This window comes from Spea bombifrons, chromosome 5 (genome assembly GCF_027358695.1).
Source record: "Spea bombifrons isolate aSpeBom1 chromosome 5, aSpeBom1.2.pri, whole genome shotgun sequence".
NCBI lineage: Eukaryota > Metazoa > Chordata > Amphibia > Anura > Pelobatidae > Spea > Spea bombifrons.
Window position 1 is genome coordinate 32,062,088 of NC_071091.1, and position 576,716 is coordinate 32,638,803.

Sequence of the window (576,716 nt, forward strand, 5' to 3'; positions counted from 1 at the left end):
ATTTACACTCCTAACATTGACCACTAAAAGGGACTTCATGCCTATGCTTGCTACCATGCCAACGCCTTGGGGGGGAAAAAAGGGTTTTTAGAAATTTTGGGATTCAAATGATTTGAGGCATATAAAGGTCTTTACGTAGGTTGTTACAGTCTGCATACAAAATATTGAGCCCCAGCATGGTTTACGTGAATAGCTAGACAGGAAGGTCCTGCAGCATTTCATTCAAAAATCCTACCAAGCTCTGCTGCAGATGAATTCATCTGGCCGTGAAGGGGCCTGTTTGGTTTTATTGTTGAGTCCAGAAGACCTGTAAATGAGTTCACATTACAGAATTCCTGCGCTGATGTCTAAACAATTAGTATGAAATAACTACGCACTTGCAAGTGAACCCAGTCTTCATGTGTCTTTCCTGTGCCAGTTTCACCCTACGTGATAGCACCCTACTGAGCTTGTTCTACAAGAGTATCCCTGTGCATCTTTATGCAAGAATCAGACCATGGACATTCATCCATGGCATTATTTTGGAAAAACTAGAAAAAGGCCTCTTGTGTGAAAGGATGGGTGAAACTTTCCATACTCTCAGTGTTCTTCCCTTCTAAACCATATCTGACGCCTGCTGGTACCTTGTCAGATTAGAACCTACTACCAACAAACGCACATATTTAGCCTAGAAATGATCATAATTATTAATTAAATGCCCATGTCCTATACAAAATATTATTATTAATACAATATTGTCAGAATATATAGAAACTCACAAAGACAAGTCACGGGTATGTGATTTGAATCTCGCTGTCAGCTGCAATCGTTGAGATTTAAAACAGCATAGCAGAAATACGGAGACCTGTGAAAAACTAATGTGAAGAATGCATGTTTCCATCAATGCAACAGATAAGGCCACTTTTCATCATGTAAACTACGATGATAGACTTTGTACGATTGCTTTTTACATGGAGAAATAATGAGAGGCATTTCAAAACACTTGGGACATCACTATATGGTTTCTGTCATATTCCCAAAGTTATAGGTGTACAAAATCTACAATATAGGTTCTAATATATGTTGTGAAATATATAGGAAAGAAAGGCCAATGATAAAAGATGAATATCATCCCCAGACTAGAAAATTGTGATTTTGTAACATTATGCATTTTATTCATTTTTTTAGGATATGTGTGTTCATTAACATAGAGATGATAGTATATAGCTGATATATAGATCATATGGGTGGGTGTATGCGAATGTAATGATTATTCCCCCCTATTCATTTTCTCTCAATTTTTGTTAGTTTGTGGGATGATTCAAGACAAGAATTTTTATTGAATTATGCTAGTTCTGTCAACTTTAGGCACAGATAGGCACTTTTGAACTAAATACCATCAAGAACAATTACACTAACTGAAAAGCAAAATGTACAACTTATATTAATAATATATAATCATATAAACAAGTTAAGTTCTCTAAATCCTGTTAAGATGGCAGTTCCACTTTAAAATGTGTGATAAATTGTATTCACTTGACTCTATTTTTAATTACATGATGCTGTATTCAGTAGAAAATTGAACCTCAGTAAATTGTAACTGTATATTAAAATGTTCTTCTGGTAACTATAACACTTTATATCTAAATAAAAAGGTATTCTTTAAAAACATCCCTAACATTTTATGTCCCAGTCTGTGCCAATAATAGGTAGTCAACCATGTCATATTTTGTCAATTTTTTTTAAAACAGGCTAACTTAAAGGTGCTGTTCCACTTAAACAAATCATTAATTGAGCTAGCTAACACCTTAAGCAAATTAACCTTAGCTGATATCTGTCTTCTTTCCTCTGAAGGTTTAATCACATAAAATAACTTTTAAGAAGCCTTTTTCAGTTTCTATGGCAACAATCTGCTTTTGTATTACATTTCAGGCATTGCCTGAAAAAATATGAATGAGGCAAACTTTTACATGATTAAAAGCAGCAGTGCTATGAATGATGCTTGTAATGTGCCTTTTAATTCTATCTGTGTTAAAGTCAGCAGAGTAGGTGGAACAGCACATTTAATTTGAATATGTAGTCTTCTGAGACAAGTAGATAAAAGAGATAGGTGGAAAAGGCTGTGTTGCCCTGGCTGAATGTACTTCTTAAAAGCTTTTGGTTAGTTTTAAATATGCAACCATTTTCAGAAAAGAATGAAATTAGAGAGTTAAGTGTCTGCTTAGTTTTGACTTTTATCACTTTTAATATTTTGAACTCAAAAATATAGTTAAATATATATATATATATATATATGTATATATAGCTTGAAACACACACACACACACACACACACACATATATATATATATATATATATATATATATATGTGTGTGTGTATGTGTGTGTGTTTCAAGCTATGAGCCATATGTATTTATAGTGAGAATTACTTTTCCCTAAGGTATTTATATATATAAATACATATCAATTTATCAACACTACTATATACTTAAATATAAAAAATGCTAAGTATTTCAAAGCAAAAGTGGCTAGAGAAAGTAACTTATGATTATGTTACCCAGCCTGCATGCCATGTGGGATTTATACAAATATATAGGGATTGTACATCAAAGCTAACAAGTATTTTAGACAGCTAAAAAAATAAACATTTTTAATTGAGCAGATGGGATACCTTTCAGTTACATGCAAACTTTTTTCAAAACCAAGTTACTCATTGTATGATTCTTCTGCATGTTTGAACTCTTATCTAATTACAATCGAAATATAGCCTAATTTTATAAAATAATACTGGAGATTGGTTTTAGGTGGAGGCTATGAAAGGGTCTTATACTGGATGTTTGGAGGACAATGAGAGACTCTTTAACCAGAATAAATGTGATTAGAGGCCAGAGCAGGTGCACAGAACTGGGATTTTCATTCTAACCAAAGCCTAGTGAGTGACACCAACCAATAAAATACAGAAAGACCAGTAAAAATTAAAGGATATATTAGTCTGGGACTGGGAATAAAAGGAGAGAGGATACTCACCATTCTTTTCACTTTCTTTTTAAATCAGATGTTTTATTTAGATCTTATAATTCTGTAAGGACTTGTGTTTTAATAAGATTTAGAACAGAATAGGAGATGTTTATTGTGCATGTTTTTTCTTCGAATAAATAAACTGGTATATATATATATATATATATATATATATAAAGTAATTGAATATATACATTTATATATATATATATTATAAATTAAGTTTATATATGTGTGTGTGTGTGTATATATATATATATATATATATATATATAATGTATTAGTTCGAGATTATTTTTATCATTTTGTCTTAATGCAAATGGTCTGTTTTACCAATATAGTAATTATGTTTATAATTATGTGTATAATAATTTAATTCCTCATTAATGAAACAGTTTAGCATGAGCAGACGAAAGGGTCTGGGAGATTCTGTATTTCGGGCAAAACAATACCGTAAAACTGTTGTACTGTTGTATTAACGCTTTGAGAGCCAAACGCCCAAGATCGCAAGGGTTAAATGAAGATAAGTCAGTTTTTTCAGCAAAGGTTAATTTTTTCAGTTTGTTTGTATTCTAAAGGAATCTCATAATTTATAAAATGTAAATAATTTTTTGGAAAGATTTTTTTTCTCTGATTGATAGGGTTAAATTACTGCCAGCGTGGCATATAAATGGAATTATAATATAAAGTACTGTTAAGTCATCGGGATTGCTGATCTACATGGATCTCTGAAAAAAACAGGCTTGCTTTAGTGAAAGAAATTAATTAGACAAACAAGGAGAGAGGGCTTAGAATAAAAAGGACTGGAGTCTAGACTGTAGTCATTTCCTTATCAGACTCCCAGGGCAAGAAGAGAGAGCGTTGCAGGGGGTCACAACTAAAACAGCGGTTTTTCATATGGAACTGAATGTGTGTTATACACCCAGGACGTTGATTATTGGCTATCAATGACCAATTTCAATGTCCATCAGAGAAAAAAAATATTTCATTATTAATTGTATTCTATATGTAGAAACTATAGATGATTTCAATATTAAGATGTGTGTGGATTTGCAAATAGGAAATATTCGGAAATATTGAAGAAAGACTTGTCTAGGTAAAAAAAAAAAAAAGAAACATACATTGGAAATAAAGAATTCGTTTATTTATTTGTTTTGCTTATGTTTTGTTTAGACAATTTGTAATAAAAATACTGGATTATTTCCTAACTTGGCCACACTTTTACAATTGTACATAACATTACAAACACAAGAGATTCGGTAGATTTAATGAAGCCTTTAGCAGTTTATATAAAAGGTAAATTAGTGGTTAGGGATTTAAATGGAATTCCTTTTTTATAATATATAACGGTATATATATATATATATATATATATATATATATATATATATATGTAATTGAATGTAACAAAATATATCATTATTAATTTATTGTTTATATATATATATATATATATATCATTGCTAATGTATTGTTTATATATATATATATATATATATATTGTACAATTTACTCGACTTTATTTGATTGAATTTTATTACTAAACAGAATCGAAAAATGCCAAATGATTTAAAATGTATGAGACCGGCTACTAAATAATGGACCGATTATATGCAAGTTAGACCAATTGTATCAATTGCTGCAATTATATACGGTATTTGTATTCTTCATGTGGAATAATAAAACTGTGAGACAGATATATGATAGATAGATAGATAGATAGATAGATAGATAGATAGATAGATAGATAGATAGATAGATAGATAGATAGATAGATAGATACTAGAAATGTACTAAATATTACATCAAAAACATCAACAGCAAAAAGCATATTTTCATTAAATAAAAAACATAATTATTAATACAATATTTCAATTGGAATCATCCTTAATACATAAGGTTTACCTTCTGTATTTAATACAGACGAATGTCATAATCCCAATGTAATCCATACATAAAACAAATAAATGAACAGACCGGTGTGAGATGCCAAGAATCAGATGATTTGGATGATGCCAGAAAACAGGTTCAGATGCCAAGTGTTGACTTACAGAAAAAGGAAAAATAACAACATGACATTATTGGACATTTACCAGAGATATGTCATTGTAAGAAAACAAATTTAGCAGTGTACCTGCAATGGAATTTCATGTTACTGGCTGCCTACAGCTCACTTTCCCAGAGTCTGATGGAGGAGCCCTGCTCAGATTAGCTGGAAATGGTGTGTTGTGAAGTGGATTAACCCCACTGAGAAAGGGTCTGGAGGAGATAGGGAGAGGAGGCAGACTATACAAATGTTGCCACAAAGTCTCCACAAACTCAAGTGACATGATCTGTACTAAACTGAGCATTTCACACACAACATAGACTTTCAAAAAAACCTCACTGGAGCCCCCACAGCGAATTTAAACCTCACAGCAATCTGACATCTATATGTGGGAGAGAACAGAGGTTGTCAATTATTATTTCGATTTGAATCATAATATTGGAATCTGTGACTTTTTTGTTCCAAAATAAATAAAAAAATATCTTAGTTATATCTTAGTACAATCATTATATGAATTCATGTGATGTCAGCTATACAGACTTTTTTTTGCTAGGGTTCATTAAATTCTATAGAGCTTGGTGGATAATATTTTGATATGTTTACCTAGGCGAAGTAAAGGATGGGTAAACAGTATGGGCATATATATATATATATATATATATATATATATATATATATATATATGGTATAATTATTATATATACGTATTGTGTATAATATTGTATGTTTGTATTGTATATAACTATAAATTATTAAATATAACTTTATGTATGTATATATATATATATATATATATATATATATATATATATATATATATATATACATACACAAACATACACATTGTGTTTATTTGCTTAGCTATTTCCTAACTTTTTTGCTTCACATTGCAACATCCAACAAAAGGTATCTGAACCAATAGAAACGTATGATATTATTTACAAATACTAATATTGAATGGCTTTCATGCTGAATCATGAAATGTGGCACAAAATATTATCTGATAAATTGCATACATTGAAAGCTCAGAAAATATGTGGACAGAGGGCAAATGATCACTGAATGGTGTTATCGTTTTAGGGATTAACCCAGCTGATAGTTTACTGGTTTGTAGGTAATTGGAAGCTACTTAATCTTTCAGTAATATAGGGTATAGATAGAATGTGTATAATTAATTGCCTGCACGCGTGTCTATAATTTACAGTGGATATCATGACATAAAATAAGGAACAGATTGTCCCAAAACTGACCATTATGCCCATTTTGTGGATGCTATGTTAGCATAGAGGGTAGTATATACAATGATACTTGTATTCCAACAGATGCACTAGGACGGTATACCCCACACGTATACCATGTGTATTCTGCATGTCAGGATATAAATACATGAATACAAGTTGTGTTGGGGACATTTTTAATTGTGATGTCAAAAGATCTCCTTTAAACACATTAGGACATGCATTTATATATTGTGATGGTTGATTAGTCATTTTCTTCTTATACTGTAAATTACCCCTAATTGAGAAGTGTTTCTCAGTTTACCTACATCCAAGGATTTAATTTAAATGGCCCCAAACCCCACCCACCACTCCTTTAATGCCACATGTGTACCTTGTTTAGGGCAATTACCGACCTTTTAGGAGACAGTGTGTGTGTGTGGTGTGAGAATGTGGTGGCCACGTTGATCAGCCCCCCTCGTTCCGTGCTCTCCACCCACTGTGCGCACCTCTGCCCACCACCTCCCTTATCACACCGATCAGCTGCATCTGGCACAAGTGACGCCGGAGAGCTGCCATTGGCCGGGGCAGAGATAGGATCTGTGCGGCCATCAAATTAAGGAAAGGGGAGGCTGACACTCCAAGCAGTGAGAGCAACATCAACTCCCCACTGAGGCAGACAGTCTTCTTCCATCAGCCCACCGGACACTCCCTGGCTCCTTGGGACCCCATGCCAAGACTCTGCTGCACTCAGAGCCCAGCATCCCAAAGGCAAGCAGCAGCCCCTACAGGGAAGAAGAGGTCCTCACCAAATAATGCTCTTCTGTGTCCACAAAAGGCTCTAAGGGTGTCCAGCTTTACCTTGCCTGTAGTGTGCACAGCTCCCAGCGATCTGCCTGTTCTGCTCCCCTACTTGTTGCTGTGAAGGCAGGCTCCTTCAGCATGGAATACACGGCGTCTCCCAAACCCCAGCTCTCCTCCAGGGCTAATGCCTTCTCCATTGCGGCTCTCATGTCAAGTGGGACAGCCAAGGACAAGGAGACATCGGAGAACACAATCAAACCCTTGGGTGAGTAGAGAGAGGTATCTGTGTGCGGGCTAAGTGGCCGGCGGGCTACAGGGTAAAGTCATGGCGCTAACAAGTGGCACAATATAATAAAGCAACACACGATCTGTATGTACTTGCAAAGTTACACCGTATGTACATTTAGATACATGTGTGTATGTTTCAAGATGCTAGCAATTCATAAATTAGATAGCTTATGGTTGTATGTACAATGTATCTAATATGTGTGCTAAATTAGAAGCAGAAGAAAACACTATGTAACTCCTATGTAACCCGATGAAAAGCATATACATAGAGCGGTTACAAACTATACTATGCAATAGTTACTTTTAGTTAAACCTTGTATGCTCAAAGAAATATATATTTCCTTATTTTTCATGCCTGATACAGGCAGAATTTATCTGAATATATTTGCACAATTATAAGGTTCTTGTCTGGACTCGCACGTTAAAGTCCATAGTTAGGTATATAGTTATGGGGAAAAATATAAACTTTTTTTTACTTAATGTGTAACAAACACAATTTTATAAAAATGCATTCCCCAATTAATGTATAATGATAAAAGATCATTAATACACGGCTAACGTACAAGATGGCATATGATGTCATTTATTGGATAAGACATAATATAAATTATATATATAATTATTATAAATATTCTTATTAATAGTAGCATTATTATTAACTTAGCAAAAATACTAATGTGCTTGGTGAACGATGGCTGTGAAAGAACTTTTAGAATACCTTAAGAAACAAATGTATGCAGGATAAATATATTGTTTTCTCATTATAGATCTTCTTATTACGATGTACTGTTACTTCCATATGGTTCTTTTACAAGAAGCCCATATATTACTACAACTGAGCAATTGTACATTTTCCAAAAATAACACATATATATATATATATACCGAAAAATGTATCTAAATGGCTCCTGATTACATTACTTGATCGGTAAAAAAAAACAGACATAAAAGCATAAAACAGAATTCAAAGAGCAGAATTTATTTAAAAAAAATATATACATATATGTGCGTGTGTATATATATATATATATATATATATATATATATGTATATATATTTTATATATATATATATCTGTGTGTATATATATATATATATATATATATATAGTCCAAATTGTTATGTTTTGTCCATGCCCTGTTAACCCATTGTACACTGCTGCGGAATATGATGGCGCTCTATAAATCAGCAAATAATAAATAACAGTACAGGCGCATGGATGTATTGTGACTTTATAGTGAATTATTTTACGATGTTAATTTTGGAATTATTCACTCTAAAAATGTATTATAATTTAGTTCGTTTCAATTAACTCAGCGGCTATTGAATGTTAGAATCCTTAGAAAGTACGTTGAACCTATGATGGCAATGCTGATTTTTTTATTATTATTTATTTAATGGAACTCTTAGGTCCATCTTGGGTACATTAAAGTGTTGGTATGTCCCTGGTACAAATGTAATAGATACAAAAGTTGTTGTTTTGTACTTGGATTGACATTTGATGAAAACATTGGATTTTGTTAAAACAACATACAAAGCCGTTTGTAAATAGAATGTGCGGGATGACTGTCGTCTCTGAGAACATGTCAGTCTGAATGTAGATGTACATTGTTGCTTGCTTCTATTGACATGCACAAGTCAGAATTAAATGGTTTCATTACAAAAGTAAATTTTGGAGATTAGGAGAAAAGCTTGGAGACAGATCATCCTCTCTGCTTGCTTCTGTCTCCAAATCTGCATTTGCAGGAGATATCTGCTAATACCATGTCTCCAAACTCACTGCAGATTCCTACAAACCAGGAACAGATTTCAGGAAATTCAACCCCAAAAAAAGAGAAAAAGAAAAAAAAAGACTAAACATAGTCGAACGAGATAAATTAACACACACAAGACCTTCTTCATTAACAGTTAAATTAATATATAAATATATATATATGGAAAAATAATATGAATTAATAATTTAACCAATTTAATGACTGAGGGTTCTCTGCTACGTTCAAAAAATTATATACATATATATATATTATTGTATTGTAGAATGAGAAAATTAATATGATTGTATTAATGTTCTAATTTTACAATATGTCTGTATGCAAAAAGTGTAATGACCTTCATTAGAGACTACCAAAGAAGAACTGACTCTAGCTCTCTGATATATATATATATATATATATATATATATATATATATATATAAATATATGTAATATAATATAAATATATGTGTGTGTGTGTATATATATATATATATATATATATATATATATATATATATATATATATATATATATATATACAAACATACATAGATTTTTAACAAAGATCTGTTTTAAGTGGCTTATTCCTAGCATGTACTGATTTTTAAATTGTGGTATTTATTTATAATATTTTTTCTCACAACCCAATGGTAATGATCAATATATTTTTTTTTCCAAAATCTGCCAAAATACAAAGGCTAACAAAATGAAAAGTAAATCAAAATATAGGTGCAGATATCAACAGACAACTTTGATATATTGTCTCTTATTTAAATGTATTTATTTTGGTATCCTGCAACTTATAGTGGTGCTTGATTTCTGAGATCAAAGTAAAATATTGTGCTTTGTATGCCCATGTTCTTGTTCTTCTAAGTACCATTATTAATCATCCCCTTTATCCTAATCCCTTTATTAATAAGAGTATCCTTTCTTAATCTGCCCATAACCGGAAATGTATGCTGCATTGCAGTTAACCTTTTCCAGGCAGAGTAATTACCTTCTAGATGCTCTGATGTTTTATATGAAGTTACATACACTTTCTAACTCTAGTTTACTTTTTATTGCATTGTTTTAGTATATTATTCAAAGTAATACAATAAAAATTGCAGTTCATAATGACAAGTTACTTGTCATTTTGCTTTGGTTTTATCTTGGGAAAGCAAAATATTTATCATTTAAATATGATCTGATACATTAGACTGTATAAAATAATTTGTCATAAAAAGTAAGGCAGGTACAGTTGAGTAGATTGTTAACCTTTCGGCTCTACCAATGGGTAATATGCATATACAGTATTTTGTTGTTATTATTATTATTATTATTATTATTATATTATTATCATTACCTTGTATTTATATAGCACCAACAATTTATGCAGCACTTAATACAATATATATATTCAAGGGGTATGACAAGACAAGAATTGACAGACTATGTTGGCAAATTACTGCCTTAAGTCCTCTTATGGTTCATCTGGTTCTTGGCTGAGCATTATAAGAGCTGTAGTACACAGCAGGTGACCTACAAAAGACTACCCATCCCTTGTTGCAAAGCCCCAGGCACTCATGGGGTCAATGCAGAGTAAATCATACTGTATATCACACTGCCTCTAAATGAAACGCATCCCTTTAAAATTAAGAAGGCCTCCTGTGCTTGCTTCTCTGTATCATGCGAAATGAAGTTATGTATATGTGTTGTTTTCCTTTGCATTAGAACAATTTGTGGAGAAGTCATCCTGTGGACAGCCTCTGAGTGACATGTCCAGTGTTGATCACCATGGGGAGTTTAGCAACAGTCCATCCTCATTGTGTACAGAACCCTTAATCCCCACCACTCCCATCATTCCCAGTGAAGAGATGGCCAAGATTTCCTGCAGTCTGGAAACGAAAGAGCTTTGGGACAAATTCCACGACCTGGGAACTGAAATGATCATCACCAAGTCTGGAAGGTGAGCTATAACTGCAGATTTGTATAGAACAGGCCCTGAACTCACTAATGTCACAGTATAAGCATCGTATAAGGATTCATTTCCAGAGGTCATGTGGATTAGTGTGGGTTGTACTCTAGATGGTGTCTGAAATGATGAAGCTCGGAGAAATGTTCCACTGTGATGGCTCATGGCAATTGGACAACATGCTCTATGCTTTGCCCACTATTATAGTGGGTATTCGTTCCAATACGAATTAATACATATGATGAACAATTGGAACAAAAACCAGATTGATAGATAATAGAGTGCACTTAATGACTATTTCAAGATGTGTGTGTGTGTGTGTGCATTAGAGGCTCAACATATGATCGAGCAAAATACAGTTATAAAGATGACAAATTACACCTTACACATAATTTGTTCTTCTGGCATAACGTCAGAATCCATAGGTTATACAATAGCAGATTTCCAGGACACTCTCTAGAGAATTATAATGACTTCCATAAACAGGAATCAAGGAATCTCTGGCACTCCAGTTATTTAAAATTCCAACTCCCATGACTTTTAGCCACATAATGTTGGTTCTGTGTCTACTGCAGCAGGAGTGTTAGAGATTGCTTTGCTTGTTCAATCATGAAATGGTTATCTAAACTAATTTGAACAGTAACTTTAAGTTTATTACAATTAGAATCAAATTTAAATATCTTAGCATAGACATAACTATAACACCCGTGATACATGCCCAGCCATAGCACATTCTTTCTTTTGATGCTATCTGAGCATTCTGAGAGTTGTAGTATGCGATGCAGGCACACAGCTAGCCTTTGGCTACTTCTGTGTAAATAATATATACACGAGTATATATATATTATTGAGAGGGTAGTAGGTAAATGGAATAGCCTAACAGTAGAGCTTAACACAGTAAAGGAATTTAACAATGCATATGGATATCCTGAATCTAAGACAACAAATAGGACCGAGTGTTTAAAGCTGGATAGAAAAGAATGTCGCACTAGATGGGTTGAATGGTTCTTATCTGCCATCAAATTCTATGTTTCCATGTCTGTGTATTTTCCCTTTTAAACTTTCATGATGATGTCCCTTTTAGTATACAATGAAATAAGACAAGTCCTAGGCTCGGTGAAATGTTTATGTAATGGGAAGACACCATTCTAATCATCAGATTGTCACCTTTCCTAGGAGAATGTTTCCAACAATAAGGGTTTCATTTTCGGGAGTTGATCCAGAAGCCAAATACATTGTTCTCATGGATATTGTTCCGGTTGACAATAAGAGATACAGATATGCCTATCACCGGTCATCTTGGCTCGTGGCTGGAAAAGCAGATCCTCCTTTACCTGCCAGGTATCTACAATTTATTTTATGTAATGGAAAAACAAAACCCACATGTATCACTGCTTCCGGAAGCCTCCAGAATAAGGATCTGACCATTAAAATAATATTTCGTTAGTACGGTCACATAAATGATATTGTTCAATATAACCGATATATAATTTACACTCATTTCAAATTATCTTGCCATTTATAGAAAGAATAACGTTTTTTTTTTCTAGGGAAAATGGGAAATAAATCAGAATTTACACATCAAACTACGTTATTCAAGTTTCATCTGTAATTCATTTTAGTGACTATTACCACTGCTTGATTGTCATACAAACTACAATAACAGGAATTAAGACACTGTTAAGACCAGCTCTGAATGCAGTTAGGCTTTTCATTGAAACTGTTCCAAGTACAAATCTATTCCAGAGATTAAGCTAATAGGAGTTGTAATAACACTATTTAAATGGAGCAATTGTTTTATAAAACACGAGAGCATTACCGTAATACAAGCATTAGGACATATTACTGTAATTTACCCTTTCTGTGTAATAAGAAACATTATAATTACTATACCAATGACCACAGACTTTAGCTGGGCCACCAAAGGCCATTCAAAGAAGGAAAAGCTACAAGGTCTTTTTAACTCACAGTAGCTGATCCTAGGGGGTCTAGAATCCGAGGTCCAACTCCACATCTGTAGCAAAAGGGGCTGCAGGGACCTGCTGTCAAAAATTAAGAAAGAACTTGCCTCTAGAGCAGGGGTTCTCAAACTGCGGCCCTCCAGCTGCTGCAGGACTACATCTCCCATACTCCTCAGCCAGCCCCTTAGCTGAAGGAGCATTATGGGAGATGTAGTCCTGCAGCAGCTGGAGGGCCGCAGTTTGCGAACCCCTGCTCTAGAGACATCTGTCCATGAGCATATGCAGAACCCAAAGATAGAGAGGAGGGACCACCTTATCTGTCTGGCCTGGGCTTAACTACACTACCGTTCAAAAGTTTGGGTTCGCTTAGCTGTTTTCATGGAAAACAAGGAAATTTCTAGCTGTGTAACATGATTGCAAAAGGGTTTTCTAATGATCAGTTAGCCTTTTAAACTTAAACTTGGTTTGGCGGGCACAACGTACCAATTGGAACACAAGAGCCATGGGAGTGATGAAGGGCCCCTGTACGCCTGTGAAGATATTATCATTAACAATCAGCCGTTTCCAGCTACAATAGTCATTTACAACATTAACAGCGTCTTCACTGTATATCTTATCCATTTCATGTTAGTTTAATGGACAAAAATGGCTTTTCTGTTGAACTATTGAACGGTAGCGTGCATATGGTCTACATTTCGTACCGCACTTGCATGATGGCTGCCTTCACTACATTACATTATAGAGCTGTACACGTTTAAGTGTCATACTTACATGAGTTTGTTGGTACGTGTATAAAGTGTTTACGACATATACATTTACTCCTAGGCTGTATGTGCATCCAGATTCTCCATTTACTGGGGAGCAGTTGCTGAAGCAAATGGTGTCGTTTGAAAAAGTCAAGCTCACAAACAATGAATTGGATCAGCACGGCCACGTAAGTGTGTGCGCTTCACATGGCGGACCCCGAGGGGTCACGCACAGTGCGGCTATAAAAATAACAGCCGCACCATGAGACAGGGCTGCATTACTCAATCAACCACTAGTGCTTGGGACTGATAATAAAAATTGGAGAGGACAGAGGTATTTAAGTTATGATATGATTAAAGGAGGAAACACGAGCAGACATCCAGACAATGGAGATATCAGGATTGTACTGTCCAGGTTCTAATAGCTAGAATGCCTTCTAAGTATTAACCATAATGCAAAGATTTATGTATATTGAAAAAAAAGTGCATGCATACTATATAAAGGGCATATAGTGTATCTCTGCATTAACCCCTTAAGGACAATGGGCGGTCCCAAAACTAATTGAAAACAATGCATTTTGAGCCCGTACATGTACAGGCTTTGTCATTAAGGGGTTAAATAAAACACTGAGAATTATGCCAGCTGACCTTTCCATCTCAACATCATCCAAGTCAATTTGTTAGTTGATGTGTCAATCAAGAGATGTTATGAATTAATGCACATTTATGTTTATATTTATATATTATATATAGGGCATTGTATATAGCGGGATAGCAAATAACTCATTTAGCAACTATCCATATTTTTTATATGTGTAACCCAGAAATCTGTGTTTTCCATATAAATATTATTTTACGAAAAGGGGGTCTGCACTGCGTATTTTAATAAAACATTTGTATGATATTAAAAATAATAGTATGATTTATTTGATATGATATAAGTTTATCTGTGTATGACCAAGGGTTGTGAATTATACATAGAAAATATTTTTGAAGCAATGGGGTGGGGGGGTTTATATTGAATACTTAAAACAAACAGACCCTCCGTGAGGCCACCAATGAAATTTGTTTGTTTCTCTTTATCATATTTGTAATACAAGCATGCTTTGGTGTATCGTTTCAGATTATACTGAATTCCATGCATAAATACCAGCCAAGGGTACATATTATTAAAAAGAAAGACCACACAGCGTCTCTGCTGAATCTCAAATCCGAAGAATTCCGAACATTTATCTTTCAGGAAACGGTTTTTACCGCTGTTACGGCCTATCAAAACCAACTGGTGAGTGTCTTTATGTCCCTTAAAACAATTCTGCTTTTTTTTATCAATAAGTGGAAAAAAACGACCCAAAAAAATGTATAATTTGTCATTGCTCCTGTTTCTGTGCATTTGCTCACGGATTGCTTGTTATTTATGACTGTTCTGAAGTAAACATACATGTTGCCAAAGATAAAACCCAGCATTGTTTATAGGTTTGAATAAGAACATTTTCTTCATGTGTTGCCAGGGACTTGATTCGATTTATCCTCTCCTTATTAGATAAAAGATAAACACATTACACTTTCAACAAACTATCTCATAATTTAAAATATAAAGGTCAATTTTAGCCGTCAAAGCGCTGGGACGGAGTTGAAGGGCAGGTCAAGAGATGGCAGAGATTTGTGGGTTAGCAAGGACATGCAGAAACAGTATTGGGTTTACTATTTTTTTAAAAAATATATATTTTTAAAGCAAATCTGTCTGTAAATGTTCTATATTTTATTATACTTTTGCATTTCCAGCAATATGCATTCATATCTCATATTAAAAGCTTCTGAAGTTGGGGATTTCTCTTTGTAAAAATAAAATTAGAACATCAGTACAATTACTGGGCACCACACAGAAAAAAATGTCTCCTATCTTTTTAGTCCATTAATGTCATCGATGGATAACCATTTAACATGACTTGTACTGGACATCTCATAAGGTATATGCATAGAAAACACTGAGACAAAAAAGGGTAGGGATTTAACTTCAGCCGCATCAACGTCCATATACATACCACCAATCTCTAAATTCTGCCCTCTCGTTATTGTTCTAGGCTTTAGGTTTAGATTAAAAGATATATGTAGTTTTAATAAATGTATTTAATCGGGATTGATGGCCATTCTTTTTTAAGTCCTGACAAGCTGCTTCTACCTTTAGGGCTGGCATTTCAAAAGTGTGAAAGGCTAATATAGGGTTAAGGTTTCCAAGGCACATTCTGAGGCATATCTGTATGAATGGTAGGTGTACAAATAGCACAAAGTCAATGTACACAGAAAAAGGGTTTGGAAGACTAAAACACAAATGTTTAGGAGATGTTCCACATGAAAAATGCAATGATGGATTCCCAGCAGAAATATGAATTAAACAAAATGTTTCATGATTACAGAATGATTTTTGTCAAGAGTTGGAGTTTTTATTTGGAGTGTATTGATTCTAGAATTTAGGGATCCTGCTCTGAAATTTGGACATTTTTTTTTAAATTCTCTATACCGCTGTGCCTTTTACAACCATCTATTGATGAAACTAATGTTTATTCACAAATGGCAACTGATTTGTTCATTGATTTTCCCTCCAACATGTTCACTCTGCAGCCACCATCTTCACCACAGGATGCCGGCATATGACACCCTAGCCCGACGCTCTGTGTCTTAAAGGCATACAGTCTAGGGCAGTCTATGGAGGCTGCGTCCTCTTGGCACAGTCTCCATAGTGTAAGTGGGGTGAGTTCAGAGGTCTCCCCTGTAGTTACCATTGAGGAGCAACATACTGGGGGCCTCAACACCCAAGAGGTGATCTTCCATGTGGTTTTACTGCAGGAGGAACAACACCACCTGGATTCTGCTGCCCTAGGCCTAGTCAGCCTAGGCCAGCATACGTCACTTGATTCGTTGCAATACAAGCAGTCTAAAAGGAATCAGATAAACAAAAAGAAAAAGATAGTGCTAAAATTGCTCAATGACACAATATATTTATATAAAAATAAATGTATTCAATACATAGATAATACATAAATCAAAACAAATTTACCAGAAATAAATAAAATAGATCAATGCTATTAAGATTGTATATTAGTGCTTATGCACTAAAACTATCTCTTTCTTTGGTGTTGTCCACCTGGCCTGGATAAACAGATATAAATAAAGAAAGCCTCTGTGGGAGCGAGCTTTGCTTTTATAGATTATTGGTCCTTTTTGACTTTTTTATATTCATTTATTATTATTATTTTTTCTCCTGATATTTTTTTGTGTTTATATATACAATATTGTATGTTATATAGATTATTATGGTGATTTTTATAATGTATGAAGCACCTTGATATATGTATATTGGTGATTAAGAATATCTTAATAGCATTCATAGATTGTATTTATTTTTGGCATTGTGTTTTTTTTTTTATTAAATAAATCTATTTTTTTTATATGTACTGAAATTATATATATATATATATATATAGTGAGTAAATTTAGCTATGTCTTGTTCTTTTTGCATCTGATTCCTTTCAGTGTGATATCACTGCAGCCCCTAGACTCCTAGACTAGTAGCTTAATTACCCATATTGATAATCCTATTTCTTTATGGTTTTTTGTAACTATTTGGGGTTTGTATTAAATGTTCTTTATTTTGGTGGTAGTGTGTGCACTTTAGTGCTGTGTATATACTGTTCATCATATCCTTTTAACCTACAGATAATTGCTTTGGTGTTTAAATATTGTATCCATTTTGTAAATAATACAATATAGACAGAAAAAGGGAAATATGAGGATCCAAGTAATGAAGTATACTAATTAAACATATCAGCAAAGTGTAAATATGTGTAACATTCTTAAAATCACAAGATCTGCCGTCAACACATAAATAAACAAAGAATAAAAATAAAATAAATTAAATAATAATAAAAAATATATAGATCAATGCTTTATAAAACTGAACTTTATTTGTTTTTTTTTCAGATAACCAAGCTGAAAATTGACAGCAACCCATTTGCTAAAGGATTTCGGGACTCCTCTAGACTTACAGATATTGAGAGGTAAATAAAAAAAAAAGCTGCTATTTTATAAATGTTCAAGATATGGAAAATGTTTTTTTGATTTCACTCTACATTCGCTAACTAAAAATCTCCAGTGTGCGCCATCTTACTTTTTTTCATGCATATTTTTGTTCCAAACCAGTAGTAACACGGGCATAAAATAGGCCCCTGTGGTTCAAACGGTTTCTAGGTCCTAAATGTAATGATTTGAGTAATTATTTATTGCTAGACATACCATAAACATACCAAGCTCTTATAGAAAAAAAGAAGCTTTAAATTATTATTATTATTATTTGCTCTGTTTCCATATTTTACAACTTGATGGTAGGTGGTTTTAAGGATTTTAGTGACCCTCTTAACAGATTTCAATTGCCAATTTGGCTGCACACAAAAAAGATAATTTTGACATACTCTTCGCCAAGAACAATAATATCCATATTATTGAAAATAATACACAATTAGCTTTTTGATTTGGTGAACATTTAAGTATTAGTTATTACATTATTGGAAAAGGTCAGTCCATAAAATGGTCACATATGTGAGATTAGGTAAAGGTCATGTTAGCTCTAATAATTTAGGTACATCAGAACAGGCTAAACCATGCTAGGATAAAAAAAAAAAACATAATATATTATGTGACATTTAGACTTCTAGGGAACTATGCCATATGTATCCTTCAATTATGGTGATTTTCACTTTTCATTTAATTATTTTATGATATAAATGAATTTGTTGAAAAATGTTAACGTTTGAGTAAACCTTTAGTAAAAAATATTCGTACAAATGTTGATATGCTATATCAGGGAATAATACTGATTGGTGCCTCTCCCAGAGATAACATCGTGGGTTTTTTGTTTTTTTTAAAGAATTGTGTATATCTACAGTTTAACTTTTTATAACAATACTAGGAACCCTTAATTTAGATGTAGCACAAAAACAGTTACTGAACGTTTTTTGCCATAGACACAAAAACAGCCTTTTAAAAGTTTTTGTATTGTTTTTGGTGATAAAGCCGTCACAAAATAAGAAAATTACAGATCTGCTAATTTAAATTAATAGAAAAATGCATTTGCATACTTGAGAGGTCAATTATGGCTTAATTATGTAAAACTATGCATTTAAGTGAAAATACTTTAGATTAAGATTTTTGTTCTAGTTCAACAGTGGTTTAAATCTGAATACATTTTGGATTTTCTTTTTTTAGACGTTTGGACTATTTTATCTCCTGACACTACATTTTTTTTTTGACATTTCTTGATCTCTTATCCTTTTTATTCTGAAATCACAACTTGCCCTACAGTAGTATGATTAAGATAAAAAGTGGCAGGTGGGTTTGCTGAGAATCCAAATATTTTGCTCATAAAGCCTGGAATTATTTTGTTCAATATTTTTGTTGGCTATAGAAAAAAAGAAAATGAAGTCAAATTCCACTTAAGCCATTGAACCAAACATCCTTCAAAACTGGAATGACTAAAGTTAAATTAAAGGCGAAATTTTGAGATAGGAACAAATCAAAGTTTTATAATTTTCTGTACCTTGGTGGCTGTCTACTAACATTAACAGAAAACAGAGGTGGAGAAGATCACTCATGTGCTTCTGTAGCAGGGTGATTTCCGTTAATATTGATCTAGTGTAAGATACAAATCCTGTGATTGACATTCATACTTTTATTTCATAAATTAAGTTTACTTGTTCAAATGACCAATCAGTAACTCTGCTCCTGGCCTACAGTCATGCATTCTCTGTGATATATTGAAAAGACTCAAGCCTTAATAATTATTTGGCCACGTCTATTTGGATAGTCTATTTACATATCCCATGCAAGTCTAAATTTCCTCATTGTATTATCCTCTACCACTTCTGCTGGAAGGTTGTTCCGTTTCCTGATGTTACATCTTAGCCTATGACCCTCTAGTTTTATAACATTGACAATATAAATAAGGGATTGTATAGAAGAAACGATAACATGATGAAGCAGTAGAACACAACTTAAAAAAAGGAAGATTTTTTTTTATGTTTAAATGTAAATGATGGAATATGTCACCATATCCATCACCACTAGTTTCACAAGAGACAGAAGCCATGCCCTTCTTGATTACTTTTCCAAAGGGTTGGGTTAGGATGGCTAATTTACAGCCCCATTCGTCTTTTTTTTAGCTACATTATATTTGACACCAAGTGCAGAGAGACCAGTGGGAAAGACTAATGTGAAGTAGCGGTAACACTTGCACCTCCAATGGCACGGAGCTCATTTCCTGGCTCCCCCTAGTGGCCCAAAAGAGAAGAGAGAAATATGTACAATCATTAAGGAATGCAATAAATGCATTCAGATGTTTATCTGTGTAAAAAAAGAAATTGTAATATCTAAATGTAAAAATAAGTTACATGATTTTAACGCCACAGACATCTACCATATCCACCTTTTAATCTGGGCTGTGTAGATGAACAGGGCCTTTTTATGACCTTTTTATCACCCATGATAGAGACTAAAATTCCACGGCTCCCTCCTAGCAGGCCTCTAAACATGTGTGGAAAGAGAAAAAAAAACCTTTACATTAGTTAAATAGGGTTCTACTCCCAATCTAGAGGGAGTTTGACACAGATGAAGCGGGGCCTGGGAATGGGATGGGTAGTGCTACTCAACTTTATGGAAGGAGATGAGATTCAATGAGGAGGGTCAGGAATTCAGGGGTATCCAGGGTATCAAACAAATATTTGTTGTTTCGTTCGTTTCTATCTGTCCATGCTTCTTGAAAAAGATTTCTCTCATACTTCATCTTGTTTTACATAGTTTTGTGTTGTCTGTCTACCCAAGTCTCACTGTAACAAGACAATGGCCTATAGGTTTAATGTTCAGATGTGTAATGTAGATAGTCTCCTAAACAGCCTTTGGGGAAAAAATAAATCAGGTCAATTGATCTTTAGAGAACCAAACAAATTGAATTAGTCTGGAGTCAGTTAGGGCACTAAACCACTGAATAATTGGATTTCTTCTTGTAACTGATTAGAATCAGTTCTTATCTGAAAATAACACATACAGCTCCTGCCTATAGGTGATCTGGGGCAAAAACACTTCGTTTAATGACATGTTGACAGAAATTGCACTATTCTGGGCTAATTGGATATTACATTATGAATATATAGGTTTATCTTAAGTTTCATAATTGGGATTTATTAGTGTTTGTCCTAGGAGAACTGGAGAGCTGCTAATGACATTTGTATCACAATATGCCTTTTTATTTTGAAAATTAGGTTTTGTTTTAGTTTTATGTTAAATGCTCAATTGCGATTATTTCTGAATACAGCAAAACATTTGCATATTTATTGCATTTCTAAGTGGAAAAAAAATGTATAATCCTTTATTTAAAAACAACAAATATATGAATACTTAGGAGGGATGTTCTACCCAAGTCCTTTAAGAGATGCAAACGTATTCATTGATACAGAATGCCATTGTATAATTTTATTATAGAAATAATAAACTGTGTTAATGCAAATGAATTGTTCATCTCCTAAATGTCTTACTCTTTTATAGAAATAGCTAGAAATAGCTTACAAAGTCACATAAAAAGCCTTGCCCCCAATCACAACCACTAAAAAAGTGTCCCTCTTTAGGCCTTTTTAAATATTGGGTAGTATGATCAGTAGGGTTTTCATATTTTGATTCCAAAATAAAAATTTCCGCCGGAAGTACATAAAGAATATGTATTTTCTAAAGTTACCAAGCCATTCCACCTTGTACTAACAACAATGCCAGCTTCAGAAGATAACTCGGAGTTGAGGCCCATACAGGAATGGTAGTCTCGCTAAGAGATAATGTGTGCATTCTCTGTGATTATGAGTCCTGTGGGGTGTCGGTGATGGTTGGTAGACATGCTCCCTTCTCTCCTCACCTCTACTTACTCACAATATCTCTTGTCGTTTGGGCTGCCTTCCAACCCAGAGATTGTCTAGGACAAAAACAGGACCGGGAATGTAAAACACATTTATCTACTCAGTGTCTTAACCTCTTCACAACCAGTAGTTCTGATATATTTTAGTGAGCCATTCAGTCACATTTTGGAACATCTTTGGTAGAACCCAAATCATGTCCTGGTATTTTTTCGCTCTAATAAACCCCGACTAGAACCATTAACATGACAGAGCAAGTTTATTACACTGTGCTTTATCAGACATATCCTTAAAGTCATCTTAGACGAACTTGATGACTAAACTTGCTTTTCCCCTGAGAAGTTGAAATCCTGAAATCCTCAAAGATGAAGTCTGTTTGATAACGTGTGTCGAAACATATGAGTAAGACACCAAAACGTAACAAAAATCTGAAGAACATTTGCCGATAGATGTATGGGCTCGGTGTTGAATCTAATGTCAGTCTTCCATTGTAACTGTTGGCCTATTTGTCTTTCAAGTTTATTAGACATATTTACTGGAAATGTTTGCCCTGCTCCTAGGAATCTAATAACGAGCTAATCTCTAATATAGTTTGTCTCATTAACTGTCAAAAACTAAAACCACCCACTTACTCCCTACTCCTGGATCTGTATCCCTAAATGCATTCATTTGTTTTCAAAAAGCTCCCTCTAGTGGCAAAATACATGAAGGACAGCTTTTCAGATTTCATAAAATCACATGGCACAAATTAATTTTCTGAAATGTAATATAATAACCTTGTTGCAAATAAGAGTGTTACATAAATAATCTATCAATTGGTTATTAAGTCACCTTAGTCGGTACCTCTAAGGCCAAAAGTGCCCTGTGGATCACACGCTAGCAACCAATGCTGTTTACACATGACATTTTCTTATGCAGAACTGGTTAAATGTTATGTATAACAGCTTCCTTACTTATGTCATCTTGAGTTGCTGTATCAGGATTTTTAAAAATTTGTTATGATGTAACACATTGTGTCATAACCCTTTGCCTTCTCATTGTATGATATTGGGATTTACAGACTTGCTATGCCACTTTAAGACTGACAGTATGGACATTTTGTTAGTGATAACAGGCATCCTGTAGGAACATAATCAATGTTTAGTTTCTCCCTGAACAGGGAAAGTGTGGAAAGTCTCATTCAGAAGCATTCCTATGCAAGGTCTCCTATTCGGACATATGGAGCAGAGGATGACATCTTGGGGGAAGATAGTCAAGCAGTGCAAAACAGAGGTGAGTCGTACTGGCAGTTTCATTGAAAATGTATGTGAAAATTATGTTTTTATTTACATTTTGTGTGCAGGGCTGATTTAAAGCTCTGGTGGCCCTGGGGACAAAAATATAATAGTGGGGTCCCCTCCCACCATTACCCACCATCAATCTATGTATTTATGTTGTCATATTATATACATTATTTTAGGAAATAATATTGTGTTTTGTTTCAAAACATACACTCATAAACATACAACCACCCTGTTGCTGTTTTATTTCTTTATTTATATAAAAAAAAATGCATACAATAGGACTGTCACCTGTAACATATTGGCTGGGCTATAGTCTTCATTTTACCTAGTCCAGCCCTGGAGTATGCATTTCCCATAAGTAAACAAATAAAACCGCAATGTCACCCTGTTGTGTGTGCGCATATATGAATACAAATACAATTTTCTTTCATAAAACAGTGGCCACCTAATATACAAAGTAACTTATATTAAGGCATACAGTCACACACACTAACAATTAACATACATAAAGCAGGGCTCTCTCCACCTAATGTATCGGTTTGTCTTAGTCTGTCAATTCTCGTCTTGTCATATCCCTTGAATATATGTATTGTATTAAGCACTGCGTAAACTGTTGGCGCTATATAAACAAAAGATAATAATCATAATAATAATAATAATAATAATAATAATAATAATAAAGTCACATATATAAACATGTATCTAGACATATTGACAATTAACTTTGGGGAATATTGCAGGAGAGTTATGAGAAGATTATCTGATGGAACATAGTTCTACAAGAATTTAAGCTACCTTCTTTGATGTATAGTACAGCTATAATAGTATTAGTGTCGAGTCATAATACAGTTTAATAGTAATAAAAAATAATAATATGAAATTGAGGTGAATTAAATTGCAACATTGGTTCAACGTTCTATTGTTCAAAACACAAATCATCTTTAGTATTCATTTTATTATTATGTGTATCCTTTAAAATACATGAAAGAACAGCTTTCACACATGGATGATAATTTTAGATTTACAAAAATGTCCAGCACAAACTGTATTGTTAAGAAGATTCATTAGTATAGTTAATATTAATAGAATTATTGATTAACTGAGATGACCCTCAACAAATTGGAAATGTCAAGCATTAACCAATGAAAAGTGGGCAGGCTCCACTTAATATTACTAAATATTAATAATATTAATACGAGCCTGTGTGAACTTAATTTAAGTATAATGAGAAAGGCACACATAGGTAAAGCATCAAAATGCAGATAGAACACACGGTTCCTACTAGGGATCATTTCTAGTAACAATGTTAGTGAATATAAAAGGTATTAACGTGTCTTCTCGTGGAGAGGTGAAAGCTTTTTTAGAAAGAATATGTCAATGTTGTATATGATTCTATATGATTTTAGGCATGTGCAGGGCATCTGCTTTTTGCGGTGCTGATTTTTTTTCTATACGTTGTATGTTGCTTATGTGAACATAAAATATTACTAGTGTTTGTTTTTCTCACCTGTTTATCATCTGATTTTGCTTTGTAGGATCAGCCTTTACAACATCCGATAACTTGTCTATCAGTTCCTGGGTATCCTCTACTTCGGGCTTTTCTGGATTCCAGCACCCTCAGTCCCTGACAGCACTGGGCACCAGCACTGCTTCCCTGGCCACGCCACTCTCCCATCCAATCCAGGGATCCCTGCCTCCTTACAGTCGGCTGGGTATGCCACTCACCCCCACGGCCCTAGCCAGCTCAATGCAAGGCAGCGGGCCAACATTCCCTTCTTTCCACATGCCCAGGTACCACCACTATTTCCAGCAAGGGCCGTATGCTGCTATTCAGGGACTCAGACACTCCTCGGCAGTGATGACACCATTTGTATGACTGGAGTGAAGAGATGAATAAACACAGATAAATATACGTGACTGGAGTCAACTATAGAAGACTGGCCCATGGAGGAAAACTGTAATGATCAGGTTTATTAGGCACTATTATAAATAAGGAGAAAGGTACAAAACTGCTTGTTGAACGCCTCCCACCCCCATCGCAGCGTATGAAAGCAGCGTTGCATGCATTTCACCAATAGGCCAACATCTTTATACCAATCAACTGAGAGGAGTGGAAATTAATGGAGATACAAATATGATGTATATACAAAAATATTTTTGTCCTTTGATCTTACAGGAGTATCATTATAAAAGCTGAACATTGTCTCAATAAACAGTTTTGGTGAGGCCTTCCCCACATATTGACATATCCCCCTGTTTCTAACATAGTTTGAGGCTCTTTCTCCATTTGTCACATTGTAAATAGGCATGGCGAAACAGAAAACTTAAGACCAGCAGACAACCTTGAGCTGGGTTTCCACGAGTCTTTCCAAGACATTCCCCCTTGCCAAGAACACGTGAGAGCTGTTCTGTTCATGGATATCTGGAATAAACATGATCAGTAGGACTGTACATGGATCATGGAGGAAATGTTTTAGCCGTCACTAATATCTTGTTTATCTCTATCTATTCTACTAATCAATGGATGACAAAAAGAAACCATATCAGAATCATGAAAATAGAAAACTGTAGTTAATAACAATAACATTTTGAGGAACTGTAGATACCAAAATTAGCAAAATGTGATCATGTTTTGTAAATTATTTGTAGGTGTTTTTATCTCTACGTTTTGCTTATATGTCCACATGGAAGCATGCAATGCTGCTTATAACAGACACACAACGGGAGCAGCCAATTAGAAGACAACTATGCTCTAAATGCAATACTGTACAGCTGTGTAGTTCTGAACACTTTTGTATTGGCTGCAATAACTTTAAAAGAATAGAACATGGTGACTATTTTAACCCACTCATTACAACTGCGTTTTATTTATTGTGAGATTTAAAGCATCAGAGAGCATGGAGACTTGTTACCTTGCGCATGTCTCAAATAATGTTCTATCCCCTATTATATTTTCTGATTTTGTATAGTTTTCAAAAGGTGGAAGTTACGCTTTCAATAGGAAAGGGAGTTTTGGAGGATCATGGGGGGTTTTTTTTGTTTGTTTTACCAACATTACGTTTCTAGGAATCAGTATCCCCGCAGTCCATGTGCACTGAAGGTACTACGTCTAGCAATAACACAAGATTTATGTCATTTTAATGTCATTTTATTTAAGGGTTTTCATTATTTGTTTGTTTTCCTGGGATATTTATGGGCACGGAAATCAATTGGCCATAAAACAGCTCTGCACCTCTAAGACATTGGTTTTCGTAGCATTTAGTGAGTATCACTGATACATTATGATAGTACTGCTATAATATTTTATATGATCTGTATCTAGATAAAGATTGCGTATGTTTAACCCCTTAAGGACAATGGGCGTTCCCTAAACCCATTGAAAACAATGCATTTTGAGCCCGTGCATGTACGGGCTTTGTCATTAAGGGGTTAAAAAATTACTGTGGCTACATTTTGACTTGGGTCAAAGTTGCTGTACAGTATGGAATTTTTAAGGTTGTTCATTGTTGCCAAATGATCTTCAATACCATTCATCATCAACATCTGCCAAATAATCCGTTTGCTTTGATATTGTGCATCAGAACAAATGCGATGCCCCATAAAGTAAGCTGTTAACCATTATTATTATAGATGTCCTTTTTAAGATTATATTTTATTATTTATTCTGTTTATTCAAACTTTACCACATCCCACTCCAAAGAGATTGTCTGTGAAGCTGCCAATTATTGACTTTTTAAGTTAAGGCTCTTCAAAATCCAGTGTTATCTTATTCTGATCTTCAAACTTTGTAAACATGGGTATTCCGATGTTCTGACTTCTGAATTATCGGAAAATATATTTAATGTTTATGTATTTACATTCTTAGATCTTTGGGGAGTAAGACTATAACATCGTTTCAGCTTTTCTTATTTCCTCTGGTACAATGTTTTTTTTACTTATGTTCCTTGATTTCATCTGGCAGATATTAAAACACTAAATTTTTGGGCCACTTTGCAGTAATCTCAGTTTTCTCACTCTCAAGCAGAAATATCGGCTTATGAAATTGATATTTCTTTTGCGTGTAAATAAATATTAACCCCTTAAGGACAATGGGCGGTCCCTAAACCCATTGAAAACAATGCATTTTGAGCCCGTACATGCACGGGCTTTGTCATTAAGGGGTTAATAAATAAAATATATATGGCTGGAGATTTTATGTTACCAGCCAGGTTGTACATAGTACCGGGCAAGCCAGCAGCATTCATTGGGCCAGTAATCAGACGGACTCCCTCTCGGCATATATTGGCACTGAATGGTGAGTGCTTCAGGTGGTGAGGGGTTATAGATGGATCTAGTTTTGCTTTCATTCCCATGAGCTAGCCAGGTATCTGGCACAATTTCGCAATGTCAAGCCTAGCCACTATTCCAGACTTTGTACGTATAAGTAATTGTCTGCTGAAGTCTCTGCTGTTATTATATGAGTTAGTATTTAATATTATAGTGCTACAAAAATTCAATGTTTCAATTCAATGTTTTTCTCAAAATTTCATTTTAGAACTTGTTTGATTGCAACATACATAGGGTTCTATTTGAAGTGCCAAATATTTGTCACAGCATCTTTTATTACAAATATTTTTTTGTCACATTTGATGTACGGGCAGTAGATAATTCCATGAAAATCTTTTACCTATGGCAAAGTAACCAGAACTTTATTTTAATGGTGGGCTCTGGAAAAATATACACAGCAGATCTGCATTGAAACCCCAACGTGGGAGTGTATATTTCCATATTCAAAAGGGAGGCCTGATCACGTGATATTCTGGTACTTGATAATGCCATATTCCTTTTTTTGTTGTTTTGGGGGGGTTTGCCATGGGTTTTCGATACATCCAGATAGCTTTTTTTAATACAGGGATCCATTTTTAAATTGTGAAACTTTACCATTTAAAATAGCAACAGGGTACACAACGAGAATGACCATATCTTGCAAAGCACAGATTTTATTCACTTTTAAATGTTGATTTTTCATCTTGATCCCCTCTTAATTCCATCTTTAGTTTTTAAGGATGGATTCAACTTCTGCTGAAGCCGGAAGTCAGCCTTAACTGAACTTCTTAACTGGATTTTCCTTTGACTAGAAAATTCCATAATTTTTCTGGTTTGCTGTGTGATTTTGTTCTGTTGCGGTGATCGCAGAATCTGCAAAACGAAGTACATTCTTTAGGAAGGAATTTTATGTCAAAATGTATGTCAAGCCTTTATGAAGCGACACCTAATGGAATTTTCTTTTTAAGTGCAATATATTTATTCGGGCTAAATATGTTATATCAACTTTATGTGATATTTGATGAGTTAAAAGGTGAATGTTATTCAGAAAAGTGCTTAGAATTATATAAATATATATATATATATATATTACTTGAGAACATTGTATATTGATGCTGTGTGATTAATCAATAAACTGTTGTTTGTGTGTTTTAATATAAATGTGCCATCTTGTCGTTTCTGAAGCTCTAATGAACAATCAATCTGAGCCAAAGCTTAAGCCAATTTTTTTGGCAGTGTAGTATTTTTCCCGTCAGCATCTAAGCTAAAATTGTTTTAATACATTCTAGATCGTTTCCTACTTGCAAAAAGAAACCAATAAATTAATTGGTGTGAGCTCTAACACATGAAAATATGGATACAACAAGAGGTATTTAATTAACAATATTAAAAGTCAACAATGCAAATTCGATCTGTTACACAGAAATATATAGTGTTAAAACCCGTTAAGGACCAGACTGTTTCACCACTTTTTTGGTGCTCGTAATTCTCTCCTCCTATTTAGTGAACCCACAATATATCAGGTTTTTTCAGGACAAAAAGAGCTTTCTTAAGTTATAATTTTTTGATCATATTATCTAATTTCCTATAAATAATAATAATAAAATATGATGAAAAATTGATAAAAGCAAGTTTTCTCACTTTTATTTGAAAAATCTTTTACCCATCTACAAAAGCTTTTGAAAAAACCTGCCAAAAAGATTCTACTATTTGTCCTGAGTTTAGAAATACCCAATGTTTTTATGCTTTTTTTTTGGCAAGTTATAGTGAAATAAATACAAGTAGCGTTTTGCTATTTCAAAACCATTTTTTCCAAATCTGGTCATTCTGCACCATGTGCTATTTGGTACATCTTTGAAGCCAGCAAATGCAATTTACCCCCATAAAATCATAGATTTTTGAAAACTAGACACTCCAGTGTATTTCAAATGCTGGTATTTTAACCCATTCCATGCACTAATTTTGTCACCAGCCTTTGTCAAAATTTGTGGTGGTATTCTTTTGTGTGTTTTTTTTCACAAACATTCCACTTCATGTGTGAATTTACAGCTCCTGGCTCCTCGTCACTGTCAAATACCAACCCAATATGTGTTCAGCAACATCTCTTGAGTACAGTGATACCACCCATGCATGGGTTTCTCTGGTTGTTCAGGGCTCAAAGGCCACATTTGGGAAGTGCACTTTTTTCCTTTTGGTCAGTCTGTGCCTATGCCCTAGTTGGGACATCTTCGAACCCTGCCACTCCAATTTACCCCATCAAACCATTATTTTTTTTAAAGTAGACACCCTGTGGGTATTTGAAATGCTAGTATATTAACTCTTTACATGTCAGGATTTTTGGGGAGATACAGCCATAATTTTAGCACTTGCTCATAAAAGTAAACCTTTTTTAATTTTTTTTTACATTTTGTTGGAACTGGATGGTTCCCCTGATGGTGACATCACTGCATAATTATTTTTAAATGTTACTACATTTTTATAATTTTCTTTTTTAGCCATTTTTTTTCTTTCACTTTATTATTATTTTTTTTAATATTTTACTAATCACATTGTGGTTAGAAAGCTGGGCTCCATTGACTTCAGATACCCGCTTGAAAACTTGTTCATTTTTTTGAAAGGATGCCACCATCTTGCGAGAGGCGAAATCTCTCCCAGTAGCACTTGTGACACCTCTCCTGGGGTGGGTGTGCGGTGTCACTGAATGCCTCGCTATCGTTGATCACCTCCTAAACTCTTTTAATACAGTGTATGTGTCAGGCACCCGCAGCCGTGTCATGCAGGGGTCCCTACATCCTCCCGGTCCCGACGGGGGTCGGCGCCACCGCGTCCTAGGCCGCATCCCTGCCTTCGCGTACCGCGAGGTGCGAGTGCCTCCATGGTGCGGTCGGCAGGGGGGAGTGTCCGGGCGTCCGCTAGGCGCTCTCCATTGGTGGGGGCTGTGGAAATGGTCCCTAGCAAGGCACTAACTCTGTTAGTGCTGTGGCAAGGGGTGGAGTCAGCTGATGTTGAGGGGCGAGTTTGGGTTTCGCAACCCATAAAACCCTTGCACTGACTGTGATAGGTGCTTGTGTATTCGTTCCCTAGCACAGTACCCCATCTAGTGTTCATTATTCAGTACTACAGTCTCTTCTGTTTTTTTGACTTCAGCTTGTCTCATGGATTATCCTGCTCTCTCCTGCCAGGACCTTGGCTTGTTTATCGACTCCGCTTTTTGCGTGACCCTTTTGTTGTGCCATTGGTCTCCAGCTCATCCCCACAAGGACCTGACAGTATGGCAGACGTTGACACCATGGGGAAGGGCCACACAGGGCTGCTGATGCCAATCTCGGTGTTGCTGAATGCCTCAAAATTGAGGTATTACAGCAACACTGTTTAAGCAAAGAAAGCAATCTAAACTTGTTTAATGACGTGCCATGACATGCCAGGTTTTTCGTTAAGGGGTTAAAATCAATGTTCTCAGATTACAAACAAAACTTGATGGTTTCCTATAGACAAGAAAGAAAAGGGAATAGTACAGCAAGAAAAATAGAAAATAAAATGTTGCACAGAAAACATGATGTAAAATATGTGTCAATATACATGCATGATATACATTAATATGTAATTGTAAAGTGTTATTTACATGAAAGCAAAATAAATAAATACAAAATGAATAAACACAAAAGTAAAACGATAATAAAAATAAATAAAAAAGGAAAAAATAAATGAGGGAACAAATAGAATAGAATATAGAAATGTGGAAATAATAGACATACTGACCAATTTACTTTTAGTTAGAAGGATATATGAAATAAGGGCATGCCACAGGGTGGACAACAGCTGTCCAGAGTGGCTGTAGTGAGTCCTATAGGAGAGTAGAGTAAACAAATGTAAATACATATGGTTGTAATGTTGTGTAGAGTGAACACATGGAATCAGCTGTATCAGTGTATTGTTGAAATGTGTAAAGAAAAAAATGTTACCTACATGTTCTTCTATTCTTGTTTTTAAACTCAGAGTGTAACATAATCAGACACAGACACTACCATACCCAGACAAACACACTAACTTACCCATACCCACACACTAACTTACCCATACACACACATACACTAACAAAGGCCTTTAGAAAATTTAAAGAAGCAATTGTGCATTTAAGGTATTGATTTCTGTATAGTTAGTAATGATTTTGTTTTGGTTTTGATGTGTCTTTTCAGTACAAATAAAAACAGGCCAAACCACTTTTCAGATCATTTCTGTGTCCGAGCTGTCTCTGCAACCTTGAGGACTGTGTATTTATGGAGATCCCTGTCAAAAGTACCAAGCAAAAATGTATAAAAAGCATTCACAAATCAAAACCATTGTTAAACCAATGCTTCCCTCTAGTGGGCATATTTTACAACAAAAATAATTTAAAAGGTTGTGTCTTGGGCACTCACTGCTGAAAACACAATTGGAGAGTCTGAGTTTTTTAACCACTCTAAATGGGCTATATATTAAGCCATGTTCACTACGTAGATTGTTTTCTTGTTCTTGTCTTCTCTCTCTTTCATCTTCTCTCTTCTATCTTCATCCCCATCTCTGTAGCCAAAACCTGGCGCACAAATTGTGGGGGAATCATTAAAAGAGCGGCGATTTTGGTGGAAATTCACATTAGGATTGGAGGACTGGACATAGTCTGGCGCAAACTTTGCCTAAATAGCAGCGCTTCAAGTGATGTTCTCTCGTCTGCTCCTCCAACTTGGTGGGAGAAAGTCACCGAAACGCAGCGATTTTGTCCTAAATTGAACTTTCGCCAACTTCACAGCCCTTTGGACAATGTTCTCCCGGAAGTTCCGGCCTTTTTGGTGGAAGTTCACGTCAGGTTATTTTCACGGAGACGTGGACGAAGATAGACAATAAAAGAAAGAAGATGAAAGAATGAAGAACAAGAACGGAAGCGGACGTCAGAGAAGGTAGGGAAACATTTAGACACGGTGAAAGAGTAAGTGAGTGTGAGAGAGTGAATAGGAATGAATAGGCAGGGAATGTTATTCTTTGCCCAAAATGAATGGGCCAAAAACAAACCAAAACATTTGTCCTAATCATTTTATGACATGTACATGTAGATTTTAAAAATTAAATCTGAGGACATTTTGCATACTCTAGCATTTTAGGTACCCAAAGATAGACAACTCTGTTGGAGGCATGGTTAGAGGAGAGGACCCAGCTACCTATTTACCTCTTCCACTGCCTTAGGCCCAATCACCCCCTCCTCCATCAGTGTCTGCACCACATAAAAAGGTGCCCCATGCCTTTAAGATGTCATACCTCAGTGCTCTGTGTCTAAAAAGCACAACGCGCCACCTTATAATGCAGTCTATATACATAGTGTAAATAGGCCAATTGGGGAGATCAAAGACCAATGGCCCCTTTGAGCAGAAGGACCTGATTGCCGCCCAGTTTGGCAGCTGGGGGACTGCCTCCCGCTGGATCTGCTGCCTTAGGCCTAGGTCTAGTTGGCCTTGGCCACGATAATGTCACTGTCTGGACCACTGAAATACATTACATGTCCAGCCACGTACCGATGTTCCAGAATATGATGTCATACTACAACTCTCTCCTTTAATACGCCATGAGGTAGCCACTTGTTACCTGTGATTGCGCTGCAAAGGCACACACCTCAATTGATTTTACATTGTAGTGAGGTATCAAGGGCAATATCACCATTGCCTGAGTGGCAGTACCTGAAAATGGGGGCCACCTCGCTTCAAACAGGACACTTGAGAGGTGTATTTTAGCATAGTAGACACTATATATTGTATAGTGAAAATGTAACCATGCTAAAGAAAGGGTAAACTGGACATAAACATGGTTTATGTGAGATATATAAAGATGATAATATATAGGAATTAAGTATTTTTGGTTATTAATAATTGTTTTCTGTCACAACTATCATACTGTCAATGTTTACTTGTTCCCAAAACACTGCATACACTTCACACATAGTTTCACACTAATTTGCGCTTTGCATACAAGTAAAAAAATAACAGTGCTTAATGCCGATTGTCAAGCTGTCCAAGACTGCTGGAGAACTGGTTGGTGTTTGCCAAACGTGGTGCTGTGCATTATGGCCAAATATCTCTACTTTGGTCTCATCTGCCCAAAGGACATTGTTCCAGAAGTCTTGTGGTTTGTTCAGATGCAGCTTTGCAAGCCTAAGCTGGGCTGCCATGTTATTTTTAGAGAGAAGAGGCTTTCTCCTGGAAACTCTTCCAAACAAACCATACTTGTTCAGTCTTTTTCCTAATTGCACTGTCATGAACTTTAACATTAACATGCTAACTGAGGACTGTAGAGTCTGAGATGTAACTCTTTGGTTTTTTGCAACTTCTCAAAGCATTGTCTGACATTCCATTTCTGGGAAGATTGGCAACTGCTTTGAATGTTTTTCACTTTTAAATAATCTTTCTCACTGTATAATGATGGACTTTACACTGTTTGGAAATGGCCTTATAACCCTCCCCAGGGTGATTCGCAGCTGATGTCTTTCCTCCTTGGAATTGTGTTAACACACACCTGAATGCACCATACAGGTGCTGCTAATTAAATGCCCTTGATTAATTGATTATCAGCAATTTGCTGATGATCCATTAAACAAGGGAATTTGATTAGCAGCACCTGTCTGCTACTTAGCATCTTAATTCTTATGAAAGCAGTAAGGGTGGCTTCTTCACTTTGGCTTTATTTTTGTTGAATAAATCTTGACAAGCTGTGATATGTCATGTGTTGTTGTTTATCTGAGGTTGTATTACCTGATTTCTAGACCTGTTAAGTAACAGATGATTGTTATTATGCCCTGATATGTAAGTCATAGAATTTAAAGAGGGTGTACTTTCTTTTTCACATGAATGTAGCTGTCATTTTTCAATTTCTGAGATTAAGGAGACATTTCTGCAAGAAAAATATATTTATTGACCATCAAATAATAAGACAAAATATAACAGTAAAGATTTAGAATTGATAAGGGAAGAAGCAATTGAATGACTTAGAACTAGTTTAATGAAATATAAGGAAAAAGAACAAAACACGTTTGATATCGCTCCAGTTGTTGATTATTCAAGTTATTTTCATATGTTTAACCAAAGCGTTAATAAATACTGGCATTTATTATTCAAAGATAATATGTTATCAGATTGGCCAAAAATGGTATACAGAGGAGCACCAACTCTTAGAAAACAAATAGTTCATAGCTATATAGAAAATTATGAATCTCATGAAGTGGCAAAGAGTACTAATAGACTTACCTGATTTTTTTTCATTGCCATGAAGGCCTAAGTCTGAAAGCCAGGTTGCAGAGGTAACTTCAAGCAAGGACAAGACTCCAGAACATGAATTATACTCTCCTACAATGTAGCCTCTTCATGCAAACACTAATATATATACTAACAATTTAAATACCCACTCATTCAGAAACACACTCTCTCACCTTAAACGCTTCAGAGCTTGCAGTGCAAGCTGCCATGCTACGCCTGTGGAGTCATGTAACACTGAGTCCCACCACATGCCTGCCTTGTTTGGAGAATTAGGACTGGGTCAAACCACCCGCCTTTGGTTACCAACAGCTCAAAAGTATTGCAAGACAAATTAAAAAATATGCACTAATTTCATGCATTTGGGATATTTCTGTGTTTTAGGGATGTTGTTTTTATTGTAGCATTAGGATGAAGGGAGTGTGATGGGCCTCCGGTACCCTGGCTAGGGATACCCGTCGGTTCTCGGTTGCTTCCTCCCGGGAGCTCAATGGTTAACCGCTTCCAGGGCTAGACGGTACTAGCGGGGAAGGGCTCAGGAACTGGCCCGGTGTCCTTAGCATCATAGCATAGCAACTCGCGGAGGCGTAGCCACATGCAATCCAATAATTGTCCTGATATAGCGAGTCCCTGAAGCATTAGACGAGACTAATGTCCAGGGAAAGAACACACTTTATTGGGAAAACACTAATATACAGTTTAAACAGTCATAAATCACGTCCACATATCTCCATCCTGCCCAAACAGCCCAGCGCCACACTCCGGCCACCGAGCTCCGCAACATCCGTACAATCTTAAGATGTTGTTCTCAGGGTGATCCCGAAGGAGCAGCGGCCATCTCTACCGATGGATAGCTCAGGGTCCCAAGGATATCCTGTCCAAAAAAGCGACGCGATCGGCAGAAGGGACCCCGAACGGCAACAAGTGATCGAAGTTTCTCCGGGACGGACCGTCAGATAGCCGGCGTGCGTAAGATAACCATGCCAGCTGATCTCCGCTCTCCTGGCAGTCCCAGCGACCGGGAACCTGCAAGAGGCTCCCTCTCTGAACCACCCCTGGTCCGTATCACACCACCCGTGGGTTATTTCCATGAAAGAGCGCTCTAAACCGGGCTACGAGGGGTTAAGGTTCGTGGGCAGGGCATATGAAACATTGACAGGGTAGGACATGAGGGAGAACAAAGCACAAACAAGAAATATCACATATATTGAGAAAATACAGTAATCGCAACTACGAACAAGACTATTAACCCTGGGCCGTCACAGGGAGTTTAATGTATAAAGAGTAATTTCAATACAAAGTTTGGAAAGAAGACTTATGAGCATAGCAATCAACAGAACCGCTAAATCACCAAGTGCTTTCTATTGGTTGCTAAGGTGAGAACCCAAGTTTTCAAAGCCTGCTCTACATAACTTTTTATACATAATCCCCAGATTGATCATCCAGTTACTGTTTTCTGAGTGCTATCATTTATCATATTTTGTTTAATGTGCTCCTTCACAGTATTTTGCAGGGTCCTCTTTTGGAGAGTCTCTACAGATATGGGGGTTTGTAGACTACCCTGTCCTATCATGTACGTGTAATAGAAAGAAAGAAAAACAATGCTCACTGGACTAGATCCCCCCAGCCAACCCATGATCACCACTGCTCGCCAAATAGGTACAGTGCGGCATTCAGGACTGTGCTACATCAAACAGAACACTTGGGAGGTATGACTGAAACTTACTTTCCTTTCTGCGTGCAGCACACGTACACAAACTGATATTAAAGCTTGAATTTTAGTTCTATCAATATTTGTTGCTACATTAGTAACCTACAGAACGCTGTAACTATTTTTTAATAATTCCTTTCGTGTACGACACACTATTTCTCTACTTATTTTTTAATTATTATGGGTTTAAATAGCTACGTATACTTTTTTAAAGATATTACATGTATAAATAACGTTTATATCTTATATTTTAGGGGGGGGGTATTTTGCTTGCTGATTATTATAACCAGGTATATGAAGCCACTTCCGCCACAGGCAGCGAGAGACTCTACTGTTTAGAGAGACGCCGTCGCATCACTTTTGCGTCATTAAGCGACGTGCTCGCGCGTCCCCGTATGCTCGTGCTAGGCGGAAGCGAGCTGCTGGAGCTCGTGGGCTTTAGACATGTCATGGATTCGGGCGGCTGTGGAGCAGCAGGAAGGGGAGGAAGTGTTTGATGAGGATGGAGACGAACTGAGTCTTTTGCAAAAGGACTGGAAGCGATCCATGGAGAAGAGATTGAAGGTGAACATGGAGATGGGGCACCCATATCCGCTCGTTTCTCGAAAGGCTCAACAGATAGCATAGCATAGCATAGCATAGCATAGCATAGCATAGCATAGCATAGCATAGCATAGCATGATATGATATGATATGATATGAAAGCACCGGGGGGGTATCCCGTATGTTTTGAGGTCCCTACTCTAGTGGAAAGTGGTGTTCTCACCATAGCAACTGATGGAATGTTATTGGGCCATTCTGTTGGTTGCTATGGTAATAAGGTTCAAGCTTTCCATCAGTGTCATTTTTTTAGGTATTAAACCTACTTAGTTTTAAAGCTGTTACTAAAGTGAAAAAGACATACACACTCATGCTGAGTGAACTCAGAAATCAGGCCAAAATAATACCCCTAAAATCCCAATATAAACATATACATATCAAATTACTTGTTCTAATGGTTTGTGGGTGTGTTGGCGATGGCAAGTTGAAAGGTTTGACCTTTAGTTTAAACGTTAACCTTACAGAAGCTAATGTCTATGGCAGGGCAGGCATTGTCTGATCATGATCAGGTTCCAGTACTGATGTTCTCTCCCTTCTCATCTTACCTTAACAAGGACTGCATGAGCCAATCAGCAATTTAACAGTAGGTGTACAATAGCATAATGGGGAGGAATCATCATGCAGAAAGGAACTCACAATACCTTTCCCATAGTATGTACATGAGTTTGTATACATTTGTGTTGCTAATGTGTAATTACCATTACGTAGGTGTAGCATAGAGAGCTGTAAAATGTAGACCTGTCGTAGACCTGCTTCAAGTGTCTGCTTTGTTTTGTTGAATGAAATAGGACTGTTGTATATATTCTTAATTTTAATGGTTAGCAGAAGAAACAAGTGCTTGTAAAGTAACTATTTATACGGACACAGGTGCATTAAGTGGTAGAGGTCTATAGAGATAGGTTAAATAGGGTTATATTTATAAAGATCAACCTAATAACTGCTGAACTAATGATAAATTAGCAGCGGCTGTTTGTGTTAGTGCCAACTCCAACCATCTTCATTTTAGACAGCATTTCAATGTATCTAGTGTTCTGGTATCGTTATAGGAAGGGTATGTCGATGGAGTAGATGCTGGAAAAGGAAATTCTCTCCAGAGTGGATTCAATCAGGGATATAAACTTGGAGTGAATATGATTATGCCTTACGGTGAAATCAGAGGAACCTTAAGGTATGTACCTGAATTTTATCTTGTGGTTTTGCACAGGTGTTTGTTAGCCCAGGATCTGTAATTTATCCCATAGACTACATTAGGCAGTTCTGTTATTTAATGCTTTACATTATATACTTGCAGTGCAGTGTGAAATACCACAGTTCAATCCATTGTATACACCTCTATCAGTGAAGGAGTAAATGGGCAGTTACTCACTAAAATATTTTTTGCCATTCCAAATATTGCTCAATCTTTATCTTTTTTTTTTCAAACCACTGTTCTGAATTAGGTTGGCAGCAGTTTAATGGCATCTTAGTTCTTAATAAGTGAACCTTCTGGTAAATCTTTTGTAATCTCCAATTTCTTGTTACTGTGTTTAGCATTTTTTATTATTATTATAGTTGTCATTACAGTTTTTCTTTTACACTAAATTACTGTTTTAGGGCAACAAAAAGTACGTTTAGACTAATACATAACATGCAGTGGGATCCACACAACTAAGTGCCATGCCACATTGATCAGTAGTCTTCATCTCGGGGCTCTATGTGAAACAAAGAGTCTGACTGTTTGAAATGCAAAACGCAATTTGTGTGATAAAATATTTTCATTTTAGTGCACTTTTGACATGGTGTCAGCTTCATGACCCTGGACCTGCGGTGACCACGAAGCTTAATGATCTACTGACCTTGGTATGTCAGTGTGAAGACCACTTACTGAGAGGTCTGTCTTCCATTTACCAGACACCCCATCCTTCTGATTTGTCCACGACTTTGGAAGATATAGGTCTGGCCAGTATTGAATGTGGAGGAACGGATAAGCAAAACCCGTGTACAGAAGGCCGGGACTGTTGTCGGATCCAAGACTCTCACTCATCTCCATTTGCCAGCTGTAGGACTATACAGCAGCTCAATGACAGAGGAAAACATGAACGTTGTAGGATTGTGGGGGAAATGCTTTCTGTGGTTAAAGACATGGCTCTTCCAGACAGTCTTGTTTTTCATATTCAAAGACTGAAAACTTAATGAGAAAGTTCCATAGAAAAAAAATATTCTTTAACCATTAACTGCAGTGCTGTATACAGTAAAGAAGAACACTTTTATTGCATCTTGTTCCAATAAACATCCTTTATCAACAGACCTAGAGGGTGCCATTGCAGACATCATATGCTATTTTAGGTGACGTTCCTTGCGAAGACATTAAACAGAGCTTATTATTTACAGGAACCCTAAGTCATAGCCAGGCTTGCTAATTACAAATGTGCCAGTACATTGTTTATCACAATGTCTAATATGCAGCTGTCTAAAAATATATTATGTAAAAACCAGACCTGTTAAAAAAAATTTAAAAAAAATTATGGAAGTTCACCTTTAAGCAAACTTTTTGCATTGCTTCTAACTTGAATTAAGAGGGTCCAATCATTTGTAGTTTAAAGGGACAATCAAGTATTCCAGGGAGCCCGCTAAACAAACAAAGCATATGAAAGTACTTTACAGTTATGGAGAAGCAGTGGCAGCATCCCACCGTCTCTGTGTTCCAACGTTTCATTCCATTGAATGGATCCATTAAAATTAGTTGCTTTCTGTGATTCTGTAGAATACATTCATGCATTTGGAAAGGGGACACCACAAAATTTAAATAATTTTTGGAGCTTGAAATTATTGACATTTTTTAATAGTATTTTATGAGGTTTTTTTTTTTTTATCAGCATGTGAGTGTAATCCCAAGGGCAGTCTAGGTCTGAAATGTGAGGCAAGTTCCTCTGGATGATGGAACCAACAATGGCAGGGATATGTTTCACCCTTCATGGGCCTTGTCATTGAGGTGTGGTCGATATACTCTAGTTTCTAATAATTTCTTTCACTATGATGTTTGACCCAAGAGTGGATCGGTAGTCAACAGAAATGCAAGGTTCTCATCTTCTACAGCAAACGAAGCCAGTATAATACCAGTCAACTAAAGTCTTGACTTTTTCACCCCTAACATTTTTGTAAATATTTTATTATATCTTTTCATGTGACAACACTGAAGAAATGACACTCTGCTGCAATGTAAAGTAGTGAGTGTACAGCCTGTATAACTCAACACACAGCCATTAATGTGTAAACCATGGCAACAAAAGTGAGTACACCCCTAAGTGGAAATGTCCAAATTGGGCCCAATTAGCCATTTCCCCTCTCCGGTGTCATGTGACTCGTTAGTGTTCCAAGGTCTCAGGTGTGAACAGGGAGAAAGTGTGTTAAAATTGGTGTTATCACTCTCTCTCTCATAATGGTCACTGGAAGTTCAACATGGTACCTCATGGCAAAGAACTCTGAGGATCTGAAAAAAAGAATTGTTGCCCTACATAAAGATGGCCTAGGCTATAAGAAGATTGCCAAGACCCTGAAACTGAGCTGCAGCACGGTGGGCAAGACCATACAGCGGTTTCACAGGACAGGTTCCGCTCAGAACAGGCCTCGGCCAAAGAAGTTGAGTGCACGTGCCGAGCATCATATCCAGAAGTTGTCTTTGGGAAATTAATGGCTGTGTGTTGAGTTATTTTGAAGGGACAGCAAATCTACACAAATTTATACAGGCTGTACACTCACTACTTTACATTGTAGCAGAGTGTCATTTCTTCAGTGTTGTCACATGAAAAGATAAAATATTTACAAAAATGTAAGGGGTGTACTTTTGTGAGATACTGTACATATGTATTTTAAATTCATACCAGCCATTGTAGATTATATTAGTATATACCGTAAATTATATCCTTTTTTTTTGGCTTCTATCACAATATCCCATATTTTCAACAAAAAAATCAAAGGCTTGTTACAGGTAAGTATTAGCATGTATGGATTGAGGACATCCACAAAAGCTCACTGGAATGCTCTTTTCCGCCTGTTGCAGAATTGGAAAGCTTTGTATTACGTTTTGTTTAGAATGTGCTGTGTTTGAGAGTTTTTGTTTTACTGCAACAAATGCTTATGAAATTCTGCATGTTGCAGGTTCTTTTAATTACTGCTTATTCAGGTAGTACCTTGTTTTTAATGCATTACAACAAGGCTGGACAAATGTCTGTAGAAATACTGCCTGGGAGTTAGGTTGATATTCCCCACCCAGAGTTATAGACATAGTGATAAATAACCGTATGAATTAAGTACACAATGTGGGTCTTCTCCCGTAAAAACTGGTTATTACATCTGGCCCCAAGTCAGCCCAAGAGATTTCAGCTGTTTTCTAAAAAGAAAACCAATGGCTGTTTAACCCCTTAACGACAATTGCCGGTCCTGGCACGACACGGAAAAGCATGTGCTTTACGACAATTGACGTGCCAGGACCGGCACGTCTTTAAACGGGTGCAGAAAGCGATCTGTTTTCGCTTTCTGCACCCAAAAAACGTTGCTGAATGCCTCGACCTCGAGGCATTCAGCAACGCCGCGATCGGAACGAAGGGGCCATCTCTGGCCCCTCTACGGGGCGTCAGCATCCGCCACTTTGTATGGCGGCGGACGCCCGTTTTAAAAGCGTTTAGGAGGCGATCGACGATCACCTCCTAAACTTAAATGGTGTCGCTGGAATGCCTCGATCAGGAGGCATCCAGCGACACCAAACACTTACCTTTCGATGGGCTGTGACCGCTCCGGAGAGCGGTCACAGCCGCCGCTGCCGGTGATCTTCGCCATCAAGCAAGATGGCCGCTGCCCTGTAACAGGAACCAACAAATTTTAAATTTTGCTAGATAGTCCAGACCATCTAGAGAACTTTGGCTCCACTTGCAGGTTAAATACAGGTACTGCATTCACCATGCAAGTCAATGGAGCCCAGCTTTCTAATCACAGTGTGATTAGTAAAAATAAATTAAAAAATAAAATAAAATTAATAATAATTAGAAAAAAAATAGTAAAATGTAAAAATCATTTCCCACTGATGTCACTATCAGGGGAACCTCCAAGTTGAAAAAAAATGTAAAAAAAAAATGTCAAAAGACAAAAAAAAATTAAATATATATATATATATATATAAAAAATATATTTTTGTGAGCAAGTCCTAAAATTAGAATATTAGCTTAAAACAATTCTCGCATGGAAAGAGTTAAAATACTGGCATATTAAATGCCCGTGGGGTGTCTACTTTTAAAAAAGGTATGATTTGATGGGGTAAATTGAATTGGCCGGGTTCAACAACGTCCCAATTAACACCGGGGGAAGGATGGCCACACATCTAATTTCCAATTAGAAAAATGCACACGTACCAAATGTGGCCTTTTAGTTCCCACAAAAATGACACACCCATGCATGTGGGGTATCACTGCACTCAGGAGATGTTGCTGAACACATATTGGGGTGTCGTGTGACAGCGGCATATACCAGGAGCAGTAAATTCATACATAAAGTAGGTGTGTGTGGGAAAAATACACACACAAAAATACTACTGCAAACTTTGAAAAAATGCTGGTGGTAAAATATGTGCATGCAAAGAGTTAAAATACCAGCATTTAAAATACCCTGGTGTGTCTAGTTTTGAAAAATATATGGTTTTATTGGGCACACTGAAATGGCCCGGCTCAAAGATGTACCAAATAGGGCATGGGCAGTGGTCCCCAAATGCCAAAGTTCAACATTGAAAAATGCGCATGCCCCAAATGTGGCCCTTTTGGCCCCAAACAGCCAGGCAAAATCATTCATGTGAGGTATCGCTGTACTCAGGAGATGTTGCTGAACACATATTGGGGTGTTTTGTCATAGTGACATATACGAGAACTTTTTAATTCATACCTGAAGTAAAATGTGTGTGGAAAACCAAATGCAAAAAAATGACTACCACAAAGTTTGACAAAGACTGGTGGTAGATATGGTGCATGGAAAGAGTTAAAATACTAGCATTTGAAATACCCTGGGCTGTCTAGTTTTCAAAAATATATGACTTGATGGCGTAAATTGCATTGGCCGGGTTCAAAGATACCCGAAATGGCACATGGGGGGAAGAATTACCAGATTTGGAAAAAATGGCTTTGAAATAGCAAAACGCTACCTGTACTTATTGCCCCATAATGGGTAGAAAAAAGCAAAAAAACATAAAAACATTGGGTATTTCTAAACTCAGGACAAATAGTAGAATCTATTTAGCAGGTTTTTTCATTACCTTTTATAGATGAGTAAAAGATTTTTCAACTAAAAGTTAGAAACAGTCATTTTTTTCTAAATTTTTCACCATATTTTATACTTTTTTTAATAGTAAATAATACGATACAATCAAAACAATGTCATCTAAAGAAAGCCCTTCTTGTCCTGAAAAAAACAATATCTAATGTGTGTGGGTTCAGTAAACGGGAAAGAAGAAAATTACAACTAAACACGAGCAGCGCAGAAATGTTAAAACGGCCATTGTCACGAAGGGTACAAAAAGTAAAATCAGCCTTTGTCACGAAGGGGTTAAAAACATCTAAATAACTTTTCCAGCCGTTAAGGGAAGACTTTAACTTTACTGTGTGATAAAGTGTATGTTTTGTCTGCTATTTTATAATATCAAGCAATCATAAAAGACGTTTCCAATAGGGAAAGAGGAATTTGCATACTTGATGCTTTTTTTGGCCTCAGTTGTGGACCTGGAATTTGTGAACCAATTTGGGATGCAACCTCAATTTATAATAGAATTTGGTGTTTTAAGCAAATTTTAAATTGCATTGCATATATACATTTAAAGCCAGACATATTGCCATTCCCCCCCCCCCAAAAAAAAAGATACCCATGCCTTGCAAAATAAGCCGCATGATAAATCACTCATTTTAGGCCTTATCTAGAGTGTGCAAGAATGTTATAGTTTTGCGGAATGGAACTTCAAACACTGTGTTCAGAAACATTAGCCTCTAAATAATAACGGCACAAGCTTGAGACTGAACAAAGTAAGGATTGCTTTCTAGTTCCTATTGCAAAGAAAATGGTGTGTGTTTTGCCAAGAGGGACACCAGGTTCATCGATAATTCTCTTCTTCTTTTTCGTTACCTGTTTTTGTGGGAGGGTTATACACCTGATGGATTTTCAATAGCATTATCCATACTAAGTACATTAGAAGTTATACTTATATAGGTGTTCCATAGCCTTAACTTTTCTGATACCGCTATCACTATTTTTACCGATTATATTTCATGGATCTCGTACGTTTATTGTCTGAAGTGAATCAAATGACAGCCGTACAAACCTAAAACTTCTTCACTTTGGCAAGAGCCACAGAAAACTAAGCATTTGTCTAAATAAAAGGTAGGACACCAACATACCCAATAACAAAATGAATACAGTGGGTTATGCTTTGAAACATTTATATATTTAACAAACAAATTAAATTCTCATTATTGTATTTCATAGAAGTCATTGGTTTCATTTTCTGGAACTGAGCCTGGCGCCATTAATCCTGTGACACTTAAGCTGAGCTCTTCTGTGATGCTCGAGCTGAGTTCTCCAGTAAAGCTTGAGCTTGGTTCTTCTGCGAAGCTGGAACTAAGCTTTTCAGCAACACTGGGATTTTGTTCCTCTGTAATCATAGGGCTGTGGTCTTCTAGAACCAAGCTGTGGTCTTCCGCCATGATAGGACTGAGGCCTTCTGCCATCATATGACTTGGGTGTTCAGTGGGGATAGGACTAAGATCCTGTACAGTTACAGAATCTTGTTTAGGAATAATGACAGCAGATGAATGTTCGGCTATGGTAGAGTATGTTTCTGCCACAATAGCATCTACATGTCCAGTGCTAAAGTTTGTATCATGAACATCATGAACATTTGTAGAACTAAATTCTTGCGTGTTTGACTCCATTGCCCCTTTGCAATCTGGCATTGAATTATTATCATTATGGGTTGTGTTAGGTAATGAGACACATAGGTTGTTATTTTCAAAGCTTGATTGGATCTCTTGTGGTCTGCCATGTTGTACTATATTAGGCATACACTGGGAGCTCTCCATTAAACCTCCTGACAGTGCAGACTGGTTGTAAACTGCACCAGAAATTGTCATTTCCTGAGAAGTCTTCTCCTTCTCGGCCCTCTTGAAAATAGTTCTCATAGTAATGGGTATGGACATGCAGCTGAAAGATAGAAATGTCTGTTAAGATGCTTTCCTGCATCAAAAAGCTCAAACATTTGAGGGAAAAATGAGTTGGATGTTTTAATATGCACATTTACAATAAATGAATGTAACTTGTCTACCTTGTCACAGCTATGCGTTTCACATCTCTACTACTACTACTCGGATTTATTGCAGTATGCATAGTACCATGTAGGTCTTCTACAGCTTGAATCAATTGAATGATACTCTTGGGTATCTGTTTAGGGTCAAAAATTGGACAGCCCTTCCATCTGCTTTCATTTAGAGGACGATTGCATGTGTTACAACATACAACAATTTTGTTTAGTTTTAGAATAAAAAACATTGTGCTAATATTTAAGATATATTGACTACGGATTAAACTCACTCCTCCCTGAGTCTACCATGAATTTAGGTATTGTAAATGCACTATTTCCATAGGATTGTAAACTGATTGTTTCCAATTGGGAGTCAACTTTGTAGGTAGCACTTGTGTCACAATTAATGCTAGATTCCTTCAGGTGGTGAAACTCGCAGCTGATCAGTTCAACGAGTCTGAGACATCAAGGGACTCTAGTGGTCTGCAGTCATGAGAGAAGAGTCAATATGTTTATACAAGATCAGTAGGGTAAACCTGACCCTTCACACATATATACCTAGAAGTTCTTACTAACTTAATGTGCTGGTAGTTCAGCAAAAGCAGTGCATTCAGACATCACCTGCAGTGAGTGTGTGCAACTGCCAGTCACAATATTGACATTACCAAACCAGAGAATTCAATATGTCAGATTACCGTTCCATAACTTGAGTAATAAATTCTGAGCTACATGGAAAAGGAGGATCTAATGCGCTTGTATAGATATTGCTTCTTAATTGCCTGGAATTCACATCAATGGAAACTGCGGAAAGACACGAAAAAGCATTGATTTTTACTTTTTAAAAAGTAGACAGTGTAGTAGCACAATGACTTAAATCCATAACTGGCCATTTTCTTGTGGCAGCTTGAAGGCAACCATTGAAAAGTCCACCACTATCTTTTATGTAAAAGGGACAGCGCCTGTATTTTTCTTATGCACAATTATTGGAATTTGGGTTGCCACCTGTCTGGTTTCACCTGGATAGCCCCAGAACAAAAAGGAAATGGAGTCCTATACTACATGTGGAGGGTGGGCACAATGTGCTGGTGGTTAGGGGAGAGAATTGACTGCAAACTTGCAGGGCAAGGTTGAGCTACAGTATGAAGGTGTGCATGTGCTGAATATGTGTAGACTATGGAGATGACCCACAGTGCAAATTATGTGGAAAGAAAAGGCCTCCTGCATAAACTATGATTCAATGAGCGCAAGATGTTAGGCATATAAATGGTTAGAAGTCCCCATGTTAAATACATACCACAGCAAAGACTGGAACCTGTAGGATGCTGGAATGAAATAGAGATTCTACAGTCCAATTGCAACAAGACTTCAAAGTGAAGCAAATCACCACTGTCTGAAGAGATAAGAGAAATTTAGATAATGCTAGATTAGATGTCAAACCCAATAGGTTCATCCCAATCTTCAGGAAGCTCACCAGCTTTCAATCAGTAGATAACGCATAAAGACTGGCACCAACGGTTTTTGGAGGAATAGAGGAATTCTTTGATGCTGGATAAATGAGTATTATATATTTGGATATTTTAGCAACTAATAGCCGCTAAATGCTTTCTAGAGTGGATTGATTTTGATGAAATCTGGAATTCTAGGATGAACAGAACAAGCCCCTTGAACTAAAATGAAAGTCACAAAAACTTGAATGTTATCTCCTCCAGACTCCCTACACTATAACTGTTTGGTAAGACAAAGGCTTCTGATGAACGGTGGTAGTAAGTTAAGTTACGTGCGCAAAAGATCCATAAGATCTAGCCTTCCAACATAGGTACATGTGCAGATATTTAAAATTCTATGCTTATTGTATACACCAAGTAAAAGCCTGTATAATGGTGTTTCTTTAAGGACATCGTATATATACACACACCTGTTACATATAACTTACATTTATATCATGGGAAAGGGTGTTAACGTTCACGGTATAAGCGCTGCATGATTATTCATCCCCATTAACCTATCTCTCCCCTATTAAGTTACTGATTGTTTTTGATTGGTCTAGGGAGCCTTAGTAGAGGAGAGGTAAGGTGAACGGAGAGAACTTCAGGGCAAGAAACATAATAAAGCTACCACTGCTACAAGCTGCCTTTAAACTCAGAATACATAGTGAATACATAAGGTGAACTAAACTACATATCTAAAAACAGTCTTTTTTTACAGTCATTGTTTTTTTAATTTATCAATTACCGTAATTTAGTTGGTTTACTTAAGTGATGAAGTGGTAATGAGAACAGTTCAATGTTAAGTTCAAACTGACAAAGGGTAGACACAAACTTTATTACTTTATAGTTACTTCCAGCACAGATCTCTGTCTGGCATTCATTCAGTCCCCCCACCACATTAGCCGTAGAGGAAGGACATTGCCAGGGAAAGCTTACTATGACAAAGTTTTTTTCATGGCACATGCTAAGGTATTATGTGGTCATTTCATATTTACCTTTGGTTTTTCTGTTGTTGGATATACAGCTACATACAAGAGCATTGTAGGCAGCCTGTTGCCGAAGCAATTCCAGGATTTGAGGTACATGACTTGGATGAGTGAAAGGTATTTTATTAACCGAGGCACCCATTAAGGCACACTCTTCCATGCTGGAGTATATATAGTAGCACTGATCCATGCTATCTGGAACAGACTAACAAAACAAGGATTAATTAACAAACCAAAATTTGTAATTATTCACCAATACTCCCTAATACTATATGTAATTCTCTCCTACTGCAAAAGCAACCAGACTTTCCACCAACCATTACAAATCCCTACAGGAACCATGTCCTGTTCATATGCATCCTATGTATCTTGCTTTACCCACTACAAAATTTAGGTCAGACTGTACATTCATTTAAACAAACGTGTGCATTATAAGTGCGGTTAAGAACGTACCCTCCACAAACACCAAGATTTCACGTGCTCACAATATACCTTTATAAACCTGGGCTCTTTACAAACTTCCTGAGCTCCATTGGGTTTGGTGGTCATCTGAATGAGGAGCTCATGTAAGGGAGACTGCCTTATTCCAAAAACTGAAAGCCCTTTAAAACAAATTGTGTTCATTCTTTTTTGCAATATCTACTATGAGATAATATTTAGGATAGAACTGATTATTGTGTTATATATATATATATATATATATATAATACAATGTATGCAGTTCTACGTGGCTGTATTTCATGGAAATGGAACGCTTTGATAGGCTTTAAGGAAGAAAACACACAAAAATTATTGAAATGTATTGTTTCTCCTACTCTGTAGAGTATAACTTTCTACTATCAACATTGTTTATGATGCCACAACTGGCTTTACTGTTGACCAAACCTTTTCAGAAATAATCATAAAAATAGGGCCAACACATGGGAACAACAACATTTTGGTTTTATGTCTAGTGGTAAGTTACTGTTAAGGACAACTGAAATAGTAGAACGTCTAACCAAGTATCTCTTCAAAAGTAATTAAATAAACAAAATCTTAAAAGGGGCTCACCATGTAAAGCATACACTGGAGTCCATTTTTCATGGTCTCCAGTTTATTTTACTGCATGAAAATGTATTAAAAAGGAATGTCATTTTTAATTCCCTTGTTTGCTTCTGGTGTACTTAAGTATACATCCGGCAGACGCACAGTTGTGCACGTCAACTCAACTTGCTGTATACCAGCTGAGCTCCCATTTAAAATAATGGAGGCCCAACCTACGCATGCAAGGAAAACATACTTCACTACACTGTCTGCTTGATCAGGAGTGGGGAGAAAGACATTTTCATAGGAAGCGTTGCTCCAACTATACCAGAGGACACTTTGGAATAAAGAAAACATACGGTAAGCTTAAAGAAAAACTAAAGAATTGGCCAATTAGCATCTAACTGAACGAGGCTCACTGCAGATTTTTTAATATGAGCATTAACGAGACAATCATTAAGCCTGTGTATAATCCTACTATGGTTCAGGTGACAGAAACATTACAAAAATGATCTCTGTGCCGTTTGGTATTTAATGTGTTAGGCGATTACTTTACGTATACCATTTGCCGTCGCCCGTAAATCAATTTTATACCTGTTATGTTCTGGATCATATGAATAAAAGACAAAATTAACGGTACAGGCTCCGAGAACATTAGGAAGAAGCAAGCGGGCAAGGCTAGATTCAAGTCATCAGTAAGAGCTGTAAATACAGGAATGCTAAAATAAACACATAAAAACACAAAGCAAAGTTAGTATGCAACATTAGGCACGGTCTACACTTATGAGAACTTTACTAATGGGACATTCAAGCCATCCTATGCTCTTTAATGCAAACTACTTTTTTGGAGGTACCTTCTACCTTCTTGCTGAGACTCATTTATTAGGGGAGAGACTGGAAGATGGTAATAGTTTTTTGTACCCGCGACAGTTACAGATGTCGCAGCACCTACTACGCAGGTTCCTGGAGAAGAGAATCGAACAAACCACATTAAGAAAGGCTACTGCTACATAAAAGACTTAAAAAGGGATAGGAATCACAATTAGCAAGATGCTAAAACAAACAAAAAAGATGAAAGCAAATGATGTGTACCTGGCTTAAGCTTTTCTTCCAAGATTTGAGATGGAGAAATATAATATTCTATATTCAATGGGGTCCCTGGAGAGAAAAATAAATACGAGATATAATAACTCTACTGGGGTTTGTGTTATATAATAAAGATTGCAAAAAAAAAAAAAAAAAAAAAAAAAAAAGATTATAATATCACCCAAACCATAAAACAGGTTATTGGCCAGAAAAACAGACTTATGTATGTTTTTTTTAAGAAAAATAAATAAATATATTATAATTATATATATATATATATTTTATATATATATATATATATATATATATATATATATATATATATATATATATATATATATATATATATATATATATTTAAGCAGTTTCCACTCCATTCTCTGCCAACCAAGTAAAACTCTAAGATTTGCCGTTTTGTTTGTTTACTCGCCTTACCGTTTGAACTATTATACAAGAGCAGACAAACACAAACATATTGGGACTTCAGGGCATGACATTTACAGAATAATGCATACACATAAAATGTATGTCAGATATGTGCAAATCTATAAAGAATATTTTTGAGTGTAAATATAAAGCGGGTATGAAGAGATTGGACCACATCTTTGTTCTTTATACAAGGTTTGATTTTCACTTTACTGTTCCTTCAAATATTTTGCCCATAATATACTGACCTCCAAATTCCCAACTTTATCTTTATTGTTCTAGGCGTTCGGTATAACCATTGGTATGAAATCTGCATGTGCTAGATTGGATGGCCAATGAAAAGCTACTTTCTTACACTACTTCCTAATGTGATTTTCAACTTCTCCTTTTCAATGCAAATGTAATAACAGTTATAGATTAGACTCATTAAGAGTTTGGTGTGGTTGAGAGAATCCATATGCCTGCTCCTTTAGGGATCACAGATTTTAGCAAAATATTTATGTAAACATGACAGTTTAGTTTACATTTCTAAAATCTAGATCTAATTCTAGTTACACGATCCAATCAGAATAGGGTCCGTTTCATAGAATGAAGCTATAAAATTTGTTTACCTCCATTTCTGGCAGTGATGTGACCAACTGGTCCATGTAGAATTGCAGTCACTCTGTCCTCATTAGCGTTAAGCCTAATAAAAGAAAGTATTTTTTGTCACATTTATTATCCATTTATGCTTAAATAAGTTCTGTCTGGCTAAAGAGAAAAGCCAAAGAATGATGGCCTTGCTAACTATTTGACTATTATAAGATTACAAGAGGGAATTGGATAGAAAATATATTCTGGTGCATGGTCTTCAACTACATTATGTGTTATGAAGGGTCAATCCCAGTGAATTTGTGCTCTAGGAAGAGTTTGCCGGGCTTGCATAACCAATAACTAGATCAGTGAGAATTCTGATTGAACTACACATTATGCAGGGCCTGCTCAGCCCTTCTTGCAGGAGGAACCTTTAACTTTAGTGAATAAATATGCCTGTTTCTGGTGTCATTTTGGGTAAACATAGTGACTACTGACTCTGTCCAGAGGTGGACTGGCCCGAATGTCCGTACAAATTCTTCAAACAGTGCCATTCCAAATTGGGCCAGCCCGCAAGTAGAGGAAGGCGCTCTGTGTTGTGTTATGTGACCCAGTGGTAGAAGTGAAAATAGTCTCCATGTATAGTGTTTTGTGTTACTGTGTGTTAGTAACAGGGTGAGGAGAAAAAAAGACAAAAAAAAAAACCCTTGGTGTTGCTTGCTTCACAAGCCAGAAGGTGTCAGCCCTTCCCCTGGTTGTATCACAGTGATCTGCTGTCGTGACTATGATAGCACATACTGCTGTCTCTATTACATCATGCTAGTAACCCACTTTTTAAGATATGTAGAAGAGACAAATTATGTTACCTTCCCATATTGAGCATGGTATACAAGTCTGCTTCCAGGCACTGCAAGGCAAGGTATACTTTAGCTTTTGTTTCACTGGAGACAGAAAAACAAAAAGGGGGCAGCAAACAGGCTCTGTTAATGTTAAGAAACAAAAAAACAAAAACCCGGAATATATAAGATTATATATATAAAATACCTATTTCCTGGAATGTTGTATAAATTTAAAAGCCCTTCTAGGTTCATCCCGAAACTCTCAAAATCCTTTATTCTATAGAACAGAAAGATAAAACCATGTTTTCTTCACTGAAAGGAAAGCATATTTATGGAAAACGCACAGAAACAACTTATTCTTAAAAAAAAAAAAAAAAAAAAACTATAGTATTTCTATGAAAAATACCCTATATTATCTTCGTCACCTAAGAGGAAGTCATTGGTACCCATAGACACTTGGCGAAATGTTTGCATATTTATATCAGGATGCATTGCAGACTAAATGGAACAAATGGTTCTTATCTGTCAAGTTGTTTAGCTTTTTTTCATTTCAAGGGAACCATTCGAATACAAGAGTGCAAATTCAAGTGATTTGCAACTAAAGTATTGGAGGAGTACTTGTGAGGGAGCAGCATCTACGATTTAAAAAAGGTTAAGTTGTTGCTTTGTGTATCACTTGGTGTGTGGTGTACAACCTGTTGGTTACTGTTTCTAATGTTTTACTATGACAGATGGGGTAATAGAGAAGAGTTTAGAACAGCCATTACATAGTAGAACATGACCCTTTGGATTGTACACCATGTATATTTACTACATTTACTTGTTTGATGTTTTATCTCAGTTTATCTCCTTTTCATACTCAAAGTACAGATACAGTAGAGGGACAAGTTTGCAGGAACTTTTGCATTACTGAGCGAGAGACCACTTAATTCATTGAAACAGGGTCATTAATATTGTATAGCACATGAAATAGCAAGCAAGTAATTGTAATTATTTGATATATGTATTCAGGTGCATAACAATCATGGTCGCAGGGGTCACAACCAGGCATGCCACTCTAGAGTGACCCCTGTGACCACTTGTCTGCCCCTTTAAAGCCACCAGGTGTGGGTAATACACTCTCTGCCTACACACTGTGGCAGACTGATCCAACAGGCAGGAAGTGACATAATTTCCACTTCCTCCATGCTAAATCAGTCTGCACACACCACGGAAGCAGAAAGACACACCACTCTGGCAGGTTAGTGGTGTAAACAGAGGCACAGGCAGGCTGTTTGGGGACAAAGATGGCACAGGCAAGCTGTCTGGGGGCACATACGTATTATATAGCATACATATTGGTCCCTTCCATTTCACTGTGGCTTTTGATTTACATGTTTAACAAATTAATAAAAGATTATACCTGAGAAACTGGAGCATTTCCCTGCAGTTCTAGAAGCAAAATAAATACAAAATCATCATTGTGATCAGATTTGCAAGTAAAATTTGAATACTACATTTGCTATCTGAAATTATTGAACTAAACAGTTCAATTCAAATATATATTCTATAACTTTCAAAATTAATTTAATAATTGCTTGAACAGATTTCCTATTAACTCACTATTTTCTTTTGTTTTGGCCAAGATACTGTAAAAGTCTCTATAAATTGTTTTAACCCAAGGCATTTCTCCAGTGTGCCAGATGGCCAGTCCAGGCTTGTCTATTGGAATAATATGCAATATGACTAAAAGTATGCAGGCACCTATATGTACATGAGTTTTCCAGATATGATCAGAACAAAATATTGCCAACATTTTTGTTTTTATTTTATTCCATGTTAATATTCTTATTACAGTACATTAATAGTTGTGCGGCAACTATTTGTATTAGTTTGCACACAGTAGGTCTGGGTTATCTGTGTTAGGTCAGGAACTGATGTTGGATGAGAAGCCCTGGCTTGCAATCTGCATTCCAGTCATCACTGTGATCAGCAAGCAGGGCCCTATAGCCCTCCATTGCTGATTGTAATAATTGCAATTAGCCAGCAGTGGGAGCAATGGGAGAGCTGAGCCAGGTCTAGAAAGACTTTGCTTAGGCTCTACTGTTCCCAAGGGAACTTCTGGTGGGTGCTAGCAGCGACACTTACCAGAAGAGAATGCCCGATCATGCTGTAACTGCGGGGTACTTACCTTCCGTCCGCCCGAACCGCCGTTCTACTGAAACCCTCACCCCCCGACGCCTGTAGCCGCTGGCAGGTTTCCTGAACACAGACTGCATGGACTCTGGCTCTGTGTACACGTGCACCACCGTGTGGCTTCTTATAGGCACTACACTTATGCGTTCCAAGCCTCCATTTCATGCGGGCGGGAAATGCAATTAGTATGTCTATTTAAACCTGGCTGTTGCACTAGCTCATTGCCTGTGATAGTGCCTTGTGCATGTTGGCTGTGCTTATTAAATACCTTGTGATTTTGGCTTCTGACCTTGGCTTGTTTTTGACGTTCCTGTCTATCTCCTGTGTTCGACCCGGCATGTTTTTGATTATCCTGTCCTCGCCTACTCCTGACTTCGGCTCTGTGTAACGACTACTCTTTTGCCTGCTGCAACCAGTATACTGCTCTGCTCCTGTACCGGTGGATGATACCAAGTTCCTGCACTGCTGGTCCTCTAGCCGTGACACATGCATTCCTTGAATGACAGCGTACCAGTGCCGCTACGCATGATCACTTGGTAGGTAGCCAAGAGTCCAGGCTATCTATAGATCTCCTGTGTACTTTCAGTAAAAAGTCCCTGCTATAAGCTCAGGACCTACCTATATGTCCTAATGGGCTTTGTGACGGACCAACCAGGGACCTCAGGTTGTCCCTCTCAGCCAAAAGCGACTTCTAGGTAGGGAATGGGAAGAGAGTAAATGGAAGCTTTGGGAAAGCAGGGATTCGTTCAGATTTTGTGTTTTACAACAGTCAAAGGTGCTGTTCCACCTAGACATTTTTCCCAGCTTTACTAAATGCTTAATACTACTCTTGTAGACATGCTCCGAAGTTATAAAATCCTGCAAATTTCTGAAATCATGGAAAGGTCTTCTAGTTTAAAAGGGACTAGGGGTGGCTGTAGGACTTAAGATTCCTGTGATGTAATACATAGGAGGGTTTTAGCACCCAGGCATACCCAGTAACCAAGGTACCCAGCGAGATCATGTAACATGCTTGTTACATAACTTTGAAATTGTAGAGCAGCAACAGAGTAAAGACAGGGCTCTGAGTATGTAAGCGTATGGTGGCAGAGAGTATTAGCATATGGTGTTAGCATGAGTGTGCTGCTTTATGCCAGTAAAGTGTGTATGTGTTATTGTATGGCCTTTAGCATGCGTGTGAGTGTTAGTATGTGCAAGTATGTTAGTACGCATGTTACTGTAATGTGTGTTAGGGTATCAGCACAGCACATTGCAGTATAGCAATTTAACCCCTTAATGACAATTGACGGTCCAGGGTTACCTGAAAACAAAGAGTTAACGACAATTGATGTGCCTGGACCGTCATGACTTCAAACGTAGAGCGCTTTCTGCACCCAAACGATGTTGCTCGATGTCGAAATACCCTGGGGTGTCTAGTTTTCAAAAATATATGGTTTGATGGGGTAAATTGCATCGGCAGGCTTCAAAGATACCCGAAATAGCACATGGGGAAGCATTAACAGATTTGGAAAAAATGGTTTTGAAACAGCAAAACGCTACCTGTACTTATTGCCCCATAACGTGCAGAAAAAAAAGCAAAAAAAAAAACATTGGGTATTTCTAAACTCAGGACGAAATAGCAGAATCTAATTAGGGTTTTTTTCATTAGCTTTTATAGATGAGTAAAAGATTTTAAGTAAAAGCTTTCACGATCTTTTATACTTTTTTTTATAGTAAATAATATGATACAATCAAAACAACGACATCAAAAGAAAGCCCTCCTGGTCCTGAAGAAAAACAATATATAAAACTTTGCGGGTTCAGTAAACGGGAAAGAATACAAATTACAGCTAAACACGAGCAGCGCAGAAATGTTAAAACAGCCATTGTCACGAAGGGTACAAAAAATAAAAACCAGCCATTGTCACGAAGGGGTTAAACCATGTCACAAGGCAGCATTTCTCACAACATTTTAATATTTAATGATACAATGTAAGTTTAAATAAGGATGTAAGAACTGGTATATTTCGAAATGTGTCAGTCCCCCTTTAACAAAGGACTTGTGTTATACACAACTGGTAATTTCCATTTCCTTTAGAATAAAGTCATTCCTGTCTGAAAGCTCTCAGGTTAAAACAAATGGATAGATGACTCAATGTATGAATTTATATTCACTGCAACCTGTCCACTAATTTGAGGTTTTAAGCTGAGGTTTGATTTGAGACAATCTCCCATTCACTGCATCGAAAGGTGGCGGCAATCAAAAATCTGGGATTCTCAGAGGGTAATAATAACACACCAAGGCCCATTATTGAAATGATAAATTGTGAGATAGAGCAGCTAGGATACAGACTAAGACTGCTGTGACGCAGGTTGGATTTGTTTCCACACTGTGACTTTAAAATAGAATATTTATTTTCCAAGAAGTCTTAGATGGAACTGATCATGCCGCCGCTGCCCCCCTCCATGGAGGTTTATGAGTTCATTAACAGCTTTTTGAAAAGTGGAACTGTCATCCAAGACAAGAATTTATATTATTAAATGGAGAATAGCAACTCTGGATATTAGCATTTTAACTGTATTGCTATTTTATTACACGATTACTATATTATATGCAACCATTTATCCAGATCCAGACTGGGATCATTTTTGGTAACATATATGCATTTTTCAATGGATGTAAAAGGAACTAGTTTTTACCAATACGAAAATATCTTTAATATAATCTTTAATATAATTTAATTATTTGTAAAACTATTTAGTATTGTTCAAATGTTTTTTTAGTTACTTGGTAAGACAGAAAGTTGGGTGTAAGGGATTATTTTGTAATTTTAGAGGTTGTATGCTTATTGATCTGCAACATTTGTACTGGCAAAGAATAGTGCAGTTGCATGTTTAGTACACACAGCAGAATGCTAAACACAAAAACATTGTTGACTTTATAAGTATGCGATATAAAGTTAATACCTTAGGTGCCTCCCCATGGTGCGCCAGTTTTACAAATTCTACTTTTCCACTCTTCTTTACTTGAATTTCTATGTAAAACATTTCGGAAGTAATGTAGCAAATGCGTCCATTGGGGGCAAGGTGGGACTCCAACCTGTAAGTCAGAGAAAGAGGTATTATTTCCACTGTTGGTAAGCAATTTAAACATGCTCGTGATAGGCATAAAGCCATCCTGAATATAAGACAAGACCAAGGAGTGTCTTGAGGCGACAGCAGATAGGAACTATTCGGCCCACTTTGGTTCTAAGTAGTAGAAACTAGGCAACTGCTATAATAATAATCTGTAATGAGAATTAACGGAATCGAATGTGCTTAAAGGATTCAAAGGGTTATTTTAGAAGACAAGCAAAAAGTAGGTCTAGGAATTTGTAGACAAGTCTTAACCTCAATCAAACGCTCTCTTAGGGGTAAAAGCTTGTGCAGAGGAGTCTAAATACAATGCGTACCCTTTCATTGTAAGGTGAAATGTAGTATTGCGCAACATTGCAATGCAACACAGAATAGTGTAGTGCAAGTGTATATATGTATTTCTTCAGGACAAACAAAATAATGCTATTAGTACATAAATAATGGTCAGCATTCCCCAATAGTCTTCAAGGCAAAAATGTGTAATTCCTCCTCATTGGTAAAAGTCACATTACAAGAATTTGAGGCTTCTGCTTGCAACAATGTTGCCAAGTTATGTAGGATCTCACCAACATCTCTGCACAATAAGACTATACATAAAAAGTACCGGTACATATGTGATATTCCAAATACGACTTTGTGCCTTATTAGGTATTCCTGAGTGATTGTGAAAGTTATGCATCAAAACCATTTTCCATCTCTCTTTAAGCCCAAGTTATAAGCCATTATTTTCAACGGAGCTTGAATAATGCTTAGATAGCATTTTGGAACAGCAACAAGGTCTTCTGCCTGGTTTGCTCTAAAGCTTTGCAAATTAGCCATTGAACCTCAAGAATACTAACAAGTGAGGGTTTTCAACAAAATGTTATTTTTTCCTGTATGAATAGGATAGTTTTAATGCAAAATTGACCAAGCTATCACATCAAATGGTTTGACTGGGTAGTTTAATTTATAAAATCCACAGAAGCAAATCCTTAATACCTTTGAGATATATTAGACCACAGAGATTCAGGTAGGTTATATAAATCTCAACGCGTGTCATGAACACAAGAGTTGGGGCCCTGACAAAATGTGCAATTTTATTTTGGAGAATCACAAGAGTGCATAGGTATCCTGATTTATTATATAATGCAATGCGGTAGGAGGACTGAAACACAAAAGCACGTGTGTGTGCTAGACTCAACAGCTGTATAAATTACAGAGTCTCAGATATTTGCAAATCTTCAAAGGATAAATTGATGAACGTGTAGTATATTGAACCAGAGAGGGTACAACCCCATTCTGTTCCGTTTGAATAAATGATTTAATGTGATGTAATAAGAGGTTTGCAATGGGAAAAAGTTCAGATTACAATGTTCTCCTTGTGTGTATTTACTTGGTGTTAAGCTTACCTAGTATAAATGTCATGAATAGACAAGATTAACCAAAAGAACCCCATAACTTACCCCTTTTGCTTCGATATGGACTCTATACGTGTCAGTATTGCAGACAGGGACTTTGCTGAAATGGAAGACATGAATTTCAGATACATTTTTGGATATTTTGATCAAAGTATTCTCATATACCACCATGAAAAATTATATAATAATTTCAAGTCGTAGACAGACACCCTACTGTAATTACGTAAAATTCAATACAACGAAGCTGGTTGTGTTTCGCTGGGGGATACTGACCCAGGCAGTTACTTTAATCTAGAAACTACAGATGGTAGAGTTCAACATGATATCACTTTTAATATGCAGCTAATTGGGAAAAAAAAAACTTAAAAAAAAAAAAAAAAAACAGCACAACATTTTGAAACCTTTGAAACATTTCCCCTTTTTCAACTTTTCCATATGATTGCTGTCATATCTTATTTTAGTTATTTTACCATAGGAAGCTTTAACACTATGCATGAAAAAAACAAATGACCCGAACAAGACACGAAATAAAATATTTCAATAATATGGCATGTACAATTATGTGTAACAAGATGACAGCGTTTGGACAACTGAGAAACAGCATAAGCCACCCATCTATTGCCATTTTCTGACCTGGGTGGACACCATACATTAGATTTTTCTTTTTTAAACTAGACTTTTTTCTGGTTGGGTGCTACAATGTGCAGCTGTCATAAAAACCACATGCGTGGCTGTGGGTATCCCGCCATCATCTGCACTTACAGCCTCAGGCAGCCACTGGCCTTAAAGTGCCAGGTCTGCCCCATCATTGCCAGTCAGGCCCTGAAACCAAGTATTGATTATTGAACTTTTTAAAGTATTATGTGAAATATATTTTTGATATGTTGGGTTATAGGGCTGGAGCTGGAGCTGGACCCCCCCCCCCACACACACACACACACACTATCAGCAATGTTACCATACCCACCTTTTACAGCATCTTGGAGCATACCCTGACACTTCAGTAATGGGTGATCTAGGGTGTCCTTTAAATAATTGCCAACAGGCTTGTCCTAAAGGAATATAGTAAGTGTACCAATTAGAAATCAAATAGTTTATTCTTGATAATGTGATTCTGTCACAAAAAAAAGCTTGTCAGTCAATACAAGAAAAAATGGATTACCTGTTGTGAAGCTCAGTTTGCCTTGGGCATTTGGGGCAATCAACCAAACCAGTTTCAGTTTCCTGTGTCACTTATTTACTTTACAAAGATATTAAAAACTATTAAATGAGAAACAAATCAGAAAAGTGGAGATCTGTGGCATAGACCATTTAGTCTATTACTCCTTTTATAGCAAGAGATAGGCAAGGATCATATACTTTTTATATCACCCTCTATGCGTCTTAGCTTTTTTTAACTTGATTGGCTAAGACACATGCTGATATCATAAAGACAAGTCAGCAGGCTGTCAATTGAACAGCAACAGAAAACATCAAAAAAATCTTCTAAATTACTCAATTTTAGGCAAAAACGATGACATCATCAGGGGTGCCCACCATGGAAGAGAGCAATCCAGCAAATTTGAAACTGCCAGATCAATTTAAAATCAACCTTTTTCCTGTCCACCATCTCAAATGTAATGGGGGGAGATATATCATGTACTAGGGTACGTTGCCAAATACTTTTTTTTTTAAGCATTAGCTATCCATTATGCAAAAAAAAAAAGGAACAAATATTTTCTCATTTTTTTTATATTTTATTTCTAATGAATATTGTGAATGAAGATGGTAAAAAAAAAAATATTGAAAGAAGCAATATAGAATTATACACAATATAGAATTTGTGTTGAACCAACCTGCTGAAAAACGGCAAAAAGGCTCTGGGCCTTACGCTTACAAAATACACTTGGCCATGAACGAGTAAATCCAGGATACCCATAGGCACGATATTAATCTTTTGTATATGTTTTAATACGTACAAAGCATTAAATATATTTTATCCAAAACAACCATTCATGATAACTCGGACTTTATTAGCTTCATTCAAGTTCTTACCAAGCAGTACCGGACAAGTCTGAAGGTTTCGGTCCATGGCTTCATGGCATATTTATGATGTAACTTTTCCAGTAAGGTTTTTATAGTTTGTTTCGGTGGAACTGTAAGACATACACAAGACAGCCGCGTAGAAAACAACTAATGTACAAAAACTTTAAAACTGAGAAATCAATTTAATTAGACCAATTGGACCATACGCTACTAAGTGCATGAACAATAGAAATGTAACCTATACTTTCCAACATCTCCAATAGCCAGCGAGGGACACAATTATTTAGAGGGTGTGGATAGACTCACTACTGTCATTTTGAAGACTATAAAGAATTAATACACTAATACCAAAAAAACTGTTTGAGCTCCAGAAAACATCAGGGGAGGAAAAAGGGCCTGCAACCCAAAGAGGACACTTTGGTAAATGAAGCCACTCGTCCAGCGCTCATATTTACTTGAGGTATAAAAGGAATAATTCTCTCTCTTTAATGGAAGATAATTTAAAGATTTATTATGCAGGGCAGCAATGTTTTTAATAGCGTTATACAGGGTAAATGCCATATATGCCCCCTATTAAAAATAAGTTAAAATATACAAGTCTGAACATTAAAAAAAAAAAATGTATTTTGCGATGTTAGCGCAATCCTCTTTATTAATTTATTGTGCCATCATATTCCAAAAAGGTGTAAAAAAAAAAAAAATGGGACATTTGTGTTGTGTTGGAAGTTCCTTTTGTCTATAGTTACTCATTTTGTAACATGTTATTAAATTATAGAAAACATTTTGGAAAAAAAAACATCCTTTTTTTTAACCCTTTGCAGAGGCACCGTGCAAAAAAAATGCTTTACCTAACTCAGGTGGTTTCCTTTCTTGATGCTCAATGGTCACAGGCAGTACATCAGGAGCTGCCTTATCAATTTCATTCTCTGGTATCAAAAGACATTTTGGTGGCTTTTCCTCTGCCAAATCAACACAGTTCTCCTCTACTGTCAGATCAACCACAGGCTCCATAATTGACATACTGGGGTTATTTTTTACTTGGACACACACTAATATCTCTTCCCCTGCTCCTGATAAATCCTGCCACACCTGGGCAATTTCAACCTGATCAGGTGAAGGCACCTTAGTTAAAGCTACATTTCTTAAAAATGCATTTTCATGATATTTCTTATTTTCTATCTTATGTCCTTTTAAGCGCGGCAATGTTGACAGCTGATGCATATGACTTATTACGTATTACCAGGCATAATAAATACAGTGAGTTGGCAGGAGAGTTGTGGTTTTGGCTCTTTGACTTCATTTTACATTATGAAGGATGAGCTGCAGGATGAGGCTATGTGGACCCAGCATCATGTATAGTTAAACCAGTGAGATTGCTCAAGTCTCCTTAACCATTTAATGCATTGTGCAGGGCCAGCTCAGAACTTCTTGCTGGAGACACATATCAGTGCTGTATAATAAATAGTGAAGTGGCTTTTGTAAGAATTGAATGTAGTATTTAATTGGCCATTAATACAACCTTACCCACACAGATATATATATATATGCGTAACAATTGTGCATACGTATGGTGATACAAGTAAATTGAAAATAATATGCATATGCAGGATGGGGGAAGGGTGACAGCATTGCTTCCAGGACACAAATCCAGCACTTGCTACCCTGCATTGTGTTGGATGTGGTGATGTGTTGGACAGGAACATATGAAATATTTATATGTCTGTTATCATGTATGTACTATGCTAGTAGAGGAGTATTTGTCTTCAGGGCTGCAGTCTCCCCCTCCGCACCACTCTGTTATCCCAGCGTTCCACATCAGCCCTTTAAAAGTTCTATATAATGTATACCACTCATTATGTCACAATTATATTCATCTTGCTGGGTGAAGTAATGGATTTAAAGAATAGTTGAAACATGGGAAAAAAGGTTATGAGATTTCTTAGGTTTTTATTAACTAAACTAAGAGTTTGAAGGACAGTTTTACCTCCTCAACATCACTATACATGAAGAACCAACCCAGTGAAATTCCGCTCCAGGAACAGCCCAGTATAATGTATAGTTAAATGAATGAGACCTCTTAGTCATTGCCATTTTGGTCATTCTAGCTGGGGAAAAACTACCAGTGTTGGTTCTTTATAATAAATAGTCATGTGAGGGAGTTAAAACCACAGCTCTCCCTAAACTCTGCAAGGTGCGACTTCTCCACTTGAGTTTCCACAGGTAATAAGGTGAGCTTCACGCATACTAATAATGTAACACAACAGGTGCTACACTCGTTTCTCCATGGCCTTTTCTTCTCATAATTAGCTTAAAATATTCATCAGTTTCTAAAACTTTGTTTAGCTCCCCTCCTCTGGAAGTTGAATGACATTTTAATATAATTGTACATTTTGTGCCTCACTTGATGTTAGGCGCACACTAGAGGACTGCACTGGGAGGCGGGTCCCGCGGGACTCGCCAAAAAACTTGCGGGCGCGGGCGGTCTTGCTGGGGCTGCGGGCGGGAGCAGGCGGTCAGGCACTGTACCTGCGGGTCCCGATAATCCCACGCAGTCCCGCAAGACTGCCTTCTTGCTGCTCCCTTACAGCGTCTCCTAGCTTGCTCCGCCCAGGAACAAAACGGAGTCACGTGATGTGACGTCACTTCCTGTGACTGCGCCTTGTTCCTGGGCGGAGCAAGAGAAGAGACGCCGTAAGGGAACAACTCGAGGGCAGCCGCGCCCTATTACTTACTATGAGTAATAATAAATTATAGTTTTCAGGCTTTGTGTAAAGGTTTAGGGGTGATGTCATTTTAAATTACTTATGCACTGTATAGCATTAGAGGCACCCTATTAACTAAGTCCATCCTGTTGAGTTCAGAGGCCTTGAGTAGTGGAGACCCTGTATTAAAAGGACAGTAATGCCCAATTTGCCTTAAGGATTTAACCCTGCATCATCCAAACAGCACAATGGCACAATATTATACTAAGAAGATGAACAGGCCATCAAAGAAAGTGGTTGGAAACAATGAGTTCTGGAGAGGGTTTCACATAGAAGTAATGGAAAAAAAAAAACAACACAAATAACATTCTACGCACTAACCCAGTGCTGACAATCAACAAAAGGAGAAGTAGAAATGTTTCTGGTGGTGTCCAAGAAAATTCAAATCAGAGTAGTTTATGGGACAACTGTTCCCACGACCTCACCCTTGAAAATGCGAGAGTTATCACTTTATTCCTCTTCTATCGCATAATAGTCTTTATTCTAGCTAAATGATAAAGAATAAGAACTAAAAAAATAAAATAAAATAAGCTTTTATCTGTACTGCATACTTACTGAGCCCATGATCCTTTTTAGGTTTAGCAGTATTCAGTAATTATTTCTGAAAGCTGCCCATGAGAAATCATAGACTGTAAAGATGTCTTTCCTCTGATAGCATCTGAAATGACTCACACAATAAAAATTCTATTCATTGGCATCGTTTTCTGCTTGGAATGGAGGGGTTTGAGTCAGTGAATCCATTAATGACCTTATCCAACAGAAAATGGATCTACATGAAATAGATACATGACAGTAAAGTTCTGCAGTTTTCTTGGAAACATTATTACTTAATCAATTTCTGTCTTCACAGTGAGCTTTGATTTGCATTTTATATTCAGCATTTTCCCTGATATGGTTATTATTATGGTCAATCTGTTGAATTTAACTGGCGATTACGTGACTATGTAATGAGGCTGTTATTTAAAATTTGTCTATTTGAGAATGATGACAACGGCATAAGAATTGTGATTTACATTTTGCAAAGTGTCCCAGAGACATCAGTGACAAAAAGTCTTATAACTGACACCATGTTTATCCCTAATCAACCTACTGATCAGGTAGATGCTATTCCTGAGGAGTACAGCTACTGGATTCTGGGCCATGGAAAGATACACTATATGGACAAAAGTATTGGGACACCTGGCCATTACACCAACGGGAACTTTTATGACATCACATTCTAAATACATAGACATTAATACGTAGTTGCCCCTTTGCAGCTATAACAGCTTCCACTCTTCTGGTAAGGCTTTCCATAAGATCTTGGAGTCTTTCTGCAGGACTTTTTGTCCATTCATCCAGTAGGGCATTTGCGAGTTCAGGCACTGATGTTGGATGAGAAGGCCTGGCTCACAATCTCCATTCCAGTTCATCCAAAAGGTGTTCGATGGGTTAAGGTCAGCGCTCTGTGTAGGCCAGTCAAGCTCTTCCACACCAAACTTGCCCAAACATGTGATTGTGCACTGGGGCCCTGTCATTTGGGCCTTCCCCAAACTGTTCCAACAAAGTTGGAAGCATAGCATTCTTCAAAATGTCTTGGCATGCTGAAGGAGACATACCAAGACATTATCATACATTTTCCCTTATACATTGTATACATTTGCACCGCATCATTTGTATTGTCACATTTGCCCAGTATATGTATGAATCCTGGGAGCATGCTATTATATTTCCTATAAAATGTACCATACTTTTTTTGTTTCTTATTTTTAGGTTAGAGAATATAAACAAATTTTTAAATAGAAACAAGTTATGTATATTCAGAAGTCTCATGATCTATTAGATACAACTTCAAGCAAAACTCAAATACTCAAATTGCAGTAACTCCATTGTATAGACTTTAGCTGCACACAGAGGTGCTCAGAATCGTCTATTGTTTCGGCATCTGAAGCAAAGCGGTGTCAGATGTCCTCATCAAAGTTAGAGGTGTTCAATAATTCAGAAGACGTTTGAAGCTGGTAGGTTCTTTGTGGAACAAATGAAATGTATTCCATTAGCATTTGCCCCCTGGATCTTTATGATTTGAAGACGTTGGGTCACTACGAGATTTTTTGTGGTCCCTAATTTCATATTCACATGTACCAAGGAGTTATAGATTAAAATTAGGCCATAGCTTTGCCATACTACTTTGAATTGTTTGTGTTGTTAATGGCAGATTAATGCCAGGAAGGTGCCCAATGTAACATGCAGAATGGGTAGTACTTTTACCATGATGGGATCTTTTGTTTACTACGTTCATGGGGCATCTACACAGACCCTATAGTACTAGGACAATAGCTTTGTGTTCTCCAACTGCTTTTCCTATGCACAAAGCACATACAGTGATGTATTGTTCCAGCAGTAACACAGTGTCTTAGAGTATGTAATATCTCTGACATGTAAATCATCTGTCGCTGTGTTTCTGATGTCGGAATGTTGTAGCCATACAGCATTCTTAAAAATGAAATATTCTCAGTCAGACACACAAACATAAAGGGAAAGTTTTAATGCCCTAGCAAGTAGATTGTAAAGCGCTACGGAATATGATGGTGCTATATAAAACAATAAATAATAATACTTTGATATTATGATAGCTACTTATGATGGCTGGATTGTACCTTTAAGTAAAAACCATCAAACGAAAATAAATCTTCCATCATTCTGTTACTCACGAAAATTAATTTACTGGAAAGTAGCTACAATTAAACAAGTCAGTAATTATATAATATGGATTTCTTGTGTTCAGACTGAGTGGAGTTAATGAAAGTTATACACATGATTGGTAGTAGTATTAATGAGCGGATGCACTGGCAGTAGAAAAAAACGATGTTTGTTCCAGTACAATAAAAAATTAAAAATTGAACAGAACATTCAGTCAATTGTAGCAACAGAAATTCAATAGCCCAATGAAAACCCTGTGATGGTGACGCTTCAGAAAATATAATATATATAGTTATAAGTGAACAGAGTTTTGGACTGTATTTTACTGCCTGCTACTTTGCATTTCCCTTTATGAAAATGCTGCTAGAAGAGACTCATCTGTTTTAGTTCCACCGTGCACGTAAGCAGCAGCTAGAGTCTGTTTAACCCCTTAAGGACAATGGGGGATCCCTAAACCCATTGAAAACAATGCATTTTGAGCCCGTACATGTACGGGCTTTGTCATTAAAGGGTTAAAGGACTGCGTTGGTTTTTATGGGAACACACCCACAGTATGCAGGGTAGCATGCCCCTATGCTGCCACATTCAGCTTTCCATAGGGAGCATGACCTGGCACCTACCACCATACAGGGTATTAACGTTGCTATGGAGACACCAGAGCAATGCAGCAACAAATCAGTTAAGGAGACCTTCTCCAGATGTGAGATAACTACACTCATACCTATGTATATAGCCACACCTCGTTCCCTTCCTTCCTTAGTTATTAAGGTACCTCCATTGTGCCTCTTGTTTCCTGAAGTGCCTGTTTGCTGCTATTGTTATATTTGTGCTTTGACCTCCAATCTGTTTCCTCGACCTAGAACCTTAGCCACCAGTCCTGACCTCTGCTACCCCATGATGTCGCTTTTTGCCTCTCTCCCTCTTGTACTAAGTCTTTGGATTTATTGCCCTCATGCACCCATTCGCTGCCTCCATGAGGTTGCCCCGCGACATGCTCCCTATGCTGATCATGTCTAGGGGACTGCCAACCTGCTCCAGTTAACCTTTGCTGCTTTCATGGTCCATCAATCTTCAGAGGTAACAGGGAGCACCAGCGCTCACCTACTTTCTCTGCTTATCCTTCCTCGTGGTAAGCCAGAATTAAGTCTGACCAGCAATAAGCGTGATTGCGCATGTGTGATGCCATGTGATCCCGGATGACCCATTATGTCCTCAGATAGCCTTGTGTTCCTGCTCTTTTACTATATTAGCACCTAGGCTTAATTTTACACGTCCATTTGTTGGTGTGGCATCCCTGAGATGTTCCAAAGTGTATTTATGCATATTCCTGAGTTCTGACACCTGTCTATTTGTTTCTGCATCAGTGGGTCATCATACTTCCAAGGTATGTTACAGAGACTCCACCGTTACAGGGGTCTCTAATTTATTTTTGAGAAAGACCAATTCATTCCACAAATTGAACTCAGTTTCCAATTAATTATTAAAATTAACAATAAGAGCCATATAAAGAACCAATCATGGAGTAAAACAATTATCTGTTATAGATGAATTTACCTTTGACAAATATGAACATGGGCAGAAACCGCCACATTTCTCTAATGGACATTACAACCCATGCAACATTTCTTCAAAGGGCTTTTGATTTGTGATGTCACAAATATTTTTGTTAAGGATAAGTGACATATATCTCTGAGGGAGACTGGGACTGGGGAGCAAAGTTTTTCCTGGGTATACTCAGGGCATAAAATGCTACTTTCCTCACATTTTTGGATAACATTTTTTTGCATAGCTCTAGTTCAGAATACAGAGAAATTGATAAATTAGATTTAACCTTGATAATGGGAGCCCTATAATGTTTTCTGCTTTACTGTTATCCTCTTGCTTTGGCCACTGCTGTTGTACAATGTTTTGAGGAAGCTTCTTCAACATCCAAGTGTAAAACTAACAAAATTATATGTTTCGCAATAGGTAAAAATTGCTTTCTTATCAATTGGCTTCTGGTCTGGCAATACCATATTACTAAACATTTTTAAAAGTTGTTTGTTTACATTTCAGCAGTGATCAAAGGCTCTATAGCTGCTCTTGTAAACAAATCCCATGATACCCAAATTCAGACAAAGATAGAAGATATGTCTTTGTACGAATCGCAGAATTTGCCAAAATTCTGTGAATTTGCAATTTGTAGGAATCTGAATGCACAAGTCTAGAACAGAGTTAAGTGCACAGTATCGTACAAGGATCCATCCAAGGGCAAAGAAGCGTCACTATATATATATATATTATTATTATTTTTTGCTGAGAGCCTTGTTTGAGATCAACTGTGTGCATAGGACTGTAAGGGACTCTGCAAATTGCTCTACAGGGAGTTCCATTTCCAACTTTTTGTTCCATCCCCTCTGGAGGAGAGTGAATCGGGGAAACTTGGACAGCTCCATCCCTTTAAAAAAAAGTACACCCTTTATTTTACCCTGGATATTATAAAGTTTGTCTTGAACAGCAACTGGATGTAGCGAAACTGGACTTGTCATTTCCTATGGTCCTTGGAGGTCCAAGGAAAGTATAAACCAGATTCCAGGTTGCTCCTTGGTGCCACAGCAAACACTCTTTGGACTTATGTGGCATCTATCAGGTTGGCTGAAAAGACACAAGGACAAAGCATGTATGGCCATTCAGGGAGGATTCCTACTTGAACATTCATTCAAGGAGCTGTGCAGATACAGAGACTACCTGCAGTGCACTATGGTGGAGGAGACTGCACTACATTTGTTTTGGCAGTGTCCTTTTGCACAGACTTTGTTGAGATTCCTTGTAATAAACACAAATACTCTGTGGAGCAGAAGTTCCTCTTCTATCACTCCATTTTGCGATGTGATTAACTAGGAAATATCTGATCTTGTGGAGGAAACAAGACACTGATCTACAGCTTGCTTAAAGACTATTCCACAATAGAAAGAAGACTAATCACTTCTGGCCCTCTCGACTCTTGGACTTTTTTCCATTAACACCATTCCTTGTCGAGTTACTGTTACTGCAATGCCACACTTTTTTCAGCCTCTGGAACTGTTTTGTTTTACTGTTTTCTTTTTCTGTTTGCTTGATTGTTGGTGCTATGCTGCATCACCATACAGTACTTACAACTGTACAAGTGTTTTGATATTTAAGTGTGGTAATTTAATATGTAATATATATACATGGTTATTCTTTTCAGTCAAGAATTTGGATCAGCCCCAGGGGCATTTGCCCCCCTGCCCCCAGGCCAGTCCTCCCCTGATATTTTTGGTGATTGTGTTCTGCACTGCCTTGCAGTAAGCCTTGTATATTATATGTATATTCTGCTAAATCAGACAGTGACAAAATCCTTTCTTTATTCATGCTGTTAAATTCACTCTCCCACTAACAAAAGCCAAATTGAAGTTTTGTCATTTGTTTGCGTGATTTGATGTCTAATCCCAGATGGCACAACTAGCCTTAATTCTGTGCAAGGAAACTCATTTGTGAGGTTTTAGTAGGATTAACCATAATGCTATTTCTCCTGTTTTTACATTTTTCATTTATTGCTCCCTAAGTAAAGTAAAGGAGAATCTGCTTTATATCTATAGTAGTACAGAGAAGGCCCCTGACAGATTACCTTGAGTGATTTCCAAGAGCTGGCAAAAATGAAATGCATAAAAATTCAAGGACAACGCTATTAAGAAGCAAAGATCATGTTATTTCGGCATATATTTCTCATTTAAACACATCCCTGCTCACTCACACACACAAGTACACATGCATGCTTACACAAACACACAGGAGTACACATGTACGCTCACACAATACACGCACACAAGTAAACACTCACACACACAAGTACAGTTCCATGCTCACATTATATATATATATATATATATATATATACCGTATATTCCGGCGTATAAGACGACTGGGCGTATAAGACGACCCCCAACTTTTCCAGTTCAAATATAGAGTTTGGACTATACTCGCCGTATAAGACTACCCCTCTACCCAGCGTACAACAACCAGCCAATCACGGCAACCGATGTACCTTACCGGTGATTGGCTGGTTGTTATACAGACATATACATACATACACTGCCCTTACACACACACACACACACACACACACACACACACACACACACACACACACACACATATATATATATATATCTACACATACTAACATACACCTGTCAATACATACACATTTATACACTGCCCTCACCACACACCCCTGCCTTTACACACACACGTATATATATATATATATATATATACACAGACACACACACACACATGTATATATACATACACACACACACACATATATATATACACACACACACACATGTATGTATATATATATATATATATATATATATATAGATAGATAGATAGATATATACTAGCTTACAAACACACTGACCATCTCACACCAACATACATACACTGCACTCACACCCCTTTCTCCCCATCTCTTACCTTTCTCATCTTCTATCTTCTTTCTTCCATCCAGTCGTGGGAGCGCGAGGTCTGTCATTTCCGACCTCTGTTTACTGCTCCCTCATCACTATGCCGTTGCCGGGACATGACGTCATCCGGAGCTCCCTAATGTTGGTTTAGTTAGAGGGACGTCATGATCTCCCCAACCAGCCCTGCTGATCAGGGCTAGTTGGGGAGATCACGATCTTGCACCTACCTCGGCGTGTCCCTGAAGACCGGCCCAGGGGAGGCGGCTTCTCCACTCGCCCCTCCCCTAGAGATTTGTGGCTTCGTGGGACTCTCCGGCTGGGTAAGTATTCGGTACTCGGTTAGTACCCGGCGTATAAGACGACCCCCGACTTTTAAGAAGTTGTTTCTGCAGAGATCTGAGTCATCCAATGACATGCAAAGAGATGCTCATTGGTGATGTCACTGTCAATCATTGTTTCTTATTGTTCATAACACCTTTATATATGTTATTAAATATTATTTATATATATGCTATTTTTCCCATGTATGCTACATGGGGAAACTATTTTAGAACTATATATTAAATGTAAATATTTCTCATGTACTTGAAAAACTTGATAGACTAATATGATTGGTGTATATGGTTAGCATATAAACGTAATTCAACCTGCCAAGAAGAATTGTCATCTACCCAACTTTTGGCATCATTACATTCATTTATTAAATTGCCTACAGATTGTGCCTTTCATTTGTCAATCAGTTACTGTTTTGAAGATACCTGGCTTAAAAATATACATTTTTAAATCTTCCAATATCTGATATTATCAAAGAGGGACACTTGTTTTGAGATGTGTGGTGCTGTACCAACACTTTTATGAACACAATTACATTGCTTTTTAATATTATTTTCACTGCCCTCTTCAAAGGGTACCAGAAACGGAGAGTAACAGTAAGTAAGGTACTTAAGAGGAAATTCTAGTGGGGTATATTTTGCTTATCTTGATCAGGTAATATTTCGTAAGATTTGGTAAGGATACCAAACTGTAGCATGTTGGATTTGTATTAATTAGCCTATTAAAATGTCTCCAGTTCAAATTTAGTGCTATAGAGCGTATGTACTAATGTTTGTTACATTGCATTAGTTAAAAACCTAGGTTCCCACTTTCAACTTATACTATACTAATTATATTCATACTAACACTTTACCATAACTTTTGGATTATTTATCAAATCAAATTAAACATCAAAAATTGTGATACTTACAATTGCGTCAACACCTGGGACTGGCCATAGGATTTCTGGGACCCTAAGCAAGCAATCTTCCTGGTATGTCCCATTTCCGTATTGGCTGATGCTATAATGAAACCTCTGACAACCTATTTTAATGACAGGTTCAGGGATGCAGTTTAAAACACATGATGCAAAAGAAAAATGGCTCCCACATACAACACAAAGGAGAAATACATTTTTAAAAAAATCATATATTGGAAGGAACAAGGTTTGGGAATAATTTAGAATACAAAGATAACATGTGAAATGGAGGCACTTTTTGCTGACGAAATATACCTATTATTCATATATAACCTCAAATACATGGCAATCCAAGCAAACACATCACAATAAATATGCAAGAATGTAAACTACTAATTACCAAAGCATTATAGTGAGAAACTCTGGGAGCACCCAGACGATCCTCAAATGCTTTAGTAATGGAAACCCTTTTCATGGATATTCTAGAGTATTACAGGTTCACTTTAAACATGGGGGTTACAGTGCCTTGCAAAAGTTTTCACACACACCCTCCCCCCCTTGGCATTTTCCCTATTTTGTTGCATTACAACATAGAATTAAAATGGATTTGTAGGAGATTTGTATAATTTCATGTACACATGTTTACCAGTTTGAAGATGAAAAATATTTCTTACTGTGAAACTTGAGGGTGCGTAACTATTCACCCCCACCCAAAGTCAATACAATGTAGAGCCACCTTTTGCAGCAATTATAGCTGCTAGTCTCTTGGGGTACGTGTCAATAAGCTTGGCAAATCCAACCACTGAGGTATTGGCCCATTCTTCAAGGCAAAACTGCTCCATCTCCTTTCCAGTTGGATGGGTTCTGCTGGTGTATAGCAATATTTAAGCCATACCACACTGAGGTCTGGGCTTTGACTAGGCTATTCCAAGACATTTAAATGTTTACCCTTTACCACTTAAATACTGCTTTAGCAGTATGCTTAGGGCCATTGTGATGAGAGATGTTGGCTGTGCGCCAAACATAGCGTTTTCCTTGATGGCCAAAAATCTTAATTTTAGTCTTATCTCACCAGAGTACCTTCTTTGGGGAGTCTCCCACATGCCTTCTGGTGAACAGCAAACATGTTTGCTTATTTTTTTCTTTAAGCAATGGCTTTTTTCTTTCCACTCTTCCATAAAGCCAAACTCTGTGGAGTGTACCGCTTAAAGTGGTCCGATGGACAGCGTTATCTTTGTCTCTTTGTTGCCTCTCTGATTGTCTGGTCTGTGAGTTTTGGTGGGCGATCCTCTCTTGGCAGGTTTGTTGTGATGCCATATTCTTTCCATTTCTTAATAAGTGATTTAATGATGCTCCATTGGAAAAAAAAGGCATGAGCCACTATTCCGGCAACATACACATTACATGTTTTCAGTGACAATGTCATTGTGTACGCCAGCCAGAATGGCTGGTGTGACATCCACTGTGCTAATAACTGGACGAGTGTTGTAGCAGATATGAACATTTCCTGTGGTTCCCGGTGTAACAGTATTTTACATGTTCTTACAGTTCCATCTGGCATTTTAATGAAGTCAGTATGATCAATGCACATGATTGCACAAACAGAGTGGCTCTCATCTCATGCAGACAACAAGCAAGAAAATATACAGTTGTGGCCAAACGTAGCTGACTTCAGTGGAGCTAAGAAGTTCTCAGGTAAGAGTCCCTCTTTCCCATGAAAATAAACATTTCCACTGCATTTCAGCCTAGCCCCAAAAGGACCAGCTGACATGTCAGTGATTCTCTCGTTCACAAAGGTGAGAGTGTTGATGTGGACAAGGCTGGAGATCACTCTGTTGTGCTGATTGAGTTAGAACAAAAGACTGGAAGCTTTAAACGTTGATTCGGAATCGGGGCACCACCAGTGCAGAGCTTGCTCAGAAATGGCAGCAGGCAGATGTGAGTGCATCTGGGATAGACTGATATTCTGCAAAAGGTACAGGGATTGGACTGCTGAGGACTGGGGTAAAGTTATTTTGTCTGATGAATCCCCTTTACGATTGTTTGGGGCATCTGGAAAAAGGCTTATCCGGAGAAGACAAGGTGAGTGCTACCATCAGTCTTGTGTCATGCCAACAGTAAAGCATCCTGAGACCATTCATGTGTGGGGTTGCTTCCAAGGGAGTGGGCTCACTCACAATTTCGCCTAAGAACACAGCCATGAATAAAGAATGGTACCAACACATCTGTAACGGGTTCACCAAGAGAGCTGTAGTAACTCCCAGAGATCACCCACATGTATCCTCCTGTTGTCCCTGGAATCACTTCCAGCACCAGCCAGCTTGCGCACCTTGGAACCCTGCTATGTGTACCCAATAAGTAGACACAACTACCTTGAACCGAGTACTGCAGGAATGAACCGTTTATTGTTGTAAAACATAGACTGATATAGCCACAGAACCGCATTAACATAAATTAACATTGATAAACAGGTAGACAACCCAACCTTTAATCCCCTTTAGCTACTGAATATCCCCCTGGTAGCCATCCTGTTAATGGGATTAGTTTAACAATGGAGTTCCTGCCTGTTTGGCAGCCAGGCTGGAGCCATCTTTGAGTACCTTGGGGCCTTGTATGACAGGTCATTCTGTCACAACATCCTTCAAGAGCAATTTCTCCCAACCATCCCAGAACAGTTTGATGAACAATGCCTTAATCCCATTGAGAACTTGTGTTCAATCCTCAAGAGGCGGGTGGAAAAACAAAAACCCACAAATTCTGACAAACTTCAAGCATTGATTATGCAAGAATGGACAGCCATCAGTCAGGGTGTGGCCCAGAAGTTAATTGACAGCATGCCAGGGCGGATTACAGAGGTCTTGAAAAAGAGGGGTCAACACTGCAAATATTGACTCTTTGCATAAACTTAATGTAATTGTCAATAAAAGCCTTTGACACTTATGAAATGCTTGTAATTATACTTCAGTATACCATAGTAACAACATTTGACAAAAATATTTAAGAACACTGAAGCAGCAGATTTTGTGAAGACCAATACTTGTGTGATTCTCAACACTTCTGGCCACGACGGTAGGAACACTTGGGACTAAATGTCCCGTAAACTACAATGAACAAAGCTACGGATGAAAAACATAGACATACTAAGAAAATATCTCTCCATCCATATACCTATATATCTATCTGTAGTGTTTTTATTAAGACCTATGTAAAGTCTAGACATGTAGAATGACTCATTTTCATAATGGGTATTAAAAAAATCATAAAACAATATGAAAAAGCCATTGTAAAAACACGTACGCATTTGTCTATATAAGTATTTATAAAATCAAATCTACCTCTAACCATAAAGTGGGCTGATTAGGACCCTAATACGGGTTTCCAAAGAACATTAGATGTTCCCTGTGCAGACACTTGGTGTTCTGCCAGATTCTTTTTGATAAGAAACAGTAAAGAGCTGAACTAACAGAAATCACAACAGTAATTTCTGATTAAATCTTCAAAACGTCAACATTAAGGTATATTTTTGCTATACTCTTTGTGGATAATTTTTAACCCAAAGTCTAATAAGCTATTGTTATAAACTGTAACACTCATCTTTCACACGGTACGTAACAACAAGAAAGCCATTTCATTACTTTGCCTGTTTACTTGTAATTCATATTTTGTTTGCATATTATTAATTTTAATTACTGTATGAAATAAAAATCGAAAGCAACAAACTAAATTGATATTCTCTGTAGGTGCACATTCACTGTGGTGTATAGATGTCATTTATAGGTTGAAATAAGGTGAATTAGTAAAATATAAAAAGCATATGGCATAATAGACAAGAGAGAGACAGATTATATAATAAATGCTTTGTACATGTTCTTTACAAAGGGTGAAATTTAAATGTATCCACCCCCAGTAGCCAGGGCATAGACAGACCTTTGGTGAGTAAGAGGGGCACCAATTGTTACCCTTTTTGCCTCCCATGGTATCCCCCCAAAAAACTTTTTCAAGTCTGCTTTCTAGAATATCTGGTACTGCAGACAATATATAATCTTAGAAATATGAAGCCATAAAAGGATTATGCTTAGTATTTAATTTATTGGCCTTCTTTAACATAAATGCCTCCCCCCATAGTTGTCCTCCAGCGTGTGGTCTTTACAAAATAAAAATGTTGTGGTGTTATCACACTGGAGGTTGTGATGTTACCCCCTTGGTTCCCTTGGACCCTACTTTATTGGAGGATCTGGCTGGCTTTTGTGTTTTGTACCTTATTTCAGCCTGACATGTTTTGGATATTTACCTGGCTTCGAACTTATCTCTACTCTGCTCATCTGTGCCCTGTTTCAGTCTCTTATTTACTTGGTATTTGATTTTGGCCTGGACTTGATATCTACCTTGCCATATCCTTCTGCACCGTGCTGTGGCCCACTTCATGTATGAACTTGGTTAGTATGACCCCGGTCTCCTGCCGTCTGCCAGTTCCTGTCTTAGAATTCTTCCCTCCTTTTGTCTGCCAGCCCTAGTATAATGACCTTATGCACCTTGTTGGCAGACACTCACAACATGAGGTAACAACCTTAACCAGACGAGCACACAGTTCTCACAAAACATCTGTCTCTGCACAGAAACTCCCACCTAACCCAGTACCTGTTTGGTTCCTGATAAATTGCCTGGGCAATGGTTCTATAAAGTTTTGTGCCTGAGGTCCATTTTCCAAAAGCACAAATGACAGCAAAAACCACCCCCTCACACCCTTTTGTTTTCAATCATCAAAAAAAAGAAACAGATATAATAACAACATAAAGCTTTTTTAAAAAAAATTAGGGTGATGTCAAAAAGCTTAATACATATAATCTTGCCACTACAGCAGCTAGCGGAATGGTCTGGTCACTTAAAGATTTCCTTGTTAGCTATGATTATAAGGCCAATTCTAATGTTTTATACACATGTTTTTTCAGGTAAAAACAATTCAGCTAATCTCTGGAGAGGTACTGATTTCTACAGGAAAATGGCCTGAAAATGGCAGGTGGTTTGTATGTACTGTATGTGTAATAAAACCATCGTTAAGAGCACATTTTTTCTGATATGGTTTTGACTTGTTTATTTCCATTATCAGTCTGTTTTTCTAATCAGTAAAAGCTGTTTACTTTACCAACTGAACCTCCCTCTCTCTCATCTACCTAATGTTTAAGTTAAGTAAACAACATTTGCCTAGTTCTAACCTTCCAACAGGATTAATGTGTTAATGTTGCCATCACATTCAAGCAGAGATAATATGTACAATACAAAAATGTTCTGATGATTACCAAGATAAAGTATGATCTAATCTATTGTTAAATATAAGATTGAAACAAAGTATTTTTTTGAGGATCTGCTCTTGAGTAGACCAGAGCCATAACAGTCCCTCTCGCTAGGCCCAAAAGTACACCCCAGTACTCAAAGATGGCAGCACAACTGGAGAAGCTCTGGTCCACCGTTGACCTATGGGGCTCACCTTTTGACAAGGAGTGAGTCATCAATAAACGTGATATGTTTATGCATTTAATTGCTATAGTATAGTTTGAAGAAATCTATTACATTCCTAGTTTAGTATAAAAAAACCAAATGGCATCTGCTACCCATATAACCAGATGAATTGGTTTTTCTTAAAAGGGAATTTCTTTGCCGGTTCCACCCTGGGTGACCAATTAATTCAATGCATTATAATGTCATGCAACAGCATATTACATCCATGTGAAAAGAAACAATTTGGAGACAGAGGTGGATTCTGTTGGAGAACCACTCCAGTGAAAATTCTTGAACTAAAGCAAAAAGAGAGTTCTGTGCTGGAGATGTATAGGCATCTTGCTTAGACAAGTGGCCCGATACGGTGAGGGGGGATAGGGGAAATTTTCTGGCCTGCCAAACTGGTCCAGGTAGCAGTTGTTATTGCTCAATAGGGTGATCCAACTTAATAGTATGGCCTTGACAGACAAGATGAATAATATTAAGAAAAATGAATGCTGTATTACAGTCACTTAATACATTCATCAAAGGTCAATGCACTTTTAAGTGATGTTTCTTAATTATTCTGTGACATCATTGTACATACAGAGATCTTCTCTTTCAGACAATAAATGGAGTAGACAAAGGAAAGTTCTGTGCACAATTAGCTGCTTGTAGTGTGTATGTCAAAAGTTGGCACTGATATCATTTCAGCAAATATATTTGGCAGCAATCTATGTTGCATTCTCCCACTCATAGAGATGCATGGCCTGTACAGCCAACAAAATAGTTTTTAGCGTAACCAGAAACATTTTTCTCAGAGGCAGTGTTTTCCTTTGTTTGGTTTCACTGTTTTCCCAGGGTGCTGAAAGATCAGAGCGTTATGCTATGCTTGAATGATTTCCCTGAAATCCTGCCTGTAACCTTGTAAAGGTGTTCCTCCCAGAGAGAAGAATTTCATGGACAACATTTAGACACAGCTTATATAGGGATATATTTTTATTATGCTCTTAATATTATGCATTCTATACATTTATCTGCTTTCTGATCACTCTATCACTGTTCAACCTTGTAGTCGAAAACAGGCTTTGTGATGGACATTTGACTAAATGCCCCATGTGTACTGTGAACTCCCAAACGTCATCATGAACACTAGTGCTCGTGTCTGGTCACTGCTTATCCATGACCTATGGTGCCTGTATTTACCTTCATGGGTATCTCAAGCTAGCGTTGGTCATGGATCTCCTGATGTTTTCTTGATCAATTTAAGTTCCAGAAAGTAAAGATAACTGTGGGTCTGTCTCTTCCACTAAATTCACAAAAATGGATGCTGCAAGGCAAAACATGAATCGTAAAACAATTTCTAAATCTTCCTTACCTCTTAGGGTAAATACACACCTCAGCAGGAAACATATTTATAAGTAGACTTTGGCGCCGCCCAACTCTTCGTGTTCGTCTTCATGGGGAAAAAAATCAACGTATTCCAGCAATATTCGCCCGTTCCTGTGTTCGGTTCGGGCGAATATTTCGTGTGCATTCTTTGTATTCGTTTTTTTCATCGTTTTTTGTAGAAGGGGTTAACTCGGTACGCACTATGCAGCAGCTTTGGCGCCAGGATTTTAAAGGTCTGTACAAGCAACTCTATTTGTCGCGGGCAGGGTCCTCCTCTGCCATCAACCAATGAAGTGCAAGTGCACTTCATTGGTTGATGGCAGACGAGCCCCATGCTGGCAACCAATAGAGTCGCTCGTACGGACCTTTAACTCTTAGAGCGGAGAGACCATGGTCTCACCAGGCCAAGTTCGGCCGTCAGGAGTTAAAGGACCGTGTGAGGGACTCTGTTGGACGCCTATGGATGCCAGAGGTGAACCTACAGATTTCCGCTCCCGTTATCTACGCAGCATCGCAGGGGTTAGGTAGGCTAGATGGGAAAGGGACAAGGGAGATTAGTAAACGAAGATGAAGACGAACACGAAGATTCTTCGTGTTGTGTGTCTTCGTCTTCGTATACGTTTTGCCGCCGCCATGTTCGTATGTTCGGTATTACTATTTCTAAGTAATCTACTACTACAATTCTGAAGTTAATGGTATTCATGGAAAACATAAATAAGAACCATTTGACCCATCTAGTCTTCCAATTATTCCTGTAAAGATTCAAACATTAATCAGTCCTTGGTCTTGCTTTGGATTCAGGATAACCACAAGACTATATATATATATATATATATATATATATATATATATATACCGGTATATGTTTAAATTCCCTACCTTTTAGACATTACATATGTCTACCGACTTCTCGGCAAAATAAATCTTTCTTACTTTTATGCTTCCAACCTATGTTTCAATAAACACAAGTGACCTAAGATTTTCTAAACAGAAACAGTGGATTAATCGCTACATTTGTGCCCCTAGTGCTAGTGTCCCTTGAGGACAGAGTTGGCAACCATTACTATAAGAAACAGATACTACTACAGTTAGTAGACATTATGGGGGTCAAGTCTAAAAATTGATTCTAGTGCAAAAGTTTGAAAAGTGGCACTTTCACAATAGCAGCCAACTGTCTAAAAAGCAGTAACTTCGTAACTTCTAAATAACCACTATTGTAATTAACCCCTTAAGGACAATGGGCGGTCCCAAAATCCATTGAAAACAATGCAATTTCAGCCCGTACATGTACGGGCTTTGTCATTAAGGGGTTAACATACAGTAACTCGGTGCTGTTCACACATTCAGCAGAGGCTCTTCTAGGAGAACAAATCCCATGAGAACACACATCAACCTAAGGCAACATGCATTTGCAGGACACACACAATATATATTTTCTTTCATTAATTACATAATTTCCTCTTTAATATCCCTTATAGTCAACAACTAGAAGCCAGTCTATCACAAACAGACAATCCTTTGTCATCTCCATATCCAGTTTTCCCAGTAGTGTTTGTTTTCCTTGTAATATTTATTCAATGGTATGCGTGCATGTAGAACGGTTGCTAAGGGCGTTAAAGGTGTACTAAAAGGAGGATGAGAAACAGGAAATCTTTCTAGACAAGCAGCTTTTTATTGGATGGGGATATGAATAAAAACAAAGCTGCCAACCAACTTCATTGAGTTTAGGTGAATACAAAAAGAAAATCAGTTTGAAATATTTTAATAGGCTGGATTTTATATTTGAGAGGACAGTACATTATCCCAATATCATAAAAACTTAATTTTTTTTTCTCAGGACTCCTCTCAATTATGGCCATATTTTACTAAATCTTGATTATTTCTAAAATTTCAGTAATTAATGCACACAAACATAATGGTTCTTTGGACTAATTACATTTTCCTACTAATAAATGTTACTTTGTTTATAAGTTATAAAAGGCACACTAGTGCACGCAAAGAATTGCTGTAGGCAAAAGCTAAGTTACAGCTTTAATTGTCTTGGTTTAAATTTGAACTATTTGCAAATACAATTAAGCATTTCTTTTTGATGTGATCCCGAACAGGACAGACATTATCATCACCGATAACCATATCTGAGAACTTTCTAAATGAGCTCACCCTGAGACTCTTGAAATGTTAACCCTTTAGTAGCCTGTAGTGAAATCTGTTACCCAAATGGCTGTAATACTGGTCCTCATGGAAACCTTGAATTGCCATTATTTAAAGATACACTTAACTGAGTACACCCGCAACCAAGCAGGGATATTAAATATAACATACTGATAGCAAAAGCACCATCTGGTAGTCTTATATATACATATATAATTAAAGCAGTGTAGAATAGGAAGGAGTCAGTTTCAGACTGTGTGACTCTGAGATCCAGATATTGGTGCAAAAACCCTGAGACTCGGGGTCAAACAGTAAGAGTTCCCAGGTATGCTGATAAAGTCAACTCAAAAATGAAGCCCATTAATAATAAAGCAACTTCCCTCACTCATCTGCATACCTGGCAACTCTCCGGGTTTGACCCGGAGATTGCCGGGTGAGCGCTGCTCCTCCGGGTCAAGATCTGAATCCTCCAGGTCGCAGGGTCTTGACGCGCCCCGCTCCCCGCCCAGGAACACCGCCGACGTCAGCGGGAACGCCCCCGATATCAGTGACGTCAGTGTGCAGTCCTGGCCGTGTCCCGCAAGGGAAGGAGCCGGAGCCGAGAAGTTCCCAGGTATGCTCATCTATATTAGTACATACAAAACACGAGGCTGGCAGACTGTCTAGAACCCTATGAGACAGACACACACCCTATCACAGGAAGCACTCTATTCATTCTGACGAATAGGAAGTGCCCATCGAACAAACTACTTGAGGCAGGGGAGAGGTGGACTCCATTTTCACCAGTTTTACATAATGCTCCCAACAGTTTCTCTGCCCCTATTTTGAGTTTCCTATTCACATCCTGACACCCAAAAGTCAGCCAGGTAACTAAATAGCAATCGGCGGGAACGGGAAGCTACATACGGGGACCTGTGGATGCTTGGGTTCTGGGCAGCTGCCCCCTTTGCCCCATGACAAAAATGCCCCATTGCCCCTCTTTTTGTGGCCCGCTTCTTGACAGTTCAGTGGTAGCTTGAATATCTATAGCCCTTTCCTTTTGCCAGTGAGATTTAAGGAATGAGGTGAGGGGTTCTGTGTAACCAAAAACAAATATTAGACACTGGGGATTGTGGCTACTCTTCCCGAACGAAGCCATGCATATAATTGTCCACTGTTATAATATTGAATTTATATTTAATTATGGTTATTTGTGCCTTTATTTAAAAACATGTTAACCCACTTATATGGCTAGAATGTTTAGTATAGGGTTGCCCCCCAGTCAGTATTTTATCATGTCTACACGATAACAAATCCTCTAATCAGATTTATTTTTACCAATGAACTAAGCCAAACAGTTTTTGGGCAGTTATCCATATATACGAGTGTCGGGTTTTTTTCTGAGACCTTACAAAAAATACAAGTAAGTATGGTTCAAACCAATGTTTGGGCTACTACTATCTGTCAGGATATCTACAGTGCTTTTCGAGAACTGAGCTCTAGGCACCCGGTATCTGTGACAAGTGGCTATGCCCTTTGCTACAGATACCGTCTAGGGCCCCGTCCTCATCAACCCACAACTATGACCTGCATTTTCCGTTTTTAGGAAAAGGTGGCAACCCTAGTTTAACATTATCAGGTATTAATAACAGAATAGTGGAGAAGGATGTTCTGCCTGGAGTGAGGCCATCATGATTCATAGTTAATCAAGTGAGGTGAAATACTTTATCCCATCACAATCTCATTGTTTAATAAATACACCCACTACAGTCTCTGTGGGTTTAAATGTGAAAGGGCGCATCCATGTACCATTATGATTAATTTTGCTCTACCAGATTTGTAGTCTCCACCTGTCCCCGAGCTCCATCTATCATCCTTCACCTCCATCTATCACCTTCAGCCATATGAGTGCCAATATTTCACTTGACCCTCCTTGGGAAAGTTGCCTGAACTGTAAACAGAGAATATGAAGTCACTGATGTTTATGTCAATGTATTCTAAATCTAAGATGAGACCAAGGACTAATTAAGGTTTGCATTTTAAAATAAGTTTATTCCATGAGCCATCACGGATAGGTGAAGCGTCAGTACAAGGACACCAGTGTTTGTGTCAAGGTTTGTGAAGGTCCATAGAACGTCATTAAATTGTCCACCACAGATCCCAGTAAATGTGCACCATGAGCAGGAGCAGGCCCATCTCTATTAATCATATCACTTTTCATTCCAAAGGACAGAAAATCCTTCATAAAGGAATAAGGCAAACTGATTCATCCAGTGGGTATTCAGGTCTCCAGCTCCATCAGCAGCAACAGCTGCAAAAAGAGCAGCATGCAGGCAGTCACTGCCTCTGCCTGAGCTCACACTGCAAATAGCAACATCATCATCATCAGTAGTAGCAGCAGCAACACCCTCCTCCTCCTCCTCCTCCTCCTCTTGGACACTCTTCAGCCTCTTACATACATAGACACAGCTGGTGCTGGTGATCTGGGCCTCAGAAGGCACACATCATCCTCACAGTGTCCTTCACACAGCATCACAGACTCCACATAAACCAAGAAAAAGATACACTGACAAAAAGGAGGAAGTGGAAGTAGAAGAAAGGGAGGGGAGAAGAGAAAAGGAGGCAGGGTCGTGGGGGGTGATCAGGGCCCCTACTGATGTGGGTGTGGAGAGAGGGAAGAAGGAAGGATTCTTGCGGCAGACAGCAGAAGGTTGCCCGGAGTCCAGACTGGAGTAGAGAGGTGAGTGTGGGGTGAGTGCTGTCCCCTGTGCTGCCTGCGTCTCGCTTGGTATTACGTCACAAAGAACAATGCCTGCTTCCCGAGCGTGGCTAAATATAGCCTGCATACCTGCGTGCTCCGGTGGGAGTCCGTGGTGGGAGAAGGGGGAACCTGCGTGGTGTGGGAATAGCCCTGTGACTGGGGTAAGTGGGAGTGGGCGATCATTTACACCTGGCTCAAGAAAGAAGGCTTTCCATTGTTTAATGATCCTCCTGCCATTTACCTGGCTCCGAATTACAATTGCTATATTGGCCATGGATGCTTCATATTGATGAAAGGGGGAAACCTGCACATCCCAGATCACGAGCGAGTAGGATCTGTGTTCGGCTCTGGGGCTGCTTTTGTATGTTTAATAATGCGGAAGGCTGATGTCTTTACATGTCTGATAACATGTGTAATGTATACAATTATTCTGCGTGCACAGTGTACGGGTATGTATTGTTTCTGAATATCAATAAGAAATGCAAATGCTTAAATATTCCATTCCAGCATTTTATATCTTTGTGTGTTGCTGTTTGATTCACCCAAACTATACCGATTATTATTATATGAATATATATTGAAGGTTAAATATAATGCAGCTAAATAGAAATACATCTATAAAAATTTGTTCTACATATATAATATATGTATGTGTTCTAATGCTATGGGGGATCCAGCATTCATGTGTGTGTGTCTATATATATATATATATATATATATATATATATATATATATATATATATATATATATATATATGTGTATATGTGTATATATATATATGAGAGATTGGAGTATGACAGATATTTAAATATTGGCTATATGTCAACACCCTTATGTCCTGACAGGGTTAAAAAAAGTATCTGCGCTTGTATTAATAATAGCCTTGGGTAACAGCTTAAAATACTTATATGTAACCTTATTACTCTCTGTGATATGTATTGTTTTGTACTTTTTAAGATCTAAAAGGGCCAGGATATTTTTTTCTGCATGCTAACTTAGGTCTCAAACAGTTAAAACCAAAATCCTGATGATGGGGTGTGGTGGTGTTTTGGCCTGTGGGGGCCGATCCCTCGCATCATTATACTTTTTGGGATTTATTTAATCCTTTGATAGACATAATTCTGAGTTCTTCGTAACACCCCAATGTGGTTTGGGAAGAATTGTCGGCTCTGGTGGAATGCAAATAGAAGGGAAAATTATGGATTTTTTTCCCCCCACCGTATATTGATTTGTTTTATTACTTTCTCAATTGTACAACATGTTTTCAGGTTTCTATTACATCTGATTTAAAGCTCAGGGGAACAGTTGCACAGTGTATGGGGTGTTGAGGATCTCTTGGTGGATGGCTGGTGTGGTCTAATATCGGGGTCTACTAGAGAATGGGATGGTTGTCTCTCTTATCTGAAGTATGTGACCTTCATGTGTTGGTACTGCAGCTGGATATTATTAATAGCTGTTCTATTATGTGATGATGGTTTCGCCATCCTCCTAATGGGAGAGAAATGAATGCTGTGCCCCTGCTGGCTACATGATACATGCTGTCCTTAATGTATATTTGATTTCTTTTTGGGAACAGCTATATTAGCTATTCTGCCATTGTTATTGTAGAACAAGACAAGGTAATAGAATAGGAGTTACAAAGCAATGGGAAAATAGGCCAATTTTAACAAGCATTTAGTTGCAATGTGTTTTCTGTGGCTCACGGGATACTTTTTGTTGTTGTTGTTGTTGTTGTTCCTGGTTGTTATTTACTTGTATTCTGCTAATTTGTAGCCCTACATCTCTCTGATTCATCAGAAATATAGCTGAAAACAAGATATGAGTAAAAAAAAATACAGGATCTTGTCTGCTTCTAATTAAACGCCACGCTATGTATGCAAATATAAATACATTTATTTATTTATTTTGGACAAATATAACAAAGAATAGGTTCAGGGCTGAATTTACATGTGAGGAGCTGCTAGGAACACAAACACAGGTTGGGGACATGGGGCACATTTTGAATACTTTGGTATTCAAATATTTTATACATTACAGATAAAATATATATATATATATATATATATATATATATATATATATATATATATATATATATATATATATATATATTGTATTATTTTATAACATTTTGCAACATTAAGAGAAACATAGATATCCTCAACTAGTCCTGTCTGTCTAGCCAAACCACAATAGCATATAAAAAACATATAATGTTCTGTGTAATAGAGCCTGTAAAAAAATAAATAAAATCTAAAATAAATGAATGTTCGTATACATGCTTCTCTTCAAGGATCATCATATTTTATTTTAAGCTTTTGTTTCTGCAACTTCACTTTTTTATGTGATACACGGTTATGTTCTGTTAACCCAATGTACAATTTTTATTTCTAAAAATGATTAATAAAAAAAAAATTACTAACTAGTTGGCATATTAAATTTATAAATGATTATTCAACCTATAGAAAATGAAACATTTTTATAGGCCCTGTACAAATCTGGGCAGAAAAAAAATTTGCCAAGCTATGAATGGGTGCTGACAACAGAGCTTATGATTAAGTCTCTTGGCATGAAACTCGTCAGTCATGTCTTCGTTTTTTTTTTTCTTCTTCTCTCTCTTTTCCCATGGACAAGCAATTTTTGTTGATAGCTGTGAATGTGTAACTTTTGAAAAGGCAACTCAAAATAGGCACCAAGGAATGCCTGAAGTTTAGAGGGGAAGACCACATTAATTTCTTTAATACCCACTACTAATACTACTAATAATACTTTTAAGGTGCCTAAATTTCTTTCTGATTACCAAACTAGATCTCATATTTGTCTATCTGGTCCCAATGGTTTGTAGAATTTTAGTGCTCCATTTTCTTACAGGACACACCATAAAATACAGTACTGTATACAGCAATGAAGCTTAGCATTGACAACAACTTGGTTTTATTATTTTTCCCAAATAAACTACCTATTATTGTAGAGCTGGAGGCTGCCATTGCTATGACTTTTTTTGTTTTTTTCTCTGCTCAAACATCACATGTTTACAGCAATGCATGAAGCCATTCCTCCATAGACTATCATTAGTCAGAGTATCTAGCTGGGTGATTAAGACTGAGCCATTGTATTGTTAATCACAATGCTGTATGACGAGGATGTCAGTGTTTGTCTAGTAGATTGGGTTAAGATAACCTATATACAAATTACTAATATGTAGCTGCTTGAAAATGTTATGCAAACTAGACTTATTAAAAGAAAAGGCTCAAGCTTATTTTAATGTTATAGCTGTAAATTCGCCTTTAAGCCGGGGAGCACACCCATAGTGTTCTCAAATCAAATGAGCACCAGTAGTAACATTTTTAGACATCCATGGCTCTCCTTAAAAGAGATAGCTAAGAGGTTTCTTTAAATGCTGTTTCTTCCCTTTCGCAAATGTTTGTCCCTTTGCCAGCCCCCAGCTATTTTCCATGCAGGATATGTGTTTGTCTGGCCCATGATATACTTATCACCAGTTAGCTCTAGGGCAGGCTTGGCGAATGCTATGGGCAGGGGACTATTCAGACTCCCAAGTGCAGAGCACTCCCATAGATTTCACAAAGTACTTTAAAATGCGTTCTCCTCTAGTGGGGCTGTCGGGGACAGTAAACTGTCACTTTAAAGAGCCATAGGGAATGCTCATGGAAATAAGTGAGCTGCATGGGTACACAAAGCTTATTGTCCTCCGGTATTTTCCTATTTTAATCACTTTGCAAGCTTGTTTCCTGGTCAGTTATCTTTTATAGCTGCATGTCAGATTCCTCATAATCTATAGTATGTTTTTAATTCTAATCCTAGAAATAACATCCACATTTTATTTTGCGATCCATTTTAAATTGGGTACATAAAGTGTGTAAGAGAAGTAAAGAAAAAGAACATGTTAATGCAAGTCAACATCTGTTCAAGGCAGTTCTATAATAAATACATCTTTTAGAGCGAGGACAAGGTCACACAATGTGTTGGTCAAGCTTCTGATTGTAAATGTCAATCAATAAAAATAGAGGCCACAATTTACACCGCACTTTACATATTGTTAGTGGTATGATTTATTCAGATTGATAGATGCAAGATGATACATGAGATGCCCATATCACATGAATTTACATACACTATAGGAGTTTTCATATTGATCTCTATTCACTAACCAAGGAGTTTGCAGTGTGTCTTTGCATAAATCAGGATACCATCAGACTCAATGCAACAACTGATGCAGTGTTGGGTGCACCATGACCACCTGGGCACAGCTGTAGAGCAAATAACAGGGCATCGGATGCAATGTAACAGTTCCGTAGCAGATGCAACATAATGCACAAAGATGCCAGTGTCCTCTTCCAACCAAGTTGGTGCCAAGTTTCAGTATAGAACCATCTGAATCCTACTCAACAGTGCTTGGTTTGTTTCAATTTCTGTTTTAAAGATCGATCTTCTGAGTTTGACCTGGCCTTATTTCCTCTATACTTCTGTGACATCTCTTTGGGTTAATTTGGTCCTAACATTTAATTTTGGTCTTTTCAACACATAGTTTTGAATTTTCTGTTTGTGCTTTTGTTGTGTTTGGATTTCACTGTGTTAACATAGTGGATTCGCTTAAGTGCCAGGATGGTTTTAGTTGTGAATGTCATTGAGACTCCTTCTTCCTACTCCAGCCTGATGTGCACGTTAACTTTGCTTTGTCCAGTGTTAACTAACTGCTAGCTCATTGGGATTGGTCTTTGGAAAAGTCAGGGAGTTTAATACAGTGCTGCAAATGCCAATGAGCAATTTGATTGAGTGGCTAGCTGCTGTTTATTTATTTCCGATGGCTAAAAATGTTTTGCTTTAATATCTAAGGAAATAGTACAAAAAATATTATATTAGTACCTCTGGGACAACATAATGTGAATTCTGACTTATATTGAGTGCTTGTAGTAGAAAAGTTAGATGTCCTGAGGTTATTTACATTGGCAGTATGTATCTTCCTGTGACTCGGCAAGATTTTTCTCTTATGTGTGGGCTAGTGGGCCAGTCTTTTGAAGAGGCTCTGGTGGAAACCTAGTTTTATGATTGTAGATAAGATTCCATTGTCAGTATACCATAAACATTAATGCTAAAATATATTATATGCACTTGGCCTTTATAATTATTAACATTGTTTGCTTCTTCATCTTCTCATTGAAAGCCCCACCATGTATCTACAGCTCATTCTTTACTATGATGCTCCCAAATACCTCTGACCACTACATCCAAGAATCAAGTTCAAAGCAAAATCACTTATCTAATAGATTCTTACTTGCTTTTCAATGATTCAACGGTTTCTGAGATATTTGTTAATAAAATCTGACTATGTATGTGCTTTCAAGCCTGAACTGTTGTGTTTGAACATCTTTCCTACCATGCATGTCATGTTGTTGGGCAACAAATTTGGTTTCCTGAACGGTATTTAGGTTAGACTAAATTTTTCAAGATTTCACACGTTCAAGAAAATTTTATGCTTTTGTTTGACGGAGAAGGTTGTAATATTTGTAAATAAAAAAACTGTACATAGAGAATGTAACATTGACAAATTAGAATTCTATTTTTTGGCTTCCAACGTTTTACAATGTAAATATTCAGTTTGTCTTTGGTGCTACGCTCCTGTTGAAACCAGTGGGAGCACCTTGGGGGTTTCATTCACTCCCAAAAACTTCTGTAAGCCAGTGGCAAGCACGAGATATTTTCAGTTGACCATGTTTCCTAGTGTCTAAGGGAATGGAGAAAAGGGGAAAATGGGTAGTGGGGATTCTAATTAATATCTCCACGCATCTACAAGGGTAAAAAAAAAAAAAAAAAAAAAAAAAAAAAAAAAGGCGACACAACTATTGTGCATGAATCATCTTTACTTAATGTATCGTCTCCTCTATCAATGCTGATATTATCATATCTTATGTATTGTAAATTGTTGGCGCAATATAAATAAAAGATAAGTGCATGTTGTCTGGAGTATTAAACAGATGTTGCCGGACTTGTACATGGTTTCACAGTGTTTTTTCTGTGAGTTCACTGGATTACTTATTTATACCTATTACATTTTTTTCTAAATAATATTATTTCCACTCCTAGTTTGTCTGGTTACAGTTCGTGATAACTTTTCTATGTGTTTTATTGCTATAAACGGCAAGCAATGTCACAGAAAAATGGTATTGTGCTTCTAAGGTAATATGAAAGAAAAGCCATTTTGTTCAGTGTAACTTTCTGTAGTTTAACTAATTAACCTTTGTTTGTAAAATAGGTCAAATATCCATGAATACGTGACTTTAACTTCAAAAGGATATATACATTAAAATGCCAGAAAACCCAATTTAAAAGTTCCTCACATAAATAACAGGTCCTTGGAACTTACACAGTAACTTATTTAGGCCTCTATTTTGTGCTACCAGGTAATTATTTTAGAGTTGAGCTACCAATATTATCTATTCCAACAAAATGGCTCCTTCAATAATGGCTTAACAGTTTTAACCTTTAAAGGTATATCTAATTTAATTTTAAATGGTATGAAGCAGTTGGGACTGAAATCGGGTGAAATGCTAGACAGAGGCTGGTATAGTCTAATGCCATTAGTATCAAACATCAGAATTAGTTTCTGTCCTTAATGGATTTTGAAGATGATACGAGACGCCATCCGAGATAACGGCGTGTTCTGTTTAAATAGATAATGATCTTTTCAGATAGGAATAGATAGATTTATCTAATCTATCTACAGTAATAGCATCAGTTTAGTCTACATATTTCCTTAGCTTCCAAAAATAACCTCGTGTTTCTTTTTGAAGCAATTCTACTTTTTGCATGTTGCGTCGCCATTTGTTTGTGTTCTGGTACCATAGTAGTCTAGTCCAGTACCCAAACACCATGGCTCCTTATCATACTTCATAGTGGTAGAATTGTTCAGTGCTGATCACTTTACAAGTCTTCTCCATCAACTCCTAACTCCCAGTCCGAGATAGATGGTAGTTTGTTTTAGAAACAAATCAAGTATAAAATCAGTACACTGTGTCAGACCCTGGAGTGTTATCTGAAGAGCAGTCAGTACTTTGCAGGGATGCATTCCTGTTTAAAAAGCAAAACTTCCTACAGAGCCAGATTTCGCTTTCCAAATTTTGCTCGATGCTGGTCAGTCTTAAGCAGCCGCCCCGAAGCTTCAGGATGTCTTGGAACTGTAGCTTATCCCCTCTGGCACAGAACAGGATAATGACAATACTAAGCTTTGGAAAACGCTGACCTGTCCTATTGAGTCACTTTGCCTGCCTGCCTGCCTGCCCCGGGGGATTTGTATCACATTTTCCATAGTGTGAATAAACTGACATTTTCACGCTGTGATACTGTGTCAAGGTGCCGTATTTCAGTTATGCAAAATTATGTATACAAGACGTCCGTGAAATAGAGCATCTGAGCATAGTACCTTACTGAAACTGGGCCACGTAGATACAGAAAAATATTGCTTTAAAGTGTCGGTATAATTCTAAAATTAGAATGTTCTAAAACTCTGTATATCCCATGATATATATATATATCGGCCTCTCAGAAGAAGTGTTATAGGCTATTACAGTGGGGGGATGTAAACATGCATGAGATTGACAAACGGCTATCCTTAATATAAGAGAAGACTAGTATGAAATATGGTTTGAGGTTATTAACGTCTAGATGGACCCAATAGTTCTTTTAAATTTTGTGTTTCTATGAAGATTTAAATACAAATAACAGTAGTTATTAAGCCATTATTGAGCATCTGTCTAAAAAGACAAAGCTATTCGTCTTGAATGGGTTTCATTTGACAAATTATTAAAAAGAAAATACTAAAACAGCGAACTATACAAATATAGTGACTTTCCTTTAAAGCCTGGTTATAATATAACATTAAGCAACCGGGTGAAGAAATGAGGACTTTATCGCCTTGCCTTGTCTGATGTATGTTAGGTCAAGGGTAAAAAAAAAATTCAGAATTTGCAGTCAGATTACCTTGTTTCATCTACATTTATGAAATGATGTATGCTTTTGTTTCTCACATTCTTCCTTTTTTTTTTTTTTTTTACAGTTTTCTGATTTATATGATGCTTTAATTATGCACATATATGTTATGTTTTTATTGTTTAATATGGCATTATATATACTAATGCTGTCTTGGAGTGCCCCCATCCACCATGGTCTAGTTGGCCAAGCTGTGCTGGCCCACATTTGGAAGTGGAAGGTGGGACATCGCATAACCACGAGAACTTAAGAAACAAAAGGAAAGGAGAGGAAAGCTCTGCTCAAATGAGTGTACAGTCTAGAACAGGGGCGTCCAACCTGCAGCCCTCCAGCTGCTGCAGGACTACATCTCACATAATTCTCTTTCAGCTAAGGGGCTGGCTGATGAGGATGGGAGATGTAGTCCTGCAGCAGCTGGAGGGCCACAGGTTGTATGTCCCTGGTCTAGAACGTGATATCTGTATATGTCTCTTGGCTGTTTGTATAAGGATATTTTGGCTGCCCTATAGATCTCTGCTTTAACAACATATTCAGTGCGTGGCTGTATTAAAGATACTGCTTTCTGAAGGGAGAGATAAACACGGCAACATGCTGTTCCATGACAACCTGTGGTATTTGAGGAACACAGAATAATATTTGCATTTAAAACTGAAGAAGGCAAAGAAGCCTATTGCTAATCTTCTCAAAAACTGGCATTTTTGGCGACTAGAAAAAAGGGTTATTTTTCTTTCTGGTGTTAGTTTAGAGCTGCATGAGTGTAGGTGGCTATATGGATGAGAGGAACCAACCACCAATGCTTCTATAGGTAGACCACAGTTCTACAGATCTACATCAGTCATGCCAAATAATTTGGAGTTAAAAGGTCCCCACGTAACAATAATTTTGTGACAAAATATTTTCATTATGTTCCGTTTATTGACAAAAAAACATACTTTTCTAACACAGATTGCCTTTTTTGGTAGTGTTTCAGCAACTAAACATATTGTGTCCTCTAGCTCTAGGTTATTGTGTCCTGAGTGGAGCCATTGTTGACAGAGTAGTACAAATCCACGAGTAGCTTCACTTCTGACATGGCTCATTGATTTAACGTTAGTTAATGGATTTGCTAAGGAGTCTGCTATTATACCCTGTACAACGCTAAAGTGCACTTTTCAGATGCTTTTCATTGCTCAGGCTCCTTTTTCATGTTCTCGCTACATCCAAAGATATTTTAAAAAGGACTGAAAAAATGTGGTTTAGCAAGAAGGTCAAATTGATCAACTAGTAAGGGATATTGGGTGGTTTCCGTACTAAGATTGAGGCTAAACAGAAACGTCCTTGTTAATTGGACAATTCCACTGGTGCTTTGGTATGAGTAATAGCTGATTTCACAAGTGCAAACAGGCCTTGGTTGTTTGATCTCTTGGAACGGTTGTTTTGCTTGTGGTTTCCAGCTGCATAGTGTGTGACATCATATCTTTCTGATATGAAGGGCCTGGAAACGGGAAGCTTAGCTAAGACTTTTCATTTGCAATGGGTGTGTCTAGTTCCAGTTGTCTTATTTACACAGTGTGTTGCTCCGAAACATAACTTTGCCCTCTTGAGAGAGTAAATCCTCTGCTCAATACATGTATATATTTCAGAGATGTTCCTGTTAACAAAACAAAGACTAATTAGAGACTGTTAACCGGGTTTATATAAGATAGTGTATTAGCAAACTGAATTTATAGCAGGCTTACTTCTTGTTTCTTCAGTATTAATGTCAGAACGAACCAACCAGCAGATGAAATTACTGCACTTATTATGCCCCTTATGACCAGAGATACCTGTGCCCTGCCATATAAATTTGTGTCCTGTCTTAAAGGGAATGTCCCACCATTTTTTATTGCTTTTTAACCCCTTAAGGACAATGGGCGGTCCCTAAACCCATTGAAAACGATGCATTTTGAGCCCCTACATGTACGGGCTTTGTCATTAAGGGGTTAAAACCGTTCCTAGTTTTACATGATATGTTTTCGGATTGCTACATATTGGTCATTTTTATGTGTTCTATCTGGGCATGGGGTACACAGTTCCAGTGCTTGAGAGCCACAAATAGTTTTAGATATCCCAGCTTCAGCACAATATTCCTGGCCTGTTTGCAGCCATCAATGACTGGACTTTTGTAGCCCCGTGCTAGATGAACATCTGACTCTTTATCATACTGCCTCAGTCTTAGTCACCCAGACATTGACACTCTGACTAATGAAAGTCAATGAAGAGAAAGATTTCATTAGAAAGATGTCTTTAATTAGCACACATCTTTACTTTACAATTTCACAACTCATGGAGCCAGTCAGGGGAGATCACAGGATCTCCTCAATCAGTACAGTGGGGCTGTTCAGCAGGACCTTAGGACAGTGTCTCAGAATCTGGACTGTTGCGTGGAAAATAGAACACTTGGGATGTCTTGGTCTGCATCTCGGTATATAATAATCTTGTTGAAAAGTTTTTGTACAGTAAATAGAAATAAAAATGAAAGGCCCATATTTAAAAGGAAGGCAGTCTAAAAGAAACTGTGCCTAAATGTGTTAACAGGTGACCAATATAAAAATTACCTACAAGACATAATAAAACGGTGAATTGCCATCTTGAGATAGTGGAACATGTTGATAGTCCTTGTCAAATGATATCAGTGCACAAGTACTTCAAAAGATGATGTGGCATTTAAAATGGGCGTGCGGATATGTGAGGGGCATGTTGGAGGCAGTAATATGGGTACAGTCCAGGTACCTTGTTATCAGGGTATTAATAATAAAAAAAAACATGTTTGGAAGCTGAATCCTGATAGTAAGTGCTTTTGTTCTGTAATATAATGCACATGTGTTTTATGACAAAACAAATGTGCAGGCGAGACAGTGGGGTGTCAAAAGCTAAGCCTGGTACTAGTCAGGGTAGGTACATGGGGATGGGAGCTGTATTATCCCACTGATTGGCATATTATAGTGCAATTGATGTACTTCCTTTACTTGAGGTTGATTTGTAATGGGTTAAATAAGTTGTTCAATGGAGAGGGAAAAAAAATTGAGCCTGTTCATCCTCAGCTTGAAAACAACCTCCATGGACTTTTGACTTTTGACTTTTGACATTGGTAAGGTCAAGAGGATTTTCTGTAATAAATACAAAACATAACTTAGAGGTTGACTGTGCCTTTAAGTTTGCAATGTACACCTGCTGTTTCTGTTAGCTGTGTTTCCTGGGAAGCTTGTAAAATAACTGCTTTTATTACTCTTGAGACATTTTGTCAGCTAATCAGTAACTAGATTTCTGTTTTACAGCAAATCCCATTTAGAATGAAACTGTTTCTATTTTTGCGTTACATTAGTCTTTTTCTTTATTTTGGATATTTTTTTCTTTTTTGCTCTGCACTAAGGGTATATGTTTGGCTGCCAAAATTGCTGTCCTTGAGAAGTATATTGGATATAGGTCGATTTAAAGGAACATTAAAGGATATTAGAAAGTTAACTTTTTTTTTTTCCTTTTTTCTGTTCACATGATCTGTAATATTATTCCTGCTTTTAAAGAGATGGTTTACAGTCCCAGACAGTCTCACTAAAGATAAATGCATAAGTGATATGCATTAAAATTGCATATATTAAAATTGTTGTTCAGAACAATTATTAAATTATGCGGACTCCATAGAGGTGAACTAAATTCATCTAGTTATGCTAAAATCTGACAGTCCTCCTCCTTTTATATATCAAGCGCGTCAAAGACATAGTTTACGTATATAATGCATACATGTGTGTGTGTGTGTGTGTGTGTGTGTGTGTGTATATACACACACTGGCCACTATTAGGTACACCTTGCTAGTACCGGGTTGAGTCTTCAGAACTGCCTTTGTTCTTTGTGGCATACTTTCTACAAGGTGCTGGAAATATTCCTCAGAGATTTTGGTCCATATGGACATGTCATCACACAGTTGCTGCACATCCGTGATGCAAGATGATATGAGCTTTGTGATATGGTGCATTATTCCGCTGGTAGTAGCCATCAGAAGATGGGTACACTGTGGTCATTAAAGGATGGACATGGTCAGCAACAATACCCTGGCAGGCTGTCATGTTTAAACGATGCTCAATTGGTACCAAGGGGCCCAAAGCGTGCCAAGAAAATGTTCTCCACACAATACACCACCACCAGCCTGAACCATTGATACAAGGCAGGATGGATCCATGCTTTTGTGTTGTTTACGCCAAAGTCTGACCCTGCCATCTGAATGTAGCAGCTGGAATCGAGACTCAGACCAGGCAATGTTCTTCCAGTCTTCCATTGTCTAATTTCTGTGAGCCGGTGTGAATTGTAGCCTCAGTTTCCTGTTCTTAGCTGAAAGGAGTGGCACCCGGTGTTGTCTTCTCTGCTGCAGCCATCTGCTTCAAGGTTCGACATGCTGTACATTCAGAGATGGTATTCTGCATACCTTGGTTATTTGAGTTACTGTTGCCTTTCTGTCATCTTGAACCAGTCTGCCCATCTCTGACCTCTGACATCAACAAGGCATTTTCATCCACACAACTGACGGTTACTGGATATTTTCTTTATTTCGGACCATTCTCTGTAAACTCTAGAGATGGTTGTGCATGAAAATACCAGTAGATCAGTGATTTCTGAAATACTCAGACCAGCCCGTCTGGCACCAATAACCATGCCACGTTCAAAGTCACTTAAATCCCCTTTCTTCCCCATTCTGATGCTTGGTTTGAACTTCAGCAAGTTATCTTGACCACGTCTACATGCCTAAATGCATTGAGTTGCAGCCATGTGATTGGCTTATTAGCTATTTTTGTTAACAAGCAATTGAGCAGGTGTACCTAATAAAGTGGCCAGTGAGTGTTTGTGTGTATATATAGGTGTGTGTTTAATCGGCCCATAACAACAAGCATTTCTAAATGCAAAATTGATATAGTAAAGAATCTTGGAAAAGTTTTGGGTAAAATAAAGATTTCTAGTTATCCTTAGCAGATCTATCTGTAGCTACACAGTGATTTCACCTGTGACACTGAGAAAAATCTCTAAAATTCTTGATTTTAATCCAATCAATAAATTTAGAACAGAATATTTTATATGGTCCACATGATGGTTCAAGAGGTAAGAAAAATAAAACAAAAGTGAAAACTAGAGCAGAAAACTGATGTAGGAGAGAACTAAATTGTAACTAGTATTTATTGAGTCTAGTGACGTATTAATTCTAGGTTTTTATTGTTGGAAAATTGCAAAGAACATTTCATGGCGATGGTCTCTTGGGTCCAGAAAATGACCTTAGAGCCACCAAGAGGATGAAGTATTTTAATATGTACCTTAGAATAAGTCTGTAACAGGGTATGATATGTGGGTGAGTGAGTATATATATAACATTTGAAAGATTTGTGTCTAAATAGCCTCACTTCAGTTAATTTGGTCACCTGTTTCTCATTTTTTTCATATATATGTGACTTCTTGAATTAAAAGCCTTTTCCGAGATTGCAATTAACGGGTTTGATGTTCTTGCTTAAATAACCACTACAAAGGTGTGTGTGCGTGTGTGTGTGTGTGAAATATACTGTACACGAAGGACGTTTTGATAAGCTTTCCTGTCACAAGACAGCACAAGGATGTGTGGTGTCAGCTATTAGAAAAGTCTAATGTACTATTGATCCGAAAAGGTTTGGCGTCACAGCCTCCATCTTACCTTACAATCAAGCCAGTGTTACAATTAAGATAAATATAACGTGAGAAGTTTCCAACTTGTGCATTAAACATTTTGCTGACAGCTCAGAGCTTTTGATGGCATAGGAGTTCTTATGATGGCATAGGATATTAGTGATGTGGTGAAACACTGTTAGGAAGCTCAGTGAAGTCAAGCAACTATATTGTTAACAATTTTTTGTCATGTAGTGTGCATCATGTGATCCCGTTGGCCCCCTCACGGCAGCCGCTACACCAGATTAACGATGGCAGCCCTGCAAAATCCTGGGCGCCAGGAAGTAGTTTATAGTTGCCATGGCAACCTGGCAGCAAGGGTTTTGTCGAGCCCTGTTTAGGTGTTGTTACTTAAGTGTTTGGCCTGCACACTGAGAATCCTCCTCCACGTGTCTTTCCTATGGTGGTACCTTTTTCATTTGGCTAGAATAATGAAATTATTTGGGATATTTTCTTTATTGGATATTTTCTTGGATAGGCAGAGTATGGACTGTATTAATAGTGTAACACAGCAGAACCTATGTTTTCACTGTGTGAAATACAAAATAAAACATGAAAATATACTTAATAACAAATACACGTATAACAGATCTTTGAGGTCATAATAATAATAATAATATTGTTTTTGTTGGGCATCATAAATCATTGTGGAAAATGTGTTCCTTTTCCCATGAAATAAAGATACGCCTAAAACTTGAGGCTCTTCCCAAGGTCATTTATGTAAATCGTCCTATGATCTTTTTAGTAAGGAACTATTGTATATTTAAAGCTAGAAAATGGGTAAATACAATGTCAGGGGAGCAAAGAAAATAAAGGAATTATTTAACCCAATGGGTTTCTCCTTTTTTAATAAAAAAAAAAACAAAGCAAAGAAAAGTCCATAGCCATGAAAGGATCTTTCCGACTCATTGATCAACATTAAACCACCTGCTATGGGAGGGTCCAGTTCTAAGGCCATGGTCACCTGTGCATGCACTTGTGCCCATAATGGAACAGATTAGGTTTATTTCGCAGAAAGATCAGTATTTGGAGCATTATTAGTTTGTTGAGGTAGCCATGTCTAAATTTAATATGTGATATGTGTAAAGTATATAACGGTTTTATATACCGTATTAAGAATATTTCTGTAAGGGGTTGAAGTGGGCTTTTCCATAATACCAACTCATCTACAGAGGCAATGACCATAAATATGGGCTTTTTTAATTTTCAAAGAATCCAGAAAAAAAAAATGACCCGTAAAGTGGCTTATCCAATACCTATATTCTATATGTGCTAATTCTATCAAGAGGTATAGTGCTCTCGCTAACCTAAATATCCCTACTCTCTTCTTACATCATTTTTGTATTAAATAACACTTTTTGGAGTGTGAGAAAACTATTTTCTGTGCAGGAAAAATTGAATTGATCCTGTCATTACAGCTTTTCTGTCGGTGCTGTGACCTGCTCAGGTGTAGAATAGGAGATTGAGACTATAGAGACTTTTAATTAAGTCTACTGGACCAGCTGCTGTGAGTGTTAAAATGCATATTAACAATATGTTTGTGTGACTAATTGTGAGGAGATTCAGGAAAAAAAAAATAGTACTCATGCCACCTTGGGACAAAAGGGTCCTTGGACATGTGGTAGAGCTATAAATATATTTAAGTTACTCTTTAATACTCAGCCCTTAATACCCTTTTAGGCTTTTGTTTCATTTTGCTTGTAACTTCATTTTATTATTTGATGTCTACAAAATTTGCAAGACCTATATACTGACGTTTTCACGGTTTGTTTTAAAAAGAAAAATTGATCGTATTAACCCAGGTGAAATGACTTCGGTTAAGTCTCTCTTTCATCATGCTACATTGATGATATATGGTTCTCTGGAACATTATTGCTGCTGTGTAGAAATGTAAGAGCACGATCTGTTAGAAAATGTAGGCACGTAGCAAAGTCAATTATAGTTTTGTATCACCTTAAATCACGATTGCACATGTTTTACTTAAATATTTTAAGTCCATTTAGACATTTATGCATATTACAAATCACAGATGCAGCATTCGAGCCGTTAAGATTTATTGATGACTCTGGTCTTCATTATGGAAATACTCGCCAAGCTTTTATAACTAGAATTGTTTTAGTTCACATAGTATTGTGTTGTCAGAAGCATATTGGCCATTTGTATGCGTTCTGGCTCTGTTATCTTTGCACAATCTACTAGACAAACACTAAAGACTCTTTATCATACTGCCTGAAGAATACAATGTCTCAGTCCTCTTAACCTGGCTGGACTTCATCAACGTTGCCATGAAGAATCAGCTCAGTGTCTCTAGTTCTGCAGATAAAAAAAGGTTAATGGGGGAAAAAATTGAAAGTGCTAAACAATATTTACTACATACAACATCGTATTGCATGGTTAAAGAAAATGTGTTTTACCAAGGGATTTGAAACGTTTTCAGAAAAAAAGCATTCATTCAATTTTACAGTTCATAAAATATCGTATTTTGATGCGGTAAGCAAAAACCGAAATATGTTAGATTTTCTACGTGTATGTAATGTAATGAGTATATCTAAGTTTTAGTCCTCGGAATATTTGTCTTGATACATTTCTTAAGATTGTGGGCTGTGTTGTATTCATTGGATTTCTTCCTGGCATCCAGCGTATTTGGTTTCTCTGGAATATGTCATACCCATTGAAGGAACAACACAAAGCCAAGAGGCGGCATAGATTATAATGCTGTGCAGTAGCTGTTACCAAGGAAATTTTTGTAAACCTGGAAAAGTTCCCTATAAACATACAATGAATCCTGATAACAAGCACATTGATGCAGTTTATCCGGAGTGAAGCATGGTGGTGGCAGCATCATGCTTTTGGGGCTGTTTTTCTTCAGCTGGACCAGGGCCTTTCTTCAGATGGAACCGGTGGAGGGAATTATAAACCGTTCCAAATACCAGGCAATTTTGGCACAAAACCTTCAGGCGTCTGTTAGGAAGCTGAAGAGGAAGTTTATGAACAGACCATACAATTGTGTTATATGTAATGCAGTTTTTGTTTTTTGTCTGAAATTTGATGAAAATGTATAGGCGTTTTTAATAGGAGGGGGGAAACTTGATTGATTGTAGAGGTGTGAGTTTTTCTCTTGGTACTCGAAACTTCTATAGCTTGTACACATGCAGTGTGAATAAATGTTGGTTTTAGATATAGCAATGTAAAGAATAACAGATGTCATTCAACAGTATTTACCGTATTTGGTTGATTATAAGACGACCCCCCAAAATCTGAATATTAAGTTAGGAAAAAAGAAAAAGCCTGAATATAAGACGACCCTATATGAAAAATGTTTTACTAATAAATGTTAATTTGCGCATACACCCTCCGACTGTCAGAGAGAATTCCCCGCAGTGGTGCGGGGAACTCTTCTCTCTGACAGTCGGGGAAGGTCTGCGCGATGGACGCAGACAACGACCCCCCCCCCCGGTATATATATACCGTGCAGATGTTAATGTTGTCAATTACTTTTGTAGCTGGAAGCTGATTTTTGATGGAATATCCTCATAGGCGTACAGAGACACTTTATCACCCCCATCGCTCTTGTGTCAAGATAGCACGTTGTGTTAGGAAATCCAAGTTTAAGTCTAAAAGGCTAATTAATCATTAGACAATCCTTTTGCAATGATGTCTAGAAACGTCCTTGTTTTCCATAAAAGTGACCCCAATTCTGTAAGGTGTTGGCTGGGTAGTTGCCCTGTATACAGCTATTATTAAGAGTACAACAAATGTGCACACCAAGAGTTAACATTGCATTTTGGCATCTCCTGAAATAAGGAGCTGAGCTTTGCTATAGAATATGTCATACTTTTTGTCATGGATCCATGGTCAGCATTTTACTAGTGATCTGTGAATACTTTGCACAAAGCAGCAGATGTTATGTGGCAGCCGATCAATTTTATTTTTTAAAGTGTACACACCCAAACAGGGTTTGCGAATGACAACAAGGAAAACAAAGTATACAAATGACCAATTGGATTACAATTTAAACCAGGAATGTTTTAAATAAAGTGTGGCCTAATCCATGTTTATGTATGATTGTTTTATTACTTAGAGCCATATTCACTGTGTGTATGCATATTGCATTCACTAGGCTGTGACCAGCTGAGTCATCCTTTAATTTGACCAATGTTTGCCGTGTTTGAGTTAAATGTATAATGGCAAACAAAACCAATTTCATTATTGATTTCTTTTGATGAATGAGCTTAGCGAAACAGCACATGTTTATGTACAGGTGATAGTGTTGATGAATGATGAGCTTTGGTTCTACAAATTCAATTAATTAATGGTTCCTGTTTACTTCTTTCTTCCTGCAGTTCAGCTTTATTACTCTGTATAGTTGACACAAAATCCAAAGATGGCTGCTAATAAGCCTAAAGGCCAGAATTCCTTGGCACTGCACAAAGTCATCATGGTAGGAAGCGGTGGAGTGGGAAAATCAGCTTTAACACTCCAATTTATGTATGATGAGGTAAGCCCCAATGGAATATGCATGTCGGGTAAGGTGTATATACATCCCTGGAAACTTTTGGCCTCCAGCTACCCAGAGCCCCCCTTGCGGGGTGCATCCAGGACTGCCCAGTGACGTTGGTGAGCTGTCAGGCTGATGTGCCCAGTTTTCGCATGTTTGGGGGGTTTTTTGTTTGTTTTCATGCTCCTGCATTTTATTCATTGTATTTTTTCTGTCTTTCTTACCTTAGCCCAATATAGACAAACACCCTGGCTTATCCTACTACCTGTAGTAAACAATACAATAGCTCAGCTGAGCCCTCATCCTGACTAATGAAAGTCCTTATGAGAAACAGACTTCACTAGCATTGCCATAAAGTATCAGTTCAGTGTGTTCTTTGAGCAGGAATACAATATCACATGACTGACAACAGTAGCAGCAGGTCTGCATATAAGGAAGTTTGTTGTAACACAATTTTGTTTAATGCTCAAGGAGAACAATATTTTTGTATGGGACTTCCCTTTTAAGCCCTACTGTTTTTTTCCCCCATTTTATCTTTAAACATATGTTGGAAACACAATTGACTATGGATTAGTTAGAAAAACATTTATAGGTGTAGGCAAGAAACAAATTGGAGCTGACCAAGATCCAAAGCAATACCAGACCAAACAGAAGGAATAAGTTTAAAAATAACACTGGCCATTGCATTTTCAACATCCCTAGCCCAAGTAAGATGTTCCATCATGCCCATACCCATCAGTCAGATGTGATGACCCACTATGACCACCCTTGCATGACTCTGTTCTGGCTCTTTTCTTTTTTTTTTTCTCTTTCATGCGATACACACACAACGAGGCCCATTATGATTAACCCATAAATGATGTGTAAACTCATCATAAAAGCTGAAACTTAACGCAGGTTGACGCGTATACTCATCAATCTGCGGAGAGCGCTCTGTCAGAGAGCATTCACAGACTGCTTTGCGAACCAGTAATAACCAGTCTCAGCAACTTGCATGCATGTGACGGCTCCTGGAATTAATGCAAAACTGAGAAAGGCAATAAAAAGTCCTAGGCATATGATATTTTTCCAATTAAGTGAATATATATTGCTTTTTTTCTTTTAATTTGAATTAGCGGTGTACAATTTGATATAAATATTATAGGTAAAAATATATATATTTTTTAAATGTATTACTTAAGTTTTCACCAAGTTTCCCCCCCCCCCAAAGTAAATGACAGTATAGATATACAGAAACTATGTTATAGCAAAGTCCTGTTTTTGTCATGCGAAAAACCAAACTATAGTTTGGTTTAAAAAACCAAACTCCTTTCCATGATCTTTTATAACTTCCTGTCGTGTTTGTACTATAGCATTTGTGGGTTTGTTTGGTATTTTTCCTATTTATGTTTTTGATTCCTCATAATTCCCTTGAGAATCACTATTTTATCCGATGTTATGTTCTGGAGTATAATTCCTTAAGGCTTAATCTATGGTTTCACAGTTTGTGGAAGACTATGAACCAACTAAAGCTGACAGCTATCGGAAGAAGGTTGTACTCGATGGAGTGGAGGTCCAGATCGATATCCTGGATACAGCTGGTCAGGAGGACTATGCGGCAATCAGAGACAATTACTTCCGAAGTGGAGAGGGATTCCTCTGTGTCTTCTCTATCACAGAGCAGGAATCCTTTGCTGCTACAGCAGATTTCAGGTGAGCGCGCATATGGCTTGACAGGCGGTACTTTAGGAATACGATATGGTGTCGAGTGGAAATGTCTGATGAACATATGGCCATGTCTGTTGTAGTTTTCAATTAGACTAGAAACTGTGGAGCAGTTTTTTTCAAGACATAGAAAAAATTGTTACTCCAGTACTAACTGATGAAATCACGATAACTAATCCTGATTATCCTTAAAGTACAATTATGCTATACAAGTAACCTAGGCTTCTTTTGAAGAAACCAAATGTATTCTCCCAGAGCCCAGAAACATTTTGATAAAACAGCTTGCACTGCAAAAGTTGCTGGCTGCTTTTTTTAGGCAAGTGATGCTATCTTAGACAACCACTTACTGTTCACTTATAGCCAAGATTACTAAAAGGGATGTTATTTTGGTCCCCTCTACCACTTTGGAAATGAAATTATGTATATTAAGTATTTCTTACAGAGGTTGGTTTGGTAGAAAAGATACAATTTAGGAGGTACAAATGTACTAGAAATGTAGAAAGAGTATTTACAACACTATTACAACATAGGAGGGTAAAATTAACAATAACATCAAGATCTACAATATATAAAACAATAACATTAGCACACAAAAAACATGTTGGTGCAGGAGGAGAATAGAGCCCTCCTCTTGGATATGATCATTTACTTTTTTTAATTGTAGTAAGGTCATGTGAGTGATTTTAACATTGCCTTTCTTTGTAGCACTGTCAGTCTCCTTAAGAAAAACCCAATATAACAAGTTTTATAAAGTAATATGTGCTTGTTTAATGGTAAGAAATGCTACTATGCTACTGGAGAACAACTGACTTTGTGTTTGCCTTTAGAGAACAAATATTACGAGTAAAGGAGGATGAAAATGTACCTTTTCTGCTGGTTGGCAACAAATCAGATTTGGAGGATAAACGTCAAGTCTCTGTGGAAGAAGCAAAAAGCCGGGCCGATCAGTGGAACGTTAACTACGTAGAAACCTCTGCAAAGACACGAGCCAATGTTGATAAGGTAGCTATTATTCCTGCCCCAAGAGCCAAGTGCAGCAGTTCTCCCTATAAACAGCCGTTCTTTTGCCCCCATCTATTTGTATACTCCATACATTTTCACAGTAGTTCTACTAACTATTATCACATTACTGATCACGCATTATCAATTATGCATGTTTTAGACTGGACAATAGATAGCTGGACTCCGTAAAGTGTTCAGGAGCTTATCTACTAAATTGAGTTGTAGGTGAACAGTTTCCGTTTGAATACAGGTGCCTCAAGTTAAGTCTACATAACCACCATTAATTATGCTTCAATGGATTCAGCAATATAACTTGTTTTTCTTTACAGGTATTCTTCGATTTAATGAGGGAAATTCGAGCCCGCAAGATGGAAGACAGCAAAGAAAAGAATGGAAAGAAGAAGAGAAAAAGCCTTGCCAAGAGGATAAGGGAAAGATGTTGCATTTTATAATGAAAACTTGCAAACCACCACTACTTCTTTTTGTCTATACTGTTAAGAACCATAAAATACTAGCATGTCCCGTGCAGCACAGGTGACTGGTTGTTCTTTTACAATTTGGAGACATTAACACTTTAAAAGCATGATTTGGGAAACTTCAAGGCACTGACATTTGACGTCATGAACAACAACAACTACAAATACAATTTTTTTTTTTTTTTTTTTTTTTTTACCATCTGCAAACAAAATTAATTTCCAATCACATGTACTTATTTGTACAATATTCCTGAATGTACACATCGTGAAAGGTGGCAATAGTCTGTGTATATTCAAACAGGGGGCTCTTCTACTTTTGTTTTTAACTACAACCCTTACCTCTATTGTCTGTTTCTAATTTCGGGTATGACAGAGATACCCATTATCTTATACTTATGTTTCTGAAGTAAATACAACCTAATAGACTTAATGTTGCAGACATTTTGTTAGGAAGTTTTCGTTTATACATTTCATCCTATCCAGGGTACTTGATGATCAAGACAACCATAGTTCTCATTGTACCTGGAAATGTCTCAATATGCCTTAATGGGGTAAAAATAGAAAAACTTAAAATACTCTTCTGGGCTGTTTCATGTGGAAGGTTGTAAATGAAAATTAGTGTCTCGTGATCTGTTTGAATATTTGCCAAGCATTATATGTGGCAGTGGATGTTGGCTCTATAGAACATCATCGTCATTGGTGTTGTAAGCGTTGTTTTAGTACTACTTTAAGTAAGCATTCTGAGGCAAATGGGTCAAGAGTTATTATGTAAAGAAGACAAACATGTTAAATTGATAAGTATATTTTATGTGAGTGTCTGCATTAATCATGGTGACTAAATACTGTGGCTTCTTGGTCGGTAAGGTTTATTAAACCTTAAGATAATCTTATTAACTGGCCAGCCTTTATGGCATATCATCATTTAAATCACAGGGTGTATTGTATTGGAAAGGAGGGTTCCAGCAAAGGGCGATGTTAATACATTTTGTTTTCTACCCCCTCCTCCATAATTCAACTATTTTTTTCATATCCTTTTTAAAAATTGTTTATTAATTCTTGTGGTCTAAAGATCTTCAAAAGGCATTTTAGGTGAACTCAGATCAGTCTACCCAGTCGGTATGAATTTGTGTCATTCTGGTAATCTGTACATAATATAAGAATGTGTATCTGTTAAATTACAGTTGCATATTGAATCATGTCCTTAAGTTAAATATTTGGTGTGAGAAACAATATATTTCCCTGTTTGTTAGCAATGCCTTCTGCTTGTGATTACCTACATCTCACAACCAAGGAGTGTGTTCAAACCACAACCAAGGAGTGTGTTCAAACCACAACCAAGGAATGTGTTCAAACCACAACCAAAGAGTGAAACCGATGCTAAGCACTTACCAACTCCCTGTCTGTCAGATTTTTATTGAAAGTCAGTTTTTCAGATTGATGGTCTTGAGGTCACCACCTGGCCTGTGTAGGTCCACCACAGCACAGCAGAGCCCTTTTTCATTCATCTAATATGCCCTACACCACTATGTAAAAAGTGGGAAAGTCCCTTTGGCTTCAATCCTACTAGTAATGGTAGACATTAAACAGATCAGCAGACCATGAAGAATTTTTTTTTGAGAGGCACATATAAAACTAATTTATTTGAATTCATATGACCTAGAACATTGGGTTTATTATTAGGCATATGTATCGTACACAATTGATCTTAAGGAACCTCTCGCTGAGGACCACAAATCACTATTTTGTAAATATTCATGCACTGTGAACAATTTGTGAAAATGGTAGTTAATTACTCACCATATTATAGTTTAACATTTAAATATAGGCACAGAATCATAAAAAATGTACCCTATTAGTCAAATAATGTCAATACAATGCTGTTACTTTCATACAATTATAACTTTTTCAGAGTTTGTAAATTCATAAATTAGGTCTTTCATTTTGCGAAGAAAATCCATTCAAATATTATTTGCTGTAAATAAGTAGCACGTATTATCTATAGAGATGTAAAAACCTTGTTTTTAATGGTAGTTAATTTGTCCAAGCAATTTTTCTCCTGTTCCACCATTTTATATATGGACATGACAAGTAGATAAACCATAGCAACCTTGTACAGAAGAAATTAATCCATACTGGTGCATGTTGGCACAACACAAACAAAAATTCACAGTGGGTGAAGAGGAAGAATACATGTTCTCATGCAAAGTAAATGTAAAATTGCATTTAAGATTATTTTTTTTGTTTTGAAACTCACCGTGCTATGTAACCCTTGTACTCGATGTTGGTTTCTGCTGTTTGAAAGAAAAAATCTGGAAACGAAATATTTTATATGTTTTAGCATGTGGGGAATATACGTGTGTCCGCATTCCAAGGTTTGTTGGTTGCTTGCTTTAAATAAGCTTTACCTTCTGTTGGATAACCAGTAAGATGTTGTGGGTAAGGAAAGATTATTCACAAGAAAAATATAATTTTACAATGAACTACCAAAACTTATTACCCAAGAACATTTGCCAACATGAATGCAGACCAAACTTAATGTTTGCTGTAATCAGTTGTGACCTGCTTACTTTAATATCATACTACAGGTTCTTCCAAGTTCAGCCACAGAGTTCCCATTTAAATTACGGTAATTGGGACTGATCTCAAGGGCTTAATTAATAATCAAATCACCATTGCTATCTAATTTGGCAGTTCATGTTGCAGATTGATGTGTATTGATTAGACTCTACCTAGGTGGACACCTCCAGTCCACTTCTTTATTCTACAGCTCCTAAGAATGCTGAATTCTGATACATAGGCTGAGGCTCATGGGAGTTGTGGTTTGACAACAGGCTGTATTCTGAAAGGGGAGTAGCACTGAAAAAAAAATTCTGAATTTCACAAATATATGCATTGGGATTTTATCCAAAAGAGACAATATTCAGAATATATCACATAGGTACCAGAGGTCATATTGTCATCTGTTTACTGTGATTGTTTCTTTGTAGTTAAGCAAGGATGTTAAACCACTAATGCTTTAAGTTGCTTCAAGGCTGTTGCTCTGGGTTCTGTGGTGTTATGAAGCTGAAGGTTTCAAAAACCCTGTAAAAAGGCTGATTCCACCACCCAGATGTATACTTTGCAAATTGAGCCATTTCAAGACCAATAAAGTTCACTTTTGTAAATCTTGTCCAGTACCTTTTATTCCTAAATTTATTTTATGGTTTAGGCCTAAGGCACACTTCTATAGTATCTTTTTATTCCATTTTGCCCAGGTAGGTATGACTGCATGTCCTGGCGCTCTGCACAGAGAAGGAGGAGCTCTAACATAAGGTATGTAAAGTATGGGGTTGTTTCTCAGTTTTAGGTTTAGAATGACAAATACAACATAGGGATAAATGTCAGAACTTTATCAAATATTGTGTTCAAAATCTGCCTGCGTCATGTTGAGATCCCAAAAATATCGCTCTGAGCTCATAGGAACCCATATATCTTTGTGTAAAACTAACGCAGTCTACATACAGTGCTGTGAAAAAGTATTCCCCCAACCCAATTTCTTCTATTTTTGTTTTTTTGGTACACTTAAATGTTTCACATCAATCTAATTGTAATATTGATGTGACAATGATAACCAGAATAAACACAAAATGCAATTTTTAAATGAGGATTTCAGGTACAGAAGGAAAAAAAATCTAGCCCTACCTGGCCCTAAGTGAAAAAGCAATTGCCCCTTTCTTGCCACAAAAGAATGTCCACAATGTAATGTTCTTAAAACAAGTCACAATGAGGCTCAGTAGTGTGTGTGGCCTCCACGTGCCCGTATGACCTCCCTACAACGCTTGGGCATGCTCCTGATGAGGATGCAGATGGTCTCCTGAGGGATGTCCTCCCAGACCTGGACTAAAGCATCCTCCAACTCCTGGACAGTCTGTGGTGCAAAGTGGCGTTGGTGGATAGAGCGAGACATGATGTCCCAGATGTGCTCAATCGGATTCAGGTCTGGGGAACGGGCGGGCCCGACCTTCCTCTTGCAGGAACTGCTGACACACTTTAGCCACATGAGGTCTAGCATTGTCTTGCATTAGGAGGAACCCAGGGCCAACCAGCATATGGTCTCACAAGGGGTCTGAGGATCTCATCTCGGTACCTAATGGCGCAGTCAGGCTATCTCTGGCAAGCCCATGGAGGGCTGTGCGGCCCCCCAAAGAAATGCCACCCCACACCATTACTGACCCACCGCCAAACCGGTCATGCTGGAGGATGTTGCAGGCAGCAGAACGTTCTCCACGGCGTCTGCAGACTCTGTCACATGTGCTCAGTGTGAACCTGCTTTCATCTGAGAAGAGCACAGGGCACCAGTGGTGAATATGCCAATCCTGGTGTTCTCTGGCAAATGCCAAACGTTCTGCACGGTGTTGGACTGTAAGCACAACCCCCACCTGTGGACGTCGGGCCCTCATACCACCCTCATGGAATCTGTTTCTGACTGTTTGAGTGGACACATGCACATTTGTGGCCTGCTGGTGGTCATTTTGCAGGGCTCTGGCAGTGCTCCTCCTGCTCCCCCTTGCACAAAGGCGGAGGTAGCGGTCCTGCTGCTGGGTTGTTGCCCTCCTACGGCCTCCTCCAAGTCTCCTGATGTACTGGCCTGTCTCCTGGTAGCGCCTCCATGCTCTGGACACTACGCTGACAGACACAGCAAACCTTCTTGCCACAGCTCGCATTGATGTGCCATCCGTGAGCCACCTGAGCCACTTGTGTGGGTTGTAGACTCCGTCTCATGCTACCACTAGAGTGAAAGCACTGCCAGCATTCAAAAGTGACCAAAACATCAGCCAGGAAGCATAGGACCTGAGAAGTGGTCTGTGGTCACCACCTGCAGAACCACTCCTTTATTGGGGGTGTCTTGCTATTTGCCTATAATTTCCACCTGTTGTCTGTTCCATTTGCACAACAGCATGTGAAATTGATTGTCCATCAGTGTTGCTTCCTGAGTGGACAGTGTGATTTCACAGAAGTGTGATTGACTTCGAGTTACATTGTGTTGTTTTTAGTGTTCCCTTTATTATTTTGAGCAGTGTAGTTCTTCCTTTAATTATGCTTCAAATCAGTTGGCGCATCATTAACTCCTGTGGCCATTTCATAACATGCGCAAACAAAAAGTCTTGCTAGGTCAGGTCGCAAGCTTTGGGAGTTTTCAGGGAATAGCGTTTCTGTTACTAGATAGCACCATCTTCTGGACAGATTTGCAAATATGTTGATAATGTTTTGGCCCTATTTAAAAGCAAAATGATTCTTGCATCCAATAATTTAACACTTTAACACATAATTGATAAAAAAAAAAAAAATACTATGGTCCAAAACACCACTAGAAGATTAGCAAATCTTAATGAGTATTTTTGCACACAAAATAAACCAAAGTGTGCTTAGGTGCAACAAATCTAAACATCTAAGACAGGGGTGTTCAAGTTTTTTCTGCAGTGGGCCACTTCATCAGAAATGCATGTGTGCGTGGGCCACACTCATTTTTCACTGAGAGAAAATATGGCCTCTTAGCTTTATAATGCGTATTAATTGCATATTATAGAGCTAATTTGGTAATAATGAAAAAAAGCAGTGGACAAACAGTTTTTTGATCAACTCTTGTATGTCATTCTATCAATAATGAATTACTTAAACAGTAAAACAAAGTCAGTCCACAAACCATTTAAAACAAGTTTAGCCAAATAAAAATACACACGGCTGGAGCACACTGGGTACAGGCTGGATTTAAGATGACTGACGCACACTGGAGGCAGGGCCGGATTAAGAGCATCATGGGCCTGGTGCTGAGGAGTTTTATGGAAACCACGTGTACTGGATAAAGATGACACCAGTACTCAGCAGATAATATAAAATATAATCTTATGTGATGGGATTGGGAGTACATCTGTACACTAAAAAAACCTAGAATTTAGTGGTAATCCTTTTTGATAAAATATGCAGATTGAAATAGAGGAAATAACTAGGGCTGCAACTAACGATTATTTTAATAATCGATTAGTTGGCCGATTATTTTTTCGATTAATCGATTAATCGGATAAAAAAAATGTAAATTTTTCATTTATTTAAAATAATTTACTAATTTGCTACGCTGCCTCCCAGACATGCCATGCTGCCCCCCCCACATATGCCACGCTGCCTACCACAGCACTCCACGCTGCCTCCCACATTTACCACACCACGCTGCCTCCCACATCTGCCAGTCCACGCTGCCTCCCACATCTGCCACGCCACGCTGCCTCCCACATCTGCCACTCCACTCTACCCCCCACATGCCACTGTGCCTGATACGCCTTATACCCCCTGAAACACCACTCCATCCTCCCCAGACATGCCACCCTGCCCTCTCCACATCTGCCACTCCACAATGCCTCCCACATATGCCACGCTGCCTCCCACATCTGCCACTCCACGCTGCCTCCCACATCTGCCACTGTGCCTGATACGCCTTATATCCCCTGATACCCCACTCCATCCTCCCCAGACATGCCACCCTGCCTCCCAGACATGCCACTTCTCTACCCCCAGATATGCCTTATACACCCTGATACACCACTCCGTCCTCCCCAGACATGCCACACTGTCCTCCCCACATATGCCTTATATACTGTATATGCCTTATACCCCCAGATATGTCACTTCACTGCCCCCAGGATTTAGATTCCCCTAAATTAACCCTAAACTCCCCATTAACCATAACTGCCCCTAAATTAACCCTTAACACCCCCTTAACCACAGCATCCCCTAAATTAACCCTAAAGACCCCATCAACCACAGCATCCCCTAAATTAACCCTAAACACACCATTAACCACAACTGCCTCAAATTAACCCCAAACACCCCATTAACCACAGATGCTCCTAAATTAACCCTAAACACCCTATTAACATAACTGCCCCTAAATTAACCCTAAACACCCAATTAACCATAACTGCCCCTAAATTAACCCTAAACACCCCACTAACCATAACTGCCCCTAAATTAACCCCCACCTCCCCTAACTTTCAGTAGGCCAAATATATATATATATATATATATATATATTACATATATATATATATATATATATATATATATATATATATATAGATATATATATATAGATATACACATACATATTATATATATATATATATATATACATACATATATATACATATACATATACTTACAGTTAGATGAGTGTCACAGCCATGTGGTTCTGGCCTGGAGAAGGAAGGGGCGGGGCCAGTTGTCACAGTGATTACAGGGAGGGGGAGTAAGTAGGAGCTGCTGCTGTGAGACGGTGAGTCAGACTAAACGGATTATATAATGAGGGGGATTTTTCAGAGCGTTTGCTCTGAAAAAACCCTCATTTTATAATCGATAATAATCGATTCAACTAATCGATAATGAAATTCGTTGCCAACGAATTTCATTATCGATTATTATCGATTTTATCGATTAGTTGTTGCAGCCCTAGAAATAACACAAAACTTTTTCTCCCACTGATTTCTGGACTCCGGAAAATGTTGTCCTCTGAAGTGACTACAAATTCAAGAGGGTGTTTTATCTCTGGATAAATAAAAATTAAATAGTTCTATTTATTCCTACAGTAAGTAAAGTGCCAGGAAACAGATGACCAGATTGATCCAAGGAGAAATCTGACTGCCATTTTGGGGTCAAGAAGGAATTTTTTTCCCTGGTTAGTGCAAAATTGGAAAGAGCGAAGCCGGGGTTTTTTGCCTTCTTTTGGATCAACAGCAACAAATTAACAGATATAGGAAAGGCTGAACTTGATGGACGCATGTCTTTTTTCAGCCTATGTAACTATGTAACTATGTAACTATGTAAATACACACCAGGACAGGCTCTGCCACACCAACACCCAAACACACACACACACACACACATACCAGGACAGGCTCTGCCATGTTGACACCCAGACAAACACACACCAGGACAGGCTCTGCCACACCAACACTCTAACACACACACACACACACACACATCAGGACAGGCTCTGCCACACCGACACCCAAACACACACACCAGGACAGGCTCTGCCACACCGACACCCAAACACACACACCAGGACAAGCTCTGCCACACCGACACCTAAACACACACACCAGGACAAGCTCTGCCACATCGACACCCAAACACACACCAGGACAAGCTCTGCCACACCAAAACCTAAACACACACCAGGACAGGCTCTGCCACACTGACACCCAAACATACACACACACACACACACACACACCAGGACAGGCTCTACCACACTGACACCCAAACACACACACACACACACCAGGACAGGCTCTGCCACACCGGCACCCAAACACACACACCAGGACAGGCTCTGCCAGACCGACACCCACATCAGGAGGGGTTAAGCTACACAAAGCATAAAAAATGCTTTCCACACAGCTTTGTTGTTTCTGTGTTTGCATCCTTGTGTATGGTCATCAAACTCCTCAGCACCAGGCCCATGATGCTCTTAATCCGACCAAGCCCCCCTTTAATATTAATGTACCCCCACACACACACACACACCCTTGTGTATTGCCCCATGTGTATTTGTGTGTTGATTTTTATGTAATGCCCCCAGCCAGCTTCCCTCCCTTGTGTATTGATGCCCCCACCCCCTTTTGTACTGGTTAATGTGTATTGTAAACCCCCCCTTACTGTACTGATTTATGTGATGCCCCAACCACCCTGTTGTGTGCTTATAACCCTCAGCCACCCCCTTTTTATATTATTTGTTGCCCCAAGGCAGCCCCCCTTTGAATATGGGTCCCCTTCCATCTATCACTCTAAGTATTTTTTTTAAAATACTTACTTTTTGCTGGCTTCCTTCCCCTGCAGACTGCTCTCCTTCAACATGCTCTCCTTCCCGTCACAAGGAACTCTTCCGTGTGAGCCCACCCCCTTGAGCGCCATGTCATATCTTCAAAGGGGCGGGGCAAAGAGCATGACTAAGGCACTGGGGGGCATCGTGCCTGCACACCGGCTGCTTTAAAATCATTAAACGGTTGACGGAGGCAGCCATACAACTGCCGCAATGGCATCTCTGTGTACCGGCCCACGGACCGGCAGGCCCACCGGGAAATCTTAAGGTTTCCGGGGGGCAGTCCGGCCCTGCTCACGCGGGCCACACCTCGAAGTCTGGCGGGCTGCATGTTGGACGCCCCTGATCTAAGAGATATCAACTTTTGGATATTCCTTGGAAAATACCTCTTGTACCTCAACATTCAGCAACAGTGTATTATTAGCACAGTAAAAATATGTTTCCTGTGCTTTTTTATGCACTTATATATATTCTTTAGAAGTCACTGGGCTTTGTACTGGATTAATCTGGTAATATACAAACTTGATGTAAAGCCAGTTCCTCACTGCTAGTTTCTAACGGTCCCTCACAATAACCCCTTTAAGAAACTTGACCTGCCTTTTTTCTCCCAAACGGAGTTGCTATAATGCCTCAATATTGAGGCATTCAGCAACACCGAAAACTGCTGCAGGGGCCTGTATGATTGCTCTTCAAAGCAACGACGCGTGCCATATACAATATGACGTTAGCAGGCCCGGACTGGGACACAAAATAGGCCCGGGCATTTCAGACTGAGCAGCCCATTTTTATGAAAAAACATATATGTACATACATATACATAATACTTGGTCATTCAACATGGGAAGCCTGAAGCCACAATTTAGTGTGACTAATCCTTGAAATAAATATTATAGAGTAAATAACACAATACCTTATCTTTTCCACTAAATGATTTCAGGGCCTTGAATGTTTTGTCCCCTGAAGTCACTACAAATTCAGGGCGTTTTATCTCTGGATAAGTAAAAATGAAATAGTTCCTACTGTAAATTAAGGAAACAGATAACCAAACACACACCCCAGGACAGGCTTTTCCACACCGACACCCAGACACACACACCAGGACAGGCTCTGCCACACCGACACCCAAACACACACCAGGACAGGCTCTGCCACACCAACATCCAAACACACACACACCAGGACAGTTAAAAAAGAAGAAATGGTTCAGCACTCCCAGGAAGCTGGGTGCTAGCAGGAAAAAGGGCAAAACAAAAACAGAAAGCATAACAAAAATAGCAACGTTTCGGCCAAACAGGGCCTTTTGAGCTTGACAAAGGCCCTGTTTGGCCGAAACTTTGCTTTTTGTTGTTGCTTTCTTTGCATAAAGTAACCTAAGGATTGGAAGCTGATTGGAGAGCTGGGGTTCTTTTCTGTGTTCGTACACACACCAGGACAGGCTCTGCCACACCAACACCCAAACACACACCCCAGGACAGGCTCTGCCACACTGAGACACACACACCACAACAGGCTCTGGACAGGTACACCGACACCCAAACACACACACACACACCAGGACAGGCTCTGTCACACCGACACCCAAACACCCATACACAAACACACACCAGGACAGGCTCTGCTACACTGACACCCACACACATCAGGACAGGCTCTGCCACACCGACACCCACACACACACACACACACCAGGACAGGCTCTGCCACACCGACACCCAAACACACACACACCAGGACAGTCTCTGCCACACTGACACCCAATCACAAACACCAGGACAGGCTTTGCCACACTGACACCCGCATCCGGAGGGTTTCCACGGACGGTTTCACTCAGCCTGCCTGTGCCATCTTTGCCCCCAAAACAGCTTGCCTGTGGCATCTTTGCCACCAAAACAGCCTGCCTGTGGCATCTTTGCCCCCCCTTACACATCCATGCTATCACACACACATATTCATTCACTCGTTCACAAATATTTATTCACTAATTCACAGATATTCATTCATACATTGATACTCATTAATTCCCTCATTCAGACACTCATTTACAAATACTCATTCACAAACATTCATTCACTCACTCCTTCACAGATACTTATTAATTCACTCTTTCATTCGATCTCACATACTCCATACAGCCTCCCTCATCCCCTTACCTGAACTGATGATGTACGCGCCGCTTGCAGACTTCCGCGGATCTGCACAGGGGAAGCAGATGCGCAGCAGGGTCACCTGGCGGTAGAAGAGACGCTGCTAGAGTGGCGGGCCCGCTGCTAGAGTGGCGGGTCCGGTCGCAGTTGCTGCGGGCTTAAGGGGCAGGTGCCCCTTTTGCCCTGCATTAAGGCCGACCGCATAGGCCCAGTCAGTCCGGTCCTGACTGGGTCTATTTTAAGGTAGGGGCCTGGAGCTGCAGCTCCATCAGCCCCTAAGTCAATCCGACCCTGCCCGATGGCCAGTCCGGGCCTGGGCGTTAGCCACCTGCTTTAAAAGAGCTTGATTATCTCCTAAGCTCAAACGTGGCTGCTCATGAAATGCCTCAACATTGTTGTTGTTTGGCAGTGACATATACCAAGAGCAATTACAATGTGTATGGGGGAAAACACAAAGACACTACCACTACAAACTTTAAGAAATGCTGGTGGTTAGTGCATGGAAAGAGTTAAAATACCATTATTTAAAATATCCTGGGATGTCTGGTTTTCAAAAATATATGGTTTAACGGGGTAAATTGAAATGGCTGGCTTCAAAGATGTCCCAAACAGGACACAGGGCAGAATGATCAGAAGTCAAAATTACAAGTTGAAAAACTGAATTGCACATGTGGCCTTTTACCCCCCAAACAACCTATGCATGGGTGGTATCACTGTACTCAGAAGGTGTTGATAAACACAGCATATATCAGGAGCTGTAAATTCATACCTGAAGTACAATGTGTGTGAAAAAATACTCTAGAATCTATTAGCTTTTGTAGATGAGTAAAAGATTTTTCAAATAAAAGTCAGAAAAAGTGTTTGTTTGTTTTTTTTATAGTAAATCAGATGATATGATCAAAAGGGTATCTAAAGAAAGCCCTTCTTCTCCTGAAAAAAACAATACATAACTTGTATGGATACAGTAAATGGATACAGCTAAACACAAACACAGCAAAAATCTAATAACAGCCATTGCCATGGACCCTGAAGCAATTTCTTAATGTGCCCTGTTTTTTTTTTATCGCTCTCGCGGAACTCACCAATACAAGCAATTGCACTTTATGATGTTGCAGTTGCATCTCCACTTACAACCAGTGTTCCCTCTAAGCTGTGCACTTGTGCGCGTGCACATAACTTTTCGAGGGAGCGCACACATCGTAAAATTGTGCGCACAGTACTTAACGGGGAGCTAGGGGGGCCGGCAGTCCGTCCAGGGTGCCATCCAGGGTGACGCTGGCACTCCTCCAGAGACGGACAGTAATGTCCGCCGCTGGAGGAGCAAGCTCGGTTGGGAGATCAAAAATCTCACCCGAACCGGCTTAAAATCAATCAAGGGAGCGGGAGGTCTGTTAATGCAGACCTCCGATCCTGCTCCCTTGCGATGCGCGCGGCAACTGTTGCTGTGCGTTGGGATTTGATGTCAGATAACCAACACATTGAATCGAATTCTCATGAGGCTCAGAGACATAATACTTTCATGATGCTAGTTGTGAAGTGCATGGGAAGTGCAGTTAAATCATGGGAAGTGCAGTTAACAGTAGATAAAGCTGTAGATGTTTGCTGTGAATTACAATTCCCATGATTGTCAGCCAGCCAGTTGTCCACATAATGCTGGATGAGTATCATTGGAAGAGTAGTCAACAGCAGCAGATTTTTTTTAATAAAAAAAGGGTAATATCAGCCTCCCTCCTAGGACCCTTACACACCACCTTTACACACACCCTGCCCATAAACACAAATATACACATACACACACATATACACTAGGGTGACCTCATTATTTTTCTGCCATTCAGGGACACACTATGAAGCACAGATGTGTATGTATTGTGACAGGGAACAGGGCATGGTGGTTGACAACACATATATTCCTCACAAAATACTGCAATGCAATGTATTTGATAACCCCAGGGAGAATGTTTTGTTACCGTCAAAATAATGGTAATACTGTAGTTACGTTTGGGTCCCTGGGGTGGAGCATTTGGAGAGAAGGGAGGGCCAGTGCTCCACTCCACAGTTTACTTGCAGCAGGTGAGGAAGCCAGTCCAGGAGTTCTGATTATCCCAGATAATTACTCACCTGATACCAATGAGCAGCAGGGGGCTGCTACAAAAAGGAGCCCTGTGAGTTATTCAGGTGAGAAAGCTACAAGCAGTGAGTGAGACTGCATTTTTCTCCTAACAAATCTGCTGAGTGATTCCTAAAGGTCTGTACTAAATGTTTTGTTGGTAGCGGGTAAGCCGTCCAACGATAGTCAGTTGTTGTCTGTCAGTAAGTGCTCAGAGAGCAAGGTTTTTCTTTTTGTTTGTTTTATTTATGTTTGTTTAAAGACCTTTAATAAAAGGACTACAATTTCTAAAAAGAATTCAGCCTTATGTGGTATTTCAAACCTTAAGACTGTGTGGTTACATGATCTCAGCTCACATATGGTGGAGAATGCGGGCACCACATTGATAGTCTGGAAAAGGAAACAATACCACGAAACACAAACATGGAGGATGTTATTAAGGCTTTACTACAGGCAGCAGCCACGCAGCAACAAGCTACAACTGCCCAGCAACAAGCTACAACTGTCCAGCAAGAAAATATTACAGTCCTGCAGCAACTGGTGCTTGCACAGAAAGAGGAGCAACAAAATGTCACTCGTGCCATGCAGCAGGAGATCCAGGGCCTATCTGAGAGGCTGGCCAGGTATACTGCAGAAGTGCCACATAGTTCTAAGACTCTGAGAGTGAGTAACTATTTGCAAAAGATGTTGGCTACAGATGATGTAGAGGCTTACCTGATGGCTTTTGAAAGGACAGCTGAAAGAGAACGTTGGCCTGAATCTGAATGGGCAAGCCTTTTAGCACCGTTCCTGAGTGGAGAGCCTCAAAAGGCATATTATGATTTGGAGCCTGCAGAAGCCTGTGACTACGCTAAACTGAAAGCAGAAATTTTGGCCCGCCTGGGAGTCACGATAGCGGTTCGGGCACAGAGATTTCACTCCTGGACTTATAATCAAGACAAAGCGGTACGGTCACAAATGTTTGATTTAATACATCTGGCCAGGAAATGGTTACAGCCGGAGGTTAACTCATCTAGCCACATCGTGGAACAACTTGTGATGGACCGGTTCCTGAGAGGATTGCCTGTTTCCCTAAGGCGGTGGGTCAGCCAGAGCGATCCTAAAACTGCTGATGAACTAGTTGCCTTGGTGGAACGGTATGTGACAGCTGGAGAATTTTTGCAACTCCCTAACCAGGAGAGACTTAGGACCCCGAAGATCCAGAGTCCCAGTAAGTTTGGTAAGACTGATCCAGGGAAAAGGGGGTCTCGGGAGGAGCAGATGGGGTTTTACAACCCAAGGGACACTACAGCAAAAGGCAGGAATTTTGTGAGGCTGGAAGAGACCACACCATCCTCAAGAATAATGCCTAATTATACTGTTAAGTGTTTTCAGTGCAAAGAATATGGACATATTGCAAAAGACTGTCCTGAGAATGTTGTTGCAATGGAATGTAATGTTGGTGATCAGTGGGGTGCTTATTCACTTTTCTCTCACTCTGTATATTCTGTCACACAAAATGAGTGTCTGAAGGGCCATCCCTGGTGTACTTTAAAGGTAGAGGGAAAAGAAGCAGTGGCGTCTCCAGCTTTCATATTTAGGGGGGGCACATGGGGGGCCAGGGACCAAAGTAGGGGGGCCAATTATAAAATGGTACATATACACTATATATATATATATATATATATATACACACGTTAGACGTGCATTTTTAACTACATAATATGCACTTATTACCCCCTGCTTCCGATATATATTAATATTAGCTCCTGCTGCTGATATATATTAATATTAGACCCTGCTGCCGGTATATATTATTAGTCCCGGCTTCCGATATATATTAATATTAGCCCCTGCTGCCAATATATATAAATATTAAACCCTGCTGTCAATATATAAATATTAGACCCTGCTGCCAATATATAAATAAATATTAGCCCCTGCTGCCAATACATATATATACATATATATAAACATTAGACCCTGTTGCCAATATATTTTATAGTGAAAAACTTGGACCCTACCCAAGCATTTCCTTGGGTCCTGCTCAGCGCTCCCTTGCATGCAATCACTCCCTCCGCTACCACACCGAAAAAAATATATTTGCCACACTGACTGCAGATCGGGAGAAGACAGTGAGAGTCAGTCCTGCACCGTGACAGTGAGAGGTCCTCTCTCCTGTAATCATCCCCAGAGTCCCTTTGTCCCCTCATTCACTAAACCATACCGCTCTTTTACTTACACCCTGTAGTTCAGGTATAGATCAAATAAACAACACATGGAAACAACACATGCAACTGAATTAGACAAAAAAAACCCTGTATTTGCATGTATACATAAATAATGTATGGAAACATAGCAGATACAGATCAACAGAATTATACACACTATTTGACATCCAAACAACTATAAATCATTTTTATCACATTATTAAAATCCCAGAAATCAAAAAAGTTAAAAGGCCCAAATAAATTAAGATTAGACATAATGGAATCAAACATTTGCTACTGCAAAAAATTTTAGATGAAAAAGTCCAGTTTTATTCAGCGCAACAAAACAGTGATAGCATTATTCTTAACAATATTAATGCATTAATGCAACACAACCATCTTAGCACTGCGTCACCAAATGAACAAATGAACACCTCATTACAGATAACACAATGCATGCAGCTGCATATAACTAAGCTGAGTACCACTTGGTCTGAGAAGGCCTGTGAAACCAAAGGGGAATAGCGTCCTGTATAATGAAATCAAGAACTGAGTTTCACAAACTCTGAACCAACATCTACGTTTCCTTTTAATAATATATTCAGACTGAAATAAGAGTAAATAACACAAAACCTTTACTTTTCCTCTCACTGATTTCTAGGCCTAGAAAGTTTTGTCCTCTGAAGTGACCACAAAATCTGGATAAATACAAATTACAAAGTTCTATTTAACCCTCTACAGCAAGTAAAGTGCCAGGAAACAGATGACCAAACACATATCAGGACAGGCTCTGCCACACTGACACCCAAATACACACCCCAGGGCAGGCTCTGCTGCCACATGGACCCCCACACCAGGATGGGATAACCTACTAATATTATTAAGTATATACTACTACTAGTATAAAAATGCTTTCCACATTGCTCTGTTTGTGTGTATTGCCCCTTGTGTATTTGTGCCCCCCCAGCCACCCTCCTTTGTGCATTTTTGCTATACACCCTTGTGTATTGATTTATTTGATGCCCCCAGCCAGCCCCCCTCCCTTGTGTATTGATTTATTTGATGCCCCCAGCCAGCCCCCCTCCCTTGTGTATTGATTTATTTGATGCCCCAAGCCTGCCCCCCTCCCTTGTGTATTGATGCACCAACCCCTTGTAATGGTTATTATAATGGCCCCCATACAAATGTGTATTTACCCCCCCTGATGTGTAATTATGTCCCCAGCCTGCCAGCCACCATCTTTATGTATTTTATTTTCCCAAGGCAGCCCCCCCCTTGTTAATGTGCCACCTCCAGTGAGATCTGGTGTACTTGCTCTAGTGCACTGCTCCTTGCTCTTAGAGCAGGGGCGTCCAACCTGCGGCCCTCCAGCTGCTGCAGGACTGCATCTCCCAGAATGCTCTTTCAGCTAAGGGGCTGGCCGAGGAGTATGGGAGATGCAGTCCTGCAGCAGCTGGAGGGCCGTAGGTTGGACACCCCTGTCTTAGAGCAAATAACACAAATATTAAATAATGGCATTTTTAACCCAAACATATTTAATGGGGGTTCTCCTTTTAATTACAAATGACATTTGAAGACCCTCAACTATTTTTTTTAAATGAAATAATTACTTTTTTGAAGTCTTCGTTTTTCCGCCTTAACACCGCTGCTCTTGCTCTCCTACCGCGTGCTCCCTGTCATAGAGCATCTGTTCAGAAAGTGCCCGCCCCCTTGAGCATCACGGTGCATCTTCAAAGGGGCGGGACGAAGAGCCTCAGCGATTGGCAAGCCATTAAACGGCCGGCTGCTGACAGTTTCAAAGCGGTTTTAAAACCGAAGCGGTTTTAAAACCGCTCCGGTTTTAAAACCGCTTTGAAACTGTCAGCCGCATCGGCTGCAATTTCAGCTCAGACAGTTTCAAAGCGGCTGTAAAACCGCTTCGGTTTTAAAACCGCTTCGGTTTTACAACCGCTTTGAAACTGTCTGAGCTGAAATTGCAGCCAATGCGGCTGACAGTTTCAAAGCGGTTTTAAAACCGAAGCGGTTTTAAAACCGAAGCGGTTTTACAGCCGCTTTGAAACTGTCTGAGCTGAAATTGCAGCCGATGCGGCTGACAGTTTCAAAGCGGCTGTAAAACCGAAGCGGTTTTAAAACCGCTTCGGTTTTAAAACCGCTTTGAAACTGTCAGCCGCATCGGCTGCAATTTCAGCTCAATCTGCCGGCACACCGGGAAATGTCCCGGTCTCCCGGCGGTGGGCCGGGTCAAAGCGGCATCGCATTTCAATTGGGGGGGCACACTGGGGGGCACAGCATAATGTAGGGGGGGCCATGGCCCCCTCTGGCCCCCCCCTGCCGACGCCACTGAAAAGAAGTACATGCTTTACTAGATTCAGGAAGTATGGTTACACTTCTAGACCAGGGTCTGTTAAAAAACACTCCAATAGATGACTCCCAGAAACTAGAGGTTGCCTGTATACATGGGGACATACACCAGTACCCCACTGCTGAGGTGATTATTGAAACGCAAAGTGGTACTGTAAATCATAGAGTTGGTCTAGTGAAGGGATTAGTCCATGAAATGATAGTTGGCAGGGATTTTCCTTATTTTTTGACTTTATGGTCAACTGCTGAAAGGGTTAACTCAGTACCAGTAGAGGGCGCTGTTAGTGACTTTCCCTTTTCAGATTTATTGGGGGATGACTTGGACAGAGAAGCTGCTGCTAGGAACAAGACTTAAACCCCTATTGAAACCCTAGTGGGTAGTAACACTGAGCAGAGTGAGGCAGGTCCTTCTAATATCACGGAGCCTGATGTAGAATTGACTGACCTAGAAGGTAACCTGGGTAACTTCAGAGCTGCACAGTGGGAGGACCCCACTTTAGCTGGGGCAAGAAACCAGATCACTATGAGGAATGGGACCCCTGTTAATCCTGGAAAAACCCTGACTTATCCATATTTTGAGGTAGAAAATGATTTACTGTATAGAGTTGAGAAATTAGAGTCGGTTAAACAACTATTGGTACCCCAGGCATACCGACACACAGTATTAAATCTTGCACACAGCCATGTTCTGGGAGGGCACCTAGGGGTTGAAAAAACAAAAGAGAGAATCCTCAGGAGATTTTATTGGCCAGGTGTAATGGCGTCAATTACAAATTATTGTTCCTCCTGTCCTGATTGCCAGTTAACTGCCCCTCTTACAGCATACCGTAGTCCATTAGTGCCCTTACCTATTATAGAGGTACCATTTGAACGCATTGGTATGGACTTTGTGGGCCCTCTTGTAAAATCTGCCAGAGGACACCAGTACATATTGGTAATAGTAGACTATGCTACGCGTTACCCTGAAGCAATACCTATGCGTACAACTTCAGCAAAAGCTATTGCTAAGGAACTAATGTCCATGTTCAGTCGGGTTGGGATTCCCAAGGAAATACTAACAGACCAGGGAACTCCATTCATGTCCCGAGTTACAAAAGAATTATGTAATCTCCTTCGTATAAAGCAATTGAAAACCTCAGTATATCACCCACAAACGGATGGTTTGGTGGAAAGATTCAATAAAACCCTAAAGTCTATGCTTAGAAAGGCCATTGATAAAGATGGGAAAAACTGGGACTGCCTTTTGCCTTATTTAATGTTTGCTATTAGAGAAGTCCCTCAAGCCTCTACTGGGTTTTCTCCTTTTGAACTCTTGTATGGTAGACACCCTAGAGGACTGCTAGATATAGCCAAAGAGATTTGGGAACATGAGTCTACACCACACAAGAGCATCATAGAGCATGTAAATCAGATGCAGGAACGGATGACAGCCATTATGCCCATTGTTAGAGAACACATGGAGAATGCTCAACAACGTCAGCAGAATAGCTACAATAAAAATGCCAGGGTCCGCACGTTTCAACCAGGAGATAGAGTGCTTGTTTTGGTTCCTACTGTAGAGAACAAATTCCTAGCAACATGGCATGGACCTTATGAAGTAATTGAGAAAGTGGGAGTAGTGAATTATAAAGTAAGACAGCCTGGAAGACGAAAGGAGGTACAAATTTACCACGTGAATCTACTTAAGCCATGGAAAGAAAGAGAAGTGCTTGTGACCATGGAAGCATCAAACCTCCCTCCAAAGGATAATGATCCTGCTGTCAATATATCCGAAACCCTGACTGTACATCAGAAGAGGGAGGTAAAAGACTTTATTAGATTAAATAAAGATGTTTTCTCCACAGTTCCAGGGAGAACTGCTGTAATAAAGCATGATATTGTCACTGAACCGGGGAAAAGAATCCATCTTAAGCCGTATAGAATACCAGAAGCTCGTAGAGAAGCAATCAAAGCAGAAGTGAAGAAAATGTTGGACCTTGGGGTGATCGAAGAATCCCAAAGTGACTGGTGTAGCCCAATTGTGCTTGTACCAAAGCCTGATGGTACAATCAGATTTTGCAATGATTACCGGAAACTTAACACAATATCCAAGTTTGATGCATATCCCATGCCGAGGGTTGACGAACTTGTGGAAAGACTTGGGAAAGCCCGGTATCTCTCCACACTGGATCTAACCAAAGGCTATTGGCAAGTGCCCCTCACAGATCGGGCAAAGGAAATAACTGCTTTTTCTACTCCAGATGGACTTTTCCAATATAAAGTGTTACCTTTTGGTTTACATGGGGCTCCAGCAACATTTCAAAGAATGATGGACCGAATCCTAAAACCACATACCCGTTATGCAGCGGCTTACTTGGATGATGTGGTTATACACAGTGAAGATTGGGAGTCTCACTTACCAAAAGTACAGGCCGTCCTTAATTCCATACGAAATGCTGGCTTAACAGCAAACCCTAGTAAGTGTACTATTGGCCTAGAGGAGGCTAAGTATCTAGGGTATTCCATTGGGAGAGGGTTAGTCAAGCCACAACTTGCTAAAATTGAAGCCATACGGAATTGGCCACAGCCATTGACTAAGAAACAGGTCAGAACATTCCTTGGTCTTATTGGCTATTACAGGAGATTTATTTCCAACTTTGCAACTATAGCTAGTCCCTTAACTGATCTCACAAAAGCTAAAGCCCCTGTCATGGTGAAGTGGTCCCCTGAAGCTGAACAAGCATTTCAAAGTCTCAAGGAAGCTATTTGCATTCAACCTGTATTGGTCACACCGAATTTCTCAAAGGAATTTATCCTACAAACCGATGCATCTGATGTAGGATTGGGAGCAGTGCTTTCCCAGGTAACTCAAGATGAAGAGCACCCAATCTTGTACCTAAGTAGGAAACTTCAACCTAGAGAAAAGAATTATTCAATAGTTGAGAAGGAATGTTTAGCTATTAAATGGGCTGTCGAAACTCTGAAATACTATTTGTTGGGCAGAAGGTTTAAGCTAGTGACCGATCACGCACCACTAACTTGGATGAGTCAAAACAAGGAGAAAAATAGCAGAGTTACACGCTGGTTCCTTAGTTTACAACCCTATCATTTCTCATTAGAGCACAGGGCAGGCTCTAAACAGGGTAATGCTGATGGTCTTTCACGTAAACATTCACTTATGACCGTGGTCGCTCACCCCACTAGGTTTGAGCTGGGGGGGAGGATGTGTGACAGGGAACAGGGCATGGTGGTTGACAACACATATATTCCTCACAAAATACTGCAATGCAATGTATTTGATAACCCCAGGGAGAATGTTTTGTTACCGTCAAAATAATGGTAATACTGTAGTTACGTTTGGGTCCCTGGGGTGGAGCATTTGGAGAGAAGGGAGGGCCAGTGCTCCACTCCACAGTTTACTTGCAGCAGGTGAGGAAGCCAGTCCAGGAGTTCTGATTATCCCAGATAATTACTCACCTGATACCAATGAGCAGCAGGGGGCTGCTACAAAAAGGAGCCCTGTGAGTTATTCAGGTGAGAAAGCTACAAGCAGTGAGTGAGACTGCATTTTTCTCCTAACAAATCTGCTGAGTGATTCCTAAAGGTCTGTACTAAATGTTTTGTTGGTAGCGGGTAAGCCGTCCAACGATAGTCAGTTGTTGTCTGTCAGTAAGTGCTCAGAGAGCAAGGTTTTTCTTTTTGTTTGTTTTATTTATGTTTGTTTAAAGACCTTTAATAAAAGGACTACAATTTCTAAAAAGAATTCAGCCTTATGTGGTATTTCAAACCTTAAGACTGTGTGGTTACATGATCTCAGCTCACAGTATGTATGTATGTATGTATGTATGTATATATATATATATATATATATATATATATATATATATATATTGTAGGGGACAGCTCACGCATGGGGCGGCAATGACAGTTTCACACAGGTTTCCAACGTAAAAGCGCGTTTATTTAGATGTTGTAGTCACAGAGCACCTTGTAAACAAAACAAACTATAAGCCTGTCCGGCTCTAACTAAACAGCAGGATACCTCTCTAGCAGCCTAAGGTCTGACGCAAAGCAAAGTAACCAGTTTTGTATGGGGTAAAGCTTCATACCTGGTGGGCTGCAGCGCTGGCTGTAGCTGCTCCTTCATTCAGGTTCTCCCTCCCTCTGCAAACCTAACAGCCCTCTCTTTTAAGGCTTCCTCCCCAGTAACGAGCTTAGGAAGCCTCACCTGAGAGCACCTGGGTTTGCTACCATGCCTGGCTGAGGTAACCAGGTGAGATATATATCCCATCAACCACTCTCCCATACACTTTACCACATATCCCCCCCGTCGACTCCAGACCAGGGGTCTGGACAGCGTCAGCACCCATACAGTACACCCTGGACAACGCATCCGCATTCCCATGTAACTTCCCTGGTCTATGCTCCACTGTAAATCTAAAATTTTGCAAGGAGAGAAACCATCTGGTCACTCTTGCATTCCTCTCCTTATTCTGTTTCATCCATGCCAGAGGAGCATGGTCAGTCACCAACACGAATTCCCTGCCCAGGAGATAATATCTCAGGGACTCCAACGCCCACTTGATGGCGAGACACTCCCTTTCCACTATGGCATAATTTTCCTCGGCTGGGGTCAGTTTCCTACTCAAGTACAGCACTGGGTGTTCTTCCCCATTAACCACTTGTGACAAAACTGCCCCCAAACCTCTAGCAGACGCGTCTGTCTGAACCAGAAATGGTTTCCTAAAATCAGGGGAAACGAGCACTGGCTGGTCACACAGGGCAGACTTCAGACTCTGAAAAGCCCTTTCTGCCTCGGGGTTCCACTTTACCATCACTGACTTACCACCCTTTGTTAAGTCTGTCAATGGTGTGGCCATGGAGGCAAAATTGGGCACGAACCGACGGTAGTACCCGGTTATGCCAAGGAAAGCCCTCACCTGTTTCTTTGTTACTGGCCTAGGCCAGTTCTGTATCGCCTCAATCTTATTGATCTGGGGTTTAACCAGCCCCCTACCAATGATATAACCCAGGTATCTTGCTTCCTCCAGACCCACTGCACATTTTTTTTTTGGCAAAAACTTAAGGTCCGCGGTCTAAGTTTTTTCCTATTTTCAGCCATATCTGGTGTCCCATGTAGCTTCCGCAGCAGGCCTCCAATACCATTCCTTTTAATAAGGATGTTATGCTGGATGCTAAAGGAATAATTTCCTAAAGGTTTTGAGTGTTTTTAAAATTTTTCATTTTTTTGGCAATATCTAACAAACCCCGTGGATGTCGGCCATACACTAACTCAAAGGGGGAAAACCCTGTAGACGCTTGGGGCACCTCCCGGATAGAGAACATGAGGTAGGGTAATAGACAGTCCCAATCCCGACCATCCCTTTCTACCACCTTTTTTAGCATATGCTTTAGGGTTTTGTTAAACCTCTCCACTAACCCGTCTGTTTGAGGGTGGTACACTGAGGTACGGAGGTGAGTGATTTTAAACAACTTACACAGGTCTTTCATGACCCGTGACATAAAGGGCGTACCCTGGTCAGTAAGAATTTCTTTAGGGATCCCCGTGCGAGAGAACATGTAAAACAACTCCCTAGCAATATTTTTGGAGGCCATGTTTCTTAAGGGTACCGCCTCTGGGTACCGGGTAGCATAATCCAAGACAACCAAAATGTATTGGTGTCCCCTAGCAGATTTGACAATGGGCCCTACCAAATCCATGGCAACTCTCTCAAATGGTACTTCAATGATGGGAAGTGGCACCAAGGGGCTACGGAAGTGTGGTGTTGGGGCACTCTTCTGGCATGTGGGGCATGACTCACAATACCTTTTTACTTCTTCATATACCCCAGGCCAATAAAACCTTTGGAGGACCCTCTCTTGTGTTTTATTAGTCCCCAAGTGCCCCCCAAACACATGGTTATGGGCTATGTCCAGCACCAGGTGTCGGTATGGTTTTGGCACCAGAAGCTGTTCCACAATTTCCTTGTTAACTTTGGTGACCCGGTACACTAGATCCCCATTCATGGCAAAATGCGGAAATTTCTGGTCAGCTTCGGGTTCCTGTGGTACCCCATTTACTACCGTGACATTTGCCCGTGCAGTTCCCAGAGTGGGGTCTCTCACTTGCTCGGTCCCGAAGTTACCCCGAGACATTTCTAAATCTAAGACCTGTTGGCCGGGTAGGGAAGTTTCTTCTTCTTCCTCCCCAGCTAACACCTGCAAGGGGAAAAAATCTTCACTATACATTTCAGGTGGGCCTAGATCCTTTTCATCATGCCCCTTACTGGTATCATTGTTCCCAATGGCCGTCTCACCTGACCCATTGTTTACAGGGAGGGTTACAGACTCTGCCGGAGTTTGTTCCCCAGCTGCAGAAACGTTCCCCCTTCTCCACAACTCCCAGAACAAGGGGAAATCGCGGCCTAAAATAACCGCATGCATAAGTCTTTTTACAACTCCGACTTCGTAGGTCACAGTTCCAGATGGGGTCACCAACTTAATGGGGGCCACTGGGTAAGCTACAATATCCCCGTGGATGCATAGCACTCTTATGTGCTTGTTCGGCACGTAGTCCATAGTCACAAGGCCAGCCCGAACCAAAGTCACCAGGCTACCCGAGTCCAAAAGTGCCTTCACGGAGCAGTCACCTATCTTCACCATACAAAAATGCGGCTCAGTCTCTGATTCTGGAATGGCTGCACAAACAGGTTCTGCAAACAGGGACTGACGCCGACTAGCGTCACACACCATGGGCTCTGAGTTAAGAGGGCAATAGGCGGCTATGTGTCCCCACTCATGGCACCTCCAGCACTGGGGGGTCCCTGGCCTCCTTAGTAGGGAGCCCTTTCTAGGATTGTGGGGTCCCAGGGGTTCAGGATCAGTCTTTTGCCCTTGCCCAAACTCTAGAGCCCTGCTCTCTCTCACATTTTTCCATACACCTCCAGCTGGAACTCTCTTACCCAAAGATGTTGCGGGTCTGACAGTCTTGGAAGGTGTTGGTGCCGCAGGGACCTCACGGAGGAAGTCCTCGGTTGCTATGAACCTTTCCACCATGTTGACAAGCTGCTCAGCAGTTCTGGGGTCTCCATGCCCAACCCACCGTTGTAGCTCCGCCGGGAGGGCGCGGAGGTAGTGGTCCACTACCACCTTTTCCACAATCTGGGCTGGTGTAGTGGATTCTGGTTCCAGCCACTTGCGTACAAGATGAATCAGATCATACATCTGGGACCTGGCAGGCTTGTCCATGGTGTATTTCCAACAGTGGACTCTCTTGGCCCGAACAGCGGGCGTAACACCCAGGCGAGCAAGGATCTCCATTTTTAGTTTTGTAAAGTCCCGGACATCCTGCTCCCCGAGGTCATAGTAGGCCTTTTGCGGTTCACCAGTCAGGAAGGGTGCAATCACTTCTGCCCACTCTGCAACTGGCAGTCTCTCTCTCTCCGCCACTCTCTCAAATACGGTGAGGTATGCCTCAACGTCGTCGTCGGGTGTCATTTTTTGTAAGCCCCGCTGAACGGCCCTCCTCACGTTAACAGTCTCAAGGGGGCTTGCCTCCACTTGTTGGGACTGAGCCACAACAGTCTCTCTGAGCGCAGCAATCTGCTCCATTAACAGGCGATTCGTTTCCTGTTGTTGGGCCATAGTCTGCTGTTGCGCATGTTGCTGGGCGTGAAAAGCCTCTGCATGAAACTTCCGTTGCTGTTCCAAGGCCTGCTCATGTCTCAGGTTAGCCTGTATCAGCTGCTTTATCACTTCCTCCATTGTGCCGGATGGGCCTTACAGTGCTGCAGCCTTCACTCAGGACATATGCTTCCGGCCCTTTAAATGTCCACAAAATTCAGATGCTGTGTTTTGTCCTGCCGTTGCTCCTAGCACCACTGTGCCCGCATTCTCCACCAATTGTAGGGGACAGCTCACGCATGGGGCGGCAATGACAGTTTCACACAGGTTTCCAACGTAAAAGCGCGTTTATTTAGATGTTGTAGTCACAGAGCACCTTGTAAACAAAACAAACTATAAGCCTGTCCGGCTCTAACTAAACAGCAGGATACCTCTCTAGCAGCCTAAGGTCTGACGCAAAGCAAAGTAACCAGTTTTGTATGGGGTAAAGCTTCATACCTGGTGGGCTGCAGCGCTGGCTGTAGCTGCTCCTTCATTCAGGTTCTCCCTCCCTCTGCAAACCTAACAGCCCTCTCTTTTAAGGCTTCCTCCCCAGTAACGAGCTTAGGAAGCCTCACCTGAGAGCACCTGGGTTTGCTACCATGCCTGGCTGAGGTAACCAGGTGAGATATATATCCCATCAACCACTCTCCCATACACTTTACCACAATATATATATATATGCGTTAGAATGTATTTTTAACTACATAATATGTACTTATCTCTTTGAAGTAAAGACAATGATCGAAATGTGATTTCAAAATAACAGCTGAACTCGCAGTTAGTTTTAATTCTTTAATAAAAGCCCCTGATGACAATATATATAAATATTAGACCCTACTGCCCATTTATATTAATATTAGACGCTGCTGCCAATATATATTACTATTAGCCCCTGCTGCCGATATATATTAATATTAGCCCCTGCTGACAATATATATTAATATTAGCCCCTCCTGACAATATATATAAATATTAGACCCTGCTGCCAACATTTTATATTGAAAAAATTGGACCTTATGCAAGCATTTAATTGGGCCCCGCTCCACATTCCCTAGCATGCAATCACTCCCTCCACTCTCGCACCAAAAATAGGTATAGATCAAATAAACAACACATAAAACAGCACTTGCATATATAGATCAACTGAATAAGACATCCAAACCTTATATTTGCAGGTATACATAAATAATGTGTGGAAATATAGCATAGCAGGTATAGATCAACACATTAACACACAAACCCATCTTTGCATGTATAGATCAATTGAAATTCACATCTGAACTCATCACTAAAGGCATAGAATCAGACACACAAATCCTGTATTTGCAGGTATACAATAATAATGTATGGAAACATAGTATTGCAGGTATAGATCAACAAAACACACAAGCCCAACATTGCAGGTATAAATCACCTGGAAATCAGATGTAACCTCGGCACTGATGTTATAGATCAAATAAACAACACATGGAAACAGCACTGTAGGTATTGATCAATTTAATAAGTCATACAAACCCTGTATTTGCAGGTTTACATAAATAATGTATGGACACATAGTATAGCAGATAAAGGTCAACAGAATAACACACAAACCCAGCTTTGCAGGTATAAATCAACTGGAATTCACATGAAAACTCACCATTAAAATAAAACCCTAAATTGCAGTCATAGAACACAGGTTGCACACCCTAAAGCCTGCCCTGGCGTCCACACCGCCCACATAGAACCTGACCAGCACCCAAATTACACACATAGGACTTGCCATCTCTGTCCTCAAACAGCCCAGCATTAGTCAACTTTGTCCCCAAACAACCCATCCTATGCCATCTTTGTCCCATAAACACCCTGCCTGTGCCATCTTGGTCCCCAAGGCTCAAACACCCTGCTTGTGCCATCGTTGCCTTTCTACAAATCAATTACACATCTATGATACATACAAATTATTTTACAGTCACTCACTAAGTCACACTTTCATTCACATAATTCATTCACACAATCATTTATTCTCTCACTCATTCACACAAATCATTTACACATATTCATTAATGCATTATCACAAATTCATCCACACGTTAATTCATACTCTCACTCATTCAGACAATTCACCCAGACATTAATTTATAATCTCACTCATCCACACAATTCATCCACACATTCATTTTTACTCACTCATTCACACAATTCATCCACATATTAATTCATTCATTTTCTCACTCATACTCACTCTTTATTTATTTCAATGCTCTTACTACCTTCCTCACTAGCTACCTCTCCTCCCTTTTCTCACTATCTACTCCCTCTCCCTCCCTTCTCACTATCTACCCCCCTCTCCCTCCCTTCTCACTATCTACCCCCTCTCCCTCCCTTCTCACAATCCCCGCCCCACTTACCTTGTAGAGGTCATGCGGTGGGAGCGTGAGGACTTTACCTTATTGCTCTGCAGACCTCGCGCTCCCTACTGTTGAGCCGACTAGAGGGAGATTGTGAGCTCCCAACTAGTCCTGCAGGCTGCAGCTGCACCCGAGATGAGTGCTGCTCTTGCCTCACCCTTCCTCCTCCCTTAGAAATTGGGACAGTTGGGGGGCATGCACAACTACTCTAGTAAGTGATAGCACAGAGGATAATCCAAGATGAGGTACCAAAACAGAATTAAAAGATTAGTGTTGTGGTGTTTGCATCCACAAGCATATGCAATACCTTGGTTTAAAAGTAACATCAGGAAATATTACTTTACTGAAAGGGTAGTGGATGCATGGAATGGCCTACTAGCAGAAGTGGTAGATGTTAATAGAGTGAAGACATTTAAGTAAGCATGGGATAGGCATAAGGCTAAGCTAGATATATGATAAGGCAGAATGGTTTAATATTCAACAATCATTTTCATTAACTCATACACAGGAGAGTAATTGGAAACCACAAGGCCCAAACAGCCTGCCTGTGCCATCTTTGCCCCCAAACACTTACACATCCATACAAATGGTAAAGATGCGCTTCTCATAAAATACAATAAAATTATAGTGTATAGGAAAGGAAGGTGTCACAAAATGGATAGAAGGTACAACCTTTTAAAGGACTTGGAAATGTCCTCTGATTTGCAAAAATCCTAAATATAGGATAATGTTGAGCCTTGAATGCGATATAGGTGATCTTTCTGTAGGTCTATGTAGGGATCCCAAGTAGATATTTTGAAGGCTTCCCAGTGTGGTAATAAGAGAGCCTCCAAATAAGGAAAAAGCCCAAATCAGCATTCATCAACGCAGTATATAATTTTATAGTAGCAAATACCTTACATGGGGGTTTGCAAAAAATGAACAACGAAGTCACGTCTGCCAGTCAGCACCACATATGATATATTCGGTGCATATCTGGTACCATTTACCAGGAGATTATATGGCAGGACAAAGCAGGCCTGCTGCTTACCGCTGTGGAGCTTGCACATTGTGTGAGGAAACTATTTCCCCGCCAGGTTTCTGCTTCCCCTGGGCGAAAAAAGAGTTTTCTCACACAATGTGCCAGCGCCACAGCGGTTAGCTGTCTGCCTAAGGGTTAGGTTGTCATCAGGCCGCATCTGTACGGCTCCAGTGCTGCTTAGCCGGACCAGGTGCGGTAAGGGGGCACGGGAGATTGAATGAATGAGTGAGATAATTAATGTTATAGGTTTTTAGGGGCATGGGTGGCACAGACAGGCTACTTAAGGGGCAGGGATGGCACAGGCAGGCTACTTAAAAGGGCAGATGTGGCACAGGCAGGCAGAGGGGGCCCAGGCAGACTGCTTCAGTGGCAGAGGGGGCCCAAACAGGCTGCTTCAGGGGCAGAGGGGGAACAGGCAGGCTGTTTCAGGGGCAGAGGCCTACTATGTCAATGTCTGACTTAGTATATAGTGTTTAAGGTTACGCTGTACCACCATCAATGTCTGGCTCAGTATATAGTAATAGAAGTTTCGCTGTACCATATCTGCTCAGTAAATGTTATTTATTTAAACTAATTTATTAATAAGTTAATAAATATTTTTTTCAGATTTCTAGTTTTCTCCAGCTGACAAATTTGCGAAATACCATATTTGCTCAGAGCAAATATTCGAGGTCGTCTTAAAATCAGATCTCAAATAGAGGCCTATAAGACTAAGGTTCAGATCCCCCGCAGTGCTTCAGGGGACTTGGATCCTCCTCTCCGGCAGCCTCCGCTGCTGCCCGGCATTTCTTCTGGGCTTCTATGACCGAGCGACGGCATGACATGACCATCTGGTGCTCCATCATAGAAGCCCCAGCGGAAGTGCTGGGCAGAAGCAGAGATTGTCTGCAAGCATCGCTGGCTGGCCCCACTAAACACCAGAGAGTCTGGAGCATGGGAGACAAGTCTGGGTATGCATTGGTTAGTCGGGGGGGGGGCAGAGTGGCATATCAGGGGGTAAAAGGTATATCTGGGAGGCAGAGTGGCATATAGGGGGTATGAGGCATATCTGGGGGGCGGCGTGGCAAGCCTAAGGGCAGATGTACATAACTGGGGGGCAGAGTGGCAAATAAAAGGAAATAAAAACAAAAATGCATTTTCTACTCCTGGATTTCCATATACTTTGTTCTGTGCTTCTGATTCCTTGATTCAAGTTCAGCTCTGTTTCCTTTTTAAGGTGTGCCCCTGTTTGTTATGTTTGTCTCAGTCTGCAGTCTAAAGGTATGTCCTTCTCTGTTCTGTGTATATAGTCAATGTCTAGTTTCAGTTTATTAGTAATTCAGTAGGCAGGGTTTAGTTTTAGGACCCACCGAATATTGAAGTACTTTGGTGTAGTGGTGGGCTAAGCATACTATGGCCATATGATGTGATGGAATCTCTAATTGTTATAAGATAGTTCGAGGCTAGTCCTGTATTCATGTTTGTCTGTCTCTTATGTGCCTTTGCAATCTTTTCCCTGTATCATCCCCATGTCCCAGTTTAAGATATCCTATCCTTGCTTAAAGGAAAAGCGTCTGGGGATTTTGACTCCTTACTCCATCCTCTGTGTTTCTTGCCTTGTTCCCTGTCCTTTGTTGTGTCCTGTACCATGTATGTCTTGTCTGTTATGTTCCTTGCTCTGTCCCCCTTGCTTGCTATGTTTCTCCTGTACTCTGCTTAGCTTCCCTACTGCCAGCCTGCTATGTCCCATACCTGGTCCAGGGTGCCTGCAGGTTATTACTTTGCTTTGAATTGGACAAAATCTGCTGATATGTCAGGGCGCTGGTACGTGGCTGCACAACCCTAGGTGCTCAACACCCTGGAGAGTGCAGTCCCCCTGTCCAACTCCGTCACTGCGCATTAACTCCTGAAGACCATCTTTGGGTGCTCTGGGTCATGGTAGTCGTCTGACCACGGACCCTTACACCAACATTATTTTGGGGGTGCCACATACAGAATCTGTCCCAAATAATCTAGGTATGCCCCTGCATTCCAGTGTTCGAGTTGGCCCCCTAATCAATGAATAAGCATGAAAGTACATTGCAAGTACTTTCATATGTATTCATTTAACATACAAAAAAATAAAAATATTTTTTCTCGCCACACGTATAGCTGTCACAAGTAGCGGTGCATTCTGGCCCAGGCTGAGTAGACCTAGGGTGGGAGGTCTAGGTGGTCCACAAGCCCTCTGCCACCAAAGAGAGGGCAGATCATTTTACTGGGCAATCAGGTTCCCCAGTGCGCTATTGCTCAATGGTCTGGTAACTGGGGAGATTGCATGCTATTCCCAGATGCCATGCATCCTTAATAGGCAGAGGAGCTTCAGAATATGATGTTATAAACCTGGAGCTCAGCAGTAAGGTGATGGCCATGTAGGGGTGTCTGGAGACGCTGCCCTGGGTCAGGCCTAGGAAAGTGGCAAAGATAAATACTTTGCTGGCCATAAGAGATCAATATTGTTTCCATAACGGCATCTGACCATCAACCTTGAACACGATGTTTACAGTATCCATACTTATACACACACACATCTCTCTAGATCGTAAGCTCATTTGGGCAGGGCCCTCCTCACCTGTTATTTCTGTAAGTCAAGTAAGTAAGCTGAGGACGGGTTGATCTTAGACACCCAGCCCATTTTGGAACAAGCCCATTTCAGGCTGATTTTTGTAAGTCCCAATTATCTGTAAATAAATGTATTGGAATAGAAGCTTGCGGGAGCGGGCAGGATTGGACACGCGTTGCAGGAGCGGGCAGTATTGGACACGCGTTGCGGGAGCGGGACACGCATTGCAGGAGCGGGCAGTAATGGTCAGAAATTCAGCGGGAGCAGGCTTAAAAAAAGTCCCGCGCAAGGTTCTAGAGGAAGGGAAGAGGCTGTGTATCCCCATGTGGGGAGTGCGGCCTCAGGAAAGAATGGGGATCTGCTCTCCACTATGGCTCAACCACTTTTGGAGTGCTTTATTCACCTTTTATCAGACAAGATAAAATTATCTTGGGTTTCCAAGATAATAAAATATATATATATCATATATAATCTGTGTGTGTGTGTGCATGTATATACAAGTAAAATGTGTACTTTTCTTGCCCTTCTTTACACCACTTGGTCAGTGGACAGGCAACCTGTAGCTCTCCAGCTGTTGCTGAAACTCATCTCCCAAATTTGTTGGAGTTGACATTCAACAACAGCCGGTATGCAGAAAATTCAAACCTGGCTTGTTAATGAGAAAATGTGGAGTCGTGTCATAACAGTTGTTAGATCAAGACCACAAGAGGTCACATATAATCATTCAAACATACATTTGCGCTCCAACCAAACATAATGAAAAGTAATTCCATAAAATCTACTGTAACCACTTTCCATCCGGCTGCAGGTAGTCTAAACTACATCATAATTACTTCCCAATGATCTATGAAAGACATTGTTACCACTACATTCAATAATATTGTTACACAAAATTAGATTCAGCTCTACCAACAGCTCCACATGGTCTGCCAAGCGTTTAAGAGCGAAATTAGTAACCTCTCCCTTACAAAAAATTACTGCAGTTTTTCTGCAGTTTTTTGGACATGAAAAAACTGCAATACTGTACTTTTACTGCAGTATTACTGCACGTTTACTGCAGTTTTACTGCATTTGTACTTCACTGTACTGCATTATTACTGCACATTTACTGCGCTTTTTTTTTTTACTGCAATTATACTGCATTGTACTTCAATGTACTGCAGCTTTATTGCAATTGTACTTCCGTACAAAAATAACTGCAGTACAACTGCAGTACAGTGAAGTACAAATGCAGTAAAACTGCAGTAAATGTGCAGTAATACTGCAGTAAAAGTGCAGTATTGCAGTTTTTTCATGTCCAAAAAACTGCAGTATTACTTCAGAAAAACTGCAGTAATTTTTTCGTAAGGGCTTAAGGGAAAGTTTAGAGAAATCAGTGAAACTGAAAGCAGACATTCAAAATAAGAGAACAGAAGGAAAGGAGGAGACAGGGCAGAAGGAGGAGCAATATTTAACCCTAAAATAGTCTCTTCCCTTTCAGAAAGCCGGTTACGAGGCAGGGAGAGAAAGCAAACACCCTGTGCTGTGCCATCTACAGTTTCTCAGGAACAATCTCACCGCCCTCAATCACAACAACAACAACAACAACAACAAGAAGAAGACAGGCCACCAGAACACAGGCAGAGTACAGAAGGATCAAAGGTTCCCAACACTCTGAGTTGTTTTTCCACGTCTTGCCATCATGGATTGTGATAGCTCTGTGTGAGCAGCAGTCCCCTCCCTGCCATGTGCTGGAGTGGGAGGTGTGGGCTAGTGGGCTGCTGATCAGTATTGCTGCCTGTGCAGAGTGGAGACCATGGAGCCGGTAGCACTTCCTTGTTTAGTCTATTTGAGGCCTGTATGACAGACCCAACGGTTGGGTGTCACCTACATCAACTAAATCTCTGGGGACAAACGGGGCACAAGTTCAGCACCATGAAGGAACTTCCTCCACTTCTTCTGATTACATAGCAACTTGAAACAAACTCCTACCCCTGTGGATATTTTGATTGGCAATATTTTCCAGGATTTGTTTTTTTATTGTTATTTTCTTTATTTTTGTTTTCTTTTGTAATGGGCTAACTTCTGGGTAATTGAGAAATCGGTACTTGAACCTCTGAAAATTCGAAATATTTTTTTTAAAGAATTTGCTACACAACTTTGTGTGTAAATAGATTTTTTTGATCTCTGTGTGTTTGAGATTTGATGATAGGGTTGTTGTTGTATGATATTTTTCAATAAATTAACTTCTAGGATGAGATTAAGGATAGAATAGCAATTTGCTACATGATCCAGCTATTGATTTAAAATATTAATAGTAACTATTTGATATAGAGAACAGATCCAACTTTATCCACGTGCATATATAAAAGTAAAGAGATATATATATATATAAAAATAAGTTTATTTCTTTTTAAAGTTCCTAAATAAAGAGGGAGCCCGGTTGAGGGCGAGGAGGCAGGCAATAGAATAGGACTGACGATCGAGGAAAGCACAGAGCTAGGTAGAAGTGTTGGGGAGGAAGGGGGTATTAGGATAGTGGGGTTAAAGTCAGGACTACACTCAATAGCGAATGAGAAGGGGTTTTAAGGTCTAAAGGGGAAATAGCTGGGCCTTCTCTTAATTGCCCCCCTCGATGCCGGGCAGTTCGGATCTTGCCCCTGCCCTTTCTACCACTTCCTCGGGGGCCTCTTCGGTGTCAGGGCAGCACCGGAGGCCTCGGGGATCATCAGGGAGGAGGAGAGACCGTCGCCAGAAGAGGAAGCGGAGGGCCAGGGAGGAGGATATCCTTGGTGCATCAGTAGTAGGCCTGGGGTTAGATGCCGGCGGGGGAGAACCCCAGGTTGCTTCCGGGGGTATGAAGCGAGACAGGGATCGAAGGGACAGGAAAAAGCGGCGGCGGGACCGGAGCAAAAGGAGCGTGTTGAAGAAGGATGGGACCGTCGCCACGACAGTGGAGTATGACGATGTGAGCTCTCTGTCCGAAGGGGTACTGTCCGAGGGCGAGCACAGACCGGATACGCTGGCTCCGGCCTTAAGACTGGGCCTTGTCCCATCCCCGGCCTCTGATAGATGCCCCTCGCCGACTACGCTGCACCAGACGCCGCTTGCCTTGCTACGGCAGTCCGGGGACTCAGAGCGGAGTAGTAGGAGGAAGCGAGACTCTCGCAGGGGGGAATCGGGTCACCGCCGTAGGGATGAGAGCCGAAGAGAAAGCCGCACTGAGGAGCGCAAAAGCGTAGGGGTTGGAGACCTGGCCGCTCCGACACCCTTAATGCTGTCACCGCCCTGGAGGCCTCAGGCCGAGGCTGGAAAGAGAACGGAACCTAGGCCCGCGGGTTCATACAGGCCCAAGAGAGAAGAGCCAGTGGCCTACAGCAAGCAACCGCCTAAGGCCTACAGAGAGGAAAGGTCCTACCGGGCCTCCTCACCGAGCAACCACCGCAGGAAATCCATCAGCCCTGTCCGCTCCCCTAGCCCCGGCTACAGCGGACACCGCCAGGGTCGGCGATCTCCCAGCTATGGTACCTACGACAGGACCGAGGCCGCCTCCCCTATGTCCCGGCGGAGATCTCGGAGCCCGTACAGTCCTGCTGGCAGGTGGGTGTTTTATCACATAATTATTATTAAATGTAGTAATAATACTTGGATTAGCATCAGAATCTGGGCTGCGCAAACCTTAGAAGCCAAGTAGCCGGGGCTCCCAGCACTTTGCGTCTATGTGAGTCTTACTGGCATGTGGCATTTTATGCTCGGATCCCAATTATTATTATTATTTTATTATTATTTATAATTCCCATTATTAGCAGGAGTAGCAGTTTGGGTCCTCATGATAATACAGGTACTACGTGTACAGCTTTCCATATACAAACATTACTCGGGAAGCTAATATACACGATTACCCTGTTTATGATGTCATTGGTTTGTCCCTGTAGCTGGATGGCATCATTTCTTTGTCATAGGTCCTATTACTGCTCTTAAAATCTCCATGTAACTATTAAACCGTCAGTGGTTTTATTATCATTATTCATTATTATCGTCTGAAATGTCAGGGCTAGTAGTCGTAGCTTTATTAATAGCGAGGTTTTAAAAAAAATATTAACAACTATAAACGTTCCAGAAGTCTTCTAGGTCATAATTGTGATGTCACCAGAAGATCAGCCATAATGGGTATTACTGCCAAAGGATTCTTTACACGGAAGCACCTGGTGCCACCAGTTTCACTTTATTGAAAATTAACTCTTTTATTTTAGTCTTTAGTGTGTGTATATATATATATATATATATATATATATTATAACTTGTGGACAATAAATGTGTATATACATTTACTTCCTTTTCCCCCATGAAAGAAATAACCAAATCTAGAACTTGCTGGCCTTGCGCAGAGGCTTCGGAGGCAGGAAGTCTAGTTTAAAAAATAATAAATAAAATAATTTGTAGTATTTTTAGGAACACGAGTCCCTTATTTCTTGGAGTTTGAATAAGTTACCTGATTATTATTCCAAAAAATCCATACTTTTATTTTTTTATTTAAATGGACCCTGCCGTGTCGTATGAATCTTGTAACGGGTACACACGCTAGTAAGTAACTTATTTAGGAAAATAAGTGTAAGGATGTTCTGCTTTACTGAGAGGGTGTTAGATAGGTGGAACAGCTTCCCAGCAGAAGTGGTAGAGGCTAATACAATGAAGGAATTTAAGCATGCATGGGATGGGCGTAAAGTTATTCTGAATCTAAGATAAGACCAAGGACTGATTAAGGTTTAAGTCTTTACAAATCCGGAAAAATGGGCAGACTAGATTCTATGAATGTATCTAGTTCAAGAGCAAACTTTTTTTAATTTATTTTTTTTCTTTCCCCAATAATGGATTTTATTTTCACTTACTAGACCGTGGTCTGCAGTTGAAAGATGTTTGTTAGGGCAACACGACATAAAACACGCCTTTCTTCAGTGCTTTACCACTTTGTATAGTGCTGCAGTTAACCCCTTCATGATAAGAGGTATTTTATACCATAAAGACTCGAGCTTCTATGTTTGACTCTAATTTTACACTTCCACACGCTGACATTTTATGCTCACAAACGCCTTACTGTAACACACGCTAACATTCTACACGTGTACACACATGCTAACACCATACACTAATACACACACTATATGCTGAGCTACACTGCCACACTGTAACATACACAACACCACACTCTTATATACATGCATACACTGGCTAACACTATACATACATTAAAATACACATTCCAACACTATGCATACATACAAACTGACTCTGGCACTATACACACACACACACACACACTCTGGCACTATACACACACACACACACAGTATGTATGTATGTGTATAGTGTCAGAGTGTGTGTGTATATTTATGCGTGTAGTGCCAGTCAGTGTGTGTGTGTATGATATATCACACACACACACACTGACTGGCACTATACACATAAATATATATACACACACACTCTGACTCTGGCACAATAGTATACATGCACACACTGACACTACAGTATACACTCGCCTCTCACCTGCCACATCGCTGCCTATATTCTGCCATCGTGAATCCTGCGCTTTCCTGCAGGGATGTGTCTGCCGTGGGGTGCCCAGCGGGGACGCGTAACGTGCGCAGGAAAGCGTACAGTGCTGGGTTTGCGAGGGCAGCCCTGTCCAGTCTTTACCCCCTTGTCCTGCCAGTGGTTTGGCGAAGCCTGATATAGTTTTTCTGGCCTCCAAGCTTTTAGGGTCTTCGCTGCGCATACCCAGCCTATGCTGTAGGTGCAAATAAAGCATGTGCAGTGTATGTTGGGACCCTCTCTTGTATGTTAAACTATAGGGTTAATTTTGAGTGCACCTCGTTAAACAGATTCCATGATTGTTCTGGAATTTTTTTGAGGGGCTGTTAAAGTTTACTGATTTCTCCCCTCTCTGCTGCAGAATGAAATATTATTTGCACTGTAATGAAGAATGCCCGGGCAGTAGAGATACTCCTTATCACTATATGTGTAAGGGGGTACTGGATTGCTCATCATTCTAGCTGTAGGTGACCTGTTATGGAGAATGTATAATTCAGTTTGTGCTTGAACGCACCTTTTTGAGTTCTATTATTTTCAGTTTACTCAACACCTACAGTATTTAAGGTATTGCAGCCTTGGTTTTCATTGCTTTAAGATCCCACCATAGTATAACTGGTGGGATCTTAAAGCAGTTTTAATACATCCTATCAGCCAAAACCTTTTCTTTTTTTTGCCAGGTACACTTAATTGTCACGTGACGCACAAGCACTCACTCTTTGTTTAGTAACCTTTTAAAAAGCCGCTTAAACGTTTATTTGGGGTCCATTCACTAAAAGGGGTGTTGGCAGGGGAACTTAGTTTCATTTCCTCGACCTCACAAGCTGGCCCTGTATAATGCATAACTAAATGGGTAAGGAGACTTGGAAGAAATGTGCGCTGATTTTCATATGCATTATGCAGGGCATACTAGATCATCTTGCAGGACCCTCCATTCATCATAAGCATTGCATGGTCCGTTTACATTGTATGTCTGCAGAATTCCCCACCCCAGCTAAATTCCATGCAGTAGATGTATTCGGCTGAAAGCGTCTCCATGCACTTACCTCGAGTCAACTCCAGCTCCTTGAACTGTGGAGTAGGTGGGCATCTGCATTGCTGCAGCTTCTGCCTTAAGTATTTTTTGTTTTTGGAGAGTGTGTGTTTAAATACATAGTACGCATTCTTCTTTACAAGAGATGGTAGGCACCGTAAACCATCCCTTGAATTAGCAGTAAATGTAGATTGGTGAACCCAGAAAGCTTTTCCTGTAATACAAGCTAGATCTAACCACTGCAAGTAGATCCATAAGGCATGGCCCTCTAGAGCAAAATAGTTTGGGTATTCATATGTAGGAGTGTATGTGCTGGACATGATCATGGACACAATTAAGCTACAGAAATCATGATCAGTCTTATTTAGCCGTAAAACTGAGCTCAGACCCTTTGTAAACATTTGACGTGGAATTCTATTTTCAAGATGTTTTGGTTCATTCTAAACTTATAATGAAATATTATATTAATATAATCATCAAATTTGAGTATTTTCCATTGTGGTTCTCAGTTCCAGATAAATGCAAATATTCACCAATTCTGTAGGCTTTTATTACAGAGATTGTCGCAGATAGTAGAAATGCGATAGAAGTCGCCGATAATAGTTGTCATTTTTTTCATGGTTACTTTTTTAGGTTTTTTTTAATTATGGCCTTCACAATATTATTTCTTAATGGTAGAAAATGTCTGAAATCTGTTTAATGCCCAGTGCGAGAAATGAGATGTCCGTTTAAGCAGCAACCACCCAAGTTACCATATGCTTGGTGTAACTGCGATGTCGTAAGGTATGCAAGCATAAGCCGAAGTTATTTTTGACACTTTAGTGAATCAGTCTCGTGGAATAATGGACATAACATTCCACAAAATAAAATTACCATGAATTTTGTGACTACCTTGGCCCTTCTACTTCTGGATGCACACAGTTTGCATCACTCCAATAGTGCCCATGAGATCCCTGGTGTGGTTTCTTTCCTTAAGTCTGTGCCACAAAGTGTATTTTGCTTGCCACATTCTGCCAGCAGCAAGTGAAGTTCACAGGAGACCATGTCAGAAGTGGCAATTCTATTAGAGATCAAACTGTAAGTTATATTGTTTTGTATTTCAGCTGGGACCATATCTGGTCTCATCTGTTTGTGGTCATCTGGCGGGTGTTGTGCCATGCTTGGCATTGTGACTTTATGGGTGATGTGCATTAGTATGAGCAATGTTCTGATATAAATTATTTGCTTCACTGATGCTTAGAAAAAGGGTTCCCATTGGCACCAGAAATGAATCTATAAAGGAATATCTTTGACACCAACTAAGCTTGCCTTCCTAGTCCTTGTCTGAATGATATCTGAGGAAGTATTAAGGCTACTTTTACTGCAGGTTCTGTGGTTAAACCCTTTCAGTTGTGGCTTCCTTGTATCTGCACATGAGTAGCCTTTGTTGATTACGTTTAGTACTGGAACCTGTGGTATGATGGCCATGCCATTGGTGGCCAAATGGTCCTGGGGGCTGATGTAAGCCAAATGTAGTGACCGCAAATGGGTCATAAAAACCAAGCAAGAATAACTATACTAGGGACAGCAAGAATGGGAGCAATATAAGCTAATGCTTTTTCCTTTCAACTTTTTAATGGTGCTTGCCGTTTGAGATTAACTGGTTATCTCAAAAAGCAATATTTCGAAAGATTGAGGTCTTCAAGCCTTCTCTGAGGTGACATTTTTGGAATGGTATGTCAGGAATACACAAAAAAGAATCCTATTTTATTTCTTGGCTGTTTGTTCAAGGGTAGCTAATTCACAGAACAAACATAAGATGAGGATGTTTTTTTGATGTCCGTTCTTAGAGTCCGTCTGATGGTGTTTCTCATTTAATAGATGTTCCAGGTAGCTTTATATCACCCTGTAACCAGTGCAGATCTACTTACTTACAGATGATGCAATCATGTAATCTGTAACTCGGTGTCTTCATGTATGGTTCTTTTCCTTTTCGCATAGGCGGAATGTGAGGTCACGTAGCAGGAGTCCTTACAAGCCACGGCGTTCTCGGTCTCGAAGCAGACATAAAATTTCCAACTCAAGAAGCCGACACTCAAGTATCTCTCCTAGCACCTTGACGCTGAAGAGCAGTTTAGCAGCAGAGCTAAACAAAAACAAGAAGGCCAGGGAAGCGGTGGCTGCTAGAGCCCTAGCCAAAGCTTCCAGCACTTCCACTCCCACCAAGACTCACGTGGAGGCTGGCAGCAGCAGTGCACCACAGGCAAACCATGCCAAGGAACAAAAGAAAGCAAAAACGGACATTGCACCCTCCCTAAAGAGCGAGAAACCTAAAGTTAAGCCAGTGACCCAAGAGTCGAAAGGGGAAAACAACCTTTCTGAAGATAAAACCTCCAAGCCATCAGTGAAAGTAAATAAAGTGGATGCTGCAGGGGATGAAACATCTGCTGAGAAGGATAAAGTACTTAAAAAAAGTACTACTACTACCAGTGAGAAGGTTAAGACTTCAGGGGCACCATCTTCAGCAATGTCATCACTACCTCTTCCCCCATCTCTTACCAGTAATGCTGACAGGTAAGCATTATTTATTAATCTGCACATTGTTTTTGGGTTGTCTTCACACACACGGATACATAGCATAATTTTGTTTCTTGAATTGTACGTTCTGCCATATTTCCCACAGTTTGCGTGGCTGTATCCCAGGAAAATCGGTCAAGAAAGAAATGGAAAGGAAGCTTCGGCATTTGTTGTCTGATTTGCCCCTGCCTCCTGTCCACACTGGAAGCGATGACTTGTTGGATAGTCCTGATGGGAAGAAGGCATCATCAAAAAGCAAGAGAAGGCCTAAGTAAGCACAATTTTTATAGAGGTTTTTTTTGTATATTTTTTTTTAGGAAATACAAGGTTGGAGGTCTGCCAATAATTGCTCTATTCATCTCTCATTTGAGTTCTATGGCCAAGCAAATTGCTTAATTCATGTTGAATCACCATGTATAGCATCCATATATTGGTGTGAAATTGTTAGAACCAGCACATTAAAGAAAATAAATGCCAAAATTATTATTATTCTATTCGCTGGTGTAAGTATAAATTTAATTTGCATTTGTTCATAGATCACATTTGTGTTAACCATGTCTAGCTGGTTGTGTGATACCAAAAGGATATTTCTGTTGCAGACGGATCTTCACTCGCTTTTGTATTCATTAGGTCACAGGATTTACAGAATGTACAGTAGTAGCCCAGCAGTAAACGTTCATTTTATTTTCTTTGTGTTTTGTTACTCGTAAATCAAAGGATATGTGGTCCACGCTGCGGTGAAACACACGAGAATGAAATCGACTGGGGAAAGCGTTGTGTGGACAAGTTTGACATCATTGGAATCATTGGCGAAGGCACATATGGACAGGTCTACAAAGCCAGGGATAAAGATACAGGTGAGAAGAGACCTGGATTTAAGGTCTAAGCCTAATGCAGCCGACATCGCTCAACACTTTGTTTTGTTATATAATTACTCTAAACAATGGATTTAGGAGCTGGCTGCGCACGTTTCAAGGGCTTGGTGCTCCAGCGTAATGAATTCCTATCTTGAAGCTCATAGTAAATATACGGCAGTATTTAAAGACTTTGTATTAAGGCTAGAACAGGATAGCAGTTTGTTTCCAGTTTGTCATTTAAAGAGCTGTAATTAAAAGGGCTAGGCAACTGCTTTATTTTTCATTAGGTTTAATATACTTTAATATGACACATAGTGGTTATCAAAATATATGGTGTCCTCATCATAGCAAACGAATGGAATCATCTGATTTGCTGAACCGTTGCAGCATTTATTCTGGTAACAAGACCACTTTTCAAAGTTTCCTTTTAGAATCAATTTTTATTGTTGTTACCATGGCAATATATTTAAAACACAAAAGCAGCAAGGTTACTGTTTGTAATATGGAAATTCTACTTCATATGCAACATCTGCAGATGTGTTATCTCACATGCAAATCTACTGAATAGCCACCCCTCCCCCCAAATTAATGGAAACGTATTCATTAACACAGCTCTAATAATGTCTCAATAGTGCTTGGCGTTAAATAGTGAAAGAATATGTGCGAATGTTACCATTAATGTGTATCGTGAATGCTATTTTATGTTTACATTGTGCTATTGGAATTGTTTTGCATTTACTTGCCTGAAGTTTCCAATTTTTTACTTCTGAGTGGGGTTTGCAAGCATTGTTTTTGTGTGCGTAGGGCATCATGTGTGCTTTGACTTGCATGTGTCCCACGCAGCAGTTATATCCGTGGCATACGGGTAAACGAACACTTTTACGTTTAGGGAATATCTTTTTATATATTGAAGATGTTTGTGCTGAAGCAGCTCATAACCGTTGATAACTCTCTTATTGATTTCTTTTTCCAGGAGAAATGGTGGCTTTAAAGAAAGTACGATTGGACAATGAAAAAGAGGGCTTTCCGATCACAGCCATTCGAGAAATAAAGATCCTTCGACAACTTAACCATCAGAGCATAATTAATATGAAAGAGATTGTCACTGATAAAGAAGATGCTTTGGACTTCAAGAAAGATAAAGGTTTGGTATCAGTCTTTTTTGGGAGGCGGGTATCTCGTGTAGCATTACTTCTCTAACAAAAGCAAGCAGAAACCCCATGTAGCCTCAATTCATAATACTCTGATTATAGTAGCCACATAGCTCATCACATCTTGGTACTCTTTTAGTTAGCTTCATGTTTGTGAGTACATCTCCAAATAACTCAACACACAGCCATTAATGTCTAAACCTTGGCAACAAAAGTGGGTACACCCCTAAGTTGAAATGTCCTATTTGGGCCCCCCACCTTCCGTTTGAGGATGCCCCACAGATGCTCAATAGGGTTTAGGTCTGGAGACATGCTTGGTCAGTCCATCACCTTTAGCAAGGCAGCAGTCATCTTGGAGGTGTGTTTGGGGTCGTTATCATGTTGGAATACTGCCCTACGGCCCAGTCTACGAATGGAGGGGATCATGCTCTGCTTCAGTATGTCACGGTACATATTGGCATTCATGGTTCCCTCAATGAACTGAAGCTCCTCAGTGCCGGCAGCACTCATGCAGTTCCAGACCATGACACTCCCACCACCATGCTTGACTGTAGGCAAGACACACTTGTCTTTGTACTCCTCACCTGGTTGCCGCCACACACGCTTGACACCATCTGAACCAAATAAGTTTATCTTGGTCTCATCGGACCACAGGACATGGTTCCAGTAATCCATGTCCTTAGTCTGCTTGTCTTCAGCAAGCTATTTGCGGGCTTTCTTGTGCATCATCTTTAGAAGACGCTTCCTTCTGGGACGATAGCCATGCAGACCAATTTGATGCAGTGTGCGGCGTATGGTCTGAGCACTGACAGGCTGACCCCCCCCCCCCCCGCCCCTTCAACCTCTACAGCAATGCTGGCAGCACTCATACGTCTATTTCCCAAAGACAACCTCTGGATATGACGCTGAGCACGTGCACTCAACTTCTTTGGTCGACCATGGCGAGGCCTGTTCTGAGTCGAACCTTTCCTGTGAAACCGCTGTATGGTCTTGCCCACCGTGCTGCAGCTCAGTTTCAGAGTCTTGGCAATCTTCTTATAGCCTAGGCCATCTTTATGTAGAGCAACAATTCTTTTTTTCAGATCCTCAGAGTTCTTTGCCATGAGGTGCCATGTTGAACTTCCAGTGAGCAGTATGAGAGAGTGTGAGAGCGATAACAGCAAATTTAACACACCTGCTTCCCATTCACACCTGAGACCTTGTAACACTAACGAGTCACATGACACCGGGGAGGGGAAATGGCTAATTGGGCCCAACTTGGACATTTCCACTTAGGGGTGTACTCACTTTGTTGCCAAGGTTTAGACATTAATGTCTGTGTGTTGAGTTATTTTGAGGAGACAGCAAATTTACACTGTTATACAGGCTGTACACTCACTACTTTACATTGTAGCAGAGTGTCATTTCTTCAGTGTTGTCACATGAAAAGATAATAAAATATTTACAAAAATGTGAGGGGTGTACTTACTTTTGTGAGATACTGTGTGTGTGTGTGTGTGTGTGTGTGTGTGTGTGTGTGTGTGTATATATAATATATATGTGTGTATATATATATATGTGTGTATATGTTTGTGTTGGCTGAATTTGAGGTTCACAGTGAAACTCTTGTTTTCAGGGGCATTTTACCTTGTCTTTGAATACATGGACCATGACTTGATGGGACTCCTGGAATCAGGGCTAGTGCACTTCAACGAATATCACATAAAGTCCTTCATGAGGCAACTTATGGAAGGTTTGGACTACTGTCACAAGAAGAACTTTTTGCACAGGGATATTAAGTGCTCCAACATTCTACTTAATAATAGGTAAGTCTCTGATTTTCCAGCATAATTGGCGTTATGTAGCAGTCTCGCTTTACATCAGTTAAGGCAAATGTACCTATTTTATACAAGTATTTATTGTAATATAGACTTTGTACATTATTAACGTATACAGTTGCTGTAAATATAGTTTCATGGTGTTCAGTTCCTTAATGTTTGGCGTTCTCTCCACGTATCGTAACTAAAAAAATGCCTTTAGTAAAATGGACTATTTTATGTATTCAGCATTTTGTTGTTTCCACCACGTTTTAAGGGAAATTGGGTCTTTGCATAACAATCAGTATCCTGGTGTATTTTGTATCTTCCCTGACTGGTTCTTTATTTTCCCACAAGGGGGCAGATCAAGCTTGCGGATTTTGGACTTGCAAGACTTTACAGCTCAGAGGAAAGGTAAGGTTTTCCACTTTGATACTGCATGAGTGAGGAAGATTAGTAGCCAAATCTGTCCTTTTTGATTGCTGACCAATACAATTGTATAAACATAAACTGGAAAGCAGAAACCTTTATAAGCACAAAATAACACTTGGGGAAAATGGCGTCCTTTTAATTACATCATCATGTAAAGGCCTTTCATATGAGTGTTCAGTATATTGCAGTTATCACATGGTGTGTCCTAATCCAGGTGCTTTTAAGTCTCTCCCTAAAGACACTTGTTTCCTTGTTTGCGGTCAGCTTAGTCACATTCGATGAATAACCCAAGTATTGCGTGTAATGTACGAACACTGTAGATCTTTAAGAATAGACACCACGAGCTGTGCTGATGTGGGGGGGAAGAGAACCAATGACCTTGGGTTGGTGCATTGCAAAAAAATGAAGCTGCCTAACGGGTGCTTTATTAATTCAGCTTGTGTGCAGTTGTAAATATTTACGCCAATCAGTTATTTCAACTGTAGTGGTTGGAATAATCAGAAATATGTTTATAATGTTAGTATAGGGTGTCAAGAAATGGCAAATTAAGGATTCACCTATTGAGACTGGTTTCTATCAACCGTGCTAATATCAGAAGAGAACGCGATAGGTCTATAAAAACTCTAGCTGTGTAACTGTTTAAATATGCTTTTTGGGTTTTGGTGCCTGTTGAAGAACCTATTCCGCATGCTGGTTTTGGTACAAATAATAATATGTTGAAGAATACTACAAGATTTTTCCAGGTATACATGATGTTTATGGCAAAAGACAGCATGTGTGCAATTGTTCTTACACTTTTTGTTTTTATATATGTATATAGTCGGCCATACACCAACAAGGTCATAACTCTGTGGTACCGACCTCCTGAGCTGCTTCTTGGAGAAGAGAGGTACACCCCTGCAATAGATGTCTGGAGTTGTGGGTAAGTACCCTCTAATCCCAGGACTATGAATTCTAGCTCTCTGCATTATGTTTTGGAATATCCATTTGTTGAAGTGAATTGAAACCGATGATGAGAGCTCTAGTTGGCACAGGTGAGGTGATGCTGAGTCTGCTGTCTGTGCATAAAAAGAACAGACTTTGAAAGCCTGTAGTATGTCGTTCAGCATGTATGATATGAAGTTTTTATTCATAACTCACAGTGAAATGTAGAGCAGTTATTTCATTTGTGAAGATCTTTGGATTAAATAAATGAGCCACAGCATGATCCTCTTACACAGATGAGGATATCCTAAGAACGTACTGGTGTATCTGTGTATCCTCAGGAATTAATTTTAAAAGGATTGTTTATTTTCAAATAATTGGAAAGTAATGGTTTTGGTTTTTTTTATGTTGCCTGTTAGAAAAGCTCAGAGTCTATTTTGATGCAAAATAAATACATTGCTATTCTGTAAATCAATCCCAGTGTTAAAGCTTTATGATCTACTGCTATCCCTAAACAAACTATTTTCATTTGAAGGTGCATCCTCGGTGAGCTGTTTACTAAGAAACCAATCTTCCAGGCAAATCAGGAGCTTGCTCAACTTGAACTGATAAGGTAAGGCTCATCATGAGATAAAAAATCTCTCTGTTTAAAAATTAAAAACTAAAAATTGCCAAACACTATAGTTCCAGTAACGAAATAACACATTTAATACCTTGACAAGACAGCAGCCCCGTCCAAAAAAAGTGCCTAGGTAAGAGTTGTGGAAGTTTTAAATCGAGTGCCTCTGGTGAAAAAGATACTTTAACATGCCAAACGACATTTTTCTTGATGAGCACTAGGTGGCAGCATTTCCCTATAACAGTAATGCAGTGCATTCTTAGTGTGGTGGTTTGGACACTATTAAAAGAATGGTAGTGCTTTCAATACTTAACTTTGAACAAAAGTTCTGTTGATTTCTTGATTGTGTGATAGCCTTGGTTGTAACGGGGTCTATATACTTTACTATATCAATGACGATCTCAAAAAAACTTTGGAAAATTGAAAATCTGGATGATAGGCAAAACATACTTTTACACGTCAGCACATAGTATTGTAGAGACCTTTAACATGTGCATGCGATCAGTTATGTTATGAACTAGAAGTGCCTTATCCCATTAAAGTTTTCTAAACCGTGAAATAGTATATCAAGGCAACACAAATAATTAATAATAATATTTCATAGAATAGTAACCTAGTTAGCAAATAGTTCAACTTTTCAAGATATCTCAAATTAAAGTAAACTAGCTGAAGCAAAAAATAAAAACAACAAGACCTTCCGCGCACATGCCAGTTTAATTCAGTCAGAATAATTCCTAATAATTTCCGGATCAGCAACTCTGAAATTACTGCCTGAACCCTGTAATACTCTTTGACGTAGGCGTTCTCACACTTGTGGACGACGGCATTTTCGGCTGTCACCTTATTCAACAGCGATATCCCTGTTTTTTCGTTTAATTTACCCACATGAATTATATTTTTTTTCCAGGACAAGCAGGGCTTTATTGTAAAATACTATGGGAAAAAAATTAATAATGTGAAAAATTTTGGAAAGTAGACTACCCCAGGTATTGCACTATTGTCATTATGAGTATCCATTTCCCATAAACTAGCATAATTTAGATTTCTTATCCATGGTATGTCGGACTGCAGAAACAAACACCAGTTTTGTGATGTGCCATTCGTCATCAAGAAGGGGTTAATATGTCCTGATGTTGGCCTTAGCAGTTGCTACTTTACATTATAATGTCATTTTAGTACCCCAAATGTGATTTTAGTAATCTGACCCCAATTATCTAATAATTAACTATTTTCTCTGACCATCTCCCAATGTCATCCTGCAACTATGATTTTACTAAAGTTTACTATCTGTTCTTGATAGTCAAATTTAATAGCAACGTACCCAGAGTCCTATTGTACCCAACTTTTAACTTTAGTAACATCAAAATGAATTATCACAATTTCTGTTGCCTATTTTTAACCGTACTACATATTGTTAAAGTCTAAGGAACCCGTACAGCAGTATCAAATACAGCCAAGCTGGTAATTTAGTAATAACAAAAAACATTTCTCCTGTGTATCAGTGTGTGCATTGGCTGACTTAAAACAAATACCTCTGAGTTGATGCTTTCACGTGAAGTCAACTTTATTCCCAAAATTGTACACTCGGGTTTACTCACTATTCTTTTTTTCTTTCTTTTAAAGCCGTATGTGTGGAAGTCCCTGTCCAGCCGTATGGCCAGATGTAATAAAGCTACCATACTTCAACACTATGAAGCCAAAGAAGCAATATCGGCGGAAAATCAGAGAAGAGTTTGCTTTGTAAGGACTTTTCTTTATTTTGTTTCTTATCATAAATTGGTGGAGATGGCTTGTTGCTAGTGACATCTGGAAGGGCTTCGATGAAAGTTTCCCCAAATGTTCACTTCTGGTTATTCACAAAGCACTTTGAGTTGGAAGTTGGAAATTCAGGTGGAACTTACAGCATTTTGACCATTAAAGAATCAGAATAAAATAAAACCAGAAAACCATCTGAAGCAGTGTGTAGCATATTATAAATTATATATATTTGAAGCACATCATTTGAATCCAGCATAGTTCATTTCACATAAGCACTATGTGATTCAAAGTGGTTTTATAATGTACCTAACTTCATGGAATTCTTTACCGTGCAGCGTCCCTACTCCTGGGTTAGATCTGTTTGACCACATGTTGGCACTGGACCCTAGCAAACGCTGTACTGCAGAACAAGCCTTACAGTGTGAATTTCTGCGGGAAGTGGACCCAACTAAGATGCCACCGCCAGAGTAAGTAATGGCCTTCTTTCCCAGTTACCTGTCGGCTTTCCTGAAATGAAACTATTAAGCAACGTACTTAAAAACTGTTCAGAAGTGAAAAAGTAATATTGTTAAAATAAAAAAAAAATTGATCTTTGGATCACTCTGAAAACCAGGACAGTCAGAACGACCCATTAAAAACTGACTGCAACACTTTGTAAAGCAATTCTGACCTGTATGTTCCTATGGCCAATTTCAAAAGTTGTATTTGGCAACATGTTGTTTTTGCTATTATGAAACAGAGACTACATATGAGACCTTATTATTATTATTATAAAATCCAGAGATTATAATTTGATGATGTGAGTATTCCTCTTACCAGTGGTAAATAAATCGGAGGTCACTTTCCTTAGTTCAGGAACCAAAGATTAACCAGGCAGGAGATGGATATCTGCATTTCTTTAGTGGTTGTGTTTTCCACGGCAGGTTCAGTCATGGCTAGTATTCTGTTTCTCCCTTGCAGTCTCCCTCTTTGGCAGGATTGCCACGAGCTATGGAGTAAGAAACGCAGAAGGCAAAAGCAAATGGGGATGAGTGATGATGCAACAGCACCAAAAGTACCTCGGAAAGATCTGTCTTTGGGTATGGATGACAGCAGAAATAACACCCCCCAAGGAATGCAGACCTCTTCACAGTTAAAAACTCAGGGATTCTCCGGGCTTGGATTAGGTGAGTAAAACACACGGACTCAAATGATTAAGAGGTCAGCCCTGTGATGCCCAATGCCACTTAATAAAATGGAAATATTATACCTAAATGAAAGTCCTGGATTGCAACATTGTTATGCTTTCCCTTTATAGAATCAAACTGAATTATTTGGGCTGTAAACCAGGCTTATGTTACGCAACATCTTTTGCATGACATCACACTTGTACATAAATTTATTTTTTTTGACCCATTCCCAGTCAGGAAAAGTTATATATTTTTTTTTTATTTATAATATCAGCCTCCTTTGTTTCATGATGATAGATGTATTCAAATGTGCGTGTCCTGCCATCAAAAGTGTATTTGAGGGGTTGTCGTGCCCATTCTGTACTGTTAACAACCAGCATATTTCGTTGATTACTTTTTCAAAAGCCTTTCTTTGTTTCTAGAAGTATGATGCATCTAGAAGTGATATTTCATTTCACACAAATTACAGAATGTGCATGTTCTGTTTCTCTCCGTTAGGCAACCCAGGTACAGGCCCTCAGCTGAACCAGAACGAGGTGGCCATCTTGTTGAATCTACTACAATCTCAAGCTAATGTCAACATGGCTCACTTTGCACAGTCTTTAAACATCAAGTTAAATCCTGAAGCACAGCAGCAGTTGAACAGCATAACTTTGACCGGTGGAGTATCCGCCACGGGAGACAAGCAGCCCGGGCAAAAAGAGGAACCGCATCCTCCCGTCCCAGCAGCACAGCCTGAGACTCCTGCTCATCCTCAGATACCTGGTTTGAAAGCAGACCTTTCTCAGCCAGCTGTGCAGAGTGCTCTTGCTCTTATACTGTCTCAGTTGGTCAAGGAGAAGGAGACTAAACCCAACGATGACGCTCCTGAAGAGGAGGCAGGGGAGAAGTCGAATAATAAGATATTACCACCCAAGCGTCCTCCAAGTCCCTTACCAAAAGGTATGCTATGATTTCTGACTATCCAAGCCCCTATTTCAAGGTCAATGTATTGGACTACCCCAATACAAAGTTTCGCAAATACTATCAATTAGGTAATCAGAATTATATTATCTTATTATTCTGAATATGTTATTAGTGCAAAGTAGCTCACATGCAAGAGCAGACCTTTTACTGGGCAATAAGCGTGAAAGGAAAAGTCAGTGGCTCTACTACTATAGCTTCTGTTACGTTGGACGCCATATATTTTTGGCTCATGTAAGTTCATATATTGTACCTAATCTGGTAAATAAAACAAATTTCCTCCATTAAGGAATCTCTTGGCTGGTCTTCCCAAGTGCAAAGGGGATTCCAAGGTGTGGATTATTTGCATCAATATTTTTTCCGAAAGATGAGGTGCAGATGTCCAGTTGTTTGTAGTATAGCTCCCACATTTATATTTTGTATAATAAGTTATTGTTTGTTTTTTTAAACAAAGATCTATGGTAAAATACTCATGTTAATCTCACATCTTTTTTAGATGAAAATGACACTGAAGGCAATCATAACCAGCACCTACAAAACCCTTCTCCAAAGCCAACGCTTCCTCAAATACTGCCGCCAGACCAGCGCCCCCCAGAGCCGCCAGAACCCCCTCCAGCATCGGAAGAAGATCTCGACTACAGGACAGAGCGACCACATGCACATAGCTCCAGCTTGTCTGCTGGTGAAAAACACGCAGCGGTGGAAACTGCACTGCTTAATCTCCTTGCTCAGCAGCAAACTCGGGGAGAAGATCCTGGTGGTAGTGGTTTCCCTGTGGGAACGTCCTTTGCCAAGGCAGCTGAGTGCACTGAAAAAATTGGATCATCCTTTCTCCCATCCTCATTTAACAGTGATAGGGCTGGTAATATACCAAGTAGTATTTTGGAAAGGCATCCTGAAACCAAGCCTGCTGACAACTACAGTACCCCTTCATCTCAAATTAGTAATAGGCTGCCAGCACCCACTGGGTTTTCAGAGCCTTTCTGTAACTCTGCCACAGCATACCAGGATAACTTCCTTGGTTCAGGTTCAGTGTTGTTCAGTGGTGACAAGGACCACAGGTTTGAATACAACCGCAGCCCTACGATTCTTCTCAGAAATAACGATGCCCCTACAGGACTGGACAGTAGTCATGCATTGCCAACAAAAATTCATAACTTTAGCTACAGCACTAACCTACCAGAACATCCTGGTCTACCTGCTCATATGCATGGGCATGCCTGGACATCCCCTCTACAAGGACCTACCTTCCCTCAAGGACATAGGGGTCATATTGGAACATATGTCCGAGGCCGAGGTAGGGGCTTACCGTACTGAGTTCTGATTTTCTCCCTCAGGCAAAATATTTCTATCTGGAAAGACTTTCTACTTTACGACGTAGCTGCATTTTCTAGCAGCCAACTATGAGAGAGCAACAATAATTTGACAGCTTTATTTTTTATCTGAAAATGGTCTTGCAATATAACGGTAAATTAAGGGTAGGGGATGTAACTCCAATACTTTCTGTGTTTTCAGAACTAGAGAAAAACTAATTTTCACATTGACGTACTAAAAAAAATCTTTATTTTGTACTTTACCTTTTGAATAATAATTTCAAGGGCATCCTCTGGTTTACGTTTCCCTGGCACTTGCAAGAATTTTGAAGAACTAGCACATTTGTGCACGATTTTTGTACATTCGGACCAATGTTTATGGGGAAAAAGTTGGGCTGTTTGGTATCAGTTACTTTGTTAAAAATGGGAGGGAGAAAACCTACCTTTTAGTCAAAGGCCACTGTCTGTTCTTACACTGTTTTCAGTGTCATTGTGGAAGATGTACCTTGTCCTCATTTCAGGAAAAAAAACCCAATCTATTTTTTTTTTTTTTCTTGTGCTTCAAACGTTTTATCAACTGTTTCTTTTAAGCATAAGGAAATAAATGTTGATCAAAATGCTCTCCATTGTCATTTATTTTCAAATTAGTTCTCCATAATGTTGAATTATGTATAAAAAAATGATTCTCGCTGCTTTGTCTCTGTAATAGCGATGTCCATACCTTACAGTGTGGCGAGGGATTGCAGACCAGGATCTCACTCTGTGCTTCCTCAGCTTGATCCAACTTGCGGGAAACTCCTCTACATCAATTAGTGCTAAATCGTTTATGAGCTGTTGTGTAACAGATGAGAGAGTTGGGTACATTTGTTGTTGGGGAGACTAGATAGGCCGAATGGTTCTTATCTGCCGTCTCTTTGTATGTTTCTACGTTCACCCCGATGAGAGTTCTCAGGAACAGATGTAGAGGCTGCAAGGAAGTGAAAAAGAAAAACTCCCGTCGACTGGAGTGATGACTTTCGCCTTTGAGAAGCTAGGCCCTAATAAAACCCGCAAACATGTAATAATGGAAAAACAGAGAGCCTTGAAGAAATGTTACCAACGTGTGTGTGTGTGTGTGTATATACACCGTATTTGCTCGATTATAAGACGTTTTTTTTATGAGCAAATGGTCTGAAAAATACCCCCCGGTGCGGGGAACTCTGCTCTCTGACAGCAGACAACCCCCGCTGCTAGCCACGCCTCCTTCCGGCTGCAGCGTAAGTGCGTGGGATCCACACGCTGCCCCGGGAAGTCAGAAGCACCGGTAAGTTTGGGGGGGGGCGGGGGAGTGTTAAATGGGGGGGCATAAGGCATTTCTGGAGGCAGAGTGCTCTGTGAAATGCCTTTTTAACCCTCTATATGCCACTCTGCCTCCTGAATGCCTTAAACCTCCCTATATGCCACTCTTCCCCATAATATGCCTTTTAACCCTCTAAATGCCAGAGTGGCATATAGGGGTATAAGGCATTTCTGGAGGCAGAGTGGCACATAGGTGGTCAAAAGGTATATCATGAGGCACAGTGGCATTTGGAGGGTTAAAAGGCATATCATGGGGTATAAGGTATTTCTGGGGCAGATGTGCATAACTGGGGGGCAGGTTGGAAAATAGAAGGAAATAAAACCAAAATATTTTTCTCAATCATAGCTTTTATTAAAAAAAAATAGTTTAGATGAATTAACATTTACTGGTAAAACTTTTTTCCTATGGGGTCGTCTTATATTCAGGCTTTTTCTTTTTTTCCTAAATTAATATTCAGTTTTGGGGGGGTTGTCTTATAATCGAGCAAATACGGTGTGTATATATATATATATATTATAAAATTATATAATCATCCAAGCCTTTGTAGCTAGCACCAATCTACTTTTACCTCTTCCTGCGCAAGCCATACTTGTTTGAATGTGTGCACAGCTCTCCTGTCAAAGACCAGTGCTCCGCGGTTTCACTTAAATACAGAGGTTCTGTTCTGGAGAGATCAACATATGCTGCTTGGTATGTGATTGTCAGATCAAAAAAAAAAAAACCCGTTGCAGCAGGTAGGCCAAATTGTGATATCAAAGGTGCCAACTACTGTACTAATACCCATTCCTACTTACAAAGTAAAAATAACACACAAGCATATAAAAGTACTTTTTTGGGGTGACCCATTTGGTGGGAGCTGTGGCTTTCAAAAGTGTGTGCGCCAGTGAAGTTAAGCATACCATACTTTTCTATATTATCTATATTTTCTTATAATAAACTGGTGAGAAGGTGGGCCTCATATAGGGGGAAAATGTGTCTAGAAAACGGGTTCTGTCACGTTTTATTTACATGAATATCCTCGGGTTTGGGACTGACCTCACGTAACATTACATTACAATGTTCTTATCTATATACCGTATTTGCTCGATTATAAGACGAGGTTTCTTCCAGAAAATACCCCTCCTCTTATAATCGAGGTCGTCTTCTAATCAGACCTCATTCTGCTGGGGCCATGCTGCTTACCGGGATTTGGTCGCGAGCAGCGTCTCTGCTATTAGCAGCAGGAGAACAGGAAGCTAGCAAAGTCCTCACATAACTCTACCTCCCCCCTCCTTCCTCTGGGGCAGGGCCAGAGAAGTTGCTCGCACATCCGGGCCCCTGCAGAAGTCTGCCAGTGGGAGATCTGCAGTTCAGGTAAGGGGGTGGGGGGTTTGAGAGTGTGTGTGTATGTGTGATTAATGGAATGAATGAGTATTTAAATGTTTGTGAATGAGTGTGTGTGTGATAGCATGGATGTGTAAGGAGGGTGGGGGTGGTAGCATGGCATAGGGAGGCTGTAATCACACTTCTATCATCCTCAGGTTCCAGCATGTACTGGCTGCCTTGGCTATTGCTGTTATATATATATATATATATACTCTGCTATCTCCAGAAATGCCTTTTAACCCCAGAGTGGCATATAGGGGTATAAGGCATATCATGGGGCAGAGGGGCATATAGGGGGTTAAAAGGCATATCATGGGGCACAGTGGCATATAGGAGGGTAGAAGACATTTCTGGAGGCAGAGTGGCATATAGAGGGTTAAAAGGCACATCATGGGGCAGAGTGGCAAATAGGGGGGTATAAGGCATTTCTGGGGCAGAGTGGCAAGCCTGGGGCAGATGTGCATAACTGGGGGGGGGGCAGGTTGGCAACTAAAAGGAAATAAAAAATATATTTTTCTCAATCATAGCTTTTATTAAATATGAAAATTAGTTTACATGAATTAATATTTACTAGTAAAACTTTTTCCCTATAGGGTAGTCTTATATTCAGGCTTTTTGTTTTTTTTTTCCTAAATTTATATTTTGATTCGGGGGGGTCGTCTTATAATCAGGGTCATCTTATAATCGACCAAATACGGTAGTATTATAGATTTGTGGTCCTGTTTCTGTAAGATCCATTGTGTACCATAGGAATGCCTAATAATAAACCCAATGTTATATGATATACACAAATATTATATCCCTGATATGTATTTTTGCCATATTGGGAAATATTTAACTGCAACTTTGGCAACTAATGTCAATTTACTTTGAACCGTGTCCAAATAGTTCTAACGCCCCATCTGAATTCAAATAATGAGTTGTATTTGTTGCTCCCTGTCTGCTGATCACATAGTGGTGTAGGGCATAATAGTTGAATGAGAAGGGGCTCCCTTGTGCTGTGGTGGAGGACCTCAAGACCATCAATCGCAAAACCAGACTTTTAATAAAAAGGACATAAGGGTAGTAGAAGCATTATTTAAACACTAATCCACAAGCCAGAACGCTTGTTCCCTCAGAAATCTTGTGGTGCTGCCCCAACCACAAGGGATTCTGGGTAGGTGTATGCAGATAACGTTAACAAATCATCACCTTTCACTTCTATTTCTGCTTTTATAAAAATGAAGTCTTTACAACCATTTTGCTGTGTGGTCATCAACATTGTCGATATTAATTTTTTTTTGCCTCTTCAACAAGCAAAGCAGCTGTCTACACAACTATGTATTCCTGCACTGGCTGTTCTTTTCTTTCCCATCCCACTAAAAAGTACTGTCGTTTATTTACATTCCTAATTTAGTAAGGACCAATCACCAACCCAAAGGTAAGGGATGCACAAGCATAGAGTATATTGGTCAAGAAGAGTCATCTGGTAATTGACTCAGGAAGCATGCAACCAAATGACCAGAGCATTTATTTAGGATATGATTTTTAAGCAGATATTTTTAATGAACAACCCCTTTACTAGAAATTGTCAAAATAATAGTGAGCAAATATTAGTAGAACATTGGGGTTGACTACTTGTAGTGCATTGCCCTTACCCACTAGCGCCTCGTGTTACTCAATTGTAAATTATAATTTTGCTCTCTATCTTATTTTAAGAAGCACAAAATAGATAAAAAATTACACACATTTCATTTTAATAAACTTTTATTAAGAAAAGACATTGATTCCTCCACAGCAACTCAAGCCGTAAAAACTGCTTTTATGAACACATTTCAGAGACTGGAACCAATAAATACCTCCTGAGAATTTATTTTCATCATTGTTCCCAAAAAGATCCTCGTTAGCAGGAATGAATACAGAGGTTGGCTTTATTATTCAAATTTATATATGTATATGCACATCGATCAGCCGTTATGACCTCTGACAGGTGAAGTGAATAACACTGATAATGTGATCATGGCACCTGTCAGTGGGTGGAATATATTAGGCAGTAAGTGAACATTTTATCCTCAAAGTTGATGTGTTAGAAGCAGGAAAAAAAAACGAACAAGCGTTCTGAGCGACTTAGACAATGGCCAAATTGTGATGGCTAGACAACTGGGTGAAAACAGCAGCTCCTGTGGAGTGTTCCAGGTCGACAGTGGTCAGTACCTATCAAAAGCGGTCCAAGGAAGGAAATGTGGTGAACTGGCAAAGGGGTGGCCAACGGTCACTGATCCATGTTGGGGGTTGAAGGCTGGTCCGTGTGGTTAAATCCAACGGACGAGCAACTGGAGCTCAAATTGCTGTAAAAGTTAATGCTGGGTCTGATAGAAAGGTGTCAGAACACACAGTACATCAGTTCGCTGCATGCCGCAGACCAGTCAGGGTGGCTAGATGACCCCTGTCCCCTGCCAAAAGCTTCTACAATGAGCACATGAGCCTGGATGGCCTGGACTAATGGATCACGTTTTCTTTTACATCACGTGGCTGGCCGGGTGCGTGTACGCCTCTTACGTGGAGAACACATGGCACCAGAATGCATTTATGGAGGCCCCTCCTTGCAACTTACAGGACTTATCTCAACCTGCCCCCCCCCCCCCGTTCTGCACATTTGAGCCCAGGCTTGCCACACTGCCTCCCCGATATGCCACACCATCCTCCCCAAATATGCCTTATACCTCCTGATATGCCACTCTGCCCAACCCAGATATACCTTATACCCCCTATATGCCATAGTGCCCTCTGATATGCCTTATAACCCCCTATATGCCACTCTGCCCCTAGATGTGCCTTATAGCCCCTATATACCACTGTGACCCCCAATATGCCTTATAACCCCTATATACCACTGTGCTGGTGACATGCCCCCCCAACTATGCCACTGTGCCCGATATGCCTTATACCCCTAATGCCACTGTGGCCCCAAATATGCCTCATAACCCCCTATATATACACACACTACTGCGTCCTTGATATGCCCCCCCACCGACTTACCCCCGTGCTCCAGACTCCTTGGTGTCTAGTGGGGGCAGCCAGTGAGCGTCTGCGCGATGCGCATAGACAACCTCTGCTTCTGGCCGGCACTTTCCCTGGAGCTTCTATAACTGAGCACCGGAAGGTCATGTGACACCGCGGCTCCATCATAGAAGCCCCAGTAGAAGTGCCGGCAGTAGCGTAGAATATCTGCGCGCATCGCACAGACGCCCACCGCCATCCAGAGAGATTGATCTGGGTCCCCTGTAGCACTGCGGCGCATCCTCCTCTCTGGCAGCCGGCGACCGTTTCAACGATTTTCATTATCGATTAGTTGTTGCAGCCCTAGAAGGCTCAGGCTTGGTACTGCTTAATACATTTTTGAAGCTGAGCTGTACTGAATAAAAATTAGTCAATGCAACCCTCCTATGCATTTAAGTCTCAGGTACCAACCCATTTACAAAATACAGTCAGTTTCATAACTATTCTTTTATTAAATTTTCATAATTTTCCGTTCTGTACCCCCCCACCACAGTGGATTTAAATGAAGTGATGGATGTGACCGAATTGCACACTTTCTGCCTTGGTTCAAGGAGTTCAACAAAAATATACATATCAACTGCTAAGAATTAAAGTAATTTTCATACAGTGCCCATCAGGGGTTCAAACGTAAAATGATCATTTTTAATACTGGATTGAAAATCCTTTGCAGTAAAATACTGCCTGAAGCCTGGAACCCATGTAAATCACCAAATTCTGGGTTTTCTCCCTGGTGGAGCTTTGCCAGGTCTTTAATTCCACTTATGTTGCTGCCTTTAGTAGGTAAGATGCTCAATTGGGTTGAGGTAAGGTGACTGACTTGGCTATCGAAGAATATTCCACTTCTTTGCCTTGAAAAGTTCTTTTGTTGCTTTCACAGTATGTTTTGTGCCATATTCCACTGTACCATGAATTGCTGTCGTATCAGTTTTGACAAATTTTGCTGAATCTGAGATGATAGTATATACCTCAGAATTCATCCTTCTGTTTCTGCCAGCAGTTATGTCAAAAGTGATCCAGTTCCACCAGCACCCATAACACTGCCATCACCATGCTCTAGGTAATGTGGAAATGCTTTGGATCATTAACTGGTCCTTCCCTTCTTCCTATTCTTGAGGCTTAGCACTGGTTTCCAAAACCTTGTGGTAAACCCTCTGTATTTACTTTCATGAGGTCTTCTCCATTGTACACTTTGAAAATGATATGCCTAACTCCTGGAGAGTTTTGACATGGCTGGATTTCGCTCACCAACAAAATAATTTTGTAATCATCCAATACAGTTGTCTTCTGTGGTGGTCGAAGACTTTTTGTGTAAATGAGCTCAAAGAAATTACATCTTTTTGAGAATATGTGAGATTGATTTGACCACTCCTAACCCTGATATTTCTCTGATGGGGTTTTGTTTTGGTTTTCAGCCAAACGATAGCCTGTTTTACGTCCATGTAAATACCCTCAAATTAAAACTGAAGTTATGCAGTCAATTTTAGATCCATTGTGGTGTAGAGCCAAAATCATGCAAATTGTGTCACTGACCAAATATTTATGGACCTGACTGTATTTTAAGTACGTTGAGTAGTGGCACACAACTCCAAATACACAGGGGTCACAAACAGGCCAGCATCTCAGTGCTCAGTGGTAGAATAAGATATTAAAATGGATTTTTAGAAGATAAAGCCTGTGCTCCAACAGGAGTATCCAAAAATCATGGCCTGCTTGCACCTCAAGGTACTGCAACGGTGATTTATAAATTTATTTTTTTAGTTACTTCAAATTAAAGTTGGCCACTTCATTTTTCTCAAATATAGGATACGGCAACATATTAAAGGTTAAATATTAAAGGTTAAGCATACAAGGCCCGCCCTGCACAAAGTTTATATTATTCTAAACCAGAATACTTACCGTGCCAATACCGCTAAAAGACTTGATACAACATCAGAGCCATTATTAGTTTACCTACCTTTATCCTTTGCTGCCATTATACCCACTCCAACATTAGATGCAGCAGGTGTCACCTAAGAAACAAAATTTAATTTCAGGCAGTCAGTGAGCGAATGGGGGCATTATAACAACTGTCTTAAGGTAAAAAGGCAAAATCCTAACCCATGCTATCGCTGTGAAGGAGCTTCATCAGGCTTGAAACTAAGGGTAAGGGGTTGCAACCGCACACCCTGTACACAAACCACAAGAACTCAACCACACAAAAACATGCTTTTTAACAAATTCCGTGCATTGAAAGAAAAATTATATGCAACATTTAACATATTGTAATACTAAGAATTCTTGCTTGCGGTGTTTAGCAATCATGTAATGTGTACAGAAATGTTTTTGGAAACCTTCCGACATTAGGCATGCTTAAATAACCGGGCACTCGAAGAGGCAAAAAAAAACCAGAAGAGTCCTTCCATGTATCCCCTTTAAAAACAAAACGTCAAGACACTAATTACAGTGCCATATTCATTGAATTCAAAATAAAGGTAACCCCTAAATACTCATGGAGCCAACAAAACACAACTAAAAGATATAGTGCATAAACATTCAGTGATTTGTGATTGTGTACACCTAACAATAAACAAGCACCATTTTTGCATACATTTTTATTTAAAAAAAAAAAAAAAAAAAAAAAACTCACCTGTGAAGAAACTTTGGAGAAAACTCACTGATTTAAACTATGCATTATACAGGGCCAGAAAAGCATGCTGGAGTTGATCCTTTACAACGTATAGTCGAGTCGAGGCTTTGAGCTGTGTTGCAAACGCTTCTGTCAACTCGCCCTTTAGTGAATAGACCATAATGTCTAGAACTACTGATAGCTTTGTCAAAACGTGAAGACATTCCATGTGTACATGCAGAAGACCATGACACGTGTCTTTTATAAGTTATAGATGGAACCATTAGTGTGATCTTAGAGTGGTAGCAAGATCTTTCAGATGGGGCCATCTTTCTTTGGAATTGGCAAGCATGACACAAATTACAATACTGGGTATGAGTTAAAGCAGATCTGTCATGTCAAATATCAGTTTTCACGATTTCCATATTCAGGACTAATAACAGTGTAAGAAATTTCTTTGAAAATAGAAAACATGTGTTTTTAAAGTAACCTACTTGGCTGATGAGAGCTTGATTGACATTGTAAACCCCCCTTCATTCCCAGGCCCTGTTTGGAAAGCTAGTAATTATACATTTATGTGTCTAATCGAATGTTTCAGTGATTGGTTTGTATCTGTGTGCATGAGTGTATTGTGCAGGTAGCCGCTTAACAATACAATCTTGATATTTTCTCACAATTTAGTCTATTCACTAAAAGGACTAGTGGCTGTTTGTGGCTTTAACACTCACTTCACTATGATTGGCTGACCTCAGCAGGTTTCATCGACTACAATGGCTCAGCTGGCCCTGTATAATGTCATATAATGGGTGAAGAGAACTTAGGGAAATCACATTAATTTAACCACGCCAGCCTGCAGTAGAATAAAATAGTCTTCCTCCTACAGGCACGCAGTACAAAGAGGGCATGAAAGGTAATAAAATCAGGGAACTGTCTAAGGGAGGGGAATTCTCCATGCAGGCCCAGCACAGAGCTTGAAGCGCAGAAGGTACACACAGCTAAGGTGGTGGTGTGAGGCCCAAGAGGTTGTTTGGCTGCAAATGGGTCAACAACAAAGCAGCTATAAATAATGAAAAAATATAGTATGTTTTGCTAAGGTGTTAAGTTTGTAATCTAGATCTTCCAACATTGTAAAAATGTGTGTAATACACAATACCTATTTGTGAAAACAACAGCTTTATCAATGTTATATAAATAGGCTACAGTAACTGTGTACAAGGAAGAGAGACAGGTTACTAACCTTTATTAACAGACTAGGTCTGGCACTTTTTCCAACACAAATGATTCATCAATGAACAACTAAAGTCTCTGATTATGCCATGCATTGCTCACACATACTAGATGAAGCCATTTTAAAATAACCCATGTTAAGTGTTGGGAAATGTTCTAATGCTGTAACTGCAGATCATGCACTCATATGGCACCACACCCATTACAATTTGTATACATAGATGAATATAAAATGTAAGAAATGTCCGAGTCCAAGTATAAATAAATATCTAGTAAAACGGAGTTCAGAACAAGTAGTGCGGCTCTTTCCAAGAAGTGAACTTAATTATGCCACCAGACTGTAAAACAAAAGGAACAACTCACTAAAGACTGCCATGGAAATAAACACTTTAATGCATAGATTAAAACAAGATGACTGTGGAAGCCGTAGGATGATCATCATGAAAACTGGAGGAGACCAGAAACTAGAACATAACTATAAGTTGGTAAATCACCATTTTAAACAAATATCTAAATCATTTACACTCAGTGAGAAATTAAGAGCGCGAGCTATAGATTTCATAAATGCATTTAGGGCTGCAACAATTAATCGATAAAATAGATGATAATCGATTAGCTGAAATAGATTTTATCGCATATAAAACGAGGGTTATTTCAGATCAAATGCTCTGAAAAACACCCCTCATTTTATAATCTGACCTCAAATAGAGGTTGGATAATAACACTAAGATCCTGATCCCCGCAGCGCTGCAGGGGACCTGGATCTTCCACTCTGACAGCTGGTGGGCGTCTATGCGCAGACATCCTTCGCTACCGCCAGCACTTCTGCCGGGGCTTCTCATGTCATATAAAGGGTTATAAGGCATATCAGGGGTATAAGGCATATTTGGGATGGGGCAGAGTGGCATTTCTGGGTTATAAGCCATATCAGAGGGCGCTATGACATATAGGGGGTTATAAGGCATAGCTGGGGCAAAGGAGCATATATGGGGGTATAAGGCATACAGGGGGTATAGGGCATATCTGGGAGGCAGTGGGGCAAGCCTGGGCTCAAATGTGCATAACTTTGGGGCAGGTTGGGAAATAAAAACAAGAAAAGCATTTTTCCTCAAAGTTTGTTTATTCTGCTGTTTGTTTTTAACATCCAGTTTGTTCTTTAAACCACTTTAAATAAAAAACCAACTAATCAATTATGAAAATAGTTGCAGCCCTAAATGCATTACATTTAAAAACATGTGTAACGGACAATGATCTTTTAAACTAAACCCACCCCTTTTTCCCCTTGTTTGACTCATCTTCTGCTTATTCCAATTTACATAATCCATCCTTTTCTACTCTTAATGCCTCAAAACTCACTCTAAACCGATCCATATGGCCCAACAGAATTGCTGCACATGCAACGTGTGCTAGGCAGAAATGTTTTTCATTCAAATACTTTAGTGCCGTATCACTAGCACTGAGGGCTCCTGTACTTTGTACACTTTTTTACAACATGGACATATTATGGTGCATCACCCAATAATACGTTAATATCCTATTGCTTCTACACGTATTTAAATAAACTCTGGAAGCCAGGTTTCTCAATAAAACAAGAGCTTTTAAAGGCTTTATAATGTATGGACTTTTGTTGTACTGCATAATGCATAAAACAGTTTCATGCAAAAGATCCCCTCCCGATTTATGTTCCATTTCCTTTTTTTTTTTTTTTAAATTAAAAAATGTGCAAGCATATGACGACTTACAAACTACATTTCCTTACAATATATAACTCTGGCTAACCAAGGCCCTTTTTTATTTGTGGATCAATAGCTTTTAGTATCAAACACTTAATATACGTTAACACTTTAAGTGCACACTTACCTGTGCTGCTTATTCCTCTGTGATTAGACTTCGTCATATCCCAAATTTACTTACCAACACATACCTGAGGGCTACTATAAGTTGTTACCTACATTTTGTACAGGTTGTTAAAGACCACTAAATTATTTCATGCCTAGGATAGGACAATAGGCGGCAAGGAGTGTTCAAAGCTTAAAAATTGGGATGCCTATAAGTTACTACAGACCAATAACTTTTTTGCATTTATTTTATGCTGCATTTTCGTAACTCTTCCCAGACATAGCATGACTACTGAAGGAATTTATTATCATAAAATTGTAATGTAATTTCTACAATGATACAGCTTTTTTTTATCCTTCTGAATTGACCTACCACAGCTGATGGACATCATTGGTTCTTTAGAAACACCTCTTAAGTTTCACTATAAACATAGGTTGCATTTGTTAAGAATAACAATCTCAGTGGAAACCTTTGTTTCCTTTAACTCATTGTTTGTTTCTAGTTAAACATAGAACACTATCTGCATATGAATGTGCGCACCCTTTTGTTTATACCACTATTTCAAAGGTCTAGACGTGAATCTTAATAAAAGATCTACAAATCCAAATAAATGGTTTACTTGAGGAGTAAGTTTTCTAGAAATTGTTTTTTTACAAATAAAGTTTCTATAAGTACAATAAAACAAATCCCCAGTCAGTTCACACAACATTATAACATACAAAAAAAAAAAAAAAGCCATAAAGAAAAAAAACTGTACATATCGTGACCCACTTTAATGCTTGTTTTATAGCAAAATATCAGATCTGGACACAGACAAAATGTTTCAATAGTTTGTCAGGTAGGTATTTTTTTTTTTTATATACTTAACTGAAGTTATGTACAAATTTACATAAATGTAATCTAATAAACACCCTGAAACGATTAAAAATTTTCTATTAAAAAAAATGATCAGAGAATGAAATATTACACCAACATATTTTGATGATTCTAGTCATACAAAAATGTATCACAATTCCTCTGAAACCGCTGCACAAACATGCTTGCTGCATAAATAAAGTATTACAAACCTATATTGTTTATCCGGCTAAGTCGCCTAAAAAAATAAATCCATTTAATAATGGAAGAAAACGGTAAAAAATAGGCTTCAATTTAAGCCTACCAGGTGCACAAGAGTAACAAGTCTTGGAATCTGAGAGCTGCGGACAACAGTCACATGAAACGCTGGTGATTACAGAACAAAATTGTTCTTCATTGCTGGTGGACTCTTCCTGATTTATCTTACCACAGAGCTCACGCCTTCCAAAATATTACAGACTGACGTTATGTTGTAATAAAAAAATATGATAAAAGAGACAGGATCTGTCAAATTAAAAAAGGTTCTGAACTGTGTCCTTGACCATTTGTGGGGTTTTAGCTCTACCCAGGAGAAATAAGCGTAAGGGTGTTAACTAAAATACCTTCCCCTTTTACGAGTACATGTTGTTTGCTCATTGATGTTGGGTTGTTCTATTTCTGAAAGTGATAATGGCTTAAGATTAGCCCATGGGTCCTCAAGCATTGAAGGTCTGTAATACTGTTCCACATCATTAGACACTCTTTTCCCTCTGCCATGCGCTGTACCAAATGGTGTAGATGTCCTGGGTGAACCCTTGGAAGAAAAATCATCAAGTAAAAAAAATATTCCATATATATACCCTAAAGTGGTCTATAATTATTGAGAGAAACTACATATGTTTAGAAGTTTAAAATTAACGGGTCAGCACCAGCACCAAGTAAGTTAATAAATCTCATACATTTACACTAGACCTTATCGGTGAAAATTAAAGATCACTAGTTAATAATGTAGACCACCAAATGCTGTTTGACAATACTCATACGATTGTGACTAGCCATACTACTAGAAGACAAGACAGGTGCAAAATGTTATTTTAAACTACACGGGGAAAAAGAAAAAATGATTAAGTAATCACTACTACATTTCTTAGCCATCTTTCCACCAAAGTTGTAAAAGAATTTTGGTGACATTGTAGACCAACTGGTGCCTCCTTCAGGCAGACAGGACTGTTTGCCGACGATATTCCTGCAGCTACAGTATACCAAATCCTGCAGAGGAGATCTTGACTAGATTCGCTTTACAAACATTTACCGCTACAGTATGCCGCAAGCTTATACACAATGCAGAAGCCTTGGTGTAACTTTACTTAATATTACTTTCTAACAGAGAACCATGTTATCTCCAAATGTTGTCGCTTATAGAAGGAAAATACCTGTAGATTGCGCTAAAGAAAACTGGGGAAAAAGAAGTTAAATTGCGACAGCCGGACGTCTATACAAAAGCTTCAGGAATTCGTTGGCATATGTATCTGGCCAGGTGGGCACAATCGCTATCCAAACACATCCTTCATTGAAGCAGTGTAACTTTGACACCTTTCCTCTGTTCTTCACAATGAACAGCTACTAATGTTTCAGCCTAAACTAAATATTTATTTATTTAGGTGGAAGGAGAAAATTCACATTATCATTTTACCTACTTTCTACTACACGTATCCATACCTTAGAACATTTTAGAAAAATAATTAGTCTTAATAACCCTGGAACACCATTTTAATAGGTGTTATAAAAATCATAGAGATGTGTTTGGGAGCCAAGTGTAGCTGTCCAATACTGCAATCTAAAGACAAGCCTGCAAAAGTAATTAATATAAAAAAAGGAACAAAATGTCCCTTTTTGGTGTCTTACCTAATATCTTCTCCACGGAAGATATGGGTGATATTCTCCAAGGTGGGTGTATGATGTAATGTAGTAAGATTCTTGTAATCTTTATTCTTGTTACTTTTCCCTATTTTAGTGCCTGTCTTGACCGGCATTACCTAAGGTCTACTCAGAATGCCTGAAGTGTGCAAAAGATTTATAAAATCATACTTTATTACTATGCTATAAAAAAAAAAACTTTGTTAAGCAGTTTTTTGGTCATCCCAACTCACCAGCTCCTTCTAGGTATATTCTTTTATAGATTAAAAAAAAAAATTCATTGGTAAGAAAAAAAAGAGGCAATCCAGGAACCTTCCAGAATACACACCTTACTATAAACACACAATCGCCATTACCTCGCCAGCTCCTCATACATCACACAAGCTTAGTGTATATCTTTTTACAATAAATATATTTAATATAAACCCTGCGTATGCACAAGGATAAAGACCAATGTTTAGTCCAGATCTAATTTTTTACCAGCCTCGTTGCACAGATCTCGTACCGATATTTGGACTACCCTTCCCCCGTTTCACACGCGATTTTTTAATTTTTATTTTTTTTAACGATCCGGTGCTTCTCCACTTCGTGTGTGATAATATCCCACCCCCATGCGCGCGGTCGGTGAGGCTCTGTACACACCGCCTTTCCTCCCTATTACCTGGTAGTTCATCGGCTGCCTGGGAGAGCCGTAACCTCGGGCATGATGATGATGATGCTGTTGCTGGTACATGTTTCCTCCTCCTGGCGACATGTTGTAGGGGCCTGAATTATAACGAGGACTAGGCCGTCGGGGCGGGGTGTTCCCTGGGGACTGGTTGCCAAATCTACCACCGTAAAAGTTCTGACCTCCACCGGGGGATGAGCGCGGGGACTGCCCACCTCCGTTCCCGTAAGGCCGGTGAGGCCTTTGCACAAAGGGAGGGGTGTGAGGATTCCCGTATCCCCAATTCGGTAACGGAGGAGGAAGCATGGAACCCGGCATCCCACCGGCGGCGTGGCCTAAAAACTGGGGTGGGCTACGAAAGGAGTTTGGGCTCCCTCCACCGCCGTGGAGTGGGGTGGTCGGGGAACGGAACTCTGGCCTGTGCATGGCTCAGGCTTAAGAGAAATGCAACCAGTACCCCAAAGTCACCGCTCAAAATCCTCCGCTCAATAACCAGGCCCGAACGCGACCTCTTCCCAGTAACACTGCGTACCTAGCTGGGCAGCGCTTCCGCCTTCTCACTCCGCTTCCTCTCCAGTCCCCAACTTCCGCTCCTTCGCTCTGCGTGGCTGTAAGATAAAGGTTCCTGAGGAAACTAAGCAATACGCTTTTTCAGGTCTTCGGCAATCTTCCCAGGGTCCCTCTTTAGGAGGTACAGCCCCTTTCAGTGTTCCTCCTTTCTAGGAGCTCGGAATGTTTGCTGGGTAATAGTGTATACATAGAATATACGCTATATGTATATATAGAATAGTGAGCCCTAAAATAAGAGCTGTGCCACCTAGACAAAACACCAGCTGCAGTATGTAACACAAATAATCACTAGTAAATTAGTTTTTTTTTTATTTTCACTGTTAAGAGGTTGTGTAATCTTATACATCTAGACAAGTCGAACTATATATATATATATATATACCGTATTGGCTCGGATATAGGCCGCCCCCGTATATAGGCCGCACCCTAAAAGTTTGGTGCTTTTTTAAAGAAAAAGTTTTTTTTCTTTAAAAAAGCACCAAAAAAAACATGCTGCCACTCTGTCCTCCCTCCCCGAGATATGCTGCCGCTGTCCTCCCTCCCCGAGATGCGCTGCCGCTGTCCTCCCTCCCCGAGATACGCTGCCGCTGTCCTCCCTCCCCGCGATACGCTGCCGCTGTCCTCCCTCCCCGCGATACGCTGCCGCTGTCCTCCCTCCCCGCGATACGCTGCCGCTGTCCTCCCTCCCCGCGATACGCTGCCGCTGTCCTCCTCTGCCCCCCCTCCTCGACTTACCGGAGCAGACTCCCGGGTGTCTTGCGGGGCCGGCGAGGGACATCTACGCAATACGCGTATGCAACTTCCGGTACCGGTACCGGAAGTTACATACGCGTATTGCGTAGATGTCTCCCGCCGGCCCCGCAAGACACCCGGGAGTCTGCTCCGGTAAGTCGGGGGTGGGCAGAGGTAAAACGCTTAGATAACCTCCCGTGCCGGCACTCCCCCCCCGTGGGAAGTGCTGGCAGGGGAGGCTGTCTGAGCGTATCGGGGAGTAGGATGCAGGTCCCCTGCACCGCTGCGGGGGATCTGTATCTTAACCCCGCTGCCTGCCCGGCGCCCGGGACTGCATGTCCCTGGCGTCGGGCGCTAGACCCTGAATATAGGCCGCACCCCCACTTTAAAAACTTAAAGTGGGGGAAAAAAGTGCGGCCTATATTCGAGCCAATACGGTATATATATATATATATATATATATATATACACATATTTCACAGTGTGGACAGTTAAAGCGCAATTTAACCTTAGACTGGAAATCCCCTGTCCGTTTAATCCTCATTTAGAACAAAGGAAGGCTCCCATGCAAGGCAAGTTTTAACTTCCATGGAGAAAGTTCTCAAAGCTACTAAATGTCCAACCCTAACTAATCACAGAAGTCTTTACATGGTCAAGGAAGATGAGACATTGCTTCAGTCCTTGTGCTAATGCACTAATATGGCATGCATTACAACTGTCCTGATTCACACGCAGCAATCCTGAATTTTGGGTTCTATCACATTGTTCCAGGATGGTGTGTTGTGGTCCCACAATATGGAGATCAGTCCTGCAATGTAGTTATGTATTTACCTTTTCGGAGCAGCCTAAGACCCAACTTAAAGCTGCCGCCCACTCTGGCATTGGCATCCCAAGTACAATAGAAGGCACTGTGTGCCCTTAAGAAACAAAGCGCTGGCATATGACATCATATCCTGGTGCCCTGTGTCTTAAAGGCATATCGTGCCATTTAATAAAGCCTACGAAGGCTGTGCTGAGCCGACACAGCCTTCATAGTATAAATAGGTAGGTTGGGGACATCAAGGATCTCCCTTCTAACTGGCCTGTTGTGCAGTGGGACACTGGGGAAGCTTGATCACCAAAGTGGACTGGTGCCCCCCCCCCCCCGGATCTAATGCCCTAGGCCTACACCTAGTCGGGCTAGGCCAGGATATGTCACTGCTGCTATGCAGCAATTAATCCCTCTCCACGGTCTTCATTGTCTTGCAAACTGTGTGCCAGTAAATAATGCATACCTCCCATTTTTCAAGGGACAGCCCTGATTTTCAGACATTGTCCCGCATAGCTGCCTTACTATCCTGCTTTTTCAGTATTAGCAACCCATCTGTTTCCCAGTGGCTATAAACAGGCTATGCTATGAAAGCTTGCTTAGATTCATACACTTAAATGACAAAGCCCTGTGAAAGTGGAAAAAACTATGACAGAGTTGTAAAAAAAATTATGCCCCTCCTAACCTTTTTATCATTCCCGATGACTTTTCATTAGCAAATTGTTGAGTTTTAGGAAATGGTTTTCAGTCATTAAGGGATATTGCAGCCAATAAATGCACGTAGACCTATAGGATAGCCTCTGCATTTGCCATGCATGAGATGTATTTAGGCAAACACATATCCTGACACATGGTGTACTTACCGCCAGTCAGTATCAGTGCTGGCTCTGCAAATGCTACTGTGGGAGGTGGGTGTCATGCACAGAAAAATCTCACATTGACTTCAATAGGAACACTTTCTGCCACTGATCGGCTTCTTCAAGCAGCCAATTAGTGGAGCAAAACACCAGACCATGAGGGAGCAGGGACCTGCAACTGTGGAGCTGTGGCTTCAACATAACAAAATTACTTTTTTCTTTTTTTTTCAGGTGTGAAGAATGCAAAGCATATACAAAGCACTTTCATATGCATTCATTGTTCTTATGGTGCCCCCTAAGACACTGGAGTGGCTTCACACTCAAAGCAACTTGTATTTTTTAAAATCCAAAACACAACAAAAGAGAGTTTACATCACAATGCTTTGATTGACTTGCACAAGCAGAAATACACCTCCTTTTTAAATAACTTAAATACAGGACATGAACAGACAGCAGTTCTGTGAGACAACTGATGTCTTCATACTTTACTGATAGCAAGGTGTCATAAAAGTTTCCACCACACACCTTTATTCTGGTATCAGAATCAAGGAAAGGAGGCAGGGAGCCCAAAGCTGGCTAAATTCTGAGACATTCCGACGGGGCTGTGCAGAAGACGGATGTTGGGTAGGCACAGATGGCACAGAGACCTCTCTCTGCCTAGCTGCCTGTAGGGGGTCTCTGCTGCATGACTGGGGCTCGAGGCAAATCTGTTTTTGGTGTCTCTAAACCAAGTAATGTGCAAATAACTCTAATTTAACAGCTTAGTGTTAGGTTAGGCGTTAGGGTATAGTGCAAGGGGTAGCGCCAGGGTCTTGTTAGTGGATAGTTATTGCGTTCAGTATGGTTATATGCTAGGGTTAGGTTACAGTTAGTATATAGTGTTAGTGATAAGGATGATGATCATTTTATGTCATTGGTTATTGATTGGTGAGACTGATCAATGATCAGTGACCTAAAAAGCCATTAATCTCTGTCAGATCACTTCTAAGTGACAAATTTAGGGCACTGACATTGATCAGTGAGGCCAATCAATAATTAAGACCAAAATTGTCACTGACAAGTTATCAGGTAGTAATAATTATGTATTTAAGAAAAATTTGTGTGAGTGTTTGTTTTTTTTCCTTGGATGACCCCCCTCTCTCACTCTATGATATCTGTCACTGATTTATGGGGACTGGCAGAGCTGGCCTTTAGTGTTCTGGCACCCTGTGCGAACTACTCCTCTGGCACCCCCCCATCCCAAAAAAAGAAAGGAAAAAAATCTCCCCCCCCTGCCCATTCTCACTGCTTCCCCTCGCCCCTTCTCACTGTACCCCCCGCCCCTTCTCACTGCCCCCCACCCCTTCTCACTGCCTTCCCCCCCTGCCCCTTATCACTGCTTTCCCCCCTGCCCCTTATCACTGCCTTCCTCCCCTGCCCCTTATCACTGCCTTCCTCCCCTGCCCCTTATCACTGCCTTCCTCCCCTGCCCCTTATCACTATCTACCCCCTATCCTTACTTACCTTGTTGCTGGAGTCCTGCGGTGGGAGCTGGAGGCGTCCGTCTTCCCGCTCTGTGAGCACCAGAATAATTCCGGCGCTCAGCACGAAACGCCGGGACCGCGACAAAGACAGTGAGGGGCGCCGAGCGGTTGCTGAAAACTTCACGAGCGACCGCTCGGCGCCCCTGCCCGGGACTTAAATGAAAACACCGTTTTTTTTTTTACTTTATTTAACATCCTCCATGTTAAATAAAGTTAAAAACAACTTTATTTAACATGGAGGATGTTAAATAAAGTTACAAAAAAAACAAACGATGTTTTAATTTAAGTCCCGGACGGCGCCCCTGTTGCTATGGCGCCCTGTGCGGCCGCACACCCCTAAGGCCGGCCCTGGGGATGGGGGCATCATAATAATTAGATTACTCTTATTGGTCAGGAGTGGTACGATCATCCTCAGCTCATTCCTGATTGGCTGTGCAGAGTCTTGTGGTGTAGGTGCACCATAGCAGTGCAGAATTTAGTCTGATTTGTCCCCACAAGCTTTTGGGGGCTGAAGACACAAGCATTAATCCCTAAATTACCATGTCGCATAATAGAATGTGTAGCAGGGGAGGGTTGCGACTGGTGCCCAAACTCAGGACTTTGTCCCTGAAGCTGCCTGTGGGCTTAAGGCAGTATGATCACTCCTTAAGCCAGTATGATCACTCCTGTAGGAGCCATCAAAAGGTTATTAATATTATTATACTGTATTTATAAAGCGCCGATAGATTCCGCAGCGCTGTACAAGATGAAAATTTTACAGATAACGACAGGTACAATACAGCAATTGACATACAGATACAAGAGGAATGAAGGGCCCTGTTCCCGCAGGAACTTACATTCTAGGTGGAGGTTGGGAGGACTCTTCATCATTGTTGCAGGTCTACCCAGACTTAAGGGCAGGAAGCAGCAGTACCTCATCTCCAGGTACATTACTGGTCCTCTAGGAACATTTTCACATACATGGTACATCTTTCATTACGAAGGGGTTAAATAACCTGTTGAAACCACCGATTGAAGATTGGTGACTTAATTTAGAAAAGATTTAACTCCTGACAAGTAATTACCGTATTGGCTCGAATATAGGCCGCACTTTTTTCCCCCACTTTAGGTTTTTAAAGTGGGGGTGCGGCCTATATTCGGGGTCTAGCGCCCGGGCGCCGGGCAGACAGCGGGGTTAAGATACAGATCCCCCGCAGCGGTGCAGGGGACCTGCATCCTTCTCCCCGATACGCTCAGACAGCCTCCCCTGCCAGCACTTCCCACGGGGGGGGGGTGCCGGCACGGGAGGTTATCTAAGCGTTTTACCTCTGCCCACCCCCGACTTACCGGAGCAGACTCCCGGGTGTCTTGCGGGGCCGGCGGGAGACATCTACGCAATACGCGAATGCAACTTCCGGTACCGGAAGTTGCATACGCGTATTGCGTAGATGTCCCTCGCCGGCCCCGCAAGACACCCGGGAGTCTGCTCCGGTAAGTCGAGGAGGGGGGGGCAGAGGAGGACAGCGGCAGCGTATCGCGGGGAGGGAGGACAGCGGCAGCGTATCGCGGGGAGGGAGGACAGCGGCAGCGTATCGCGGGGAGGGAGGACAGCGGCAGCGTATCGCGGGGAGGGAGGACAGCGGCAGCGTATCGCGGGGAGGAAGGACAGCGGCAGCGTATCTCGGGGAGGGAGGACAGCGGCAGCGTATCTCGGGGAGGGAGGACAGTGGCAGCATATCTCGGGGGGGGGCAGAGTGGCAGCATGTTTTTTTTGGTGCTTTTTTAAAGAAAAAAAACTTTTTCTTTAAAAAAGCACCAAACTTTTAGGGTGCGGCCTATATACGGGGGCGGCCTATATCCGAGCCAATACGGTATTTTGCTGTCGTTAGTGAATCACTGACATTTTCATGTATTCAGAGTGGACTAGTAGTGATCAGGCACCATCCAGGTTCCTAGCATTAGGAGTATGGCAATGCAGGCATGAACAGCTTCTGGTAATCTTCTATGACCACAGTTAGATGAAGAGAGGATTATAGGCAAAGGAACATGCATTCCACCTGGCAGTACTTTTGTTCTGGTGACATTCAAGTTATACTTCAGATTGTTTTAGTAAATTGGTCAGCACAGTGTGTTCTCAGACATTCTCACCCTGCAAATATAACATAAAACAATTAACAAAATGTAAATGTCAGGGCCTTTTCCATCAATATCTTTGAGTTATAGACGCTTATATGTCAACACCTTCTTTAACATGTTTATTTGTTATGATCCTCTACAGTCCTTCTACTTCCCTGTGGTTGCAACATTGTAATAGATTTCTGTGTTACTTTTACTATGGACCGCAAAATAACTAATACCCATTATTCAAAGTTACATTCAACCCCACACTCACTAGTCAAAGATTGATAATAACTATATTATATCATGTATTAACTATAGGCCTGCAGTGTGAGTCCCTTCTTCTCCCCGGACAGATCAGTAGTAGCCCCGCCCCCTGCCGGCCCGGTGCCCTCCAGCTGCCCGCCCCTCCTCCTCTGTCTTGTTTGCCTGTAGTGGGACTCTTTCTTGCACCGGGACAGTGAGTGGGGTCCTGAGTTTCTGTATGAGTCCTGCTTGTCTGATCGGCGTTTCCCTGAATTATGCAACCCACTTCCCGACTTGTGGAGTCCCTGAGGAGGAGCTACAGGGTGGTGAGGGTGCAATGTGGGGCCTCCCCTTACACCTCCTCCCTTACCAGGCACCCTGCATGCCCCCTGCTGCTGCGGGGTTACTGCCAGAGAGGTATAATAGATTTACTAGCACCCATGTGTTATCTACATTCCATAATACATTACACTCTGTCTTAATTATGTACCAGGACTGATCCAGAATGCAAAATAAAATACAAAAAGACCTAGAGGTGCTATTATCTATATCACTTAAAATATATAACCCCTGTACTATATATGGCATGGTCTGTTATACATATTTTTCAAGGGTGCTCCTATATGTATATTTTACTATATGTTATTTATATTATATCTAAATATATCCATGTCATAATGTGTTTATTAGTGTGATAAATGAATGGATTGGTAGTGTTTATGATAAAGACGAAATGAACAGCATGTCTTAAAAAGGCAAGTCAGCTGTGTGTTTTGTGTATATAAGTAGCTGCGAACTGTCATGGATTACCAGGAAAGGGCTCTTATATGATCCCAAATGTATAGATCTTGCTGGTCATATATCTGTGTGTGGCTGTCATTCAAGGAACTGCCATATTTTAGGAGCACCATTATAATAATATTGAATCCACCCCCCCGGACCCCCATGCCCTATGGATTGTTAGATGAAAACACTGTGCCAGGCAGTATGTCTCCCTCTTTTTGACAGTTTCACACCCCATCTTATCTAGGAGGTAGAAAGAACAACTGTGCGCTGATGGGTTTCATCCTCGACCCAGACAATAGGGCAAAACGCATTGTAATTCCCAAATCTGATTGCATTTTTGTAAAACAGTTTACTTTGTTGATGAACTCAAAAAATGGGCATGACTGTCCCTTTGTTATGCTACCCATTGTAAAGCGCTGTGGAATATGATGACGCTTTGTAATTCAATAAATAATAATACCTGCCCATACCTGTGTACAATAAATGCCAGGCTTAAAATACCCCCCCCCTTTATTTAATAAGCTAGTTTTAGGCCAGTTTTGTTTGATATGTTTATTACTGATGTTATACTCATTATTATATCACATTTTCTGTTTAATATTTATGTTAAGATAATTTCTGAACGCAAGTTAATAGCTCTAGTCCCATAAAACAAAGGTCAGATTTAATGATATAATGCGAATCTGAAAACAACTTAATGTTTTACCCAGAATGATGTAGCTTGCATTAATATTAACTGGAGATGTGTTTTCGACAAAGTGTCCATGGCTTAGCGTTCGTAGCAAAGCTGTGAAACAGATATTTTTGCTATAATATTTTAGCTATATTTTTTGTTGTTGAATTATTATCAACATCCCATTATCCCATGTCCTGCTGATTTTAAAAATATAATGAGCACCTTTTACTAGTAAGTGTAGAATAAACAACATCTTCCCTCTTGCAATTAAAGTACCACTTTAATTTCCAAATAACATTTGCTTCAAGTATTGTAGTAAAAAAGTCTCCAAAAATTGTGAGAAAGCAGTTTCTGTAATAAGATGATTGGCTTCCCATTATGCAGCACAGAAGCCAATATTTCCAGAATACATCACTGACTGACACTTAGGTGGGTGCTGACCATGGGGTCCATTCTCCTGATTCTCTTTGTTCCAAATCTCTCTGTCTCTGACAAGTGGTTCCTCTGGGGAATTATTGTATAAAACCTCTGTACATATTTGATGGCACTGCTCGGCCTTTCTATCCTGCACCTTGGTTGTCTGCTTCATTTTCAATGTCTCTCTAGGCTGGAACATACCGAGGTTTGTGCCTGTGCAGTCAACACGATGGGCAACTCCATCTGCCAGATTAGGTGTTGCTGGTTTGCCTTCACCTTTCTGTTTTGGTAATTTTGCTGGTAGTTATGAGGACCCCTTTGACATGGATAATTGTAATGATTTGCTGCAGATTTGCCACCATGGATCATAACAACACCAGTGACAGTTACCTTAATTCCCTTCTACTTCATCAATCTTTTACTTCTATGGCAATCTCTATCTAGGGTGATTTTTTCATGGCACCTTCTTTGGTGCCATTTCTGTTGATTAAGCCATATCGTTTTTTCACATTAAACCATTTGACAGGCCCAAAAATGAGTTGGAATGAACTTCTTCTTTCCCATGGCGGCCACCCATTTTGTGTCAGGCTTGTTCTCCAAGGTGTTTATACTATACATTGTGAATTTATCTACTCCTTCTTCTTCATCATAATTGGAGCCTTCTGAATCATAAAGGGGTTTCTTGCTTTTATATGTTTTGATTATACTTCCTATATAATATTTAGAGTTACATGCAACTGTGGCCCGTGTACAACATTCATTATACCTTTGCATAATACACAACCTCTTCTCCAAGAGTCCTAAAATAGGGAAAAAGGTGAGTATTATATGAGAACTTTTACAGCACATAATCTGTAAGGAAAGGCTGGTACCCTTTGGCCTGCGGGCAAGCAAAGCCAATTGCCCCCCTCGTGTGTGTTTGTATACATACACACTGTCTTTACACATTCGCTCACTCACACACACACACACACACTTACATGGAGTCTGTCTTGCTCCCTGCTTGCTCCCTGCTTGCACGTGGTGTGAGCTACTGCGTTGCTACTGCTCGGTCACATAAAGTTTATGTTTATACTATTCCACACCTCTCTGCTTAGCCTGGGGTGGACTTGGGGGTTATGGTCACATAGCACGTGGATGGGCATTCGACCAGCAATTGGGCATTTGCCTCTTGTTCAAAATGGCCAGGCCGGGCCTCGCCCTAGCAGTTGTTGACCAAAAATGTTTCCCCTGACCCTGATCCTGTTTGCCTCAACTACCCCTGTCTTTTGGTAAAACAAGTAATGCTCCTTCACTTTCCTGGTGGCCGCCATGGCAACTTTCGCAGTTTTATAAAGAAAGAAAATTATATGTACCTCATCTTGGAAATTGGTGTACTGTTTTTTTTTCCTGCACATGTTTTGTATGTATGCTTTTATATTTCTTATATGCTTATATGTATTCTATGATTACAGATTCTGGCAATGTGAAACCACTAGAAGGTGTAAAAATCCTGGACTTGACCAGGTATTTTAAGATTACTATAGAGGGAAAATATTACAGATCTGGGGAGGAAGATGGTTACAAAATGTCAAGTAAGGGTAAAAAGACTTGGGAGAAAACATGGGGTCACTTAGATGTTTTTAAGGAAAACAAAGAAATTTCTAGCTATGCTAACATAATTGCAAAAGGGGTTTTTAATGATCAGTTAGCCTTTTAAACCTGGATTAGCGAACACAATGTGCCATTGGAACACGGGAGGGATGGTTGTTGATAAAGGGCCTCTGTACACCTATGAAAATATACCATTAAAATAAATCATCGTCATTTACAACATTAAGAACATCTACACTGTAATTCTCACCAATTTGATGTTAACAACATTAACACTGATGATGGACAAAGTTTGCTTTTCTTTGAAAAACAAGAACATTTCTAAGTGGCCCCAAACTGTAACTCTCTCATTTCCAGAGAACAGTCTAATTCATGTTTGTTTTAGTTATTGGCACTATGAAATATATTATCCACACCGCATATTCTATCAAACAAGTATCAGTAAGTTAATGCCTCAATTATATTTTTTAAACCAGGCCTCCATTTCTAATCCAATAATTAAAGTTGCCTTTTTGTTCCATTTACATCCTAAAGGGCAAAAAGAGAGCAAACAAAAGTTACATGTAAAAAATGGCATTTACAAAATATTTGACTACTTTATATATAAAAAGAAATAGTATATCCTTTTAAAACTGATTATTAATACATTCTGAAGTAAAATTTCCATGTCATCCATAAGTGTTGAACTTATTTTTTGTAGGGTGCTTGCAGGACCATTTGCCACAATGATTCTCGGAGATCTTGGTGCAGAAGTCATCAAAGTAGAAAAACCAGGTAGCCTCATTTGTATAATCAAGTTTTATTATCACTTGAATACCTTGATACTCACAAATATAGTATAAATGCGAGTCAGTTCTATGTCACACACACAGTGATCTTGTATTGCATCGATGAACTCATGGAGAGAAATCATTATGCTTGTTCCAATAGTGGTTTTAGTTTTTCTGTTTTATTTTTTTACTTACTTTTATTAGCGTTCCTTAGCGTTGCCTAGGAAAACAATGTTTGTACATCATATATAGCCTGTAATGGATGCTTTGTGTCTAATATTGTAGTTATTCAAACAAAATTGTATTTCTGGGAAAATTGTTGCTGATAAACAGTAGAATTATCCCCTACCCCATTTAAGGTGAATGCTTAATATGTATCATACTGGACCATTGAGGGTGTCACATGTGGAAAACAAATAGCTTTATAGTATAATATTTTTATTTGATTTTTAATAAACGTTTTACATTTATTTTATTTCCATTGCAGGACATGGAGATGATACACGATCATGGGGACCTCCCTTTGTAGCAACTGAAAGTGTTTACTTTCTTAGTGTAAACAGAAACAAGAAGGTATGGACATAACAATACAATAAAGTTGTAACTGTGTTCTACAAGAATGAAAGATAATATAAAAACAGGGTACTTAGCTTTTTAACCCTCTATTCATTCATCGGAAGACATATTTCATATTTCATATTTCATATTCATCGGAACCACCATTTGTGGTTTTTATTCTTTTTACAGAGTACTTTTAAAGCTGTATCCCCAGAATTTGTTCTGTTTTTTCCACGGACATAACAATGTCACATATTAATAGGTTTCCACATTTTCGGTAAACAAGGAGTTACAAATAAGTCACGTCTTTGCAAAAGCTCATTGATTTATGTATTCTACAAGGCCACCAAAATGAATGTTTCCAGCGTGACTCCTTATAATACACAGTAAAAACAGAGCTGTCACTTTTCCTGTCCAGCACTTTACATTTCAGTACAATAAAGAAATATATATTGTTTTTTCTGATTAATATAAGAAATATTAAGGTAGTAGAAATTCACCTTATGTGATTACCATGAAAGCAGCCATCTTAACTGCTAGTGTGTCTCCAGTCAATATCAAGTAAAACACAATCAGTACAAACTATAGGTAGTTTTAATAAGTGTACTAGATAGGTCGGAAAAAAATTCTGTTTACCCTTTGGATATTATGAAATGATGAAACTCTTGTCAGCTCATTCTTTAGTGAATAAATCCATTGGTGTTTTCAATTATGTTTCTCTAACATTAAAACATAATGCTGTCCAGAAGGCTTTGTCTTCCCATTCCCTCAAGATTGTAAGCTTGCGAGCAGGGCTCTCTCCACCTAATGTATCGGTTTGTCTTAGTCTTGTCATACCCCTTGTATGTATTATATAATAATAATAATAATAATAATAAAATTCACATGCAAGATTTGATGGTACATGGCCCCTTCCATCGTCCCTTTGATGTGCTGAAGGTGTCCTGGACCTTAGCAGAAAAACACCCACCAAAGCATTATGTTTCCACCTCCATGTTTGACGGTGGGGATGGTGTTCTTGGGGTCATAGGCAGCATTCTTCCTCCTCCAAACACGGCGAGTTGATGCCAAATAGCTTGATTTTATTCTCATCTAACCACAATACTTTCACCCAGTTCTCTAAATCATTCAGATGTTCATTGGCGAACTTCAGACGGGCCTGTACATGTTCTTTCTTGAGCAGGGGGGCCTTGCGGGTGCTGCAGGATTTCAGTCCTTCACGGCACCTTGAATTCATTAACAAGATCATCCTGTGTAGTTCTGGGCTGATTCCGTTCTCATGATCATTGAAACTCCACGAGGTGAGATCATGCATGGTGCCCCAGACCGAGGGAGATTGACAGTTATTTTGTGTTTGTCACCTTCTCACCAAGCTGCCTTGACGATGGTCTTGTAGCCCTTTCCAGCCTTGTGTAGGTCTACAATCTTGTCCCTGACATCCTTGGACAGCTCTTTGGTTTTGGCCATGGTGGAGAGTTTGGAATCTGATTGATTGGTTCTGTGGACAGGTGTCTTTTATACAGGTAACAAGCTGAGATTAGGAGCACCCCCTTTAAGAGAGTGCTCCTTATCTCAGCTCGTTACCTGTATAAAAGACACCTGGGAGCCAGACATCTTGCTGATCGATAGGGGATCAAATACTTATTTCACTGAGTAAAATGAAAATCAATTTATAACTTATTTGAAATGTGTTATTCAGGATATTTTTGTTGTTATTCTATCTCTCACGGTTCAAATAAACCTACCATTGAAATTATGGACTGATCATGTCTTTGTCAGTGGGCAAACTTACAAAATCAGCAGGGGATCAAATAATTTTTTCCTTCACTGTATCTTTTCAGCTCATCATCCTTTGAGGTGATCCTACTTGTTTCACATGATGGCTGCCAATTTTTTCATTCAGAAACAAGAATATAATATGGGGCTAGAAATGTGTATTTTCTGCCTGTACAAATATTACGCTTAACTATCCTATGTGTATTTTTATATGTATACAATTTTCTTCCTAGAGCATTGCTGTCAATATGAAAGATCCCAAAGGGACCAAAATTATTCAAGAGGTGCGTAAAGTACAGAATCATTTTTGTACTATACTAGATACTGGAATATAAAATTATATTTATTTTTGTCAATTATAATGTAATATCATTTATTATTATATAAATCATTTTTTATCACTGACATTTTTTAGACATATTCATTAGATTTTTTTTCTTCAGCTTGCAAAAGCCTGTGATGTTTTTGTTGAAAATTATATTCCGGGCAAACTAGCGGAGATGGGACTGGGTTATGGTGACATAAAAGAAATTGCCCCTCATATTGTTTATTGCTCTATTACAGGTAAGGTTAACTTTTTCTCAGCTCTTTATCCTGTTTTTTTTAGTTGTGTTATTAGTTTGTTGTTGTGTTCTTGAAGCAGAAGAATAATTTGCGTGTTAATGTTCAGAGTAATCTCAGGTGCCCAGTTGCCAAATGCATGGGTGCTGATCTTGGCTACTGGGTACAACATTTCAAAAAGAAACTGGAAATATTCACAAATCTAAAAGTCTGATGCTTAAAAATAAAGATTTTAGGCGGCTACCTGAAATGTGTGTTTATCTTGCACATACATATAAATACCACCACATTTAAATAATTGTTGTATCCTTTACACATAATTGTGTTAACCTTTCATGCAGCCGTCTCCGAACATGAACTTTGCAATTAAAACCAAAATGTTAAATTTTAATTTGTCTATAAACCAGAGGATTTCCAGTTTCCCACTGTATGTATTGTTGGCTCATGTTTAACGCCTTGACTTGTTTTTCTGTGTAAGCGGGGCCGATTCAAGGCTCTGGTGGGCCCTGGGCAAACAATATAATAGTGGGCTCCTGTCCTGTCCTGTAGTGGGGGTGGGCAGGTGCTGTAGTGGGAAGTACAGGGGCTGTAGTGTGTGTGGGGGGGCAGGGCTTGTAGTGGGGGGACAGACAGGGGCTTGTAGTGTAGTGGAGGGGATAGGTGCTGTATGGGGGGGTGAAGGATATAGTGGGGAAAAGGAGCGGAGGAAAAATTAGTTGATTATAAAAATCAAAACAAAATTTATTTAAAAAAAATCTTCGAAGATGGCCGCTAGATGTGTGGCCATGTTTGAATTCCACTACCACGGACAGCGAGTGATTAAAAGCGCAGAGGGGGCAACAAATTGGGTGACCACATTTTTTTTCTGCCATTCAGGGACACACTATGAAGCAGATGAGATTACACAAATAGGTCTATATTTATATAAATATATATATATATATATATATATATATATAATTTATACACTGATGCACACCGTCACATACACATAAAATACATTTTATATATTTTTTATATATATATATTCTATATATATATATATAAATCTCACAGTCACACACATAGTCAGACATAACTGGTGCTGGCTGCAGCTTACTCTTGTGATGTGTTGTTGTGAAGGAGGAACTCAGCCTATCAGGAGAGGCTTCTGAACTCGTAGGCAGTCTCTCCTGATTGGCGGAGGTCTCCTTCACTCAGACTCCTCATTCCGGGACAAGGCACCCGGGACCCAGGACTTAAAGTCTCGTTGCGGGACTGTCCCGGGCAATCCGGGACATGTGGTCACCCTAGCCCCAAACTGGCAGTATGACTGTCAGTGGGCGCCCGAAGGTTAGTGGGCCCTGGGCAACTGCCCACTTTGCCCGCTGAATAAAGCCGCCTTGTGTGTAAGAAGTGGTATAGAGCCCGCTCTTTTTCAACTAAGTCTGCACTTTGCTGACTGTCTTTTGCTTACTAGAGTAGGGTGTTCCAGGTTCTTGAATTTTAGAAGTAGATGCTGGCCTATACCACAATGATGAGTTAGCTTAATATATTGGTCTATACTGGTTTATTCTGACCCATATGATGGTATTTTAAGTAGCGCTGAAATGAAACCCATTAGAAGAAGTAAACTAATAGTAAAATTGTAGACACACATAGAAGGTCATGAAAATATGGCTACCACAAAACTGAAAAAGGGTTCTGGGAAAATTATGCCCATCTGGTGGGCGTGAACTGGCCGTAGGGCTGGTGGGCTGGTTTATTTTTAATGCTCGGGCCTATTTTTGATACCACTACAACCATGCCATCTTGCATACCTTATACTTTTTATAAATTTTTGTACTAATTTATTCTGAACTTGGTATTTAGTTGTGTCCCATAGTCCTTACTTTGTGCCCTAGAGTCCATATATTCCACAAACTCTGGCATGTCCTTATCAGACAGTTATGTGGCTACATTAGTTTATTGAGAAATGTTTCACTTACACAAATATGACTGCTTTTGTTGTTATACTATTTTCTTGACCACAGTTTATGACAATGCTCCATCTAGTGGCTGTTTATTGTTACAATAGTATTTCTAAATATCTTCACAATTTTGGGTACTTAAAAAGAGACACATCACTAGGTAAAGCCTTTCATTATTGTAACTTCCGTTTGAATGTTCACTGCCTGCAGCTTACTTTCTCTCTGTCCTGATGGCCAGAACTGGTTGCCAGTAGTAAATACTGTCAGATCCTTGCTTCCAACATTTTAGGCAGCCAGACCCTGTTTAACGGCAGATCAAAAGCATTTGGCCCTTTCCCCATACCCCAGGCTAAACACCTTGCAGGAGATGCATTCAGCCGGTTGCCCGAACGTGATTCACATTCAGTCAGCTCCAATGAACATTGCGCGCAGGAGTCTCTTTAGTTGGCGGTGCTCATGTGTAAAGTCTTCCCATCGGTTTTAATGGAAGCACTTTCCTGATTGGCTTTTCTTTATATTTTTTTTTTTGTTTTGGAGGAATGCATATTATAGTACTCACAGAGTACTTTAATATGCATTCTTCTATAAGAGGGGTATCCTTTTAATGTTTTTTAGATGCAGTAGGCATACGGGCAAGTGGACGTATTTACCAAATGGGGTGGAGCGTAGTGCTTACCTGACAAAAATTCTAACTTGACAAAAAATCAGTTGGTGAACATTTTTGAGGAAGTTCACACATTAATCTATTTTTTTTTTTTATCCTACTTCGTACTTAGATTTAAGTCATTAATGACCTGTCTAGCACAAATAGTGTTTAACATCATGGAGACCAGGGAGTAAGATTCCTAGGTTAATTGGGCAAAGTATAAACATGCATCATATTTCTGATCAAAGTCAGAGGCAAGTACATTTCCTGGATTCAGGAAACTGGCATGTTTTCAGATTCTCAAAGAGCAAAAGGTCGTTTCATAATAGCAGGGATGTTTATTTTATTGTAATTAAACTGTGGATGGTTCAGTTGAAAAAAGGCAAATCTTTGTTTACATGAATTCGGTTCCCATGTGGTATACCCACTTAAGGCAAAATAACCAAAAATGGAAGGTTCTTAAGATCTTAAAATTTTACAAAAGCATATTTATTTCTTCCTAGAATTATCATCCTTTGAATTCAATGCAGGGATTTATATTGGTATTTCAGCTTTCATCTGACTTAGCTTCAAGTTTTATTTTTCTTCTTAGAATTATCATCCTTTGAATTCAATGCAGGGATTTGTATTGGTATTTCAACTTTCATCCGACTTAGTTTCCAGTTTAATAATTTCATGGGAAATGTAAGGGGTATTACAGATGATTAAACCTAAACAAACCAAAGCCCCCAAAACTAAAATAATCAGGGCTCGTGTATTTTCAGAATGTGAGAACATGTTTCCGCTATAGAAATCCAGCTTCCATAATGTAGAAAACATACAAGTTTAACATGACCTGTTCACTGCTATTAATAGTCAAACACAAGTTTGCGAGGTAGCAGAGCTTTAACCTCCATGGGACAAGGGGGCAGGGGTGGACTGGGGCAGGGGGGCGGCAAATGCCCCCTTGGCTGGTCAAAATTGCTCACAAAGGGCAGGAACGCAGCCAGATCCCACAGTGTGCGAGTTGCCAGAGAGAAAGCTGCCAGTGAAGTAAGGGAGATGGAGGGAGCTTGTGAGTGAGGGGTAAGGGAGGGAATATGTATGAATGTGTGTATGTTTGTTAGAATGAGAATGTATGCATAAGTGTGTGTTAACGTACAGTAAGTGTGTATGTGAGCATGAATGTGTAAGTGTTTGTGTGTTAGCATAGACTTTACTTTACATTTAATTGTAACTGCCTTTGACCTAAACTTGAACAATATACTGTTAGGACCTAATATAAAATGAATATGGGGATTAAATACCAAAATCAATTTCTGCGATCTGATGTGAATCAAATAAAAAATAAATTAAACTTAACTTTTATTGAAATATCCTAAACAAAAAATTGAAAAGGAACTTCCCAAGGGAATGCAGGCTAACAACTATATGGGTACCTTTATCCTTCCCTGACTCATGTCATGGTGAATCTAGTTACTTCATTTGTGAGCCGGATTATATTTCAAAATGTGTGTTATTCTCAAATTACAAAATTAACTGGTGGCTTTGCATAAAAAGAGGCATGGTAACAACTCAAGAATGAACAGCAATTAAATAGCTTGTCGTATGATTTGTTTTAGCTGACTTGGGCCATCACAGAGGGCCCACCATTACACTTGGGTCTCAGATACCTACTTATGAGATTTCATAATGATGAAAAATGCTTAAAAATGGCTTTGTAATATAGAGGGTTTTGTAAAATGTAAGATTAAACAGAGGCAATGGTGACATTTTGCGTAAATAGAGAACAATAATGTATTCAAGTACATATTCTGTATATGTAGCTGTTGTCCTCAAGTAGGATTACGCTGTACTTCTAGGCATACTGAATCCATATACAAACCTCTCGACATTCACAGTTTGATTCTCACTGATGCCTCCTTTCCTCTTAAACACATACTGCACACTACATGTCATATGTGATGCCGGATCTATGTGCGCAGGACAATAAGACAGAGAGACTCAAAGGGACAGCATTTCATGGAGAAACCTGCCACATGATCTGTTTTCATTATTGTTTGTATTATATTTTACGTAAATGTATTATTTAACAAAAAAAGTAACGGCAGTGATAGTTGAATGGTAATTCTCATTTACTTTTTGCATTGTTTCATTCAGTAATGCTAAGTCTTAATAAGCAGGTTGTGTTTTAATGTTTCTGCTTTCATTTCTGCTGATGTCGGTGTAGAACGTGACACAATGAGGCTTTGTAAGTAAAGTATTTTGGATGCTTGGACACTCCATCTTTTTCATGGATAAGATGGATATTAAAGTTTTTAACGCTTCTGAAAATCCATTCAGCAGTGCTGTTCAATTACTATTACGTATAGCTGTATCACTAAAATAATCCAGTTGGTATCTAATGTATCTTTCCAGACTCTTAAGTATGAGTGCTTCCCTGCTATTATAAAGTGTCATACCTGAACATGTTTTCGTGCCAAGTTGTATTTTATGTCTGCATTCCCTACTTTAAGAGATAATGAGAATAAATGTTAATATCCCGCAAGGAAGGGCCTGCAAAGATGCTTGGTTTCACGTTTATGTCCTTTACTTTCCAGCTGGATGTATGTGGTCTGTGGTTGGATGACCGAAGGCATTTACATGACCTCTATGAAAGGTCATCTGATCTGAATGATATCATGCAGTTCATTTATAATTAACAATATAACATCACTTGAGTGGGTTTATTGCAAATATGATAACACGCCTTGAGCTCTTCCTAAGCTCTATTTGTTTATTTTTAATGTTATTTAGGTTTCATTCTTCTATTTGGCTTTTTTATATCAGATAATGCTAGCGTCAGAAACAATAATTTGTTTTAGGTTACAGTGGAGAAAAGAACAGACGTTTAAAGGATGGTTTGTAACCGCCTCCTTGCAACCCAAACGTTCCTGTCAGGATAACATTTCAAATGGAACTAATGATACTCTTCAGATTCTAATCATAGGTTAGGTGCTATTCATTAAAGGTCGAGTGAATGCTCCTTGGCTGCCAAGTTGTGTTTGTAGTAGCAAACTGGCACGAGTTGGTCAAAAAGTAAGACTTGCAACGTCTTACTGCAAATACCGTATTGGCTCGAGTATAGGCCGCATCCGAGTATAGGCCCCACCCTAAAAGTAAGCCACTCTGCCCCCCCGAGACATGCTGCCACTCTGTGTGTCCCACTCTGTGTCGTTGTCCCCCGAGATATGGTGCCACTCTGTGTGTCCCACTCTGTGTGTGTGTGTGTCCCCGAGATATGCTGCCACTCTGTGTCCCCCTCGAGATGTGCCCCCCCCTAGATTTAGGCACCGGAAGTTGTATACCATTCTGCGTAGAATAGATGTCCCCCGCCGGCCCCGCAAGACACCGGGGACTCCGGGAGTCTGCACTGGTAAGGAGGATTGTTAAAGCTTACCACGCAGAGGTTCACCGGCGAGCGTAAACAACCTCCGGGCAAATACGGTATATATTTTTTGGACTGGCAGCATACATGTCTCACATCAACTTAACTGCAGCACTGTTGAGTTGATTTGATTAAAAAACCAAACAAGGAACTCAGGGATTTTTTAACCTCCAAATGTTTTGTGAGTTGTGCAAGTGTGAATAATGGATGCATGCAGTCTGTTCTCCAACCACTTGGTGCCACTTGTGCAGGGGAGTGTGGGTATTATTGTTATTAATCATTGATTTATATAGCACTATCATATTCAACAGCACTGTACCATGGATAAACCGGACACAACAAATATTGCATCACAGAACAATTTGGACTTAAACGGTCAGAATGCCCCTGCTCAAACAAGCTGAGGAGCAATCTAGAAGAAGGTGGGGATATATTACACAGGTGAAATGTTTGAGGTAGATCAGCCAAAAAAAAATATATACCAGTTTAAACATTGTTAAATTACTTTTTGGTACCTCAAGTCCCGGAGCAAATTTTTGCCCTTTTTGTCGGTTCAGCGATTATTCTCCTTTCCTGTGAATATTGTACCTATGTAAACTATATATTGTTTTTTTTAAAGAAGAGATATAGCTTTCTTTTGATACCATAGTTGGATGATTAGCTGAAAATTTAGCATGAGAAATTTAGTAAAAACTAGCGAAAATTTAAAAAAAACAAGTTTATCAATTCAGGTGTCCTGATTTCAGAAATACCTAATTTGTATAGATTTTCCATACTTTCCCAGCATTTATAGGCTTAAACTTATGGCTTAACGAGTTTGGGGGTTGTTTACGGGGGCAAGAGGGTTATACTGGGTAGATGGGATGTAAGGTTTTTTAATTTTTTATTATCATCTTTTTTATATATATATTTTATTTTTTTATTTTATTTTTTATATTTTGTTTTTGTATTTTTTATATATATATATTTTTTAAATGGTTAGTGGTCCTCTTAGGGACCTCTTGAACATGTTATCAATGCCAGTGATGTCACAATGACATCACTTAGCTCACTTTATTGTTTTTTTTATTATTATTTATTGTATTATTTTAATAATTTTTTTGTTATTATTTTTTTAAATGACTAACCGTTTTTTCCCCTTCGTTTTCTGTTTCAGCATGGGAGGAGGGTGAGAGACATGGTTTCTTACTCTCCTCCCAGCGATCCCCCTGCACCGATCACACTGTGATCTCTATGCAGGTCCTCACAGACGTGCATAGAGATCGCAGCGTCTGTGCCTCATCGGAGGACAGGATATCTCCTGCAGGGGATATCCTGTCCTCCAATGAACTTCCGGGTGACGTCAGCAGTGACGCAACCCGAAAGTGAATGCCCGATTGCGCGGTCGGCATTTAAAAATGTAACAGCTTTCCGTCTTTTGTGCTCTGAAAAAAACCCTCATCTTATAATTGATAAAAAATCGATTCAACTAATTTTATCGATTAGTTGTTGCAGCCCTACACTAAAGGAATTTGTGAACATTTAGTGATATGGAAGTTCTTATTCTGACAATATCTGCAAGATCCAATGTTTTATTTGCAGTTTTGTGCACCAGATATTTCATGAGTAAAGATAGAATCACAATATTATTTGCATCTAAATATTTTTGCACTTTAAAAAAATGCTCTTTGACATATGCTTATTTAAAAACATTTTTTATATCATTTTCTTTTAGATTTAGATTAAATTCATAATCCAAAATAAACAGTAGATGGTGCTGGTTAGCGATCTTAATGATTATATAGTTACAATGTTTTGTAAGAAAGTTTTTCTCAGGAAACAGTAGGCAAAAAATTATTTTGACATGATACAATATGTAGTATGTGATTGTTTAAAGGTTCCAAATGTACTTTCATTTTTTTGCTTGTAATTTAGGGGCCACCAATAAAAAGCAGTGTTTTTGTTATTAATTTTAATAATCTTTTCCCAAAAAATTAATTTTAATATTGTTTTGCCATTTTTTTCACAACACCTTAAACTCTATTCTGCATCAAGTTCAATTTGCCGTTACTGAACTGAAGTCATTTGTGAGACTTTTTTTTTTTTTTTACATTTTCTGGTAGCCAAATAAAGTCTCCTAAACTTTCATCTCAAGCAAGTCATATGTAAATATGTGAGTTGTTTTGCCAGGGTAGGTATGGAAGTGTATGCAACCAACCACTCAACTTTTTTTTTGCTTGACAAGGGGGTAAAAACTGGCCAGGGCAACTATCATATCCGCCACCTTGCACTTTCCTGCAGGGGTGCGGTGAAGTGGGTGCAGCGAGGCGCCCAACGGGGCTATGTAATGCTGGGAGTAGAGTATTTAAGTGTATACTGGTGTATACTGTAGTGTCAAAGTTAGTGTGTATGTGTGTAAATGTATAGTGCTGGAGTCAGTCTGTGAGTGTGTGTACATACTGTAGTGTCAGAGTAAGTTTTTATGTGTATATGTATAGTGCTAGAGTCAGTGTGTGTGTGTGTAAATGTCAGTATATCTACTGTATTTTAGTGCCATATTCAGTCTGCATGAGTGCATTGTGTTAGAATAGTGTATGTGTATACGAACCATATAGGATTCTAATATTTTCTCACAAGAGACACCTGACCAGACTAGCCCTTCCAGGGGCTATGGTATCATGACTGGTCTGGTGCACCATAATTCTATTAACATCCTGTTTCTAGCCCCGATCTGTACCCTACCAATGCCCCACCATAACCCCCCCAATTTACTCTGCCTGACTTGCATATTACTTCTATATCTCCAGTAGTTGGATATGTGGAGTTTTCTTCTGCTGATTCATTTTTTTTGTTATGGGCCAAATATGGATAATCGTTCAATTCTGAGATGTGTTTGGCTTTGTTGCAGATGATTGGGTCATGGACACCCATGCGAACTGCAGGAGCACTTACTGAAATAGCTGGTCGTACTTTCTGTCTCAGCTATTTGGCTGAGATGGGTGCTGACATCTTCTGGGTGGGCCTGTAGCTGAGATTGCAATCTGAACAGCCACGCCATGTTTTTCTCACATGTTTTGTGCCATTTATGCACTTTTGGACATAAACTCAAAAAAGTTGCTAGGCACAGCATGCCTGTTGAGTCGCAAGAAATGTTTTTACATAGGAAGTTTTAAGTTGTATAAACTTATCAACAGATTGGTGATGTTGTACGTGTTTTTATTCTAAAAATGATATATTCTGGAAACCCACTTCCAAAAGTGGAAAAAAAGTTCCCAGAAGGTAAAAAATATTTTTCCGTTTTTATTTTTTATGAGAATATCATAAATCTTTAAAAATATAGATCTGTTCTTATTCAATGCAACTGAAATACATTAAGAGATTTTAATATTCCATATAATTCCTTAGAGATAATTCCAGCTCTCCATCAAGCACCATCACTGAATTGAGGCATTACTGTTAACAAGCTTAGTAAAATAATCTAGCCAACACCATGAAGATACATCAGTTTGTAATATAAAGAGTGTAGCATTCATTTACAATGTGTTTTCTATTCAGTTTTTTTAATTTAGGTTAATTAAATCTGGCAAGCTATTGTGGGGAAAGAAATGTAATTATAATCTACACTAGGCATGGCATGGCAAAGATCTGCTAACAACAGTTCCTCCTCATAACAATTACACATACAACACTATGTTTTTTTTTTGCTAATTTTAGCATAAAAAACACGCTACTCCAGAATTTGTCATGATCATGTCATCCAATTTTGTCTGATCTAACGTAGCTGGTTGTGCTAACATTTGAGCTACTTGCAATATATTAGAGAGTGTGGGACACTATTCATTTGAAACATTCATGTTTTTAGTGTGGGTATGAACTCCCTGCTGACTATACTGCATAAATCCAGAATTGGTATCTCTACTGTAATGCTAATGCCATGTAATGCTCAAATTATCTCACCTTCTTTTGTGCATACTATTATGAATTTGCATTACAAACCGCTAATTTGTGTAAGTTGAAGTTTTGTTTTCTAACATGTTTTCATTTTCAAACTGTTTTGCTGTTTTAAAGGCTATGGACAGACAGGCCCGATGTACAAAAGAGCAGGTTATGATGCTGTTGCCTGTGCTATGTCTGGACTTATGCATATTACGGGACCTGAGGTAATTTTCATTAAATTCATTATGGTGCTCTGAAATAATTACAGTCCTTAATGCCATTTTCGGGTTTAGAAAGGAATAGTAAGCGAGAGATATCTACATCCTTCATTGGCCTGCATTTGTTGCTGTTGTCACCTGTCAGCGCTTACTTCACAACAACCCCCCCTTTGTTGTATCTATCCTCATTTGTGTCAATGTAACAAAGCCCAGGTTGTTAAAGGGTCCTTGAATTGTTTAAAATACCCTGTTTCTTTTGGCATTCAGGATGGTGATCCTGTCCGTCCAGGAGTGGCAATGACTGACCTTGCAACAGGACTGTATGTTCATGGAGCAATAATGGCTGGTTTGATACAAAGAAGTAAAACCGGGAAGGGAATGCACATTGACTGCAACCTGCTTTCATCACAGGTAAGCCTGCCAGCTCTCATAAAATAACTGGTATTTGATACCAAGTGTGTTCTGCCAGTGTGTTGGTTTCCATGTATTTATTCTGCATGGATGGCAAACTCATTGAGTAGCAAAATATAATGCTCATTGGGTAGCTGCCGACTCTTTAGAGACTTCACACATGTCCTCTCCATGGTATTAATTGTGTTGTTGCATTGTGTAGAATGTTGTACTCGGCTTGTACTGGATCCCAGTCTTTAATAATGAGATAGAGCGGCCTGCAATAGCACAGATCTCTATTTACCGTACCTGCTCGATTATAAGATGACCCTGATTATAAGTTGACCCCCCCAAATTTGAATATTAATTCAGGAAAAAATAAAAAACTTGAATAAAAGTCTACCCTGAAGGAAAAATGTTTTACTAGTAAATATTCACGTGTGAACAATTTTTTTCAGATTTAATAAAAACTATGAATGAGAAATCTATTTCTTGTTTTTATTCTGTTTAATTTGCCAACCTGCCCCCCCCCAGTTATACACATCTGAGCCCAGTTATGCACATCTTCCCCCAGGCTTGCCACTCTGCTCCCCAGATATGCCTTATACCCCCTATATGCTACTCAGCCCCCCCGATATGCCACTCTGCTCCTCCCAGACTTAACAATGCATCCCCAGACTTGCCCCCCCCGCTTCAGACTCCCTGGTATCTAGTGGGGGTAGCCGGTGGATGTTTGTGCGATGTATGTAGACACCCTCTGCTGCCCGGCACCTCTGCCAGGGCTTCTATGAGGGAGTGCTGAAAGATCATGTCACACCAGCGCTCGTTCATAGAAGCCCCAGTGGAAGTGCTGGGAAGCAGGGGAGGTTGTCTACGTGCATCGTGCAGACTTCCACCGGCTGCCAAAAAGGAGGATCCAGGGGCTCTGCAGCGATGCAGGGGATCAGGTTCTTAATCTTATAGTCAGACCTCTATTTGAGGTCTGATTATAAGGCGACCTTGAATATAAAACGAGGGGTATGGCTCCCCAACTAGCCCATGTTCCCTACACCTACAGAAGCGGAATTGTGGAGAGCCCAGTTCAACAGCTGTGCAATGATCGAATATTTGGACTGTCCTGCAGAACATGGATTGGTTGGGATGTATCCAACAGAGACAATGCTTTTAAAGATATTAAGATATGTGTATGAGGATTAAGCAACTGTTTTTAACCACCAGTTTTTAATACATTTTATGGCTTTAAATCATAGACTTTAAATGTATAATATAAACTAATAACTAGTATTTTCAAAAGTACAAGTTCAAGAGTGAGGGAAGAGAGAACCAAAAGAAGAAAAGACAATGTTACAGCTCAAACACAAGGAAAAAACTTGTTTTCAAATAAAATTAAAAAAAACCAAATTGGTTCAGGGAGCCATGTGTTCATGTTCTCTTCCTAAAGAGGACCACAGTAATAAAAGTGAATGCTAGCCAGAACTTTTTATATAATGAAGAAACAAGAAGGGGTGTATAGAAACATAAGCAATAATAATAATTCTATTGCATGTTTTGTTACATTTTAAAATACTAAATGTCTTTTTTTTCAAATTCTTTACTTTATAAGATTATAAGCTTCTAATAAGGGCTTTCTAACTTTCAAACAGCTTTGCAAAGCTGAAAGTTGAGTTTGAGTTCTTGGTGAGTAATAGCTGGTGGGCAGTGTGCGTCTCTTGGGTTTATATATAATTGTTTAAACCACCAAACCCACTGGCCATGGAATGAAGGGTTATAAGGGCGTAGGTGATCTCTATACTCCCAGGGTTTTTAGTGCTTGTCACCTTCTTGTTTGATAGGGGGTCTGTTTTCTTGGCATTGTCATGCCCAAGGCCAGATCAAGGAGCTTGGGGCCCTGGAACACTTATAGTCAAAAGGCCCATCTTTTCTTTCGCCCAACTATTTTTCCCAGCTCAACATAATAAAACATAACAGACAATAAAACACTAAACTGTTTATATCAGGTTCCTCTACATTCTGCTCATATTTAAGCATTGACACCGCATTATGTCCCTCCTAATGATTGGCCTGGCCACTTCACATGTGCAAATCATGCTTCACTGTAAAATAGAGACTTTACTTTTGCAGTCAATGAAGTGTCAATCTGTTGTAATATTGGAAAAGACTTAGCTTTTCTGCTAGTATCTGACAGTCCCTCACACTAACCTAGAGATCACAGGCTGCACAGTTTATGACATCAGTGGTACGGCTCAGGCTACTACAAATCAAGTAAGTGTAAGGTGGGGGACTCAGGCCTCATCTACCACTCTGGGACCCTTAAGCTATTGTTCTCTGTGCTCCACAGTTAATCTGGCACTGGTCATGTCAAATGTCATTCTGCTCACATGACCTTGCCTGCAACATGAATTTTATTTCAGTGGAATTCGCTTTTGCCTACTACAAGCAATTCATATTGCAACTGTAGGCTGTTGGGGGAACTAAGGACACCCAAGGAAAACTTCAGGCATGTTTTTAGCACATTACTTAAAATAGATAAATAGATCTTAAATAGACTCCAGTGCCCTCTGTTGATGGTCAGGTTTTCACTCATATCCATTATTTTCCAACCAAAAAGACTTTATGCTTAGTACAGATCTTAACAAATGTACTGTTACAAAAATTAGAGCCAAAGCATCATTAGTAATTTATCACTCCACAATCCAATAATAATGTATAAACTGCAATATTTAGATTTATGGAGTGTCAGTGTTCACTCATTACCCATAATAGGATTGTCTGGGTTTCTATGGTTTGATTGATTAACCCCTAGAGAATTGTGTTTTGTACAATGTGATCTCCACATGTAACTACCAAGAAAATGAATATTAATGAATTTAGCTGTGTCTCAGTCCATCAAATCTGCTGCTATTCATTTTGACATTTAGTGTTTTATTGTATAGTAGCAGAAACACAAAAATCAAGTTCATTTTCAGAAGAAAAATATATAACTGGATCTGGTTTCAAGCTGGTCCCAAGTTTTCAAGCAGAAGCACATCTTAGAACTGTGTATAATTGACATCATTAAAGAAAACAAGAAAAAAAAGTGTTAACACTTATTGAAATTCAAGGTTTGTTTGAAGAACCTGGTTTTAATTAAATATAGGAAGGATATGAACATTTCCAAGAAATTCCTTAAGCCACAACTAAAGAATTGGAAAACTTTTCAAGTAATTATAACCGCATTCAAAACCTACTTCCTTTCATGGAAGGCTGCTTTCTGAGCTGTCTTACCTACTTGATGCCAATGTGAACACGTCTCCACAGGTCTGTCTTGTTGAGAGGTACATAGTTGGCCCTCCTTTTAAAACCTATGTAGTGTTACCTTCAAAACTCTCCTTTGGATGTGTAACTCTCCTTTACTGTAACACCCTTAATGTGAAAATTTGAACTCATCTTAATAAAGAATTCAAAAATTACTAAAAGAGAAGAAAATAAGTATTTTTTAGAACAGCGAGTATACAATTGCAGGGTGAAATTTAGTATGGCTGGGGCAGATTCTATAAAGATCAACAGAAACCTAACAGTATTTGCTGTGTTCAATGGTTGGTCTCTTCAGAGAAGTATGTAATCTATCCTATTAAAATGTAATCTATCCTGTTAATATCCACAACCTGTATTTTGGGAAATAAACCTTCCTCTGTCCCCACCATCAAGATCTTCAGGGTATCTCCTGTCTCATTTTCCTAATAGATTGTTTGCTTGCATAAGCAAATCACTCTTCTCCTGTAAAGAGTATGTTGTGTTCATATTCTCGATTCTGATATTATTGTCAATTTGGAATTTTTGTAATATTGCTTTAAAATCTGCTGGCTCGCTATAGATAAAATATGATTTGATGTGTTAGGTCCACACTACATGTGTGTGCATGTGTCAGATTTTAGGAATATCAAAATGTCTCAGCTTTGGATCTTAAAAAAATCCTTATATTGCAGATATGGTAGACAAAGTCTGGCTAGTCATTTAGTGAGGAGCAGATTAATGTCGAGTAAGGTCCAGGAGCAGCACAGTTACTTGAGGCTCTGTGTATAGTGTATCATATCATTTTAAACTTACGATACTATATGACACAGTTACCTATTAATAGTTGTGTTTATTCCTGATCCATGTATATTTAAGCTTTTTGCAGTCCTGAGATTGCTGAATGCCAGGAGATATAGTCTGCCAATATCTATTGCCTGACAAGATTTGGGTCCTGCTTTGGATCAACTCTAACATTGTTAATTGCACCTACATACTTAATGTCAGCTAGAGTCACCTGAACCCATAGAGATGTCTGTTGGTTCAGGTGAAGATATTCAGAAATATGCCTTGTTTGGAGTATTCAAAGACAGTTGCTCTCAAGCTGTGATGTATATTGCAAGGTATTAACTTCTTACCAAGGCATAACTGAAACAATTCTGCAACAACAAGTTAGTAAAAAACAACAGACGAAGCCTTACTTTTTAATTTCTAATTCCCAGTCAATTCATCTGTTAGAATAATGCAGTCTGTGGTTACTTTATCGTTTACAATCTCAAATCAATGTCAGACACAGACATTTTTGTAAAGCCTGATCATCAGCTCCTAGCACACTTTGGAAAATACATACTAGTTGAGACACATAGCTACGGGCAGATTACTATGTAGTGGCACTTACACCCATAGAACTATTGCTACTACTTATACTAGCGAGTCTACTGATTGGGTAACTTGCACACAAATGGTAAACTATATTTACAGATTTGATTATGGAATGCAGTCACTATTATAGATTTAACACTTTATAACCAAAGTGTTTAAATGTGCATAGAAACTGGACTCAATCATGGTATTTCAATCAGACCCATTGCCACAGGTGTATAACATCAAGCACCTAGCCATGCAGTATGTATTTACAAACATTTGGGTTCTGAAGACCTTAGTGAATTCAAGCGTGGTACTGTAATAGGATGCCACCTTGACAGTAAGTCAGTTTGTGAAATTTCATCCCTGCTACATATTCCACAGTCAACTGTAAATGGTATTATTTGAAAACAGAAGCGCTTAGGAACAGCAGCAGGGATCACGAGTGCTGAGGCGCATAGTGCATAAAAGTTGCCAACGCTCGGCTGATTCCATAGCTGAAGAGTTCCAAACTTCCACTGACATTAATATCGGCACAAAAAATGTGCGGTAAGAGCTTCATGGAATGGGTTTCCGTGGCTGAGCAGCTGCTTGCAAGCTTCACATCACCAAGTACAATGCCAAGTGTTGGATCGAGTGGTGTAAAGCAGACCGCCACCTGACTCTGGGGCAGTAGAAATATGTTCAGTGGAGGGATAAATCACACTTTGTCCGATGGGCGAGTCTGGGTTTGGCGAATGCCAGGAGAACGTTACCTGCCTGACTGCATTGTGTCAACTGTAAAGTTTGGTGTATGAGGGATAATGGTATGGGTATGTTTTTCAAGGGTTGGGCCCCTTCCAGTGAAGGGGACTTTTTAGTGCTTCAGTATACCAAGACATTTTGGACAATGCTATGCTTCCAACTTTGTGGGCACAGTTTGGGGAAGGCCCTTTTCTATTCCAGCATGACTGTGTCCCAGTGCACAAAGCAAGGTCCCTAAAGACATGGTTGGATGCGTTTGGTGTGGAAGAACTTCCAGCAAACTAAGGTATGCATATTTCCACTGAAATTAAATATGCAATCAACTCTGTTATTTTAGCAGTTACATAAATAGGACATTTTGAGTTCCTATATTACAGATGGATTACAGTTAATTGAAACCTTTCAAGATGGTATTTTTATTTGCTATAATATTGGACTAAATGACATCACTGGTCATGTGTACACAAGAGAAAAATCTCCCCCGATTTCTCCACAGTAGAAATCTGTTGGTTTTATTTGTAGCTGGTCCCCTCTGATTTTGTCTATTTTGAGGAAACGTATGGTAGAGTTTGGTCAGTTGTCATTGGCAGATGTATATTAAACATTTTTTTTCTGCTCCCTTGTTTAGACTGTAAGCTGGAAAACTTTACCCAATTTCACCAAGCACTTCTCTTGCTTGGCTCAAAACAAATATAAAATTAAAAGTTTTCTAACAATTAGGGATACTAAAAGTTGGAATTTTTACACAAAACCCTTTGTAGATAAGTATGTCGATTAAGCCCAATGTCAGGGTTTTCATATACCCTATAGATAGAAGTACCTATGCACTAGTTTGGAAATTCATCTTAGAGTTACGTTTCAGACAGCTATTGCAAAATCTGTAAAGAGCCATCTCATTTATGGAGGGAAATATCTCAAAGCTGTTGTTTTAATATGTTACTCTGACAATCTTGCTAAAGATAGGTGAGGAGATAAGGTAAATATTTGGTATTGCTAGGTTAGCCACCTTTTGCCATATATACCAGTCTCTCTTGGGTAAAATAGCCATCACTTTAAATCAAAATCTTAAAATACTATTAGAGTGACAAAAAAAGAATACTCAGACTATAGCTAGTTTTAGAAAATAATTTTAATGATGTTTGATTTTGCAAAGATGACAGTTCCCCTTTAAGTATGAAGGGGCATGCAATGAATTACATGCAAAAGGTTAAATTACTTAATTAGTAAAAGAAAAGGCTGACTTAAAGGTGCCTGGCTGGAAATTGTTGATATTACTGTCACTAAGTTAAGCAGTTGGCAGTATGGGTTTATTAACACAAGTGCAGAACATAACATACAAGCAAATAGCCCTGTTTGAAGTGTTTGCCTTCATTTTTAGAATGACTCATCCAGTCTTTTTGCATTTATACTTATTTGTGCTGATATACAATCAAATGAGTCAGATGTTGTGTTGTAACAAATTATGTTTAGAATGCAATCCCAAACCCTATGTCTGTTTTTGCTGTCTGGATGCTTGACATTTAATATTTAATTTCCCTATCAGACATTAGCCAACTCAGCCATATCAGAATAATAAAGTTTCAAGCTTTGCTGATGTTAATATAAGTTCATGCACTATAAATTGACGTAAGGTAACTGCTCTGTTCAGCGGAGAATTGCTTAATCTAATTTTCCTACTGTCGCTTACTAAAATTAACTCATACGCAGAGTGCCTGGTGCTTTAAATAGATTGGGTGGACTAGTTATGGTATGTGTGTTTTGGAGATTTATCAGAAATTGCAAGATAACATATACATAGACGTCTTTCGACACATTTCAGCCTTTATGGGCCTCGTTGGTGGGTCCGGTTTGTATCCCTCTAGGCACAAGAGCATCTCAGACTTTTGTATGGTATTTCACCCTGCGGACATCTCTTGAGGCCTACATCACGGGAAAATGTGAGTCTAGAGGTGGATCTCCTTGCTCTCTTGCCTAGAGAGATACCAACTGGGCTCCACTCATGAGGCCCATTAAGGCTGAAATGTATATCTGGGGTTGTTGGCTCCCTCATGTAGAGAAAATGTTTCTCACACTTGTAGCACAATCAGACTGTATTGATAGAGATTTTTCCTCTGTAATGACACAAGAGAGTTAGAACTTGAGATACTCCTAAGCAGGGGAGTACTGTAGGACATGTTATAAAGCAACTGTCTGTTCTTGGTGAGCATCTTGGACTTGTTTTGTATGGCATAAAATACAAATTCACAGTATAATGACATAATTGGGTAGGTAGTTAGTTTGAAAAAAGATTAGACTGCATCATACTGCAGCCAACCATGCAGGTCAATGGATCCCAGACAAAAAAATACTACTACAGACATAGACAAAGCCTGTTGGTAGAATTAGTGCATGGAAAGAGTTTAAATACCAGCATTTCAAATATTCTGTGGTCTCAAGTTTTCAAAAATATATGGTTTGATGGGGTAAATTGAATGGGTTCAAAGATGTCCCAAATAGGACATGGGGCATGATAGCCACGTGTGAAAATTCTGATTTGAAAAACTGAATTGCTTGTGTTCCAAATGTGGCTTTTTGGCCCCTAAATAACCCCAAAACCTATGCTTTAGTGTTATCACTGTACTCAGGAGATGTTGCTGAACACATATTGGGGTGTTCTTTCATACTTAAAGTAGAATGTGTGTTAAAAACACACAAAAAATCACCACCACAAACTTTGACAAAGGCTGGTGGTAGAAGTAGTGCATGGAAAGAGTTTAAATACCAGCATTTAAAATAGTCTGTGGTCCCAAGTTTTCAAAAATATATAGTTTGATGCAGTAAATTGAGTGGACCGGGTTTAAAGATGTCCCAAATAGGACATGGGGGAAGGATGCAACTCCCAAATGTGGCACTTTAGCCCCCCAAATGTACCAGGAGCTGTATTTTACACCTAAAGTACATCGTGTGTGTGGAAATAAAAACACAGACGAAAAATTACTATCACAAACTTTGTAGACTTTGGTGGTAGGGTGGTTTGATGGGGTAAATTTAATTGGCTGGCTTCAAACATATCCCAAATAGGACATGGGGTCAGAATGACCTGATGTCAAAACTCCAAATCGAAAAGCAATAACAACTTTTTCCGCACTCAGGGCAAATATTAGAATCTATTTAACGTTTTTTTATTAGCTTTTGTAGATGAGTAAATAAAAGTCAGAAAAAGTGCTTTTTTAAACTTTCCACCATATTATTTGTTCTAGTGAATTAGATGATATGATGAAAATAATGGTATCTAAAGAAAGCCCCTTTTGTCCTGAAAAAAAAATATATCCCTTGTGTGGGCACACTAAATGAGAGAGAAGAAAATTACAGGTAAACAGCAAGAATGCAAAAAGGTTAAAACAGCCATTGCCACGAAGGGTACAAAAATAAAAAAACAACCCTGTCCTTAAGGGGTAAATACAGGATAAGGAGTTGCATGCTTTAGCACCAACTGCCTGAGATTGCAGACTTCTGGTTTTCAGCAAGCTCTCCTTTTCATAGATTCATAAAGTAACTGCCTAAATGCATGTTTATATATCATCCCTTAATTATTACTGAGCTACAATTCATTTATAGCAGTGCTATTTTAATGTGTTGGTCCAGAATTCATGTATATCTGGATCTGCACCATGTGACATCATACATTTTGTTCCCCTCAGATGTAACATTTTGCTAGTGCCACGTGCCATGTGCCACAAAATACTGCTATGTTCAGGTGCTTCCATTCCATATACAACATATCACCATAATACTGTGATATCCGTTCTTACCTATTGAGCATGTAAATGCAGTGTTCTAGTTTTGCAAACAAATAAGCCATCATTGTGATGACAAAACACCTTGCATTGTCGAATTACATTACAAATGTCATTAGACACAGGTGTCATTAGTACTAACTTCAAAAGGCCCACTTATTTTTCAAGAACATTTGAGGACCCCTTAAGATGTTTCAGCAACCTTGCTCAACAGAGGCCTACTTTGCACCCCTGATCGCCCTCAAAGAAAATAATCTGTAGGGTACGCAACTAGAATAGTTGAGGCCAAAAAACATTATATCTGGCATCTCATTGCAATTAACTGCACTTTGTTTGCGCACATAGAGAACTTGTGGTTACATAATCACCTGTGTGAACATGAGGGCTTAAGTATGAAAGTAGTTCTGATTCACAGTTTTAAAAGTGGATCTGTCATGTAGCAACTACTAGTGATTGGGCCACCTCATTGGCACATTTAATTATGCGCGTTACTATTTTGTGAGTTAATGATAGGTGGGTGAGCTGGCTTTAAGTACAGCTTGAGCGTAGATGGGGCCGTGGCACAGTTTATCTAGTCACACGTGAGCCAAGCCATACAGTATTTGCCTGCAACATAAAGAAAATAATTGCACATTCTGGTATTTCTCAGGCTTTAAGAGCCAGACTGAACCAAATGTTGGGCCCAGCTTGAGTCCGTGTTGGCTCATTCAGCTATCCTAGGCAGTTGATTCTGGTTAAAATGTGTTGTTATATTGCATGTTAGTAATTTCCTTAATGTTATGCAAACAGGCAACTTTGCTGTCCAGACATTCAATCATTACGGTCAGTTTACAGAAAGCAAAAACTCAAGCCAGGGAGACTAATTTATAAAGTTTAAGGCAACCCTATATGGGGCTATAACAATGTCACTGGGGAAACCGATGGCTACAAATAATATAACTCAAACAAATATCATGTTTTGGCTGTGTTGTGGTCCTCTAAAACTCAGGCAACAAATTCGAACAGTTCCTCCATTTGGGACACTTGAGTATAATTCCTCTCGGAACATGAATGGAAGATTCAGGGTGATCCTTAATTGAATTTATTTTATGTTTTCCAAGCGTTACATATGTTTCTTGACCCATTTTCTGGTCTTCAACCACACCACATTACTTATATTGCATATGAAAATGTAAACATAATTCAGTGATATATTTTTCTCCACTATACCTCTTTGCATGTGGGATTCTTTGTTCTGGATGATCTCCATGTATCATTCCACAAAAAAAACCCACCTGCAATTCAATAGAAGCTAATTTTCTTTTATAATAACAATTGGTAATAGACCTTAAACCAAAAGCAATACAAAATTGTTCAAGATGTCTAATTACAAAATACACAAAAGCACACATTTTGGAAAAAGCATTGTAGTGAGATAGCTGGTCATTTTCTAAAACGCCAGATGTGATTCCCAAAGGTCATTGACTGACTGTCACCATTACATGATTGTAGCCAAGGACGCCATCCTGCATTATAGACTGTGTCGTGTACACTTTGAGCAGACACATCGTGATTTTACATTGCGCCATGTCTAATAATCATTCCCTGTGGATTTTGTGAACATGAAAACCCAGCTGAGCTAATAGATAATGCCACAGCCAGCACCGGCAGTGTCCAGAAGCATCCCCTTAGATCTATAATTTTGCTGCATATACTGTATTTGTTAGAATATATCAGTGCTGTTTGAATGGGATGGGACAGAGTATATGTTAATGGAAGTTAATGACAGATAAGAACCATTCAGTCCCTCTAGCCTGCCACTTTCTAAATTATTAATATTATTAATTGGAAGTGCTTTAGGGCCAGTTGAGTAAGACCAAACAAACTGTGTTTTTGGCATGACAGTGAATGTACCTTTTTATTTATTTAGGTGGCATGCCTGAGTCACATAGCAGCAAATTTCCTTAATGGAGGAATTGAAGCACGACGTTGGGGAACAGCCCATGGAAGCATTGTCCCTTATCAGGTATGCTGTTGTTTTAATTTAAAAAACTTTAAGTAGAAAAATGCAATGTTCCATGTTTACATCCTCCTATGCACCCATATGCAGTGTTGTATTCTGGCCTAGGAGGTCAAAGCTGCAGGTCCCGGGGCGCGCCAGCCCCCCAATGTAAAACTGTGGGAAAAGATCCATGATCAGGCTCCCCAATGTGCTGCTGCTCAATGGACTTGTAAAAAGGAAGACCTTTGATCTTCCCAACATTTTCATTTACACGATGCCAGCACAGTCTCAATAAAAAAGGCGTGGTACCAGCCATGGAGTAAAGCCACAGTGAGGAAAGTGACCATGGAAGGTATGGCTAGTGCCGCTTCTCTAGGCACTAGGCCTCTAGTCCCCCACCTGCTGAGTTAGCCAAATATTTCTTATAACGGTTTAAAAATCAGTGCAGTTGGCAGAATAGGGACAACTCTTCTGTTCTCAAACCAAGGTTTTGATTCTCAAGTAGCTTAGGATGTTCCTGCAAGTGGAACATGAGATTCAACCTGATTAATCATGGTTACCAATTTTATCCATTGTTTTTTAGTATTAAAAACATCACATCCCTACTATTGACAGATAAAATTATGAACCCAAACTGTCTGTTTTACATCCGCTACTTCAACGGAGGTATCATACTTTACAAAGAATCCCAACTGGCCATGATTTGCTCTGTGGACCTGCCTTTGCCTTGATTATCCACCTCATAGGATCTCCATTAGACGTGCTTTTATAACATTCCAGGATACGTCTGAGTATTTTTTCAATTCATGTGGTTAAAGTGAAGAGCACAGTTAAAATGAAACATCTGTTTTTCGTTGACCTTTGTGACCGTTATACTCGCCAATGGCACAATGTGTTTTAAATGTTCCTTTTTAAGAATGTATTTCTTAACCTTTTATCACTGGTTTAGCATAAATTAAACCAAATAACCAGAAAAAGGTTCAGTTTCTGCACAACTGGTAGGAAATTAGGAGCAAATTGCACTCGGGATGTTTTAAATAAGCAAGTGGACAACTGATTTTTAGTATAGTGTATTTTTAAATGCATTTTTTTTTCATTTTATTTGTTTTACTTAAACCATTGTTTTTGCACAGATGTTGAATGATTTATTAAACAAAAATGTAAATGATTTTGAACATCTGTATCTTTGTGCATGACAAATGACTGACCACAGGCGAGCTGTAGCTTTTATTGTAAAATTTAATTAGAGGATAAAGAAACTGCCCTATTATCTTGGTAAATGTTCGCTTTCACCAAGACACTTTTTGCAGCAATTTGTAGCAGTTAAGGAAACTGGGTTTGAACCTAAAATTTAAGCTGTTGTATTTTTGTATTTCCTTTGACTTCTGCAAACTTAAACTTCACTTAAGCTTGATATAAAGTTTGTTATAGAACTTACATGAATATTGCAGTATTGCCCTCTACAGAAGATCTACCACAAACCTTTTCTAGGTCTCGGAGTTCCCTTCATTAGTTTTCAAGAAGTAAAGTAAATCCACAACGCTAAAAATACAAATGTAAAAAATGATATTATAGAATATGAAAAACTTATCCAGCAGATATTTATGTTGAGTTAAAAAAGAGGTATACAGTAACATTACTGTACAAGTGTAAGGCCACAAAATACAACAATTTGGTGGTACAGTCACATGGCAACACGGAGAATATTCTAATATGCTAATTGCTTCACATTTACTACTTTCCACCAGTATAATGTATAACCATATTGTTTTCTTCCTGAAACTGGGCTGCTAAGGTAAAATCCATAATACTCAGCGTATTGTCTATGTTTTGTCTGGTATCCATAGTGTATTTCATAATGATTTTGGTTGTTGTTGTTTTTTTACGCAGATCTCTGTTTATACATTTCCTTCCTAGTGTAAAAAGTATGTTAGTTTTACCAAGAGATTGGATTGTCCATGCTACTGATAAAGGAATTAATAAAGCAAGTTAGAAGCAGATCAGAGCTTCAGGGGTCTGCTTTCAAAGTTGCAGTCAGATCTCTTAACTCCTTCATGACCAAGGTTTTTCATACATTAAAAACTAGAGCTTAGTTGCCATTTATACATATGTTTGTTTACTATTATTCCCCCCCTTTACGTGTTTAGTGTACCTGCATAAATTATACATTTTCAGACAAAGTACATTCAATACAATATATATTTGTACAAATATGTAAATAAAACCGGACAAAAAAATATTCTACAGAAAAGGTGCCACTGCTTAAAAATAACTCAATTTACGTTCAGCAACATCCATAATTACAGCCAATACCAAACATACATATTTATGTTTAAGGGGACAACATTGCTCTCTTACATAGTAGCCTATTTTGTATGTTTTAATACTTACGGCTTCAGACGTAGAGAGTTGCTTTTTTGTAAACTTCTAGTGGTAAAGAAGAGAGTGCTGGGGAACATTAGAAACTTTGCCACTGTACTTATCACTTGGTCATCAGGAAGCAGGGCATGTGTGTAATCGGCCAAGATGGAAGGTAATCAGAGATTCCAGCAGGGTCTGGAGTCTCTATTTCTCTATCCAGTCCTTCTGGCAGTGTCAGCAGTGAATGCCCTGATGTACAGTTGGGTGCTCAAATAGTGAAGGTGTACTGGCAATCATAGTATGTCCACATGGTTGTGAAGGGGTTAAAATAGCAGTCATGTAATTTTTTTTACATGGCACTTGGCTTTGACCCTTTGGCACATTATTCTGCTTAACAGGCCAGTAGCATGATTGAATGGCAATGGGATTTGATCCTTAGCCCTGTCTGTAGGGAAGAGACATTCATGGTGACACATTGCTTGCATCGCTGAATGAAGGACATCATTGATGCCTATAAAACTATAACATTATTTTATATATAACTGTTTAATAAAGGGATGGTTTTTATGATGCTTTTCTATACTCTATATAAAATCCTAATATTTAAAATTCCTGATGTATGGGTGAACAATTCACACAGGTATATATTAACCCACAAAACGAATGGTAGACATTTTATTGTGCGTATTTAAAAACCCATTGTTTAGTTTGCGTAAATGAAAGTTTAAATAGTTGACAACTTTGGCAGGTTTGAAATGCATCTGTGATTTTGTCTTACATTTGTTTTTCTCATCATCAAAAAAAGTGTCTTGGCCTCCCGAAATACGGTTTCATTCCCTTTGGAATGTAAATTATTTACAGCAGTCTATTTGTTCCCTTGTTCTTCTGGCTTTTTTGGCCCTTGAGGGAAGTCAATGTAATTTACTTTTTTTGTTTTATTATTAGTTTTTTTAACCAACAACCAGCATGTGTACGCATAACATTGTAAGATAAGTTACTTAAAAATCATTATGCTTTTGTATCATGATTTTTCTAATTAAACAATTTATATTTTGCGTCTGAAGCTGCTTTGCATAGGCCTTTACCAAAAACACTTAACATTTAGCCTGAAAGCATGAGTGGCCTAGTAACATTAAATGTGTGTGGTGAATACAGCGCTATGACTTCTTGAGTGTTTAGTGAAAAGATTCAGTGGGGTCCCCTTTGGGTGACTACATTGCCATTTTTTTCATGTTTCTGTCAACCGTAAAGTGCTTGATTGAGTTTATTTAGGGACAGTACATACATATCACATACAAGGCAGGCTTACATACAAGACAGAATTCATACGTAGTTGTGAAAGGGGTAGGTAGTAGGAATATCCCATTGGTTGCTATAGGGTTAAGACCATTAAAAAAAAAATAAAAAAAAAAATAAAACAGATCCAATGCGTTCATATACCTACATTTTTATTTAATAATTAATAATTATTTTTAATACAGCATTACTAGTGGCCCATTTATTACAAACCAAATCATGATGGCCGAGTGGCTCTTCACATAATGTAAAACTGCAGCTCTCACGTAACTGAGAGTTATAGAGTTTAGAACGCTAATGGTTTTAAATATCCACGTTCAGAGAATGACATTACATGACGTGAGGAACGAACATATGGAAGTAATACCATTGTCCGGCAGTCATGACTACTCACATCTTCTCTACTGATTTAAATATACATCTTTTAATGAGCCGGAGTTTTTGTTTGTTCATGCTAATACGTTAATACACATGCACTTGTCTAAATGGAAAGTAAATGTAACATTTTTTTAAAGGGCAAGTGGAATATTGGCTATATATAATGTTAATTTAAAAAACATGCGTAACATGCAATTTTCCTGGAATTAAAAAAACTGTTTTAAATAGGATATGTCTAGTCATTATTCATGAAATGAAGAGAAGTTTCACATTATTCTGTACCACTAGATGTCACTCTTGTATACATTATAACACCATCTAATGTAAAACTAATTGTTAGAATATATAATATATACAAGCATATAGATAGATAGAAAGAAAATAGATATTGATTTGTTTGGTAAATTAATTATACCATATACTATAGTTGTCATTAGTACATCCTGGCTTTTGTTCTCATTATTTTATTTATATGATTCTAACAAATAATCAGTATGTGATACATAGTATATCATAAGATTAAAACCAAATGTGTCTATTCAATACAAGCTTGACAAATGTTTCTTAACACATTCAATGCCATTGTTATTTTTAAGGGTAGTATTCAATAAAAGAAAGTGAAATCAAATAAATACATTGACTGTAGGAATTTTAGAATGTCTTTACTCTCTCTGGTATGTTAGGCAAGTAGCTGAAGGTTAAATCACATTCAGCAGTACTAGGAGTTATGTTCCTAATGCAACATTTAGTTTCAAAATGTTAAATTCAGTATAGAAGGTAGAAAATTAGAAACACGAGGCAGGGATGCTAAGCAAAAAAACTCATCCCATTTTTCACTAAAAAAAAACCAAACCTTACAAGTGTGTCCGCTATAGCATCAGTATGCCAAATGTTAAAGTCAGCTTATCACCAATACATTCTTACCAGGTAACCTCCAGAATGCCACCTGCCGTTTAGATTTAGAGCCTTTACTTGTACACATTCATCAAGTAAGACCATGCTGACTCCTTAACATGAACACAAATTAGCCTTCAGCTATTTGAGCCAGCAACACAGTTAATTGGCAAGGGTGTAGGGGGTGGCTAAAATATTTTTAGCCACTACCAAAAACCTTTCTTTGTGTATCTGTAATATAATCTCGCGTTTCGGCAGCATTACCTGAGCACTTTACTGTTCTATGTTAGCCCATTCTTGTAAATGTAACAACTGCACATTGCACAATGAGCATGTTGTCAGCCAAACGTCTTTGGCCTGCTAAATTATAGGCTTACTTGGCTAGGTTTACTCTGAATGTTGCCAGTGTTTCATTGCAGGTAGCAGTAGTGAGTCATTCAGCAACAGACTAAATCCTAACTAGGTAATAAACTTCACAGGCATTTGACATATAAGAGCAGTGGAAATTCCAGGAGCCGTGCACATAATGTAAATGACAAATATACTAATATATATAAAAAAAACTTGTATGGAAATCTGGTGTTTACTGGAGCCAATAAAGACTAACACAAGTCATTACAATACTATCTATTTCTATCGGTGAACTTGCCACTTAACAAATGCAAATGTGAAGCTATCCCAAGTGCTAATAGTTTGACTAATCCCCCTGAAAACCAGTGCAATATTTCTGCTAAGTGTTTCAAACATTATGTTGCTTCAGAATGACTTTGACAACTATGTGTTTTGTGTAGGATTATAAAATGTTAACACAAATGGCTTTCTTTTAACATGAATATTCTTGTAGCCATTATATTTATCATATGAAATGTATACATAATTACATAAAAAGTGATATATTTATATATATATATATATATATATATATATATATATATATACACTCACTGGCCACCTTGGTGCACTTTGCTAGTACCGGGTTGGACCCCCTTTTGCCTTCAGAACTGCCTTCATCCTTCGTGGCATACTTTCTACAAGGTGCTGGAAACATTCCTCCGAGATTTTGGTCCATATGGTCATGGTGACATCACGCAGTTGCTGCAGATTTGTCAGCTGCACATCTATGATTCGAATCTCCCGTTCCACCACATCCCAAAGGTGCTCTATTGGATTGAGATCTGGTGTGTGGAGGCCATTGGAGTACAGTGAACTCATTGTCATGTTCAAGAAACCAGTTTGAGATGATATGAGCTTTGTGACATGGTGCATTATCCTGCTGGATGTAGCCATCAGAAGATGGGTACACTGTTGTCATAAAGGAATGGACATGGTCAGCAACAATACTCAGGTAGGCTATCGCATTTAAATAATGCTCAATTGGTACTAAGTGGCCCAAAGTGTGCCAAGAAAATGTCCCCCACACCATTACACCACCAGCCTGAACCATTAGTTTTATTTTGCAGTGGGTGATCAGTTGGATTTTGCAGTTTTATGCCATCATAGCAGGGACATTCTCAGTCTATAACTAAAAATGTGTTAAGGTCTATTTAGACATCATTATTTTTATTATCTAACACAAAAATGAGAAATCAAATGAGATTAACCCAACAATACATCTCCCATTTTGTATTTGAAGACCACCATTTGGTTCCCTGGACATTCTTTTTACAATGAGACCAATATGGTAGCGAAACTAATTGATCTATTTAAGAAGCTGATGCAAAATGTGTCTACACCTAGTTGACATGTCATATAATATATCTTCTAGAGCTGGGATTAAAGGTTTCAAAACCAAGGCAAAACAAAGAAAGGTTAGGATTGTCTATATTATATTTTGTACAATAAAACAAAGCCGCATCGAATGATAAGAACTAATGCAGAAACAGTAGGTGTGGATTGTTGGATGTGCAAATAAAAGGATTGATCACTGGCTAAATAAATTCCTTTGTTGCTTCAGTAACGTTAGATGATTAAGAATTAATGGGGCTAGGCTGAGGGAAGCATTAGAGGTTCCTCTAGTGTTTCAACTCTTTTATTCATGCATAGTACACATAGACAAGTCAGCTTCAGATGGTCCTCTTTCAGGTGATCCATGAAATATTGTTAATAGAAAAGCACTGTGGATAATACCATGTAAAATACCTATCATTTATGGAGGCATGAACAATTAAACATTCAAGTGTTGTGCTTTATTGGAGTAGCTGATTGTCCTGACACAGTTGAGAAATGTTTCAGAACATGACCTATCAATTCTCATTTTTTGCCATTAATACTTTATATCAGAGGTATCCTCACAATTTCTTAGGATGTACTTAACACAATTGGATTTGTTAGAAACAATGAGGACGTTACTTGTAAAATTGAGATTCTGCATGATTCTGCATGAAATAGAGATTCTGCATGTGAGTTTGCCCCTACTCTCTTTTTTTGAATAAGCATTTAAGCAAAGCTTTCTTATAACAAAAGTTCGCACACTCGTTCCACTAAAGGTTCCGGAGAAAATGCTCACTTCCGCCTTCACATTTTCTCCCTGGTCTTCAGGGGTCCAGCTTTGTCAGTACCACGCAATCAGGTCCTCACAACGTATTTGTGTTTCTCTGTTACAATATATAGGTGATGACGGGATATTTTGATATCAAATATAATAGTTTTTCCGATAATTGAATCAACTCATATTACTTTATATGAAAAAAATATTTATTGTAATATACAGTTATTTTTTTTATAAAAAAGATTATCAAAACTCTGAGAGACAAGTGACAGGCTTTCATTCCAAAGGCACACCTGATTTTTTCCAGGCACCGCTTTACATCATTTAAGGTTGTAAACTCAAGACATCTGTTCATAGTAACAGAAGGTAATGTTTAACAAGTCAATTATTTAATGCACAAGGTCAGTCATTTTAAAACAGCCATATGTAACAAGTGCAAGAATTTCATTTTTTGAGCATGTCTTTTACATGATGTGTTAAAACTATTAATAATGTATAAAAAGCAGGTGCATGCAGGAATGAAACTTTTCTGGGTTCCAAGTAATATTTATATGGAATTATTAGTTATTGACTTTGTTGGTTATGGATAATACAAGCTTTTTTGTAGTAGAAGTTGTCACGGACTGGGTCCAAGCTGGTGACTGGAAGGACCCAGCGCGCCCGATGGTTGTTTACAGGAGTCACGATGCAGCAGTGGAGTCTGGGGCAGGGCCTGGTTGCAGGGTGACCACACTCGCCCAGGCGATGAGCACCTAGGAAGTGCAGCCTAACACCAGCGCCCTGATATGGCAGCAGACGTAGTCCAAGACAAAACGAATCCTGCAGGCACCCTGGAGCAGGCATGAAGCATAGCACATGGATCACGAGCAGGATGCTGCAGGCTGGGAGAATGAAAGCTAAGCAAAGGGTTAATGTAGCAGACACTTAACACAGCAGAGGAAAGGGAGACCAGGCAAGAAACATGATATAGGATATACATGAGAAGTGGCTAGAAACATGACATGAGTAGCGTAAAGATAAACAGGCACCAGACAAGGAATAAACATAACCTGACAAGACATACATGGTACAGGGCACAACAAAGGACAGGGAAGAAGGCAAGGAACACAGGGGAAGGAGTGAGGAGCCGGAACCCTCGGACGCTTCTCCTATAAGCAAGGATAGGACATATTAACAGGGACATGGGGAGAGGAGAGAGGAACCGGAATCCTCAGATGATTCAAGGAAGAAGGGCAAAGGTACATAAAAGACCGACAAACATGAATACAGAAACTAGCCTAGGACTACAAGATAACTATTGGAGATTTCGTCACATGATATGGCCATAGTATGCTTAGCCCACCACTACGCCAAAGTACTCCAATGACGGTGGGTCCTAACGCTAATCCCTGCAGACAAGATACAAAACAAACCACACATGTAAACCAAACACAGCACAGAGACATACCTTAGACTGAAGACTGCAGACTGAGACAAACAGAACACACAGGTGGGGCACACCTAATAAAGGAAGCAAAGCTGAAGCAAAGAGCCGGAGCAGAAGCAAGGAATGGAAAATAGAACAAAGCAAAAGGAAATCCAGGAATGGATCAAAGCAAAGCAGAGAAACTAAAGCAGGACAGATATGAAGCTCCGCAGCCTGGGCAGAACGTGACACAATCCCCCTCCGAAAGAGCGGCCTCTGGACGCGAACAGAAACATCAACAGAAGGAAGGCCCGCTCTCTAACGGAAGACTGAAGAAACAAGTCAACCCAGGAACCAGCATACGGAGTCTGAAAAACGTAGGAGTCCTTCGATGACCAGCACTGCCGCTAGTAGACCAATCTCCTCCAAAAACAGGAATCAGAATGTCTGAACAGGATTGAGGAAGTAGTCTCTAGCTGACATTTAGATCCAGACGAAGGCAAAGTAGATAAGCCACTTGACAAGGCAGACACGGCAGGTAACCCACTTGCTGGGCAGACACGACAGGTAACCCACTTGCTGGGCAGACACGACAGACACGGGTTCAGGTTCAGGCTCGGGTTCAGGCACAGGCACGGGTTCAGGCACAGGTTCAGGTTCAGGCACGGGTTCAGATTCAGACAACAGGTTGCCCACTTGCAGGGCACACGGCAGGTTGCCCACTTGCAGGGTACTCGACCAGGGTAGCCCGGATGCAGGCACTCTTCCTGGGAGTCCACAGTGGGGCGCTGGCCGCAACTCAGGAAACCCTCTTTCAGGGTACACGGCAGGTTGCCCACTTACAGGGTACTCGACTAAGGAGTCCACTTACTGGGGCACTGGCCGCAAATCAGGAAACCCTCTTTCAGGGTACACGGCAGGTTGCCCACTTACAGGGTACTCGACTTAGGAGTCCACTTACTGGGGCGCTGGCCGCAACTCAGAAACAAGGCAGGTTCTGGAACAAGGCAGGTTCTGGAACAAGGCAGGTTCTGGAACAAGGCAGGTTCTGGAACAAGGCAGGTACTGGAACAAGGCAGGTACTGGAACAAGGCAGGTACTGGAACAAGGAGAAGCCCTCTTGCGGGGCACACGACTAGAAGCCCTCTTCCAGGGCACACGGCATGGCTAGAAGCCCTCTTGCGGGGCACACGACTAGAAGCCCTCTTCCAGGGCACACGGCATGGCTAGAAGCCCTCTTGCGGGGCACACGACTAGAAGCCCTCTTCCAGGGCACACGGCATGGCTAGAAGCCCTCTTGCGGGGCACACGAGAACAGAGTACCACCGGGCCAGGCACGAGTACTGGTTCATGCAAGGGTACCGGCATAAGCTCAGGTAGTGGATCATGCATGCGTACCGGCTCAGGCACGGGTACAGGAACGGACACAGGCTCAGGCAGGAACAGGCACAGGCTCAGGCAAGCGGGTACAGAGGCCCACTGGAAGGGCAGACGGGTACGGAGGCCCACTGGAAGGCCTGACTGGTACGGAGGCCCACTGGATGGGCTGACGGGTACGGAGGCCCACTGGATGGGCTGACGGGTACGGAGGCCCACTGGAAGGGCTGACGCTGCAAACTCCACTCCGCGAACTCCTGGCCGTTTACCTGCGGCCATGTGTCACGGACTGGGTCCAAGCTGGTGACTGGAAGGACCCAGCGCGCCCGATGGTTGTTTACAGGAGTCACGATGCAGCAGTGGAGTCTGGGGCAGGGCCTGGTTGCAGGGTGACCACACTCGCCCAGGCGATGAGCACCTAGGAAGTGCAGCCTAACACCAGCGCCCTGATATGGCAGCAGACGTAGTCCAAGACAAAACGAATCCTGCAGGCACCCTGGAGCAGGCATGAAGCATAGCACATGGATCACGAGCAGGATGCTGCAGGCTGGGAGAATGAAAGCTAAGCAAAGGGTTAATGTAGCAGACACTTAACACAGCAGAGGAAAGGGAGACCAGGCAAGAAACATGATATAGGATATACATGAGAAGTGGCTAGAAACATGACATGAGTAACGTAAAGATAAACAGGCACCAGACAAGGAATAAACATAACCTGACAAGACATACATGGTACAGGGCACAACAAAGGACAGGGAAGAAGGCAAGGAACACAGGGGAAGGAGTGAGGAGCCGGAACCCTCGGACGCTTCTCCTATAAGCAAGGATAGGACATATTAACAGGGACATGGGGAGAGGAGAGAGGAACCGGAATCCTCAGATGATTCAAGGAAGAAGGGCAAAGGTACATAAAAGACCGACAAACATGAATACAGAAACTAGCCTAGGACTACAAGATAACTATTGGAGATTTCGTCACATGATATGGCCATAGTATGCTTAGCCCACCACTACGCCAAAGTACTCCAATGACGGTGGGTCCTAACGCTAATCCCTGCAGACAAGATACAAAACAAACCACACATGTAAACCAAACACAGCACAGAGACATACCTTAGACTGAAGACTGCAGACTGAGACAAACAGAACACACAGGTGGGGCACACCTAATAAAGGAAGCAAAGCTGAAGCAAAGAGCCGGAGCAGAAGCAAGGAATGGAAAATAGAACAAAGCAAAAGGAAATCCAGGAATGGATCAAAGCAAAGCAGAGAAACTAAAGCAGGACAGATATGAAGCTCCGCAGCCTGGGCAGAACGTGACAGAAGTCAAGTGGCCTGGGCATATACATCCTCCCAGCCAGCAGCCATTTTAGAATCCACTATAACTGGATATAGTAAATAGGCAACATAAGTGTATCTAGAATCAAAATCAGCAGAGTAACCTAAAAAGATAGCAAGTAAAAGTTCTGGAAATATTACAATAGGCAAAGTGACTACATCAATTAAACAAGGTTTGTCAACTTTTTCCAGATAATCAATATTTGGTAATGTTGTTTTTATAATCTTATTAACAGAAAAAAAGAAAACAAGAAATACAGTAATTTGCTTTCTTTTCTTTGGAGGGGTAGTACAATCATACCACAACACAACCACAGTTACCTAACTGCCCTCCTCACCAGAAAAAACAGGCCGTTTTTTAAAACGTGAAAAAACCACACATGCTCTGTGCAAAAAACAGTGCAATCGTGTGAAAAAAGAATATATACAAAAGTGCTCTCCATGGAAGCCCCAGCCCTTGATAACCATGGCGCATCATTATGCCATTTGTAACAAGCAATATAAATAGCAATGTAAGAAGAAGTTTGCTGTACAGGGAGATGATGGAATCTGATTAAAAAAAAACACACAACTTGATAAAAATGCATAACAGAGTAGCCACAAAAAAATACTGCATAAACCAATAAAATATTGTAAAAGTAAACTGAATAACTAAACTTACGGATGATTTATTATGTCTCCCACGTAAAAAAACTATTTCATTTTGTGGGAAAAAATAGCAATCTAAGAAAATTTTACATTTTAACTACATGTCCTCATGTATGATGCCTACCACTCAAGATATTACGCATTACTATGAGAAAGTGTCCCTCGCCACCTGCCTTGTAAACAGCATGAAATTTGTACAGGTGGAGCAATTGTAAAGCTGACACATGTTTACCCTTCTGTACGGCTTAATTGTCTCTTCAGGTCACTGTACTCTAATGTCTCACAGGGCAAGCCAGGAAATTTAGCTTTCCGAAATAACACACTCTTCCCTTTTTTTCCCTTCCGCCCAGCTGGTCCACACATGCACTTACTGAAAATGGACGATATATACATTAGGATCCCATTCAGTATGTTAAGCCTGTAAAATGCAGCAGCTTGGTAGAATTAAGCAGAGCATGACTTCCTGAATACTTTAGGTTCCAATCTAAAACAAAACAAAACCCTAAAACGCATATCTTCGTATTATTCCTGCTAATCAAGTCGCTTTGGTTACTTGCCAACATACTACGAGTTGTTTAAGCAGATTTGCTAAGAAAAGTCACAGACAGGCACTGGATGATATGTTAATGTAATATTTTGAAAGGTGTTTTCATCAGCTGAAGTATAGTTTTAAAACCGTTTCCTCCTTAGGAAGCCGAAGTGTTAGAATTCCCATGACTCCCCGCCAGACTTTCTTCATTGTGCTTGTTTTTTTTCTTACTTCCTCGCTAGTCATTATTTAGCCGATCGCTAGGAAATACAGACAGGCTCAATCCATTTAAAACCCTCTCCATTTCATGCATATTATCTGCTCTTTTCTTCAGCCTCCATAAAATTCCATTGCACCTTTTTTAATCTACATAAATCACCACTACTCGAAGTACATCTCCCCAATGTTTGTGATATTTGCCTTTTTTAGTTATTGAACACATTTTTAAAGAAATGCTTTTTTTGAATGCTAAATGTAAGTTTTTCGAATCTCTTATTGACTTCCTCCCACTAGCCTCTAAACTTTCGCTTGTTAGACACATCTGTCTAGCCGCATGGTTCACAGGACAGTTACAGGAAATCCTCTAAATCTATACCCTTAACTACACCTTTCATCGCCTCATGTTTGCAAAAATATAATTAATTTCCTAACCAATCAATTGCGTAATATTGTTCCTTATTTATGAAGTCAAGACATGTTTTTAAACCTTGGGAAGGATTCGATGGGATAGGAATAGTATATTAAACCTTCCATGTTTTTTTAGTTCCCTACTTACTGTATGCTTTGTGTCATTTTTATCTTATGTTGGTTTAATCAAGATTCCCCGTTTACCAGTTTGATGTACTCACATAAATGCATACATCCTTTTATTTTAGTGAAACTGATATTTCATTAACAACGATAGAAAATAGAAAAATTAAAAATAAATCGTTTTTTTTTAGCAATTTTGCTTTGAGGAACAAAGACCTAATTTATGTTCAATATCCCCTGATTTCAGACGTACCCTAGATACATGTCTATATGTCATGATAGAGGGCCACATCCATCCCTTACATAGTACCCTATAGGCATACCTGGGAACTCTTCGGGTTTGACCCAGAGATTGCTGGGTGAGCACTGCTTCTCCGGTTCTCCGGGTCAAGACCCGAATCCTCCGGGTTGCGGGAGCTGGGTCTTGACACGCCCTGCTCCCCGCCCATTTTTTCAACGTCAGCGGGACCTCCCAACGACATCAGTGTGCAGTCCTGGCCATGTCCCACAAGGGAAGGCTCTGGGTAGCCAGAGCCCAGAAACTCCCAAGTAGGCCTATAGGATAGTATTTGTAATACCTCTGGGTATTTGGTGGTAGTGAATGGTGGGGGCGTAGCTATAGTTTTTGCATGTAGTTCTATGGCATTGGGATGTCAGGGTCAGGATTTTGAATTATCATTTTTTGCAGTGGTGCTCTATGGATAGAGAACCCTTTAGGGATCTCTTGTACATGCTATGTATGCCAGCGATGCCACAATTACATGGAGATGTTCTTGTTTTAAAAGTTAAGAACTTGACAGATTTAAATTTTTACAGTAGCCAGAAGAGATGTTGATGCTTCCATTTTGAAGAAATTAAAGTGTGAGTCACAGCATATATGTGGTAGATCTACTTTTCTGGTGTTTTTGATGGTAGAGCCTTAGAGCAATATTTTAGATTTTAAGTTTGAAAGCTTCAGGTAAAGCATATGAAAGAGGTGGGAAGACCTCATGGCTAACATTTTGCTGCAGTACAAAGGCCATGTCAGGGAATAAATGGTTATGTGGCTCTGTCTTAGTAGTAGGCCTGTAGTAGGGCCAAACTGTTTTGATAGGGCAACCCATCTTACCAGAATGGTAGTAAGATGCCAACCAGTGAGTTGCAAGCAGTGCAGCCTTCTTATGTGCTATTAGATGAGAAATAGCCACAGCTATAGAGCAACTCTTATGGTGTATGATTTAAAGTATTTTAATGTGTTTCATATGGCTAGGCATAGTATGGTAAAATTTGGGGTAAGATATTTATTTAAGATATTGTTTTCAAAGAACAAAAATTGTCTCTATAATCTACAAACATTTTTTATTGTTTGGAATTTCAGAAACTACTATCATAATGTCCTTGGTTTATCAATAAATAGTGTTAAATATAATATTTATTCCTTCAAAGAGTAGAAAGAGTATAGTAAAGCTGTAACGGCTGACATGCACTAGCATACTGTGCTTTAATCTAATATTATCATTGTATTGCATAATAACATGCCAGTAAAAGCTACCAAAATATTGTTTATTCATAAAACATTCAGCGTTGAGCGTCAGTAAATCATACAGTCCTGGATACTAAGAGATTCGTTTTGAAATGCTTAGAAGGTCAATTATTGTCATTTTAACGTACAATGTCATTTTTTTCTGCTTTACTGACACAAAAAATTAGTTCAGTGATGAAATTACACTCTGCTGACTTATGTGGAACGTCAGCTGCACGCTAGGGCTGTGCAGAAAATGTGTCTTAATGGGTTTGCGCCTTCTTATCCTATTAACGCTGCTATCTGTGGCAGCCTCTACCTACCAAGGTCAATGATTTGAACTCCAGCAAGAAAATTATACATGACTTCAAATAAATTGTCAGGCTTTACTGAAAGCATTTATTAATTTTTTTTTATAAAAACACTCATGGTGTTTTAATGTTAATGAAAGCTAATAAAACAAATGTACGATATATATAGCTTAGTGTGACCTATGGCTGATATATTTTGCCTCTAATAACCCTGTGCTGGCTTCATATACATTTGATGATGTTGATCACTTTTATTTCAATCGCCGTGAATGTACTCAGTAATCTACTAAATCTGTATGCCGGAAAGATGATATTGCGTGTAATAAAAGTTCTAAGTTCTACCACCTCCTGGGCACTACAGTTGGACAAGATGCCCGAAATGCAACACTAGCCGTATTGGAGCTGAGTCAGGTTCTTCTTCTGCAGACGCATGTCCTGAGAGCATTCATAAGCCTGTTCCTGTCCTGGTTTGGCTCTTGCTTGCAGGCATCTGCCATGGTTTCTTGTGATGAAATGATCATGACGGAAGCTTTTGTGAGAGACACAGGCAGCCTGGTTTAAACTTTATTGCATGTGGCTGCCTGTTGCTGAATCTGGGGACACTCCCACTGCTACCACCAAATGTGACAGGAACCAGGCCTGCAAGGCCTTCATCATTGGCTATCCCTCTTCCAGGGCCCCAGGGAAGCTCTGTTGCTGTCTGCTGTTTGTATGGAAGTAATATAGCTCTGTGTGAGTCTTTGTGTCCCACCAAGAACTAGTTGAGACATGGTTAAGGGGGAAGCATAGCCTTTTATGGAGTAGAGCTCAAAGGAGCACAATAATACAAGCAGATAACAGATCTGAGACAAGACAATCAATGAACAGCGATAGGTTACATTGAGAGACCTAGGGGAGAGACATAGAGACATAGGGGAGAGTATGCTCCTTAAACACCAACCAATGAGAGGCCGCCTAGCTTCCCCATGTTATGCTGTGGGTAAGGGTGACAAGTCATGTCAAGCTATCCAGTCGGAGTAGCACCTACATTCTCTGTATTACTCCAAGTGGATCCACACAGGCAGTCCGGCTTAACCTTTATTGTTTGCGGCCGACTGATTCCGAACGCGGGCGCACATTCTCACAAATGCTCCCACACCCATCGTGCCTATTCCATCATAATCAATACTTGCCTCTAGAGTCTGAAAGTCCTTATTGCCTCAGTCAGCAAAAATCTGTCTACTAACTTAGGGGTGTCGGACATAATCTCCATGCACTGAAGTATTGAAGAGACACATGCCCAATGGATTCACTGATCTCATGTCTCCTATGCAGGAAAACAAGGGCCTTATGGTTTGCGTGAAACCTACCTGTTGTTATGTAACAATATTTTCCAGAATACTCTGCATTAAGAATGGTAAACAATGGTAAACCATTATAAGTGCTAGAAAAGCCTGTGTACTCAATTGACAGAATACTTAAGAAGTCTCATAAGGAGGTAATACACTGATAGTAGGATGTTATGGGACTAGATGGGTCTTGACAGAATTGATATTACTCCTTATACTTTCAAATATCAGTAATGGAAAAACAAATATTATTGAACTCTATATTGTTTTTTTTACTCAGTTGTATCAATTGATCACTTTATAAAACCATACACAGTCATGGAAGAACTATGCTTATGTTTTCCTTCTTGCATTAAACTTTAAAATCTAGACCTCTAAAAAAGCACCAATTACAAAATGGGAAGTTTTTGACATTTATTAATATAAAAAAAAAGGTTACAAAGTTTTATATTTTTGTCCAACTCCACTGTGCATTTTGGGAATAACACCTTCAGACTCATGGAAATGTATAATTTTTAGATTGTGTTGTTCTTGCAAGACAAACCTAGGGTGACTAAAAGTTCAATTTTTAAAGATATTGGCCTTTCCCGTGAAGCAACTGCCAACATTTTGAATGATATGCCTTTTTAGTTATGAGCTATATAGATTGTGAGGGTCTGAAGTGAAAACACCACAGACCTCCCACTTGAGACTGCACTTGGACAACATTCTCCTAGACAGGTCAAAATAAGTTGTATTTACTTCATCGAAGACCACAAAGTTCTGAAGTTTGTTTGGAAGGCTCAGTACTTAGTTTGCAATGCTTCTTTAATAAATTCTCATTTTTTGTTTAGTCCTGTAGTGTCATAGTTAATACTGTAAGCTTTGCCTGGATGGTTGGAGGAATTTCAAAAGCCTTTATTTTCTCTTAAGTGTTTACTTTCTATTTTTTTTTTAAAGCATGTGCAAAAGAGTAAGTCGTTTTCACTGCTGACTTGGCAAAAAAATGCAAAGATATAAATAAGCCAAGCAATACTAAAAGCTTCCTGCCTAAAATTAGAATCCCAAGCAAATTTTGTGTTCTCATAAATTAAATGGGTCTTTGTCAGTTGTAGAAAATTGTTTAGGGCCTGACATAGCCCTCCCTTTATTTAAGAGCCACTTTCGAGATAAAGTCATAGTTCAATCCAGCACTGAAAAAACATGTGACATTTTCTATTTTAAATGATTATGATTTACCAAAGGGATTTTATGCAAAATATTCTGTTTTTATTACTCAGTGACATATTATGGCAGGTCTGGGAAGTGGCAGTACTTCTGCCACAAAACCAGGGGGCAGATTGCCACGTCACAGTGGGTAAGTAAGAAGGGAGATCTCTGATCTCCTTAGCCTGCCCATTGTAGGCATAGCCTTCACAGCATAATATACTAACACTCAACCATGAGGACAATGGTAGTGGTGAGGGCAGCTGGGAGCACAGACCTAATTCAGGCCTATGGCAGGTAAATACATTGCTGCTAGGGGTTCTCTGTAAAAAGTAGTTCTGTAGGAACATTTGAAAAAACGTCTTCATAACAAGTAGCTGAATGGTCAAATTAGCAGCCATATCCCCAGCAATGCATTTAGTTTCTGCCATGCCCTACTATGCCTGACCAAGGGCAGCGCCCCCCAGCCTCCTCTGTGCCGAAGTCTGCACTTTAAGTCTGCCATTAAGACACAGAGTCCCTGGATAAAACTCTTATATCCTTGTGCTCCTTGTCTTCAAGACACAGCCTCCATAGTATAAATGGGCCTGTAACCAGGGGGATACTGGAGGGGGGCTGATCACCCTACAGGGTGATTTGCCCCCCAGTTTGGCAGCAGGGAGACTGCTCCCCCCCTGGACTTGCCGCCTAGACCAAACTAAGTTACTATATCCCATTGCTTGCTCAGGAGATTTTACCACTTTTAAATGACATTCAGCACTCTGAATTCCAGTAAGAGGCCATATATCAGTCATATCATCTTGAGTCACTTCATTAGCCTTGGGGACCACAAATATTCTTGTATCCATCTGCTGGTGGAAAACCTAAGCCCATAATGAAATTTGTATTTGAAATGAAATATTTGAAGACAGACATCTTCTTCATCCATAAATGTCTCTATTGTATTCAACCCCTTGGTTACCACTTTAGGTCAGTGATTATGTACACATATGACCTAATTCAAAACTAATTAGCTTTCATTCTCCACATATCTAAAATGTCATGTTGTGTCAAACCATTAGTTGTTTCATTTAAAGGTCACTTACAGCCAACTGTCTACATATTGGTGTTATTAAAGAATCCAACAAAATGCAAACCCTTTTCTTCTCAAATAGACTAATATACATGCCTTGCTCAACATTTTCTGTCAAGAGTTGCTTTAAAGCACTGAGATGAATATATAATGGTGACCCCATCCTCTTTGTGTAAAGATAGATAATGCTATCTACCCTTTATGATAATGTGTAAATGTCCCCATAGCCCACAGGATAAAGCAGGCCTGGCTCTTCATGGACATTACATCATCAATAAACCTACAGCAAGCACCTGTTTTAAAAATACGAATTAGCTAATCATAGCTTATCCTTACTTAAAACAAAACAAGAAAACACTGGAAAACACAATGAAAAATAGAAACTAAAGATGCATTTGCAGATTATGTTTTCTGTCTTGGGATGTTTATGTATAGTATTGCTCTTGATGTTAAACAAAGTTTCATACTCTTAAAATCTTGTTACGAAAATGTACTGTTAATCCACTATTAAAGGTCTTACTACATACTACACTCTGTAACACTCATGCTTTGTCGATGAACGTATGAATATTTTCTTCTAAAATTAAGCATATGAAAAAATCAGCATTTTATTTTTTATAGGTATGTTGGTAAGGCCAATAGAAAATTGGCGTTTGGTTGGGTCAAAATTACAACAAAAATGAAAAAAACAAACAGGGGTCTCGATAAGCACTTTATTACAGAGGGAATGAAAGATGGATATTTTGTTCTCACATTGTTTTCCAAGGTCCTCTTTTGGCAATGGGGAACTTGGTCAGATGGAAAGTAATTAATTATTGCTTTCCACAGTGCGTTAGAAAGTTATTTTTACTTCCTACATACTGGGCTCTGAAAGTGTAAATGTTTCCATAACAGAATGTGGAATAGGGAATAGCCTTTAATGTGACTGTGGTATGGCATTCAATGAGCCTACGGTTGCCATATTTGTTCGATATTATTGCATTACATAGGAAATGCGAGCTTTTCCACCTTTTCATCTTCATTAAATACTAGTTTATTCTATTACACACTACCCCCCTTTAATTAATATTTCAGATAGAATGGTGCCACCCTTAGCTCAACATCTTAAATATTCAACACAAAGACTATTGTTATACACATAGCTAACCTCAGATAATCCACAGTAAAATTACAAAAAAATAAGAACAATTGCTCTTGTTGACATTATATACGTTTTGATGTTGATTTTCAAGAAGGTCATGCAAGTTTTATAACCTGGTTCCGTTTAGGGACAGTGTGGCATAGGTTGCAGTTGAAGGACATCAGTGCTTTTCTTTGCAACCCAACTAAAGATTCATATCTGCTCCTCAACAATTACCAGTATGCATGGGACATGAGTTAGGTAGTAGTGAACCTACTCAAACAAAAAAGTTGAGTGATGAGCAAGACTCAAATAACTTAGTACTTTTTGTTTTACAAAAAACATACCTGAGGAACAAGCATTATCTTCTACCATTGACATTTTCTTAACAATACCCCTGATTGGTCATATGTGACATACCCAAATCATTGGGAGCTATGTATAAAAAGTGATTATTAGTCCAAATTTTGAAACGTGGTCAACCAATGGAATACGCATTCCATTGGTTGGACCGGGTTCACTTTTTTATACGTAACCCCTATGCTGTCTGTTTATGTGCTCAATCATTAGTGACATACTAATGCTGACCTATTAGCCCTTGTGTGCTATAATAACTGAGCATCTATGTTTTGAGAAAAACTGATTTTGTTTGAAGCACAGCCGGAATGTGTATAAACTGGCAACTCATATTATCATATTCATTTTGCGCATTCAGGACATTTGCAGTTTTATAACCTGGAAATTACCTAATTATCTTGGAAAATTATCCTGGAAAAGACACAGACTTGGACTTATGAATCGGTTCTAAGATTTACTGTAGAGGAAGTGTTGGATAGAGAAATGAGGCCAATGTTTTAAAAATACAGTAATGCTATTCAGATGTCTCTAAACATATACAAAATTCCTCTTTCACTTGTATTTTTATGTACTTTGTTGTGGCCCATTGAAATGTTCTGGGTTTTTTTTTATAGCACCCTCTGTAAAGGAAATATTTTGATTACCATAAGGAATTAAATAGGAACCAGAATAATTATACTATTTACCAGTCACCTGTAATACACACATGTACAAATAAAAATGCTGAGTGGGTTATTAAAAACAGTATGTCTTAGTCACCCTATTGCAGGAAACTAAGAACACTGAACAAGATGCCAGTGGAAATATTGACACAAAGATGGATTTTATTAATTTGGGAATTTTATGTGTTTACTAATGTTTATTTTGGATATAAACTGTTTGCTTTGACAATTTCCTACTTGAATAAGAGAAATGAATATAATTATAGGAAATATGAAAAAATATTGAGAATTTGAAGCCTGATGTCACTCACAGGTTCTGAAAGATTATTTACTAAAGGGAGAGATAGCGGGAGTGGTTCCAACTTTTCAACTTCACCATACATTACGAAGGGCCAATCCCAGTGAGCTTCTGCCGCGGGAAGATCTTTACCAGCTCTTTATAAGCTATGGTTAAATCAATGATATTTTTTTTCAGTCTCTTTACACATTAAATTATACAGTATACATGGTCAGATCAGCCCTTCTTGCTGGAGAAGAGCTGTTTTGTAATAAAATAAAAAAGAAGCAAAGGAGCTGAGACCTCAACTCTCCTGCAAACTCTTTGTGGCAGTACAGTCAAGTTGAATAAAACACTTGGTTTTACATTTGATAACATTTGAATTATATATGCGAGTTGGAACTGTGAAACTTCAGTTCCCTGTTCAATAAATAATAATAAAAAAAACAATAAAAAAATAACCTAAAAAATAGAGCCTATATTAAGTAAGGGCAAGGGGAGATCTGGCGGGTTCCATGTCACCGATTTACACTGAATTACAATGTACACAGTAGTGAGTACATAATAGTGAGTGTACATTCAGTTCAGCCACTAGATGTTGCCAGTTGCACATCAACACACAAACGACGGGCAGTTGCTGTTAGGAGTAGACTGGAACTTTATTTTGTGCATTAGGTTTTTCAAGCTTTGTGTATATTTGTTTTTATATATTTTAAATGCCCCTTTTCATGTGCTGAAAATGAAGTATTGAGGGCACTAACCCCTATACCAGTGTGCTTTGGTAAGTAGTATAGGTGTTTTATTTATTTTAGCATTTCATCCTCAACTCTTGTCTTTTGCCCATTGGTATATGGCAGGAGGAGAGAGCTTCTTGCCTCTCCAAAAGGTTAAATAGATGTTACCTCCCACCATACCAATTGTTAGGAGATGGGGGGTATGGCATGGGTTCCTTGCCTCCCATAAGATCATTTTATTGTATTTCAACACCCCCCCTTGCACTCTGGGAATGGGGGATAAGGAAGAGTACAGTTGGAGTTGATTAATCCCGAATGTTTATTCATTACCCTCACAGCACACAGGGGTAGGGAAAGAGGAGAGGGTAATCTTCACCCCACCCATTTTATGAAATATCTTGCCTATAAAAAAACTTTCTTTCTCCTTGCAAACCACTGGGGTTCTTCCCACTCAAATATGCAACTTACATTAACTTTCCTATCCTCAAGTGTTAATTTATATAGTGCAAATGCGAGATAGCAAAAAGTGAATTGCGACATGCATTTACCAACTAGGAGTTAAGTGAATGATCAGTAGACCACTCTGTACAAAAAAAGTATTTTTCATCTTCTTCTTTAATCTTACTGGCATTCTTAAAAGCATTATTATTTCATAATTTTGGATTTTTTGGACTGCTTCTAATGTAATAAATTGCTGTGAGTGTTGAAAACATCAGTGCATCTAGAACTATAAATAATGTATTTTCTTTTATACATATAAATATTCTTCCTGATTCTATGTTCTGATTATGATTACTTCCTACTAGGTTTATAAAGGACATATAAAGAGACATAAAATGAAAAGGTCATAATTAAGGAATCCATAGAAAGCCTTTTGAATAGCTAGGAAAAATGCGTGCTTAAAATATTTTACCAAGAAAATCAATTAGAGGTTATTTTAAGGAGTTCTTTGAATTTAAGTGAATCCTTTCCAGCAATATAAAACTTTATATGGTCTATTTTTACCCTGACTTATATAAAATGATTCATTCATCTACATCCTAAATGTATAGTTGTAAAAGAATGAAAAGGGGCCACTAGATATCTGACTGTACGTATTAAATGAATGCAGTCAGTGGGTACGTCTATAGCCATTTAACATTGGGGTGCCCAGGAATGGTCCTTCACGTGTTGGTTTTATGCCAAACCTAACAAATACTGAATGGTAGTATATTTTTATATTATCAAAAGTGATAGAAAACTGGGAGTGCTCTGTTATTTTTATAAGCAATAATTCATACACGCTGTTTCAGCTGCACAATTAAAGATTTCACGAGATTAGGCTTATTGTATCTTTCAAGTGTCCCTCTTTAGGGACACCAAATACGGTACAAATCCCCCTGCCTCATTGGTCCTCCACGGATGTTTCAGGGAAAAACTGACCTAATGCGGTCATTTTTAAGGGTTTTTTAAATAAACGGTTTCAATACAAATTCTCTGGAACTCATTGCGCATGATAGCTCCACAAATTCTCAAACATCTTATAGGTATTTCAGATGAAGAAGTGAGTGCAGTCCTATTGTCCTGGGTTGTTCCTCCATCGCCCCAGTTCTGTATAACCCAGCAAAAAATCACCGTAGGCTGCATGTTCACCTGGGGTAGAGGAAAGGCTTGCAAATTAAGTGTCAGATCATCATGCATCCGTTGCTTGCATACTTGCTACAATTATATACAATGTATACTAGATCATAGATACAAAAAGAGAAGTAAAACATGAGTGTCCTATTTCATTACATATTCCCTTTATCAATAACAGCACTCCGATTTTTACTAAAAAGTTCTTTCTTTTCATTATGTTTTTTAAACATGTATTAAAAAATACCTATAGTCTGATTAAATAAATCATTTTATTTTATTTGATGAATCCGTTCCTGCTTTTTGCACCTTTAATTGGATTTTTTTTTTTGACAACATCAGCCTGAAGGTCAAACTTGAAGATTTAATATGATTGAGTTAATGTCATTATAGAGCAGGCCAAAGTTCATACATTAAAGTCACATTATATAAAGAAAACAAACAGATAACGTTACCATCTTTTAAAAAAAAAATTGAAATATCATTGTGTCGTACAGTGTGAAAGAAAAACAGTGGAAATACCACCAACAAAGGCAAATTCATTAGTAAAGGTTTGACCTTAAAGTTTGGCAAGTAGGAGCCTGAAGAATAATTCATTACTGTCGCTGCTCATTGAATTATCTCTACTGGTATCTTTCATCAGCTATTCATTTTTCACCAACTCTCATCACTTGGACCTATGCAACTCAAAATAAGCTTCTGTGCAGAGACTCCCTTTTCTTTGCTTCTTTCGAGAGGAAGTAGTGATGAGTATATAACATGTTTTTTTACCATTAGAAAATGCCTTCTATATTATTGGGTAAGTCATAGCAATGAAATACCTATGTTATGTTCCCGATAACCGTTAACACATATCTTTATGTTTATTGTGTGTAGATGTTAGATTAAATCAATCTATTAAAAGTAATTTAATAGGAATCCTTACATATATTGTGGTAGATTGTGTGTGATAAAACAAAACAGTGACACATTTTATCTCAGTTAGTGACTATAGGTGTCACAAGCGCCTATTGCGTCTTAGCTCTGGGTGTCCAGGGGTGCATTTGTGGTCTTCCCGTCCAGCTGCCTTGCAGGTCTGTGCAGCACAGTAATAGTGTGCACAATGAACGGGCACCAACTAGAACAAGTAGAACAAGAGCACGGAACGGGCCACACGCCTATTCCCTGCATAGGGAATAGAAAACAGGTCACAGGGATGTGCAAAACGTCAGCCGTTGATGCTGTAGCGCTAATGGATGATCCTATAAAAGCGTACCAAGCTAATTTATCATTGCTTGATTATATCAGCTCCTCGATGGTTGTGAATTGTTGTCCACTGTTCCCTTTTGCCTGTATCCTGTTCCTAGTCTGCTTTGTATTTGCTTGCCTTTGGTTTTTGACCCTTGGACTGTCTCCTGGCCTTGCTATCTGCCGCCGGCTTTGACCTGTGCCGATTTAACATTTCTGATATTGTTGCTGTCTGCTCTTGACCTCTGGACCGTCTGACCATTCTTTTGTCCAGTACCCTGGTACTTTGCTCTGGTGTTTTGACCTTTGTGCTTCTGCTGCTCCTTGGGCGGTCTTGCCGTCCTTGAGACTTTCAGGTTAACGGTGTTTGCAAGGAGATCCTCTGTTTTATTTTTTCATTGCAACCTATGAGAGGACTGCTGCACAGAAATAAACAAATGAAATTGTCTGACATGATCTTTGCTGGAACGAGGCACAACATATTATATTTTTATTTTCAGACACTCTACAGAGATGGCAGAAACTCTGTGGAACCAAAAGAACACTATGCATTTTATAAACATTGGAGACTTTGAGTTGGCTTCTATGTGTTTTAAGCTTCTAGGGTAACATTGTTAACAGAGTTAGCACTTACTCTAAGAAACATAATAACAATTTGACGCTGCGGCTGATTTACATGAAAATCACAAATTCTTCCTCTTTTATTGACTGTACTACAATTGCTTTACATTTTTTTTTCATTTTATAGCCATAGTTGATGGTTTTTTTTAGTGAATTCCATGGATGTTTTAAGTTTATTAGCTATAACTGCATACTTTAAAGTCAAGTAGCTTGGTTATTACTATTTAATGAATTCCGCTGAATCTGGACTTGTTTGTTCTGTTCATGCGTGTATAATATTTTTTAAGCATGCTATATTCTTTCAGCAAAGTCCAAACGATGATATTTGCAGCCAAATACTTTCATAGTGTTATGGGTAAATGTTAGTGTGGTTTTGCAGATGTAGACTGTAACATTTTAGATGTTGGCTTCCATTACACCACAAGAGAAACCGAGAAACTTACTTAACATGCCACGAAGCCTGCTTTGTATTGTTTATCAACATATTAATATGGTCTCCTCATTTGTAACATTCAGTGACCCAGTCTTAATATACCTCCAAGGCAGGTTCTTAACAATTAGTGGACAGGTGGGTGTATACATATATGTACTGTGTATAGGTAAACAGAGAGAAAAGTTAGCTCATCTCCAGTAATAGCTGGAACGGTGATTATTGGCCCATGCAGTAGACAATTGGCCTTGAACCTGGTCCTTGAGGCCTGTTCTGAGGATTTAAATTTCAGTTAACATAGAATCAAACAGTTAGCACTAGAAGTCACTGAACATTGAGGTAAAAAGCCAAACCTTGCGCGCTTCAAACTACAGATGACAGTTTTGAACCCATGCGCTAAAGTTACCATCCCCAACTCCATATATTGTCCATGCTGCCCTTAAACACTGGTGGGGGGTTTTTCCCACCATGTTATTTAGTAGGTAATGTGTTATGGGATATGTCTGGTACCTTTTGGAGGCTTAATGGTGTAATCCATTTTTATGTAAATGAACAGAATTGGTAATCGAGGGAGCTGTATTCCAAAGACTTGTTTTCTGATCCATGATTGGTCCTGTTTATAATTTAGAACTACTGATTAAAACCAAACAAGCTGGTAGCTTAGTAAAACACCAATAAGAAAATATTTTTACACGGATCACATAGATCGCAGAAAACATATGTTGTATGGAAAATGATTAATGACTCTTAATACGTTTTAACCCTTTTAGTGCCTAGCTATATCCCTTCTCTGCACTATGGGACAAAATGTCTACATTCAGCAAGACTTCTATTATAGCAAGAAGCCTCAGGTCTACATTTAAACATGGAGGCTCGGATTGCATAAGGGAAAATTATGCTGATTGGTCAGTGACCAACTGCAGCATCTCTCTGCAGAAACATAACGTGTCTGATCCCAACCTGGGATCAGGGACTGGTGCATTGACCAGAACCTTGTTGAAGCTGATAGTTACCATGCCAGTAACAGCTTGCCAGCATAAAGGAACAATTGCCTGACCCTTGCTTATATACAGATATTAGATGTTGTGATATTACAAAGGACCCCCTGCAGCCAAAGCTCCATCCCATTAAATAAATAAGAAAAAATATTTTTTTTTAATTGAAAAAAATAAGAAAATATTAATGCCAACTTCTTGAAGGTTTTTGATATTTCTCAAAATACAAAATGTTGTCCTCACTGGCTAGAAACTCTGCATGCCACTTAAGGAATTTTGTTGGCTAGAATTAGGGATTGAAACTGACCCCCCAAAAATAGTCAGTGAATGTTCTAGAAGATAAATTAGGTAGGTTCTATACAGTCTTGAAGTCTATTACAACTGCGATCATACATTGGAAGTTTGGCCTTAATTTTGGTTTGGCCTTAATTTTCAGGGCTTTTACTTTGATCTCAGGGGTTCTCAGATGAATGGTCATATATTCTGGAAATTATTATATTTTGCACTGATTTGATGATATTTTGGTCTCAACAGATGTGTTTCTGGATTGCACATCATAGCTGACATTCCGGTTTTAATGTGTGTAACTAAATATAGTATTGCCTTATAGACCCAACAAAAAATAGGATTTCCACGAGCACATTAATCAAATAATTTAGTCCCAGTTAATGCTGTGAGTATTACTTTCACTTGGGAAAGTACAATCCATACGTGATAGCTGAAGCTACCTCTGCCTAAATTGATGAAAAAGTGTCAGCAATATTTAAAGTAGCACTACATATTTAATATTATTAATATCATAATATGATTTTCTTTCTTCTCCAAAGAGATTGTTTGCCTCAATGTTACATTTTACTAATTGGCTTGTTGTATTAGTAGAATGTAAGCTGTACCCGTTCCAATTGTATGCCTTATTATATTTCCATCTGCTCCATCAATTTCATTTATTTTCTCTTGTATACAAGCCTTACTTTCTGAAACAAAACATTTTCGTGTTTAAGTTGCTTGATTTTGTTTCAAAATGCACGTGCTATTTTTTTTTTTTTTTTACTTGGGTGGTAAGAGGGTTCAAGAATGCAAATTTCTTACTTTCCTGTTTCTCTTGTCTGCATTTCTCTTCTTTTTGAGGAAAAACAAACAAAAATTGAAATGGCAATACAGTCTTCACTGAGCATGACAGATGTAATTAACAGGGCAAAATAATGGTATTCATGCTAGTCATGTGGTGTTGAGGAATTGAAGAAAAAGATCAACAAAAAAAGTATCATTTGTAGGATGAAGGCATGTCTCAATTGTGTGTGTGTATATATATTTATATATATATATATATATATATATATATATATATATATGCATAGTGGTATTTTGTGGTATGTGTAACTATATGTAGCTATAGCTACAGCAAATTAGTATTATTTGCAAATGTGTATGTTTAAAAGTTTCCATACATCAGGAAAATACATCACCCTACACTTTTTTAGTTGACCGTTTTTTTTTTGCTGAATTGTTTTTTCAGAGCTTTATTTTTCAGTATCTGAGGGGTTGTCACATGGCAACATACAATACATACAATACAATGTACAATACATACATACAACATACAAATTATTTGAAGGGCATATAAAGGGTTTACAGGAGAAATAAAGTAATAGTAAAACTAAGGGGTTTGAGAATCGGTCAGAAGGGGAGTGAGGCTAGTCCTACTTCTCCTCTAGACTGTTCGTAAGCAGTCACTCTGCAGGCTATGGATAAGTATACACAGTCACAGATTATGACCTGCTCCTCCTTCCTCAACACCAGGCGGTCCCTGGCAAACCATAAAGTGTCCTTTACACAGCACATTGGAGGCCGATCATCATCAATGTGTGTTTTCCTGGTAAAAGTCTGTAAAGTACAGAGTGGTAGGAAAGTTACTCGATAGAGTCCTTGAACAAAGCCTGTGCAAACAGCCACTGCCAGAACAAGGGCAGTTTCCGCCTCCAAAATGCATTGTGGGCAGTGTCTATATCTGCACAGCCCATGGCATGCATTCATTTCCATGAATGACCATCCAGGCAATGTCCTTATGCCTGTTGGTCAGCCTGCTTGATGCCACATCTGACCAAACATTCATGTCTTTGGCAGCCTGGATCCCTGGTATGCTTGGCTGTAATGAGCTTGTAAATCACATAAGGTGAGCACAGCTCTCCCTCTAGTTGGTGATCCCTTACAAATTTCCCAATGTCCGAGTAGAACCAGGGCATAGTCCAATTGTAAGGAATGGAGCTGTCCCACCTTTCCCACTACAGTTGCCTCCAAAGGGACAGTAGAAGGACAGAAAGAAGTTAGACATGGATTTTCCAGAAGAGCCTTTCACTACATCTCTTAAGAGTCCTGTTCACACAGTTACATAGCATGGTAGGGATGTCAGGCACTCCTGCGAGGGTCCCTGAGCATCAGTGTGCCCTTTACCCTGTCCAGTGGAAGACTGACTTGTTGATTGCTCGGTGGATGACCAGCAAGGGCTACGTCTGAGCCACATAATGCAGAATGTGGAAAATTTGTTGCACAGCACCAGCACTTACCCTTCTGTATGAGATCTCTGAGGCTACACAGTCCAAATTTCAGCTTTACTTTAGCCTCTCCTCCCAGCTTTTCAGGGTCACACCGTCTCTGCAGAACCAGACTCTTAGGATCTTTAGGAAGTCAGTCTTAATGGGAAATGGGAACGGGTCAGTAGTCAGGTCTCCTTGGCCGAACATCATATTTACCAACCAAATGAAACATCAGTAATCAGTTTTAATACACTCTTTTTACCTGCCATCCGTTTCTTTTCATAATTCTTCCTATAGGTTTTCTTGAAAGAGGGCCCCTGAAAATCCTTTTATCTTTAAGATTTAAGTATTTCTTTGCAAACATTTGATTTATATCTTTTTTTTCACCCAAAGTGCTTTTCTTTAATCTTTACCTCTCAAACTGGATAAGTAGTAGGTTAAATGAAACAATTAGTGAATCGGTGAAACAGGGGTTTGCAGCTTGCCAGCCCAGACTCCAGAGGATCTTATAAGCAGTAGCTTGCTCTGATGTTGAGTGAATAAGCATTTATCAATCAGTGATGTTCCGGATTACACCTTGTATGGAGGGTTTTCTTCAAGCCTATTAATTGAATGACCATATTTACTATGCTTTGCTGGGCAATGTTTTATGAATTAACACTGCTTACAAAGTTCTGCTGTAAACGTCATGACCTGTAGAAATGCAAGTGAAGAAAGAAGAAGGCAAAGTAATTAGAGCGTGGGAAGAGCAATTGACGTTTACTGAATTTTGACGCTGAGAGATGTCATCTTTTCCATGCCGATGAAAGATCTCGCAGGACAATTTGTGTCAACGCTTAGGAGTTACCTCATCAAGATTTCATGACCTATGACCAGTCTTGTCTTCCAGATCACCATTCCCTTCCATTCTCATTTATGTTTTAATTTGACCAGACCACTGTTGTACTGACAATTGTAATCTTTTCTGTGAAACCTGAATCCATAATATACCAAAATAAAACCATAATACGGTTGATCACTGCCCGCTGCTTGTTCTCTGTGGTATCTAGAAAATTCTTACTGATCAGTTGATCGTCATAAACATATAATATGTTTTTTCCATTTAGGGTTTGCCGTCCTTGAAAATTAGCATTTTTGTTAGCATTTTTGTTATTTTGGTGTTGCTATTGCTGTTTCCTCCTTTTATTCAGCAGTATGGAGATTGGCATTTATTGAACAGTTATACGTTATATTATTATATTTAACATACTTAGCTGAGGAAGATGCATAGTAAGGACAGGAACAATAAATATTTAATTCACTACCTACATAGATGTCCTGTCATATATAGTTTCATTAACACAGCTGCCCCACAGAGGATGCTATACATTTAGTATAATTCATTAATATCCAGACCAGATTGTATTTGGATAATGTTTTGGAATTTTTCAAGCATTCAAGCAACTTTTTAAACAAAATTATTTTAAGCTCTTGGTGGGTTTTACTTTGTATTGTTTGAATATCATATTGTGACCAGAAAGGACCCTTGCAGTAACATGTGTTTCGTTTGAGCATCGTCAAATAATGGGATGAAATCATAGCCTATACATTCAGGTTGAATGATAAATGTGTTTCTAATGATAGTTCTGCTTTATCAGCAGTACTGAAAAAGAAAAAAAAAAAAAAAAGCAACCTTAAATAGCCATCAAAGAAGAATTTTGTATGTAAAGTGACTTGCTAAGCAAAAGGCTTTTTGCATTTATCATGATACAGCTCAGTTTGGCAGTAATGACATAATCCTTTTCGGGCTTTTTAAATTTACAACGCCATTAGGAATGACCCATTTCCCACACATAACAGAAACCACAAGAAATGGAGAACTTACTACTACGTATGGATAAAAGGGACTATTCCAGAATAAATATGCATGTGAATAATTTTAAGACTTTTCAGAAGTACTTCTCTTCTCTCAGTTTATTGTATTTCACAGATGCAACAGATATATGGGAGAGAGTTAAATATACTTTGCTCAAATATACTCTAATTCAGTTCTCTGTGTGTCTTGACTCATATGCTAAACTCAACATGTTATCTGTGTATCTTGTATGTTACATGTTACATTGTTAGGGGTTCAAACTGGTAATGTCACAAGGGGACAGAAATGGATAATCCTGTTTAGCGTTTGACTGATCAGGTGTTGAAAACAGCTGGGTTGTCAAAGGAGTGCAGAAGACATCAAACATGTTTTCATACCTGTGATGTTCATATCTATATCATGGTTTTCACAGTCTTTGAAGCAAAGGTCTACAGGAGTGACTATGTTCAAGTGGGTGGCTTAGGCCTTTTTTGATGATGGTCTGAGAATGTGACCTGTACACTGGTAGGCAAGTTGCATTGATTGCTAATAAAAGAAAAACACCACAAAACACATACAATAATCTACGAGAAAAAGTCACCGCTGGACAGGATAGTATAGGCACTGCATTTGTTGTTAGTTATATATGCAGTTGTGTGAAAAACAAAGTACCCTCTCTATAATAACAATCATCTGTTCCTTAGCAGGTCTAAAAATTAGGTCAGTACAACCTCAGATAAACAACAACACATGACATATTACACCGTGTCATGATTTATTCAATAACGAACTCAACTATGCTTTTCGTTGGGATTTACTGTGAATTAGAATTCAAGTTGAGTTGAACCATGGTTCACCTGAGAATCAAGTTCGCTTAAGCAAATAGACAAGTTGCAGCATCAGCCAACTCAGTCTAGGTGGCCTTATTAATGTTACTGTAAATTAACCTTTGTGAAAAGACCAGCAGACCAGCCCTCCGATTATCAATTTCTCTTTTTCATTCTGTCTGATATGGAAACCTTCAGTGAACGTACCTTTTTGAGGATGCCTTCTTACCTATTGGTAAATGGGTGGGATCTTAGTATTGCTGATTTCTTTTTAATGCTCCTTGTTAAATTCATACCTGTTTAGGTATAGGCGGGTAAAATGGTGTGTAGGGTGAAAGTCTAGTAGGCTGGTGTTCTTTAAATGCTGGGGCCTATTTGATCCCACTCCAGCCGTGTATGTGTTGACCCATTCAAACAGACAAGCGCCTTTTCAGGGGTCAGTACAGTGAAGCTTGAGGTAATAGCTTGTGGAACCCGAAGTTTGTTATGAGCAATGTCAACATGATGTTTAAATAATACTCCAGCTACATGATTCTGTGTATATGTAATGATTAAAATGTAAGCTGCAAAGCAAACATTTCTTCTGTATATTTTGAATGATTTGTTGATAGTAACCTATGTTTATTTTCTTTCAGTCATTTAAATCAAAGGACGGTTACCTTGTAATTGGGGCAGGCAACGATCAACAGTTCTCTACTGTTTGCAAGGTAAGCAGAATGATGACGTAATGCAAGTGTTCCCCATAATGATCACCATGACATATTTCTTTTACAAGTCACCTTTTAAATATTCTAAGTTGTAAAAACAAGGCTGATAGGAATGACCACTTGATAATGGGTTAATTATTATTTTCTTTGGCAGCACTGAGCGATGCTTTGTAACTGAGCCCTATGCATGACCCAGCTGACACACACCAGGATCTATAACCCTAATTCATGTGTACAGTTTGAGCTAAAATAACTAGTCAGCTGTCTATAAATGGGTGTGTGTATTTTTGCTTTATTTAAAAGAAGGAAAAATATGTTTTTCCAAGCAGAAAACTATAATTTGGGGTATAATATGTATGTGTGTATATGCAACTTTATTTAAAACAACATTTTCAGAGAAACTTAACATTTGTATGTGTTTTTTGTTCATTTTTTCAGTATATATATATATGTAAGAAAGCCACCTAATATGTATATACAATTGGGAAAGGTACCGTAACTTCCTGTTGTCATGACCTGCATGATTATCTCTCCTCATATTGTTAAGTTGCTGATTGCCGCTGATTGGTTCAGGCAGCCTTTATAAGAATGAAGTGAGGAGAAATTTGAGAGCTCCATGACAGGAAATTGATAAGATAATGCTGGCCTTGACAACGGTTGCCGCCAATTTTAGCTTGAGGCCAAACTTAATATCTCCAAAACAATTACACTGATTGACACACAAAAGGCACACATCATTTTGGTAATTTACAAATTTGAACGTTAGAAATGCAATTGTAAAACAGTGTTACATGAGCACATTTAGAAGCAAGTTTCCTACAATCTGAACGATATTAGTTTTATTGCCACTCATACCCTCAAACATGTAAATCTCCTCAAAAAGAGGAACACCAGGGGTAAGAAGACAGATGCATTTTTGGGGTGATCCTGCCCCTTTAAAAATGAAACACTTGGGAGGTATGTGAATTAACCGAAGCAATTATGCTAATAAACTGAAGCCTGTAAAACTCTCAAGGCATGTTGGGGACTCAGAAAAACGGTTGTGAGCCCCATACAGCCGGCGCGCTTATACATACTAGCCCAACCCAAACACATTATATAAGGGCTTATTATTAGAATCAAGTTCAGATGCCCTTATTAGTGTGAATTGGATGTTAACTAAGTGTGTACAGAATTAATTCAAGCCTTTCAACGATGATCAAAGCATAGGTTTCACACAGAGGACCGGTGGTGCGAATACTAAACACACACCAATTGTTGCCTGTGAACTTATTTACATTGCTTTACAAAGACGTATGCCCTAAGTGGTAACAGACGTGTTGAATGTACTACGCAGTCTCAAATGTTTGATCTTGGAGAAGAAAAGGTTCCTGATTCTTGCTGAATAAAAGAGAGCTAATTTTGTATTTTTTTTTAAATAGCAATATACACAAAATCTAGATTTTGTTTTTTAGTTACTGATTGCCTTTTGCTATAGCAACTGTTTAGTAACAAGCATTGGGAATACAGATTGATGGACATAGAGGCGTCACAGTTTTATTCTGGCGACTACCTGGTTTATGTATGGAAAAAAACATGATTAAACTAAACAGCAGCATTTTCTGTTTGCATGTATCAAAAGTTTGACATTTTTTGGAACAACTGTGTATTGTTGGTTCTCTAAATAGACAATGCCTCGTAAATTCCAGAACATAGTATACTGTATTCAGTGTAAAGAAACATTTTACAGCAGACTGAAATGGTTACACCCATGTATGTATTTTAATGTTTTTGAAAATGAATTACATTATTGTTTGTATAGCGTTTCACTAGAAAATTATTTTTAAAAAATGGAATAAAATCCAAGAAAATTAAGACATTGCATCAAGTGTAAGTTAAGATCAGCGCTTAAAGTATTCCTAGAACCCAAGCTGGCCCTGTTGAGGTTTTTAATTTATAATCTATCCATCCATGCCAACCATTTTCAGGTATATGGATAAGAATTCTTCAAGTCACTTAAAGTTTATTCGTTTTATATTGGTACGATAGCAGCAAAGAAGAAAAAGAAGCAGCCTACAATTGGTGACATGAGCTGTCAAAAATAAAATACACAGACGTGATGGGCAAATTTCAGCGAGTTTTATGACTAGCTACGCTTTACCATGTAACAGAAAGCGTAGGTCTGTACACAGGATTGAAGAAGAGCCACTAGACATTTACTAAATCAATTTGTTTACCTGTTACAATTGTGTGAAAAGTCAATATGCCTAGTAAAGCCAATCAAGCTGTCAGCATGGTCTGATAACATACATTTATGGCAATTACATTTCATTAAGGCACTATATTTAAAAAAACAAACAAAACGTATACTGTTTTTTACATTTTAATTGCTATCTACATAAAAGTACCATAGCTTTTACATAAAAATTGAATTTTGCTGATTTTCAGATGCAGATATCATTTTTAGATGTATTATTTTTAGATCCACTTTCTGTGCACATGTCTACAATCAAATCATTGACATCTATGTAAAACTTCTTCACCAGCACTGTAAAAAATTGAGATAAAAGAGATTGTAGCAGGGAAATTAACATAGGTCATGTAATTAATTTACACTTTAACTTCCCAGTTATGCTATATAACATTCAAATCCCCAGTCCAGATTTAGATCGTTTGGATTGTACCTATCTATAAAATACAAAGCCTAATAATAATAATGCTTATTTATTAGACAAATATTGATTTTACACATTCTTTGTGTCTGGAAGAATAAACATGAAAATCATTTCAATAAGTAAGGTATTATATATGCTATTTTTACATCTGATGGGCTTACATAGCTTTTTTGCTTCATCAAACTTATATCATGCACAGAACACTGAGAAACCGGACAGATGCTAGTAGAAAGCTTGAATATGTGTTTACATGCCACCAACTAGGAAGTAAAACAGATACACCTGTGGGAGAAGACTCCTACTGCACCAACCATAACATCAAAGACATGAAAGAAACAATTGTCAAGTGGAACTTCAGAGAGAGGAGCAGGAACACATGGGAATATGAACGTGTGCAAAATTAGAATTTAATGAATAAGTCAACTGCAGCAAGGGTTCAAATCTCAGTATTGTCTAGCAGTACAGTGTACCCCTGACTCTCTCTCTCTACTGCTATGTAACAAGATCTATAGATTTACAAGCTCTCTCTGATGTCTACCAAAGGCTGTGGCATCTCACACCTGACCCTGTTATCTTTAAGAAAATTCAGTATGACAAGGAATTATTTGTCGTCAAGGATTGTTCTTTGAAATAATGTTTTACATTTAGTTGTAACATGCTTCAAAATTCATGGAACAGCATAAGCCTTATATGTAAAAACACACACCATATACAATCCAGGTTAAATAGGAACATATGCTATTGGACCAATGTATGCTATAGCTCTGAGAGCAACAATGTCTACAGAAGATCTTGCGTATCTAGGGTTGCCTATATATATATATATATATATATAAAGTTACCTTTCCTATTTCTTACTTCCATTGTTTGGGCTCCATAAATTTGTCCTAGAGAATATCATATTAATTATTTTCAGTTTCACCCCTTTTTGACATTTTTTTTGCTCTAGTACTTCATTATTTTGTTTTACTTATTTTGTATTATTTATAATATTTTACAAAAGGCATTACATTTAACTTATTTGAGTTAATAATTATTTGGAAATCAGATTCAAGTCCTAAAATTAAGGAAGCAATTGAACTGTGGTAGTTTGAAATGCTCCATTCCATGAGATCATTTAATGTAAAGTACCCCTTTACATTACCACCACATGATGTCACCATTGCTTCGTATTGCTTCATACTGAAAAAAGATGTGTTACAAGTTCAGTTTTAAATAACAGAGCAATAATCGCCTCATTGATTTATAATAGACCATAAATCTTAAAAAGTACAAATATAAAAAGCGTAGTAAAACTGATGTAAAGCACATCTCAACAAGTTGAAACAAACAAAGATGCATTATCAGTTATACAAACAGATACATGAAAAAGTGTGTTACTTATGAAAAGAATATACATAAATATCTTATCAATTATTATAATGTGCTTAACAACAAAAATAGAATTATTACATTGATGAATTGTTGAAGAAAATTGCAGCTCAAGCATGTAAAAACCATGATTCTGGAATATTGGCTTTTTTGTTTTAATTATCATGTCGTTGTTTTTTGTTGTAGCTTTTATTATGCTGTAGTTTTGATTTTTTGCTGCTACCGTGTAATAAATACTTACACAAAGTAATGCATTGTTGGTTTTAACTGTGATGTTCAAATAATATATGTACAGTATCTCACAAAAGTGAGTACACCCCTCACATTTTTGTAAATATTTTATTATATCTTTTCATGTGATAACACTGAAGAAATGACACTCAAATGACACAGTATAACAGTGTACATTTGCTGCCCCCTCAAATAGAACTCAACACACAGCCATTAATGTCTGAACCTTGGCAACAAAAGTGAGTACACCCCAAAGTGGAAATGTCCAAATTGGGCCCAATTAGCCTTCTCCCCTCCCTAGTGTCATGTGACTCGTTAGTGTTACAAGGTCTCAGGTGTGAATGGGGAGCAGGTGTGTTAAATTTTGTGTGTTTTGACAGTGAAGCCAGTCTCCAAACCAAGATATATCCAACCAAGATACATCCAGATGTAAGGATAAAATATCAAGCATATGTGGCAGGTCCAACCAATTGGCTCAGTAGTAAAGCGCCCCACAAATTATTTTGGACACTCAGCCATAACACAAAGTTCCTAGCTCACTAGTCAGTGCATTGACCGCAGAGAGAGGAACACAGAAGGAATCAATGTTGGAGTGTATGATGTTTAAATGAAAACTCATGCCTATTTTTTACTTATTAAGTATATATCGAAGACAATACCTCCTGTCTGTCTTGTGCCGTTCTATCAGAAAGACGATACAGGGAGCCTAATTCCCTAACCTTTGCTAATATCAGCAACCTTCACTGCCACTCAGGTGTCCATACCAACAGTTGGCATGTGTAAAAACACTAGGGGCACAGGTGCTCTTCAATAACCAAATTCAGCCATAAAACCTGTGATGCCAGTAAACAGCTGAAACTCTTTTGATGGGAGAGAGGTAAACAATGAAGAAAACATTGTCTGCTCTTGTGATCGCTGTCTAATCAATGGCCATGACTGTATGAACTGAAATCATTTTTTCCCCAGATGCTTCCATTGCCTATAGATAGAAATTAAATTTAAAACAAACCGATTAATTCCATATTGTTTAAATCAGATAAGCCTAAATGTGCCCTGCTTTGTAACTTGTTACAGGTCTGAGTGAATTTATTTTAGAATGTGTATGCTGCTGGTCTGGAACAGATATAATAAATGTCCAGTGAAGTGGTCGGACCAGTTAGACGATTTAAGAAATGTTAGACAGAACTATGCTACTTTATACTGACCGCTACTATTACATGATAGTAAAGAATGTGTCCAGATGTAGAATCTAAGAATTCAGTTGAGTTATATAGTGTTCAGACAGCAGGACTATACCACCAACTTACAAATCACAGTAATGATGATTAGGCCATCAAACTTTAATTGAAATCATGATGTCTAAACTATGATTTTTTGCATATTTGTGACATTTGTACTTGACATGACCAGCATTTTGAAAAACCTCATCGTCTTGGGTAGGGACAGGGTTGTCATGACCAGATGTGTCAGAACGCACTAGTGCATTCGAAGAGCAAATGCCTGGTCACAGCTAAAAGGCAGAACACTGGGGCATTGTTAGATAAGTGAGGGCTGAAATACCTCGAACTGCATGTTTTAGGGAAAAAGCTATATAAATGGGTACAGATGCGTTAATGTTTCCCTTCCAGACCTATTTTTAGAACATGGTGTGGGACAAAATATTTAGAGGAATTCGCTGAGAAATATATTTTCCAGCAATTGATAGATCCAGGATATACAGCTGTCAAAAACCTCAGCTGTTAAAAACACAAAAGGGGTAACATTGATGTACCATGAAAATAAACAAGACAGGTTTTGGACCTATGAATTAGAAATGAATAACTATAAATGTATAACTATAAATACTTGATTATTATTATTATTGATTGTTCTATATAGCACCATCAAATTCCGTAGTGCTGTACAATGGGTAGACAGGACATAACAAGTAGTATGTAACATAACAAATTGACTAACAGAGACAACAGGTGAGGATAATTAGGATGATTAGTTGAGTAACATCAATTTCCCTAATTTTAGCAGTTTACTCAGCAGTTTAAAACTCTCTAAATAACCATAGCAGTTTATATTACACAGTGAGTTTTGAACAGTTTGTATAGGAATATTTTTTGGTTCCATAAAAGGGACAGAAAATGTATGTGCATGTATGTCTATATATATAAAGTATATGCCTGGAAGTCCTAGCACATTGTGTTATGTACTAGTATTGGTGTTATGTACATATAGAATAAACAGCTCTGTACGTTTATATATAAATGCCCACACACTGTGCTGAGATGGTCAATTCATATATAGATGTATATTGTGTTATTTTTCTAATGTTTTCTTGTTTGTAACACTATATGTTTAATTTGTGCAGGTCTTGGGGTTACCTGAACTAGTTTGCGATGCCAGGTTTACAACCAACGAACTGAGAGTCCAACACAGGAGAGAGCTCCTTTCCATATTAACTGTGAAGTAGGTCCAATATGATTGTAATATCTTGATATTCAGTATATGTATATATATATATTTATCCTTCCAAGTTTGCTTTACTAGAGGGTGATGTGGATCAAGGATATGTACAGTACACATAACACATGACATGAGCTACATTATAGAGTATAGAGAGAAATATGAGCTTGCTGCCTAGATTTGCTAATGGGAAAGGAATCATTGTACTTCCTGGAGTTTTCTGGGGGAGCAGTTTTAACCTTGGAAAACCCTTTGTTCAAATGATTTAAGGCACAACAATAGAACAGAGGATGTGTCACCTGCTTCAGTTAGCTGAAGATGGCACAGTGTTTTCTTTGAAATTATTGTGTTCTCTTGCTATATGAAGACGATTGCATGAAGTTATGGCCAAGTGAAGCTCAATCTTACTATCAGCATAGGTTGTGCTTACTGATATACATGGGGAAATGAGAGATGGAAATTTACATCTCTGTGACACCTTTTAATGGGTCAGCATAGAAAAAGTTATAAAGTGAAATACGTTTTGATGATGTAACCATTGAACCTCTAAGGCCTAACCATTTTTATGATAATAAATATATTACTTCCATTAAACGATATCTAGACATCTCTGTTCTCTTTGACCAGTACCATAATATTCACACCAGCATGAGCGCTGAATTAATAACAATGAGGGTTACTATTAAAGTTTTGAGATATACTGAAATGTGGGTATTTAATAGAAATACGGATAACTAGGAACATTCTAAATGAGGCGACCCTGAGATTCTTGGAATATGGCCAATATACACTCATGGTGATAATTCTGTGTGACTCGCTGAGTGTTACCCAAATCTTGGTCCTCATGGAAACCTTGTTTTGTCATTATTTAAAGATACTTATAATTCAAACTTAATTGAAACGGGAATATGAACCAAAACATATTGGTAGCAAAGGGGAGGTACACACAACATCTCAAAGCAAAAATATACATAGTGGAGTCCCACCAAGTTGGAAATTGTACCCTGCACAATAATAAGACATAGAAATAAGGACGGTAACCATGCACATTCCCATCATACCAATTGCATACACAAATATCAGTTGAACTTCTTTTTTTAACAATCCCTAAATTAATTGTTTACTAAATATACAAAAAGACATTTTGCATGTTAGTCCGTGAATTCATGTGTGGGACTGGCACCTGCCTAGGCCCTATTCAGAGTACAAGATAGGGCAATTTTTATGGAACTTATATGTCATAAAAAGTGTGTGCTAAATTGTGAAAAATACAGTGTATCATATGGACCTTGTGGTAAAGCAAGATACAAATTTTAATTACGTCAATAAAGGAAATAAGAATAAAAAAAAAAGAATGTACTTAATGCTTTCTCTACAGATCGAGGAAGCCGTTTGACTTTAAATTTAGGTCAAGGGCTTTTGTTTCAAGATAGAATGATGAATGTGTCCATTGGTAATCATGGAATGCAAAGATGTTCCATCCCTGACTAAGTGTACTTAAAGGTATTTAATCTCCTCTCCCTCTGCATAAAACAGATATTAGTTACAGCGACAATGTAAAAAAAATAAAGTAAAAAAAAAAAAAATAACCATCATGACATATATTTTCTTTTCCATAAAAAGAAATGAAGCCATTTATAGTGCTTGCGGGATGAGACTAAAAGATACACAAACACTAGCTTTAAATACACCCTTGTGATTACATGGGGATGCTGAACAGTCTGAAGGCACGTTTGATACAGCTCTGGGTTGGCTTGTGAGAGCTTCAAGGAAACCACTAGTGTAACTCCAGGAATGATGTATGTGCTCGCCTTGAAAATTCATTAAGCGTACCATGAGAGGATAATATTTACATAGACTTGACTCATTGACATTGTGACTGAAAAGTCCTGATTTTGGAGCGTTCTCGTTTATTCCCTCAGTAAGTTATCCGTTTACATAGCACAATTATTATCTTATTTTATAAGTTAGCCTTAATCTTTATATATTTTTGTTTTAACATAGCATGTGTAAAGATACTTTGTGTATTTTTGCATCCATCATACTAAGACGGGAGCCAAGAATAGCTGTCTTTGTTTCTTGTAAACCTTCTGGCAATATGAGTACATGTCATTGTGTTAATTTATATTTTTTAAATAAAAGAATGGAAGTTTTGTTTGGCATCATGGATAGACCACATAAAGAATCTCTGTTTTTCCTCCAGGAGACAAATCATTCTTATTTCACATGTATTATATAATATTAAAATATTATGTTTACATTTCCATGTTTTTTTGTGTTACAGGATTGTCTGTTTAAAACATTGTTTTACCTAACATTATTTTTAGGTAGCTTTGTTACGCATAAACCATATCCTTTGATGTATTTTCATTGAAGCTGTGGTTACCTGACCAGATTTTTTGGAAAACACTATATAATCAGACAATTCACACAAAGAAATAGGAATGCGATGGAGGCGTCACGAGGAGTATGGAAATAATGTAGACCAAAAATTGTCCCGGTATACAGTAACCGCCCTGCAAAGTGAGGGGAGCGCTTGAGTCACCTGGAAGTAATGCCCCATGCTCCCTTCCACCTCCAGAAGATATGTGACACCAGAGTGGAGCAGCCCTACTTATAGCTCTGTATAGTTAGTAGCGTCAGAGAGGAGAGAAAAGCGTAAGGATCTAACCACCAACTAAATGGCTAAATGTTAGTGGCAAATGTGAAAACTTAGAGAGGAGTGCAGAATTCAGAAAAAAATAAATGATGTAGACATAATTTATCCCTGGAGTTTAAATAATTGAATTTAAAGTACATGATACAAGGTATATAGTACATGATAATTAATTTGATCTGAACACCAACAACTAAGGTGTAATTTGCCCATCGGCCAGGATAATTGTGGATGGGGGCTTGCATTTGTACCTTGTCCTCTACTCATGCCAATACCAGCTTGTTGGGTACCCTTTTAGCGACAAGCATCTAAACGATCAATGCTTGCACACTTTTTTTTGCAATAAAACACCTTTGTCATTTATCCTGCCTTCTGACCTAATTCAGGAACCACAGCATATATGTGCACGTGTGGACTGGTATGGCAGACAAGTGTTCACGTACCTGCAAGCCATTCTTTATAGAAGATGGGTTGAATTATATTTATATCCACTATTTGGAATTGTTCTCCTTCCGAGACCCTTATCCCTATAGGAACCTTGTAACACCACCATTCATTGACCTGAAATCTCACATCCGCATTATTCATTATCTCCTGTGGATCTCCCACAAGAACTGAACTCTTTTTACAAGGATGTGCTAAACTCCTTTTGGTTGTTATTATTGCCCACTCATATAGAAAGACATTTATTGCATTTTAACTACTTTTCTATATAGTGCTTCAGAATATTGTATTACTGTTTAAATAAAGGCTTGTCACAGTAATTACTGTGCTCTTTATATTATATGCAAGCAACATGTACGTCTTCATCAGGAGGTTAACCACAATGCACATGATCCTCTGCAGTTATCTGAAGGAGAATCATTAGAATTGTAGTTAATCCACAACAGAAAAAACATTGACCCTTGCTCCAATTTAGCTCTTGAAAACTTGAGATTCTACACTGTTTGTGATATTGTGGTCTAATTTCTCTCTGTCCGCATCAGCTTTGATCCTTAGATGAATCCAATGCATTTAAAAGAGATATGAAATTACTGTAGAATTTCCTATATGTCATAAATTGCGTGCAAGTACAATTTTGGTCCTTCTAGTGTTTTTGTGATTTTTGGGCTTATGTCACACGCGGAAAAGTGCAGTGATCATTAAAACAAAACATGGCATGCATATCGCAAGTCCAAATACACAAAACCCACAGCGTATGATGACTGACAACACACAAGGGGGATTCAATCAAAGACGTTTACTGATGGTCTGTGTCGACTGCATCATTCCATAAACAAACATTTGTCAGGGTTACACAATGAGAAAAACAAACTATTTAAATATATTTACTATTAAAGGCAGAGGTCCAAAATATTTGGAATAGGCAACATGGAGGGCACTAGTAAAAACCATAACGTCATGCTGTACTGAAACAGATGTTGTCAATGAAAAGTATATACAGCATTTGTATATATGTATTTGATGATATATGCATTAGACTAAAAACCTCCAGTCCACTTAAAGATACTTAATATGATTATGTTGCTATTAGTAATTTTCACTAACCCCTTGAGTGCCAAGCATCTACACTACTGTTCAAACATTTGGGGTCACTTAGCTGCTTTCATGGAAAACAAGGACATTGCTAGCTGTGCTAACTTAATCGTGAAAGGTTTTTCTAATGATAAATTAGTCTTTTAAACTTAAACTTGGATTCGCTAGCACAACGTGCCATTGGAACACAGGAGTGATGCAAGTGATAAAGGGCTTCGTAGGCAGAAGATGTTCCATTAAAATCATCAGTTTCCAGCTACAATAGTCATTTACAACATTAACAACATCTACACTGTATTTCTGATCCATTTGATGTTATTTTAATGGACAAAATTTGCTTTCCTTTAAAAAACAAGGAACATTTTATGTGACCCTAAACTTTGAAACAGTAGTGTATATGCTACATGGTTATCCAAGTGGAGCTAAAGAGGCTAACTACGTATCATATAAGTAACCTCCCCTCCCATGATTGCTCAAAAACAATTACTAAATTGTGTATAAAGGGTTGCTGAGCTAATATCTCACTTTCTCATATGGTTTTAATTGTCACTGATTAAAAGAAAAAAGGTCCGATCCCTGCCTGTAAGACTAGTGTCGCTACCACTTACCACTGTAAGTAACAAAAATAAAATTAAACTCCATGGATGCTGCTAGCTGATCTATTGTTAGATTACAGTTGAGTGCCTGGGCAATGTAACCCTAAAGACAAAGATCAACGATGCAAACATGCCCTGATTTCTACCTTAATATAAAAAGATAGACATCACTGCCCCTTTAATTATTAGATAATTCATCAGAAAAAGGATAGGCAAACCTTACACATACAGGCTGAGATGAGGGGTTTATGACAAATCATTTCTACATGATACAATACCTTAGGAAAATAAAATGTCTCTGACAAATGGTATTCTGTCCTAATCACGAAAGAATGGCTTTCTACTAACTTTACTACTTTAATTTATATCTAAGGACAACTTTTTTTATTCAATAAGCACCTAGATTTCCTTGAAAGATAAAGCCCACAATACCTGTTACTTTTTTTTTTCTTCTTAAATCACCATACCCAAACAAAGTGTTGCCAAATAACTGAAACATCGGATAATCCAGCCTAGCGCTTTTTGAGCAATATAATGACATTTTGCAGATGACCTGTCAACAGACTTAACCTCCTTCAGATTAAACAGTTAGTACTAGCACAAAAAGTAAAAAAGGATTATATAACAGGGTTTTGGCTCAGCACCGCGTCTCAAAGACCCTAATCATACAACTTTATTTCCTGCTTACCCCTATCAAAAGGTCACATCAGCTGCCTGTGCGCATACACCAGTCGTATTGCTGACTGGGAAAGCAACTTTTAACAGATGACTTTTTTCTGTAACAAATGTTCTGTGATCACAGCTTTCACCGGGTTGCAAATATAAATTTGCCCGAATACAGGATGTGTAGAGTGCATTGTGGTCCATGGCCCAGTGACCCTGTAATCCATGTTTCAAAATTATGTTGCTAATAAATGTGAACATCGCTTAGCTATCTAACAGTTGCGGTTGCTATTTCCGACATATGTTTCACATATGATAGGCAGGAAAAAGTCAGGACTGTTTCATATCAGATTTTTCAGATCAAAACGCGAGCAGCTCTATATTTCATTTTTTCCCCTTTCCAGTAGAATGTTAATGCTTTTGTTTTACAAATGTGATGATCATTAGAGTACAAAAGGCCTTGAGGAAATCTACTGACCATATATGAAATTGCTGATAATTTTGGTTTGCGTCTTGTATTAAGACTATCAGATAGAATTACAAGGCTCTTTAACCATGTTATTTGCCTGAGGGTTTAACTTTCACATTTCCGCTGAACATTTTTGTTATAATATTGGCTGCTTGGGAATAAACCAGCGTGGTAGTGCTTTATATCCTTTGGATTTTTTTTTTAAAGAAGGAGTTCAAGCCACAATCTTTTGTTTGTTTCCAGGTTCTCAGAAAAAAGCACCAGTGAATGGCTAAAGCTTTTTGAAGGCAGTGGTATTCCTTATGGCCCAATCAATAGTATAAAAGAAGTCTTCTCTGAACCCCAGGTTAGTTAATCTTTATGGGTTTTTGCATTATATATTATTATTTTTTTGTGATCCCTTTATACCAGTTGGTTGAAAAATAATAAAAAAAATTGTATGTTCATTTCTATTTTTTTCAGTTGAATCATTGCAAATTTTCAGATATTGTGATAGAATTTGATTTTTGTATAATTGTATATAATATGGAATATTATGGAATATTATATTGTATGTGTATATATATATATATATATATATACTTCCCCTTAGATATTGTGTGATGTTAATAATCGTTCTTCTATTTGTTTAATATGACACAATTTATTTTTATTTGAATGTGTTGTTTCAAGATGTGGAAGAATTTCAACAACTTTACAGCTTAAGTGCTCAGCTAGTGTATATGAGACCAGTGATTTATTTGGGGCTTTTAATCTTCAAAAATGGACCTTTTTCATTGTATGGTTTGCCTTATGTGACATCATCCATTTATTAAGTACATAAGTACAAGTGGTGTCTGGGAGTCTACTACTGAGTAAATGGACCTGTTGGGGGAATCAAAGATCTTCCTTGTAAATGGCTTACTCAGCAGGGCACACTGGGGAAGCTTATAAGGTGATATGCCCCAAGTGTGATGCAGCGGGGCCGTGGTCTCGTAGACCTGCTACCCTTAGTCAACCTAGGCCACAATGCATTGCCCGCTAGACAACTGGTATTAGTGGAGGAAAAATGAACAATAGTGAAACAATTGAAATGCTTATTTGATAAGATCAGTTTTGATATTACCAGTGGATATTAAGATGGGGCTAGATGTTATGTGGAAGTGAGTTGTAGTGATATGGAACAGGCCAAGAACATGAATAGAGAGTAAGGAATGAGGGGAGCCTCAGGTCATGATTATAGTAGAAAGGGAATATATTCTAAAGAGGGCAGAAACATATGGTGAATCAGAATTTCAAATCTCAAAGTAACATCATTTCAGAAACAATAATTATTATTTCATAAGAATATGTTCAGTCAGTCTGTGTTAACAAATACATTTGTGGTATTTAGTAATCTTAACAGGTACATTTCATGTGTTGGATTTGCTACAGTAGACTGGAAAACATTTGAGGAGGAGGGACACACACTAAATTGAAGCATTATGTACACAGATGTAGGATAGTACATACAGTTTTTATGTTATCATGTGTTTCTGTAAATCTTTTTTCCATATGAAAGACTGTATATTACAACTTAATATTCCATACGTTTTATTCAATGTCTCAAAGTCTACACGAACCCTGTGATAGAAAATATGTAACATATCATGGCTCTAGTTTTTTCATGGTCTGGTCCTTGTCATGCTTTCACTCAAGTAACTGGAACAAACATTTGCTATGACCTTTTTTTTTTTTTTTTTTACAAAGTATATATATATATATATATATATAAATATATATATATATATATATATATATATATATATATATATATATATATATATATATATGTAGTAATAAGTGCTTTCAGTGCACTTAATGCATCATACCGTACACTTTTACCAGATGTGACAGTGAACACTTCCTGGATGCGTTTAAAATGGAAGAATTTCAACTAGATAGTCTCGGAGGTTAATCAAACCTACCTGCTTCACAGGCTTCCACAAATAAACAGATGAAAACAACATATAATACTTCCAGTCATCAAATTCTTTAAGTTCTCTATTTGCTGTTTTGTTTTGCGTGGAATATTTATCTTAGCCGGAAGAACTGTGTAAGAAAGCGCAACGGTCTTATGGGACAGGAAGAATACTGTTTCTGTAGAAATGTTAAATTAATTTTTATAGCCATGTGAAGTCTGTGACTGGTTGTTAAGGGATGGCTCGCTGCCATTGGGTGGAGTTTTGTTTTGATATCCTTTTCTAGAAATGCAGGTGTTTGGCACAGACTGGAAATCATGACCAGCTGTGAAATTTCACTGCTGATTATTCCCTCTTAATATTTTTCGGTGGTAATGCATCACAAACTGTGTATTCCACCTGATAAAGTCCACTTGTGTGGCAGAAACTATGGTGCCTTGCTTGCACCATTTATCTATTCTCTCCCACTAGCAGGACAGTGCTGCTTCTTGAACATGCGGGGGGGGGGGCTGGAAGTAAATTGTCAGCTCGTAAACCATCCTAGACAAAATCTTTACTGCTCACTTCAAATTAAACACATGTGCTCAGAATTGTCTTCTCAACTGCTACATTCTGAATCTGACATTTATAATAAATTCTTGAGATTTGACCCGGAAGCTCATCTTAATCCCTTCTGTGTCATAGTGATCAGCAGCTCTAGGTACAATTAAAACTGTGCTGACCTCTTTGACTTGAAAGTGGTTATCTGGAACCATTCCATTTTTAGGAATGTTGTGTCTTTCCTTTGTTTCATAATGTACACCATGTCCCTAAATAGGAAACAGTATTGGACACATATTAGTCAAACATTTTGCAATAATAAGCCAATTTCCTTTCCTTTATTGGTTACAAACTCCAATACCCAATAACATCTATCGTTTATTCGTTACCAGTTTGGCTGTCCTGAAAGCTAGTATGGTTGATATTCCAAACTGCATTCACTTTTAAGTTTGTATTTTTGTTTAGGGAACCGCAAAACCACATACTATTCTGTGCTTATATTCCCGAGGCTGCTATAAATAAGACCAGATTGAGGTCATCCATTAAGATTTAAAATCTTGTTAAGAGTTTGTTTAATGTACTATTTTGCTTGATTAAAGGATAAGAACTTCTTACAAAAAAAAGAAGAAAAATGGAAATAATACTCTGTATTGGGCAAAGTGTTTTTTTTCTACAGAAAACATATTTCTAATATTATTCCCATTTTTTGTTGTATTCTTTAAAGTAATTGGATAAAAATAAACTTACCATACAGATGTTTTTATCTCCATGGATGTTTAGAATATATACTAATATGCTAGCACGCAAGCTTCCGTAGAATAATCTGTGAAGTCCTGTTGATGTCACCGGTGATGTACACATGTTGCTCACATGCTTAGGCACCGAGAGAGAGTCAAGTTGTTTCTTCCAGACAAAGTGAAAGAAATGGCTTTCAAATACCCACAGTAATAGGCAAATAGCCCATGGGAAAATATAGTCTTTAGTTGAAGGTTATACTTTTATTGCTGTAGCATAATAAAGGTTAGATGGTTTCCAACTCCATTACCATACTGGGTGGGAAATCCATGTTATTATTATGCCACAGGTCTGTTGTACCGATATAAACTTTTTAATGAAAAAATGGCTTACACCGTTAATCCTCATACCATCCATCTGCTTCATGAGCGGACCCTGTGAGTAGAACGTACCAGAAGATCCTCTTGGCTTTAATATACTGAACTATATTTACCATAGTAAAGATAGGATACAGTTCTGGAACAACTCAACGCCACTGCCAGCTTTTTTCAACCATCTTAATAGACCTACAGTTCATCAGGTTATTTAGGCCTGCGAGTAATCCATTGACCACGGTTGATAAGGTAAACATATATATTCAAAGTCCCCCTAGGGTTCTTTAAATCAGGATTCATAGAGCTGGTATTCTCTGTACTGGCTTCGCTCTTGCATCACTACATGGTTTCTTATCCAAGTTGCCCTTAACTAAAGCTTACTAAATCTTTGCATAGTGTTATTTCTTACAGTAGTATCACCTAAAATGGATCTAGAATTGTACATATCTACCTCTATTATACATATTTATTGAGTCAGTAAGGTAATGTGGGTATAGTGGCTATAGAGAAAAGACCAAACTGGGGCTGTTCCCAGATACCTCCAAGATAATAATACAGAAAATGATAAATTCTGTGAATAATAACAAAAATACGTTTTTATTGTGTTTTTTCATAAATTATATTTATTGTTTTATACTTATTGAAAATACATTTGTAATCTCACAATTTATCGTTGGCACTGACATGTAGTGTATCAATTGCTATACATATTTATTGACCTTATAGAGAAATTGGCACTCTATCTCAATAAGAATGCTTTATACGCGTGACCTGTCCTGTCATTGAAATATCTGGAAAGGTGCTATATGTTTGAGACCAAACAAAATTAAGAAAATACGATTAAATTAAAGAATCAGTATTTTATTGGTCTATAGCCCTTAAAGTAACAAAGGTACAGTAAAATGGTAGCAATATCTCTCTCAAAGGAAATAAGATAACAACATGCTGGTTTGGAAAATGGCCGCAGAGACCTCAAAAGAGTAAGAAAGTATAAAACATGTGGCAATGATTATTCCGTAATCAGGCTAAAAAGAAGAGGAGACATGGTATATTTTACATTAGAAATGGTGCTTAAAGCAATATAAATATAGAATAAGATTACAGGTTTATTGTAGGTTTTACATAACAATGCCATTTAGTTTAAATGCTTTACTGCTGTTGTGAATGTTGCATATGCACAGAAACTTTTGCAAAGGTGATTTGTCAAACATTGTTATTGATAGCCACTTTTTATTGCACGCATATGGTTTATATTTTACATATACAGTTACATGCTATAAATGTTTGAAGATGACATATATGATGTTCCAATTGTATATACTAATAACGCTAACATTATTACTAGGTTCATGTGCAAAAACTAATACTGTCAAGGCCAATTGGAAAATCCATCTCAAATTCTTAACTTGGCTTTAAAACTTGAGATATCTTAAATGTGCCATATAGGCAAATAGAAAAGTCTTCCAAAAGTGTAGTTATATGAAATACAATATCAGAAAATGCTTCTGGATTTCCATGGACAGTGTTGTCTTCCTGTCCCAGCATCCTGCTGTCCTACCATCTGCCCATGATTTAAAGCTGTGATTTAAACTTCTTACCCCATGAAGGAGAGCACAATAATCTTGTCATTAATGGGTTCAGTGACCACATTCTTCATGCTGTAATGTATGCCTAGTTTGGGGTAATAATGTCTGCTCAAGTACATAACTTAAATTCTTTAGTATTTTTTGTCTGTTTTAGTTTGGGTTATCGTATGGATTGTAAACTTGCAAAAGCAGGACCTTATATTTCTTCTGCACACGTATGTCTAATGTGTGTTAATATTATTGTCAGCTTTGTGTGTATTGTCAGTTTTAATGTAACTATTAATTTTCATGCTTCCCTGTTGTTATAACACTACAGAATCTGATGATGCTGTATAAATAAAATGTAATGTAATTGATGCTAAAGAAAATTTGGTACTTAAATCTGCTAAACTGACTTTGCCACATACTTCAATAATGCAATCAAATCAATCAGATATGAATCCCCCTCCCCCGCCCTCTCACTTCCTCTGACTATAGTATGCACCCTCCCATCCACTGAACACTTCTTCCTTTTCTACATCCCTTAATAGCACAGGATGCCACCAAGGCTGTTGTCCATGTCCTCATTATATCCTGCCTTGACTACTGTAACCCTGTCTTAGTTGGTCTCCCCTCATCTCACCTCTCTACAATCCACCATGAATGCTGCTGCCAGACTTATCCTCCTGTCATATCGCTTTACTAACACCTCTCCCCCTTTGTCAGTCTCTTCACTGGCTGCCTGTATGCTTCAGGACTAATTTCAAAATGTACTTTCAAAGCCCATCATAGTGCCTAGATCTCCTTACTCATTTCTAAATACACTTCTTGCCGGTCTCTTCGCTCATCTAATGATCTCCTTCTGTCCTCTCTTCTGATTTCTATCTGATTGCTTGCAAGATTTCTCAAGGGCTGCCCCTATCCACTGGACTGCCCTTCCTCGGCCTGTCCGTCTTTCCCCCTTACTTCGCTCCTTCAAAAAATCCCTCAAGACCCACTAAGCCTACAATCTTACATGTAAATGTCTGTCCTCCTTTATTCCTAAAATCAGTTTTTCTAATCCCTCTCCTGCCATACTAGGGTGGCTGGTCCATCCCTAACAACGGCACTTTTACCTCTACCTATAGTGTAATACACCCTAACTTCCTGTAGATTGTAAGCTTGTTATGTTCTGTCTACCCAATGTACAGCACTATGGAATATGATAAAACAATATATATATTATATAAAACAATAAGTAATAATTATGAGTAATACAATATATTTTTTAACTTATTTAAAAATGTTTTGTATACTTAATGTGCTATAAAAAGGTAATTATAATTCAATTCAAAATCAGTTTTATTGCTACATGAAACAATGTTCCATATTGAGGTCTGTTCACTGCTGTGAGTATATATATATGAGTTGGATAAAAAAGCAAGTTTGTAGTAGCATACTCGTCTCTCATGAGTCAACTTGAATTTGCATTCGCAAACACTTACCCCCCTTTGCTTAAAGGTGCTGTTCCATATAGGGGCCTCTCATAATGCCCCCAGATAAGTTCTGCATTGTCTAGAGGGAAGTAAAAGAAACCTACCTGTCATTTTCCCCCTTTTATTCTCTCTGACATTCAAAAAATGCCTTTAAAAACTTTATTGAAATACTAGTTGCCTAGTAACAGTCCTGGCAATCCTATAAAGCCTTCCCCTATGTATTACATCACAATGGGTTGACCACCTACAGCCATGCCCATGCTTGTGCACATGAAACAGCAAAACTCTACAGAATTGTCCCGCTGTCAGAAATATCACCCCAGTCTGATGTGGGACTCATGGCTGGTAATGAAGGGGTCAGCCTCTGCTAAACAAATTGTCTACATATTTTTAGCTGAGTTCTACTACACTCTATGGGGAACAGGCACAGCACAAGCCCTTACAGATTCTATGATGTCAGAGATGGGCAGGCTGAGACCGACAGGATTAATTGGTACCATCTAAATGTTTTCAAGAACGAAATACGGTAAAACTGTGTGTTATTTAAAAAAAAAAAAAGAACAAGTTAGTTTAAGATACCTATACATACCTTTATGCTACATACTTGTTTAATAATCAAGGAAAGTTGGAAAAAAGGCATCTATGTGGAACAAAACCTTTAACAATTGAGTTGATATCAATTGAGACAAGCAAATAACCTGTGGTTCATTGAACTATGAGTTGTAAGTTCTAATACTCACATATTGCACCTCGTATTGCCAGGGGATACAAGTTCTGCTAGTGCAATAATAAAATCCAATAAAAAACAGACTGTCCCCAGAAAAAAACAAAAACAAAATGGGGGTCCCTAAGACCAAGGTGGGCTCCACCTTTCCTACCACGTATGTGGTGGGAGAAGGGTAATAGTATTGAAAATAAAAACCCAGAACCTATAGTTAGCTTTAATAAATTAATGTTTCTAAAGGCTGTGAAGTATTTCCTAAAGGCATTTCCCTTTAACGCCAGTTACCTCAAGCATTATACTACCTGTACCAGGTACTTAACCCCTTAATGACAAAGCCCGTACATGTACGGGCTCAAAATGCATTGTTTTCAATGGGGTTAGGGACCGCCCATTGTCCTTAAGGGGTTAAAGGTATTAAAACACATTGAAGATGAGTTGTTTTGTATAAAGACAGAAATTGTGATTTTTTTCAAAAATATGGTCTTAAAAAAATTAAAAAAGAATTGATAGATTAGATTATGATTTTTGTTGGCTGAAACCTTGGTGAACCTGCTTTCAGAAGTCAACATATATATTGCCAAAGCAAATAAAATCCCTATATACATTTAGGGAGATTTTTTTTAATGTTTTCACCATTCATAACTTTAAAAGAAAGTAAAAAAAAAACAACTATTCACTTGGGTTTTTCCTGTCTGGATTTAAAGGCGGGTTGGTTATCCGCCAAACTCAATGTCTATTTGACTCTAGCACCTCTCTGTAGAGCTGAATTATTCCCCCAAAGTATTGACTTTAACTCTCCAATTTAAATTTGGCTTTCAATGTATAATGGCAATTGAATATTTTGAGAACCAGTAATAAATAAGGATTTAAAATGCTGATTGTTCTGTCTAGTAGTTGTATTGCTTTGCAATTTTGTTCGCATCTTTACTATATGGTCACTATAGTAAAATTCATATACGATCACATCTGCTAAGGTCACACAATGGCTAAGAGTTTGCTTTTCCTAAAGGCTCTGGTTCCTCCTGTATGGAATGAAATAAAATGAGACAAAGCATTTTTAAGTGAAAACATTCAATAACATGTTATGTTTATGAAGATAATGTCTTATGCTTGGGGCGCTTCAGTAAATGAAAATTGAGAAAGTTTTGATTATAAAGCAGATGGCTTACTCCAAGATTGTTTTTTAATGCAAGTTTCAGAGGAGCATTATTACAGTTGACTGAATTAGATTGCAGAAGGCTTCATTGAGTTCTTTCAAGAACAGAACTTACCGATCATATACAAAGCTGACTGCGACAGAGCAGAATATATAAATTGATCGCTCAACCAAGTATATACAGGCAAACATTTGTGTACAATCCATAAGACAATTGACATGAAACATTATATAAGGATGAGAAGAACGAAGAGGGTGGTTAGGGGTGTATTGGTGGGCAGTCCCACTGACACCATGGGGCGTCCTAGCTGACAGGAAATGCACTATTGTGGGTAGAGAGTGGGGCATGCCTCAACACCTCTCCTGCAACCTGGAGTTTCCCCATAGTGACCCAGCGAGTTCTCTGGTTGTGATCAATACTGAGGTTGTCAATTCTCAACAAAAAAAACAAAAACAAAATTAAAGCAAAATCTAAAAGCAAAAGCCTAGCTCAATATGAGCACCAAGTAAACACACATTAACCAGCAGGGAAATAAACTAGCAAAATAAGATTGATTTTAAAATTTTCTAACCTCTTTGCTTCCAGCACTGTGGCCCAGCCCTTGTCTCAGCAAGTTCAACCACTAATTTTGCAATACTTTAGGCTGAGCTTGAAGGCCTACTAATTAGGCACAGGTGAAACGGTAGAGACTACAGAGAACCCTGATTTATAAACACCTCCCTTCTACCACTGTGTCTAACTAATAATTGCTCTTTAAATAAATATTTTAAGTGCTTTTTTCGAGCAGCAACGTCTGTGCCCTGTCCCAACTCATGAATAATTTTAGGAGCTTTTTAAAATGCGCAATTTATTTGTTGCCATTTTAAGTCTAGTTCATTTAAGCAGACTAATTTTGTTCAGTGCCAACATTTCCACAGAAGCTACGTTTGTCTTTAAAAAATCTACTTGAAAACACATTCAATGATTCTTTTTCTGTAACTTTAGCCTTGGCATGCCTTGAAAAAGAAATATTCTTTTAAATAACGGTAATTCCTCTTTCTTCTTTCCTGCAATAATTAAATTAGGAAATTACTTAAAGGGATTTTGCAAGCAATAAGGGAGGCTTAAAATAAAATCCCTAAAAATAGTGGTATTTTGTATCGACAATAGGTATATACTACTTAAAATGGGGGAAATTGTCTCCACATCTTGGAGAGTAAACCACACAATTCAAATAATCTCTATTCCGTATCAGGGATTAGTTTAGAGGCAGCTGTTTTAACTTACAGTTTGATTTGGCATTGTGCATTTGCAAAATCCTGTTTTGTATTGCTGCTATAAACACTCTAGTTTTAAAAAGCACACCAATTTTTTTCTGTCATACAATTTAAATGAGGTGCCCTTGAAGAAGTAAGATTCTGTTAGATACAAATTGTAACCCCATTTGTACCAAAGGGTTTAAACAATTGATTGTGTGTGGCTTACCTATGTGATACTTTATGATTGAAAAAGATATTAATGCTTAGTAAAAAAAAAAAAAGACGGTGAGTTGCTAAAACGATCTGTGGCTGAAGTGCAGTAGTAACTATGACATGTGGTGCGCTTTGCACCTGCCTTTTCTGCTATTCTTTTTGTATATATGCACGTAATACGTAATATTTAATAAATACTGTGTTTATATGTTGCATGTTAAAATGAAGCTAGGTAAAATTAAAACAGAAGAAATATTTATTCAGCCCTATATACCTTTACCAACCTGCTTTTCAATGTACTTGCTTGTGACTTCCCTCCTTGTATCAAAGTGGTGCCATCTGTATCATAGGCAACCTACAGGAATACCCAGGTGCCCCAGTATGTAGTGTGCAGTTCCGTTTGAAGGGGGGCAGTAAAATATGTCCTCCCACCCGTAACAAATTGGTATCTTTAGTTCAGGTCAGGTCAGATCTGGTTGGGTTCAGTGATGGATTCAGTCAACTTACTTTAACACCCACTAACTGTAACACCATACACTAACACCCACACATACGCTCTGACATTGTCCACTTATACATACATACATACACACACACACATTCCCTCCCATTCTTCTCCTCTTCCACACACCACTAACCCTAGGCTCACCCCTGAACACCCACGCACACATGTTAACAGCATACTACACTAACAGCATACACTCCTGCTAACACACACTCTCTTTTATCCTTCCTCCTCTACTCCTTCTCACCCTCACCACAGAATGTTTGGTCAGTTTGAATGCATTGCAGTTGAAAATGGGTACATTTTGTCACCCTACCCCCAACCTTTCTTGCCAGTGGCATGGACAGGATGCCACTAAATTCATTTCTGAACTAAGGTGCAAGTTTTAAACTCCACAGAACCATGTGGGAAGGTAGGTACTTAATGAGTAAAAAAAGCAGTGAAATGCTGTATAGATTGAAGGGACATGGGAAATAATAATAATAATAATAATGAGTAGTTTTACCCTGACTCCACAGTTTCAGATATTGGAGTAAAACGTCTCCAATTTACCTCAAGCCTGAGCATTTTATCCCAGTTCCCACTCATATCATACTTTGTTGACTTTATAATGCTTTTTTGTCTGTTTGGCCTTTTTTGCTTGCTGTCCTTATTTGAAAGCTTTCGTCTTAAAATGAATCTGACCCATAGCATTCAGTTTCTTGGCTATGCTTCCTGTAATTATTTAACTTCTGTGACATCCGCTGAAATGTTATGTTTCTAATATAATGCATTTTCTGAGACCCTGTTACTTTCCAGTTATCAGAACATGTACAGGTCCATATGGCTCTGCATGCTGAGTGATATTCATTTCTTACATTTGTGGCTATTTTAGGGAATTAGTCAAACTAAATTAAAAGATGCTGCCGTTTCAGTATATTTGCCAGATGACTGTTCTGTTACTTTTTAGGGAGGAAACTTTAACAAAGCTCATGTTTATTTTTCTTGGCTTCTTTTTGTAATTTTTTTAAGTGAATAATATCTGTAATTTCTATCTTAATGTATTTCATAGCAAATATAATAGGGTAGTCGGATAGATAATAGAGTGCACAGACAGGAAAAGGGCAAAAATAGGTTAGGATAGATATAAAGAGAATATGTAAATGTGTATGTTAATTAAAATAAAAAAATCATGGAAAAACCATGATAATTGAAGTAACTGTAAAACATGTGAGTGTCAAAAACATACAATATGAACAAAAGAGGGTTATATGAATTCCCAAGGTTTTGAGGATCACTGCTGGAGTATGGAAATGGGCCTTTATGAAGGACACACCATTAAATGCCCCGTGGGCTGGCTGAAGCCACACAAGTATACCTATATAAAACTAAACATGCCTGACCACACATTTTGAAGATGTCAGTACCAGGGATTTTTATTTAGTCTGTAGTCATGACTACTGAACTGTGCCATTTCAAAGAACAGGTAGTTTTAGGAAGACACTGTTGTCAAGGATTACCAGTTTGAGAAATTGCTTTAACTTCCAGGCTAAAACCCCAGAAATAGACTAAACTATGTTATAGATATGTGGTTACTTTAAATACACCCTTCAGTGTCACTTTAATATTTGTGTGTTCCCTAATATTGTTTATGCTGTTCTCAAACAAAACCCTTAGAACATATGGGTATGAGCTCATCATTATGAAATCACTAATATAATGAAATCATAAAAGCATAGTTTCCTCCATTAGCATTTTATGTTTAACTGATTCACAAACTAAAAAATATGAACGCATGCACTTCCTTCTTTTCTAAGCAGCAAAGTATGAAGCGTTCTGTCTTGACAGATGTTAGGTCAGGCCGTTTGACGTGGTGCACACATATGGCAACTGTAGTCAATTCACAGTAAGCGGATTGTTTAGTTAAAGCAAGCAAAAACAAACAATTGGCATCGAAAGCATGCCTTTGATCTGTTTAGAATTTGTCATGGTACTCATATGATGCCAGTTATTGTCAGCTCTAATAAAAAACAAGTTTTCCCATCTATTGGGTTTTAAAGTTGGATTTCTACAAAATTATGGTTTTTGTCTTGCCTTTGATGATGAACAAATAAAATGTGAGTGCATTAATTCAAATATTGATTTAATCACAAATGATTCAATTTTGACACTAAAAAATATAAATCTGTATGAGAAAACCAAATAAAAAGTTACCTAACAGTGGTTTCCTCTATTTTAAAAAATATATAATCACCTGCATTTATCCAAATATACAAATTGAGAGAATTTGTAATTCGATCTCTGCTTGTTGCCTTGACAATGTGAACATTTCCTTTTGAAACCACTATTCCTATTGTCTTCTTATATTGTCTAGTAACTAGAAGGCAGGGTAGAAGGCAACAAAAGGTATACTTGGCCAACTCAGCCTTTTCAGGGCTTTCTTTCAGGAGGAATTTTCAGTGGTTGTCTGCCATTGTTAAGTTATTGTTATTTATTGTTTTATATAGTGCCACCACATTTCACAACACTGTACAATGGGATACATTATTAACTCTGTGAGATAAGAGACATAAAAATTCTTGTCATATCACACATACTTAAACCTTTTTTACCTTAAAAGTGACTTTTTTGCCATTACTATGTGAGCACATGGAGTATAAAACTTTTGCTAACCGCTTCCTTCAGTGTGACTTGGCTGTGTAACGGTGGGCATAAAAGTTGCCAACAGTTAACCTGGCAACATGGTGTCAGTTTTATTTTTGTTTGATCAGTTAGACACAAAAGATCAAGCTACCTTGACTATCCCGAATACAAGAGACCAAGGGCTGATCGAGTTTTGGATCTTTACGGCAGGAAAACGGGCAGATGGCCGAATGTTCTTATCTGATTCTATGTTTCTAAATATCCTGTGTCGATCCTACTTCAAATCAATTTGAACTATGGTTTCCATAGTTCATGAAATATATCTCACTATTTGATTCATATCTGAATAAGCATAATATCATTTACACATCTGGTCCTCATTTATCATATAAATATGTAAGGTACAGGTTTTTAATAAAGTGATCTGTCACTGTGCATGTCATCTGCTATTGTTAGCTCATTACTTTATAGGAAATGATCATTAATCTTACTGACTTTTTTCAATCCTTGATATGCTTCTAAATTGTAAAGTGGTCAGGGTAGCCGGACTGTTAGCTATTTTCCCCTTTTTTTCATAGATAGCTGCATAATGCAATCTGTTTTAAGGCAATTGACAAAGTTACATTTACATTATACATCAAATTCTATAATTTGTATAATCTTTACACAATATAAGGTAAAGATGTTGACTAACAGTCATGCATCAACAAAACAAGAGATGATGAACAGAAGAATATTTATGTATGTACAGTATATCTATCTATATATTGTATATAGATATGTACTGTATTTAGATATATGTATATAGTACTGTGCAAAAGTTTCAGGCAGGTGTGAAAAAATGCTGTAAAGTAGGAATACTTTGAAACAGACAAATTAATAGTTTATTTTTATCATTTAACAAAATGCAAAGTGAGTGAACAGAAGAAAAATCAAAATGAGATGAGAGCATGGATGTGTATATATAAGTGTGTGTGGGATTGTGTGTTGGCATGAGTGTGTGTTTTGAGTATGAGTACTTGTATGTCAGTGTAAGTTTGTGTTAGCATTAGGGTGACAGGGCAATCATGCAATGGGACTTTAAGTCCCGGGTCCAGGGCAGCATTGTCCTGGAATGAGAAGGCCTCAGCCAATCAGAAGAGACTTCTCAACTCTCCTGATTGGCTGAAAGTTCAGAAGCCTGAAAGTTCAGAGTCCCTCCTTCACACCAAGCTCAGTGTCAGCTGTAGCTAGCACCAGGTATGTGTGTGTGACTGTGTTTTATGCGACTGTGTTTGTTTGTCTGGTAATAGAGGGGTTAATTCTCTGAATCTGCTCATGTCTGGTAATGATTGTATGTATATTATTATATTATTAAATCTGAAATCAACATGGTTCCCAAGGCTTCCTAAAAATGCTGTGATGCTGTGATATATGTGATGATGTGTGCCAGTGTCTATGGGGGTTAATAGGCTTTACTTGCTCCCGGGGCCAGAAGATGCCAGCCCTCCTCTGCTGCCCCTCCATTTTTTATTGTTTTGCCTGATAAATTCTGTCAAGTTCCTGCAACTTCATTAGTACCATATTTTTTAACATGACTTATCATCACCATCCCATGCATGACTTGTTACATGTAACTTCTAGATTCTAGATTTGGTTTCAATTAATCACTGTATTTTACTTTTCAGTTTTCACTCCATTTATTTGTAGTTAGTCATACATTTAAATATAATACGTTATGAAGAATAAACAAGAATATTAATATACCTTTTGCCATAAAAAATGAATGCAAGAAAAATAAAAGGAATGCATTGCAAAAAATTTGATCACATATGTCCATACTTTTGCAGGAAGCTACAGAGGCAACAGGAGTCTGTATACATGTGTAATATTAAACGTACAGTCGAATGTTCCTGGATATTAAAGTACTATGCATTCTTTGAAACCGGAAAAAAGCACTCACTTGACCCAGAGGTTGTAGCCCTGCTGTGTTAGCTGCCCTCTTTCTCTGTGGTCCAGCATTTGCTTCTAATGGTTGATTGCTTCAAGCAGCCAGTTAAGGGCAGTAAAGTGCTTCCATTGAAATCAATGGGGAAACTTGTAGCTCATGCGCACGGGTTTTGAACAGGTAATCTCCAAGCCAGTGCTGCAGCTGACTGGAGGAGAGCAATCGCATTTAGGGAGATGTGCCAAGCACATCTTCTGCACAGCATTTAAAAAAACAGACACAATGAAAATTTAAATTCTGCTATATACGATTCATTTGTTTATTTACATGTATTGCATGAAAGACCTATGGTTGTTTTTCATTTTCTGGATACTCACTACTTCATAGGCCCTTGAGCATAAGAGTGTTAGGTTAAAGTGTCAAAGTTATTTTTCTAATGGCTCCAATATTTTTGAAAAAGCAGCCTGGAGTCTCTTCGTGAAGTCCTGTGTCCCTAGATGTCTTGATCGGTTGACCAGAACACCCACTTCCAGCCGATTTCTCAACTACTTGAAGCAGGCCCAGACTGGGACAAAAAATAGGCCCGGGCATTTAAGCCTGAGCAGCCCATATTTATTTATTTATTTATTTATTTATTGTTAAAGCCCACCCTTCATGTACCATCTTTGCATTTAATCATTCACACAAATCATTAACACATTCATTAATGCAGTCTCACAAATCATTCACACAATTCATCCACACATTTATTCATTCATTCTCATACGCATTCACACTACCTCCTCTCTTCATCTTATCTGCCCCTTCTCACTATGTTCCCCCTTTTCACTATGTAACCCCCTTCCCTACTTCTCAATATGTACCGCCTCTATCTATCCCCTTTCTCACTATCTAACCCCCCTCTGCCTCTTCTCACTGCACCCCCCTCCCTCACCCTACTTACCTTGTTGCCGGAGCAAGCAGCAACTGCGACTGCACCTGTGGCAGAGCAGGATTGACTTAGGGGCTGATGGAGCTGCAGCTCCAGGCCCCCACCTTAAAATAAGCCCAGTCAGGACCGGACTGACTGGTCCTATATGGCCGCATTAACGCAGAGCCCCTTAAGCCCACCGCAACTACCCCCTCCTAACTATCTACCCTCTCCCTTTTTGAAGTTCACTTACCTTTCAGGAGTCCTGCGGTGGGGGTGCAAGGCCTCTGCCTCCCAGCTCTGCCACTGTATGGAACAGTATAGAGTGATGGAAGTTATGATGTACTTTTGGAGCATAATTAGATCATGAAAAAGACATTGGAAATGGTACAGCTCTCACACACTTACCAATCCACACACATATACACCAATCCACACGTATACATACCAATCCACACGTATACATACCAATCCACACGTATACACCAATCCACACGTATACACCAATCCACACGTATATACCAATCCACACATATACCAATCCACACATATATATACCAATCCACACATATATACTAAGACACACATATACCAATCCACTCTCACTTAATGTTTTCCTACCTTTCCTTTTTTCTCCTTACAGCTCCTTTTCCTCCTCTTCGCTCCTCTTCTTCAGTTCTTCTGTCTTCTCTGTCTTCTTCCGGGTCAGAGGGCACGGACAGCGGTGGGCGCGGCTTCAGTGTTGTGCGCCGGGATCTGACAACAAATCCCGGCGCACAGCAGCTGTTGCCGCGCGGATCACAAGGGAGCGTTATCGGAGGTCTTTAACAGATCTCCGGCTCCCTTGAGTGATTTTAAGCGGTGGACATTACTGTCCGTCTCTGGAGGGGTGCCGGGTGCCGCAAGTTGGCCCCCCCTGATGAGCGGCACCCGGTGCGGACCGCCCCCCGCCGCCGCCCCCTGGAGTGTGGCGCCCTGTGCGGTCGCACACCCCAAAGGCCGGCCCTGCTCTAAGGGGCCGGAAAGCCCCCACCATGGCCGGCCTTTGGGGTCTGCGGCCGCAAAGGGTTTAAATTAAAACATCGGGTTAATGCGGCCGTAGGTAGGGTAGGGGCCTGGAGCTGCAGCTCCATCAGCCCCTAAGTCAATGCGGCCTTGCCGTGGCCTGGCCCACTGGGCAAATGCCCGGTGTGCCCGATGGCCAGTCCGGGCCTGACTTGAAGCATGTTTGGGGCTAGTCTTACCCCTATATACTGCTAGCCCTGCTACTTCACAAAGCCATTCCCCAGAGAGCCCTAGGTAACCTACTGTGGGAAGTTCCCACTTAAGGCACCAATGTAGTCTCTAACATCTACTCCCTGCCCCTGCCGCAAGTGCCTCAGTGGGAAAAAGAAGGAACCTTAACTAGATCTTATCAACCATTTTTTAGGAAATAACAAGTGTCGCTCAGTGTAGGATTCATGTGAAAACACATTTTTGCATTCAGTTTTAGCTGATACAGAGATGTGCAGTAAACTAATAAGTAGGTATCTTAGCAGGTAGGTGGAAATTATGTTGGGGATACAAAGATGACATTGACCTCTATCAGAGAAGGTGAAGTCCTTTTTTCAAGTTAACCCCCTTAAGGACAACGGGTTGTAATATGCAACAGAATCCTCTACAGAATGTGTTACTGGGGATGGACACAGTGAGAACTGGACTGGTGTTATATAAAGGATCTACATGCAATCTACATACATACATCTTACTTCTTATATATATTTGTTCTACAAATTTAGGTTTGTGTTTTTCCAATAGGTAAAATCACATTTAAAAAAACTAGCTATTAAAAGTCACAATTACCTAGATGTTTCCAGGTTCTCTCTTTTGTCCATGACTTTAAGGACTTTTTTGTGGGTTATAAGCAGGATATCAAAACGAAACATGACTTTATGGAATTTGATTGGAGGTTAAACACCTTTCCAGTGGTTTTCCTGCTTCCAAAGAGTTGAGCTCATTAAGACATAGTTTTATTGGCACAGACTACGTTTTACTTCTGCAATCTCATTTTATGGTCACTGCAACTCAGGAAGAAAATAAGGCACACAAAAATGTCTAAATTATATATTTTTTTTCATCTCAATTAGTTGTACGCATTTGAACTAAAAAGTGAGTCTTTTTTCTTTATGTGATAATTATAAAGTCATCCAATATGGATTTGATAAAGAACTAGTCATTATTTTTAATAGTCGTTATCTTTTCCTTTGACATGACCATACTTAGTAACAAAAAAAAACCTTACAGTAGATAAAGAACCACTTGGCCCTCTAGTCTGCCCATTTTTTCCTGTAAAGCCTCAACCCTTATTCTGGAACATACTGAAGTCTTCTAAGTCAATCCATGCTCTGTGTGCTTCTGTTTGAAATACTCAACAGGATCAGTTAGCTCCATCTCTTTTCAGTTGATGATACCTTTAGAAAAATAAATTCAAAGCTCCCTAATGTCCTTGTTTTCACAGGACATTTATGATTTTCAGACTCTGTGCTGCTGTCCTATGTTGATCCCCACTGCCTGGAACAGAAGGAAAGTGGGGATCAAGAGCCACAGGTCATCTGATCTCCCTTGACCTGCCTAGAGACCTGTGAAATCAATGTAGGTTTCGACAGGAGCTCCCACATGGCCACTTTGCAAAGTGGATCATCGGTTAAGGCTGTTGGATGGCCATTCCTCTGGCTCACCCACTCCCACATATGGCCCCACCAACTCAAACCTCAGGCCTTCGTCCACTAACTCCTCTAGCAAAAAAAACCCCATCACAGATGTCCCAATATGGGAACCTGCAATGTTGGGGGGGTAAGCGAATGAGTGGTGTCTCTTTGTGAAAAACACACTGTTCACTTCACCCATCACAAGAGGAAGATTCTTGTAACAATGGTATCATCCATGTTACACAAAACAATTAAACAATTTTCCTAACAGTGTGTTGGAAATCTTATTTTGAGCTAAAATGAGCTGAAAAGAGCATTGGAGGACAGAAGGTCAGTGCAGTCACCCAGATTAAAACATATTAGATTGCTGAGGTTTGGCTAGAACACAGCAAGGTTAATCATTAACAGAGGAGCTTATAGAAGTATTGTTTGTTGTGGAGGTTTGTCTACTGTGAGCTGGATTCTCACTGCAGACCTTCTGGAAGCATGTTATAAATATCACTGTATGCATTTCATGGTTTTATCTAAATAAAGCTTCTGGTTTTTTTTGAAGAACATGCTACTGCAGTGTGGCACAGCTTCTCATCACTACCAAATGTCCCTATTTCCCTCGGGCAGTCTCTCTGTGGGACCCAAACCTCTATACCCCTTTCCACCTCTGATGTTCTTCTTTTCTTGAAGCTTTCAATGTGTATAGAAATAGAAGATAAGGTGTTTATACATTATATAGTGAAAATAAAATGCATTTTAATCCAAGTGCATTACTTGTTACATACATAACTACATATGTATTTGTAAAGCACTCTCTAAGGCTTGCCTCTAACCACATCCTTTAACACAAAAGTAACTTTCTTTAGCTACTTTGTTTTTAACCCCTTCAAAAACGGGACGTACCTGGTACTTCCTAGTCAAAGATCACCGGCAGACTGGGATGTACCAGGTATGTCATCGATGATGTGTGATCCAGCATCGCTATGAACGCTGGAATCGCGAGGGGCGGCTGCTACTGTCCCCAGCGATCTGTAGCAGCCTCTCCCCCTCAATTCCGTGCACGTGATCGATTTGAAGCGAATCACGAGCACGGAATTTAAATATTTACAAAAAAACTGCGGCCTTCAAGGGAAGACGCAGTTTGCCAATGTCGGTCCTGAAGGGGTTAAAGTGGGACATATGGGTGTTGTGTTAGGTACAAACAACACCAGATATTTCTAGAGTGTAGGTTTGTGAGCAGGGTACTTTTTAACTAAAGTATTGGTTTGTCTTAGTCTGCCAATTCTTGTTTTGTTATACCCCTTGAATATATATTATATATTAGCGGTATTTAAAGAAAACATAATAATATGGTTCAGCAATTGCTTTCATAGGCCTCATCAGTGGGGTACAGTAGGTATGCCACCAGGTGCAAGTGAGCAAGGATGCCCACTGCCCGACTCACCTTTGCCCTCGGGGTGAACTTTCAAGAGATGCCTGACGGAACAAATCTTCCTTTGGGATCAGCTCAAGTTTTAGCTTACTGGTACCATTACAGAGAAAAAATAGTCTTATACACTAACAAAAGACTTTTCAGGACCTAACTGCAATGCATATTCCATCTGTGCAACGGAGCCAACAACCCCAGAAGTCTGTTTCAGCTTTTATAGGTCTTGTCAGAGGGGTGTGGTTGGTTTGTCTTGCATTTTGGTTCTGAACTGCCCTTGTGGGATCAGAGTGGTATGTTGATGGAGATTTTTTCCTATGTAACAGCATAAGTGAGCTAAAACGTAAGATGCTCTCAAGCAGGGACATACTTTAGGACAGGCTGTAAGATGCTGTCTATTGTGGGTTGAGTTATTTCACCCTTTAAAGATCTCTTGGGAGACCACGTATAATGGCGAACCGAGGTATGGACCTACTTGCTTACTTGTGTCTAACGAGATAGCTGCACCCCACTGATGAGGACTAGAAAACTGAAAATGTACATTTGGGGTACTGTTTGTTACCTTGTTCAGAGGAAAGTTGCAGTCTACTACGATAATAAAAATGCTTATATGTGGAATCTTCTCCCGTATCTCACAAAATCCCAAATTGCTACATCTTAAATAGAAAAAAATCTTGGGTAATTCAGTATACATCATCAGCCAAGGCACTATATGTCTGGACCCAATTTGACAAGATGGGTGCTGTTGAGTCAATGTGAAATTACTTAATCTGTGCCCTTTAAGGAGGAATGTTATTAGAAAATGACACAAATAATTTACAATCTGTTTTTTTAACTAATCTAAAAAGAATATCACTAACATTTTTGTGTTTGCTGTTGAGATGTAAAGTATACTTAATGTTTTTAAAGAAAGAAGCAAGAGATAGTCAGGTACATGAATTTTCCATGGTTATATATCACTGCATAGCTGTGGTTGCAGATTCTTAAATTAGAATGGATTTTGCAATAAAAATAAAACATTAATGTAAACCAGGAGTAGACTTAAAAATACAAACCAGAAAAGAACGAACATTCATTTAGCTCATCAGTGCAGTATATGTGGGGCATTGGGCTATATGGTGCATGCTTTTTGGTGAATAGTGTCTGATGGCTACAGGAACGGTGAGATACCCTTCTTTTAGTGAAATGCATCATTGAAATTCAATTGAAAGGAAATCATGATAACTAATCAGGATTTCTTTAAAGGTAAAATAATAAGAACAAATGATGATAGTATGAAAAGTTGCCTTTAAAAGATCCATTTCATTCCAACAACAATGGGCTGAAATCAATGCCCAAGGTATCACAGTTACGGTATTTCCCCATGTATAAGACACACCTTTTTAGAAAAATTTGGGGTCAAAAAATTGGGTGCGTCTTATACAGTGGTGGTAGATTTTTTTTTTAACTAAAAAGGGGACCTGCTGCTTACCTGTTTTGATCAGCAGCGTCTCTTCATCCGCCGCGGCAACACAGGAACCCAGTGGAGTCACGTGAATGCACATCGCATCACATGACTCCGCTCAGTTCCTGCTTGAGCAAGGCAGAGGGGAAACAGCGGCCCCCACGGAAGTCTGCTAGCGGCAGCAGAAGATCTGTAGTTCAGGTAAGGTGGGGAACTACATTAATGTATGTATATATGTTTGTGTGTTAGCATGGATCCGTGTGTAGGGGGCACAGGGAGGCTGAAAGAGATGTGCATGTACTGGCTGCCTGAGCATGATAGGAGTGCGATTGCTAACAATTGCTAGCAGCTAACATCAATCACACGCATATCATGCCCAGGCAGCCAGTACAATAACTTTATGTACAAAAATTTTAACATAGATTTAACATAGATTGCAGTGGAAATTGAGATTAAAATGTATGTGTGTTTTTCATCTCATTTTTCCATACTCAGAAAAAGATATTCACCAAGATAGCTTGCCTGCGCATTTGAGGGCTGAAATTAAGAGAATTTGAGACAGATTAGGACCTTTCAGCCTTTCCATTTTTCTTGATGTAAAGACTCAAAGCTTAATCAATCCTTGGTCTCATCTTAGAATCAGGATAGCCCTATGCATATCTCATGCATGTTTAAAGTAACTTGCTGCTGGGAGGCTGCTTCACTTATCTACTACCCTCTGTTGTTCCTGGCAGCACTTCTAATCTGAAAGCAATTTACAAAATAGTTTATTGATATTATTGTCAGCTACAAATAAATGTCTAAGGAGGGAGGAGAAAAGACGGTTGAGATTACAAAGGGCATAGTTTGCATAAATAAGTTGGAAATAATAAATTAGTGTTGCCTGCTATAATATTACCTACATCAGAAATCCCCATTTAGGGTTTTGCTTTAAAGTACAGGAAATGGCATCCTGGCACAAACAAGGTTATTGTGGCTTCTGGAAGCACTACAAGAATGACGAGTTTATGTAACCATGTCTCCCAAACATAAAACCAGTGCAAAATAGGGCACACAAATAGCACCGCATCTATCAACAAAAAGTCTCTGATGAAAGCAAACATATGTTTTAAATTATCACATCTGGTATAGCCTATAATGCCAGGTTCTGATACCTAGCTCTTAAAGTAAATGGTTAAAAATATATATTGAGGGAGAAAAAGGTACTGTTAAAGTGGTGCCTTAGCATGATACATTTATTTACCACATCTGCTACTTCATTCCTTGTGCAGTAATTTAAAACCCCACAGCAATATTTTTCAGCTGCTATGGCAACAAAGCCACTTAACCTACTTGCTATGGCAACAAAACCACTTAACCCACCACGTAAAGGCTACAGGTCTCACAACCATAGCTCAGTCAAAGGACCATTCAGTTGGTTTCTATGGCGACCATATTGTGCTCTTAGATATAAACTCCAGAGATAACATATAAAATGGTAGAGCCTGACAATTAGCTGTGTGATGGATCTACCAGAACATAGAAAGTATGATTTTTAGCTAAGAATTGGGTTGAAAACTATGGATAAAAATAGTTGGAAAAAAATCACTTTGTGGCATAAAATATGTATGCAAATATGTTGTAAAATCAGATCGTTTTCAGCAATTGTTATGGTTTTAAATGCAGAAAGAACAATTTGTTGCCTCAGAGACTAAGGAGGACAAGTGTTTTTGTATTTAAGAGTTTCTGTATTACTTCCTTGCAGCCCTGCGTGAAAAATGTCCTGCTGGGTGGAAAATGTATACTGTTACACGTTAACAGCCAGTAAGCTAATACATACAAACATTTCCCAATAGGTGGCTAGGTATTTTTGCAGTAACCACCTCCAATATTTTAGTTACTGTAAAAATCATTCCCCTGTTGAACCTTTAACAGGCGTCTTTTAAAGAACAAATTTCAAAATTGTTTCACGCAGGGACCAATAACGGAAAGCAGTATTTGAGGTCAATAATGTTTTAATTGGTAATTTTTTTTAAGAGGTGAAGAGTTGGAGACTGAATACGCCAGTGCCCAAGGACCCAGTTTTGAAGAAGATTAATGCTTACGAGAGAACTAAATGTTACTTTTTACTCACTTTACTGTTAGACTTTATTCTGATAAATTAAAGAATAATAAAACTTCTGTTTCCACCCTATAGGTAACAGTGCAAAGGGGACTCATGCGTATATATATATATATATATATATATATATATATATATATACATACACACATGCATATGAACAGCTTTAGGTATTTAACACATGGCATAGTGTGGTTTGTATTCCTCTAGGCAGAAGTGAGCAAGGAGACTCCATGTAACACTTGGTGTAAACTCCAAGAGATCCTGAGAGAGAGAAGTAGTGTACGAGACAGGCTTGTTAGTTCCCTCATTCAGAGAGCATTTTAGTTTTGAACTGCACCTTGTCAGACTGATACCCCTTTTGGGATCTCTTGGGGTTCACCCGAAGTAGAACAATGAGTCCCCACTTGGAACTACTTACCGACTTCCAAGAAAAATGCCCACTTCATCTCACTAATAATAATAGCCCTGAAGGCCAAAATGTATTATTGGGGTTCCAATTTTTTTTACTCCTAGAAATATTGCTTCTTTTAATGCAATTACCTTAGCGGGACGCAGCCAAATCCTAGTGAATTGAATCCTCTACTGGGGTCTCAATCACCTACCGCACTCTGAATTTGTTTCCTGCCTGCGCTTGAGGTACTTGTTGGATATTGGTGCTATTTCAAGCAAATAGAGGACTTGTCTGTGGATATATGAATGATCACCTAATCTTTCTTAAGTATCAATGAATTTCATCCGTGATTGTGAAGTGTTCTCACAATTCATCTCTCCTCTCCCCTCCTTTCCACTTCTGCACTCTCAACATGGAAACTTAAGTATACAGTGATTTACAGAACAATTTAAAGATTTAGTAGAATAGGGCAAACCTAATGAAGGATAGCAATTAACGCATTTTTGTGCATTGAGGCTGAGTGTTTTAGTTATGAATAATCTCTGTATGGTTTGAAACAAGTGCTGCTCTTTTTCATACCAGTTGGTTCCTACGCTGTGATGTATCAAGTTAAGTCAAGTTAAGTCTTCATAGGGTTGTATAAACATATTCCTTTATGTATTGCGGATTGTGGTTTGAATGAATGCAAGCCTAAGGCCAAACTATGAGTAATAAATGATTGATTCTTCCATTTCATGAACAAACCATTGTTTTGCGGCATAACCGAAAATGCGGATATTGTTTCACATCTTTATCAAATATTACACTGCAATTTTCCAAAGTCTGGGATGCAGAAAGAAATATATAGTGTATAAAATGTATTTCTGTGAATGGTATTTTCTGGTATACAAAGGTTATTGCGAGCTGAAGTAATGTTTTGGCTAACAGTGATAGGATTAATAGCCAGGAAATGATTAAAGATGAATGCCATTAGGGATAAAAAAGCAGGCCTAAAACATTAGGCTTATCTCCTTCTGAATAAATATGCTGTTAATTATGGGTCCAAGTATGATTCCCTCCCCTCATAACCCTACTTCAATTCGCTTCTCGTCTTTTCATCATCACAGCTTGACTCATCTGGACTTCTCTGCCTTATTAGAACTTTGCCTGGTACTAACTCAAAAGAAGGCGTTACATCTCCACACATCCAGATCTAACTTGTTTGTCTAATCGTATTTATTTTCTTCCTCCTCCTGTGTTTAGGCAACATTCAACAAATTTCCAAAAAGCGACCCCTCCGCTGTCATACGCATTAAAGTGCATGTGATGGCTGGTGTGTCCTTTTAACGCTGTGTGGCTCACACAGATGAAGAATCCATTAACACCTTCATATGTCAAGTGAAGCAAAAATTATTTAGTGTGTGTTATATGTAATAGATTGCTAAATATGTATATAAAAAGTGATTCTGCAAAGCTTTATAGCGACAGTTTACTGTCCCCGACAGCCCCACTAAAAAATGAGTGTGTATTAAAAGTACTCGGGGAGTACGTTAATATGCATTCTTTGAAAAAAATACCAACTAAATAAATAAATAAAGGACTTACATGAGATAGAAGCTGCAGCCCTGCAGCTGCTCTCTTCTTACTTGAAACAGCCAATCAGGGGCAAGAAAGTGCCTCCACTGAAATCAGGTTGACCTAAACAGACCACGCCAGCAGTGTTCTCTTACCTAGCACTAGAGATGCCTGGAGGTAAGTATATCATGTGCATACAAAGGTGTTCATGTAGTTGGGGAGGGCAAATGCATCCGAGAGGATTCTGCAGAGTCCCCCATGCATTTCCAAGGGGGACACCAGGAGAACCACGCTGTTATCACATACATTGAAATGCAAAGGATGGCTGGAGTGTCCCTTTAAGGGAAGCATTCATATAAAGTTCAGTGCACTTGCCCAGCCCAGGATCCATTCTGTATTCGGCACAAAGTATGAATTTGGCCTCTGTTCTATTTCTTTGTATTGGTTCTGTAATAACCCACTTGTTTCATCTCTGTCTCTGAATTTCTGTCTGACCAGCAGGTTGATGTTTTCTTTTAGATCTAAGAGTACTTGTCATGCCTTCCTTCAAAATCAAAAGAAACCATTTCTACATTTTTGAACAGAAGTTCTTTGCACATTTATGTGTTATATTTAAAAACAACTTTAAAAGCCAGCAACATATGATTATGGCGGGACATTGATTTGTTTCTGCTGGAAAAAATATTAAAAACAGATATCTATGCCTACTCCAGGCTTTAATATGCAACAACAAATCATAGTTTTCAAAACGGCCTCTCAGTTGTTGAGAGACCGTCAAGATATCCTATCCTAGCAAGAAATCCAGCTTCTAAAACCAATAAGTAAATTCCTCAGTTCCAATAACCCTGAAAGTTAATGCATTATACATGAAAGGGAATTCATACTTTACATTAGACAGTACACAGCACAGTAGAGGAAATTCTGTTTCCATTCAAAGTAATGTTGATCTTATTTCTATCTAAGTTATAAATGCGATAGAAAGGTAACAACTGCAAGACGCAACAAAAAAAATAAATAGTATATTTATGCACTGTAAATATGAGCAGAAAATAGAGAAAAAGACTCTGGATCTCTTCCCATGCAGATCATTATGAGAGGTCAGAAAGCCAGTTAGCCTGCTTTGTGTGGGGCTAGGCCCCAGTAGACATGAAAGGGGTCGAGGTAGGGTGCATCAGTAATCAGATATAATTTAAAGATCTCACAAATCCATGTATATATCTCTAGCTTAAAGGAGAACGCGAATGGAAAAATATTTTTCCACTGCAACATGAAATAGAGTGCTGTATACAGAATTATTTTATCTCCTTTTGTTCCAATAAACGCATTCTATCTGTAGACCTGGAGGCTGCCATTTTTATTGTAAGCCATGTGATTTTTTTTGGGTGACTTTCTCTGCACAATCACCACACTGAGCTGATTCCTTATGGCAATGCTAATGAAGTTCATTCCTACATCGGCATTCATCAGCCAAAATTTAAGATAATCAAGTAAAGAACACAACCAAATGGCTAATATGCAGCTGTCTGAAAACATTATACTACTCAAAAGGTAGAACTTAAAAAAAGAAAATTACACAAAACATATTAATCTAGTTATATAGTTTATACTAGTTTATACTAATAAAAATGTTTGGAGTTCCCCTTTAAAGTTGCCATCAAATATAGTGATATATGGCTGTAGAGGAGACATATTTTTTAGGAAAAATGCCTTATGTAAATGAATTATTCTGAATAAAAATATTAAAACATTTTTTCTATGTACTAATACATTTTTGGAACCAAATAAATTACAATTTATTGATTCCTTGGTGTTATTTCTGGGCTTACAACCAATAGTCGGTCAAAAGTACTAATGGAGTTAGCATATTGTGTTTAAAGAACTTTTTTTTTTTTTACCAAGTTAACAAGTGCTCATCCAAATGCTATTTTGAGCGTGCTCAAGAGTGCAGATTCTGACCTTGTCTTTGAACTTTTTTTCTGGTATGTATACCGTATTTGCTCGATTATAAGACGAGGTTTTTTTCAGAGCAAATGCTCTGAAAAATACCCCTCGTCTTATAATCGGGGTCGTCTTCTAATCAGACCTCAAATAGAGGTCTGATTAGGAGACTAAGATCCAGATCCCCCGCACCGCTGCAGGGGACCTGGATCCTCCTGTCGTCGCCCCCCCCCACACACACACACACTTACCGGTGCTTCCGGAGGTGAAGTTGGCAGCGGGGGTTTGTATGCGTCCGTCGCAAATACCTTCCCCGACTGTCAGAGATCAGAGTTCAAGAGTTCCTGATCTCTGACAGCCGGGGAAGGTATTTGCGACGGACGCATACAAACCCCCGCTGCCAACTCCACCTCCTTCCGGCTGCCGCGGAATGAGACGTCAACCCGCTGCCCCGGCAATACAGCAGGAAATTGGAAGCACCGGTAAGTAAGTGTGTGTGTGTGTGTGTGTGTGTAGGGCATTTCTGGAATGCCTTACACCCCTATATGCCACTCTGGCACTTAGGGGGTTAAAAGGCATATTATGGGGCAGAGTGGCATATAGGGAGGTATAAGGCATTTCAGGAGGCAGAGTGGCGTTAAGGGGGCATTTAATAGTGCACTCTGCCTCCTGAAATGCCTTATACCTCCCTATATGCCACTCTGCCCCATAATATGCCTTTTAACCCCCTAAATGCCAGAGTGGCATATAGGGGTATAAGGCATTTCTGGAGGCAGAGTGCTCTATATAATGCCTTTTAACTCCCTTAATGCCACTCTGCCTCCTGGAATGCCTTATACCTCCCTATATGCCACTCTGCCCCATAATATGCATTTTAACCCCCTAAATGCCAGAATGGGATATAGGGGTATAAGGCATTTCTGGAGGCAGAGTGGCACATAGGGGGTCAAAAGGCATACCATGGGGCACAGTGGCATATAGAGGGTTAAAAGGCATATCATGGGCCACAGTGCCATATTGGAGTGGCAAGCCTGGGGGCAGATGTGCGTAACTGGGGGACAGGTTGGAAAATACAAGAAATAAAAACAAAAAAAAAATATTTTTCTCAATCATAGCTTTTATTAAAAAAAATAGTTTACATGAATAAACATTTACTGGTAAAACTTTTTTCCTTTAGGGTCGTCTTATATTCAGGCTTTTTCTTTTTTTCCTAAGTTAATATTCAGATTTTGGGGGGTCGTCTTATAATCAGGGTCGTCTTATAATCGAGCAAATACGGTATATATATAACCCATTCAAGAACAGTGGTATTCAGCATTAATAGTTTCATTTGTATGATTCATATGTGAAGTGTTAGAACATTGATTAGCTCTATATAGGCAATTATATTGCATCTTTCATTATATTCTATTTCCTGTAGTATAAATTATGCTTTTACATCAAAATGTAGTGAGAACACATTAAGACACACATTTAAAAATACGGTACATACCTGGCAATACCCTAGGTTTGGCAGTGATTCCTCAAGGTTTTACTGCAATTTCTTGGTGTCAAGGTCTGAGGTTGATTCTATTCTTTCTACAGCACTTTGAACAGACTATCTATGGATGCTGCCACCAGGTGGGGAAAACACACAAGATGGTGGAAGTCCATCCATTAAAACCAGTGGAGTTCTGGAATTACTGCATTGAGGCTCCCTGGTGTACCACTAAATAAATAGGCCACTAGGTCCAGCCCTGCAATGTTATAACCCAGCCGGAATGTGCTCACTCCTCAAAATGTGTTTGACATCTAGTGGTGTCTGTGACCCCATCCAGACCTGCAATCCTTGGTCTGCACTTAGTTGGTCTTAGTCAAAATGCTGTGTATTTCAACAGTTGAGAAGAGCAGTCAGACCTGCAGGTAGAGTCTTTTTAGGATAGCCTTGACATGTGGAGGGATAGCACTTAGTTTGTTAGTCCCCAAGAAAGCAGACAGGGCAGATCTTCCAATGGTGAGCTGATTTATTGTACCAGGTTTTTTATACACACAACAGCATAAGCATAAGAAGCAGTAAAGGGGTCATTGCCAAAATTGTCAAAAGTGATACCACAATCTCTCATAGAAGACCTAACAATTCAATTGAGGAACTTTAGCATTCTGATTAGTTTAATAGATTTACACGCCCCTCTAAGACACCTAACGTAGACCTTGCCTAAAGCTCATGAAGACATGCTAAAAGTCCATGTCCATGTTGAGGCACACCTTAATGCTTAAGGTGTAGACAAGAAAAAGGTATTCTTCCTATACATTGATCATGCTCCTATACATTGGCACTCTGTGGGTTAATAGATGGAAAAATCCCAAACCTAGTATACAGGACCACATGCACCTAATGATGTTCCAGACCCTAGGACTATTTTACATCTAAGCTGTTTCTTTTGTAAACCAATAAATTATCCAATCTTTTCCAAACACATATTCCATTTGCGGATTCTTTCTGCATAAAAACACTATGTAGGAATCTGATGAATCATACTTATTAAGCAAAATGGACATTTTTACAATGCTAATAAATTGAAAAAGAAATGAAAGTTTTGTCCTTGGAATGCTGACATTTTAAGAGGTATGTGAGAATCTTCAGGCTTGTTATACTGATACATTTCTTTCCTAAACAGACTGTTTGAAGGCTGTGATACGTGCACGGGAGTGTTTTGTACCCGTGCAAGTCTGTTTTTATCTATGTGTGTGGTTGACATTTCATTTTGGCTGTCTCCCTCTCCTAAATGGGGAATACCTTCTTTTTATTTCATGAAACAGAGAGATGTAATGCTAAACAGATGGTCAATGTTGCCAGCTTACGGGTAACTGCATATACTGGCTCAATGATCTTATACGTTTGAACACTTGCTTTTAAATAGCATGACCCACTGGAGAGCATGGTCTTTATTATGTAGGAAAAATGAACAGTTGTTCTGGGCCTTGACCTACATTGGGGACCAAGAACAGCTGTCCCACATTCACAGTCAATAGCTACCAGAACCTGGTGGTGGACATCTGCATGGTTCAATGGAGGTATATGCAGCTCCAGTGTACCTCTCCACTAACAAGTCCTCCTTTATGGTTTGCACACGGCCTAAATCATAGATATTACATCATATAACACCATACTCCAGCTGTAGTCTGTGCTGGTAGTTGAACAGACTTCCACCTACCTTACTCTACACCACTAGAGATAAGGGAAGCTCTAAAGCAGGTATGACAGGGCTGGGGGCCTATTATGGGATGCCTGCCTGGCTCCATTATGATTAAGTAGAGCCTTGATGCTAAGTACAAGAATTCAACTTTTAGTCAAAAACAGGGACTATGTATGTAAAATCTTTGCAAAATAATCATGATATTTTAGTATGGTTCTAAGCTCGGGATCCCGCAGCTACCACAAAGCCTACCATATCTAATCAAATCTGGGATGGAAGTCTAATTAAGAAGACAATGCTTCTTTTTAATGTTTAAATAAATAAACACCTTATTTTTAAAAGCTAAGGCAGTGAACGTACTTTTCAACACTTCTCCACTTTTACTATGACATGGTATTTGTTATCATTCCAAGTAGATGTGGATAAGCCAACTGCAGCACTTTTAGTCCAAAGGCTGCTTGATGATGTAGGTGCAGCTGGCGACTCGATATGCATGGTGTGTGTGTGGCCGGGCGTATCTGGCTTGGGCGGCAGATCGGGTGCGTATGTTGTGCGATGGGAAGCCAGGGCAAGATATATATTTTAAATGACTAATTTAGCAACCTTGACCACAATTTCTAAATAATGTTTCAAGGACCCTATTGAATAATTCAGCAAACAAGTACAACAAAAATAGAACGCACTTGGAAGTTTTAAAAAGTACACATACTTTTATTAAATATAAGTACATTTTTTGCAAACATCCCAGGGTGCTCTTTTTTCTGTTTATTATAGTATAGTATATTATAGTATAACAGTGGAATTTCATAGGGGATATTTGTCTCACTAAAGTCCACAGGCTATCTTGTTAGCTGTATGCACCACCCCCATTGGCACACTTCCACTCCATTCTTTTATATTTTAAGATGCTCTCTGGAACGCAGCAAACACAAAACCATCAACGACCAAACAGAGCCTGGGGAGAACTAAAAAGCAAAGACATAACTGGATCCATAACTGGATCCACCAGGAATTTGAGAAATATGAAGTGAAGCTGGTGTCTCTAACAATTTCTTAGGACCAGTAAGCAGAATGAATAAGAAAGACATTGGCATAAAGAGAGAGAAGGTTGGCGGAAGGTAGCATTACAAAGTCAAATGAAGAATACGTAAATAAATCTTAATTCTGAACTCCAAGCTAGAAGAGCAAATGCAAATGTATGGTGTCAAGTCCCCGGTATAGCGGACACTGTCAAATGATGAAGATGCTTTAGGTTTGCTTTCATATGTCATTTCACAGACAGCTACTCTCTCATCCTGACACAAAGCGCAAGGAGCTGTCAATATGTGCCAGTGTTCTGTTTTGCGTCACAAGACACTACTTTACAGATACATATCAAGAATACTTCATTTTGAAAATATATCATGATTTCCCAGCATCAGTTGCCACAGACTTCAATGATATTTCAGTGATCAAAGTAAGAGCATTTTCCCTTTGGTGTTGGACACCGAAACATTAACGTCTTTTAAAATTAATATAGTGCTAGCTGATCCCACATAGCTCTCATATTATACTACACAAGAGCTTAATTCGATTATCAATCTAAAAAAACCGTATTGACATTGATAACATTAATAAGTATTATTTTAGGAGTTATACGAACATAGGCAAAGAAACGTTATCTACATTCCACTTCCTGTATAATAAGCTTTTCTTTTCTAACATTGTATTTAATCTACACACAAGTATACCTAGAATCTAGTGTTCCGAGAACATTGTCACGTGCATGGTAGTACGTTGTTACTGCAAATTATAGAAACCTGCTTTTTACAGTTTTTTTGTCTATAGCAAAACCATGTATTTGACATAAAATAGAGTTTTCTTGTGTTTATTGAGAATTTTACTGCAGGTGCACAATTTGGTATTGTAGTCATTCCTGGAACACAGGGCGAGCCATTCTGAATTCCATTTTATATACTGTACATTGAAGCTATTTCTGTAATTTTGTTTAGCATTTCCTTAAATAGAAAGTTTTAAGGAGGCATGTACTCCCCACTGAGAGATTTACTAGTCACAACTTCAGTGCAGCATCAGTGTTATTGGGAGCCTGTCCAGACCCCAACAGTAGTTTATAATGGTGGTAGTTAAGCGTGACATTAAAGAGTGGAAATTAAAGGAGCGTGCAACTATGAAAGCTGTTTCACGAAAACTGAAACACTTACATTGTGTGGCATCAGGTCTGTATGCAGATTCAGCAGTAACAGGTCACATGTCAGACAAGGAGCTATTAATTGTCATTTCTATGGCTCTGATGCCATAAAATAATGTATACAGTCTGTGTTCTGTGATAGTATAGCAACAATAATATATTATGAAAATATTTCTATTGCTTGTTTTACAAATCACCTCATCGGCCAGGGTAGTCTCCACTCAGGAGCATGACGAAATGTTTTTTTCTCACTTTAGTTTTGTCATTACCGAGGAAAACCATTAGCTTATTAGACTAATTCCACCCATAAGGGCAGGAGAGGCACACAACGGGAGGCCGACTTCCTCTCCACATGAATCCTTAGGTCAGCAAGATACAGTTGGTTTCTAGGTGGTGTTAGAAACATCGACATCTGGACTTCAAAACTCTTAAAATTTGCAAACGTTTTCCAGAAAAAAGCAAATATACCTGAGACTTGCAGTAGGGATCACGGACAGGTTGATGAGTTCCTCTAATCTCCCATGATTTCTCCTGAATGACCCAGAGATCTGTAAGTTAAAGAAGGTCTGTACAGCACAGATTAGTATTACAGCTGCCATATGGCCACCTATTGACTCTCTGCAGCTAAGTGCTGTAAGGTGGCTTTTTGGGTAAAGTAGGCCAAAGAGCACAACACCACAACATATACCATGGCAAGACTGAGCACAACACCAAGACACAATGTAGTTATTCTGTAACGCAAGGTCTCTCCCTGGCAAAAATGTCAAGGCAGGGAGGGGTTTCCACATGTTCTTTCCAAACTCATTTGAAGAAGCACAAAGAATTAGACAATGCTCAGGACTGTAAACGCAGTGGTCGGCCAATAAAATTTGATAGTGAGGCAGATTAAAGACACATCATGCGCACTTCCCTTCACATTCCGAAGATGTCCAGCAGTGCCATCAGTTCAACATTGGCAGAAAACAGTCAGAAGAAGTCTGGTCAGAACTGGTCTCCATGGAAGACATGTGGCCAAAAAGCTATACCTCTGACATGGAAACAAGGCCAAGCGACTCAACTATTCACAAAAAGACAGAAAAATGGAAGCTGGCGCAATGGACTGATGAAAAATTTGAAATATTTGGCTGTAGCAGAAGGCAGTTTGTTCACTAAAGGGCTGTAGAGCTGTACAAGAATTAGTGTTTGCAGGTAACGGCAAAGCATGTTGGGGGTCCCTTGATAGTTTTGTGCTGCATTTCTGGGGATTTGGTCAGAATTAATGTTCTCAATGCTGAGAAGTACAAGCAGATACTTATCCATCATGCAATACCATCTGGAAGGCATATGTTTGGCCCCAAATTTATTCTGCAGTATAACAACGACCTAAAACATACAGCCAAAGCTATTAAGGATTATCTTCAATTTAAAGAAGAATACGTAGTCCCGGAAGTGATGGTATGGCCCCCACAAAGCCCTGATTTCAACATCATTAAGTCTGTTTGGGATCACATGAAGAGAGAGACGCAACTGAGGCTGCGTAAATCCACAGACGATCTGTAGTTTGTTCTCCAAGTATTTTTGAAACAACCCACTTGCCTAGTTCCTTAAAAACTATGTGCAAGTGTATCTAGAACAATTGGTTGTTTTAAAGGCAAAGGGTGCTCTCACCAATTATTGATTTAGAGGTCTCTTCTGTTCACTCACTTTGTATTTTGTTAAATTATCAAAATAGACTATCAACATGATTTTGGAACCATTTTTACTTTTTATATATATTTTCAGTGCCATATGTTTTTTTTTTTTTTTTTTTATATTCTGCTGTATTGACACGTGAGTGCACAGCTCATCTGGGCAATAAAATGCTAGTGGTGCATATTTTGGAACGTTTATGTTCCGTGAAAGGATGTTCTGTACTAGACATTTAACAAGATTTGTGTTGTGAAACAATGTATTATATTTATATGCATAACAGAAACTGATGTGTTCTACAAACACCTTAAAGTGTTTTTTTTTAACAGTAAATCCATAGTAAAAATTGGATAATAATGTTTGGACACCTTGGTTGTCAGATTGCAACTCAAAAACTGTTATGTGTAGAATACAAGGCCTTTAAAATTTGTGACTGCAGAAGTAACAAAATCATTTAGGGAAATTTAGCATGGACTACATTCCAGTCAAAGGAAAAATTCTTTACTTTGGAATATAAAGGACAAATTATATGAAGTAGTCATGATAACACGACCTCACTAGTTACTTAATTGGGTTTGTTCACTAATAATTTGATCAGTCACATTAAGGGTTAATGCCATTGGCCAGACTCAACTTGAGGTTGTGTGCCCTACGTATTTTGTAACTGTGCAGGGATTACATATAACAAAGTTTATGAGAATGGTGTATTGCTACACATTGTCCCATTTTAGTTCATTTCTTTATTATGTTTAATTTGGATTTGTTCTGTAGTTTAGTTTAGATCATATTGTTATTTTATCTTTTGTGTGTGGCTGGAGGATAATGGTAAGGACTTTACCAAATCTTTGGTGAGTCATTTTTTTATCGTAACGACAAACGAAGTAATTTAATTAGAACATAGGTCTCTGGGACATCTCAAGCCAAGAAAACACACAATGAGTTCCAGGTCTGCAGATCATTGCTGCACCAGTGTGTGAAGTCAGGGTTACAGACACAGAACAGTGACATAGACAGATAGATAGATAGATAGATAGATAGATAGATAGATAGATAGATAGATAGATAGATAGAACGTTGTATTGTTCTGTTTGTCACAGTTTTGGCAATAGGTAACTTTTTGGTATATGGTTTTTACTTATAAACTAATAAGTGACGTAATGAAAACAATAAGCTTGAACGGGCATCTTGGTTCTGTGACATAGTTTAGCTGGAATGCCTTTACTGTAGATATATATATATTTTTTTTACATTTTGGTTACATTTAAGTGTTCTTAAAAAACCTCCAAAGATGTCGCGTACCAGCTGTTTGGGGGCACTGACAAGCTGTTTGGGGAAACAGATGGCATATGTAAGATGTGTGGGGCACTGACAAGCTCAGGACATAGATGGCACATGCAAGGTGATTGGGGTAAAGATGGTACAGCCAGGCTTTTTGGGGGCACTGATAAGCTGCTTGAGGAAAAGGTGGCACAGATAAGCAGTTTGAGGACGAATATGGCACTGATTAAAAAAGTCAATCATGGGTGATGTTTGCCCTGTGTGCCCTGGAGACACGAGTGAAATCCCTACTAGAGTTCTATTAAGTGATAGTTGTGCAGGAGTAAGTCAATACCTTGCTTCTTGTCAGTGCATGTTCTTTAAGATGGAGTCCGTCTGTCCAGTCCAGGGTCCAGTACCACATTGAAATTGCCACCCAATAATAACATCAGATACAGAGGTATTTGGATGTATACCAAACAATGTTCAATACAATTGATTGTTGGGAACATTTGGTGCATGGCTATTAACTAATAAAAACATTTTGACTGATGCGAGTGTCTAATATAATATATCAGCCACTCATATCCAATTGCTGTGAGAGTATGGGATAGGTGAGCGAGGTGCTCAGTAAGATCGCTACACCCCTGGATTTAGATGTATGGGAGGCAGAGATGCATTTGCCAGTCCAACTATCATTTAGTCTAGAGGGGTCAATGTTTTTCCAGTCTGTTTTCCTGGGTTCATGTAATATGCGGCGTCATCGATTTGAGATGGTTATTGTTATGTTCCGCTCACGGAAGTCCCTTGCCAGGAACATTTTAAGTATCATGCAATGAGAACTTACACTGATAGATAGCCATAGAAAGCTTCTTTCTGTGTTGGTTTATGGGGTTAAATCTTCAGGGAAATTGACAGATTAAGGTTTATTTGCTTACCACACTATAGAGTGCCATTAATGTTTTGTCTAAGTGGAACAGTACTTTTAAAGGGGTTTAACACTGTTAATAATTGAGCAAATATATATGAAATGTCTCACTTTTTTTCATTAGGATTCCTTAAGTAAGATAAATGCCTCAGTGGAAAAAAGAAAAATAATGCCAGATGCAACTACACCTGCCACTGCTGTGACAACAGGGTCTTGTTTTCTTCCGACCTGGTAACTGGAAAGTTCCCAGTAATTGATAGCTACAGATTATATACACAAATATTTTGTTGTTGTTTAAATGGGCTTTTTTTGTCATTTTTCCTAATGGGAAACAGCTTATATGTGTCATCAAATACCACTACTTTGTGTTTTCGCAAAGACATAGTACCACATCCTCAATAAGTACATGGAAAATAAAACACACACATGCGCATGCGAACACATTCGCTTCCTAGCTATCTTGGTCTGCTTAATTCTTTTGTAAGACATTAAATGTTAATGGCGGTAAATTTTTAAGACAGACCTGTCATGAGAAAAATGTTTCACAATAATTTGTACTAGATATGTTGTGTTAATAATATTCTTTAACATGTATTTACATAGTGACAATAATTTACGCAGCCTATGTTTTTGTTTATTTGTACACAATTCACAATGTGTTTTACATTCATTCATTTTTACTTGCATCATAGTTGCATAATTAAAATGATATCATGCAGCAGTATTCAGTATAGTTGTACTTAAAGGAACCACAGGAGTATTTTTATTTATAAAATAGCGTATGTGCCCATCATTAAAATGACATGCACTTTTTTCTCATCCTCTCTATTCATTCACCTCTGCCTTTTTATTCTCTGTATCTTTTATTTTCCCCTACAACACTATCTCACAACAGCACTCTGCAACACACTCTCCTGTAGCAGCTCACCCCACACTAAAACACTATCTAGCAGACACTAAGCCACCACAACACACTATCTAGCAGCTGCTTACACCACCACAAAACACTATCCAGCAGCCGGTCACTCCCAAAACACACTATTCTGCAGACACTCACCATGCATCTCCAAAACTGCAGTTCTTTTGGGGTGTTCCCGGTCTGTAGTGGTCAAACCTATCAAAAGTGGTCAAAAGAAGGAAAACCGGTGAACAGGCGACAGGGTCATGGGCGACCAAGGCTCATTGATGCACGTGGGGGCGAATGCTGACTCGTGTGGTCAAATCCAACAGATGAGCTACTGTAGCTCAAATTACTGAAAAAAATAATGTTGGTTCTGAGGGAAAGGTGTCAGAACTCACAGTGCATCACAGTTTGTTGTGTTTGTGGCTGCATAGCCGCAGACCAGTCAGGGTGCCCATGCTGACCCTTGTCAACTGCCGAAAGCACCTACAATGAGCATGTGAGCATAAGAGCAGGACCACGGAGCAATGGAAGAAGGTGGCCTGGTCTGATGAATCACATTTTCTTTTACATAATGTGGCTGGCCGGGTGCATGTGCATCCCCTACCCGGAGAACAGATGGCACCAGGATTCATCCATAGAGGCCCCTTCTCGCAACTTACAGGACTTAAAGGATCTGTTGCTAACGTTTTGGTGTCAGATACCACAGCACACCTTCAGCGGTCTAGTGGAGTCCATGCCTCGAAGGGTCAGGGCTGATTTGGTGGCAAAAGGGGGACCTACACAATATTAGGCAGGTGGTCATAATGTTATGCCTGTTCAGTGTATGTATACATAGACATATATCTTATTATTTCCTCTGAAAACTTAATAGAAACCTTCACTAAACAGCTACTGTGTGCCTTTGAGTCTTTTTACAGTTAAGTGTTCCCAGCAACTATCATTATTGAGGCAAAGTTTTACTTGATTAAAATATTGTTGGTGAGAAGTGATTTTACAGTATAGGGGATGTAAGTATGTTTTTTTGTAGTGCTGAACTCAATTACAAAGTATGTGGAACATTAAATTAAATGTTCCAAAAAACATTTAAAACATTAAATGTTAAAAAAAAGTAGATTATACTGTCTGCAAGAAATAAAACAAAAAAAGTACTATGGTTATTTGTGGAAAATATTAAGAAACATCAACTTGTAGTTGTGACATTTAGAAGATCTATAAATCATTTTCTTATTTACTTATCATAATCTTATTTGTGCTTGCCTTATTCCAAAAACATGAAAACAAATCAATTCCTAATGTTAAGAATGGACACAAAAAGCCAAAAGTTGACATTGTTATATTGACAGAGATGGCAAAAATATAAATAAAGATTTATTAGTTAATAATATAAAAATATTAAATAACATATATTTTCCCAGTTCATCAGTGTGAGCCAAAAACACATCCAGTACACCGGGTCACGTAGTCTTCTATTGGGTGTCATGTGAAATGTAGCTATAGTGCTGAAATCTGTGCAAGGATTTTGATGGATAGGACAGCTGTTTGATAATGCAAATGTAAACACAGGATCTTCAAGTTTTAGCAAGTGACTTGAAGGTCATCGCGATGATTTCACGCCAAGTAGAATTTATGATTGATAATACAAAAAACACAGGTCTGTAATGACACTCCACCAGCAAAATCGGGATGCTGTTTTACGATGAGAAAGGTCATACGTTATCATGGGAGGCTTGAGAGGAAGTATTTACGGCCTGCCTGTGTTTGAAAAAAATAAATACTAAAATATTGTCATTAAATTAGAAAAAAATACTAGCGCATATAGTGTACTTTCATTACAATGTATGTGATACAAGTGAATTTATATCTTATCATATCCTATCATATATATCATATATATCATATATATCAATTTCTTTTTTTAATTTGCAAATAAATTAGTCACAACCAAAGAACTGTTTTAGTGGGCCTGAGTATGGCTCAATAAAGGGGCAAGACATATATGGTACAATGGATTGTGCAATTAACTATCAAGACATCTATTTAATGGGAGAACAGCATTCAGCAAGACCGTCATGCTATTTACTAGGCCCTGGGTACATGCCTGTTGTGTTCTAAAGTTAAAAGTCCTGAAATATTTGCAACTAGGCTCCTCGTGTGGCTTATTTAGGTGGTCATTCCATGATAAGTACTCAAAGATCCCATTGAGTTGGGTTAAGCTGGACCCTTTACAAATACCTACTGGAGTTCATTCAGTATAGGGAGAGTTTGCAGGATAGTTTCATCTCATTGACTTCATTATACATTATAAAGGTCCAACCCTTCTGCTGCAGGGAACCTTTGATTGGCCATGTGTTATGTATAATTAATCATGAGATATTTTCAGTCCTCTCACCCAGTGAATTGTGGATTACACAAGGCCAGGTTATGCTTTTTTGCTGGAGAAACTTGCTATTTTTGGACCTTCATAATGCATATGGATAATGTATAATGCATAATGAAAAGAGAAAGATGAAACTGCAGCTCTCCTACCAGCTCTCCTTTTTGTGAATAAACCCCAATATGGGTTGTTACTTGAAGGCCATTGTTGGATGCCCTGATGAAGCTAACCTGAGTTAGTGATACGTGCAATGGGATATTACTGGTATTTTCTTAAATCTTATGGTTCATTGGCAAACACAATGCACTTTTTAAGATCCACTCCTCATCTATCACTGTTGACACCCATGATTGGGGTCTAGGCAACATTTAGATTTTTTAGATGCAGCAAACATCATTGAGAAACTGGTATTGCTTGCTGTCAGAGCTACCAAAAAAGTAGCGTAAAATAGTTCAGCTATCCATATTAATTTAAATAAAAGTTACGTTCTTATGTAGGAGTAGTTTTTTATCTTTATAATTTTTTATCTTTGATCTATCTGTGGGATTTAATTCCCAAACAAGTGAGCAATCCGTTATATTTCTGCCCTGAAGGTTAACATTACAGACAAAAGAATTAAAGCTATTTCTGGAATAGCATTCAATAGGTGTTTGTTACAATTTTTGATTTACTATTATCTATTGCTTTGGATGCTCTAAAGTATTGCTAGAAAGAGTTGTCATGAGTTAAGTATACAATAAAAAAAAAGGTAAGATTTTCCTTAACCACACACGGTTTGTGCTTGCTGTGTAATATCTGTCAAAAATATTACAACATTTTTGTAAAATTTTTATTTTATTTTTTATTACAAAATAAAATATTTTTATTGGATGTAAAAGATATAATGGAAAATCCAATCAAAATGTATGTTTTAAAAAAGCCATACGGCATACCTATGGCAAGAAAACATCCGGAGACAGATGGCCTAGTTCATGTAGGTTTTGGATTAAAACAGCCCCACATATGGTAAGGTAACAGAACACATTCCGGACGTCATTCATCAAAGGTCAAGGAATGGTGTAAATACAAAAAATACACAATTTGTCTCTGAGACAGTTATGTTGACAGATACAATATGCATTACATACAACACATGCAGATTTGGTGAGAGCATTGTTTTATAAACAGTAGAGAAATATTTTAGTTCTGATTACCATTATACAATAGTTATGTAGCACCTGGGTTATTTGCCCTGTTTCATTTGGAGTGTAAGATATGTGAATTCTCTTGGTTGTCATTAAAATGTATATATGTTTAATTTCTGAGGGGGAAATAGTCATTGGGTAAATGTCTGTTCCTCTTAGAGCTGGTCTCATACTAATTAGCATTTTCTGACAACGGTGGGGGCTCTTCCTGAGAGCCAAAGCAGAGAGATACCAGCCATACTTTCTCGATGGCGCCCATGAAGACTGAAATGAACATCAGAGATTGCTATATCTCTTGCACCGACAAAATTTGCCTCACATCTAGACATGGGTAAAATTATTGTCAAATGCTCAACAGTAGCGTACCTAGAGTGGAGTGTGGGGGTTCCAATCATCTGTTTCCAGGTATAATCAGGTTACTGGCATTTAACGTTTGATGCCCAAAGGCTATCTTATCAGGTAGTTATGAACCTGGATCAGGGGTGGATAGAGTGGTTATCCTCCAGAACTAAATTACTAGTATATAATTTTTGAGTCTTCTTCACCCTACAAGATTTCTTAAACCTTTCTGCTGGTATTATTTATAACTTTGTGTTGGTATTATTTATTGGCCTCTATATATAGTTCAGCCATTTTCCTTTGTTTTTTGGCTATTCCATTTTGAATTGATATTTTACTTGTCTATTTAAAGATAGCCAGGTGGGGTCCTCTTGACTTTTCCAGGCCCATGCTAGTTCAGCTTTAGTTGCAACAAGTACATGCATCATAATTACGGTCAGCCTTTCTCATTTTAGGCCAGTCAAAGTATAACAAAACTATCTGAGGAGACTTTTGTACAGAGTTTTCAAGTAATATATATACCGTATATAAGAGCTGAAAAAAATATCTCCCACATGATATTAATCTTTACCCCCCCCCAAATATGTAGATATGTTCCCAAGGAGGAATATCATCTCCAGCAGATAGATTGTATAGATGGAAACATTTTTTGGATATTCTAGTGGAGAGCAAGTTAGACTAATGTATATTGGAGTTGCAGAAAGTTTAAACAATGTATGGATTTTTTCATTTTTATCGTAATATCAAACCTCTTTATATCATTTCTATTTTGATGTTGCTTTTAAATTTCTTGATGAAAAGTACCACATCTTGTATATTTTGTTCTATAATTTTTGTGAGCATCTCATTCCGCCGAGTTGACACATTCCTCCATGGTTTCCGACCATGCTCTTCGTATAAAAGTGGAGCACTGTGATATGATGTCATATCCTGACGCCCAGTAAAAGGGACAGGTGTACATGGGGGCGGGGTTATGCCTAGGGCAGCACCAATGGTAAATACCCCACTGACTCCAGCTGATTCTTTTCAAGTGATTGTCTGACAATTGTGTTCATTTAGAGCTACAAGCTGTCTGGGACATTTAAATACACCAGCTCATGGTTCATGTGATTACCTAGTCTGCGCAATTGACTCATTAGCTTTGTGGACCAATGGGAATTTTTCATCTGTAAAGGGACTTGGAAAGTTCACATCTTTGCTTCACTCTTGCCAAATAATGTATAGTATTTATTTGTAATGCTCCAAGCTCATTCTTCTATATCATATGTACATATGTTTGCCACTTATTTTAACAGCAGAAATAAGTTATAATTTATTTTACTTTCATAAAATAAGTAGGTTCTAGTGTTTACTTTACTATGGGAATTACAGTGGTTAAAGATCCCTTTCAGTTTGTATGTTTTATTATACGCTGCTGCTTCTTGCTATAAAACTATCTGAAATTAGCTGCCACACGTTTGGAGTGTGTTAAAAAATCATTTCATATGTACATATCTGGGATCAAACCACATTTTGGAAAGAGTGAATGTAAACAGTTATGTTGTTTGCCTATAGCTGCCAGTTTAAGCACATAATTAGCCATTTCCCATAAGAAAAAAACATTACAAAGCATTTCCTTGTTCAGTTATGTATTTCATAACTTTTGTGCTCTGTATATCTTTTGGTTCTCATGATAACAGTAAATATGTATTTTATTGTAGTTTTTATAACTCTCGCTACGCACATATGGTACATGACATGCAATTCCACTAAGTTTTTCATTTCCATCCAGACACACGAAAAATGCCTAAAATGTCACTTTTTGAAGCTAAAAAAGGAATTCTGGGTTGCAACCAATTTTGATTTTCAATCAGCCGCAGACATTTATGGTAACGGTTTAGGGCCAAAACAAGTTTAAACTTTATTTTGGTGTGCCAAATGAAATGGGAGAAAAAACCCCAGACAATTATATTTAAGAAATAGTATTTCAGGAAACAGAAAGAATTATGAGAGCCACAGAGAAAAGCCAGTTAGCACCTATGTTTTGTTTTTATTTTCCCTTTGTCTTGTCCCTCTTTCTTTCCTTCCAGTTTTATTTGTGCATCCATATTTGTTAGAATTATAATTTGTGCTTTGATTTCAATATCTGCCTAACACAGATTTGCATCTAATATATCATAAATATGCAGTTCTGAAAATCAAGCCATTAAAGACCAACATACTTTTACTTTGATACAGGTTTCTTAATTCATTTGCAGGGATGTTACTAGAGATGGACAAAAGTAGAAAAACGCAGGGGTTTACATGGAAACCTTTTTCACCAGCTTCTTCAATATATCCCATTGACAAGTGTAAAATTTGGTGGTCATCACAGCAGTTACATGATGTAAACATCACACCACTCGAACACTGTGGGAACTCAGCATGGCAGCGTGTTTTTTCCACTGGATTTTGTACAGGGCAGAAGCTGTACAGGGGTAAAAATTCTCATAGAGCTAAGCTTGTATCTGTAAGTTTTGACTTGGCTATTATGGCTTTACAGGAATGGCCACCCATGATATAGTTTAGAAGACTCCAATATTTGAGATCCAGGCACAGTAATTAGCTGTTCTCTACTCAAAATCTCAACTAAAGACATGAGCGAAACTGAAAATCATTATAAATGTCAAATTGACATGTGTTTCTTATCAAATTTACACCATAAAGTAGACAGCAAAAAACTGATTACGCTACCTGCAGTATAGTTTTTTTTTAACATAACTGAACACTACTGCACTTATGAATGTTTTGTTTTATAACTCTTTATAACTGTACATTGTTGAAAAAAATGTGCATTTATGTGTTTAATCCTCTCTGTTGCCATGGGTGAAGCTGTTATAAACACCAATTGAACCATTTCTGGTTGCAAGGGGTTCTGCACTACATTTCAGCACCTCATTAGGTGAAAGCACTTAAAATGTGCTGAGTTATTCGAGAGAAGCTAACACTGCATTACACCCTCAAGCTTATATTAAGCAATTTTCTTAAAATAAAAATGCACACCTGATTGTAGTAACCTTTGTCTTTACTTTAAGAAACCCAGACCTAAGCAGACTTAACAGAACTGTGCCTTAAAGCTCTTCTCAGCTCATTATAGTGGATTCTCCACAAGTCACCATAGAGCATATTTTAGTAGATGAAAGCTCTCTGTTATGATGATAGCTAAGGTATGACATCAGTCCCAATCATACAGCAACCTTATGGTTTTACAGTACATTATAGACGTATATCTGTTATCCAGGAGTCATTGTGAACATATGTTGGTAAAAATAAATGGTAAATGGGCAAAATCAGATTTTGTTGTAAAATAAATAAGAAAAGTAGAAGGCCAATCATAGGTGTAGGCAACAAATGGCTGTACAGTCTCCCAGTGGGGTGGACTACAGGGAATCACCACATCAAAAAATTAAGCACAAGTAAATTAATGTATTAAAACAAGTTAAAATGTGGGTTTTTTAGTTTCAACTTCACCCCGGGGAGCCTGAGACTGTTGTCTCTCTCAAAGTTCTCTACCATAGAGTGCAGTGGTCTGACACATTTCACCTTACAAAATGTAGGGTTTTGGAACAAAATGAGCATTTGGTGCAGTATCTTAAACAGGCTCATATACTAACAAGCAAACTCCCTCTAACACCACACACTTACACATACGTATACACTCTCCCTCGTCTCCCACACACCACTAACCCTGGGCTCACCCTTGACGCTGTAACACCATACACTGACATACAGACTCACACTAACACTGTAAGCTAACATACACACAAGCTGACACTTAATACTAACACACACCCATTCTATCACCATACACTAACAATGACCCTCACACATGGTAACACCAAATACTAACACACACTCATGCTAAAGCTATCCACTAGCATACACTGACACACACACTCAACACCAAACACTAAAACATCATATGCTGACACATACACATAAACACCATACAGCATCACGCACAAACCCAGGCTGATATCATGCTAGCATATGCTTACACCATATGTATGCACACGGAGGATTAGGGTAAAGTACGTCGCCGGAAGCTCCACCGTTTTGGCGGAAGTTTGCTGGGTGGTTATGTCCACAGAGATGCGAACGAAGAAAGAAGAGAGAGAAAAGAGGAGAAAGGAACACAAGAAAATGCAAAACAAGAAGATGCAGGACATGCAAGCCGTAAGGCACAGAAGTAATCGGAGTAGGGAGACATTCAGAAAGCATGAGAATGAATGTGGACATCGGAAAACAAATTCGGAAATCCGAGTTTAAAATGCCCCATTTTCGTCCAGAAACAGAATTTGTCAACTGAAAACTGTCCTGCAAGAGAAACTTGAGAACCCCACATTGAATGGGTTGACATTAAAGTGGATTGAAATCACAGTTCTGCTGTCTCTACTTTTAGTAACTAAACCCCTTAAGTATTTCAAGCAAAATTAATAAATGACACAAAATGTTACATGAATTAAGTATTATTTTTGGGAAGGGTTTGGACATAAAACAACACTAGAAATCATGTTTTTTTGCTACCTTTGTTTACAAATGTTTTATTCAACAGAGTAGGACATTTTACATAAAATTATGTAGATTTTCCCACCTATATATGATGTTCACCATATGAATGTAAATTGTGATTCCCTGGGCTGAAATCACCTTATCTTGGTACACACTCTCTGATATGTCCAATGTCATATTAACCATGAATCTCTAAAATAATATAAATATATAAGTTAGAACCTCATTCCTATAAATATAACTTGTAAATGAGACAAATGTAATTATCGATTTAGCTCAAAGCAAAAGGGTTACCCAGATTGCAGTTCCTTTATTTTACAGCTGTCAAGGAAAATCATTAGTTAGAAATATAAACCATATGTATAATGATTTATGCAATCTGTCAAAAATGAAGCAGAGCAGATTTGTTTTGTGGTCTATTTACTAGGCCTTTATTTTTTGATGATGCACTTGCTTTTAACAACAAGAGAAAATAAACCATGACACAGTTCAACTCAGCAATGATGTTGAGTTTAACAATTGCATTAGTTTTAGGTTTATATTCGAGCTGTAAGTAGGGCGGCAGTTTTGGGGGCAGCCCTCTTGATTATAACCAGTGGTTTAAGGGCTGATTAGGGAGATCTGCTTGTAACTGGCCCATATATACACTATGGAGCACTAGGCCCAGCCAACATAGCTGTCATAGCAAACTTACTTGGCGCTACATGTCCGTGAAATGCAGCAGGCCAAGATCACACCATGATAGCATCATGATAGCTGTGATGCTGCTCTGGGTATGGCCTAGAGCAACAATCACTTTTAGTCCTGCAGCCTGTACCTGGGATGAGGATGATGCTCCAAAGGGTAAATAAACAATAAAAATAACATTATTTAGGACACTGTTTCTTTAAATTGTTCTTAGAGTTTTGAGCACCCAACCTATACTTATTAACTTCTTTTCAGCCTCCAACTGATATGATCTTATATACAGCAGGTGGAGACTAACTCACCTCCAGAGGATCTCCTGTTTTGTATAACTGTCAGCTGATACAACTAACTCAGCTGTAAAGCAGATTGCTCCAAGAGAGAAGGACTTTGGTAGGCTAACCCCCGGAGCTCTTTGGACATTTGCCTATTTGTATAACCTTTGTCCTATTGTTTATTGCCACTGTGAGCTCTGCAGGAAAAATAGGTCTACCATCAGCCAATAATTTCTTGATGTGTGTTTGGAGCCTAGTCTAACCTTGCCTTTTGGCCTTCATTTTCCTGCTACTAATGAGACAAGAAGCACAAATGGGGATATCTCCCCCCTTGTAGAATAGGGAACATATTCATCTCATTATTAATGTAAAAAAATAATAAAATAATGTATAGTAACCCAATTGTCAATAGTAATTTAATAGTAAGCCAGCCTCTAAACAATCCCAACATATGAACGGAGGACTTGTCCATATGTTTGAAAGACATATTAAGGTGCCTCTAAGACATTATTACGTTGCATATTGCCTGTGTAGCACAATGTGCAAACAAAATACAAGAATTTAGCTTTTATTGATAGGAACTCTGAAATAAATACTTTGTAATAACTTGCACCTTTTCCTGGTAGGCCCATAGCGAGATCACAACTGAAACATTTAATGTCCTTAGGAGACTTGCACCTGCAGTTGATGCAGAAAAAGTATGGAATTGTATATATATATATATATATAGCCCTTGAGTGTTCACAAGCTCAAGCAAGGAAATATATAATACAGTAAATGCTGAAACACAGTTACATGAATTTGGACAGGAGCAAACAGCGTGTAGGTCAATCATTTGTCACATTTAATCCTAAAATAATAACAAATTTCAGGTGTAAATATGGTCATCATCCACAATATGCTGAGGTAGCTAAGGGCATAAAAAACAGCAAGCTCAATGACAGTTGCATGAACTATTATTGCCATACATGGAGCTTCTAGTGACGGTCTAGATGTTTACTGCTCATGCTAGACCATATGCGAAACATATTCAATTATTAATAATTAATACATGGCTGTATTGTGAACAAACTGTGTAGTTATACTTCAGGAATTAGGGTCTGGCTGCTAACTTTCGAACCAGATATGTGGAAAGCACCAGAGAAGAGGCAAAAGCTGTTCTGTTAAGACTAATAATCATATCAACACATTTTAACCATGAAATGAATGAGTTAAATTGCATGCAGTCCAACATTTCAGATGCTTGTTCGTGTGGCAAGAGGCAGGAAGGAGGGAGACCAATGCTGGAAATGGGCAAGACCCACACCAGAAGTAGGTGAGGTGAGGAACATGGCCACGTGACAGCCTTATAAAAAGGGTAGTTTCACAAGGACTCCTTGTCCCACTCAACTGGCCCATGGACACCACTGTCCGCTAAAGTGGGGGCAGGACTTTCCCACAAAAACTGGAAGGCATGTGACATGTGTAAGACTTTTAAAGACAACAAATGGGTTAATTTTCTGCATATGGATTTTAAGAGAACTAAATACCTCAGCTTTATAGTTCACACTGAAAACCTTCTGAATAATGGACAGGATGTAGAAACCTATAAATGTTACTTTACAAGGGACATCCGCGAGGAAACAGGAATGGCCTGTAGACAAGATTGTGACAAGAGTTACAACTATCTTCTAGCATTTCCCAAATGTCTTCATATGCAAGGCATCCATTCTTTGCTTAGAACAAGATAATTTGATAGCAAGACAAGGCGTTTTGTTATTACTTTTTTTCTTCTTTACCTTCCTTCAGCATCAGACATAAAGCATTTAGTATCAAAATACTCTCAACAAAAAGTCTATAAAATCTATCTATCTGCCTTTCTATCCTTACAAAATCATATACATTACTATGACTTTTGTAAGAATTGTATAAATATATAAAAACATGATTGGCAAGGAAACATTTGGAGTCTGAACAATGTTAAGCCAGAACAAACATTATTGATGACTTATGAAGAATGGTTTTTGTAGCGCAGAATAGCAAAGGGGAAACAGGTTCTTATCTGTGATTGACAGCACAAGAAAACCAGAGCTGTCAAATTCCAGACAGATGTGACTGTTAAAAAGCTCATATATTAGGGTAGAGAAGAACAGCAGTTGTTATTAAACCTGAGGCTAGTAAAGAAATGACACCTGTGAGTTACAGAAGAACTTTGCTGAAAGTGGTAAACATATGGCAGCTGCAATTCACACAGGGATATTAACAGTGGCTGACATTTTAGTATATGGGGATCGCAGCAGAGTAAAACAGAGACCTATATTTAACCTGTGTATCACAATGTATTGTGTACAGTGCTTCAATGATGTCTACCACTCCAACAGCTGAGCTCCATTGCCCATTAGCCTCTTATCTTACTTAGCATTATGTAAGTCAGACATCCAGATATCAATTTAATTTCATATAGAACTGAAGACAAGGCAGCAAATTGCTCAATAATGGGCTATAACTTATATACCATCGATACCATGCACAATAACATTTTATACATATTGAGGGGGACATAGGAATTTCTAACTGGTTTGCTGGGACAGTCTTTAACGCCCAACAACTGCAACACATGACCGTGCTGCCCACAAAGATTATTGAGCAGTCCCGCCCATTCAAATGATTAAGTGTATAGCTTAATTCATCTTCGGGCAGGTAGGAGCTCAGAGAAACCAGTGTAACCACCAGCAAGTTGTCTTCATGTGAAGGGAATGAGGCACAGTGAGAAGTCTTCAGCCAGGTAGACAAAGTTGGCACTAGGAAACTGGGGGGTGGCACTGGGAGGCTATTTGGAGTCGGCACTAGGGTGAGAATCTACTCTCACCTCCTACATAGTGGGCACACAAAGCTGTTTATACTGCTTCCAAAACCGTATTAATCTGTTGGGGGAGATGCCCACCACTTACCTTCACACTGGGGCTCCTCCACGCTGCTCCTGTCGCCAGCCCGCTCCCCCGACATCAAGGTCATCTCTGGAAAGCCTCCTACGACATCATGCAGGGTCGTCTGAGATAGCAGGTTTCCTCTGTGTGAACCTGGTACTTCTTTCTCTTGGCCAGCCCGCATGGTAGGCCACACCCCTGTTCTGGTGGAAGTGCGCGATCATATGAGCGCACCTCTGCACATGTGCACGAGGGGCACGCACATATGGCTTTATTGACCACTGGCTGACCCTATGTAGCCAAGAGATGCCTTATTTTTGGCCCTGATGGCCTCTGTTAACTCAGGACTTTTTGTGTATTGTTTCCCTTGGTTTGTGTAATACTCCTGTATTGTTTCTTAATTGTTTCAATGATTTAATCAGATTTTGATTTGACTTGTCCTGACCTTGTTATTTTGTGTTATTTTGGTCCTGACACACAGTGTGTGAGCAACCCTGATTTCACAGCAATATCACGTGACGTTCCGTAAAGTGAGGCTACTGCGTTCCTGTCTCCCTGTGCCAGTTCAAAATTGTTTAGAAAGGGCCTTTCTAGGTCGGAAGAGACCTTTCTGAACAATTATGAACTGCCACCACATATGAAACAAAAAATACCCTGCACCATTTCTGATGTGTTTAAAGGTAAATATAAATTAAAGAAATTAAGAAATTAAAAATATGTTTAATTATTTTGTGACAAATGGACCTCCCAAACCTAGATGCCCATAGTTACAACATTTAGCAATGTTAGGCAGATGTGATAAAGTTAAAACCACTAAGCTGCATATTGAAAGCTGGAACATTTTATGTCTCGGGTCATTGATGTACTCTAGTCACACAGCTGTAAATCCTTGTGTTTCCCTTTAACTCATTAAACGTTGGATTTAAGCCTCACAGATATTCAGTACCTGTGCAAGCAAGTTTGTTTTATCCATTTGTTGGTGGCTAGGGAAGCATAAACTAGTTTGTTTCTAAAAAAAAAATAACTTTCGGTCACAAACCTTTCTCCCTTTATGACCAGAGACAAAAACCAAACCAGGAAATCTGCTACATTACAGCTTTCTCCCTGACCTTGGGCACACCCATAACTAATACAAATAATGGTCTCTGCGGAGAACGTCAGGTTCACAGAAAATACTTTATCATAAGACCTGTGGATTTAAGACTCCTATAGGACATTTTTACACATTTTTACAAGTATAGTTTGGTTATGATACTGAACTGCACCTCAGTGAATAGCGCTGAAAACCATTGTCCCTATCAAGTTAGATGGTAAAACATCATGTTGAACAGTCATATAACGGGGCGGTCCATTGTGGTCCTTCGTTTTCTGTATTACAACACCTTGTTCCTTGGACAGCCTCAGCAATGGAACCTGCAGAAGGTAATGTAAAACACTAGTTATTACAACTGATACGATGAACAATAGGACTATATAGTCTACCTACTAGTCATGTAAAAGCTCATTTGTTTTTCTTGACATTGAGTTTGGTTTATTAGCTGAACTTGTATCTAGAGCTGTCCCATATAAAATTCTTTCATGGTGGCTACTTTTAACGAGAAACTGTGATCTCTTACACCCCAACATCTTTAAAACAACAAAATTGCTATGCACAGTAGCGTATTCCAGCCTAGGGCTTGCGGTTCAGGTGGGCAGCAGCCCCTTTGCCACATAACAGTGAGGCTCCCTGTAATGACACTACTCATTGAGCCTGTTAAAAGGGAGATCATAGATCTTCCCAACCGGCCCATTAACACTATGGAGGGCTGTGCTGTCCTCCGTAGTTTCCTTACGGATCACGCTTACTTTTAAAGAGTACAGCACATGAAAGCAGTAGAAAGCACACCAATGCGCAGGGACAGCAGGCAGTGCTGCCCTGAATTAGGCCAAGGATGGCGCTAAAGATAAATACGCTACTGCGTAGACCTATCTTACTAACCTGTATCAAACAATACTACTGTTAAAAATCTGTTTTAACCTGGACAAATATTTGTCTATGAATTTCAGCACCAGTTGGGGCAATCGGTAATTCCAGCTGGTTCCCATGAAGGTAGCTTGCCCTTAATATTGTTCTTACATATAAGTCTGTGTTTTTATTATAATATGATGTTTCTTTTATATAGCACCATCCTGAGTTATATAGGCAATAACAATTCTAGGTGACTTTCAATAGATCTTACTGAGCTAATCTTGGAACGGAAGTTTGCTGATGTTGGCCCTCCATAATATAAAATTAAGTCAGTGAGATGACATTGAAACTTTCCTGCCAAGTCTTTCTTTAGTTAATAAACCCCCTTGCGAGTCTAATTGAGATGAAATATGCTACATCAACTTTACTGTATTCATGACGAAGAACCTTATGCAATTAGTTTTTTGTCTCCATAATGCATAACTCAATCTTGCAAGAGCACTCACTAAATGTGCATTGTGCAAGGTCATAGAGGTATTACATGTACGTACACACATACACAGAGGAGTCAATTCTCTAAAAGGCTGAGTCATTAGGGTTAACTCAACTAACCTAACTTAAGACACAAGCACTTGCAAAGTCTGTCTTGTATGGCTACTTGCTGAATCACATAAAAAATGAGTGAGACTTGGAAAAACAAGGCACGCTAACAATTGCAGAAGCTTGCGAGTAACCATTTGAGTGCTTGCAAGTTGCTGTTAACTGCTGTGAAAAGCTCACAAATCACTATGCAAGTCACCATACGAGAGAGCCTGTAAATCTTCATGCAAGAGCTTCCAAGTCAGCATGTAAGCTGGCAAGTGACCACGTGATCCCTAACATTCAACAAAGATTTGGCTGCCAAAGTCACAAGCGCACAAGGGGACGCCATAAATGCTGCTCCTGACTTTAGCAATTGAATCCCTTAATGTCAGGGGTCTCTCATAATCATCAGGGACAATTCTCCACCATCTACCTGCAGAGTCTCCTCAGTTTAATGGTAGATCTGGTGGTTGATGATCTTTTAGTAAAGTTCTCGTTTAGAATAAATTATAGAATTGATTCTCACAATTTGTTTTTTTTTTTACTCTGAGCCAGTAGAGAGCTAGCCTGCCATGCAGCATCTTCCTTATGAGTAATTTTTTAACTGAGATAGTTTTGTTTTAGTGTTTCTCTTTTTTTTTTTTTTTTACTAATTCTAAGCTATTTACAATAAAAAATAGGTTTTAAAGGTTGCTAGCAGGGCACTTTTATGTATTAGTTTGTCTTAGTCTGTCTATTCCCCTTGAATATATATATATATATATATATATATATATAAGAAGCACTGCATAAACTGTTAGCACTATATAAAAAAAAGTTATAATAATACGTTTTATTGTTTTTGATTTTGAGCTGCCCCAATCTCTCTTTGTGCCAACTTGATGCATTCACTTGCATTCCCTTCTGACGGGGAGCCTCTGTACAGCCAATTTCATTTGTCGGTTAACTGCAAAAGTCACATTTTACTGCACTGAGGTTTAATATGAAACAATGTTTTTAAGGGCTCTGCAGTTTATATCTATCTCCCCGACTCACCCTGCTGTTCAATTTTGCTAATACAAATCACCCAGACTAATAATCCATCCATCTGCACATGATTTAATATTTCTTTTACAAACTGTAGCTGTTAAGATTTACCATGTTGTACTACTTATTGACCTATAATATATATTAATGGAACACATGCTAACCTGTTACTCGCGCATCCAGTCCCAAGTGTATTTAAATCGTTTTTTTTTCATGTTATTGAAGGGCATGGTTCCACTCAGTCAACAGAGTTCATATAGTGATACAGCATATTAAGCCCTAAACCATTGAAGATTTGAACATGGATAACTTAGTATTATTAACACAGAGACAAATATTCTAAAAATGACTTTATGACGGTAAGAATTAAAGGTGCTGCATGCAAGAGTGTATACTGGTCAGTGCCGACCAGGCCTAGGGTGGCAGGTTGGGTTGTAGCAGTCCTAAAACTAGGAGAAGATCCGGCTGTTGTGCTGTTTCTGGTGTTCCTCTGTTCAATGAACAGGTAACAAAGGAGATCTCCCAAACTGGCCCATTGGCTGTATGAAGATTTGTGCTCATTCTGCACAGCCTTCATAGTATGCTATAACTGGAGTCATCCTTCATTCATATACCACCACCACTTTGGATGTTACGTAATACGTGAGACACACCCTAGCTTGTTCATTCGCATGCCTACTTTATGTTCTGATTGTCACAGTGTGGAACATGTTGATGCTTACTGATTTATACATTACCACAACTACAGTTTTGCATTTGTTCGTCTGTCTCTATGCATGTTACACCATTATAAAACAGGAAACACAACATTTTTGTACAATTGAAAAATGTTCAAAATAGAACTTTTTATCTTACATCTCAGTTTACCAGTTTTCCATCACAAACACAATTTTTCCACCTAAACCAGCGAAACTATTTTTATTTTTAGTGTCCACGTTTCTGGGGGCATTTAAGGCCAATACACTTGAATTACAGCTTTCTATGGTTTATTTCAAATCCTGATTAACTAAGATACCAAATCAAAGTTATCGTGGTCCTAATCAAATCCAGTTGTTGCAAATAATCAATCTAGACAAGTGAGTTTATCACTGGCGGTGATCTTGGATGAGTTACCAGGGGCAATCATGAGACAGGAACATCAGTGCATTAGGAGTAAATAGCCACGTGCTATTCTTTACGAATTTGTTGAACTTATCTGAACTTTCTTTATCCCACCAAACAACAAACAAGTATAAACTGAAGTCATGTATAATTAGCCTCTTTTCTTCATCTGTTTCTTCTTCTTCATCTTCGCACAAACAATGGCTTTCCACAATTGTTACCTTTGATTTCAGCAGATCTTAGCAAAGTAAGGTCATCCTCTCTGCTTGTTTGGTTCAGCTAGCCCACTTAAAATCATACAGATATACTGATCACAGAGATTTTAAGTGATAGAAAGATAGACTTGGCAGACAATTCCTTTTAAAGACTGTCAGTGAATGTAAAATGTTGGAGAACCACTGATCTAGAGGATACGTAGTATTTCCGTCACGTGGTCCCAAAAGTGGTCCAAAAATAAACTGTATGGGTTTTTATGCTTTTTTTCACTGAATATTGCTTAATAATTACAATAATTGTTATATAGACATGTTAAACACATATTTCAATATGCAAAACAAGCATCAAACGAACAAATTTCAAAAAATATATTACCGTAATTTATTTTACTGAAAAGATCAAGACAGACCATTATTGTAGTTTTAACAAACTGGCTTCATGATTGCCAGACTTCAAAATTACTACATTATATAGAGACTTCTTTGTTTACTCCAGGTATTTGATTTAATAAATGGTATGTTCCCCTCTAGGAAGACCTTCCACAGAAAAATAATTACATTAAAATAATATTTTATTTATAACGCACCAACATACTGAGTTTATCAGTGGAGTTATATGTCACCTCTGGAATCAGAAGCCAGGTAAAAAAAAAAAAGTATGCAGGTAGAAAATACCAATAATAACAAAAATACCCCTATTTTTTTAAGGGGAACAGAAGTTTTTTTATTTTTTTTATTCCTGTCCAAAACCGCTAGTGCTGGTAGATAATGTCTATTTTTAAGCAAGGAATGAAAGCTATTCTTGATGGTGTAAACACTGCTTTGTGTCATCGAACGTCTATAACTCATTAGTGCCACTCTGTTGCTGAAATCTTGTTACAATGTCCTCTCTGCTTCTCTGGCAGATGTTTCTAGTGTTTTCTTTGAAGGAATTTTACACAGGTTATTATCGGTTGGATTGTAGTTTCATTGAAATTCATGATAAACACCAACTGTCCACAACACAGATTCCTAAACCCTTTGATCTTTGAAATCGCCTTTTAAAGCTGGGATAGGTTTTCACTTGCAACCTGGAGATGATTATATTTTTCTCTCTCCCTTAAAGTGCCTTTTGTTTGTTAACTTAATGCTTTCTTTTGCCATTTCCACCCTGCTTTTGTAGTGTTTGAAAAAAAAAAACTAACTATAATAGCTTTACCCTAAAATGTGATGGTAAAACATTTGTGCATCAAAACAATTATTGTTTCAGAACTAATTTGAAGGTATCTCCCTACGTGCATAGTTGTCATTCTAAATAAAATGGTTTGCTTTGTACTCTGAGGTCTGAGATAAAAGCAGATATAGTTATACTCATTATGGACACTAGGGGGCAGTGACTTGATTCCTTAATTGCAAGTCAACCTTTATAGCAATGTCATTTACAGATAATGTCATATCTGTCTGTTTTCTCTGCATTGGGTTCACCTGCAAACTAGATTGCCAACAGTTATTAAACTTCTGCTACCATGGCTCGTAGCCAATCTAGTTCATTAGTACCTAGGCATTTACCCCCTCCCCATTAAAACTATTATTCCTTAGATTGCTTGTAGCAGTATTCATATCATATTAATAATATACAAATACATATATATATAATTCATGGAGAAAGAGTTAAAGAAAACATGTTATCCATACAAGTTATTGGTTTGTTTTATGGATTTGTTGGTCATTATTATTCTAGCAGCAACTCAGGAATTTGAATGTTTATGCCTTTTTAGGTTGTGGACTCCCCTTTTTATATATATTTTTGTGCTGTGCACATTTGCAGGTTCTGACTGACCCTTGAGCAGCCACGCGGGTGATTTAGCTCCTTGGTAAGCAAGATAGCCATCTAAAATTATATAGGACTAGCCAAATATCGGGTACTGTGACGTAGTTGGGGCGGGCTAAGCAATATATGGCCAATAGTGTGTGACGGAATCCCCAATATTTATGAATGGTATTTGCTGGGTATGTGGCGAATTCTTTCTCATTCTGTTTTATACACTTTATAAATAGTGCCTCAAAACTTATTTGTGTCATAATGCCCTAAGTTTATGATAAACAGTTATACACCAATTACAAAAGTGATCGTCACCCTTATTTCATTATGACGTTTGTTAACATTCCTTTGGCTGCTATTATGATTTGCACCAGGTTAAGCATGTGTGCAAGAATTGCTCTTTATACATAATCCCTATTGGCTAAAAATCGCTCTTTTAGAGAAGTCACTTATTTGTGTGCAGATAAAAGGGTCCTCTTATATATTGTTATTATTCTACAATATAGTCCAATAAATGTATTTCAAACATTAAATTGTGTAGGGTTGGAAAATTTGACCAATGATATTGTGGTTTCTCACTAACGATGCCTTTTTGCTAATGCTGGATCTATTATCCTACCTCTCCTTGGTCTTGGTTCATGCCATGCAGTTTGCTTCATAATATTAAATATTAAATAATATTAATATTGTACATTTCATCTGTTCTACGAAGAATTAAAGAATATTTTATGATGAGCTCATTTATGTCCTTGGAAAGCCTCATTTGCATACAAAGTTACACTATTTTTTGTCAAAAATCTCTTTTTGCCCTATGTGGATGTGCGCCCCATTTGGAAGAGTTGAATAGATTATTAAGTGTTGGAGGAACACTTATTTAGGGGGGTGCTGCCTAATTAGGGAAAGTATTGTTTATTCATTTACACCAGTGGTGTGTGTTTGCTTTTCTTGTGTTTTTAATATTAAATCATGTAGTTTTCATAACATTTTTTAAATCATGTTTTTGGACAGAATGTTAAAAAGTCTGTGTCAAGGTCGTTTCTTCCCCAAACAATGGTGATCTAGTTAAAAAATTCTAACATGCAATAAACAGTCACTAGGCAGACACTGTCACTACACAAGGGAGTTAAGTTATTTTGGCTGCGTTAAAAAAAAGCTTATAGTATTGATTGTTGCTTTTATTCTAGTTTTGATTGGCTGCTGTATCAGTAGACTGGAATATACTTAGTTTCAGCTGTCCTGAGAGACCCCCTATAAAACCGCAGGTGTTCAACGTTAGCAAATAGTTGTTATTATATGTATGGATTTTTGGCAGCTACTAGGGCTGTTTCCTGAGATTGAAAAATGATTTTCTACCTTAAACAGTGGTTTTACGTTACTGGAATGTTGAGGAAATGGTTTTGCTCCCATCAAACAGTATTTACATTTTTTTTTCTGTGTGTTGTAAGCATTGTATGGTTTGATTAGTTGATAGTATAATGTAAAGCGAGATATCTGGATTGGTCATTCCTAAACTGTGACTCTAGTAAAACAGCAAAAAAGTTCTAATCACCCAGCTGGAAGCTCTGAAGAAGTCTATGGAGGAAGCACTGGACTTCCTTAACATTAACAGAAAGAATTAACTCAGTGTGGTGGAAATAATGACGGCCTTTAGGACTGCAGGTAAAGAGTGTTTGTTGGAACAAAATTGGTTTGAATTGTAGCAATAGTATCTCATTGAAGTTTATCCAGTAATGGCAAAATTCAATGTTATGCTTATTTATTTTATCAACTACCAAATTATCACCCAACTAAGAAATAAAATACGACCATTAGACTCTCTCCAAATTAAATTCCCATGGAATCTATTGTTATTTAAGAACTACGTTCTAGCCTAATGACACTTTACAAAGAGCAACTCATTACGTACCTCTTACTGTCTCTATATAGTAATATAGAAAAACAAAACATTCTTTTTCAACATTATTACAGTGCTGTATGCAATAATGTAATTTAGCATTGAGAAAAGCCTAGTTTTATGTAATTTAAGAACATAATAAATGAACAGAAACATCTAACACACCAGTCTTTTAACAAGAAAGGCATACATCTCTGGATGGCTGAGCACATACACTAGAAGTATGATAGTTCAAGGCCCTGTGCATCTAGTGTACATTTTCTCATATTCCTAAATTTAGAGAAATATAACAAACCACCATATGTCCTTAGTAAAAAACTTAAGGTCACCTTAGGTCAACAGACAAGGTCACTCATGCTCACACACTTTTTTGTCACATTAATAACACAGCAGTAGCTCAACCGCATCTTACTGCTGCTGAAAACATAGCATGTAATGTATAGCCACCATGTATAGTGTGGATGCTGCATATAGTTAAGCAATGCTGAATGTGAGGAGGGTTGCTCACACATTAGCTGACTGCAAGTTGGCGTTTCTCAGTGGCTTATTCCTGATCATATCTGTTTGACATTTTAGGGTTTAATGGCGGTTTGTGGGGATCTGGTGGAGACTGCCTTCCTGGCATCCTCTTCTAGCCCTGTGGATAGGGGCTGCCAGGGAGAAACTGACTTCCTTGTGATTATGTCTCTAGGAGCTGCTTGTCTCCACTATGAGGAAGGCGGTTGCCCCAAGTGAAACATTAAGGGACATTCAGGGCCACACTGACATAATTTATGCAGGTCGCAGTGTGTGTGTCTTATCTAAATTCAATCTTTATGACTTAAAGGTGAAATGATAATGTAGTGCCAGGCCATTTAAATTGTGTGATTTATTTCACAGTTAAGGCTTGGTAACAGTCTGCTTACATCAAATGCATTTTCATTAATAATGTGAATAAATGTGCATAAGACGCTGTCGACAATCCCACTGAATGAGACATTTGCCTCTACATCTGGCAGCTAGTATATAAAATCAAATATTGAGACTGTCTTTGCAAATTTGAGTAACCCTAGGCACATGGCTTTTCCATGTAAATCACCAGGGAGTTTCCAGGTATAAATATATAGGTTTCACCAATAAACCTTGTGACTTAATATTATGGTAAATGTTACTCTGATCCTAACAAAAAAGATTTTGAGATACCTTTTTGCAGTTTATTAATTGTGCATTATGGGCATGGTTATTTTATTAATTATGTGTGGATTACACAGGGTTCTATGCAAGTCTCACGCAACACCAACGTACCTTTTTATAACTTGGCATATCCGTTATAGTAACTTATAGTTATATTATTATTATTTTATTTTTTTAAATCATGTTGCTAGACCCAAAAGTACATTTTCTGGGCAGTAACTCCTAATTCCTTCAACGGAACCATTTAAGGAAAGACCGCATTCATCAAGTACAAATCTGATTGGCTCTGTCTTAAAGTAGCATTGAAGTAAGGGTTCTGCATCTAGTTAATAAAAAATCTAAAAATACAATTCATGTGTTCCTTAGTTGAATCAACTTTTTTAGACTTTTTTTTTAATTCCACATAAATTGATCTACCTCTTTTTCCACAGAACAACTGTTAATGAGGTCGATTTAATGGTTTCCTTCAAAATGTCAAATATCTTTCCAAGACATAAAATAATCAGTTAAATCAGCTTTAAATAGTTAATCAGCTTAAATGAAACTTATTGGTAAAATCCATTATCATAAAAAAAATATATTCAAGAAAATCCACACTGCATTTCCTCATAGTTAGTTTTAGTAACTTGTGAGTAGAGAGTGATGACCAAAGGGCTAGGAACCTGAGTAAAAGAGGAGCCAATCCCGACAGATTACTCTGGAGAGAATCAGTAGCATTACTACATTGCTATCAGCAACAACTTCACATTGTATTATGAGATGAGGAAACATTTTTATCCCCATGGAAAAAAAAATTTAGATTTTTATCTTTGTGAATAAGACTGCTTATGTGCTGGCAGAAGAAACAAAGAAATCTCGGCAAATCAGTTAACGTAAGTAGGGTTGCAACATTATTTTGAGCCTGGTATTTGGAGGCATAGAGAAGGGAAGGTTATTTATGTGTTCCCAGTTCAGTGATGATCTTATAAAACATAAGGTATCTGGTTACCTACATTTAAGCTATCACGCAGTGTTGTGTAGGCATAGGTTCTGGAGAGAGCTGACATCTTTTAGCCTGGGGCAGGCCCTGACAAGTGGTTTTGGAGCATAAGCTTAATGTACAATATTATTTCCTTTGCAACATACATTCATGAAAAGGAACTGAACAAAAAACATATTAAAAAGCACCAGTCAGGGTCTCAATACTGTTACTAGTTGTTTTTTATGGACACCCCGTGGGCTATAAGAAGACTTACATATAAAACCCCAAAAATGATGGCAGTGGGGCAGAATCCTGAAATCTGCTGTGCTTAGATGAAGTTAGTTATTCTGCCTTCTCCATGCCCACTGATGCATGAGTACCGTGCACAGTCAGGTGTGATACAGACCAAGGAACATACATGCATCTCTAGCTGGGCTGCATATAAAGTCAGCAATGCCCTTCAACTGCACCATTTTAGGTCCTTAAACCCAACTAGGTTATCAGCCTGGCATGACCCTGCTGAAAAGTAGCATTTTGAATGCAAACTGGGCAATAATGGTCGTGGGACAGACACTCCTTTTTAAATTGTCATCGCCAGTCAGGAAGTTAACCCCTTTATGCTGAGTGATGCACAAACATGTCACATAATGTCAGAACTTACTGCCAGGTGTATGCTTAACACCCTGTAAAGCAAACGCTACCAGAGAATATCACTAGGTAGTGATGCTGGGGATGGGGTAGCGAATATAGGGGGCTGCAAAAAAGTTTAAAACGTAAGATAAAATAACACAATATTGAAAGAAATAAAAAAAAAGCTTAAAAAAGTCTCAAAGTGACATATTTGCTACCCCCCCCCAACAAAAATGGTGTACTTTGCGAGGGAGCATTCTGGCCCTTTAATCTATATAGATGCTGGGGGGTTTTTCTCTCTCAACATTGGCACCAATCCTGTGACCAAAATACTAAGCAAAATTGCAAAGCCTGTGCAAAATGAGCAGCTTTATGACAGATAACAGATACTATAAGAGGAATATAAAATATGACTGAATGAACCCTTGTAAAATAGCATATATAACATATCATTTTGTGGGTATTTTTGGAATCAATGAGAGCTATCCCAGCCTATGAAATATGAAAAAATGACAGCTCACAAAAAGTGATGCGCAGTCTAATACTACATAAATGCCACAGATAGATGAAAATCTTAGGCAAATAGCATTTTTAAACTCAAGCATTAGCTGATTAAAATTTATAAAAAAAAAAAAATTATTTTTGGATTTTGTTCATATTAAATATACAGTATATTTAGAAACATGGTTTCCAAAGAAAGCCCTCTATGTCCTGAAAAAAACCCAATATACTCTAAACATATGGATACTCTAACTGAGAAAGAGAAATTAATGTGGTACAAAGACATACAGAAAATGCTAAAAACATTCTTGTCCGCACAGTAAAAAAAAAAAAGCTTTCATCTTTAAGGAGTTAAGGGATATTCCAGTCATGAAAGGGAACTTGAGGATCACGGATAATGTTAGCATTAATTGAGGCACATAGGTACTGTATGTACCAACGAGCTCCTGCCTTACATCATTCCAGATCTGTTTTGTCAATAGGTCCTTCCCTCTGTATTGCTTGGTTATTGTACACAACATCAGTTTTACTTTATCACGTCTCCCATGGGAGTCTTTTTTGTTAAGTTGCAGAGCAAAGTTCAGATGAATTAAATAAAGACAACCCCAGCTGCATATCTGCTCAGTGTAGGTAATCTCATTTTAGTACCCAGGCTGTATAAAAACACTGCTGAGAAGATTGGCTGATAAAGGAAAATCGACCATGTAACCGATTTAACAGGAACAATTTAAATTTATCAGATACGTTTAAAAACAGCAACATTCATATTAACTGTGAGAAAGTAAGAGCCCCCAAATCCCATGCCATTTGCAAACCATAGTTTTCTCTGGAAAAAATAAAAAGCAATACTTTTCACTATTCTTTGAACCCAAAGTTACTTAGAATGTAGACATTTAGTACATTCCTTGGGGTTAACAGATACCAAAAGGTAAACTGTTCAAAGCTTTATGATAATGTAATTATGTGAATTTTTCTTGCTTTAAGTTTTCATAATTGTGGAACTATGAAGTTTTTTTTATAAAACCAAACTCTGTTAACTGCATTTTCCCATGGGGATTTCACATCGTGTTGACCAGTACATCCAATGCATACCCTAAAATACCCCCAAAAAGGGCACACTTTTGTTATGTAATTACCCAGAGGCACGGCAGGGATGGTCCCAGTGCCTGCCTTATCCACCCTGCTACCTCACTGCCCTCAGCTTCAATGTATTGCAAGATGGCCACATGGGAGCTGTGATAAAGCTATGTTGATTTTGCAACATCATGGGCTGATCAGGGGGGATCACAAGCAGGGGCGTACCTAGAAGCCTCAGGGCCCCTGTGACAGAATGACCTGTCATACAAGGCCCAAAGGTAGTCAGAGATGCTCCAGCCTGGCTGCCATACAAAGATTGCACAGGCAGGAACTCCATTGTGTAAACTAATCCCATTAACAGGATTGCTACCAGGGGGAGATTCAGAAGCTAAAGGGGTTGGGTTGTCTACATGTACCTGTTTATCAATGTTAATTTATGTTAATGAAGTTCTGTGGCTATATGAGTCTATGTTTTACATCAATAAACTGTTCATTCCTGCTGTACTCAATTCAAGGTAGTTGTGTCTACTTATTGGGTACACATAGCAGGGTTCCAAGGTGTGCATGCTGGCTGGTGCTGGAAGTTATTCCGGGGACAACAGGATGATACATGTGGGTGATCTCTGGGAGTTACTACAGCTCTCTTGGTGAACCCTTTACAGCCCCGGTGCAAGAATCTGTTAATGCCCCCCCCCAAAAAAACCATGATTTTTTTTCTCATACTATCTACCCCTCTCCCCCTTCTCACTATCTACCCTCTCTCCCTACCCCCTTCCTTCTCACTATCTACCCTCTACATACCCCCTCATTTCTCACTATCTACCCTCTCCCTACCACCCTCCCTTCTCACTATCTACCCTCTCCCTACCACCCTCCTTTCTCACTATCTACCCTCTCCCTACCCCCTCCCTTCTCACTATCTACCCTCTCCCTACCCCCTCCCTTCTTACTATCTACCCTCTCCCTACCCTTCTTCAAACCTCTCATTACCCCCCTTTGTAGGTCACTTAGCATGCAGTCCTGTGGTTTCACTGCTGAGTGCCGGCATATGACTGCATATGACTGCAGTGGTGGGAGCGTGAGACGTCTTTCTCGGTGCCGGCGCTTAGCTTAGCACCAAGACAGACGCCTCACGCTCCCACCACTGCAGTCGAGGTAGTGCTGAGGCAGGTGGCGGCAGGGAGCAGAGGAAACAGAAGGACGCCGAGCGGTTGCTGAAAATGACCGCTCCGCACCCCTTGGGCCCCCCTGACTGTCAGAACTCTAGGGTCCGGTCGCAGTCACAACCCTGGATGTTCTGCCCCTGATCACAAGGCTTTCCCAACTGGTCCATGGTCCCCACACCACGCAAAAGCCAGATAGTGGGGAAATTCCCCAAGACAATGCTAAAAAATCATTACTGTCTTGTGGAAAACAGGACAGCTGGGAGGCATGGTAAAGTTCTTTCCTCCAGCATTCCTTTAAACATTTGAAAAGGCCAAAGGGGAACACTTTAGGGAGTGTAATCATATAGCAAGACTTTTTATCAATCCATTCAACAGAGTAAGGTATTTAAAATATTTATAATCTAAAAACACATCTCCTGTAGTTTTAATGCAATTCATTGTCATATTTAGAGGATGATGAAACACACATACAAAACAAACAGTCTCAACTACTAGAAAAGAGTGAAATCAGGGGTAGAAAGAGGGGCAGAAGGATTTGGGTCCCTAAGAGGCCCTGTCCCTCCAAAAGTGGGACACTTAGGAGATACGCTACTTTATGTAGATATGTTGGTAGGTATCAGTTTTCAGGTATTAAGCCAGACTGCTGGATAGCACTTTATTTGTTCTGCTTAGCAACATGTGAAATATACCTTAGGGAGCACATGCATGCAGATTAACTTCCAAGTATTAAAAGGTCAAACAATCTTATGATTCCAAAACTGTACCATTACTGTAATAACTATTCACAGACCATTTCTAACAATTTGTATGCTGGAGGAATCATTGCTCGAGAAATGTCCTCGAGACCAGAGAAAGCAGAGCTTCACACAGACACTCTGGGTCAAAGCCATAGAGTTCCCAGGTATGGCCCCCAGACACTAAAATGGAAAAAGTGTTCCTGAGATGAAGAATACATTTAGTGCAGAAAACTAATCTGACAACCTCCGTGGCCAGCCCAACTTTTCACACTAGGCTGGCCAGCTGTGCAAGGTGGCTGCTCAGCGTGGTGATATAGTGCAATATTTTGCAACCCTTCTGCAAAACCACAACTGCGGGTTATACTTGAAGTGTGTGGTGTTGAGTAGCAGATGGTGGTAGCCTTGCCCCTGGAAGACAAGGCATCTTTATTTTATCTGTAAATACATTATTGGTCAAGTCTAGTTCATAGCACATATAACAATAAGTTTTGCACCATGTGTAAAACTATATCATACATCTATCAGATCTCCGGACACAGGTTCCATCTTGCATGAGATGAATAAAGTCACATATTTTAAGTCGAGAAGGCAGGAAAAAAGTATCCTTTGAAAATTATCTGCTGATCTGACACTAAGCTGCACTATTAGATACGCAAGTTAATGCTGATGACATTAGCATTCAAGAGCATTGTACACTCGCCTTTATGTTTTTGGATTTTGCTTTCTGACAAATTTCTCACACCCATTTGCACAGAGATTTCCAAATTCTTGCCCATCCTATAAAAGGATAATTTTCAAAGGCTTTCACTTCCATGTCAATAGCACAGATTAAAATGTGATACAAATACCTGTTGCATACTTTCTTTAAACCTGAGCCAATAGCACAGACCTAGGTAAGGCCTTTTCATCTCACATCATACAGCACTTTAAAGTGAAGGGCATGTTGATGTAATCCAATTTCTGATCTGTAGAGGTCAGTGATAAATGCACTTCTGGTGTCATAGATCCATTGATCTTTTAACGTTAAAAGTTTATCAGAGAACTTTGATATAATTTTAGGCATTGCATTTCATGTACGCAGTGAGGTCACTTGTTATTATCTAAGTATTTCTGACAGTTTTCCCTCATGTCTACACAAATTAAACGATTTACGTATTTGCTCCATTATAAAAAAAATCTGAAAAAAACGACCTTGTGTTATAATGAGGGCCATCTTTTATTCAGACATCATCCGCACCGCTGATCCACCCCACCCCATATGCATGCCTGCGGACATTTAAAGACTTGCCAGACTCTGAACTTCAAGCCAATATATTGACACACATAGGCGCGGGTTATGTGAGTTATGCAGTGCGCCAAGGAACGATCTTCACAAAGTGTATGTTGCATAATGCAGCATGATCTACCACAATGCTGCCTATCGTTCTGTGCTCCTCTTCTTGTGGAGAGGAGCTTGTTCAAATAGGGGCTAATCTTTGTGGACTACATTTGCCATAATTTGAGGCTGCCTTAGGGTTGACCAAGCATCATGGGACATGTTGTTCCTAGAGATGTGCTACTCATCTCAGAGCCACTGACTGATACCAACAATCTTTAATGGGACACTCCATAGTCCTATGCAGCTCTACCAAGGAAGAATGCATACTAAAATACTTTTGTATTTAGCTAAGTGGTTGGAGAGGGGGAAAGATGCAAAAGCATATGGGGTAATTCTGCAGAATTCCTTCATGCATTTACAGGGGGGCAATGAAAATTTAGAGACAAACGCCTTATGATGGCTGGAGTATGCCTTTAATGTGCTTCTCTAGCTGTAACTTATTAGACACAGAGATTCAGTATTCATATCTGGCCTTATCACATGTTATTTATATTAATCCAAAGACACTAGTGTCACAGGACCATATAGGAAAACTATAATGGGTATATTTATGGAATTTATTGCCTTTCCCACAAGTAATTGCAAATTTGCGTCACATATTACTTATATTATCTAAAATCTTTCACAAATACATTTTTACTGAATTACAGGAAACTAAGTGTGCCCTATTCAAATTCAGTATTTAATCCTTTAAAACCAAGGTTATAAGTGTTAGAATGTTGGATGTTCTATGCAGTCCCAGGTCACAAAGGACCAATATTTTGAGGACGGCATAGGACGTTCATTTTCATGAAGCTGTGAAAAGCGATGGCAGTTATATCTATATACCTAGATTTTTAATAATTATTGTTACTGTTGTTTTTATCAAAATATATTTTAGATTTATACAAAAAGGTACACAAAGGCATATACCAACACAGAGATGGATATATCATGCTAACATTGTTCATAACCTATATAAAATAGTGAAATGTAATATATATGGTATAAGGCAGATCCAGACAGGAGCTTTCCATGTACCTTAATTGACGCTAGGGTTGCCACTTTTTCCTCCAAAAACTGCTGGCCATAGTTGGTTGCTGGCCATAGATGGTTGCTGGCGTAGGTGTAGCCTCAAAGGGGTTTAGCCACTTAATGTTGCACCTCGCTACAGGTACTCCCTTACCGTAGTATACCACAGCTCCCATCATTATATAGTTAGCCAGACATAGACAGCATGGTACAGCATGACTTTTATTATTATATAGTGATCCAGACACTATGGGTAGTACAGTATACCTCATATAGTGAGCTAGACACAAACAGGGGTACAGTAAACCTCCTATTCTTATACAGTAATCCAGATGCAGATGGTGATACAGCATGACTCTTATTTTTATATAGTGATCCAGAAACTGAGAGTTGTACAATATAACTCCTGTTATTATATAGACACAGACACAGACAGTGGTACAGCATCACTCCTATCATTATATAGTGATCCAGTGGTACAGCTCCTACCACTATATACTGAGGCAGACATAGATGCTGGTGCAGCATAACTCCCATCACTGTATAGTGAGCCAGGCACTGATGGTGATATGCCATAACTCCCCTCACCATATAATGAGCCAGACATTAACGGTGGTACAGTTTAACTCTTATCTCCCATCATAATTTTTGCTTGCATTTTGTTGCTTTTTCACTCTCACTCACTCTTATTCAGACTCTCTCAAACTTACTATTATTCATGATTTCACTCTCCCACACTGTCACTGACTTTTACTCACTCACTTTTGTCTCATTCACTCTTACTCACGCTGTCACATGCTCACTCACGCTCTCTCAAACTCACTCACATTTACTCACCCTCTCAGACTCTCACTCTCTCTTATTCTCTCTCTCAATGTCTCACCACCTTCTCCACATCATGATCTCCCTTTCCCCAGCTCTGTTTCTTCTCTTGTCTCTCATTCTTCTGTCTTCTATCTTCTTTCTTTAGGGTTGCCACCGGCCTGGTAGCAACCCTACCAGTCATCACACCCAACCATCACACCTCACGCGCATAACACCCGACCATCACACCTCACGCCTATTACACTCAGTCATCTTCCTCTTTCTCACACCCCTCACTTTTCATTACCATCATATATAACACCTATTTCACCTAGACACCACACATAACACCTCACTCCTGTCAAACCAAGTCATAATTCCTTAATACCCATCATACTAAGCTATCATTCATAATACTTCACTCTCATGAAATTCAGCTATCACACTCCACACCCATCATATACTTACTTATTCCCTCCCTCTCACCTTAAGTAGAGCTAGGATCTCCAACAGATGCAAAAGCAAGAAGCAGGAATGGAAAGGAAGGAGTGTGTCAAAATAGAGACACTTGGGGGAGTGGCTAGGAGGGTAAAAGAGATGGTAGCCTCTCACCTGTGTATCTATTGATGATGGCAGCTGAAGAGGGAGCTCTGCCATTTTGAGGAAGCCTGCTTCCCTGTCACAATGAAAAAAGAAACTGTCTGTGCAGTCCCTCTATTTTACTTACGCCATTCACAGGGCTGATTACTGGCTGTGCTGGTAAAATACTATCCGGATGGCAATTGCCACACATGTGGCAGATCCTGTACTTTAGTGCGTGGCTGCACACTACAAAAGTGTTTATGTTTGCAATCATGTGTATCCAGGAGTCAGCCTTACATGTAGGGTTAATCGACTGCTGGCCTTAAGGTGCTTGGGGTGATTTCAATCCCCAGTCTATCCTTGTCAGGTGGGTTGTCACATACACTTCCTCTATGTTTGGATGAGAAAAAGTTTAATCTTGACTGCTTATTAACACTTGTCCACTCCATCAGGAACTCTGTAGCACCCCTTTAGGAATAACCACGTTAAACACTTGTGTCAGAGTAGGGCAGGATTACAGTTCTTTGTCAAAGCAATTACAGGTTAATGTGAAAACATTGCAAACCATCTTAAAACCACCATCAGCTTTTGGTGAACCTGAAAGGTTCAACATGGGCAGGGTGCTAGATAACTACTGCCTCAAGACATGGAAAACACTCATGTACATTACCTGAAATACCATCATTTGTTTTTTTTAGCACCATTACAACACATTTTGGACCTCTTTCAGCAGGAATAAGGGATAAGTATATGGGAGTACACAATATGTGATTGATACATAGAAGTAGTCAATACTTTCCTGGCATGTAGTGGGGCAGCTGCATTGGCTATGACTGTGATTGATGGGTAAATTAACTAGTGTGTGCCCATCATTAAAATTATGTGACCAAAACTCTTTCTCTCTTGATCTCTTCCTATACTCTCAGTTGCTGCTGCTTGAAGTAAATATTGTTGAAATTTGAGTCCGGAAGGTGACAGTGACTTCCCCATTGATAATATTGCACCAACTTTTGTTTTGGAACCAAAAAAACCTTTTGTCTGAACTGAAAAGTCAGTAAATAAAATGTATTGTCTGAAAATGAACATGCAAAATCCCCCCCAAAAAACTAAGCAAACATCGATTGAACTCTAGTTGAAATGTTTTTCTCTCACTTTTGGCTAGCCTCTAATCCCCCCATCCCTCATCAAGCTTGCTGTGATATGGAGAGGGTAAAGAAGACCACTGGTCACAAACAGGTTAAATGTATACAGGTTAAAAACATCTACAAAAAGTGCCCAACCTACCATAGGGAAAATGTGTCCAGACACTCAAGGGTGCAGTGCCTCTGCATTTTTCTCCTTGCAGTGAAGCTGTAGTTAAAATTCCCATTGTGGCTTATTGGTACTATTTTAAGCTATTACAGCCAAGTCCCCTCATTACTACTGTTTTGTAATAAGAAAATTATGCATGGCTGATAAAAAAAAAAACATTTTAGTCTACTCATACTTTTAAAATTTAAGACGGGAAAAAGCTATTTTATGGTGACTTAAATGTTGAAGTCAAGGCGAATATTTGGCAAAAACTTGCTTTAAAGAAATGCTGCAAATATATCACTAAATCACTGTATAATATTTAAATTACAGTGAATACACAAACAGGAATAATTGTCAACAATTTATTCAGTCTCTGTTTTGTATTATCTTCTTGCTAGCAAAGCAGCTTAGTTTTACACAATTGAGTGTGTCCTGGTTAGACCTGTACAGACTGTCCTCTGAATATCCTCCTATGACCTAAAGCAGATGAGATGGTGCTGCATGTATCATGATGATTGTGGCACATTAGTGTTGTTTTCTAAACAATAAATTAGATCCCCGGCTGTCTATATGTGCCACTTTTTCAGATCACAGATCTGTTTTCTAATTTTAGTGCCTGAGGTGATGTGTAATATGGTTAAACATCTACTCATTAAAAATCATGGTCCTAAATCTTTAGTTTAAAAAGGGAGGCCCATAGCAAACTAATATATGTGTGTGAACATTTTTTTTTAAATGTGGTAAAGTACAATCTGGCCATACCAGTGGACTCTTCAGAGTTCACCTTTGGCTCCCAAATCAGAGCTAATTTCTGGGCCTCCAGATGAGTATGTTTAATCTGCTGGTGAGGGTGTGTGTAAGTTATTGCTGCTAAAGGCTATTGAATCACAAGGTGTACTTGGCTTCTCCATTTTGGCTTTATTTTTGTTGAATAACTCATGACACAGTGTTGTATGTCATATGTTGCTGTTCATCTGAGTTTGTATTTACAGTTTACCTAATTTTTAGACCTGCTAAGGAACAGATGCTTGTCATTATGTACTGATATGTAAAATCATACAAATCAAAGAGGGTGCACTTTCTGTTCACACGACTTTATGCCAAACCAAAAGGTAAATGTGTGGAAAACGAAATAATTTTCTCAAAACCCCACCCCCTTAGTAACTTCATCTAGTAGATGTAGTTGTTTATCGATGTAGATTGCACCCAGACCTCGTGTATGTGCACAACAAATCACGAGGAAGGTATGAACTATGTAGGCACACCAAACTAAATTAAAAATACATTCCAGAATTGTGTTAAAGAAACATAAACAGATAGAAAATATGACAGATGATAACCCTGTTTTTTAGAGCTCAATTCATTTCAGTTTTTTCTGCCCAAGAGAGCATTCAACCTCAGACATACATTTTTGGCATATTGTTTCAGACCATGTTTGGTGGGTTAGTGCTCACTAGAGAGCCCCAAAGAGAGGATTTTCACACAAAGAGCTATGAAACTGCCCCTACTTGCAGGATTAGACTGATATGTTGATGGATATTTTTCCTCTGTAATGGCATAAGTGAGCTAAATGTTAAGGCATTCATGGGTGGAGACACAGCACAGGGCAGGCCTTAAGTCACTGTCTGTTCTCTATTATTGATCACTGCCTAACAACAACAACTGAAATTTTATTTTAGTGTTTTTCATAGTTGGAGAAGCTGCTGATCGGTCAGTGACTGATCAGCAGTGTTCTCTTCATAGTTAAAGGAAGCTTCTGCATTTAACTGTTACTGTGAAGCTTTTCTACAATCATGCATATATTGTTAAAAACACAAGGATTCCCTGGAAGGGGAAACACGGCTGCTAGTTGGCTCAGGTGCTGGTTGGCAGCTACACAATGCATAGAAAAGTGCAAGATATGAGGTATGTAGTTGTCTTTCTGGGCCCACTTTGAAAGGGGTAATGTTTCAGTGGAAAGAATACCACAACTGATCTCCTAAGGTTAATTTGCTTAACTTATAAAAAAGTGCAATTAATGTTTAGTGGAACAGCACCTTTAAGCAAAATATTATATATTGTGTTATTAATAGATTTTGAGTTATTTGGTAATATACAATATACATGTATTAGCTGACTGTTCATATGTTTATGTATATGGATTTATAGAAATGCATGGACATGTATACACCTAGAAAGAGGTCATGCATGTGGTCCTCAATATCGTTTGAGTCTGACATGCCTCACTTAAAGTATAAGAAGTACTGTGGAAAAAGAATCTGGAAGAAGAGTGTAAATATTTAGTATTTCTAGCCATCCAAATAAACCAGAATTTGCAACAGCTCAGCTGTAGTGACCGTTGCCATCAAACTATTTACAAGGAATGTCTGCTCTTTGGGATCGCTGTCTCTGCCCATGCAAATTGGAGACATGGACACCACACAAAATAAAACACATTTCCTTTCACCTCCCAGCTGTTATAGAATGCACGATAAACACAATTAAAAAGCTCTCATCGAAAGCTGTTTCCAATTAACAAAAATGAACAAAAGTGTTTGTCATTGCTAAACGAAATGTTCTTGTCATCTGCCAGCATCAGTCATACAATCCACACAGTAGTTAGCTTTTTGGGATGGTGATGCATCACTGACAGGTTTCAAAAAACTCAAGAGTGCACCAGAAAGGCGACTGGGAATCGGGAGAAGATTTTTACATAGTTTCCCACTATTTATACAGCTGTAATGTTTATAAACAGAACAAGCTGTAACAAGAGCAAACTTTTAACCACATCAAGCATTTCCCTTGCTGTGCAAGTCATTATAGCCGAAGAAAGGGCGTTGCTGTTGTCTTCAGATGCTACAAGGCCACAACTAAGCATCCTAAAGAATATCCTGCACGGATATTTTTTTTTTCTTCTTTTCCAAATAGGAAAAAAAAACAAATATGTTCTTTTCATAGTTTTACGCATATTGTTCCAGTTGGTTGTTTCAAAAACATCTGGTAATTGAACAAAAATCTATCTTTTGTATCTTGTTATATCTCCCATCAAAGATTCTTAATGTTTTTTTTGTACCTTTGTAGTTGAACCGTTGAGTGAACGTCAGGAGATTTTCAGAGGTTATAAAGTTATACTATGTGGCATGTCGGCAGTGTTGTTTGGAGTACATGTGCGTTTATTAAGCGTAGAATAAATTCCACAAATGGAAAATGAACTTTTTTTTTAATAGTAATGACTCACTCAGAAGGCATTAGCAAATGATGTTTTCCTTTTGCTTAGTGATGTTAATGTGAATTGTTTGTAGATCACTTCTTTTAAAATCTGTTGTCCTTGCTACATGGTTTTTCTTTTCTTTTTTCTCCATGAAGCCTTTGAGCTACGTAGCATAGGTGCGTAGATCATACAAAAGGCCTAGGAGGGAATACCTATGAAACTTGAGGTATTACAGAATGAATGCTTAGGAAATGTGTATAAAAAAGTTTCCTCAGGGTTGAACAAGCCAACAGGTCCTATGCATGTCTTCAAACCTTCAGGCATCTATTTGCACCAACACATACCTTTATTTTAGGGGTATTGTTAGTAGTGGCACTAGGGGACACCTTACTTAAAAAATGTATGTGACTTTTGTCACAAATGAAATCTGTGTATTGTGAGGCCTACAGGACATTGATACACTCATACCAAGGAAACCTTTGAGCTCCTAGAAAAGAGGGGCATTAGAGGAGGAAAGTATGCTATTTTTTTTAATGCAGCTATTAGTTGTTATCAAAAATATATCCATTTGGTTAAAAATAAGTGGAAATAAGTAATCCCAGTGTATTGGAAACAACAACATTTTCTGAGTTGTGACATACAAAGTGGTGTCCATCAGTTGGTGGAACTATCTTGTTCTGCCTGCAGGGAGTAAGAAGTAGATGGATTTTCTGGTTTGAGTTTCAGTTGTCTTAAGTATGTCCTGAGCTTTGTTTAGTGTAAACTCTATTGCTGATTGAGTAGGAATGATCTTTAAAGCAGCTTTAGGTTTGGTGGTTATGAGATATTTCCTGTGTATTTATATGCGCATGATTGTGAACAAGCTTGTGATACTGAAACTAATATGTGTTGACAATTTGTGCCTCCCCCCAAATGTTGATTTTTTTTTTCGCTTGAAACTGGTTCAAGTGTTCCTTTTACTCATTTTTGTGTTATCTTTGAACTGATAAAAACATTTTAAGTGAAACAAAAAACCTAATGCAGTATGTTAAAAAATTAATAGGTTTGAACAATTGAGTTTTAATGTGAGTTTTAACACCCTCTTTGATCACCAGCCACAACCTCACGTATGTAAAACACCATCTTCTAAATCCTTTGTTAATTTGATTTTAATTGGAGTAGTCCAATAAGTACAACTAGAAGGCTAGATGGAAAATGTGTTCCCTTTGTGTTAAATGGACCAGTAAATGCCCAGCTCTCATGTTACACCCATGTATGGAACTTCCCAGGGTCGTCTGCTCAGATCTTTCCACTCCGGGTAAGGTGGCCAAGCACGTGCAACCCGGATGAAGAGTAAGTGTTGTCTGCTAATTGTAGACAGTAACCGAAGCCCCGGGAAAGCAATGCAAGTTCTCAGGTCTCAATTATAGTGGATACTAGACATGTATAGCATTATGTGCCATGATTCGGCATGATAACATGATAAAACTAAGTTACACTATATTTCTGTTATTCCTAAACAGATAATTTGACATACAAACACGTAGATTTTTTTATGCAAGTAAATTCAAAAATATATTAGACCCTCATTAAATATCCAGTGAGATTTGCTTGTGCTATTTACAACTCTCGTAGTGTTAATTACTAATGCTTTCCTACGTTTGTATGTGATGCCATCAGCCCCCTAGTCTTTTTTTTAAGATAAATAGTTTCTTTAATGAAAAAACCTGCAGACTACTGATCTGTTGATCACTGTCAGGGTTTGTTATCTCTGTTGACAGGTCTGTTTGAAGTAAATTAGTATCTGAACAATATGTTCGTTTTTGGAAACTAACTTTCATGCTTAATAGTCATATTTGCAGTCTTAAATGTTACGTAGATGTGTTTGGGTTCTTAGAAATTGTAACTAAAGTTGCCCCAGACCTTGCATTTTCAGACTTTTGACAACGTTTTGTAGCACATATGTTTTTGCTTAATTGACATAATTGTGTATTAGTGAAAAAGACCATAAGATGGAGCCCTTTACATTACTATGTTTCTAAAGCCACATCTTAACACCTTTAGTATGATAGGAACATTTCATTCCATTCTGATATGAATGTCATTTATAGTTAATGAATATAAGCCTGTTGTTACCACACAATTAACATATTGGTAGTAAAAGCGGTTCTATAACTGGTGTAAGAGCACAACAATGCATATATTATATTGCTATTGCATTGATGTTGCATGCTGCAAACTACAATTACTCATAAAATTAAAGAAACTTATTTTATGTAGTATTCTATACTAAAATACATATTAGAGAGTATAAGGAAACAGACCCATCACCTAAAGAAACACATCTTATATATATTATATAACAATAATATATATATATATATATATATATATATATATATATATATATATATACACATCCCCATTGTAGACAATACAAATGCTAAAACTAAAACAAATTTAAAACTTTGTACACACACACACACACACACACACACACACACACACACACACACACATATATATATATATATATATATATATATATATATATAAGCTTGTATAAAGTTGCATTCTCAGCACTTTTTAAAATAGACATAGTTTAAAAATTGCATTTGTTTGCCGAAATACACAGTAGCAAGTAGCAGTGAATGCTTTTGAATTATTCATGTTTAGAATATGTGTGCTGGGATTATTAAACCAATTAGTTTTGAATGGCAGAGTTGGAATGCTTGCTCTTTGAAAGAGTTCAAGTATTAATTCCCGATCATTTCCCTATAAATGCTGCGTGCTTACTTTTCAGAGCCAAAAGTCGAGATTAGCAAAACATCTACAGTATGATTTCTCACCAGTGCAAAAGACGCATCCAGTCTAAGTTGGAGCCTAAAACAAATGCAATAAACTCAGCACTGAACTGAAAAGATGGCATCAGGGACTTAGAAATGAGAAAAATACAATGCATCAGGGACAATTTTTCAGTGATACTTTTCTGTTATATCCAATAACTGGCTTGGGTTTTGGCTCAACATGTCTCATCCTTAAAAAGGGCTTTTGCAGAGGTTACTCATTCATGTTTTCCACACCAGGATATTAATCTATTATTTTTTTCCCTCCCTTGTCTCTCTTCATCGTCTGGCTAAAAGTTTTTTTTTTACTAAAATAACAATACATAACTCCATAAACCATCTCAACAACTTTTTGTTATTTTTACAGAATGATTTTTCCCCCTCTAAATCTTTTCCAAAAATTCTAAGGAACAGCTGAAAACGGCTTTCAATGCTTACTTACACATTATTTTTCGTAATTCTGAGACATTCAGTGTCACTGATACCCAAATGTTTTAAGAGATTTTTGTGATGCATCTTATATTGGATTCTCTTGTTGAAAGCCAAGTGTCAGGACTGGATCGGAGTTTCCCAAAAAGATATCCTATGATGAAAGCTGTTATCTTAGTACTTAGTAGAGAAGAAATGCTATCTTTAAAAAATATATACAGTTTCACTTTCTTCCCCCTATCAAGTTTTGGATCACACACTATATCATTATGGAAGTGCTAGATCATCTAGTTTTTCTCCATGTAGATGCCACATGCTTAACACTGTACACTCAATTAGCATGCCTAAATATGATAGCATGGAGACCATTGCCTCATAAGCAGTGATATGCCTACTAACTTCACATTTCAAGTGAACGTCTTATAAACTTTTTTTTTTTTTAAGTCAATACACTGCCCTATTCAAACTTATATTATGTGTATAGAGTAATTTTATTTTATTTTTTGATGTCCTGTGTTACCGCCATGACAAAACAATCAGGGTGGAAAAGGGTGGGGATGCATATATATAGTCTCTCTTGCCCTCTTGCCCGTTGGGTGGGAAAAGAGAGTCTATAGGTCACCCACTGGCAAGTAACCTGCCGTCTCATTATGTTCAATACGGGAGCAGCAGCTAACTCTACTAGTTAATACAGGGTATTGGTGGCCATTGTTTGGTGTTTCATGGGTTGTCTTTTAGGGGATTCTGGCATCTATTTTATCTAGATGTCCCTTGAGGTAAAACACCAATGTTAAAATTACAATTCATCCTTTAGATTGTTAGCTTGTGAGCGGGGTCCTCTTTATCTAATGTATCAGTTTGTCTTAGTCTGACATTTCTAGTTTTGTCATACCCTGGGAATCTATGTACTTAAAATAATAATGATGATGAGCATAGAAACATTGAATTTGACACAAGATAAGAACCATTCAGCCTATGTAGTCACTCAGTTGTTTCTTATGTAAAAACACAAACCTTGATTGGTGTAGTCTTAGATTCAGGATGTCAGCGTGGTGGGGTCAATATCAGTGTTTACATTAATTCAACCTTATCTCGCCAACTTTTTGTATTCACCAAATTACCTGTCTCACTTTTGTTGTTTGTTTTCTTATTACGTGTATAATTACATTTAAAAATAACTAATTATGTGTTTGTTACATATAAAAACAAAGTTAATAATTAACAGCAATTTAAGTAAATGACCAAATCCCTTTTGGGTACAACTATCAATTTAATGACCAAACAGGTCAGATTTGTAAATGTATCATTAATATTTTTTTCCTCTTTGGATTGCACATTTTCACAACTCAAATATCACAGCTGGTAAAAAAAGCAGCTTTTTAATCATAATTAAGCGTTTTTTCCTTTTTGTCTCTAAACATTGTCCAAGGAATAGCAATGAACCGGGCCTGTTTCAGGAGTATGCATCAAAAATCTACACACGGAACATGTTAAACTGATTTATTGTTATATCTGCTGATGTCTGTGTCAAATACTTATTTGGCAAACTCTACACATACGAAACAAATGTCCCAAGCCAGTATTTTTCAACGGGAGATTCCCTGTATAATCACAATCAGGCCGTTTGCAATGTGTATGTTTCAGATTTGATTCCACTGCTGCCTCTCAAGAGACCACTGAAGAGATTGTTTTTATATAACCCCCCTTCCTTCAAAATCTATTTAAAGAGAGTTAAAAACAGATTTATTGCATGCTGGAAATGGACAGATGTGCAATTGATAGTTGAAGCTCCATAGAAATGTGGATGTCCACTTTTAGAGAGAGATAAACTTCATGACTTTGGATGCCAACATCCTTTTGCCAGATAACAGCATTTACATACTGTTTTTTTTAACAAAAAGTAGCTTTTGCTCTGAAAACTATTTTGCATTAATTAATATGTATGTGAGATACGTTTTTATATGATACCCAAATCTACCTGTCTTCTCCTGATCTTTCTCCATCTCTCATGTCCCGTATTACCAATTGCTTGTCTGCTATTTCTTCATGGATGTCACAACTCTGCCTGAAACTTAATCTTTCTAAAACTGAACTCATTTTCTTCCCTCCTTCCACCTCCACTCCACTACCTGAATTCTCTATCACCATTAACAACACGACAATCTCTCCTACTAACCAGGCCCGATGCCTTGGGGTCGTCCTTGACTCTAACCTCTCCTTCATCCCTCACATTCAGTCCCTCGCTAGATCCTGCCGCTTGCACCTAAAAACATCTCTCGCATCCGCCCATTCCTCACCCAAGAATCCACAAAAACTCTGGTTTATTCAATTATCATTTCCCGTCTTGACTACTGCAACACTCTTCTGGTTGGCATTCCACTGTCTCAACTCTCTCCTCTACAGTCTATCCTTAATGCCGCTGCTAGGCTTATCTTCCTTGCACGTCGCTCCTCTTCTGCTTCCCCACTCTGTGAAACCCTCCACTGGCTCCCAATTACCTTTAGAATTACATTTAAAATCCTGGTACTGACATATAAGGCCATCCATAATACTGTTCCTCCATACATCTCTGCCCTCATAAGCAAATACTCTCCTACTCGATCCCTACGTTCTTCCCATGGGCTAAGGCTCTCCTTCTCACTTACCACCTCTTCCTTTTCCCGTCTACAAGATTTCACTCGGACTGCCCCATATCTCTGGAATCTACTTCCACCGAATCTTCAGCTTTCACCCTCCCTCCCAACATTCAAGAAACATCTCAAAACTCACTTCCTCAGAGAAGCCGCACCATCTTAGCTGCTAGAACTTCCTTGTCATTGATACAATCACCACACTACCTCTCACCCTTTCTCTGTGCCTTATGTTTGTCACCCCATTCCCTCAAGATTGTAAGCTTGCGAGCAGGGCGCCTTCCACCAATTGTATCGGTTTGTCTTAGTCTGTTGATTCTCGTCTTGTCATACCCCTTGAAAATATGTATTGTATAAAGCGCTGCGTAAATTGTTGGCTCTATATAAATAAAAGATAATAATAATAATAAATTGTGTTTGCCTACACTTGTGAACTAAATGTAGATCAAATAACACTATATGAACAATGAATGCAGAAAACCAGATCATTCCAAAGGGTTAATTTATTTTTTTTGCCTTTGCATACCCATAAGGAGATGTATTGTTTGTATTTTGTGCATAGGTGCTGTGCTAATCATATATTAGATAGACCAATGCTCCACCCATTGCAGTAAGAAATACTTGTTGGATGTCCATGCCAAAATATCCAAGATGTCCAGTTTATGATCTTGATGTAAATGTGAACATGTAAACTCACTAAAGCTGCAGAATCAGTGATGTTGTTGAGAAGCTTGACAGCTGCATAAGATGTTAACAATATGCAAGAAGCATACACGATTGCAGACTGGGCTGGTTAGTGCTACACACAACTGCTGTACACTCATTAAAATTATCCTCTGTGATCTGTCTTATCACATGAAATTAATTCAGGAGATGAAACACTGTGTAAAGAGTCATGGGTCCCTGGAGAATATACAACAATAAGTAGGAAAACTGCAGATAAAATATATATACATCCCTATATTCCCCCCAGCCTCCACTGTAAACAGGGGCTGTAAACATAGTTGTAAGCTGAGACAAAAAAGTGTATGTACATTATGCCAATAAGAAATAATTTCCCCTCTATTGAACATGAAAGGGAATTTTTCTCAACTGTATATCAAGTATGCCTTTTCTGACAGTATTGTCTCATCTACAGTAGGAGGCCTCTGTCCACATATGCTACAACTTTGATCGGCTGTCCCATCGTAAGTGTAGTAACAAGAATCCTTTAAGTGCCTGACAGATCAATATTCCCAGCAGTGGGAGCTGTTAGTAAATTTCCTTCTGAGAAACATTGATAAATTACTTTGGGGCAATTTTCTGAAGGTCAAGTTGAGGGGGGTGGTCACGTTGCTCAAGGCCAACTCAGTTGAGTTTGCATAAATGGCACAAGTCATCAAGTCTACTTGCATGAGTTGCAATGAGTTGCATGAGTTGCAATGAGAAGCATACCAACCTGCCTACTAATAGAATAGTTGAGTTTAAAAATATTTGAGTTCAACATAACCAACCGGAGGCAGACTCAGATGTGGTCAAACCCAAGGAAACTAAACAAACTCAATAACAAACTTACTTGACTTATGACTGCGGCAGATTCCTGACCAATTTGCCCTCTGACTTGTTTAACCAACTCAATTAACAGACTTGATGACCAGCTTGACTGCTGCCCCATCCGTCTCCACAATAACATAACAGCTGTTAAGTATGAATTGATAGCAACTTGAAGGGAGGCTCTTAACCTGGTCAACAACTTAAACCTTAGTGAATACATCTTCCTAAGTGCCAGTGAGCTTCCTTGTTAGCCATGAAAGGGTTGAGGTGCAACACCTGGCAAGGGTTTATTATTAGTGAGCACGCAATTCAGTGTACGAAGGAATGCAAAGAGTAAATGTGTGTGCTACTTTTGTTTCAGCAATAGCTTATTAAATTTATTCTGCCTTTTACCAGGAGGATGAGAGTGGAATCTCTTTTTCTGTTTTGCGTTTGAAATGGAGTATTAGCAAACGAAAATAAGTTCCTACAGCTTTCTCTGATCTGTTTTATTTAAAGGCATGTCTTAAACACTTTTCCCAGTTTTAAATCAGAGGACTGTGCATATGCAAACCAAATGTTTGGTGGAGACATGTTGAAACTTTAGATAAGACAAAACAAAATATATATTTCTGTGCATGTATTGTTTATAAGGATGTGAAGCAAACATTAAAAATATCAAAAGGACTTAGGAACTAGGCGGCAACAACTGGGCTAGGAACAATGAAGAATGTAACTTCTATTTCGGATACACCATTCCTAATATGGGTTAATTATTCAAAAAATGCTACTGTAGCAGAGGTTACGCTGCAGTCATAAAGCCATCTAACTGTGGGACAGCAAACAGATAATCTCTGTAACAGATTAATATATTAGTGATTTCCCTCTGTACACACACACAGATGCCAACTGTCCTGATTAGGTCTGGACTCAACGGCTGGCTGTCCTTACTGTTGTTCTAATCAACTGTTTGCAAATGCAAATGCCAATCATTGTTGTAGCCAATGGTACATGTGCATAGCCTACTGTGATATACAATAGCACTCATGTGATGTGTATAGAACTGAATTGTGTTAACATCAGGTGTGCCTTTGTAAACTATTAATAGTTTATGTAACTGAGTAAGGAGTTTAGAAGAAGAATAATGTATGTCCTTTTATTTGTAAACCAATTTTATGCCATTTCTATACATATTATTGTTATTTTTAGGACTGTAGAACACCGTGATACACTCAAAGCAATAAACAATCCAAGCTGAAAAAAAAAGATATCATAGGTGGAAGGAAGGGCACATTAGAACATATGACATCATAGGTGGAAATAGGGGTTGTTTTTCCTAAAGAGGGGCACTTCTTTGTATCTCTGTGCTTTTGAGTAGTTCTTTAATGTAATAATTTACAAGCAAAGCTGCACCTCCACAATGCACGTGTATGCATTTTAGGTATGGCTGTGGTTTGGTTATAAATGTTTAAGCAATTTCCACTGTTTTCTGGTTGTTTATACAAGTTATTGCTTAGATAATTAACTCCAGAATTACCAAAATCTATTAGGCTATTAATGTGACATTCGCCCTAATGCTGTTTAACTCACTTCTAAATTAGCCGTTAATGATCAATTTGCTAGCTCTAAAAAAACTAGCTGTGTTGCACAGTGAAAGAAACACAGATGTTTCGGGAAGTGAGAAAAAATCATGTCGGCTCAGACTGAGAAAATGCCTGTGGAAAGTCCGAAATACAACTTTTAGGTTTAGAATTTATAGTTTTTAGGCAATGATACACTTATTGGAGTTAGTAAGTCTCATTAGCCACTATTTTGTTCGGATATATTTATTTAAGGGGTACCATCAAGTAAGCCAAGACCAGCCTGGCCATTAGACCCACTCGGCAAATGCCACCCACTTACCTTTATCACTGCTTGTGAGGGTGCCTACTGGATACTCGCCTTATGCAGCAAATGCCCCGGCAGTGATGTGTGTATGTACATATGTGTATATATACATGCACACACACACACACATATGTTGTATATATCTAAGCTTTTTATATATTTTATGCATTTCCAAGCACCAAAATGTTGATCATGTTGAACCTGTCTGTGGGTCATTGTAGTGCCCAGACTGAGATGTGTATATTTGTAAAATTAGTCAAAAGGCTTCTTCTAGTATCTAGCAATAACAACATTCTTTATTCTTTTATTGCAATGCTTACATAAGTTGGGAATTACTAGCTTGATAAGCCTGGACTTTACAAAGGTTGATGAGCAACTTTGGTTAGCCTTTTAACTCCAATAGTCATTTTACTGTGGAAAACATTTGCAAAGAATTGTGACATCCAAAAAAAAAAAAAAAGTTTCATGACAAATACTGCTCAGGTCTTGGATCATTGAGTCTATAAACACTTAAATAAATAGCAGGGCCTCCAGTTATGTGGCCAGAAACTTTTTTCAGCTGTGTATTGTTCTCACAGTCCCTTTTAAAGTCAGTATACATAATATTGTTAGTAGTTCATTAAACCTCATCTCCGCCCCACATATGTTGCAATGACGCAGGCACCCACCAGCAGTAGAAATTATTTATAATGGCTGGTAAATAGCTAAAGCAATATAGTATAGAATATATCACAAAGGTTCACTCATTAATCTTGGTGGATTCTTTTTCAGAGCAATTTAGAACAAATATAGTTACTAAAACAGTCTTAGTAAAATTCAATATGGTACAAATTCCTTTAGATGATTTTATTATACTGTATCTACAAGCTAGTGGTGATCAGGAAATCGGGACAGATGTGACGTAGGTAGGAGAACACAGAACTAGGTTCAGTTCTTAGTCATATACTATATAAATATGGGCCTACAGTGAGCAGAAGAACATGGATGTTGTATTTAATTGCCTAAATTTGATTCTCCTTATTAAGGACATGAGGATCATAGACCAGCATTTCTGACCTGTTTTAGACTGAGTACTTGACTCGATAGAATTCAAAACAACCCAGGACATTTGGTGTAAAAAAAGTACCTAGCTGGGTTAGCAAATAAGGACCCTTCCACATGTAGTGGCGTTTATTTACCTCTGAAGTTGGGTATCATTAAAATAATCGTGTAGAAACCCACTCATAAGGTCCACATTGCCGGTCATTACTACTCACTAATATTGTTAGGCTAGTAAGTTTGAAGTAGACTTCCTAATGGTGGATACTTTTATATAGACCAACACTAGGTGCCAAGTAAACATGAGCTGTAAGGCTTCCCAGCAATTAAGAATAGCTGGTGAGGATGTGAAGGATAGAAAATACAATCTCCTCTGGTGGTAGACTGACCAAAATGATGACTATGAAATAACTTTGTTCTTTAAGTCAGCTAAACTACTGCAGACATTCCAGCAAACAGGGTTGCCGCATTTCAGGTAGGTGACATTGTCGATCCCTAGCCTACCTCGATGCATATTTTTTTTCCTCAATTCTCCGTTTATTGCATGTTTGGTAAGAAATGCACAATGCACAGTACAGAGCTTTGCAAATAAAGTCACAGTGTACAATCGATATGTGGGAACATAATGCAAAGGAACAAAGAATATGAAGAGATTGGTACACATAGTAACATTACATGGAGGACATAGGAAGCCAAATAAAAGCTACTGAAACGAGTGGGTCAACTTCACTCTACGTCCTGTGCCGGTTGGGTACCACATGACGCGTCAAAAAGGCCAACCTTCAGTACCGCTAATACAAATGGCGCAGCTCCAAGATACATCCTACATTGGCACCAAGTGCGCTAGGTCTCGCAGAGTGGTACAGTAAGGGTAGTACGAGATTTGAGAGCTCTTAGACAACAAGACGAGGTACCGCATGTGCGCATAAATATCCACCGAAGGGGTGGGACTAGAGAAAACCAGGGAACAGCAAAGGTACCCGGTATGCTAATATCATATTGACAGAAAAGTAAAACAAATAAAAAGTACCTCGATGCATATTTTCACCCAGACCACCTTGTCAAATCAGAGCCCACCAAAAGTTACACAAACAAAATTAAAGTGTCGCAAGCAGTTTTAACTTAACTTGAGACTGTTAATAATATTTGTAATCTAAGTACTAAACCTCCACTCCAAAAAGTTTATTTCTTTCTGGAAAAAAGTGTGTGTAGGTGGTGATGAAAACCAAGTAAGAGCCTTAAATGTTCACCGATATATTCTCTCCCAAATGTCATACATTCTTTTAGCATACACACATTTTAATAATGTCATTGCCTGAAGATCTGCAAGCTATTGACCTCTTCACCGCACCGTTTTTAATTTAACCCTTTTTGCTGCTTGCTTTGCAAGACATAATGCACTCCCAGAGGTGAGTTACTAGCCGAAAATTCTGGCGGTTATGTCATATTGCATCCAAATTTTCTTGCTGCACTGTTATAAACAACATACGTGTCATCTCCACACTTAATAAAACAGGATGCCTAGGAAAAAATAATCTGGCTTCATACTAATGTCTGCATAAGAGAACTTCCCCCGTGGATTGTTACTGAAAGGGCCAATTTATTTCCCTTTTGGAATAGGCTTTGCACCTGTGTAAGTTAGTGTGTGGCATGCCTAGGTTTGCAGTTATTCAGATGAGTATTCCAAAAAGTCAGGTAGTTATATTTTGCCTATACAGAGTATAGAGTAGTTAGAACATGTGGTTCTTCCGCTCTTGCGCAATTATGGACATGACTGCGCATTTCAAAATATATAAATATTTAAGTTTAATAGTCAGATTTATCTGCAAAATGTAGTTAACTATGCAATTTCCATAGTGATGTGCAATAGGTATATTAACACTTCCAACACAGTCTTAAATAAATAAGTACTTTACCTTTAATGCCCTTTCACAGAAGAGCCATAAAATAGGTTGTAAGCTGTGAACCTTAAATAAACAGTTAAATAAAAGTAGGGTAGGAAAGTCAGACATGTGAAAACTTAGCATTGCTGTTTGGATGAACTGGCTGTAAACTGACTTCTTTGAGATGATAGGCACATTTATATAGACTGATACCTTTGATTGTTGGCTACAGGTATTTGGTACTTGACAAGTATTCACCCACCCACCACTGAACAAATTTAATTGAGTGCACTAAGGGTAACTTGAACATGTTCTATGTTACAATAGGTTTCTATGTTAAAATAGTCACTCAATAAGTAATATTATCTATTTATTTTTTGGGTCAGGCTCAACATTGATATCGGGCTTGGTCCATTGGAGTTGGAGAAAAACAAACCAGCATTACTTTAATTTACAAGATCGCCAAATGCACATCAACAGACAAAGTCAGCTCGGATTGTACACTGGTGCCACAATTCCGTAAAAGACCTGGCTTGGCCATGGCTTGCACCCTACTCTGCTCCAGACGGCATGACTAGCTGTAGTTTGCTCTATATCTAATGGGTGGCACACTTGTGAATCTGTTTTTTTTTAAAATATAAAGATTATGTTACACTTGAAATGCATATGATAGGTGAGTACCAGCTTTGATGTCTATTTCCCCATGCAAATGCATCGATGGAATTTCCACTATGCATTTTCCCTTTTTTCACATTCCCAGCTACTTGGCTTGCAGGCTATTCATTCTGCCAAATATCTCTCTCACTTACTAGTGCTCATGAGCAGAATACTTACCACCAGCCAACACTGACACTGTTCATAGGAACACTTTGCTACCTAGGTACTTGATACTTTAATATGCATTCTTTGTTTGTGGGGCTGTGTGGGGCATTATACTGTCCCTTTAATCTGTTTTTTTTTAGGTGACTCACGCCTGTGAGCCAAGCTTTCTTGTCCAGCATCAGTGCCTGACCTCTCAAATGCTCTGCTTGATGAATGGGCAAAAATAGCACTGTCCAAAGTGTCTTGTAATGCTGAAGGGGACATTTTGGACAATGCTATGCTTCCAACTTTGTGGGAAAATTTTGGGGGAGTGTATTTTTCTATTCCAGCATGACTGTGTCCCAGTGCACAAAGCAAGGTCCATAAAGACATGGTTGGATGAGTTTAGTGTGGACGAACTTGACTCAACCCCCATCAAACACCTTTGGGATCAACTGAAACATAGATGATGAGGTCTAAGAATATAGTACTATGGCTAGTTGTAGGCTGAGTTGATGTGGTGGCTTGGAAGGTGTATATACCATGATGCAGGGAATCACTAGGAGAGCTTGGTGCCTGGAGGGCTAAATGTGTCACCAGTTCTCCCATATATGGAGGCACATGCCCAAGCAAGAATACTTCTAACAGCATTTGTGTTTACTTAGTTTACTAATGCTACACTAAGATAAGACAGCAGCAGACGATAGACCAGGGAACTGACAGGCGGCAGCAGAGGGCGGAAGAGGGAACTGGCAGACAGCACCAGACAGGGGAACTGATGACAGACCAGGGAACTTGCAAATGGCAGCAGACGATGGACCAAAACTACCAGACAGCAGCAGATGGCAGACTGGTGAACAGGCAGACGCCAGCAGACGCCTCGGGCAACTGGCAGATTGCAGCAGACGATGGACCGGGGGAACTGGCAGACAGCAGCAGGCCATAGACCAAGGAACTGGCAGACAGCAGCAGATGACAGCTGGGGGAACTGGCAGGCAGAACCAGACAGGGGAACTGGCAGATGGCAGCACAGTACGGCCCGGGAAATGGCAAACAGCATTAGATGATGGACCAGGGAACTTGCAAATGGCAGCAGACAATGGACCGGGGAACTGGCAGACAGCAGCAGATGGCGGACTGGTGAACTGGCAGACGGCAGCAGACACCTCGGGGAACTGGCAGCAGACAGAGGAACTGGCAGACAGCAGCACACAACGGCCCGAGGAACTGGCAGAAGGCAGCAGATGTCGGCACAGGGAACTGGCAGACAGCAGCAGACTGGGGAAATTGGCAAAATATAGCAGACAAGAGCTTGGAGAGCTGGCAGGTGGCAGCAGACGGGAAATTGGCAGACGGCAGCAGACGATGACAAGGGGAACTGGCAAGTGGCAGCAGACGGCGGTCTGAGGAACTGGCAGACGGCAACAGACGACGACAAGGGGAACTGGCAAGTGGCAGCAGACAGTGGTCTGAGGAACTGGCAGACGGCAGCAGATGATGGCTCAGGAATTGTCAGATGGTAGCAGATGATGGCCCTGGAAAGGGACAGACGGCAGTAGGTGACAGCCCCTTAAAGTAGCAGACAGCAACAAAGGACGGACAGGGAAACCGGCAGACAGCAGCAGACAACGGACTGGGGAACTCGCACCTGGCAGCAGATGACAGACCAGGGAACTGGCAGATGAGGTCAGGCAGGCCTATGTCATACACAGAAAGGTCAAAAAACTACACTTGGATAAGAGAGGGAAGTAAACTAAGCTTGATTATCAAGTCAAACAGGATGCCAAATCAAGAGACAGGAATGTAAACAGAGTCCAAAGCCACGGGTCAAAAACCAATACTGAAGGGCCAGGAAGTACAATGCTCCAGCAAGGGAGCCTGGGAGCAGCTCTGTGATGTGAATCAGATATGTTAAACAAATGTATATCTCATTAACATAGTTAGTAATGATGTTGAACATTTCTGTACTTTTCTTAGAAGCTTCTCCCAGAAGATTCCCATATATAATTCTAAATATTAATCTGTTACTCCGTATAGATTCCCAGAACAACTGCTTACTCTTTCTTCATTGTTGAACATGTGTTAACTCTTTTTTTTACAGTTTTTCCCTTTCTTTTGCTTTCGTTCAACAAAATAGTGGTATCCAAAGTGGAACGTTTCAGCAAAGAGAAATGGAGTTAAGACCAGTATGATAACGTTTCAAGCCTTCTTCATAGAATCTATAAGCAGGGAACAGTATTACGTTCCTTCTAATTGCTTTTTGCAAAAGAGCAGAAGTGGTGATCCATTCATTCCAAGATTTGGAAGAGATTGGTAATATGGTGACCATATGAATCAATTGCGGAAAAAAACGATCATACATAAATATATTCATTTCCTTCTGTTGAAATACTTTAGAAATCTTATGTAAGTGACTGCACTCATTAAATGGCAATTTGCAATGCCAATCTATTGCATAAATACATGGGGTTACTCAATTAAAGCTACTGAATGCAGTAAATACAGTGTATTTAATGTAAGCCCCCCCCACATTTCTTAAAAAGTCAAAGGTTGTTTGCGACACATGTACCAAAAGTAGATTCTCAGTTTTGATGTGAAATAAGTTCATATTCATGCTGTTCTCCATGCTGAATATTTACTGGGGAAAATACACATATTATTCTGATTTATGGCCTCGTTCTCCTTGATCCCTTCATCATTTCCTGTAACTCCAGCAGAGCAATTCCTACTCCATTTAATCACTCCTACTCCTCTTCTCCTACCATGTTAGATACCCCCAACACAACTGTGTCTGTTGAATGCATAGGTGGGCTTCTAAGCAATGTATAGACCCTTGGAAGTTGAGGATTTCACATGTCATAATGATGATCCTTAGGAGGAGAAAAGGAAAGCACAGAAGGCATTAAACTATGTATTATCAAGAAACTGATGGTGGAGAGTCTAGAAGATCAAAGAGAAAAATAACAGCAGTATAAATATATAGTAGTCAGGTGGGATAAAGGATGATGAAAGAAAAGAGATAATGTAATAGATGAAGGAAGTGATGAATGAGGATGTTTAGGAGAAAACATGTAATTAGTAGAAATGCTTTAATTATGACTTGAATAGGGACACTGAAGAGTTGTCATGCTGGTATTATACAACCTTTCTATTCTTACAATGGGCCATATGATTAGAGTGAGCCATTCTCAGGAACAGGCATAGAGCCCATACTAGAATCTATGACATTGTGAAAGTCATTGGCATATATTGAAATATCAAGAAGTTTATTGAAATTACCCAGACATTAGTAAGCATAAATGCAAATGTAAATATAATATTACACACACATACCCACACACATATATACAGTATCTTTCAAAAGTGAGTACACCCCTAACATTTTTGTAAATATTTTATTATATCTTTTCATGTGACAACACTGAAGAAATGACACTCTGCTACAATGTAAAGTAGTGAGTGTACAGCCTGTGTAACAGTGTACATTTGCTGTCCCCTCAATAACTCAACACACAGCCATTAATGTCTAAACCTTGGCAACAAAAGTGAGTACACCCCTAAGTGGAAATGTCCAAATTGGGCCCATTTAGCCATTTTCCCTCCCTGGTGTCATGTAACTCGTTAGTGTTACAAGGTGTCAGGTGTGAATGGGAAGCAGGTATGTTACATTTGGTGTAATCGCTCTCACACTCTCTCATACTGGTCACTGAAAGTTCAACATGGCAATTCAGGGCAGGGGCGTACCTTGAGTATTTGGCACCTGGGACGGTTCCTGTATGTGGCACCCCCCCACACACCCTTTAAAACTGCATAGCTTCTATAGGTAGGCAAACATTGACAGGGGTACAGCATAACTGTTATCAATATATACTAACAGGGAAAAGAAAAAGTGTCGGTGCGCTAAGCTAGTCTCAGGCTCAAATAATACAAATGTGTTGGCTCCTCATCAGTCTGGTTGCAGCTTGCTGTCCAGGGGTTAATGGGGAGGAGGTTTAATTGCACCTCCCCCAGCACATTAATAAGGTTTTGGTAGCAGTATAAACTGCTTTGTGTGCCCACTATGTAGGAGGTGAGAGTAGGTTCTCACCCTATTGAGAGTGTGCCTTGACGTGGCGGGTGAACTTAATTATGCTTTGGCCAATTTATATAACCAAAACCTCTCATTTATATTATGTTTATATATTTGTTGCCAACTTTATTAGGGTAAGAAGCGCAGACAGTTTTTGTTTCTTGTATCAATATATACTAAGGCAGACATTGACAGTGGTACAGCATAACTGTTATCACTATATACTGAGGCCCACATTGACTGGGGTCCAGCATAACACCTATCACTATACACCGAGGCAGACATTGACGGTGTTACAGCATAACTGCTATCATTATATATTGAGGCAAACATTGACGGTGGTGCAGCATAGCTGTTATCATTATATACTGAGGCAAACACTGACGGTGGTACAGCATAACTGCTATCATTATATACTGAGGCAAACATTGAGGGGGGTACAGCATAACACCTATCACTATACATTGAGCTAGACATTGACAATAATGCAGCATAAACTAATCACTATATACTAAGCCAAACATTGATCTGGTGTAGGCCTACCACTTCAGTGTCTGGCTTAGTATATAGTAGGGATGCACCGATATAAAAATTCTGGACCGAAACCGAAAATTCAGCATTCACTTGGCCAAAACTGAAAATGACCCCCCTCCGCCTTTAAAAACCAAAAAAAACAACAATTTTATTAAAAGTAAGTAACACATCAAAATCAGACAAAAAAAATCAATAACACTATTAATATATATTTGGAAAGGGCATAATAAAATAATTACAAAAATGTGAGGGGTGTACTCTCTTTTGTGAGATACTATACATATATATATTCAGATATTTTTTTTAATAGTTAATTGCGTGAAGCCGACATTTTATTTTTAAGGCTGAACAAACATATCTCTTTAAATTTTTATGTCTTTAATTTTGTTACATTGGCTTTGCTAAATGAATTCATCTCCAGCTGTTTATATGAACTTCTAGAAATAGATCACAATTTATCTGGTATTTTTCTTTTGTTCTTTCTAATTTTCTTTCATCAAATATGTTTGTTTCTCTTCTTCAAGAGCTCCCTTTAGTTCATGTTTGAGAACATGTTAAATTAATTATTGTAATTTCAGGACTTGCTGGTTTTTGTTTTAGAAAATAGTGGCTCAGAATAGCCTGTGTTTTGTACGCTAAATATATCAATATTTTTGGATCATTTTTTCAAATATTGTATAGCCAGGTGCATCCAAAATATGGTATTCTCTGGTTTATGTATTGCTGGTTGAACTTGGACAAACATTACATTAAATCTAGAGTGACTTTAAGAAATCATGGTCTACCTACCCAGTCAGTGATAGATCTGTAGCAAGAAAGACCGAATATAATCATGGTTGTTGTGGCATTCTTCGTGTAATGACAATAAATACCATAATGGGCTAAAAGAAGCCCATTTTTTTAAAAATCCTTTAGCGTTTCTTTAGCATATCCTTATGTCTTATTTACAATTCCATTTGAAATATTATGAGTAGGAGAAGCTTTTTACCCAAAATGAATGTTAAAGGATCACATTGTGACCTCAGGTCATACATAGAATTCAGTAGCAGCTTCTGGGACTTGAATCTGGGATCCATGCTGTTTTATAACAAATTATTCACATACCTAGAAACTTTCCAAGGTAGGCTAAGCAAAGTTCTGCCTTTTCTGAGGTCGTTACCAACGGATTATAGGTCAAACTAGAGAGTTCCTAGGTATGGATATGCACTGAATGAAATAGAATTGTAAAATGGACCATTTATGTATTATGGTGGTAGTATAGGCTACAAGGAGCTGTCCCTCTTTTGGGACAAGGATAGCCCCAGATGTTGTTTAGTGGGAGAGAAAAACTGGATAGTGAGTGGACATTGCCAAACACCGTTCCCCTGCTTGAAAAAAAAAAAGAAGAAACTGGCCTGGAAACTCAAAATACAGGGCTTCACCTGGAGAATTTTAAAACCTGGAACACATAGAGATCAATTAATTACACAGAAAACAGAGTTCATCGGCATACTTGTGGGGTGGTCCGCCATAGGTGCCACTCATCAGGAGAATACCACACCGGCATAGGCCTCCATGGAGGAGCGACTATTTATCTGTCCCTTTAAAGCTAGTAGGCGCAGGTAATACCTGCAGCTAGCGGCATGGAGAGTGCAGGAATATCAGATAATCTCTCACACTCTCCCCAGCAATCTATGTCTGACCGATCCTGTGGGCAGGAAATGACGTCACATCCACATGCTGAATCAGTCTGCACAAAGCATGGAGGAACAAAGACATACCATACTTGCAGATAAGTGATTTAAGCAGAGACACAGGCAGGCTGTTCGCATGCAAAGATGGCACAGACTGGTTGTTTCTAGGAAAAATGGCACAGACAAGCTATTTGGGGTACTTAAAACCTGGGGACAAAAAAGGCACAGGCAAACTGTTAAAGGGCAAAAATAGCCCAAGGAAGCTGTTTGGGGCAAATATGGCACAGACAAGCTGTTTGGGGGGGGCACTAATCAGCTGTTTGGGGCAAAGGTGGAACATGGTTTCTAGTTATGCTCCTGCCTCCAGCCTTGAGACGCAGACTTGCAGGTCTGTATGCGTCCGCTGCAAAGCACTGAGATCTGTCTGTGTGGCATGTCTGTGCTGATATTGCAGAGCGGCAAACACTAAGCTCCTTGGGTAACACACTGAGCACTGGTGATGCCACTTGCCAGCGCTCAGCATGTCTTTCAAGTGCACTGCTAGCTGGACTCTGGAGAGCGTAATTGTGTGTCCCTTCTTGTAAACACCCCACTAGATTACCAGGGGAAAAAGGAAACAAGTCCTGGGGTGCAGGGAGGGCATATGCAGTAAAGCAGTTTACAAAGTTGTGCAATACATATTCTTGCAAATATTCATTTTTTGTGGCTATTTTTACATTTTAAAGTGTGTGGGGTTCCAAATATAGGATCCACCCAGGGTGCCAAATGCTCTAGGTATTTCCCTGCCCCACACTAACACACACTCAAACATCTTACGTAAATACATACCTAAACTAGAATGCGTGTGAAAGAAAACGCACACAACGAAATACTACTGCAAAATTTGACAAAATGCATACATTTGATAAAAATGTATGCATGGAAAGAGTTAATATACCAACATCTGAAATACTCTGTGGTGTCTAGTTTTCAAAAATATATAGTTTGATGGTGGTTAATTGAATTGGCCAGCTTCAAAGATGTTCCAAATAGCACATGGAGGCAGGATGACACCATGTCAAAATTACAATTGGAAAAATGTGCACTTTCCAAATATGGCCTTTTAGCCCGCAAACAACCCGATAAAACTATGCATGCATGCATGGTATTACTGTACTCAGGAGATGATGCTGAACACATATTGGGGTGCTATTTAAAAGTGAGACATACCAGGATTGATTAATTCATACCTGAAATACAATGTGTGTGGAAAACAAAAAAACTATTTTTGACAGCAACCGGTAGTAGAATTAGTGTAGGAAAATGGTTAAAATACCAGCATTTGAAATATCCTGGGGTGTCTTGTTTTCAAACATATATGATTTTATTGTCCTTCTTGTCCTCGAAAACAATATATAACTCGTGTGGGTACACTAAATGAGAGTGACGAAAATTACAGCTAACAAATATCCTCATCAGACATGTTACTTAAATTGTGAGTCATTGCAATTCCTACTAGGATTACTGGGGTTTGTTGGATGCAAATAGATAATAATAATAACAAGAAATTTGCAGTTTGGCTAATTCTGTAAATTCTCAAATGACCATTTACTGCTTTTTAAAAAGAATGAAAAAAAAAAACATTGTCTTTTTTGTCTAGGTTTATTAAGTCACTAGCAATATGTGAGATAATTTGAGTGACCAACATTTTTAAATACCATTACATTACAAGTTATGGTGGGTAAAGGTGATGGAAAACCCTTCCACTAAAATATAGGGGTATGTAGAAGCATTATTAAACACATACATATATCCACTTTATACATGGATCACTTTGAAAGTAATTGCCCGCTGTACAGGACAGCCTTTAGACAAAACAAGAGGTGCAATAGCCAGATCACCACTCATGGACAGCTGTTTCGTCCTTATTCCCAACAATATAAATTGCTAATTAATTTACCCATCATGTATTGTTAAATGAATTATTGATTGGATGAGCTATGATTTTTTATTACATTATTTTTCAAGAACAGAAAATACATTCAGTTACAGGTACTATGGTGCATGTGTTCTGTGTCATTAAGCAAATAGTTATAATTTAATTTATGTATGGTCAGATTGTGTGGTTGAGTTGTGATTAATGATTATTTCGTCAGCCACAGTAGTCTATCTTGATGTGAGGCAGAAATGTGTGTAGCGTAAAGAAAGTTCAACTGAGAGGGGGACAGAAGCCTTAGGCAGCTTGATTTGGTGAGTTATTCGTGTTGCTTCTCTGGGGACCCCACTAAATTCTGCACCGTAATTCCCCAACATAAAACATTGTACCAACACAAGTGAACCATAGAACTGTCATGAATGAGCTAAAATAATGTCCAGGGCTTTTCAACTGAAAGACTAATAATTGTGTTATATGGCTTGCACAGTAGCCATTGCTGTTCACATGCTGGCAGTATTTTGAAAAGAGAAATTAAATACTGTGACTCTCACCTAATGAGGGAGAACACAGTCCCTGAACAGCCAGGGACTTGGAGCACGGTGTCGTATTAGTTCCTTAACTGTGCGTAACTCTGAAAGATTAAACAAAGCCTACTGTTCCCTATTAGTTTTGAATAAATAAATGACAATTAAAGACTGAATCAAGAAATAGCTTCAAAATTGCACAATTGGCCCATTAACTTTTGCTTATCTAACAACATAGTGTTAATTTTAGGTGTCATAAAGCAGGCAAAATGTAAAATGTTTTAATTATTATTTCAAGTTTGTTTGTGACATATTCAACATGGATGGTTGATCCCATCACAAATTTACGGGAAGAATTTAAAGTGCAACATGTTACGATGATCTGTGGTTTGCTCTGCCCCTTGTCCTACCCTTTGTCTATATCTGTGCCCCAGCAACATTGGGAAGTATGCATACATGTAAAAGAGGTTCTTGTGGATGAAACTAGATTACTCCACATTTGCTGCTATTTCTTGGTGGAAATGAGGCAGATGTAAAGTGTGATTCTTAACATAGCACTTAAAAAAGTTTATAACCCTATGGAATATAATTGGGTAATTCCTTAATTTAGGACCATTGATCGATTTTGAAGGAGTGGTTTGAGAACCACCGACTTTAGGAGAAAATGTAGCCCCTATGAATATCACATGTTTCTTTTAAAATCATTGTGTTATGAGCTCACATAATATAAATAAGCACACTGGAGAAGTAGAATTCTTTCTGAGGAGCTCATTGAGGAAAAATGATGTGTAGAATAAATGGATTGTCCAGGTGTTCAAGGTGGAGAAAAAACTAATTAATATAGATTGCGACTCTAGGGTTCTGTGTTAGTGGGTTATTAAACAAATATAACAGACCATTTGTTGAATACAGGTTTCAATATTTTTATTAGTACGTATTGTTTAAGCAACCACTTTATGAGCACATTTTGCCAGCTGGTTTATTGTTTTTCTTAGAATATATATATATATATATATATATATATATATATATATATATATATATATATATATAAACCTTGTTCTTAAACATTTTTATTAATATAATACATGTTTGGTAATTCTCTGAAAACATATTTTAATACAGATGTTTCTGCATTTTTGTGCACTAAGCGGTTTGCCTTCAGTAAAATTTATCTCAGTTGAGTTCTGCCCTAATGAGTTGTTTTGTATCAGCATTGACATTGACTTGAAGGGTGTTGCGATCTCCAGGTTTGAGATTAACTAATTTCCTTGTGTACTCTCAATACATATATATCATTTTAAAATGGATACATCATTTTCTCTATCTTTTACAGTTTTCAAGCCCAATTTATGTGTATACCATTGGAGAAGCCATCCTAACGTCTTGCTCTCAGTATTTAAAATAATTGCTCCCAACTAAGTAATCTCTCCTCTTTTGTTAATTTACTGCATGTGTGGGTTGGGGAGAAGATTAAAAAAAATGTAAGGTGAGAAACTAATAAGATGCTTCTGCTACACTGCCCTGATTATCTCCCGTCTTGATTACTGTAACTCTGTCTTAGCCGGTCTCCCTCTTAAGCGCCTCACCTCTCTACAATCCGCCATGAATGCTGCTACCAGACTTATCTTCCTCTCACATCGCTTTACTAACGTCTCTTCCCTCTGCCAATCTCTTCACTGGCTCCCTGTGTGCTTCAGGATTCATTTCAAAATCCTCACTCTTACTTTTAAAGCTCTTCACAGTGGTTCCCCTCTCTACATCTCCTCACTCATCTCTAAATACACTCCTAACCGGTCTCTCTGCTCATCCAATGATGTCCTTCTATCCTCTGATTTCTAGCTCTCATGCATGCTTACAAGATTTCTCCAGGGCTGCCCCTATCCTCTGGAATGCCCTCCTACTTGTTATGTCCTGTCTACCCATTGTACAGCGCTACAGAATTTGATGGAGCTATATAAAACAATAAATAATAATAATATACTAAGATCATAAGAACTGCTGAAGTAAACAGTTAGAAAACTGTGAGGCATTCTTCTGGATGCAGGTCCAGCAAAGACTACTCTCAGTAGGAAGTATGAAGTAGGAACCCACCCATGATCTTGAGTTAAGAGTTATTTGATGCCAGTGGAGGAACTGGTAACGGCATTCAGGTTGGCTGTGAAAGCAGCATAAGAGAATATTTTTTTATAGAATCTCTTGCCACCTTATGAAACGTTGGTATGTCAGTGCCATGATTTTGGAATAATTGCAGAAAAAGAAAATTACACAAGTAACTACAATCAAATATGTGCCCGGTGTCAGTGTCTTAAAATGGCCTCTGGCTGCAGGAGTGTTTTATATACAACTGATGCGCTACTGAGGAAATTTCATTGGGCATGGCTTGTTTTACACATTTATTTTTTAAAATACATCAGGATACAATTGTATTTTTGGCTGAAGAGGAGGAACAAAGGTTTTAATAAACACCAATGGATTAAATCAAAGTTAAGTGTCAAAAAATATTTTTTTTCTAGGAAGGGGTAAGTAGTGATTTTTACCCAAAGGGTGCATTGGATGGACTCCAACACCTCTATATGGGGCACATATGTTGTTTTTTTTTTTCTTTTCCAACTTTTATCTGTTTTTACTATTTTTCATTTTAGTGCTTTAACCCAATCCATCCAAATCTGCCATTACATATAATTCGCCCTGTGGCCCCATAGGCAAAACACACATATTAATGGATTGTTATTCTAGAACAAGTGAATAAATAAGTCTGTGTACCACACAAGTTCCTTTGCAGTGTTTTTATATAAGGCCATATGCCTCACAGATATGAAGTGGAATAGTATTTTCCATTTTTTATATTGGTTGAATAGCCCTTTAAAAATTATGTAAAACAATAAATTAAGCCACTGGTTTCTTTGGTGGCTTGGAAACACAACTAACTTTTGTTGACCATGGCCATATCCAACCATATCCAATGTTTGGCCAGCCACAAGCTAGAACAGTGTTGTCAAATTGGTGGCTTCGTCTCTTCAGGGTTTCCATATCAGTTATTTTTCATTGGTATGAGGTCCTCTATCATAAAAAGAGTTGAACAATAGGGATCTAGAGGAAAGGTCAGTACTGACATTTATAATCAACTTTGTTTTCTGTTTACATTGTACAGCCCTTGATACACCAGCAGCTTCCAGGCTATATCACTGGCAGATACTCTTTTGAAGGCAGGTAGCAGAAACATGTTAAGTAAGATAAATTAACCCGTTGCAATATCTTAAAAGTCACCGGGGAATTTCTGCACATTTTTACATTACGCACAGCACAGTGGGGATGAAAGCAAATTGCCTACAGGGCACTGTGACCTTAAGCAGAGTTGTACATGTCTGAGGCCTGCATTTTAAGCACAAGTGAAATCAAATGAACTTCAATACGTTGTTTAGCAAATTCTCATAGAATTAAATATCTAGACATGTCATTTTCATTTCTGTCACATTAAAAACACTTGCTTTGATGGAAAGAAGCATCTGTCTCCAGTTTTTTTTCCAAGCTCTCTGCGCTGAAAGTCGTTTGCATGCCGAGATCCTGTGCTAGTGATTCACCACATAACAAGTAGTGCAGGAAATTGAACTGCAAGAAAGGAAAAGTATTTGGAAAAGGAAGCGATGTTTGGAAACCTAGGTCTGTAAAAGAGATCACGGAAAGAAAAAAAAAAATTATGAATAGCGTCTTGATTCTTTTCTTTACCTTTTGTAAAAAAAAAGTTAGTAATTCATGCATGAAAAAAAAATAGAAGAAAAAAGACCATTGAAAATAATCCTTAGAGGTCATTGGAAAATTCTGAGTTTTATTTTACCGGAAAAAAAAAATATGCAGAGAATAAATCAGATTTATAGATGGGAACAGTTAACAATGCAGTTGTGCAACAAGAAATCTCCCTTAAGTTAATGGCACGGAGTACTCTGATTTTATAATGGGAATTTAGTGTGTACTATTTCAGTGAGTTAGCTACACCGGAATAGTGATCCATATTATAAAGATCAGCAAAATGAAGTTATTAAGCTATTATTTTGTGCAGAATTACCTACTTGGGCTGATGTAATCTCTTTGCCACACAGCTAGGACATTTCTTGCTTTAGACAATCTACCATTTTATTGGTAACAAAAGGGACATAAGGTTGCAATTTAAACTAGTTCTTTTAAGGCAACTTGAATTTATTTCCCTGTCAGTTTCAGTTTTACAGAATTTTCTTTTTTCAACATTTATGCTGTACAGAGAAAGGAAATGACAGAGATTGTTCTAGATTACATTAATGCCTGAGACAAATAGGGCAATTAGAGTTTCCTATAATAACAATTGCTATTAAAAAAAATTACCTAAATGTTGGCATTCATTTGTATTTGATCAATCCATGGTGTCAGATGCTTTAAAAACATGTATATATCTATATAATATACGTGGTACAGACAATGTTTAAAAATGAGTGTGAATGTGAGTAAAACGATTACGAAAATAATGTATGATACAAGCAAAGTATGAAAAGATATCACATATATACAATGCCTTGACGAGTTTTTTATAATCATTAATAAACAGTATATTTAGCATTACATATTGTAATTAAAAGGAGTGAATTGTTAATGAAAGGAAAAAGCTGAAACACACAAAAAAACATTTATTACAAACATTGAAAAAAAAATAGCTTTTTGTTATTATTTGATGTAAGAAAGGTGGTTTTATCGGTTTATCTTTTTGGAAGTGTCCCAAAATTGTTATTGGGATAAAAACCATTTTACGTGGTCCAAATTCTAAGCACTGGAACTTCCACGCAATGTGTCATTCAAGTATAGTAGTTGACATATAGAAAGAAAACCAATACTCAATTTTTACTTACTTACAGTGGATCAACAGCTCAAGAACATGAGTTGTTCACACATTTCTATGTGCTGATGCAATTACTGTTTCTCAAAGAGCAAATTGCGGTCAGTAAAATATACAAAATAATGTTATTTTATCATTCATGAGAACACTTAAATTAAACGTAAGTAATTGTATAGGGCTCATTTATTAATGTTTCTAAAATAAACCATTCCTTAATGACTTGAGTCTATAAAGTAACATAGCCTAAAGTCTTATGTTCTTACTTACCATAAAACAACAGAGTTTAGTACTTAAGTGTTGTAACCCAGAGATGTATTGCTTTTGGCACAGTATCCTGTCAGTAACTATATAATCAAATTAGTTTATTGCTGTATGTTGTATACAGAAGCAGCATATGAGGAACCTGCTATGTATATATATATATATATATATATATATATATATATATGGTAGGTAATATGTTTATTAATCTATTAGAGTGGCTACTAAAACAAAGAAAGCTGCAGATCGGTCATAGATCAAACAGCAGCTTCTCTAACAATTAAAAGGTAAAAATAATGTAAGTTTGATTGCTGATTTTAGGTAGCAACTGGCCCATGGAGCCAGCATGCTGCCAGCTGATCAATTGTGAGATCAGCTGACTGGCATGATGTTAAAAAAAGCTGATCAGGGATTGCAAGGTGACATAAGCACCACCCTCCAAAACCCATTTACGCCAATAAAAAAAGAATGCATTATTTATTAAAATACATTTATTTTTTTCAAACCAAAAAATGGACCAATGAGCTTTGGTTGACCACAACACCTATAATACTGAGGAGAGTTATGGCAGTTGTTGGCCTCAAAAGCGAGTGTACTAGAGGTGAAAAATGTTGGCATACTTGCAGGTGTATATATATATATATATATGTGCCTTTAGCACACTTATGGAAATCAACTTCTTATATCTGCCTACACTGTGGTTTATTTTATCACCGTCACCGTCCTTCATGGGTCGCGTGTGCCATCTACATTTTTGTATAACAACATCTATTAAATAAAAGTGTGGTGGAAACTTTGAAGAAAAATATTCCATTTAGTAACATTTCCTGTATTTGGCTTGGAATTTATGGGGAAACAATGTGAAGCATTTTAAGTGTATTTTTACCAATATCTACCTTGGTATGATGCATGATTTACCATAACCAAAGCATCTATGAGAAGCTGGTACAAAAAACCCCAATATATAGACTTCCCTAGTGAGTGAAAGCTGTGTATAGGACTGTTAGTCCATTGCGATGAAAAATGCGGCCTGACCCCGACACTGCAATTGCCAAAAAAGAATCAGCAGTTAGTTAGACTAACTAATTTTTTACTTTTGGATGATTTGTTCAAATTCAGCAGATGATACGTTCCCTGAAAATTCTCTCCACACGTCACAATTGCAATTTGCAGAACTACTAGCAATCTGCACCCCTTACAGAAAGTGGGTGACAGGGTCACTTTAAGAACTTACGATTTTTCACTTTGCCTGACGAGGTGTTAACACAATTTGCCATTTAAGCCTTTTGGATCCCTTTTTTGGCAATGGGACGTTTTTCCCACTGCTGTCCGCAAGCAAAGAAACATAGAATACCTGTCAGTATTAATTTGAACTATACTATTTTTACCTCATCTCTCAGAGCATGCAAAGCTGTAATCCTGAAAATGGGAAAAAAAAAAGAAGAGACGTTCCCAGTATTTGCTTAAAGACGTTTCCACTCAATTCATTCATTAGGAAACAGATATTCGTATAAATGGTAGTTAAAGGTGCAATGTCTGTATTTTTCATAAAGTAAGTCTGTCTGCCTTTATAATAAAGCGTGAGACTCACGTTTCTTTGCCCATTTTCTCTGCGCTGTTCATTTCGGTTAAACTATTCTATCCAAAGAAAATATTTAAATAAAAATAGATTGAACGACTCTCTGTGGAGTAGTGTAGGATGTACCTGTAAATATGTGCTAAGGGAAAATGTGGAAAAGGTTTATGTCTGCTTTGGTTTGGAAAAGTGGAAATGGAAATTATTTAAATATAATATTTCTAAAAATACACAGAAAGAAAGATTTAAGGAGTACATAATATTTGTCCAACAATCCTTATAAAGATTCCATCAGAACTCAATACATTTTCCTGGCTTCCTGTAGGATCCCTTTGCATGGGGTAAGCTACCATCATAAATTGTAATTCTTTAGGCTGCCACCATAATGTCATTCGCATAATGTTTTTTTTACTTGCATGTATGTATATTTACAAGAGAAATTCTGTCATTAGAGATATGCGATAGACAGCAGCAGAGATACACAATGTCGTTACAACATTTACAAAATGGCTAATTCCAATTACCATTGTGTGACGTGTGAACATACTTACCTATGATAGGTAAGTAAGAGTTGGGACAGTGTATGTAGGTATGTATGTATGTATGTGTATATACCTGCATTATTAGTATCCAGGGAATGAATACCTCCCAAATGTCTTGTTTTTCATGGGACAGATGTTCTGGCATTGTCAGGCAGACCTGTCCTGCTTTTGCACTGGGGGATATGGTAGATACCCTGGTCTACTTTGACTGGTCCACTGTGTTGTGAAATAGATAAAGCTTTGGCATTTGATAGAAAGTCCTACCTCCATCCCCACCCACAACAAATGTTGTGCCCAATTTGGCCGCCTAAAATTTTAGGAGGTATGAGCATATATGTGTGTGTAAAACCATGTATATAACAATCCAAAGCTGAGTTGAGCAACATCTTTCTTTGAGATATTTTTTGGATTATAGCCCACAGGCTTAGTCTTAAGTATGGCTGGTCAAGTATTATCTGTACTTGGCCATTTTGTCTTGCTAATAGTATGGAGCTATTTACAATTTTACCAAGTGTTTGGGTCCACCGCCATGTGTTGGTTCATTTTGCATACTTACTGTTTTGTCTGAGATCCATGGACTGATGGTTCGTGTTTGCTCCAAAAAGGTCAAGATCCACTTTTTGCTATATTCAAGAGGGGCCACTTAAAATATTTACCATTAAAGGAGCAATTTGGTTTTTGCTGTTTGCTTTATTGAGAAATTATTTTCATGAGAGATGCTTCCATCACCTCCTGTACATTCTCATATGAAGGGTAATGTTTCACTTTGTCAGGACAAAAATACTGTTATTTCATACCAAAAAAACATTCAAAATAAGCTATGGTATTTTTGGCACTCAAGGTATGATGAGAGACATATACAAAAGATTGGCACAAAAGAAGAGGTATGCCCTGCTGACACCATACTGCCCTTTACCATCAGAGGGCCAAGTGTATGTACTAGGGTCTATTTTGTATCTTTGTGTACTTTTGTTTGCCTGGCATGCATTTTTAACTCTTTTAATATCATCTTTCCTCTTACTGTCTTTCTCTAGAGAGGTCACTGAGTTTGTAAGCCTGAAAGCGTAAGTTTGCAGAAATGTGGCAATGTCATACAGCTGGAGAAAAATCATGCATGATGTTGTCAAGATACAGTTAACCATTGCCTAGCTGTGTGCGAAAAATGCATTTTCATTCAAGAAAAGATGATATACCATATGGTACTTTGTACCATATTGTGAAGATTTTGTTTATGCCTATTTTTTTCTTTAAGATCTGCATGTATTCATGCTACTATGTAATACATTATATTAGCTTTCTCAAACTATTATGAAAACCAAAAAAGCATTGAAAAAGGCTGTACCATCTTAAGCTGTAGATGAATGGTTTCTTCATACAGAACGTATTAGCTTGTGTACTGCGATGTTATACAATTTGGGAAAACTTAAATTGTGTTACCAGCCATGAGTTGTACATAGAATAAACTTTAAACCTTTGAAAACGCCCACCATGGTATCCTCAGAACAACTATAAAAAGGAACCAATAGCATAACAACACAGGTGTGTGTTCCTGTTGCCCTGAACTGTTAGCAGCTGTTTTCCATGGCCATCAGGATGTTATATTAATTTAGTTCCTTTAGAACTAATTAGCGGTATGAACGGGAAATATCTCAGTTGTGTGTCTTTTGCTGGATTACTTTATTTTTTGCACCAAAATAGAAACATTGTGAATTTTCTTTTCCAAAGCCTATTTTTAACAATTTTTTTTTATTATAAAACAATATGATCACTTATGTTTTTATATAATTTAATCAGGCTTTATAAAATTCAAAGTGGCTTGAATAAAACAAAGATCTAGACATATTATAGTCTTAGGGCCTATTATTATTATTATTGTTATTATTGAGCAGCCTAATGTGTCACTACAGAGTACGGAGGTGACTATTTCTACAGGTAAATAATACATAGTAAAGTACTTTAACAGGCATTCTTTGTTGTGAGGGTTCATGGGATGGTAAAATATCTCTTTAAGTATCTGATATGAAATTAGAGTCCTGAAGCAGTAAAACATTGCCGGAAAACAGTTGATGCCTAAAAGTAGAAGACTTTGGTAAGACATCCTGCTAAATATAGTTTTCGGTTATTTTATCTGCTACAGTTTAGCAGTTACATCCTTTATAGTACCGTACTTTTACTTCTGCTATACAGGAGAACCTAATGTACACGCAGTGAGGAGGGAAACAACCCCTTGGTTCTGAGAAAATTCCAAACAAAAACAGCACGCAGAAGCCACCAATATCACTTAGGGACAGCCAATCTTCAGGAATATGTCAGTAACACATATCGGGGAACTTTCCAAAGTAAGACAGCCGGAACTCTTCCTCCTCTAGGGGGTGTTTTTGGTTAGAGGTGGGGCTATCTGTGCATGGGTGGGGCTAAGCACACACAGGGCAAGAATAGCCTTACATGGGGCAGGGCTAGCCCCAGGCTGCCTTAAGAGAGTTAAAAATAGAAAGGAAAGTGGATGTTTATCAGCCAAACAGGCCCAGAGAAAGAGAAAAGTCACCGAGTGCGATGCAGGGCTTCACCCAAAGAGTCAAGCTTGGAGAGTTTCCAGGTATGAACAAATAATAGCAAATTTATTATAACAACCAATTATAAGAGTAAAACACATGCAACAAATGATCCCTATAAATGATCATTGTTATGCAAACCAAGTATGGTGAACAGTCCTCTTTGGTGACCTGTCTTGTTTGATTGTGTATTAAAGCACAATAAAGTTACATTAGAATTTCTCCATATCTTCTACCCATTGTACAGCTCAATAAATAATAATAAATAATAGCTTTGGAGTGGCCCAGTTTGTTCTACATCAAACATCGTGGCCATTTTAGTTCAATGTAATTATCTTTTCTACATTGTATGTCCATCATTATCTTCTGTAAACTGTAGAAAATATTTGCTATTAATTACTAATGCTACTTAATATTATTTTAACAGTCTTTTGGGCTTCATATGTCTCTAAACACACAAAACCTTTATTCTCAAGTTTTGTTCTCATATATTAATAAACACATATTTGGCTTGTTGCTATATAACTGAAAGGTTGTTTTTTTAAAAAATGTTTATAGGGTTGACATAGAACATAAATGTTCTTATATTTTTAGCTTAAATTCCCAATTGGTTTAATAAGACAGTGTTGTATATTTATATGATAAATCTTTTTTTTTTCTTTTTTTTTTCCAAAACCTCACCTCGGGGTGACATTGCAAAGAATGTTGTTTATTACTTGCTTAAAACTGCAATTGCTTAACCATGTAAGAACATTTCTTAAATTGTACTGGCTTCAATGTATTCCCTATGGGACCAAGGATTTTTTTCTGAAACCATATCTGTCTTTTTTTCTTTACTATTTTATATAATGTGTAATTTCATCTTCAACTGCGGTGGTCTGTAAATTAGCTACTACATATGGGAATAATACACATATGGATACATAAAATATATAATCGTCTTCTTGTAAGTCTGGCCTTTAAAGTGAGCCTGTCGTGTTAAAAATGTACATTTAGTAGATGCACAGAAAAAATAACAAAGGTTAAAAAATGATAATACCAATTTTTGTCATTTATTTAATATTTTTGGCAGTTGAAGATGCAATGGTACTTCTCTCCATGGCCCACACTTTACATGCATGCTTATACTTTATGTTAAATCTGATTTAAAATTAGCTAGCAGATAAATATATGAATTTACTTTCAGGCCCATTAAGTAGTAACGTCACTTTATTTTCAGATCTTTAGCACACCCCTGTAACTGTCCTGATATCTTCAGGGCAATACTTATTCTGGATCTCAGTCGTAGTAATCTGTTCCCGAGATGTGGATATCAGTCTCGCTTAGCTGAAGCTTTCTGTATTCCCTGCGTGCTAGGAAGTGGTGTTACATTTGGGCATGCAATACAGTGAGTCAAGGGGACTGGAAAACAAGAATCATGCTACAATAGAGAAGTGTGTCTGCAGCAGGAGGGGGACTTCTTGGAATGTCTTGGGGTATGTAAAGTCAAGTGAGCTGGGGGATACCAGCCCAGGATGTGTGCCCCAGTTTGATAAGAATGTTGGAAGGTAATACGGTAATATCAAAGTAATTACACAGCATTTGGGGATTCAACAACCCACATTTTCCTAGGTAAAAATACAAGCTAAACATATTCATATATATGTTTATGTAGTAAAATCAACTTGCTGTTCCATCATGATTTTTCCATTAATTCTTTCCATTTTCCACTTTCTCTAACATACAACACTAAAATATAGTGGATCAATCACACGTTGTTGGTCACATTCAGGAGATATTAGTGGTTAATCTGCCATCTGGAGACATTAGTGGTTAATCTGGCAGGGGAGCAATTAAAGCCAAGTGGCTCCATTGGGCCCTTGCCCCCCAACATATACGCTGGCACACCTAAGTACACACTCACACAAATGTAAACACTAATATGAACACGCATACACATGCTTACACATACTTACACTAGCATACACTTACTCATACTCATTAACACACACACTCATGCTAACATACACTCCCTCTTGCACCATTTACGCTCACACATTCATGCTCACACACTTACACATTTATGCTAACACACACTCCCTCTCACGCAACTTACATATACATATCCATGTTAACACACAGACAGTTACACATATACATCCATGTTAGCGCACATACATATATATGCTTTCACCATGATGTCAAGAAACCTCACATTAAGTGACTCAGATTCTTTCTTGCCTCCCAGTGCCAGTCCAAAGTTTTGGACTTGCCTTTGTCATGTAGTATAATTATAGTATATTTATACAGTGGGATATTATATGAAGTGGGATACTCCCTAAAAGTCTGAAGTGTTGTGTGGAAAAAAGGTCACTACACATTACATGATTTTTATAGGTTATTTTTCTTACAAATTAGAGGATGACTCCAGCTATCATATGCATTTTAACGCATGATATAGCTGTGTGGTCCCTTTTTTCATGCAGTCTTTCCCATGTACTCACTTCCAGTGAGATCCAGCACTTGCTCTGCTGAACACTTCATGTAGGTTTCTGTTTAGATCCATATGCACATGTGTAAACTCTGTACATAGATTTCAATGGGAACACTTTTCTCCCACCGATTGGCTGTTAAGCTGTTAAGCTAATCAGTCACAGGACGTACTCCCAATGATTTCATTAAAAAACCAGCCATTCAATGGCAAGGGATTTCAGATCATGCCAAAACAATGAAAATTTTGCAGCATAGCTTTAAATTCTGTGTCAGGTAAGTGTTTTGTTTTTTATAGTTTGCCATAAATTAATCTCTGAGATAACATGAGGCAAACATTCAGATATACACAAGAATGTGCATGCTTGGTAAATTTGCCATTCAACTAAGACTGAACTCAGTAGCATCTCTTTGCGAGAAAGTCTTAATGCCTGAGTTTAATCTAGATTCTCAAAATTCATGGAAAAGTATGGCTTGGATCTAGCATGTAGATGGATCTGGTGCATCAAAAAGTTGGTCCTTCAAACTTACTTTTGAATACCTTGAGATGAAAGGTTTCAGGCATGTAAAGCAAATGGATTCCTCGTACATACCAATTTGTACAAGTAAAAGCATAAAGGGACAGACTAGGCATACATAACTGGACTTTAAGGCATTCGGATATATGCAGCCACTGGCTGGATACACACTACTGCATGCTATGCATTTAGCTGGCGTGTATCCAGCTGGCCACTGCACTGTTACTACTTATGGTTGGAGTCTTTATATCAGAAAAAAATGGCAGATTAGTTGAGCTGAACAGCTTTTATATGCTGTGGGCCTGTCATTGTTTGAAACATTTTAGCTGATTGCTTAACTGCTTCACAACCTTGCAACATACTGTTATGTCAAGATGAACAAGGATGTAATAGTACGTCCTTTGGTTTTTGTATCACTGCTGGTGCACAGGAGGTCAGGATGTCAGTAGCCTGAGCAAGGGTGTAACTAGAAACCACGGGGCCCTGGTTCGAAAATTCCCCAACTTCAACAGCTAGTCTGTGCCATCATTTCTCCCACACAACTGGTCTGTGCCATCATTGTCCCCCCTTCCAACATACAACATATGTAAACGCACAAATAACACACACTTACTCATACTCACTAACACACACTCCATCTCACCCCACTTACACATCCACGCTCACACACACAAAAGTACACATTCATGCTCACAGACACACAAGTACACATCTATGCTCACACACAAGTACACATCCATGCTCAAACACACACACAAGTACACATCCATGCTTACATACATACATACATATATATATATATATATATATATATATATATATTTAGATAAGGGGTAGTAGAAGTATTATTAAACACTCATCTACAGACACCAGACAAGCCAGTAGGCTTGTTTTTCCCTCAGAAATCTCATGGTGCTGCCACCTGCCACCTGCGCACAAACACATTATACATACATCCTACCTCCCGCCCCCACTTACCTAACACCGCTCTTGCAGCTTGCTCTCCGGCTGCTCACACGCTATGCGAGCAGCCTCAGTTTCACCACAGGGTCACATGACCCAGATACGCTCCTGTCTCCCCTTGCTGGTTCAAAATAGTTTAAAAAGGGCCCTTCCAAACTGGATCTGTGCGATCCAGGTCAGAAGGGCCCTTTCTAAACTATTTTAAACTGGTACGAGGAGACAGGAAAAAGGGGTCACACAGGGCCCCCTAGTTAAGCCAGTGAGCTTGAGGTCTTACCCTTTCAGCAGCAGCTAGCACTAATTACATCAGAATAGCATCAGAGTGTCAATCCTGACGCTGCTGGAAACAATATTAATAGTAACAAGTTTCCCAGAGGGTCTATCCAGACCCTCCTGTAATCAGTAAAGCAACATTGGGAAATGTGAAATATCTAGGGTCACTGGCATACCTGGAAACCCTTAAGTCTCCAGATGAGGCCCTGCTGACCCATGTCTCAGTCTCCTCCTTCATGGGTCAAGTGTTTGGTCTCAGCCATCCTCTACCCACTCTCTACCTACTAAAGGCTGCTTAGGGTTAATCCTGCCTCAGGGACAGCACTTGGCAGTCTACCCTGGGAAGTTCCCTGGTATCGTGAATGATATTTGAAAGTACTAATTAATATTAAAATATAAAATAAGAAAATTATATCTGTAATTTGATAAATTACACATTTTCTAGCCAGTGTGGATTAACCTCAGGGAAATCTTTGAGTTTCTAAAATGTGCCAGTGTAAAATGTTCATCACTTTCTGATGGTTTCCTTATCACTTTTTATATCTATAAGGCGATGCTTGTCATTTTCTATCAAACAGATCTTTGCATCACATAAAGCTGTATTTCCTACTTTAAACTATATATAATGCACATTACAGAATAGAGACAGTTCCAATGACCTGGACTCATCCTATGCCAGAGGGGCTGCATGCGTCCCTGTGCTACAATACATAAGAAGGACACATTTGTTTTAGAGGTATAATTTGAAGCAAGGCTAGGTGGCTGAGCTTTACCAAGACCTTTCATATGACATTGTGATCATACCTAGAAACCTTTCACGGTTGGCATCCTGGAGCTCTACTAATAACGTTTTTGAAATCAGTTGTGGGACAAAAAGATCACTTCAACACTACACACTACATGATTTATTTGTTTTTGTGCATTTTCATAGGTTTTCTTACAAATTAGAGGAGCACTCAAGCCATTATATCCATCTTAACGCATATGATAGCTGTGTGGTCCCTTTAATGTTTTGTGCAGTCTTTCCCATGTACTCACTTCCAATCAGATCCAGTGCTTGCTCTGCTGAACACTGCATGTAGATGTCTGTTTAGATCCATGTGCACATTTGTTAAGTCTTTATATTGATTTCAATGGGAGCACTTTCCTGCCACAGATTGACTGCTTAAGCTGACTCACATTGTTTTCATTGCAAAAGCAGCCAATCAAAGGCAATGGCATTCTGGAGCTCCTAATAAAGTTTTTGAAATTAGGGGTGGGGCTAACCACAGTTTGACTTAGGGATGATGTCAAAGAGTAGATAGAAAGTTGGCGGGAAGTAGGAGGGTCATGGGAGAGGAGTGTATATGACTAAATGCTTCTATATTGTTAATTAACTGAAGATCTTCACATAGAGACCAAGTTCTCACATTTTTTATGACCTATTCATATGTAGTTATATATCTGAGCAAAATATGTTGTTTTAAACATATTTCCTCATGATTATATAAGCATTCATTGTCTTTCAGGACATTTACAACACAGATGTATACTTGGGAGGCATTTGAAGCAAATCAGTTTAGAGCTTATCTAATTGCATACTATGTACAACTGAAAACTGTAAGCCAATTACGAGACATTTATCTTATGCTTTATATGGTCAGTGTAGGCCTACAGCCTGGGTTTCTCCAGCAACTAGTTGCTAAAATACTTGAACAATAAAATGTGATAACTTCCCCTTTGATGTTTTTTGCTACGGTGAGCTTTGTTTATGCAACAGAAGGATGTAGGCTGTCTCAGTGATTCTGGCACAGAAAAGCGGCAGATATTTACTGGCGACAGTCTACGGCTATTCTGTTCAACTCGAAGCATGTGCTGATGGATTAAAACAGAAAACAGTCATTCAGTCAGTCGCCTATATCAAAGACAGCCTTGCTGAGGACGGGCTCTCCACATTTTGAAAAGACGAGTTCAGATTAACTTAAGTAACAGTCCAGACTCTGTCCTGGTTAGGTCATGGAAAATGATTTTTTTTTCCATTGTCTCTGTCAAAGTTGTGTTATTTTTAAGCCTTTAAATATTTTAGCTGTCTGTACAGGAGAAAAAAAAAAGATAAGAAGTCGAATGGTATTTGTGCATTTTTGTGCAATAATGGGAATGTGGTCTTGGAATTTCAAAATGACGTACTGTAAACATAATTTTGCTCCCAGGACCTGTTCAAATAGTTATTATTCCAGCTTTTAAGCATTAATCTAGTCTCAAGAGTAGATGTGACTTAAGATTCCTTTACAAATTATATGCATGTGCAAAAGTTTTAGGCAGGTATGGAAAAAATATGTAAAGTAAGAATGTTTTCAAAAATAGACATGTTTACAGTTTATTTTTATTATTACAAATAGTTTTTTTTTTATTTTAACAAAACCCAGAGTGAGTAAACAAGAAAAATCAAATCAATAATTGGTGTGACTAACCTTTGTCATCAATACAGAATCAATTCTAGGTACACTTGCACCTAGCCAGGGATTTTGTAGGCATATAGCCAGGTGTATAATTAAACAATTGTACCAAACAGGTGTTAATGATCATTAAATTAATATGTCGGTTGAAACATAATCATTAACTAAAACAGAAAGCCATGTAGGACGAATACAATTGGGTGAACAATAGCAAACTAAGCAGGTAAGGTTGCTGAAGACAGTTTAATGTCGAAAGTCATACATCATGGCAAGACTTAACACAGCAACAAGATACAAGGTAGTTATACTGCATTAGCAAAGTCTCTCCCAGGAAGACATTTTAAGGCAGACGGAGGTTTCCAAGCTGTCCAAGCGCTTTTGAAGAAGTACAAAGAATTGGGCAGTGTTGAGAACCGTAGATGCAGTGGTCGGCCAAGGAAACACTGCAGCGGATGAAAGATACATTGCAATCGAAAGATGTCCAGCAGTGTCATCAGCTCAACATTAACAGAAAACAGTGGGACCCTGGTACACCCATCTACTATCTGGAGGCCAAAAAGATTTGAGGCCAAAAAGCCATATCTCCGATGAGGAAACAAGGCCAAGAGACTATTCACAAAAACACAGGAACTGGGGTGCAGAGAAATGGCAGCAAGTGCTGTGGGCTGATGAGTAAAAATTTTAAACATTTGGCTGTAGCAGAAGACAGTTTGTGCACAGACGGGACAGTGGTACAAGAACGAGTGTTTACAGGCAACAGTGAACCGTGGTGGAGTTGGGGATTTAGTCAGAATTAATGGTCTCAATACTGAGACGTACACGCAGTAGCAGTGAGTATACTTCATAATATTAATTATTCAAAACTAAAAGCCCACTTTCAATTCACAATAAGAATAATGATTGCATGGAGAAGCAAACAACTGCTGACAACCACTGACTGGGCAAATCCCCATTTTGCCCCATGTTAAATAGGAATATTATGTTCTAAGAAACAAAACACAGGTCATTAAATATTTTTAAAACTGGTAAATCATTTTTAAAATCAGCATACACCATTTTTTATCCATTGGCGCTTAGTAGATATGTTCACCTTAAATATATTCCTGGATGATGCTCTTATACTATATGTACCATAAAGTCATTGGCTAAGAAATGAATATGAAAATAAATCAATATATAAAATGATTTTTTTTGTGTCAGTCAGTTTTGCATGAGAAGAACACATTATGGCTTTGTAATTTGCCAGAAAAAAAGGATATAATTGAAAGTGAGTGTCAGTGACTATCATTATACCTCATGAATCCCTTTAAATTCTTCTCTATCCCGGTTGTTGATTCTTTTTCTAACACGGCATTTTCTTTCTGCATTCTATATTTAGATGAAGCTTAACTAATTTTTTAAAGGCTAATATTTCTTTTGATCTTAAAAAAGGTGCTATTATGAGCAACCCTGTGTTTTGCTGCCAAGTCCGATTGTACATTTTCCACATAAGCCTTTTCATTCCTGATGATAAATGAAAAAGTGAATTCTCTGTGTGAATATTATATACCTGCAATTTAGACATAGCTCTAGGCACAAACTGTATTGACATTTCTTTTTCGATCATTTTTGTGTATTTACATATAAGCAGGTGCTATGGTAAAGCACATTTTATTTGTATGAGAATATTTTTTCAATTATGTTGAAATTTACTTTGTTTTAACAAACTTTGGATACTCTGCTTAGACATGTTAGGCAATGTTAGAGTTGTAATGTTAAATTAAGTAAAGTTATAATCTGAGAGGGTACATTTTAGCTGGCACTAAGGGCAGAGGGTTTGGTTTTGTCACCGTATGACGTTTATTCCTTAGATCAACTTTTCAGGTGTAACATGCACAAGAGATTTATTATATGCGAGAACTTCCTAAGGGTAGCTGCTAGCTACTCCTTAAAGGAAGCGCTGAAGGGGATAGGGCTGGTCATGCATAGGGACAGGGCTATCCAAGATAGAATTTGAAACAGTAGGAAGTTGGTGAAACTTCAGTGGGAGTGAGCTAGACCTACACTGGAATGGGCGGAACCTGGATGAGGAGTGAGTGTGACCAAGGGCCACTCCACCACCCAGCGACTAAAAAAAGGTGAAATCCAGTATGTTCCACGCTCTGCACATCTCCAGAGGAACCTGAAGATTTAAAACTCTTGAACAATGAGATATGTTGAGCACTTTAGATCTTTTCTTATGGCTTCCATTCATTAAGCTTCAAAGATCAGCTCTGTAATCTCCACAGCTGTTTACCTGAAGATACAAGCTGTTCATCTATATTTTAAAATGTTCTGAAAAATAAAACATTTAAATTATTTTTAATGTAAGTCATGTAAATATTATGTAATAATATAAATAAACATCCAGAACTAAATCCACATACAAGTGCTTGTATCTCCTTAAAGATGAGACGGTCAAACAATGCATTATGGAAATCATGCAATAATTCCTTTATTAGGGTCCGTAGTCCCATAACAAAAATATATGATGTCCAATTTTAAGATGAAAAAAATAGTGACAAAGAACAAACCAGCCGATAGAACAGAGAACCTACTTAACGTGTTTCGCACCAAAAGGCTCTTTATCAAAATCACTTTATGTTCTTTTCTGCTTAAAATTGGAGACCATATATTTTTATTACGGGACTACAGTCCCTAATAAAGGAATTATTTCGTGGATAACCCTCTCCAAGGACATTAACTACTGAAAGTAGGAGCCCACAAATGCAAGTAACCTTCCAAACCAAAACAAAACTATAATATTCTGAGAATCTGGCTCCACTGTGGCCTTTTCAGTGATATAAAAACATACATCAGAATAAATATTTTTTCAGTCAAGATTCCATGGGCACCAAGAAAGGACCTGTGAGTAGAGACCCCATGCATGAATATATAAATGAAACACGTTATATAAATAAAGGTCAACATATGAAATGCTAATTTAAAGCATAGTCATAAACAAGACTCATTATTCAGTATAAGATCAAAATTAAGATAAACACATGCCACACAGAATAAACCCCATAGAAACCGCAAGTGAATCAAAACCTGATGCAAACATGATTGCAATTAATACGTTGGAATATTAATTGTATTCCTTATAGTGAATCTATTGCCCCCCTTTTGTTGAACTTTGCATGTATTTTATTCTCACATATTGTCTTGCCTATATTCGTCTCACTGCTAAACCTTAACATAGGAGTTGTTAGCTAAGATCGAATGATGGACACAAGCGTCAATACAATTATGGTCAATTGTAATAAGCAACCTACATGTGCACAGTGGCACATTTCATCCTATAAGGTACTTGGCGATAGTGTCCTTGGCCATAAAATGTTTGATGCCCCATGTTCAATGTGGCCAAAGAGCTCATGGAGAAACAATGATATGCATTAACTGCTACTTTTGTAAACCTTCTTGAATGTAACTAGGCCATCCCCATTCCTAGTGATTTGGCCCTGGAGTCTTACCAAAAGTAGCAAACAGATGCAGGCAGTGGTGTGTGGTGCTAGTTACTACAGTACTCCAACTGAACCTAATCTACAAAACAGACAAAGCTGAAGCCACTGTGAAAAGTGGTCTTCATCTAATTAGATTTTTTTACTTCCCATTGCCACACCAGGCACGATTTTATTTATAAATTTAGTTTTTATTTAAAAACAATTTAAGTACCTTTGTTCAGGGAGTAGGAGGCACTTACAAGTTAGTTCCAACTCCCAGGTTAATTAATCTATGGGTTGTTTGTTATGTTTAAGTTGCATCAACTTGACTCTCCTATAGTCAAATGTTTCCTATATAAGTGTGATTTGCAAGTGAAAATGCACGTTGACTTTAGTGTATTTGTGAGTGGACATTTCTTTGTTATGTGAGCATTTTTCTTGTAACCACTTGTAGTTTAATAAATAGACCCCTATGAGGGGAACTTCGGTGGAATATATTAAGTTGGGCTGGACCATTTGTGTACTTCTATAGAATGCCCAACTGCCCTTGCCCCAAAAACCCTGTGTGGCCAAAACTTTGGCAAACTCAATAAATATAAGATTTCCCAATTAAATTTTTATGTGTGTATGATATTAACTTTTCCCTATGTACATTGGGCATTCAAGCACTGAAACACCTTCTATAAAAGCCTATAGAGTTTCCAATTTGTAATGATTTCATGAATGTCAATCTTTTATCTTTGTCTACATTTCTACAGATATAACTTCCGCCCAAATGGCGGCACTTGTGGTGATATCCTTTCCCTGATCTCCAATTCCGTTCATCCAGTAGAGCATTTGCAAAGTCAGGCACTGATGTTGAATGAGAATGCCTGGTTCGCAATCTCCCTTCTATTTTTATCCCATAGGACATACCAAGACATTTTGGACATTGTGTTTTGCTTTAAACATATCTCCTGCACACTACTAATTTACAGTCTACTAATTGCCACTCGTTAATAGGAGCCCATGTGCTAAATAAAAAGTACAGAATAAGGAGTTTTAGGGATTATGTAAAAAAATCCATCATTTTTCAATGTCAACACAAGTAATGTAATGTTAAATATAAATACTTGTTGCAGATTCCTCAAAATTCCTTCATTATGCTAAACCCTGTTCTTATTAAAGGCCTGGCCAGTGTACCTGTGCAAACCATGTTTTCCTGTAAAATAAAAAAGGCACCGAGCATTTACAGTGAATAAAATGCCAGTCTGTTCTGAAAGGAATGTTGGCAAGTGGCACAAAACATTCGTATCAGGACAGTTGGCAAAAAAATAATGAAGGGCACAACATAATATTGCCACACAACACAGTGATGTAAAAAAACTATGCACTTTAACTTGCCTAAACTGACCTAGAGTTGATGTCAGCAAGTACACTTGAAGACACCTTGTTGCCTCTCACCAGCAGGATACAAGCTGCCGTGGAGCATTTGACTGGGCATACAAGGTCATGTAACATGGAGGGAAAGGAAAGGGAGGGCAGTAAAGCAAGGGAAGAAGAAGTCAATCAGAGCACACTACTGCTCTCCCATTTTTTCTGCCTGGGTGCAGATGGACACTGGGAGAGAGAAGCTGGTTATGCACTGGATTAATCAGGTAATACATGCCTGCTGTAAAGCCGATTCACGGCATCGGTGGTGGAGCTTGGGAGAGGCAGTGCTACTGTGCATGTGTACAATTCTGCACATGCTCAGTATGCATTCTCTGGTGTCCCAGATACTGGGGAATGAAATCGGGACTGTGGGATTGTGGTCCTGAATCCTGCAGCCCCACCAAGCTCCTGCTCTGTCCAGCTTTTCAGGAGTTCAGTGTTCAGCGTCAAGTGGAACAGCAAGATAGAGTGGCAAAATCAGAACTGTCCCTGGTAATGTTAAAACACACTCTCACATCTTACATGCTATCACTATGAAGTTGTTTCTCCAGCAGATCTCTCTAATATCTCTTATATCTGGTGTCTGCCTCTGTAAAAAATACAATGAAATTAGTTCAGCTTATCTGTACATACTTTGACTGGATCGGGGGTTTGGGGGCAATGGGAAAAACTATTTTAAGGGGGAGTCAGGTTGGAGGAGGGTGACGTAACGTTGCATGATGAAGCTATAATAGCGTAGAAGCTCACACTTTGTTGACAGGCTGAGGCTTCAGAGGTTAAGTGAGTAGCGTGTGTATATGTTAGTGTGTGTGGGTGTGTTAGGGTGAGTGTGCCAGAGTGTGTTAGTGTGAGTGTCTGGGTGTGTGTTAGTGTCTGTGTGTATGTGTGTTAGCGTGAGTGTTTGACTGTGGGTGTTAATATGAGTGTCTGGGTGCATGTATCTTAATGTGAGTGTTTGGTTGTGTTAGTGTGAATGTCTAGGTATGCATGTTTACATTTTCACAGTTGATAAAGACCTCATTGTGAGGTCGAAATGTTGTTGTTGTTGTCCTTCAATAAATCTGCCTGAACTGGAACCCTTGAGTGCCTGGAGCCTTTATTTATTTTGATCTACTGGGGAGCTGGCCCTTCCTGGCACAGTTAAGCACCTGAATTCCTTTGGTGTGTGTGCAGATTCCTCATACTGGTGACTCTACATTTTCACAGTTGGCTTGTAGACGGGATACACAGTTTTAATGTAATTTTTCTTGAAATTTTAAGGGTTGGCTTATCAGCGAGTATATACAATACTAGGCACTGGTGTTCATTCTGGTAGACTTCTTACCCAAAGCTCACAGACTCACAGCACAAGCTAAATAAACCTCTTATGTAGAATTTTTTTATATTTTTTTTTACTTAATTTCTAACACACATACTTTAATTTGACAGTCTTAAATATGTTTAAATAGGCCACTTCCACTGCATGTTCCAAGGAATAAATAATTTTTATCAGTAATTTTATTCTTATTTCTACACTGCATTTTTATTGTTACATTCTGTTATAGCAAGTACCAATGTTGTAATACATTTATTGATAAGAATGCCCTCTGTTTTAGTTACCCTTTGCTTTACTTGTGCAAGTACAACCGTATCTGTATGGCGTATTTGCCATGTTCCTGCTGGATGTCATGGAACAGATTTCAAGTTTCCACACAGAACTTAAAAATGTGCCATATGAAACGCGTTCATCTTAAGAAAACTTTGTCCTCCACACCGGAGGCTTAAGGATACAGTGTGATTGATAAAGCACTATATGCTTGTAGAAACTTGTTTTTGATTTTTTACATTGATTTCACACTGTGTCCTTAGCTAAATAGAAAGGGTTTGTTTTCTGTAAACATTTGTAATTCAAAGGCCTGCCTGCTGCTTCTTCACATTCCTTAAGCTAAAAAGAATCCTATATCAAAGAAAGAGAGGGGGGCCTTAATAACTAATATAATTATAAAGAAGAAGGGCTTAAAGACATATTAACACATATACAGTCGAGTGATGTGTTTATACATATATAAAGGTTTTTTTTTTACAAAGTGGTATTTTTGCATAATCATCTAACCCTGTGCAGAGTTCCTTGTCAACTCCCATTTTTTTACTTGCCTCATAGGGTTCTTGGGAGCAAACATCTTGGTTACATAGAAGCTTTGATAGGTTGAATGCTGCCAAGCCAATTATAAATGATACATTTTCTGATATCATGGCTTGAAGCATTGCGTACAATTGGTAGCTAAGTGATATTGTACATGGACAGTTAGTCGGGGACTAATGTGCCCTACAAATAGGGCAAGCAATGAGCTAAACCCAAAGTTGACTCTGTTTTAGAAAACTGAACCAGAGGGGGAGCTGTTGGATAAGGGAAACATGAACTATGAAAGGTCTCTACCTATAGAGAAGACAGTTTCTTTGAGGAGCTGATGATTGACAGTGTGGAAAGCAGGATAAACGCGCAGGGGAATGACAAGCAAAAAGTGAACTTAAAACTTGGCAGACAGTGTTTTCCTTGTAGAGGAGAAAAGATCAGGAGAAGAGATATATTTAGTGGCAGTTAACATTTTAAGCTAAATTCCACAGTGACACTAATGTCCGCATTTCTGTCAATCAGTGGTACCACTTCCAGATTTGAAATATGTTCTGTATCTCTAGTATGTTTATAGTAATTATTTTTCTACATTCAAAGGGGTTATGACTATGTTGAATAGTATATGAATATATATATATATATATATATATATATATATATATTAGAGCTAATTACATTTTACAATATATGCCCAGAAATCACTTTAGTTGGAATATACATTATGTCAAGCATCTAACTTCTCTGAAGCACAGATATTCTGCAGGGAAAATTACAGCATATCCAAAATGATGATCTGCTGGCTTTATGATTTATTTTTTTATTGGGGTAAAATATACTTCCAGTGATAGGTACAATTGTTAATGTTCTATTTGGATAGAACTTAATTTTTTTTTTTAATATCATATTTCCATCAAACAGGTTGCGTGGTTTATATGGATCCCCAAATAACTTAGCACGTCTCTACGGAGAGATCTCAATGTAGATTTTAAACCTAAAACAAATGGCTTTTTATTTAGCTGTAGATAAGAAATATTCTAGTGTCTGTTACGTGAGCTAAATGTCATTTGGTCGATATTTAATTTTTAAAAACAATATTCGTGTGTGTGTGTATGTTACTAATTCTTCATGTCAATATTTTAGGTTCATCACAATGGCCTTGTTTTAGAAATGGATCACCCTACTGCTGGGAAGATATCTGTTCCAGGTATGGCTATATTTATTTTCAAATATTCTCCTAGGGCCCATCATGTTAATCCCCCAAAGAATGTTAAAAACAATACTCATCAACACTCATCAATGCCCCCCAACTTGGTCCCTCCTTTACACATTTCTGCCTTAAAATGTAGATTGGAATTCAGGGTAGGGGATATAGGAATTGTGTTGAACTGTAGGGACTCTCCAAAGGCAAGGCCCTATATAGATGTGATGACTGTACCCACCTGATGATGACAGTTATATTTAGACTTATACAGAATATCAACACAATGATTATTTGTGACTTACCTATGGACTATGATCAATTTTCCTGAACATTAAACATAAAAGCATATCCTGGTGCTTTTTTAATGTAGGAATAGTAGCCACGCCAACTGTATTGCAAATGTGTGCAGTTGATTACTAAATTGAAGTATTCACAAATTGCATAACCTCTGGTAGCTCTCCATTTGCACATTGTGTCTGTCATGAAGTACGTACACAAATCATAGATTGCAGAAGTAGTCCGAGTCTGCCCTGGGTGCAAAATTTGTTCTAGGACAGGCACTTGGCAGTGTGTTATTGGCAGTGTCAGAGCCAAGAAGAACGAACAAATGGAAGTCACTTTGCGAAACTGTAGACCCTAGTTAAAAGGCTACGTCCTGTTCTCAAAATATTATAGTCTAATTATTATATTCTTACAAATGCATAATAAAGAGGTTGATATTGACCAAGTTGAAAAGTTGAACAACACACATTTCTTTCACATTAAGTGGTTAATATGTAACCCAGAACACAGGAACCAGACCTTATCTAGCAACCAGATGTGGCCACTAGTTGTTCTTAAATATGTTTCTTTTCAGTAACAATGGTCTAGTGTGACACTTAACAATAATGTGATTTTAGGCTTAAAATAATGCACTAATTATTCATGTATATATCAATGTTTGCACTTATATGCAGTCTCATACACATGTGTTAGACACACAAACACATCTGGAACTTATTGGCAAACTGGGATTTGACTGTCAAGTTTTTTTATGCAGGTAGAAAAGCTTTTTAAGTTCCAAAGGGGACCTGCAATCATGCTACATACATTACATAATCTATCTTTGAGAAAGAGTATACCCCTTATGGGATAAGTGCAAAGTGCAAGATGAGGGAGTTGAAAGAAGTGTCCAAGGATATGTCAGGAAAAACTATGAATTAAACAACACTGTACAGGTAAAACATCATATAAGTTCTCAATTATTTTTTAACAATGGGAAACCATGAATACCACCAGTGGACTGGATTTAGAGTTCAAACTGGAACAGCTGATTTGCAACTGTTAACCATCATCTGATATGAAAGGAAATGAGAAGCTACGCTGTAAAACTCTTTAGGATATACTATTCATTTCTGAACACAGAAATGTTGCCAAATAATGCGTGTTAAGTGTTGTATTTATATGTAATGATATTATAGTTGGCTGGAGTGTGTTTAAATGGATGATTTCATGATACAATTTGATGCATTGCTCTATGCATTGATGTGTATGAGGTTGGTTAATTTCACATATCTGCAGATAAAGGCAAGATATTTAAAAAATGCATTTGTGGAACAAAACTTTTGCAATGGACAACCATATGTTATGAGGCTAGCAGAAACTTGTGCGTAGAAACAAGATTTTTCCCATGAGGGTTTGCCAGGGCAGAAAGTAGCATTTTTTTGAGATGGGCAATTTTTTTCTCTATGTTCTACTACAGATCATTCACAAAATCTTCATTATAGGTATTTATTCCCTGTTCTGCAATTACGGAAACACTTGATGTGTTACATAAAATAAAACACTGAGCATTTTATATTTCCTTAATTGTATTTGCTCTTAAATATGGTAATTAAGATTGCCATAAAGAATAACATAACTGATAACAATTATAACTTACTGGTCTGCTCTGCAAAGAAAGGACATGTATTGTAGCAAAACAACATTTTTGTCAGTGTTTACTTTCATTATTGTATGTACAGTCAATCTATGCTTTTACATATAAGGACGTACTAACAATCATCTACTCCTTAGCAAGTTTAAAAATTAGGTAAATACTTCTTCGTTAGAGAGACCAAATTCAGAGCAAAGCGAGGAGAAGTCCTTCAATTTATTACCTGTGATAACATCCTCTATCCTATTTATCCCGCATTGTCTCCATTCATTAAGACTTATATCCAGAATATTTTTATTTAAGGGCTCTATCGGGTCCTTCTTAGTGATTAAATCACTAAAACCCATTTTTTTCTTAAATCTCTGCCAGAAAAGTCGAATTCAGCTAAGTGATGTCCCTTTTAGATCTCACTGATATATCTTTAAATCGTGTTTCTGCAACCAAAGGACTAATTCTAAATTCCTAAGACCCAAGATAGTTTGTTCAAATATATACCATTCACATCCTTTAGACTGTGTTAATTGCATTTTATATATGTGCATTAGCATAGATGACTGCCAGTAATTAAATAGTTTTGGAAGGTCCAATCCACTTCGATTCCTAAGCATAAAGAGGGTATTTTTTTGAATTCTAGGATGTTTGTCACGCCATGTAAAACTCATAAATTTAGATTGTATTAAATTGAACCATTCATTGGGTAGACCATCCGGAATCATTCTACATCTATATAACCAAACCGGTAGTATATATGATTTTATAATATTGATTCTACCCATCCAAGATATAGGAAGATTTTTCCATTTATTTAATTTCACTTGAGTTTTTTCCATAATCTTGTCACCTTCTGCCGGAATCATTACTCCTAGATGGTCTATTCCAGAATCTGGCCAAAGGAATTGGAATCTAGATTTAAGTGAATTTTTATCATCATCTATCATAGCTATACACATAGCTTGTGATTTTTCTATATTTAATTTGATAATTGGATAAACTACCGTTTAGTTCAATTTCTTCTAATAGGGCCGGAATAGGAACAATAGGTTTGTCCAAAGTAATCAAGACATCATCTGTGTAGAGGGACAGTTTCATTTCCAGATGTCCATTTTTTTTTACCTAAAATGTTAGTATTATATCTTATTTTAGATGCGAATTGTTCCAATGAAATTATATATAATAATGGAGCCAGTGGGCAGCCTTGTCTTGTACCATTGAAAATATTCAACCATTGAGACTCAAATCCTTGACCCACTATCTTAGCTGTAGGAGTAGTATAAAATGCCATTATTGCATCTATAAATCCATGTCCAAAATCCATTGCCATTAGAGTTTCTTCCAGGAACACCCAGCTGACCCTGTCAAACGCTTTCTCTGCGTCTAATGACAGGGCCAGCGTGGGGTCCCTGGTAATATTTGCAGAATTACAGATATGTATTATTTTCCTAACATTAATGCTAAAGGATCTAGATTGTATAAAACATGTTTGATCTTTATGTATTAATACATCTAATTTAGTTCTAATTCTATTTGCAATTATCGCAGAGTATATTTTAGTATATAGATTTATTAAAGATGTTGGTCTATAGTTTTTAACAACTTTATCGGGCTTCAACATCTTGTAACATCTCACAAGGAAATTTCCTCTGATTCTTTATTTCATTAAACATATTTCGTAAATAGGGAGTAAAAATTAAACTTAAAATTTGAAAGAATTCGGGTATATATCCATCAGGTCCCGGGGTTTTGCCTCGTTTCAATAGCGTTATTACTTTAGTCACTTCACATTCTTCTATTGGAAGATCTAGAAATTCTGATTGAGCCATTGATAATTTAGTTATCTCGGTAGATTGTAGATATTTTTTAATTAATTCCCGCTTATGACTATTATCTGGAAGATTGTATAGATCTGCATAGAATATACGAAAAGCTTCTCCTATATAAGAGTGAAATATTACCTATATCAATCTCTTCTGGCAGGGAATAAAGAGGAAAAAGAGATTACATTTATGGAAATATTCGACAATCAGGCTAGAAAGAAAGTTCTTAGACTTTGTACTGACCTGATCTTAGAATTAGACGACTTCAAATCCCCATCTGTTTGAAAAAAATGGGAGAGAGACTTAAATATAGATACTCTACCTTCTACAGAAGAACGGTGGATTAGAGCTTGGAATCAGGTTACGAAGAACATACACTGCTTAAATCTACAAGAGATATTCTTTAAAATAGTTAATAGGTGGTATATGGTACCGCAAAGGCTCCACAAAATAAATCCCTGGAGATGCGAAGAAGGCGATGGTTCCAGGATACATATATGGTGGTCATGTAGTAAAATAGCTGATTGCCAGAAAAAGATTTTCAAGATCTCTTTTGTAGTAGAGAGACAGATAGCCACATCAAGACTGGGGGATGATTACGACAAAACAAAAACGTAGATCATGTGAGAATCGTAATGTTAATAGTTATAGCTAGAAACTGGAAACAAAATAAGAAAACTTTTTGGGAGCATATTAAAAATCAGATTACTAATCAGAGGAATATGGAACGTGGATTTTAAAGAGCAAAGGGATTAATACACAAGTATTGGGAAATCTGGGGAAGATTTACCTTGTAATAACTTAAGAGCAAACTGGAAGAAACAGGGATCAACCCACTTTGGATATTCTTACTTACCAATAACACCTTACCAATAACCATATACCATAATTGTAGTACGTTAATTATTTTTCTTTTATGTCTTTTCTCGCTGGTAATACTATATATCAGTTTCTGATTAAGATGTTGTATATGTATTTTCTATACTATAATTGAACTTGAACATTTCAATTTGTCTGTTAACTCCGGCTTTGTCTACTTGTCTTTTCTTACTATGTATTATACTCTTAAAGCAAATAATAAAAAAAGGTAAATACAACCTCAGATGAACAACACATGACATATTGCACTGTGTTATTATTTATTCAACAAAATAAAGCCAAAATGGAGAAGCCATGTGTGAAAACATCCTTTCTTTTTCACATGACTGTAGCACAGAATTTAATGCTCAAGGAGAAAAATATTTTTTAGGTCTCTACCCTTAGAGCACATGCAGAGTATCCATTTCACCTAAAGAACCAAAAAAAACCTGCTTAGGGTCCCTGTGCGGGAGTGTCTCAACATCAACAATTAGGACACTATGTATGCGAAGCATACAAACTTGCTTGATATAACTTGCTTGTTTCAGCATTTGATTTGGAAATGCTTTACTGTCTTTTTTGGAAAAAGAAACACCTTTGTACTTTATTTGCTGTGGTTCATAACCCCTGGTGAAAAGATTTGCTGCTGATTAGTCTGATAGAGATCTCCTGCAGTGAATACATTTCACAGACTGCAGAACAAATCTTGCCTTAGACTCGTATCAGACAATTAAACACAGAACTAATTGCCGCAGATTATTTAGGTTGTACACCACTTACGTAATTATCTTAATGTCAGTCAATCAAATTCTTTATCTGATGGATACTTGAGAAACAAAAACAATAGATTTTATCAATCTCCATTAACAAGCTGTCCAGTTTCCCTCATTATCAGCACTATTTTTTTTATAGCAAAACAACGAAGAAAGTAAAGATGAAAAAACAATGACTCGGGAGTGAGCCAGTGATTTATTATTTTATATGGTTCATAGACAAAGAAAGTCGTGTTTGATATTTGAAATAGAATTGGACTGCTAAGTAAACCACTTTGTTGCATTATATATAATGATTATTTCAGGAAGGTTGAACTCCAGATGACTTATCGCTGAAAATATACATTGAAAAATAATGCTCAATAAATGGTGAGTTTTGAATATCACAATTTAACAGCCAGCCTCTGAGTACCTTTTGATTGCCGATGTTGAGGGATTCTGCCCATTCCTGTAAACCACCCAGTTCCCATCGGTAATCAGATGTCCTGGTGTGGCTATCCTCTCCTGTGGTCTGGCACATGCCCTCACATCTCCTATAAGTTCATTTCTATATAGAGCATTCATTCCAGTTACATGTATTCCCCAATGAGACAGCCCTCGCATCTCCTATGAATTAATTTCTTCATAGAGCATTAATTCCAGTTACATGTATTCCCCAATGAGACATCCTGAAAACCGATTAATGATCGGTTAGTGAAATCCTAACATGATGGCAGGTATATGGCCCTTAACAACCTTTAAAGTCCTATTTAACTTTAGTCACAACCTAAATTGCTTTCAAAAATTGATTACAGAAAATTGGAACTCATTAAAGAGTTAATTGTAACGTAATATATCTATGAAATTATGTTATGGTTATGAGACCCCATCAAGTCACTGATATTTAAAAAGTAAACCCACAAAATAAGATCAAGCTGTAGCTGTAGAGAGGAAGTGAAGTAGTGTGGGAGAGAAATCAATATATAGGGTGCTGGAGCCATTAACCAGGGAAAAGCTCCGTAGTATTTCATAGACACTGGCAGCAGGATTACATTTTCCCACTGGTATCACTCACAGTAGTTATTATGGAAATACCAGATGGCAGTTTATTTTCTGTAGATCAGGTAACTCCATCTCCACCACACATTTCGGTGAGGCAAAAAATATAAAGAGATGGATAGATAGAGAGATAGAGAGAGAGAGAGAGATAGATAGATAGATAGATAGATAGATAGATAGATAGATAGATCGATAGATAGATAGATAGATCTACAAAGCTGGCTAATAATCAGCATTTCTATTACAATACTAAAACTATTATTGCTGATTTGAATAGCCCATTTAAAAGCATGTATTTATCTTTAAAATCATCTCTCAATACCTGACACACCTGTCATTGCTCTGTACATACCATGGCTTTGTTGGTTTCAAAGTTGGGATAAGAAGTACTTTGATGGCTTATACTCTAATCCTTTGTGTACAAGTACTTCCTTTGTGTTCTTTGCACAAGTGGAAACAGTGGCACACATGTGTACGTTTTCTCTGCCTCTAAATAGAGTAGGTGCTGTAAAATCATTAGACCATGTCATCTTTAAACATGCAGTTACAGTGTCACACAAAAGATAAAATATAGACGTTCCGACTTTGATTTTCCCTTCTGGTTAGGCTGGGTTTGCAGAAATAGTGCTGTTTTGAAACTATTGTATTAGCAAATTTGCTGTTTTAGCAAAGTGTGTTAAATTATTATTAAATGCTTTCAAGATACGTGTTTTTATATTTGTACATGTATTTATTATTGTAGCATTTATGATAAAAAATATGTTACTACACTTAAAAGGTTTCAGATAAGTGTAAAAGTCTGCCATGTAGTATGGTAGTGGTTAATACAATGAGAAAATGCATGGAATAGGTATAATGCTATCCTGAGCAAGAGCAATAACCAAGCAATCTATGAGGTGTTACAACAGGTAAAACTATGAGCCACATACCTGCCATCAGGTGTTTTTTATATGCGCTAGTAAGACTGCTATAATATTACAGGTACAATTACAAGTATATGTGCTGCCCCGCCAAACCTTTCTGTGTATGCCAATTTTCACATCTCCTCATCTTATTCCGCTATTTCAATGTGAATAAAGGCACAAAGCAGCCAAAATGGTTTATACTTTATACCTCTATATAACTAAGCTGCAATTGCTCACCTTTACCAAGAATGTAGTGCAGATGATAATGGCAATGCAAGAGACTAGGCTCTATGAATGATTGGTTAGACTCCTAATAACAAAGCATATCAACGAAGGGCTTCTTTAATTTGATATTTAGTTCCCGGAAAACATGAAAGAATATAACAGACATCATTAACAGTGGAGAAAAATTTGGTAGGGTTCAGTGAGGAAGGAACATGAGTATTTGAACATGAAGCTATGACTTACCAGTGGAGGATAGAATAATGGTTTATGGATATGTTATCCTGGAGGACAGATAGAAACATAGATTGTAGTGGCAGATAAAAATCAGTTGATCCATCTATTCTGTCCATCCTCATTCTTGACACATGATTCTTTAGGGTAATATTATGCATATGGTAAGCATTCCTTGAATTCTTTGCTTGCCTGCAGTAGCAGTGGAAGACTAACCTGTATGCCCACACATCTAATGTTCTTTTTTATTTCACCCTTTAATTCTCTGCATGTATCTTCAAATTTCACCCTCTAGTTCTTCTACACATCATCAATATGGATTAGGTTTCAAGTTGACAGGAAAATGAGCAGACAAGGTGGAAAAAAATGGTCACCTGACATTCAGAAACTATGAATGAATATAATTATGGACTTATTGTAAAGTCTATTTGCATATTTAGTATTTGATGGGCAAATAGAATGCTATTTTACCTGGAAACTCAATCTTGATCTTAGTCTGCTGACAATCTTCACAAACAGCATTAGATAATAGAACTTTACAATATCACTTTAATGTTTAAATGTTCACAATGAGTGTAACAAACGGAGCGGCATTCTACAGAAGGGTTCATTAATTTCACACAATATGTGTACTCAGCTTGCAGATGGTTGAAGAATCGGAAAACCACTTTAAAGCTCACTTTAAAGGTTTGTTTGTGAAAGGATCTAGTAAGAAGATGAAGTCTTAGGTGTGTGGTAGTCTTGGATCACATGTCTATCATCATACGTCCTTTGATTTAGAAGCTGGCTTGTTTTCAGAGAGAGGTGAAATAAACGCAGGTGTATTGGTTTCACTCAGATGAGTCACATTTAACAATTCCAGAGAAACACCATGACTCTTTTGGATCTCTTGGTGAAATAACATATAATACCACAATTCTGAGTGAGACGTAGAGAAGACAAAACCATGTGCATGTTTGCTATTCGTTCACATTGAAATTTTTCAGTGACATGATTTGGTCTGTCAACAATAAAGTGATATTAAAGATAATAAAGTGGTATATTCAATAACTATAATAATAATTCATTTGTTAAGATTTGCAGGAGAGTTAAATTATACACTAACCCCAGTAAGATTCTCCTATAAAATCGTATTTTAGAAATTGCATCATATAATCTATGGATCCATACTAATCAGGCTTGAACCGGCCATAGAAACAAAACAAAGGTGGATTATACTGTATGACCATAAGCAGGACCGCCAAGTTGGGTGTAGGACCCAGGGCAACTTGCAAGGCCCAACATCAGTAACATCACATAGGTGCCAGAAGAGAAACACTGGAAACATGAGAGCTGTTTTTTTTTTCGTGGTGCCTTTTGAGCTACTGTGTGGTACTGTGAGGGCTTCCCCGTTTCAGACTTAAAGACCGAAAGTTTCGGACCATAAGACATTTTACCGAGTATACCATTCAGCCTGGACCTTTTTTTTAATTGCATGCAACACTTAACATCTGCTTAATTTGCCCAGGCCTATTTTTGGTCCCCATATGTCCTGATGTGTTTAACTGCACATCAGCAGGTTCACTTAATGGAGTCAATTAATCTCTAATGCTAAATAGCTTATGAGTAAGTGCCCAATGAGGCACGAAAAGTGGCAAGCTTGCACATTTTTTGATTGGTTGTTTTCCCACGCTGATCAAATATGGATCAGCTTCTTTGAAATAAATATTGATTGGAATATCAGTTAAACCGGAGTGCATGTCTTTTTCTATTTTGGTTAAATAAAAATTCAACCCAAACTAGTATGCATATAAGTAGGAGAAACATTGTACAGACATAATATGATCTGCAGCCTTTTATACATACATTGTATGGACATATGTATTGTACATGGACACATGTGTATATGTATTGGTCCCCCCCTTTGTAGGTATAACAGCTTCCACTCTTCTGTGGGAATTTTTGCCCATTCATCCACTAGAGCATTTGTGAGGTCAGGCACAGATGGTGGATGAGAAGGCCTGGTCTTGAAATCTCCCTTCCAGTTCATCCCAAAGGTGTTTGATAGGGTTGAGGCCAGCGCTCTGTGCAGATCAGTCACGTTCTTCCACACCAAACTCACCCAACCCTGTCTTCATGGACCTTGTTTTGTGCACTGGGGCAAATTTATGCTGGAATAGAAAAAGGCCTTCCCCAAACTGTTCCCACAAAGCTGGAATCAAAGCATTGTCTAATTTACCCTATAAACATTTTGTCACGGAAAATAAATTATGATAGTAAAACTTTTTTTTCTCTACATATAGGGATCCATCAGAATCCCCCACCATGCATGTTTTATTCCCCACTCCCTACTCTTGCTGGGATCCATGTGCTATACTCATCACCTGAGGGTTCCAGAGGGTCTAACAAGGACCCCGATGCAAAATGTAGCTATTTTGTGCTTTCCTGTCAGTGATTCACATAGCCAAAACTGGCACGAGGGGGGGGGGGCAGTGTGGTATAGCACTAAAGAAAAGTATGGTTTTTTTTATATATTTTTTCAACCTAAAAAATGCATATTAAAGCACTTACTAAGAACTAAAATATAATTTTTTCATTGGTGGGACTGCATTTGGCACTGGGATGTCCCTTTCATTTAATATTTTAACTATACCGTTTTGTGCCAGATACATTTTTCTTTTTTTGACTGTGTGCCAGGAGTTATCTTTCTACACAATGGACTCAGTACATCACCTGTGCAGTTGACATTGTTGCCATGTTCCCCTTGATGTTGATCCAGCTATTGCACTTCTTGCTCAGATAAGGTCCCTGGTGTTTTATATGGATATACTGAAAATAAAATATTTTATTGTGGCGTGTAAAGATGAAAGGGAAGCCCATCAGATCACTGAATAAATCATTGCATATATATATACCTTTCAGGGCCGTCTTTAATATTAATTGGGCCCTGGGCAAGCATTTGCTTGCAACCACACCCCCACTCCTGGCACTCCCTAGTATGCAATCACGCCCTCCACCTTAACACCAAAAAGACAAAAGTACTTGCCTCACTGATAAGGTGGAAACTGTTAGTGCGGCTTTTCACATGTGCAGGGGAGGAGCACAATACTAAATGAATGGGGCGGGTCCGGTAAGTCAAGATCAGGGCACACCCATGGCTCCGCCCTGTCATCACCCCAGAGTTCCTTTCTCCTCTCCTTCGCTGGGCCACACCTCTCTTTTCACCATATTGTTCAGGTATAGATAAAATAAACAACACATGGAAAACACAGCATTGCGGATATAGATTAACTGAAAAACCCTGTATTTTCAGGTATAGATTAAATAAATATCATGTGAAAACAGGTATAGAGCAACTGAATAAGATCAAAATGCAAACTCAATACTGAATATATAGATCAAATACCTAACCCATGGAAACTCTAAGCATGCAGATTCTCTTTATCTCTCTTTTTATTTTTATCTCTTGCTTTTCTCCCTACCTCTTTATCTCTCCTTTCTATAGCTCCCTTTCATTTTATCTATCTTTTTATCCCCCATCCATTCTCTATCTCTCTCTCCTCTTTTTTCTTTAATGAATGCCCTTTTCTTTAATCTCCTGCTTTCTCATTGTCTTTCTTCTTTCTCTTTTATCGCTCTTCCTCTCTTTGCTTTTTTTATCTCCTATCTTCATTTTCTTTTTATCCCTATTCTTTCTCTTTAATTCTCCCCTTTGTCCCATCTCTACTTCTTCTCATTATCTTTCTTTCTATCTCTCCCTTTTTATCTTTCCTCAAAATCTCTTCCCATCCTTGTGTAGACACCTTGAGGGCCCCAGGGATGACTGGACTCAGGGCAGCTGCTTCTTTTGGCGTGCATTAAAGACAGCCCTTATACCTTTCTATAACCCTTTCTATAATTCTCACTCTCTTGCCCCCTGCAGGTTGTAGGGGGCTAGTCCCTGAGGGACTTGAAAGAATGGAATATAGATGAAGGTCAGGGTGGGCAGTAGGCAGGTCCTGAGTAGGGTTAAATTCTACTCCCCCACAGAAGATTAAACACACTGCCACCTGGAAGTTAGCTCTGATTTCCAGAGCTTCCAGGTAAAATCCAGAAAGGCCCCTTGTATGCTTTTAATTGCCCCTCTGACTCCATTCTAGAGATAACAGTATACTATACCTCAGAATCTCAACACACATAATCACAGATCAGCCTTAACATTTTGACCCACCTGCCTAATATTGTGTAGGTCCCCCTTTTGCCACCAAAACAGCCCTGACTTGGTGAGGCATGGACTCCACTAGATCTCTGAAGGTGTACTATGCCATCTGGCACCAAGACGTTAGCAGCAGATCCATCAAGTCCTGTAAGTTGTGAGTTGGAGCCTCCATGGATACATCCGGCCTTCCACATGATGTAAAAGAAAATGTGATCAACAGACCAGGCCGTCTTCTTCCATTGCTCCATGGTCCAGTTCTTATGCTCACATGCCCATTGTAGGTAGTGGGCAGGGGTCAGCATGGGAACCTTGACTAGTCTACTGCTACGCAGCCCCATACGCAACAAGTTGTGATGCACTGTGTGTTCTGACACCTTTCAAAACCAGCATTAACTTTTTCAGAAATTTGAGCTACAGTAGCTTGTCTTTTGGATTTCACCACACGTGCGTTCATGTGCTGCCTAATATATCCCACCCACTGACTGCCATATTATAAAAGTTATTAATTTCACCTGTCAGTGATATGGCTGAGCAGTGCATAATTCACCTGTCTTTAAAATGCAATTTTGCTCCTTAGGTGCTCACCCATCCTCCATGCTAAATAGACTAGCTGACTAGGTCAAGAGTGGCAGTCCCATGGGGTTGCAGCTCTATATGATGGTCCCTTTAAGGTTGCCATATAAAACAGCACTTTCTAAAAGACACAGCAAAAGTAAACATGTTTACTGCCGATTGATAGTGTGAATAATTGATTCACTTGTCATGTGATTTTCCAAAATAGGCTATTGTGCTACTTCTGTCTAGATACCCATGTTTTGGAAGTTGCAGATCGTGAATGTGTAATTAAAATGCTTCTTTTGTTAAGGTTAACACTTAAAACCAGTTGAGGAACGTATTTATTCCCCAGTCACAAGGAGGCAGTGCTTTTTCAAAGTAGCTTTTATGTTTGCCTTGACCTACATTTTTTGTTTTCTCAAAATACTCAATTGGCAGCATGATAAATGGGCTTCATTCACAAAGTTGTTGTTTACAATAGTGAAGAAGAAAAAACATAAATAAAAAAGTTGTTCAAAAGTGTCTATTTTCTTTTGAAAGGTGGATAAAATAATTAAACAAAGCTTTTAGGGAATATTGTTTGATGCTTTAAAAGAAAAAAATGTTTTTAGTAGTAAGTATCTCATATTTCACAACAGTCTATCTTGTTCGTGAGGCTTTTATTAATTATTTTCCATATTATTTTAATTATTGTTTTATTTTAATGTGATAGCTTGAAAGTATAAGCTGCCCTAGAATGTTAAACCTAAGTCCCTACAGTGAGTTTTCCTAATACAATTTAGAATGTGCTTTGCAAAACATACACATTTTCCTTGGTCAATACTAACTAAAACATCAACAGGGCAAACATGTCCATGTGAGCCTGGAATCCAAATGTTGGTCTAGAACTTTTTTTATAAGGCTGTTTAATTTTGTTTATTGAAGACCTGTGCTTTTGTTTGCCTATACATGTATGTAGAACATTAACATTCACTGCTGTTCTTGTCTTCTGTTGGTATTGTGATTGCATAGTTATATAATGTCTAATATATATAGGCATGTAGACTGATACCATGTCTGTGTGGTTACATACAGTACATTGTATTTTCAACTACGTGCCTGTGCATTTTATGTTTCTTTCTAGGATTACTTTATCTAAAAATGTAACAGACCATCTTAATGTGGTAATATACCAGTGAACAACACTAAATTCCAAAAATCCCATGAAACTTTATTTTTTAAGATATATTATTATTATTCCATTATATGTCATGTCAAAAAGGTTACTCATCCTCTTTGTATCATAAATCACCATGCCCCCTCTTATGTTCTTGCATTATGCCATTATAGATCCATTCCCCACTACTCTATAATCTTTTTTTCAATTTCTTTCCTATTCCCTTCAAAAGTTGTGGACTTTCTTAATCAAAATCTCATTTGTCTCAGTTTGTCTCATTGACCCTACGCTTCCCCCTTAGGTGTTCTATGAATGAGGGGAGGCTGTTTGAATGCTGTTTGTTTTTGGTGGAGCTAGTCTCATAGAAACACATTTTAGAAGATAGGAACCGTTCGGCCCAGATCTTAATTTGCCCATGGTCTTATCTTAGATCTATCTATCTATCTATCTATCTATCTATCTATCTATCTATCTATCTATCTATCTATCTATCTATCTATCTATCATCTATCTTATAATAGATATACATATAATCAATAGCTAGATAGCCAACACCTTCAGCATTTTAGGGGTTATATAGTGGTTTTGGTCAGTTTCACTGTGAGCTAAGTAGTCCAACCACTTACTTTTGCCAAGGGGATTTTGGAAATGATTCTCACTTGCTGACAGCACCCTCATTAGTGATTGTGTAAAGTAATTTATCAGGCATTTCTGAAAATAAACCTTTTCATTTATGCTAATAGGACCTGGCAGGGAGTAAAAAATTGGCAGGACTTTACGTTCCGAGTCTTTCAACAAAAAAAAAAAACACAAAACACTGTAAAGTTCTAAGCATTAAAAAACTATTCAGAGGCATACAGTTTTAAAAGTGCCAACTAATAATATATTTGCAGAACCGAGAGGAAGGAAATATTTCCTATTGAAAGTGTACAATACCAAACTTGGTTACAATACAGTAGGAGTGTGTCTGGCAAGCATTTCACTCTTCGTTAATCCTTGCTAAAATGAGCCACCCGTTTTGAGTGTTCCAAGTCTTGTTCCCTATTGTGCAGACAACTCTAACTACATGTAAGCATACTTCTTAAATAGAAATGATGTGCTATTAAAAACAGATATTTTAAATGTGTGTATATTATTAATTTAAACATTTTTACCGTTTTCTGCTTTCCACTTTATTGCACCAGCCAAGTTGCAAGCTCTTTGGCAACGTTGTGTTTTTTTGAATGGTATTAGAACGATATAGTCTTTTTTTTAAATTTGGCATATTCCCCTCATCTTAGAGATTGTCTGTATCCCTCTGTAGGGACCCAGATCCCTCTTTCTTTTCTTCCCCTCTTTTATAGTCAATAGCTCTAAAATTCACAATGGTGTTTGTACAAACAGCAGGATATGTCTTTAGAAATGACATTTTGTGTTGTGTTGTCCACCAAACCCTGATTAAATTCAACCTTTGATCATCAAATATAATTGAATTAAGGACCTCATTGATGTTCTGGTGAGTTGGTGACCTTTGCCAGTCCACAACCACACAACGCTTTAGTAAAGGCGCAGTTATGCCAAGATTTATACATGGCCTTGAGGTCTATAGCAAACCATTGGCCTTGAATTGCTGTGTAGTTACTAAACTATTAGTTTAATATGTCAGCTCATTCAATCAATCACAATGATCGTTTCCTATAAAAATGGAGATGACCCTGCATAATTAATGCATGAAGGATTCTTGAGTGCAACTGATTAAAGTGTCCATAATGGAAGTCCTGATCTTCCCTTTTTGCAGAAGGATCTCAGTGGGGATGGTCCTTCACTCTAAACTCCTGTTTTAATTATTCAACCCTAGTAAAACACTCTGTAAAATTCATGCCTGTTCCCCTTTCACAAGGAACTCATTTGTAAGAAATACAACAAAAAAACCCAATGGACAATCTGCAACAAATCATCAACTCGTTCTGGAAATTAAAAGTTCAAAGAAATTCATAAGTGAATTAACCCAAACACCAATTTCACTTCTAAGCAAGAACAACTATTTTGAGAAGGATATGAAGAGCATTACCCCAGATAGCCAAAGAGAGCTTGTGTTCTTTCTATTATGAAGGGAGGGGGAAAGGATTATTTTCAAGCTTAAGTCATTAAAACAGAAAAAATGTTATTTAGTTACTAACATTTGTATTGAATTCCTCAGTCGGGTAAAACAGCTTACATGTTGCTATTGTGCATCTAAACTGACAATTTAGCTGTGTTTATCCTGGGGCAAAAATTCCACAACTTTTTTTTTCTGTTCCTCTAAACTCCTTTGTTGTTGTCTGTGCTTTAATGGCACACTTAAGCTGTGAATGAAAAAGTTATTTTCTCTATTCTTACAGTGGTCGGGATTTTAGTTGTTTTCAGCCTCGGTTTTCACCCACCACAAAACTAAAAGGAAACAAATGTTACATTGCAAAACCGTTCTCCTGTACAGTTAGAGAAAAGAAGTGCACTACATAAAATATAACTTGTACCTGGTCAATTACATGCTGTCGGATGGAGCATATGCACACCGTCTTTTAAAAAGAGACTCCAGTGTCCCAGGAAGCCTCCTAAACAAAGAGTGCATTTTAAAGTACTTTAATTTGCTTTGACTAAAGCTGAAATACAAAATAAAATAAATCACTTATCTTTAAGATAGGCTGCAGCTCAAAAGCTGCAGTACCATGCCTCCTATATAGTCCAACATGCTTCAGCCAATCAGTGACAGGAACTAATTTCAATGAGGTGACTTTCTGTGCATGTGCAAGGGTGATCTAACAAGTCCTTTACCAAACCTAATCCAGGCCAGCACTGGAACTGGGAACCAGTGAGTAAATCAGGTGGCAGGACAAATGTTGTGAAGATATTTAGGAGTATTCTACAGAACTCATTCATGAACTTGCAAGGGGTACACAACAAAAAATAAAGTGACTACTCTGCTATCATATAAATTAAAGTCCATATGATGGCCCTTTCTATATATAAAATATTTTCTTATATACACCCGGTGCCAATAAAAGTTCAAATTTTCACTACATCTATTTAAATAATAGTTATTTAAATAATAAAATGATAGTAATACTTAATCTGACCATAATTTTGAAGCAAAATCTGGGAGCATTTTTTATGCAATCATTACTTGACCTATGCATAAATAAAACATCCAGTATATATATATATATATATATATATATATATATATATATATAGTGAGGGTATTATAATATATCATTATAATGAGGTTGACTGTCAAAATGGTAGCATTTTTTCTGAATTATATCTTAGTTCAGGGGCATTTTTGCCTTTTAATAAGCTTATCATATGCTCTTCAAAAATGGCAATTTACTGCAAGAAAATAACTAAATATACTAAGTGCCAGTATGACTTTCTGTACTATTGGTAGTATTTGCATAAAAGACTCAATTAAGAATATTGTCTAAACTGATAGAACTGTTTAGAATTTCATATACCTTTTATTGCGTTCTCGTGAGAAGTATTGGAGGAAATACTTGTACTGGGTTATTTCATGCAGAATTTGAAGCCTTCATATCTTCACCTTGGGCATCAGCAAGTATAGTAGGTGTGTGGATGAAGACCTAAATAGACAGTGATTGGGCCATGCTTTCTACCTTTCTCACCAGAATTACTCCTCAAGTATGTAATTATGAGTTTAATTTATTTTACTTCCTTGGTATAATCATTGTCAGTTCACTGATGTTTTGTTTTGGTCTGCAATACAGTCATAAATATTGAAATCTATGACTACAAAATTGAAAAATTCTCTGTGCTGTTTCATCCCCTGTTTTTGTTTTTCTTTTTCTGATACCATATGGAGGTCCATTGACGTCTGAAGCTTTTAGAATCATCAGCTCTTTACTTTATCCTGGATTTAAATGTTTAATTTGGAATTAATATAGTTTTATGTTACGTTCGAGAGTGTGCTTTATTTTCAAAGCTGGAGGTCTGAATTACTTGTTGTTATTTGTAGAGAGGAGGACATTTTTGCAAAACTAATGTTACAATTTCCAAAAAAAGTCAATTCTTTGGTTTAAAATTCTTCACTCACTGACTTTCAAAGTGAGATTTATTTTCATTGCAACAGTGGGAGTTCTACAAACTAAATCCAGTGGAATTAAATTTGCTTATGACTCAATCTTATTGATCAAGGTTTTTATTTGTAGATGTGTGGTACTCCACGCTACAAAAATGGAACCCACCTGTCTGTGTAACTCATGGTAGAAGATGGCTTTTATATTATAATAATAATAATTATATCTATCTTACACCTTATGCAAGGCTTTCAAAGCTTTTCCCTCACAAATGTTATTTTAAGAGTGTCCCATTTCAGTTTGCCAAGCAAGAGGGCTTTGGGTGACAATTGCTAAAGGTAAGTGAAAAACATTTTCCTCCACAAATTGCACCTGTTGAGTGCCTGCACCCTGGAGCCCAAAGGGAATATTGTTGTCACAGTTTTTCCCTGGGCCTGCATCACAGATCGCCTTGCTGGGATCATGCCTGGCATAGGTCTTGAATACCTCACATCTACAAGCAGGTTCTCTGTTCCATCTGCCACTTGTGAAGCTGTGCTGCTGATCCATTTTATTGCAGTCAACCACCTTCTCTCCTGTTTTGTTGCCTGGACTCGGGGTATTTCCACCTACAGCCAATGAATGCTGGCCACTTGCATCTGTTACTTGTTTAGTAGGCTATTTAGCTGTACCCTGATTCCTTGCTCATTGATAGTTTGCCGTTGAGCTTGTGCGTTAGCCAGTTATATTAGATCTGATTTCTTGTATGTCTACTCGACTACGAATATGTACTGCCTGCCCCTGAATCTGTACTGTCTGACTATGCTTCTGGTACCTGCCGCTGTGCCTACTACTACTGATTTGTGGCCTGCAATATTGTGTTTTGAAAGGTTGTGTATTCCCTGCAACTGGTCTCTTATCTATTGGACCTCATTCTCTCTACCTGCTTAATATAAATGTGGAGGGGTGTTTTGTTTTTGTATTTAAGTTTGGATGGAGGGTAGGGAAGAAACACAGGATGCTTCTATGCCTCTCCAATGTTTTTTGGCAATTAACCTCCCTATTCTAATGACTAGTGACTTGGGGAGGCCAATTGTCTTCCACTTGGATAATATAACTTGTTTTGCAAAACCATGCAATTAACCACTTGACTTGTTAGTGAATAAACACACGAGTGTTTGATTGTTTGTCTTGTATGAACGGAACCATGACAGCACTATCCTGCTTTTATTGCTGTTAATACAGAGAAGACCAGTCAGAAATTCATATCAGATTAGGAACAGATGGAGGTCTGGGGTAACAAAATCACAAAAAAACCCTTTCCGTACATTAATATATATTTCCATGCATTCCTACATATCTTTGTCTGGACTGGTCCATTCCTTAAAGTAGAGCTACTGCCAGTCTGCTGACCTCCACACATAGTGGCCCTGAGGCCACTAAAGATCCTCCCCAAACTGGAATAACGTTTGAGATGTGTTATCCGTGAGTCTCAGAACCACCCAATCTCCTTTGTTAAACTGATATTTAAGTAGTGGAATCCATTGTTTTCTTTGGCTGCTCATTTATTGTCACTTCTCATCTCTGGATTCCTTGCATAACTTCTACATGTGCTTACGATCGTTCAGGAAATGGAAAGTTGGAAAATGAAAACAAATGGAAGATACTGCAAAAAGAGAGACATCATATCTGCACCTATTCTCGCTCATTGCTACCATTAAAAATGTGAAACTGTATTTCATTCTTAATATGTAAAAATACATTAAACATATATAAATTAGACCAGTATTTTTCTATATATCACACCTCAGATGGTTTGGCAGTTGTCCCAGAAATAGAGGACAGGCTAAATAAAAAAAATGCATTGGTCCCTACAGACTTCTTGGTAGATCTACATCTGGTGGATATATTGATGATGCATCAGCTCTTCTAATTGAACATATAGCAACATCATCAGCGTGGAAGATACTGTTACTAAGTGACATTTAAATATCTCTCTGTATATTTTATGTTTTTTTATATGCCATGTACTTTATTAAATGGCATTTTCTCTCTCAAGAAATTGATTATGTAAATCTTACTTTTACTATTAATCTTACTATTAAAATTATGATTTTTGCACTGTAATGTTGGGGACTGACTTGTGTGCATGTGCAATTATTTATTTTAATCATTGCCTATCATCCATCGGTTGTTATATATTTATATAGTTAGAAGATAATACTAGTAGTAATAATAATAATAATAGTAATAATAATAATAGGTTGTGTAATTGCTTCATAACTTTGGGTGAGAAGTTTGGCTGTAGACAATGTGAAACAGACAATGGAAAGGCTAAAATGTCCTTATGATCACATTGGATTTAGAACGCATGTATTGCAATTTCCACCATATTCCTGCAGTTGCCTACATCTGTAAGTGAGTGATCCTTCTATTATGGTGTGTCTTTCAGGTTAATTTTTACTGCACCTTTTATTTAAAGGCATGTATCATATCCAAAAGTATGATTCCTGAGCCACATTATATGAGCAAGTCTCAGGTGGAGGAATCCTTTCTACTTCCATCATAACTCTATCTCAAGTTCCACCACTAACCACTGAGTTAGTGTACATATTGACTAGCTAAATTCTTACTAACTAAATCACATTATACAAAATCAACTATTTGTTTGGGAATGGATGTAATATGCATTGAATAGAGATAAAAGATGAAGATATATGTTCATTTTTTTTTCATATATAAGTATTCCTTTTTTCCAAGAATACTATAGTTTTGTACCTTTGCATTTGACACATAGACCCAGTCTAAGCATTAATGCATTTAGGTTGGCTGCTGCCCCAGGGCAGTGCCCTTAGCTGCCTCCTAATACTTACCAAGCTGCTGTTCTCTTGAGCTTATAAAGTAATTTATATTAATATATAAATAGAATATACATTCCAAGCTCATTGGAGTATGGCCCTTTTATATGTCCAAGCTGTTATGTGATGGTTTAGGTTGTGTCTAATGTGCAGAACTGTAAAATGTGATGGTGCAATATAATGTGTATAATAAGAGAGAGAAAGTGAGAGAAAGAGAGAGAGAGAGAGAGAGAGAAAGCAGACACACCAGAGGTTTTCCTTAAATGAATTTAATAACACAGTCAACAAACAATCCTTAAATAAAGAGCTGGGTGACGCGGGAACATCTGCCCTCACCTTGAAGTTTAAAGCAATGGGAACCATGGCAACCAAAGTAAACTAATAGAACAGATATGTAAAAAATATGTGTAAGATAGGTAAAAACATAAGAACTATATTAACACCAATGCCACCTAAACCACCAAGTTCCAATAGATAGAGAGACAAGATAACCCTGATACAAAAATCGTGCACCACACATCAAGCTACTAATACAATTCAATGATACAATCAATGCACATATTCATGTGAGTCATCCCAGAGTCCAATGCTGTATCTTACCAGGGGGCTCAGTCAGACTGATTGTGGGGTAAAGGGCATCTCTGACACGTTTTGCATCAGTAGACCAATGAGTAGCCCATAGAGAGAGCATGAGAAGGAAACTGAAATCAGAGTAGGCATATACAGTAGACTGATCAATCAGCAGTGTCCTTGTAGGTATCTCATTCACATATCACATAGATTAAGTAGAACATGTGAGTCAACCAATTAATAATAGAGGAGTAAACAAACATAGTAACAATACATATGGACAGTGTCCCATTAAACATCTGACTATGTATCCTCACAAGCTTATGCAACACAAATAGTAACACTTGAGGTTAACAGGCAATCTGCATACTGTGATACTGGTTATTGTGATATATAGCAACCCCAGCAGCTCTAACACACTGTTGGTACCTTAGGAATGATAGTAAGGGGAAACATGTCACATAAGAATGGTAACCCGACAAGAGCTAATGAAACAAGGTGTCTAATTGGGTATAGACTACTCGCATGCTGGGTAGGAACAGCCTATAAAAAGCACAAAATAAAGTAAATGAAGGGTAGATCATGGGTTATATGCTGTATATATACCATGTTCAAGAACATGAAATCAAGCCAGAGACACCGAAGGTGCCAAAGTAAAAACTAAACAGTTGCTAAGTTATATAGTATGAAGCAAAAAGTTACAATGATGGAGGTCCTAAAAACAATAGTAATATGCATAGATGACAAATAGGAAAAATTACACATAATGGTCTTAGTAATATGTATTTACAAATAACCAGAACTCCAGTCCACCAGCTACTAACTAATAAAGGAAATACAGTACAATCAAAGGAAACAGTACTACGTTTTTTTCATTCAATCCCTTGAGGCCAATGCAGTCCAGGGTGCTAATCCAGAAGACTTCCCTGTGCTATAACATCCTTGATTCTAAAGTGGACTGCAATGTGGTCAATAGCCACAAATCTGAGGGTGGGGAGTCTATGACCATGAGTTTTTCCTTAACGTATTAGCCCTTGTGAATATGCTCATTGATTGGATCTATGTTTTATGAACTGTATTAGCGGCTTGATGGTACTCCCTCGCCCACTTTTCTTTATCAGACATTTCCTTATCGGACAGACATCTGGATCACATTATTTTTTTTTTTTCTCTCTGATGGAGTCATATTATAGTTTGCCTTGATTTACTACTTTATGCTAAGGTTTGCTAGTTTACTCATCCTTGCACTTGAGTTAGTGCCTAAGCTCTGGACCCTGTCTCTTTTACATTTGTACATACTTCTCCGATTTGTGATAACTATCTCATGAACCTTGACATGAAGGGTCCACTCAGGCTAACATAGGACATCTCCTACTAGCCTAGAAGTTTGGGGACAGGAAAAAAAAGGCCCATTTCTCTATGCATTTGCAAGGGAGATCAAAGAAAGTATGGAAGAGGATACATTAAAGTGCATATGGTGGCTGGAGTTTTAAGTGACCACTGCACCTAGTAGATGATCCATCGCTGGTCATAATGAACTCAATTTTTTCAGCACAATTCATTTTTTTTAATTATGTCAGCATTCATTTATGTAATACATGACATGACCAATGCTTTCAAAAGATTTTTTCAATAAAATGTGTGCATGTCTCCACATTTCTAGGGCAGGATAAGGCTCTGGAACTCCCACAGAAGATTAGTAAGCCTTATTTATTAAAACATTTACCAAACTGTGTACGTTTCAATAAATAAGAACTAATCTTCTGCAGGAACACTGGAGCCTGTTTATATCTTAGACGCTCACAGGGTCTTATCTTGTAGAAAAGTTGCAGCCCACAAAACCCATTATAGTGTTAATGTGAAGGTTGTTTTCCTTGCGCTACTTTTCTATGGTTCTTGAAATATTTAATGGACTTTAAAAGCAAGCATTGCATACCGTTAACTCAAAATCCAAAGTTCGCATAACTTTGGGAATGGCAATGACACAAATTGTGTTGCTTCTCATTATTTTTTTTAAGATTTTAGTACAGTAGTCAAAATTGAATAGAAATAATAACAATATATTAAGCAGAAGAGAATATCAAAGAACCTTATCAAAGTTTGTCATCAAGAGTTATCGTCAGGTAATAGAATGAACTCTGCACCCCAGAAATGCCTTATACTCCCCTATATGCCACTCTGCCACCCAGATATGCCACTCTGCTGCCAGATATGCCTTATACCCCTTTATGCCACTCTGCCTCCCAGATATGCCTTATACCCCCTATATGCCACTCTGCCACCCAGATATGCCTTTTAACCCCCCCTGAAAAAAACCTTGTCTTATAATCGAGCAAATACGGTATATGGAAGACAGATCGTCAAACCAACTTAATAGCATTCTATGAAGAAGTTAGTAAAATATAGACTGGGCGTACTAGTGGATGTGGTTTAAGACATTTGATACAGTTCTACATAAATGTTACCGAACAATTGTTTAGAAACAGGCTTAGGGGCAAATTAACCCCTTAATGACAAAGCACGTACATGTACGGGCTCAAAATGCATTGTTTTCAATGGGTTTGGGGACCGCCCGTTGTCCTTAAGGGGTTAATGTATTTCGATTAAAAAACAACACAAAAGACAGAATGCAGAGTTTTGTAAATGGAAATTTTTTTAACTGGACCCAAGTGTTTGTTTATTAATGGCCTCCCATATATGAATTGAGAGCCATATCTCAGTGTTTGCTGATGACACAAAATTAGGTAGTGTAATACAGTCTTACCTTGATGTTTCTTCTTTGCAGGCAAATTTAGGCAAAATGAGGGATTGGGCAGGCAAGTGGCAAATGAGGTTCAATGCAGACAAATGTAAAGTTATGTAGAATATGTTGCATTCATGTAATGCAACATATACCTGAAATGGTATCTCCTGGGAAAAACTACTAACGAGAAAGATTTAGAAATAATTATACGCAGACTGAGCAACTGTGCACAATGCCAGTCAGCAGCTTCAAAGGCCAATACGACATTGACATGTATAAAGCAGGGTGGCACAGATAAGCTTGCCTCTTTAAAAGTCAATGGCAAGACTTCTCATTGAATGTGCGGTGCAACTCTGTGTACCAGTCTTTAAAAAGGACATTATATTACTAGAAAAAGAACAAAGAAGAGCTACAAAATTTGTGTGGCAACATTTGAAAAATAGCTTGATTAGTGTGGAGTTTTTTTTCCTTCTTTTAGATAGGTAGAAGGGTTGAACTTGATCGACTTAGGTCTTTTTTTTTTTTGAAACCTAAATCACTCTGTTACTATGGGGGTTTAGCCTAAAGCATTGGCTGTTTATATTACTTACATACAAATGGAAAATAGAATGCTGGGAATTTACCTTTAAACAGTTTGTTTTTAGCACTAAAACTACATTCCAAGTGATTTCAGGCAGTACAAGGCTTAAATGTCTACTTCCGCAAATATTTCACATCAATGTTCCTAATTTTAAGATGTTGCAGGAATTAATCCTGCGGTCTAGGCTCTTTTGGAATGTGGTTTGATACACACATATTAAATTACATTACAATTCATGTTTATTGTAGAGATTGTTGGTCATTCAGATAGCTTGATTAGGATGATGGCTGAGAGTTTTAGGTGTTAAGGTTGTATGCTTCTTGAAAAAGGTGAGTTTTTAGATAATTTTTGAATATCGCATACAAAGGAGAAAGTCTGACGTTACAAGGAAGGGAATTCCACAGAAGGGGTACAGCACTGGTGAAATCCAGAATTCGGGAATAAGAAGAGAGATGCGCGTCATGAGAGAAATGAAGAGAGCAGTGAGGGTGTATTTGGATAGGAGGGTAGAGATATAGGGGATGCAGAGTTGTTAAAGGCTCTTTAAGTCAAGGTCAAAAGTTTGATTCTGGAAGGCACAGTGGAGCAGCAGATGAGGAACAGTGACAAAGATTAATCTAGCTGCATTGTTGAGGATGGTTTGGAGCGGTGAAAGGCGGGAGAGGAGGAGACCAGTTTGAAGGGAGTTGCATTATCACAAGGGAGTGAATTAATATTTTGGTAGTTTTTTTGTGTGAGGAATGGGCAAATTAGGGAGATTTTTTTTTAGGTGAAGGAGGCATGATTTGATGAGCCACTGGATGTGAGGGATGAAGGAGAGAGAAAGTATGACACTAAGGGAGCGAACTTGGTCTGTTGGTTGTATAATGGAGTTGCCAACAGTAAGAGATATGTCAGGAATTGTGGACAGAGTGGATGGCAGGATTACCATAAACTCAGTCTTGGAGATGTTGAGCTTTAGGTAATGGGATGAAATTAATGTTACAATTCCTGAAAGATAGTTGGTGAGGCGACTTAGAGTAGAGTGTGAAAGGTCAGGAGAAGATATATAGGATTAGTTATAGGGTGGTGTTTATAAAAGTAATGCTAGGGTTGTTCTGGAGTAACTGTATTTCGTAATAAAGTTTTTCCCATTGAACAATTAGTAAAACAAATTTTGCTAAATTGTGTTTTTGATTGACATTTAGCTTGTAGATGTTTTTTTTTGTACATTCTAGAACATATTTGGGTTTTAAAACATTTACACCAAAGATTAACATTCTTTTCTCTGATACAGGAGTCCGCCATTAGGAATGATATACTGAATGTCTATGGAATGTGGGGAACTTCAGTGTAAAACTATCCAGATTTCTTTTCCAGGTGTTTTTACTCTGCATTTGCACTACAGTCATTACCTATGATCACCTTTATGTCCTTAAAAAATAATTTGTCAATCAACTGTTGTTAAACTAGTAAATCACAGCGCCCCTTACATACCTCCAGCTATGTTACATGCACCCAGACAGGACCAGTTCCAGACCCAGGTAATAATTCTCTCTGGCACACCTTCTTTCATTTATTTATTTATTTATTCATTTTATATTGCTTTATGGTTTTCAACAGTTATTGTGTAGTTACACAAAACAACACATTTTCTGCTTTACCTTGCCCTTCTGAGCTCTTGCGAAAGAAGTGACACCAGGGGACAAAAAAGAGAGACAGAGAATTGGGTTCTAATATGGTGATCTGCTTATAGGAAAAAGTGTCCCTCTGATTCAGATGCTCTAAACAACTACCTGTGATGTCTGTTCCATAGTTTATCACTGGAGACTATGTCCAGGCATAGGATACTATTGGAGATAAAGTTATTGTAAACCAGTTGCTACATTGCAGTTATAATGTAGGTGTGTATTTTTATATATTTTATATATTCGTTCCATTGTGCTGCATTGCTGATTGCAGTACCTCTAATCAGCCTGTCGAGGTCTCAGAGGGTTTGGACAGATCCTCTTGGAACTAGTTTACTCTAATTGGTTCCAGGGTGCCGCCATCTTGCTAAAGGCATGCTGCCATCCAATATAGCAAGTATGAGCTCTCTGGAGAGCGATTACATATTCTGGTGTTCTCTTTTTTTAAAAAAAAAATATATTTCTAATGCAAAAAGCATTATGTAATGTTTTTCAGGCAGCTCCATATTAGCAATTTGTGTTCTGTATCTGTTATCTTAGCCCAGTGTATTAGACAAACATCCTCACTTATTAGACTTGGATTTGCATGAATTAAAATTTTAACAAAATTTGCCAATGTCACCAAGCTGTACGAATTTCCAAAAATGAGGAGGTGACCCAAGCAAAAAATAATCAAAGTGCTCCGAATTTATGTTTGTATTTTGTTGAATTTTTCCCCGCACACGCTCTCTTTCACATGCTTTCTCTCCCATGCTGTCACTAATTCTCTCACATTCTCTTTGTCAGTGTCTCCCTACCTTCTTTATGTCTCTGCTTTTCTGTCCTTCCTTCCTTCCTTAGCTCCTCCTCTTGTTCTCTGTTTCCTCTTTTTTCTGTCTTTTCCAGTGGTCCGCTTGTCCTAGTTCTCTGCAGAGTTATCCTGGCCTGGGTACTACATCTGGCAATGATAATGCAGGCTGATCCGTGAAGAAAAAGGGAAGTGGAGAAACATTTATCTTTCTCCGGTGATGTGTCTGCATTATCCTGGCCTGGTGTAGTGCTTCCGCAACAGGATGGAGCCTCAGCCCACACCATGGGTTCAGCCACTATCCCATTACTGCAATCGGGGGGGGGGGGGTGAGGTTGTGCACTGAGGCACCACCCTGTTGCGGGACAAGACAGAGAAGTGGAGACAAGATGAAGGTATGGAGACGTCAACAGACAGCGTGAGAGAGCGTTAGAGTTATTGAGCATGTGAGAGAGTGTGTGAGTGAAAAAAACAAAATGTAATTTTTTCATTTGTCTCAATGGGAGAGAGTGGATTAAAATGAGTAACTATGAATTTAATTTCCAAATGGGAAAAGCCCTCCTATTTTTTTTCCAAACTAAAAGGAGAAGGAAATTAAATTAGTTGTCTGAAAACGAATGGACAAAAACAAACATAAAAATTTGTCAGATTCATTTTTGGTCCATATGCGCAAGTCTGCTGCTTATTATACTGCTTGTGGTAAACAATACAATGGCTCATTTTAAATCACTCAGACTAATGAAAGCGTATTAAGTAATTGACTTCATTAGCATTGCCATTAAGAATCAGCTCAATATTGTGTTTGAGTCGGGGAAGCCACCCCAAAAAGCACATGACTGAAAACAATGACAGCTTCAAGGATTTTTATTAGAAGAAATATTTTTTTCCCATGGGACTTTTAACTGTTTAATTAAATTTAGGAAAACTATGGAAATTGGACCAGCCTCCAACACTCAAAGGGTTAAATGGGTTATTCCATTTACTCTCCTGAATTTAACACTACATATTGAATTAGAATCATCTTTCCCAGTATTGTAGAATGCGAAACATTTTCCTAGAAATAGTCCTTTAATCATGTTAAATTGTGTCTCGTATATAATGTTTGCCGTGACACAATTAAGTGTCTTAAGGCACAAACACAGACACTGGTTGTTGCCATAGAAAAAAAGGAGGTTCTTAAATTTTTCTGTGTTCTATTTGTCTTTTCATTTAAACTTTCAGAACTATTAGTAAATATGCTAGGGTTAATTTGCTTAGCAAACGAGAAAGTGTAATTCATTTTTGTCTTAAGTGAAATGGAACCTTAAAAAAGGGGGGATTTTATACATCTGACCACCTGCTTTTGTGGACTGCAACACTTGTGAACCTCATCATTATTCTAGCTTAAACAGAGGTCCCGCATGTACGTGTAAACACAAGATTTCCAATTAAGTGTGTCAGCAGTCCCCATATATACAGAAATTTATTTTCTATTATTAGCTCTAGTAAGCACAGATAGAAGACCACCTTTCAAGTGATATGAGATTGGCCTCCAGCATCAACTTGGCCAGCCATGTGTCTCATACAAGGTTGGCACGCTAAAGTTGAAGGATGTCCAGTTAGGGCTAATTAAATTAAGGATCCCATGAGCACTGGCTGGATGAAGTGTTAAGGCCCATTTAGTTCCCAGACGTGCAGTGGTAAAACACACTGTTACTGGACGAAAACTGGAAAAACAGCAAGAGTTAAAATGGGATAGAGATAGCCAAGTAAAGCAGTTTATCAGGCTGCACCTCCCAATGCAGATTTATCATGTGCTTTGGCATTAAAGCTACACTAATGTCATCCCCTAAATCTTAGTCCTTCTATTGAGACTGCAAAACAAACAGTAACCTCTTCCAACACCACAGCTGATAGATATTAATCTTTCCCTAGGATTTAGAGCTACTGAACAAAACATAACAATTTGAATATGTCCTGCATAATATGATATTGCACAGGCTCGCTATGTCTATAGGCTGTCCTGATACAAATTATAGGGCATTGAGAATTAATTTCTAAAACAGAAGCCAGGATTTACTCTGCGATTCCTTGGCTATATGGGTAACCACTTATTTAAATACAAAGGAATTTGGTTCTTAAAGAGGGACACCCTAAGAGGTTAAAACACTCACACTCTACTTTACCATGTAAAATGTGTTCATTGGGTAAGATGTGGTTTGATAGAGGAAAAAACATGTTACATATCTTGAACAATATGAACCAATAAACTGAAATAGAAGCTAATTAGAAGAGTAAATATGCCAAAAGATCAAAACCTGAATCTAGAAATAGAATTTATAGTTTGGGAATCTTTTTGCATTACTGTAGCCTTAAAAGAAAATAAAATATTGTGTTATGTTTATTTTTATAAGTAACATTTAATATAGAAGGAAATAAAGTTAAAAAAAAAGTCATAGTTAAGTTTTGCTGCTTCAAGTCATTGTAGAATGGAATTTAGTGTTTTTCATCCGCCGTTAACATGCTATTTAAAGGTGGCATTTCAAAAATGGCTGGTCTTTATTTCAGGCAGCTGTTGGCAATATGAGCTTCGTAATTGCATTCTTCGCGTTTGTACAATTTAAAAGAAAAAACAGTGAATATTTGAAAATGCATAAATGTTCTTGCATGCTGTTAATTCAGCTCTTATTGTGAAGGCCACCAAAGGTCGCACGTGACTTTAAGCAGAAAAAAAAATGTAACTAGTAAATAAAAGCAGACCAAGAATGCTAAAAATGTATTTTTGTCATACCAGTCACTATAGATCATGGATGTGGTAAATATTGCACAGTGATAAATAATAACTTTAATCACTGATTTTGAAATTGTTTTTAAGGTATTTGCAATAGCACAATTCAGTTTCAACTTAAACATCTGATTGTTGAGAATGCAATATTGTACCAGCATGTCTGCCTTGGATTTTAGGATTTTAAGCACCCACAAACATAATCCTTCCTTTAGTAGAACATATGTCTTTATAACTCTGCTTTACTTATATAACAATATTATAATGGATTATGGTTCCCCAATCAAAAGTACTCCATGTGGTACATGTATCCCCGGTTTACAAAAACTATCCTACTGAAGAACTCTAAAACAAGAAGGTGATGTAAATTAAAATGGGATGGGTTTCCCTCAAGGTAGAGTAGGTAATTGCAACTTTATAGGGACCAAGTAGGAGACAAAATGGAAATGGCTTGACAGGTGATCTAATGATCTATTCCACTAGATTCCATCTTTAGAATGGAGAACCAAGTAGTCATTGTCCATCTGTCAAGCACAGCAAGTGAGCATTTTTGCGTACTCCAATAAAAATGTTGCCTCTTATTATATGAATAGGGTTCATTTCAACACTATGTAATGCTAAATGACGTGGGATCCACACAATGAAATGACCCTGCCCTTGATAGTAAGAAGGTATGTTATTGTATTCCTGTGTGGTCCCGTACTATACAATAATGCTTATTTGCAATACAGATTTTATGGTGGACCAGAGAAGCCAAACTTAATGGGCTTCAACAGGCCAGAAAGTCTAGCTATCTCAGCACAGACAGCCCAATCAAATATTATGAAATTAATTTAACCAATATAATTCAAGTTCTATCAGAAACATAAAGAATTACTCGTCTGCAGACCCCAAGAACTTGAGTCCTACAACCCTGGTAAAAAGTATGTCTATCTTTTTAATTAGATGAGCTAGGCTCTTGTGTTGTTCAAGATGCAAGAATCCACTGTTATCTGATGGTATGATATCATTGTGAAATGGCACAATGTTGGGAAATCGTTGAGATGGAATCAGAACAGTTGTTGTGTATTTAATGGAATCAAAGCCTTCAATAAATTGAGGACACGGAGCTGCTGTTTTACAGTTCCTGTCTTTTACAAGATACACAAAATGCATCTAGATTTCCTTAAACATTTAAAGTAGTATATGAATTAATCAAAGACCTTACAATTCCTATAGTCAACAATGATTCCTGTTCTTGTTTAAAATTACAGCGCAGGAAATTAATGAGCTAGAATGTGAAAAATAAAAAATAAAAAGTCAGAAGAATTCAGATTTTAACCTTGGGGGCAGCTATTTGTTTTCCGTTGTTTTGCATTCTTGGTATCAATCTGTTTTCACTTTTTGTTACGGGCAGGGTCCTACATAAAACACACATTGTAAACATAACTAGGATTGCTTTTTTGTAGCATCAATTGAAACGTTGTGGTAATTTTGCCATTTGGCTTTATTTCCTATGCCTTCCGAAAACATGGACGCAGATTATGCATAATAGCACAAGACTGTAAGTGAGACAAAGAAGAATAATTGCTGCAGTCTATGGATCTACAAAGACCTGTTTTCAATTTTGTAAACCATCCCGGTACTTGTTAATTTTGTATGTGTAGCTAGTGAAACAGAATCCACTTAAGTCTGAATTAAAGCTGATCTTTAAATTTGCCTCCAGGAACCTAATATATCTTATGTTTTGCATTCCAAATATTGTAATAGTTTTGGAGATGTTAAAGTTATTAACTGCAGGCTTATCCAGGACGTGCCTTATTGTGCTTTTAGTTGCAAATACAATATAAGTAGTAAACCCATAAACACTTTAGTTACAGGTGTAGGATCCTCGTAGACACATCAGATTTAATGTCAGATAAGAACGGAATGGTTTTTATCTGCTGTCCAATTCGATGTTTCTATGTATCTCACTTGCGAGCTCTAAATCTGCCTGCCCCATCCACCAAGTCTTACTGATAAATCTGTCTTTGCTCTTCCCTTGAGTGTTAAAATTATTATGTCTGATGACTTCTTTTGGCCTGCTTAGCCAAGCAGCAGCTGCAAAATCTGATCATCATGGTCCACAATCACTTAATTCTCTGCAGCTGTGGGCCTATATGTTTGTCTCTTCCAAAAACACGTTCACACCTTGAAGCTGCCCATACTTTCTTTAGACCTTTGGATGTCTGGTAGAATCTGACCAGCTTGTCTTCTGTAAAACACTCCATCAGTTACCAACTGTTGTGTCTCCGAGTTGACATACATTTTCTGAGTAACTAGCGCACGTTTCAGGCTATTCTTTTAAACAATTTACTTATTTAATACCTAGACCCTGCATATTATTTATTCTTTTGTGTTTGCTAATGAATAAATATTTAATTTTTAATGTTAAATTGCCTTAAAGTATATAGACTTAAGTAACACTCATCCATTCACTCCTTTGTCTATAGTTGGCTGCCAAAAAAACTCTTCTGAGAGAGAGAGAGAATATATATATATGTTTTTATAGGATCTTTAGCTTTTTAGTGTTTTATTGATGCAGAATTTTCCATTTGATGTACTTTTTAAGAGAATATATTTCCTTTTAATTTCCATTCCAAGGAAGCCATCTGTGAAGTAGTGTTTGCTGAAGCCTTATCCTGTCGCTCATGATCTGACCTGATGTATAATGTGTAACTTTCCGAAGCTGGCTCCTACACAGTTAGTCTAATAGGAGGAATTAACTGATTAAGACTGGAATTTGTCAGTGCTGCAAGCACTGTTATTTAAATGCATAACATCTTACCTACTATTTGTAAGTTTCCTCCTTTGAGTCTAAACTTAGTTACAATTCCACAGTTATTCAATGCGTACAAAAAAAACGTTGCAGAAACAGATGAAAATACTGAGCAGAAGCCAGCTCAGCATATCTCCTTTCTAAATCTGTATTTAAATTCTAACCTCACAGGCAACCATTATTTTTTGCATTGCAATACAATTTGAATAAATGCAATTTCATGAACAATGGCATAAACCACACACTTAAATAATAATTTGCATTAGCATAATATCCAATAAGCACTGATCAGTTTTTTATATAATTCACATCTGTTTTATAGTTGTCAAGTTTATTATTTTTCAGGTAAAATCTTACACTATATAAAAAGGAATATGCTTGAAATGAAATTGTTTACATTTGGAGGCAAGTTTTCTTGCGTATACAAAGACATAGAACTCAAGTCTCATATTAAAGATGTAAAGGGACACAGTAAGAGGACTGTATACTAGACTTGTGCATTCGTCTTCGGGAGAACATGAAAACTAACACGAAGAGTGCGTTTTCGTGTTCGTTCCGAAGACACGCCGAAGAGAAGACAGCGGCGGTAAAACGTAGGCTTCGTCTTCGTCTACCGTTCTCCCCCCCCCTTCTAACTTACCTTGTCTTCGCGACCAATAAAGTCGCTCGTACGGACATTTAACTAATTGAACAGGGAGGGAGACCAGTGGGATGTGCCGGGTAAGTTGCAGCATTGAGGTTTTAAAACCCCAATGCTGCAACTTACCCTGCAGTTGCCACTGGTCTCCCTCCCTGTTCAATTAGTTAAATGTCCATACAAGCGACTTTATTGGTCGCTCGTACGGACATTTAACTAATTGAACAGGGAGGGAGACCAGTGGGATGTGCCGGGTAAGTTGCAACATTGGGGTTTTAAAACCAGCAGGGGGCTCGTCTGCCATCAACCAATAGAGTTGCTCAAACTCCTGGCGCCAGAGCTGCGTTAACCCCATATTAACCCGAACACGAAGAACGTCCACGAATATTCGCCCGAAGAGGAGACAGGAACAGGCGAATATTCGTGGAATACGAAGATTCCCCCCCCCCGGAAGACGAGCATGAAGACGAACACGAAGAGCCCCCTGGTGCCCAAGTCTACTGTATACATTTTTTCACATTGCAGATTATTCAGCATACATTGATCTAGGTTCGATGCCAGATATAAACCTATCATAAGTAATCATGTTCCTCCTATAAAAGGCAATGGAAAAGAAAAAGAATCAGGGATAGATTTTCTCTCTGTGGTTCTCGTCCTTATTGATGAGCCCCAACATTTTCTGAATGTTGAGGATCATCTACAGGTCGCAAGAATGGGAACGCTAGCAGCTGTCCAGAAGGTTGCCAAAAAAAAGTAGAATAAGTACTATATGATCTTGCCAGTTCACTCAGCATGACAATCTTTTTAAAATGGTTTTCAGTTTTATGTTACTAATAATATTATTCTCTATGTACTATTCATTTAGTACCCAGTAATTATACCACAGGACCGAAGTAGAATACAGTTATACTATAAAACAAAATATATACAACCAAAACTGACACCACTGCTGTTATGTCAAACCTTAGAATGCTCCTAAGTTAAGTCAACCAAACCGAGGTGCTTTTGCCAAATTATTTTGTAGAGAATGGGTTATCAACAGGCATCATATGTTGACAGCTATTTTCCCCCCATCACCGTAAAGAAGAAACAGGCATGTGTGTAAAAGGCTCACTTTTACTCTTATTGTGACACTATGGAATTGGTCATGGACACAACGCAACTGAACAGACAACTGCTGGATAGCACATGTTACATAGAACTTGCCAATGATCCCACTGCAGTCGATTAAAAGAACTGGAACCCATGTTTCTTTTTGCTTCAGTCAACATCCAAGAAAAGTTTATAGAACTTAACCCAAACTCTCTCTCCCCAGGAATCGTCTGTTTGCTGCCCAAAATCTATAAACCTTATATGTCTTCCTTGGCTACAATGCTGTTCTTACAATCACCTCACAACCCTTCTGAGTCCATCAGTAACTAATATCATTAGCTAGATCCAAAACATTTCGGAATTCCTAAGGGAATCCAAATACATCTCTGTTCTATCCTGATCATAATAAATAAAATAACTTTACTCAATACTGACATTCCTTACAAAGATTATTCCTGACCTTGTATTTACGCCTGTGTCCAGTAGGATGCCAGTCTCATCATCTTAGGTTTTTACAACATTAAAATGTTGATGTATACGCTCAACATCAATCGGACAAGCCATGGCCCCTGGCTCCTAGTTTACTTTGAATGCTCTGAGGTTTAGGAGGACGCCTATAACATCACCAAAACTGACTTCGTACAACTTGCGTATCTATAAAACTGTGGTTTTAAACTTGATCATTTTGCACAAATAATGGCCACTTTAATTTAAACCTCCATTCCATCACATTACAATCGAGTGTCTTATCGCTACTAGTAGTGTGTATTTAAGAGGTATAATAATTATTTGTATGGATAAAGTAGCACATGTTTCTGTATTTTGATGTTCTGCACATTTTGTGAACTTTATGACCCATTCATTTACTGGTTGGGTGTACGTATCCCTGGCAGGATTTCAGAATATTCCACAGTTTTAAATGATTCCTTATTGCACAGTAATGTATGACACAAATTTTTTTTAAATGCCTCATATGTACCTTACCTAAGAACCTGTGGATATACCTAGGAACACTCCAAGTTTAGCCCAAAGGCTCCATCTCACTTTTCTCTTTTTCCGGGGCAGGAGAACGCTGTTTGACCACACATACTCTACACCAACTTTCCCTCCTTTTCCCAGCCCACTTAAGGTTGTTTGGTTGTTTGATGGGGGCATGTAGAGCTAGCCCCCCCTCACATGGCCACTTCCCCAGAAAAAGGACAGCTCCGAGTAGCCTTTGGAGTCCTTTTTTTTGTATCCCCAGGGCCTTCACACTTGAGTGGTTAGTAAGGGTGGTTTCAATTGTGTTAAACAAATATTATAAATTCCTGATGTAGTAAAACTATCATGGGGAGCAATGTTATTGGGGCTTAAACTAAACTTAAATAAATGCAGCCACATGTATAAAAAGTATTATAAAACGTAAATAGAAATTTTTTTAGAAACACGTAAGGATAAAATTACAAAAACTATAGCCAATTTGTATTAAAAATGGTCACAGAACATGGGATTGCACCTTTTGTTATTTATTTTAATAGTAGGGGTGTCACAAAACAATAGGACTTAAGAAAATACAATTAATTTTATTTTATAGTGATTTTTCTTGGTCCTTCAATGCTGTACACCTGTAAGGCTCTGCTTTTATATCACGTTATGAAGAAATATTTAGTGTGTTAGAGCCGTCTGGACATTAAATCAGGACTTACACAGATGGCTTCGGAATTATTCTGGGAATCAGTATAATCTAGGAAAGGGATTTCACATGAAATTAGACTTCTTTCCTGCCCTTCACAAAGTGTATAGTTTATACAGTCTCCACTTATTAGTTATTAGTAAATGTAAAGCTTACTGTTGTAGATTGATACATATGTTTAAAAAAACAGCTGTATTTTGTATATGGCAATGCAATCTACTTAAATCATCATATGACTAGGGAAAACCCAAATTCTATACATTATTTTCTTCTAATTCCCTAAAACTACTAATTAAGCAATTTTAGCCTGTTTAGCCTGTTCTACTTTACTTACCCAATTTAGGACTGAAAAAATTATAATTTTCTTTGCCAAACCATTAATATACTTCTGACATAAATATATTACAATACTTATTCCAGATATTTATTTTGTGTTTTTGGTGGGCACCATTTTTTTTAACATTACAGCCCAAACAGTTCACACATGTCATATTGATCATTATATTGTTGTCATCATATTGTTGTAATATTGATTGTTCCAGGAGATTCTCTGTAAGAGTGTGAAAATATCACAGCCTGTAATTGTTGGGCATTTTACATACCTTTACATATCTTGCATCTGAGCACATAACCTCTGTGGTATAGCACATTTTCCCCATTAGATTGTAGGCATTAGCAAGCAGGGTCATCCACATCCACTGCCTCTTTAAAAATGGAAGTTTGCAGCTGCAAATGTCCTGGAAGTTGGACAAAACTTTGCTAAAGCCAACTTGCATATACAACTTGCAGAACATTACACTCAACTTGCATACACTTCACTACAGGACAGTCAAATGTATGTTTGAATATGAGTTGAATAAAAGCAGGCACTTTGATGTTTCATTAACCTGTTTGGTAAAACAAATGTAAGTTGGAACATAGTTGATTATAATAAATAATGAAAAGATCCATAGGGGCGTTTTTTCTTTATTTGTGAGTTTCAGGTGAGGATATGCAAGCTTTCATTAAATTTATATGCTCTTGCCAGAAACTCACAAACTTTAAAGTTGCGTACACTCACAAATAAATCACATATTAGTGAATATGCCTTGTCAAGTGACCAATCAAGTCATCTTAGTGAATTGACCCAAAAGGCAATTTTAATAATAAAAAATACATTATTTGAAAAAAAAAATCAGCATATGGCTTAAGCCTTATGGCTCCTCTTCGTATGAAACAGACATTATTAGTTGTTTTTTTTTTACATTGACAGTGTAGTGAAAAGAGTAATCACGTGCCCTTATTAAAAATCACTATATTTTTTCTTTCATGTATACAGCATTGAACGCACTTAAAAAAAAATGAATCAAAATGATGATCCCCATGGTGGTTGTTGTATGTAAAACAATTTATGGCGTTTTAAAGGAAGTTGTCGCATGATGCATTGTTTTCTCAACACTTTTTTTTTCCTAACTACATGACCAGTGACCATAGCAATTCTATAAAGGACAATAAAAAGAATGAAAGAATAGATTTAAAAAAAAAAAAAAGATTCCGCTGAGAGACAGTGGAAAAAAGCAGTAAAATTAAATACCGAAACCCCACAAATACAAATGGCAAAGGATCAAAGGTGACTGGTGTGTGGGTGGAAGGTGCTTTGGAATCTCAGAAGCACATAGTACTGGAAAGAAAAAAAAAACTATTAAAGCTAAGCACCTGCTGTAAAAGGTCAGCTATTGAGAGACACTAAAATAGTTAACACATTTAGTCTGATGAAACACCTGGCAGACAGTTTAGAGGGTAGCTAGACTTAAAAAGGTATACTAAATTTAGTCGATCTGTCGTTGTATCACTGTATACTGTTTTTAATGGTATTCGCTTTTGTTCAATCTGATTTTAATTTTGGTTCTCAGGCTATTGAGCTGTTGTATGGAAACAGAGCACACTGTTCCAGAAAGAGCACAAGCAAATTATCTTTGGATTGATTCCTAGCCTTGCTCATTCAGTTTCAAGGGTGTGCCTTCCGTTAAGTTTTTTTTCCGTTTTTTTTGAAGAAGATTTCAAGAGATCAATTTCCCTGCATCTGACACACATCAATGTTAAGCAAAATGATGATTTTTAATTCATTGGAAACTTTGCATATATATTCAAAACCACAGTTTCAATAAAAATACCTCAACATACATGACCGCATTTTGGGGCGTTTTGTATATATTTACACATGAAAACTAGTTAATAGTTAACTAGTTAGTTATATTAGAAAACAAATAGCTAGGTGACCAAAAGCCTTACCATTAGTAACCATTTAACTTTGGCAATTCCTTTTCATTGCTTCCTCTTTTTCATCTTGCTGTATTTATAGTTATTATCCTTTTTTAGCAATGTTGTACTTTGATACCAGCTTTGTAGGAAGTATCTCAAACATCTGGTTATCACATAACCTCTGTGTTTATAGAACTTAGAACATAGAATTTGACAGTAGTTAAACACTAATCTGCCCTTCCAGTCTGACATTTTCTATATCTTATTTGGTCCTTGGCCTAGTCTTATATAAAGGTCCCTTATGCTTATTCCATAAAGGTTTAAAACTATTTGCTGTATTAACCTATATATATATCTCACTGTATATATGCCCCTCACATTTTTGTAAATATTTTATTATATCTTTTCATGTGACAACACTAAACAAATGACACAATGCTACAATGTAAAGTAGTGAGTGCACAGTCTGTACAACAGTGTAAATTTGCTGCCCCCTCAAAATAACACACAGCCATTAATATCTAAACCTTGGCAACAAAATTGAGTACACCCCTAAGTGGAAATGTCCAAATTGGGCCCAAAGTGTCAATATTTTGTGTGGCCACCATTATTTTCCAGCATTGCCTTAACCCTCTTAGGCATGGAGTTCACCAGAGCTTCACAGGTTTCCACTGGAGTCCTCTTCCACTCCTCCATAACGACATCACAGATCTGGTGGGTGTTAGAGACCTTGCGCTCCCCCACATTCCGTTTGAGGATGCCCCACAGATGCTCAATAGGGTTTTGGTCTGGAGACATGCTTGGCCAGTCCATCACCTTTACCCCCAGCTTCTTTAGCTCAGTCTCCGAAGACAGGGGATCATACTCTGCTTCAGTATGTCACAGTACATGTTGGCATTCATGGTTCACTCAATGAACTGTAGCTCCCCAGTGCCGGCAGCACTCATGCAGGCCCAGACATGACACTCCCACCACCATGCTTGACTGTAGGCAAGACACACTTATCTTTGTACTAGTCATCTGGTTGCCGCCACACACACTTGACACCATCTGAACCAAATAAGTTTATCTTGGTCTTATCGGACCACAGGACATCTGTAAAGAAAATATTTTAATTTTCTTTACAGAAATAAATATGGATTTTTTAAGAAACCCAAATGCCTGTTCAGTTTCCCCAAAATATAAACTTTACATGTTCATGTTTAAAGTACATTTTTACAAGTAAAACAGGTTAACATGTGACATAATTCTGTGTTTCTTGCTAATATTTAGATGTAGTGTAAAACAACAGGTCCAATGATAATATTTAATTTGTCTGCTTAGGGTCTTCAATTTTCTACTTACATGCTAAGGAGAAGTTGGAAACGTTTATGAAAACCCATAACTGTTTTATAATTCTTTACCTTGCTTTAAAAAATTAGATTATTTCAAACAAGAGTGTACTTGATGTACTTAGTGATGTATTTGAAGGGTGTTTATTGTTTTATGAAAAACATCTATTTGACCCACATAGTGTAAATAATCTTCTAGAGGGCAAGGTAGCTATCAGAACCATATATTCATATTTGCACATGTTAAGATGGATGTGAGCAACACAAACTAAGAAACAGTTACCTGACATCTGTGTATCTAAGTCTTTCTAAAGTAAGACAGTCCCAATGGGGAACCTAATAAAACCAAGACACAACTGGGGTGCAAGGATATGTTCAGTTACCCTCAGATTTGAGATACTGAGATACTAAAGCTCAGGAGTCTTAAAACGTGCTGAATTTGACCGTTTTGCATGTTGGCAAATTTACTACAGATTAAGATTGGGGGGTCCTTTATAACCTAGCAGGTCCTTTATGAACCATACTTCTCCTATAATCTATAAAGGATGTCTTCAGCACAACATTTGTGTTTCTTGCTATGTTATACCTATCGTTACATAGGCCATCAATGCTACAGGTAGGCGACTTATCCATACCCAGACAACGCTATTGTCACAAAGATTGCAGAAGTGCATGTTTGGGCATTTACTCAGCATGACTTGTGGCTTAATTTTAATTTCATTAAAATCAACTTGAAAGAAAACGACTAAGTAAACTTTACTTATATTAAAACAAAGTTTTGTATAGTTGTTATCTTAAGCTATTCAACAAATCAATAAAGGGCAACTAATATATGAATCGCTTCAAAGAGTGGTCAGAGACAGTCATCACCAGTACAAGCACTGGCAGTATCCATAAAACACTACAGAATCCTCACAGTTAGAATCTGGCAGTACATGGAAGGGAATCATTTTTGAAACACCTTTACATGTAGCTCCACGTTTACAATTGGAGATGCCTTTGTGAGTTTAACCATTTATTCTCTATTGATTGCTTTTATTTGTTTGACAATATTACACTAGATTTTTCTTGTCCTGGTCACATTTGAGACATCCTCATTGTAAGTAAATAAATATTTTTTGCCTTCACGTGGTGAATTTTTGTGTCATGGATTTTCGAAGTTGGTTTTCTGTTGTATTGTCTTTATAGGTGAATGTGCCCTATCTGTACCGTTTGCAGAATTATTTTGACACTTGATATATTATTTTTTTTTTTTACTCTATACTTTAAATCTGTCCCCTTTTTTTCATTGGCCGCCTTATGATTTCTTTTCTGCCAAGGTAATAATGATGACCATAACATTTAAAGTTCTATACGTAGGTTTTCCTACCTTGTTATGTTTTCCTACCTTGAGGGTCTCAGATATGCATTCTTCTTTACTGAACCTTGCTGCAGAGTATATTGACATTATATAAATAAAGGATCGTAACAATACGTGTTGTGACCACGCAGAACTTTGCCTTTCTTGACAAAACAATTGCTTTTTCCTCTGTTCCTGCTGCTTAAAGTCTTTAAATGCGGTATGTCTTTTCAGAACTACAACAAAAGCCTGTTTTTCACCTTTAATTCATTCTTTTTTTTATCAGAGATCTGGGTTCCATTCCCAGCGCATTACCACATTCAAATAGTGCAGGGTTTGTTACGAATTAATGAAAAGATATAAAACAGATGATTGTTTGACCTGCACAGTAAGGTAAAGGCGACTGTTTGTTCTTATTACCCCCCACGCTCTCAGAACATTTTTGTCTGCCGTTATTAATGTAAATATTTGTCTCAAAAGCCTTTATGAAATGCTTTGTGCACAAGGGCCAGTTGTTTTGCATAAAGCATAACACTGAATGTCTTAGAAGTGGAATTAAAAGACCTTTTGTGTCATGCCCAATTTCTCAAGCTACTGTAAAGGGTAACTAATAGCAACGGATTCCTTTATAACATATTATAGGGTGTTTGCAGCCATATTGGCCCCAGACAAAGTAAATTACATTATATATTGCCGAAGTTGACACAGTGATATTGTAAATTGGTATACTGTTGATTGGTTTAAGATGCCAATTTCATGTGGCTGTTCTCCTAAATGTCCTTTTTACATGCATTACAAGGTATCAATAAGTCCATTATGTAAAATATATTTTATGTATTTTTTTATTGCCTAATGCTTATTTTGATGTCTTGAGAGCTCTCTAGATTATAGTTTATTATTTTCAGGATCTGCCCTCCAGGTTTCACAGCATAACTAACTGTAAACATATTCTTCAAATCCTAGCTGCTGCTGGGAAGTCAGCTCAGTCTCTCAATGTAAAAGGCATGGTTGCTGTGCAGATTTCTAAAGTCTTAGAACTAACTCTGATCGACCCCCATGATATAGAGTGTTTCAAGATTTGACCAGCACCCCTCAAATTACACTGTTGCTTCAACACAAAATATATGACACCCCCTTGGTTTGCAACGAAGAAAAACCATTGCATGACCCTCTGACCATCATCAGAGCCTAAGCCATTTCTTCCTACCACCTCCAGAGCCCGGAAGTACTTTGAGCTCACATACGATCGCTAGGACATTGGTTTTCAGATTGCCCTTACTGAATCTAGTGCTAGTGACAACCCAAAACCCATGCTCCGCTTTTCTCAGAGCTCAGAATATTTGCAACTTTATAATTCTAAATGCAATTAATGGCGTTTTTATTGGTCCAACACAGAAAACAATGTAGAGTCAAATAAGCTTTTCAGACCTCTTCTTCTACATCTTTGTCCAGCAAACTTTAATCTAGCAGATTAAAAACGCTATCTCCCCTCAGACCAGTATAGCTATATCAATTTTCCTTACTAAATGCAACTAGCAAATAACTCAATAAATCTATCAATTTGATCACCCCACAGGCATGAAGATTGCTCTATCTATCGATCTATCAATCTATTAGACTTGGTCGCCGGCCAACTCTTCGTGTTCGTCTTCGTGGGGGAAAAAATCGTTGTATTCCACGAATATTTTCCCGTTCCTGTGTTCGGTTCGGGCAAATATTCGTGTACATTCTTCGTGTTCGTTTTTTTTTCTTTGTTTATTGCAGTTTTTAATGCAGGGGTTAATACGGCAGCAGCCTTGGCGCCAGGATTTTAAAGGTCCTTACGAACAACTCTATTGGTCGCCGGCAGGGGCCTCCTCTGCCATCAACCAATGAAGTACACCTGCACTTCATTGGTTGATGGCAGATGAGCCCCCTGCTAGCGACCAATAGAGTTGCTCGCACAGACTTTTAAAATCCTGGTGCCGCAATTGGCCGAGGGAGACCACTGGTCTCCCTGCTCTAAGAGTTAAACCATACAAACGACCAATAGAGTCGCTTGCACAGTCCTTTAACTCCTGACGGGGAACTTGGCCTGTCTCCCCGCTCCAAGAGTTAAAGGTCTTTGACTCCTGACGGCGAACCTACGGATTTCCGCTCCCGTTATCTCTGCAGCATCGCAGGCCCTTTAACTCCTGACGGTGAATCTACGGATTTTTGCTCCCGTTAACCCCTGCGATGCTGGGTAGATAAGGTATGCTACATGGGGAAGGGACCAGGGAGATTAGTAAATGAAGACGAACACGAAGATTCTTCGTGTTGTGTGTCTTCGTCTTTGGGTACGTTTTGCCACCGCTATGTTCATATGTTCAGTATTCGGGCTGAAGAAGGAAAACGCACCCTTCGTGTTTTATATATATAAAATACGTATGACTAAATTAAAGAATATGGGCAAACAAACTGCAAGTGAATGTGCAAATGTAAAACAGTTTTGCAATAGAAACCTCTTCTTATGGGAAGTGTTTTCTTGAGTTAATTAATGCAATGTATAATACAAAAAAGCCATATAACTTTCCAAGCAGAACACTTAGCCTGAAATGAAGAGTAGATAATGGGATTCTTTCCAAATAGATGCATAAGAAATGTGCAATACCAAGCAAATAAAAGTAAAAGGATTTATTTGTAAGTAAACTAAAAACATATTTGGAAAGTACCATCACCCATATGTTTCCACATTATAATCAGATGTCGCCATGGTTATGTGTAAATCTAATCCTTGGGCTAGTTTAGCAAAATTATTTTATTAGTGATGTTGGGTTTTTGTTCATAAATATTTACAAAAAAATAAAAATAGCTCACAAGCGGTTGTCAAGAAGGCTGTTTGCCAAAACAGTGTGTCATGTTTCATTAACCTATTAGTGCCAGGGGGAGCACATTCACTCAATTTACTAAACTGTAAGAGCTAGTGAGTTATCCAAAAAATGTGAGACAAAAGTCCAACTCGCAAATTCACTAAAGCCAGCTCACATTAGCATTTGCAAATAAACATTCTTAAGCTACAGCAGAGATGAGTCTATATCAGGGAATTTGCAGATTCGTTAACCTGCGCCTTGGAAATGCGAATTGAGACTTCTAACTCACAATGCCCCCCACTTCACTCGCCACATGTATTTTGCCCAGTATACCCCACTCAACCGCATCCCGTCATTAGGTGCTCACCTTTTAAGGGCCTATCCAGCAATGATCCGCACAGCTAGATATATTCATTTTTGGCCCGAGGAAAGGAGCGCCCCCCCAAAAAAAAATAAGGGGAAAAAGCCACAAACTTAAAGACATTTTGCCCAGTGGTGACAGATTGAAAAATAGGTAGTTGAGATCATGCCTATTTGAATGTAAGCATTCGGAGAGGCAGAAAGTTAGCAATTCCAGGGAGCAGGCGTGTTTTGGCATGCAACGCCCATCGTCTGCAATTGAAATGATGTATATGGTAGCTGTTTGCTCTTGGCTGGGTTGTGTCAGTTGGTGTGGAGGCTGTACACAAGGTTGTATCAGCATTAGTGTAGCGTTTGGTGGGAGGGGGAGAACTTATGTGGGGAATTGCACCAGAAGCTTTGGGGGAGAGGGGACAAATTTAGCTGGGGCTGTTTTGACTGAGAACATCAGTCAGGGGAGGGTGTATGGCTAGATTTCAAAGAAATGTGAGCAACTTAGGACATTAGTTGGCAGAGGGTGTCAGTGAAATAGGACGGTGTCAGTGAAAGATGTGAGAGAGAGAGAGTGAGAGAGACTGGGGGCACCAGAGTTTATTTCCAAAATGCAGAAGCAAAATTAATTGTCTGGAAATAAATGAGACAAAACCAAAACAAAAAATGATCCGAATAGTTTTCGGTTACAGTACACGTCTAATATACATATTTATTGCGTCAGCTGCCCCCAGTGCTTGGAAGCTGCATTTCATCCTCCGTAGACTTGAATGTTCTTCGTGGACTACAAGTGTGCAGATAGACTTTATAATTATTATACTTTTTATTATTATTGTACTTTTTATTATAATTGTTGTATTGTGCATGCTATCACCCGAATATTGTCAAAATTCATACTATTTTGTGAGTGTTTGGGCATACAGCATCAGTGGGTTTAACCTTTTACTCTACTGACCACTCTGTATCTTAGTTAATAGAACCCCCTAGGCAATATTTGTCAAATCAAACATGGGAGAATTCTAGGCCAAAATGCAAACCATGGAGCAGTTGCCATTCGAAATAATAATAATAAATAATTGTTTCTGTAAGTCAATTTGTTATGTTACATACTACTTGTTATGTTCTGTCTACCCATTGTACAGCGATACGGAATTTGATGGCGCTATATAATAATAATAATAAATAATAATAATACCTGTCCTTATTGCGGTACATTTGTTTTCTAGTAGAATTACTCCTGCTGTCTGGAACGCAAAAATGTATACTATAAGCAAACAATAATTTAAATGACTTTTATGCCATCAGTTTAACTTAATAAAGAGCAGACCCATACAAAGATCTATGACACACAAAAGAAATAAACAGAAGTTCTGATTGCAGATGCAAAACAGTTGGTGTAACTTGTTTGTCTAATGTTTCATTTGTTTCTCCAACCTTTCACTTTCCCCAAGGCCTGCATTTTACAGTTCAATACATTAAATAAACCTATGCAATAACCTTTACAGATTCTAATAAGCAACATACATGGATTAAACAAAACAAAAAAGGGATCTTAACATCAATTCCTGGAGACCTGTATGAATATTCATCCACGTAATGTTATCTCTTGGGTGAGACGTAGGAAGAAAAATTTAGAACAAGAAATACATTATAATATAACAGCATATAATGCTGTTTCTACCACTGTTCTCAGATTATGTGAGGTTTAACATTTCAATATTTACAAAAAAGCACAACCTATAGGTGGTTTTAATAAATTAACCTATGTATGCTAAAAGCTGTGACAGTACCCTTTTAAAATATGTCAGGGATGAACAAAACCCATGTGATTCACATTTTGATGGTACTCACGCAAGAGGATATCAAATGATTTTAGCTCCCTTCATCCCATTACAGAATGGTTAACATGTTTAAACATTTCTGAATGTGTGTAATCTGAGTAATATGCAAAGAGAATGTGCTAATCATTCAGCAGGAACCTAGTATGACATAACCATTTGGTCTGGATCGCTCAGTCCAGCATCAAGGACATTTCTATTATATGAAGTGATGGGTGGGAAAGATGAAGACATCCCATAGGCAGATGTTTTCCTCAGCTGTTTTTAGGTGACAAAATAAAATAGGAAACAATTAACATCTTGGCAATAATATAACAAGAAATTCTGGTGCACAACGGCGAAAGCAGAGCAATCAGCCGGATTACTGAATCTCGCTTTTATTCCACTTTTTACATACTAGGTTTAGTTTGCTTGTCAAGAAATACGATCTGTGTTTGTTTGTTGCTTTGCCATTAGGCCATCCCTTCTGTGAATGTATGGGGTGTATAGTAGGTCTGTTGGTTACAGAGCGCCTTTGTCGAGTCATATCAAGAAATGTTTGTTCGCCATTAAAACTGCTGCATGAAGAGCTCCACTTAATTTCTAAAATAAGAATGCCTACAATGCTAGATTGATTTCTTTTCACAGCACAAGCTTGAAAAGCATCAGAAAGTTTTTTTTAATAGCTGAGTGGGTTTGCTTTGGTAACGTGAACACTAAACGTCAGTTTAAAATAGAATTTCTTAATCATTTATATCGTTTTACAACTATGTTCCCAGCATTTAATTGGTTGTTCACAGTGATCTCCTTCTTTCTTCTGGCACCATATTAACGGTTAGATGTGTGTGTTTAGTGAGATATCTTACTTGATTTATTTATTCAGCAAAACAAAAAACTCTGTAAAAGTGATGTATGATGAATTAATGATCTGAAATATGTTTTTGAACATCTTGAATGTTTGGAGATTTAGTTAGCTTTGAAAAGACATTTTGGGGGTGACAAGTGGTCTTCCAGTATCACCCAATTCCACTCAAATCACTATTTGGAGCCACTGGGAGTATATAAAAAGCTCCCGCATAATCAGTTGCTATTTTAGAGTCCTCTGGAATCTGGTGAGTGTTTTCTCAAGCATCATTTTTTGAATTGTTATTTTTTAATTTTGCTTGACCCGTTCGCTTGGGACTTTTTTACAGGTTGCACTCTTTAAGGATGATTATTGCTGTCCATCTGTCTAACAACCAAAAGGTGCATTGGAAGGAACCCTTAAATTTGTGTGGGACGTTGGGTAGGCACTATTTACTGCATTTTTTTCATATGCAACACTTACAGGAGATAGAAAGAAGGGTGGATTTGGGGTTACGGGTGTTTTTTGTGCCGATACTGTGACTAGCCCTCCCTGTATCTTGCTGGGCACAAGGTGAAAGGCATGGGGGACACAGTATGGCCTCTGTGTCTCAAAGGGTTTTTTTTCTTATAGTTTAATCCCACAACATCCAAATGAACAGGACAAATAATGAAACATGACTTGAGATGTCCTCAGGGTTTGTGGGGTCTAGTGAAGGAGTGTTGTTAGGGTCTTTTGTCCTAAAGAAGGGAGAAACAGACTCTCCCTCTCATTTGCCGTTTCTGCATTGCTGCCAGATATAATGTTATATATATTTTTGAGCTCTGCTTCACAGATATGCTGGAGGATATCTTACAGGTGCACTTTACTCAGCAATACAGAGACCATGATTGTCAAGGAGGGAGAAGTAAGTGGTGTGGTGCCCTCCTAACTCCCTGGTCCTGGGCTCAGGGTTGAAGCTACGCTTGCCTCTGCAAGGGCAGTCTGGTTCAAAGTGTAGGACTCGCTCTAATTAAGCTTGCACTTCCTTGCCTGCAACTCACAAAATGTAAAGTCACTCACAATTACTCGCAATAGTAAATGTATAGGTTGCTTTGCATGTGTAAGGGCATGTAACCTCAGGCCAGTCAAATTGACACTGGAATAACCACTTAAATAGACCCCAAAGTGTGTTTTATTCATTGACTAATACTCCCAAATAGCTACAAGACAAGTGGGGGTAAAGATGAAATCTCACAATATGATATTTGTCTATTAAGCATCGTAGATGGCAGATTGGACTGGATTTAACAGCACAAGACTTTCCATTCTGTTTCATTCTATGCCAGCTATGTGGGATATATGGAACACTGGCATTTTATTACAATAGAACAAGGTCCTGCCTATACCCCCCAAGATCGAGATCAATATTACGTTGCTTGATTAATGATAGTTCCTCAACTGTGTTTCCATCTGCTGTTAACTGTCCTGGTTGCTTTTCGTGAACAAAAACAGGAATAGGATAGGATTGCTCCTTAAATGTACTTTACACTGAAAAACTAATTCTCCTCTCTTTCTTGGTTGGAATAATGCATATATTTTACATCTTCCTTCAGGCTACTGTAACCTTTAAATAATTATTTTCATATTATTGGAATCAATGGGCACACTAAAAGTTAGAAAACTAAAAACTTCAAATTAAACTTGTACCCATACGAAGATTACATGAGATCAAATATATTTGTTAGAACTAGATGATTTTGCAATGAAAGAGATAATCTCTAACGGTTGACTTGTTTTAGTTGCTCTCTGCAGAATGAATAATGTGAAGTGGATTATAACAATGGATGAGAATACTAAAGAAATACAAGTAGAAACATAATGTAAATTTTCCATAAACATACCTTTTTCTGACACATCAACATAAAGAATGTCTAGATACAAGCAGTTACACCGGGGGATTACTTTAGTTACCGATACTGATGGGGCACATTTTTTAATTAGAAGGGGGTCTACCTAGGCGCCATGGTGCCACTGGTTTACTAGAAAGCAGATGTGGTGATTTTGCTCATTAGACTGAAAATTATAGACCCTCTTAAAATCCAGAAGATAATCTACTGGTGGGGTATTAACAGAAAACTTTCAAGAATATGTTTTCCTCCAAAATATTATCAAAGTAATAGAAAATGTCAGAATAATTTACCTCCTTTACATGAAACATAGACCAGTGTGTCATTGCGATGATTATCTTTTTAGATTATGCAAAAGCCTTTGATATAATACCACACAAGACTTTACTGTATACATTAAAGACTGAAGCCCACAAGGAAACATTTTTATTTGAATAGATAACTGGATCAAAGATATAAAACAGTACATTTGTGAAAAAGTCAAATACAAAGCAGAACACCCACCAATTTTTTTTATTACTAGTATCAGATGAAAAATACATGTTTCTTTTTTTTCTTGTTTCTAGTCTTATATTTTTGTTTTGACTCATTTTATTAAACATGAACGAGTGACAACATGCTATGCAATGATGCAAAATAACAGCTCAGAAAAAAGTACATGTCATAGGCATGTCATTAAAATGATGCAAGTTGTGCACCACTTACAGAGAGCACTACCAGTCCTAGTTTTAGTTTTTTCCATAACATAATATTTTGAGGCAGATGCATATTGGCCTTTTGCTTGTGTTCTGTTACATTACCCCGATCTGCTAGAAAAAAAACCACCAACTCCTTATCATACTATTGTACCCATGGAAAACAACAGCTTAGACTTAATACCCAGCACACTCTGACACTCTGGCTAATGAAAGTCTATGGATGAACGGACTTCATTATCATTGCCATAAAGAATCAGCTCAGTGTGTCGTTTCAGCAGAAAAAGTCCACCCAAATATCACATGACTGATAATAATTGCAGCCTTTTGGTCTTGGAACAAAATTAGATAAAACTAGATTTTTGTTAATGCTAACCTACATTACTATATACAGTCGTTTTATGCCTTAGTAAACAGACTCATCTGACCTCTTGTCTTACACAATCATTAATGTTTACACACACACATACACATCCATGCTCACACATACACAATCATACTCACACACAAACACACATCCATGCTCCCACACACTTACACATTCATGTTCATACACACTTACATCTACACATCCATGCTCACAGACAGCTACACATGCATATTTATGCTCACACACACATACACATCCATGCTCACACACAAACACTTACACATTTTTGCTCATATACACTTACACATACACATCCAGGCTCACACAGTTACACACAAACATGGTCACACACAAACACATTCTCATTCTAGTGTGCATACAGTCATACATGCATACTGCCTCTTTTATCCTCTCCCTACTTCCCTCACCCCCTTACCTCACCTGCAGCTTCTTTCACTGCTAGCATGTGTCCAAGCAGCCAAGGGGCACGTTCTTGTGTTACATGGACCCGCTGTGTTCCTTCATTCCGGGGCTGCTCTGAAATTGTTCACAAAGGACAGGTCGGACCAGCCCTTTGTAAACAATTTTGGGACAGCCCCATGTGCCCCCTGATGAGTGGCACCTGAGGCTGACTGCCACCCTATGTACACCACTGCATCAGCTAAGTGACTGCCGTTCCCTTACACCCACCCTGTTCTTCAGCCAGGTTAGGGTTGGTAAATGTGCTATTATGTTGTAATGTGATGTTGATCTTTGGCATCCCTCTCCTGTGTTGGCATTTTTCATTTTTGTGGTCAAAGCTGGGGTCTGGGTCCCTTTGCCAGCGCAAATCCAAGGACAATAGAATGTTTTGCCCATAGTGGGTTTGGGGATGTGACTCGGGCTTGTCGGGCTTAGTGCTGAACAGCTGGCAGGTTGTTTATGTAGTTGTGGATTTCCGTATGTACCGCTGACTTGGGGCTTAGATGTTTAAAAATTGATATGTTAATAAAGCTGTGGTGTCCATTGTCTTTATTAGGTGGTGTGGATGGGTGTGAGGTTGGGATATGGTTATGCTATGGGTCTAAACAGTCATGGAATACAATGTAAATAAAAACATTAAATATAAAATATAGCAGCTGCTAGCAAGAACCAGTTATTTGCTAAAATGCTACAGAGTTTTCCATGACCTCCACTATTTAATTTTAAACAAAGAGGCTGCCAGGGGTAAATGATTCCATATGTGACTGTGGGTCATCTGCAATCAAATTTGTATTTAAAAATATTAAAGCTCTGTATTGTCCAAGCAAGAAGGTATGATAACTACTACAAGTACTATAATTATGTACTTGACTTCTAAACTACCATCACGGTTCTAAACTTTTCCAGAACCACCTTAAGGCTACGTTGCATGATTAATATGCACTTAGTTACAGCTGCATTGATCGGTTCACCCAGCTCAAATCATATAGTCTGCATGTTACGCTGGAATAATAACTGAATAGTGTGTGACATATAAGAAAACTATAAAGAGTGCATTACTGAAAACTTGGACTGATGGAGTGTAATTCCTAATGTCTTCTTATCTTATCAGTAAGTAAAAAAAAAAATAGCAAGGTAGCATTGAACAAATATGGCAGTTTTCTAGATCTTTATCCTTAGAAATTGGCCTGACAGTAGGGCCATTTCTAGCGGTGGTCCAGATGTTCACAAATGTTCTATAAGTGATTGCTAGACAATGTACTGTATATATGTGTGTATCTTCAGGCTGCCAGTATTCCTTACAGTTGAGATTAATTAATGTATTAAAATTAGCAGCTATGCTCACAAATAAAACCAGCAGATTGCAATTGTGATTTAATGAAAGGGATTTAAGCAAGGGTGGGCCTCAGGGGTTCCTGAAAAATCTGTGACTTAGTTTAGACCCTTCCATAGTGCAAGTAGCAGACAGAATTTCACCAATTGCAGCCCGTCGTTTTCTAGCGTGTTATAATCCCTCTAGAAAATTCAGATTACCTTTACTGTTATGTAAACTTTTAGAGGCTATGATGCAAATAAAACAGCTAAGATATCAACATTTTTTATCTTTTTTGGTTTTGTACAAAACATGAACCTTTTAATGTACTAAGGTAGTCCTGGTTAAGCTACTCTAACCCGCCAATAACATACCCCCTAGATTTAAATCAATTTAAATACCCCCTACATTTAAATCACATCCCAAAGACACCTGTTTTGGGGATGTGGCAAGAGGTTTGAGAGGCCGGGGTCATCATGAAACTTGCAGGGTCAGAAGAACAGGAGGGCCAGGATAGATGGGAGCTGCAGCAGCACAGTCCTCCATTGATTCTACAGCTCCCTTGACCAAAATTCTGGACTTTTCCCACAAAAAAACAAGACTGTTGGGAAGTACAGAAGGACAATACTTATAATTCTGATTAGTCTGAAACAGATCTCTTTTGTAAATTGTATAAAATTCCAAACTATTTAAATTGTATGTTCTCTTTTTTAATGCAGTTACACGTTTCTCTTGTTTTTAGGTTGTGACTAAAGTTCAAAAGGGTCCCCTAAAAATGAAATATTTAACAACAACTACATCCCAATTAAACCCTCGAGACTTTAGATTTTTTTTTATTACAAACCAGAGGTCTTTCACTCTTACATGTTTTTTTTTTCTTCATTGCATTAACAGCATTTGTGACTTACAATGGGGTTCTCTCTAACAAAGATTTTTTTATGCCACAGTATGACTGTAAAACATATTTCACAAAAACCACAGCGACTTTCCTTATGTTCCTACTCTGCTGTCTAGGTTTCCTTACAAAGGTGCCCTCTGTTTATCAGACAGCATTACTTACTGCCACAAAAACAACACATTCAGTATGTTGTTGAATTGAGGCAAATATGTGTAAAACTTGATTTACACCACTTGCTTAATAAAGATACCGATAGTAGTTATTCTATTACAATTGTAAATATATTTACAAAAGCTGACCCGTTACAGTTTTGTGTGTCTAAGTCCAAGTACATATTCAGCGACCTGTCATGCTATAATCTAGGACTCTCTGAATTACGTTATTGTCTGGGTACTTTATGGACAAACAGTACCATTAAACTTTGAAGAATAATACGATTTTGGACTTTGTAAAATGCAAACCACAGAATTGTTTCCATGAAAATGCTTTTTAGGTGATTAGATCCTTTGCCCGGCTGCTTGGTTTGGCAGTGCATTCAAATGCCACATCTAAACCTTTGAGCGTGTTCCAAATAGCCTCAAAACCAAAGTGCAAAAGAATCCCAGATAAATTATCAAACAAGCAATGAGCTGTTGGACAATTTATGCTACAAGCACAATCTTCTCTCTCTTGACTTTAATAGCTTGTATTACTATGCATCTATCTATCTATCTATCTATCTATCTATCTATCTATCTATCATCTATCTATCTATCTATCTATCTATCTATCTATCTATCTATCTATCTATCGATCTATATTTTATATATTTTTCTATCATCTACTTATGCCACTGTTGCACCCTCATTAATATGTATAGTTTTGTCACTGTATTTTAGTGGAAAACCAAACTGTTAACTGATTAACCCATTTATAAACCGTCTAAAAGAATGACATATGAAGATGGCAATTCAATAGCCACAAGCTAATGCGCTCTTTAATTAATTACGCCTAGTAAAGAAATTTCTCTCTATTTTCTCAGGTCCTGCTGTACGATTTAATGAGTTCGATGTGGCTAATCCAGTACCACCTCCTGTCATAGGGCAGCACACTGTTGAAATTTTGAAGAACAATTTGGGCTACGAGGAAGATTACATCACCGAACTAATCAAAGCAAAAGTAATTGCTCAAAATGTGGTCCAGTAACGAAATATTTAAGAGGAACTGTGATTGTCTCAATGTTACCACAAATCAATGGCTGTCGACCAATTGTTTAAGGTGATTTGCCACTTAAAAAAAAATCACCGTACACTTTTTTTTTTACGTTTTGCAATCAAGAACCATACTAATTCAAAATAATAAACAGAATAAAAGTTTTACTTTTTCTTAAGATTTCAGTGTATAAGTGACAGTTTTTTGAGATTTTAACCGGTTGGTTTGCAGCTCTTTCTTTTTAACCGATTTACATCTGTTAAATAAATAAATAATAAATAAAGTTTTACCTCAAAACCTTATTGTGAGACAGACATGTCATGTATAGAATGTCTTTTTACTTCAGTCATTAGTCAGGAATGCTTGTCATCTTTATAAAGCTACCACAAAAAAAAAAAAAAAGAAAATGGACCAAATCTCATTTGTAGCCATGATTTATAATGTTTATATTGTTGCAACCACACAACATTTTGTGATTTTTGTTAACTTACATTAGTAAATTGCATCAAAAAATGTTTGTGAAGCTCGACTTATTTTGGCGAAATTCATTTCATTTAACTTCTAGGATCTTGGCTGATACATGACAGCTTACTGTTTAACATGAATGGTTTAATCAATAAAAAATATCATCCAGTGGTAAATATGTGATTGTTTTATGTGTTGTGTTTAAAGAAGGTAACTTCATTATTGTAGTTTATATTGTATTGTATATGTCGTATGATTTCACAACATTACATGCACATGGGAAATCTATATAACTTCTTCATTGGACAGGAATAAGTGCATAAATAAACATAAAAACACTTTTAGGCAAGCAGAATATTGCCATTAAGGTCCAGTGTAATATGTAACTAAAACATGATTAACCCCTTAAGGACCAGGCTGTGTTTTACCTTTTGTACCATTGGGACCGAGGCTGTTTTAACACTTTTGCGGTGTTCGTGTTTAGATGTAATTTTCTCTTCACTCATTTAGTGAACCCACACAAATTATATGTTGTTTTTTTCAGCACAAGAAGGGCTTTCTTCAGATACCATTGTTTTAATCATATTATCTAATTTCCCATAAAAAAAATAATAAAATATGATGAAAAATGTAAAAAAAAAACACATTTTCTGACTTTTACCCCAAAAATCTTTTACTCATCCAAAAAAGCTAATGAAAAAACCTACTAAATATATTCTACTATTTGTCCTGAGTTTAGAAATACCCAATGTTTTTATGTTTTTTTGCTTTTTTCTGCACGTTATGGGGCAATAAGTACAGGTAGCGTTTTGCTATTTCAAAACCATTTTTTCCAAATCTGGTAATTCTTCCCCCCATGTACCATTTCGGGTATCTTTGAACCCGGCCAATGCATTTTACCCCATCAAGTCATATATTTTTGAAAACTAGACACCCCAAGGTATTTCAAATGCTACAATTTTAACTCTTTCCATGCACTAATTCTACCATCAGCCTTTGTCAAACTTTGTGGTAGTAATTTATTTTGTGTTTTTTTATCGCTAAAATTGCTCTTCAGGTATGGATTTACAGCTCCTGGTATACATCACTTTCAAACAACACCCCAATATGTGTTCAGCAACGTCTCCCGAGTACAGTCATACCCCTCATGCATGGGTTTGTTGGGTTGTTTGGGAGGTAAAACGCCACATTTAGGAAGTGCACATTTTTTAACTTGGAACTTTTACCTCTGGTCATTCTGCCCCCATGTCCTAATAGGACCATCTTTGAAGCCGGCTAATTCACTTTACCCCATCAAACCATATATTTTTGAAAACTAGACACCCCAAGGTATTTCAAATGCTAGTATTTTAACCCTTTCCATGCATGAGATTCTACCACCAGCCTTTGCCACACTTTGTGTTAGTATTTTTTTGGTATTTTTTTTTACACAAATTGTACTTTGGGTATACATTTATAGCTCCAGGTATACGTCACTATCAAACAACACCCTAATATGTGTTCAGGAACATCTCCCGAGTTCAGTCATACCCCACATGTATGGGTTTGTCTGGTGTTTGGGGTTAAAATGCCACATTTTGGAAGTGCGCTTTTTTTCCCCCCATTTCGGTCAGTCTGTGCCTATGCCCTATCCTTGAGCCCGGCCACTCCAATTTACCCCATCAAACCATTCATTTTTTTAAATTAGACACCCCTTGGGTATTTGAAATGCTTTTATTTAAATTTTTCCATGTCAGGATTTTTGGGAAGATACAGCGCTAATTTTAGCACTTGCTCATAATAATAAACTTTATTTTTTTATTTTATTTATTTTACTCTTTTTGGACTTTTTTTTTTACATTTTGCTGGAACTGGATAGTTCCTCTAAAGCATAATAATTTTTAAATGTTACCATGTTTTTTTTAAGCTTTTTCTTTTTTTCCTTTTTTTTTTATATTTATTTATTTTTTTTTAAAATATTTTACTAATCACATAGTGATTAGAAAGCTGGGCTCCATTGACTTGTATGGTTGAATGCAGTACCTGTATTCAACCTGCAAGTGGAGCCAGAGTTCACTAGAGGGTCTGGAGACCGTCTAGCCAACTTTTAAAACTTTATTATTCTTTTTCCCGGGCCGCCGCCATCTTGCGGATGGCGAAGACAACGTGCAGCTGCGGCTGTGACCGCTCTCCGGAGCGGTCACAGCCCACCCAGAGGTAAGTGTTTGGTGTCGCTGGATGCCTCCTGATCGAGGCATTCCAGCGACACCATTGACGTTTAGGAGGTGATCGTTGATCGCCTCCTAAACGCTTTTAAAACGGGCGTCCGCCGCCATACAATGTATGGCGGCTGTTGACGCCCCGGGGAGGGGCCAGACATGGCCCATCATGCCGATCTCGGTGTTGCTGAATGCCTCGACATCGAGGCATTACAGCAACACCGTTTAAGCTTAGAAAGTGATCGTTGATCACTTTCTAAGCTTGTTTAAGTCCCATGACGTGTCAGGCACGTCATAGGTCGTTAAGTGACCGTTTTGCATGACGTGCCTGACCCGGCAATGGACGTTAAGGGGTTAATATATAAAAAGGTAATGAGCACAATGCAAAGGACACATGCTCATTATATGTGCTGTTCCACTTATTTGGATTAATTTAACCTTTTTGGGATTATAGACAGCATACGAAATGTCATTGCTACTACTCCTTAATGCCCAGACCCTTCCTACAAAAAAAATCTTTAAATAAAGTATGATTTTGCCTCATTCTTGTACTGAAGACTGAGGCCTGTGCATGGTTGGGAGGGAGATCTGTGAGATGTGGAGAGGATAGGACTCTAAAGTGAGTGAACCAGTGAGTAAGACAATGTATGTATATACATGTATGTGTAAATGCGTGTTATTAGAGCATGTATGTGGAAGTGTTTGGTGTTAGAGAGAGTGTATGTGTAAGTGTATGTTACAGTGAGAGTGTGTGCACATGTGTGTTAGTGTATGGTGTTAGACTGGGTATGTATGTCTAAGTGTATGGTGTTAGAGTGAGTGGATGCATTAGTTTATAGTGTTACAGAACATGTATGTGTATGTTTATGGAGTTAGAGTGAGTGTGTGTTAGAGTATGTGTGTTACTGTATGGTGTTAGTATGTGTAAGCGTATGGTGTTTGTGGTGTGCTACTGTACGGTGTTAGCGTGAGCATATGTGTATGTGAGTGAGTGTATGATAAATAATAGAAACAGTACACCTAAGGAAGGTAGAAGCAGGTGGTTACTGTCCTTGTTTATGCCCCTGGGTGGCAACCCACTTAAAAACCTCACTTCATACACTACAAGGTTTTTTTAGCATCAGACAATTTCTACGTTGCAAATGCTTGTCAGGGAGGGAAGTTATAATAAAAAAGTTACTTCATATATTTGTATCACAGTAACGGATTATGGGACATTCTGTATTTTTATTTTTCTATATAACATGGAGTATATATATACAATGGAATCATATATTTATTATTTGTTGTGATATAGATTGATAAGCCAGATGTCAAGTTTGGTGATTTATTATAAACAGCTGTATACATTTTTCAGTACACAACTCCTTTTAATTTGTAGAATAAACTGTTAAATTGACAGTACAATGCCTGTTTTGGAACACTAAGATCCATTATCTAGTTTTGTTGTGTAAATATTTGCTTTACATTGTGTTGCTATAGCAATTTTCGATGACACCATAAAATTGAGCAATGCCTTAACATTTTATTGACTGTTAAAGGCGAATATAGGTCCAGAGTTAATGACTTAAGTCGTGAATGAATCGCTTTGCACTTAAAGCTAGCAGCAGTCTGCATGGCACCAGCTATAGCCTAATTCATAATTAAAATAGAAACGACAAAGAAAAAGGCCTTTCTAACAAGCCTCTCCAATTAAAGCACTCATACATACACACACATGTATTATTTATATTATTTTTATATGTCAGTTTATTTGCTAATTACAAAGTCTGGCATTGCCACTAAGTAAGCTGCTGTGATCCCTGATAACCCACAGACCGACCATAATGGGAGAAGCATAAGTATGTGAATTTGTGAAATAAATGTATTTAAAATATATATATATATATATATATATATATATATATATATATATATATATATATATATATATATATTTGTGTGTAAAATGGAAGGAGAAATATTACCCTTCTATACACAGGATTTGCATGATTACTCATCTCTCTTCTATTGTTTTGTTAGGGTTTGGCAAGGAGATTATATCATATCAGCAAACTAATTAATATGCTAGTCTCCAGTTTTAACATAAAGTGCATTCCCTTAATGGCCCTCCTCACCATGTATAGGTTGTTTCTGAATCTATATGACTGTCTTTCGGAACATGCAATTGCAACTTGTGAAATTATTATTCAGGTGTGTTTTTTCAGTCAAATAAAAGTGACAAATCTGCACAAAAAATAAATGCAGAGGCCATTGATTGCCAATTTTAATATGTCTGGTTGTACATCAAGAAGACATCAAGCCTACATAAAATTCTTCTACTAAACAAAAGCACATACTTATCATTCCGCATGCATACATAAAAACACTCCTCCTTCATTTTTTTCCAGGTAACTCATTAAAAGAAATAAAACCTGCATAAGACAAGGTGAGGTTTATTCTTTAAAGTAGGAGTTGTCAAAAGAGTTGCGGTTTCAACTCATGAACTACAGTTGTGTGAAAAAGAAAGTGTCCTTCATTTGAATTCTATGGCTTTACATATAGCAGGTCTAAAAATTAAGGAAAATACAACCTCAGATGAACAACAACATATGACATATTACATTGTGTCATGATTTATTCAACAAAAATAAAGCCAAAAGGGAGAAGCCACCTTAGGATTCAATAGCTTGTAAAACCACCTTTAGCAGCAATAACTTGGAAGTAATCAGTTTCTGTATGACTATCAGTCTCTTACACAGTTGTGGAGGAATTTTGGCCCACTCTTCTTTACAACATTGCTTCAGTTTATTGAGGTTTGAAAGGCATTTGTTTATGCACAGCTCTCTTAAGGTCCCACCACAGCATTTCAATCGGGTTAAGGTCTGGACTTTGACTGGGCCATTGGATTCGGGAGATGTTTCTCAGGTGGAGGCGGCAGGATTTGGTGAGGGACTGGATGTGAGGGATGAAGGAGAGAGCAGAGTCAAGGGTGACACCAAGGCAGCGAACCTGGTCTGTTGGTTGGATAGTGGAGTTGTCAACAGTAATAGAGATATCAGGAAAAGTGGACAGAGCAGATGGCGGGATTGCCATGAGTTCGGTCTTAGAGATGTTGCGCTTTAGGTAACGGGATGCCATCCATGATGCAATTCCTGATAGACAGTCAGTGAGGCGAGTTAGAAGAGAGGGGGAAAGGTCAGAAGCAGAAATATAGATTAGGGTGTCATCTGCATATAGGTGGTACTGGAAACCAAAGGAAGAAATAAGGTGTCTGAGGGAAGAAGTGTAGATGGAGAATAGCAGAGGCCCAAGAACTGAGCCTTGAGGAACACCAATAGATAGCGGTAGGGGAGTGGAGCAAGTTCCAGTAAATGAGACACTAAAAGTACGGTTAGAAAGGTAGGATTTAAGCCATGAAAGAGCCGTGTCGCAGATGCCATGAGCATGGAGGATTTGTAGAAGGAGGGGGTGGTCGACTGTGTCAAAGGCTGCTGAGAGGTCCAAGAGAATAACCAGTGAGAATTGGCCTTTCGTTTTAGCTGCGAGGAGGTCATTAGTAATTTTAGTGAGTGCAGTCTCTGTTGAATGCTGTGGACAGAAACCGGATTGTAGAGGGTCAAGCAGAGAGTTTGAAGAGAGAAAGTTTGTTAGTTGATTGTAGCTTAATCATTTCAGCAGTTTGGACTTCACTTATGATTGTTGATGGTTGTTACCACAGAGGTTAATGTGAAGATGATCAAGACAGAAAAAGACAGAGCAACAAAACTCAGGTAAAAGTACACATTACAGTAAGATGAAAACCACCAAGCTCAACATGTGTCGGGAGTTACTATGCAGTGGACATGTGCAAATGGGCCAAAAACAATTCAGACATATTTTTCGGTTCCTTTTGGCCCATTCATTTTCAGACAGCAAATTACATTCCCTGCCCTTTCCCTGTCCGGAAATTTGGGGGCATTTTTACACTCACCACTCTATCACACTCTTATAAAACATTTTTTAATAACTACTAGAAAGCATGGCTCTCTGAAAAAGCTTCTGAAAAAGTCACCCTACTGAACTGGGTCAGGTGAGGTCTTCCGAGACCAAGCAAGTAAAATAGTGTCTGTTTACATATGTGTGTCTTTTTGTTTCTATTAATATATCAATGGCATTTCTGTCTTCCTTCTGTCTCTAGGATTTGTATGCTACAAAAGGAAGTGGTTTGTTACCATTTATTGTATTTCTTCGATTTTTATGAGCTAAGTGGCCAAATCTGTTTAATGTTTGACCTGCATCATACTGTATATTAAAGATCTGGGAGATCTATTTATATTCATTTCTAAAATACTTTTGCAAGGTAGTAATGTTAAAGTTTGGGACTGCTGACATATGACATTAAACAATGCCAAGTATGGTTCTATTGTTTTACATTGAGATTAAAATAGTGTGATAAAAGAAAAACTGATCTTGTGTGGGTTATGCAGAGGTCTAAAATTAAGAAAAAAAACCCATAACATTGGGTCCTTAAACTCTGGTTATTGTCAAGCAATTTCCTCTACAAATTGACATATGGCCAATTTAGGTATTAGTCAGGACATGACAAAGTGGAGTTTACTTCTTCTGGAGATGTGCCGAGGTAGCAAAATTCTCATTTATGGGAGACCTCTGATCTCTGACAATTTGTTTGAATACTATAATTTAATACAGTTCCTGGTGGACCGTGACAGTAGATGTTGGCTTGTTAACATTACCCCCAAAGTTTCTTCTGTCATCCAGATGAGAAATACTTTCTTTGCATATTTTTATTACGTATGAAAAAGAGCAGTTTTCTTTCTGATTCAAAAGTAAGAAAATAATTTAAAAAAAATACAGTAATAGGGATGCATTTTGTATTTGAGTCTAATCCTTCCTATTTGTGTTAGTTTCTTATTTAAACATTAGAAAGATGTCTGCAAAAACAGAGTGCTCAGGCCTACTCTACCAACACTCCTTCCAAATGAGACATCACTAACTATCTCCTTATATAACAGCCCTGAAAAGTGAGGGTACTATACCCTGTAACCTCACTCCATTCGAACAGTTACTTCTGTCGGCTAGTCAACCTGTGCATTACCAATACATTTTTTCTGACCCCATGCAAGGAAAACCTTCTTTTGCCAGACTATGGGAGAGAGACCTCAATGTTATACTCTCTGATTCCCAATGGGAAAAAAATACGTCATAGTCTAAAATTAGAGGGTCAGATGTTTAAATGTGATGTAAGGAAGAAGAGGAACAGGTTAACTCCTAAGGGTTAAGTAACAAATACTGCAATTAAAAAATATTTTTTTATTGGGAAAAACTTGGGAAAACGATTACTTCAAGTTGTGGCATTGATGTGTGGCTATTCTTTTCATGAAGCTCCAAGTAGCCTACCATGGGAAGTCCCCAGGTATGCTGACCTTAATAAGGCTGGTTTCAGTAGCAAATATTTAAATACTTCCTATATTTGGTATTTGATTTAACTCTGTACTAAACTTCACTATTAAAAACAGTATATTTAGCATGTTTATATGTCCTATGGCACTAGGAGTAGTACATCTGTTTTATTTTTAGAATAAAAGATCTGCTATTTTTAAATCTTATTATACATCTTAATTAAAAGTAGATTTTTGTTTGTAAGATAACTTGCAAAACAACAAAACCCTCTTGTTCACATCTGACGAGCAAGTGGGGGAAGACCTTTATAAATCTCCATGGTCGGAAGCATATTTTTGTAGTTCTTCGAAATTGCTTTGTGTAACTAGTAATTTTCCTGGAAAAAACCACAAATGATTTTCATACATATCCCCTAAAGCGTTGAAAATGCTCTATGTACACCACACAATTGGTTACCCTCAGAATGTAATTCAGAATAAATTCTGCTATACATTATAATATTTTTTTCAGATCATTATCTATTTTAAACCGCATCCCCTCAATCTCCTCTCTTACAATAATTGCATATACGTGGGTTAAATGAGATCTGCTCATTTGTGTTTGGACTGGTTTCATGGTGTTCCACATTAAAATAGTTTACTCTTTTAGCTCCACTATTATCCACATGTCTGCGTATTTACTTTAAAAGCCACCCTCTTTTAAAAAAATGTTAGTTTGTTAAAAAAATTCTTAAAATAAGCTAAATAATTAAAAATGCCATTCATATAACTGCAACTAAACTATAATTGACATAATCACATTGCTGGGCTTGCCCACAGACTAAATTTGCCTAGTAGTGGTGCGTATATGGATAATGGCAAGCAAAACACAATCATTGGAGCACCAAAAATCTATTTTTTCCATTTCCATTTCTCACCTAATCACTTTCTTTTTTTTCCACCATCTTCTCTAAAAACTAAATATTCCTTACATTACATCTACATCCCTCCTTTACTTTGTTAAGTACTTTAATGTTTCTACCACATGCTCCTTCCTCTGCTTTCCTCCAAACTATACACATCGAGATAATCTTTCCTTATAATTATCCTGCAAGTCAGTCACCATTTTATTAGCCTTCCTATGAGCTCTCTCCAATATGCCAGTGTACCAACATCCTTCTGGAGATAGGGTCCCCAGAACTCTACACAATGCTCTGGGTGACGTCTGACCAGAGATCTGTAAAGTGGCAGAACCACCTCTCTCTTTCTGACACTAATGCCTCTGGCTATAGAACCCAGCACCCTGCTTGCTTTTTCTGATGATTTATTGCATTGCCTGCATATGTTTAATTTTCCCCACGTGCCCCTTTTTTTTGTTACTGACAGAACAGGGCTCCCAAAGATATATTCTGCCCTGGGACTTTTATGTCTCAAGTGCATTATTTTACATTTATTAACATAAAAAAGCAGCTGCCATACTCTCGACCATTCTTCTAATTTACTTAAATCACTTGTCATTCGGCTTGTTTCACCAAGAATGTCTACCCTGTGGTAGACCTTTGTACCATCTGTAATAAGACATACCATTAAGACGTTTTGTAATATCTCTATTGAAAATAAAGTTATTTGATAAACATACATGCTCTATATGTTTCCCTGTTTCTCTAAAGTATTTATTGAGGCAGTTGGCTTGATCTTTATCCTTATTTACATAACTCCCTTTATTTGCCTTTCCTTGATTACTTTTCTTCTTTCATTTGTATATCTGAAAAAGGTTTTATCACCCTTTTTTGTTAACCTGGCAATTTTATGTGTGTTGTCGCACATCTGATAATGCATTTTGGCTAATCTAATATGTCTCATTCTGAGTTTGTTTATAATTCCTTAACCTTACCTTCTTCTCCATCAATATTTTTTTCACATCTGCGGAGTACCACAGTGGTTTCCTTTTTTAGTCTTCCTAACAAGTTTAAAGCAATGTTCTCAAATTATTACATGTCTCCTAGAAATATTCTCCTGGAAATATATGTAGACAAGTATTTGATGGCCTGGACACTTTTATATGTCATAAAGGTGTGCAGGCCATCAAAAACTTGTCTACATATCTTTCCATTTTAGAAAAATCAGGCTTTCTAAAACCTAAAACCTTATTTTTAGTTTGGACCTCTGTCCTTATACTAAACTACGTTGATTGATAATTACTAGAGCCCATTGCTCTTCTGCCATGACATCTGAAATTACAAATATTAAATCTACCACAGTGTCCTTCTTTGTTGGCTCTTCTACCATTTACAATTCCTGTAAAGAATTTAGTCCTGACTGACACAGCTGTTTTTCCCAGTCATCATCAGGGATATTAAAGCCCCCCTATAATGATAACCCCCCCCCTAGCCATTTCTTCAGCCAGCACATGATCAAGCTCCTTTGCTTGTCCATGTGGTCTGTATAACAACCACTTTGTCTCTAAGTTCTAAAGTTACCCAAACCTTTCATATATTTCTTACATAATGGACAATCCTTCCTCCGTTTCTGCCTTCTCTATCCTTTCTGTATAACATGTATCCTTATATGACAATATCTCTATTTTGCTCATTGCACCAGGTCTATGTAACTGCCATTAAATCCACATTATCACTTGTGCACATCATTATAAAATCTGTTTTTCAACCTACGTGTCACAGATATAGATTGTCCTAACTCATCCATGCAAAGGTGTTGGGGGAAAAAAGCTTTACAAATGCCTATCATTAAAACATTTACAAAAATAACTTTCATTTGGGAGAAAGATGCAAGCCATCTTTGTATACAGTTCCTTATTACACAAAATAGGACTAGTGTGGGAAAAGAAACCAAATCCCTGTTCTTGGCACCATTTCCCTAGCCATAAATTAAAATCTCTAATTCACAGCATTTTACCATCTTGCCTCCCATACAAGGGTAAAACCTTGAAAAGGATACAGTGGATCCATCCTGCTACATATCCGTACTTATTTGACTAGCTCACATGAAAAATCATTAGCCCTAAATCCAGGGCCAGTCCTAGACCTAGGCAAGAATATTCTTTTGGTCTAGAAAGATGGAGAGGTGAAGAAGCTGTACAGAGTAGGGTGCAGGACAATTACTTCTTATAAAGGGGCAGCTGAGTCAGGAAGATAGTGTACCTCACACCCAGGCATAGGAAATATTTGCTCTACCCCGTACTCTGTACAGCTTCATTGCTCAGTGCTCTGCTCCCTGTATGCCACTCTGCACACTACCTTCCTGTCTCATACAGCATTATATGCAAACACACACTCAGTCTAACACCATAGGCTAATACACATTCTAACAACATACACTGACATCTAAACAATGTGAACTAACACACACTTTAACACTGTACATGACCACAAACAATGTATACTGACTGTCCCTCACACACTCTAACATCATATACTGACACCCCAACACAGTCTAACAGTATACACTGACATACCCATACAAACTCACTGTAACATGGAACACTGACACACCACACGTTCGAACACTAAACCCCCCAAAACACACACTCAAAAACTGTATACTGACACACTGATTAACACTGTACACTGACACCCCACACAAACATACTCATTCTAACTTATGAAACCTCACACAGTTTAGTATTGTACACCAACACACATACTTTCATTTTAGTACTGATGCATGCTCTAACAGGTACACTGAAATACCCTCACACACCATAAATTGACACAGTCTAACACTGTACACCAGTGGTTCTCAAATTTCCTAATGCCACGACCCTTTAATACAGTTCCTCATGTTGTGGTGACTGCCAACCATAAAATGATGTAATTATATATTATGAAATATGTGTTTTCCGATGGTCTTAGGCGACCCCTGTGAAAGTGTCGTTCGACTCCCAAAGGGGTCGCGACCCACAGGTTGAGAACCGCTGCTGTACACATTTCAATTGTACACTGTAACCTCTCCACACAGAGTTATTGTAACTTTGTATACTTTTCAATTTGAAACAAAATGTAATACCCCCCAGGTTAAAATGTGTGACACACATATACACTGCTCTTACAAATGCATGCCCATACATGCACACGCACATTCACATTTGCCCTTACACACAAACATCCTAGCTTACACTTGCCCTTGTAACTGCATGCACTTGCCCTTAGACACACTTGCTTTATATATATATCTCTTTTGTCATCATCTCTCCCTTTCCTCTTCATCTTTCCTCCTCACTATATCTCTGCTTTATCCCATCTCTTACCTAACTACCTCTCCTTTTCTGTCTTCTTAACATTGCAATCTTGAAATGAATGGTGCAAAAGGTCTGTTTCTACAGGGCTGTGGATATAAAACAAGAACTCAAAAAGTCTACCACTTAGGGTTAGTTAAAAGTAAAAAAAAAACACCAAAGAAAAAACACAGTTCTGGCTGCTCCAGTGCTGGGTGCCAGGATATGTCAATGTATCCCGGTGCTCAGCATTAATCCCCGGCAGCATCGCAATGGGACTGCTAATTCAGAGATCTTGCACTTAATTGATTTGGGGTTGGTTAGAGGGAAATCCATGATCTCTTCAACCAGCCCTGTTCCTCCAGCAGCAGGCAGTCCAGTACGCCTCTGGATAGAGCTGCCAGGGTGACAGACACCTCCCCATTCGCTGGAACTTATCTTCAGTGGGCAGAGCCACCTGGTACTAAGACCGGCCCTGCCTAAATGCACTATTACATCCAACTTGCCATCCTGTCTTCTTTAAACATCTTTACTATGTATCTTCGCTGTTAGCTATAACTGCAGGAAGACACTTTCTACCTTCCTCCAAAACGACATCTCTCAGTGTAGCGTTACCCAGCAACACATGTTTCCATTCACAGGAGTTTTCTCTTCTTACCTAATGATCAGTAGATGCAGTCTTATCTACTTGTGTAAATGGGAATGGAGTCTCAGAAACCTCTAGTAGTTTTGGGAGATGTATCAGCATTCTGAAAGGGCAGCACAATGAATTATATAGAGGCACAGACTATGGGACATGTTTCTTATCTACATCCATTACTCGTCCAGAACTGTAGTTCGTCTGTCATTTCTAGGAAATCCCTAGTGGCAACTACTGATTTTATACCTGAGAGGTTAAATTTATGAATCTCCTGGAAGAAAATTGCTTATAAATTTGACAGCATTTTATATTCCGCCATCTTGATTTGTGAAAAAGCAAAAGAACCATTGCACTGCATCAAGCCTGCCATTTTCTTATTAAATGGAGATTTATTAATACATGTTATAATTGTTAACCTTATTAGCATGCGTCTACCCAGAATCCCTTGTGATTGTGGTAGCACCATGAGATTTCTGAGGGAAAAATATATATAGTTATATATATATATATATATATATATATATATATATATCATCCCAAACACCACACCTCCTTCCTTTCCATAAAACATATTTCCATAAATATAATAAATAACAATAAAACAAATATCTAATTATAAAATAGCATGGACTTAAAGTCTTCATAGATTCCGGAAGCCTCTCATTCGCACATACAATTGGAGTCATGAAGGCGGATTCCTGATTCTGTGAGGTTGAGCATTTTCTTGTGCAATTGGTAGAGTCTGTTCTTGTTGACACTGGTTTAGAGCCCTGAGCGGGACTGCTTTTTTAATCCCGCTCCCGTCCGATCCCGCTGTTTTTAATCCTGCTCCCGCAATGTGGGTGTTCCGCTCCCGCCCGCCCGCTCCCGCCACATTTGTGGCCAATCCCGCCCGCCTCCTTACCTGATTTCCCGCGCAGTCCCGCAAGGCTGCCCTCGAGTTGTTCCCTCACAGCGTCTCTTCTCTTGCTCCGCCCAGGAACAAGGCGGAGTCACGGGAAGTGATGTCACATCACGTGACTCCGTTTTGTTCCTGGGCGGAACAAGAGAGGAGAAACTGTAAGGGAGCAGCGAGAAGGCAGCCTTGCGGGACTGCGCGGGATTACCAGGACCCGTAGGTACTGTGCCTGACCGCCTGCTCCTTACAAAAGGATGACTCCTACTTTTGTAATTTGTTAGGCACAAAAAGTCTTTCTCTCCACAATAGACAATTATTTTGAATGGTTAGATCAAAGTAATGTTTTAATTCTTCTGAAATTTCTTCAGGGCATCTGTCCAATACAAAGTGTAGTATTGTGGTTAGTGTGTTTCTTTAGCCATTACATTTGTCATTAATGGTGTTGAAGTTATGATCACAAGTTTGCACTAATGTAACAGCTGTTTTTGCCATGGCATCATCATTTGTATTGTGTCATGTTTCATGTATTTCATATAATAAGAGTATGCACCTAAAAACAAAGTATATCTCTGCTGTCATTCTGAGGTTGTTGGTAAAATTCCTTTTATAGATTTAAAAATGACTAATAAGGGACTGTGGTCAGCAATGAGCGTGAAATTCCTGCCATATAAATATAAACATGTTTTACTGCCCAAATTATAGCTAATATCTCTTTGTTCGTTTGTGAATAATTGTGTTCTTTGGAAGTTCATGAACCTTGCCTTAACGGTTTATGTAAATTGTAATGCACTTGTCAATTTGGAAGTATATATAATACAAATAATTTATTTGGTCTACCTTAAAAGCTACTTCACAACACAATGCCCATCACCAAGGTGTGTTCTTATTTAATAACCTGTGTAATGGGTAAAGTACATGAGTCAAGTTTAGGGAAAAAAGTATGATAATTATCTAACAGCCCTAAATAAGACTTTGTGTCACATTCTGTGGCCTTTGTGGAGTTTGTGGAAGTGCTTCAAGCTTCTATTCATTTGTAAGAATACCATTTTTATCCACCATGTGTGCACAAAACTTCTGGTATACTGGTTCATAGATTTGTGCAGGGAGAGCAAAATCGCTTCGGACAAAATTTCTGTTTCGTTTTGCCACGTTTTTGTTTCCCGGCCGTTTGGGTCAGATGAAATTCGGAAGCCTTTTTTGATTTGGAACAACATTTTTTATCAATGAAGAATAATAGATGATATATGATAGCAAGATAATAATAAAAAAAATAACTTGCCCACAAATTACAGGTTTGGCTAGTAGCATTAACGGCATATTGACATTCTGGAAAGAGTTTAGAAGGGCTACTAAACTGGCTTGAAATGACTAAGGGATCTCAATATGTATAGCTTGGAGGAGAGAAGAGAGAAAATGGCATGCTAAAAAAAAACAAACAAAAAAAAAACACAATTAAATAGAGAAAACAATTTAACAAAGTACAGGACAAGTGTATTTACCGTGGGATAAAATGGGCAGACTAGATGTGCTGAAATTCTATATTTTTATGTGAACCCTGGCCAACAGTGCCCCTAAATTAAAAAAAAAAAATGAAATATAGTTAATTCCTCTGCAGAAGTATAAGCTTTCTGTGGGTCACACTGAATTTACTTCCAATGTCAGTCGCCTTGCACATGTGCATTATCACACCAAATCAATAATGCTTTTTTCTCTGATGTATGACTAATATATTTGTGTTGGAAATAACAATCGCCAATACTTGTAAATGTTTGAAGTTGAAGTTCTAGGAACAGGTCAATCAGTATCCTATCCAAGAATGAAGTGTACTCATAAGAATATTGCAGCAAAATTTCAATACTCCTTACCCTAATTTGCAAAATGAGAATATGGAGAATGAATCAAAGTGGAATCACTGGAAACCAGGGCTACAGAAATATAGTCTCCCAGTGCCATAAAAAAAGCCAAGAATTATTTCCTGAAAACAAGTAGTTTAAAAATGAAGAAATCTGTGCTCAAGATGGGATACAGAAAACCAAGTGACCTGATTGTGGCCCCCAAGGACAGGAGTTGTTCTCCCCTTTGTATACGTTGAGAGCCAAGGGAGGCATACAGGCAAAACCTGTATTATTTTTGGGTTGGTAATGTCTCGTGCATGCTCTGCACAGCATACAAGGCATATACCGTATTTCCCCATGTATAAGATGCACCTTTTTTCGAAAAATGTGTGGTCTAAAAACTGGGTGCATCTAAGCCCCGCCCCTTTTCTAATAGCATCCACACTGCTCAGCAACTCATCTAACAGTAAGTATAAAATTAATATTTGGGCTGCAGAAAGTTAGGGAATGTGGGGGTTAATTTAGGGGCAGTTATTGTTAATGGGGTATTTAGGGTTAATTTAGGGGTTGATGGTTAATTTATGGTTGATGGGGTCTTTAGGCTTAATTTAGGGGCAGTTAATGGATGGGAGTATGAATTTTATGATAATTAAGGTGCGTCTTATACATGGGGAAATACGGTAGTTAAAGGTACTGTTATAATAAGACAAGAGACAAGTAGAGTCGGGTTGATACCTTTATTGGCTAACTGATCGACAAAACATTGAGTTAGAGTTGCACTCTACCTATCTACCTCTTTGTCCTGTATCTGCGGCTATGGACACATTGTATGCCTCTTGATGTATTTGAAAAGCATGCAGAGCATATACTGTATATTTTCTGGTTCATTACAAATTCTAAATGATTATGGGGCAAAGCATACCTCCCAACCGTCTAGTTTTTCACAGAACTATTACAGTTTTCAGCAGTATCCCATGAACATGCCCTGCTTTTGAGTGAGGGTCATGGGCCGGGTCAGGAGATCTCCTCTGACCAGCCAACTATGCTATGAAATGTTACAGCACATACGACTATCACAACTCTCATGCGGTGGTCCTGCCCCAGCCCTGCCTCCATTATGTCCCCTAACAAAGGAGCCCTGATGTGGACACCTGAAATATTAGAGGGTATGACAAAGTCATCTTAATATCCATGCACCCAAATATAGCTCAGCAATTCAGTTCAAACACATCTGTGGTTATTTGATGCATTGAATTGCAATCAGAATAGATGATGTATCACTACACAACAATTAAATAAGTATTTTAAGACATACATCTAACATGACAAAGCATGAGTATATCCAGGCACACCAGGAAAGAGAGCCTCAGTCAATAAAAGTATAATCTTAGGTCACACTTCTTAAAGTGCAGCAACAATTTTAAGTCTACAATCTAGTATTGGTTATATCAACAAAAAAAAGTTTCTCAGAATGCAAAAGAACACATATCAATTTTTTTTTAATTTTTTTTTAAATAATTTTAGAAACAAATGTGAGTACCTTCCTCCTGGGCCTATATGTCCAAGAACCGAGAGGAAAATAGGAAAAATAAAGCTTAAAAACAAGGTTGAGGGGAAGAGAAAGGGAAATAGTTAAAGATCATAGGAGGTAACATTCACAATGATAAGCACTTTGGTAAACACCTTTAGTTGACTGGATGTCTAGTGCTGCTCGGATTCCTGATTTGTATTTTATGAGTGAAACCAAAACACAGAATGCACAACATATTTTCTGTTGGGTATAATGGACAATCACAAGGGTGATGGGATCATGTCTTGTATGGATGGGGAATAGCATTAAGGTGATTTAGATGTTAATATATAAAGAAGCAGGGAGAGACACAAAATGGTTTCAGCAAAACAAGCTGAAAATGTAAAGTGGTAGACAAAGTTTGTTGACACAAAATCAAACAAAACCAATTTGTTGACACAAACTCAAAATTCCTCTCAGTTCAACACTAAGTTACTGTATACAAAATTGTTTAAAAATATTTATTTTTTCATGAGACTTCCCCTTTAGGACTTTGCGTTATGAAAACAGTAATACCATATGCACACATCGGCAACCAGTTACTGTGTATGAAATTATTTTATGGTGCCACTGATATAAAGAATTTGGAATACGTCAGAATTTACTAGGTACTGAAATATGAAGAATTTAGAGCATTCTTAATTTTCTAATAACTTTGTCGATAAATAAAATGGAATCAAGATATCCTGAAATTACTGAAATGTAAATAATACCCAATTTTTTCAAATCAAAATATGATGTTCTAGGCTAATACATAAACTAAATGTTTTAGAATACTGTCAAATGTATCACACAGTGCATGCTTCGTACAGCTGTAAAGATGTTTTAGAATTTTCACAATTGAACGTTTTTATACAAATTGTTACCAGGCATATCATTGATGTGGACTGATCAGGAAGCAAAATGTTTTGTATCTTTACAGAAGTATCCATTTGAGTGGAAGTTAAGATTAAATTGCTTTCAAGCTCAAGGCAAAATACCTTTCCCAAGATAGCCTGGGTCTGGAAACCTCCAGAAAGTCATCAAAAAGACACGAAACCTCAAAGGGAAGACTATTTTATACATTATTGTATTTTTATCCCCTTCTCTGAGAAAAACAAACACCTGATCCCATAGGCTTGACTGACATCATCCCAGATGTCCCGTGCCCTAGGGACAAATAAAACTTAAAACTGCTGGGTAGAGAAATGGTGCCTAAGAAATATGGCTTACAGATAATACAACTTAAGAATGAGGTTGGAAAATGAAAACAGGAATAGCAACTAACCTAAACCAGTATAATCATACGTCAGAGTGGCACACGTATAAAAGGTACTCTAAAAATTATATTTCCAAAACTATTCTGTTCTCAAAACTGTATGCACAACAATAGACATATGCAAATGAGGGAGCCCATGTGACCATGAGTAAGAAATAAAAGAGTGACTTTCCTTGCATCTTTGTGTGCGTCTTAGTCTCGTATGTGGGCATATTGGCATAAGTGTATTTTACTATTGCTGCTGAGATTTTCTATACATTGACATTAATATTAATATTGTTTTGTTTTTCGGCCACTTATTAGTCTTTTACTCCTTAGTCCATGTTTAGCAATCTTATTGTTTTGGTATTGGGACTTGCACATAGTTGTACATTGTTTAAACACTTAAGTGAACTAAAACACATTAAATATGGTTTCTGAATATTTTTAATGGTACATCCTTTCTGTAGCATAACACTTCCAGAGGTAAATTAACAACGTCAAAAGGGACGTTTGCTCTATGGCACCTGGTGCAAAGTTGCCCCTACTTGCTATATATTTTCTTGCTCCGCACAGTGATGGAGGGGGCTCAGATGAGTGAGGCCCGATTGTTCAATGAGATATTTGCAGAGACACATTTCTAGAGCATGGTCAGTAAATGCAGAGGTAGCTTTTCTCTTCCTGTCATATGACAGGATCAGCCAATGAAGAGCTCCTTTTGTGGTCACATGTTATATTCACTAAGGGTAGAGGTTGCATGCAAGGTTGGAATGGCAATGGCAGGAAAGCCCTGGCATCTTAAGGCTGACAGCCACATAATGATGTAAGTGCTACCGACAGCAGGATATGCACGGTCGCATTCTCTTTTATTTGCTCATCTAGCAAATGGAATCTACTTCTGGAGCAGTCTGGGTGAGCGTGTGGTGATGTCAACCAGTGGGCCATCTGGCCCATCTTTGCTTGGTGTGCCAGTTGACCAACCTGAGCCTAGCTGTGTGACTCTCTGCTTGTAAGTAAACTGCGTTCCTGAGAGTTACTATGTCAGCCCCCCCCTGCAGAAACTGGAGCAATAGAGTGTGAATGCAAGTGCTTGTGCCTTTGAACTGTCTGCATTTATGTGATGTGTGTGAATACATAGCGGCAGTAGGAATGATGACCATACTTCAATAACCATAACACACTGTATATAAAAATTATATTGTTTGATAGATACTTGGAAATTCAATTCGCTGTTATATGCAGCTTTGCTTTGCATAATGGTCCCCATAACTCGCTCTGTGGTGCCTTTTCTGTTGCTTTATATATGATTACCAGGAATATAACTGGCCGGGGCTTTCCAATACTAGGGTAAATTGTTCTGTGACACAGCTGCACATGAAGGTTGTCATCTTATTGAGCAGCCATGGGCTCGCTATTTTATTTTTAATATATTTGAGGGTGCTACAGCATTTCCTCAGGGCTCCACTAGATCTTGATCTGCCCCTGAACATTCCTATGATATTTCTTCTGCAAGCTGAAGAGACCTGCTAGATAATCTACTAGCTCGTAAATGGATCTAGGCTAAGAATTAGAAATGCATTTTCAATAACATCCATAAAGTATTATTATAAGGTTCCTCAAGTTCATAAAAATATTTTAGAAGTAAAAAAATAGAAGCCTGCCATTGTTACAATATTACTGTTTTTAAGTGTGTGTTTCTCCTTTATAACTGAAAATTATTTTTTTTAACTTAAAATCAATCACGGATATTAGCTATAGTCGTTTAACAATCAATTGGCCATAGAAATAGTCCCTGGTTATTCTGGGACATTAAACTATGTATATTGTACAATATATATATATATATATATATATATATATATATATATATATATATATACCCATACATGAACTATCTGTGATTATTGGTAGTGATTCAATGATAACTTGGTCTTAGTGATCAGTAAGTGTTGTTGGATTTAGCAGAGGATATCAGTGGGAAATCGGTTGTACAATCTGGTTGTTTTTTCAGCTGACGGCTGGGGGAGAAGGGTGTGAGAATTATAACATTTTTGACTAGGGCTGCCAAATGGAAAACTGGAAAGAAATTGATTGGGTGGGGGAATGGGAATGGGAGATTGGAGGTCCGTAGAGACTAACAGTGTTGAGAGGAGGTAAGGGAAGTAGTAATGAACATTCCAAAGAGGTTGTCCCAAATGACAAGCAATCGGAAAAGAAATAATTTTGGTTATGGAGAGACTGCCAAAGCTATTATTACGAGAGAAAAAATGGCCCGGCAGCAGAGGTATTTAATATGAAATGAATGGGAAGTATGGGAACTGAAGTAAAGAAATAAAAAAATAAAGGAAAGCTAGTCAGCCTATACATATATGCTTAGCAGGAATGAGAAAAAAAAACATAAAAAATGATGAGCTGTGTAATTAGCTAGGACCAGGAAAGTAGAAAATAATGGATTCAATTTTTACATCTTTCTATGAAATTCTTAAACTATCTCATTTTAATTTTGTCTATATCTATCTACACATTTACATTAAAAATAAATACATGTAAGTGAAAAAAACCCCACAAAAGGCAAATAGTGTATGTGTAGCCAATACTCATCTACACATTATCAACAAGTATCCTAGTCTTGCACAAACATAATTGGTGTCTATTCTAAAAGGCACCATTCCAAGTAGAATCAAAAAACAATTCTATGAGAGCTATAAAAAATATAATTACATAATAGCGCACTGTTCAGGAAGTACTTAGCCAGGTGGAAACATTATGGAACATTATTTGCTTATCAGGTGATCTTACTGAAAATTTCTAAATCTGAATAGTTCTCATGGTAACTGCGTTTTTCTTACCTTACTGTATTTGAAGCTATAATTGCCAGATGTTGCAACAAAACATTTTGTAAAATTAAGCCTTTACCAAGAAATATGAATATTTTTTTCTATGCATATTTATAAAATACCAGCCCCTCCACCAAAATAGGGTAATTGCTCCAAACTGCAGAGGTCCTAAGTCTCCCTGGAAATGCGGATCCTTCTCCTATCTTCCTGAGCATGCGCTCTCTCAATGTCGCCCTACCTTCTCTGACCGCATCGGTGTCCCTATCTCCTTTTCCACAGATCGGCTTCATCTCTTGCCTCTTCTCATTCTTTCTTTTTTTCATCCACTTCTCCTGTTTGCAATATTCTGTTTTGTTCAGCCCCGTCGCCGGGCCTCCTGGGGCACCTCTACAAAAGGGCAGAGCCCCCATGCAAACCCTCTTCCTCCGTCTTTTTGCAGAGGTACTCCAAGAAGCCAGAATAATGCAGATACATTTGCAGAGAGGTTTTTCTGCACCTCTCTTTCTCTGCCAATCTGTGTGATATTGTGAGAGAATGAGATAGTGTGAGAGAGTGATTGAGAGTATGAGAGAGCATGAGAGTGTGAGAGTGACTGTGTGAGAGTGAAAAAGCAACAAAATGCGGTATTTGCAAAATACCTTAACATTGGTACGAATCTAAATGCAGAAGTCTAATTTGGACTAAAATATACCCCATGCATTTCACTCTTATGTTGTAGGCATCACAGATGATGTCTAGTCATGGGAAGAAGCATTATACTCCAAGCAGGTTGAGTAGCATTTCACTGTTATGTTGTAGGTATCACAGATGATGTCTAGTCATGGGAAGAAGCATTATACTCCAAGCAGGTTGAGAAGCATTTCACTCTTATGTTGTAGGTATCACAGATGATGTCTAGTCATGGGAAGAAGCATTATACTCCAAGCGGGTTGAGTAGTGTTTGACTTTGCTTACTTGGTCGCCTCTTCCTTATATGGGCTGACTATCCTCTATTTGTGTCTAACCCTGCCTCTTTGACCCATCTTACCTCCTAAGTAGATGACAAATTGTTATTTTTATGATGCCAGCACATTTACTTTGCCGTATACCCTTTGCCTTTTGTTAACAATTTATGTTTCACTTTTACACTGAGAAGTCACTCTGTTGTGGGCAATCACTACATGGGAGTACACTTTTTAACTTATATGCTGATGTGTTTATCACATTTAAAGTTGATATGTTTACTTAAAAGACCCTCGGGCGCGACAGTGGCATTTTTTATGTTATACAACAAATTTCTATCACTAAACATATTTCAGTTGAGCTTGCCTATTTTTCTCTCCATTTCGCATTTACTACATTACAGCAGTTGTTCAATAGTAAATGACTAATCGCTTTATTCTGATGTTATTTGACATTTGGATGTATACGAATGCATGTGGATGTCATTACCGTACATGAAAAATTACAAATATGATGAAGGATGATCAGAGGTATTGGTATTTGAATGCTAGAGGCTATTTTATGAGAATTAAAGGTTAAATGGTGGCATATGTGTTGCACAATTCCAACTCAACATGCAACCATACAATGGTACTATTATACATGTTTACGACTCTTGGAACGAAAACTAGAATCACTGCTAAAGCAGCAAGCAAACATCACAGTTTTTTTGGAGGGGGGGTTCTAAAAATTATATGTCTTCTTAAATGTCATTGCAAAACAAAGTGTATTTGTGTATTTGTTGCAGCAAATGAATTTAAGATTTGTCTCTAATATCCAAGACAAACATATTGAGGAATTTGACCTCATAAGCCTACGTTTCTGAAAATAATGCATTTTCACCTGTAAAAAGACATCGACCAAGGACGTTTCAGATATAATAGTCTTTATGCGAAATTGATTTGGGGTTGTCTGTGATGTATCTTGGTAGGGCGCTGCTATAGGCCAAGTGCCCAACTGCCCCAATCACTTTCCTTTACAGCCTTATATGCTGAAGGCCAGAATAAGGACTAAGTTCTCCATAGTGCTCCATAGTGGATATAGGCCTACTACACAGAAGGTCTCTGGTCTTTTCAACTGGCTCATAGAGCAGTGTCCTGGTATGCCACCATATACAAACATACAACATATAATATATTGTTTATAATATGTTGTATATATGCTGTTGTATAAGCAGGAATTGGGCTGATCATATTCAAGAGGGCCAATACATGGGTGGAAATTAGTGAAAGTACATACTAAGATCACATAACATGTAAATCTGATCCTGCCTAAACACTAAATACAGAAACCAACATTTGTAGAAATGTGTATTACATTATGTAAAAACAATTTATTTGATTTGACCCCTAAAGAGATTGCAACATTAATCTGAAGAAAAAACCCACATGAAAGTGTAGTTTTTTGGTCCAGATTATATCCATATTTGGGAACGCTCTAACGTATTCTGCGTGTTCTGTGGATTTTTCAAAATTTTGTGTGGGAAAAAATCTGCTGGATTGCAAATCTGTTCCAGAAAATAGCATTTTGTGGTTAGTATTTTTTGAGATTTGACCAGTACACTCTGCAACGTAAAAAAAGCTTCACTTTGAAGATGAATAGAATGTTGTTATTTTAGTGTAGCCGAGGACAACACTTCAAAATATATTGTGGCCCTCCTTTGCGTGTATTTAGAAGTTAGAGAAATTCCAGGCATTAGCAATAGATACATTTAAAATGTAGGATCTTTAGAAGAGCCACCTTAGGACTAGTTGCAACAGATAACACTGACACTCATTAAAATATTCAAAATCATACAGTTCTGCTGTGCTTTGGGTGGAATTGAAACATGCAACATTTTGCCCAAATTATTGGAGAATTAACCCCACAAGGCAATATAGATTATCCCCTAGGGTACATGGCACAGTCAGGTTGGGGAGGGTGGATTCTGTGTCACAACACATAAAGCCCTTCAGTCCCCAACTGGGTGTACCATACTTCCATAAAAAACATCGCAAGATGCCCCTATGGATGTACCGGTATGTCCAACATAAAATACAGGGCCATGCATCCGGACGGTTCTTGATCTAGGGTGCTGCCTCACATCCAAAACAGCCCCCTGAGAACCAATGAGCTGCCAGTATGGTCATGTGATGGTTGTGATTATCTCACTAACTGTGATTTTTCTGTTGGTTATTGTAACAAAATGAACACCAGTTTCTGTTCTAAACATTCTCATGACCTTAAGGAACCTGGAACTTGGGTCACTACACCAGCGGACTGAATGAATATTGATTTATTGTCTGTATTCAATAAAGGCAGTTCCTGGTAATTGCAACATATCTTTGTTGACACCTATAATTCTAGGACTTGAAATCTGATATTTACCCAAACTGAAAACACTGTATCTTTAAAGAGGATTTGTGTCCTTACAGCATATTATCTCTTTGGTTGTGTTTAATTTTTGATGGCTGAGATATGTTATTTAACTGATTACAATCTTTTATAATTAGGATTTTTTCCAATCAGATAAATACTCACTATGGTTCATAGCTTTGCTTAAATTAGTATAGAGGCAAAATTGGCTTGGGGATTTTTTTTATATTCTCACTGTGACATGTACAGTGAGAATGTGGAGTCCATGCATCGACAGGTCATGGCTGTTTTGGCGGCAAAAAAGGTGACACAATATTAGGCAGGTGGTCATGATAATATGGTTGATTGTGTACATGCTAATTAGATCGCAGGTTCACTATGCTGTCAGAAATCTTCACTGTACCCACATTGTCCTTCTAAATACAAGCTTTGGTATGTTCAAGCAAAAATTCTAGTTCTCCAAATGTATTTTTTCTTTAATTTACTTTGACTACATGTTAATTGGAGCATGCATTGTTTAGTTATTGGAGTTAGATAATAGGACCCGGCTCACCTGTTGTTTCTGTAAGTCAAATTGTTGTATATCAGGGGTGTCCAACCCACGGTCCTCAAGCTGCAGCAGGACTACATCTCCCATAATGCTTTTTCAGCTAAGGGGCTGGCTGAGGAGTATGGGAGATGTAGTCCTGCAGCAGCTGGAGGGTCACAGATTGGACACCCCTGTGTTATATAGTACATGTTATGTCCCGTCTACCCATTTTACAGCACTGCGGAATTTGATGGCCCTATATAAAACAATAAATAATATCTAATTTTCTACTTCCCTGGCTACATCTATTGAAATAAGGAAGTATTTCTTGCACATGCTCGGTAGCACCCCATTGCAAATGTGATTGGCTGGGACTGTGTCCATTAATTCCAAAGGATAGAATGTGACAGAAGTCCCACTATCTAACTTTTTTAGTTAAAGGATGCACCATTCTACACGTAGGAAAATGGCCCTAAGTCCATGCATTGAATGTGTGGCACACCAATAATGAAATAGAACCATATGAGGTCAAATGGTTAGTTAATGAAATTGTGCTAATAGACAGGCATGCAAGTAATACAATATAGAAAAAGGAGTTGCACTCTAGATTGATAAAGGGATCTTAATTAGATCATTTGTACTGCCTTTATCTTAAATTCACGCATGTCTCTCCACTTGGTGTCTTAGCCACTTGCACCCCATCTGCCCACTTCACCAAATTGTTAACCCCTCCTAAGAAGACAATTCTTTTTTATAACGGGTTAAATGCCTTTCTGGTGTATGGCTACATTGGAAATTGTATTGGAACTATTATTCACACCATAGGAAATAGAAGAAGAAAAAAAGTAGTTCTTTCTTTCACGTTGTCTTAAGATTTCCAGATGTTGCTTGACATCAAAATCTTGTTTACAACCAACCATATATGCAGAGTAATTAAATGAATATGTCTTGCAAAAGGAGGTGTAGTCATAACTCAAGTCGATTCGCTTTTTGGAAAAATGACTCACTGTTGGCTTTGTTGTCACTGGAAAATTATTTGGGAATGCCCCATAGTTACATTAATATCACTTAATATAAACATACAAGAACCGGTCATTTCCATTGCTTTTGGTGACATCCCCCTGCACTAAATGCTCTCAGAGGTTTCCCTCTCACATATGGAATTCTTACCATCGATCAGCGTTTGGATCCACAGTGAAATGAAGCAGGCCTGGTTGTTGATTCACATCGGCACATTTTAGCTTGTTTTCCACCAATGTGTCTAAGTGACCACTGTAGGATAGTGCTCTGACATAAGCATGTATTAAAAGGTATCCTAAAAAGAAGATGATAAAGCAACGTGTTCTTAGTTGTCAATGGCAGATTCTGGCTCTGTGACGATTATAGGAAAGTCACCCTCTCTCCTTTTTCTCCTTTATAGGACATGCTTATAGAACCAGATTTACTCCACAATGACCCATTTCTATACATTGGAGAACCTTAGCCCTCTCAGCCTGTTATCCTCCACATTGTTCTCCTTCTGCTTGGCAATATCCTGTGGTAGTGTGGGTTGAGGCACTTAGACCTTGGTTTGTTTGTGTTTATTTATTTTAATTATTATGATGATTATTTATATATTAAAAACAGGTCTTCTGGGTTTTTTAAATTAATTTTTTAAAAAAAAGTGGGTGTGAAGTGGGGACATTATTTTGTTGTGCCTGAATTACAGTCAAGGTCATGCAAGGTGAAAGTCAAACTTAATTTTAAAGAGTTGCTTTGTTAGTTGGAGCATGCAAGAAAAGTCATGTAACATATTTTGCATTAACCCTTAAATTGGGTGAAAAATAAATATTTAGAAAAAAAAACCCACTTCTATGTCCTCTTCTCCTGAGACTTGTATTATATATTGGGAACAATGTATGTCCTGGTATTTATATTGTCTGCTAGTTAATGTAAGTTCTGATGAGCTAAAGTGTGCAAAAGTGAGTATTAAACAGTTGTTTTGCTTTTTAATTCTTTTTTTGAGCCATCTTTTTTATGGCCATGTTACTAATTTAAAGTTAAACACACATTAAATGTCTATGCTGGGACTGGTGGGACTTTTTCACACTCAATCGCTAACCTGTGTAACTGGAAACAAGGCTCAGTTATACTTTCAAGGCAGGTGTTTTACTCTGATCCCTCGAATCAGGCCCCCATACATTTCTATAGGGGGTTATGCCTGAAGAAGGCAAAATTATAAAAGCGATACAATCAGCAGTAACTTCTCATAGTTTACTACTGAGATTGTCCTATTTTGCATCAACATTGTTCTGAATACATACCCCTAGGTACATTTCTAGGCGTGGGCTATGAAAGCCGAAGCCCCCATTGTTTTGGTGGGCAGCCCACCAATGAGATTCTGAGGCTGAAGTATACCTTAGCCCCAAAGCTCTGGGGCTGTCTGGTGCTTCCTCCATTAGCCTATAGAGTATGCGTATGAATGTATACTGTTATTAAAAGTTATTGCTGATAAAGGTGGTTCTACAAGCTACTGAATCATACATCACACATGGGTTCTCCATTTTGACTTTTTTTTTTTATAAATCATGACAATGTGTAATATGTCATGTGTTGTTGTTCATCTGCGGTTGCAGTTAGAATTGCTAAGGAACAGATGTTTGTTTTTTATTTCCTGATATGAAAAACCATTGATTTCAAAGAGGGTGTGCTTTCTTTTTCACGCGATTGTGAAATCACAGAAAGGGTAGGTAAAAAATTTGGAGCACGTTGAAGTTCCTATTGGGTTTTAGCCTTAGACCTTTTTGGAACCTAGCAACATCCCTGCACAACCTCCACATGGTGGCTTCTAATGAAGTCGTCTGCTTTCTGAAAATGTCCAAAAAACACCTCTATAGTTTTATCTAAACTATTGTTACTGGTTTACATTTTGTATCATTGGAGTCCTGCCCAATCTTGAGGAAGCAAACCAGTCTGGCAAAATAAGAAGAAGGAAGGAGGAAATTTGGTTGCAGAAATAGGTTAATTTTACCCTGTAGAATTGATAGATTGACAGTCAGCTTACATTATGCATTAACTCCCTATAATGGAATCCATGATTTCAGTGCTGAAAGATGTTATTTGAGAAAACAGATTTTGGTATGTATTTCCAGTAGCAGGAAATAACTAGCAGCATTTTGCCTCTGTTTAATGTCAAATGACATTATGTCTTTTTTTGTAGTACAGTATTTCTAATAATTATATGTTAATTTAGTACAGAGTACCGAATGTTTGCCTGCGCTATAAAATACACACTGTAAAATTTTCACTGGCCATAAATCACATTTACACTGGCATGGCAAGTTAAATGTTTTATCATCGGAAGTTGGAGAGTGTTTCCAAAGGAGACATGTCAAACACGTGGCCCCAGGGTTTAATTCAATAGTCTCACTCCCTTAAACTACAGAGCTGGTTCTCTGATTTCATTTTAATTGAAGTATGTCCCGGCCGCAGTTTAAGCTCGTCGGGAGGTAAACTGTTGATACTTATATCTGTGTATTTTTTTGCTACTTTTCAAACTATACATAAAATACACAAAAGGAGACATCAGAGCAAATGCAAAAAACAATGTAGCGTAGAAAGGCAAAACAAAACTTTTCAACATATAGAACGGCACAAACTTTTCAAGATGTTGAAAACATGTATCTGAGTAAAGCAAACCGTAAAGAGAACTTTGTCTCTTTTGCCATTTGTAATCCCTGCGTTTACATACCGCCCAACATTTTTAGTGAATGTTTAGAAGTATGATTAAAATTGTAGAAAATCCCGACATGGGATTCACCACAAGACTGGCTATTAAAATGCTGACTGCTCTCTGCTCAGCTACTCTCATTCCTTTGTGTATGTATATTTTCCTTTGATAATCTCTTGGAGTTCTCCCCAAATGTACTTGTATATTTTGGGTTGTTGAAACTCTTATGCAGAAAAGAATTGTTTCACATTTTGATTCTTGACTTCCTTTGTGGCAGTGCATTAAAATTCTTCGTCTGATTTTATTAAAGTTAATCTTTTGTATGTATGTATGTATGTATGTATGTATGTATGTATGTATGTATCTATCTATCTATCTATCTATCTATCTATCTATCTATCTATCTATCTATATATATATAAATATACATACTACTTGTTTTGTCCTGTCCACCCATTGTACAGCACTACGGAATTTGATGGCGCTAGCTGAAACAATAAATAATAATATAATAATATTATATATATATATATATATATATATATATATATATATAATATTCTACCTTAAGCATGTTCCTAGGATTTATGATAAATGGTTAAAAGGAGGTTATAAGTTGATTTTAATAAACATAATCAACATGATTCTCTAGTGTCCTCTCTCTCAAAGTTAATTTAAACATTTCATGCCTAACCTAATTTGTGTTACATTTACAGTAAAACTGTGCTGAACGTTTGTATTTATTAATTTTTCATTATATAATGAGCGTACGCTAAAAATAGTATGCAGAGTCTTTTTTTAATGTCAAATGTTTTCCAAAGTATACAAACTGTTCATCTTTTGGAGTGTCCTTTTCCGCAAGAATAAGCAAATTTAGCAGGACAGCAGATAACAGCTGATGATTATAAGATAATTCATTCCGCAGATAATCCGAAAATGTAATATGAATTTTTGCACAAATATACACACTTAAATTTGTTTGCTCTTTTGGCAGTTGTATGTTGATGTTAGACTAAGACAAGAAAAACATGCAAACATTTCTCTTTTCATATTGGCAAAGATCCAAACTGAGGATTTCTGTGCTGCGCTGTAATTCTGTCTGTTAGACATCATATGGGGAAATATTTAAATCAATTATTTAAAGCTTAGAATATCCTTACATATGCACAGGTGTCTTTTATTTTACTAGTAAAGGTGTATATTGGTAAATCCTCAAAATATCCATTGATGCAAAAAACTATAGGACTGTAATAGCTGCTATTAATCCAAAACCTGCCGTTACAGTACTGACAATGGAGCTTAAGACTGGGCTATTGCCTGATCCACATGTGTTCCATTTATTAGGACTGTCAACAGCTTTGCACACACAAGGGGACAGAAAGAAGGCAATTCGGTCACTAAATGTGGGTAGACTAGGATGCATGTATTCTAGATAGAACCAGTTATGATGTCATGTCTACTTGAAGGCACCAGAATGGGAAGAAATTAGTACATTTGTGTAACCTCTTTAATTGATTTATTAATTATATTAAAAAAAAACATTATTTTAATTCAGCCGTGCAACTTTAATTTTGCATAACCTTCTGGTCACCCTACGATATATCACCACTGTTCACTGGTAGGTCTTTGGCTCTCATACACTCATGCTAACATTTTTTTTTATTTTGATCTCTATCATTGTTGGCTTTTGCAAAGTAAGGGAGATTTTACGTGGGTTTGTATTTTTGATTCCGCTGAATATTCAAAATCTTCATTTAAAAAAAACCATGTCATCTTAGTTGAAATAGAAATACTGAATGTTTATTTTGGAACAATGTTTATTGCAACTTTAAAGGGAAATCATGTGATGCTATGACTGTCTGGTGACTGGCACTTGTACAAGGAACCTTACCAGATAATATCAGCTGTCTACAGTCAATCTTTCAAACCATATAGCAATATGCAGCATGTTCTTATCCTGTTAATATAATATCAAAAAGGTCTGCAAATTGTACATAGGGGATACGTTATGCATATTTTCCTTAAAATGCATTTACCTTACCTTATCCACTGAACAATGCATGGCAATGCAATTTAAATGTCTTCTATCCCACAGGGGAGTATTCACGAGAAAAGCAAGGGGGCAGCTTTTTGGATGACTTTTGGACCACTAAGCTTTGTCGTGTATCTTGCTTGCCTACAGTAACAAAGACCTTAACTGGCATTTATATCATGATCTGATCCTTTGTGTGTACCACTGAGTATATCGTCTTCCAAATGTATTTTTTGCCAATTCAATATTTGTCGGTTAGCTAGACTTCCATTTAGGCTATATGGTGAAAATCCTCCGCTGTAATCACTTGCCAAGTTAAATGTATATGCAGGAAGTTTAACCTGCCACCAATTAGATGTATGTAAGCCACATCCGTAATGCTAGGTTACTGGGTTGACTAGGCTTGGTGGGAAGAGGAGAAGCACAAGCTGGTACAAGAACAATCCCAAGGGTAGGTGATATGTGTATACCCCAAAACTAGTGTCCTTGACAACATTTGGTGAGGTGATAGTTGGTTGAGGAGTATTTACTGAAATGCTCTAAAGATGCCTAATGTCCAAATCTGAAGATACTCTTGCGGTGGATTATTTTGGCATTAATCTGGGCACGTACAAGTGTTTAGGTAATGCAATTATTGTAAATTTGAGATGTTCATTTAGGTACTTGTTTTGTTATATTCAACATATCCAATATACCAGATAGAGGTTTGACCGTGTGCATTCTTATGTGTCTGCCTCTAAATTTGTATTTTTTTGCCGTGCCTTATTCCCTAAACATACTGTAGCTATATGTGAGAGAAGAGAATCTGATGTCATTTTGTAAAAAAATACATTAAAATGCAACAGCCTTGGAAAAGTTTGTCTTTTTAGTTGCTCCGCTATGCCTTTTCAAACCTGTGTACTGCTCAGCTAACATTACCTTGATGGGTTTTTACCTGTGTAAACTCTACATCAGTGCTTTTTATTGTCTCTGTATGTGTTTGTCTTTTTACGTGTGTGTGTGTGCTTGTGTCTTGCCTTGCCATTTGTCTTAACATACCTTTAACAGATATGTCTCTTTGGCATAGATTTCAACTTGAAGACTGTACCTGGAGAACAATTGTGATCACAGTTTTTATGTCACAATAATCTGTTCCATAAACTCTAACACAAAAATTATTCTACAACAATTTAGCTAAATGTATTTTCTTTAAATGAAAATGTGTTATTTCAAAAAACAGCAAACTAGTTACCATACATGGGAATTTCTCAGGGTAGGCTTCTTGGAGGTAGTCATTTCATGAGGATGCAGGGCTATCCAAGCACAAGGGCTTGTCTAGCTACAGACAAGGGCAGGGCTAGCCTCAAACAGCATTAAATAGAATAGGAGGGGAATTAGGCAGGAAGTGGCCATGGCTAAACACTAATCCCATGCCACAGAGAATCAGGAGAGTGACCCAGAATAACTAATAGAAACATAGGGAAACTGCTTTGTGTATCCTGGCTATCGGGGACAGAGTGGCCAAAACCAGGGCTGGGTCACTTATTTTGATGTTATGTCACCCCCACTGGGAATGTGCAGCTGCTAGAAAAAAAGGTTTCTGGAAGGAAAGTAAAGGGGTTAAGGGGAAAGAAGTAGGTAACATGAGTGTGTATGTCTCAGTGTGTTAGCATGAGCGTGTATGTGTAAGTGTATGTGTTAGCATGAGTGTTTGTGTTAAGGGGATTGTGTGTTAACACACGTGTGTACGAGTGCTTGTTAGTGTGTGTAGGATTATTGTCTATGTGTGTATTAAGTTTGTGAAAGTATGTGAGAGTGTGAAAAGGGGGAGAGGTAGATAGTGAGAAATAGGGTAGTAAGAATATTGAAATAAATAAAGAATGAGACTGAGTGAGGGAATGAACAAATTAGTATGTGGATGAATTGTGTGAATGAGTGAGAGAATGAATAAATAAATGTGCAGATGAATTGTGTGAATGAGTGAGAGTATGATTTAATGTGTGGATGAATTATCTGAATGAGGGAGAGTGAATTAATGTGTAGATGAATTGACTGAATGAGGGAGAGTATGAATTAATGTGTGGATGAATTGTCTGAATGAGGGAGAGAATTAATTAATTTCTGAGAATGCATTAATGAATATGTTATAAAGATTTGTGTGAATGAGTTAGAGAATAAATGATTGTGTGAATGAATTATGTGAATGAAAGTGTGAATTAGTGAGTGACTGTAAAAGTGTTTGTATGTATCATAGATGTATACTTGATTTGTGGAAAGGCAAAGATGGCACAAGCAGGGTGTTTGAGCCTTGGGGACCAGGATGACACAGGCAGGGTGTTTATGGGACAAAGATGGCATGGGAAGTACCCTTTGGGGACAAAGTTGACTCATGCTGGGCTGTTTGGGGACAAAGATGGTAAGTCCTATGTGTGTTATCTGGGTGTTGGTCAGGTTCTATGTGTGCAGTTTGGACGCCAGTACTTGCTTTGGGTTGTACAACCTGTGATCTATGCCTGTAATTTAGGAGGTTTTATCTATACCTTTAATGCTGAATTACATATAATGTGAATTATATTTGATCTATACCTGCAAAGCTGGGTTTTTGTGTTATTCTGTTGATCCATATCTGCCATGCTATGTTTCCATACATTATGTACACCTGCAAATACAAGGTTTATATCACTTATTCAGTTGATCAATACCTGCAATGCTGTTTCCATGTGTTTATTTGAGCTATACCCCCAGTGCTGAGTTTACATGTGATTTTCAGTTGATCTATACCTGCAATGCAGGGCTTGTGTGTTCTGTTGATCTATACCTGCAATGCTATGTTTCCATACATTATTATTGTATACCTGCAAATACAGGATTTGTATGTTTGATTATATGCCTTCAGTGCTGAGTTCACTTGTGAATTTCAATTGATCTATACATGCAAAGCTGGGTTTGTGTGTTAATGTGTTGATCTATACCTGCTATGCTATGTTTCCATACATTATTTATGTATACCTGCACATATAAGGTTTGTATGTCTTATTCAGTTGATCTATACATGCAAGTGCTGTTTATGTGTTGTTTATTTGATCTATACCTATTGTTTGGTGTGGGAGCGGAGGGAGTGATTGCATGCTAGAAAGCGTGGAGCGGGGCCCGAGGAAATGCTTGCCTAGGGGCCAATTTTTTTCAATTTAAAATGTATTGGCAGCAGGGTCTAATATTTATATATATTGACAGTGGGGGCTAATATTAATATATATCGGCAGCAGGGTCTACTATTTCTATATATATTGGCAGCAGGGGCGAATATTAATATATATCGGCAGCAGGGGCTAATATATATATCTATATCGGCAGCAGGGGCTAATATTAAAGAAACTGCGAGTTCAGCTGTTATTATGAAATCATATTTCAATCATAGTCTTTACTTCAAAGAGATAAGTACATATTATGTAGTTAAAACTGGCACGCAAGGGTGACCACATTTTATTTCTGCCATTCAGGGACACACTATGAAGCACATGAGATCACACACACAGGTGTGTATATATACCTGTGTGTGTGGAACCCTGATGGTGGGAATGGGGATGTTTAAATGCGTTTGGTATATTTTATAGCCACTTACCATTTTGTGAAGCTCAACAACCTTTTGCTGCACAACACAGGTATATTTCTTGATCTTACCAATTGTGATGAATGACTAAGGGAATTTGGCCTATTTGTTCCCTAACATTTATACCCCTGTGAAACAGGAAGCCATGGTTAAACAATTTCCTATTCCTAGTCACCCAGGTGTACTAAAAATGTAAAATATCAATGGGAATATACTACAAATATATTTTTATCATATGATTTCATAGGGGTGCCAATAATTGTGCCGCACCTATTTTTACAATTTCTTTTATAAGTTGTTTGATATCCATGACAGCAGAGTATTTTTGAAGAAAATGTTATTGTTATTAAACAATAAAGACAATCTTTCATAGCATATTCTGTGCTCATATTTACCAAGAGTGCCAATATTAGTGGTAGGCACTGTAGCTAGCGGTAATCTGATACCTGTTTTACTTTGGTATAATGCATATAGCATATTAATGAGGTCAGTAAAGTTTTGTTTAATTGTAAAATTAATAACATTAAACAGTATTGGTGGTTTATATTTAAGGAAATGTACATTACATCCTCTTGTATCAGTAGAGGTTTTAAAATCCTCTACACTGTTTTTTTTCCATACCTTTTTGGCATTTGTTCGGTCTACTGCAAAACCACAATCCCTGACAACAGATATTGAGTACTTGGTACACCTAATCTAATCTTCCCGCGTTCCTGTGAATTTATCCAATATGAGCTCACTGGTTTCACTGTCATGGACTTGTGGTTTTCACGGAACATAAATGATATTTTTCCTTCATGGACAGACACACTGACTTGCCTTGTCCACAGAAAGAAGATATAAATGCTGCTTCAGCGTTTTGTGGCCTTTCATATATTTATATATATCGTAGCATACCCTTCAAGTATAATGTATGATCCATCAACCAACACAAGGCGAAGTACACTTTAACTAATCTAGTAGGAGGGGGCCTTGAACTGTTGGAATAATAGGATACATAATGACATTGAGTAATGTGGATTGTGTCCTTACAAATACCATTTTTTGTGTTTGTGATGCAAGGTGGAAAACATGATTTCCTTGCGTGTCTGCATGTATTGTCTACTAATGATATTTCAAGGCATCGGACAAAGCATATTTCCTTTGAGTGGTTTCATCAAATAATAAAACTACTTGACATGAAGGTAATTGACATCAGATGTGGAGTTATGGAATTGTAAACTTATGCTGTATTTTTACTATTTGTTTCAGCATAAGCCAAACATTTAGATGTGTTTTCATATCTATGAGCCTGATGCAAAGTATGTTTCTCTGACATAAAACAAATAAAAGAAAAATTACAAAGCTTAAAAATTGATAACTAATGTGAATGTCTCTCGTTCTTCTTTAACCTGTTCACGGTCATAACAAAGTTATAGTAATGACCTTTGAGAAATTGACGTCATCTGCTTTTTACAATTTTGCCTTCATTTAACATGCTGCTTCTTTTTCATAAGTTCAAGTCAACCTTTTTAGTGACAGAGGGGACATAGCTTAATGATGAATGTGTGATCTCATCAAAATGTCCAAGCTCATTACAAGGACATGCCAGGGGAGCACAGGCAGCACAGACAACACAAAGCGAAATACCAGCTTTGACTGTATGGGAAAAGGACGTTCTGGATCAAGGGGGCCATCAAATGAACCACCTGGCAATCTGGCGATGCTGGTTATTGGTAAAGAAGAAGGCATTCATGGGTACACAGTCGTGGGCAAAATTAGCGATAGCTTCAGGGGGAGCAGTTCAGTGACTTGATAAAGACAGCTGAAGGGTGGAATATATTACTTGTCTTTTTATGGTTAGTTAACCATTTAATGGCTTAGGATAACAGGGCTTAGAGTACATAGAAGCTTCAGGTGTTACATAAGCTTGTTTTACATTTAAAAAAATCATGAGCAACAAAAGTTTAACACACGTACATGATTTTTGTTTTGCTGATTTATTTCATTCTTTGAGATGGTGACAAAATATTATATTTCAGCACTGATTTCAGCACAAGTCACAGGCATATCACTTTTGTGGGGTTTGCAAACATTTAATTCCTGGCATCAATATTTGCAAAATGCTTAGTTTTACAGTATGTTCATAGTAAATTCATAAGTTAGTTTATTAAAACCAGCCTTAATGGGGATGGATAATCATGCAGATCTTTAGAAAAGGAAAGTAATATAGTTTTCCCCATGGTATACTTAAAGGGTAGGTTTTTAATAAATATGTATTGATTAGTTATGTTTAAACTTCATTTTTTTAGTCTGTAGAAGTTTAAAATGTAGGATTTTGGAAAAGTGACAGATCTGTTACAAGAGCTTAACAATAGCCTTCATGCACATTGATGCAATCAGGACTGTAAAAGGAAGAGTCCACTGGATGGACTTGGGTCTTCAAAGGTGGACTAGGCATTAAATCTAGGCTTGGTATGTAAGACCAACAGTTGAAATATGATGTACTAATGGCTACATGCTGTAGAAATGCAGGCACACAGTATGCTCTTAAACTTTTGGCAAGGGATATGCTAGACAAGCAGCCATAACAGCATGTGGGAGCCACTATTGGTCACCAACCCACTGGGCACTTCCAAGCCAGTTCAGGCCTGCATTGTAGCTGGATATAAAATGAGATTCTATACATAAAAACGTAAATGCCGCCCAGAAGGATGGTAGTTTTATTTTAAGCTTGTCTTGCAAAGTGATGTTGGAAATTTTCAAATAAAGAATGGAAGGAGGGGGTCAAATTACAGTAAAATAGCTTCCAAGTTTAAGTTAAGTTAAGTAGATTCCATGTTTGTCTTCACCTTCTCCACATGGCTAAATTGAATATGTGTCATATGGAGGTATTTGTATGGATATAGGTTCAAACAAACCTGCGAGGTACAGCTAACAACAACATAACAGTAGGTTTAGTGGGGTTTATTACAATTTCAGGCTATAAAATGTAACATTTACAGCTGCTTCTTGTTAAATAAACAGGTTTAAATTGTCTGAGAGGTGGCCAACGTTATCAAATGCCTGAATGGTAGCACATGATTACACACACACAGGCAGATCTGTTCATCCTGATTCTAATTATTTTTGACTAATTTAGTGTTAACCTAAAGACAATCGCTTTTACAGTTGTGTATTATTTTCATTGCTGCAAAATTTGTTAGCAATTTGTAAATTGAGAGGAATGTTAGCCACACCATTAATATATTTGTCTTTGTAACACTGACTATGGACGGCTGTATAGCACTTACAGAGTGCTATAAATGTAAACAGCTAAGATTGTTTTAAAATGTATGCTCCAAAGACCTTACGATCACATGGTTTGGGAATAAAACCTAAGTGCCCTGATTTTGACAAATGGCAGGAAAGAACAGCCATGGAATTAAGAATGAATGGAATGGTGATTAAATATACGTAGCCAGTTATTAGTTTGAGGGCATGAGGCTTTACAGTATAGCTTCCTTGGTAGGCTTCAATAAAAGTCTGTATTAGTGCGTAATAGGATTGGTACTGCTGACAGCAATGTGATTCATCACGAAGCCCCTAAAACAGTAGCGTGGCAGCTGCAAGATTGTGATCTCCCCAACCAACCCTGCTTCATGAGCACTGGTCTGGGTTGGAGGTGTGTGTGGGCAGTCATGTGTGTGGGCAGTCATGTGTAAGGGCAGTGTATGTATATATGAGTTCATGGGTAGGTGTGTGTGAGGGCTGTGTATGTGTATATGTGTGTTTATGGGTAGGTGTGTGTAAATGCAGGGTATATGAGCAGTGTCAATAAAATAACCTCTGTGAAGAGGGGCCACAATTTCCAATTGACAAAGTGGACATGTCCCCTAAACCCTTTAAGCAGAAAAACTGCTAGAAAAGTGGATGACATATTTGGAGTCTGCCATCACAAATGGTCACCACTGTACTATCCAAGTGATAATTCAGCTATGTTGCTAAACCCGGAATGTAATCCTTATAAAAACACGTCATGAAGCTTATACGATTTATATTAAATTATTTATAAAAATTAGCATGTAATGCATGCTCTATCAATGGTTCCACTTAGGACAAAATATATCCTTTGTTGTGGAACAGACAAAAAACCTTGTAAAAACTGCTTTCCTTTTCCACTTAGGTCAGGCTGTTTTTTCTATAAACCAGGCATTTCTGTAAATGTCATATTATGCAGCTGCATTTGTAAATCTGTGTATCTTTCTTTACAACTGGACCCATCTGGGCAGGAGCTGTTGATGCCCCATCCAATAAAAACAAGAGTGTTGAGATCATGGAAAGATATCGAAAGGTCAGAAATTGATTCAATAAAGTACAGTTAAGTGTTGTTGATCCAAGGCAGGGTGAACTGTAGAAAGTTCTCAGAATTATATTACAATTTTACAGGCATTTGAATAATGGAGACACATTTTGGTTTTGTTTATTGATAAAATAAGTATATTTCTGTGCCAATAAATTACATATCTTGGAAACAAGCAGGAAGTGGAAGTTCTTTACACTTTTATAGTATGAAAGCTTAAATGCTCAATATCGTGGGGTACATAGAAATCACCAAAATGCAAAACGGGGATACTGTTATATGAATTGATATTATTTTATTTAAGAAATGTCCTCATATTTCAAATCATCTTCATAACTAAGGAAGAAACAAATAGGAATTACAGATAAAACTACAATATAAGGTTAAGAAGGCAAAACAATTATTAGACATAGACAGAGGTGCAAAATGGGACATATATTTGTGCCAACACACCTTAACACAGATCATAAGTGCTCACTGATTCCAGCTGGGCCCATTGAGCAGAGGCACATAGGTTCATCGGCTTTATCACACACCACAAACCTCTCTCACTGCCTAAGATCTTGCTACCCACTTCAAAGACAAAGACACTTCAAACTACTGGACAAGACGTCTCTTCTTTGCTACCCCTTCCTACACCACCCACCATAACTCCCCCTGTTCATCCTATACTAACTGCCTTTTCCACTACAACTGAAGAAGATCTCACCACTCTTCTGTCTTCCTCTCGCCCAACAACCTGTCCCCTTGACCCCATCCTGTCACATCTTACAAAGTCTCTATACTTATCCCTTGGGGGTGTCCTGTATTACCAACTGCTTTTCTGCTTTATTCATGGATGTCACAATGCTACCTGGAACTTTATCTTTCTAAAACTGAGATCATTACCTTTCCTCTTTCCATCTCCACCTCAGTACCTGAATTGTGTATCACCATTAAAACACAACTCTCTCGCCTACTGACCAGGCCCGAAGCCTTGGGCTCATCCCTGACTCAAAACTCTCCTTCATCCCTCATATTCAGTCCTTTGCCACATCTTGCCGCTTGCACCTGAAAAATATCTCTCATGCCCAGTGATAAGTGAACAAACCCTGGTTTGTTCACTTATCATTTCCTGTCTTGATAACTTCAACACTCTTCTGGTTGGCATTCAACCGTCTCGACTCTCTCTTCTGAAGTCTGTCCTAAATGCTGCTGCTAGGCTTATCTTCCTTACACACCACTCTTCTTCTGCTTCTCCTCTCTGTGAAATCCTCCACTGGCTCCCCATTAACTTTAGAATTCAATTTAAAATCCTTATACTAACATAAAAGGCCCTCTATAACAATGTCCTCCATACATTTCTGCCCTCATAAACAACGTTCCTCTCATGGGCTTCAGATTTCCTTCACTTGTGCTGCTCCATACCTCAGCTTTCACCCCCCCTCCCAACATTCAATACAAATCTCAAAACCCACTTTTTCAGAGAAGCATAACATCTCAGTTGGTAGAACTTTCCTTTTACTGATACTATCACCACACTACTTCTCACCTTTCTCTGTTCCTTATGTTTGTAACCCCATTCCCTCAAGATTGTAAGCTTGCAAGCAGGGCTCTCTACACCTAATGTATCGGTTTGTCTTAGTCTGTCAATTCTATTCTTGTCATACCCCTTGAATATATATGTGTTGTTAGAAGCGCTACATATATAAATAAAAGATAATAATAATAATAAAAGGGCAACTTCCTCTCTTTTGCGGTAGACTGCTGCTCCTCTGGACATGCTGTCCTGTGTCTGGGCATTGCTCCACATAGGGCTATGTTAGCTCTTTTCAAAGATTTTGCAACTTGTTTAGAGATTGAGTGAACATGGGGACACTTTCCCAAACAAGAACTCTCACTATATATATATATTATTTACAAAAAGTATTAACAATACACTTCAATGATCTGTTCAGGTATTGCCACCGGTTTGGGACTAATGTCTATGATATTGATGGGAGAGAAAAAAAAACATACAAAATACTAAACCTTGGAATCCCACACATAATGCAGACCTACAAGGATTGTTACCTCTCTTCTTCAACGTGACCAATCTTAACATTTACATATCTTTATGTGAAATACTAGTTCCGATCTCATATTTAAAAGCATTCAAGACCACTTTATAACAGGATTTATCAAGAAAAATGTGTTTCTTTATAGCTACATTCAAACAAAACTCTTTACTGTTTATAATACAAATTTGCACAACTTGTTAACAAATAGCTCTCAAAAATACTCCGATGTACGTGATGATCACGATATATTTTCTTTCGTTTCATTACGTGTCACAGTGATGCACATTACAGATATACTGTAACTATTGGTTTACCACAATATCCTGATTTTCTGTAAGAAAAATTATGAAATTGAATAAACTCCAATTTTAAGTAAACATTGGCTTTGGTTTTGTAATACTTGTGAATCATCTCCTGTGCTATAACTTAATCTATAGATTTCTGAATCAGCAGATAGCTCCAATTTATCAAATATTAGGCAAATTGTATCATTGGTGTGTGGCAATTTCACCCATAGATGGTGTTTGTAAACCAACTTTACCCCAACAATGTGAAATGCAGAATAAAGTATACATTTTATGCTTATAATATGTTAATCCGCAAATATTTTATTTCACTGAGAAAAAGAGAATTGCATTTATTCTTCTAGTAACTAAAACTACATAAAACATATTCCTGGAGTAGCTCATTTTTTCAAGACAAATTTTCTCTCTAACAACTCTCTATTCATTGTGCTCTGCTCTCTAATAAAGATCAATCTAAAAAAGTAAAAACAATGGAATTAAAAAAGAGAAAAAAAACATTTTAAAAATGTAAAAACAATATATATGTAAAAAAAAGTAAATAAAATGGCAACATATCTAGCCCTATAAGAATTTTCAAAAATCCGTTTCCCACCCCCTACTACTTATTGTATATTGCCAGTTAATGTTATTATTACTCTCACTCTCTCCTACTGTAACAGTACTACTGAATCTCCTGGGATTCTATAAAGTATAATACAATGCAATCCATCCCAGTCTCTAGCTTGTGACTAAACCTCTGTCTTTGGCTGAGCTCTTCAATATTAAATAGATACACAAGAGGAACATGTGTGAGGATTTTTCTAGTGCTTAAGTGCATACATTCACTTGTCTGGGTTTCTAAGTCCATTCAATAAACCGTTGATGCCAAGTTATTTGTAAAACAAAATATTGGAATGACTGTAACTCTAGTAGGACTGTATAGTTTTCAATACCAAACCACAAAAGTATATTTTTCTGAAATTGTGGACAACCCAGGCTATTTCACAAGCATCATTCTACCACTTGTTTTGTAGGAGAGCCACAATGCTTCCTTACACACTAGACCAATCTTATGGTTCTTTTTGTCATAGCTGTGATGTCAGGCACACGGAAAAGGTCTTGAGAGAGGTCACATGATGTGAGGATGTTGGTAAGGATCTGTAAAGTGAGTGACAGTTGGAAGGAAGCCAGCATAGCAGAAACTGGGGGTTTCTAAACTGTTAATAAAGGGTGGAAGAGGGATTTCCAGAATTACTTCTGCAAGTTTATAACACCATGCTTTCATGATCTTACCATGTGTGATCCAAAGCAGGGGGCCATCAGTAAGCGATCAGTCAGGGATCCTTCCGGAAGTATTAGTAGTGATGACTGTCTAAAAAAGGGAATGTCCTTCTCAGCTACATGGGGATAGGAGAGTTTGTACTGTTGATGAGAAATAGTGCTGGGTATATACAGTATATTTTGTTTTGGGTTTGAATATACATCAGCAAGTTGGCTATTGTAAAAGAAAATAATATATAACGTAAATACTGTACAAATTAATTAACATGGAACATTATTGGTTCTTGCTATCGGTAATCATTGTTCGAACACTTCCCAGACTCTAATCACTTATTCATAACAGTCACTCCTTCAATTAATCTTTGATAAGGGAACATTATCTGCTGTGAATAAGAAAAAAAAATACTTATTCACAACAGAGAATGTTTAATTATTGTATAATTAATAGGGGTGACCATGCTGACCTTGAGTATACAAACAGTTAAGTTCCGCATCTGCTTACTTTATTGAATTCAATTTATTTTGATCTTTCACAGTACACTTTGCAGTAAATGCCCATGGGAAGAGTATTGGATTTTGGAACAGAAACAAGACTGTGTTAACTACTCTGGAACTAAATTTGGTCTACTCCCTTTGAGCACTTTAGTTGAGGTCAATCTGACAGCTCTGTGTGATATCCTTTAAGGACTCCTTGGCTAATTACTTCTACGGCCATGAGACCAAAAATACATGAACCCCCACACTTTTAAACTAGATATCATATTGCAGTCCCAGGATTATTATGTGTACATCATACTGTTGTTGATAAACTTACAGAAACTCTCCAAGCTGGAAAGTATATTTTTTACAATTATACTTTTTTTTAAATATATAAAAGTTAGAAAGTATTCATTAGGTATTTGTGTTTATATTTTTTAGAGCTTGTTCTCCCTTTTACATTTTATTAATTATCACCGAATACTAATTAGAAACATTATAAACTGCAAGTGAAGTTCTTCAAATTATTTTATTGTCGAGACAGAATGAAGGATATATATATATATATATATATATATATATATAGATATAGATATAGATATATATATGTAACCAAAGAAAAATGGGCACTCACGGGTGCATTTAACACCAATTTATTTAAATCAGCACGGCCAACATTTTGGACCACCTCCGGTCCTTTCTCAAGACAGATATACATATATTTATATACAGTATATTTATATACATTACTGTTGACACATTTGGGGTCACTGTTTTCACGAAAAACAAGGAGATTTTCTAGCTGTGCAACATAATTGCAAAAAGGGTTTTCCAATGATCAGGTAGCCTTTTAAACTTAAACTGCGATTATCAAAGACAAGGTGCCATTGGAACACAGCTCGGATGTTTGCTGATACAGGGCTTCTTTATGCCTATGAAGATATCCCATTACCTACCAGCCATTTTCAGCTACAATAGTCATTTACAACATGACTGTTTCATCGTCAATTTGTTGGCCCGGGTTTAGTGAACTCACCATCCAACGGGAGTAAACACACATAGACACCAGACTTATGGGGGGAAAATGGCCACAGTTTAATATGTATGGGGAGCAAATAAATAAATAATTGCCCATATAACATGCCAACATATTATAATTGTGAATTTTAAAATGGATGCATATATATATATATATATATATATATATATATATATATATATATACTTTATATATAATGTGACCACCCAGAACCAGTGTACATGTGCAGCTATTGTATTCCTAAAGGCATAGCTGGATTGCGGCTTCTGCCTTTGAACTTTTGAGATCATTAGCACATTAGCACAATCTTAAATAACCAGATTAACAGCAGGGATGATATTAGCCAGGAGCTGGGTAGGAAATGTCTCCCAAGGAATGGCTAAATCCTTTGAATTCTTTGAATATATAAATCAAATAGCGCTATAACTCATAGTTTGACCTGCTCATTTGTTGCATGTGTTTTTAATGTTGCCTCTTGTCTGATTTCAGTGGGGCTGCTTAATTAATTTGTTGTAATGAGCTGTAAATCTGTCGTGCAGCAGATAATATATGATGCTCTTCACATCCAAACCAACTCATCAGCTTCCCATAATAGCCAACTTATTTGGATTCTATCTATGTGCATAGCTCAGCAAGCAACATAAAATACGACAGTGTGGACATGTGTAGGACTATGGCATGCATTGTTTTTCATTCCTCACCCATGGTTAAATTGGCGGGATGAGGACTATCCAAGCACCCTTTGAAAACTGTCTACCCACTTAGCACACAATGGGTACAAAACCTGGAGAGAAAAAGTTTCTTATCTTCTCAAGGTCCATCCAACAATGATCCTCATGTTTGGCCTTTGGAAAGGGGCCTTCTGAAATAATAACATTAAAAAGAAGCTTGATATGAAATAGAATTTAAAAAATATATGCAAAAAAAAATCCATTCCATGCCTGATAGCAGATGCTTGTAAATTTGGTTTCTTAGTAAAAAAAAACCTATTTCTATATTACATACCAAAAGCACCCATGTAAGTGTTTTAGGCGCCATTTAAAAATATTCATTATCACATTATTGTGGTGGTTCCAACATGCCCATGACACATTTTTATATAAAAAGGATTCCTGCTTTCGTGCATTTGGCTTTCATTAAAAGTTTCACCAAAAGTCATAGGATCATTCTTGGAGCACACACAATTAAAATGCCAATTGCACAATAACAGTAATATCTCTGGTAATAATGTGCCACTGTTAATTTTTATTTAAAAACATGTTGATTTAATTTTGCAGTGAAACAATGGTCTGGGAACAGTGATCTCTCTAAAGGTTAACTATTTCTTTACACAACATTTTTAAAAATTGCAACATTTTGATGTGCATTTGAATAATAAACATACACTATACCATCCAGCTTCTTTTTTCGTTTGCTACAGATGAAATTTGACAACCAAAGTTATTATTATTATTATTTATTGTTATATATGGCACCATCTGAGCCCGCAGTGCTGCACAAAGGGTAGACACAACATAACAATTAGCATATAACATAACAACATGACAAACAAACAGGTGAGGAAAAGCTTTTCTCCACTTCTCTTTCTCCATGAATCTATCTTTATTATTCTTCCTTCTCTGTAGACGTCTCCAAAAAAAGTGTAGCCATGGGGTCAACCTCTCCCCATTCTGCCAATCGGACAAAGAAAGAAGAATAAGAAGATGCAAATGAAGAAGTAGAGGCAAGGAGACAGGGACACGGAAGCAGTTTAAAGTAGAAAGGAAGACATTCGTATAGAGAGTGAAAGAGTATGAGAATGTGGGAGAACATGAATGTGCGTGAGTGAAAAAGACAATGAAAATTAAAATTTCTGAGCTCTTTGCTTTCTTTTCATTGGTTTTGTTGTGTGTCCCTTCTTGTATTCGGAGATTCGTACAAATTGACAAAATTGGAGAATTGGATAAAGCAGAAATTGGATTTACCAACTCTAATAGAATGCATGCACTAATTTGGATGCAGAAAACTCCATTGAAAACCAAGCAAAATAAACTATAATATACATTTGACGTAAAAAAAAATAAGCATATGGAGTGTTCCTTTCCATATTAAAAAAGTTAGTGGAACACTTTTGAAGGCAATCATTTGTGAATGATTTTATATGGTTGTTCCCGAACATAATTACAACTGTTAACACCAATTTAGTTCCATTTCCTTATACATTCCTATTGTGTCATTCTAAGCTGGCTCTGAGTGCATTCTGTGTGGTTTAGGGCTGGTTATTTTATTAACCTGTCATGTTTTAGTCTGGTACCATTAGACCAGATAATCCTAATTATATGCTATTCCAATATCCACGTACATTCCATCATGGTCTTGTCTCGGTATTGTGCTTTGCTGTATCCGGCCTTATCCTGCTCTTGTCTAGTTTCTGTATAGTATCTAATGTTGACCATTTTTTCCTGTCATTTCCTTGTACGATCTGATTTCCTGGTTCCTGACCTGTAGTCATTTTCCTCTGCTCTGCATGTTCTCTATTTTCTCCGACTATATGCTCGCACTTGACACTGCTTAATTCCTGCCCTGACCCTTGACCTCACTGATGTGTTGTTTGCAGCTTCCTGTACTGCTCAGTCTGCTTGATTTTGCAAACCCCTATTGCTTTGCAAACTTTAAAGGCTCTCTCTTTATCTATGACATTATATCCACGAGTTCTTTAGAAACTGATAATTTGATGGTAAATAAGAACTGTTCATACCATCTAGTCTGCTTCTCTTTCCAACTTATAAGACTCAGATCTTAATCAGTCCTTGGTTTTGTTTTAGATTCAGGATTGACCTATGCTTATCACACGCATGTTGAAATTCCTATAATGTGTTAACGTCTACTACTTAATCTGGAAGCTGTTCCACTTATCTACCACCCTCCCAGTAAAGTAAAACCTCTTTACATTAGATCTCTAGATTGTTATGTTATATACATCTTGTTACGTCCTGTCTACCCATTTTTTGTATATATATATATATATATATATATATATATATATAACAATAAATAATAATAATCTAATCTATATTATACCTACTTTTAGACTATGCCCTTTTGTTCTCACACTTCTCCTTTTACTGGCGGTGTATGCATATAAAACCCTGTATTTAAACACATATTGATTCATTATTGATCTTACAAAAATACTAAGTACGTGTCTAAAAATAATTTTGTATCAAAAGCTTTAATTTATTTCAGGAAAAGACTGTATAAGTGTAATAAAAATAAATCCCAGAAAGGGTAAGGAGTCTAGCCTTACATATGTATATTTTGAAACATCACATAGCACGGTAATCATGGGGATCCAGGAATGCATTTAACAAAAAACTAGTCAAATTATGTTTATTTACTCTGGAAAAGAGTTTGATGGCATATATATTTTTCATGGAGTCATCTCCATGAACTTTCAGGTTAATTCTTCATCCAGCAGGCAAAGCAACACATAATTAAAATGTAGTGGGAAGTGTCACATTTAACAGAAGAAATAATTTGTTACAGTATGGACAGTCATACTACGGAAGATACAATATTATGGATTTTGCTACCTTCTGAATCGTTTAATTTAGCTGTTTAGCTAATTCATCCAGAAGAGCATTTGTGAGGTCAGGCACTGATGTTGGATGAGAAGGCCTGGCTCTTAATCTCCATTCCAGTTCATCTCAAAGGTATTCTATGGGGTTGAGGTGAGTGGTCTGTGAAGTTCTTCCACACCAAACTCACCCAACCATGCCTTTATGGACCTTGCTTTGGGCACTGGGCACAGTCATGCTGGAATAGAAAAGAGCCTCCTTTAATCTGTTCCCACAAAGTTGGAAGCACAGCATTGTCCAAAATGCTTTTGGGAAATAAGATGTTATTGTTTCAAGTTCGGAGGAAACAATTAATGATGGAATTCATTCTCGATTTTATGCTGTTTGTTGGTGATAAAAATCATTATTGTTCTTGCTTCATGATTGGTAATTTAATATCACAGCAATGTACTTTGTTATGGATGCAATAGATGCTAACAATACCTAGACAAATACCGTATTTGCTCGATTATAAGACGACCCTGATTATAAGACGACCCCCCAAAATCTGAATATTAACTTAGGAAAAAAAGAAAAAGCCTGAATATAAGACGACCCCAAAGGAAAAAAGTTTTACCAGTAAATGTTAATTCATGTAAACTATTTTTTTTAATAAAAGCTATGATTGAGAAAAATATATTTTTTTTGTTTTTATTTCTTGTATTTTCCAACCTGTCCCCCAGTTACGCACATCTGCCCCCAGGCTTGCCACTCCAATATGGCACTGTGGCCCATGATATGCCTTTTAACCCTCTATATGCCACTGTGCCCCATGGTATGCCTTTTGACCCCCTATGTGCCACTCTGCCTCCAGAAATGCCTTATACCCCTATATCCCATTCTGGCATTTAGGGGGTTAAAATGCATATTATGGGGCAGAGTGGCATATAGGGAGGTATAAGTCATTTCAGGAGGCAGAGTGACATTATGGGAGTTAAAAGGCATTGTATAGAGCACTCTGCCTCCAGAAATGCCTTATACCCCTATATGCCACTCTGCCATTTAGGGGGTTAAAAGGCATATTATGGGGCAGAGTGGCATATAGGGAGGTATAAGGCATTTCAGGAGGCAGAGTGCGCTATTAAATCCCCCCTTAACGCCACTCCAGAAATGCCCTATGCCCCCATTTAACACACACACACACCCTATACCCCCATTTAACTAACTAACACACACACACACACACACACACACACTCTCTCTCTCTCTCTCTCTCTCCCCCCCTCTCTCACCCCCCTTCCCCCGCTCTCCCCCCTCTCTTACCGGTGCTTCCAGCCGGGGCAGCGGGTTGACGTCGCCTTCTGCTGCAGCCGGAAGGATGTGTGGCTAGCAGCGGGGGTTTGTATGCGTCCGTCGCGTATACTTTCCCCGGCTGTCAGAGATCAAAGTTCCCCGCACCGGTGCCGCACCGGTGCGGGGAACTCTAATCTCTGACAGTCGGGGAAGGTCTATGCGACGGACGCAGACAACCCCCGCTGCTAGCCACACCTCCTTCCGGCTGCAGCGGACGTTGTCTACGCGGATCGCGTAGACGTCAACCCGCTGCCCCGGCAACGCAGTAGGAAGCAAGGAAGCACCGGTAAGTGTGTGTATGATGGGGGGGGTGAGACAGGAGGATCCAGGTCCCCTGCAGCGGTGCGGGGGATCTGGATCTTAGTCTCCTAATCAGACCTCTATTTGAGGTCTGATTAGAAGACGACCCCGATTAGAAGACGAGGGGTATTTTTCAGAGCATTTGCTCTGAAAAAAACCTCGTCTTATAATCGAGCAAATACGGTACTTTGATCTTGATCATTTATTAATGACATAAAAGTAGTGAAATCAACAATATCAGGCTTCAATACTGAGCTTTTTAAACCTATGAAGACATTTGTGTGGGCAAATAGACCCAGAAAACTGACCTTCCCCTTAGTTCACTATAAAATCTTGCGTGTAATACGTACCTCTGTATAGTACACAGGCACAAATTTATCCTATATTTTATGTAAAAAAAATAAGTACATGTGTATAATAAGCACTGATAACCCCAGTTTCACAGGTAGCCTAACCTACACACATTTGCATATACTCACACTCACATATCCTGACACTTACATTTGTACACACTTACATATACAGACTCACTCCATGCATCACACAAACATTTAGGACCCCCTCCCAACTTACCTAACTTTGTAGGCTTCCATTGTGGTCCAGCAGCTGGTAACAGGTCTGGTCTCCTGCTCTCTCATGGGCCTCACACGCTGCCTGCGTCTGAGCAGGGAAAATAAGTCATATCCTGGCGCTTAGACTCAATCACCATGCTGGGACTTAGAGAACGACGATAGAGATGGCTTTGCTGCCAGCCATGCTCACCACTATGGAAAAGACCATGGCTTAAAAGTAAGTGGTTTTTCCAGTTATAAGTACTCAGGTATAATTATTCCTGAGATTTTATGGTAGGTTCCAAATTGAAAGTCCAGATAGTAAATTGCCCGTACATAACACGTTCACATATCACAAGCAAATTATAGAGCTCTACAGGTTTTACCTTTAAATATTCTTTTTTATGTTTAATACAATCCTCCAAAGGAGGAGTCCTATGAAATGCACTCCTATATGAATATCAGATTCCAATGTATAAAAAAATAATTTCTATACATACTTTTCATAAAAATTCTCAAATGTGTGTAGTCCATTTTGTGGTTATGTGTCATAGTGAATTTCTAAGTGGTAGCCCCAAATTATTTTCCTTGTGGAGTGTTTAAAGTTATGTTAACAAATGAGAATGTATTCAGTGCAAAGGTTATATATAGTTCTAGTTTGCTAAAGGGGTTACCTAGTAACGTGATACAAGTTTTTATAGTTCAGGATGTTTTAGCAGCATTTTCAGTGTTTGTTGTAAAAGGGAAGATTTAGTAATTTATGTTAGATTTGTGTTTGCTTTTACAAGAACACCATTTCTCTTCCACAGATGCACAGTTAGAAGCAATTGCTTGCACACAGCTACGCTTTCTTCAAACATTTTCCTTAAGTGCTACAAGGCTAAAGCACCGAAATGCTTTTACACTTCTTAGATATCTAAATATATTTAGTTCAAATCACCAAATAAAAAAATAAGTAAATTATAGGTTAGATGGCTATTGAAATGTTCGTTTTTCCTCTTACAATCGCAACTACTTATGATAGCAAACTAGGTTCTGCGAATCAACTGCAAATGCAGTGGCATTCTGCCTGCCTGTCTTCGCATTCACTTAAACCGATCCCTTTTAAAACATTTCTGTAGCATAGTGAGGCAGCTGAGCTGGTTGGCATCACTTTCCCTTTCCTCCAGAGGAATAAAAATGTTTATATTTATAGATGAGACTTTTATAATACATGGAAAGCTTAATCTCCAAATAAACATACATTTCCCCTTGACAAATTGAAGGGTGGATGATTAATTTATTTCTATGAATTAATATATAAATTGTGATTTTACTATGCACAAATTAAGCAAAACCTTTTGGTAATCCATACATATCCAAACATATTCCCATGGATCTACAGTTTTACAATTGATGTAGAATAGGATGTCCCATGGGTTTCCTCCTTGGGGTAAGACTCTTGGTCAAGGAAAAACTTAAATAATATGCTCTTTAATGATACATGGGTTATGTCTTCATATTCTGGTACTCAGGGTCAGGTTGGTCACAGAACTTCAGAAGTTTTGATAGAGAATAAAATATATTTTTTCCTGGATAAAGTTGGAAAAGTTTGCCTTTGGTGCACCAGCCCACCTGTGTAAGCATAATATTGTTGTTTGCTCTTTACCAATATACTATAAATCTCCTTTAGTTTAACTAATAAATACTAACATATTAAACTGGTTCATCAGAATTCCTCTAGGGGTGATATCAAATTACTGTTGGCCCCTCTATGAAAAGCACTTGTTTCCCTCTGCATGTCTCCTCATCAAGCCACGTTCTTGGTTCCTGTTTTGCATCATACTATATTAATAGAGATTGGAATTACATTATATTTATAAAATTTCTTAAATATTTATGGCTGGTGCTATTCTCCATAAATAGGATCTTTGTAATTATGAGCACCATAGTTAATCAAACATTCAATATGCAATTAGAAATCATTAGGATTAAGCGCATTGCATGTAGCTTTAGGAAATCTGAAATATCCTGTCAATCTAAGAAGAAAAATAAACCATATTGACCTGGAGTGATTTTAGAGAAAGTAAGAGAGCATTACACTATGGGGAGGAAGTAAAGTTTTGCACATCGCTCAACGTGTTCCCTTTTGATCAAGATTGATTATGCAGTTGAGCTCAATAAGAAAAATACATCAGTAGTAGCAGTATTTCAGTTTTTCCTATCTGGACAGTAAACTCTGACGTTGTGTCTTAAAGAATTGGATGTTGAAGACAGATTTTTGGCCAGCACAAAAAATAGAGAGCGCTATTTGTGTATATGTTTGCACAGTGTCTATAGAGAAGAATAACAGAGAAGGGCTTCTCGGTTTGAAATCCTATGATAATGTATCTGTAAACAGTCCTGCTTTAAATTCTACCTCTTAGCTGTACTACTCGAAACAATGTGTGTCTGTCCTGCTTCAATACACTGATGAAGGGTGTGTCAATAGGTCCCTCTTTTGTGAAACATCTTGTGTTTAAATAATCTGTCCAAAGTCAACAAACAATATGGAATGCTGGTCATTCAAAATGAAATATAATCTGTGCAAGGGGGAGGGCAGGAGCCATCTAAGTCTACAGGAAGCCTTTGTCAAGCCATAATTTACAAGACATTGACTAGAAATAACATTGAAATTGGTTTTAAGCAGCTGTAAAGTTGTAAAATATTGGAACAGCCTCAGAGTCAAGCAGCTTCTATTCTTTCTAAAGGAAGAAAGTAGGGGTGACTTGGGTCAAGCATACCACATAGGACTATTTATCTTTAAATTTCAGTCTGATAGCATCTGTTATGGCCACTCTTACGACCAAATGCATGTTTTGAATTAAGAGCTCTTCTGTGTTGTATTTCTTCTGTTTTTCTACATTTCCCCTGACCTGTCGATACTACTTTTTACCTTTCAAATAATCAACTAGGATACATAGCATTCTTCTCCACTTTTTTATATTCGCCTTATTATACAGAATCAGTACTGACAACAAACGATAATTTCCTGTTTGTGAAAAATCCTTTAGGTAGTGACTGTAGACTTTTAGATTTTGAAGTGGGCCAGATGTTTACACAGCTTTTCTCATTAAATCTGTAGTTTGTTTATCATGAATATCAGTTTCAGGTGAGACAATATGGGTACCGGTTATGGAAATTTCATGAATTTGTGTCGGAAAAACAAATATATATATAATGTCTGCAGGTCAACATAATGTTGTAAATCATAGCAGGTAATATTGTAAATCATAGCAGGTAAAAGCAGAAAAATAGTAAGACAAAAGCCACACCTGTAACACAGCCTGGTTGGTTCACAGCAGAAGGCTTATCCTTGGTTCATGTATGTTGTAAAACACAAAGCTGAGAAAAACACATGACTAAATCTTGGCTCGGTTTCAGAAAATGATCTGTGCACATTAATTTGACAAAGGCTAATTTTAAGCTACTGAAAAGTCTTGGCAACAAAGATCACACCTTCAGTGAGAAAAACACAAAGAAAGATTCCATTTTAAACAAACCTTGCAACAAATTCAGAAAGAAAGTTTTTAAGTCAGTTGGACCCATGGATTTATTTAAATATAAATAACGCAACAAATCTAGCAAAAAGGAAATCAGATTGGCTTAAAGCAGCCAATGAAGAACGAGATGGGGGAGCCGCCAATATGAAAACAGCCAATATAATGAATAGTATATTTTCATCCATGTATACTAAGCAATATACCTGAGAACTCTCCATGTTTCACCTGGAGTCTCTGGGCCTTATAGAGGGCTAGCCACACCCCTTATGAAGCTAACCATATATACGCAGATAACCGCATTCAATCGCTAAGCAACCCCTCCTCCCTAATGAGGGAGGTTTCCAGGTAGCCTGAAATGCTATAGAAGTACAAATGGTTGGCCAATGATAGACATCCACAAACCCATCCACAAGTCAAATGAGCTGATAACTTGGAAGTGATTGCTAGACCTCAATTTTTGGAAATAGAGATGGAGAAGGCGGGGAGACATGAAAGAGTGACAGAGAGTGCGGAAAACAAAATTTAAATGAAAACTCAGAGCCTTCAGCTTTGTTTCATTGGGACTCCCTCCTCATTTTCTGAAATTCATATAAATTAACAAAATTGGGAGATTAAGTTAAAACTTGAATCAGAATGCACAAGTCTACTTTTTAACCTCCTGAGGCCAAAGTGGCATTAACTTAAAAAGGTTTTTCATTCATTAATTAATTCATTCATTCATTCGTTCTATCAGCATAGATAGATAAGTCTTGAAAATACATTTTAACAATGTAGAATTTTACATTGGGGCTATTGATAGTAGTAAATAAAACAGTGAATTGTGCAGGTTGGCTCATCATAATATGAAATGTAGTTAGGCTGTGGAAATTATAAACTGACATGTAAACTCACATTTTAAAGGATAGGCTGCTGGGTCCCGGGAACTTATGTCTGCTAAACCAAATCCAGTTACACAATTGTCACCCATTTCAGAGTTATGTGAATGTATCCTTTGCAAACCTATCAAGTTTTAATTTAAAAGGTAGGCATAGATAACAAATATGTCTAGTGGCCAGTCGAGTTGAGGGCTTGACTAACCAGACTTGACTGAGACTACATGCTCTTGTATGTTAACATCTGCAACATTATGTTACAAAGTACCCCAAAGATAAAAAAAATTATGTTAAATCATATTCTGTAATTATGCTACAAAGAGAAAGATGGGCACTACACATTGTAGATTGTACAGTGTATCTACGCTTTAAATACAGATCATGGGAAATTAGCAATTAATTTACTCATTATTATTATTATTATTATCCTTTATTTATATAGCGCCAGCAGTTTACGCAGCGCTTAATACAATACATAAATTCAAGGGGTATGACAAGACAAGAATTGACAGACTAAGACAAACCGATACATTTGGTGGAGAGAGCCCTGCTTGCAACCTTACAATCTAGAGGGATTGTAAGGAAAGATATGCATTCATTTGAAATACTAGTAATATCCAAATTCCCCATGGACTCAAGTGTAGATAAATTAAAGTGATGTTTATTTAAAGTTAGTTGACTTAAAGTGTCACTAAGATAGCAGAAAGGGTCCATTAACTAAGTAATACTGATCTTACAATTTTACAACATGGGTGACCTTGCAGTTTTAACTTGAGAAGTAGGATGAATAAGCCATTTGTCTGTCACTGACTGCCTGCTACAGGTTAGCAATGTGTGGCCAAGTTGGTCTCAAACTGACCCTGATTTTTACTTGTTTTTATAGCAGGCTAAAGTTGAAATATGCACTTTAGATAAACATCATAAATAAATGTAATACATTTAAGAGGAAAATTACATTACAATAAGATTCTAATGGGTATTGAATTATATTTACTCTTTATAATTTGCTTGAAGCAAAACTGTGTTCTAAAAGTTTTGGGCTAGATTCAATGCCCATGATAAATCTAGCACTAGTACTCTTTGCATGATTTAAATTGGGGAAAAAAACAGATATATTGGCCCAGAGTCATTAATAGAGATAAAGTTTATCATTGTGTTTTATCTTGTTTTTTCATTGGGGGATTGCTATTCGGTTTCTTGGGATAATTTTATTTCTAACATTGGATATTTCTCATAATACAATGTGGGGGAAAGATTAATATCATTATAGAGGAAGTATTCTAAAACAGTGCTATACGCATTATACAATTTTAGTATTAGTAATTGTTAAGATTCAACAATGTTGGCCAAGGTACCTTACTCATTAACAGGTAGTGAATAATTGTGACCAATAAATAGAGGAACATGAGCCAGACCCTTTCCCAATTCTCCAAGCTCGTGCACATGATGCAAAAGTGTGATTCTAAAAACATGGAAGAACCAAAGCTGATTTTGCCTTCTGCTGGCAATCTCCCTGCCCTTACGAGATTAGTTGATCCCTACTAATTAAATAGGACATCAAAAAATTAGAACATTTTGCAAACGCAGAGACGTAAAGTCAGTACAGGAATTAAACAGTTACATTTTTCCAACAGTAGAAATCAGTCCACCAATCAATAAACAATAGTACAGTAGTTGCAGAAAGTCTGTTGAGAATTCCAAAAGATTATGAAACAGTGATTGAGTGGGCCAATGACGCACCATCAGGTCAACTCATGTAGTCTCAATTGGAACCTGTGAAATCATGGAGAAAGGTGGAAAGGCATAGTTCATATATACGGAACAATTCTGAAGAAAAACGTCTACTGCTAATGCAGTAGATCTGGTCTCCAACCAAGAACAGTGGAAGTTGATGGTTCACCCAAAAAGATCTATATGTATGCAGTGGGGGACCCCATAGTTTGTAGATTTGAGTGAAGATCAAGTTTTTTAGCTTTCAGTCACTGTGGTCCACAAGGTATCTGGAGTTCTAGTCGAGGAAAGAAGAGATAGAAAAAAGACTTGCCTGAGTAGGGTCTGGAACATGAAGAGATCCTAATCCACCTATTGGTCTCCATGGCCCACCACGTGTTGGGAAGAATGGCAAATTCTGCTTAAAGTTAAAGGCATATTCTTGCGCATCTCTATAGGAGCCTTTGCCCATCAAATGATTTTGGTGGGGAGAACGGCTAGAAAAGAGGCCCTTCCTTTCCTGGCCTTGGCAAAATTTTGGGGTAAAAAAAATCTTTTCATCGAAGTCTTTGACTTGGAAGAAACAAAAGTATTAACAGATTTCCCTAAATCTTTAACAAATGACTTCCCACAAATGGCACCTTGAGCTGAGGGACCCCATTCCAACATTGACATATCAGTCAACTGTGGGTCAAGTCTTAGCAGAATAGACCGACTGTGTTTAATAGTAAGAGCCATATTTGCGTTGCCTAGAAGGCAGAAAGGTCTCTGGATACATCCCCTAAGGATCATGGAGTACATGGGCATACATCTAGCATCCTCTACAGGACAATGTTGCCTCTAAAGGACAATGTTGCGATCAATGGCAGGTGTCTCACAAGCCTTAGTGAGGATCAAAAGCCTGGGACATTCTGCCTTGAATTAATTGCGGGCTGATACGTCCAATGATTTTGGTCCATTCTGATCATTTTGGGTGTTTCATGTTGTCAGGGTTAAAAAATGGCTCTCCTAAATTATCTCAGATTATATTACTAGCTATAGATTGTGACTGAGAATAAGATATGTCCAATGAAATATGGTCTTGTCCAGGGCGTTCCATATCTGAATTTTCAGTAAGTGGATGATCTGGATAAAATGATTTGTCTGAATGACTATACGAACAACAGAAAGCATCTGGTTCCATCTGTCTCATTTTTGGGGCCTTCAAAAGTTAATTCTCCTTAGAGGGTCTGGTCTTTCCTGAAATAATTAATATAGCAGTAATCAATACCTTATCTGGTAAAGAAACACATCATATATTCCTACAATGAATCAGGCTGTCCTAAATATGACCAATTACCCGTAAAAAATACAGACAGTATAGTTTTTAAATACTGAGAATGAAATACCCAAAATGCAACAATGTAAACATATGCCTGCCTGCTAATGAAGCTTCTGGAACAAGCGCAGCTTAGTGGAGGGAGCCCTGACAGGGCTAGGAGGTGGGCCTAAGGGGTTTTTAATTTTATTGGCTTGCCAGGTTAGGGGTTGGGTCATATAAATAGTTGGTAGCCATTTTGTGAGCTCATTTTATAATCAGCTTTTCAGACCTGTGGTTGGCCCTCACCCCCTCCCTCCCTATTTCTGGTTTTGGAGGGGTTTCCCATTTTGTCACAGCAGCGGGGTGGAGAGGCAAGTTTGGAGAGTTTGAATGGGGGTTTGAGTGGTAAAAGTTAACTAAAGGTTGTTGGTTGGTATGTTTCGTAGGTTTCGAGCTGGTCTGTGGCTCAGAACCTGGGGGAGTAGGGGTATCTGGGTATACCCCTATTAAGAGTTTTGGCAAAGTAAAGTATTGGCACTTTATTGTTATGTTTTTTGGTTATTGTAAAATTATTGTTTGGGGTCATTGTCATGGTGTGGGTGGTGTCGGGATATTATTGTTCTATTGTATTTTGTATGACAATGACTTTTTGTGAATGGTGTTTTGAAGCTGTGGACTTATAAATAATTTTTCACTGCAATGTTGGTGTCTGTGTCTTATTTTGGGGGGTTTGGGTATTCTGGTGGATTTTTTCCTAGAGGGCCCACGGATCGACTATGCGCCTGTCATGCCCAGGAAAGAGCTAGGACAGGAAAGCTGCCAATTTGTTCACCCAGCAACAGCAGAGGAAACCACAAAATGAAAGTGAGGGAGTGATGTGGAATACAAAATGGCGCCGGAAACGATATGAAGAGTAGAGGCAGGAGCGGGGAGGCAAAACACTATATAAACTAAGTGAAAATCATGATAATATATGACGGCACCCGTAGCAATGCGGCTAAATAAAAGGAAACCAGCAGGTAACTATAGAAAAACTATTGAAAATATATACAATGGATTACAAGTAAGAATACAGGTAAAGGTATACTTATCTGCTGCAGGAGCAGCAAATAAAGAGTACATTTTTTCTGTCAGAGAGACTATTTACATACACTACTGTTTATTGATTTAGATTGATTTCTACTGTTGAAAAAATATAACTGTTTAATTTCTGTACCATTTTTTTGCTGTTATGGCAAAAGTAAAGAAATAATAGCAAAATATGAGCCTCCTGTCTGCAATAAAATCAATTATTATTTTTGCACTGTTTGATATTCTACAATAAGCTGTGTAAAGAATTGCAGAAAGCATGGTAAAGCTTTATAAAAGTAGTTGTTGCTGTTTTGTTAGTAAATTAAACAATTTACATTTGTTGTACCTGTATTGACATATTAAAAGGTCACAACCTTAATGGTCGTCGGTAAGAAAAGGTATGCCTATTCCCTATAAAACAAACATATGCAACAGTGTAGACAGCGCAGGTGGAGTAAGCCTAATAGCTAATGATAAATTTAAATAATGGACAAGATGATTATAATAAATGTATAGTAACTAATAAATGTAAAATAATGCACTTGTGATGTTAACATCCAAAGGTAGTATATACTGTAGTATTTTGGGTACTGTTGGGGAAAGAGATAAAAGGAATTCGGGAATAATTATTTCTGGAGAATTTAAGGGGGGCAGGCACTCTTTGAAAGAGGAAGAAAAATGCAAGCATGGGGAGAAATGTCAAGGCAAGTGATCATAGTCTACATGTAATGTAAGGAAGTTTTGCTTCACTGAGGCGGTAGTCTTCCAGCAAAGGTCTTAGTGGATAATAAAGTGAGGGGATTTGAACATGTGTGTGATAGACATAAGTCTATTTTGAAAATAAGACCAAGGACCAAATGAGGTTTTATGTTTTACAGCAGAAACAAGTAGGCAACCTAAATGGGTGGCATTACCCCTAATTGCCGCCTCACAATTTCCCTGGGCATATCTCTAGTCCAAAAGAACCATGTCCACAATATTCTGGAGTGCTTTGGCTCACCCTCACTCCCCTCTCTGGGCAGGGAATGAGATTTAGAGGGCAGGTATCCAAGATGTTCTAGCAGTTAAACTCTTGAGTTGTGTCTTGAGTGACATCAAAATTGTCCACCGTGTCTCTAATAGCCAATTGGCCTAAGGGGAGCGTAAGAAGAAAACTATATTTCAAAGTACAGCTATTAGACCTACTTGACCAGATTAGAGGGTGTAGAATGCTTGGTTTTAGTGTCATTCCTGGATGATAAAACAGAACATGAAGACACTTTTATTTGTGAACCAGTTTTCCCAGACATTTTCTTAAATGGTCATGTTAGAAATTCACTTGTCCTTAAGCTGTATTCTTCCCTTTTTGCATTAAGGATAGTATTAGAGCTGCAGACATGTTTTAGACGTTCATGACCTACATAAAGTAATTATCCATCAATACCACAGTTGCAGATATCAAAATAGATACATCATATGGTCAACATTTCCATGGTACTGTATAAGCACAGTTGGGCAGGGGGACTCTAGAACTGCTAGAGAACAATAATAAAGATGTCAAGTGCTTTTAATCAAGTGCTATGGGGAGGAACCCCATGACTGTCATCTTCTCCTTGATAAAACATAAATCTAGCTCGACAGGTCCCAAGGCAGATTTCAGGAATTTAAATGAGCTGTGCACTGATCCATGAAATCTTGCTACATAGAGGACCTGGCCAGTATATATTAAGACCATCTATCAATGGCGTTCAAAGTCCAGTTCACTCCATTTAGTTCTTTAAGTAACTTCTGTGATGATTTATCAAACATAGTTGAAAGACAATGTACTGGTTAGCTGGCCCCTGAGGACTTCTCTAGTATAGCTAGAGCATGTAAGATAATATTCAAAGTGTTCGAAAAATCCTATGGGTTTATTTATTTAAATCAGCTGTACTGTACCAAACTTTCAGGAACTGGCAAGTCGCAGGTCTCTAACCTATCACCCTGTTCCCTGGCTGCTTTTAACATTAACATACGTTACAAATTCTGCCGACGAAAGATATTTGTGCACTTAAGGATTCTAAGCTAATGATTTTCCTGATTTATGACATAATGATACCCAAATGATGCCTAGTTATCTCCACATCCCTACTTTGTAATGTCTTATTGAAAAATATGATGCATTATTTGGCAAGATGTTGATGTGCTTTTTGAATTATGAGTTGGTTACTGAATTCTGGCAGTAATCCACCATGCTGATACATATTTGTGTTTTCTTGCAGAAATATAGACAAGTTCAATTATATGAGAATAATGTTTAGGTTTGTGACATAGAATACAATCAGTGTATAATATGTGGTTGCATTGTATTTGTGTATGAAGAACACGTTGTATTCTGAGCATGGTGGGGGGGTTTCAATATAATTTACCTTATTTATATAGTCCATTTGTCATCGAGAATACTGGAGCAAATGACCTTCTTAGAGAGATCTGTAGAAGATATTTTACAACGTTTTTATGTTTCTTTCATTATTTCAAATTGGACAGCTTTACTAGAGAGAACCTAATCATCTAACATAGTTACACTCACAACACGCCAACCCCGGATTGGCAAAACTGCAAGACATGAGTATGGGTTGCAGGAAGAGGTCAAAAGTGATGTTAGACCAGATGTACAGTAAAATACAAGCGACTCATTAGCTCAAGGGATTCGAAGTTACAGACGGATCCATTAACTTCAGTGACGTGTGCTGTGTTGGTGTGAATTCAAATCTGCAGTTTGTTTTCATAATAATCTTGTTTGTTTGAGTATGAATTAGCACTCATTCCTGTTACAAAATGTGGAAAAGGTACCAAGGAAATGCAACACATTACATTTGAAAAATAAACAGACGTAGAACTGTACTGTAGAGTTGAGATGATGGGGGTATTGGGTTGAGTGTTACAGGATGTGGGCATTAGGTGTATATTGTTTCTGGGGTGTAATGGTGTATTAAATTCAGTTTCTGGGGAGGTTAACCCTATAAAAAGGCATGCAGTGTGTTATATAATATATTATATATCGATAGATGACACCAGTATAAATCATATATGAAATCTTGATGGTGGTAGCATGTACATCTGTCTCTTCTCAGCAGTTGTATGTTCCTGGATGCCTAGGACCTCCAGGGGGCTGCATTGGGTCACCAGTGTGTCTTACAGCCATTTGGCCTTTGCATTGTTCCAGCAGAAGTACCTTATCCATCAAATGAAAGAGCAGTTTAGCTGATACACAGGAATATCTGGGATGGAAGGACTTTTGGGCCCTTAATTTGAGTCAGTACTCTATTGACAACATAGCCCTTCTGAATAATCCTCTTGAATGTCTTTTTGATAACGAAACCTTCCCATTTCCATCTCAAGTCTAGTTAATAATGCCTTTCTTTTCGTCTTTTTACTACTCTCTGTGTATCAGTCTGTATCTCTGCCTAGATTTCTTCAAGTGCGTATGAAACATAACATCGTATCTCATTTAATATAAACATTATACTTTACCGGAAAATTGAACGATAATAACAAACTTGAAACTTCTCTCCTAGGATGTTGCTAGGGTGCAAATACCAGGCTGCTACCTGGTTGCAAATAAGATAGACAACAGGAGATAGACCTTATGCTGCAAATGGAATACAGAAAATGAATTTCAATGTATAATGAACAGCAGAGCTGCCATCAGAAGGGTACAACTATTACAGTTGTAGGGGGCCCCACTATCCTCTCCCTCTGTTTATTCTATAAAAAAAAGCTTGAAGGCAGCCGCCCTGGGTCCAAACACCGAAGTGTCACCCTTGCGACATTTGCATTAAGCTCTGCCATCTGCATTCCACCTGCTCGAGTAGCTGACTGAATCTGCTACTTGAGCCCTATAGTTTCTGTCTCTTTTTAGTTCATATCCTCATGTGCCAGGATGAATGAAAAGATTCTGGTTTACATTATAATGTATTTTACTCTTTCTGTTCACTTGCCATTACATTGCTTCTGTATGGTATAGCCCAAGCTCCCTTAGCTCCTTTCAGTTACCATTGTTTTTCTTCTTCCTATTGGTCATTAACTCCGTTTCACACTATCGACCAGCTTCCCTTAGATCTCAGCTTTCATCCTACTGGCCTTGCTTCCATTCACTCTGGATTCTGTTATTGGAAACACATAAAATATGTAATATTGGTAATGTGTGATTAGCACTAATGTGAAGTGTGGTGCAGTGTGTGCACGCCTGTCTGAGGGGGTGTGATGATATATTGGAGTGAGGATTTAGTCTGCACTGCACATTGGTGGAGAGTTTTTATTTGCACCTTTGGTTTGGGGTTTTGGGAGGATGAGAGGGATGCAGATGGCAGATTTCAATGCAAATATGGCAAGGGCGACACTTTGGTTACACAGTGGTTGGGCCATCGCATTGTAATGGGTAAGATTGTGAGGTCAAGTATTTGCATGGCACATTAAATTAGGGAGAAGATGTTGTACAAGCAATGTTTAGGCGACTGTGTCCCCATAAGGCCTAGGAAACATTCAAAAAATAGTCCCTGTGTTGACAATACAACAGAATCATAAAACCATTTATAGTGACAATACAATATTTCAATGTTTCATGTTAAACCAAACACTGGGCTGGAGTAAACAAAAATGTGTATGATGGTAAGATGAAAGGCCTAAACATAGATCCACGGATTCCATGGATAATTACTTTTTAAATTGTGAAGTGTGCCAAAGAATACCTTTTTTTCGGAAAAGCAATCCGGTATACACATAAAAACTCAACATATTTGCTTTGGTGCAAAGTTAGTTTAGAATACATACATACAGCTTCTGATGTCTTCACGAAAACTAGTGTCATTGAAACAGGTCATATTGAAGAATGATTTGATGTACAATAAGTTATTCTGATATCATACATATCTGCTCCAAACTTTTTTTTAATCATAGCACACAAAGCTGTAGTGCTGGCAACTCTGTGGAACACTGGAATGCAAAAGTATGCAAAAATGTTGTACATTAATCTAAGCCATGCTTTTATGATTATGAGATAATTAGATACATTTGCCGCTTCGACATTCTTACTGTTGAGTTTCCACTTGGTTCCCAAGAGGGAAGAATCTATTTGAAAGTCTAAGTTAGGAATCTAGTGTTAAAAGCAGAATCAGATCAAAGGGAAACAAAGCAGATAACATTGTGAAATATTAAATAAAATATTTAATTGCTCCATGAATGTCAGCATGGATTGTAACTACAAGCATGTTTCCTGTTAAACAAATGGATATAGCGTTTTAGTCCAGCAAAAAATGTGTAAGATTAATTATTAAGTGACAGTTTTTAGGAACCAAAATAGTGTATTTAAGTCAGGGAGATTCAGTTGCATCTTGTATACAACTTGACTGGACTATAAAGGTAGAATTGTTTTCCCAAGAAATTATCCTAAAGAAGGTCTGTATTGAATGAAGATCCTCAGCTCAGGAGCTCTGTGTGGTAGAAGCTTTTTGGACCCAAGTTGGAGGTATGTCCACCCAAGCTAGCTAAATTCATAATGCACATTGAGTTGTGACATCAGCATAGTTAGACATATAAATGCATCCAGTCTCCAGAAAATATGTTGCCCAGCCTGTGTTAGTCAATGAAAATTCCAACCCAGGCTATGTTTTTAATAGTATCCTTCACACTACTCTACAGATTAGGTGCTAAGAAATCTTAAGCCCCATCAGTGATCTAATCAGTGATATAGATAAGTACACGTGCAAGGCCATATCCACACACGTATGTTTGAGTATTAAAGAGAGAGATCTAAAAAATAAGTTGTTATATTTGAAAAGGTTAGTTTGAAGAACTATATATATGTATTTAACAGTTATGGAATGCACTTAGTATTTTTTTTTTACTTTTGTAGTCAACGGAAGCATTGCATAACAGACGTTAGTTTATTTTCATCTGAACATTTTATGGTGATGAACTCTGATTTGATTTGAATTCACAGCTGTATTCTGATTGCTCTAAAACACCATGAAGCCAACCTAAATACAGCTGTTCAGTTTTCCTCTGTATCACAGAAATTCTAATTACCTGTTTCTCTAAAACACAGGACATTTTCCAATAGTAGATCATGTCTGGACTAAATAACTTTAGATACCCTTTTATTGTGTGTATTTATAAGGCCATGTAAGTATATATTTAAACATCATAGCATTCTGCACAAATGATAAGGAAAAGCATTTTCTATTTTGTATAACCAATGCCACTTAGGTCACTGTTCTTCTTGCCTCCCGTGGACAATGGATACCTTCCTCCTCCTGTTGCACCTGTTGCAATCAAGGGCCTACAAATACATGTGCTGAAACATTGTGTACCTGGCTCTATTTATATTTTGTGGAGTACCATAGTTTTGCATATCTTGATTTTGACCCTTGGCGTGGACTTTGACATTGAACCTGGTTTGCCCTTTTGTACTGCAATTGATTCAGAATTTCTGCACTTTGACATATTGACGGGGACTTTGACTCACATTTAGGATTATCGTTTAGTACCTTGCTATTGTTCGCCAGTCTGCTCGTGGTGCAGACCCCCTTCCCATCTGCTCATGCTGCAGACTCCCTCGCTGTCTGCCTGTACCTGCCTGCTCTACAGAATCTGTTACTTTGAGCCTGTTCTTAGACTCCTGGTGTTTTCCAGTTGTCTCTATAGATGGCACCTTTCCTTGGCCTGGGAGAACATGGGATCTTCCTCTCCCCTCAACAGTTTTCATAGGAGTCCCAGAGTGGATTCTGCAGACCCGGCCTGGACATCCAGTCTGTTGCAAATTTGGAATCTGGAGCTTTGGCCCACCATGCTCTCCAAATGTTCCAAAGACCCATACACAAGATTTGCATGTCATGTGTAGAGAAAATATGCACAAAACATCTCACTGGGGCTGTACTGATAATCATCATGTCCACTGTGTCTGCAGTACCACATTTTAATCTAGTACTTATATATGTGTGTGTTTGCTGAAGTACCCCGAGCGTTACGATATGTGCCATACCCAGAGAAAGAGTGGTAGTAGTGGTAGTACATTTTTGGTCAACAAATAAATGTTCAAGAATGTTTGGACTTTTTTTAAACTTAGTTAACTGTGTAACTATCTTGCTTTCCCATTTAAGATTTCTCTTGTTATTATTTATTGTTTTATATAGTACCATCATATTACTCATCACTGTACAATGGGTTACCATTGTTCAGTTAAACCAAATATCCAAACCTTTTGGCTGTATCTTGGGGGGGAAAAACATGTTTTGTAATTCTGATGACACACTTTTAGACTCCTATATGTTTATTCAAGTTTGAAGAAGTAGTACAGCTAATCCATTCCATGCACTTTTGCCAAACAAGGACAAAAGTTATTTTTTAAACTCTGGTTGTTTGTTCTTAATACTAAATGTGTATGAAAAATATTATTTCCGGTCTTTATTGATTTATTTATTTGGATCGAAGAGGAGTTCTTTGGAATAAATAAAAGAAAATAATGTTGAAAAGACGTTCACAAGCTTAACATGGGTTGGTTTAATTCATATTGTAATTATAAGAGATTGCATGGATTCTTTGTGAATATTTCATGTGTGCAATCTCATTCTTGGCACTGTTTGGGAAAATATGGTCAGAGAATGTCCATTCTCAGCTGCATTTAATTAAACAGGGAACATCTGAATGAAATGTTTACTAGAATAAAGAAGAATCAATGGGGTGATCTTTTTTATTTTATCTAAGAGCAAACTATTTCTAAAATGGACTTTTATCCAACACTATATACGGTAGAACCCATTTCACTGATGCTATTGTGTATAATCCATGTTAAAGGTAACTTCATTTTTGCATTCTGTTTAGAATAGAAAAGCCAGATGTTCCTAACCTGTAAGTATCCGATAATCTGGTATCTTTGGATTCCTCACATCTCCCAACTAGCTTTTCACCGAAGCTGATGTTGAGGATAATATGAGTTACACAAATGTGTAAAGTCAATAATTGCCGTTAAAATTACTCCCAAAAAGTAATTGTTGAATTAGATTAGATTTGTCTATTGCAGTGTACTCTATGCAACTGACCATTTTAGAACGATGATAACCTACCATAGACATCGCTTATACTGTCCCAGATCTACCATAGGTGTTCGCAAGTTTCAGAGGATCCTAGCAAACCATATTTAACAGTTTGTTGGTTTTTTATTTAAGTGTATAGGAGTTGGGTAGGGGTCGTTTGTAATTAGTGAGGGGATTTTTTAACTTTTGAACTGAGCACCCAGCGGTATCAACTAAAAAATCTTGAGGAAGTAAAAAGTTCTCAAGTTGCAAACTTGCCTTTATTGTGAGTGTTGCCTCAAATTAACTTACAAGAAAACTCTGGGAATCACCACTATTGAAAAGCATTTGAGACTTCACTAATAACGTTATGCCTTCAAACTAGTGGAAACTTGTTACATAGTGTTACAAGAAAGCAAATAAAAAATATAACACTTTCTAAAATCCTGCTTAAGATCCCTCTTTTTTCTTGTAATGCTCGGTGACTGTACCCTCTTTTGGTTTTAATGGGAGTTTGCATGTCATCCTGCCACCCCAAACCATGTAGTAAAAAGTGATTGATAACTTTACTAACAGCTGCCTGACCTTTTAACAGGGTTGGAGCCAACTTATCCCCAAGATCATTTCTTAAATTTAGTCTTAATTGATGTTAGCTGATCATGGAACCTGTCTGTACATTTCTGAGCAGGTTGGTGAATAGTTGAGCTTGAGTGCCCCTGAAACTGGGCTCAGCCTACGACTAGGTTATCTATCTAACTTAATGCTTGAAACTCAACCTCTAACAAATAAAAAAACAAAAAACAAAACAAAAACACATCATAAATAAACAGCTGCGCTTGTTGATGCTACCTGCAGGTGGCACCACAGACATACACTTGCATTTCTAACATCCTCACACTTGCATGGCTTTTTTTCTAAATACTATTAATTGCAACTTGATTGTACATATATACATATTATCTGTCTGCCTTTTTCTATGTCTGCCTATGATGCTGTATGTATATCTGTCTGTCTAACTTCATGGTATGAGATGAGTGAAAGCAATAAAGAATACTTAAAAGTTAATTATAGAATTTTGAAGTATGTATCATTAAAAAAAATTGGGTTTTTGCGTGTAAGGATAAATATAATGTTCTCGGGTGCTGTAAGTAGAATAGGACACCATTTGTTTTAATTCTGTTCCTATTCTTCTTGTTTTGTACAGGTCTGGAACCCTTGCCCAAAGGAACATTTTCTATTTAAAAACTCTTGGTTCAGCTTAGTCCCTATAAAATGATAGTGCCCCTAAGAACAATATATTCCATAAATGTATTAAGAGTGACACTGGCAGCTATATGGCAACATTTTATATAGTGTTCAATAACAAGAATAATGTGCATATTAATTTAAATTGAGACTTTTTGTTTGCTTGTCATATCAGCACGCATACAGCAGGCTCCCACACCAATACAATATTACCCATGTTATGGTGGTGCTGTTTCATAAAAATCTCCTACACAGCAATACAAGGTTCCAGGTTAGTGTAGAACCAGTCAAATAGACACAATTATATCTACAGAATTGTAGTAGTGATTTTAGGAGACTTTCCAACACTGAACCTTGGGCCATTATACTGGCACTTATGAGAAACTGTCCTTCCACATGTGGCTAGATATCATGTTGATACCTTTCCATTAAAATCTAAAAGTACCATCATAGTTGAGCACCTTCCCAAACTGCATTACAGAAAACCCTTAGACACACTAAGTCATTCATTTCTCCAGAAAGTCAACCACCTTATCATTTAGACCTACATGATCTATACTACAATAATTCAGCAATGTATTTTTAAAAACAAATCCAGTTGTGAAGAAGGGGTAGGAGCTTTATTGACCCCTGATGGGTACTTAACTCACTCTTGTTTTCATTTTATGTGTTTTACTTGTAATACCACTGGGTATCTACAGCAACAAAGACCCATTCATTCATCCAATATCTTGGACTGAATGTGTTTGATATGAGAAAACAGTATGCATTAAGCTTGTTTCTTAAAAAAATTATGTATAGCTGTTAGCTTGCTGGACCATATGGATGGGCTTGGCCCTTGACTAAAACCTAGCTGGTCTACAACCTCCTCTGTGGATCCAATATTATGTAAATGCAATTTATGTTACAGACATCTTAAAGTTTAGTATTAATGTATTATTGCCAATATACCATAATTAATGAAAGCCTGGCTACTAACCTGCAATCCTCTACCTTGAGATTTGCACTTAAACCAAAGATTGTAGGCCACTAAATTTGCCCTTGTGTTTTGCATATATATATATATATATATATATATATATATATATATATATATATATATATATATATATATATATATATATATATGAGTCACTAGAGTAATATCATAATTAAACACAGATTTTTTTCCCCTAAATGGGAATGATAAGGAATGCTAAATAACACAGCTGGTATTACTATAACATTCACTGAAGTAATTCCCAACAACTAATCTTAATTAAAATGAGATGTACACTTGAATTTTATGCAAGTGCTGGTTACTGTTTTTTTTAACCATTCTGTAAATAGTTTAAACTCTATCTAAGGTTGTAATAATTCTGAGCATCATATCTTTTAATTGCAATATTACGTCCTTTAAGAAACCCTGAGAATTCATGCAATTGTCCACTCCACTTCAAATGAAATCAATGATGTTATCTTTGGTGGTTGTCAGGCTCCATAGTCCACCAACAAACTATTTAAACAAAGGTAGTTTATTGATCAACTGGTTTTAAGTAGTAATAATCGTCATTTGTAACCTTGATGCTTGATCCTTGGGCTACTCTCTATATAAAACTAATATCATACATTCAACAACTTACATTTTACATATTCCACAAATCCTCATTTTCTGCTCAGCAAAAAGTCACACAAAATGTAGTAAACCATAAAATTTCCAGATGAAAAAAAAATTCACATGGTTAAAAAAGCACCATATTAAAATTGATGTCTCGTTACACATGAGCCTTTAAATACTGTTTTTAAACATTCTCCTGAGAAGCATCTACCTATGTGCCGCTGAGATGTTATACATATGTTATGCATTTCTACACAAAACATTACTGTTAACACTCTCAGTATTTAACACTCTCTATTATAGCCCTCAAAGCCTGCAATACACTCCTCCATCTTCCCAACAATGAACTGAATTATTTTCCCACCCGCTTCTGCATTGTCCTAATATATAGACAGTTAATCACCTGATCTATTTAAACATGCCAGTAGAGGGTGCCAACTCTTCGGATCCCTTTATTACCCATTACACCTCATTAAACCTTAAACCATCCCAAATCTCTTCCCTCTCCATCTTTCCACCTTCACAACTACCCCAGTACCTCAACACTAAACCTTTATATGTGAAACCTGCCTGTGTTTGCTCTGCTACTTCTGCCCCCCCACATATTCTTCCCTTTTCCTATCACTGTCAACCACTAAACTCAACCTAAACAATCTTATCCCTATCATCTCCAACTATAAAACTTCCTCCCGCCTCTAACAGCGCCCTATGGAATGCCCGCTCAGTACGCAACAAACTCGCTTGTATACATGACCTTTTTCTCTCCCATTCTTTCAACCTCCTAGCACTTACTGAAACCTGGATCCCCTCCCATGATACTACCGCCTCTGCTGCACTGTCCTTCGGAGGATTACACGTCAGCCACACTCCTAGGCCTCATGGCAAAAGGGTGGTGGTGTAGGCATCCTTCTCTCACCTCACTGTACCTTCCAGCATACACCAAGCCCTCCCTCTCATTCTGTTCCTTTGAGGTTCACACAATCCGTCTTTTCTCTCCACTCTCTCTTCAAATTGCAGTTATATATCGCTGTCCAGGTCCTACCTGACAGTTCTTTGACCTATTTTCTGCCTGGCTCCCTTTCTTCCTCTCTCCTAATATCCCCTGTCTTAATATGGGTGACTTTAACATTCCTATATATGGATATATCTAACAACTCTAACAGCTAGCTCCAAACTCCTCTCCATGACATCCTCTTCTGGTCTTTCTCAATGGACTAATTCCTCTACACACACTGAGGGACACTCACTTGATCAAACTTACACCGCTCACCTCATATTTGTAGGCCATTACCAGATAATACCATTACCCAACTGCCAGCCTCACTAGAACCTTTCTTACCTTCCATTTTAACTCTTTCCTGCCCAGACGCAGCAGCCTCTTTTTATAACAATACACTTGCCTCATCCCTCGACAGCATAGCTCCAATTACTATATGTTATCCCCGACAACCGTGGCATACCACTGTCGCACGTCTGAACGCTACTTCAGAAAATCCAAACAGCTCTACTTCTCCACTCTCATATCTTCCCTTTCTTCCAACCTGCGAAGACATTTTTCTACCTTCAACGCCCTTCTCTGTCCCTCCATACCCACACCACAAACCTCTCTCGCTGCCCAAGATCTTGCTACTCACTTCAAAGACAAGATCAAGACAATTAGACAAGACCTCTCTTCTTTACAACCCCCACCACCACTCTACAACCGAAGAAGAGATAGCCACTCTTCTTTCTTCCTCTCACCCAACAACCTTTCCTCTTGACCCCAACCCCTCACACCTCACAAAGTCTCTATGTCTATCCCTTGGTCCATCACTTACCCACCTATTTAATCATCTGAACCTGTACCAACAGCCTTCAAGCATGCGCTAATCACACCCATTCTAAAAAATCCTTCATTAGATCCCATCTGTCTGAGTAACTACCACCCTATCTATCTGCTTCCTTTTACCTCTAAGCTGCTTGAATGGATTGTGTACAATCACCTCACCACATTCGCTTCTATAGGCATTCGAGATACAGCTCTCTCCTGGATCTCCTCATATCTGTCTAACCGTTCATTCTCTGTCAGCTTCTCTGGCAGGATATCATCACCCCTTTCCACTTTCGGTTGGTGTCCCCCAGGGTTCAGTCCTTGGCCCTCTTTTTACTTCATCTCTTAGCAAACTAATCAACTAATTTGGCCTCCAGTATCATCTATATGCAGATGATACCCAAATCTACCTGTCTTCACCTGATCTCTCTCCATCTCTCATGTCCCATATTACCAATTGCTTGTCTGCTATTTCTTCATGGATGACACAACTCTGAACCTGAAACTTAATCTTTCTAAAACTGAACTCATTACCTTCCCTCCTTCCACCTCCACTCCACTACCTTAAATCCTCTATCACCATTAACAACACGACTATCTCTCCTACTAACCAGGCCTGATGCCTTGGGGTCATCCTTGACGCCAACCTTTCCTTCATCCCTCACATTCAGTCCCTCGCCAGATCCTCCCGCTTTCACCTAAAAAAAATCTCTCGCATCCACCCATTCCTCACCCAAGAAAACACAAAAACTCTGGTTCATTCACTTATCATTTCCCATCTTGACTCTCTCCTCTACAGTCTGTCCTAAATGCTGCTGCTAGGCTTATTTTCCTTGCACGCCGGTCCTCTTCTGCTTCCCCACTCTGTGAAACCCTCCACTGGCTCCCAATTACCTTTAGAATTCAATTTAAAATCCTGGTACTAACAGATAAGCAATAACACTGCTCCTCCATACATTTCTGCCCTCATAAGCAAATACTCTCCTACTTGATCCTTACGTCCTTCCCATGGGCTAAGGCTCTCCTCCTCACTCATCACCTCTTCCTTTTCCTGTCTTGGGCTGCCCCATATCTCTGGAATCTACTTCCACTGAACCTTCAGCGCTCACCCTCCCTAAACCTCCCTAATTTATCGGTTTGTCTTAGTCTGTCAATTCTCGTCTTGTCATACCCCTTGAATATATGTATTGTATTAAGCACTGCGTAGATTGTTGGTGCTATATAAATAAAAGATAATAATAACTGCTAAGCAAATATCCACATTGCATATTTCTAATCTGTTAGTGAATATATATACTGTATGGCACTGTGCTTTAGCAAGCCTTATATGAAATAATTTCTTGTGAAGATGATTTTTGCACTCGATGAGTGCTTTTTGGCTTCGCCAGATTCTTCACTCTTATTTTACATTTCTTGATTGAGGTTAGACTTGCTTGGAAAAAATGCCACTTTCCATACAATAAAGGAGACTTCAAACTATCTTCTTCATCCTGTGTTAATGGGAGAGATTAGTTTATCATAGGCTTTGAAAGATCTCCCTGTCTGACAAGTAATCCCAAAGTAATAACATACCTTTAGAGAAAGTTTCTAACTTGTGTCTTCAGCATTCACTTGATAAAACTAGGCCCCCATCAGTGTATAAAAAAAGTGTTAAGCGGATTAGCATAGCATAGCTAATGTATTTTCCTTTCTTTATCCGTAAATGTGGTTTAAAGAGGATATGTATCCATCTTGGAGCTAAGTATTGTCCATGGGAATCTATGAGAGTTGGAATGAATTAGAGTGTGAAAAGGTCACTCTCCCTCAGTCTGACATAGATGTTAATAGTATCCACAGTCATAAATCCACAATCCTGATTCAAAGAATTTGTAACTGGAATCCAAGGCAAAAAAAGGCATGTCTTTTTAGTCTTGAGCAGGGTGGTTTCTATGTTATTTAGACTGGTTTTGATTTATTAATAATTTAACATTTGTAAATGAATAATCATACTTAACCTTTGTGCTTTTAGATTTATTTACATTCAAAACATTTATATAAAAAATATTTTTTATTTTATTTTTTTTGTAGAGAAAATATGATATCTTCTGGTTAATTAATTGTATAATTACTGGACGGTAGGGCTTGCAAAGAAATAATGAATCTACTATTAGAATTTGGTTACAAGTAGCATGACTAAATTCATACCTAGGAATGCTCTGCTTTACCCCCAGAGGTTTGTGGTTTGGATTACAGGGTTTCTATGGAATTGTCTATTTATTTGGGTAAGGGAGTTGAAAGTAGCTTCATACTCATTTTAGAATGTTACTTATGCTCTATCTTCCTTTTAAGAAGAGTGATCTTCTATCACTTGGTAGCTTGGGCCTTGTTAATTAAGGCTTAATAAAGGACATGTGTAGCTAATTCTTTGAGCATGCAATGGAACATGGCAGCTACAACGTTGGAGTGTGTCCTAGCAACTGCCTTCAGGATAGAATCATGCAGCAACCAGCTCATTAAGTTGGCATGCTACTATGATCAACAGGCTAATCTACCAAATGGGGCAGACCAAGTAATTCTGCATAGTGGTTCACCAATAATGAATATTCTCAAATTTCTACATCTCATGCATTGACAGACCATGGTAAACACTGACGTTGTTAACAATCACATTTCTCAATCTGATGAGAAGATCATAAGATTATGTCATTAACAATATCAAGTAAACTAATGAGCATACCTGGCAACTTGTGGGCTCCAGCTACCCAGAGTCTACCCTTGCCATATGCGGTCAGGACCGCCCACTGTGGGTGGTCCCGCTTACGTTGGTGGGCTTTACTGCTGACGTTGTGTGCGTTCCCGCTGACATCGCTGGAAACACCCAATTTAAAGAGGAAATGAACAGCAACCCCGCGGATCCCCGGAGAACTAGAGAAGCGCCGCTTCTCCTGGAGTTCTCCAGGCCAAACCCAGAGAGTTGCCAGGTATGCTAATGAGGGTAGCACGCCAGTGTTAGGTCGAAGTAATTGGTAGGGTTTTCCATCTTCAGGAATGGAGACATACTTATCAATAAAAAGCTTGGTGTCACAAATGCATACTACTCCAAAACGTGACTTATTTTAGCTGTAAGAGGGTCTAAATCACTATCTGTCCTCACTAGTCCGAAAAATTATGACTAAACGTCCACTTACACACCTCCCACTCTAATACAAAGATAATGCTGCCACCAAACCTGGTTAAAACACTCAACTTACATTTAATATACTGTCCCCAAATACAGGGCCGGCCCAAGACTTAATGCCGGGGGGGCGGCGGCATTTCAAAGTTCGCCGACGCCATTATATACCCCCCGGTACTTACCTTTAAACAGTCCTGCGGCAAAACCGAGCTAGAGAGCTCGCAGAGGAGAGAGAGGGGCGCCAAGCAGGTACTCTTTTTCTTTGTGTTACATGTCCTCTGTGCTAAACATGATTTTATATAAAAACTATTACTGTTCTCAAACACTTATGATTTTATATGCTGATGCTTCACCTTAGGAGGATATATATGAAAAAGATACTACAGAGGCCGAGCCAACTAGTCTCAGACCTCCATAGTGTAAATGGATATCATGGGAGCCAGGGGTCCTTAGCAGGGATCTCTGGCTGTTGTGCTGATGTCCTTCAGAAATGATCCTATGAAGCACCTAAGCAAAACACATTAACTCTTTAACAAGATAAGCAATCTTATTTGGTGTTGAGGAGAAAGCAGTGTAGCTACTTTGCAACAGTGTAGCTACTAGGAGCAGTTATATTTTTGATATTGAAAGGTTATAAGATTTTCAATAATGGTTGCACACGGCGGCTAAAAAAAGTACTTAGGAAGCGGTGTTCAGCTAGCGTTGCTAAAGTGCCTCGATGTAGAGGCATTCAGAAACACCATAAAAGTTAAGTCTCGTGCCAACCATGCAGGTCAATGGATCCCAGCTCAGTAATCGCTGTGTGATGAATATAATAAAAATGCAATAAAATTTTAAAATAAAAAAGGACCCATTGATGTCACCATGACATCATAAAGGGAATCATTCAGCTTAAAGAAAATTTGTCCAAAAAATAAAAGAGAATTTGTGCTGTATCTTCCCAAACATCCTGGAATGGAAAGAGTTAAAATACCAGCATTTGAAATACCTTCAGGTGTCTAGTTTTCCAAAATATATGGTTTCATGGGGTTGACTGAATTGTCCCGCTTCAAAGATGTCCCGGATATGACCAGATATCAAAATTCCAAATTGAAAAATGCGCACCTCCCAAATGTGGCCTTTTAACCTCAACCAACCCAGCAAATCCATGCATGGGTGGTATCACTGTATATAGAAAATGTTGCTGAACACATATTGGGGTGTTGGCATAGTGATACATACCAGGAGCTGTAAATTAGTACCTAAAGTACAATGTGTGTGGAAAAACAAAACACAAAAGAAACTGCTACCCCAAAGTTTGACAAACGCTGGTGGAAACTACATGGAAAGAGCTAAAAACACCATTTGCAATACCCTGAGGTGTCTGCTTTTCAAAAATATATGGTTTGATGGAGTAAATTATATTGTCTGGCTTCAAAGATGCCCCAAATAGGACATGGGCATAGGCTGACCAGTTGTCAAATTTACAAAACAAAAATGCATACCTCCCAAATGGGGCTCTTTAGACCCCAAACAACTTGACAAATCTGCATGGATTAGTGCATGGGCAGAGTTAAAAAAAATAGCATTTGTAATACCGTGTTGCCAGGCCCCATCCAGGCTGCGGAGATACTTATCTCAGGTTTTTCCTTTTTTCGCTACAGTTCCCCTATCTTGCTAGAGTTCCCCTGTCTCGCTACAGTTTCTCCTTTGCTGTAATCCATTCCTGGATTTCCTTATGCTCTGCTATTAACTTCTGATTCTTGAATTTCGGTCCTACTCTTAGCTTCAGCTTCTCTTTCCTTTATAAGTTGTGCCCCATCCGTTTGTTATGTTTGTCTCAGTCTGCAGTCCAAAGGTATGTCCTTCTCGGTTCTGTGTTTAGATTTAATGTTTAGCTTCAGCTTTAGTGATTCAGTAGGCAGGGTTTAGTGTTAGGACCCCCCCCAAATATTGGAGTACTTTGGCGAAGTGGTGGGCTAAGCATACTATGGCCATAAGATGTGACCAAATCTCCAATTGTTATCATATAGTCCTAGGCTTCTCCTGTATTTATGTGTTTCAGTCTTTTATATGCCTTTGCCCTCTTTTCTCTGTATCATCTGAGGATTTCCGTTGCTCTCGCCTCTCCCAATGTCTCAGTTAAAGATATCCTATCCCTGCTTAAAGGAGAAGCGTCTGAGGATCTTGGCTCCTCACTCCATGTCTTGCCTGGCTATGTTTCTTGCTCAGTCTCTCAGTTCCTTGCTCGCTCTGTGCCCCTTGCTTGCTATGTTTTTGCTGTTTCTCTGCTTAGCTTTGCTACTCCCAGCCTGCAGCATTCTGCTCATTTCTCTGTAGAGCTATGTCTCATGCCTGCTCCAGGGTGCCTGCAGGATATCTCTTTGTTTTGAACTGGACATCATTTGCTGCTATGTCAGGGCCCTGGTATGTGGCCGCACAGCCCTAGGTGCTCAACACTCTGGGGAGCGTGGTTGCCCCGCACCAGGCCCTGTCCATCTCCGCTACTGCACAATATCTCCTGAACACCATATTTGAGTGCTCTGGGTCATTACAGTCGTCTGTATGGGCCCAGCCTATGACACCCATGCTCCTTTAAACAATGCCTGGAGGTATAGGGGATTATAATTTAAACAAACATCCTCAGGGGTCATAGAGTTTACTTAAACCTGCCTCCCATCTTTATCCTCTTTTCTTCTTCTTCCATACACTGCAGGATGGAGGGGGTTAACCAAATTTTAAAAATTAGCCACTGGTGATTAGTTTCTTTGGTCTTTTTTACTTTTTGGTTGGCTACTTCCTGTTAAATATAAGCACTTGACAGCATCAGTAGATAATGCTAAATGGCCCATAGAAAAAATGTTTTAATAGGTTGCACCCTTTGGATACTAAAGTGATTTTCACTGTTCAGTTTCCCAGCACCAATAGTTTGTATAATGGAGAACTTCCCCTCAACTGTTATATTGTATGGTTTTTACTTAATATTTATTTCTTTATGTATCTGCACATAACCCCAGTCATGTGGGATAGAAGAAAGGGAAGAGGTATGGGTGGCTATGGGTGTTGGTGGGTATAGGCTTACTCCATCCCTATCCTGCTGCACAGAGCGTAGGGGGACTCACATTTATTTATTAATTGAAATGACCCATATGTGGTTGAGTACAGCTGATAAATGTGGTCTACAGAAGCGCTACTGTTAGCAAACTGACAAATTCACTGAAATAGAGTACTTGTTGATATCTTTTATATTGAAAACACATATAGCTGCAAAAAAGAACTGTTCTGATTTGAATCCTAAAATTGGAAACATATATATGCAACGGAACAACTGATTTATGTAACCAGTTGTTATAGCATACATTGATTGCAGATTCTCTTCAGTACTCTTAAGGCACTTTTACCTTTTACATTTTGTGTAAATTGTCTAAATTGCAGGCTTGTTTGAGCAGGGCCCTCTTCACCTGTTGTTTCTGTAAGTCCAATTGTTATATTATATACTACATGTTATGTCCTGTTTTCCCATTGTACAGCTCTAAGGAATATGATGGCTCTATATAAAACAACAAATAATATATATAATACAGTATCTACAGTAGATCCTTTAAGTCTTGTATGTTGCGAGGTGAGGCCTCCATGGATGCATCCTGGTGCCGTGCGTTCTCCAAGTAAGCTACGCACATGCACCAGGCCAGCCACGTGATGTAAAAGAAAACGTGATTCATCAGACCAGGCCACCTTCTTCCATTGCTCCGTGGTCTAGAAAAAACCACTTTTAATTAAAAAGTGTTGAAACTGATGAAATTACTTGTTCCAGCAAACCATTTTACTTTACTGAGATGGTGGTAGATAAGTGGAATAACTTTGCAGCGGACGTGATAGAGGTTAATATGGATGGGCACATGGCTATCAAAAATCTAACGGGAGACTGATTACGGTTTGAGTTTTTACATCGGGAAAATTGAATGAACTATTAATCTAGTTCTATGTATGTACAGAATTTCTGGTGCACAGAGCTGGGGTTTCACACGTCGAGTATGAAGTAAAATTGACATAAGAATTTGTATGAATAGGGTGGGAGTGCTTATAAAAATCCGTATATAGCAAAGTATTTTTGTGGTGGTACTGCATGAGCAAATTCTCTACTCTTTTTGGGCAATTTACAAAAAGAAGATTAATGTTAATACAAGGAGTGAATGCAGGCCAATATAAATGAATTGTGTTTTAATCCAGACCACCAACCATCTACATATCCTGAGTTTTCCCTGTCTATAAAATAACTGTATATTTCAACACCACGCTTCTGGAAACAGGTTTATTCAATTCAACATTTTTTTCTTTAGTGTAGGGAAGGAAGGTCTGGTTTTACCTTGGCTTTATTCTCAAAAGAGTCATAATTCTCTACTCATCATAATTAGCTTGAAAATGTAATTCTGCTTTAGACACAAGAAAAAAAGACATTTCTTCTAGAAGTATTTATAAGGTGGAAATCCTGACTTTTTAAGAGCTGCACATAGGGGCTATTAAAATGTTTGCTGCCATCAATATGTGTGAGGCTAAATAATTTTGTATGTGGTTTTTATTCGACCAAGATAATGAACATTATTGAACCATTGTTTATGGTCTTAGCATGCATGGGTCTAGTCATTCCTATATTATGAACCTTACTAACCCAAATACGTACTGGCTTCTACTCAGTAACATCATTCCTTCCCACTTAATTGCAATGTGACTCCTATTGTTTTGTTTTTTTTTCTTTTCACCAAAGCTCGCCAATATATTTCACTACTTGTAAGGACTTGACAATTGTATATATTCACAAAGAAGCCAAGTGGTTAACTCTACTGACCAGAGTCGATTCCAGTAACATTCCCGAAGCAATTCGTAGAATGACTTATCTGTAAGTTATTTGCGAGGACATGTGAGTGCCTGCAGCTTAAATGTCTTGAGGTATGGACAAGTACATGCAAGGTCAACATTCTCGTTGGGATGTGAGCTTAATGTATAAAAATACCCCTTTTGGAGGCATCTTGGGCATGTCCCCAGGACTGCCCTTTATACAAAGTAAATTACATTTTAAAAAGTAGTTACTCTAGAATTTGTAGCCACCACCAGATACACATCTCAGGACCTGTAATATGTGTTATGCACAACGTATACAGTTCTCAACCCACTTATTGAAAACTACTATAACTATACTGCTTTATAATTATTTATTATTTTTAAGGTTAGGAAATATATAAAATAGATACATTTATCTCCCTCCCTACTTCCGCACATGGGGTGCTCCATGGGGTGGCGGCACGAAAGTATACCCCGCCACAGATGGACCTTCGTGGTTAAAAACCTTTGGTCAGGCAGCACTAAATACATCCTTTCCTATACATATTTTAAGGTAGATTCATCTCATTCGTGCTCATTTGCAAAGCCTAAATTAGCTATTCCATTTTACACATTCATATGATTTTCTAAAACTAATTGTACCCAGACATTCCATAGCAATTGCCATTCGGTTGATCTATCCACTGACTCACTCTTGATTTACCACAGCTTTGATTAATTTACTTTTGAACACAGAAAACAGAAACGTATAAAAAAAGCATATGAGATATGTGAAGCATGCCACATAAAAAATGTTATCACTTGGATAAAAAAACTTATCAAGTAATTAATGTAAGATTCTTGAGCCTTGACTATATATTTAAGTACCAAAGTATTTCTTATCGTAGTAAATGTCAAATATTTTGGCGCATATCATGGCAAATGTGTCTGCTGTATTCAACATCATTTGTAAGCCTGTGTGTATGTACAGAATGTAGGGTATGTATTTAGATTACTAGAAGATGATTACAAAAGAAAATAGCTATTTTATCCACTGCCACAATCAGGGCCATCTTTAAAGTGTGATGCCAAAGTGTCAGCTGCATAGTTGGAGGGAAGTTGGAGATTTGGAGGGGTTGTTGTTTGAGACCTGAGCTTGGCACACAAACAAATGTTTACCCAGGACCACTTTAATATCAATGATAACCCTGTAACCAACAACCCGAAATGTTTACAAAATTGTCCTTGGGTCTGTTAACTAAGAACAGGCCCTTAGTAGCCCTTAGTCAAGTCAGTAGTCATAAGTCTTTATAAAAATCCAACATGCATAGAACAATTTTAGAAACTAGTAGTCATGTCTGTTAACTTGCAAGTTAATGTACCGTGTGAATTGATAGCAAACAACTTTCAGCACAAAAGGTTTTCCCAAAGCTTTGCCAAGAAATTGAAAATTGAAAGTTCGGTTACCTGCATGCCAATTCCTATACCTTCCATTATAAGTAGCATCTAAGGGGAGCTCAGTCAAGTCCACGTAAGTTTTGTAACAGGCCTCAACTAGAGTCTAGTTAAGTTTAATAAATTATTTTATTTTGACTGCCCAGTTTCAAGTTGTCGCACTTTTATCCCCTTTAACTGGAAAAAAAATTGTTGTTAAAACAAAATGGAAAAAAATGTTGTTAAAAAAATACATTTGGAGCCTTATTCCAAATGAGCTCAAGCTTTTGAACCACTAAAACGAGGGGGGGGTTAGCATTGGCAGGTTATATTCTTGTTCAGTAAACTGTATGTGCAATTTCCTCAAAAAAAAAGTATCAGGTTCAGTTTTTTGATATAAGCCTATAAAAAAATCTATAAAAACAAAAAAGAGGGGCCGGAAGCCTTGAACAGGAAAAAACATTCTCCTCAATCCTGCCCCTGAGTCTGTGTTTCTCTAAGCAATTTGAGCCACGTGGTGAGCTGTAGTTTTTGCTCCACTTTAAAACGATATATGCCTAATTTATCTGGAGGGGATTTCTCCATTATCTGCCCGCCCCACATGATTTCCTGGGGGGATCCGCCTTACACCGGTTCCTACGCCCATGATTTCATGATATATAGGAGCTGTGGAATTCAATTAATTACTTCTGCCTTAAAAAGTATCTACTATAGAGGTAGGCACAATGATTTTAATACATCATGCCCTCATCTCTTAAAGACTACCCTACTCCAGCTACAGGGCTTTTCTCTAAAATAAGAAGTACCAGATCCCCTGATTTTGGACCAATTATAGGCTTAGAATTCCCTTTGTGCTCACTGTGCCCCACTAAAGTTTGATGCAGTTGGGACAGTCAAGGTTATTCTTCACGTGCAACTTTGGCTAGGTTATGTTTAACTGGAACTGGGTTGCCACCCTGGAATGACCCACCTGAAAATAATCACTGTCCACTGATAAAACATCATGTACAAGAGCCCCAGTTTTGAATTTGGGACATTTATACAAAAACTGATGTATGTAAATATGCTCTAAGAGCTTTATGCATATGGTTTGATTTTACTGCATGAATTACAAAGCTTTACACTCACAAACAGTGAAGTAGTGGTATAACACTGCTACTATATAGTAGTCGTGTGGTTTATGACTGCACATACAGAATATTTTAGGAATTATTTTTTTTCTCTCAAAATTGTGGCTAATCACCTATTTAATAGCGAACATTCAATGCATAGTTTCTGTATCCAATAATACCAAAGGTGTGAAAGAAATGATATATTTTTACACCTATGAGTGGTTGCCACAGCTCCAGCCTAGAATACAAAGCCATTTTTAAAACATGTTTGAGAGAACACACAGAAGAAAACATAAATTTAAAATTACAACAGCTTGGCTACACAGTTATATACCAATATAATAGGGCTGTCATGTTTGAGGTGTAGGAGCCAGGGACATTTGCCAATTGGTTTGAGAGCTCCCAGACTTCTCTGCTTCCTGTAAGACTCAATCTTCCCTTTTTGGATTCAATCTGACGGTGGTATTCCAATGTTCTGAGTTTATAGTTGCGGCACATTTTGGAGATAATTGTATATTTTCTCTTACAGGATTCTGACATCTAAAATGTGATATATTCTTTGCAAGCAAATGTTTAATATACAGTCAATGCTGCGGAAACAAGTCCAAGTGCCAACATACACATTACAGGGCCTTGGAATAATTCACTGTGACATCTCTGTCTTTATATTGGCTCATGATTCTCTTAATGCACAGTATATGAGTCTCTGCATCATGACTGAAGAAGAAAAGATAGATACAGTACGTGAGAGAGGGAAGAGGCTGAGAAATGGCAACTAGTAAGTCTAGTTAATAACACATACTATGTAATACATAGCTGAGCCATGAACATACAATGCAACTAAGGAAAAAACAGCTGTGCCACTTACCACGTACCTACACTTGGCCTAAAAGATGTAGGTAATCTCATGTACCTTGGGTCTATGTGTAAGCATGAGTTTGTGTTCAAATATGTACATGGGTTGCCTTACTTGCAGTTTCCTTTGGAAAGTATTTTTTTCAGATGCAGTAGAACAGAAGGTGGGTGACATTCCAAGTCTTAGAGAATGTTTTATTCCAAGCAGTCAAACCCAACACAAAGTCCAATTATTTGGATAAGGAGGCAGTTATGGAATACATCTAGGTGCTGCAATCGCATGCCGCTTATTAGAATGACAATTAAAGTGAGGTCTTCAGACTTAAACCATAATGGAATCAGTAGTACAATAAAGTAAAATAAGAGCACAGCAAATTGTAGGTCAAGGATGAAGTAGGTGTAGAAATTCAGCTTTTGGAAAAGCCTAATGTATTATACATTGACTGCATTAGGTTGTTTTTTTTTATCTCTGTACCCATTTTAATATATTTCAGCTCTTCAGCTCTAGTTTCCAAGTAACATGATAGACTGCTGGTCATCAAGTTACCTGTTTGGATTCTTAAATTGAAGTTTATTGTAAAATGTCAGTTTTTTTTTCCCTGTAAAAAACATGATTCAGTCCTTGGTCTCAGGTCAATTATGAGTAAATCAAAATAACACTAGCTCCATCAACTGATGGTGCACTATTATGGAGGATGCAACGTACTCCCCATCAGCTGAGGGCTGCTGTTTCACGGAAGCATAAAAGCACACTACCGTTCTGGCCTTACTGGCCATCTGGAAAATGGGCAAGTGCTCTATCCTGACACTTTTTTTATTTGGTTATAGTGGCTGGCAGCCATGTAAGGTTCAGATTTTCATTTTAATATTTTTTTTCCTAAAGGATAAACCGCCAAGTTGTCTCTGACTAATCCAAAGCATTCTTTGCTCTGTGGAAGAATCTTTCCCATTTAAATGTAAAAGTGAAAGCTTTCATTGTACACTCTATGCATACAACTATGCAAGACTACCATTCTAGGTAGGAGATACAAGTTGCTGATCAGTTTAGTTCACAGGTCACAGCCACCACATGTGGATTGCGAAATAGTACCCTAGTACCCTAGCTCCAGATTGCCATCCACTGACACAGTTTGATGTACAGTATACTTATGTAGCATATCTCCTTGTGACATCAGATATATAGTTTGTGACATTACAAGAGTAGATGTCGTTCACAAGGGTTCACAAGGCAATCACCATAGACTAATTCTGGGTGCCTGAATTTAGTAAGTAAATATTTACAGATTGTTTTTGGTTGAAGTTTGAAGTAGATGATGTTTCAAAACAAAGGTCGTATTTTTTTTTGCAATTGTTGTAATTGGCTAATTACAACAAAAGCATGGTAACTAGGTGTCTACATTTTCAGTGTTGACTGAAGAGGGGTCAGTGATACATTGTGTTTGTTGAGAGCAGAGAGAACCTATATATACCGGTAATATAAGATGATATACAGTTTTTTCTGATCAATTAATGTGTGGGGAAATGGAAACTTGCTTTTAGTTTAGTAGGTAGGAAGAAAAAATAATTTTTAGGGATTTGGTGGAAATTGTGTTATTTGTATGGCTGGGCAATTGGAGGGAGGTTTATTGTGTTGGTAGGTAGGGAGAAAAAAAATAATTTTATTTTTTAAATGGCTAAATTGTATATGGTCAACAGGCCTACACATTACTGACAGAGTCAGACTCTGACTGAGTCTGACAGTCTAACTGCCTCGGACATTGATCCCATATATGAGACTTCCAGTGTCACTTCTGATGAAGAGGTTAGTCCACCACAGGATGATGAGCCCTGGGTGCCATATGGAGGAACCATATTTGCCCCCATTTACAGCAACACCTGGCATAGATAGCCAGGTTGACACTGATGCAGTTTGTGAGCCAAGAATTTTTTAAGCTGTTTCTTACAGGCAACGTGTTGGAACTTGTAGTTTACCAAATGTGTATGCCAGTCACAGAACACATGGACTCATTTTATGCTAACTACCATTACTGGCATCCCACTGACCTGTCAGAAATTAAAAACAAACCAAAAAAATAACCGGAAACCTCCTGATGGGCATTGTAAAAAAGCCCTAATTTCCCTCTTATTGGACTAAAACACCTACCCTACCCATGCTTATTTTTCTGGCAGTAATAAACAGGAATTGACTTTTAATTTTAAACCCTTTCTTTTATTTCTTTGATAACACACTGTGTCCTCCTATGCATGACAGGCTTTATAAAATAAGACCACTTGTTAACCAGTAACACATTTGAGGAAGTCCTTGATGCACTACAAAGGAAGGTTAATTTTTAGGCAGTGTATACCTTCCAAGAGGGTACGATATGGCATAAAGCTTTACAAGCTTTGCGAAAGTGAGTCAGGGTACACTTTCTCATTTTGTGTTTAGAAGGGGAAAGACTCACACTTAGATGACTAGGCTGCCCTGACTCTGTGTCCCATTATTTGAAAACCTGTTGCCCGTGGCCTGTGGGACTGTATGGGAAAAATTGTTTTCCAAAGCAGCCGGGTCTTTTGTGCCTTTCTGTCATAATGAGTTGCTGGCACTTAATTATAAAGACCGCAAGAATGTGTGCATGTTGTCCATAATACATGATGAGTCCATTGTGACATGAGTTAGGAGAGAAATGTCACCAAACTGAAGTGCATTACGGATTATAATAAGCACATGTGTGACCAGTGTTTGAAGCTATATTTGGTGAACTGCAAAGCAAAAATATGGAATAAGAAAGTTACCATTTATCCTATGCAATTTGCAATGTTCAGTTCTTTTGTGTTATACAAAAAGGCAGCCCCCAAATCCTGCAGAGGTTGTGGGGTCTGCTTGAAAAAAAGGGATCAGGACAGTAGTATTCACCCTCTGGTCCATTCTGCCAGGTCTCTGTATTGACAGCTTGTTTTATAGTTAAGTTTAGTTCTCCGTTTTGGTTTGGGCAGGTAGGGATGTTTTACATATATAAAAAATGTAAAGAAATATATAAAAATTAAGTTTTGTTTTTAGCTTTGTTTTTCAAAATTTATACTATTGCAGGTCTAAAATGAGATGTGCCTGCTAGGCAATGCTGTACAAAAAACATAAAAAAGCACCAAAAATTGACATTACAGCCCCCATTGCCAGAGATTGTTGACCAAATGGTTGCATGATAAGTGTCCAAATGCTCCAAGTGAAATACCCTGGGTTGTCGTCTCTCCAAAAAATATATACTTTTGTGGGGGTTCATTTTAATTGGTGGGCTGCTAAACAGTCCCACAAAATAACATTTGAAAATTATATGTTTGGGAATGGGCGTGTTCTATTTTGTGCCCCCCTAAGTTCCAAAACTCATAAAAAAAACCTATGCATGTGGGGTACCTATGCAGCGTCAGTAGGGCCGCCCATAGACATCAGCGGGATCTCCTGCCTGAACCCCACAGTTCCCATGAATATGGAGAAGGGAATAACTTGGGGCATTTCCAACTTAAATGGGTTAAATAAATTATGGATGAGTATTAGTCTCATAGAATACACCTTATTAAATGGAGTTTATATGGGTTGATAAGGCTTTTCTTCTTTTTTCCTCTCCTGGCCAAAAAAGACTTAACAGTTAACATCAACAAAATCATTACTACTATACTTTTTGTATCTTTCTATAAATAACTATAAAGATAAAAAAATATAGTAGTACTAGTAATCATTTTGTTGATGTTAATTAAGTATCTGTTATATACGTTAGGACGTTAATGATATGGACTACCCTGGACATATTAAGTGTGTCTGGTTGTGTCTCTATGTTTTTATGTATGTATGTATTTATTGACAAAATCTATTAAAGATAAAAAAAGGAGAAAAGTCTGGCTGCCGCCAGTAACTGTACTGATCATGTGTCTGTACTGAGTGATGTCATGATTTTTGGAAGGAGTGAGGCCACACAGTTTATCTCCAAAATTTGAACTAAACGGAAGGAATCTCTTTTACATTAGGAATGAGTTGGGTTTTTTGTTTGTCTGGTGTTATACATGTGAAATTTTCTGTTGCATGGGAATAGAGGAAGGCAGTCAATAATCTCAATATATTTGTACACGAATGTGTCTTCAGATTTTACTAATCTGTCTTTTATTTAGAAACACCACTTGTTTTGTTTATCATTATGCGGTCCCCACCTCCTTGAAGGCAGCATGTAATTCGCATGCACCTGCTTGTACTGTATGCCACATGCTACTTAGTCATTCTACCATATTGGAAAGGTTCTGCATTAAACCAAGCCAACACACCTCTGATCTAACGAGACTCCCTGTGTGCAGGAAGTGCATGCGTTCATTTCTTTGCTTATAGCAGCCAATCAGTGACCAGAACATGAAGGATAATGGAAGCTGCAGCCTCTCCCTAAGGTAAGCCAGTTGAAGCTATTGCTTCTGAAAAAAATCATAAATGTGGACGGGCTGTATTTACAGTAATGTGTGTATTAATATATATATATATATACTTGGTATTCTGTCCGGGAATTTTTACTCACACACAGTCTACCAGGCTGCAGAGACGGCTCAGACACCAGGAGCGTTAAATAAAAGGCTAGGCCTGTTTTTTATTTGTCACCACAGGCATTACAGAACATAAATAAATCAAAACAAAAAGCCTTGCTCTTGTGAGCACTAACTAATACAAGGTTCTCCAACCTAACTGCAGTTGGACGGCTTGTCTGCTCCCAACAAACAAAATAACGGTTTATATGTAATAATGGCAGCGCTCAGTAGCTAAGCAGCTCTCTCCCTCTCTCTCAGGGAGCCAAATGATCTCTCTTTGCTCTGAGATCAAGAGACTTCTTGACTGCCTCTCCCCTTAATTAGTGGAAACAGGTGAGTACTAGGAGAGTATCCGTGAATCTCCGGACTGGATTCCCACCTGCTGGTCTTCGGCTGCTCACAAAATGTGGAGTGGAGCACTGGCCCGCCCTACTCTCCAAGTGCTCCACCCCAGGGACCCAAAATACACAAATAACAGACATCAATAATTCCATTATTAACAAGACATCTCCCTGGGGCTGGTAGAAACTATTGTGGGTAACCACCCTGCAAAATATAAGGGGATATATACACTCCCTCCATTATCATCCCCTGCTTTCTGTCATAATATATATGTAGATATATATAAATAGTGAAAATCATCAGTGCCTAAGACTATGTTATTAAGTCTCGCCTTAGATATTGTGAATGACCACTCACCAATCACGTTCATTTCACTTACGGTATATCCAATATCATCTTCGTACTCATCAGTTACTCACACAATCATCCCCATGCAAAAGCTACTGAAATTATTGTCTTACCCTAAAAAAAAAACATTCACCAGCATGAAAATTTTCTATATAAAAATAAGATGTTTTTCCTGCAATCACCAAACCTACTCCTTTTCCATCTCTTCCACCTCTCCTTTTTCTCTGTCTTCCTCTGTGTCTTTCTTTTTCGGCCTCTCTCCCCCTTTCCTTTTTTTTCCTTTTATTCTTTGTCTGCTCACACAAATTCGGCATCCAGCTGTTTGGTATTTTGATAGAATATTGATGTAATTTAATATTTTAAGGGCTTCTTAAAATATGAGAGCAATTTTCAAACTGCCTTATAACCCTGTCTAAAATGCTAAAAGTTTGGGATTGTTTTGTGCATTCTTTCCTTCATTTGGTATGAACCCATAACGAAGCAGGATGTATTGTATACTTCTGTGGAATGTGATGTTTGGTTTAAATCTTCAATCTGAAAAGCAGTAAACTACATCTTGATTTATGTTCTTTTTTTGGAAAAGCATTGGTTGAGTTTTATAAATTATTACCAAGCAACTAGAACTATTTTGGATGCTGTAAAATCACAAGTATAATAGTAACCATTTATCTCTGTTTTAGGATGGCATACATATAACATACAAAACATTTTCACCTATTAATTTTAGGTCTCAGTCATACATGTCTATGATGCAAAAACGCATAATAAACTGTATACTTAGCTTACAATACTGGAAATGTGCAAAGGGATTATGTGAACAAAAAATCTCAATGTATTCACGATTAAAGGGTAATCGATGCATATTCATTTTGTTGCTTTTTTTCATGTGTGACCAAGAGTGAACTCTTTTTAATGTTGAGGAAATTACATCCTGACATATAACAAAAATAAAATAAGATAAAAAAATTTTTACAGAACAGTGTTACACATTATAAACATTAGCAGGGAGGTATGAGTCTGTAATCCTTTTTAACAGATTTCCAATAATAATAATGTTGATAATAAACTTCCAGAACTGGGATGTCTTAATTACAGCTGCAGTGTGTCAGGAACCTGTGTGGTTCACGGGAACTGGAAAATGTCTTTGTGAGTTCTTGGACTGATGGGCCGTACCATCTTTTATGCAGCTGTAATTTTGACAGGGGGAGCCAACTTAAAAACTTCTGTAATCCACAACTCCAGACACCTCCAACGCCTGCTGTTATACTTTTTTTTTTCCCAAAAGCTCCTCAGCTGTGAGGCTGAGAAAGTCTTTAGGTCCAAAAAAAAAAGGAAAAAAAAGCTAGAGGGAAAAAATACACCCGTTTGTCTGACTGCACTGAAGAGACTGCATATCAAGCTATATAATTTATCTGGAATGATACATTATTTTAATCTTAGCCTGTTACCCAAACATTTTGATCTTATACTGAGTGTGATAGACCTTATTTCCTGCCCATCTTTTCTTTTTACCACAACATAGCAAACATAGTCTGGACAACAGGAAGTTAAGGAATCAATGAAGCTAATGTCAGGATTGCGCAACAATTTAAAATTTTCCCAAGGCTTATATTTTGGGAGGAGGTCGTTTTATGAATGGATCTAAGGCTGACACATGAAACGCGTGGGATCTGTCTGAGTACTTTGTCTGGGTCAGCTGTGACATCTGGATATTATGAATTTAGCATATTGTGACTCATTAACGCACAAACAGTATTCCTAAACAGGATCTCGGTATGATTCCTCTTTTACACCAAATGATGACAAACTCCTGTGAATGGCTGCTGCCCTGTAAAAACATTTACCTTGCACAATTGATTAAAAAAGACCTATTTTGTCATAACTCTTAAGTCCACCGTTGTCTGACTGCTTGCAAGCAGACGAATCCAATGATGCTTCATGTTATTGTATACCTATTATATAATGACTGTCTGAGTTCGTAGGAAGCCCAGGTCAATAAAAATGTACAGATGTGGTTTGAGTTTGAGTTATTCTGGAATCTTATTCCCCCTGAAGTGGTTAAAAGTTATTTTCATTGCATTCTTAAATTCTCTGTGTGTGGGCAGGATGGGTAGCTTAATGTGTTTCTTGCATCAGTTGTGACAGCCTGACTGTGTGAGGTAGGTTTGCATTGCAGCATGGATGCAGAAATCAACTTAATCCCTCCAGCATAACAATCATGACTATGGAAGGTCCGAAAAGGAATCCAACCCATAGCAAAAGAGTGGTCATTAACTGTCAAGAATGGCTTCACAATAATCATTGATTCACATATCAAAATCTTAATGCAATCATAATACACTGTCAAAAGGAAGAAAGGATTTTCTTTTTTTTATAGGTTAAAAATCTAAATCTAAATGTTTAATTGTAGCACATATGAGTAATAGACTGCATTTTCATAACAACTTCAATTGTATAGACTTGTATGAACACAACTCAACAAGCAACTCAAATATTAAATTAAATACTCAATAAGTATCTAATAAGTTCCACCAGTAAATCATGCCACTGAAAAAATAAATATATAAAAATATGATGCCAAAACACCATGTATTGCAGTATTGCAGTCTGCAGGGATACATTTTTTTATTGGATTAACATAATACTTAAAAAATACGTTTTCATCTTCCTCATGTATTGCTTCAGACCTAAAGCTTTTCTTTATAGTTTACAAATAAGTGCAGAGTGGCAGGCTCTCGCACTGCCTGTTTGTTGTGAGCAGAGCTGTAGCTAGCCCCCTCAGCTATTTTTTTGTACAGATGTTATTTTATTGACACTGCCTTTACACACACCTGCCCATAAACACACATATAGACATACACTGCCTTTACACACCACTACCCTTACACGCTGCTTCTACACATACCTTCCCATAAACACATAAATACACATATGCTGCCCTTACATGCTGCCTTTACACATACCTGCCCATAAACACATCAATACACATACCTGCCCATAAACACACATATACAAATACACTGACCTTACTCACAACTGCCCACACACGCTTTTCAAACACCTGGCCGTAAACACACACATACACTGCCATTGCACACGACTCCCCACACACACTGCCTTTATACACACCTGTCCATAAACACACATATACACATACACTGCCCTTTTATGCTGCCTTTACACGTGCCTGCCCATAAACACACATATACACATACATTGCCCTTACACATGCCTGCTCACACACATTGCCTTTACACACACCTGCCCATAAACACATATATACATAAAGACTGCCCTTACACACACCTGCCACACACACTGCCTTTACACATACCTGCCCATAAACACACACATACACTGCCCTCATACACACTTGCCCATAAACACATATATGTATACACTGCCCTCATACACAACACTTGAGCCGCGCCCACCACTCACTGTACCGGAAGGAGACTTAAGAGGAGCCTGGAGGAAGAATGAAGAGGGGGAGGTGGAGGAGGAAAAGGAGCTGTAGCGGGAAAAGTGACAGTGACAGAGGAAAGGTAAGAAGACATTCAGAGAGAGTGCGAGAGTGATGGGAGTTATGCTGTACCTTTGCCAATGTCTTGTTCAATATATAATTATGGGAGTTATGCTCTAAAGTACATCATAACTCCCATCACTATATAGAATGCCAGACATTACATTATATAAATGTATGTAGCGCTGTTACAATCAGTCAGTAAAATTTATAATCAAGTAACCGACACAATAGGAGAATAGGAGAAGAAAGCTTATAATCTAGTTGACGGTATAACCCCTATCACTATATACTAAGCAGACAGTGAAGTTGTAGGCCTACACCACGTCAATATTTGGCTCAATGTATAGTGATAGGGATTACACTGTACCCCCGTCAGTGTGTGCCTCAGTATATAATGATAACAGTAATGCTTTACCCCCGTCAGTGTTTGCCACCGTATATAATAATAGCACTTATCCTGTACCACCGTCAGTATCTAGCTTAGTGTATAATGCTAGCAGTTATGCTGTACCACTGTTAATGTCTGCCTCAGTATCTAATGAAACAGTTATGCTGTACCCCCGTCAATGTCTGCCTCAGTATATAATGAAACAGTAAGGCTGTATCCCCGCCAAGGTTTGCCACAGTTATCCTGTACCACCGTCAGTATCTGGCTTAGTGTATAGTGGTAGTAGTTACGCTGTACCACCATCAATGTCTGCCTCAGTATATAATGATAGCAGTTATGCTGTACCACTGTCAATGTATGCCTCAGTATATAATGTTAGACTGAGTGATCACTTTGGACCTGTGTTTGTTTTTTCTTCTTGGGGGGGTTATTAAAGAAAGCAGTATTATATGTTCAGTAAATGTTATTTTATTTATAAGTTATTAATATATTTTATCAGAGTTCTTGTTGTTTCCAGTTGACATACAGTTTACAAATTGGTGCAACAAATACTTTTGCCAACATTATTTTTTACATTTTAAAGTGTGTATGGGGGGGGTGCCACTTGCATGATCTGCCCCAGGTGCCAAATACTCTAGGTACGCCCCTGGCTTCTTTAGAGAATTGGTAGTGTGGAACAATAAATAAGTCAAAAGTATTTCTATAAGGACTAGATTGGTTTTTTTCTGGAGGCACAATCTAAGCTATGTGTTCCCCTTTTTACAATCAAATATAACGACCAGCCTTAATGTGGAAACCAATATAAAACTCAAACTCTGGCTTTTAAGAGCTGTGTAGCATAAATGCAATTTTATTTATGACTGTTTTAAAAATAAAATGCTTTTGGAGTATACCTGTTAAACCTGTAAATAGAAAAAGCAAACAAACTTTGGAACTAAGGAGACACGTAATGATTACAATGTTTTATACACATGTGATGGAAAATTGCACGTTGTTAAGTCAAAAAACAGCTTCTGAAGCACTTACAAAGTCACAGGTGCTTGACCCTTTAACACGTGTTACGTCATCATATATGCCTAAACCTTTTTTTTGTTCTGTGTTTACATCTGGCATATGAGGAGATCATATTCTTTATATAAAAAAAACCAAACAGAAACTTCCAGAACTGCTTCAAGACCCAATGCCAAAGAAGATTCCCTCCTTCTCACCAATTTTATCCGCACACAGGAGCCTTAAACATCTCCCATTTCAACTTCCTCCCAACTTCACATATTTTGGCATGATGGCAAACTTTTCTAGTAGCTAACAGCTGTTTTTCAGCTAATATTAAAGCCAAACCTTAAGGTTAATTTGCAAGATTTTCTGTAGAGCGTGTTGAAGTCTGGATATTTATATTCAGACTGATATGTATATTTCTTCTTAAAGTCAGTTTGTTATAATAAAAAAAAAATAGATTGACATCTAAAGTAAACTATGACATCATGTAATATCACCCTTGTAGAATTCAGCTAGACAGAAATATTGGCACGTTAAATATTTAGCTAACACAGTCAGGAAAAATTTTTGTTTGAAGTCTGTCAAATTTATCTTCATTTGGTCCAAGATTCATTCAGGTGTTTTGGAAGCAGGTGTGCATTACAGTTAATACTGTTTGCTATATTTATGTAGAACTGTTAGTATATCTACATACCCGTAATACAGTACTCTGAAGAAAGAAACAATGATGGCTTGATCCTTGTGCTGAGAGATTTTGGTTGAACATATGGCATCAATGTTATGGTCTTAGTAAGTAGATGTATTCACACAAAACTTTATACTAGGGAATATACAGAGAACATTTTAATTGTACATACCAGAAAAATAAATGCAAGTCAGCACCAGTAGCTCCTAGATGTAGGACTGTTATTAAAGTGCCTTGGGCCTCCAATCCAATGATACCTGATTGCACAGGAAGTAGATTTTCCTTCTCCATGATATGTATGCTGTCTGCTGCTGGCTACACATACTTCCTCCTCCAAACCATGTGGCTGTTGAAACGGACCAAAGGACAGCAGCTGTGGACCCCTAAGATAAGTTTGCGTCCAGAATGCTGACAAGCTTTTGAATACAGAAATTTGAATATTCAATTGAACAGTGATTATCAATTTAATCATTTAAAGCAAGACAATCTATGTGGTTTATGTTGTGAACATGGCTACACAAATGCTTAGAACACAAAACCTGTCCTAAAACATGGACAAACATTGCTTAAAGTGAGAAGACAAGAATAGGTTAATATAATAGTGAACTGAAATATAATAATCTATATGTGAAATTATCTTCTAAGAGGTTACATAGAGCACAAGCATATATAAAGATTGTAAGCTTGCGAGCAGTGCTCTCTCCACCTAATGTATCGGTTTGTCTTAGTCTGTCAATTCTCGTCTTGAATATATGTATTGTATTAAGCGCTGTGTTAATTGTTGGCGCTATATAAATAAAAGATAATAATAATAATAGTATCCGATAAATAACCCCAGGTAAGGATTTTTATAGCTAATACTTTCATTATGACCATTCACCTGCTCATGAAAATAATGTTCCACCTGCATCAGTCATCATTTTGTTCTACACGTAAAAACAAATGTTAAACAATTCATGGCAAGGAAGTTTGAAATTCGCAAAAGTGTTTACTTCGTATTCACAGTTGTAATGTTACGAGTGGGTTATATAAAATACACAAAAAGCTGCTGGAGGCATATATACCATGATTTATGGTTATTATAACTGATGCATATAATCTGTTTGCACCACACTAAAACTAAGGTTTTTGGTTTTATTCTAAAATTTTAAGATTTGTAGGTGAGTGTTTGATGGTCTGGACATCTTTAGATGGAGCCCAGGAGAAATGAAACTATTTAAAAGATGTTCTGTTAAGGTAGCAGAACATTGTATTAAACTTGTTAGGCTAAAAGAAAAATGAAACCGCTGTGGTACTCAACAGATGTGGCAAATATACTGAAGGAAAAGAAGCTAGGAACTATAGCCACAGACTCAAAATGAGGATGATGGGAGCAAATATAAAGCTAAGATTAGGGATGCAAATCACCTTATTAGATGTTTTAAAACAAACAGAGGAGAAAACTCCCAGGTTAACAAAACAAAGTGATAAAACCTTTTCTAAAAAATATAAGGGAAATAAGAAAACACAAACCAGGAATATCATATTTCTTGATTATAAGACAAGGTTTTTTTTAGAGCAAATGTTCTGTGCAGACAACCTCCGTTGCTACCCGACAACTTCCGCCGGTGCTCCGTCATGGACATCATAGAAACAGCAGCAAAAGTCCTGGGTAGCAGCAGAGGTTGTCTGCGCACATGGGTAATGGGGTATAAGGCATATCAGGGGGGCAGATTGGCAAATAGGGGGGATAAGGTATATCCAGGAGACAGAGTGGTAAATAGGGGGTATAAGGCATATCGGGGGGGCAGAGTGGCATATTAGGGAGGCAGAGTGGCATATAGGGGGGGTATAAGGCATATCTGGGGCAGAGTGGCAAATCTGGGGGGCAGATGTGCATAACGAGGGGCAGGTTGGCAAATAAAAGGAAATCAAAACAAAAAATGCATTTTTCTCAATCATAGTTTTTTAAATATGAAAAAGTAGTTTACATGTGAATTAATATTTACTAATTAAACTTTTTTCCTATAGTGTAGTCTTATATTCAGATTTTTTCTATCTTAATATTCAAAGTTTAGGGGGTCGTCTTATAATCAGGGTCATCTTTTAATTGAGCAAATACGGTGATTAAAGACAAATAAAAGGGAATATATAAATGAGGATAAAGATCTAGTTGAAATAAATAACATATGTTCTACTTTTACAGAGGAAGATGAAGGTGAAGGACCGTTGTAAGCAAAAGATGCAAAACAAGTGTGTTTACAGAGGAAGAAATTCTGCTTGAACTCTCCAAAGTAAAAACAGAAAAATCCATGAGACACCAAAGGATACACCCAAAGTTTTTGAGCTTCGAAGTGTCCTGGCAAAACCGTTGTCGGACTTATTTAACCAGTCACTGTTGGTAGGAGTAGTATCAGAAGACAGGAATTTGACAACTGTAGTATAACTTCACAGAAAATGTATCAAGGGAGAATCAGCCAACTACAGACCAGTAAGTCTGATGTCAGTAGTTGACCAATTAATGGAAACCATGCTAAAGGATAGGTTTCTCAAATATCTGGCTTGCAAGCATGCAAATGGCTTGCAACAGCAGGGGTTCACTACGGGGAGTTCCTGACGAACTAACAATTCATTTTTTTGACTGGGTAACTAAAATAGATCAGGGAGGTACAGTTGATATAGCCTATCTATATTTCAGTAAGGCATGTGACACTGTTCCCCATTAAAAAAAAAACAAAAGTAAATTGCATTGTTTTTGGGTGAATGGATAACACAATGTTTGAATGACAGAAGGCAGAAGGTTGTAGTTAATGGTGTATATTCAGGAGAAGATCTTGTTAATAGTGAGGTACCTCAGGGATCAGTATTGGGACCATGCTTTTTCATATTTTTATATTGAGTTATATTACAGAAGGTCTTAATGGTATGGTATGTCATTTTGCAGATGATACAAATCTCTGCCACAGTTTGAGTGAGGCATCATAGGGTGTTCATCGAATTCCCAATAGTGTGTTTAGTATAAAATGATTTCAACGGGAAAGAACACTGAACCCTAGCAAGTTTCTTCTTATGGTAATGGCAAAATCAACTCTTCTAGCCAGAACAAGAATTTTTTATCCAAGATTGTGACTAATCTTGGGATAACTTGGACCTTAGTGAACACATAAGTCGTTCCTCTTGAGGTTTGTGCACTTTTCCATTGTTGGCAAACATACCGAAACATCAAATGGTAAAAGTTGGGTCAGAATTAGTCACAAAATGCTTCCACTAACCCTGTTCCTTAACCTCACAACAAAAGACAAAATGGGTTAATCATAGGTATTTTGGCAAGCGTTTACGTAACACCCACGTGTAACTATGTTTCCTTTGGTATGCAGTGTCTTAAGAAATGGATAGTGCACATCTAATATGCCTTTATAACTTTGGCTGTTTCTTTTATGTGACACATTGTGGAACAGATTTATCACTTTATAATCTTGTGTTTTTCCTTTACAGGGTGGTTATTGAGAATGAACAATACCACACTTAGATTTCATCTCTAAGCCCCTATCCAAATTCCTTTCATTCCATTAGTGATCCCTTCTAGGCCACCAGCAAGAGCACTAATAAAAAGTTGTGATCCTGGACTGTAGCAAAATCATCGTTGGCCCTAGTAACACAATTCTAAATAGTTTGTCTGCTAGAAAAACATAGAAACTCTCACACATTGCAGACATTTAGAAATAAGATATTTGTTTCAATTCCCCGTAACAGAAAGTAGCAGAGGTTTCATGTTTTAAGCAGTAGTACAGAGGCCAATGCATTCTGGAATTGGACATTCTTAAGCTGAGTTGAGCTAGGTCTAGGGTGGCAGGTCTGTGAGAGCAGCAGCCCTTTCTGTCACTAATTGGGTGCCACTGTTTAATCAGCCTGTTACAAAGGAAGTATTTGATCTCTCCAACCAGTCCATTTGTGCTATGGTAGACTTTGCATTACTGAAAGAACCTTTGTAACATGCTGTTCCCTGGTGTCCTTAATAGATTGAACGCCAAGATTGTACACCATATCATGGGACTTAGCAGCAAGGACAGCAGCCACAAAGAGGGTGGCTGGGGTCGCTGCACTGTGTTAGACCTAGGATAGTGCTGAAGGTACATATATTGCTGTGCCTAAGTGTAGCTATGACCTGTCTAAACATTGCCTTTGCATTCTAATAAGTACCATAAATGATCTACTGCAGATAGATTGATAGCTAACTCTGTGGCCCGTTTCCGTTTGTCAGTCAATCTAACTAGCAATTACAATACTGCAAATAAAGATAAAGGACAATTTACCTTTTCATTGAATTTATCAGGACTCCTGTGTTACATGGGCTAGCTTGGGCCTGTTTATTTTGTGCACCATTTGCAAGCATTGTGCATTGTGACCTTTTAGATTCAACATGCATGCTTGACCCTTGTTTCTTGATGCCTTCTCAGGGATTGTTTAAAGCACCTTTTCTGCTTGCTTAGTACCTGATAGGAAGTTCATGCCTTAGGTGTACTTTATTCTGTAACATGTGTATGGACCATTGGCTATCCTGTGACTACCAAAGAACTCAGCAGTATTCTTGGGTGTTCTTGACTACAATTTTAGATTGTTGTTTGTAGCATCTGGCCAGGCATCATTTCTATATTTTCCTAGTGACCTAGGTGTATTTTCATATCACAACACAACCAATCGTCAGAATGAATCCTTTCTAACCGTTTCTGTGTAACAATTTTGTAATGATGTATAATTCATATATAATCACAATGATACCACACTCAAAATGTGGTTACTTTATAAACAATAAGGTTTTTTTTACACATAGAATTGTATGTTATATAAAAAGGAATAAGCTTCCGGCAGTGGCCCAGAATCCAGAAACATACCCTCCTCTGACTGGTATGTTCCAAAGCAGCAAGATTCATTAGATAAGTGTGTCTGTCCATACTAAATCATTATAGGGTGAATTACTTTCATTAAGTTGTATCTCATTATGGAATTCACAAACATCAACATTATGTATGATGACATGATCAGGTTTAGGTCCAAGGCACTAGTAGGTACAAAAACGTACTCCTTAAGCCCTAAGAAAGACTGGAATGAGTGGCAAACAGTTAAATGCAAGTGGGAGGGGTCACCCCTCTTGCTCCAATGAAATGCTGCCCTGCATGCTGATTTTATTATTTCCAACACCAGTGTTGTCTAGTTTTTGAATCGTGAGGGGCAAATACCTTTGAAAAGAATACAATAGGTGCTGCATTCTATAAAACTGGCCAAGTTTATCTTTATTTAGTTACTGTAATTAAAAGTTATTTCTGACTTTACATCATCCTGTTACTCTCGACATTCAACACCTACCAAAACGGATGGACTGTTTTGACAGAATAATATGAACAAAAATTCATGTCAGCTAAATATGATCTCTTAATAATACCATTGATAGGAAGTATGTCTTTTCAAAGCAAATAAAGGGAAGCAAAATATTAAATATATATATAATTAATCAGCTTTGTAAAAGCTTCCTGTCTAGCAATAGCTGACATCTTGCAAAGAAAGTTTATAACGATATACTGCAGAAAGTATGCCAGGAATGTATTGTGAAGTCATAATACCCTTTGCATTAGATATTTCCCTGCAAGAATAGGGATATATGGAATATGTGTTTTTGTTTATAATACACATTAACTTAAATGTTTGTTCATGTGTAGATGAGATGATAGCACTCATGATTCAGATATTTTTTTCAATTATTGTAAAAGGATAAAAAAAATTCAGGGAGTTTACAACTTGTTAAAAAATTGCAAATAATACTTTAGATTACATATCCACCCTCTTTTCCAACTTGATGGGGGTGATAGTGGTTAAAGTATCTTGGAAGTGGAAGGATGCCAGTTCTAAATGAATAGGCAGAAATAATGTTTGATTATTCTCTTATATAGAAAGGATAGTACGTAGATAGTAGTAGAATAGTATGTTTTGGTATAAGATGATGGAAAACCACTGAGTTGAAGAGAGGGGTATTTCAAACATAAACTTAGCTCAATGATAATACAGACTCTACGGTTTTCAAGAAGGTAAAAAGAAGTGGGTGTTAAGTGTCTGGGTTATTAGAAGATTCTCTCAACATAAGCAAACATTGCCAAAAGTCATTTTATTTGGTGGGTACTGGTTGGGACACTAAGAAAAACCTCTTTGTGTTCTGTAAATAAAATGGAGATAACAACCTGCAATTTTTCAACCTGGCAATGTTGGATATATATATATATATATATATATATATATATATATATATATATATATATATATATACAGTTGTGTGAAAAATAAAGTACACCCTATTTGAATTTTATGGTTTTTACACCTTGTCATGATTTATTCAACAAAAATAAAGCCAAAATGGGGAAGCCATGTATGAAACACTAAGTACACCATATGAATAGTTTGTAGAACCAACTTTAGCACCAATAACTAGTGATTTTATCAGTCTCTCAAATTGTTGTGGAGGAATTTTGTCCACTCTTCTTTACAACGTTGCTTCAGTTCATTGAGGTTCCAGATGCACAGCTCTCCTAAGGTCCCCCCACAGCATTTCAATTGGTTGAGGTCTGGACTTTGACTGGGCCATTGCAACACCTTGATTCTTTTCTTTTTCAGCGATTCTGTTGTAGATTTGCTGGTGTGCTTGGTATCACTTTTAGGCCAAGCTTTAGGTGTAGGACAGATGACCTCACATTTGACTCTAGAATACTTTGGCACACAGAGGAGTTCATGGCAGACTCAATGACTGCATGGCCAAAAAAGCCTAAATCATCACCCCTCCACCACCATGCTTGACAGTTGGTATGAGGTGTTTGTGCTGATATGCTGTGATTATCGCCTAGCGTGGTGCTATGCATTATGGCCAAAGATCTCAGCTTTGGTCTTGACTGTCCAAAGGGCATTGTTCCAGAAGTTGTGTGGTTTGTTCAGATGCAACTTTGCAAACCTACGCCATGTTGCCATGTTCATTTTAGAGAGAAAAGGCTTTCTCCAGGCCCCCCTTCCAAATGAAAGTGTTCAGTCTTTTTCTAAATGTACTGTCATGATTTTTGACATGCTTATTGAGATTTGTAGAGTCTGAGATGTAACTCTGACCTTGAGGTGTTTTTGTCGGGGCATCCACTTCAGGAAAGAGTAGCAACTATCTTGATTATTTTAGACTTCTCAATAATCTTTTTCACTGTAGGATGATGGACTTAAAATTGTTAAGAAATTGCCTGATAACCATACCTAGGAACTTCTGAGCCTTACCAGTGCACCGGCACCGGAAGTTGTATACCGTTCTGCGTAGAATAGATGTCCCCCGCCGGCCCCGCAAGACACCCGGGAGTCTGCACTGGTAAGGAGGATTGTTAAAGCTTACCGCGCGGATGTTCACCGGCGAGCGTAAACAACCTCCGCTGCCGGCACGAGTTGTTTTAACAATCTCCCTTGCCGTGACTCCCCCCGTGGGAATTCCCGGCAAGGGAGATTGTTAAAGCACACCGAACAGAAGTGCCGGCAGCGGAGATTGTTTACGCGCATCGCCGCTGTCTGAGCGTATCAGAGAGTAGGATGCAGGTCCCCTGCACCGCTGCGGGGGATCTGTATCCTAACCCTGCTGCCTGCCCGGCGCCCGGAACAGGCAAATACGGTATATATATCATTTAAAATCACTTTGCATTAAAAATCATCCTCATATATTGATTTGTTTTCATTTTCATTATTTGTTATACCTACAAGATCTAATTATTATAACTTATGCATTCTATAAAAAAAATATACTAATACATGTTTACATTACATTTACTCTTAATTGTTTTGAGTTTTATTTTATTATGGTTTAATTTTCTTATACATGAGTATGCATAAAAATATATAATGGGTGTCGTTTATCTACTTTAAAAACTGTTTCCTTGACATAAAAAATAAATGCATTTTGTCAAGCAGAACAAAACCAGGACATATCTGGAAATCCCTTAACGGTAAATGAATTTTGCCTAATTTTTTCCTTCGAGTAAAATATGTCAAAAAAGACAAGATATATTATTTAATACAAACTTCAAAGAGTGATTGTATGTGCAAAAAATGTAAGACTGATCCATGTGAAATGATGTCTGTCTTTCTTATCAGACCACTGCCTTGTTTAACTTAAGAAATTCCTGATTTTCACATGTATATATCAAGAGGATTACGAGGGTTATATACCCCAAAGCACACTCGAGCGCGCACACACACGCACACCTATTTTTATCTTATTGCTTTGCACTATAGATTTAAAAATTGTGATCTAGATTTTAACACTACCAGAAACTGAAGAATAAATATTACAGCAAACTAATACACTACTACATCAAGTAGCCTTTAATTGTTTCCTATCTGTGCTTGGATGTCAGATCTGTATGTATTAATTGCATTTCTAGCAAGCAAAATAACAATCATGTGTACTAGTACACATATGTCAAAAACCAATTCTGCTCTGACTTTAAAACAAGCGACATTTTCAATTCACTTTAAGGATTTGAAGGAAATATATGTAATTAAGAGGACATTACTGCTTGATTCTTGAACCATTGTTGCCCGGTACTGGGTGGAATAGTAGAACTGTTTCTTTATATAGTCAGAATAATTTGTAGGTCTATTGAAGATGAAGCAGTTGTTATTAAGGTAAAGCAGTGGTTATTAAGGTAAATGGGAGTTAGTTCCCAAATAACCTAATTAGTCACTGATAAGATCGCAAGATATTAGAGGGTATTAGAGGATCAGTTTCCAGGCATTAGATATAGGGCAAATATCATTGGACTTTGGTCTAAAGTAATAGAATATGGCCATAAAATTACCCATATAGGTCACAGTAAGGGGTATGTTTACACTAGCATTGAATTAGTACAAGTGAACAGAGATGTTTTTTCGACTCATGTGGTTTCTAAATAAATGCAGAAACAATGCAATAATCTGCATTTTCACACTGCCAAATCCAATAAAATTTTAAAATGAAAATAATCCAATTAATGGGTTTAATACACAGGATAAATTAAGGTGTTAGTTCTCAGTCTCCTTCAGTACAGTAAAAATGCAAAAATCCATAAACAATGGGTAAGATGGAGAGATATACTGTGTGTGTGTGTGTGTATATATATATATATATATATGGATATATATGGATTTGACACTTTCAATATGACATTAATCTCCATATGTGATTGGTGGTTATGTAATTGAAGGTTAAGGGAATTTAAATATGCATGGGATAGACATATGACTATCCTGGATCTAAGACAAGACTGTAACGGATGCTGGTCCCCCATTTTATGGAAATTATTGGAACTGCAATTTTCCAAAGAACTTGAATTGTTATATTTTGTATATTCACCCTCTGGTTTCCATTTCTATATGTATTAAGAATGACTCACCGTCTAGTCTATGTTTAAGTGTTACTTCCCTAATCCCTTCACCTGTGTTGTGTATTCACCATTGTTGAATGTGTGAGGAGATTACGCTGGCCCGGTGTTTTCTACATAATCTCATGACATTGTGTTATGTGTTATGTTAATCCTTTCCTGTTTGCTGTCTAAGTGAACTCCGTTTCACCTGCTAAAATGGTTATATAAAATATGCCCAGTCCCGATAAATTGTTCTCTTGCATCCTGACTGGTGTGTCATGACGTAACTGGTGCTACGGTTCTTTGGGAAAGCCTTTTCCCCCGGAGGAGCACCTCTACTCTGAGAGCCAGAGAGGCTATCCATCCTGTAACCAGGCAACCGGACCCCCTGTTCCTGTAACAAAGACCAAGGATTGATTAAGATTTGAGTCTTTACATCAAGTAAAACTGGCAGACTAGACAGGCCAAATGGTTCTAATCTGTCATGAAATTCTATGTTTCTATAAGATGTTACATATGGAGATTTGGCACTTGAGTCCAAATCAAACCTTGTGTTAGATTTAAAGAGGTGAACTTTTTTTTTATTCTTTCAAGTTCCATTCTACCATATAAAAGAATGCAATTTAATAATATCAATCAATGACGTTTCCAGGACACAGTTCAGCAGCCGACGTGCTGTATTACTGTTGTGAGTCACCATGCCAAAACGCTAAACGATCACAAAAAAAATCAATGTGTACGTGTTCCCTGTCTTCTGGAAAAAAAACAGGAAAAAGACGCTGAGCTAAGAGAAATGACTACTTCCTATGATGGACATCTTAATCAGTCAGTAAAAGTTTCTCTTTCATGCGTTCTGCGTCTGGGAAACCCCTTTTTTATGACTGTACGTCACAGTTCAGCTGCTGTGAATACAGCTGCTGTCATTTCCTTTCATGTAACAGTCTTCCCCATGAATTCTGCTATGCCCTTTAGGTACATTTATTTGTCTGAGTGACATAATCCTAAACAGAAAAAAAAGAATCACAGGGCAAAGAATGATTCCCTCACTTGTCTGTGTCTTTTTTTAGCCATATGTTTATTTTAGTCATAGTTTATGGTGTTCTTGCTGTTTATCCTTAGCTCAATTGAGCTCAACTATACTTTGAACAGGCGCACAAGATTGTCTGTTTTTGCAGTACAGAAGCATACACAGGAGTGGGCATTTAATGACTATATTATTCAGAAAGTCTGTCGAGCTGAAGGTTTCAATATTTGGCTTGTGTCATAATTCAGCTGTACAGATCACTCACCATTTGCTCTAGATAAACACTTGAAATTTCAATTGTTTCCTATCTGGAAAGCAGGAAGGGAATAGCAATCATACATGTCAAAATTATGAATTAGTTGGCAAGATTTTGCATAGTTCTGACACAGTACTGACACATATGTTTAACTCCACGGATGTGATAACATTTTCAGTACTAGCTGACCAACACATTTCTGATTATGTCACACTAGTTTTTATGTCTTTCTTATTATACCGAGTGTTGATTTTCTGAAGGGTGTTACCAGGTTGACAAGCAATTGTGGAAACCCAGGTTCTTTAGTAGGACAGCCCGGCAAGGGTTGCATATGTTGGCAGATCTTCTCTGCAACTGAAATAGAGAATTATGCGTTCCTTTATATGCTTGATCTTTAAGTGCTTACTGTGCATGGGGCATCAGTGAAGAACTACAATACATGCAATCCAGTACTCATGCATAAAGATATACACATACTGCTGCCTCTCTACTCAGTGGCGTAACAAAAAAATGCTGGGACTCCCTGCGAGACGTATGTTTGGGACCCTGAGCCCCTTCAACACACACATACCTAGTAACTGTGACAGGATCTATTACTGTAGGTGATGGAGTCCAGGAGCAGGAGGTATAGCCACACACACATACAAACAAAGACACTGTCCCGAACAGTGAGATGGAAACAACAGTAAATGAGTGCACAAGGGCACTAAATCCAAAAGCGTGATACAAGAGGTTGAGCCAAAAAGCATAGTCAAAATGGAAGCAGAGGTCAAGGTTGCCTGTGTAGGTACTTGGTTAAGGTAACAGGTGAATAATCACAGCAGAAGAGATAGGAGCTTCGGGCAATAGAGCACACACTGAAGATGAGCTTCCAAATAACTATGCAAGGAATGAGAGGAGGGGTGATTATTTATAGGTTATTTAATTCTGCTTCATTATTATTATTATTGTTTTATATAGCGCCATCAAATTTTGTAGCGCTGATTAGTATATTGTAGCATTCCCATGGTATCTCTGTAGCAATGCTATGCTCTTTCTGTGTTAAGTTATGCCCCCCAACCGCAGCCTGAGTGTGGCAGCAATGTGGAACACTGCTTTACCTTCTGTGGGTGCTTTCTGATGATGCTGTCCCTCCCAGGTGGCAGGGAGGATCAGTGTTGCACCCACTATTTTGTTTTTCATAGGGATCGTCGATGGAGTTTCCAGGAGCTTGATAGGGCTTGCATGTACCCTTTGTGCACGGAAATAAGGAACTTATACACTGCTGGTTGCGTGATACTATGTGTATTTGTATAATACAAGTGTTGACATACCTGGGAACATGACGGGTTTCAACCAGAGAACAGACTTCAGTTAGTATCTTCAATCTTTGGCCAAAGAAATGATGTTGGGTCATCTGCCCAGGTCCCACCCACTTGTGCCTATTCTCAGCCAAATTCCCACTGCTTTAAAGACACAACGGGGCTAGCCTTGCCCCTATGCAACCTTAGCCACACCACTTAGATAACAGCCACATACCCCAGGGGAGCTCCAGTCAGCCAACCCTGCCAGTGACATATTCTGGATAAGGCCTAGGGTGGCAGTTCCAGGAAGGACAGCGGGGCATATATACCTGGACACATATACATTTTACATATAGAAGACTAATGAGTGTAATTCCTCGCAGTTTGTGAGATGTATAAAATTGCAAAAGGGAATCAACTACTCATATATACACACACACACACAGAACACTTTATATGGGATGGTCAGCAATAAGTGAAATGTATTTGTGCCCTGTTGTGTTTACACCACCTGAAGGTAATATGATACTTGCCCATTTGGAAGGGTTTAGCGGTTATGGCATATAACCACAAGAAACAACAGAATAGTGGCAAATGGCACCAGTCATTTTACGCTACTTGGCTAAATATTATGGCACATATTTGATATACAGCTTCTTGCAGGATATTGTCTGAAACATAAACTATTTTAAATCCTTGAAAGAACACGCCATGTGAGGAATTTGAGATTGTCTGACGCGCGTTAGGCTTCTGGGAAGATGGCTTGTTTGTTATGTGAAAAGGAAATGATTAAGGAGGATGCCGTAAATTTGAACTAAAACAGGAAAATTATTTTTTGGGCACCTGGGGAAAGAAATTCTATTTTTTAAGTATAAATAAATTAACATTCCCTCATCTTGTTAATCGAAGCAACAATAAACTAAGAGCATGAATTCTGCTACTTAATACATTCACAACGTATGATATCTTTATTTTAAGCAGGATATTATATTATTAAGCAAGCTACAAGTGAAATATTTATGTCCTATCTAAGAAATCTAGAAAAAAAAATTCTGAAATATCCCTCTTTTGTTCAAGCCTTTGGTGTGTTATGTTTAAATAGCTGTCTTATATTCAAACAATAGACCAAAGTAATAAGAGAACCATAGAGGTTAATTTCCTTAGCGGTAAACATACCTGGCAACTTCTGAGCTCCGGCTACTGGCGTCAGCGGGCCTGCCCAGCGGGTGGCCGGTCCCGCTGAACTTGATCCCCTAACATCAGCAGGAAACACCCCCATTTAAAGAGAAAATGGGAGGGGAGCGTGGCGTGTCTTGACCCGAAAAACCAGTGATGCAGTGTTCCCAGGTATGGCGGTAAATCAATTAGAGTTAATGGCTCTTTTTTTTTATCCCAGAACCTGACTTTTATGATCCTTTTCAGTGATGTAAACTGCTATGTGCAATTTAGTATACATATGTTATATATCCCCACTTCTTCTAGTTAGTAAGCTCATTTGACTAGATCCCCTGCGGAATATGATGGAGCTATATAAATCAATAAAGTGTATATATATATATATATATATATATATATATATATTTTTTTTTTTTTTTTTGTTTTTTACTTTATACACACACACACAAGGCTTTACTCTTGCCTTTAAGCTTATTTGATTAAGGTGAAATACAGCCAAACTTTATTTAAACTGGATCCTTAGGAGAGTTGTCACATACCCTTTAATCTATTCTTCCTTAGTGAAAAAACAACACTTGATATATTAATGACCTTTACCTTGTTTCCCTTTAGGAAAGTTTACATTCATTGTTCTGCTCCCAGGAAATGTTGATGGAATAATGTATATCACTCATAGACTATTAGGGATTTTTTATTGCTATTTGTTTGATTTTTTTGCCCAGTATGAGATCAGTTATATAAATACAAACTCTGCAAAAATGTGAATGCATTTTACATGAGCTAAAAGCTTATAGAACATGGTCTGTTATAATACAAAGTGATTAGTGATATTTTGCGTGTAATACACATAGATTATATAACTAAAGCATGCCTGGAATTTTAAAAGGAAACTTAATTAAACCCTAAGCATTGATAAATCTCTCAGGCAAGACATACTTATCATGACAGATTGTGCCATCATTTCATCCTATAGTTTCTTGATCTAAATACCTGTATGATATTGTGCACTAATGTCTTTTTCTAATATCTTTTTTTCTCTATTTATCTTAAATTCTGTATGATTCTGCTTTTTCAAGTACATTAATGTTGCATACAGTGGCAAAATATGCTGCACCATGTACATTAAGTGAATACCATGTAATCTCTCTCTCTCTCTCTCTATATATATATATATATTTATATACAGTCGTTAAAAAAAGAAAGTACACCCTCTTTGAACTGTATGGTTTTATATTAGAATATAACAACAACCATCTGTTCCTTAGCAGGTCTAAAAATTAGGTAAATACTACCTCAGATAAACAACAACACATGGGATATTACACTGTGTCTTGATTTTGTCAACAAAAATAAAGCCAAAATGGAGAAGCCATGAATGAAAAGTACACCTTTTGATTTAATAGCTTGTAGAACCACCTTTAGCAACAATAACTTGAAGTAATTGTTTTCTGTATGATGTTATCAGTCTCTTACATTTTTGTAGAGGAATTTTGTCCCACTCTTCTTTACAATGCAACCATGTTCTTTTTAACAGAGATTGAGAGCCAGGCCTTCTCTTCCCAAAAAAATGAGGGGGACCAACTCCATATTAATGTATATGTATTTAGAATCCGTTGTCATAAAAGTCCCTGTTGGTGTAATGTAGTAATTTTGTAAGTATAAGTAAGTATAAGTAAGTGTAAGTATATATTTATTCATTTTTTGCTGTGTCTTTGTCCCACTTGTAGAGTTCACCAACTTAAAAAGACAACAAGTATGAGGTGTGTCCTATCCATATATATATATATATATATATATATATAAATCTGCCAGATTAATTACCATATTTGCTCGATTATAAGACGACCCCCCAAAATCTGAATATTAATTTATGAAAAAAAAGAAAAAGCCTGAATATAAGACGACCCTATAGGAAAAAAGTTTTACCAGTAAATGTGAATTCATGTAAACTGCCACCCCCCAGTAAATAACATACACGCCAGCATACACAATTACTATAACACACACTCCCTTTTACACACACACCCATTTCAATAACACATTACACCTCAGTCTCTCACACCTCACTCTTATCTAACCTGATACCTTTCCTTATCTCTGCTGGCTCACCGTGCTAGCAGCTGCAATTTTACTGTGCTTCAGCTTCCTAGTGTGCATTGGTCCAAGTCTGAAGTTCATATTGATGACGGATGTAGTCTATTATTTATCATCTGCTGGTATTAGCAGAGGTAGGGATGAGTTTCAGTCTGGTCTTGATATTTACATTAACAAACATAAGACTGGTTGCGAATGAATGGAAGGCATTGATTTTTTGAGCTTACAATATATTGCTAAAGATATTGAGACAAGAGTATTATCCATTACTAAGATCTAAAACATCTTAAAAGTCACCTGGTTTAAATTATGCATTATGCAGGGCCAGCTCAAACAATCTTTCTAAGAAATTTGCCTTTATTTGCCTTTATAATGCATAGTGATTTTAGGCAGTTGAGGCCACTACTTTTCCACCAACTCTGGCTTTATTGAATAATCCCCACAATACGCCCTACACACTGAAACTAGATGTGGCTTTCAATATGACAACTAAAGGGGAGTACAGGGATAATTTGCCATGGGGGTAATTCCTTCAATGCTATGAAATCTTGTCCAAAACACAGTAACAGAAAGGAAATTCATACGAAACGGAGAATAAATGGAACACAGATAATTATAGAATTCTTATTAAAACCATTGTTTCTTTAGACACCCTGGTGGCTGTATGTAGAATTACAGTAAAACACACCCTAACGCTTCAGACAACGACCTATTATCTTTAATGGCTGTATTCACAAAGAAGTTGCGTGGTCAGTTGAGCTAAGGGTTAATCTGTGAGTTGTTTGCAAGGCCAGGGCCGGTTGATTGGGGGGGGGGGCAAAGTTTAATGTAAATGATTTTTTTTATTTTTTTTTATTGAATGAAACATATTACTTTTTAATTGCTGGTTCATCTCTTATCTTATCAGAGCTACTGTTTGGGAGGAAGCAATAACCTGTGACCAAAGCATCCAGGAGTAACAAAAGAGCAGTAGGCTGCTCTAAAAAGATGAAACAGCTGAATTTCCTTATACACAGATATGGTTGATACTTTTATTGTGATATGAGATTCTCTGTATTTTTTTTTTTTTTTTACATATATATTACTGAACTGCATTGGATACCTCTGCTATGTACAGGAGAGTTAAGTATAATACACGTTTGGTGTGATTATAAGGTGTAATCTTGTAGTGCACCCTACCACTCTGTACATGGGTACAAGAGGTGTGTGGGGCTGCTGAATCTACACCTTGCGCTGTGCATATATCCTTTTTTCCTTTGTATGTCAGATCAGCCTGGAGGGAAATTGCCCCCTTGCCCCATTTACCAGGTCTCCTGTGGAATAAGCTATTTTAGCATTAGAATTAGCATTTATTCGATAGTTGACAAGCAGCTTCACTGTTCTCCTAGTTTTGATGCTTTTGTGTGTGTTTCCGCCATAACATGAGCCATTGATTCATTTATTTTGAGTAGCGAGGTTTACAGTATTTCTTATCTAAAAGATATGGCACAATAAGATTATCACTAATATATTTTCACCACAGATTTTGTGCAATAAATCCAGCTCCGATTCAGTAAGGGAGTGGTGGAGTTATAAATCTCCCAGCATGTTAGTGCAGCTTGAAAGCATAGGGAATGATGTCATGTCTATGATCAGTGTGTTTGAGGTTAAAACCGTCTTGAGATGCCCAGCTTCTCAGGATGTGAAATGAGACAGGAGTATCAATCTTCCTGGGGATTATCATCCAAGTATTTACATACTTTTTATTTTGATGCACATTGGAAACGGCCAAAGAGCATCTCTGAAGTTAAGAAAAGGCCTTGCGTAAGAACGGCAACATCTGTATGTACATGTGTTTGCTAGGAGGCATTCTGCATAGCTGAGACACTGGGAAAAGGTCCAAATTTTAAAACATTTCCTCCCTCTATTCATTAAAGGATTTAAGTTTTTTTTTCCCCCTCCAAGTTAAAAAACATGCAAAATAAAAAAGAAACACTATATCGTTCGAGCAAACCAGAAAAATGATTGGGAGCTTTTTCTAGATGGACGTCTGCCTTTTGCTAAGCAAACTTAAATGAAGGCTGTTAAGAAATAGAAGAACAGTTCCGTTCTACTTCTATTTTTTTTTCTGTCGTTGTCATATGATAATAGATGCTAGTTTTCAAAGAAATTAACCAGACTATACATTAGTACATACTTAATGTAATACTACTCTATAAAATGCTATTTTTAAAAGTTTAATACGGCAATCAATATAGTATTGTAACTACTATTTAATTACTATTAATTAATGAATAGCACTACTATTAATAATGTTATTTATAAAAAGCCAGCAAATTTTACACCCATACAAGGACACAATTATTATCCACTAGCAGCATATTAGGCTAATTTATAATATGGCCCTAGAAAGAGCCTTAACCGGATATTTCCCTATAACAAGAATATATTTTCAGTGTTCGCTGCAAGAGTTTCAATAAAATGCTTGAATTTTGCTTATCAATGAAGTAATTTACTATAGTAATATATGTGCCAGTGTGTGTCGTATGGTTATTCCATCATTTAAAGGAGCTATAAAGAAATCTTAATTGCACTGCATACAAAGCAAACCAACTGAGCTAGCTATATGTGCAATTTCAATTATTATTTTTTTTTCAAATTTTGTGATTTCATTTTTTTAAACTGTATAAATAAAATGAATATTAATATGATTCCGGATTTTCATTTTATTTTAAATGAACCTGTACAGTGAACAGTTGTTGGGAGGGTAGGAGTAGAAAGTCAATTGCAAATGCGGAGGTCTGAGTTATTTTACAACACCAAGAATTGATAGGTCAGCCCTGGTTGAGAAGAGTCCACAAAGGTAATGTGTCCTGCCTGCCGCTGCTGAAATTCAAGTGATTTTCAGGTTAATTTCACGCCTTAATGAGAATTACACACATATACATATACAGAGCACAAAACCATGTTGAGCTGGGGAACACGATTAGGTATTTAACTGGTTACTGAGTGTTTTGCGTACTGACAAAGTCAAGGTACCGCTGGTGTCATAGGATTGTATTTGCCAAATCTCAGATGTGCTACAGCTACTATATTTAGGACTTCCTAAAATTACACCTTTGCGTAACTGTGCAACGTCAGAGAGAGCCATATGCCTTATATGCTCTGGAGCGCTACAAATCCCCTGAGCAAAATGAGTGTCAATAAAAGCAGTCTGCAATTTAAAGTACGTCTGTATAAATAGTGTAGACAGCTGACTTAGTCCTGATGTGAAACATGTACTTGCTGCACTTGCGGAAGCAGACACAATAAAGACACTTACGGAATGTGAGCACATGGGAACGTTTCCTTAAAGTCCTTTGGCAAATTAGCACTAGTAGAAATCCTGACGCAAGCACCCGCAAGATGAGTCAAACTGAGATCCAACCGCAGCAGACAAACACCTTTGTAAGTGGAATCCATGCCTATGTGATGACTCATATAGGTAAAAATTCAGTGACTCTGGCAATGTTTACTCATTTATTTTACCATGAATCAAAAACAGGAAGAAGTTAGTATAGTGGTTGACTGAGGTTTTGTTTGGTGTATCTGCCTTTAGCAAATACAATTTCCCGTCAGTCGTACGTATTGGGCTGTCACTGCCATATAGGGTTACAATCCATACATATCTTTCCATATTTATATAGTGCCATTTTACCACAATGCTATGACGCTCATGTTTTGACAGCTGCTAACCCTTCTTATTTGGTTGGCCACCAATTGGCAGTTGCAACAAATAACTTGGTCTCCAAGATCACTGACAAAAACAAAATGAGTGACGTGATGTCTGATTTCATGTAACATGTGGGAGTGTGTACTGTGATGCTACAATGCAGTCCACATAACGTAGATGGATAATGGTACTGAAAGCTGGTTGCTGTATGATGGCATCAAAATGTTAGATTGTATCTTAAGGGGCTTTTCCATTACACATTTATTTACTTGTAATATGCCTATTTTGATCTTTGTTGCATATACAAATTCAGTATTATGTTGACTTTGAGAAACAAGTTTCATTCTTCTACAGCAGCTGTTGCTATTGGTTTGCTGGCTTAAATGAAAGATGTGTATATTTTTTACAAGACCAATACATTTTAGAAGAACAATATTCCAAGATAGGAACTTAATAAGCAAAACATATACTCTTAACTGATGTTTAAACAAATTCAGCCTGTGGGTTTAGTTTAACAGCTTACTCCAGTCATATTATACCATGTTATAGAGTCATATCAGACAATTATTCATCATCGTTTAAATTTATACCTATAAATTAATTCCCTTAGGGTACAGACTTGTTTCCGAACACAGAAGACATTTATCATGTGATTCATTTTGACATATTATTTATCTTACCGTCTTGATATCTGAAGAAATGTAGTTTGAAAAAAGTGCCATGACAAATTTTTTTGTTGATGTGAGACCCCCATTATAGATATCCCCAAGCCTTTTCTTCCAAAAAAGGTGCAGAACCAATATCAAGCCTTTCACATTCACCATTTCATCCCAGTAATTTCTACATTTCACCCTCTCTGATGTACTGTATTTGCTCGATTAAAAGACGACCCTGATTATAAGACACCCACCCCCAAAATTTGAATATTAATTTAGGAAAAAAAGCCTGAATATAAGACTACACTATATGTTACAATGGTCTTAATGGTACAGTATGTCTTTTTGCAGTTTTTGACAAAACTGTCTGCAACATGGTAGACAAACCTGGTGGAACAAACCAAATGGCAAGTGATTTAATTAAGTCATAAGTAAATCAGAAGAATGGTAGACAATGAGGAAGCTGCAGTTTAATGGAGGTAAGTGTAAAATAATGCACTTGGGTCGTAAAGAAACCCAAGGCAGGCTACAGCACTCGGGATACTATTCTGTCATAAGAGAGGGACCTGGGAGTAATTATTTCCGAACGATTAAAGTTAAGCAGGAAATGCAATAATGCATCAAAAAACAAGCAGGGTCCTAGAGGCTAAAGCTAGAGGGATTAGTAACAGAAAGACAGAGGTCTCGTTAATAAACGAGAGGCTATTCACAACTGGAGGGAAAGCTTTGGTTGAGGTAAGGGGTAAGCGAGGGAAGGAGAGAGAAGATAAGGAAGAAGTATGCATGTATAATTGTACGTATGTTAGAGTGTCTGTGTGTGATCATGTGTGTATGTGCGTCAGCATATATGATGTGTATGTGTATGTGTGAGCATGAATGCGTATATGTAAATTTGTGAACCTGAAATGTGTGAATGTGTGTAAATGTGTGAACTCATGTCTGAGTATGGATGTGTGTGATTATGCATGTCTGTGTGATTATGCATGTCTGTGTGTAAGCATGGATGTGTGTGTGAGCATGGATGTGTGTGTGAGCATGGATGTGTAAGTGTATGTGACCATGGATGTGTAAGTAGGTGTGAGCATGAAAGTGTAGGGGTAAATGTGCCGGCATGGATGTATGTGTGTGAGCATGAATGATTATGGGTAAGTGTACCAGCATAGATGTTTATGTGTTTGTATGGGAACATGTATGTGTAAGTGTGTGTGACCATGAATATGTATGTGTACATGGATGTGTAAGTGTGTATGAGCACTTATGTGTAAATTATGGCGTGTGAACATGTATGTGTATGTATGAGCATGAATGTCTATGTAAGTGTGTGTGAAAGGTAGTATCAAGAGTGTGTTAGTATTTGTTATGTGCTTGTGTGAGTGTGTAAGTCTGTGCAAATGTGAGAATGTGTGTAAAAATGTGTGCCGCTGTATTTGTGTGGCTGATGAGAAAGTGCCAAATATAGGATCTGCCCTATCCTATCCTACATCTAACTATAGATCAGCAGGGAACCTGTAGGCATATTATTATTATTATTTTCTACCACATGGTAGCAGAGATGATAGTAGTAGTAGTAGTAGTAGTAGTAATATTTTTTTCTTATTTATATATTTTTTAACGTTTTTAAAGATGCGGATCAGTCAGTTTTGCAAGGCTTCTTTCCATATAGGAAGTCTTGTGTGATCACCTCATTAGCTCTGTGTGGGGAGGGTGAATGCCACACAGCTTTCCATGCCTTCATGATGTTTAAATGATGACATGGAACATCATGAAAGGTTAAAAAAAGTTAAAGAAAGTCTAATGTGCCTAACACCACCTCCAAAGAATGGGTGAATACTTTAATATGCATTCTTCAATTAGGATTTTTTTTTTTAAATAAAGCACTTATCTGGCACAAAAGAGGCTACCTTGCAGCAGCAGCCCTTCTCCTCCATGGTCCAACTATTCTTGCCGCTGATGTTAAAACAATCGATCAATGGTAGAAAAATGCTGTCTTTGAAATCAATGGCAGCGCTTTTGCACACATGCGCTTATGACTGGAGCTGGAGCTTTAGTATATCTCGTCTTTGCCCAAACACATCTCCTGTGGGTGGCAAAAGTGCAAAAACACTTCTTGTTTGAGTTAGTCTCAGATTCATTAGCATGTTTGAAGAAACATTAAGGATACAAACAATAGCCTAGACACTGACCCCTTGCTCCCCTGTGGCTGTTGAGATAATAAGTACACCTCAGGCCCTTGAGAGGCCAGAACAAATATCTGCGGTTGGTGGTTCAAAATGTATATGGAAATCTAACATGTAAGTCTGAACAGCCCTCGAGGGAGGGGTCAGTTTGATGGGTAATAAGTAAAAAAAAATATTGTGACACCTAGTGCCAGGTGACCAAAACCTATGATGCCTGGAATAAGGTGGGGGTGCAGGCTCTAACCACAGAATATGTCCCTAATGTGTGAAAATAGACCTGGTGCCAACAGAGTTCCAACAGATTATGTCTGTCTACACTGGCATTTGGTTGGGGGAAAGACACAATTTACCTGGGTGCTTTTCGGTATAAGACCAGTCCTGGGGCAATTTATGAAATGTCTGTTCTTGGCTTTACCACTCATCTAGTCCAAGTCATGTACCCTTACTCTAAGTTCTGTTCACTATTGATGAGGCAAGGATATTGCTGCTGTAAAAAAATGATTAAGTAACACTGAAATGACAAAATAAGAAAACTATAATAAACTATTATTTACGTGGCTGTTATGTTATACTGCTCAAGGGAATCATTGACCTGTCTACTCATTACTTGCCTAAGTTAATCGTGTCAATAATTAGCACTGTCATAACAATTACAAGAACAAAATAACCCTGCAGTCAATCTGCTACTCGCAAAATGCTTAACAGACTTACATCCAGATACAGTAAGAAATTATAGGCTTATTATCCTATTAGCCTAAATAGACTATTAGTAAATGTTCAGCTATAAACAATTCCAAGTTTCACAAAAAGAAGGCCCGCAAGGAAAGTACACAGTTTTAGAAGGTACAACACAAAGCTCCATAAGGAAAGATGGGGACGTGACGATAGGTGAAAATCTATTAAAAGTCTGCGGTGAGAAACTAATGATGATGTAAAAAAATAAAGGAATGAGCAACTGAACAACTTTTTGCAACTGTTTTTCTTTCTTACATCTTTTTAACCCCTTAATGACAAAGCCCGTACATGTACGGGCTCAAAATGCATTGTTTTCAATGGGTTTAGGGACCATCCATTGTCCTTAAGGGGTTAAATGATGTATCTGTATCTCACAACAGACATCTCAGCTTGTGCTTCACTACTGGAATTGATCACACCCCTACTGTATCAATAAAAAACAATAATACAAAAACGTAACATTTTATACCTCAACTAAAAAGCCTCTTTAGATAAACAATACATATATTTCAGACAGTGTAGGTGACTCGCCAGTTTCCCCAGTAAACACTGTTTGGTGTTAAGGCATTCCTTTTGATCTTTTTTTTTATTGAAACGTTTTTCACCCACAACTGTCTTATGTTAATCACTGAAGCAGGAAGCGCTGAAAGATAAATCACATCCATCCGTTATTTTCCATTACTAACAATATGAAATCCCAGGTATTATATTATTATTATTATTATTGGAAATAAAAGCCTAATGTTAGTAATTTTAACCACGTCTTTTTTAGTGCTACATGAACACATCATTAGGGGATTGGTGCTTTCACTTATGCTGATATTAGATGAAAGAGTATGACCAACCACTCATAGTTTCACTGACAGATGACATCATAAAGCCAAATAACATCTGTAGACCATGGATCACACTCTGACCTTTTACTGTATAACTTTATGTGGCATTGAGGTTATATGTTTCTGCTTTGTAGTAATCTCTGTCTACTATTTGAACATTCCATTGAAAAGTGACTACTTACTGATCTCACTGTAGGGGAGTCTCGGAAAAGACACATCAAGCATTTGTAAACAAGGGAAATTGAGTAATTAAATCATCAGTTAATGGCTGCGATTGATGTTATACATCAATACAGCCACAAGTTTTTACTGACCTACATCGAGTAATATCAACTGTTCTTTTTATATAGTGTCTTTCTTTTGATATTCTATATGTTTGTAGTTGTGGTTGCCACTGGCCAACGTGAGCCTGAGTTGATTCCATTTCCTGTGGTCTATCATGATGATTCGTTTAAAGGTCTTGAACCATCTCAATAAGAGTGGTGACATAGCTATGTTTTTTTTAATTTTGTACTGTAACTAATTCGGCCATTGTTTTAGCAAAAGTAGCTCATTTTGAAGCATATGCTACAACATCTTTTATGCAGATTTACTTGTAGAGCATTTATACAAAGGTTAAATGCATATTGAAGTTTCATGATAAGATTGATAGGTGAATTCTTCCTAGGGAACGTTAAGCATGAGCACCAATGTCCCCTCTTTTTTCACTTTTTAGTCACTGGTTTGCACAGAAATCTTAACTTACAAAAAGGATGTGTGTAACTGTCCACTAAATATTGTGCAAATTGTTTCAAGGATACTTTGGCACAGTTTCTCTCTCGTGGCTAAAAAAACTGCCATCACCCACAGTGTTTCCTTTGTCCCCTCATTACCCACCACCCAGATTATACCCACAGTGGTCTCCTCTCAATCAGAGCTCAGGTCTCCTCTCAGACAGGGCTCCTCTTAGTCTGGCTCATGTGCACCATTAATTTATTCTATACCCTTTAGTAACAGTAACAGTTAAAGGTAGGCTGTCAAAATACACACATACTCGATTCATACAAATGCCTGCCCATAAACACACATGCTTGCCCATACACACATACATACTGGCGCACATTCATGCTTGCACATAAAAATCCGTCTTACACTTGCCCTCGCATCCACATACTTGCTTGCCCTAACATACAAACCCTTTCAAAACGCTAACAAACTCAACATTTCTCTCCTTATAAAACTTGTAGGAGGTATAGACCCCAAGCCATATCTCCCTCTCACCCTCTATGCTGTTCCATGTGTGGTGGGTTAAAATTAATTTAAAAAAATACCCTTGGGGGCATCTTGGTTATAGATTTTAATGTTGCACATAGACTGAACAGGGCCCATTCAATTCAATAGACAAATGTAATACAGCTTCCCAACAGCCGCTGGTTCATGTAAACACCATCACGTACAGCCAGTGGCCATTTTTCAATCTATTGCCATAGGGCAAAAATGGATTACTTTTATTTCATGATTACTTTATTTTTTACAAATCCTTACTAGATTTGCTTGCTTGTTCACATGATCTGAGTGAATAGTGAAACAGACACAGAAAAACAGAAACTATCCAACTTCTGCACTTTAAACTTGACTTTTTTTAGTTTTTTTAGTTTAGTGTGTAAATGATGAAAAAGCAGTAATTGTGCTACATCACAATGTGTAAAAGGTAGCAATTCCACACTGTTGTTTTTTTAATCTACATTTCACTTCAGTTGTTTGGGAGTTTTGATATCACTGAGCATGCAAAGAGCTGCAAGATTTCAGTTTTTTGAAGGGGGCTATCTTCATTAGAAGTTTGGCTAGAAACAAGATGATGTAGTTAGTTGAGATGCATAAAGCAGGATTATCAACCTGCATTGCGTGCTGTATTGAAGCCAAACACTCCATATGATATGATATGATATAGCAGTTCTCTGCTTCTATACATTGCCAGGGGGCCACATGAAACCTGCCATTGCTTAAAGTGATCAATTTTATAGCTCAGTGGACAGACAAGGGAGATGCTCTGATAACTGTCCCATGATCATCTCTACCCACAAAAGAGGGACAGTGGGGCAGCTGAGCAGGACAGTCCCTGAAAATCAGGATTGTGCCACTTAAGATGGGACGTTAGGGAGATAAGACTCACAACAACAGTAAGACACAAGTACACAAAATAGTAAAGACAGAGATATCTCAAGGCACTCATAATTTGCAGCTAAGTGTATCAGGCTGCATGGATCAGTTTTCCAGGCCTGACTGGTACCAAACAGGCCCGGTTATTTAAAACACTTTAGTTGATTTCTGCAGTTAACATATTGGTGCAGTAGCCATTTTCCCTGGGTGTCTTCTAGCTGTTTCAGCCCTTGTCAGAAGGTTGTAGACTGCATGCATATAGTACTGTTCATTGTGTTGACCCAGCAAAACAACCTATTGTACACATTTTTCTTTTTTGGCAGAACTTCCCCTAAAATAAGTGATTTTTCTCCTGGGGAATTTTTCAGTCTCTTCAAAATGTAAGTTGCAATGCTGGAAAGTGGACCTAGTGGATCCTAGAAATGTATATCGTCTCAGTTAGGTTTCCGTACATTCATATTAATATTATTTTTTTACATTGAATTACTTTTTTTCCTCAAATCATTCACATCAAGGCTGGACTCTCTGAATTGATTTGATGTGATAATATATACTAATACATTTGAAACATTCTTAAGTAACTACTTCATGATCCCCCTCAGAAAATTTGCTATGAACCATTAATTCATTCATTCCCCCCTCCCTGTGAGTTTGCATTAGCTAACCACTAAACTCTGCACTCCCTGGTGTTTAATTACATAATCGCAAAGACATCTGAGCCCTTTAGAACACCTCTAATTTAACAATACCATATTAGTTTGCATTGTATATGTTATGACAGTCTATGTTAAAGAGCTGTTTCCCATTGCTCCATTTTTTTAGATTATAAATCTTAGACAAAATTGGAGCGATAGTGGAACAATGTGTTGCATCTACTTTAAAATTTAATTGGTTGTCATGGGAAATGTGCCATAATTATGAATTTATTCTAGAATCATTTGTATTTTATGTTAATAATACATATATATTACAATATTTATCTACATACATATGCTCCTATACAGTAAGTCAACTTATGCCATCATTCTGTGTGCAATGTAACTCTTGTGTTATACATTTGTGTGAAAAAGAAAGTAGACCCTCTTCAAATTCTATTGTTTTACATATCAGGACATAATAACAATCATCTGTTCCTTAGCAGGTCTAAAAAATAGGTAAATACTACCTCAGATGAACCACAACACATGACATATTACACTGTACCATTATTTATTTAACAAAAATAAAGCCAGAATGGAGAAGCCATGTGTGAAAAACTAAGTACACACTGCTACTATAGGAATTAAGATGTTAATTAACAGACAAGTGCTGCTAATCAAATGCCATTGATTAATTGATTAACAGCAAGTGTGACCTTGATAAAAACCTAACTTTTAGCAGTTTGCTGGTCTGGAGCATTAGATGTGTGCTATCAAAACGCCAAGGAGGAAGTACATTAACAATGACTTTAGAGAAGCAATTGCTGCCCATTAATCTGGGAAGGTTTATAAGGCCATTTCCAAACAAGTCCATCATTCTAAGGTGAGAAAAATTATTCAAAAGTGGAAAACATTCAAGCCAGTTGCCAATCTTCCCAGGAGTGGACGTCCTAGCAAATTTACCCCAAGGTCAGACCTTGCAATGCCCAGACAAATTGCAAAAAAAACCAAGAGTTACAGGTCAACTCTACATGCCTCAGTAAGCATGCTAAATGTTAAAGTTCATTATGTTATTTTGCTTGTGTATAAACTATTCATTTGTCTTAGAGATAGGCTCTAAAAACTGAAAGGCCTCCAGTTTTGCTGAGGCTGAATGTAGAATGCACAGGCCAAAGGTAGACAAACTGTAGAGGATTTAAACAAGGCCAGATACGTGGATATGCCATTAGAAAGAAAAAAAAATAATAATTTACTTATAATATGATCAATAAGGAATTTGAGGCAATATTACATAAAACTAAATCATACACACATAGAGTCTATTCTACAAAGTATCAACATGTTTACATTTATATATTGTAGGATCCAGACATTTCAATAGCACAGAGCAAAATACATATTCAGTTGACACAATATGCTGCTCAAATATCAAAAACCATAAAGAACTCTAAAATATTCATATTAATCTAACTTTTTTCACGATTTTTTTGAAAATCTAGAAAAAGCCATAGTGTGATCAAAACATCAATGTTCCTTCATGCCACCATTAAATAAATCTTTGTTACATGTCTGCTCTTTAGAATGGCTTAAAAAAACAATTTAACCATTCATTTAAATGTGAAATTTCTTTAAAAACAATTTCAATTTATAATATACAGTTTCCATTTGATATGTGACAATTCAATAAAAATAAGAAAGTGTAACTAAAGGTAAAGTTATTTAATATAACATCATTTAATATAATTTTATCATTACTTTAAGTTAAGTGAATAATACATGAAAAACAGAAGCATTGTCTTTTTTACAGCCACTGGTACAAAAATGACAAGATTGATACTATAAAGTATTGAAAAAGATTGGTCAGATTAAGTACTGGTTTACATGTAGAATAGATTTTCTGGTAATTGACAGGCATTTTAGGTTTGGTTCAATTATTCATCAACTACGCAAATACTGTGGGTATTTGTGGCATAACGCCAGTAAATGAACCAATACAGTGTGTTGTTTGGGTCCTTTTTGGGAAATCTTAGGTGGAATATTTAAAACATAAAGTTCAGTAATCTATTCATCACCAAATGATGCTTCTCTTAGGACATGATTCATGAAATGGCAATCCCCTGGTTTGTGGAACATCTGAAAACCATAATACTTTTACTCACATGATCTTGTCTTAAGAAATCCCAGATTTACATTTTTATTTATTACTTGGTGAAGTCATATTCTGCTTGAGTGGACAGACATGAGTCCAACACACCACAATTTTCACTTATTTTAAGAAAAAGGGTCTTCCTTGTTCTCAATAGGCTGTCATAGATGAATTTGTATCTCTTAATAAAAAGCACTACAATTTATTTATAGATAGTAATTCTAAGCAGTGTCTTTTGTTAGAAGGATTGTGCCTTAACTCTATGGGGCAACTGACATTAAAATAGTTCTCCTAGACTCCTATTAACTTCGAGACTAAGCCCAGTGGTTCAGTTATTCCTATTGGGTGGATACTTTCAAGTTGAGCAGCTACTGTATGTCTCCCATGCTCTGCCACTGGGTTGAACAGGCCTGAGCCCCAGATGTTATTTGGTAATATCCCAGGTGTTATTTCTCTGGTAATTTATTTCCAAAGATCCAACTCTTCCAAATGGAGCGCACATCCACATAGGGAAAAAAAGATATTTGACAAAAAATAGTGTAACTCCATATGCAAATAGGGGCTTAGCAGTATTGCAGGTAAGTAATGCACTCACATTTCCAAGGACATAAACGAGCTCATCATAAAATATTCTGTAATTCTTCATAGCTAAAAAATTATAAAAACACAGCAGCAATGGCACAGTATCACTCGGTTAAGTGGATAAGGTAAAGTATTGCACTTACAACAGATGAAATGTACAAAAGCGTGTACAAAGTAATCCGCATAAAACCAGGCACAGGGAAGTCCACCGTAAAGCAGCAAGAGATTCACAATATATCCCTCTCTCTCTCTCTCAACGCGTTTCACCGGACAACCGGCTTCCTCAGGAGATGAATCAGGATTTTCTTTTGCAGCTTGCCCGAAGATATAATGTAGACCACCTTCCTTACAGGTCCACCACTCTGGACATCCTATGTGGATGTGCGCCCCATTTGGAAGAGTTGAATAGACTATTAAGTGTTGGAGGGACGCTTATTTGGGTGCTGCTACCTAGTTAGGGAAAGTATTGTTTATTCATTTACACCAGTGGTGTGTGTTTGCTTTTCTTGTGTTTTTGGTTTATATTTCCAAAGATCCACCTTTTTTAATTTTAGTGGTGTTTCTTCAATCACTTTGATGATTTTATGACTTCCAATGACTTGGAATGAGGTATGTTGAGGTTTTTCATGAGGTGTCTACAACTGAAACTCCGGAAATCACAAATCTTTATATGCTTTATGTTGCTTATTACTACTGTAGTGAAAACGTTGCCTTCAGGATTTGTGAACAGTGGCGTCTCCAGCTTTCATATTTAGGGGGGGCACATGGGGGGCCAGGGACCAAAGTAGGGGGGCCAATTATAAAACAGTACATATACACACATATATATATATATATATATATATATATATATATACATATACACACACACACACGTTAGACGTGCATTTTTAACTACATAATATGCACTTATCACTTTGAAGTAAAGACCGTGATTGAAATATGATTTCAAAATAACAGCTAAAGTGACAGTTATTTCTCATTCTTTAATATTAGCCCCTGCTGACAATATATATAAATATTAGACCCTGCTTCCGATATATATTAATATTAACCCCTGCTGTGGATATATATTAATATTAGCCCCTGCTGCGGATACATACTTATATTATACCCTGCTGCCGATATACATAAAAATTATACCCTGCTGCCAACATATATTAATATTAGCCCCTACTGCCAATATATATATATATATATCTATATATATATATATATATATATAAATAAATATTAGCCCCTGCTTCCGATATATATTAATATTAGCTCCTGCTGCTGATATATATTAATATTAGACCCTGCTGCCGGTATATATTATTAGTCCCGGCTTCCGATATATATTAATATTAGCCCCTGCAGCAAATATATATTAATATTAGACCCTGCTGCCAAAACATATATACATATTTACCCTGCTGCCAATATATTTTATAGTGAAAATATTGGACCCTACCCAAGCATTTTCTTGGGCCCCGCTCAACGCTCCCTAGCATGCATGGGCGTAGGAACCCCTAAAAATCTGGGGGGGATAGCATTTTTACTGGTAAGGTATACCTGACCATTTCACCAACAGGGACTTTTATGACATCACATTCTAAATACATAGAGATTAATATGTAGTTGGTCCCCCTTTGCAGCAATAACGGCTTCCACTCTTCTGGGAACGATTTCCACAAGATTTTGGAGAGTTTCTGTGGGGAATTTTTGCAACCATGCCTTTATGGACCTTGTTTTGTACACTGGGGCACAGTCATGATGGAATAGAAAAGGACCCTCCCCAAAACTGTTCCCACAAAGTTAGAAGCATAGTGTTGTCCAAAATGTCTTGGTTTATCACCTTCAGCTCATAAAACGTTCTACTAGATGAATGGGAGAAAATTCCCACAGAAACAGAAAAATCTTACAACCACAGATGGACCCCGCTGGACACGGCCACAGAGACTACTATGATGTATTGAAGGATCCATCTAAGACTCCTAACACGTCATGCACACAGGAACATATCCACACACTTAGACACTTGAATAACATACATACACATGCACACACTAACAAACACACACACACACACACACACAATAATACACCCCAAAACAATCCCACCCTAATATACCTAGACACATGCCAACCATAACACACCTGGAAACAGACTAACATACCCATAAAAACAGATGTGCACAATAACATACCCACAAACATACGCTATCACACCCAGACACGCATTCAAACACATCATTCACTTACTCTGCCTACCCCTAGATTTAACACGTGGCGCTTTGTATTAGTGATGCCCTAGATCAAGTAGCACCCCGCAATATTCTCTTGTGTCCAAATGCTACATACAGTGACACACACACTCATTTAACCAGAAATAGGCCTGGATTTAACCCTAGGTGCCCCTGAGTTAAACATGTATTACAGGGAATCATTGTCTTCCCTTTAAGTACGACATGCCTGCTCATACACACACATATGCACTGCTCTTATGCATGCCTGCCCACAAAAACACATATATACGCTGCAATTGCCTGCACATACACACTTGCCAGTACTCACACATATGCACTACCCTTATACACGCCTGCCCAAACATACATAAACTGCTCACACACACACGCCTCCCCATAAATATACACTGCCCTTGCACATACTTACACAGACGTATACACTATAAGACAAATACACTCCTTATATACACACATATACACTGCCCATACAGACAGACACATATACACTGCCCATACACACGTATGCACATACAGTGCCCATATATGCGCGTGCCCATACATGCACATATACACACCTGCCCTATACACACACATATGCCTGCCCAAGTGCCCATACACATTCATAAACATTGCCCGAATACATGCCTCACCATTTGTATATGCGCACACACATATCTACCATCAGACCCCCCCTCGTTTTGCACATCAGACCCCCCCTCGTTTTGCACATCAGACCCCCCCTCGTTTTGCACATCAGACCCCCTCGTTTTGCACATCTGACCCCCCCCGTTTTGCACATCAGACCCCCCCCCCCGTTTTGCACATCAGACCCCCCCCCTCGTTTTGCACATCAGACCCCCCTCGTTTTGGACATCAGACCCCCCCTCGTTTTGCACATCAGACCCCCCCTCGTTTTGCACATCAGACCCCCCCTCGTTTTGCACATCAGACCCCCCCTCGTTTTGCACATCAGACCCCCCCTCGTTTTCCACTTCAAACCCCCCCTCGTTTTCCACTTCAAACACCCCCCCTCGTTCTTCACATCTCTTACCTTTCTCTTCTTCCTTTCTGCTTTCTCTTCTTCCTTTCTGCTTTCTCTTCTTCCTTTCTGCTTTTTCTTCTTCCTTTCTGCTTTCTCTTCCTCCTTTCCTTCTGGTTTGCCGCTCATTCTGTTTATGCTGAGCGCCGGGGCTGGGATATAAACGTCATATCCCATCGCCCGGCGCTCAGTGACAGAGAGCACACGGATCTCCCCAACCAGTCCTGCACGCTGCAGCTGCTGATCGGGCAGCACCACTTACAGCCCTGGGGGGGATTTCTCTATTATCGGCCCCCCCCTTCGGTTTTACAGCAGCTCAATGTGCCGGCACACCGGGAAATGTCCCGGTTTCCCGGCGGTGAGCCGGGTCAATTGGGGGGGGGCACACTGGGGGGCACAGCATAATGTAGGGGGGGCCATGGCCCCCTCTGGCCCCCCCCTGCCGACGCCACTGTTTGTGAAATGGAGGTAGAGATTGTAAATGTTGAGTTAGCCTCACTAAACTAAATATTAACCCTATATATCTATACAATCATTTTCACAATTCCTATATGTACAGTATATATTCTTAAACTATATTTTTATTCAACTTTTTTCATGCTTAGCTCAATTTTCTCTCCAAATAGTCATGGCTATTCACGGGACATATACCGATTTCCATTTTCTTGCAATTGTTTGTTTTGTGGCAATAAAGTCATGGGATGTAAATTTCATCCTTTTCATATATATATATATATATATATATATATATATATATAGATATATATATATATATATATCTATATATATATATATATATATATATATATATATATATATATATATATATATACAGGATCATCAGAAGGATTACCATCTTTATAGCAGGTATTTGGTCTAACCACAATAGTTCAAATTTACCCCACTGGAAAATGTCTGCCCTCAGCTAGTTCAATATCGGCCCTATATTGCTTTTAACCATTTTACCAACGTCATTACATAGTTTCATTTTAGGATATTCAATAAAAATGTAAGCCAATTGAGGGGGAATTTGTTTTTAAGCTGATGTACCACTGCCTCTTCAAAACCCACATTTTATAGTAAATTAGGAGGAATTATTATTGGATTTGAAATTGCAACAAAAATATCTTTATACAAGCTTTTCTGGCTTCTGTTTGGAACTTGAAAACCCCAGATGTCGGGATGCTTCAGAAACGCAAAGGCCAGGGGTTCCAAAGCTAAGACATATAACAATGGGGACAATTGGCATCCCTGTCTGTAAGCATTTGTTATTTCAAAGGAGGCTGACAGTAACCCAGCATTTAAGGCCCTAGCAGAGGAGTAAGAATAAAGGCTCTTAATTACTTCCACAAAATACTCAGGGAACTTATATCTCTGGAGGACTATAAATGGAAAATGCCAATTAAGGCATCAAATGCTTTTTCTGCATCTAGAAATATGCCTTTGCGACAATGTTAATTAATTTACAGGTGTTATGTGGGAGATGGTGTCCTTGCATAAATCCTACCTGGTCCGGATGAACAAAGCCGGGTAAAATTGGGGTAAACCAATAGGCTAAGACCTTATAATAAATTTTTTATACCCGTGTTTAAAAAGTTGGTTTGTAGCTCTGGCATTTGGTACGGCTCAGAGATAGTATCTATTTTGGAGGCAAGAGTTCAAAAAATTGGACCAAGTTTGGCATAACAGTATCAACAAACATCTTATGATGTATATTAAAAAGTTCATCAGGGCCTGGGGCCTTAGGTGATTTAAGATGTTTGGTAACAAACACGATGCAGTATCATTTAACCTATGGTAAATACCAAAGTATATATATATATATATATATATATATATATATATATATATATATCATAATGTAATGTAGGACCTTTAAATCATAATGTGAAGACCATGTTTTATTTTGTGTCATGTGGTTTCATATTCTTTACAAATTGTTATCATCTTTTCAAATTACTTGCCATGTAGTTCTGGGAATTGGAAATCAAAAATGAAATCAGCTTTGGGGTTTGAAAAGAGTACACAATAAATATTACCAAACATGCATATTTACGTTGAAACAAAAAATTAATTATTCTCTGCTTACAAATAGATATTTCTAATATGATACCGTGAAACACACAATTTTGCATGTTAAAGTTCATATGCGTCTGAATAATGTATTTTACAACTATAGCTGCAAGCACACCTAAATGCATTAAGAGAATACACAGCTGGGTGTCATACTGAACTTGCTTCCCAAGAAAGTGGAGATAAGTTTTTTCACCAATGTCACACACAGAACTTCTTGAAATATTATGTGCATCGTGAGGTCATATGTCAGAGCATTTTATGTAGGTGGAAACTCAGAATCAAAGTTTTCCCAGTAGCGTTTCCTGGGGCAGAAAGTGATACTTTTGGTCCATTTTCAAATACAGGCAATTTTTCTACAACTCTAATTAGTGTTTTTTAAATGCCTGGAATAAATATGGAAACCCCCACAACCCTACCCCAAAATATATCTCCATCATGCTATATCACACAAGTAAGAAGAGATCTTTGTGTGTGTCTGTTTATTAACTTGTATGATGGACAATTTTTGTCAAAATGTATGAATGTACATTAGTGAATGCTGTGTGTGCCTGTCAGTGTTTTTGGACAGAGCTCAAAGTTTATAAAATGGATAATGTTGAAATGATAACCCTGCATGGACAGCGTATATGCAACTTCACGTATGGCACAAAAAGATCACCCCTTCTGGACCACCATATATATATTTGAAGCTTGTTTCTCTTTGTTTAAGCATTGTATGTCAGTCGCATCAGACAGCATGATCGTACTTAACAGGGTTTCTTAAAAATACCACAGATACTGGAAACGTTATGGTGAGTATATGATAGATTTCTATGAAAAGTTGTAGTAATTTAAACTTACAGAAAGGTCAACCAATCTCAATAAAAGCTTTAATAGTGACTACATTAATATTTTACAAATAAAATCAATAGAGGACTTGCATTCACTTGTGTACAATAAAACTTTTCAATTGAGGCTATTTTCACAGCTGGGGTCTCTGGCGCTGTATCCAGTCTTGAGTAAATCACGCGAACATGCACCCTTCAAGTGATGTCAGCAACCTATGGGAACCTCTTTAGGACATACTTACATTTCCTTTCCCCCCAATCATCTCACATCTGTGCTTTATGTATACATTTGCTTTACTGCTGCCATATATGCACTTACAAACATTAAGAGATGTGCCAAATTAATCAATGCCAAAAAAGTTGAAGGAAGAAAAAATATTTCTTTGAACACAGTTTAATGAATTGCGGGTCATCGCAATATGAAATGGGTCATTAACCATTTTAGTACCTTCATGATCATTGTATACGTGGCTTGATTTACTTTAACTTGAAAAGTACAATGTGATAGAAAAGTTACATTTTTTCTACCTGAATTGACTAATTTGTCTTAACCTATGATTTAACTAGCAAAGTAAAGAGTAAGAGCGGGACTATTCTGGGAAACTTTATGCATCTTATAATGTATAAAAAAATTCCAAGTCATGTTCTGTTTAAATCAGTTTATGACTTCCTCTATTTTTAACTGTGGTAATACTTATGAAATGACTGAATTGTTATAAACATGAAGCATTTGTTGAAATTTTAACATTTACCATTTCGTAATGAACAAAGACGCACACATCACATATTTCCTGGATACCAATGACGTAAGGTTGCAGTGTATGAATGAAATTTTTGGGAACTAATCTATAAACGCATCACATGATTGGGAAAACAAGAAGAAGACAGATGTGGAACTGCAAACAAATGTGGACAAAGACACATTCACATCCACTCTTACAAGATAATAAAACACACTCGTATTTACTTACTACCAGACATTCACTTATTCAGGCACATACAAATATGTAGTGTAACTCGGACACATAACAATAAACACAGACATAGTGACAGGCACACAAACAATCCAAAAGACACAAACACAGACTGATAAACACAGAAATATAAGAGTTTAAGTAAATAAACATTTGCAAGACAGACATTAGTCCATGAAAAGATACCTTGGATAAAACATCTGCTACTCCTTTGATGGTCTATAGATCTGTTTACATAAAAAAAAAATAGAAACTCCATCTATGTGTGTAATTGGGACACTTGCACACTGAATGAACATTACACAAAACAAAATAAGATGGTAAGGGCCCTAATTGTGAGGCCATTGTCAATCAAGATTTCATACCCTACCGAAGCATATGTTTCATATCTACATAAAGTAAACTAAAATGTTTCTCTCATGAGAAGAAAAGCTACACTGAAGTTATAATTTAAAAATAGAGATATGTATTAAGCAAACATTAGCAACGGTGCAGAGACAGGAAGAAGCGGACAATAACCGTTGTTATTTGAAGGCGTAGCAAACTTGCTCATAGTAGCTGAATAAGTTCATAAATTGAAGAGTTGCCTCGCAGCATGTAGCTTGTGGACAGCCTATCAAATGGACAGTCTATATGTCTTCTCGGATCCTAAAAAAATGTCCTAGATACTATATTTGAATGGTATATACGTTATGATGTAATTATATACTGTATAACATTTTTCACTCAAAGACTATGCCGGAAGCTATATACTGGTCAGGCCTGTCCAATTCAGTAGTATTCACTAATAGGGACTAAATAGTAACTCAGCAAAAGAGAAAGGAGTGGGAATGCTAAAGATTATAATATGTTGCTTCAGATGACCAAGAATAGAATTACAAGGTAAAAATTGGTTGTCATTATGTCATTGGTGACTACAAAGCATTTCTTCATGTATCTGTTGTAAACTCTGTTAATGTCAACCTCTTGCCTGACTGCCAAGTGATTTCAGGTCTCTGGTCAGACCTTATCTTGAGTTTACTAGTAGACCAGTTCATATTATTCTAGCTGTGCAAAGTGAGATGAATAAGTGCAGTCTTTCAGCCTGGCCACCCATCCCAATAATGATGAGAATCAATTGAAATATTGATTACAGAACTGATTTGTATATTAAACAGCAGTATCCTCAACATAATAATGGAAACAAATCACATTATTATCATCTTACCTCATAATACTACTGTCAGCTAGCTCTTTCATTCAATTTTAGGCTGCATGTTCCTTTTGGCAGCCATTTATCAGGAGAGGTTAATATTTTGAAAATGGCGGCTGTAAGTGTGAACTGAGGTGGGAACTTGCAAAGGCCCTTACGTGAACATTATGTTTGACTAGATTATAACGTTTGATGCTAATGCTATGGCACAGCAGATTTTTTTAACATGGACCACATGTATGTTGCGAATTGAAATGAAAAAACAGCCTCCCTTTGAGTTCCCTTGAGTTCCCTCCGAATGTATTTGGTAGGAGACACACAGTGTGTTTAGGAAAGAGAATGCCATATAGCCTCAAGCATTGCTCTCCAGCAACGAATGTCAGATTGGCTTTCCTATATATCTATCTACAAAAAATCTAGTAGAAAGCACATGAAAAATAATATAGATTTATATATTCTGATTTATGTAGGCTTCTAACATCATTAAAGAATTACTGTACAAGTGACCCGTGGCCAGCATTTGTTCTCTTGTAGTTAGAATTTACATAATCTTTTTCATATGGTGTTGGAAAAGACTCGATGATAACCAACTCTCGGGTTTCTTTATTGTCATTTTAACCACATGTGCTGTTCTCTGGCATGTAATACACCTTGGCTGAAGTGTTAAGCAGTGATCACGAGCCACTATTTTCTGATCTACTGGCCAGCATCCCAGAAAAAAAGAAAGCATTATTGGTGTGTAAAACCATTAAAAGAAGATTTGAAATTCTGCTAAACAGCTACATAGCTGAGATGTAGAGTTAGGTTTGCTTAAACGTTAACGGCTGCTAATAATTATCTTGAAGTTTTTGGCAAGAACGTGGAGATTTCTTTTTATGACTCCAAGTGATTACAGATTTTGTCACCTTATCAATCATATGTTTCTTACTCTGTGGGTCTCAGTTTGCTATGGAATAGGTAACACTTATTCATTTGACATGAATGCAGAAATGGCAGACAACCTGTTACCAGCCACATGCTGCCTGTAATTGTCTTGTGAAGTAGTTGTATGATTAGATGTACTTTAATGTTTCTGCCGGTTTACAACAAGTAGGCCCTTTGTGGAATATAAAAAACAAAAACTGTCTGCGCTTCTTACCCTAATAAAGTTGGCAACAAATATATAAACATAATATAAGGTTTTGGTTATATGAATTGGCCAAAGCATAATTAAGCTCACCCGCCACGTCAAGGCACACTCTCAATAGGGTGAGAACCTGCTCTCACCTCCTACATAGTGGGCACACAAAGCAGTTTATACTGCTACCAAAACCTTATTAATGTGTTGGGGGAGGTGCAATTAAACCTCCTCCCCATTAACCCCTGGACAGCAAGCTGCAACCTTTGTGGAATATATAAAGTAAGTTTTCATGGTCTGAAGTTTTAGGGGTTAATAAGAAACATGAATTTGAGACATATATCTCCAATGAGATTACATTACTCCTTATTGTAAGGTTAAAAAGTAAATCAAAGTAAAAACACATGGCAAACAGGAAAATATTTAATTTCTGTATACATAGCCAGCTGTATATATCTGCACCTCTCTCATGTTATTTTACAATATTGTCTGGTTTGTGATTTTCAATTCATAATTTTCGAGAGAAAGATTCAAATCCGAGGCATTGACGTATCCTGGCCTAGGCCTACTAGACCCAGGGGTGCGGCAGTTCCCATGGTACAAAATCAAGGGAGATAACTACCTCTTTGAGGCTATCGAGTCCCCCTGGTGTCCCACAGCACAATGAGCTGGTTAAAAGAGATTTTTGATCTCTCCAACCAGCCTTTTTATGCTATGGACGCTCTGTCAGCTCAGCACAGCCTCCAAAGACTTTGTTAAAAGGCGCTGGGAACCTTTAAGATACAGCCATACCTGGAAACTCTCCGGGGTTAACTCGGAGATTGGCAGGTGAGCACTGCTTCTCTGGTTCTTCAGGTCAAGACCTGAAATCCTCCAGGTCGTGGGAGTGGGGTCTTAACACACCCTGCTCCCCGCCCATATTTCCTTTAAACGCCGGCACGGCCATTATCATCAGCAGGAACCCCCACCGACATCACGGGACCACCCACCGACATCACGGGACTACCCGCTGACGTCAGTGTGCAGTCCTGGCCGCGTCCCGCAAGGGAAGGCTCAGGGTAGCCGGAGCCCAGAAGTTCCCAGGTATGGATACAGCCCACTGGAATATGACATTATACCCCAGAACTCTGTTTCTTAAAAGTGCACAGTGCCTTTGGTTATATTGGAGAGGATGACCATTGAGGTGGAGGGGACTGGGGGTGCTGCCCTAGGCCAGGCCTAGGGCAGCCTCAAAGGTAAATACAGCAATGGTCAGAGTAATCAGTATTTGGGTTGTTTTGCAGAAACTTACATTGTGTGTTTATGGGATGTGTGTTCTATATGCATTAGATGTTTATTAGTATGTATGTGAATGTATAGCATATATAACATATATAACCCTCACTTCTCAGGGACACCCATATGTATTTGAAGAAAGTAACTCCTAATAGAACCACCCCTTCTTAGTGTAACCCTATTTATTAATGTCCACCAACCTATTTCTTGTCACGGGGCCTCCAATATTCAATAAAACAGTGCCAGCAACCCCCTTGTCCCAGGATCCTCAGATTTATTTAACGAATGTCCCTGACCCCCATCCATATGGTCTCATATTTAATTGAAATATGGGATGAGGTAGGGGATGAGGCTTGCTCCTGGAAAATATGGTGTTGTATGTGTATATATACTCTGCAGTGTATGCAGTGTAATCTACATAGAATGCAGTGTAATCTACATAGAATTTAACATTTAACATTTGCACTAGGATTCTGTTGTAAAGAGAATATTTTATATAAACTTATGATCATATATTTCTGAACAAGTTTTTTCATTATAATATTATGGAAACTGAATCCTAAGTCATCTTCAAGACTTAACTGGAAAAGGTGAAAACAATAGATAAAATGAAAGTGGAATTCGGAATTCCCAGTACACTAATATTGAAAATTATTTTCTGGGAAATAATACCAAATCTCTTAAGTTTCATCTATAAAGAAGTTGTAATTTGGCATGTCAGAAAGGGGAAGCTAAAGTACAGGGGATGACATGTTCCAGTAGCCAATGAAGCAGCTGTTTTTAATACAGAATTATTTTTAGTAGAACTATACGAGCAAAGCAGAATGTGTGATTGTTATTTGGGAAGAACAAATTTACCAATCTTGGGTACTGTGGTATCCCCTTACAAAAAGGATCTTTTGTCTACCCACACATGACATACTTCACGTTCATTCTCTATTCTAAGCAGATGTTGCCCAAAAATAGGATTCCATATGGAAATTTGTTGATTAAAAACAGAGACCATACTCAGAAATAAACATGCAAGACAAAAACATAGCAACATGATTACCAGATAACTTGAACTGTGGTTGGTCGCATCACCATTATAATATCAACAGGGTAAAATATACATAAATTGACTATTTATATTTCCAAGTCAGGGAATGGGAGGAAATTACCAGACATTTGAGCTACTCATAGATAAACACAGAAGATGAAAAATATAGCAACATGACTATCAGATATCTTGGTCTGAGGTTGATTGCATCACTATTATCACATTAACTGCATAAAATATACATAAATTGACTTTTTTTATATCGCTAAGACATGGCTTGCCATTTGGTGCTACCAAACACTGGATGTTTGAAATGGACAAAATAAGTACCATAGATAGAAACTCTATAAATATGCATGTTTCTTGGACATTTTGCATTAAAGGCAAAAATATGAACATTACAGTAAATACATTATAAGCATTAACAAAATATTGTTAATACAATTGTTATACAATAACCGTCAACTCTCCAGACTTGTAATTGAATGTCAAGAAGTAAATTTGTCTCCCCTGCTCCTGGGTGTCCATTATTCTTACAAAAAAATACAGTGTTCCTTTTTGTTTGAATGGATGGGGTTGCTAGGTAGAATGGAAAAACTAAATACACCTACGTCCCACTATTGCCCGAACGCAGTGGGCATGCCACATCGACGTGCGCGTGTCTGGATCCTGTCCTGCGCTGGTTCCTGCACCTTGTTGGTTCAACTCCGCTTCTTACATCCGCTTCTACCTGGCCTCCTTGCTGTTGGGGTCATTTAAGTCCTGGTATACTTCTGCCGACGGCTTCTCGTTTGGTAGGGGTATTCTGGGTGGAAGACCTTCCGCGGTGAGTGCCTGGGTAGGGGTGGTCGTGACAGGTAGGTGTAACAGCCAGGTGTTGGGCTTGGGACCAGATGTATTCAAAGTCAGCTTGGCCAGTTATAAACGCTACTGTATACAAGCAAACATTGGAATTGTTGCCAAACGTGGCTATCTACAAATCATGTAACGATAATCATTATGAGTTTAAGACCAGCTTTTATACATGATTACATTGGAGTATTAGTTGCCCTTTATAGTGATTCCAAAGTCTAAAAAAAAAATTGACACCATGATATTCTTGCTGATACAGTGGCCTTCAATGTCCACAAGAGCAATTCTCTTGAAAAGCACTAATTTTGGAGCATTTGTGATGGATTATGTCAATCCATATACACTAACATATATATGATTTTCCATTTCAAAACCTTAAGTGACACTACAGTTTTTATATTATGATAGAAACTATGCAGTTTTAAAGTATGTGTGTGTGTGGGGGGGGAGCACATACAGGATCCGCTCGAGGTGCCAAATACTCTAGGTACGCCCCTGCCTACATGTACAAAAGAAGGGCCGCTTACAGTCAGCATCACGGGCAGACTGACTACTCTTGTTTTATACACCCACACCATGTGTCCACATTCATCCTTATGTATAACTGGTGATATGCACAGTTTAAATGGTTTTATTGGTGTGCATTTAACTTTAAGGTAAAAATGCATCTGCAAATCATCAGTAGTAGTAATTGTAACAATATCATGTTAGAATAGTTTCCTATATTAGTTACAGCTGTTAGAGCAACCTAACATAACTCACTGTGTAAGTATAGAGGATATTCCATTTTGACTGTCCTATGTCAGATCTTTACGCTTTACCCCCAGGAGCCCAGGATCACATAGTCCTGTATTGCAACCTTCATATTAACCTTAGAACATACCTAATAATTGATAATTAATTTGTGAGGTTTCTATTTTTAACTCTCCTCAATTTAACTCACTGCTGTCAGTTGGATATGAGTTGATTATTTTCTTTAATGGCAAGTGTGATTTGACATTAGTGAATATATAAACTAGACTTTAGCTCATCTCATGTGAGTTTGATGCTGCTGTTGCCCCTGTATGTCATTGCCCAAAACTCAGAAAATTAGTTTATTGCCCCATTCAATTCTATGTACTGACTTGTTTATAGGACCCTTTGAAGTGGAAAACAATGCAGCTTAGACGCACTGGGGGATGCTGGAGCACAGAAATAGATAGATAGATAAATCGATAGATAGACAGATAGATGATAGATAGATAGATAGATAGATAGATAGATAGATAGATAGATAGATAGATAGATACAATATATATATATATATATATATATAGAAGCTGTGGGGCTTCCATGGTATGATGTTGATACACTTTAACACTATTAATGGGTTAATAATAAATACTGCATCCCACTATTATGTTGTAGACCAATTAATTGGAAACAGGAATGTAGGAAGAGTCACCCTAAACTAAATACACTTCTATTGGACTACTAATCTTATATAAGTTTAAGCAAGATATGTACAGGAAAATTTATTACCATATTTGCTCGATTATAAGACAAGGTTTTTTTCAGAGCAAATGCTTATATTCAAGGTCGTCTTCTAATCAGACCTCAAATAGAGGTCTGACTACAAGACTAAGATCCAGATCCCCTGCAGCACTGCAGGGGACCTGGATCCTCCTCTATGGCAGCCTATGCCTTCCTCTGTGGGCTTCTATGATGGAGCGCCGGCATCACATGACCTTCCCGTGCTATACCATAGAAGTGCCGGCAGCAGTGGAGGGTGTTTGTGCGCATCCTGCAGCTGGTGAATGTTTGTGGGATGCGCACAGACAACCTCTGCTGCTGCCAGGCTTCTATGGTGGCGCACCGGAAGGTCATGTAATGCCGGCACGCCGTCATAGAAGCCCCGGCGGAAGTACTGGCCACCAGCAGTGGAAGTCCACATCACATATACCTCCACTGGCTGCCCCACTAGACACCAGGGAGTCTGAAGCACGGGTCACAAGTAAAGGGATGCACTGGTAAGTCAGGGGAGGGTTTAAGAGTGGCATGGGGGGGTTAAGAGGGGTTTTCAATGGTTTTCTGGAGGCAGAGTGGCATATAGGGGGTTACAAGGCATAGTGGAATATAGGGGATTAAAAGACATATCAGGGAGGCAGAGTGGCATATAGGGGGTATAAGGCATATCAGGGGGAGAGTGGCAAATAGGGGGTTAAAATGCATGTCAGTGAGACAGAGTGGCATATATGGGGGGTATAAGGCATCTCTAGGGACAGAGTGGCATATCTGGGGGCGGATGGGACAGGTTGGCAAATAAAAGGAAATAAAAACAAAAAAAATCATTTTTCTCAATCATAGTTTTATTAAATATGAAAAAATAGTTTACATGTGAATTAATATTTACTGGTAAAACTTTTATTCCTATAGGGTAGTCTTATATTCAGGCTTTTTCTTTTTTCGTAAATTAATATTCAAATTTGAGGGGGTCGTCTTATAATTGAGCAAATACGGTAATTGAAACCAAAAACACCATCTTACCATATGGTGGTTTTCATTTTCGCCTGGCCATATTTGGAGCTTTCCCTTCATTACCATATTTCTAATCTTCTGTTTTGGTAGTTTAGAATTAAAAGCAAAAGCCAAACTCTCAATGATCCATCTCTTATAGTAAGAGCACCATCTCAGAAGAAATGAAATTCTTACCCCAGTACAGATGGTCCTGAAAGATTAATTTTATTTTAAAGAGACTCACGGGCTTCATTTGTCAAGTATGCACAGTATAAGCACTCCTCTAGATTGCAAGCTTGCCAGCAGGGCCCTTATTAGCTAACATATCGGTTTGTCTTAGTCTGTCAGTTCTAGTTTTGTCATACCCCTTGCATATATGTATTATGAGAAGTGCTGCGTAAATTGTATTATATAAATAAAAGCCAATAATAATAGCAAGCACTGGGGATAAAGCGAGCACAGGCAAGGGCATAGAGAATTAAGTGGGTTTACCTTTTGTAGTGATTAAACTCATACTATATTTATGCATATTTTTATAAATATCTCATTTATAATATACCTTTCCTTATTATAATAGACGAGTTGTATTCCTTCTTTTATTCTATTTAGTCCATTTCCACTGTAAGGTCTATTACATGCAAGTTGGCAGCCAGCTCATATTTTCACCCTAGGCAACTTTAATTTGAGCTTAACTGCAGGATGGATGGTGCTACGGCACTGTGCTCAAGAACAGAACACCTGAGCACAGTTGGATGGCAACCAGGGACCAGACGGCAGTGTGGACCACCACAGCAAGATATTGGACCACATGGACGAGACAAAACTGATCAGGACAAGTTGGGTCAGGATACCAGGATTTTCGCCGCCAGGAGTTAAAGGTCTGTATGAGCAACTCTATTGGTCGCTCGTACGGAGCTTTAACTCCTGGAGCGGGAAGACCAGTGGTCTCCCCAAGCCGAGTTTTGGCACCAGGATTTTAAAAGTCTGTACAAGCGACTCTATTGGTCGCCAGCAGGGGGCTCGTCTGACCAATAGAGTTGCTTGTACGGACCTTTAAAATCCTGGCCAAAGCTGATGCATACTGTATTAAACCTTCTAATACTAAGATTTTTTTCCCCACGAAGATGAACACGAAGGGTTGGCCGGCGCCCAAGTCTAGTCACTACCATTATTTAGAGGAGGAAACAGCAGATGCAGTCTCCCTAGCATCCAGGAGGGGAGCAGAAGATTCAGCCACACGGGTTCTGGATCTTGGGTAAATCCTGACAGATGAGATTAGAAAACCCAAGAAACCGAGTTGCAATTCCAAATTCCTATATGAGGTTAAATGTGACTTACCTACCACCCAATCACCTATAATGTAAAATAGGTTTAAAATAAATATATGAATAGATAAGGATGTCTCCCAGGCCCATTCTCAACTAAGGGTAATGGGGTTCAGAAATGCTCTATGAAAGGCATGGAGCACAACCTCCTTCCATCTCCGGTGTTGTGGGGTGGAGGTGGGTTAGGTGATCAAAAAATAGAAGTCCCACCTATCCCTTTACCTCAGGTATGGTGAACATTGAACCAATCCCTTGGTCTACTGAAAATAAAAAGATATTTCCGCTTACCTAGGGACAATAAATGTAGTCTTTTTTTTTGGGCCTACGCTTACATTTATATATATAAGTTAAATATATAAGAATTCTGAAATTGTATTAAAATACTGTTTTTTACAATATGGAAAATCCTACTTGAGAGAGAACAATGGAATATTTGTACACATTGCTTTCATTCCTCACCGTATTCTGTTTGCATGTAAAATAATATAATGACAAAATAATCACCTAAAACGTACTGGGATCTATTAACTAAATCTGTTTTTGTAGAATTAAGGCATAAACCATGATATAGTTGTCTGTCACATAAAATGTTATTCTATGAGCCTGTAACTGCAACACAATTCAAGATATCATTGAGGTTACAAAAACAGATGTAGCTATTCGTTTGTCATCCGATGTTGATACAAGAGCCTGAAGCCATCTATCTTATGGTCACACGTGTGAATAGTTTTTTCATGAACTAAACTTATAATTGTTCTGTCAATTAACACTGATAGAATCTGGTAACTATCTTGAATGACATGACTTCTGTTCACTAATTATACTCTCAATTACAGTAAATATCCCTTTATAGACATATGTTCATTCTGAGTTAGTTATACAAACAAATCTGTATAAAATGAAATTTATCACATGTAATTAGAGGGGTTCAGCCTTTCACTGAACCCTTAAAAAACAATAATCCAGAGTATTACAGAGTATACGATTAAAAATGAAAAGGTTAAAACACATTGTTTATATGTTGGGTGTAATTACTTATATATAATAGTGGCAATTTACAAGGCTCTGAACAAGTGTCACCCCTAATGAATTCAGAGTATCCACTGTTCCAAAGTGGCCCCATCTGCCCCTTCCAACATACACCATATGTAAACACACTTACACACACTTACTCATAATCACTAACACACACTGCATCTCACCCCACTCACACAATTACACATCCATGATCATACAAACACAATTACACATCCATGCTCACACACAAGTACTCATCCATGCTCTCTCACACACTGTCAAGCATCCCCCAGAGTCCCACAGACCACAAGGCGTGGCCGCCCCTTTAAGAGGCCTGGCTGGACTTAAACTCACTGATGTGTTATCACCTAGTTCTGTTAGGCACTGAACCCCACCTCTCTCACCTGGCCTCGTAAACAGGCTTTAAAGATTGTCCTCACCTCCAGTCCAGTATCTGGTTGTGTGTTTTTGCTGCTGGAGGTGCTAGATTTATATGCCTGATTTACTGGACTTTGACCTCTGCTTTGATACACGTTTATGAACCCTGTCTGCCAGACTTGACCTCTGCATTTCATTGATTCTGCTGCTGGATATTCACCGTCTGTACCACTTACCTGTTTTGCCCTCTCACTGCTCAAGTGATTTCTCCACCCTGTCGCTCTAAGCAGTGTTATTTTGCAAGGATGTGCGCCATCTCCTGCAACTGGGCTCAAACTCCTGGTAAGTCCTTACACACACACACACACATGTATACATCCACACACACACACACAGAAGTACACATCCATGCTCACACACACATAAGTACACATTTATGCACACACGCAGAAGTACTCATGCATGCTCACACACACAAGTACGGTTTCACCACGGGGTCACATAATGTCACGTGACCTTGATACGTTCCTGTCTCCCTTTGCCTTTTCAAAATAGTTTAGAAAGGGTCCTTCCACCCTGCGAACAGTAATGGGAGACAGGAAGAAGGGGACGCAGGGGTCGCATCGAGCTCTTGGAATTTCTTCCACCAGTTCTAAATGTCCTGAAAAAAATTTACCCATATGGTGGTTTAACATGGCCAGTGAAGATATTGAGGGAGACATGGGGAAATGAAAGTAGGAGGATAAAATGTTTTCTGGCAAAGTCAGGTTTATTTTGCAGTATTAGATCAGAGGAACTAGGTTCATAGGTCATATGTGCACTGGACCCCTTGTAGTCTGTTAGCCACACAGCTACATACAATTACCAGGATTATAGTTCAAGTGTACTGTGCTATTGTAATAAGTGTTTTATAATATTTGTTATATTTGCAGGGTTCAGTATCATTAATATCTGAGCAGTCAGATAGCAGTCTTATTTTCTACAAGCCCTTAGTTGACAAAACATCAGTAGTACCGTATTTTCTCGATTACAAGACCAGGTTTTTTTCAGAGCAAAAGCAGAGTGGCATATAGGGGTGTATCAGGCATATCAGGGGGCAGAGTGGCATATATGGGGTGTAAGGCATTTCTGGGGGCAGGGTAGCATATTAGGGAGGCAGAGTGGCATATAAGGGGGTATAAGGCATTTCTTGGGGGCAGATGTGAATAACTGGGCAAATAATAGGAAGTAAAAACAAAAAACATTTTTCTCAGTCATAGTTTTTATTAAATTTGAAAAATAGTTTACTTGTGAATTAATATTTACTAGTAAAACTTTTTTTCTTATAGGTCAGTCAGGTTTTATTCAGGTTTTTTCTTTTTTTCCTAAATTAATATTCAAATTTTGGGGGGTCGTCTTATAATCAAGCAAATACGGTAATAATGTAACAGTTCAGTTATATGACATGCAAATATTTACTTTTCCTCTCACTGATTTCTGGGCCTAGAAAGTTTTGTGACTACAAATTCAGGATTCAGCATAATTAAAAATGAAATAGTTCTATTTATTCTAGGCATGCACCAAAATGAAAATTCAGGGTTCACTTAGCCGAAACCGAAAATTAACCCCCACCATTAAAAATAATTAAAAAAAACCACACTTTTAATAAAAGTAAGTAACACACCACGATTGGACAAAAAAATTCAACAATATGACTTGGCATGATAGGAGTGTGATTGCTAACAGCAATTACACTCCTATCATATCCAGACAACAAGTAAATGCTGGAACCTAGGCATGATGGGACTGTCATTGCTGTTAGCAATCTGACTCCTATCATGCCATGTCAGCCAGTACATGCTGGTACAGGGTGGCTGTAAGTGATGTGCAGACCCCATACCGCTGGCAGCATCAATACACAAGGGGGGCAGCTAACCAGGTTTCAGCATGTACTGGCTGACTTGGCATGATAGGAGTGTGATTGCTAACAGCAATCACAGTCCCATCATGCCTAGGTTCCAGCACTTACAAATGCTATGACATACACACTCATTCATTCATATACTCATTCATTCACAGATTCATTCCTTCAATCACGCATACTCATTCAAATATCCTCCCCCAACCCCTTACCTGCACTGCAGCTCTCTCGATGCCACTCACAGACTTCAGCAGGGGGCGCGGCCTCACTCTGCGTTCTCTTGTACTGCACAGAAGAAGCAGGACTGGAGCAGAGTCATGTGATGTCACGTGAACTCTGCTGAGTCCCGCTTCCTCTGTGCGGTACAAAAGACCCTCCCACAGGTAAGCAGCAGCCAGCAGGGCTCTTGTGATCTCAGTTGCCCTGGCTGCCAATCTCCCGCGTGCCGCACCTCGAGGTCTCGGGCCGCATGTTGGACGCCCCTGATGTAGAGGAATTTACTGAGTTACACTCCAGGAGGAATGCTGCTTCCCCAGACCTCCAGGTTATATCATTTTTACTTTATTTGTATCTCCAGGAAGCAGCATTTTTTCTTGCATTGAGTTAGGCCTACTGCTCACCAAGATTCTACCATCTCTTACTTAGATTATACCCACTCCTGCCTACTCGCTACCTACTTTTAAAGCCCCATTGTAAAGGCTAACTGGGGCTATCTCCGCCCTTATGAACAGTCAGCCCTACTCCTTGTAATGACCAAGTCCAATTTCTATCTCCTATCAGAAGCAGATCAAGGTCAATCTTGGCAACCATCAATGAACAGTTTGCAGATATGCATATATGTATAGACTTTAAATTGACTAATTACCCAATTTGACTATGAAAACTTTTATCCTACAAAGTTTTATTATTTTACTAATGTGTGTTTGTCTTTAATTTTAATTTCCGTATTTGGTCGATTATGAGACAAGGTTTTTTCATAGCAAATCAGGCCTCAAATAGGTCTGACTATGAGACTAAGATCCAGATCCCCCGCAGCACTGCAGGGGACCTGGATCCTCCTGTCTGGTAACCTTCCCCCTCAAACTTACCGGTGCTTCTGACTCTCTGGTGTGTAGTCAGGGCAGCGGGTAGATGTCTATGCGTTTCACGTAGGCAACTTCCACTGCAGCCGGAAGGAGGTGCCACTAGTGGGCGTTGTCTGCGTCCATCGCGCAGACCTTCCCCGGTGTCAGAGAGGAGCGGGGAATTCTCTCTCACAGCCGGAGAGTGTATATGTGATGGACGCAGACAACCCCCGCTGCTAATGGCACCTCCTTCTGGCTACAGCACAAGTTGCCTACGTTTGGGGGGGGGGGGTTACATGGGAGCATAAGGCATTTCTGTAGGCAGAGTGCTCAATCATATGCATTTTAACCACCTTAATGCCACTCTGCCTCCAGATATACGTTTTAACCCCCTTTATGCCACTCTGCCTACAGAAATGCTTTTTGACCCTCTATACGCCACTCTGCCTCCTGAAATCCCTTATACCTCCCTATATGCCACTCTGCCCCATGATATGCATTTTAACCCCCTAAATGCCAGAGGGATATAGAGGGGTATAAGGCATTTCTGGACGTAGAGTGGCACATAGGGGTCAAAAGGCATATCAAGGGGCACAGTGTCATATAAGCACTGCATAAACTGTTGGCACTATATAAATAAAAGATAATAATAATAATAATAATAATAATAATAATAATAATAATAATAATAAAGGCATATCATGGGGCACAGTGGCATTTAGAGGGTTAAAAGGCATATCATGGGGCACAGTGGCAAATTTTGGGGGGTCATCTTATAATTGAGCAAATACGGTACTATTTCTGTATGCTTGTAGTGGATTGAGACAATATATTAATTGTAAGGGAGTAAAAATTTGTGTAAGAGCAAATTTGAACTTGGAATAAAAAAATATCTCATCTACTTCTGTATATTACTATTAATATTAAAAAATAAATTTTGGAAAGCTAACGCTAAACATGTAGGCCTGGATAAACATATTTTTTAGAACATCCAATACTCAGGACAGCTACATAATAGCTCTATGCAACTCTGTGCATGAGGAGACATCCTTAAGAAAACATACCACTGGGTGACCTTTGCTTTTATTCAAGGTCAGAGGAGTGCATGTAGCAGTAGGTCATTATTTATGTATCTGCAAGAGCTCAGAGAAGACGTGCAGAGAGGGAGATTCACAATCTGCTCAGGATGAGAAAAACATAAACATGTGAATTGGAATTGTGTAAAAGTGTGCGGACCTTGCATCTCTAATCCCAATTATTTACACAATATTTTTCTTCTGTGTGGGGCCCTTGAAAGTACCTTGTTATTCTAACTTGTAACATGGATCTGCTGGATAGTGTGAAGGTTAAAAACTTGTTAATGGTCAATGGTGCAGTTCAGAGATTTAGCTCAGCATGAAAAAGAAAGCTTATTTTTTAACTTCTGCTACTATCATAAAAATGAAAACAATATGAAAAACCTTACATGATTATCATTATACATTGACTTATATACTGCGCTGTATATGTGAAGACATGTAATACCCAATGACCCACTCGTCAGTTACTTGGTAACTATACAAGTCCTGCTCAAAATATGTTTTATTTGTTTTTTTGTGTTTTCTAAACGAATACATTGTAATAATTATATTGCCATATAATCCACTGTACTCACTCAGTGGGTTAAGTAAAACATGCTGGAATATAAATATCTCTATGAACAGTCTTGTTTGAAAAATGTCTCACCAGTGGCAAGCTGTAAATCAGCGGTTACACGCATGAAAATCATTACAATCTTGCATTAAACACAATAAAAACTAATAACCCTATGGTTTAGCTAAAGTCTGGAAAGAACAGGTATAAGATCAGAATATGGGGCTCCTGCACCTGTGAGTATTTTTACAGCTGTGTGTCATGTTTGGCATTAGTTTCCTAAGCATTAAATGCATTTGATATTAAGTAAATCAAATAAAAAAAATGTCATAGCCAAGGCCAAATATTTTCCCATGTAATATTTCTCGTGTAACATATGTAAATTAATATGATTTCATAAAAAGGATTGGTCATCTATAAAACACAAATTACTTCAATTTAATTAGATGTTAAAGCAAACAGAAAAGGTTTTTAAGGTATTGCCAAAAACAAGGTCACTGTAAAATTATTACCTAAATCAACTTCTAGTTCTCCTATAGAATCCCAATACTATATTGCATAAAATGTGCCGTTAACAATAATATATATATATCATTTAAATGGGTTTAAGTTTTTATTTTTGGTATAGGGGTTACAAGCCAGTTCGCAGTGCTACACCTTACTCGATTTGACTTAACATCACTCAGCTGGAGCATATCCATTAAAAGTAGAGATGCTGTCGAGTGGAGGTAAGTGGGTTCATGATTTTAAGTATTTTAACAAGATGTTTTAACAACTTAAGTTTAAGTTGTTGAGAACTTGTTGAGGTATCAGGTTTGAGGCTGAGTTTAGTCAATCTGCCTCAAGTCAAGTTGGTTAAATTAAGATGGGGCCCATTTTGGATGGATGTCGGCTAATTTATTGTGAGTTAAAAACTAAAATGTAATAAATATCCCTGCAAAAAATCTCTGCATCATGGAATGCATGCCCACTAACATGCCCACTACCATGCCCATTTCACCCCTCACTCATTTAATGCGTTTCAGACTAGTCCTCTCTAGTGTCTCTATCATAGTAAGGCCACTTCTAGTTTCCCGACTAATATTGTCTGCTGAGTACTATAGTAGAATATAGTAGAATATAACCTAATAAACTCCATTACACAGTCTCAACTTGCCAAGAATTGCTGTGCTGTTATGTTGGGGGAGCAGTTAAAGCCCCTAAATATTCCAAGGTAGCAGCACCTAAAAATACAATTTTATAGTAAATAAATTGAATATGTAAAATAATAACACAGTAAACCAAATTAAATATACATGTCCTTTAAGTATGACATTTTTTGACTCATCGAAGATCCAGAAGAGAGTTGATCCAGTGAGAAATCAGATTGCACAATTGGAAATTACTTCAATGTGGGGCTTTGGTCTTCTTCTGGGTGAACAGCAAGGTTGAACTTGATGGCCTTGTGTTTGTTTTCATCCTAAATTCCCTTTAAAACAGTAGATCTTGGGATCTTTAGCAATGGTGTCTAATATATTTCCAATCACTTAAAAAACAACTTAACCACACAAATCTATCAGGAGCACTTGATTAATAAAGCCATTGTTAAGGGCAATTACATATTTCCATTTAGCTGTGTCATGGGTTAATTACAGGCTCATTTACTCAGTACACAAAACTGTCTGTTTTCTAGTGAAACACTGGAGTTTAATTGCGTGCATTGCATTTTAATAATGGCAATATAATGAGTTCTTTCAAGAAGTCATTAGAGAGTAAATAAAAATAGTATTTTTGACTAGACATGAATTATATCTAATGGGATGGAAATGTTTCAACAGTACCGTTCCTTAAATATAAACTTTTTTGTTTTTTTTTAGGTTGTAGCAATAAATTCACTAATCATGTTTAAACAAATAACAACTTTTATTCATATGGATTTATTCATGTGTTTATTACCAAAATGTTTCTTCTGAACAATAGGATAAAAATTCTAAAAAGTTCTTGAGCCATCCATGCTCTTAACCAAAGCCTTGCATCTCTACTTTACCATGTGTGTGTAAGATAACAGACTAGCGCTCAGGCATGAAATAGTTTCTTAATTTAACTTGTAACACTAGTATCTAGCACCTCTGGGAACTCTAAAGGTTTAACCCAGAATCTCCATGTGAAGCCTTGCTTTCCCAGGTCTTTGGGTAAGTTTTGTCTTTCTCTGGACTGGAGAGCAAATTTTAAGTGTGCCTACTTTGCACCCACTTCCCATCCTAGTCCATATTCCTACTTAAGGTTGCCTGGAGTTAGCCCATCTGCATGCATGACTTGCCCAACCCCTTTTGAGTGGCCACTCAGGAGAGTGAGAAATCTGACCATGCAGAGCTGTCCATAAGTAGGAATCAGGCAAAAATGAATTGATGCCATGTAATTTTGAAGAATGAGCCAGAAGAGAGTTAAGATGAAGGCCCAAGCTGTCTGAAATAAAGTGGATGAGAGAGGGAATTAGATGAAAGAGAATACCAGTAAGATGGATGCATAAGTGTCCCTCTTCAGAAGAGACAGTCCCTCTTCTACATAGAACGTTTAGTGTGTATGAGTGTATCACACTGTTCTACAACCCTAAATATCACATTAATGAGTATCCAAACAGCAGAAAATGTGTTCACAAAAAAACTGTGTAAGTCAACATCTCGGTGAGGTCCTTCCCCTTAGCTACACCTCTATATACAAGTATACTTGTTTGCCATATGAAATGTTTTAAGGAATATACATTTTGTTCAAGTAATGTGAATGGATGACCCTGCCTACTCTGCCTCTATCCCTGCCTCTCCCAGCCCCTAGCCACACACCTTAGTACTGGTGTCCCGATTTAGACACCAGAAATGTGTACTACTGGTTATTGGATTTCCCAATATTTATTCCTTATGTTCAAATAAGGCTTTACATTGCATGTGAGTCTCAATGGGTTAAAAATACAGTGCAGTCCCACTGATTCAGCTCCTTGGTAAGAAATATAGTCAGGTAAAATTAGATAGGACTAAACGTGGGTACTTTAACCTAGTGGAGGGCTAAACAACATATGGCCATAGATAGTTACTTTTTGAATAGTAGTTGCTGGGTAAGCGCTGAATTCTTGCTTTGTTTTATATACCGTATTTGCTCGATTATAAGACGACCCCCCCAAAATCAAAATATTAATTTAGGAAAAAAACAAAAAGCCTGAATATAAGACTACCCTATAGGAAAAAAGTTTTACTAGTAAATATTCATTCATGTAAACTAATTTTCATATTTAATAAAAGCTATGATTGAGAAAAATATATTTTTTATTTCCTTTTATTTGCCCCCCCCCAGTTATGCATATCTGCCCCCAGGCTTGCCACTCTGCCCCCAGAAATGCCTAATACCTCCCTATTTGCCACTGTGCCCCATGATGTGCCTTTTAACCCTCTATATGCCACTCTGCCTCCAGAAATGTCTTATACCCTCCTATATGCCACTGTGCCCCATGATATGCCTTTTAACCCCCTATATGCCCCTCTGCCCCATGATATGCCTTATACTCCTATATGCCACTCTGGCATATAGGGGGTTAAAAGGCATATCATGGGGCTGAGTGGCATATAGGGGGTTAAAATGCATTTCTGGAGATATATATATATATATATATATATATATATATATACTGCTAACAGCAATCACACTCCTATCAAGCCAAGCAGCCAGTACATGCTGGAACCTGGGGATGTTAGAAGTGTGATTACAGCCTCCCTATGCCATGCTACCACCCCCACCCCCCTTACACATCCATGCTACCACACACACACACTCATTCACAAACATTTAAATACTCATTTATTCCATTAATCACACATACACACACACGCTCAAACCCCCGACCCCCTTACCTGATCTGCAGATCTCCCACTCCCGGCTGTGCGAGCAACTTCTCTGGCCCCGCCCCCAGAGGAAGGAGGGGGGAGGTAGAGTTATGTGAGGACTGTGCTAGCTTCCTGTTTCCTGCTGCTAATAGCAGAGACGCTTCTCGCGATCAAAGCCTGGTAAGCAGCATGGCCGAAGCAGAATGAGGTCTGATTAGAAGACGACCTCGATTATAAGACGAGGGGTATTTTTCAGAGCATTTGCTCTGGAAAAAACCTCGTCTTATAATCGAGCAAATACAGTACTACTGTTTACCCTGCTCCCAATGAGGACCCTTATTTGACCGATACCAATCACTTTTATTCACACGGGAAATCAAAGACAGGAAACTCTTTTGTGGTGGACATTTGACAAATAACTAGATTATTGACTCCATCAACTCCTTCCTTTAGAAACAGAAATAGTGTCCTGTTCCCCATTGCATACAGCAGGATAACTCATCTGTTGAATAACAGCCTCATAATCCAAGTGGTTTAGAATGGAAGAGGTTTCACAGCACTAAAAGCTGCATGGCCATTCAATTGCCAATACCTTAAAGAACCTTTACAATATACCAACATATTTAACTGTAGTTATAGTCTGTTTTATTGTTTTTTTACTTATCGTTGACCCTCCTAAATTAATCACTATTTTAATCCCTAGGAATAGGACTTGGCATTTGTCTTCCATATAAATTGGAGTCTCATTGTAGAGTAGAAGACAAGTTAAGTGCTTTTCCCCACCTGAATCTGTCTACAGGATAAGCTCTTGAATATTAAATTTAACAGTGTCTTTTACATCTGATCAGGAAGATGTTGGCCTCAAAATGAGGTGTCCAGTTGGAGTTAATGTCCGTTGTCAGGATTTATATACCTTAGAAAAATTCCCAGATATGTGAAAGAATAATGAATATAGCCTTTTCTGGCCCTAGCATTATTGACATGAATAAGACCATTTCCTATGTAAGGAAGTCACTAATTCATTTTAAAACATGCTTTGGTAGGTTGAAGGGACATCCCAAGCAAGCCAATTATCTGGCTTTCTTCTCTAAGACAAGCTCTAAACTAAGCCATTGGGAAATAAAATACAGAAGGAAAATATGAGAAGGATCAACGTGACCACCATGAAGTAAAGTTCAGACATTTCCTACTGGCTAGAACCACAATTTGGCAGCATGTTTTAAACTATATCCAAAGTGAGCTGCAATCAAAAGCTTCCAGAAAATTTTAATTCTTCATTAAATAGAACTTAACATACAATCACTAATAATGCATAATACAATAACTATAAGATGTAGTTATAGAAATATGAATGTTATAAAGGATCGAGAATCAATGTTAAGTACTATGCTTTAGGTAGGCGTGAAAAAATGAAGTAAGAATGCTTTCAAAAATAGGCATGTTAATGGTTAATTTTTAATCATTTAACAAAATGCGAAGTGATTGAACGGGAGAAAAACCTAAATCAAATCAGTATTTGGTGTGAACACACTTTACCTTCAAAACAGCATCAATTCTTCAAGGTACACTTGCAAAAAGTATACCCATCACATTTTTGTATTTATATTTATACTCAACTTCTTTGGTCAACCATGGCGACGTCTGTTCTGAGTGGAACCTGTCCTGTGAAACCGCTGTATGGTGTTGCCCACCGTGCTGCAGCTCAGTTTCAGGGTCTTGGCAATCTTCTTATAGCCGAGGCCATCTTTATGTAGAGCAACAATTGTTTTTTTCAGATCCTGAGAGTTCTTTGCTATGAGGTACCATGTTGAACTTCCAGTGACCAGTATGACAGAGTGTGAGAGCGATAACACCAAATTTAACACACCTGCTTCCCATTCACACCTGAGACCTTGTTACACTAACGAGTCACATGACACCGGGGAGGGGAAATGGCTAAAAGAAAATAATAATACCATATTTGCTCGATTATAAGACGACCCTGATTATAAGACGGCCCCCAAAATCTGATTATTAACTTAGGAAAAAAAGAAAAAGCCTGAATATAAGACGACCCCAAAGGAAAAAAGTTTTACCAGTAAATGTTAATTCATGTAAACTATTTTTTTTAATAAAAGCTATGATTGAGAAAAAGATTTTTTTTGTTTTTATTTCTTGTATTTTCCAACCTGTCCCCCAGTTACGCACATCTGCCCCCAGGCTTGCCACTCCAATATGGCACTGTGGCCCATGATATGCCTTTTAACCCTCTATATGCCACTGTGCCCCATGGTATGCCTTTTGACCCCCTATGTGCCACTCTGCCTCCAGAAATGCCTTATACCCCTATATCCCATTCTGGCATTTAGGGGGTTAAAATGCATATTATGAGGCAGAGTGGCATATAGGGAGGTATAAGGCATTTCAGGAGGCAGAGTGGCATTAAGGGAGTTAAAAGGCATTGTATAGAGCACTCTGCCTCCAGAAATGCCTTATACCCCTATATGCCACTCTGGCATTTAGGGGGTTAAAAGGCATATTATGGGGCAGAGTGGCATATAGGGCGGTATAAGGCATTTCAGGAGGCAGAGTGCTCTATTAAATGCCCCCTTAACGCCACTCCAGAAATGCCCTATGCCCCCATTTAACACACACACACACACACACACACACTCTCTCTCCCCCCCCTCTCTCACCCGCCTTCCCTCTCTCTCACCCCCCTTCCCCCTCTCTCCCCTCTCAGCCCTCTCTTACCGGTGCGTATACTTTCCCTGGCTGTCAGAGATCAGAGTTCCCCACACCGGTGCGGCACCGGTGCGGGAAACTCTGATCTCTGACAGTCGGGGAAGGTCTACGCGACGGACGCAGACAACCCCCGCTGCCAACTCCACCTCCTTCCGGCTGCAGCGGACGTTGTCTACGCGGATCGCGTAGACGTCAACCCGCTGCCCCGGCAATACAGCAGGAAGCACCGGTAAGTGTGTGTATGATGGGGGGGTGAGACAGGAGGATCCAGGTCCCCTGCAGCGGTGCGGGGGATCTGGATCTTAGTCTCATAATCAGACCTCTATTTGAGGTCTGATTAGAAGACGACCCCGATTAGAAGACGAGGGGTATTTTTCAGAGAATTTGCTCTGAAAAAAACCTCGTCTTATAATCGAGCAAATACGGTAATAATACTTTTGTATATATATATATTTAGGTGTATGATTAAACAATTATAACAAAGTGGTGCTAATGATAATCAGTGTAATACGTAAAAGCCATACCTATGGGCATCCAGGGGTTTCCAGATGTCCCGTCCAATATCTTCTGAAAAAGCAAAAGAAACTGGTATGTTAAGGATTGTAGACACAGTGGTCGGCCAAGAAACCTTAGCGCAGCAGATGATGCATGCTTATTTGCCTTTGCAATTAGAAGATGTCCAGTAGTGTTTTCAATTTAGCATTGGCAGAAAACAACGGGACCTTTGTACATCATCTACAGTCCAAAGAAATCTGGTCAGAAGTGGTCTTTATGGAAGACTTGCCCCCAACATGGTAACAAGGTCAAGTGACTATTCACAAAAACACAGGAACTGGGGTGCAGACAAATGGCAACAGATGTTCTAGACTGATGTGATCAAAAGTTTTGGCTGTAGCAGATGGCAGTTTGTTAGCCAAAGGCCTTTAAGGATGGAGGTTCCTTAAAAGTTTGTATTTCTGCAAATAAGGGTTGGGGATTTGGTCTCCTCAATGCTGAGAAGTGCAGGCAAATACTTATCCAAGGGCCCTCCTTACCTTGTTTCTGTCGAATTGTTATCTTATATAATATTTGTTATATCCTATTGACAACACACAGCCAAAATCATTAAGAATTATCTTCAGTGTCTGAAGTAGTGCCTGAATGGATGGTATGGCCTCCACAGAGCTTTGATCACAACATCATTCAGGTAGAGAAGCAACTGAGGCTGTCTTGTTTTTTAAAAACAAATTGATGTAAGGACTAAAAGTGGAATCAG

General features: G+C 38.1%; 7 protein-coding genes across 7 annotated transcripts; 5 read left to right on the forward strand and 2 right to left on the reverse strand.

Moving 5' to 3' along the window:
• The first annotated feature begins 6,921 nt into the window (after nt 1-6,921).
• Nucleotides 6,922-25,521, forward strand: TBX20 (T-box transcription factor 20). Its single transcript, XM_053466257.1, has 8 exons — nt 6,922-7,331; nt 10,824-11,058; nt 12,241-12,405; nt 13,851-13,959; nt 14,895-15,053; nt 17,750-17,826; nt 22,877-22,989; nt 24,536-25,521. The coding sequence occupies exons 1-8, from the start codon at nt 7,205-7,207 to the stop codon at nt 24,874-24,876; spliced, it is 1,326 nt and encodes a 441-aa protein (XP_053322232.1). The 5' UTR covers nt 6,922-7,204; the 3' UTR covers nt 24,877-25,521.
• An 11,168-nt stretch (nt 25,522-36,689) lies between these two features.
• Nucleotides 36,690-39,173, forward strand: YAE1 (YAE1 maturation factor of ABCE1). Its single transcript, XM_053466261.1, has 3 exons — nt 36,690-36,851; nt 37,934-38,055; nt 38,651-39,173. Exons 1-3 carry the CDS (start codon nt 36,732-36,734, stop codon nt 39,057-39,059), a joined length of 651 nt encoding a protein of 216 aa, XP_053322236.1. The 5' UTR covers nt 36,690-36,731; the 3' UTR covers nt 39,060-39,173.
• A 5,124-nt stretch (nt 39,174-44,297) lies between these two features.
• Nucleotides 44,298-61,334, reverse strand: LOC128497641 (mediator of RNA polymerase II transcription subunit 1-like). Its single transcript, XM_053467805.1, has 17 exons — nt 61,172-61,334; nt 60,333-60,433; nt 59,266-59,350; nt 58,344-58,398; nt 56,734-56,866; nt 53,015-53,043; nt 51,818-51,889; nt 51,640-51,714; nt 50,812-50,885; nt 49,781-49,846; nt 49,543-49,651; nt 49,283-49,407; nt 48,119-48,267; nt 47,675-47,870; nt 46,487-46,582; nt 45,888-45,993; nt 44,298-45,095 (listed from the first exon to the last, which is right to left on the reverse strand). The coding sequence occupies exons 1-17, from the start codon at nt 61,332-61,334 to the stop codon at nt 44,366-44,368; spliced, it is 2,364 nt and encodes a 787-aa protein (XP_053323780.1). The 3' UTR covers nt 44,298-44,365.
• A 21,726-nt stretch (nt 61,335-83,060) lies between these two features.
• RALA (RAS like proto-oncogene A) lies at nt 83,061-105,224 on the forward strand. Its single transcript, XM_053466264.1, has 5 exons — nt 83,061-83,204; nt 101,273-101,427; nt 102,911-103,119; nt 103,959-104,133; nt 104,463-105,224. The coding sequence occupies exons 2-5, from the start codon at nt 101,314-101,316 to the stop codon at nt 104,583-104,585; spliced, it is 621 nt and encodes a 206-aa protein (XP_053322239.1). The 5' UTR covers nt 83,061-83,204; nt 101,273-101,313; the 3' UTR covers nt 104,586-105,224.
• Nucleotides 105,225-138,419: 33,195 nt separating this feature from the next.
• On the forward strand, nt 138,420-156,666 carry CDK13 (cyclin dependent kinase 13). Its single transcript, XM_053466254.1, has 14 exons — nt 138,420-139,482; nt 144,485-145,057; nt 145,167-145,331; nt 145,778-145,917; nt 146,891-147,061; nt 148,684-148,873; nt 149,222-149,278; nt 150,117-150,218; nt 150,756-150,833; nt 152,463-152,579; nt 152,933-153,064; nt 153,558-153,763; nt 154,265-154,708; nt 155,226-156,666. Exons 1-14 carry the CDS (start codon nt 138,518-138,520, stop codon nt 156,044-156,046), a joined length of 4,161 nt encoding a protein of 1,386 aa, XP_053322229.1. The 5' UTR covers nt 138,420-138,517; the 3' UTR covers nt 156,047-156,666.
• An 11,550-nt stretch (nt 156,667-168,216) lies between these two features.
• Nucleotides 168,217-171,398, reverse strand: MPLKIP (M-phase specific PLK1 interacting protein). Its single transcript, XM_053466262.1, has 2 exons — nt 170,869-171,398; nt 168,217-169,104 (listed from the first exon to the last, which is right to left on the reverse strand). Exons 1-2 carry the CDS (start codon nt 171,298-171,300, stop codon nt 168,901-168,903), a joined length of 636 nt encoding a protein of 211 aa, XP_053322237.1. The 5' UTR covers nt 171,301-171,398; the 3' UTR covers nt 168,217-168,900.
• Nucleotides 171,399-177,657: 6,259 nt separating this feature from the next.
• SUGCT (succinyl-CoA:glutarate-CoA transferase) lies at nt 177,658-424,926 on the forward strand. Its single transcript, XM_053466256.1, has 14 exons — nt 177,658-178,124; nt 181,041-181,092; nt 181,880-181,953; nt 182,437-182,522; nt 184,517-184,567; nt 184,727-184,847; nt 194,893-194,984; nt 195,246-195,389; nt 206,433-206,528; nt 239,233-239,304; nt 245,920-246,017; nt 252,178-252,280; nt 371,178-371,241; nt 424,485-424,926. The coding sequence occupies exons 1-14, from the start codon at nt 177,983-177,985 to the stop codon at nt 424,646-424,648; spliced, it is 1,359 nt and encodes a 452-aa protein (XP_053322231.1). The 5' UTR covers nt 177,658-177,982; the 3' UTR covers nt 424,649-424,926.
• Nucleotides 424,927-576,716: the final 151,790 nt, after the last annotated feature.

Excerpts from the sequence above, each read along its gene's own strand:
- RALA (XM_053466264.1), top strand. The coding sequence starts at position 101,314 with ATGGCTGCTAATAAGCCTAAAGGCCAGAATTCCTTGGCACTGCACAAA. Across the intron at positions 101,428-102,910 it reads TCCAATTTATGTATGATGAG|TTTGTGGAAGACTATGAACC; the intron begins GTAAGCCCCAAT and ends ATGGTTTCACAG. Across the intron at positions 104,134-104,462 it reads CACGAGCCAATGTTGATAAG|GTATTCTTCGATTTAATGAG; the intron begins GTAGCTATTATT and ends TTTTCTTTACAG.
- CDK13 (XM_053466254.1), top strand. The coding sequence starts at position 138,518 with ATGCCGGGCAGTTCGGATCTTGCCCCTGCCCTTTCTACCACTTCCTCG. Across the intron at positions 145,058-145,166 it reads CTTACCAGTAATGCTGACAG|TTTGCGTGGCTGTATCCCAG; the intron begins GTAAGCATTATT and ends TATTTCCCACAG. Across the intron at positions 154,709-155,225 it reads TCCAAGTCCCTTACCAAAAG|ATGAAAATGACACTGAAGGC; the intron begins GTATGCTATGAT and ends CATCTTTTTTAG.
- MPLKIP (XM_053466262.1), bottom strand. The coding sequence starts at position 171,300 with ATGCACAGGCCAGAGTTCCGTTCCCCGACCACCCCACTCCACGGCGGT. Across the intron at positions 169,105-170,868 it reads GGCAGCCGATGAACTACCAG|GGTTCACCCAGGACATCTAC; the intron begins GTAATAGGGAGG and ends TTTTCTTCCAAG.
- SUGCT (XM_053466256.1), top strand. The coding sequence starts at position 177,983 with ATGCAACCCACTTCCCGACTTGTGGAGTCCCTGAGGAGGAGCTACAGG. Across the intron at positions 181,093-181,879 it reads AAAATCCTGGACTTGACCAG|GGTGCTTGCAGGACCATTTG; the intron begins GTATTTTAAGAT and ends TATTTTTTGTAG. Across the intron at positions 181,954-182,436 it reads CATCAAAGTAGAAAAACCAG|GACATGGAGATGATACACGA; the intron begins GTAGCCTCATTT and ends TTTCCATTGCAG.
- TBX20 (XM_053466257.1), top strand. The coding sequence starts at position 7,205 with ATGGAATACACGGCGTCTCCCAAACCCCAGCTCTCCTCCAGGGCTAAT. Across the intron at positions 11,059-12,240 it reads ATCATCACCAAGTCTGGAAG|GAGAATGTTTCCAACAATAA; the intron begins GTGAGCTATAAC and ends CACCTTTCCTAG. Across the intron at positions 17,827-22,876 it reads AGACTTACAGATATTGAGAG|GGAAAGTGTGGAAAGTCTCA; the intron begins GTAAATAAAAAA and ends CTCCCTGAACAG.
- YAE1 (XM_053466261.1), top strand. The coding sequence starts at position 36,732 with ATGTCATGGATTCGGGCGGCTGTGGAGCAGCAGGAAGGGGAGGAAGTG. Across the intron at positions 36,852-37,933 it reads CCATGGAGAAGAGATTGAAG|GAAGGGTATGTCGATGGAGT; the intron begins GTGAACATGGAG and ends GTATCGTTATAG. Across the intron at positions 38,056-38,650 it reads GAAATCAGAGGAACCTTAAG|TGCACTTTTGACATGGTGTC; the intron begins GTATGTACCTGA and ends TTTTCATTTTAG.
- LOC128497641 (XM_053467805.1), bottom strand. The coding sequence starts at position 61,334 with ATGGAGCCTGTGGTTGATCTGACAGTAGAGGAGAACTGTGTTGATTTG. Across the intron at positions 60,434-61,171 it reads AAGGAAACCACCTGAGTTAG|TTCCACCGAAACAAACTATA; the intron begins GTAAAGCATTTT and ends TATGTCTTACAG. Across the intron at positions 48,268-49,282 it reads TATGATCCAGAACATAACAG|GGCTTTCAGTTTTTGGAATA; the intron begins GTATAAAATTGA and ends TTTGTTTTAAAG.